Source organism: Lampetra fluviatilis, chromosome 16 (assembly GCF_964198595.1).
Source record: "Lampetra fluviatilis chromosome 16, kcLamFluv1.1, whole genome shotgun sequence".
In the NCBI taxonomy this organism is placed as follows: Eukaryota; Metazoa; Chordata; class Hyperoartia; order Petromyzontiformes; family Petromyzontidae; genus Lampetra; species Lampetra fluviatilis.
In genome coordinates this window covers 1039456-1593010 of record NC_136290.1, presented here as the reverse complement: position 1 = coordinate 1593010, position 553555 = coordinate 1039456, and the positions used below count along the sequence as shown (strand labels likewise).

General features: G+C 44.6%; 2 protein-coding genes and 84 non-coding genes across 86 annotated transcripts; 1 reads left to right on the top strand and 85 right to left on the bottom strand.

Annotated features, from left to right (window-relative positions):
- The first annotated feature begins 24966 nt into the window (after positions 1 to 24966).
- Positions 24967 to 64456, top strand: LOC144936386 (sodium-coupled monocarboxylate transporter 1-like). Its single transcript, XM_078863435.1, has 16 exons — positions 24967 to 25034; positions 30690 to 31089; positions 32454 to 32519; positions 32703 to 32754; positions 35482 to 35549; positions 35955 to 36109; positions 39884 to 40024; positions 44631 to 44760; positions 48114 to 48202; positions 49200 to 49312; positions 51374 to 51441; positions 52698 to 52784; positions 55993 to 56183; positions 62284 to 62402; positions 63011 to 63099; positions 64346 to 64456. The coding sequence occupies exons 1-16, from the start codon at positions 24967 to 24969 to the stop codon at positions 64454 to 64456; spliced, it is 1947 nt and encodes a 648-aa protein (XP_078719561.1).
- A 42930-nt stretch (positions 64457 to 107386) lies between these two features.
- Positions 107387 to 227145, bottom strand: LOC144936430 (CD109 antigen-like). The gene is made up of 34 exons (XM_078863480.1): positions 227102 to 227145; positions 224810 to 224979; positions 200418 to 200446; positions 199874 to 200092; positions 199492 to 199620; positions 198543 to 198588; positions 191301 to 191379; positions 190072 to 190159; positions 188052 to 188169; positions 184221 to 184327; positions 181984 to 182214; positions 180880 to 180981; positions 180445 to 180510; positions 147760 to 147933; positions 145025 to 145174; positions 143098 to 143157; positions 142874 to 142919; positions 141824 to 141923; positions 141406 to 141523; positions 139054 to 139167; positions 137974 to 138186; positions 136307 to 136445; positions 135578 to 135754; positions 132457 to 132538; positions 130958 to 131180; positions 127807 to 127978; positions 127203 to 127399; positions 121173 to 121386; positions 120566 to 120801; positions 119412 to 119479; positions 118811 to 118934; positions 109674 to 109847; positions 109447 to 109549; positions 107387 to 107639 (listed from the first exon to the last, which is right to left on the bottom strand). Exons 1-34 carry the CDS (start codon positions 227143 to 227145, stop codon positions 107407 to 107409), a joined length of 4545 nt encoding a protein of 1514 aa, XP_078719606.1. The 3' UTR covers positions 107387 to 107406.
- Positions 227146 to 246096: 18951 nt separating this feature from the next.
- TRNAA-AGC (transfer RNA alanine (anticodon AGC)) lies at positions 246097 to 246169 on the bottom strand. Its single transcript has one exon. It is a non-coding gene; the product is annotated as a tRNA-Ala (tRNA).
- Positions 246170 to 247098: 929 nt separating this feature from the next.
- Positions 247099 to 247171, bottom strand: TRNAA-AGC (transfer RNA alanine (anticodon AGC)). The gene has a single exon. It is a non-coding gene; the product is annotated as a tRNA-Ala (tRNA).
- A 2416-nt stretch (positions 247172 to 249587) lies between these two features.
- Positions 249588 to 249660, bottom strand: TRNAA-AGC (transfer RNA alanine (anticodon AGC)). Its single transcript has one exon. It is a non-coding gene; the product is annotated as a tRNA-Ala (tRNA).
- Positions 249661 to 250087: 427 nt separating this feature from the next.
- Positions 250088 to 250160, bottom strand: TRNAA-AGC (transfer RNA alanine (anticodon AGC)). Its single transcript has one exon. It is a non-coding gene; the product is annotated as a tRNA-Ala (tRNA).
- A 429-nt stretch (positions 250161 to 250589) lies between these two features.
- TRNAA-AGC (transfer RNA alanine (anticodon AGC)) lies at positions 250590 to 250662 on the bottom strand. Its single transcript has one exon. It is a non-coding gene; the product is annotated as a tRNA-Ala (tRNA).
- Positions 250663 to 251593: 931 nt separating this feature from the next.
- On the bottom strand, positions 251594 to 251666 carry TRNAA-AGC (transfer RNA alanine (anticodon AGC)). The gene has a single exon. It is a non-coding gene; the product is annotated as a tRNA-Ala (tRNA).
- A 3925-nt stretch (positions 251667 to 255591) lies between these two features.
- Positions 255592 to 255664, bottom strand: TRNAA-AGC (transfer RNA alanine (anticodon AGC)). Its single transcript has one exon. It is a non-coding gene; the product is annotated as a tRNA-Ala (tRNA).
- Positions 255665 to 256093: 429 nt separating this feature from the next.
- On the bottom strand, positions 256094 to 256166 carry TRNAA-AGC (transfer RNA alanine (anticodon AGC)). Its single transcript has one exon. It is a non-coding gene; the product is annotated as a tRNA-Ala (tRNA).
- A 931-nt stretch (positions 256167 to 257097) lies between these two features.
- Positions 257098 to 257170, bottom strand: TRNAA-AGC (transfer RNA alanine (anticodon AGC)). The gene has a single exon. It is a non-coding gene; the product is annotated as a tRNA-Ala (tRNA).
- A 429-nt stretch (positions 257171 to 257599) lies between these two features.
- Positions 257600 to 257672, bottom strand: TRNAA-AGC (transfer RNA alanine (anticodon AGC)). The gene has a single exon. It is a non-coding gene; the product is annotated as a tRNA-Ala (tRNA).
- Positions 257673 to 258601: 929 nt separating this feature from the next.
- TRNAA-AGC (transfer RNA alanine (anticodon AGC)) lies at positions 258602 to 258674 on the bottom strand. The gene has a single exon. It is a non-coding gene; the product is annotated as a tRNA-Ala (tRNA).
- A 929-nt stretch (positions 258675 to 259603) lies between these two features.
- Positions 259604 to 259676, bottom strand: TRNAA-AGC (transfer RNA alanine (anticodon AGC)). Its single transcript has one exon. It is a non-coding gene; the product is annotated as a tRNA-Ala (tRNA).
- Positions 259677 to 260103: 427 nt separating this feature from the next.
- TRNAA-AGC (transfer RNA alanine (anticodon AGC)) lies at positions 260104 to 260176 on the bottom strand. Its single transcript has one exon. It is a non-coding gene; the product is annotated as a tRNA-Ala (tRNA).
- Positions 260177 to 260605: 429 nt separating this feature from the next.
- Positions 260606 to 260678, bottom strand: TRNAA-AGC (transfer RNA alanine (anticodon AGC)). Its single transcript has one exon. It is a non-coding gene; the product is annotated as a tRNA-Ala (tRNA).
- Positions 260679 to 265508: 4830 nt separating this feature from the next.
- On the bottom strand, positions 265509 to 265581 carry TRNAA-AGC (transfer RNA alanine (anticodon AGC)). Its single transcript has one exon. It is a non-coding gene; the product is annotated as a tRNA-Ala (tRNA).
- A 5612-nt stretch (positions 265582 to 271193) lies between these two features.
- TRNAA-AGC (transfer RNA alanine (anticodon AGC)) lies at positions 271194 to 271266 on the bottom strand. The gene has a single exon. It is a non-coding gene; the product is annotated as a tRNA-Ala (tRNA).
- Positions 271267 to 272700: 1434 nt separating this feature from the next.
- On the bottom strand, positions 272701 to 272773 carry TRNAA-AGC (transfer RNA alanine (anticodon AGC)). Its single transcript has one exon. It is a non-coding gene; the product is annotated as a tRNA-Ala (tRNA).
- Positions 272774 to 273200: 427 nt separating this feature from the next.
- Positions 273201 to 273273, bottom strand: TRNAA-AGC (transfer RNA alanine (anticodon AGC)). Its single transcript has one exon. It is a non-coding gene; the product is annotated as a tRNA-Ala (tRNA).
- Positions 273274 to 274204: 931 nt separating this feature from the next.
- On the bottom strand, positions 274205 to 274277 carry TRNAA-AGC (transfer RNA alanine (anticodon AGC)). The gene has a single exon. It is a non-coding gene; the product is annotated as a tRNA-Ala (tRNA).
- Positions 274278 to 274706: 429 nt separating this feature from the next.
- Positions 274707 to 274779, bottom strand: TRNAA-AGC (transfer RNA alanine (anticodon AGC)). Its single transcript has one exon. It is a non-coding gene; the product is annotated as a tRNA-Ala (tRNA).
- Positions 274780 to 275206: 427 nt separating this feature from the next.
- Positions 275207 to 275279, bottom strand: TRNAA-AGC (transfer RNA alanine (anticodon AGC)). The gene has a single exon. It is a non-coding gene; the product is annotated as a tRNA-Ala (tRNA).
- A 1421-nt stretch (positions 275280 to 276700) lies between these two features.
- On the bottom strand, positions 276701 to 276773 carry TRNAA-AGC (transfer RNA alanine (anticodon AGC)). The gene has a single exon. It is a non-coding gene; the product is annotated as a tRNA-Ala (tRNA).
- A 1936-nt stretch (positions 276774 to 278709) lies between these two features.
- Positions 278710 to 278782, bottom strand: TRNAA-AGC (transfer RNA alanine (anticodon AGC)). Its single transcript has one exon. It is a non-coding gene; the product is annotated as a tRNA-Ala (tRNA).
- A 931-nt stretch (positions 278783 to 279713) lies between these two features.
- On the bottom strand, positions 279714 to 279786 carry TRNAA-AGC (transfer RNA alanine (anticodon AGC)). Its single transcript has one exon. It is a non-coding gene; the product is annotated as a tRNA-Ala (tRNA).
- A 429-nt stretch (positions 279787 to 280215) lies between these two features.
- Positions 280216 to 280288, bottom strand: TRNAA-AGC (transfer RNA alanine (anticodon AGC)). The gene has a single exon. It is a non-coding gene; the product is annotated as a tRNA-Ala (tRNA).
- Positions 280289 to 280715: 427 nt separating this feature from the next.
- Positions 280716 to 280788, bottom strand: TRNAA-AGC (transfer RNA alanine (anticodon AGC)). Its single transcript has one exon. It is a non-coding gene; the product is annotated as a tRNA-Ala (tRNA).
- Positions 280789 to 281217: 429 nt separating this feature from the next.
- TRNAA-AGC (transfer RNA alanine (anticodon AGC)) lies at positions 281218 to 281290 on the bottom strand. The gene has a single exon. It is a non-coding gene; the product is annotated as a tRNA-Ala (tRNA).
- A 1918-nt stretch (positions 281291 to 283208) lies between these two features.
- Positions 283209 to 283281, bottom strand: TRNAA-AGC (transfer RNA alanine (anticodon AGC)). Its single transcript has one exon. It is a non-coding gene; the product is annotated as a tRNA-Ala (tRNA).
- Positions 283282 to 285720: 2439 nt separating this feature from the next.
- TRNAA-AGC (transfer RNA alanine (anticodon AGC)) lies at positions 285721 to 285793 on the bottom strand. The gene has a single exon. It is a non-coding gene; the product is annotated as a tRNA-Ala (tRNA).
- A 3941-nt stretch (positions 285794 to 289734) lies between these two features.
- On the bottom strand, positions 289735 to 289807 carry TRNAA-AGC (transfer RNA alanine (anticodon AGC)). The gene has a single exon. It is a non-coding gene; the product is annotated as a tRNA-Ala (tRNA).
- A 429-nt stretch (positions 289808 to 290236) lies between these two features.
- TRNAA-AGC (transfer RNA alanine (anticodon AGC)) lies at positions 290237 to 290309 on the bottom strand. Its single transcript has one exon. It is a non-coding gene; the product is annotated as a tRNA-Ala (tRNA).
- A 5305-nt stretch (positions 290310 to 295614) lies between these two features.
- On the bottom strand, positions 295615 to 295687 carry TRNAA-AGC (transfer RNA alanine (anticodon AGC)). Its single transcript has one exon. It is a non-coding gene; the product is annotated as a tRNA-Ala (tRNA).
- Positions 295688 to 297621: 1934 nt separating this feature from the next.
- TRNAA-AGC (transfer RNA alanine (anticodon AGC)) lies at positions 297622 to 297694 on the bottom strand. The gene has a single exon. It is a non-coding gene; the product is annotated as a tRNA-Ala (tRNA).
- Positions 297695 to 298123: 429 nt separating this feature from the next.
- Positions 298124 to 298196, bottom strand: TRNAA-AGC (transfer RNA alanine (anticodon AGC)). Its single transcript has one exon. It is a non-coding gene; the product is annotated as a tRNA-Ala (tRNA).
- A 429-nt stretch (positions 298197 to 298625) lies between these two features.
- On the bottom strand, positions 298626 to 298698 carry TRNAA-AGC (transfer RNA alanine (anticodon AGC)). Its single transcript has one exon. It is a non-coding gene; the product is annotated as a tRNA-Ala (tRNA).
- A 928-nt stretch (positions 298699 to 299626) lies between these two features.
- TRNAA-AGC (transfer RNA alanine (anticodon AGC)) lies at positions 299627 to 299699 on the bottom strand. Its single transcript has one exon. It is a non-coding gene; the product is annotated as a tRNA-Ala (tRNA).
- Positions 299700 to 300630: 931 nt separating this feature from the next.
- On the bottom strand, positions 300631 to 300703 carry TRNAA-AGC (transfer RNA alanine (anticodon AGC)). Its single transcript has one exon. It is a non-coding gene; the product is annotated as a tRNA-Ala (tRNA).
- Positions 300704 to 301132: 429 nt separating this feature from the next.
- TRNAA-AGC (transfer RNA alanine (anticodon AGC)) lies at positions 301133 to 301205 on the bottom strand. The gene has a single exon. It is a non-coding gene; the product is annotated as a tRNA-Ala (tRNA).
- A 5337-nt stretch (positions 301206 to 306542) lies between these two features.
- Positions 306543 to 306615, bottom strand: TRNAA-AGC (transfer RNA alanine (anticodon AGC)). Its single transcript has one exon. It is a non-coding gene; the product is annotated as a tRNA-Ala (tRNA).
- Positions 306616 to 309054: 2439 nt separating this feature from the next.
- On the bottom strand, positions 309055 to 309127 carry TRNAA-AGC (transfer RNA alanine (anticodon AGC)). Its single transcript has one exon. It is a non-coding gene; the product is annotated as a tRNA-Ala (tRNA).
- A 427-nt stretch (positions 309128 to 309554) lies between these two features.
- TRNAA-AGC (transfer RNA alanine (anticodon AGC)) lies at positions 309555 to 309627 on the bottom strand. Its single transcript has one exon. It is a non-coding gene; the product is annotated as a tRNA-Ala (tRNA).
- Positions 309628 to 313070: 3443 nt separating this feature from the next.
- On the bottom strand, positions 313071 to 313143 carry TRNAA-AGC (transfer RNA alanine (anticodon AGC)). The gene has a single exon. It is a non-coding gene; the product is annotated as a tRNA-Ala (tRNA).
- A 429-nt stretch (positions 313144 to 313572) lies between these two features.
- TRNAA-AGC (transfer RNA alanine (anticodon AGC)) lies at positions 313573 to 313645 on the bottom strand. Its single transcript has one exon. It is a non-coding gene; the product is annotated as a tRNA-Ala (tRNA).
- Positions 313646 to 314574: 929 nt separating this feature from the next.
- On the bottom strand, positions 314575 to 314647 carry TRNAA-AGC (transfer RNA alanine (anticodon AGC)). The gene has a single exon. It is a non-coding gene; the product is annotated as a tRNA-Ala (tRNA).
- A 425-nt stretch (positions 314648 to 315072) lies between these two features.
- On the bottom strand, positions 315073 to 315145 carry TRNAA-AGC (transfer RNA alanine (anticodon AGC)). Its single transcript has one exon. It is a non-coding gene; the product is annotated as a tRNA-Ala (tRNA).
- Positions 315146 to 315571: 426 nt separating this feature from the next.
- Positions 315572 to 315644, bottom strand: TRNAA-AGC (transfer RNA alanine (anticodon AGC)). The gene has a single exon. It is a non-coding gene; the product is annotated as a tRNA-Ala (tRNA).
- A 932-nt stretch (positions 315645 to 316576) lies between these two features.
- On the bottom strand, positions 316577 to 316649 carry TRNAA-AGC (transfer RNA alanine (anticodon AGC)). The gene has a single exon. It is a non-coding gene; the product is annotated as a tRNA-Ala (tRNA).
- A 1431-nt stretch (positions 316650 to 318080) lies between these two features.
- On the bottom strand, positions 318081 to 318153 carry TRNAA-AGC (transfer RNA alanine (anticodon AGC)). Its single transcript has one exon. It is a non-coding gene; the product is annotated as a tRNA-Ala (tRNA).
- A 929-nt stretch (positions 318154 to 319082) lies between these two features.
- TRNAA-AGC (transfer RNA alanine (anticodon AGC)) lies at positions 319083 to 319155 on the bottom strand. The gene has a single exon. It is a non-coding gene; the product is annotated as a tRNA-Ala (tRNA).
- Positions 319156 to 324465: 5310 nt separating this feature from the next.
- TRNAA-AGC (transfer RNA alanine (anticodon AGC)) lies at positions 324466 to 324538 on the bottom strand. The gene has a single exon. It is a non-coding gene; the product is annotated as a tRNA-Ala (tRNA).
- Positions 324539 to 326472: 1934 nt separating this feature from the next.
- On the bottom strand, positions 326473 to 326545 carry TRNAA-AGC (transfer RNA alanine (anticodon AGC)). Its single transcript has one exon. It is a non-coding gene; the product is annotated as a tRNA-Ala (tRNA).
- A 429-nt stretch (positions 326546 to 326974) lies between these two features.
- TRNAA-AGC (transfer RNA alanine (anticodon AGC)) lies at positions 326975 to 327047 on the bottom strand. The gene has a single exon. It is a non-coding gene; the product is annotated as a tRNA-Ala (tRNA).
- A 1430-nt stretch (positions 327048 to 328477) lies between these two features.
- TRNAA-AGC (transfer RNA alanine (anticodon AGC)) lies at positions 328478 to 328550 on the bottom strand. Its single transcript has one exon. It is a non-coding gene; the product is annotated as a tRNA-Ala (tRNA).
- A 428-nt stretch (positions 328551 to 328978) lies between these two features.
- Positions 328979 to 329051, bottom strand: TRNAA-AGC (transfer RNA alanine (anticodon AGC)). The gene has a single exon. It is a non-coding gene; the product is annotated as a tRNA-Ala (tRNA).
- Positions 329052 to 330104: 1053 nt separating this feature from the next.
- Positions 330105 to 330177, bottom strand: TRNAA-AGC (transfer RNA alanine (anticodon AGC)). Its single transcript has one exon. It is a non-coding gene; the product is annotated as a tRNA-Ala (tRNA).
- Positions 330178 to 331105: 928 nt separating this feature from the next.
- Positions 331106 to 331178, bottom strand: TRNAA-AGC (transfer RNA alanine (anticodon AGC)). The gene has a single exon. It is a non-coding gene; the product is annotated as a tRNA-Ala (tRNA).
- Positions 331179 to 331605: 427 nt separating this feature from the next.
- Positions 331606 to 331678, bottom strand: TRNAA-AGC (transfer RNA alanine (anticodon AGC)). The gene has a single exon. It is a non-coding gene; the product is annotated as a tRNA-Ala (tRNA).
- A 7893-nt stretch (positions 331679 to 339571) lies between these two features.
- Positions 339572 to 339644, bottom strand: TRNAA-AGC (transfer RNA alanine (anticodon AGC)). Its single transcript has one exon. It is a non-coding gene; the product is annotated as a tRNA-Ala (tRNA).
- Positions 339645 to 343754: 4110 nt separating this feature from the next.
- Positions 343755 to 343827, bottom strand: TRNAA-AGC (transfer RNA alanine (anticodon AGC)). Its single transcript has one exon. It is a non-coding gene; the product is annotated as a tRNA-Ala (tRNA).
- Positions 343828 to 348480: 4653 nt separating this feature from the next.
- Positions 348481 to 348553, bottom strand: TRNAA-AGC (transfer RNA alanine (anticodon AGC)). Its single transcript has one exon. It is a non-coding gene; the product is annotated as a tRNA-Ala (tRNA).
- A 1767-nt stretch (positions 348554 to 350320) lies between these two features.
- Positions 350321 to 350393, bottom strand: TRNAA-AGC (transfer RNA alanine (anticodon AGC)). The gene has a single exon. It is a non-coding gene; the product is annotated as a tRNA-Ala (tRNA).
- A 1921-nt stretch (positions 350394 to 352314) lies between these two features.
- On the bottom strand, positions 352315 to 352387 carry TRNAA-AGC (transfer RNA alanine (anticodon AGC)). The gene has a single exon. It is a non-coding gene; the product is annotated as a tRNA-Ala (tRNA).
- Positions 352388 to 371418: 19031 nt separating this feature from the next.
- On the bottom strand, positions 371419 to 371491 carry TRNAA-AGC (transfer RNA alanine (anticodon AGC)). Its single transcript has one exon. It is a non-coding gene; the product is annotated as a tRNA-Ala (tRNA).
- A 7229-nt stretch (positions 371492 to 378720) lies between these two features.
- TRNAA-AGC (transfer RNA alanine (anticodon AGC)) lies at positions 378721 to 378793 on the bottom strand. Its single transcript has one exon. It is a non-coding gene; the product is annotated as a tRNA-Ala (tRNA).
- Positions 378794 to 379223: 430 nt separating this feature from the next.
- Positions 379224 to 379296, bottom strand: TRNAA-AGC (transfer RNA alanine (anticodon AGC)). The gene has a single exon. It is a non-coding gene; the product is annotated as a tRNA-Ala (tRNA).
- Positions 379297 to 380227: 931 nt separating this feature from the next.
- TRNAA-AGC (transfer RNA alanine (anticodon AGC)) lies at positions 380228 to 380300 on the bottom strand. Its single transcript has one exon. It is a non-coding gene; the product is annotated as a tRNA-Ala (tRNA).
- Positions 380301 to 394227: 13927 nt separating this feature from the next.
- TRNAA-AGC (transfer RNA alanine (anticodon AGC)) lies at positions 394228 to 394300 on the bottom strand. Its single transcript has one exon. It is a non-coding gene; the product is annotated as a tRNA-Ala (tRNA).
- A 423-nt stretch (positions 394301 to 394723) lies between these two features.
- TRNAA-AGC (transfer RNA alanine (anticodon AGC)) lies at positions 394724 to 394796 on the bottom strand. The gene has a single exon. It is a non-coding gene; the product is annotated as a tRNA-Ala (tRNA).
- Positions 394797 to 396138: 1342 nt separating this feature from the next.
- Positions 396139 to 396211, bottom strand: TRNAA-AGC (transfer RNA alanine (anticodon AGC)). The gene has a single exon. It is a non-coding gene; the product is annotated as a tRNA-Ala (tRNA).
- Positions 396212 to 397133: 922 nt separating this feature from the next.
- On the bottom strand, positions 397134 to 397206 carry TRNAA-AGC (transfer RNA alanine (anticodon AGC)). The gene has a single exon. It is a non-coding gene; the product is annotated as a tRNA-Ala (tRNA).
- A 424-nt stretch (positions 397207 to 397630) lies between these two features.
- TRNAA-AGC (transfer RNA alanine (anticodon AGC)) lies at positions 397631 to 397703 on the bottom strand. Its single transcript has one exon. It is a non-coding gene; the product is annotated as a tRNA-Ala (tRNA).
- A 427-nt stretch (positions 397704 to 398130) lies between these two features.
- TRNAA-AGC (transfer RNA alanine (anticodon AGC)) lies at positions 398131 to 398203 on the bottom strand. Its single transcript has one exon. It is a non-coding gene; the product is annotated as a tRNA-Ala (tRNA).
- Positions 398204 to 399110: 907 nt separating this feature from the next.
- TRNAA-AGC (transfer RNA alanine (anticodon AGC)) lies at positions 399111 to 399183 on the bottom strand. The gene has a single exon. It is a non-coding gene; the product is annotated as a tRNA-Ala (tRNA).
- A 423-nt stretch (positions 399184 to 399606) lies between these two features.
- TRNAA-AGC (transfer RNA alanine (anticodon AGC)) lies at positions 399607 to 399679 on the bottom strand. The gene has a single exon. It is a non-coding gene; the product is annotated as a tRNA-Ala (tRNA).
- Positions 399680 to 401513: 1834 nt separating this feature from the next.
- On the bottom strand, positions 401514 to 401586 carry TRNAA-AGC (transfer RNA alanine (anticodon AGC)). The gene has a single exon. It is a non-coding gene; the product is annotated as a tRNA-Ala (tRNA).
- Positions 401587 to 402009: 423 nt separating this feature from the next.
- On the bottom strand, positions 402010 to 402082 carry TRNAA-AGC (transfer RNA alanine (anticodon AGC)). The gene has a single exon. It is a non-coding gene; the product is annotated as a tRNA-Ala (tRNA).
- A 1833-nt stretch (positions 402083 to 403915) lies between these two features.
- TRNAA-AGC (transfer RNA alanine (anticodon AGC)) lies at positions 403916 to 403988 on the bottom strand. Its single transcript has one exon. It is a non-coding gene; the product is annotated as a tRNA-Ala (tRNA).
- A 423-nt stretch (positions 403989 to 404411) lies between these two features.
- On the bottom strand, positions 404412 to 404484 carry TRNAA-AGC (transfer RNA alanine (anticodon AGC)). The gene has a single exon. It is a non-coding gene; the product is annotated as a tRNA-Ala (tRNA).
- Positions 404485 to 404907: 423 nt separating this feature from the next.
- TRNAA-AGC (transfer RNA alanine (anticodon AGC)) lies at positions 404908 to 404980 on the bottom strand. The gene has a single exon. It is a non-coding gene; the product is annotated as a tRNA-Ala (tRNA).
- A 12107-nt stretch (positions 404981 to 417087) lies between these two features.
- On the bottom strand, positions 417088 to 417160 carry TRNAA-AGC (transfer RNA alanine (anticodon AGC)). Its single transcript has one exon. It is a non-coding gene; the product is annotated as a tRNA-Ala (tRNA).
- A 22321-nt stretch (positions 417161 to 439481) lies between these two features.
- Positions 439482 to 439553, bottom strand: TRNAM-CAU (transfer RNA methionine (anticodon CAU)). The gene has a single exon. It is a non-coding gene; the product is annotated as a tRNA-Met (tRNA).
- Positions 439554 to 440830: 1277 nt separating this feature from the next.
- TRNAM-CAU (transfer RNA methionine (anticodon CAU)) lies at positions 440831 to 440902 on the bottom strand. The gene has a single exon. It is a non-coding gene; the product is annotated as a tRNA-Met (tRNA).
- A 13498-nt stretch (positions 440903 to 454400) lies between these two features.
- TRNAM-CAU (transfer RNA methionine (anticodon CAU)) lies at positions 454401 to 454472 on the bottom strand. Its single transcript has one exon. It is a non-coding gene; the product is annotated as a tRNA-Met (tRNA).
- A 40431-nt stretch (positions 454473 to 494903) lies between these two features.
- Positions 494904 to 494975, bottom strand: TRNAL-CAA (transfer RNA leucine (anticodon CAA)). Its single transcript has one exon. It is a non-coding gene; the product is annotated as a tRNA-Leu (tRNA).
- Positions 494976 to 553555: the final 58580 nt, after the last annotated feature.

The following is a 553555-nucleotide window of genomic DNA, read 5'->3' as shown; positions in this document are numbered from 1 at the left end:
TGATTGATAAAGTGCTGTCATTTTTTATTAATATTTTTTTACAAAATGTTTTATTTTGCTGATGCAAGAGCTGGAGCCACATGGTGGGTAACCTTGCCGACGATGTTCACTGAACTTTGCAATAGCCTCTTTTGAGCAGCTCTTCCTTTGGGAGATGACTTCCCAGGACGTTTTCCAATCTAAAATCTGATTACAGTGGTCACAGTGTTATAACCTGTGCCAAGGGATCGTTTTACTTAATATGTTACAAACCAGGGACTTTTAGTTTATTTAGTTTTTTTCCTTTGTACCAATGCCTGAGACATATCTTGGGGTGTCATCATAACATGTTACTTGAATATATTATGCGATATCAATCTGATATAACTCATACCAGCATGGCATATCATGGTAGTGTTATGTTTATTTCTCATGCATAATGTAAATATATTAACCACTTCTTTATTTTACTTTGTTTTTGAAAGATGTAACTCTACTTTTAAAATACAGCATACTAATCAAGATATATTATTTTTTGGACTGTCGCCTGTTCTGATTATACATGCCATATTTTTTATTTTCTTAAGATATAGTATTTCGAATGAAAATAATAACGATTTTAATCTGACATTTAACTGACTTCGCTTGTGCGTGGCTTAACTACTATTCAGTATGGTGCATCATGGCAATCTTTCTCTTTTTAGTTCTTGTGGTAGGCCTATAATTGTGTAATTTGTGTTTGGTCTTGATAATCATGAAACCATTATACACTACAATACACATGTGGGGTATTTTTTCTTTACTGTACTGTTAGCCAATGCATAACTCATTTCAATATTTGTCAATTTAATCTGACACTAACCAGGCAACCCTGTGCTTTGTGACACCGGCTCTCTTCCTACATTTGAGTCAGTCTGACATGATCTGTGCATTATGATGTGCTTTGATTGCCTCTTTTTCGCTCAAGCTTTGTGTCTGGCACGTTTGGTCAATATGAGGATATGTAGATTGTACAGTACAATGTTCCATTGCATTATTTATGACTTGCAGCGATTATTTATTGAATATAATTGCTGTAAAACCTTAAATTTTAGATAGTTCCAGACGTGATATACCGAATATCTCAGAAGTATGCAATATAATGCAGTACAGCATTGTGCATTTCGATATTCGTGTTTAGTGTCAATTATATCTCTATAATTAATCAGACTTACACATTTTTGATAAAATGAATTTGCAGAAAACTGAGTTGCTAAGAGATGTGTTGATTTTAACAGTTGATTTAAAATGTTATTTTTTTTATTTACTCAACTAAGAACCCATTGAGATATGTCTTTATCCCACTTACTAGAGCTCATTGTTAGGAAGACATGTGTATGCAACAGCATTTCACGCACCAAATAATGCATTAGTAATGTATAGTCATCGTCAATATCCCATGAACATACAGTTGAATCGATAAACACCATAACATTTCATTTATATGTTGTCTATGCACATACAACTAGGATCACTATGGTCAAAAACAAGATACTGTACTATATTGTGAATGCTTTGCATTAAAAAGTGAACATAAGGCTTACCTTTTTATATGTTGTGAATTTGAATAAGTATAACAGATGTATATTTCAACAGGCGATTAGTGAACTCATCTGCTTTTTGTGGAGCAAATTCATAAGAAAGTGAATTGTTACAATCGCTGCTTGAGAGGTGCTGGGCTTGTATTGGTAGCTGCAGCACTGCTGTGAGTCATTCCTGTGATGCGCCCAAAAGCACTCCACGATGCCTCGCGTTAATGTTGCAAATATGGGGGTCTCCACCGCACTCTTCCCTCCGAGGCAATCTATTATTTAATACATGGCTGCTCTCAAGATTCACGCACAAATTGCGTAATACTTTTTCTGTGAAATGTAATGCCTTCAATTCAGCAAAGAGTCATTAAAGCTAAATCTGTATGGCTTAACTTTAAACACATGATCAAAGGTTCGTGAGGATACTGAAGCAAATACAAAAAAAACACAGGCATTGATTGCGATGATTGTATTAACTTCCATCACTATTTAAATTTGATACCATGGGCTGCCATAGCCATTAGCCAATTATGAAGCAGAAGTGCTACATCAATGGAACCTGTTAGCCACGAGAAACTCGAGTTGTAACAATAATTGGATGGCCTACAGTAGCTGGATTGACTTTACACTATTCATGTATTTCATAAAAAAAAAGCCTCACTGAGTCTCAAAACTATCGCTGAGGAGGTTCCGACATTGGGATGTTTGGCCAGTTTTGTGTTGGGGAGTGTTTTGTGTGGAGGCGGAAACCAAAGTCCTTGAAGAAAACACAATGTGCACAACAAAATGATCCTCGATTGTCTACATAGATGAGTTCATGGACCAACTTGATATATGACCATTCTATGGTCACCTTTCAGCCTGCAAATTTGAGATTTTCACAAATCTGTGATCAACACCCAACACTCCAATAGCTCCTAGCACACAGGCATGTGCAATCAATGCCAGTGTGACTTATTTGGGGTGTAATGATGCTTCAATTAATTATTATTAATATGCTCACATTACATGCAATTTTACATAGACAAATTCAGTCTTGAGCTCTATTGGTCTGAATTTGATCAATACATTGGCAGGTATAAATAAAATCGTAGTAAATTTAGAAATCTTGTTGGTTGGTGGAAGATTAATGACAAGAATGTTGGCATACAACTATCATGTTGCCTAACCCAAAACAACTGTGGATAATCATTTACAGTACTGTATTGTACATAGGGATTATATTCGATTTGTAAAATATATTGTGGAATTTGTCAGACGTGACTCCTGTAAATACATGCGGCCGTTACTTTTTACCACAATATAACAAAAAAATATTCTGAATTAAAATGTTGACCTTGAAGAGTGACAAATAATGCTCTCTGAGCTATCAGGGGAGATCTTTACTATCTCGCTATACCAGTATCACCTTCTGAGGTGCATACAGCGTGACAAAAAGCATTCTGCTGACATACATTTTACAGTCTTTTTGTTAAGCCACCAACACAAACCATATTCCACCATTGGAATCTTAATTATCACAAATCATATTCTTAGAATTTTAAGACACTCCGGAAAGTAAGACGCGCCTGAAACGTATGCCCGATGTCGATACAGTTATATAAATATAGACACGTGCAGACCTACCAGATTACAAGCTACACCTAAATATTTTTTTTTATTCTGAGAATGTGGTAACCGTGTATTATATATGCATTCATACGCTTTGGTTCTTTCGGTAAAGTCACGTAGGTATACAAAATTAACCCGTAAAAACAAAGTTTTTCACTATAAATCCTTTATATGCGTGGCGGCTAGAGTCCTCTCGTCCTCTGGCTTGAGATGGCTGCCACCTATGGGTCAGATGAATGACTGCCACCATTAAGCAATTGGTAATTAAATATAATTTATTTTTTCCTAAAAAGTGTAAAATTTTGGAAAAAAAATTCACGAAAATACATTGTCACGCACAACGAGTCTGTGTGAAAAATGTCAGCTCGATTGGATCGCGGGAAGTGGGTTAAAAAACGACCGAAAGATTTGCACGGTCGTAAGCAAGCAAGTGAACTTAATATAAAGGATTTAAAAATACGTGACTTTACCGAAAGAACCAAAGAGTATGGATTCCTGCAATCACGAAAGCTTCAAAGCAAGATAATATATGCATTGTTGTATACATGCCTTTTCCAAAAAAATTTTGATTAAGAGTAATATTGCCTGTTTTAATGTAATTTTTTTGTCTTTTCTTAACGCATTCCGAGAGTTAAGGAACAATGGAAGGACAAACAGTGAGGCTTAAAAGTCTACATAATGTGGGCTGATGAGAGTCCTGGGAAAGCCCCAGAATACACTTCTCAGGGAAAACAGCAGTAAAGGAGACAAGACATGGCAGACATTAGATGGAAATGACACAGGGCAGGGGACAATCAGTCAAAAGGGTAAGGGTAGGACAAAGTGCGGGTAGGAACAATTACAGAACCACAGGGAGCAAGGGGCCTCCACAGAACAACGGGATCTGGATGAGGGCAGATAATCATTACAAATGCAGGCTTGGAGCGAAATCAAAGGAACATCCGAGCCTTTGTGAGAAGGAAGCAAGAGGTGGGAAAATTATCAGATATCAGGAGGAAGCCAAACCACACAAACTAGATCTGCTCCAGGCAGACTCCTGTACTTGCCCTTGTAACTGGCAATAGTAGGGAGCTCTGCATTGACACACTCTACGCATCACGGGAAGGTTTAGTTTTTTTCTATTTTATACGTGTCATTGGGGGAGTCACTGCAAAGCAAATGCTTGCACTCGCGGCGTTGCAATACAAAACGTAGGGGAGAGTACTGTGAACGAGACTGCCCCCAGTGGCGAGGTCGCTTTATACAGCCTTCACAGACGATCATCGTGAAAAGATAGTTCCTATTGTTCTCTGATAAAAGTCCATCTCTCCGAGAGGAAACCTGAGGCATCCACCATTCGTGAGTGAGCCGAGTACCTCACCAAGCCACAGGCGAAGGACAGTTGAGGGTCAGACCAGAGACTGACGCGGAACGAGATAACTGGATCTGGAGCGTGTTCACTGAGCAGAGTACGAGACGTGTGTGGTACCACGACTGCGGAGCAATTCCGCAAGTGCCGCGACTCCCTCCCGGCCCCTGCACTAAACACACACCCACACGCAGCGCACACACGTAGTGTCCTGGCGGGGGATTGCCTGGCACATCGGGTTTTAATCCGAAGGGCCCCTTGAGGGGAAGTCCCACAGTTTCCCGGTGCCAGGAGATTGGCTGACCCCCGTAGGACAGGTTACATTGCGATGCCCCTAAACTTGGCTTAAAATTGTATGGGCGCAGAAAGAAAAGGTTCACTGGGCCAACCGCAATGAGTTACAACATTGGGGGGAGGATAGAGGGTGGATTAAGCAAGAAAAGCGTAAGCCGGTCGCCCTTCCATACAATGGGCAATGAGGGACAATGGGTGGCTGGTGCTGCCGCCGCAGCACTCAAAGAAGAATGCGGTAACAAGGGGGTGGTAACCACAGGTAGGTGCACGATTGGTCGCGTGGGACAAACGCCATACCAGCCCTTTGAAGTAAGGGGATGAGGCCGCGGTAGAGAAGAAAAAAGGCGCAACCGCACAGGTAAGTGCACGATTGGCTGCGCGGTGCTACATCACCCTGTGCCTTTGAAGTTTAAGGAATAAAAAGAGTGGCCCAGGACTATTTTCGATCTCTTGTCTTCAACCTCCGGGCCGTCAAGACCCACTCCCTGCCATCCTGCCTTCTCGAGCCGCTCGCAACATCCGTGTGATGCTAGCGAGTGCTGCTACGAGGCAGTGATAGGTTAAGTTTTCTCTCGTCATTCTCCCTCCGATTCTCATAGCGTCCGTGCGATGCTGTGAGTACAGCTTCGAGGTATGTGGTAGTACGTTTGAGTGAATGGGTATGTAGGCAGAGTTAGGCTAGGCTCTTGACGCACAGTGAATAAACGTTAGCACAGATTATCGGTGCGATGTGATTTGTGTGTGTGTGTGGAGCAGTTGCATGGGCAGACGAGTGGCGAGGGCAGAGCTGTAGCATGTGCACTAGTTAAATTAATCACCTACAGGTGTGCGAGTGCACTGCTGCTGTAGTGTTAACCGTGGGGCGTGCGCATGTGAGAAAACAAACGTCAGCAGGTGCGCGTGTGTTCACGCCGCTGCTGTAGCATTAGTCATTGTGTAATGTGAGGACATATCCGGGTTGCTGTTGGATTACACCTCATACGATGATTGGCTATGCCGGTCCTGGCCCATAGCCAATGGGGAGAAGTCTAGGGGCGTGGCCCTGACTTAATGGGAAGGTGACATCTGTAAGTAGAGGATTGGTTCTGCTGGCTTTAGCCACAGCCAATGGGGGGACGAGTCAGGGGCGTGGTCCTGGGAGGGTACCATGGAGTCTAGAAGATTACATAGAGGCTAACCAGGATTGGTGGAAAGGTACCACGTGACCCAGGTATTAAAAGGGGTGGAGAAGAACAACACGTGGTCAGATCTGGAACGAATGGAGGGTGAGGCCACGCTGTTGCGGGGTCCAGGCTGCCACATGGCCGCGCGTGTCTCTCTCTCTCTCTCCCTCTCACGCTGTCTGTCAGCAGCGTGAAGGAGTAAGATGGGAGTGTTGTGAACGAAAGACAAATAAAGACCGGATTCCAGAAGTCGCTTCCACGACCTTTATTACAATTGTGTGGATGCGGTGTGGGATACAACCACCCGCCGGCACGCATATATTCGTGCAGCCGTTTAACGCTAGCCTTTGTGTGGAAGCGGATTAGCAAATAACCACCTTCTGGCACGCATATTCGCGCAGCCGTTTAACACTAGTCTTTGTGTGAAAGCAAATTAGTATATAACTGCCTGCAGACATTTGCTTTCGCGCAGCCGTTTAGCATCAGGCTTAGTGCGGTACTCTACATTCGTGAGTAGCGGGGGCACGCGTACGGAGAGTAGAACGCTGCAGGCGTGGGTGCGGTCGTATCGTGGCATGCTGCATCAGCGTCAGTGACGGTGTGCGCGGGAGAGCGAACGTAGAGCCACAGCATGAGCGCTCGTTAAAATAACCGCCCTTAGAAGCGCGCGTGTTTGCGCCGCCACTATAGCGCTAATCGTGGTACGTGTGCATATTAAAATATAAGTGCCAGCAGAGGCGCGCGCATTTGTGCAGCCGCCTTCGCATTAGTGGTGGTGTACGTGGGCGTGTGCGGAGTAACTCCGTGCAGCGGTGAGCCAGCACTGTAGCCATGTCCCTCAGAGAGAGCGCTAGCGCGGGGGCCTGGCGGGAGCTGATTGACGTGGTGGAGGAGGGAGTGGAGGGGGCGGCCGTCGTGCCCCACCTGCCCAGCGAGGACGGTGGGGTCGACGTCGGCCCTCACACGTGCAGGTCAACTGCAGGAGAACTCTCAGGAAGTGGGGGGAAGACACGATGACTCCTGTCGCTCCCAGCCGCTCCTCAGTCTGCAAGGGTCAACCGTGCCTGGTGCCAAAGGGGGTGACACGCTGCCGCCCGGCGGACGAGCTGTGAACGCTATCTGGCGATGTGGCCAATGTGCACACCGCTGCAGACTGCGCCTGACCTATTGATTCCCTGCTAGCGCGGGCGCCGCCGCCACCAGTGAGCCGCCAGCGTGTCGACTCGACAGCCACTCCAGCTGTGGACGGTGCCTGACGTGCACGCAGCCCGAGTGGATCACACGCCTTGTGCCGACACACATTCGCTGACCCAACGCCCCCTGCTGGGAACCTGATGTATTTTTGGTACAACGGGAACATACTTCGCAAGCCACCCACCGCTGTCGGGACCCCAGAGCCACAGGTGGTAACACAATCCATGTGCAGAGACCATACATGGACAAACTCAAACCATACTAATTGCTATAACTATTGGACCTCGTGGTGACTGCCGCTCCAACACACACACACACAATGCGCATATCAGTACGAATAAGGTTGTTTTGCTGTGTAATGTTTCACATTCCAAGGTGGTGTGCTAAGTATTAACTGGTCGTTGAGAAGCATTCTTCTGTCCCGTAAGTTGCATGAATACGGTCATTAGAAGTATTTTAGTCATTTGTTTCTTTTCATCGCATAATCTTACCAATTCATTCATTGACGTCCTACTTCACCAATTGTTAAGCATGTATTTTCCGAATCTATACACTCGCATGAATACTATTGTTTTGGGATATTTCTTGTATAATCTTGTATAATCTAATCCCCGATGGTTCTTGTTAATAAAGTGCCTCCAACCCTTATCGTTACCGAATTAGTCACTACATTTGGCGTCAGAAGTGCTAAAGTAAAACAATAAATTCGTCACGTCAAAATCGGCCAAGAAAAATAACCCACCGATAGTGTCTTCTGGAGATGAGGACGACGGGGATGTGGTCCCCTCGACAGCCCCGGAAACTGGAACTCTGGTGATGCTTTCCGAGGCGGAGATGACTGCAGAGCAGTAGGAGAGGGACGTCGGCCCCTTGCAGCCGCCAGTCGGAGAGGGCTGGCGCGACCTCACCGGGCGCCTCACGGGTCTGCTCTCCATTGCAGCAGAGCTGGTCGGCCAGCTCGGGTCCGCGGCACCTGCCGGAGATTCTACAGCATGAGGGCAGCAGGCGGACGGCTCGACATTCGCCGCTGCACCAGCGCAGGAAACGGCTAAGTTCCCACCCGCGCGGGCGGCCGCCATTTTGTCCGACGTGTGCGTGGCGCAGCAAGCGACAGCCATTTTATTGCCCGAGCAGGAAATTCTTCCCGCCAAATTCGAGTCACCATCGGTGGCTTGTGCAGGAGCGCTGTCTCTATGGAAGCACCTGCCTACCGTCCGTGAGTTTGTGGCCACGGGGGGCGACTGGACGGCTTTCCAGCGCCGCTTCAAAGCGTCTTGCACCCTGGTCTTGCACCCTGGTCGGCTGGCCATAGTGTTACACCAAGGGGCATCCCATGCATGTGCACTTACTGCCACTGCTGTATGTATGTTTAACTTCTTTCGCACCGTACGTAGCCAACCGTGCTAATCCTAGGTGCGAGGGAAGGACAACAAGCTACACAAAAAAGCAGTTTTAAAGAAATTAGTTTTCAATTATGAAAATTCACTGTCGGGGGTGGCCAGGAGCAAGAAGACTAGCGGAAAAAAAACTACTTCACACTCTTCCTTCACTACCTTCCTTCTGTCAGGTAGCAACTGTTGGATAGTCGATAACGATTTCTGAGGCGTTCTCTAACCATATCCTCTGGCTTTAGTCATGTAAACCTGCCCAAACTCTCCAGCTTTATTCCGTTTGCACCCTGACAGTAAAAATACTGATCACAACAACGCTTGCTCTCAAACGTGAATAATTTCATGGAATGCTTCGTAAACCCATCTTCGTACCGTTACTATTTTCTGCAGTTCTTCAGCATTCTCTTACTCTTGTACATTATTATCTCCCCTTTGTGCGGTATTTCAGAAAGGTTCAAGTGTTGTGGTTTATTTCTGTTCAATAGCTCACTAAACTTGCTCTTTAATCTTGACTTAAAGCCAGAGGTGGGACAAAGTCATTGTTATGCAAGTCCAAGTCGAGTCGCAAGTCATCAAATTCATGACTCGAGTCTGACTCGAGTCCAAGTCACATGACTCGAGTCCACACCTCTGCTTAAAGCTTTCGTGACTGCAGGAATTCATATTTTTTGGGTCTTTCTGTGAAGTCACGTAGATACGTTCAAAGAAGATCACAAAAAATAAACTACAAAAAAACTACGACGTTTTGATCGCAACACTATCTCAACGTCGTAATTTATTATTATTTTGTTATTTTCTTTGAACCTATCTACGTGACTTTACCAAAAGACCCAAATAATATAAACTTGCACTTCTATACATAAATTATATCTTCTTTCAGTGTTACGTGTCACTGCTATCCCTGACTTCGTAAGTACTGTATTATTATATTCCGATAACTACTGCTGATCACTGCACTGTACAATACTGTACGACAATTACAACTACGTTATCAATACGACGTAGATTTCTGCATCTGTAGTTGCAGTTACATTCAATTGACAAAACATGTAAATGCATCGCACGACCCATTACAAAAATGAATAAAAAACAGTCAACTACAAAAAGGTGCTGGGTGGGGGAAGGGGGGAGGTCAGGGCAAGGAAATGCTGGAGAGAGGAGAGCAACAACATGGCACAACCTGGGTCGAAGCGACTGGGGACCAGCACCAACAACAACGAGCCTCAGCCGGGGCAGCCAGAACAGCACTAATTCCCATGGTTGTTGAATGTCTGCTGACTAATCTCAGGACAGTCTTGAGAGACCCTTGAACACCGATTCTCAAAGGCAGTGCCAACAAATTCCAGGACAGCTCCAGTAATAAACGAGGCCAAGGATCAATATAGAAAGCAGTGGTGCGTTGAAAAAAGGACACAAATAAGTGGCCAGGCAATGGTCAAGAGGTAGTGTATGAGTTTGGTCACGATATGGGTGGTGCGGGAGGACAACATAAAATTATGTGAGGGAGAAAAATAAAAAAAACGGAAGAGCTGCAAACGGGATGAGCAGAACGAGGGTTGAGCAACGAAATACTCATTGTGGCACCTCAACCTAATGACAGGCTGGGGGCAAGAGATAAGCACAGCGGGAAGTTGGGCATCGTAGCCACTGACACGCCACGTCATTGAGACACTGTCAAGTACATTGCCGGACAAGCCGAGGCTCTTCTCATGCAAATTGTGTTCAAATGGGGAAGCACCAACATAGGGAAGCACAGCTCTCTCTCACCCCCCTTTGAACAGAATTAAGACTGACCTGAAGTAGAGAGACATGAAGTTAATGTTCTTCTTGTGTCTCCTGAATGGAGTACCCACTGCTAGAAAGCGCCCAGATAATCGTCGCTGGTGGCCCAGCACTCTGCCATGTGACGTCCAAGTGTCCCAAAACACCCACACATCCGATGCAGACATTAAACTTTCCTGCGACAATAGAAATTTGTATAACGTGCCAAAGAACATCCCAGCAAACACCAGACTATTGATCTTAAGTGATAATAATATCCACGTGATTAAACGAAATTTGTTTTGGTATATAGTGTACAGTATTATAAACGTGATCAATTATGCAATTTATTATTTTCCTTACCTATTCCAGCTGCTGTGAATTAAACCTTACGTTTGTTAAGTGTCTGGCTGTTATTTATCACTTCGTTATCCAAAAAGCATTTTTGTCTATAGACTTTCCCCACACTTTCAATGCACTATCCATTATAATAATAGTGCATTATTTAAGGTGGTGTCATCGATTCCAACATTTTGCTCCTCAAGCCATTTTAATCTGTTGCATCGTCTAGATTTGTTTTAATGCGACTTTTTTTGCTTGAAATTACTTTGGAACTCTCTTTGGGCTATGTTCAAGTGCAACTCACATTTCACCAGTCACTGATTGCTTCATGTGTTGAATTTGCTGAAGACAGAAATATCTCTGTAAATCTCAGGTTTGTGCATATTTCAAGTATTTCCTGGCTGTGATCTCCAACAGATGCTCACCTCCCATTTTTCACTACAATAAAGCACTTAGGAATAATTTTCTTACCTCTGCATTCCCTGCTTTTGATTTTAAGCCACCCATTACATGCTCTCATGAATTTTATCTCATTTAGTAGCTTGGTAATGTATTCGTATAATGTATACTTCTTTATCATATTTGCTTGTTCTTGAAACTCCTGTTTACCTTAAAGTGATTCCAGCGCCTTAGTGTGAGCTTGCCAACGCTATCCAATTAACTCTTGAACCATAAAACTCCTGTCTGATAGCCCTAAAGGACAAGGAAACTGACTCGATAATTATTGTCACTCTTCACAATTATTTTGTTCTCCCCTTTTCTTTCCAACTCACTGACACCTACTATGTCTGATGAATTTCAATGCTGTCTCCAGTTCAACAATATTTTCTTCTTCAGATATAGTCTGTGCACTGTAAGTAACAATAGCCAGAGCATATATACAGTACTATACATATGTAGATGAGTAGTGTGAGCAACCATGAGGGAGCGAACAGAGGAAGGTGCGAGCGAGTTGATAGCCGAAGACAGGTGCTGTAAAGGGGTACCTTCGGGAACAAAGGCGTGTCCGAGCTAGGGGGAGGAGCCGCCAAAGGGGTACTTAAGGGGGACCCGGTGACGAAGATGTGGTCGTTGTGGGGAACCAGGGCAAGAATCGGCTGAAAGAGGTCTCTCCCTCCTCGTCGTCTGGCGGTGTGGAATTAACTCTCGCTCTGGTCAGACGAGTGAGAGAGCCCAAGAGATAGCCGAGGGTTGGACAATATAGAGTTCGGGGTCCAGGATAAGGACCAAGAATAGAGAGCACCTACCTCTGGTGTGAGTTACAGTGTTGTGTGAACAGTGTTAATAAACGGCAACAGCCCTTATAGTAAATCCCGTCTCCGCGTGGTCGTACTGCACAACACATATATAGGTGGGGACAATGCCAAACAAGGCAAAAGTCCTAAAATCCGCACATTTTTGTGGCTTTGAGGACTACCATGGCTAAAAACTCCACTGCGATTATCTGAGAATTATTTTCACGGAGGAGACGAATTTGTTATATCATAGTGTATCATGCGTGAGAGGATCTGCCAATAGCTTTCCCCACAACAACGTGGATAATTATAGAAGTTTTACTGTAATGGCGAATGCTGGAAAAACCAATGGCTAGGCAGTGCAGTAGTAGTAGAAATTTAAACTGCATTAGTTTTCCGAGTGATTCTCCAAATCAATTCATGCTATGCATATGTGTCTTTAAGTACTCCGAATTACTGCAACGTGCCATAGCATGAGCGACAATGTTATCTTGGTTACTTAAGTTGTAATTCTAGATTCGAAGCATTCGTGACTGCAAGGATCCATACTCTTTGGTGTTTTCGGTAAAGTCACGTAGGTTTAAAAGGAAAACAAATAAATTAAATCACGACGTTTCGGAGGCAACACAAGCCTCCGTCTTCAGGTGGAACCGTCACAGCAAGAAATACTATAACAGGGTACTTAAGTTGTACTTACATTGTTTTCATTTGAAGCCCTCTTATATTTTTCTTTCTGCAGCCATTGCTGAAGGAGCTAGATCTCAGCAGAAATTGTTGGCAAAAGTATCATCCGACCACACCATACACTCGCTGCTGCAATAATTTCACCATTGAAGAAGATGCTTTTGTTGACCTGCTCAATATAACCTCACTCAGTTTGAATGGCAACAATCTTACATTAATTCCCAGAAAGCTGCCACCAAGTCTTAAAGAGTTATATCTGAAATTAAACCACACTACAACTTTAAATAGTGGGGATTTTTCTAGCTTGGACAATTTGCAATGTCTCCATTTGGGTCGTTATTGTTAATTGGTAAACCCTTGCCAGAAATCTTACAATAGATCACATCATGTTTTTGCTCTGATCTAACTTGTAACAATCTTACAGATGTTCCGCTAAATCTTCCAACCACTTTAGGCCATCTTAACAAACATTAAACACAATGAAATTCGGAAAGTAATAAGAAATAATTTAAATGTCCTGGCGCTCTTGGAAACCCTCGTTGCGGCCTTGAACTTCCCATGGTGCATCACTGAATCTTTCCCCTGCAAACCATGTCCGAACAATGCATTGCTCGACATCAACAGATTTCTATTTGCTGACATACCATATTTAACCGCACATAGACTTATCTAGTACCTCACTTAAGGTGATCCCACAGCAACTATTTGAGAACAACTCTCAAAAGATATTTAGTTCTATCATGATTTTTAGGTGTGGATATTAAAGAAGCATATTCTCTAAATTAGCTGCACGATATAGAGTATTTAAATATATCATTTAATTATCACTCTCCAGATTATCCAGTGGAGCTCACACTGTCATCACATTTTTCTAACCTCACTTACCTGAAAGAACTTGTTTTGAAAGGCGGGGATTTTTCAGAATCTGTAAGTAAACAACTTTAATCCTCTAAAAAACCTCCTAAATCTGACTTCCATAAATGTATCATTTAATTTCATTCAGCAGGTAGATATGGTTTTATTGACTGTCACATATGAAAGAGATTATTCTAAATAAAAATATGGTTTCACCACCAAGAAAAACATCCTTTCTTGCTTCTCACCCAATAATATATGCAAAAACTAATGAAGTCAGTGTTTTACATCTGTAATAAAATACTTCCTTGACGATGCTTGTCTGGTGCTTCTTTTATTTCACGATAGTACAGCACAGCTTCGCTTCCCCTCTCCGATGATTTCCCTTTTCCCACCCCGTGGACGAGGCGCCTCTCTCTCTCTTCGCGCTCCCACGAGGCTCACTCCATTCTTCCAGCCTCACCGCTGGCTGACGGCTTTCTGGGAGCGGAGGTGAGCTCCGAGGGAGGACCCGCCACATGGCCCGTGGCGAGGAGGAGATGAGCAGTGACGCGGCCCGGAACCCAGGCTCCCCACACCAACCTCGAGCCTTGCCCCAATCTCCCTTATATCCTACTCGGCGGAGCTAAGCCCCGCCTTTGGCCACACCCCCTCGGGGAACCTTCTCGAGGGTTCCCGAACCTCTGCCAGCAACCCTGCCCGTCCTCTCTGACCCGATTATAGGATTGGATGCCGATGACATCATGGTGCCCGTACCGGTTACCCTCTAGTACCCTCTAGATGGCGCTTTCTCATTACATCACCCCCCCCCCGTAACGAAAAGAATAGCCGTCCCGTCTAGAGGTAAAACCCAAACGCAAGCGCGGCCGCATGTGGTGTGCTTGCGGAGGGTAGCACTCAACAGGCCGAGGCCAACAACAACATTGAACATTAACAAGAGAACAACATAGAACACTAACAAGAGAATAACGAACGAGCGCAGCCACCCAAAGAGGCGAGAATGCCGTGTGGCGAATTCAACGAAATCTAAGCGTCTTGGAGCGAGTCCGTGACACCGGACCGGCATCAGAAAATGCCACCTGCTGTTCCTTGGTCGGCACGCCGGGCGGCAGGATAAGCGATGGCGGAGTGGAAGGCTCCATCGCAGCAGGGTCGGCCCGATCGAGATTGTAGTCCACATCGGCGGTTATGGGCTCGGACACTGTGCGAGGTAAAACAGAGCCCTTCGAGTGGTCATCACTTAACTGCGCCGTCCCCGGTTCGTCAGACACGTCAGACTTCAGCAGGCCAATGGGTGGAGATGAAGGGGTAAGCAGAGGAGGAACGAACGGCTTCAGCCGCGAGGGGTGGACAAACCAACGTCAGCGGCCCGCCTGGATGCGCACACATCGTGGACGAATGATTCGGATCACTTCCACTGGTCCGCGCCAGGGCTTATGCAGCTTAGGAGAGGTGCCAACGCGAACTTGAGGGCAATGCAACCAAGCCCTATCCCTGACAGACCATGGCATAGCACAGTCAGACCTGCATGCAAGATGTTCATTTCGCTCTTGTGTCTTGGCGGGATTAATTTTGGCCGCCTCCTGTGCGTCAGAGATACATCGCAAGGAATTGCGCACGTGTTCCGGCAGTCTAGACTTAGAATCAGCAATCGGAACACCCAATTGGGTATCAATAGGTGGCACGTTCTCCCGGCCATACATAAGGAAGAACAGCAAAAACCCTGTAGAAGCATGAGGGACCATCCTATACGCAGCGAGCATGCTAGGCACATGCAGATCCCAATCCGCCTGCTTGGCGTCCACCGTCTGACACAGCATGGCGGAAAGGGTTCTGTTCATGCATTCGACCATACCGTCTGTCTGAGGATGATACGGTGACGTCCTGATATTCTTAGTGTCCAATGCATCACAAACCTCGCGCAACAACTTCGAGGAGACATTCCGGCCTTGGTCCGTAAGTAGTTGTTCGGGAGCACCCTTATCCATAACATACCCATTCAAAAACACGTCGGCAATGGAGGCCGCCGACTGGTCCGGTAGCGGCCAAGCCATCGGCCAGCGAGTAAAATATTCAACACCTACTAAGAGGAATTTCTTCCCTCTGGACGTGACCAGAAGGGGCCCCAAAATGTCGATCGCCACCAGCTCGTTGATACGTGAGACCAAAATAGACTGCAGCGGCTGGTGGCATTTCTGCTGTGGTGGTTTCCTCTGAGCACATTCCGTGCAAGCTCGGATCCATTTGGAGACATTGGCCATCATACCCAGCCAATAATAATTTTGTTGCAATGTCAACAGAGACTTTTTCACTCCAAGGTGTAACAACTTTTTCCTTTGCAGAGCGCGAACGAAGCCGCACCGAAGAGGAAGAGGAACGATAATGCAACAACGATCCAAGGTTTCCTCCTTCCACATCAAAAGGCCATCGTGAAAAATCAACCGGCCATCCTCAGCAGAAGTGGACCTCACCTGCCCATGCTCAGCCCGATGCCGCAGATCCCGTAAGGAGACATCAAGCAGCTGCTCACGTATCCATACGGAGCGCGGAAGTCGCAAAACACTGTCAACCTGCGCGTTCACATACAAAGGCTAAGAAGAGCAACCACAGACATAGCCGTACTTACCTGTGAGGCGATGGGTCCACAACGACTCGTACCAGACAGTCACGGGCAATGAGGAAATTGTGACAGCCGCGATAAAGCGTCCATGTTGCAGGGGCGAGAACCTTCATGGTAAACAACGTTGAAAGATAATTCCTGCAAAATCTTTAGCCAACGAGAGAGTTGGCCTTCTGGCTGTTCAATTTTCAAGGAGTACTGAAGAGCCGCATGATCGGTGTGGACAACAAATTCCCTGCCATAGAGGTAAGGCCTGTAAATAAACATTGGCCAAAAGTTCCCTCAGGGTAACACAATAGCGGCGTTCCGCAGGCGAAAGGACATGGCTACCATACACGACCACCCTTTCCACACCATCCTTTGTTTGAGAAAGGCAGCGCCAATGTCCGTATCACTAGCGTCGGTGTTAAGGACAAACGGCAGGGAAAAATCAGGATATCCGAGCATGGGCACGTTCGACAACCGTTCAGGGAGGGCAGAAAACGCAGCCTCCTCCTCCAAACCCCATTTAAACCTCTGATTTTTAGAGGTCAACGCGTGTAACGGTCCAGCGACCATAGCAAAATTTGGCACGAACCTACGGTAATATGACGCAAATCCTACAAAGCTGCGGACATCCCCCAAAGTCGCAGGGGTCGGCCAATCGCGGACACAGGCAGTATTTTCAGGGTCTGTGGCAATGCCTTCAGTATTAACAATGTGGCCCAGATAATGCACAGAATTCTGCAGCAATTGACACTTAGCCAGTTTAAACTTCAAGTTAGTGGAGCGCATTCTATCGAAAACGGAGTGTAGGCACTGCAACTGTTGGTCAAAAGTGCGACTAAAAACAATAACATCGTCTAAGTAAATGAGACAAGTGTCCCACTGTAAGCTGGCTAAAACGAGCTCCATCAACCAATGGTAGGTGGCCGGAGCCAAATTCAAGCCCATCGGAAGGCAATTGAACTGAAAGAGACCTTGAGGCGTGCAAAATGCGGTTTTCGGCTTCGACGACTCGACCAGGGGTAACTGCCAAAACCCCCAAGACATATCAACAGTGGAAAAATATTTTGCGCCGGACAAGGCATCTAGAGAGTTGTCCATCCATGGAAGTGGATAGGCATCGGCCACCAAAACTTTTTTTAATTTGCGGAAATCGACGCAAAACCTGAGGCCACTGTCCTTATTTTTGACGAGTACAACAGGTGCGCCCCAAAGGCTATTAGAAGTGGAGATAATATCGGCGGCCTGCATGTCGTTGACTGCCCATTGCACATGCTCCTTCTCCACCGGGCTCAACCGGTGCAAGTTCTGCTGAATTGGGCTGGTGTCACCCTATCATTACCGTGTAATAGCAGAGTCGTATGACGCAGATCGAACTCATCCTTACTAAATACGTCCAAATATTCACACAGCAGGGAGCACAATTTACCCCGTTGTTCGGAGGACAAGGATGCAATTTCCCCACACAACGCGGTAACCCATCGCTCATCCATCACACGACAAGGCTGAACCACCCCTATCAACCGCTGCGGCTCAACCTCGTCGTGGTTCGAAAACATGGTGGTGGCATGAGCCAGCATCGTACCAGCGGGAACAATCACAGCGTCCATCCCCCCGTTGAGTACCTGTAAGAACGGGGCTTGCTCGGAGTGAACAATTGTCTGCGCGCCAACAAGCGCCAACCCTCGGGTAACATCATTAGACAGAGTTAGAAGGACTCCCGCTGTCGAATCAACATGTCCCATCCCCTTGGGATAGCGTAATGGCACAAGCATCTGAGATCCCGGAGAAATCTCCACCTTGACGTCAACGAGGGCCTGAACTGCAGCGCTCGGTGTCAAAAGCAGCAAGTGAGTGGGCGAAAAGGCCAATTTGCAACTTGAAGGCATCTCCAAGCAACCCTGATCGACCAAGATCTTAATGGGCATGCGACGAAGAAAATCACTACCCAACAAACAGGGCACAGCCAACGACCTCGAGATCAAAACCGGCCCTGATACGGCAACATCACCGATGACAACGAGGGCGTCCACCTGGCCAATTATGTCCATGAAACCCCCATTAGCCGCAATACAAGCATCAACAACCGGTCGTATTTTCTGCAAACCTTCTGGCTACCATCAGAGGTTTGTGCACGATGCCATCCAGATATACAAACACAGACATAACTTCAACCGTGATGATGGGTACAAACTGAGTAATAATTGGAAAGATGTCATTAACCATGTAAAAAATATTTAACTACACATATTTGTACCATCTTATTTGACAGGTACTATTCTACTTTACCGAGTGTTGACATCCCCAGTATTGCTTACTTTTATGCTTATTATCAGCTAACACCGGCCACAACCATGAGCCGATGTGCACCATTGTTTACTTTTAGCCCCGCTCCCGAGGACCATCAAACTAGCCTGTTTCCTATCAGATACTCTGATTCCCTTCACCGTGATGATGGGTACAAACTGAGTAATCATTGAAAAGATGTCATTAACCATGTAAAACATATTTAACTACGCATATTTGTACCATCTTATTGGACAGGTAATATTCTACTTTACCGAGTGTTGACATCCCCAGCGTTAACCAGTATTGCCTACTTTTATGCTTATTATCAGCTAACACCGGCCACAACCATGAACCGATGTGCACTATTGCTCTCTTTTAGCCCTGCTCCCGAGGACCATCAAGGCCATTCCTCTGGCTACCACATTCAGACAAGCCCCTGCTGTGTCCTCACCGAACTCTAAACAGATTTTATTTAAAGCTAGCCTATCAGTAATCTCGGAAAGAACAAGGTTACTCCGATTTGAACTCGATAATTTAGACAAGACTCTCTTACAAACACATTTAATGTTAACACAAAAAATGTCTCCTTCTGATTGGAACCACGTTGACAACATGAATGCTACTTCTCCTGACTCAATGTCAACCAAATGCAAAGCTAACCTGATTTCTAAATTCAACCTCCTATCTAAGAAGAAACCAGAGCCACACATCACAAAGCTGGATGTCAACAAGACCGTTATTAATCAGAGTAACATCCAAATTTTTGACAATCTGGAAACGGTACTGGCCAAAGGACTAAATTTCGCTGTCACCCCTAAACATATACCAGTAGAGGATGTGATTTCTCAGGTCGATGTAGCCCTCAGAGGCATAGGACACATCCAGGTGGATGTAGCAAGAGCTGAAATAGCCACTATTCTTAAGAATGCTAAGAAACTACTAGCAACATTAGCAAAAACGAACGCTCTGAACTCGCGAATTTAAAAAAAGAGAGATGATATAGTCATCCTCTCCGCCGATAAGGAAAATGCCATGGTTATTATGGATAAAGGCTCATACAACAACAAAATCCTGGACCTACCCAATGATGGGAGTTTCTCCAAAATTAAAAGCGATCCTACTAACAACCTAACGACAAAAACCAACAAGATCATCACGAGTTCGACTTCCCTAATCGAACCAAACAAACGTCCCTCCCTAAAACCCTCGGCTGCAAGACCTCCCAGACTTTATGGTCTTCCCAAGATCCATAAAGTAGGCACCCCACTACGACCCATCGTGTCGACGATCAACTCTCCTACCTACGAACTAGCCTGTTTCCTATCAGATACTCTGCTTCCCTTCACAGGCAAGACCTCTTCAGCAGTACTTAACTCAACCCAATTGGTCTCTATGGTCAAGGACATGGTACTATCTCCTGACGATATCCTCGTCAGCTTTGATGTTGTATCTCTGTTTACCAAAGTCCCAGTGCCTGACACCCTAACAATAATTGAGGACTTGGTCCAACATGGATTGTATTCGGATGTACATGCACTTGTTAGGCATTGCCTCACCAACACTTATTTTACCTGGAATGGCACCTTCTACAAACAGAATGAGGGTATCCCTATGGGCTCCCCCTTGTCACCAGTGATAGCCAACATGTTCATGGAAAAGTTTGAATCAGACGCCATCCAGACGTCCACCCTATGTCCTTCCCTGTGGAAGAGGTATGTGGATGACACTTTCATCATTTGGCCACATGGCCTCTCAGCATTGAACCATTTCCTGGACCACATCAATTCCAGACACCCATCCATCAGATTCACCATGGAAGTGGAGAAAGATGGTAAACTACCATTCTTATATGTTCTGTTTGAAAGGAGACCTGATGGATCCTTGGGACATTCTGTCTACAGGAAAACCACCCACACAGATTCCTACTTGAAACCTGATTCCCACCACCACCCGGCTCAAAAAAATTATCTCATCAAAACACTATACCACAGAGCTCATGGCATATCTGACCAACACCACCTGGCCAGTGAATTGAAACATGTACATCGGGCCCTCAAGATGAACGGATACTCTGACCGCACTATTCGCCAAGCTGTTTCTCCCACCATACATAAACAATCACTTGAAACTCCGATCAAAACTATCACGTTGCCATACATAGCAGGCGTGACCAAAAATATCTCCAAAATTCTAAACAAACATAAGATCCAAGTCCGATTCAATACAGTACATAAAATCCGTGATCTGATCCCATCTGTAAAGGATGTCATTCCTGACTTGCAATACCCTGGAGTCTATAAATTGAGTTGCATCTGTGGTGATTGTTACATTGGGGAAATGAAACGTCATGTCTCCAATCGTGTCCGTGAACACAAGTCAGATCTGAAACACGGTAAAATTGAGTCTTCCGCCATTGCCGATCATTGCTACAATGCTGTGACCTCTCATGATATTGTCTTTTCCGAGACCAAGGTTCTCTGCAAACCTTCTGGCTACCATCAGAGGTTTGTGCACGAAGCCATCCAGATATACAAACACAGACATAACTTCAACCGTGATGATGGGTACAAACTTCAAAAGATGTGGTTCCAGACATACAGTACCCTGGCGTCTACAAACTAAGTTGCCTCTGTGGTAGCAGTTACATTGGAGAAACCAAGCGACATGTCTCGGACTGCATCCGTGAACATAAAGCAGACCTGAAACACGGTAGGACAAACACCTCAGCCGTGGCAGATCACTGTTACAATTCAGTGGTCTCACATGACATTGACTTCTCCAAGACAGAGGTTCTCTGCAAGCCATCTGGCTACCATGAGAGATTCGTTCATGAGGCGATCCACATATACAAACACAGAGACAATTTCAACCGAGAAGATGGATTCTGGCTCAGCAATCATTGGAAGGACCTAATAAACCATTTCGGATCTTAACTGATTGTGTTCACGTTTAAGGTGACTTTCAGACCGCAGTCCACTCACTGGCATTGACTATATATCTTTTGTATTCTTCGCAGGGAATGGAGTCTTTGCTCCGTTGCAAGTCTCCTTTCACCACTCTCCCATTGACATATTTCGTTGCTTCCTCTTAGTACCTTTCACGCGACGGTCAATGGTATAGTGTATAGCAGATTGTATAATAATAAATAGTATAAAAGTGTAATGTTTAATATAATGTATAAGGTAATACTGTATATAGTATCGTAATTGTATAGTGAATATACAGCAGTGTGGTATACAGTAGGGTGGGTAGAATAATACATAGTGTAATATTACAATGTATAGTCTAAGGTATAGGGTGGTGTATAGTAATGCAGTATATAATTTAATGTTGGGTTTGTCTATGGCAGTACATAGTACAGGGTAGATCCGTGTGATGCAAGGAAAAAGTTTAGCTGGAGGCATATCATATTTTTTGCGACATAGAATTGTAATGTATGACTTACTGTTAGTAGCTCAGCTTATTGGAGAGTATATTTAGTATATTTGTAATAAAGGACTCTGCAGGCGATGTAGGTCTCCGTTTGCCCTTTATTTGGGTTCTTGTCTCGCACCCGCGGCGTCCTCAGTCGGACCCGCGTCTCTTCTGTCGTGCACCTCGCGCACGCGTCGTGTGCCCCGCACACCCCGCAGCCACACACCGCTGCTCCGTCTACCCCTCGCACACTCTGCAGCCACACCGCTGCTCCGTGTGCCCCGCACACTCCGCAGCCACACCGCTGCTCCGTGTGCCCCACACACTCCGCAGCCACACCGCTGCTCTGTGTGCCCCACGCACACCTCTAACTCCTCACACCCCGCTAGCCAGAGGTGGGACAAAGTCATTGTTATGCAAGTCCAAGTCGAGTCGCAAGTCATCAAATTCATGACTCGAGTCTGACTCGAGTCCAAGTCACATGACTCGAGTCCACATCTCATAGGTGGGACAAAGTCATTGTTATGCAAGTCCAAGTCGAGTCGCAAGTCATCAAATTCATGACTCGAGTCTGACTCGAGTCCAAGTCACATGACTCGAGTCCACACCTCTGCCGCTAGCTCCCCACACTCCGCTAGCTACTGCTACCTCACGTACACCACCGGCCGACGGTGCCGTGACTCCGACCACGTGGCAAATGGCGCCACTCCTCCGCCACCACCCAGCGTGGCTCTCCCCTATGTCCACTCTCTTCCAACTCCCAGATCTCTTCCGGCTCTCGCCCTATATCCTCCTTCTCACGTGACCCTGACTCCTCCTTCCCGTACTGCCCCTGTCTCCGCCCCTACTCACCCCGACTCCCATTGGAGCTGAGGTGAGCAGTGGCTCCTCCCACTCGCTCCGTCGACCAGGCTCCGTCTCCCCAATACTCTGGCCCATGTGAGTGGCGCGGAGGCAGCACCCACCCTGTCCTTGCTCGCATTACATATTGAAGATACTGATGTAGTTTATATTTTAGTCTATTTACATGGTGGTTTAGCTGCTGCAGTTCCTTACTATTAAAATTCCTTCCCTCTATTACTGCTAATCCTACTTCCTCCCTTTGATGCTGCTAATCCTGCATACTGCATAATGCACAGGCATAATATGACTTTGAAACCCCCCCCACCTCCTACCCATTCCACAAGTAGTGACTAATCCCATATCTGCATTTCCAATAAATATGCTAAATTCCTCTTGATATGCAAATTCCTTTGTCAAGGCGCCAATTCCCCCCTCCAACCCAGCTTAAATATACGCCGCCAAGCTTGGTGGTGCCCATTCAGACGCTGTCTTTCCGACAGACCTGTTCTTCACCTGAGGACGGCTGCTTGCATTTTGGCCGAAACGTCGTGAGAATTATTTTATTATGTTTTATTTTTATTATTTTATTATTTCCCTTCTACGTGACTTTACCGAAAGAACCAAGAAGACATTGGAAAGATGTCATTAACCATGAAAAAATATTTAACTACACATATTTGTACCATCTTATTTGACAGGTACTATTCTACTTTACCGAGTGTTGACATCCCCAGCGTTTACAAGTATTGCTTACTTTTATGCCTATTATCAGCTAACACCGGCCACAACAATGAGCCGATGTGCACCATTGTTCTCTTTTAGCCCCGCTCCCGAGAACCATCAAACTAGCCCGTTTCCTATCAGATACTCTGATTCCCTTCACCGTGATGATGGGTACAAACTGAGTAATCATTGGAAAGATGTCATTAACCATGTAAAACATATTTAACTACGCATATTTGTACCATCTTATTGGACAGGTAATAATCTACTTTACCGAGTGTTGACATCCCCAGGGTTTACCAGTATTGCTTACTTTTATGCTTATTATCAGCTAACACCGGCCACAACCATGAGCCGATGTGCACCATTGTTCTCTTTTAGCCCCACTCCCGAGGACCATCAAGGCCATCCCCCTGGCTACCACATTCAGACAAGCCCCTCCCCCTCCTCCCCCCTTAACTGGTATTTAAGGGCTTGTCTCTTGGATTTTTCCTCACTTAATACAGTAAATTCAGCTGTGACAGTTCCACCTGATGTTGCCTTCGAAACGTCGTGATTTATTATTTTATTTCTATTATTTCTATTATTTATTAAATTTTTTACCTACGTGACTTTACCGATAAAAACCTAAGAGTATGAATCCTTGCAGTCACGAAAGCTTCAAATCTAGAATTAATACCCTCTACGGGGAGGAACTTCACCTATCTGTTAGAGTTTTTAACAGACAACGAGACAAAGAAGTCACAGCTTCTCGAGACGCTGGCCTTCCTCAAGAGATGCCGCGATAACAAGGTAATACCCATCGCTTTCACACTCACATCTGCTACTGTGTCCTCACCGAACTCTAAACAGATTTTATTTAAAGCTAGTCTATCACTAATCTCGGAAAGAATACGGTTACTCTGATTTGAACTCGATAATTTAGACAAGACTCTCTTACAAACACATGTAATGTTAACACAAACAATGTCCCCTTCTGATTGGAACCACGTTGACAGCATGACTGTTGCTTCTTCTGACACAATGTCAACCAAATGCAAAGCATGAGTAATCATTCCTCCCCGCCACGTGGCTCGTGGCGAGGAGGCTCCCCACACCCACCTTGAGCCTTGGCCTGATCTCCCTTATATCCTACTCGGCGGAGCTAAGCCCCGCCTCTGGCAACACCCCCTCGGGGAACCTTCTCGAGGGTTCCCGAACCTCTGCCAGTAACCCCACCCGTCTTCTCTGGCATGATCATATCCCCCGTTAGGATTGGATGCAGATGACATTAAGGTGCCCTCTAGTATCCCCTAGATGGCGCTTTCTCATTATACATCGTATATCAAAGCGTGATAATAAAAAATACAAAAAGTTTGAGGTGTTTCAAAATGTAAGAGTTATAAGGAGGTCGTAAAATTTTATTTTCAAGAGACATTACGTCTATAACACTGGGGACATTGAATGCCTGATTCTCCCTCCGAAATGGTTTAAACCAGGCATGAAATGGCACTAAATTTACCAACCTCACACACATTAAGTACCTTGATTTTTCCTATAATCGAATAAGCTTGGTATTAATCACTGCCTTTTCAGAGTTGCCAAACTTAGAGGTGTTGGATCTCAGCTATAACCAGTATTACTTTGGAGGATCTTTTGTGGATTTTTGCTGATCTCATTCAGATATGCACTTGAATGAAATACACACAGAACTAGGAATGTTAATGTGCTTGAAAACGCTCCTATTTAAGGAAAAACTCCATTACTCGCTAATCTTGTCTGGAAGGATTGTGGGCACGTTTGGAGTGTGGGACATTGTGCTGTTTGCCCTCATGCTGCTGGTATCTGCAGCCATTGGGATTTACTATTCCACTAAGGAGCACTCCATGGGCGGCCACCAGCTCCCCCGTGTGCTCGTGTCTGTGTCCCTCACAGCGAGCTTCATGTCTGCCATTGCCGTGCTCAGCACCCCAACTGAAATATATCGCTACGGCGTCAGCTTCGTCTACATGGGGCTCACCTACGTGCTCATAGTGGTCGTGAGTGCCGAGGTCTTCCTGCCTGTCTTCTACGAGATGTTACTTTACATTTAATTCGCGGTTTGTAAGGTTGTTGATAATGGTAACGTATTTTAAGCCCTTTTGGATGCAGTTGCAGGGGTCATATAAGCGTGCAGATCTGTCACATCACTATTAACATAGACTTATCGTGACTAATATGTTTTTTGAGTTCGCTTAAATATAAATGTATGGTTAAACCAGCCACCACCCGATAGTCAATTAGTAACGGTTGTCACATAAACACAATTCGTTACTAGTTCAGCACACCGGTGTGTCGGAGAATAAACCCACAACATTTACAATTCGAGTATGACGTTTCGCCGATAATTACAACCAGCCTAATCAGGCGACAAACATAATTGTGGAGAAATCCTCCTGTTTCGGTCTTAAATAGAGGAGGTGAATGTGATATAAGACCAGGGGGAGTTAATGTAGTAATATAAATTACAATGGGAAATCAACATACATAATGTATGTACATCACGCATGCATATTATGAAAAAATCGCAAAAACGGTTGTTGGCTGCTCACAGTTAATGTTTCGGCATGCAGTTTAACAACGTGGATTGTACAAGTGTACATGTGCAGCTCATTTGTCAATCCACTGCTATACGTGGGCGTTTCTATATGGTGCAGGCAGTGGGAAGGCCCTCATTATTTAACCATTCTTTATCATGCTGGCAAATATGGGTTGGTGAATAATTGAGGCATATACGTTGGCAAACCTAAAAAATTTAATGCAATATTAATTAATTACTGTAAACCAATATTGGAATTTTTTAAAACAAATTCACACCAAGTGTTCAAACTCATTTACATGACGGTTCCCTTTAGAAAAGACCTCCAATGCATACAGACCACACACAATTGTAGATGTGTTATAATAAATGCTGATTTGTTAACTTTGGCCATGAGCAAAGATTGTGTCGTGGCTGTTCTGTCTCACGGTGTTGCAAGCTACGTGGAAAACAGCAAGAACAGAAAATGGCAGACCTCCCAGCCGATCGACTCAGTGTGGAACCTCCCTTCACCTCTGTAGGGATCGACGTGTTCGGACCATGGACAGTCATCTCCCGCCGCACCAGAGGAGGGCTCGCGAACGGCAAACGTTGGGCAGTGCTGTTCACCTGTATGAGTACACGAGCAATGCACATCGAAGTCATCGAGTCCATGGACTCGTCGAGCTTTATAAATGCACTCCGGAGATTCTTCGCCATCAGAGGGCCAGCCAAGCATCTCCGTTCTGATTGTGGAACCAATTTCACTGGAGCATGTAAAGAACTTAAGATCAATACGGAGAATGTCGAAGATGATTCTGTCAGGAAATACCTTAGTGACCAAGGCTGCACATGGATCTTCAATCCTCCTCACTCTTCGCATATGGGTGGAGCCTGGGAACGCATGATCGGGATTGCTCGACGCATTCTCGACTCCATGCTATGTGATGTCGGGTCCACACGGCTCTCTCTCGAGGTCTTGACCACTCTCATGGCCGAGGTCTCAGCCATAATTAACTCAAGACTCCTGATCCCCGTCTCAACCGACCCGGAGTCACCATTCATCTTAACTCCTGCTACACTTTTTACCCAGAAGACAGACGTGCTCACAGCACCTACCGAGGAGGCCAGCACTGCAGACCTCTACAGACGTCAATGAAGACAAGTGCAGAGCTTCGCAAACACGTTCTGGCATCGCTGGAAAAACGAGTACCTTACGACACTCCAAGTGCACAACAAGTGGCAGTCTAACAGACCAGACATCCAAGAAGGCGACCTCGTCCTATTGAAGGAAAACCAAGCCAAGCGGAATGCGTGGCCAATGGGCCGCATCCTCAAGTCGATTCTAAGTGCCGATGGAAAAGTTCGAAAAGTCGAGGTTATGATTGCGAAGCAAGGTGTCGCAAGAACTTTCGTCAGGCCCATAGTCGAGATAGTACTACTTCTCTCTCGCAAAGATATGGACAAATAAGTTGACCCGTCGAAGTTGTTATATATTTGTTTAGATAGGGAATAAATGGTGGTATCTCTTAGATACTAGACGGGGAGTGTTCTGTCTCACGGCGGGAGTTTTGCCGCGCGGCAGATGGGGGGGGGGGGGCGTATGTGCACAGGAAGTTCCTGTTTTTGATGCTGGTTTTGGTCGCGTGACCAGGAAGTTGCGATTTTAGATTTCCACTGAACCACGCGGGCGTCGGCCATTGCGCAGGTAAGTCGGGAAGGCGGCACCCATCGCGTGTCAGTGAAGCCAGACTCAGTTGTCCATCGTGGGACTTTGAGAAGCATTGTCTGTAAGTTTGTTAATATTCTTATAATATTGGCAATGCTGTTGTAATGTTGGAATGACCGTTACAGTGATGTAAATGCCTTTATGGTACCGTTAAGTTGTTGTGGTAAATACGAGGCCTAGTTAGCAACGAAGCCTGCAACTTTCCTTATTGTGGATGTTACTTGTGATTTAGTAGTTCGAGTCAGACTTGTGCCCAGGTGGCTATGTTGCGATCCTGAGAGTAAAGATGACGAAGTATCTCATCCACAGTTTAGTGTTACGTGTAATGCTGTACATTTGGGGTGCAGTGGGATGAATACACGATGTGCCTTTATGCAACGCACCGGCTTGTGCTCTTGTGTAGTTGTTCAGTGGTAATGTAGGGGCCTGGTCCGTCCAGGATCTATTGTTATCTAAGACAATGTTCTGATGCTGTGGTGTTCATTGTGTTGGTGTTTCCGGGTTATAACAGATGCTGTATCTGTGTTTTCTCACCAGTTTTACCTTGTTAAAATCAATAAATGACGATTGGAGTGGGACGTTCATCCTGGCTCCGAGGGTTTATTGAACACAAGGTTATCTACTCGACTAGCGGTGCAACGCAGCGCACAGCGAGGCCGAGATAGTGGCATCTTAATGCTCTGTAGAATCCCACATCACCCCATCCCTAAGTCATACTTAGTTGCTTTTTTTTTGTTTGGTCTTGCACTCTCCTTGTTCGACAAGCCGGGAAAACACCTTGGCCTGCTCAATAATAATACAAAGTCATTTTGGCACAGAATGTATTACCAGTGCAATGGTCTGCAACTGCAAATTCCGCACGTAGATGAATTTTGAGCCAGGCTATAAAAAGAAGAGAAATATGCACTTTCCAATACACTCTTTCTAGTCCATACTTGAACTGGAATTAACTGGTGCTGTTTACTGAAACATGCATGACATTGTATCTCTTGCAGTACTTGGAGCTGCGTTTCAATAAAATCATACGTTTGTTTGGAACGGGTTTTTACATCGTGCAACCTGTGAGTAGACATATTACTCTACACACTTTTCACAGTCATGCTAATCATTTCAATTGGAAATGTATTTGAAGTTTAGTAATTCTATACAATCAAATGCATTTCTGGTATGTCTGCACTAACAGAGCTTCGCCTGGCAAAGAATGGTATCAAACGTCTTTCGATAGACTCTCCCCTGCACAGTAACACAGTGAAAACGCTAAACTTTCCAGGAAACAGCCTTGACATGGGAATATGAAAAACATTTCAACTTATTTTAAAGCGCATTTGTCCAGATTCTATTATGCAGTGGCCACCAAATCCATTTGTCCAGAATCTATTTTGGAAGCGTCTTCGGGCTGAGATTACAAAATCTCAAACAGAGCAATACTGGCAGGTAGCCTGATAAAAACATAACGTGTTTGTTTTGGGTTGTAGACTACATTGTTTGAATTTTAGCTGTGTTACAATTCACTCTCTTTTATATACTCTTTGGTTTTTTCGGTGAAGTCAGGTAGAAAGAAAATAAATAAAATAATAGAATACGACGTTTCGATTGCAAAACGAGCAATCGTCATCAGGTAGAACTAAATTTGAAAAAGAGACAAAACACAGACACGGAGACACACAGCACACAAGCAGAGAGAGACAACACAGAGACACACAGAGAGAGAGACACAACATAGACACACATAGACCCAATGCCTCTGTGTCGAGGCCTTAAATAGAGAGATGAGGGGGGGGGGGCAGAGAAAGAGGTGGGTCTGCTGGAGCAGCTGCTGAAGCAGAGAAATTAGCATGTCAATGAGAGAGTTGTGTGGAAATACACCCCGCGGCGGCCGGGGGAGAGAAAGACCCAACAAGCCTGGTACATTTGAGAGAGAGTTGTGTGGAAATCCACTCCGAAGCGGCCGGGGGAGAGAAAGAGCGAATGGACCTATAAGAGCCTGGTACATTTTAGTGTGTCTATGTTGTGTGTCTCTCTCTCTGTGTCTCTGTGTGGTCTCTCTCTGCTTGTGTGTCTGTTTGTGCGTCTCCGTGTCTGTGTTTTGTCTCTCTCTCAAATGTAGTTATATATACTTTTGGGTTATTTCGGTAAAGTCACATAGGTATAAAATAAAACAAATTAAGTCAGTGATTTAATTTATTTTATTTATTTTAAATCGGTGATTTAATTTATTTAATTTTATACCTACATGACTTTACCAAAAAAAACCAAAGATTATGGATCCCTGCAGTCACGGAAACTTCCGATCTAGTTCTATATAACCAGAGAAAGGGCTAATTAAATATGGCTGGTATGATTTGTTCATATATTTTCTTATGAGGTATTGTCTTATGAGGTGTTCATGATTTAAATACATATTTCTCCATGTTTTTTTTAAATCACCTACTGTGATGAGGAAATATTTAAAGCGTAGGTGGTGGCTTTGTGTCCTGAATTTAACGCATGCAGAAAGCATTGCTCTTCACTCTTTTGTAAAGGAGTGATGTGTTTTGATATGTAAAAATAGCAGCAGTCATCTTTTTTTCGCTTGACTATGTGTTATTGGTCCATTTAACAACAAAAATCCTCCAGTCTCCAATGCTTCTGCACTGTGGAAAGGCTGTGCTCTGCTTCCTATTGTTGTTTGGCAGCTGGGTATAATGTTCATGATGGGGTGCACAATCCAAGCAATGCAATGGTAAATACATTAACATTATCATAGAATGAATACGGCTCTCGGTTCAGCATGCTTTCCTTGTATTTTTATTAAATTGTTATGTGCCTGAAAGTTATTTTGATATCATAAAATTGGTTTCCTGTATATTTTAAATATGTGAAAGAATTTGTTCTGAGTTGGATATTTTGGTACATGGTGTACTTTGCAAAGTCAGCATGGGTTTTCACAACATACTTCTTGACATTTGAGTCGAAACCAACAATATTTTAAAGAGGGTTGGTCACAGTTCTGTACCCAACATGTAATCTGAACAAGAGAGGAACCTTTGTGTAATTTTGCTGATCTCATTCAGATATGCACTTGAATGAAATACACACAGAACTAGGAATGTTAATGTACTTCAAAACGCTCCTATTTAAGGAAAAACTCCAAAAGGTTTGGCCATTGTAAATGAACTACTCGCTAATCTTGCAATGGACGCTGTGTCTGGAAGGATTGTGGGCACGTTTGGAGTGTGGGACTATGTGCTGTTTGCCCTCATGCTGCTGGTATCTGCAGTTATTGGGATTTACTTTGCCACTAAGGAGCGCTCCAATGCTGACTTTCTCATGGGCGGCCGCCAGCTTTCCCCTGTGCCCGTGTCTGTGTCTCTCACAGCGAGCTTCATGTCTGCCATTGCCGTGCTCGGCACCCCAGTTGAAATCTATCGCTACGGCGTCAGCTTCGGCTACATGGGGCTCACCTACGTGCTCATGGTGGTCGTGAGTGCCGAGGTCTTCCTGCCTGTCTTCTACGAGCTGGGCATCACCAGCACATACGAGGTACTGCATTCATGCCACGCGTACGTTGTCCACCTCTAAAGTAGGTCCGCTGCCCAGAATGTTAATTTACATTTAATTCGCGGTCTGTAAGGTTGTTGATAATGGTAAAGTATTTTAAGCCCTTTTGGATGCAGGTGCAGGGGTCATGTAAGCGTGCAGATCTGCCACATCGCTATTAACAGTGATTAGATTAACACATAGGCTTGTTGTGACTAATATTATCCATAGTAGAGGTTTTTCGAGTTAGATCGCGTAAATATAAATGTGTCATTAAACCCGCCACCACCCGATAGTCAATTAATAAGGGTTGTTACATAAACACAACATGACAATTCGTTACTAGTTCAGCTCACCGGTGTGTTGGAGAATAAACCCACAACATTTAGAATTCCAGTATGACGTTTCGCCGGCAATTAAAACCAGCCTAATCAGGCGACAAACGTTATTGTGGAGAAATACTCCTGTTTAGGTCTTAAATAGAGGAGGTGAATGTGATATAATCACTGTGAGCCAATCAGGTGTAAAGACCAGGGGGAGTTAATGTAGTAATATAAATTACAATGGGAAATCAACATACATAATGTATGTACATCACGCATGCATATTATGAAAAAATCGCAAAAACGGTTGTTGGCTGTTCACAGTTAATGTTTCGGCATGCAGTTTAACAACGTGGATTGTACAAGTGTACATGTGCAGCCCATTTGTCCATCTACTGCTAGACGTGGGCGTTTCTACATGGTGCAGGCAGTGGGAAGGCCCTCATTATTTAACCATTCTTTATCATGCTAGCAAATATGGGTTGGTGAATAATTGAGGTATAAACGTTGGCAAACCTAAAAAAGAAAATGCAATATTAATTAATTACTGTAAACCAATACTGGAATTTCTTAAAACAAATCCACACCAAGTGTTCAAACTCCTTTACATGACGGTTTCCTTAAGAAAAGACCTCCAATGCAAACAGACCACACACAATTGTAGATGTGCTAGAATAAATGCTGATTTGTAACTTTGGCCATAAGCAAATATTGTGTCGTGACATCTTAATACTCTGCAGAATCCCACATCACCCCGTTCCTAAGTCATACTTAGTTGGATTTTGTTTGGTCTTGCACTCTCTTTGTCCGACAAGCCGGGAAAACACTTTGACTGCTCAATAATAATACAAAGTCAAATTGGCACAGAATTTATTGCCAGTGAAATCGTCTGCAACTGCAAACTCCACAAGTAGATGAATTGTGAGCCAGGCAATAAAAAGAGGAGAAAAATGCAATTTCCAATACACTCTTTCTAGTCCATACTTGAACTGGAATTGACTGGTGCTGTTCACTGAAACATGCATGACATTGTATCTCTTGCAGTACTTGGAGCTGCGTTTCAATAAAATCATACGTTTGTTTGGAACGGTTTTTTACATCGTGCAAACTGTGAGTAGACATTACTCTTCACACTTTTCACATTCATGCTAATCATTTCAATTGCGAATGTATTTGAAGTGTAGTACTTCTAGACATATGTTAAATGCTTGTTCATATATGTATATGTATTTTTGCTCAATAAATGAATGCCTGCATATAGATAGAATAAACCATCTTTTGCGATTTTTTCAGGTTCTTTATACTGGAATTGTGATTTATGCTCCTGCTCTGGCTCTTAATCAGGGTAAGGACAGTCTTCCTCATTTCTTATATTTTGCTTGATGAAATGACAGTACATTATACCAAATGTTGTTTGGAAAATTACGCTAGTTGATTGCTGATATTACCCAAAGGTTCAAAATGTTATCACATATCAACTGCATATTTCCACTCATATCCTGTCTCACAATTTATCTGCGAGTTGAGTTTGTGGTTGTGGAACATTCCATTGGCAAGAAATTACCTGAAAAATTGCCTTTTTCACTATGGGAACCTCATTTGCCAGTAAAAATATGATAATTGGTTCTTTACCCTTCTATCTGGCAACAAAACTGACACCTTTTTAGAAGGAGTCATGTTTGCATAGACCGCAATACCTGCAGTCATAATACAAACAAAAGAACATAACTCTGATAATGTGCACTGTCCTTGAAGTTGATTGGTCCACACCCGAGACAGCTTTCCTTAGAGCCTAGTCTCATATGGGTTGGACCAGATGACGCCAAAAGGCGCACAACTCAAGGACAATGCACCATCAGAGTATGAGAGCTCGGAGCAAGCATCTACACTATGGGAACCTCATTTGCCAGTAAAAATATGATAATTGGTTCTTTACCCTTCTATCTGGCAACAAAACTGACACCTTTTTACAAGGAGTCATGTTTGCATAGACCGCAATACCTGCAGTCATAATACAAACAAAAGAACATAACTCTGATAATGTGCACTGTCCTTGAAGTTGATTGGTCCACACCCGAGACAGCTTTCCTTAGAGCCTAGTCTCATATGGGTTGGACCAGATGACGCCAAAAGGCGCACAACTCAAGGACAATGCACCATCAGAGTATGAGAGCTCGGGGCAAGCATCTACACTATGGGAACCTCATTTGCCAGTAAAAATATGATAATTGGTTCTTTACCCTTCTATCTGGCAACAAAACTGACACCTTTTTACAAGGAGTCATGTTTGCATAGACCGCAATACCTGCAGTCATAATACAAACAAAAAAACATAACTCTGATAATGTGCACTGTCCTTGAAGTTGATTGGTCCACACCCGAGACAGCTTTCCTTAGAGCCTAGTCTCATATGGGTTGGACCAGATGACGCCAAAAGGCGCACAACTCAAGGACAATGCACCATCAGAGTATGAGAGCTCGGGGCAAGCATCTACACTATGGGAACCTCATTTGCCAGTAAAAATATGATAATTGGTTCTTTACCCTTCTATCTGGCAACAAAACTGACACCTTTTTACAAGGAGTCATGTTTGCATAGACCGCAATACCTGCAGTCATAATACAAACAAAAGAACATAACTCTGATAATGTGCACTGTCCTTGAAGTTGATTGGTCCACACCCGAGACAGCTTTCCTTAGAGCCTAGTCTCATATGGGTTGGACCAGATGACGCCAAAAGGCGCACAACTCAAGGACAATGCACCATCAGAGTATGAGAGCTCGGGGCAAGCATCTACACTATGGGAACCTCATTTGCCAGTAAAAATATGATAATTGGTTCTTTACCCTTCTATCTGGCAACAAAACTGACACCTTTTTACAAGGAGTCATGTTTGCATAGACCACAATACCTGCAGTCATAATACAAACAAAAGAACATAACTCTGATAATGTGCACTGTCCTTGAAGTTGATTGGTCCACACCCGAGACAGCTTTCCTTAGAGCCTAGTCTCATATGGGTTGGACCAGATGACGCCAAAAGGCGCACAACTCAAGGACAATGCACCATCAGAGTATGAGAGCTCGGGGCAAGCATCTACACTATGGGAACCTCATTTGCCAGTAAAAATATGATCTGCACAACATTTTCCCTAACATCTGTGCTGTGCTGGCCTTGATAAGTGCTCAATACTGTGTATCTTTGTGTTTACGTGTGTGGGATGGCGAGCGGTGGTGTAGTGGTCAGTGCATTGCGCTACGAACTTGACAACCCGCGTTCGAGTCCTGCTCACGCTCGACACCAGTGACGATGATCTGAAATGGTCCTGGGCCTCCCCTAGGTCGACTCAGTATGGCCACTAGGTAGACAACGGCGGCTGCTCGCGGTGCTGGCCAACCACCCCCTAGTGTGCCATTCCGGCCTTCATAGGTGCTCGCTAACAGCACTTACTCCTCCAGTCTGTTAAGGCTATACAGGGTATCTTTGTGTTCATCTAAAGTGGGGTAAACATTATCACTCAGTTGTGGCACTGACCACACCACACCCTTTATCGACATGCCGGCCTTTATAGGCGCTCCATAAACAGCACTTCTTTCAACATCTTATGCTGGCTATGGTGGGGTGGCAAATATTTAGTCAATTGTGTATCTATTTGTTTGCTAATGCATTAGTCTGTATGTTCGGTGCATGTATTGCAATGTTTCTATGCGTCTGCATCATGGAAAATCCACCCACGAATAACTGAGACTTCACCGTATTTTGCGTGCAGCCTGTTACAAGTTGTTTGCTCTCGGTTCCTTAACTCTACAGTGCTCCAAAACTATTTGATGTAGCTCAGGGCACCACTTACCAATTACAACATATCTCTGCATTAGGCTTTTTGGATTGAATGTTCCACTTCGTCATCCATTCTGGAACCAAGAAACTAGCATTACGTGTTGATTTCGCAATTCTGCATGACTGTATGTGGTTTTTTTGTGATACGAGGAAGTATAAAATCTGGTCTTAAGTTGGCATAAATCTTTATTTTTATCAAAAGGTAGACCATAATTATAACGTGTTTTTTCAGTGACTGGATTTAACCTATGGGGGTCGATTATGGCGACAGGGATCGTATGCACTTTCTACACTACACTGGTAAGGCACTCGTGCAGGCACTTGTAGCATTAGCATGAACCTGTGTGAATAACTTATCTCACGTTTGAATGGTCAACATGACTTTCTTCCTTCAGAAAAAATAATCAACATAATTGAATAATACTGCCAAAAAGGTCCCGTAGATATTACTACATTGAATATTGGCATCACATATCTACTATGAGGAATAGCCATTGCCCAAAATGTCATCTATAATATAATTTATTGTATTTTATTAATATTCTTTCCAATAACATCTGGTAATTCAGTAGCATTTTATTAATGTTTCATGGAAATCCATGAGGAGTTTGTTTTTGTTCTAAGTGTGTATAACAATCTCCTCATTCCCTTTCAGGAATTTCACGTAATGTCAGAACTGCACACGGTTTATATTTTTTTCTGTAGGGTGGACTTAAGGCTGTGGTTTGGACAGACGTGTTCCAAATCGGGGTGATGGTGGCGGGATATCTGGCGGTGATCATCCAGGGAACGATCCTGCAGGGCGGCTTCTCTGTCACCTGGGAGAGGTCTCAGCAGGGAGGTCGTCTAGACCCTCTGAGGTGTGGTTCTCTCTGTGACTCATTGCCTCTTCAGTGAGGTGACACAAAGAAGCAGTTTCTACCGTGATCGACTATAAGTGACAGTGCCTCGGGAGTTTTGAGCCCTTTGTTTCGTGTGGTCACATCAGTACAATCATGCTGCCAGTACTGAACGTCATTTCAGCTTGTACAGTCCAGAACGCATAAAACAGTGAGTCCATGCGTCGACATTTTATAAAATGTTCACAGGATTATAAGGATATAGGACAATGGTCATGGGAATGCAGAAATTTTTTTTGAGACATTGTGCAAATTTGTATATCTTTTTACAGAATTATGCTTTATATTTTGACCAAACAGATGCTAAATGTTGACTTAAAGCTTTCGTGACTGCAGGAATTCATATTCTTTGTGTTGTGATCGAAACGTCGTGATCTTTTTATTATATTTTTCTATCTACGTGGCTTTACCGAAGGACCCAAATAAGATGCTGAATCGTTACCATACTGAAAGCAGTTTATTTATTTATTGCTAAAACCACACGCGGTTAAAGTAACTCATCACATGAAGTCACTTAAAACTATTTTAAAACTACATAAAGCTTGTTAATTATTGCTAAAAGAGAGAATACAGCATGATAGAAGTGAACTAAGTGACATTTCTAAAGGGTCTCTACAGATTATTGGAATATAATCGACACAATTGCACAGAAATCGGCTGATAATGTATTTTACAAAACTAACACTCACAAATTTGCTGGACAAACAACTCTCAACTAAAAATGTATAAACAAAACGGTTATCAACCTGACTAACGGTGAAATATCCAGTGATATGGTATCAGTCCTGTCTAAAGGTCTTAACTTTGCTGTTGCCCCACGTACAATCCTTGCCGATTAGATAATTGCTGAAGTGGAATCAGCAGTTAAACATCTCCCACATAATCAAGCTGAAATAAATATTAATTTCAGTGAGGCAAAAAGGCTTAAGAGAACTAAGAGCAAATAAAGATATCCAAGTTATTGCTGCTGATAAAGACCAATCAACTGTTGTGATGCCCCATGAGGATTACAATAATAACATCAAATATTTACTCGATGAAGGTACCTACCTTAAAATTCAACGAGACCCAACCAATACCTTGGAATGGAAGACAATGACAATCATTGCCAAGTCATCAATTCCCAAGGAAGAGCAATACCTGATCAAACCAAGGGCGTCAAAACCACCAATAATTTATGGGCTACCAAAGATTTACAAACCTGATGTCCAATTAAGATCCATAGTTTGTATAATAGGCTCTGCCACATACAAATGATCACAATACGTAACGAAACAAATACAGCCCGACATCGGTAAGACCTCTTCGTTCATTATAAACTCAGAACATCTCGTAAATACAATTAAAGATATTCTCGTAAGTTTGATGTGACTTCTCTGTTCACCAGGGTTCGGGTCAATGAGTCACTTCAAATACTCGATACTCTGGTAACGAAGACAGGTTTAGCCAAAGATATCCCACGACTAGCTGAACACTGTTCCTTCTGGAAAAGTGATTTTTATAAACAAAAGGAAGCAGCAGCAATCTGTTCTCCTTTGTCTCTTGTGATTGCAAATTTGTACTTGGAAGATTTTGAAGCAAAAGCAATAGCCTGAAGCACTCTGAAACCCTCTGCTTGGTTTAGATATGTGGATGGCACACTGGTGGTCTGGCCACATGGCGTAGATAAATTTAAATAATTTCTAAATCATCTCAACTTGCTAAACTCATCCATCCAGTTCACCATGGAAGTGGAAGTTGACAGAACTCCCCTATTTATGGATATTCTATTCGGGGGCGGCTGAAATGGTAAAATAAAACAGCGTTTACCGAAATAAAATGCACACTAACGCCTATCTGAATGCAGTCACACCATCACTCCGCACATAAATCCTCTCTCATCAAGACGCTCATACATCGTGCTAAGAAAGTGTCAGATGGTGATAGTCTGAGAAGTGAAATTCAACATGAGAATAGGGTTTCCCCTTTTTTCTGGCAACAAAACATGTGTTAAGATGTTAAAACACCAAACTGAAACCTTTTACAAGGAATCATGTCTGCATATAACCACAATACTTGTGGTCAGAATGCAAACAAAAAACATACTCTGACAATATATGCATTGTCTTTGAAACTGATTGGTCCACACTAGTCTCAAAACGTTGTTAGACCAGAGGACACCTGATTTGTTGCCATAAAAAAGGGGAAACCCTATTCTCAATTGAATGGTTATAATGGCGCACAAATCAACAGGGTACTGAATGCCAAAACCAAATCAAATAACACGAGAGTTGAAACTGACCAAGTAATTAAAACTATTAAAATACTGTACATTGCGAGATTAACTGATAAACTAGCCAGATTTGTGGATAAATAAAACCTCCGAGTAAGATTTGGCATGGTACATAAAATATAGAAACTATTATCTGGTACTAAAGATGCATAACCGAAGCTATCAACAGAAGGTGTGTACCGGATTAATTTCACTTGTGGCAAATGCTATGTTGGGCAAACAGGACGAATGATCAGCACAAGAATAAAAGAACACCAAAGAAATATTAAATACTCCCAAATACAACTGTCATAAATGGTAGAACACGCGTGCCAACAAGGACACTCAATTGATTTTGATAATGTTGAAGCTATGTGCGAAACTAGTTGCTACTGGCCAAGACTAATTAGAGAATATATCGAATTTAGAGAAATATATTTAATTTTAACCATTCCGATAGCTACAGGCTTAGTGTTGCTTGGAAGCGAATCATCAAATAATACATTGTTTAAATGCATGTAGGTCACCATAACATTTAAATGCATACAGGTCACCATACGTCAATGGGGATTACCTGTACGCAGACAATATCACGCAAACAGGAGGTACAAGAACAATGTGCATGCATAATGGTAATGCATAATGTACGTTGATCACCATATGAATAACCAAACCGGCAATGGATACCGATTGTAATTAATATGCATTCATTAACCCCCTCCCCTCCTTCACAAGTGAAGAGCTCACAAGTGACGTCATCACATCTCTCACTCTATTTAAAGAACGAAACAAGAGGATTTCACCACAAATCTGGCTGTCTGCCTGATGATGGTAGTTGTAATTACTGGCGAAACGTCGTACTCAGATTGAAAATGTTGTGGATTTTCTCTCCAACACACAAGTGTGCTGTACTATTGACGAATTGGCATGTTCTGTTTACGTGACAAATCTTACAAATTGGCTATGTCGGATGGTGGCGGGTTTAACGATACATTTATATTTACGCAATCTAACCCAAAAAAAACTATATTATGGAGTTTATTTCTTAATGGAATGTACCCACATGTTCCGTACTAGAGTATAGGCTTCTCATTATTGCATTTAGCTTCACGCTTGTAAGGCTTAGTAGATCTTAGCTTCATATTCTGGTAAGAAGGGATTACAGATATTTACCGTTCTGCTATTTTAAATATATATACCTCAATATTCAACTTTTCAATGTTGAACTTCTGCCCAAAATGACACAAATTATTTGGTGATACTGCATTAGCAGTGGTGCACAAGGACACACAAAAATCAACACATTCGTCAATAACACTGCCTTTAAAGGAAGGCATATTAAAGGGAATGAATGGAGCAATGGCCCTTCTTCACAACACATGAAGAGGCCACTTCTCTGTTGTTCTGCTCATGTCATTTAATGCCATTTTTTATTCGGCGCAATGTGATTGTCAAGTTATTACAACACAATTCTCCTGTCTCAGCTTCCATCCTGACCCAAGGTTTCGACACACGTTTTGGTCTGTCTTGGTGGGCGGCACATTTGTGTGGACGACCATCTATGGAGTCAACCAATCTCAAGTTCAACGATACTTGGCTTGCAAGACGCAGCGACAGGCCAAGCTGTAAGTGTTTGAAGAGGGTTTTTTCACATCTTACATGTTTTGAATGTCTTATGCAGGAAGATACTAATATATTTGGTCGGCATCAGGGACGTGCGGTCAGGGGAGGCAGGGGAGGCAGAGGAGGCAGAGCCTCACCTGTCATACTCCAATGAAAATAGTTGTTATGAAAAGTAAAAAAAATAATAATCAAATCAAATAAAATTTTTGATTTTTCCACTGATCCGTGTCATAAATGTCATTTATGTACGATTCCAATTATTTATATAGTCAAAATCGCCAAATTTGCGGAGCTCCGCTGCAAATACAGGAAGAGACGAAAGGTGAGGCAGCGACGAGCTCAGCCTCCCCTCTAATTGCACAACCCCTCAATAACTGGATGGAGCGCGGGCAATAAGCGCGTGCCTGTTAATGTTTATAGACTTCTTAATTTCATGTCATCGCCTTCTATACTCCAGGTAACTTATTTCACGTATGTGTATAAAGATATTTAGGCTCGCTGGTCTCGTCATGAAACTGCAATGAAAAAGCACCAGGGGAGGCAGCTATCACATCTGCCTCACTGAGGGGGATGTGTCTAGCACGCCTCCCTCCATGAGGCCACGCCCCCCTCAGTGTTTGAATCTGGCTCTGATACTAGCCAAGGCCTCCCCAGCCATTGACCTCACCACACGTCACTGGTCGGCATTATATAAACACAACTGTGTACCAAGAGCGACTCAGAAACCAGAAAACCCATTACAACAACGATATTGGTATCAAAACGCAAGCAATTGGGCTACCTGAAAATTTGAAAAATCATACTCTTTGGTTCTTTTGGTAAAGTCACGTAGGTCCAAAAAATAATAGATCACGACGTTTCGATCGCCACACAAGTAATCGTCTTCAGGTGGGAGAGACAAACAGGCTACTAAAACAAGTCCTTATATATAGAGCCGAGAGGGGGGGAGGGGGGGGTTGCCGCATCGGGAAAGCGGGTGGGGGCTAGAGATTGTGCCTAAGCGAGTGGGAAATCCAAAGATGGGAACCGAGATGGGGGGGAAGGGGGGGTTGTGTTTGATGCGAGAGCTGCGAGAGCTGAGGAGCAGAGGAGGTGGCCATTGTATTGTGAGAGATTAGCATGTCAATCAGAGGTCGCAAACGGGTTTTGATTCCTTACCCGTACCCGGCCGCACCAGGGTCGCAAACGGGTACCCGTACCCTACCCGATACCCGGCTACCCGTACCCGGCCGGGTTACGGGTAGGGTACGGGTACCCGATTGCGACCTCTGGGATGAAGCCATGTTGCAGGCACGGGTGGGTTGATTCTAGGAACTTGAATTGTGAGAAGAGACAAGACGTTGGGAAATGAGTGACAAATGGTTTCTCACTACTCACAGCCTACCCGTACCCGTACCCGGCCGCACCAGGGTCGCAAACGGGTACCCGTACCCGGCTGGGTACGGGTAGCCGGGTATCGGGTAGGGTACGGGTATCGGGTACCCGATTGCGACCTCTGATGTCAATGTAAACGAACCAACGCAACGGTGGCTGTGCTACTGAGACATCCAGCTCGTTAGAAAATGAGGGAAACAAACGGGGGACAACACTACATCGAGGGAAGGAGAGAGACACACACCGAGAGGCACACGCACGCACAGAGAGAGAGACATCTAGAGAGACACACACATTAAACGAGAGACATACACAGAGAGAGACACATACACAAAACATCACAGCCAGTTATAGTCTGCTAAAAAACGAGAGCCACCGCCACATCGAGGGAAAGGGGCAACGTTGGCTTTGTTGGTGAGATTTTAGCTCGTTAATGTAAAGACATTTCGCTTGGTAATGTAAATTGGTAATGTAACTCAGAGAGTCGGAAAAAACTGCTGACGATGGCAGGTAGGATAAAAACATCAACAACCAGTTAAGGCTTTACCTGGTTAATAACATCCTTCCAATGATTGCTCAATTTGTACCCATCTTCTCAGTTGAAGTTATGTCTGTGTTTATATATCTGGATGGCTTCATGAACAAATCTTTGATGGTAGTCCAGAAAGTTTGCAGAGTATCTTGGTCTCGGAAAAACAATGTCGTGTGAGCCCACCGCATTCAATCAGTGATCAGCCATTGCAGAAGGTATTGGTTCTGCCGTGTTTCAAATCTGCCTCGTGTTCGCGAACACGGTCCGAGACAAGTCGTTTCGTTTCCCAAATGTAACTGCTACTGCAGACACAACTTAGTTTGTAGACACCAGGGTATTGCATGTCAGGAATCACATCTTTCACAGATGGTATCAGGTCATGGATTGTGTGTACTGTGTTGAATTGAACCTGAATCTTGTGTTTGTTAAAGATTTTGGAAATATTTTTGGTAACCCCTGCTATGTATGGCAAGGTGATGGTTTTGATTGGGTCCTCAGATGCTTCTCTACCCATGGTTGGGGATACAGCTTTGCGGATTGTGAGGAATATCCATTCATCTTGAGGGCTTGGCGTACGTGCTCCAGTTCACTGGATAGGTGGTGCTGGTCGGAGATGCAATGGGCCCTATGGTGCAGTGTTTTGATGAGGGAATTCTTCTGGGCTGGATGGTGGTGGGAATCAGGCTTTAGATAGGAATCCGTGTGGGTGGTTTCTTGTCGACAGAGTGTCCCAACGAACCAGCAGGCCTCTTCTCGATCAAGCCCTCAAGATGATTGGATATTCGGACCGCACAATCCGCAAATCTGTATCCCCAACCATGGGTAGAGAACCATCTGAGGACCCAATCAAAACCTTGTTTCAGCAGCCTGTTTCTCTCTCCCACCCTCGAGCTCCTGCTCTCGGTTCCTTTTATGCTACCAGCGCAGCCTGGCTCAGCCCTGACCGCGCCTCCCTTCTCATACCCACTAGCAGGTTCCAGAGGCCTCCAGATGGGGTCCTCCATGACCCTTGCCCTAGTTTCTCCGCTCTGTCAACACACCCTTGCACTCCCTCACCGGCGTGTGTACTGTCTGTCCTCCACAGTTGCCGCCATTGCCCACCAGCCGGCGCTATTACACTACACATACACTAGCCACTTCATATATATTTTGTCCAGTATTTTTTTGAGATCCTCGGTTGATGGGTGGTGACCATTGGGGGAGTGTTTGGGACCATCCTCTAGACTCAGTGGTTCCCAACCTTTTTTGGTTACTGTACTTGGTTACCGTACCTCTTGTTAAATTTTGTTTCAACCGAGTATCCCCCTTGTTTGACCCAACATGGTTCTAATAAATAAATGTATGAATAATGAATATCAATATTTTAACCAATCGTCCATTTGTGAGGTATCCTAACTAGCTAGTAACTGTAAGCAAATAAAAAATAATTAAATACACGCTTGGTACTTTTGGAAACCACATGGTTTATGATCCATGAGTTTAGACAGTGATTTTTTTACATCGTTCTCTGTTACCATATGGATTTAAATATTATTGTAGTTACTTTATATTGACAGATTCATACATGATTGTTCACCAATGACTCTTATGTATGACATAATTTCACACATTTATACATCACATCACGTACCCTCCGGGACATTGCCACATACCCCCAGGGGTCCACGTACCCCCGGTTGAGAACCACAGCTCTATATACTTTACATATGCATTGAAGTTGATGGATCACATTGGGTATTGGAGTTGGTAGATCACAGATATGAAATCTGATGGATTAGGTATAGATTGGTGATTCATGAGAGAGTTATACGGTGGAAATGTTGGTGCAGCACTGGGGCCACCAGCGTCACCAAGACAAACACCAGGCCTACAATGTATATGTTGACGTATGTGGGTGTATATACAGTATATGTGGAAGTCTATGTGTGTATATATATTTAAAATATATGTTTGTATAAATGTGGGAGCGATGATGGAACAGTTAGCGCGCTGCACTACAAACCCGGTGACCCGAGTTCGATTCCCACTCATGGCCATCACCTGTGACAATTATCTGAATCGGTCCAAGGTTTCCCCTAAGTCGACTCAGCCTCAAATAAGTACCTCATGAGTATACATCGCCACTAGAGAGACAAAGGCGGGTTATGAGTGGTGCGGGCCACTAACCCCCTCGTGTGCTGTATAGTCATTCATACCTGCTTGCTAACAGCACTTGCTCTAACAGCTTGTTAAGGCTATATAGGAATCTTTGTTTATATCCTATCGATTTACAGCCCTTCATCAACAGACTCATGATAAAGTCCTCCTCATGCTGTGTTAGTCTTGGAGGTTGGTTGATTAGCTTAGAATAACATGATTAATGTGAGTTTTGTGTTTGTGTATTTAAAGTTGTGTGCATCAAACCAAATACTTTTTCATGGTGAATGCAACGTTCTGTTATAATTGGCTTCCATACTTATACCTTAGTGTAGAGATTCATAATACTGTTTTTTTTACAAAAACATCTCAGTAATCGCCCTCACTTAAATGAAAAGTTTAATTTTATTTTAATCATCTGCTGACTTCAACATCGAACCGAGCTGGACTGTATCTTTGAACTACACTGTTCCCGAACATGTTTACACATGAATTGAGAATAGAGCTCTGTGCTTTGAAAAACGTGACTCTCTGTTGCCTGCCTACTACCACTGAACCTTCTCCAGAGCTCTGTACCTGAATCTGCTGGGTTTGTGGATAATCCTGGCTTGCTCCGTCCTCTGCGGACTGGTTATGTACGCGCAATACGCCGACTGTGACCCGCTCACTGCTGGGCTCGTCTCTGCCAGTGACCAGGTAAAGGATCATCTATAAGACAACCATTGATTTTACCATCATAACACTATGTAACACAATTTTTGTTCCTGGATAGTAAGTGTTATTTCCTAATTGCTTATGCCTAAAAAGTATAGAAAATGGCTATTATTCCCCACAAACTTTGCTTTTGTGACTAGGACATTGATATTTTTTAATTTATCTATTTTGAATGAGAAAATGGGCGAATTTGTGTCTTTTCGTTCATATAAAAAGTCAGAAAAAACAACATATGAATCAAAATTAACATGTATTTATACTAAAGTAATACAAGAATTACCACAAAAGATTAAGAAATGAGTCGTTTTTCGAGATTTACGATTATACTGTAAATCACTTTCACATCATGTTATCGTTATACTGTCCTTGGTAGCGGCGTTCAAAGTCCAGTATATCCTGGTAGAAGCGCTCGTCTTGCTCCTCCGAGTACGCTCCCATGTTCTCCTTGAATTTATCAAGATGAGTATCAAGGATATGGACTTTGAGGGGCATCCTACAGCCCATCGTGCTGTAGTTCTTCATCGGTCTCAACCAGCTCCACATAGTTTTCGACCTTGTGATTGCCCAGGAAGTCACGAACCACTGCGACAAAGCTGTTACAAGCCGCGTTCTCCTTTCTAGTGAGCTTCTTGGGGAATTTATTGCACTCCAGGATCTTCTTTATCTGTGGTCCGACGAAGACACCGGTTTTGACCTTTGCCTCAGACAGCTTAGGGAAGAAGTATTGAAGGTACTTGAAGGCTGCCAACTCACCAGTGGCTGTCCGCTGTCACCAGTCCAGCCTGTGGTAGTGCACCTTGTGTCCCTGCTGTTCCAAATACAAAGATAGCAGGGAAACATGGTAAAACAGCCTTGGAGACCCATCAGGAATGCCACCATTTTGAAGTATCTGATGACCTCCCAGCCGTACTCATCATACTTCAAGGCGTCCAGCAAGGTCTTGAGGCTGTTGTAATCCTATTTGAGGTGCACCGAGTGAGCCAGGCGAAGAGACGGGCACTTGTTACCATTATGGAGCAGCACAGCTTTGAGGCTCCTGGATGAGCTGTCAATGAAAAGGCGCCACTCATTCTGGTTACAGGCGATTCCGATTGCCTCGAACAGACTGGTCACATTGTGGCAGAAGCAGAACCCATCTTGACAGGTGAAGAAGCTGCAAAAAGGTTGGTGACGCTTCCTCTGATCTGCGACTTGCACACTTTCATTCAACAAGTTCCACTGCTTGAGCCTCAATATCAAAAGCTCGGCATTGGACTTGGTGAGACCAAGATCTCTGATCAAGTCGTTGAGGTCTTTTTTTTGGGGGTAGTATGGGTTTCCCTCCTCAACTCCACCTCTGAAATTGTCATCTGGATCTACAACGTCTTCCTCACTCTCTGACTTGATGCTCTCTTCCAAAGATGGCTGTTCTCTTTCCGGAGGAGTGGGTACGGGGAACTCATGGCAATGTGGCACTGGGGCGATGGATGAAAGAAGGTCCGGATATGTGATAGTAGGTGCATTCTTGCCAGTCCGACGTTTGGAAGGGTCCACCATGCAGAAGTAGCAGTTGCGTGAGTGGTCAATGGGTTCCCGCCAAATTCTTGGAATAGCGAACTTCATGGCTCTCTTTTCCCCTCTGTACCATCCTACAAAAATACATTTATTTCACACATGACTAATGTGTAAGAGATTCTCCTAACATTTTAAATAAATTATATATTTTTTCAATAACCTAGAAAATTGTGAAACATTTTAGAATTTAAAACTTTAACAATTAAAAAAATTGTAACAAATTGTTTAACATACATTTCTGAGCAACAATTGTCCATCTTACCTTCTAGAGTTGTTATGCATTGCTTGCAGGTGAAATGAAGTGCCCAGGGTTTTTCTTGATCCCCGACATGCATGCCTAAATATTCCTTGGAGGCCTCACACATCTTAGCAGATGCTTCCACATGGTACTTTTTTGCTCTTGTCTTGATAAATTGGGGGCAGACATAGCAAAATGCGTCTGTCAGATGCTTGCAGCCTCTTGATGCCATCTCAAAAAAATGCAGATATGTATCCACATAGGCAGCTGGAACTAAACTGAACTGGTGGGTTTAAGGCCCCTGTATTTATACGACTATTTATATTACTGGAAAGTTCTAGAATGTTCTAGAAGTTACTCCAAGTTTACTCAGCACTGAATGTATCTGGAATGTTTTGGAAAATAGGTAAATTTAAAAATATCACTATCCTGGTCACAAAATCAAAGTTTGTGGGGAATAATAGTGATTTTCTGTACTTTTGAGGCATAAGCAATTAGGAAATAACACTTACTACCGAGGAACAAAACTAATTAAAAAAATTGTTACACAGTGGAATCAACAGTTGCCATGACGTTTAGTTATCTAATAAAGCTTTAAAAATAAATATCCCCAAATAGCCTTAACACACTAATGGGCCAAGTGCAGTTTAGAGAGCACTTTCGAAGGCCGACACTGCACACGAAGGGGAGGGTGGCCAGTAGCACGCCCGCCCGCCTTTGTCTCCCAAGCTGCAATGTGTATACATCGTACTAGGTACTCATTTGAGACTGTGTCGTCTTAGGGGAGGCCTAGGACTGGTTTAGATATTCGTCACTCATGTTAGCCCTGAGCAGACCCAACTACCTGAACTCAGGTAGTTGAGTCTGTATCACAACACATGTCCAGCCCTTTTATAAACACACTGTTAGATTGGGGCAGGGGTCGGTAAACAAAATAACAATAAGAGCAATTTCTTTTCGAATTCGCTAAAAAGAAAACCTCTACATTTCAAGAGCTGCAATACATGTGAATATGAGACGGTGGTCCTTAGTAAATAGCATCACAAAGCGGTCCTTAAAGAGCCGTATTCGCCTCCGGAGCCGCGGGTTGCTGACCCCTGGATTAGGGTCTCCTCACGCCACGACTGGGGGTGAGGGCTATTTGATCAAACTTCACTCCGCGCACCATCTACCCTTTCCGCAAGCCTCCCCAGATCAGAACGCTAGGAACTGACTGACAGACAAAGCGGTTAGTTTTTTGTGTACCTATACTGTTATCTGGAGACGAGCATGTGAAGGAGACATTGCTCGTTGATTTTGTTATGTGTGCATAGCGGTCACCTATCCAACCAAGCACCATACAATCTGAACCCTGCTGAACTTCACATATTTGATGAGATTGGCCACATTGTGGTGATTTGGGTATACGAAATAAACTGCATTCTATGGCAAAACATTATAATATCACACTGTAACTAACCATTGTGCTATTCCAATCTTGATGATGATGTAAACGTGCACAAATGTCATAATCCTGTGTTGTCCTCCTGGTTCCTGGTTGTAGCTGATGCCTTTCTTGGTGATGGACATCTTGAGTGACTTCCCAGGAGTCCCGGGCCTCTTTGTCTCCAGCGCTTTCAGTGGTACACTGAGGTAGGCAGCTTCTCACGCTCAGCAAGGCAACGTCATTCGCACCTCCGATTAGCACGTTTGGCTATGTACAGTATGAAAGAAGTTCAACATATATACAAACACACACAGGAACAAAAGTTAAGTTTTGTTTTCACAGGAACGCTGTAAACATGAGTCTCGGGACATGTATGCAATTGCATAATTACGTTAAATTCAATTGACCATTAACTCCAATGCAGTGGAGCTCCTCTTATACGCAAACATAGTACTGTATATGTGACTCCTGCTATCTACCTCCAGAATCTATCTAGGTAAACTCCTACTATGCTCGGGATAAGTATTATAAGAAATGTCCACTTTAAACGGTGTCCTATTAGTTTTTTTTTACGTAAAATGCCTGCCCCAGAGAGACTCTTATTATCCACAGCCGTTACTCGGACAAGCGAAGTCATGCAGAAAATTCCTCCTATCATCCATCATGTACAACAAGTTAGCTGAATCTGAGAATGACAAAGAGCAGGAAAATATGCCTCAAAAATCACGTTTTCAATCCATACTACAGACCATGAGACTCGGATCTAAAACATGGACCTTGACTAAGAACATGGAACAAATACACATTTGAGACATATTGATTGTTAATACAAAGTACATGGGCTTGGGCAGGACACATGGCTTGAAACGACGGTGGCCAATTGACAAAACTCCTCCCGTGCTTGGTCTCGATATCCAGAAATGACTGGAGACTGAGTTCAGTGTCGCGGGTTCATAGCATTATTTTCTATCTAAGCAGTATATCGGTTAGCATGGCTTCCAATAAGAGGATCACAATTTAAAATATAATTTATAAAATTGGCTCAGGATTTTATATGGCAGATGGATACTGCCTCATGCTCATTTGAGTGAGACAATATTTCGTATTTAAAAAAAACATATCAAATATGAAGTTGTGATTCAAAAATACTTGTATTATTTACAGTGCCATATTTTTATATAGATTATTATTTGTGATGTGTAGTACAGTGTCCTCCAGCATAAACGCACTGGCAGCTGTTACTTTGGAAGATCTCATCAAGCCTCGCTTCCTGAATCTGCCCGAGAAGCGACTGTCCTTGGTCTCTAAGGGCCTCAGTGAGTAACAACACTAATTCTTCATTGTAACATACATCTTGTAAAATAATCTTGCTCTTCCTTTAATGTTATACAATGCTATATGTGTTCAGTTAGCTGCCTCCGTTCTGGTTATTACAAATATTGAAAATGAGTGCTGTTAAACAGCGCTCATTATAGTAATGTTTAATAGGTTTAATGTGATTTCAGTATTAACCCCCAAAACATGACAGGAATGAATAAATGCACTTACACGTACTCCCACCTGCCCCTTCCCCCACTTGTTTGTTGCTCTGTTGGGGGGCAATTTGTTACAACTATGAATAATGTAACCCGATTGTACAGTCGTGTGTATAATAATTATTTCCTGTCTCTTTTTTCTGGGATTTTGAGGGCACTGTGGCATATGCGTTCAGAACAACTGTCTGGGGCAAATACAACCATTAATAACTACGCTTCATATTCCCTCTGCATTCACGAACGCTGCATCTGCATGCATCCAATTTCAGACCCTTCTATGCCATGCTCTACCATGTACAGCCCAAAAAAAAGCAGGTCCATACCATCAGTTTAGATCAAATTAAAACTGGAATTTACCTAGATGAGACATCATTGATGACTTTAGAGCTTTGTTGGTAGCCATTCCTTTGAAGGTGCTTTAAAGCAAATATCACTTTATAGGTAGAATTCTGTAGATGTTTTAATTAAATATGTTTTGTTTTAAAATCAGCAAGTCATACGCAATGGGTTTTTTGGAAACATTTATATAAGTTGTGCAAAATTAAGGAGTTAATTTAACCACAAAAACCGTGTATTTGAGGCATACTGGAGCTATACATTTTCACCTACTGTAGATACCTGGATTGTGATCTCTACTTCATACCTTCCAAGAAATGGCTGCAAATCTTCTTCTTGAAAGAAAAACATAGATTTTACATCATTGATGTAATGTTTAGGTATATTATGGGTTTAATTGGGGTTGTCTGACTTAGAATTTTGGCTGCCTGGGCTGACTCCAGCCCAGGAGTTGGAGCTACAGCCTGGGATACAGGTGTTTGTGGACAGCCCAGACCCATAACAGGGTGAATACAGCTCGCATTTAAAGGTGCGTGTGTATGGAGGATTAGATATATTAAAACCCACATCCAAGGATAATTTGTCTTTTTTTAAGTTGCCAAAAACAAGATGTATTAATTAGGTTGTGTAATAATAATTAAACCAAAGAAAATAAGAGCAGTGAAAAACAAGTTGAAGAATACCTAGAGCATTTATAAATGTGAGTAAAAAATTTCACACATTTACAGACTTTTGAATCATGCAGATGTAGGTAAGCTCATGCTGTCTGAAATGCCTTGCATAATTTAAATGCCTTGCATAATTTATTAACAAAACCATTATTCAGAATGATGAGTTCAGCATGGATACATTTATTTGTTCAAGTATATATCTATCTAGTGTCTACCTCACAACTGAGGGTAAAGTCCATGACAGATACTTTCCAACATTTGCGATTTGCAGCACCTTTCATGGAAAGTCCCATCTGACTGCTTACATTGTCCCACCAGTTGATCCATTTTCTTCCCCTCTTCACTCCCATTTCTCTTTTCAAAATCATATTTATCATATCTCCAGCAGTAACCCACTTAGTATAGGTGCCACATAAGTGATCTTTCCTCTCATCAGACTGCTCAGTAATTTCTGCTTGTAGCCATTCTCAGCACATCTTCATTCATCTTGTTGTCACATAAGCTGACTGTTCCCATTATCCTCTAACACCACATTTAAAACGCAGCGTCCAAGTTTCACTGGCATATCCCACTGTACTCCACACTCAAACTTTCAATATCTTCATCCTTAATCATCTGTGACCTATTCGAAAGCAGTATTAACCATTACTTTTCTCGTATTAACTTCTTGTTCCCACCCTCAATGGTCAGTGACTGCTTCCAATGCATATTTTAGCTGAGTGTATGCATATGTATGAATTTGAGAATGGTTAAAGTGTTTTTTTCTTTAATTATATTGTTATTGGTGCAAGAATACAAAAAAAACTAATGCTGATGTCATGTGTATCGACGACAGGTGTCGGCTATGGTGTGATTTGCATAGCCATGGCAGTAGCTGCTTCAGGAATGGGAAGCATTCTGCAGGTATTCCTGTTTTCACTTTTCATAAAGCACACTCTATGAATATTGTTAATAAAGTTTGTGAAGTTAAAGTATCAAAGTGTTCAGTTGTAGAGGTGTCTATGACGGCGGTAGTGGTGTAACAAAACATCAATCATTTGGTTAATATTGATTCTTAAGCTCGTGATGCATGCATACAATTGTCGGTAAGAATCTACATGTTTCTAATTCGTACTTTGTGATGCATTCAAGTGATCCATAATATGTTTTTTTTTGGGTTATATCGCATAAATATAAATGTGTCGTTAAACCCGCCACCACCCGAAACAGCCAATAAGTAAGATTTGTCACGTAAGCATGCCAATTCGTTACTAGTACAGCACACTGGAGAGCAAATCCACAACATTTACAATCTTAGTACGACGTTTTGCCATTAATTACAACTAGCTTCATCAGGCGACAGCCAGTTTTGTGCAGAAATCTTCCTGGTTGGTTCCTTAAATAGAGGGATAGATGTGATGATGTCACTTGTGAGCCCTTCACGTGCGAAGGGGGTATTAATTAATGCATATACATTACATTAGGTATCCATTGCCGGTTGGGTTATTCATATTGTAATCAACGTACTTTATGCATGCACATTATTCTTGACCATCCTGTCTTTTGCGTGCAATGAAATAACAGTACCCGTTATTGATTTTTCTTTTTCTTATTAAATATGAGCAGCTAATGCATGCATCAGACCAGGGTTTTCATAATTGTGAGTCATGACCATCAGCAAGATGCATGTCTCAAATTGCAATGAAGTGAAAACTGAATAAAACTATGACAAATATTTAAAACGAAACTATTTTTTTTTAATATTGACTTAAAGCTTTCGTGACTGCAGGAATTGATATTCTTGTGTCTTTCGGTAAAGAAAATAACAAAAAATAACGAAAAAACGATGACGTTTCGATCGCAACACAAGCGTTCGTCTTCAGGTAAGGCCCACTGAGCTATATACATAACCCTTTTTTCAGAAGCGACCTGGCCACAATTGATTGCTCAACGAAGTGGCTTATCACGTGGACATTTATAGCAGCCAAATACTGTAAATGCATGTTTCTACACTCCTTGAATGATATATCCAAGGAGTGTGGTCTCCTATTAGTCAATGCGTTTGATAAGAGATCACAGATAAAAAAACTAGTTTTGGAAAACCCTGATTCGATTCTGCCGTGATGAAGGTGCAGCATGCTTGGGACCACATTTTCACCATGGCAGTTTTTGTTTTTCAGGCGGCATTGATGGTGTTTGGGATTCTGGGAGGCCCCATGCTCGGCGTCTTCGTCTTGGGAATTATCTTCCCCTGCAGCAATGACTACGTAAGAAAGACCCCCATGCTTAACCTGGCAGTAGGTTGATAAAATGATGTAAGTTGTAATTCTTATCATATGAGTAAGCTGAATCTTGATAATTGGGTTCAGTTAATTAGACATGTGTAATGACATATTGACATCTACTGGTTGGAAAAGGGAAGCACGGGTACAGGCACCACTATAAACATCATCCAATCCCAAAGGGAGAGGTATCTGGGTCAAAGGTAAAGGGCGGGGCTGGCCTAAATACTCCAGGAACCGGCTAGAAGGTTCCACAAGAAGGTGTGGCCGGAGGCGGAGCCTAGCCGCGCCTGCAGCAATATAAGCAGAGGCGGAGGAGGACTCGTGGTCGGTGTAGGGAGCCTTGGGTCCGGACTGCGTCGTTGCTCACCGTCATCTCTTTTCCTGTGAAGTCCCACCACCCTCGCCGGCATGCCGTCAACCAGCGGCGAGGCCGGGAGTGGGCGGATGGAACCAAACGTGGTTCCATCCGCCCACTCCTTACATTGGAGTCAGAAGTGGTTTAACAAGAAATACAAGTTAACATAAGATGTCTAAACATCAGAAGAAGCGTCACCCACCGGTGGAGTCTTCCAAGGATGATGAAAATGGAACCCAAGACCTGCCAATCCTGGGAGCCGTGGTCCCGGTTATGAAAACCACGGCGGAAGAGGTTGCAGCGCCGGAGACGGTCGGCGCAGACGCAACATCTACGCACCAGCAGCCCCAAGACAGCTGGAGGAAGGTGTCGGAGCAGCTGGACTTGTTGCTGGCGGTGGTTGTGCAGCTGGTGTTGCTCGTTCACAGCATCTATGGTGGCGGGGCACTCAACACACGCATCACTGGGAGGTAGCGACTAGGAGTCCGAGGTGGATGTTTCAGCGGGTTCGTCTGCAGGTGCGACAACCACTATTACGCATGCTGAGGTGAGCGCACAACTGGACGCCACCATTTCAGGCAGTGCGGGAGAGGCACGGACGGAGTCGCCATTTTACAATAGACGCATGGTGCGCAAGGTGCGGCAGCCGCCGCCAAGGATGTGCGGAGTGGGACCGATCGTACTCGCAGACTTCCTCAAGCTAAATCATTTGTCACAGCAGGCGGCGACTGGAGCGCCTTCACTTGGCGATTCGAGGCGGCTTTTCATTCAGTACATTGGATGGAGGAGGAGGCGCTGGTCGCTTTGCTGACTGTTTTGGATGATGACGTTCTTGCAGTCTTTAGAGCCATTCCTGCAGAGAAAGAGTTCACACTTCAAGGTGCTTATGCTGAGATGGCAGACTTGTACGAGCCGCCTTCTAACACGTGACACAAATTTTTTCAACGTAGGCGAGGGGAAGCCGAGACGCCTATCGCAGTGTGCTGTTGGTGTTAGTGGGAACAGCTTACCCTGCCGTGAATCCGGAGGCCCTCGACTCGCTCGTCATAGAACGAATGTTGGGACTGGCTAGAGACATGGGGGTGGTCTTACCTGTGTGTGACAAAGACATTCAAACGTCCCGATGGGCCGCCAGGTGTCTTCAGGCCCACGAAAATCTACAGCGTTGATCTCAGATGGCGGCGTGGATGGGGGACCCCAGTCAGGACAGGGAACCGAAGGGATGGTCGCCGAGCACAGTTGTGGTGATTCCGGCCCGGCGATGCATCTTCGGAGGGGGATGTTGCTGCTGCAGTTCCGCCATGGAATCGGAGGCGGGGGGACGCTGCGCGCCATTGATGGAGCTGGAGACCGCGTCAACGCGAGGACTGGGTGGCGCAGAGGCTGCCTTTGGCCTGTTTCCGCTGTGGCCAGCTGGGGCACTTTGCGAGGGGATGCCAGAATCGCCCTCCAACACCGATTGCTGCTCCAGCGCCCAATGCCCCTCCGGCAGCTCAACCTCAATCCCAACAGCATCCGGGCCTGTGACCGTGAACGGGGCTCACGACCTCGTCAGGATCAAGAATGTGCCTGCTGCTGCCGAGCCTGCTGCTCCTGTGCCTCCTGTGTTGCAGCCCGCATCTCCGGATGATCCGGTGGTTGGCACACCGCCCAAGAGGGAGCAGGAGGCCGTCCCCATTGACAGACCAGCATCGCGGACTCGGTCCAAATGCTTGTGGTTCCATTGATCCTTGCTCTGTCAGAGTGCCTAAGGGTTGTTGCGTTTTGTTCCCTTCCTCCGTCTTGCCCCCTTTGAATATCCCCTTCTCTCCGTGTCCCCTCATTATTGTGGGTAAATTGTTCTATGGGTTGTCCCGTCCTTTAAGGCACATGCCATGAGTCCTGCTTTTATACCTCTTTATTGTAAATCTTATTCTGTGCATACGTGCTCTTCCATGTTAATTGAATATTAGCCGAGACGGCTACTTTTTTTTTATTATGGGGGGGGGGGGGGGGTGATGTAATGACATAGTGACATCTACTGGTTGGAAAAGGGAGGCACGGGTACAGGCACCACTATAAACATAATTCAATCCCAAAGGGAGAGGTATCTGGGCCAAAGGTAAAGGGCAGGGCTGGCCGAGGTACTCCGGGAACCGGCTAGAAGGTTCCAAGAGAGGACATGTCCAGAGGCGGAGCCTAGTCGCACTTGTGGCAATATAAGCGTAGGCGTATTCGTGGTCAGTGTAGGGAGCCTTGGGTCCGGACTGCGTCGCTGCTCGCCGTCATCTTTCTCCATCGTTCGGCCACGTGGCAGATCTCCTGCGAAGTCCCACCACCCTCGCCGGCACGCCTTCAACCAGTGGCGAGTCCGGAAGTGGGCGGACGGAACCACACTGTGGGATCAACCACGTGTAGCCTGTAGGGATGCTAATATCTACGTGTGTACTCGGAGAAGTAAGAGGATAAGGTTGGCCCATGGTGTACCCGAATGTGAATAAAGAAGAGAGTACCCTCTACACGACGTGTCGCGGAAGTCGCTCATTACACATGTAAAAATTTCCCTTCATGATTCTATGAACTTCATGATTTGGGTTCGTGACTTGGTTGAAGATTTTTAGTTGTTTTTCCATTGTGGTATCGGTGGAACCAATCATTGTTGCAGGGTATATGCAAAACAATTAAGATTTTTTGTCGTGTTAATAATGGATTCTCACAAGCACAATTGGATGCATGTATTGTGAGCATAGGAATCTATTTGAATCGATTAATCATTGCGTGTCTAACAATTACACATAAGTGGTAATGTTGGTCTAACGTTAATGTGACTGCATGTTGTGAATATCTCTGCCATAGGGTGCTACTGCTGGTCTGGCGGCGGGGTTTCTCTTGGCCTTGTGGGTTGGAGTTGGAGCACAATTCTATCCTCCACCAGCTGACAAAACTCTGCCCTTACCTCTCAACACCAGTGGATGTCTGTGGCTTAACCAGACTGACAGTTTACTCAATGAAACGATCGTAACCTTGCTGGCTCCGACATCTAATGGGTAAATAGTTATATTCTTTGGTTCTTTCGGTAAAGTCATGTATACAATTAAATAAAATAATAATAGAATACGACGTTTCGGTTGCAACACAAGCAGTTATAATCAGGTAAAAATTAATGATAAAACATAGACACGGAAACAACATAGGCAGACACACATTCAGACAGAGACACACACAAAGACAAACAGTAATTCCTGCAGTCACGAAAGCTTCGAATCTATGGTAAATAGTTGTTTGCTTTTATACAGTTTTCTATGTCGCCTCCAAACTAATGAAAATGAATGGCATAGTACATATTGCTTAGTTGGAATGGTACATAGTTGCTTATCCATGATTTCACTTGAAAAAGTATTAAGCATATGATGAGCTCATTTGCTGGTTGTATTTTTTCTTTAGAATATAATGTACTCCTTGATTTGAAAGGACGTTATTAACCAGGTAAAGTCTTAACTGACTGTGATGTTTCCATCCTACCTGCATATGTCAGCTGTTATTTCGACTCTCTGTGTCTCTCTCTTTCTCTATGCCTCTCTCTTAGTTCTCTCATGCTCACATGTCCGTTACATTGCACTCTAATGCCTTTGGATTGCACTCCCATGCTCACATGTCTTTTGGATTACACTCTCATACTCACAGCCCCTTCGGATTACATCCGTTGGGTTGCACTGCCTCGTCGAGGAGGCCGCTATTCTTCTCCTTCTTTTCTACAGTTACATGCTAATTTCTCACATTAACACCATGTTAATCTCTCACATTAACATAGCCACTTCCGTGCCCTCTAATTTCTCACATTAACATCATGCTAATCCCTCACATTAACATAGTCATTTCCGTGCCCTCATCTAGGAGGCCGCTCTCCTAGCTTACTTTTGCATTCTAATTTTTCACATTAACATCACTAGCCCCGGCCACTTCTTTATAACCCTGGAGCTACACCCATTTCAAATCTTTTAAAACAGTCTGCCTCAGCAACAGACCATGCTTTCCCACCTGATGATAGACGCTTGTGTTGCACCCGAAACTTCGTCATTTATTTTATTTTATTTAATACCTACGTGACTTCACCGAAAGAACCAAAGAGTATATGTACTCCACAAACATTTCGAAACTAAATATTGAGCTTCTTTGTTCTTTCGGTAAAGTCACGTAGTAGGGAAGTAATAAAATAATACAAATAAAACAATAAAACAATTCTCACGACGTTTCGGCCACAACGCAAGCAGCCATCCTCAGGTGAAGAACATATCTGTCGATGAGACAAAGTCTGAATGACACGTCCTAGGCTTGGAGCGTCTATTTAAGCTGGGAGGGAGGAGGAAGAGCACCTTGACAAAATAATTTGCATATGAAGAGGAATTTAGCATATTTATGGGAAATGCAGGAATGCGAATAGTGCTAATTGTGAAATGCGTGGGAGGTGGGCGGGGGGTTTTCAAAGTCATATTATGCCCATGCATTATGCAGGATTAGCAGCATCAAAGGGAGGGGGCAGGGGCAGCACCAACAAAGGGAAGGAATGTTAATAGTGTGCAGCTGCAGCAACCAAACAACCACGTAACAAGCTAAAGTATAAACTACATAGTATCATCAGTATTGCAAATACACTCTCAATAAGCTGAGCTACCAACCGTAAGTAATACATTACAATTCTAGGTCACAAAAAATATAATATGCTTACAGCTAAACTTTTTAAACTTTTCCTTACATCACACGGGTCTATCCCACACTATATGCTGCCATAGACAAACCCAAAACCAAATTGTATACTGTATTACTATACACTACCCTATGTCTTAGAATAATACATAGTGTAATATTGTGTAATATTACACTATGTATTATTCTACCCACCCAACTGTATACCACACTGCTGTATATTCACCATACAATCACGATACTATATATTACCCTATACATTGTATTAAACATTACACCTTAATACTATTTATTATTATACAATATGCTATACACTATACCATTGACCGTCGCGTGAAAGGTACCAAGAGGAAGCAACGAAATATGTCAATGGAAGAGTGGCGGACCGGAAGCTTGCAGCGGAGCAAAGCATCCACTCCCCGTGGAGAACACAAGATATATAGTCAATGTCAGTGAGTGAGACGCGGTCTGAAAGCCACCGAAAACCCCCCGCCCACCTCCCACGCATTTCACAAATAGCACTATTCGCATTCCTGCATTTCCCATAAATATGCTAAATCCCTCTTCATATGCAAATTATTTTGTCAAGGTGCTCTTCCTCCTCCCTCCCAGCTTAAATAGACGCTCCAAGCCTAGGACGTGTCATTCAGACTCTGTCTTATCGACAGACATGTTCTTCACCTAAGGACGGCTGCTTGCGTTGTGGCCGAAATATCGTGAGAATTGTTTTATTATGTTTTATTTGTATTATTTTATTACTTCCCTACTACGCGACTTTACCGAAAGAACCAAGAAGATGAATCCCTGCAGTCACGAAAGCTTTAAATCGAAATTTAACCGCCTCTACGGGGAGGGATTCCACATAACTTTGAGATCCTTCAACAAGCTCCGTGATAAGAAGGCTCAGCTAATCGAGTCTCTCACCTTTCTGAAGAGATGCCGCGACTCTAAGGTAATACCAAACGCATTTACACTAACATCTGTTGCTGTAACTTCTTCTAATGCTAAACGAATTCTGTCTAGAACTAGCTTAGCTCTTATCTCAGAGAAAATCAGACTTACGCGCTCCGATCTAGATCAGTTAGACAAGACACTCTACAAATCACACTTATCTTTGAGTGCAACAATGTCCACATCGGATTGGGAAAATGTAGACAAAATGACTGCCTCTTCAGCTGCCGCTATGTCGACCAAATGTAAGGACAACTTGATTTCCAAATTCAACCGCCTCTCAAACAAGAGACCGGACCCACACATTGAAAAGCTAGATGTTAACAAAGTCGTAATTAATCGCAGTAACAGTTCTATTTCTGAAGGTCTGAAATCCGTTTTAGCTAAAGGACTAAACATTGCAGTCACACCTAGACACATACCAGGTAATGATATAATTGCTAGAGTAGATGTAGCTCTCAAGGGCCTGAGTCACATCCCTGCAGACGTAGCAAGATCTGAAATCTCTGCAACCCTCAAAAACGCGAAGATGCCAGCTAGCAACATCAGCAAAGATGAGCGTTTTGAATTAGCTCAATTAAAAAAGAGGGATGACATTGTCATCCTCTCAGCCGACAAAGGCAATGCCACTGTCATCATGGACAAAATAGAATACAACAACAAAATTCAAGAACTACCCAACGATGGCAGCTATACAAAAATAAAAAGAGACCCCACCAACAGCCTCGTCTCTAAAACCAACCAAATCATTTCTGATTCAACTGCATTAATTGATCAGACCAAACAGTTCTCGTTGAAACCTTCTGCAGCCAGGCCACCAAGATTATATGGCTTGCCAAAGATACATAAAGAAGATACACCTCTTTGTCCAATTGTCTCTACGATCATCTCCCCCACATACAAACTGGCTCGTTTTTTGTCTGAAATCCTACTGCCTTTCACTGGAAAAACCAACTCTGCGGTACTAAACTCTACTGACCTGGTATCGACAATCAAGGGGATTTCCCTGTCCCCAGACGACCTGCTTGTCAATTTTGATGTGGTTTCCTTATTCACCAAAGTTCCTGTACCTGACACATCGCAATCATTGAAGACTTGGTTCATCAAGGACTGAATGCTGGGGTACCCCCCCCTGGTGAGACACTGCTTAACCAATACATACTTCACCTGGAATGGTACTTTCTACAAGCAAATTGAGGGCACCCCAATGGGCTCCCCTCTATCTCTGGTTGTAGCCAACGTCTTCATGGAGAAATTTGAGACTGACGCCATCCAGACTGCCACTCTACGCCCGACCTTATGGAAGAGGTACGTAGATGACACTTTTGTCATCTGGCCACATGGCCGGCCTGCTCTAGACCAATTTCTCGACCACATCAATTCCATACACCCAGCCATCAAATTCACCATGGAAGTCGAAAAAGATGGCAAGCTACCCTTTTTGGATGTCCTAATTAAAAGGAGACCTGATGGTTCAATGAGCCACTCTGTCTACAGGAAAGCCACCCATACGGATGCTTACCTAAAACCGGATTCCCACCACCATCCATCCCAGAAGAATTCCCTCATCAAGACTCTATACCATAGAGCCCAATGCATTTCCGACCAGGAACACATTGCCAGTGAACTAAAACATGTACGCCAAGCTCTTAAGGCTAATGGTTACTCCGACTACACAATCCGCAAAGCCATCACTCCAACCATCAAGAAGGACCCTGTTGAGGAGCCTCTCAAGACCATCACCTTACCCTACATTGCTGGGGTCACAAAAAAGATCTCCAAAATCCTGATTAAACACAAGATCCAGGTCCGATTCAACACAGTACATAAAATCCGTGATCTGGTCCCGTCTGTAAAAGATGTGGTTCAAGACATACAGTACCCTGGCGTCTACAAACTAAGTTGCCTCTGTGGTAGCAGTTACATTGGAGAAACCAAACGACATGTCTCGGACCGCATCCGTGAACATAAAGCAGACTTGAAACACGGTTGGGCAAACACCTCAGCCGTGGCAGATCACTGTTACAATTCAGTGGGCTCACATGATATTGACTTCTCCAAGACAGAGGTTCTCTGCAAGCCATCTGGCTACCATGAGAGATTCGTCCATGAGGCGATCCACATATACAAACACAGAGACAATTTCAACCGAGAAGATGGATTCCGGCTTAGCAATCATTGGAAGGACGTAATAAACCATTTCGGATCTTAACTGATTGTGTCCGCGTTTACGGTGGCTTTCAGACCGCGTTCCACTCACTGACATTGACTATATATCTTGTGTTATCCGCGGGGAGTGGATTCTTTGCTCCGCTGCAAGCTTTTTTTCACTCTCCCATTGACATATTTCGTTGCTTCCTCTTGGTACCTTTCACGCGGCGGTCAATGGTATAGTGTATAGCATATTGTATAATAATAATAATAAATAGTATTAAGGTGTAATGTTTAATACAATGTATAGGGTAATATATAGTATCGTGATTGTATGGTGAATATACAGCAGTGTGGTATACAGTTGGGTGGGTAGAATAATACATAGTGTAATATTACACTATGTATTATTCTAAGACATAGGGTAGTGTATAGTAATACAGTATACAATTTGGTGTTGGGTTTGTCTATGGCAGCATATAGTGTGGGATAGACTCGTGTGATGTAAGGAAAAAGTTTAGCTGTAAGCACATTATATTTTTTGCGACCTAGAATTGTAATGTATTACTTACGGTTGGTAGCTCAGCTTATTGAGAGTTTATTTGGCATACTGATGATGCTTGTTACGTGGTTGTTTGGTTGCTGCAGCTGCACACTATTAACATTCCTTCCCTTTGTTGGTGCTGCCCTTGCCCCCCTCCCTTTGATGCTGCTAATCCTGCATAATGCATGGGCATAATATGACTTTGAAAACCCCCCGCCCACCTCCCACGCATTTCACAATTAGCACTATTCGCATTCCTGCATTTCCCATAAATATGCTAAATTCCTCTTCATATGCAAATTATTTTGTCAAGGTGCTCTTCCTCCTCCCTCCAAGCTTAAATAGACGCTCCAAGCCTAGGACGTGTCATTCAGACTCTGTCTTATCGACAGACATGTTCTTCACCTGGGGACGGCTGCTTGCGTTGTGGCCGAAACGTCGTGAGAATTGTTTTATTATGTTTTATTTTTATTATTGTATTACTTCCCTACTACGTGACTATACCGAAAGAACCAAGAAGAAGAATCCCTGCAGTCACGAATGCTTTAAATCGAAATTTAAATATTGAGCTTCACGCATTAATTATCCCATTTCTTTTGGACCATTGTTTATTCATGAATATATTATTTTCATTATTGTAATAACATGTGGGCCCAGCACACCACACGAGGAGATTCCAATAACATAATACAACAACAAAAAACGCAATCATCTATTCGGGCGCGGCGGGACCACTTGAAAGGGGTTTCATGAGGATATTGCTGAGGTATCCTCTGTATGCCGTTCTCTCTCTGCAGGCTGCCTCCGGATCAGCCTGCTATAGCCAGCACCTGGTATTCTCTGTCCTACCTCTACTACAGTGCGGTGGGGACCTTGGGAGTGGTCATTGTGGGAATGTTCGTCAGTGTCCTGACAGGTAACATACTAAGATCTGATTGATATATTAATTTAACACGTAGGCTTTCGTGACCAATGTTATTCATAATAAAGGTTTTTGGGTTAGATCACATAAATATAAATGTGTTAACTCACCACCACCCGACAGTCAATTAGTAAGGTTTGTCACATGAACAAAATGTGCTAAATAGCTATTCAACACAGCAGTGGTGAGTAAACCCACAAGATTTACAATTTAAGTACAACGTTTTACTGGTGATTAGAACCAGCGTCATCAGGCGATTTGCCAGAATTGTGACGAAGTCATCTTGCTTCTGGTCGCAAATAAAGCTAAATTATGTCATCACTATGAGCCTATCAGATGCAAAGATTCGAGACGAGGTTATTGTAATGATATTAATTATAATGGTTTATTTTCATCTGAAAGTATGCAGGACATTTTGTATTTTATTATGTTTTATTTGTATTATTTTATTATTTTCCTTCTACGTGACTTTACCGAAAGAACCAAGAAGATATGCTGGACATATTACTAAAAATCTCACTATAATATGCCTGATATCAGATTCATTCCAGAAAATGGAAAGATCGTTTGAAGCAGAGCTGTGTGCTGTTGTTTGTCGACAGGTGGTAGGAAAGGGAAAGAAGTTAGCCCTTCCCTTCTCGTGAGGTCCTGTCTCCCGTGCAGTTGGAGGAAATCACATTCAGATACTGCAGTGAGTACTACGACGACTAAACTGTGATGGCCGATAAGGAGCTGTGACGGTATCGCCACGTTGTTGCCGTGATGTATATTTAGGCTCTCTGTGGGACGCCTTTAGAGTACTGGTATGTAATATTTTGCTTCCACATCCAGTACAGGGCGCCACCACTCTGCACTTCGCCGGTGGTCGTCATCCCTTTATTCTCAAAATCTTAACAGTGTTCTGATTGGTCAATGCGAATCGATAGGCACAGAAATGAATGCAATATATTAACTATAATAATTGTTCGTCAGCACAATTCCCTTCTTATTTAATTGGGATTATCCATGTGTGGATTCGTGGTATATTGGTTAGTGCACTACACAATTAACCGGGCATCCTAATTTGGATCTATAGCCATAGCTAACATAAGGGACAAGTGATATCTGAACTGGTAGTTGGCAACAAGTCCGCACTGACCAGTAGGAGATAGTATGGACAAACAACCCTCATGACCTTCACTTTGAGAGGACGCTTTCAATGAGCAAAGGGCTGTAACAAAAATATTAATAATTGGAGAATCGAACTGATGGGTTTTATGGTTCGGTTTAGGTAACCAAATACAGGAAAACGGTAGGTCAAAATAGTGTTCATTAGTAACATGTTATGGGGAATCGTGTTTTTGACCTCGGTTTGCAGCCCGGGACAAGTTTACCATTCCACATATAACAATAACATGACACGTACTTAAATCGTTAATGTGAGTACAGTACATAATTCAATGAGAGCATAACCAATTAGTTAGCATGTCATAGAGTATTCATGAAAATTGCTCTTGACTCCAAGGTAATATTGTATTTTACCCCGATATTTTGTATACATTATGTCATAGTTAAAGGTTAATTATCTTAAGAAACAATTAATGTGTCTATCTCATAGTCTATTTATGTCTGTGTCTGTCTATATCACTGTGTCTGTCTATTTCATTGTCTCTCTGTGTCACTCTATGGTTCTCTATCCCTATGCCCTTCTATGTCTCTTTGTCTCTGTGTGTACGTGTCTCATTACTCCATGCTACAGAAAGCACACATGGTTGTCGTTTACGGTTCACCAACAACAATACATGTACAGTTATTTCTGATTAACGATGGCACTTTTTAGTTCAGTTCAACTTCCTTATTATTATTATTGTGAAATGTTTATATCAATATGTATATAGCAGGTGGGATATATGTGGGTTATTATAAATCACCATTGCACATTGTTCATTGTCCTGCAGGTTGTGGAGAAAGTTGCATCGGCTGCAGTCCCAAGCAAACCACTCGGGAAATGTCACACAGCAAGCATGGGTACAACCAACCCCAGTTTTGATATTGGTGAGGCAATTTAAAGTCGAAGCAAGACCAGTCTCTAATGAGTTATTAGGACTTTAGCTAAAGCTATCATTGGCAGTGCTTCTGGCACTGTATCACTATCGCTACCATGTACACAGGGGTTCGTTCTTGTACTATCTTTGGTTCCAAAGCACAAACTCAAATGACAGACAAACATACGGCATTGTTTCAATAATTCACGACTGGTGTGATGATTTGAAAACTATTGTAAATCCGTCATCTGTCAATAGGCAAGTCTAGCAAGCAATAACAAATAATAGTCAATCCTTAAGACATTCAATTAAGTGCTTAGATCGGAAATGGGGAGCAGGCAGAGCACAACCAGCACCTACACATTATTCACAACGCTTCGTTATATTGGAACAGTATATGGTACACTGACATTTTAAACAACATCCCTTCTTCTGGGCAGTGAGATGACAAGTATGGAAATTATGAATTCATGTCGAATCAGTCTACATTTTCCTACATCCTAAACTTTTTTTACGAACTTGTGTTTGTATTTAATTAGCTTGCTCTATGTGGTGATATTAAATGGTAATTTGGAATATACCAGCCCGTGATCACTTACTGAATTTGAATTAGGTTATGACAAAGATGCTGTGACAATCCTGAGGTGTTTCCATGAGAATATGCTCAATTTTACTTGTAATTTAGGTTCGTCCATATACATTTGAAACACTATTTCTTAAAAAAAAAAGTGGCATCTTATACTGTATGTCAGATATTTAATATCCACTATTTGCTTTTAGGTAAAGATAATTCAATTTAGCATCTCCTATACTAAGATCTGTACTGTAAACATCTGCAACGTCACAGCATGTCCATGAAAGACAGCCCAACAGCTTATTGGGCCTTTCTTGCTGAAAGACATAAACTATATCTATCAGCTTGCAATGGTGACATGTAACAACCAGTCGCTGGTCACTTCACCGACATTGTCTATTGCTATTGTTATTCTAATCTCAGTTGGAAATGAAATCCTAAACGTCTTGCATTCTATTCCAAAGGCATGCTCTTCATCCAAATTAACATAATATATTTGTAGTGGATTCAACTGAGTCGCAGACGTACGTACTCCTTGGAGGCAACACATTTATTAATACCAACACACTAACACAAAGGGGTAACTGCCCCTTTACCAGATAACAACCTATGGTGGTGGACCACCAGGCTAACTACACTAATTACACTGGGAGTAGCTACAATGGACAGAACCCCGGCTTTGGTCCAGGTCCATATGTTGGTGACTATTTTCGGATGTAGAACGTAGAACGTAGATCTTCAGGATAACAACAGCAACGCTGACCCGCGGTCCCTCTGGGGACCCAGTTTATATCCTCAATGGTCGTGGCTGGCTCCGCCCTTGGCCTAGACCACCTTCTCTAATCATCTACAGTGAGGGAAAAAAGTATTTGATCCCCTGCTGATTTTGTACGTTGGCCCACTGACAAAGAAATGATCAGTTTATAATTTTAATGGTAGGTTTATTTGAACAGTGAGAGACAAAATAACAACAAAATCCAGAAAAACGCATGTCAAAAATGTTATAAATTAATTTGCATTTTAATGAGGGAAATAAGTATTTGACCCCCTCTAAATCAGAAAGATTTTTGGCTCCCATGTATATTTTATACAGGTAACGAGCTGAGATTAGTAGCACACTCTTAAAGGGAGTGCTCCTAATCTCAGCTTGTTACCTGTATAAAAAACATCTGTTCACAGAAGCAATCAATCAATCAGATTCCAAACTCTCCACCATGGCCAAGACCAAAGAGCTCTCCAAGGATGTCAGGGACAAGATTGTAGACCTAAAAAAGACTGGAATGGGCTACAAGACCATCGCCAAGCAGCTTGGTGAGAAGATAACAACAGTTGGTGCAATTATTCGCAAATGGAAGAAACACAAAAGAACTGTCAATCTCCCTCGGCCTGGGGCTCCATGCAAGATCTCACCTCGTGGAGTTGCAATGATCATGAGAACGGCGAGGAATCAGCCCAGAACTACACGGGAGGATCTTGTCAATGATCTTAAGGCAGCTGGGACCATAGTCACCAAGAAAACAGTTGGTAACACACTACGCCGTGAAGGACTGAAATCCTACAGCGCCCGCAAGGTCCCCCTGCTCAAGAAAGCACGTATACATGCCCGTCTGAAGTTTGCCAATGAGCATCTGAATGATTCAGAGGACAACTGGGTGAAAGTGTTGTGGTCAGATGAGACCAAAATGGAGCTCTTTGGCATCAACTCAACTCGCCGTGTTTGGAGGAGGAGGAATGCTGCCTATGACCCCAAGAACACCATCCCCACCGTCAAACATGGAGGTGGAAACATTATGCTTTGGGGGTGTTTTTCTGCTAAGGGGACAGGACAACTTCACCGCATCAAAGGGACGATGGGCAGGGCCATGTACCGTCAAATCTTGGGTGAGAACCTCCTTCCCTCAGCCAGGGCATTGAAAATGGGTCGTGGATGGGTATTCCAGCATGACAATGACCCAAAACACACGGCCAAGGCAACAAAGGAGTGGCTCAAGAAGAAGCACATTAAGGTCCTGGAGTGGCCTAGCCAGTCTCCAGACCTTAATCCCATAGAAAATCTGTGGAGGGAGCTGAAGGTTCGAGTTGCCAAACGTCAGCCTCGAAACCTTAATGACTTGGAGAAGAGCTGCAAAGAGGAGTGGGACAAAATCCCTCCTGAGATGTGTGCAAACCTGGCGGCCAACTACAAGAATCGTCTGACCTCTGTGATTGCCTACAAGGGTTTTGCCACCAAGTACTAAGTCATGTTTTGCAGAGGGGTCAAATACTTATTTCCCTCATTAAAATGCAAATCAATATATAACATCTTCTTGGTTCTTTCGGTAAAGTCACGTAGAAGGGAAGTAATAAAATAATAAAAAAATAAAACATAATAAAATAAAATATTTGATTATGTTTTATTTTTATTAAAATAAAATATTTTATTATGTTTTATTTTTATTATTTTATTACTTCCCTTCTACGTGACTTTACCGAAAGAACCAAGAAGATGAATCCCTGCAGTCACGAAAGCTTTAAATCGAAATATATAACATTTTTGACATGAGTTTTTCTGGATTTTGTTGTTGTTATTCTGTCTCTCACTGTTCAAATAAACCTACCATTAAAATTATAGACTGATCATTTCTTTGTCAGTGGGCAAACGTACAAAATCAGCAGGGGATCAAATACTTTTTTCCCTTACTGTAGCAGGATCTCGCCCCGACACGTGAACACCCCTAGCCCCCACTTGGGGCCCCTGTGTAGACTTTACCCGGCACTTAGGGTCAACCAGAGTGCCATGGCCTACATTAACCCCATTCATGGCCGGCATTCTCTCACTCCCACCGATAGAGGACAGAACTGCACACGCACCGAGCCCCTCTAGGGCTGGTACTACACCCACATATATGGGGTGTCTGCGATGTCAATACATTGCATGCTGTGCCTCTTTCCCCGCCGCCCGCGGAGTGGTGAGGTCACGTTCCAGGCGCTGCTCTGCAGGCCCAAACCCCTCGCGGTCTATCTCCTGACCCGCCTCTCCCGGAGCTGTTTGGGGGATCACACCCTCCTCATCTTCCTCCTCCGAAAACCTTTTGGTAGGTTGTCTTCGTCTCGTATACATTTGAATCCTATGCAAATCCAAGCAGTAAGTATTTTCACTTCTGGTACCAGATGTAGTGTGTATTTGACAAGGCACACACTGCAGTCTGGAGGCACCATGATTTATTAACACCTTAACAGGCTTACAAGTTAACCATACTCAGGGCTATTCTAGACCCCAAAAAGGGAGAGGGGGTCCCTGCCTCATTGAGTCCCTAAGACCGACGTTCTTCGGCTCCCCCTGACGCGACCACACACGGACAGCTCTCCCGCTCGACCACCACGATTGCTCCGCCTCCGTCCCTTCTATCCTCTTCGAGCATGGCCCCGCTCCGCCTCTCGCCACCAGAGCCAGTGTGACATGGCCCCCCGGGCTCCCGTTTCTGGACCCCCTTCATCACTCTATGTCGGCATGTCCTCTCTCTCTCTCCGACGGGACCCCGCTTCGCGGGCCCGCTTCTCCGATGAGTCCCCGTCGGCCCCCATCGAGAGGTAAGTGCGCATTCACACACCCGTTGGGGTCATAGTAGGCTTATACGCCACAGAGACGCTATTTACGTCTCTACATCTACACTACATACAGATGTACATTAACAATGGGGAAAAGGGTGTAAGTACAGAACAACAACACGAGAGGAGAAAGAAAAATGCAGTAAACCTTGAATGCTCGGAATCCCCTCCATCACCAAAATCTCCCACCCTAACCCTGTAACAACACCCGCAAGCACAATAAAGGCTAGGTTCAGCCAATAGTCGATACAACTTACCGAGTGCGACAAACAACTGACGGTGTGGAAGTGTGTGTGCATGGGGATCACAAAAACCGAATAGTTTTTGATCGAGTCCTTGTGGCCGGGCCCCCAGGGGAGGTGGGCTTGCTCTCCCTGGAGGTCCCGGGGGGAATATGCAAATGTCCCGTCGAACCCGGCTCCTCACAAAGTGCAGTAGGCTGGGTTGACAGGTTTTCCTCTCCCTAATCCAGTAGAGACGGCGCAGGCGGCGGCTCGGAGGACGTCAGGCGTGCGGCACCTGAGGCCGGGATCACATGACTCCGCTGAGGGCCAACCTCAGCGGGCACACACCTTAGCTTGCCCAACACATCTGACACTCGGTGCCTGCGGTGTGGAGATGGAACAAACTCGCGTGGAGCGATGAAAGGCTTGCGGCGTGAGGGATGTACAAACCAACTCCGCCACCCCAAGTGGATCTGGACACACTGTGGTCGAACGACACGAATCACATCAACCTGCTCTCTCCAGGGTTTGAACAACTTGGGCGACGTACCCACCAGTACCTGTGGACAGTGCAACTAGGCTCTGTCCCCAGGTGCCCACTCATGTGCAGAAGCACGGAAACCCTTCAGCTGCTCATTGGCGAATTGGCACGAATGGAATTTACCCTGGAAGCTTCCCGCGCTTCAGAAAGCTTTTGAAGGGTGAAGCGCATGGAGCCAGAATTTTTTTTATTTAGCCTTGTTGGGTGCGGCTCGTAACTGAACATCAATCGGGGGGTCGTGTTCTCTTCCATACATTAAAAAACGGTGAGTAGCCAGAGGATGCGTGAGGGGCCAACCTATATGCAGATAGGACTCTGGGAATATGCATATCCCAGTTGTGTTGGGACTCGCTGATCTGATGGCTCAACATGGAGGTCCTGTGCAGTCGCTCAACCATGCCATCGATCTGTTGGTGGTATGGTGTCGTGCGTAGTTTCTTTGTTCCCAACAAATCGCACACTTCTCGCAACAATTTTTAAGAAAAAATGTTGCCCTAATCGGTCATAAGACGTTCGGGAGCACCCTTGTCCATTAAATAGCCATTGAGGAATGCCTCAGTGATCGTTGCCGCCGACTGGTTGTGGAGCGGCCAGGCCACAGGCCATCGTGAAAAATACTCGATATATACTTAGTCCCATGAGGGGTAGTGGGAAATGGACCTAGGATGTCCAGAGCAACTAGTTCATTCACGCGGAAAACCTGAATCGATTGCAACGGTGGACAACAGGGTTTCGCCAGCGGCTTCCGCCGCGCGCACTACACACACCCTTTCAACAAATTAGCGACGTCCTCAGCCATGCCAGGCCAGAAGAAGTCCAACTTAAGTGTGGCCAACTTATTATGCACATCCAGGTGCAACAGGCGCTCGTGTACCACCCAAATTACCTTACCCCGCAGGGCAGTGGGCATAACAATGTTATAACGGCGCAACCCTCCGTCCCAATGCATGACCAATCTGCCTCTAAGAATAACAGAGGCGACACCCCATCGATCCCCGCCCCCATCAGTCTCTCTGGCACGGCATCACATTTTAAGCAGGGAAGCATCTTTAACCTGGAGGCGCCCCCATTCTTCGTGGTCCAACCCAATGACGGCGTCACGCACCACCGGACCCTCGGCCACCTCAGATATTACAACCTCGGGCCGACGCTGCATGGGGAGGGGCCAAGTGCTCATTGGGTGGCTTACAGTGCCCGGAGCCCGAAAAACACGCTCACCCGTAGCTTATTGGTAATTGCGACAGGGCATCAGTGTTTGTGTAACGGGCGCCTATGCGATAGGTAACTTTAAATTAGTTGTCCTGGAGGACCTCCAACCAGCGTGAAAGTTGGCCAGAAGGCTGTTCAACACGCAGTGTGTACTGTAGTGCTGCACGGTCAGAGCGCACCTCAAAGTGTCTACCATACAAATAGGGGCGATACTGTTGCACAAAAACCACAATAACTCACAGTTCCCGGCGTGTGACACAATACCGTTGTTCGGCTGGAGACAGCACTCTGCTTTCATGTGCGACCACACTCTCGATGCCATTGACAACTTGGGACATAACAGCTCTATTTCCGGTGTTACTAGCGTCTGTATCAAGGACAAACGGCAAGGAAAAGTCGGGGTAGCGGAGGGGAGGGGCGTTCACCAATCCATCCCAGAGCGCAACAAATGCGGCTTCCTCCTCCTCCCCCCAATGGAATTTATGTCTGTTTGCCGTCAAGGTGTGGAGAGGTTTGGCGATGGTAGCGATCCTGGCGACAAAACGACGGTAATAGGACGCGAATCCTATGAAACTGCGCACCTCCCCCACCAACGTGGGGGTCGGCCAAGTTCGAACACATGCGGTTTTGTCTGAGTCAGTCGCAATACCCGATTCGCTTACTATGTGGACAAGATACCGAACCGATTTCTGGAGGAAGTGACACTTCTGTGGTTTAAATGTCAGGTTTGCCGCATGCATTTTGAGAATGACAGCGCGTAGCCGTTCCAGGTGTTCGTCAAACGTATGGCGAAAATGATAACATCGTCGAGATATATCAAGCACGAGTCCCACTGGAGACCAGCCAGAACCATACTTTTGGTTCTTTCCGTAAAGTTACGTCGATATAATCGCTGGAACAAAATTTATTTACTTTTATATCTACGTGACTTTACCGAAAGAACCAAAGAGGATGGATCCCTGCAGTCCCGAAAACTTCAAATCTAGATTCAGCCAGAACCAGCTCCATTAATTGCTGGAACGTAGCCGGCGCAGAATAAAGACCCATCGGAAGCCGATTGAATTTGAACAAGTCCTGTGGCGTATGAAAGGCTGTTTTGGGCTTAGAGGCTTCTACTAGCGACAACTGCCAAAACCCGGATAGGAGATCAAGAGTGGAAAATAACCACGCTCCTGCTATAGCATCCAGTGAGTCATCCATTCGAGGTAGAGGGTATGCATCAGCAACAGAGATCTTATTAAGCTTACGGAAATCAAAACAAAAGTGCAAGCTACCATCGTGCTTTTTACCAAGTACAATTTGGGCTCCCCATGGGCTGGTGGATGGTGAAATAATGTCCGCGGCTAACATTTCGTCAACTGCCAGCCGAATGTGTTCTCTTTCCATAGGGCTCAGCCAGTTGGGATTCTGCCAGATATGAGCGGCGTCACCCGTATTAATATGATGACTCAAAAGCGTAGCGCGGCCGATATCAAATTTCCCTTTGCTAAAAACATCAGAAAATTTGCGCAACGCGCTTTCAATTTCCCCCTCTGGACCGCGGACAATTCCGCATTCTCCGAACAAAGCGTATCCATCCACCCCTCATCAGGAGTCTGGTGCAGCCGCGTACTTGACGCGGCACCCACACTGCCAACGATGCTTCCCTCATGAAGCGCTGGCGATGCATGAGCTAGCACGATACCTTCCTGGATGACCGGCGTGTCTAACCCTGCGTTAAGAACCTGAATGAAGGCTTCTTGATCATTGGATACCAACGTCTGGGCCCCTACTAACGTCAATCCACGACTGGTTTTATGAGAAGGTCCCAAGAGGATTCCTCCCGCTGTCGCCCCCTGGTCTAACGGCTTCCGCAATCTTAGGGGGGGGGCAACATTTGCGTGCCAGGGGGAATCTTAACCATTCTACGTGCAAGTGCTTGCACGATAGCGAGAAGGAGAAGGCAAAATGCCATTCGACGGCCGGATGATAATTCCAGGCACCCCTGGTCAATCAAAATTTGCAGGGGCATCCTTCCCAGAAAATTTGTCCCGAGCAAGCAAGGAATAGCAAAGGACGTTGAAACAAGAACCTGTCCCGTCAATTTGACATCCACAATGCACACCTCCGCTGTTATTCTCCAAATAATGCTCAATGAGCCGCCGTTTGCGGCGAAGCACAGAGCTTCGACAGGGCATAAGGAACGACAATTAGGGGGCAAGATATTATGAATCAACTCTGAAATGATGGTCGCTGATGCACCGGTGTCAACGAACATCCTAATTTCAACCCCTTCTATCAATCCAATAAGCCCAGACGAACTTGCGGTCGCGGCCACCACTCGATGGGTCAGCTCCAACCACTGACCCGGTCGGAGTGGCTGGCCGGCCCGATCAAAGTCAAAATCCTCCTGCACCGACGCGCGACTGGAATGGAAACCAAACGCACTAGATGGGTGAGGTGGATTCAGGGGCCAAGTGTGGAATATGTCGCAACTCGCCTTAGGGTGCAGTGGAGCGAAGGACGGTCGGGTGGATGATGACAGTGGTCCGGGGAGGCTGTGTCGTTGCACGCGGCAGCCCAACGAGACGTTCCCCAGCAGGCCGCAGCTGTAGCACACGATGGGGCTGCTCCCGGGATGAGGAGATGTCTTCCGCCGTCGCTGGTCGTCCGCCCGTCGCACCATGCCGTCTCCTCGCCCGCCTCCACTCTGGGACGATGCGCAGGCTAGGACAGGCTCCACGTCTTCAGTTGTATCCCCTTGTGCCGTTGCAAGAGCTGTTGAGCCTGAATGCATCTTGCAACCTTGATAGACAAGTCGACTCCGTCATGGTCCATCCTCGGAAAGACAGCCATTGCTAGAGCCGGCATTACCCAGTGACATCCACGATGTCACTACATACGTGATGTCCACAATGTAAGTACATCGCACACCGTGCCTCTCTCGGGCCGGCACCACACAGTGACATCCATGATGTCACTACATATTTACCAAAAACATATTGTCTCTTTAATATTAGACAAGCAACAATTATTGTGGACGTTCTTCACTGACATACATTTGCTGCAGAGTACAGTTGCTGTTTCATTAAATTGAATAGTAACTGAAATGCTGATCGAAGAAAAACTAGTGTAAGTTTTGCACGTGATCCTATGCTAATTCTCTGTTTTGAGATGGGGCTTCAACCCTATAAACAGTTCTTTCACAACATTGATGGGCACTGCGATATTTACTGTGTTATACATTATGCACAATGAAGTTCAACATTTTTTTACCTCGTCTACAAGTAATAAAATACATATGGCATTGTAATACTTTGTCAACCTTTCCAGTGTTATCCAAAACCCAAATGTGCTAAAGCAAACCCGTAATATGAGTGTCCCTTTCCTCTCTAATTTGAAAATATATTTTTAAAGCATCGGCCTACTATGTCTATCGTTTATGTTATGAGTTGGTGTTCATGATTTAGATGGTGCACGTTTTGAGTTGTGCAATCCCTACGGTAAACGTTTTCTTTTTCCACTCTACAGGTCAGGGGGCAGGTCACACTCTAAAAAAATAGATAGTTTTTTTTCCACAGATATGTTGTTCTAAACTTCTAATTTCAATAGAAATGTAATTCAATGAAGAGTAACGTGATATTGGTTGCTAGCATTGTATCGATATTCCAGATATATTACAAATGATATTTTTTGTAATGTCACCCAGGTTTCCAGTGTATATATTTTGGGATATTGCATTGAATAGTTTAACCATGATTGCTTTCTTATTCCATATGGCAGATACATTTTTGCTCAAAGTTCATGTGCTTTCCGTGGTAGAATGAAAGGTAATAAGAGCTCATTACTGTGTTTTGTCTTCTGGGATCTTCGAAATGTGCACCAAGAACGTTACACATTGCAATACTAGAATGCAATATAATCATTGAGGTGTCCTGTTTCACTATTACTCAGTAAAATTTCGATTTAAAGCTTTCGTGACTGCAGGGATTCATCTTCTTGGTTCTTTCGGTAAAGTCACGTAGAAGGGCAATAATGAAATAATAAAAAACATAATAAAATAATTCTCACGACGTTTCGGCCACAACACAAGCAGCCGTATAATAAAATAATTCTCACGACCTTTCGGCTAGAACGCAAGCAGCCGTCCTCAGGTGAAGAACCCTACTCCCTCCCTTTGATGCTGCTAATCCTGCATACTGCATAATGCACGGGCATAATATGACTTTGAAACCCCCCCAACCTCCTACGCATTCCACAAGTAGTGACTAATCCCATATCTGCATTTCCCATAAATATGCTAAATTCCTCTTAATATGCAAATTACTTTGTCAAGGCGCTCTTCCCCCTACAACCCAGCTTAAATATACGCTGCCAAGCCTGGTGGTGTTCATTCAGACGCTGTATTTCTGACAGCCCTGTTCTTCACCTGAGGACGGCTGCTTGCGTTGTGGCCGAAACGTCGTGAGAATTATTTAATTGGTTTATTTTTATTATTTTATTATTTTTATTCTACGTGACTTTACCGAAAGAACCAAGAATATGTATTACTCAATTATTACAGCTTAATGCTTGCATAAAAGTTAGGACAGATTTACTGGAATTATTTAGTTAAAACTATTAAGCAAGATGTCTGTAATTGCAACCTACTGGTAATAAGCAAATATGAAGGAAGTATACACATTATTGCTGTAATATCAACACAACAATAAAATCTGACGATGCTTTTTCTCTTATGTATTATTATTTTCAGTGTATTGCTTTATATCTGAACTATGTTTTATTCAAAGTTGTGGTAGATTTGGCAAATTATTTAAAATATGCAATGGTCTGTACTGAGAGAAAGAGAGAAAGAACACTCCCAAATTCTCCAAGGCAAATACCAACGGATGGTGCCTATCGTTTTAATGTCATGTGTAAATAGTAGGCTATGTACTATATAGATGTTTACAAAAATGTTAATTGGAAAATGTCAATATAAGGAAATAAAAAAATGGTTCACAAGCTGGTATGTATAATTCAGTAATTTACAATGAAGAAAATATTATGACACATTTTTATATATTGGTGGTTAGTTACACCATAGTGCCGCAGCTGAAGCTTTATGGACTCAAAAGTTGCTCGCTTAAAATCATCTGCTAACCAGTTTTATATCACTCTGAATTCTTGTTTTAATAACTACACATTTAAAGGATTACCTTTTGTAATTTAGCATATTATTCTATAACGTACGGAATGTTTAAAATGTTTCAATCTATAAAAAATGTCAATGCAATAATTAAATGTACTTCAACTTTTTATTAACGTAAAAATAATACATATTTTTCATTATCTTCTCTGCTGCTTATTAACCGTTTCCCATTCCGGGACATCTCCAAGTTGGAGGGTGAGTCCGTTCACCGCTGAATCTTGGAACGCGCAATTGGTTAGCATTAATTGTATTTAGAGAGGCATAGCCCTGTTGTTTATAAAGACATTGTACTCACCGCAGAAAACTGTAGAGGGGCGACCGCACTCTTTGATAGCTGGCGCCAAAATGTGCTCCGCATATGTCATCAGAACAAAATCGGAAGAAAACTGCTGACGTACACATACGTCATCGGAATGGGAAAGGGTTGAAGGTGTTTTTTTGCATTCAGGGTGAACGCCGGGAAGACCGTGTGAGTGGATATGGTGGAATAGGAGGAAATTTACACCCTCACCTCCGCCATATGTCATCCACGAAGAGGTTTTTAGGAACTTGAATCCTCCATATCCTAAGAATTGGTTCTGAAGTCCAGTCACCAATTACAGGAGACCCCTGAATATCGTGGGGGTTACGTTGTAGAAAAGTTCCGCGAAAGCAAGGGCAAACCCGTCGAGAAAGCATGGTTTAACCGACTCATATTTACATCTTTTGGCGATCCCTCACTTCGTAGGGTCAAACCAACGCTTTACATTCTGCAGGCACATGGCCCTATAATTTAATAGATCTCGGAGAGCCAAGCCACCTTCTTTTGCTGGAAATGTAAGGGACAGATAGGTCAATGCATGGGAGTTTATGGTTCCAAATAAAAGTACAGATTCGGAAATTAAGTGTATTAAAATAGGCCTTGGGATGCAGGAGGGGACCATTCTTGGGTCATATAACAATTTAGGGAGGATCATAATTTTAACCAAATTTACCCTGTTCAGAAGAGAAAGGGGGACATCTGCCCAAACTGCCAACGAGGCTACAATCTTTTGGAGCAAGGGGGGAAAGAGTTTTCGAAAAGCGAAGATAGAGAGGAGTGGACAGTGACGCCTAGTTATTTAATTTGGGATAGGGACCACTTAAAGAACAACATACCTTCCAGGGGTTTGGGTGAAAAAGAAGTTGGAAATCTGGTGGAGCACCATAGAAGCCCCTCTGAAGTTACTTCTGGGGAAAGAGTCCATTATATTATTGGTTCTTTCGGTAAAGTCACGTAGAAGGGAAACAATACAATAATAAAAATATGAAACAATAACATGCTCACGACGTTTCGATTGCGACACAAGCAATCATCATCAGGTGTGAAAACCACAGCAAGAAAATTTGAAAAAAGTGGCGGTGAGCATGTTTTCATGTGACTATCATTTGATCTTATGGATTTGGATGCCTAGGTTTTTATTCATAGTCTACATTTTGTAAATGTAATGAGTTGAAGACATATTGCATTGAGATGCATTTTGTAATAATAGGGTTTTCCCCTTTTTTCTGGCAACAAAACTGAAACCTTTTACGAGGATTAATGTATGTATTAACCACAATACTTGCAGTCAAAATGCAAACAAAAAACATACTATGATAATATATGCATTGTCCTTGAAACTGATTGGTCCACACCAAGGGATGGCTTTCTTTTGAGCCTCGACCCAATTGGTGCTCGACCAGAGGACGCAAAAAGGTGTGGACCAATCAGTTTCAAGGACAATGCATATATTACCATAGTATGTTTTTTGTTTGCATTTTGACTGCAAGTATTGTGGTTAATGCAGACATGAATCCTTGTTAAAAGGTTTCAGTTTTTTTCCATAAAAAAGGGGATAAACCCTATTATTATATTTTGGTACTGGCAAAGAAGGTCTAATGATGCATTTTGTAGTCAAATTTTATGTTCCAATTCTTGGCGCTAAGCATCATGCGCATGTCAGTTTTTATTCTAATTTTGGAGGTAACCTGTCGTGGGGGATCATTAACAGATTACAGCGAGTACAAAGAGTATGGAGTTCTACGCTTTAATTCTCAACTTGCTGCTATCAATTATGCCCCAGTCTATTTATTTTGTCTCCAATTAAGCAATGTTTGATTCTTCAGATACAATTGTGCACATAATGCAGTAATGGCAGCATCGAATTGTGTTCTTGTCACCCAATTATTTATAACATTGCTTGCATCTATACAAATCCTGCTGTCATCATGAATCAGAACCAAGTTTCAGGCTGCACTACCATTGGGGGAAGACATATGACCATCCTTCACCACGCTTAGCAGGGTGGGATGGTGAAGACACCTGACAAGGGGAATACACTACTCACATTCACTACTTACATTCAGGTGACTCCAGCCCTATTGAATGTATGCTCTTAACTCGAGTGATGCTGATGTCTCTTCTAAATGCTCACAAGTCCCAAAAAACAAGTTTAGAAGTCGTGAGCCTAAATATGAACATAACGGTGAACATCACCATCGCACAGAAGTAAACATTGAAACATACCACACACACCTAGTAAACCATTTATTCACAATTCATGGTGTTAATTCTTTCTTGATTTCAATTATTCATTACCAATCTTGTATACATACTTCCCCAAGGAAAAACCTGCTCTGAAAGGAAGGTTTTTTTTTACATTGTGGCAGATATTATAAACAAAAATCCAAAATTCTGCGAAAAGTGCATTCATGCAAAAGATAATATTTTAAAGATGACAGCTAATAATTTGTAAATGCAAGACTGTATAATAAAAAGTTAATATTGGAACTTGTTGATAAAACCCAATAAATCAGTCCTTATTGTATAATTACAACAAAATAATATATCTTCAAAAATAATTATCATAATTGTTATAAAAGTGTTGAACAATGTGATTTAAGTTTAGATAATATTGTAATCAGTGTAGGCCCATTAGCTGTATGTTTATTGACTTGCATTTTTCATTTATCTTTGCGTAGAGTTTAATGCAATAACACTTCCAGATAAGATATGCAAATGTTCGTGGAAAGGAGTGCTCTTTCCATATTCTGAACAATGTAAAATATGAGTTGACAGCCACCACCAATAATGGTGTTCCAAAATAATGCTATTCCTAACCCCTGTACAGCCATGTTTGGCTAGACATACATTTACAACTGAATCATCGCAGTTACGCCGTTTGATGTTTTTATTAGTAGGCATACAAACGACGTTGTGAAGTAGATACAGAAAACAGAGCTGGAGGCCAGTGCTTTCAAGGCCCACAGTCATGTAGGATTATTCTTTAGAGCCCCATCCAGGACAGATGGAAGGCAACAGTCAGCAGGATCCACAGAAAAGGGTTCATGCTACAACCTGATATAATGTCACTAGCCTTCACTTTGGTCTGGATGGCAGCAACAGTGCCGCTAGCATTGACTGTGGTCGTTGTGGCACTAGTAGTGCTGATAGCAGCAGCACGTACATTGCTCTGAAACATTGTGCAGTTTTCACCACAGAAGGACTCCAAAGTTATACTGGACAGTGTTAGGGACTTGTACTGCATCTCCACTCTTGTTCATAATGGTGAAGAAAGAGGCAGAGGGACAAAAATAATTCAGCTGGAAGAATCCTATTTAAATAATATTACTGCAGTAGTTAACATTTATTTCCGTGGACTTTAGGTATCTACACCTTCGGGTGCGACAGGGATGTCCTCTGGCTCCTACATTCTTTTCCCATCTGGTACAGATGTAATAAGGGACTCGATCCTGGTTCTGTCTCCGTCGTCCTTTATTCGGGTTCTTACACTTTTCCCGCACGGCCCTCGCTCAGAGCACTCCCCTTGGCAGCTCCGTAGCTGCCCTCGCTCCCGTAGCCTCCACACCTCTGCAGCTCCGCTGCAGCTCCGCTGCAGACCCCTTGTGCAGTCCTCCGGCTGCGCTCACTGCAGCTCCATCTCTGCTCTTACTGCAGCTCCACTGCTGCCCGTCGTTCCTCCGCGCTTGGTCACCGCTGGCCGACGGTGCCAAGTCTTACTCCCCCGTGTGTGTGGCGATCTCGCCACTCCTCGACCTCCGCCCTGCGTGGCCTCACTCTAACTCAGTCTCCCACACTCTCCCGTCTCTTCCGGTATATCCCCCTTAAGACCTCACCCCTCTCACCCACGTGACCTAACTCCTCCCCCCATGACGTCATATCCGCGAAGCCGTTTACGCCCGCATTACACCACCCTCCCCCGTAGAGAAAATCCAGCCGACCTCGGCTGAACAATAACGAGACCAGTAATGCGAGCGAACACAACCATCACACATTCAAGGACAACGAAGCATACAATAAATATAACAACAACAACAACACAACAGTAAAATTTAACGAAACGGACTTTGAGCGCGTTCGGGTCGCCGGTCCATCCCGGACGGGCGGCGGCCCTCCTGCAGACCGGGAACGTGATGGGGTTTTAGGAGCGACAGGATGAAGTCCTCCTGTCGTTATTGGAGGCCCGTCAACGTCCCGGTCACGTGTCCCTGAAGGCCCAGCGTCGGGGGTGCGTTGCGATCGTGTCTGCGACGGGGTCGGAAGGGCGGCGGGGCTCGGAGTCCCCGCAACCGTGGTAGGCACACCCCGAGCAGAGTCTCCTGTCTCCAGCAATGTCACGGCCGGCTTGTCTGTAAAAGGTACGACAGGCGCTCTTGCAAGGTCAACAGGCACAGGCAAGGATGAGTCGGCAGCTACAGACCCCGGCAAGGCAACATCGGGAGATGACGCATCGTCTCGAGGGGCCACATATGGTTTCAAGCGCGACGTGTGAACGAACCAACGCCGAGATCCAAACCGAACACGCGCAGACTGTGGGTTGGGAACCTCGATGAGGCGGACTGGCCCTTGCCATGGTTTGTGTAATTTTGGCGAGGTACCTGGCCACACCTGCGGGCAATGGAGCCAGGCCATGTCCCCCACCTTCCAGGGGCACTCCCCCTTCGAGCGTCGAGCACACCGCTCGTTCCGGGCCTGGGCTTTGGCAGTAGCCATGCGGGCCCCCTCCTGTGCCTCAGTAACCCGGCGAACAGTATCCCGAATGTAATCAGGAAGAGGCTTAGCAGGTCCCCTCACTCCAGTTCCCAACTGCACATCCATTGGCGGCACGTTTTCGCGACCATACATAAGGAAAAACGGCGAATATCCTGTAGCCGCATGCGGCGTCATTCGGTATGCCGAAAGTACCCCAGGGATATGCAAATCCCAATCCGATTGTTTTTCACTCACGGTGTGACACAACATGGCGGACAATGTCCAATTTAGCCGTTCGACCATACCGTCCGTTTGCGGATGGTAGGGAGATGTCCGTATCTTTTTAGTTCCAAGGGCCGCACACACCTCCCCCAACAATTTAGAAGAAAAATTACGGCCTTGGTCTGTGAGGAGCCTCTCCGGCGCCCCCTTGTCCATAACGTACCCGAATAGAAAGGCGTCTGTGATAGACGCCGCTGACTGGTCAGGCAAAGGCCAGGCCATCGGCCAGCGGGAGAGGTACTCTACCCCAACTAACAAGTATTTATTTCCCTTAGCGGATGGCGGGAAGGGTCCCAAAATGTCCAACGCCACCAATTCGTTAACTCTAGACACCTGAATAGATTGTATGGGCGGCACATATGGTTGTTTAGGTGGTTTCCGCCGGGCACAATCGGGACACGCGCGAACGTGACCGACGACATCCGTTGTCATGCCGTGCCAAAAATAGTCTCGCTGCAGCGTCAATAGGGTCTTCTGCACCCCCAGATGTAAAAGCGTGTCCCCATGCAGAGTCCTAATCAACTCGTACCGCAAGGATGCCGGTACAACCAGACGCCAGCGTTCCTGTAACCCTTCCCTCCACATTAGCAAACCATCGCGGAGAGCGGTTTCCGGCATACCACCCGTACCCAGTCCCCCACTCTTCTCCGCAGTCCGATTCCGTAACGAGACCAATGAACCATCCAACATTTGTTCCCGAATCCACACAGCCCTTGGAAGATTCAGAATCCCATCAGCCGGTCCCGGCTCCTTTGGAGCTTCAGGCACGTCGACCGCCAACGCAACAGGCTGAGGGGGTTGCTGAATCGGCGCACATCTATGCGTCCCCGACGCGCACGCGCAAGGGGATGGCTGCGGCAACCTAGAAAGTGCGTCCGCATTCGCGTGACGCACCCCCTTCCGATGGTGAATTTGGAAGGAAAATTCTTGCAGCGTGTCCAGCCACCGCGCCAACTGGCCGGATGGTTGGTCCATCTTAAGAGCATACTGCAAGGCCGCATGATCCGTGCGAACAATAAACGAACGACCGTAGAGATACGGTCGAAATTGGTGGAGAAAGAAAACAATAGCCAAAAGTTCCCTGCGTGTGACGCAGTAGCGAGTTTCTGCGGGAGACAAAACCCGGCTACCATACGCTACCACGCGTTCCACACCACCTTTTGATTGAGACAACACGGCCCCAGTGCCCGTGTCACTCGCATCCGTATCCAGAATGAAAGGGTGATCGAAATCAGGATAATCTAACGTAGGTGCCGTAGCCAGTCGATCGCGCAGGCTCTGAAACGCCGCCTCTTCCGGCGGTCCCCAAGCAAATTTCCTTCCTTTACCCGTAATGAGGTGCAAGGGCCTCGCGATCGTCGCGAAATCCGGAACAAACCTCCGATAGTATGAGGCAAAGCCCAAAAAGCGACGTACATCCCCCACCATGGCCAGTCACGGACGCATGCTGTCTTGTCCGGATCCGTGGCCACCCTGTCAGCACTTACGATATGCCCCAAATAGCGCACGGACCGTTGCAGTAGGTGACATTTCTTCGGCTTAAATTTCAAATTTGCGGAACGCATCCTGGCGAACACCGCCTCCAACCGCAATAAATGCTCATCAAATGTGCGGCTGAAGACGATAATATCATCTAAATATATCAGACACGTCTCCCACTGCAACCCCGTTAACACCAACTCCATCAACCTTTGAAATGTGGCAGGGGCAGCATTCAGCCCCATCGGAAGGCAGTTAAATTGGAATAACCCCTGCGGCGTACGGAAAGCAGTCTTCTCCCGTGAGGGTTCGTCAAGGGGAAGCTGCCAGAATCCCGAAGAGAGATCTAGCGTTGAAAAGAACTTCGCCCCCGACAAGGCATCGAGGGAGTCGTCCATACGCGGCAGGGGGTACGCATCTGCCACAGACACTTTATTCAACTTACGAAAGTCGACACAAAAGCGCAATTTGCCATCCTTCTTTTTAACCAAAACAACAGGCGCGCCCCATGGGCTGTTAGATGGAGATATTATGTCCGCAGCCAACATGTCATCCACTGCCCCTCGAACCTGATCTCGCTCCGCCGGACTCATCCGATGCGAGTTCAACCGAATAGGGGCAGCGTCCCCTGTGTCAATGTGATGGTAAAGCAACGAGGTGCGTCCCAAGTCCAAATCGTCGGAGCTAAGCACATCAGAATAACTCAATAATAATTTACGAAGCACACAACGTTGTTCCCCGGAGAGGGAAGAATTTTCCCCACACAATTCGGCGATCCAGCGATTATCAGCGGCACCAGGACCTGAAACACCACCAACCACGATCTGGCTGCCCAGATGATCTTGTGCCGTAAATGCCGTAGTGGCATGCGCCACAACCGTACCAGCCGGCACACACACATTCTCAGAACTCGCATTAAGAACCTGCAGAAACGGCTGCTGGTCATGCCGGACAATAGTTTGCGCCCCCACGAGCGCCGCTCCGCCCGTTATAGTGGCGGACGGCGACAACAAAATCCCAATTGCACCCTGACGACCAGGTACAGGCTTCCGATATCGCAAGGGGATAAGCATCTGTGAGCCAGGTGGAATATCAACAGATACCTCGGGCAACGCCTGCACCTGAGCGACCGGAGCAAGTCGCCCCCAGGGCGATGGTAGAAACGTAATTTTACGGCAGTTTTGATTAATTCGAATTAGAATGGGCATCTTGGCCAGGAAGTCAGTTCCCAATAAGCAAGGAACCGCAAGGGACCTCAAAATTGACACAATTCCCGAGGCCGACACTCCCCCAATAGATATTGTAGCGTCCACCTGGCCCACAATGCCCATGCTACCCCCGTTGGCAGCGACGCAAGAATCGTATACCGGACGCACGGCCTCAGGTGGGATGTTCAACAGATGGAAAATGACATCCGATATAATGGTCGCGGACGCCCCGGAATCCACTAACACACGTACGTCCACCCCTTGTATAGAACCAGGTACGGTGGACGAGCCAGTAGCGGCCGCGACGACCCGACGTGCCAATTTACGCCACTGCGTTACCGAGCGACATGGCCCAGTCGATGGCATCCCCCCGTTATTAACAACACCCGGATCGCACGACAACGGTGATGAGTGAGGTGTCAAGCCTTGCCGGGTGTCTGGTGCGCACCGACTTGCCTGTCCTGGAGGATCCTTCTGTGGCACGTCCGCTGACGAGGCCTCCTGCTGGGGCGGACCCGGGACGCGGGCCCAGCAGTCCCTGGCGTAATGGCCTTTACGGCCGCAGCGGAAGCAGTCGATGTTATTATGCCGCGCCGCAGGCACCCCGTCCCGACGCTCCCGTGGCGGTGGCGCAGATCACGGCCCCGGCGTACTGCGGGCCGACCACTGAGCAGAGGCGGCTGTCAGCTCCTGCGGGCCCCCCCCGTCAGGAACGTACACCGCCTTCTTAGGGTCCCAACCCGCGGCACCTCCCTCGACGATGGGTCCCCCCGTCCACGCCGTGACTTGCTTCCAACGACGCAGGTTGAACTGGGCATCAAGACATTTAGCGGTCGCCCGGAACGTAAGCTTTTCGTGGCCACACATGGGCATAGGAATCCCAAAATCCCGGGACAGCTCGAGCATCTTACCCAAGATGAGAGGTTCGAGCAGGTCAGGCTCCGTCTCCGGGTATGCAGCTGTAGGGTTGTTACGGGAGGGCTGTAGGTGCATGGGATCCAACGGGGAATAAACACAGTGGGCGGAGCTCCGGGAGTACACGGGGGGGGTGCCCGCAGCGACGTCCGCATCAGGCAGCCTGGGGGGTTGTGATCCTGACGGGGGGTATAAAGGGGGAGGACATAGAGAGCTCGTGGCTGAGTCTGGGAACGAAGGAGGAAGAAGGAAGATCTGCTAGTTAGAAGCCCTGGACTCCCCTCGACGCCGCCCTTGTAAGGGCTGCGGAGGATCGAGCCAGAGGCGTGGTTCCGTGAACCAGGGTCAGTACCCTGGGACTCCGGAGACCGTAGCCCGACTCACCAGTGTCGGGCCAGTTAGCCTCCCCTAGCCCGTTAGTGGAGGACTTGGGGTTAGGTCAGGATTAGCTAGGGTGTATCCCCAGTTATTCGGGTGAGGGGGCCGCTACCCCCTCTAGTGCTGTCCTGTACCGACAACTTGTAATAAAGATACGTGTGCCTCAACCTGGGTGTCCAGCGTACTTACCGGTACTTCATCTGGTGTCAGAAGTATTACGAACATGGAAACACGTCAGACAGCTCGAGCCAGAGTGCCGGACGAGGACACTGCTGAAATCGTTGAGCCCGAGACGGCTCACCAAGACATGGTACAGCCGGGGCCTGACGCGTTCCTGCCGGGGCATCGGCATGAAGAGGGGCCGCAGCCAGACGCGCTACGGCTGGCTCACGAGAGGCTGGCGGAGCTGCTGTATGCCGCTGCCGCCACGCTGGAAAACATCACGCGGCTGGGGGCTGGTGGTCCACCACGGGGCGAGGGGAGTCGACGACCGGAGCGCCTTCCCACCATTTCGGAAGACTCCAACTTTGAATTTCCCGCCATCGCCATGGCAGCTGCAGAGGGCGTGGCCGGGCTAAACCTTGGGTCCGACACCGCTCTCGCTGGGACAGCCGCATCATCGCCAGCGGCGGGAACGTCATCACGGCTGCAACAGGCGATTCCATCTGCCATTCGCGCCGATGCACAGCCGAGTCCTGGGGATAGCAGCCTGCAGACTTCCAAGGCGAACGTTGCGCTGCAACAACGGCTACCTCCGCTGAAGGAATTTGTTGGCGCGGAGGGCGACTGGGGCGGCTTCCAGCGTCGCTTCATCGCCCACCAAGAAATGGCTAGGTGGTCGGACGACGAAGCCCTCTGCGCGCTGCCGGCGCTCCTCGACGCCGACGCGCTCGCCGCCCTCACATCGGCGCCAAGAGAGAAGCGTTCTACTCTGCCGAGGGCGCTACAACTGCTGGCTGGGGTCTATGGACCATCTGCAGAATGCAGACAGCAGTTCTACGACCGCAAGCGGGGTGAAAAAGAGTCGCCCCTGGCATACAGGACGAGCCTCCTGGCGCTGGCCAAAACGGCTTTTCCCCGTATGGACGACGACGGCGTGGACGCGATGGTCACGGAGAAAATCCTCCTCCTGGCAGACGACCTGGACATCGCTGTCGTCGCACAGGAGGACGCCGAGATGACCTCTCTTCAGGCGGCGCGCCTCCTTCACGCCAACCTTCTGTCCCTGCGGCGGAAAGCCAGCAGGGCATCGGCCGGGCGTGCGGTGGCTGCAGCCACCCTTCAGACGGAGGAGCTCTACGCCGTCGACCACCGACGGCAACAGGCGCAAGGAGCACGGGCGGGCCGGGACGGCTCAAGCCGGTTCGACCGTCCATCGTCTCCACCGGGGGGTCCGCGGTGTTTCAACTGCGGCGTTCGGGGCCACGTCGCCTTGGGGTGCCGCTCGCCTCGACAGCGCGGGACGACGCCTCGACGGGACGCCGGGCCTCCTCCTCCCAAGCTCCAGCAACATGATCCGGCGAGTCGCGGCACCACACATGTTTGGCCAAAGCACCCACCCGTTGCACACTCTCGCACCACAACGAACGGGGGGCCGATGTTGCGTTGCGACGGCCCAACGCGGATCACTGCGGGGACTCGAATCGAGCCCAAACAGTGGTCCGTGTTGGCCCATCGCGTGGTAGCCGCGTCGTCGGGGTCGTCGGCCGTGGTCGGACACATTGACGGGGTAGAGGTACGCATCCTGGTCGATACGGGGGCATCGGCGACAATCATTTCGGAGTTAATTTACAATATTCTGCCTGTACAAAGCCGGCCCTTACTGCCGGTTAACGTCCCATTCTATGCCGCTAACGGGGGCTCTCTGGGCATCATGGGACAGATTCGCGCGCAAATTTGTATCGGGGACATCAAATTGTCGGGGCCGATTTTCGTTTCCTCCTCGCTGGCGGTTCCGTGCCTGCTGGGGATGGATTTCTTAGGCAAAATGCCAATTCGTATTTTGATCGACCAAGGATGCATTGAGCTTCCGTCAGGGCGACGCATGGCCTTCCTGCCTTCCCCTGCGGCGGCTCGGACGGCGTTCGCGACGGTACCGGCGTTCGTCGTCAGAACAGTTAGTGTGCCGCCGGGAGCTCAAATGCTAGTGCCTCTGAAACTTCGTAAGCCCTTCGCTAAGGGCGTAGGGGATCAGGGTGTTTTGCTGGGACCGTCTAGGGCCGGGGTTAATGCACCTCATTTGATTCCGGCCCAGACCGTCGTAAGAGGGGACGAGGACCCTTTCATCGCGGTCCTCAATGTGGGGTCGCAGACAGTGGTGGTTCCTCAAGGGACGGTGCTCGCTCACGCGACGCCGGTACCCTGCGAGGAACCTGTCGCGAACCATGTTGGCACTGCTTCCCGAATGCTCCCACATTCGGACAGCGATGAAGGGTGGCTCGACGCGCTTTGTGCGGGATCGACGGACCTGACAAATTCAGAGCGCCAACAGCTTAGAACGCTACTGAGGGAATTTTCCGACGTTTTCAGTCGGGATAAATATGATTTGGGTTGCACTCACCTGCTGCGTCACCATATTGACACGGGTGACAGCGCGCCAATTCGCCAAAATCCGTTTCGGTTAAGTCCCGCCGAAAAGGACCATGTCAAATCGGCTGTTGATGACATGTTAGCCGCCGACATCATTTCTCCCTCCACCAGCCCTTGGGGAGCGCCGATCGTCCTGGTTAAAAAGCAGGACGGCTCGTTGCGGTTTTGCGTGGATTTTCGGCGCCTTAATAAAATTTCGGTTGCCGACGCATACCCGCTCCCACGGATGGACGAATCGCTGGACGCCTTGGCGGGAGCGCGATTCTTCTCCACACTAGATTTACTTTCGGGATTCTGGCAGCTTCCTCTGGACGATGATTCTAAGCCTAAAACTGCTTTCCGTACACCGCACGGCCTGTTCCAATTCAACCGGTTGCCGATGGGCTTACACTCAGCGCCGGCAACTTTCCAGCGATTGATGGAATTGGTTTTGGCTGGATTGCAATGGGAATCGTGCCTGATTTATTTGGATGACGTTATTGTCTTTGGTAAAACTTTTGATGAACATCTCCAGAGGTTGCGGGCGGTTTTCCTAAAGATGCGGGCTGCTAATTTAAAATTTAAGCCCCAGAAATGCCATTTGTTACGCGAGTCGGTGCGTTATTTGGGGCACATCGTAGGGCGCTCGGGTATTGCTACCAATCCCGCCAAAACGCAGTGTGTCAGCTCCTGGCCGACTCCCACCTCGGTGGGAGAGGTCAGGAGTTTTATTGGCTTCGCATCATATTACCGACGCTTCGTCGCTAATTTTGCAACGATTGCCAAACCCCTACACGCGTTAACATCTAAAGGGGTTCGGTTCCACTGGGGTCAGGAGGAGGAAGCTGCTTTCTGCTCCCTTCGGGACGCCCTGGTAAAGGCTCCTCCCCTGATTTACCCAGATTTTTCTAGGCCGTTTTTGCTCGACACCGACGCGAGCAACACGGGTATTGGAGGTGTGCTTTCCCAGGTGGTTGACGGCGTGGAACGGGTGGTTGCGTACGGCAGTCGGGTGTTGTCTCCAGCGGAGCAAAGATATTGTGTCACCCGTAGGGAACTGTTGGCAATTGTCTATTTCATCCAACAGTATCGCCCATATCTGTACAGTCGGCATTTCACCGTCCGCACAGATCATGCGGCACTGCAGTACGCCCTGAAGGTTCAACAGCCATCGGGACAATTGTCCCGATGGTTGGAGGTCCTCCAGGATTTCGATTTCGAAACCACCTACCGTAAGGGCGTTCGCCACACCAATGCTGACGCTCTGTCACGGATGCCAACCGCCTCCGAATGCGCATGCCTCCTGGGGTCTGGGCGTTGCAAGCCGGCAGGGGACATGATGGTTCCGGTCCTGGCGGCCGCCGCCAATGACGAAACATTGGTCACCAATGATATCGCGGAACAGGGGAAAGATTCCCTGCTTGGGTTGCCCGTTAATGAATGGGGGCGCCTCCAAATGGAGGATACCTCCCTCCTCGCGTTGCGTCGTCGCGCCGGGGAGAGGGGGCGGGGGACGGGTGAGGCCGACGCTTGGGGCATGCACGCAGGGTTGCTCATGCATTGGGACAGCAAATCCCACCGTCACCGGCTGGTGGTCCCTTCGGGATTACGGGGTAAGGTGGTGTGGGCTGCGCATGAGCGCCTCCTCCACCTGGGGACCCAGAAAACTCTCGCCTTGCTCCAGCTGAATTTTTTTTGGCCAGGCATGACAAGGGATGTCACTGATCTGTTGGCAGCATGCCCTCGGTGTGCGCAGCGCAAACCACCGGCACGGGAGTCGAACCCGCCCTTGCAGTCCATCCAGGTCTCCCGAGTAAATGAACTGGTCGCACTGGACATTCTGGGGCCATTCCCCGCCACCCCCAGGGGTAACAGATATTTGCTTACTGGGGTCGAATATTTTACGCGCTGGCCTATGGCCTGGCCCCTGCCAAATCAGTCGGCAGCAGCCATCGTCGACGCCTTTGTCCAGGGTTATGTCATGGACAAAGGTGCTCCGGAGCGGTTGCTGACCGACCAGGGTAGAAATTTTTCCGGGAAACTCCTAAAACAAGTCTGTGATCTCCTAGGAACGAAAAAAATTCGAACCTCTCCTTATCACCCGCAAACGGACGGGATGGTCGAGCGTCTGCATCGCACCATCTCGTCTATGTTGTTGCAGCAAGTCTCGGACTCACAGACTGATTGGGACTTACAAATTCAAGGGGTTCTAGCGGCATACAGATTGGCTCCCCATGCTGCGACGGGATTTTCACCATTCTTTCTTATGTATGGCCGCGAACCCGACCCACCTGTTCCGGCACAGCTGCGGATCCCCGCGCCGCTGGGTAAAATTAAATTGGATGAACACGTTAAATTTAACCTTGACAAACTGACTGAGGCACGGGATGCTGCGAGGCTAAATTCTGACAGGCGTCAAAAGGCGAACGAGCGCCTCAGGCTGGCTCGCGCGCACGTGCTGCAGTGGAAGCCGGGGGACAGGGCATGGCTGCACTGTCCCCAGGTACCACTCGCGACCTCCTCTAAACTCGTGCGCCCGTGGCGGGGCCCCGTCGAGGTTGTCGAGGTTTTGAGGCCTCAGTGCGTTCGAATCAAATGGGGCAGGCGCCGGTGGTTTGTACACCCCTCTAGGCTAAAACCGTTTGTTGCGGTGCGAGGGCCCACTCCACACGCGCGGGGCCAAGCATGTGGGGGGTCGACCGACTCGGAGGGTCCGTCGCTGCTCTCGCCTGATGTGTTGCCGGCTGTCCCACCCACAGGTGCACCGGGAATGACGGGCTCATGCCCTACAACCCACACGGGTGATGCCGACGGTCGCGCCACTTCAATCGCGACCTCATCTCGAAAGGGACAGCCGCCACCGGATGGTCCGCCGTCCGGGGTTGCCCCGTGTGACGGGCCTGCGGCAAGGACGCGCGCTAAGATGCGCAGACTCTTATAATATACAAAAAGAAGAATTTTTTTTTTATTTCACGTGTCATGGTTACTGTATGCTGCGTCGGTGGTGCGCTCCTGCCACATTGTGTGTGTTGTGTTGTGTGTGTGGGCGGGGTGTGTGTGTTGTGGGTGCGTTGTGTGTCGTGGGTGTGCTGTGTGTGCTGGGGGAGTTCCTGGCTAGTTGTATATACGCGCTTTTACGGATTTCGTATTTATACGGGGGGGGGGGGGGGTGCGTCGGACATTCCCTTCGGGGGTGTGCTTGTTCTTCTTGTTGTTCTTGTTGTTGTTGTTCAATTTGCATTTTGTTGAAAAAAAATGAGGCACACACGGGGTTGAGGGGTAAATGTTCCTTTATTGGAATTGTTGCAGCCGGGACGGCTGCGAGCTGTAATGGGGGGAGTGATGTAGGGTTGTTACGGGAGGGCTGTAGGTGCATGGGATCCAACGGGGAATAAACACAGTGGGCGGAGCTCCGGGAGTACACGGGGGGGGTGCCCGCAGCGACGTCCGCATCAGGCAGCCTGGGGGGTTGTGATCCTGACGGGGGGTATAAAGGGGGAGGACAGAGAGAGCTCGTGGCTGAGTCTGGGAACGAAGGAGGAAGAAGGAAGATCTGCTAGTTAGAAGCCCTGGACTCCCCTCGACGCCGCCCTTGTAAGGGCTGCGGAGGATCGAGCCAGAGGCGTGGTTCCGTGAACCAGGGTCAGTACCCTGGGACTCCGGAGACCGTAGCCCGACTCACCAGTGTCGGGCCAGTTAGCCTCCCCTAGCCCGTTAGTGGAGGACTTGGGGTTAGGTCAGGATTAGCTAGGGTGTATCCCCAGTTATCCGGGTGAGGGGGCAGCTACCCCCTCTAGTGCTGTCCTGTACCGACAACTTGTAATAAAGATACGTGTGCCTCAACCTGGGTGTCCAGCGTACTTACCGGTTCTTCACAGCCATGGCCAACTCCAATACCGCACCCCTGTATGCCACCGGCGACTCCTCGGGTGCTCGCTGACGTTGAACAAACCGGCGATGAGCGTCATCCGGTGGCTCATATGCATCTGCCATCTCGTCGAAAACTCCACTCAATGTTTTCTTCTTCTCCGCCTTGATGGAGCGGAAGAATCTCACCGACTCGTCATCGAGAAGAGTCGGTAAAACCTCCAACGCCTCAGCGTCCATCCACCTCGCTGAGCATACCGCCGCCAGAAATCGGCAGGCGAAAGCACTCCAATCGCCGCCGATGGAGAATTCTTTGACGGTCGTGAGATGACGACTGCGACTCCTTGTTGCACCGTCCTCCTCCGATGACTCACCAGGCGGCATATTCAAAATGGCGTCGCATCGCCGCGTGTTCAAGATGGCGGCCTCTCGCCGCGGAGAGTGCAAGATGGCGGCTTCCCGCCGTTCTTCTCCTGCCACGCCCAAGATGGCGTCTTCTTGCCGCGTGGTCAATGGCGCCGACAGCGGAGGCAAGGCAGCGAGCTGCGGACCTCCATCGGCTCCCCCCAATGCCGTCCTCGGCGTGACGAGCTCGCACAATTGCGCGAGCACGATTTTTAGCGTCTCCAGCTGCGCCGCCATCTGCCTCCATCGCCAATCCGCGTCCACAGGTGCAGACGGGTCCACCGACGCGGCGACCTCTTCGACTCCTGGACCCGCACTTGTTCCCGCACGGATCTCCTCCTCCATCGCAGGTAGGTCGACCGCCCGAGGAAAGTCGTCGTCGTCGGATGTTGTAGCAGACGATGGCGCAGGAATATTCTTTCTTCTGAGCTGTTTTGACATGCCGTTTCACTTCTGACACCAGTGTAATAAGGGACTCGATCCTGGTTCTGTCTCCGTCGTCCTTTATTCGGGTTCTTACACTTTTCCCGCACGGCCCTCGCTCAGAGCACTCCCCTTGGCAGCTCCGTAGCTGCCCTCGCTCCCGTAGCCTCCACACCTCTGCAGCTTCGCTGCAGACCCCTTGTGCAGTCCTCCGGCTGCGCTCACTGCAGCTCCATCGCTGCTCTTACTGCAGCTCCACTGCTGCCCGTCGTTCCTCCGCGCTTGGTCACCGCTGGCCGACGGTGCCAAGTCTTACTCCCCCGTGTGTGTGGCGATCTCGCCACTCCTCGACCTCCGCCCTGCGTGGCCTCACTCTAACTCAGTCTCCCACACTCTCCCGTCTCTTCCGGTATATCCCCCTTAAGACCTCACCCCTCTCACCCACGTGACCTAACTCCTCCCCCCATGACGTCATATCCGCGAAGCCGTTTACGCCCGCATTACACAGATACAATGGGAGGCTGATCGATTGCCGGGTGCGGTCAAGGATGGCTCCCTATTAGTCAACCACGTTATGTATGCCGATGATCTGGTAATTAATGCTCACTCAAAAGAAGAGTTGGACGTGCTGCTGTTGAACTTGGAGCTTGCCACTAAGAGGTGGGGCCTTACCATCAGCCCCACCAAAACTAAGCACCTGCCTGGGTATTTTGTACCATCGGACAATCCACCCCCACAACTCACAATTGGTAATGGGGCAGTTGTGGAGAGAGTGCAGAGTTTCCCATACTTGGCCAGTGTGCTCATGACCAGCTCCGGTTTAACAGCAGATGTCTCACTCCGAATCAGTCGAGCGGCATTATCTATTCATCGGCTGCGTAACACTGTGTGGAAGCTACCTGGTCTCTCGCTCCACACGAAGCTCCAGGTCTTCCCTACCTTCTCTATGCTTGCAAAACTTGGACCCCGTTAATGGAACATCTTCGCCGGTTAGAAACATTTAGGCTGGCCTGCCTATGATCCATCCTGGGTTTAACCAGGTTGGATTGTGTGATGAGCTCACAAATCCTTGAAAGATCTGGACAAAGTCCCTTTGGTGACCTCCTACGGCAGGCAAGGCTGCGTTAGCTGGGCCATGTAGCCCGCATGCCCAGCCACCGCATGCCTAAGCAGCTTTTGTTCCGCCAGATCGAGGGGGCTAAACAGGCGCGGCACGGGCTAGAGAAAAGATGGAGTGATGTGGTACAGGACGATGTGGAGCTGAGTGGAGTGGTCGATGACTGGTAGCAGCAGTGTCAAGATCGGCCTCTGTGGAGGAGCCTCGTGAAAGACGTTACTGACCAGTTTGAGGCAGTCGCCCTCCAACAACAACGGAGGGTGGAGGAGCGATGCTCAGAACGCCGAGCGGAGCGCCGTGTGATGTAAGAGAATAAAGTTTAGCTGGAAGCATTTTATATTTTTTGCGACGTAGAATTGTAATGTATTACTTATTGTTAGTAGCTCAGCTTATTGAAGACTATATTTAGTATACTGATGATACTATGTAGTTTATACTTTAGTTGTTTACGTGGTGGTTTAGTTACTGCAGATACATACTATTAACATTCCTTCTCTTTATTAATGCTACCCCTACCCCCTCCCTTTGATGCTGCTAATCCTGCATAATGCACGGGCATAATGACATTAAACCCCTCGCCAAACCTCCTACGCATTTCACAAGTAGTACTAATCGCATATCTGCATTTCCCATAGATATGCTAAACTACTCTTGATATGCAAATTATTTTGTCAAGGCGCTCTCTCCCCCCCTCCAACCCAGCTTAAATAGTCGCTCCAAGCCTGGGGTGTTTCATTCAGACGCTGTCTTCTGGACAGACCTGTTCTTCACCTGAGGACGGCTGCTTGCGTTGTGGCTGAAACGTCGTGAGAATTGTTTTATTATGTTTTATTTTTATTATTTTATTATTTCCATTCTACTTGACTTTACCGAAAGAACCAATAAGTTTTAATTATTATTATAAATAACATGCTCCACATTATTGCTGGCATTCATGCGATGTAATAATCAAGTATGTGGTAAACTATAAAGCACCCACAAATGCAGCCAAGAGCAAAGAAGGAATCTCGGTAACAGCTCTTGGCTTGAAATTGATCCTTGGGTACCACCCGTTATATTTTATACTCATGCCAGCAGAGAAAAAAAGTGCATTTTGAGCAACAGGACGACATTTATTGTGTTGATGAAACCAAGAAGATCCGTGAACACAAAAGTGGCTTCAGCCACCATAGCTTGGAATGTCTGGAGATATGTGAAAAGAGCTTCATAGTTCATCGGATTCCTCCAGGAAAAATAAAAATTCGGTCTTCGTTGAATATTTTTTTTTGCTAATGGAACGTTGCAAAGTTGCTCGAGCTACTTATCCGTTTACAAATAACGAGCTCACTCAGGGCCGGTAGACACGAGCAGGCTTGGATCCATGCTGAAATCCCGCACTTGGGTGGAATCTGACACACGCATTAATCCACACCCAGGCTGAGCGGCATTCTCGATTCAACATTCAACGGCAGATTTGGGGGCAACTTAAGAGACCCTTGCTCGAGACGGCTTTCTCGACCTGCGTACCATCTTCCATGTGTGCCGCACTTAGAGTACGACACACATGGATAAAGTAGGCTGCCTGTCACACACACATACAGAGTTTCCAAAGATTAATACACCAAAAAGAAAGTTGAATAGTTGTATTGCTATTCGAGATACTGACATAAATTGGATATGAATATATGTGTAGTGAGTCACTTCAGAGACACTAATTGTAGGAGGCACATACTTTATTCTACACTTAACACTTCTGTTCACACACGGGATAACTACAGATGGGTCAGTACAGCCGGCACGTTGCCTGACCCCTGACGCCGAGGAGACGAAGATGTAGCACGACGGATTCCATTCCAAATGTAGTGACTGGAAATGTCGGGCCTGTGAGGCCACGGCGGATAATATGTTGTCATTATGTGCAGGCCGGATACTGGGCGTAGTACCAGCTCTAGCGGGGCTTGGGTGAGCGCTAGTTCGCGCAGGGACACCACCAACAGCGTGCGGTGCGGGCTCCCAGTGAGGGAGCGAGAGAGTCAGCCAGCCTGGGTTATGTTGGGTCATGATACGCTGGTTGACCTGCCGACACGTGACTGGATGATATTGGAGGGGGGCTACCGGTGGAGGGGGCCCAATGGGTGGTCACGTGGTATAGAAGAGCTCTTGGGAGCCTTCGTGAAAGAGCTAAAGAGATCGAGAAGGTGGGTGGGGCGAGATGCGGAGCCAGCCTCAGCCTGGCCTGATATAAGGGGTCCCTGGGAGGGACTCGGGGTTCTTGCCTGTTGGTGAAGGGGAGATCCACGTCGGGTTGAAGAAACCTCGAGCCACGCGGTCCGGGACCCAGCTTGTGGTCTGGATCGGGACAGCGGCACCGTGTCTAGTTCTGCTGTAGCGTGGTTAGATGGGCGGTCACCACCCGAGTGTAGGTTACATTACGTTATGTTGTTAGTTAATAAAAAGTGTTGCTCCCAAGACAAAGTCTGCGACTCAGTTGGACTCACTTTAACTGGTGTCGGAAGTGGCCAACTTGCTAAGTTACAGCTATTGTAAGACAGTCATGTCTACGCGTCGCAGAGTTCGTGTATGGGCGTCGGACAACAAAGACGACGAGGAGCTGATTCCGCCCACGACCGCCGAGGAAGGAGCGGAGGCGCTGCCAGCGGAGCAGAGTGCAGTCAGACCGCACGGATCCTCGCCATCGTTGGAGGCGCTCCTCAAGGATGCACACAGTCGTCTTGCTGACCTCCTTCAGGCGGCGTCCTCGATCCTCACCGAGATACCTTCCCTGTATTCGGCAGTGAAGGGGGGAGCGGCAGAGTTGTCAGGACGGGGCGACTCGGCCGCCATTTCACAAATGGCGGGAACGTCGTCGATGCAGCCGCGCTCGCAACCACCATTTTACCAACGGTGCGGGGCGCGGAGCCCACCAAGCTTGAAGCGGGGACGTTCTCGTCGATTGATATCCCATCGCTCCGCCGTCAACTGCCTTTCATTAAATAATTTGTTGCCGCCAGTGGCGACTGGGTGGTGTTTAAGCAGCGATTCTTCACCAATACCGACTTGGCAGGATGGACGGAGGCAGAGGCGCTGAGAGCACTACCCGCCGCTCTCGATGATGACGCCTTGGCGGCATTCCTCGCCATTCCGCCGTCCGAGAGATCCACCCTCACGCAGGCGTTTGACCAGATGGCCGCTGTCTTCGAGCCTCCATTGAACACCCGCCAGAAGTTCGCCGTAAGACGAAAAGGGGAGGGTGAGTCGGCTCTCGCTTTCCGTAGTGCGCTCTTGGCACTAGCGAAGGCAGCATTCCCTAAGATGGACCACAACGGTCTTGACGCCTTGGTCCTCGAGAAGATGTTGGTAGTCGAAAAAGACCTCCATACTGTACTCCCCGCCGAGGACGATGAAGTGTCTTCACTTAGGATCGCCAGGTGCATCCAGGCGCAGCAGACCCTACAGTGTGACAGGGTATTGGTGGCATGCGCCACGTCCTCCACGGAGCCGGTGGCCCACACAGATGCAGAGCCTGCTCCTACATGCTCATTGCACCAGTGGAGCGGCAATCATCGGGGTGACAGCGATCGGCGGCGGGACGACTGGCGGCGGGCGAGGTCTGCATCATCCCAGTCCTGCAGTGGATGGGTCGTCTGCTACAACTGCGGCCTGCTGGGGTACGTCCAATCGGGCTGTCGGGTTCCTCGACGGCGGCCCCCAGGACGTCCGCCTTCCTACCACTCCCTGCTTCGTAAGGCGAATCGTGGTGCACTCCACACTCGGCCCCGGGGTTCAGTTCACCCATGGGGAGGGTCCAATTTGCGTCGGGGTCGCACGCAGTTTCGGGGGGAGTCGGTGCATGGTCGTGACACGCGCCCGCTCCGACTAGATCAGTGGTCGGAGCTGGCACATCGAGTGGTTGCAGCGACTGCGGGATCGTCGGCTGTGCTTGGGTTCATCAAGGGGGTTGAAATTCGCATGCTAGTTGACACCAGCACGTCTTCAACCATTATTTCTGATCTAATTTACAATATTTTCCCCCCAAGAGCGTGTTTTTCCGCCAATGGTGGAACATTGGGGATAATCGGTCAGATAACTGCTGAATTGCATATCGCCCATGTTAAATTTTCGGGCTATGTGTTGGTTTCTACAGCCCTAGCTGTTCTGTGTTTACTCGGGACTGATTTCCTCAGCAAGATGACCCTGAAAATTTGTGTTGATCAGGGCTGCTTGGAATTGCCGTCAGGACGGCGTATGTCATTTCTCCCGTCTCCGACCCGCTTGAGTTCTGCTAACGCTACGGTGCAAGTGCTTGCATGCCGAACAGTGCGGCTTCTGCCCGACACGAAAATGTTGGTGCCCCTCCAATTGCGTAAACCGCTCGATGTGCGCGCTGTGGGGGATTGTATTGTGTTGGATCCATCAAATAAACTTAATCAGGGGATGTTACTCGTAGTAGCTCAGACGTTGGTGTCCCAGGACCAGGATCCTTTCATTCAAGTCCTTAATGCCGGGTCGGACACGACGGTCATTCAGGAGGGTACCATGCTTGCGCATGCGTCTCTGGCGTGTCTGGAGAGGGATGTCGTGAGTGTCGGGGTCGGCATACGGGCTAACGGACCTCGGGATGTGGATGAGGGTTGGATTGATAAGCTTTGCTCTGAATGCGGCGATTTATCCACGGGACAAATGGGGAAGCTGAGAGCGCTCCCGCGGGAATTGTCCGACATTTTTAGTAAAAGTACAATTTATATTGGTCACATGTCCCTTTTGAGCCACCATATTGATACGCGATGCCGCCCCAATTCGGCAGAATCCGAAAAGGAACATGTTCATGCAGCAGTTGATGAGATGTTGGCTGCAGACATCATCTCACCATCCACCAGCCCATGGGGTGCTCCAATCGTGCTTGTTAAAAAGCACGATGGCAGGTTGCAATTTTGTGTTGATTTCTGCAAGCTTAACAAGGTTTTCATCACGGATGCATACCCCTTGCCTCATATGGACAATTCGCTGGACGCTTTGTCGGGCACGCGGTTCTTTTACACCCTTGACCTCCTATCAGGATTTTGGCAGCTGCCACTTGATGAGGCTTCAAAACCCAAGGCGGATTTTCGGACGCCACAAGGCTTGTTTGAGTTTAACCGGCTTCCGATGGGGCTCCACTCCGTGCCGGCCACCTTTCAGCATCTAAGGGAGCTGGTTTTAGCAGGCCTCCAGTGGGATTCGTGCCTAATATATTTGGACGACGTGATTTTCTTTGGTCGTACGTTTTATGAACATTTGGATCGCCTGCGGGCTGTTTTCGTTAAGATGTGTGCGGCCAACCTGAAATTTAAACCCCATAAATGTCACCTACTAAAAAAATCGGTTCAATATTTGGGTCATATAGTTAGCGAATTGGGCATCACAAGGGACCCGGAGAAAACTGCTTGCATACGGACGTGGCCGATCTCCATCTCGGCCAGCGAGGTGCGCAGTTTTATCAGCTTTGCGTCATATTATTGCCGATTTGTCGTGGGATTCGTATCTATTGCAAAACGTCTTCATGCATTGACAGCTAAAGGCCAAAAATTTCATTGGGGGTAGGAGGATGAAGCCGTGTTCTGCTCTATTCGTGATGGGCTGGTTAACGCCCTTCCCCTGCGCTATCCCGATTTTTCATTGCCGTTCGTGTTGGATACGATTGGCAGTCATACCGGCATAGGAGTGGTATTATCCCAGGTTGTCAATGGTGTGCAGCACGTGGTCGCATATGGTAGCAGGGTGCTGTCTCCAGCCAAGCAGCGGTACTGCGTAACGCACCGGGAATAATTGGCCATTGTAGTTTTTTCATAGCAATATCATCTCTATTTGTACGGTAAAAATTTTGAGGTGTGCTCCCATCACGCGGTGCTCCAATACTCGCTGCATGTGGATCAGCCCTCAGGTCAATTGTCACGCTGTATTTCTTGTTCCGAGTTACGTATCGTAAAGGTTCTCACCATACGAACGCCGACGCCCTATCACGATTGCCAGTGGGCGGGGAGTTTGCTTGTTTTTTGGGCTCCGGTCATTGTAAACCGGCCGACTTGGTCTCCCCCTCCCCTCTCGTTGCGTCTGCCGCGGACACGATAGGTGGGTCGGGCGACGTCCCTGCCGCACGGGATGCGGTTATTGGGTTGGACTACGAGGTGTGGGGACGGTTGCAGGTGGAGGAAGCGTCTTTCCATTAGTTGCGCCGGCGAGTCAAAGAAACCGCCGGAAACGCGTCTCCGCGAGGTGTCGCCTCGTTTGTTTTGCGGGGCAGGCTGCTCATGTACTGGGATGGAGGATTGCGCCGTTAAGCTATTGTTGTCCCTACTGCCATGCCTGGTGAGGTTGTATGGGTTGTGCATAAATGTCTGTTACATCTTGGTGTGCAAAAGACGCTGACCGCGCTTAAATTCGATTTTTACTGGCCGGCCATGGCCTCTGATGTTGAAAATCTGCTTAAGGGCTGCGTACCATGTGCCTGGAAGAAGCCGCCAGCGAGATCTTGTTGCCCTCCGCTGCAACCCATTCAGGTGTCGCGAATTAACGAAATAGTTGTCCTCAACATTCTCGGGCCATTTCCTACTTCTGCATGAGAGAACAAATAATTGCTCGTGGGTGTTGAGTATTTATTCTTTGGTTCTTTCGGTATAATTCCTGCAGTCACGAAAGCTCCAAATTAAGTTTGTTGAGTATTTCTCACGCTGGCCTATGGCCGGGCTGCTCCCGAATCAATTGGCTGTGACTATTACTGAGGCGATAAGGGTGCCCCTGAGCGCCTCTTGACAGATCAGGGTAAGAATTTTTTCTCCAAACTGCTGCGTGAAGTTTGCGATTTTCTGGGGACAAAAAAGGTGCGCACGTCACCGTACCACCCGCAAACAGATGGCATGGTCGAACGCCTACACTGGACCTCCATGTTGAGTCACCTGGTCAGCGAGTCACAGGTCGATTGGGACTTGCATATTCCTGCGGTTCTCGCTGCCTATAGGATGACCCCTCATACGTCCACCGGCTACTCTCTCTTCTTTTTGATGTATGGGAGGGAGTATGATCCTCCCATTGATGTGCAGTTCCAAGCCGCGCCCGCCGTGAAAGTGTCTAAAATTTCTGATTCGTTTCGCTTCACTCTTGCTAAACTTTCTGAAGCAGGGGAGGCTGCCAGTGTTAACTCTCAGGCCAGACAGTTGGCCAACGAGCGGCTCAAGGGAGCCCGTCTTTCCCTGTGCAATTGGTCGTCGGGGGACCGGGCCTGGTTGCATTGTCCGCAGGTGCCAGTGGGCACATCTCCCAAATTTCTGCAACTATGGAGAGGGCCGGTTGATGTAGTTCGGGTCGTGTGTCCGCAATGTGTCCCGATTCAGCTTGGTAAACGGAGTTGGTTTGTGCACCCCTCTCGTCTAAAGCTGTTTAATGCACCATGTGAGTTTGTTTCATCTCCATATCGCAGAGTGTCGGGCGTGCCCGACGAGCTGAGGCATGCGTTTGCCGATGTCGGTCCTCAGGAGAACAGAAATCCGCTGTGGCACAACCTCTGCGGTCACACGCCCGGGCTCGCCGGACACATCAGACACCCGGCCTTTGGGTAGTAAGGATGAAACAACCTGGCAAGGCATGCAATAAGGTTTCAGCCGCGATGGGTGGACGTACCAACGTCTGCGACCAACCTGGGTTTGAACACACTGCGGCCTCCTGACCTCTTTCACCTCAACCGGGCCCTGACATGGTGTATACAATTTAGGGGATGTGCCCAAGAGTTCCTGGGGGCAATGCCGCCATGCCTTCTCCCCAGGTTTCCACAGTTTTCCGGATTCAAAAAACCCTCAAAGATCTTCTACATCCTGGTAGCACCATGGTCCCTCACCTTAGCGATCCCCTTGCCTCACTGAAACTTGCCACCTCTTTTAATACTTACTTCACCAACAAGCTAATCACCGTCGCAAACTCGTACACGTCTACCGACACATCGCACCATTGTACCCTGCTCATGGTACCTAAAATTGTAAGCACTAACCTAGACACTCTTCTAATTACGCTAAAGCCGGTGTCTACAAAAGACGTTTTCTCTTTAATTGAATCACTTCATTTGAAGTCATCTCCACTCGACGTGCTCCCAGGTTCCTTGTTCAAGCAATGTGCTCCGGAACTCGCCATCATGATCAGGAACATCGCAAATGCCTCCTCTTCGGGGTGTTTTCCGTCCAACCTCAAACCTGGCCTGGTTTCTCCCTTGTTAAAGAAACCAAGTCTAGATCCGGATGACCCATCTAGTTATCGTCCCATCACTAACCTCTCGAACCTCTCTAAACTCCTTGAATGACTAGCCCTCGCCCAGCTAAAACCACACATCACCTCCTCCGCAAACTACTGCTGCTTCCAGTCAGCTTACCGGCAAAACTATTCCACAGAAACAGCACTCACTAGAGTGCTGAATGACATTTTAACGATCATTGATTCCGGCTCAACTGTTGCACTTGTAAGTCTTGACATTTTGTCAGCCTTCGACACCATCAACCATTCGCTCCTTACTTCCCTCCTGAAATCCGACTTCGGTATATGCGGCTCAGCACTCAAGTGGATAGTTTCGTACCTTTCTGACCGGCAATCTTCAGTCAGGGTGGGCATGTCCACATCGCCTGAAACAACAGCATTATGCGGGGTTCCCCAGGGCTCTGTTCTAGGTCCCCTGCTCTTCACAGCCTACACTTCCCCGATCGGCCGGCTCATTGCAAGCTTCGGTGTTAAGCATCACTCATACGCGGATGACACGATTCTATTCACCGCCATCGATTCTAGCAATGCATCTGGATTCGAGAGGCTCTCGGAATGTACCACCGCCGTGCAACAATGGTTCACTGCACACAACCTAGCCCTTAATCCGAAAAAGTCAATGGCCATCATGTTAGGTACCAAGCAACGTCTCAATTCAGCAGCACTCCCCACACACATACACATCTTCGGTCACAGCATCAAGTTCACCGACCACTTCAGCTACCTCGGTGTCATCCTAGATTCAACTTTATCCTTCGACCGTCAAACCAACCATATCATCAGCTCATGTAACTTTCACCTGAAGGCTCTTAGACACATACGTCCTCTCATCTCTACTGAAATTGCCAACACATTGACATGTTGCATAGTTGGGTCTCGCCTTGACTATTGCAACTCCGTCCTAGTCCGGACCTCCGCTGGCAACCTAAAGAAACTTCAAAGACTACAAAATAACCTAGCACGCGTCGTCATTGCCCACACTCATCCCCGTCTCGACTCACTAGCTTGTCTCCGTGCCCTCAACTGGCTACCCATCGCCAGTAGGGTCACATACAAGACCGCCTGCCTCTGCCACAATGCCTTCATATCCGCCTGCCCGCCGTACCTTTCTTCATTATTGACAACTTGCAGCTCAGCACACGGCAGATGCCTGCGCAGCGCGACTCACGACCTCCTCTTGATACCAAGATCCAGGATGGTCATGTCTATGCGCCGCTTCTCGGTGGCAGCCCAACAGTCTGGAACGATATCCCTCTGCACATTCGCAGCATCACTTCAATCGCCTCCTTCAAGAGAGACTTAAAAACTCACCTCTACAATCATGCTTTTGAGCGACTCTGAGCTTGGCTCCGCGCCTCTGAGTTGCGGCCACTACGTCTGCAAATTTGCGCACGTTACAAATTGAATTATTATTATTCCCGGAGCCCTGCCAGCTTCTCATGTGCAGCTTGTCAATCGCTTAAGGGTAAGGTGCATAAGTCTCGGCGCAGTGACTCTATTTTTATTCGGATTAATATTCAACTGGTCTTCCATGGGGGGGTCACATTCTCTCCCATGCATCAGAAAAAAGGGCAGAATCGATATGGTGATGCATCAGGGATGTGCGGCCGATATCGTATTTGCTCTTACTAAACACGTCCGCGAATTCCCAGAGTAGTGCACGCAACTCGCCCCTCTGCTCCCAAGACATCTCCGGATTTTCAGAACATAACGCATCCATCCATAATTCATCAAACACCGCTCTCCATTCTACTGAGGCCACGACCTGAGCGGCCACATCACTGGTCTCCACAACACACAGCCATCGCGTGGGCCAAAACCGTACCCGCCTGTGTAACTGCGGTACCCAGCCCAGCATTCAATACCTGAAGAAAGGGCTCCTGATCCCCCCTATCGTCTGGGCCACCACCAAAAGTGAGACCACAAACCGCTCTGTTAGAAGGGGTTAAAAGAACCCCCTCCTCAGTAACTTCCAGATTTAGTTGCTTCGGCAGACGCAAGGTCACAAGCATCTGTGTACCAGGGGGAACTCGGAACAGTTTCGTTTACAAGGGCCTGAACCGTAGCGTTAGCCATACGCAAGTTGAGGAAGACAAAAATGCCAATTGATGCCTCGATGACAGCTCAACACACCCCTGGTAAGTTACGAAGGCTGTGAACACATTCTAATAGTACTGTTGTAAGTTACTAGCTTTTTTGCCCTTCCAAGGACGGGTGTATGTTACAGTATATCTGAAATATTCAATATAAAAATTGTTCAGCTCATGATTATTAATGAGGGGGGGGGGGGGGGTCGCCCCATGTAGAGTGACATCACCCGCTAATGGTTATGGTGGAGGGGGGCGGCATGTGGAGTGACGTCACCCGCTCATGATTATTAATGAGGGAAGGGGTGCGGCATGTGGAGTGCACGACCTTGTGCGTTAGTGTAAATTTCCACGCGATCATGAATATTAATGTAGGGAGGGCCTCTTTTGCAGTGACGTCACGCACGGATGTAGCGCTGTGCTGCTTAGATTTGTGTTTTTACCGTCACTTTCTGCATAGAAACGTCGTATTTGAAGCGACTTAGCGTAATACATTATTTAATTTAGCTCGACCTTCCTCTGCGTTAGTGTAAAAATCCACCCATTCATTGATATTAATGAGGGGGGTGGGCCTCATGTGGAATGACGTCACACGGGGGTGGGCCTCATGTGGAGTGACGTCACGCGCATAACACATTCTTGGCTCATTTTAGTAGTATTCAATATACTAAGTTTCAATACATGAATGAGGCTCCAGGAACGCATCTACTTCGTATATCGATGTATTTCTGCAACAAACTCGGACCCACACCTAACAGTAATAAACATCTGCAAGTTGACCAGCAATAGTTAATGCAAGACTAACTCTGCGAATGAGATCACTGATGAACTGATTTGAAATAGCAATTTAGAATATACGTAATTTATTTCTCTAAGATTAAGGTACTTTGCAAACCCACTGGCTATCAACAAAGATTCGTTCATGAAGCCATCCATATATATACAGACACAATTTCAATCGAGAAGATGGGCATAAACTGAGCAATCATTGGAAGGACGTTATCAACCAGTTTAAGTCATAACTGGCTGTGATGTTCCCATCCTACCACCTTCCGATGTTAGTTATTTTCGGCTCTCTGATGTTACATTAACAGGTTCAATTTCTCACCCTAACACAGCCAACTCGCTCACCGAGCTCGAGGTTTTTGCTTTGCGATCTCCATTAACATGCTAATATCTCACATTAACATAGCCAACTCAGGGCGCCCGCCGTGGAGGCTGCGATCTTACATTATCATGCTAATTTTTACCGGGCAGCCCTTTGATTGGTGTGAAAACCCATCCTGGTCGCTGCCCACCACTTACATTAACATTGGCTGCTGACATTTGGGCTACGCCCATTTTAAACCTTAATATACAAATTTAGATTTAAAGCTTTCGTGACTGCAGGGATTCATATTCTTGGTTCTTTCGGTAAAGTCACGTAGAAGGGAATTTTTATTGTTTTATATTTATATTATTTCCCTTCTACGTGACTTTACCGAAAGAACCAAGAATATGAATCCCAGCAGTCACGAAAGCTTTAAATCTAAATTTGCTGTGGATTTCACACCTGATGATTGCTTGAGTTGCAGTCGAAAGGTCGTGAGAATTTTTATTGTTTCATATTCATATTATTTTATTATTTCGCTTCTATGTGACTTTACCGAAAGAACCAATACCTTTATAAACAGTTTACCTTTAGAAGCTAACCCTTTAAAAGCTAACCCCCTCTTTCCTGATGACGAACGCTTGTGTTGTGATCGAAACGTCGTAGTTTTTGGTTATTTTCTTTGAACCTATCTACGTGACTTTACCAAAAGAATATCTCAATTAGCAACTAATTTTGAATGGAAATCTGGAAGGCCAGAGGAGCTCCTTTGAAATATCTTCAGGAAGAAGCCGTTGTTGGCTTTGGTTAACATCCTGGCATGTGCCACTTTGTCTTGTTATGCATTTGGATGCCAAACATTTTGTTTATGGAATGAGATCTAGATATTGGCATTCAGTTACATTTCTCGTCAAAACGTCATGGTCCAATTGTTAGCACAAAGCATCTTAAGAAATTCAGTAATTTTATCCTAATTTTGGAAATAACATTTAGCAGATCAAACTTAATTTGGAGCTTTCGTGACTGCAGGAATTATTCTTGGTTCTTTCGGTAAAGTCACATATGAAGATAAAAAGATAAAATAATAAATTAAATTAAATACTAGCATACGACGTTTCGATTGCAACACAAGCAATCATCATCAGGTATAAATTAAATAGAAACACAAATCTAGTATACTTAGAAATGTAATGTAATAGAGTCGGATAACATAACAGTCAACACCCTATCTGGTTGATTACGTTCTTCCTGAGAATGCTAAATTTGAGAGAGATTAAACACAGAACCAGAAACATAGACAGACATATAAGCAGACAGATATCACAGAGATACATAGAGAGCAAACATAGACACAAAAATAAACTACGCCTCTGTGTCGATGCCTTAAATAGAGAAAGCGGGGGCGGGGAGAGAGGGAGGGGTTAGAGAAATTAGCATGTCCATGAGTGGAAACGGTGAGTGGCAAGGTGTAAAAAGCTTGAGAGAGGGGGGCAGGGGCAGAGAGAGGGGTTAGAGAAATTAGCATGTCAATGAGTAGCACGATGAGTGGTATGGTACGAAAGCTTTAAAAAATTAGGAGGCAGGGAGAGAGACACTAAATTAACTAACTTAGCAAAAATTTCGAAATGTAATGCAATGCAACACAGAGGGTCGGCAATGCAACACAGAGGGTCGGTCAACACACAGGCTATGCGTTAATTGTGTGTTGACCGACCCTCTGTGTTGCATTGCAAGTGACTGAAGACCAAGTTTAAGGCTGCAATACCATTGGGGCAAGATATATGACCATACTTCACCACGCTGGGCAGGGTGGGTTCGTGAATATAGTGGACATTGGAAATTACTTCAGCCATTATTGAATACCTGCTTTTAACTCGAGCCATTCTGATGTCTCTTCTAAATGCACACAAGTCCCAAAAAACAAGTTTAGAAGTAGCGAGCCTAAATGTGAACATAACGGTGCACATCGCCATCGCACAGAAATAAACATTGAAACATACCACATACACCCAATCAATTTTATTTCTTGAATTCAATGACTCGTTATCAATCTTGTGCACATACTTCCCTAAACAATAACCTGCTCTGAGAGGAATGTTTATGGCACTGACAGATATAAACACAAAAGCAACAGTTACAGAAAGAGAATGCAAATATTGTAATCGTATCTCATCATTGTTGAACAAAGTGATTCAGGTTGATATTTTTAATCAGTACAGGCCCATAAGGTGCATGTTTATTAACGTGCATTTCTCCTTTATATATTCGTGGAGTGTAATGCTATAAAACATCATGATTATGTATGTTAGTTTAAAGGAGTGCTCTTGTTATATGCTGAAAAATGTCAAATGTGAGTTGATAGCCACCACCAATAACAGTATTCCAAAACAATGATATTCCTAACCCCCTGCTCAACCATCTTTGGCTACACATACATTAGCAACTGAAACATACCAGTTACAAAGTATCATATGATTTGTTTCATGTTTTATTACATATTTTTCTATTTTATTAGAAGGCACACACTACATTGTGAAGTGGATACAAATAACATAGCTGTGAGCGAGTGCTTTCAAGGCCCCCCAGTAATAGAGGATTATTCTTCAGAGCCCCATCCAGGAAAGGCAGAAGGCAGCAGGCATCAGGAACCACAGAAAAGGGTTCATACCACGACCTGACATAATGCCGCTAGCTTTTACTGTGGTCTGGGTGGCAGCAGTAGTGCTGATAGCAGCAGCAGGTACATTGCTTTGAAACGTGCAGGTTTCATCACAGAAGGACTGCAAGGTCATATTAGACAGCTTTACGGACTTGTATTGCATCTCCACTCTTGTTCCTAATTGTGAAAAAGAGGCAGAGAGGCAAACACACTCTCAGAACAATACTTTTAAAATAATATAACTTCAGTAGTTAACATTTATTTACGTGGACTGTAGGTATATTATAGACATTTTGATTGCATGGTGGTATAAAACTATTTCAATACGTAATTAAACATTTAAAGTTCAGTCTAAAATGTAACACCTCTGAATTATGAATATATTTTACTCATGGATTGCCAAAACATATTTAAAATATAATACCTTCAATGATTCACCAAACTCTAGCAGGATTTATGATTGGTAGGATGTCATTAAATATATATTAGAATGTTAACGTACATACTCTTTGGTTCTTTCAGTAAAGTCACGTAGTTAGAAATAAAATAAAACAAATCACGACGTTTCAGGCACAACACAAGCTTGTGTTGCGCCAGAAACGTTGTGATTTATTTTATTGAATACCTACGTGACTTTACCGAAAGAACCAGAGTATGGATTCCTGCAGTCACGAAAGCTTCAAATCAAGATTCAGTATTTAGTTTGGTAAAGGAAAAAAATCAAGGATCCTCTTTGTCACATTTACTGTTTGCTGATAATTTTAAAGAAAATATTCCACAAGATGATGATATAAAGGGAGTTAAGATTGCTACACTGGAAAGTTTATATTCTGGTGAAATCATGCTATATATAACTTAAACCATTAAGCTAAGTATCCATACAATCAAACATTCATATGTGAAAAGCTAGCATCCTATGATATTAACAAGTCCAACATTTCAATTATACTTAAGTAAAACAGCAATTACAATGGATACTTGGCGATTTCATCATCAGAAGATATAGCTCATATAAAAGTATACATATTTAGTTTAACCAGGTGAGAACTCATTAGAGCATGATAGCCTCATTTTCTCGTGATCTATATAATAAAAATGACAAATGCAAAACAAATTATCTATCATATGAGGAATTGAAAAGATTTCATACATAATTCACATCAGCGCAAAGCGGATTGGGAAGATTACTTCCTGATTGAACACAGCCCAAATTAGAAGACTATGCTACGGAAATACTTATATAAGTGTTCACTCATTTTGAGCAGGGGACTACTTTGGCCGATAAGACATCATTCTGAGGGCCACCACACATTTGAAACCATTGGGATTTGACAGCAGGATGGGGGGGGGGGGTGTTTTCACATGTTGTGTATCGTTGGCCACGAGGGGCCGCCAATGTCCTTGCAATGAAGTACACTGATTTACATTCGCCATGCATAAGGTTACTGTAGTAATAATACTTAAACAAATAAGGATATATGTCGAAGTACAATAAACTGAAGTACTTGTTAGTTTTTCCTCGCCATGGCCAATGATTTATGTATATATTCATTATGATGTACATTACCTTCATAAACTTGTAAAAGGCAATGTATTAATGCAATTCATTATTAAATTAACTTATAAAGAATCAACAGTTTAACATTATATTTTTCACCAAGAAATGTAATTCCAGGTGTTTAGGGCCTTCATAGAGAATGGGTGAGAACCATGAGTTTTATTTCCTTGATACAATGCACTTACGTGCTGTGGAATGTCTAAGATTTTGATGCTATTGATCTTGAAATTTTTTTTTGGATAGGTAAGAGACTGAGTGTGTATGTATTAAAGATACATTTGGTCCAATGAATTTCCCTTCAAGTTGAAAGAGTGTGATAACTTGACTAAAGAGCACAGTGATGAGTAGTGTGAAGATAAATCATACTGCAAAATTAAAGGTAGGTTTTAGCAAATTTAAAGTTTTTGAGAGATTGATTGTACTTACTTGGTTCATAGTAGTCACTAATTGAAACCAATGCTTCCATTGTTTTTGCCACTGGTGCAACTCTATACTGTGTGATGTTCACACAAGTTGAATTCTCATTAAGCTAAAGGGGAAAAGAAAACGTTTACTATAATTATTGCTTTAAAAAATGCAAATAACTTAGTCAGGCACAATAAGATGTCAGGTCGCACATCACTGTGATTGGCTGGTCTGCAGAGAGCACGTACATTCACAAAGTAGAGGTGGATTTTTCCTGGCGATGTCTCCACGAGCTTGAGGTTGTCAGTTAGGGCGATTTTCTCATCACCCAAGAAGCCACTGAGCAGGTTCGTCTCCATGAGGGCCATGCCAGAGGCATCCTGGCCCATCCATCTGTGGACGCAACATGTAAGCACGACACAGTGTTATGTCTATGCTGTTGGGTACTTGCACAACTGACAACACGTTGGTGCACACATGGCCATGGCTGGAGCATATCCACAGCGACCTTCACCTGAACCAAGTCACCTTCTCGTTTCATGCAACCTACATTAAAATAACACTGCACACAGTCTCTAAAAGGTGTCTTTGTCTCATGTGCATGTGTAGTGGTGATACGCGCTGGGTGTATATGTCGTGTGCCAGCGCGTATGTACGGGTGTGTGTGTGGTGACGCGCGCTGACGGGGAGGAGCAGGCGTCAGTGCGCGGGTGGGGGGTAGTGCTGCTGATTGGCTGTGTGCCGGTGACGCGCCCAGAGGGAGTGATCGGGTAGCAGCGCGGTGTGATTGGTCGGGGAGTGGAAACACGCGCTGAGCGGAACCGGATCGTAGGGATAGCGCGTGGGGATTGGGTAACTGAGGAGCGGTGCCGACGTTGAGGTCCGCATCCGCTCCGTCTCCCGGGAAGAAGGGGTATATAAGGTGATGCACAGAGGAGCAGGGGCAGAAGTGGAACCATCTAAGAATGAAGACGAAGGTGCAGAGATAGAGCCCGGAGAGGAGAGTAATGGAGAGTAATGGAGAGTAGAGGAGAGTAAGGTATAAGTGTGTAGCCAGCGAGAGAGAACGGTCTACACGAGCTGAGTAATGTATAGTGTGTAGCCAGCGAGAGAGAACGGTCTACACGAGCCGAGTATGCATACGGTGTAGCCAGAGAGAGAGATGCAAAGTCTACACGAGGCGAGTGGAGAGTGTAGCAGAGGCGCAGAGTCTACACGAGGCGAGAGAGGAGTGTAGCCGAGGCGCGGAGTCTACACGAGGCACAGAGAGCCAGCAGCACAGAATCCAGAGAGTCAAGAGAAGCGTAGGGTGAAGAAGAAGAGGTCACGAGTTGTACCGTTGTATGGTGACCGCATTGTGAAGAAGAGAGGCCACGCGTTGTATTGTTACAAGTCAAGATTTAATAAAAGAAGTGTGTTCCCGTCAAGGAGTTTCCTGCCGTCATTTTCCAATACTTCATCTGGCGTCAGAAGTGAAACGGGCTTCCAAGCATGGAGACAAGGAAGACCCGTAGGACCCACGGGATTGACCGCGAGGAAAACCTGGACGACTCGGGGCCGCTGGTGGCGGGGGGCGAGGAGGAAGACTTGCCCACGCTACAGGATCCGTCGACGGCGCCGGCCGAGCGACCGGGGACCGAGGCCGTGCTTCGTGAGGCGCACTCCCGACTGGCGGAGCTGCTGCTCGCCGCCGCGTCCATCTTGGCGGAGATCAGCTCGTCGGGAGGAGCGGGGACGGTGGGGGACATTTTACAAGGTCGCCCCGCAGATTCCCGCCAAAACGAATGGGGGATTCCCGCCATTGCGCCTGGGCCTACTTTTGGCGGGAACGGCGAGCGCCACGTGGTGGTGGGTTTCCAAGCGCGCGCATCGACGTCATCAGCGCGCGAGGGGGTCCGCCATTTTACGTCTGCCGCTGGAGCCGCCATCTTACACACCGACGGAGAGGCGGAGAGGAACCACGAGGCGGATGACTTCATTTTTCAGCAGCGTCTGCCCACGTTGTCAGCCTTCAAGGCGGAAGGCGGAGACTGGGGCAAATTTCAGCGAAGGTTTTTGGCGCATCAAGAGATGTCAGCGTGGTCCGATGCTACGGCGCTGCGGGCGTTGCCTGCCCTGCTGGACGACGACGCGCTCGCGGCCTTCAGGTCTGCACGGAAGTCGAACCGCTCCACGCTGAAGGATGCGCTGGGTTTGTTGGCCAGGGTCTACGGACCTCCCTCGGCGTGCCGCCATCATTTCTACGCAAGACGGAAAGCGGCCACGGAGACCGCGCTGGCCTATCGCACGGCGTTGCTGGCTCTTGCTGATGCTGCGTTCCCTCGGATGGACGAGGAGGGCCAAGACGCGATGGTTTTGGAGCAGCTGCTTAAGTTGGCGCAGGACCTGGGGGTCCCTATCAACACAGCTGACGAGATTGATATTTCTTCTTTGAGAGTCGCCACGAGTATTCAAGCGCACGAGGCCCTACAACGGAAACAAGGAGTTGGTTGCAACGCTGCTGTCGTCGCAGCTCCGGGTTCGGTGGTCACCGAACCCCAAGTCGTCAGCCCACGAGAGGAGGCGTTCGCCACGGGACGACCAGGGGACTGGAGGCCGGGGGCTCGGTCGCCTCTGCGATCGGGCCGAAAGTCGGAGCATCCAAGATCTACTCCGACCCTCGTCACGTGCTATAACTGCGGCCTCCAGGGCCACGTGGCGTCCGGGTGCCGCGCTCCGCGTCAGCGCGCCATGGGTGCTCGGCTGGACGACGACCGAGATCCCAAGTCATCTCTACAATCCCCGGCAAGTCGCGGCACCTCACACGCTCGGCCTGTTTATTCGGCACACATGGGACGCCGCGTTGCGGCGGAGGAGGGCCGGTTAAGGTTCGGGGATTCGGTTCAGCGAGGGGGGTTCGGCCGGGACCAGGGAGACATCGAATGGGCGGAATTGGGGCATAGAATTGTGGCTGCTTCGGCGGGTTCGTCCGTTGTTACGGGATCTATTGATGGGGTCGAGATTAGGGTGTTAGTGGACACGGGGGCATCGGCAACTATTATATCGGACCTCATTTATGATATTCTCCCAGTCCAATGTCGTCCGCTGCTTCCAGTGGATGTGCCATTTTACGCCGCTAATGGGGGATCGTTGGGCATTATCGGTCAGATTAGGGCGTCCATTTGCATTGGAAATATCAAATTGTCGGGACCCGTTTTCGTTTCGTCTTCTTTGGCGGTTCCGTGTCTTTTGGGCACTGATTTTTTGGCTAAAATGCCCATTAAAATTCTTATCGATCAACGATGCATTGAACTGCCATCGGGTCGCCGGATTGCATTTTTGACGAGCCCTACTGACATTCGGACGGCGTGCGCTACGATACAAGCGGTGGCGACACAGACCGTGCATGTGCCCCCGGGTTCACAGATGTTGATTCCCCTCCGGTTGCGGAAACCATGGGTGAGGGAGGCTTCGGAACAAAGTATGCTTTTGGGTCCTTCTAACAAGGCTGTCGGGGGTCTTGATTTATCGGTGGCTCACACTTTGGTGCGGGCTGACAGGGATCCGTTTGTGATGGTTTTGAACGCGGGGTCGCGGCCAGCTGTCATTCCACAGGGCACCGTGCTGGCTCACGCGGCGCGGGTCCCTGTGGATGATGGGTTGGTTGCGCAGGTGGGCTCGAGCCCCGCGCGGAACGTTGAGCCAAGGGAAGACCTTGAGTGGGTCCATTCGCTATGCGCCGCCTCGGACGATTTGTCGGCGGCGCAGTTGGGTGCGCTGCGCGAGTTGCTCATAGAATTCTCTGATGTGTTCAGTAAACATGAGTATGACATTGGGTGCACAGATTTGTTGCACCACCACATTGAAACGGGCGATGCGGCGCCGGTCAAGCTAAATCCCTTCCGACTGAGTCCCGTGGAGAAGGAACATGTTCAGTCGGCTGTTAACGAAATGCTAGAAGCCGATATTATTTCGCCCTCCTCTAGCCCGTGGGGAGCGCCTATTGTGCTGGTTAAGAAGCAGGACGGGTCCCTGCGATTCTGCGTTGATTTCCGTCGCCTGAATAAGATCTCTGTGGCTGACGCGTATCCGCTCCCCAGGATGGATGAGTCCCTCGATGCATTGTCTGGTGCGCGATATTTTTCGACTCTTGATTTGTTATCGGGGTTTTGGCAGTTGCCGCTCGACGAAGAGTCGAAACCTAAGACAGCATTTCGGACTCCAGGGGGGCTGTTCCAGTTTAACCGGTTACCCAGGGGACTTCACTCCTCTCCAGCGACGTTTCAGCGACTTATGGAGTTGGTTTTGTCGGGCTTGCAGTGGGATACATGCTTGATTTATATGGACGATGTCATTGTTTTCAGTAAAACGTTTGAAGAACACCTCCAGCGATTGAGAGGGGTGTTCTTGCGAATGCGATCGGCTAAGCTGAAATTTAAACCGGCCAAATGTCACCTCCTTCGGAAGTCGGTTAGATACTTGGGTCACATTGTCGATTCTTCGGGGATCTCCACCGATCCCGCGAAGACGGATTGTGTCGGTTCGTGGCCGACACCTACGTCCGTTTCCGACGTGCGTAGTTTCATCGGGTTTGCTTCTTATTATCGGCGGTTCGTTGAGCACTTCGCCACTATTGCAAAACCCTTGCACGCTCTAACGGCGAAGGGAGTGAAGTTCAAATGGGGACCGGAGGAGGAGGCCGCGTTTCGCTCCCTCCGGGACGCCTTGGTGGGTGCCCCACCCTTGTGTTATCCCGATTTTGCCAGTCCCTTTTTGCTGGACACGGATGCTAGCAACACGGGCATTGGGGGGGTGCTATCCCAAGTCGTTGGGGGTGTCGAAAGAGTTGTCGCCTACGGTAGTAGGGTGTTGTCTCCGGCGGAGCAGCGCTACTGTGTCACCCGTCGCGAGCTGCTTGCCATTGTTTTTTTTGTGCAGCAGTTTAGGCCATATCTTTATGGTCGTCACTGTACAGTCCGAACGGACCACGCGGCGCTACAGTATTCATTGAGGGTCGCCCAGCCCTCGGGCCAGTTGTCGCGTTGGTTGGAAGTCCTCCAGGACTATCAGTTTACGACTACGTACCGTAAGGGGTTGCGACACACGAATGCCGATTGCTTGTCGCGGTTGTTGCCTTGTGATGAATGCGCGTGTTTGTCGGGATCGGCGCGCTGTAAACCGACGCTTGCGGGGGAGATGGGGGCACTGGCTGCGACAGCGGGCGCACCGATCAGGGATGATTCCACTGCCTCTCAGGGTCGGGACTCGCTGCTCTCGCTGTCGCTCAGCGAATGGGGCCGCCTCCAGATGGCGGACAGCTCGCTGCTGGCATTGCGCCGCAAGGTTGGGGGTCCCGAGGGGGACCAGGAGCGTACCGGCTCCTATGTACTTGAGCAGGGAGTGTTATTGAAATGGGACAGTTTGTCCCGGCGGAACGCACTCGTGGTGCCTTCCGCTGTGAGGGGGAGGGTTGTCTTGGCGGCACACGAACGCCTCTTGCACTTGGGAGTTAACAAGACGCTTGCCCTGCTTCAGCGTGACTATTACTGGCCGGGAATGGGAAGTGATGTGGTGCATATTCTGAAGGGGTGCGTTGAGTGCGCCAGGCGTAAACCACCGGCCGTGGCAGCTAATCCACCGCTGCAATCTATTCAGGTCTCGCGTACCAATGAGCTCGTTGCACTCGATATTTTGGGGCCCTTCCCAGTCACGCCGAGAGGGAATAAATATTTGTTAGTGGGGGTCGAATACTTTACCCGATGGCCTATGGCGTGGCCTCTCGCTAACCAGTCGGCAGCGGCTGTGACGGATGCCTTCGTCCAGGGCTATGTCCTGGACAAGGGGGCTCCCGAACGCCTGCTGACCGACCAAGGTAAAAATTTTTCGAGTAAATTGTTGCAAGAGGTGTGCGATCTGTTGGGTACCAAGAAGGTGCGTACCTCCCCGTACCACCCGCAGACTGACGGGATGGTGGAGAGACTCCACAAAACCTTGACTTCCATGCTGTGCCAGCAGGTGTGCGAGGCACATGTAGATTGGGACCTGCAGGTCCCGGGAGTCCTTGCCGCGTATAGAATGGCCCCCCATGCAGCTACGGGGTTTTCCCCATTCTATTTGATGTACGGTCGGGAAGCTGACCCGCCAATAGAAACGCAACTTGGCCTGTCCGCTCCACGAACTAATTCTAATTTCGCAGAACATATTAAGTTTAATATTCATAAGCTGACAGAGGCGAGGGAGGCCGCACGGCTTAATTCGCGGGCTCGCCAAATTGCTAATGAACGGTTGCGGGCACGGAAGGTGTCCATGCACGAATGGAAACCAGGTGACAGGGCCTGGCTGCATTGCCCTCAGGCACCCTTGGCTACGTCGCCTAAATTGTTGAGACCGTGGAGGGGACCCGTGGAGGTCGTGCGCGTTGCACGGCCCCAGTGCGTTCAGATAAAGTGGGGAAAGCGCCGTTGGTACGTTCACCCCTCCCGACTGAAACCGTTCTCGCCTCCATATGGCCTCCCCGTGTGTCGTGATGGCCGGGCGTGTGACGTGACCGGCGACCCAGAGGGGGAAATGTCTCTGCCTGATCCACACGTATTTTCGCCTGATCTGCTCCCAGGTGTCTCGGAACTGACAGCTGCCGATCACCGGCGGCCGGATCTCCGCGGCGGGGCCGGCCCCTTCAGGCCCGTTCCGCGCCGTCTGGAGCAACCGGAACCGCCGGACGGTCGTCAGTGTCCCGCCCCATACGATGGACCAGCCAGACGGACTCGCGCCAGGTCGTGCTACTTTGCATGACCTGCCTCGTGAGGAGTCGGGGCAGTTGGAGCGCCTCGTCACTGCGTGTAGTCGCAGGGACGTGGGGCGCGTTCGTTTCGAATTTGCTCGTATCGTGTTATTGTTGACTTTTCGTGTTCATTGTCAATCTGTACATAGTTGTTCTTGTTGTTGTTGTTGTGTTATGTTACGGGGCACACTCGGGGGGTTACGGGGTTTTTTTTCTGTTGGTTGTCGTTTTATCATCGCGGTTGGTTGTTGTTAGCAGCCGGGCCGGCTGCGAGCTATGTGGGAGGGGGTGATGTAGTGGTGATACGCGCTGGGTGTATATGTCGTGTGCCAGCGCGTATGTACGGGTGTGTGTGTGGTGACGCGCGCTGACGGGGAGGAGCAGGCGTCAGTGCGCGGGTGGGGGGTAGTGCTGCTGATTGGCTGTGTGCCGGTGACGCGCCCAGAGGGAGTGATCGGGTAGCAGCGCGGTGTGATTGGTCGGGGAGTGGAAACACGCGCTGAGCGGAACCGGATCGTAGGGATAGCGCGTGGGGATTGGGTAACTGAGGAGCGGTGCCGACGTTGAGGTCCGCATCCGCTCCGTCTCCCGGGAAGAAGGGGTATATAAGGTGATGCACAGAGGAGCAGGGGCAGAAGTGGAACCATCTAAGAATGAAGACGAAGGTGCAGAGATAGAGCCCGGAGAGGAGAGTAATGGAGAGTAATGGAGAGTAGAGGAGAGTAAGGTATAAGTGTGTAGCCAGCGAGAGAGAACGGTCTACACGAGCTGAGTAATGTATAGTGTGTAGCCAGCGAGAGAGAACGGTCTACACGAGCCGAGTATGCATACGGTGTAGCCAGAGAGAGAGATGCAAAGTCTACACGAGGCGAGTGGAGAGTGTAGCAGAGGCGCAGAGTCTACACGAGGCGAGAGAGGAGTGTAGCCGAGGCGCGGAGTCTACACGAGGCACAGAGAGCCAGCAGCACAGAATCCAGAGAGTCAAGAGAAGCGTAGGGTGAAGAAGAAGAGGTCACGAGTTGTACCGTTGTATGGTGACCGCATTGTGAAGAAGAGAGGCCACGCGTTGTATTGTTACAAGTCAAGATTTAATAAAAGAAGTGTGTTCCCGTCAAGGAGTTTCCTGCCGTCATTTTCCAATACTTCACATGTACAAAACAGTTAATCTCGATTATCAGGTGCAATGGGAGATAACGCCAAACGTAAGTAAATTTACCAACATATAATGAAGGTTAAAATGTAGCATGAGTCAGTCTGGGTTTACTTTTGGACAATGTTATATTTAAATTATTTTCAAATTGTAATGTGCAGAGCATTCTCTAACTTCACAGACATTAAACCGGTTCAGTAGAAAATGCAAGACAGAGTTGGTTAACAGAGCTTATAATGTATGAATATTGCACACTTGTGGTAACCTTGGTTATAAGAGTTGCTCGTTTATAAACTACAGTGAGGGAAAAAAGTATTTGATCCCCTGCTGATTTTGTACATTTGCCCACTGACAAAGAAATGATCAGTCTATAATTTTAATGGTAGGTTTATTTTAAGTGAGATACAGAATAACAACAATAAAATACAGAAAAATTGTATAAATTGATTTGCATTTTAATGAGGGAAATAAGTATTTGAACCCCTCTCAATCAGAAAGATTTCTGGCTCTCAGGTGTCTTTTATACAGGTAATGAGTTGAGATTAGGAGCACACTCTTAAAGGGAGTGCTCCAAATCTCAGGTTGTTACCTGTATAAAAGACACCTGTTCACAGAAGCAATCAATCAATCAGATTCCAAACTCTCCACCATGGCCAAGACCAAAGAGGTCTCCAAGGATGTCAGGGACAAGATTTTAGACCTACACAAGGCTGGAATGAGCTAAAAGACCATCAGCTTGGTGAGAAGGTGACAACAGTTGGTGCGATTATTCGCAAATGGAAGAAACACAAAAGAACTGTCAATCTCCCTCGGCCTGGGCTCTATGCAAGATCTCACCTCGTGGAATTGCAATGATCATGAGAACGGTGAGGAATCAGCCCATAACTACATGGGAGGATCTTGTCAATGATCTCAAGGCAGCTGGGACCATAGTCACCAAGAAAACAGTTGGTAACACACTACGCCGTGAAGGACTGAAATCCTGCAGCGCCCGCAAGGTCCCCCTGCTCAAGAAAGCACATATACATGCCCGTCTGAAGTTTGCCAATGAACATCTGAATGATTCAGAGGACAACTGGGTGAAAGTGTTGTGGTCAGATGAGATCCATTCAGCTCCTGCACACAAGCTGAATTCAGCACTCCACGGTAGACATTATTTCTTAACTGCCACTCCATTATTAGTCTCAGCCACCATCCTTCATCCCTTTGAGCGATGTGCCCTGCCCAAGCCCACTATTCTTAACAGTCAAATTTACATATTTACCTTAGATATGTTCTCTATTTGTTTGTTCCTCTTCCTGTCTCCCAGTGTAATTCCAATCAAGCACCTCTCCATCTTTGTGCACTTTTCACCATGAGCAGCTTCCTGTCACTCACCATGAGCAGCTTCCTGTCACTTACCATGAGCGGCTTCCTGTCTATCCCTGAGATTTATTGAATGCATCCTAAGTGCCAGCCATGGTAGGGTGTGGTACCTTCACAATGCGCTTGTCCGTGGCATTCATGCCGGACAGCTGCACGGTGATGGGGCTGCTCGGCAATGCAGTAGAGACAGTTAGTGAACCAGACACTTTTCCAAACTGCCACACGGCAACATGGCTGCCATGGCGACCGCGACGCCGCGTCTCTCCACCGACGCGGCCGGGGTTTCTCGGCACGCCGCTCCTGCGGGACCAGCCGCCGGCGACGACGCGGCTCTACATCAAGCTGCGCCCGCCGGGGGGGCCCCGGGTAAGTACGCGCGTGCCGTCCTCGCCGGGCCGCCGGGGTGGGCAGCGGCGGCTGCCGCTGCCCCGTACATCGCCGTGCCGCCGGAATGGGCCGCGGGTGCTGCCATGGCGACCGCGACGCCGCGTCTCTACACTGACGCGGCCGGGGTTTCTCGGCACGCCGCTCCTGCGGGACCAGCCGCCGGCGACGACGCGGCTCTACATCAAGCTGCGCCCGCCGGGGGGACCCCGGGTAAGTACGCGCGTGCCGTCCTCGCCGGGCCGCCGGGGTGGGCAGCGGCAGCTGCCGCTGCCCCGTACATCGCCGTGCCGCCGGAATGGGCCGCGGGTGCTGCCGCGGCTCCACCTGTCGCTGCGCTCACGGGGCCGGCCACCGGCGATGCCGCGGCTCTGCACCTCGCCGTGCCTGCGTCCCTTGTCATGGATGACGCCGCGGCTCCGTGTTATACCGCCGCGTCTTCGGCGTGGCCCATGGAGGCTGCAACGCCGTGGTGCCTCGCCGCGTCGCGAGAGGTTGCGGCGGATACGGCCGCTGTCCCGCACCTCGCTGCGCCGGCGGGGTGGGCCGCGGGGGCCGCTGCAGGCCCGATTTATACCGCCGCGTCTTCGGCAACGCCGTGGTCCCTCGCCGCGTCGCGGGACGACGCCGTGGCTTCGTACGCCGCCGCTGACAGGTGGGTCGCGAAAGCGCAGGTGCCTTCACACCTCGCTGCATCTACGGCGTGGCCCATGGGGGCCGCAACTCAGCCGCACTTCGCTGCGTCTACGGCGTGGCCCATGGGGGCCGCAACTCAGCCGCACTTTGCTGCGTCTACGGTGTGGCCCATGGGGGCCGCAACTCAGCCACAATTCGCTGCGCCTACGGCGTGGCCCATGGGAGCCGCAGCACCACCGCACCTTTCCGCGTCTTCGGCGTGGCCCGCGGGAGCCGCAATGCTGCCACCGCCGCACCACGTCGCGTCCGCCGGGTGGCCCGCAGGTGCCGCTTGGCTTCCACACCTCGCGGCGCCGCGCGGCCAATGGCAGCGCCGGTTACCCGACGTTGCGCCGTTTGTCGCGCAAGGGGGCGACTGGTCGGCCTTCCAGGACCGGTTCGACGCGGCATACATGTCGGTCGGCTGGTCCATGGAGGAGGCCTTGCCGGCGCTTCCGACCTGCTTGGACGAAAGGGCTCTGCAGGCCTTCAAGTCCATCCATCCGGCCAATCGGGCTACACTCCCGGCGGCCTATATCCAAATGGCCAACGTTTTTGAGCCGCCGTCCACCGCGCAGCTAAAGTTTTCATTGCGGCGGCGGGAGGAGGGGGAACTGCCGCTGGCCTTCCGCTGCTCGCTCCTGGCCCCGGCACAGGCTGCATACCCTGACCTGTACGGCAGGGCACTTGATTCTATGGCCTTGGGGAAGCTGCTTGACCTGGCAAGGGAGCTAGGAATTGCTCTGTCGATCAACAATGATCGGCAGATCACATCCTTGGCGGTCGCCGAAAACATTCAGGCGCACCTCTCCCTCCGCCAACGGCCTCAGATGGCGGCGTGTGCGGGGGTCCCGGCGCCGGACGGGGGGGTCACCTCTCAGGGGGTGGACACCCTCGCGGCCCTGGCGGTGGCCGATCGTCGAGGAAGGGGGGCGGGTGGTCGCCGTCCGGAGCAGCGGGGGCGGCCGGGACCTTCCCGTCCACAGGAGGCGGACACGGTGGCCTGCTTCCGCTGTGGTCAGCGGGGCCACATTGAGCGGGGCTGCCGGAATGCCCCGGGGGCCTTTGGAAAAGGGACTCCACCTTCTCCTAGACCCTCCTTGGCATCGGGTCCGGGGCCCCAGGCGAGTCGCGACGCATCATCTGCGCGGCCGCTCCCTTCACCTCATGCATCTAGCGGGGCTAGGACCCATCGTCATGGGGTTGTCCTCGAAGGGTCGGGTGCACCATCGTCATCACCCCCTCAATGGCCCAGACAGACCCGCCACTGGGATGCGCTTGCGCATAGGATGGTGGCGGCAGCTGCCGGCTCCTCAGCGGTGGCAGGATATGTGCAAGGGGTGCACGTTCGCCTCCTGGTGGATACGGGGGCATCGGCCACCATTATTTCGGAGGCCATTTTTGGGCTGCTACCCCGCAGCGTGGGTCCGTTAAGGCCGGTTCGCGGGGCTTGTGTCGCCGCGAACGGCGGCAGTTTGGGCATCTTGGGCCACGTTGTAGCGTCGGTTCGGGTTGACGAGATTGAGTTGGCCGGGCCGATTTTGGTCTCCAGGACCTTGGCAGTGCCATGCCTCTTGGGGACCGACTTTTTGTCTAGGATGCCCATCCGAATTCTCGTTGACCAGGGCTGTGTGGAAATGCCGTCAGGGAGGCGGCTGAAATTCCTACAATCGCCTACCGTCCTGTCTCCCTTGGTCGCCGGTGTACGGGCCTTGAATAAAGTGCCGGTGACCGTACCACCGGCGTCACAAATCCTGATACCCCTTAGGTTGCGCAAACCGCTCGAAATGGGCTCCACGAAGACGGGTATCCTCCTGTCCCCGTCAAGCTACTTTTCAAGGACGAAGGGGTTGGTGGGCGCCTTGACAGCCGTGTCGGGGGGCCAGGACCTTTTTTTGCAGGTCCTCAATTCGGGACCCTTGCCGGTCGTAGTCCCGGCCGGCGCCGTTTTGGCACACGCGACCCCGGCTCCTCCACCCGAGAGCGCTGCCCCGGATGGAGGGGTCGTGGCGGGCGTGATGCGCACGGGGGACCCCGACGCATCATGGATTGCCTCGTTGTCCTCCGGGGAACGTCGGCAACTCCGCGACCTCATCGAGCGGTTCACCGATGTATTCAGCCAAAGTAAGTTTGATCTGGGTCGCACTACTCTTTTGGACCACCACATAGACACGGGCGACGCGGCCCCTATTCGACTTAATTCCCACCGCTTTAGCCCAGCGGAAAAAGATCATGTCCGCTCGGCTGTCGAGGAAATGTTGGCGGCGGACATCATCTCCCCATCTACTAGCCCTTGGGGTGCCCCCATTGTGCTAGTCAAGAAACGGGACGGGAGTCTCCGGTTCTGCGTCGATTTTCGTAGATTGAACAAGATCTCGGTGGCTGATGCATATCCATTGCCTCGCATGGATGATTCCCTGGACGCCCTCTCGGGCGCGCGGTTCTTTTCGACTTTAGATTTGCTCTCCGGCTTCTGGCAATTGCCACTGGATGAGGCCTCTAGACCCAAAACAGCGTTCCGCACACCCCAGGGGTTGTTCGAGTTCAATCGGCTTCCTATGGGTCTCCATTCGGCCCCGGCCACCTTCCAGCGTCTCATGGAGATGGTCTTGGCGGGGCTGCAGTGGGAGTCTTGTCTAATCTACTTGGATGACGTTATTGTTTTTGGCCGTACGTTTGGCGAGCACTTGCAACGCCTTGAGGCGGTGTTCGTCAAAGTGCGTGCTGCTGGCTTGAAATTCAAACCCCAGAAATGCCACTTGCTACAACCATCGGTGAGGTATTTGGGACACATTGTTAGCACGTCAGGTGTCGCCACGGACCCGGATAAAACGGCTTGTGTCCGGACGTGGCCGACTCCCACATCTGTCGCGGAGGTGCGTAGCTTCGTTGGCTTCGCATCGTACTATCGCCGGTTTGTCCGCGATTTTGCGACCATTGCGAAGCCACTGCACGCCCTTTCCGCCAAAGGCCAAAGGTTTCACTGGGGCGCGGAGGAGGAGGCGGCTTTTGCGGCGCTTCGTACGGCCTTGGCGGATGCGCCGCCCTTGGGGTACCCGGATTTTACGAAACCCTTCCTGCTCGATACCGATGCCAGCGACACGGGAATTGGGGCTGTCCTGGCCCAGGTGGTCGACGGGGTTGAGAGGGTGGTAGCCTATGGCAGTCGCGTTCTGTCCTCGACGGAACAGCGATATTGTGTGACCCGGAGGGAACTTTTGGCCATAGTTTATTTTGTTCAGTTGTATAGACCATATTTGTACGGTAGGCTGTTTACGGTCCGAACCGACCACGCGGCCCTGCAATAGTCGCTGAAGATTAGTCAGCCCTCGAGTCAGCTGTCTCGCTGGCTCGAAGTGCTCCAGGATTACCCCTTTGATGTAATCCACAGGAAGGGGACACAGCATGGAAATGCGGACGGTTTATCCCGATTGCCGGCAGGCGGTGGGTGTGCTTGCGCCCTGGGCTCTAGCCGTTGCAAGGCCCCAGGGGACGCCGCGGCCCAGTTGGTCGCGTCGGCCGAGGCGGACACCCCTCCAGGTGCGGCGTCGCCCGCGGATTTCGGCCTTGGACTTCCCCGGGAGGTATGGTCCGGCTTGCAGATGGAGGATTCCTCTCTGCTGAAGCTACGGCGCCGTGTCGGACATAAGGCCCGGAGCTCAGCTTCGTCGGCTGCCCCGGAGATCGCCGTGCATGACGGACTACTCATGCGTTGGGATGCCCAATTGGAACGCTATTGTGTGGTTGTGCCCACTAGCCTGCGTGGTAAATTAACCCGAGCCATTCACGAGAAGCTTATGCACCTTGGCTACCACAAGACCTTATTGACCCTTAAGCGGGACTATTACTGGCCGGGTGTTGAAGGTGACGTGGCACTGATTTTAAAGGGTTGCCACGACTGCGCGCGGAGGAAGGCCCCAGTTGTCCGGGACCAGGCCCCGCTGCAGTCCATCCGGGTTTCTCGCGTTAATGAGCTCGTGGCGCTCGACATTTTGGGGCCATTCCCTGCATCCCAACGGGGCCACAAATACCTCTTGGTGGGCGTTGAGTACCTCACACGTTGGCCCATGGCATGGCCTTTGGTCGATCAGTTGGCCTCTTCTATCACCGAGGCCTTCGTCCAGGGGTACGTGTTTGACAAGGGCGCGCCGGAACAATTGTTGACTGACCAGGGGCGGAATTTCTCGTCTAGGTTGCTCAAGGAGGTGTGTGACCTCCTTGGCACCAAGAAAATCCGCACCTCGCCCTACCACCCCCAGTCAGACGGGATGGTAGAGCGCTTGAACCGCACCCTTACGTCCATGCTGTGCCACCAGGTGAACACGTCCCAGTCAGACTGGGACCTGTTCGTCCCGGGGGTCTTGGCGGCGTATCGGTTGGCCCCTCATGCCTCCATGGGATTTTCGCCTTTTTATTTGATGTACGGTAGGGAACCGGAGCCCCCGGTGCACGTCCAGATGGACGTTGGCTCCTCCAAGAAGGGGTCGGCGGTGCCGACCCCTTTGAAGGTCGCGCTTGACCGGCTGCGCGAGGCGCGACAGGCCGCTGCCGAGAATTCCGCAAGCCGGCAGGCGGCTAATGAGCGGCTGCCCAAACACCAGGCAGCTGGCCTCCCGTGGATAGCGGGTCAAAAAGCGTGGCTGCATTGTCCCCAGGTCCCCGTTGGCACATCGGCCAAATTGCATCGCCCTTGGCAGGGCCCCGTGGAGGTTGTGGAGGTCCGCCGGCCCAATGCGTCCGGATTCGGTTCGGTCGCCGGCAGTGGATAGTGCACCCGTCCCGGCTCAAACGTTATGTTCCATCTACCCTGGGGGATCCACCCCCAATTCCGGAGCGGCCGGCTGATGATGTGTCCGGCGTGCCTGACCGGCCGGGTCTCGCTGACGGAGGTGACGTCCGACCTGTGTGTGTGCCCCCAGGCCCCTCCCGAGTGAGGCCGACAGAGACCCCCCGGTCACCGGAGGCCACGGCGGTGGGCCTGTTGCCCGCTGACGGGCCACCTGCATGGGAGACGGACATCATACGGGGGAGCGGGCCAGCAGCGCATACCCGCTCGAGGGGGATGCGGCTCCAGTGACGGCCCTGATGGCCGTTCAGCGGGCCCAGCCCCTGGCGCCCGTTCGGCGCTATCCGGCGGATGAGGCCTTCGGGGTCTATTTGTCTTGTTTTTTGTTGTTGCTGTTCTGCTTGAGGGGCCGTGCTGCCCTAAGGTTTAGTTTCTAGCAGCCGGTTATACCTTCAGGCACACGAACTCGTGAATATTCGGTCTTCGGTCCGGTGTGGGGCCCCGCTTGCGGGGTGCTTGCAGCCGGGTCGGCTGTTTTTTTTCACGGGGGGGGGGTGATGTAGAGGAGTAGAGGAGAGTGGTGGCGTCGCGTGTGCTGTCCGGTGCTGTGACATCACGGGACGTGGGGTCGCACGCGCCGGGCAGTGCACGTGACGTCTCGCCTCAGAGGGTATTTAAGGGAGACCCCGTGACGTAAGCGGGGTCACTGGAGGAACGGGGATAGTGGAAGGGGTGAAGAGGGAACCCTTATAGTGATACCTGTTAATAAACCCTGGCGGAAGCCCCTAACTCACCTCCGTCTCCGAGTACCTCCGTCTACAACAGCAACAACTACTTAACACTTGTATTTGTTAATTTGTGGAAATATTGTACAGGCAGTCCCCAACTTATGAACATCCTCTCTTATGAATGAACTGTCACAAGATGTTGTTTTTTCTAACCATCTGACTTGCGAACGTTCGATCGTACTTATGAACCGAACTGCAAAACTATTTTGTTCAGAGAATCGATCCTCTGCAAGATGGAATGAGTCCCAGAATGCTAGAAACACCCATTCCAGCAAGCAAGCCAACATCAGGACACAAGCTAAGTGAAAATAAAAGTGTTTTAATGTTATTTCATTTTGTTTCATTTACTATATACTCTTTTATTATATGACATGGAAATGTACGTAATTTCTTCTTAGTTATGACTGTAACAATGCTCCTATTTTTGTTGAACCATAACATTTACGTATAGTATGTACAGTACGTACAATTAAAAATTGCATTTTGAGGTACGAACAAATCGACTTATGAATAATCTCAGGAAAGTAACTCGTTCGAAAGTCTAGCACTGCCCATACAGATATATCTCTGTTCACCGGAGTAAAGGACCATTTCCATGACAAATATTTATACATCTATCACAACCAGAAATCTAAATGTAATTATCATCCAGTGTTTTACTTATTTTTACATCAATTTCATTGTTAATCACTTTGAAGTATAAGATTATTCATATTTCTCGAACTATATTTAGAATATGTTCATCTGCCTTCACAATTTTATGTCATGGTATGTTACATTCATGACGTTGATATATTTACGGCAAATATATTTTTTCTAAATGTAAATGTTAAATGTCTAATTAAATACACAACATATTACGTCAATAATATTGTGCAGAATTACGTATGATTACAAATAATAAAAATTTATATTCAATGTTACTTTATTGTCCATACTTACTTTATTGCTTAGCATATAATTATTCATCATGAAACTGGCCTCCAAGGAAACATATAATAGGCAACCCTTTGGGCAATGGCCCTTTATCTATGTGGAATGCAGAAGGACCATTCCCTAAGATGCCACCTAATATATTGGTTTTTCCTTATAAGGCAGTGTTATTGATGAATGTGTTGAGTTTGTTACGTGTCCTTTTGCACCACTGCCAACATAGATTATTCATATTTCTCGACCAAATCATAAATATGCTACCTTTCACAAAAAATTTACAATCTTCATATTTTTTTCAAACCATAACTCTGTCTTTTCCAGGTCTTCCTTGCAAGTTTAACACATAGGCATTCGTGACCAATATAATCTATAATCGAGTTTTTTTGGGTTAGATCGGGTAAATATATAACTGTGTCGTTAAAACCCGCCACCACCCAACACAACTAACTAGTAAGGGTTGTCATGTAAACAGAACATGCCAATTCGTCACTAGTCCAGCACACCGGTGTGTTGGAGAGCAAAGCCACAACATTTACAATCTGAGTACGACGTTTCGCCAGTAATTACAACTAGGCGACAGCCAGATTTGTGGAGAAGTCTAACTGTTTCGTTCTTTATACAGAGGCGTAGGTGTGGTGACCACACTTCTGCGCTCTTGCGCAAAGGGGGGGGGGGAGATTACTGAGTCAACATACATTATGCATGTGCATTATGCGAGCCCTTAGATCTTGTCCACTCCTGTCTATTGTGTGTATTAAAATGGCCGTATCAACGGTAATCCATATTGAAGTATGCTGCCCTTCCTTGCAAATCCGACATGCTATCGCAGCAATCCCGCAACTGCCTTCAACAAAAAAAACCCTTAAAATATCAATTATGAATTGTGTCACTTTCAAGCAACTCTGTAGAGGAATGTTCCCCTGGTAATGTCGTTACCTGTGTGGAGGCATATCCTCCCAGGTGGTTCCTCTGCTGACTCAGCCAATTCATGATAGGGACCGCCTCTGCAATTTTATTCTGATGAAGATGAGCCAGGAGGGCGTACGCTGTGGTCTCAATGGTGATGGCCGATGGCTGCCAGTAGTAGGACTCTTGACTTGATGCAGAGTCTGACCAGAACTTCAGCCCATTCTCTGGAATATAATGTACAAGTTAAGACTTTAATTTAATTTAGTATTTTACTCAAAACTCAGCTTGTCACCCGGACTCTGATGATGAGACACATATGTCAAAACCAGCCTAGCGTGTGCTTGTCTTGATTCAATACTGTTAAAATTATGCACTCCCAGAAGGTTATGCGGCTGATGGGTTGTGTAAGAAATTATTTCATTGTTTTATATGGAGAGACAGAAATGTGAAGGAGACAATATTATCAGGTTAACAAAAATAAGTCATTGCAATATTTTCAAAAGTTAAGCATAACACCCCATTGGAAACACACTCTAGTCGTGAGATGACAGGTCCTCTATGATGTGCAACTAAAATATCACCCATTCAGAAGTTGTGGGTTCAGTGGGCACGTGTTACATTAGTGCCTGACCTATTGAAGTGGAGCGGCTGTTGAGTAGGGTCAGGGCAGTATCGGCGTGGCTGCTGTTGGCGAGGGAGAGGGCGTACGCTGTGAGGGCCAAGGGCAGGCTGGCTGCCACGCCGCCACCACTCACATTCGCCTCCAGGAAGTGGATAGCACTTGAGATGTTCACATTGTTATTCTGTAATCCACATGCACCAGAATGATCATTTTGGGATAATCAAAGCAAAGCACCTTTAACCAATGTGTTCAGGTCAACCACTCTAATATGCAGATCCCTAACAATGCATGCTGATCACCACTGCAGGATTTTCAATAATGAATCTTACATTGTCATTGTGTTATTTCATCTCACCATAACCCTATGCAGTCTCATGCAAAAGAAAAATGTAATGTGTAAGTATTATGATCAGTATTAACTGCACTAAATAAACAAGGAATCATTACCCTTACGGCACATCAGCATAATAATTTCTAAAGTTGCATTTATTTATCTACTTCATCAATTCAAACCAAGGAAAACAGAAACAGGATACATGCGTTAGCACAATTAGTACAAACGAATGGATCTGGAGGAACCCCGAGTTATGATCTAAGATGGGAAAGAGAAACAGAGGGAAGAAAAATAAAAACATGAATGAGAAGAGGGAGAGGAGGAAGAAGAGAGAGTGAAACACTTGAGTCTCTAAGAAGAGTGCAGTTGGCACCTGCTCAAGGTAGCACTATCTAGGGGATAGAAATATTAAAGTGACCCTCTAGGCATTGAAAGTCAAAAGAAAAATCAGGAACACTACCTTCTGAACAATGAAACATCCACAGAAGGGGTCCCAATTTCACCCCTCCTCTCCCACCTCATCCACAAGCCCTAATAACTGTATGTAATAACTTACACAACGTATAACCTGCCTATGCAAAGTAAAAATACAAAGACAGCCCGAGCAAGAATTATAAAATATTTGGAAATAACTGAACTTATATTAAATTACAACTACTTTATTGTCACACGTCTGACCGCATAGCTGGATATCAGTGAATTCAAGTCGCATTTAACGATTTTGGGTAGAAATAAGTTTGCCTCATATGTAAAACTGTACAAATCAATCCCACATAAAGCGAGGTAAGCATGTACTGTTCAACCGCCATACTGCAGGTTAAAACGCTCATCTTTCCACTAAGTTGCTTTAACTGCTCCACTTTGGAATACCGTCCCATTGGCCTACGACAGTCTGGATTAAAAGCATGATGATGAAGCTCGCAAGGATCATCCACTGTTTCAAAACACTTTGCTTGCTATGGATGATGCTGAGTAATTGACAGGTACATGTCCCTTTTGGTGACAATGGCAGTTCACCCCAGTCATTCAACAATGGACTGCCACAAGGCTAAAGGCTCACAAATGCTCACTAATGTCTTCATGAGTGTGTCACCAAAAAAGTTACACAAATTTGCATACGTAGATGACCTTGCCCTGGTAAAACAAGCAGCCACCTTGAATGACATCAAGTCCACTCTGAACAGGGACCTAAACACCATGGAGGGATATTTCTGGAAATGGAGGCTCAAACCAAACCTGCACAAATCAACAGTCACTACCTTTCATCTTGTGAACAGAAATGCTAATCGCACCCTGAAAGTGTATTTTTGTGGCAAAACTGTATACCATTACCCAATTCTGAACTATCTAGGAATAAAGTTGCACCAGAGGATAACCTTTGATGGCCAACTGAAAAAGATAGCCGCTAAAAAGAAGACAAAGGTCAACCTGGTCCAGAAATTGCCAAGCACAAGCTGGGGAGCATCGGCATCAGTGTTTCATACAGCAGTGATGATGCTTGTGTACTCCTTAGCAGTAAACGGTACACCGGTATGAACCAGAAATAGCCAGGCTTGACTTGTTGATGTCCATCTGAATACTGGAACCCTCAAGATGGCCACAACACCCTGACATTTTCCACGTTTTTGCACATTGCTCACAGATCCATTCACTGCGATGCTGCAACCCTCAGGGAAAAGTGGAGATAATCATGGAAAAAGTATGTCTCCCCTTCCACCAGGATCTCAATAACGTCCCTTACGACCGTGTCAAGTTATCCAAACATTTTTGACCCATGCGCCTAACCTTCAGAAATGCAATTTCAACCCTGATGCTAGTGTAATAAAGGACTCTTTCACAGTGTCGATCTCCGTTGTCCTTTATTTTGGTTTGTGTAAATCTCGCTCCCACGGCGTCCTCGCTCAGGCCCGCGTCTCCTCCGTCGATCACTCCACAGCCACCCTGCTGCTCCGCTCTGCAGCCACACTGCTGCTCCGCTCTGCAGCCACACTGCTGCTCCGCTCTGCAGCCACACTGCTGCTCCGCTCTGCAGCCACCCTGCTGCTCCGCTCTGCAGCCACCCTGCTGCTCCGCTCTGCAGCCACCCTGCTGCTCCGCTCTGCAGCCACCCTGCTGCTCCGCTCTGCAGCCACCCTGCTGCTCCGCTCTGCAGCCACCCTGCTGCTCCGCTCTGCAGCCAGCCTTCCACAGCCCGCTAGCCCCCTGCGCCCTGACACCGATGGCGCCGAGGTCTCCCAACACGTGGCGATCGCGCCACCCTCCCAGTACTGCCCAGCGTGGCCTCCTCCCGTTTCACTCCGTCTCAACTCCCGATCCCCGTCCGGTTCTCTCCCTAAATCCTCTCCCCCTCCCTCTCCTCACGTGACCCAGACTCCGCCCCCCTCAATCCTTGCTCGCATTACACTAGGAAAGCTAAATGGAGTTCACAATAAGACAAACAAATACCTCATAAAAGACCTAATGCAGAAATTCCCTGGCTTTAATATTCCATGAAGCACATGGGATACCCAGAACCACATCCATACCAGCTATGGCAGATGCGGTTACTTGATACACAAATAGAAAATGTAAACTTCTCCAGTGTGCAACTATGGTCACCCAGAACAAACCATGGAACGTATAAACGGACTCAGTGCCCAATTCACAAATAAGGAGGAGGTATCAGTCAAACATTCTACTACTCCTGATGCAATTATCTGGGTCAACCACCTTTATGTTAAATGATTTGTTGCTCTATATCTACATCAGCCATACAATGAAGAAGACGAGATGTATCTTTGTCTCAACCAAATATTCCCATACTTTGATTGTGTATAATCTGCCTACCGTACTGTCCTCCAGGAAGGCGAGGAGAGTGTAGGCCGTCAGGCTGATGTGGCTGGCAGAGCCGCCCTGCAGCTCCCTGTGAATCACGTAGCCATGCTCCGTGAACTGACCAGATGGTGCCAAAGAGTTCAGCAGAAAGTTGCGAGCAGTGTCGATCACATTGCTGTCCACAAGGATATAACTCCGTGCCTGCAGGAAAGTCCTCAGCACGAACGCTGTCAGCCTAGGGATTTGGAAAGAGAGCGCAAGACACATGCAGACAGCTGTGAAAACTACTGCACATCTGTGAAAAAAAGCTTTACAGCTCATCGGGTTCCTCCAGTATAAATAAAGTCTTATTCGGAGAAACAGACAACATTGAAAAATCCCACTTGGGACAATAGCCCGAGAAAACACGTCATACCCTCAGAGGGAAGTCAGTATTTGCCCTCATCCCATATTTTAAGTTATAGTTTTTGAGTTTATGTTCATTTTGTATGAGGATGATCCCATTTAGCTAGTTGCCTGGCTGTTTTATAAGGCGCATCCGTGGTGGGTGAACAGAGTAACAACAAAGCAAAAACAAATACATTAATTTTGGAGAGAACGACTACAGGGTTCTTCGGGAATATTGCGCAACTAATAAACAAGGTGTTTGACGTTCATATGTGTGCTGTGTACATACTTAGGAGAAAGATTCACATTCTGCCCATCGTGGCATTCATGACTACTGTCTGGTATATTTGCTTGGAATTATCAGATAAGAACTCTTTTTTTAAGAAAGTGCCAACCCAAAACAAGTTTACACATGTGTCTGATAATAATTATCATTCGGTGCAGGTTATTGCACATCACCTAAAGGCTATGTCTAGAACGATCTGTGAATGTACCATTGGGGTACAACACCCATTACAGATTTGTATCTGAGAGACTTGAATATGAGGATGATGTTACTTTTAGCTATGTTTGTGAGACTCTCACGTGTATTTCAGCTAATACTGTAACCAGGAACGGTTTTCTTAAAATGTATTCTATTTACGAGACTTTACCAAAAGACCCAAAGAGTATGTATTTCTGTTTCACGTTTCTGTTGACAGAGTTTGCAGCATACATGCTGCCAAGATTTTAGTATCAAGACCATGTACAGAAACATGGGTCGATTATATGAATGTGTAATAAAGTTTTAAAAATAAGTGGTTTCAATTGTAGTACTGCATCCAAACATTGGAAAAAAGAAGCCTTCAACCATTGCATTTTGTTGGTCATCTATCTTACGTAAGACAAAATAATTTTATTTCAGATTATATAACTGTTCAATGTATACATTGTATTGCAATGTTTAAGATTACACAACAGAAAAGGGAAAATATTAAAAACAAAATGACAAATAAAAAAACTTTAATGAAAGCATAAAATACTGAATATTTTTAAAACTTGATTTAATTTAACCAAAGTTGAGAATGAAAAATTAAATAAAACTGAAAGACCACTGTATTAGTTTCTTAGCTGTAGGCTATTACCATGTACTGCCTTGTTGATCAGAGTTTCCAAATGCACTGAAGGAGCCATCACTTCTCCTGTACATGAGTTCTCGTTCATAGCCTGAATAAACACAACGGCATACTTAGCTTGTTACTACAAAACAATAATAAATACAGTTACGGAATATAATTGCAGTGTTAAACTCAATGTTGGAAACCAACACGAAGACCGCACTAAATGTAGCATCTTTGTTAAATAGTACTTTATGTTCATTGCATTTAAATATACCAAGGAACTTGAAAACTAGGTAACTGAATTATTATTTAATCTTTATTATTATGTTAAACATACCTTCCACAATTTACGATTTATGCAAATCGGATGTACATTATATGCGAGTGTTTCTTTAGGGTAACAGGAGAAACAAGTCAGTACAAACATGAACCTATAACCTATGTAACACAAATAGGAGTCATATTTATCATGAGCTATGTTTAATCCACTGCTGAATGAAAGCCTCCTCATACCATCACCACCCCGCATTGTCCCATGATGGTACCATCCATCTCACTCCTGCCCATGCGCTGTCCTCATTGCCCAACCTCTGTTGTGATCTCGCGCGTATGTTCTCTAATCGATAATCTCCCTTCAAGAGACTTAAACCCAAGGCTCCTGAGAAAAGAGGTGAGCTCTTTTTCTGAAAAGAGGTGAGCTCTTTTTCTGAAAGTGTTTATTTTCCTGCTATTAACCTGTGTGATACTTTTACAATAGTTCTTGATTTCCCCACTATGAAGAAGAGCCATTGTCCAAACGGTTGCCTATATTTGTAATTTTTTATGGGAGTGTTTTTGATTAATGAGATTTTATAAGATAACAGGTTTTCCCCTTTTTTCTGTAAACAAAACAGGTGTTAAGATGTTAAAACACGAAACTGAAACCTTTTACAATAAATCATGTCTGCATTAACCACAATACTTGTGGTCAGAATGCAAAAAAACATACTCTGATAATATATGCATTGTCTTTTAAACTGATTAATGAAAGCCTCCTCATACCATCACCATCCCGCATTGGTGTTAGACCAGAGGACGCCAAAAGGCGAACACCGTTTGAGACTAGGCTCAAAAGAAAGCTGTCTCTGGTGTGGACCAATCCGTTTTAAAGACAATGCATATATTATCAGAGTATGTTTTTGTTTGCATTCTGACCACAAGTATTGTGGTTAATGCAGACATGATTCCTTGTAAAAAGTTTCAGTTTGGTGTTTTAACATCTTAACACTTGTTTTGTTCCATTGGAACCTCATTTGCCAGTAAAAAATATAATTGGTTTTTTACCCTTCTATCTGGCAACAAAACTGACACCTTTTTTACAAGGAGTCATGTTTACATAGACCACAATACCTGCGGTCATAATGCAAACAAAAAACATAACTCTGATAATGTGCACTGTCCTTGAAGTTGATTGGTCCACACCCGAGACAGCTTTCCTTAGAGCCTAGTCTCACATGGGTTGGACCAGATGACACCAAAAAAAAAGGTGTCAGTTTTGTTGCCAGATAGAAGGATAAAAAACAAATTATCATATTTTTTACTGGCAAATGAGGTTCCAATGGTGTAAATGCTTACCCCGAGCTCTCATAATCTGATTGTGCATTGTCTTTGAGTTGTGCGCCTTTTGGCGTCATCTGGTCCAACCGATGTGGGACTAGGCTCTAAGGAAAGCTGTCTCGGGTGTGGACCAATCAACTTCAAGGACAGTGCACATTATCAGAGTTATGTTTTTTGTTTGCATTATGGCCGCAGGTATTGTGGTCTATGTAAACATGACTCCTTGTAAAAAATGTGTCAGTTTTCTTGCCAGATAGAAGGGTAAAAAAACAATAATCACTTGTTTTGTTGCCAGACAAAAAGGAGAAACCTATTCTCATATTTTGGTACTGGCAAAGGAGGTCCCATGATGAGATTTTGTAATTTGAAGAATTAGAGAATGATTAGCCTTCTGTCATATGTGTAATAAAAGACTTCGTCAGGCACTGCTGATCTCCGTTGGTCTTTTTAGTTTCTTTCTCCGCACCCCGCTGGTCCTGACCGTGGACCAGCGTCTCCTTGCGCGCGCCCCGCACGCGCTCCCTTGTCAGCTCCTCCGCTCTTCCTCGCACCCCGCTGGTCCTGATAGCGGACCAGCGTCTCCTCGCGCGAGCTCACGCGCGCTCCTCCAATAGCTCCTCCACTCCCTCACTCCGGCACACCGCTGGCCGACGGCGTGAAGGTCCTTCGGCCACGTGGCCGATGGCGCGGATCCCCTCCGGCCACCCAACGTGGCTCAGCCTCCTTACTCCCGCAACTGACCCCAATCCCTTCCGGGCAACCCCCTATATCCTGTTCCCCACGTGATCCTGACTCCTCCCCTTCCGGATCGTCAGATCCGGCCTTCCCCTACTGCCCTGCTGGCTCCACCCCCATTCACCTCGCTTCCAATTGGACCCGAGGTGAACGGCGGCCCCTCCCACACGCCCCCCATACTGGGCTCCGCCCCCCAATACCCCGGGCCGTGTGATTGGGCCAGAGCCCAGCAGCAAACCCCACTTACGCTCGCATTACATATGTATCAATAGTTTACAAAGATGATAGACAACCAAACAATATACAATCCAGACACTATTTGTGCTAATGAACCACTGCCAAGATAGCATCAATGAAAAGTTAGGTTTGTCTCACTTGTTTAATAGGACAATAATTGAACATTTAATGAGATCACTGATTCTGCTTTTTTTTATAATGTCCACGGCTATTCCATCTGGTTCATGAGTTTTCCTATTATTGTCATACATAAAACGATAGTTGTTACCCTTCAAGGGTGAAAATTAATCACAGAAAAGCTTCCGAGCCACAATGGCACCGCTTCGAAAAACTACCGACTGCTACACAACTGAAACTCAACTGAAACAAAATTACCAAGGGTATAAAAATGCATTGTCACCGAACATCTCGCCGCTGGCACATAGAATGATGGGTGAACCTGAATTTTTTATATCACCTTCGAACGGATTCAGCAGTTCACAAGTCAATTTGCGGAAGTGGGGATACTGGAATGACGAGCAACAGACTATCTGCTATACAACAGCCCACTAATAACAATTCAAACATGTTACATTACCTGAATTCATGTAATTCAAGGATTTAACAGCGATATCTGGCGTTGTCTGGTGGGACACGTCCAGATACATCCGGATGTAGATTCCCGGTGCAAAGTTGATCATGTTCTGCTCCCCGCAGCCGTACGGCATCTGAATGAGCTGGTCCAGCCCAGTGAGGGAGGGCCCAATGATGTCTCCTGCACGTTTCACACAAGCGCATGTCAAGGCCACTGCTTAAAGCCACAGTTGCGCTTTAGTACTCTACAAATAACTTGTTCATCCATAAACTATCTGAGTATTCCTGGGAATTGTTATTGGAGCTCATTACCTAATGTGGTGGTTGGTGGAGCACTGAGCAGTAGCTACTGAATACTTGTGGATACCATTGACTTACTTGTGGCTGGCTCATCTGCACCTAATTCATATAAATCCACCTATCTAGTTGATGTTTTGCATGTAATCACACTTTATTATTCAGACGTGGTCATATGCTGCTACCAGATGGCTCAATTTTCATTACGTATTTGCTAACAAATAACACAATTTATAAAGTTAACGCATACATATTCCATTTATAGTTCTTTATTACATGGCAAAGCAATTTCCCATTATTTATCCAACTATGGCAATACTCAGAAAAATCTTGTAGTCAGCCCTGATGTAGAATCATATATAAGCAAAAACACCAAGAATAGCAATCTAGATATATCTGTGAGAATTAATTTGCATGGTGTCCAATGGACATGTACCGTAGATGTAAAGGACGGCTGAACTGCTTCCTTGTACGATGTTGGGTGGGAAGTTGAACACAAATGATCTTGTGAAATTTTTATTATCATAAAGGCTGAGGAGGGCACTCTCCGAGTACGTTTGTGGGAAGCCTGGGTACTGCATGATGGGAAAACACGACACAAAAGATTACACCACTTGTCAGACATAAAGAAAATTCGACAACATGGCCTTAAAATAAATAAATAATACGATACATTCAGGCAACAGCCCTTGTTCACAGCATATACAAAAGGAGGCCAGAGAGATAACAGGGATTGCAGACTGCACTTAACACCATAGGACCTGATGATAATACACCAAAATCTGATGTGCAGTTTTAAACAGGCAGATTAATAGTTACCGAATAATATACATTAAGTACGGGACAAACCCTACAATTTTCAAAATGAATTACGATGTAAACTAGTTTATGTTCAAATTATAAAATGTTGCTGTCACCTTGCATTGTTGGAAGGTTTGGTCTTGTGTGAACAAGGCACAATCCTTCCAGAAATACATTCCTGGGCCCAATCACCATTTCAATAAAATAATGTAAGTGTCCTACATTCCTGAGGTAGATAAGTCTGATACAATTAATGTGAGGTACACCCATGAAACAAAAAATTCTGACAGAAGATGTTGCATGAAACTATCATCGAGGCATTTGGCCATTTCTCCAATGTAGTGAAGGCCACAGTGTTTGCGTGTGATGTAATGAACCAAATTGGTGGAGGTGGAAGTAAACTTATTGTGCATCACAAATGGTGTTTCGGTTGTATTTGCGGATTGGTTAATGTGAACATACATGTGTTGCAAATTCTCTGATTGGATGGGAATACCCCTAGTATGCTATTATTTCTAGTGTTTCACATTAAGTTGTGAAATAGTGGGTCCCTAATATGTGTTTTTAGAAATAAATAAAACAAGGGCAGTGATCCGATCTTGGAACCCCAGTAACAGGTTTGCAGGTATCTGTGGATATTTGTGAGATCTTGGAGGAGAGGAAACCCCTCATCTCAGATAACTTGGGGCAAGGTAGAGTTGACCTTAATGGGGCTACCATGCCTCGAATATTGGAGGAAGTAGGTGCTCCCTGTGAGTGGCTGGCTAATGTGCCATATGTTGAGGAAGTGTGAAGGGAAATACAGAACCTAAGTCCAGATAAAGTGCTGGGCAGCGCTTACGTCCCAAGAGAACGGTTGAGGGTGGGTGGCAATTGTGTTGACATAATCACAGCTAACTGTACCATAAGACTGGTATCACAGATTGGAAGGATGTAGACTCTCTTTTAAGAAGGGGGGCCATAATAATTCTAACAACTCCCTCCTTGGTGTGACTGATCAATGTAACTGTCATTCTTATTATTTGGTTGCTGTTTTTATATGCATGGTTGCTTATCAAATATCAACAATCATGATTTGTTTATTAAGTATTAACAGAAATTTTGCAAATTATTACTAAATGGAAGGACTGAATTCCCACATGAAACGAAGTGGAATGAGCCATTATGCCCTTTCAGTGCTCCCTTCACAAGCCATGCCTTCATGGCATGATTGACACAACCCAATTTTCAATCACTGCAGACAACACATGGCCCCATTGCAGCTGTATCTGAGAACATGCACGCACACTAGCACACACTTACCTTGACCAATGTGTATCCCACCACTGTGTAATCCACATTTTGGTAGGAGACAACTACAGCGAAGGAAACTTTGCCGTCAACATTCAGAGAAACAGGGAAGAAGGCAGTGGCAGAATTCTGACCGGACACATTCAAGCTTCGTTCATTGGGGGAGAGACCGTTGCTTTGGAACATAATCGTGAAGTTTTCATTCTCCATCAGTTTTGCAAGGACCTAGAAATCAATAGGTAAATGCATAATGGGAGGAATAACGTCAGGATCAGATTAAAATGATTCTCACAATAAAACACTATAATTAATTAAAACAATTAAAGATAAACGTAAGCCCTGCGATTGCTTGTGCACACCACTGCTGGCAGAAATGCCTCCTCTGGAGAAAGCGCTATCGGGCCCCTCTAGAGAGCACAGTTGATAATCGATTATCCAGTTTCCAACATTATCTGGCTGTCCCACGACCGATCCGGCGAAACTGTCAAAACCGCTCTAAAGGCCGTAGCCAGTCCGGTGATCGGCACCATGTGCGTGACGAAAAAAGTAGCCATGCTTGATTTCAGTGTTAAATATTATATAAAGTGCATTATACACTACGTATAATTCGAAAAAATGAAAATACTGCATGTATATACATCACCCCATGCAAAGTCTTCGAGATTGGAATGGTAAATACGGTACAGTAAATACAGTAACTTCGTACAGGGTATTTATTTGTGTCTATTTGTATGTTTATTTATGCCAATTTCACCGCATACATTTGAAACACAAAAAAACATAACAACACGTAAAAACATGTCAATCAAGAATGTGAAAAAATTAGATCTTTTTAAATAATGTGATTATCCGGCGTTTATTTTTAAATCCGGCTCCCCCTCCCCCCAAAGGCACCGGATAATCGATGTAACGTTCCGGTACTACATTTGGCCTCTTCCATGCTGACCAAGTCTTGGAAGAGGCATAAGTACCGAAACGTTATTTATATACTATACATTTATAATTATTTTAAATTATAATTCACAATGTTGAGTGCCAAGGTTTGTGAAACTTCAAATGTGTTAATTGATCTTATAGGTGCCTCATTGTTACCTGAGCTGTCTGTGTCTGCTTGTTGAAAACTGTTGCCTCCACAATGAACTCTTCTCCAAGAAATGTAACGCTGGGTAAATTTATGGTGACTTGCAATGGTGAGGTCACTTCAAACTGACAACAATAAGCATACATTTTGATTTAGAACTTTCGTGACTGCAGGAATTCATATTCTTTGGTTCTTTCGGTAAAGTCACGTAAATGGAAAATATTAAAAGAAAAATTAGTAAAACAATTTTTATAATAAAAACCAAAAACTCACGACGTTTCGATCGCAACACAAGCGTTCGTCATCAGATGGAGAGAAATGGGCGGCAAGCCTCCAACTGCAACTGTTTATAAAGGCTTGAAATGGGTGCAAGCCCAAGTGTCAGAAGGAGTAGGGACAAGTGCTGCGGGGCAGCCTGAGTGGACGAGCCAAAGCTGTGAGTGGGCGGGGCACAAGAGCTGTGGAGCCAGCCCTGAGCGGCGCAGTCCAAGTGTGTCAGCAGCATGGGCGGGGCAGGAAATGCAGGAGAAGACAAAGGGGGAGAGACAGGGGGCAGAGGCAGGGGAGAGAGAGAGGAGGGGAGAGATAGAGGGGGAGAGAGGGGGTAGATATATGAGGGGAGAGAGACGAGGAGTAGAGATATAAGGGGGAGAGAGAGGGGGGGGGTAGAGATAGGGGGAGAGAGAAGGGATAGAGATAGGGAGAAAGAGAGGGGGGAGAGATGGGGAGCATTGCGCCTTGCTCCACACATCCACACTGCTGACGTTGGAGGTTGACAAGAAATTACAAACGAAGTCATGACCTAAAGTGGTTGTTAACGTCTTTCCAATGATTGCCGAGTTCATAACCGTCTTCTCATTTGAAATTGTCTGTCTACATATGTGCATGACTTCATGAACAAATCTTTGTTGATAGCCAGTAGGCTTGCAAAGTACCATCGTTTTTGAGAAATAAATATCGTGTAAGCCAGCCGCATTAAAATAATGATCAGCTACGGCAGAAGTATTGGTCCTACCATGTTTGAAAATTGATTTCTCTAAAACTATGGTACTTTGTAAGCCTGCTGGCTATCAACAAAGATTCTTTCATGAAGCCATCCACATATATTGACACAGACACAATTTATGTCATCAACCACTTTGGATAATGACTTGATTTGTAATTTCTTGTCAACCTCCACCGTCAGCATTGTGGATGTGTGGAGTGAGGTGCAATACCCCCACCATCTCTCCCCCCTCTCTCACTTTCTATCTCTGCCCCCTGTCTGTGCCCCCTCCCACTATCTCTGCCCCCTCTCTCCCCCCCTGTCTGTCCCCCTCTCTCTCCACCTATCTCTGCCCCTTCTCTCTCCTCGTGCTCCGCCCCCTCTCTCTCCCCCTTTGTCTTCTCCTGCATTAGCATTGCCTGCCCCCTCCCATACTGCTGATACACTTGGACTGCACCGCTCGCCGCTAAGGGCTGGCTCCACAGCTCTTGTGCCCCACCCACTCACAGCTTTGGCTCGTCCACTCAGGCTGCCCCGCAGCACTTGTCCACACTCCTTCTGACACTTGGGCTGCACCCATTTCAAGCCTTTATAAACAGTTGCAGTTGGAGGTTTGCCGCCCATTTCTCTCTGCCTGATGACGACCGCTTGTGCTGCGATCGAAACGTCGTGAGTTTTAGTTTTTTTTAATTAAATTTAGTAATTGTATTATTTTTATTATTTTATATCTACGTGACTTTACCGAAATAACCAAAGAATAACAATGACCATACATAAAAGGTTTTTTGGGTTAGATCGCGTAAATATATAAATGTGTCTTTAAAACCTGCCACCACCCGACACAGCCAACTAGTAAGGGTTGTCACGTAAACAGAACATGCCAATTCGTCACTAGTACAGCACACCGGTGTGTTGGAGAGCCAAGCCACAACATTTACAATCTGAGTACGACGTGTCGCCAGTAATATCAAGTAGCTTCATCAGGCGACAGCCAGATTTGGCTGACAGCAAGATTTGGCTGTCGCCTGTTAATCCTAAAAAAGCAAAGTCAATTTTTATCCCCCCCACATGAGCACATTGAGTACAACGTCCAAATTCACTTCAGGGTGGGATTTTGGTTGCGGAAATTTTGAATGAAATTCATAGCCAAGGTGCAGGAGAAAAAATGATGGAAAGGTCACAGAAAAACGTGGGACAGTGGGTGTCCCATCTACCCACTCCACGTACGATAAGTTAAAGTGTGTTACATTACAGAATCGTACGTGATGGCGACAATGAGGAGGTTTTTATCCAGCAGTAAATTAGTCAGGCTGATGATGATGATAAAAACAAGTAAATGTCATGAGGGAAGGGGTTTGAGGAAATAACGCATACATACCGGAGTGCTGGTATAATCCACCGATAATCCACTTGTGTTTGATATGGAAAAGGCAACGGCAATCCAGTGGGAGTTGATTTCAGGGGCAGTGGCTGTGAATGTGATTGTCTTGTCTGACCTTTAAGAGACGTGACATCCAATCCTTTCATTTAAAAATGTATTCATATTTAAGCAACACGTTTATAAACCAAATATTTAAGGAAACAATAAAAACTGTTGAGAAACGTATTTAATACGCCAACCGTACAATCATGTGACCCCATTTGAATGATCGCTTAAGATTCACCCAGATTTTGTTCCAATACAATAGACACTGCTACTTGGACCTATAGAGTTGGTGAAAATATAAGCAATGCCCTAACTTCGTTTAACCTCAGTACATGCATTCTGGGGTGCGATACACACAAATAATACTTACCCTAGGACACCATTCTGCCAAAACCAGGTATCCAGAAGTCCATCATTGAGTAAGCGATTTTCCAATTTCCTTGATTTTCCATTATTTACAGGTGGTTTATCTAAGAATGGGGTGCAGATGAGGAAATGTGTGGTTATACAGAACTCATCTAACCGATGCCCTAGTACATGCAACTTTTATCTGTTAAATCAAGAGTATGTGAAAACGTCTGTTCTCTACATCCCATTATCCCGGATAATCTGCATTTTTTCCATCCTCAATTGCAAAATTGCTTCCTGTTATCCACAAACTTTTTACATGTGTCGTGACTGAGTCAGAGACACTAAGAATAGGAGGCACTCTGTTTATGAACACGGCCTGACAGTAACACTTAGTAACCACAGTTCCCAGTCAGGACAGCTGGTAGACTGCCTGACTGGCGATGCCGAGATAGTGAAGAAGGAGATGACGGTGAAGACTCCAGCAGCACGACAGGGATCCCACTCCACACGACAGCCTCGAGGTCTCCTCCCAGGGCCCCTCTTATACTGTCAGCGTGGATTGGCTCAGCCCCCGGCCACACCCCCTTCTGGAATCTACTAGCGGGTTCTCGGTGTGCCCCTTCCGTGACCCTTCCCTAGATCCCTCTGTGGTCTATCACCTGCCCTGATGTCAGTCAGGGCCGCTGTGAGCTGCAGATCTCCTTCCCTGCCAGCAGCCAGCGCTACGTGACTGATTCTATGTCACTACACATGTAAGTGTAGTCCGTCGGCAAAGTAATCGTATTCCTGCAATTCCTTCAGTTTAACACGTAGGCTTTCACGACCAATATCATCCATAATAGAGGGTTTTTTTAACAATCAATTCCTTGTTTAACACAACAGATTTGTTCCTGAAAAATTGCCGCATTAAGCAAAAACATTTCCCCAACATAAATTATGTAATTATACATATTGGGAAGATCATGGGTTAAAGCCAGGTATATATTTGGATCTAGGTGTGTAGATTTACAGTGAATTCCGTTAGACTCGGCACGGACGTTAATCACTGCACAACCTAATTAATACTTACTCCAGTAGTCCATGTTTCCATTAGTCACATAGCTCAGCCCAGCAGCCTAAGCAACAAACAGTAAGATTTAAACATATTTCATGAGCGAATAATTAAAAATGATTTTTTTATTGTCTACCTAGCCTGTCAATGTCAACAATTGCAACTGTGTCAGTAGTTCTTTGCACATAATTCAGAGGAATCAATAAATGTGTTACTGGTACAGCTGCAGATGCAAACATTACCTCAAATATGTTGCTTGTCCACCACCAGTAATAATTATAATCATAGTATTGATATTGATACTGTTGGGAGAGACAACAAGTAAATAACGTTTATCAAAACTAACTCACCATGCATCATTTCATGCAAGGTAGGGAGGTCATCATAGCCAATATAGTTCATGGAACTTCATCTCACCATCACTTCCTTTTGCTAGATCCCGTGGCTTTTGCAAAATTGTTGCTTAGACTTCTGAGGTTTGGTTTTATAGCAGTTAACAGCAGGGGTGTCAAGTTTTAGCATATAGAGCCATATTGACGAACATGATGAGTGGTGCTCGATGTAGACAGTAAAAACAGATAGCAGAGAGATGTGTAAGAGAGGTATAAGATGGGAATATGTCAATGAAGGTTTACTCATGAGAGACATGGGGCAGTAAATGTATTAAAATAGTACTATAAAAAGGGTAGGACATGTATGGAAAAGTGAGATTGTTAATCTTCAAGGTTTCAGTGTTCAATAATTAATCAGATTAAGTTATCAAGATTACAATAAGGCTCTCAAAACACGACAAGTTAAAGATCATTCAAATATGTATGTTCCAACATTAACAGAACAGAGAAAATGTATGAATGAAATAAATTACCTTACAATAATGAAGTGAGGGATAAGGGAAGTGAGCATCTACTAGAGTTTATAAACAGGAAAGCCATGAAAATAATTTACACCGTATCCTATAAAATGAACACATAGAAGCCAATATGGTGGGTTGAGGAATGCGATTGACAAGTTTCTAATGGCTGAACCCCAGATTGTCAGAGATGTCTCTGTTGTGAACAAATTCAACACAAAAAGTGATCACAGATTGGTGTGATGTGAGTTGCAATTCAGTATAGCCAGATAAAGGGCATAGCTAAGTTTAGATAAAGCATGTATATGCCTATGGGATAGAGTGCATTAAAAGTGGGTAGAAATATGCTTAGGCAGTTAAGAGATAACATAGTCTTAAACTCAGAATATTCAAAAGCAAAATGAGGTCAATGGAATATTTTTTCCCATATTTCCACTCAGAAATACCCCCCATAACTCATGATAGAATATTCAAATTAGTGGAAGCATGGTATGTATGTCTCTTTCGCAAAACAAGTCAAATAGCACGAGAACATGATCATCTCTCAGATGAAGCGGAACCAGTTCCAGATGGCACACTTGAACAAGTAAATATGTCATTATGCAGTATGAATAGTGGTATAACTGTGGACATCATCAAAGAAGCAGGAATTATTATTGGAAATAAACCTAGCACACTTGTCCACTAAATTTCCTATTTTATCCAGTTCCTACATTATGCTGCTGCTATTCCCATTCAACATTATGATTAATGTATTCAGTAAATATGAAATGGCTAATACTTTCAATGTAAATGTATTCATGTATCCAGTAAAAATAATTAAATATATTTAAATGTAACTCATCAACTTCTCCTTGACTGACTTTGCTTTTAATATATATTTTTATACTTTCTTCATGTAATCTTAGTGTGGCTGTTCTATTTTGAAATTTTATTTATAAATATGTTTTACTTAGGTCTTAGTTTGTGAGAGCTTGGATGACTGCCTCAATTTCTTCTGAGTCAAAGTGTTTTTCATAGTCTACAAAACCCAAGTCCAATTGTAATTACAATTCTCAGATTAGCACGGTTGGCAAATAAGTGTGGTTGTCACACCAAGCATCATGTAAGCATACAACGTAGATTGGGGTTCAATAACGTGTCCAGGGGAAAAAAATAACTGGCATCCCCATACAAATTGCCTTTTCTGGCGATAGGTAGAATGCACATTTGCTATCATACAACTGCGGGCATTTCACACTTGAAAGTAAATAGTCATCACTTGAATGCATCTACTGTAGAATGAAGAGTGCATGATAACAGTGACCTCCGTATCTCACCAGGAGAGAGGAGAACTGGCTTGGGTAGTCTCTAAATAAATTTGCTGGAACCGCAATGACGCCAATAAATGACTGGGGGTCAGAGGCTGTGACTTGCAGGCTCACGCTAGTCCCAGGTTGGGCTGTTGTTGTGCTCCACTTCACCTCCACCTGTGAAAGTGACAATTAAGTCAAGTTGTGTCCGCCAGTCAGGACAACACATGGCATGTGCTAATCATTCTTGGACTCAAGGCTGGAACCCAAGAGATACTGTATGCTCAAAACCAGAATCTGCGGCTGAGTTTGAGACTGAGAGACATGAGTCCAGCCCAAGGCAACGTCTGGAAGCCTTTTAGGTCAAGGCCAGTGTCAAATCCATCCAAAGCCAGATCCTCTCTGCTAAGGTAAATGTTAAGGCTGGTGTCTCTGTAGAGGTGGTACGTACCGGGGTGTAGTGAGCCATTATGTAGCCGGTGTCTACATCACGTTCCGTGCATGGGGTGGCTACATCGACGTCCGCATACAGCCCCGCCCCTCGGGGGCAGGGGGGTATATAGGGTGGTGCGCGAGAGAGCTCGGGGAGTTGTTGGAGCCAGTGAAGAAGGAAGACGGAGCAAGCTAGATAGGACCCTGGGACCCCTAGCTCCGCCGCCCTTATCAGGGCCGGGACTCTGTGTGGCTCAGTGGTGAGACCCTGGGAACCCCCGGCCCGACGTCCTTATCAGGGCCGGGTCCGATGGGCCAGTGGTTGGGACCCATACCCTGGCTAGGTCGGGTCAGATAGCCTCCTCTAGGAATTACATAGCCGGAGGACCTGAGAGCGTAGCCGGTGTCAGGCACGCGTAGCCATAGGCTGTGTTCCTAGGCTGTATAGCTGACTGTTACTTCGCCACGGCACGGTCGGGGGACTGGAGGTCTGGAGGTCGTTCGCCCCTGCGAACGCCACGCAAGCTGGAGCAACCGAAATCAGCGACGGCTCTCGTCACATGTTACAACTGCGGCCTTCGAGGCCACGTTGCTTCTGGGTGCCGGGCTCCACGTCAACGCGCTACAGGACCTCGGCTGGACGACGCCCAAGGTCCCAAGTCGTCCCAACAGTCCCCGGTGCCTCGGAATTGACGGCCTCCGAACGCCAGCAGCCGGATCCCCGGAGCACGTGCGGAACCGGGGAACCCGGTCCGAGCCTTCCAGGGCTACCTGGGCCGCCTGTCGGACAAGCATGCCCTATTCCGTATGACGGACCGGCCAAGCGGACTCGCGCTAAATTATGCCACTTCTCGTGACGTGCGGCCGGATCCGCCAGGTTGCCATGTCGGAGCAGCCCCTTTTGACTGTCTGGATGTCCCGCTTCGCTTGGGCGTGTGGGGTCATGGGCATGGGTCACGGGATGGCGTAATGTCGTTTTTTTTTCTTTGACATTGTATATATGTTTTTGTTGTTGAGTGTTGGAGGGTTGGGTTATTTATAGGGGCGTTCGGTTGTTGTTGTTAATTGTTGTGTTATTGTTGTTACGGGACACACACATGGTTCTGCTTTTTGGATGTGTTCTTTATTGCATAAGGTTTTTGCAGCCGGGCCGGCTGCGAGCTATGCAGGGGGGGGGGGGGGTGATGTAGAGGTGGTACGTACCGGGGTGTAGCGAGCCATTATGTAGCCGGTGTCTACATCACGGTCCGTGCATGGGGTGGCTACATCGACGTCCGCATACAGCCCCGCCCCTCGGGAGCAGGGGCGTATATAGGGCGGTGCGCAAGAGAGCTCGGGGAGTTGTTGGAGCCAGTGAAGAAGGAAGACGGAGCAAGCTAGATAGGACCATGGGACCCCTAGCCCCGCCGCCGTTATCAGGGCCGGGACTGTGTGGCTCAGTGGTGAGATCCTGGGAACCCCCCGCCCGACGCCCTTATCAGGGCCAGGTCCGATGGGCCAGTGGTTGGGACCCATACCCTGGCTAGGTCGGGTCAGATAGCCTCCTCTAGGAATTACATAGCCGGAGGACCTGAGAGCGTAGCCAGTGTCACGCACGTGTAGCCGTAGGCTGTGTTCCTAGGCTGTATAGCTGACTGTTACTGTAGAGTTTTATAAAAAAAAAATACGTGTTGCCTCCGTCAACTCGTCTCCTGCATAATGTACACCGTTACATCTCTAAGCCAAGTCTTCAGACCAGAGTCACACTCCCCAAGCCAAGGATGAGACCTGATAAAATGTTCTCGAGATGATCCCAATGCCAAGGACTGGTCTTAAGGCATAAAGGTTGATGTTAATTATAACCTTGTAAGAATACGGATTTAATTTATACAAGGCAAAAATGTCTCAGCAACTCAAATCACCTTAACATCACATATCTCCTCGACATTCTACGTTTTTCCTGCAGTCTAATCAAGGGAATTCCCAGTTACAGCTGTTCCTGTGCATCACAAGTTGCATGCAGAACCAGCCAATAAATGGGCATTATTATGCCAATAGGCACATGATGTTGTAAATAGTGATTTCCCAATGAGATAATTTATAATTGATCAAATTTGGACAATGATGCTAGTACACGTGGCCTCTTTAAAATAAAGTCACAAGGAAATTAACACCCATTATAAAGCGGTTGGCATGTACTAATGGATAGTACACCTGCAACGTTAAATATGGCAGCCGCTAGGCTTGACTTGCGAAGCTCTGAAACAAGCACCAAACTCCCTACCATTCGGCCATGTCTCTTAAGTGAGTATGGCACTTGAGAGAAGCAGTCCAGCATGGTCTAGCCTCACCTTGTTCTCCAAATCCTGCACCCTCAGCTGTACACTTTCATGGACGATGTATCCATCGTCTGTTCCATAATATACGATGATGAAGACTACAGGACCCCAGGCACTTGAGGGAGTCAGCGTAAATTGTGGAAAGCGAGCCACACCAGCCTCTAGCACCTGGCCGATTGACACGACCTGTTGGGAAACAAACCAACAATGCATTGTTAACAAGCGTGGAATTACAAATAGTTTTTTTAACAAATCACTTCATTTTAAAGGAGATATTATTCAACATGATCCTGTCAGCCATAAATTATAAACAAGGCATTGAGTCTAGCATTAGATGATTACATGGAGTGGTCACTAATTGCACCTTATTAACCAAAACAAGATTATTATCTAAGTTGGGTTTAAAAACATCAGAATTACTATTTCGTTTTTTTTAACAAATACATTTGGTCACATATGTTTTAAATAGTATAGTGGTGTCAACCTCTGGTTCTGTGCAAAGGCACGTTCTTGGTTCAAGATCCATTCATCCTATCCATCCCACTGCCCCCCCTTACCTCACAACACCTCACTCCCTACTAGGCCTTATGGGCTGTATTTATGGAATATAACAAGAGGTTTTTCCCCTTGCTTTCCTCAACAGTGTTTAGGGAACGCCATCACCAGTTGCAGTATAATAATGATCAAAGGGCTGTATGAGAAACAGCAGTAAAATAACTCATTCAACTAAGAAAAAATAATGAAATGCTAAAAACATTTATCTTCTTCTTCCACGCATTTGCCCCACTCATGTGGGGTCCACTGTCCTTGTCAAGCTTCTCCACACTGTCCTGTCCCATCTCTCTTTCCGCTCCTCGGGCTACCATGTCCAATCGCACCACATCGCCCCACCTCTACTTCTGCCTTCCTCTTGTTCTCTTTCCTTCCACTTGCATCACTTGCACCTTCTGACCCACATCATTTTATGTTGTCTCTCCACATAACCGAACTACAGCAGTCTTTTCTCTCTCATCTTCTGTTATTTGTATCACCTTGAAGAAATGGAAGTGTATAAATACATTTTTAGACGTATTTTGAAAATGTCCACAGACTCATAGATCCTGATAGCTCACAGAAGACAGTTCTAGAGCCTGAGAGCTAAACCGGAAAAAAATCGGGAACACAGAGATGTGCTGCATCCCCAGATCTTAGAGACCTTGAGGCGACAATGCCATATGCAAGGGACGTAATGTCATACCCAGCATTTAGTAATATCACAATTGATATAGTGATCAGTGGCAATACTGTGACACAATCCCACTCCAACCTATCTTGGAGTGAAGCTGGACCGTATGCTAACCTTCCATGACCATCTGAAAAAGGTAGCTGCCAAGACCAAAACAAGGATCAACCTGATCAAGGAACTGGCAAGCATAAGCTGGGGAGAATCAGCACCAGTGCTACAGATATAATAGATGGCCCTTGTGTACTCCGTAGCCAAGTACTGTGCACCAGACTTGTTGATGTCCAACGAAACCCTCAAGTCGACCCCAACACCCTGGTTGCTCATACTTTCACAACTCTCCCCCACCTATCTTCCGCAATGCTGCAACCCTCATCAGGACCTCAATAATATCCCCTGTCATCGCTTTAAGTGATGCAAGCCCTTTGGACCCATGCACTTAACCTTAAACAAAGCGAATTCAACCCTGATGAAACTTGGAGAGCTGAATGGAGTTCAAAATGACTCACAAACACCTTCTGAAAGATCCAATACAGAGGACCCCTGGGTTTGATCTTCCACAAAGCTCATAGTCCACCCTAAACCACATTTGCACAAACCATGGCAAATGCTTGGTGCCCAAATGGAAAATTAAAAACTCTCCAGTGCGTGACTGTGGTCATCCAGAACAGACCTTACAACATATGCAATGCCGATTCACAAATACGAACGAGACAGCGAAACACTCCGCTGCTTTTGATGTGGTTATCTGGCTTGACCACCTGAGTGTGAAATTGTAGTTTTTGCTCTGCATCTACATCTGCCGTACGAAAGAAGACTATTGAAATTAAATGCAATATTAATTATATGTGTCAAAGATCATTGACTTAAATGCACAATCTGGACCAAGTGGAGTAATAAAAATGGAAATGTTTTCTTTGAAGAAAAACAAATCAAAACGGATAAGGCAAATTTTAAAGGCGTTTGTCACGTAATGTCTTTCAAGCCCCTACCAGACATCTGTGAAAACGAGCTTCATAACTCATCGGATTCTTCCAGTCGAAATAAATATTCTTATTCTGAAGCGAATTGCCAATTATACTCTGTGCCTATTGTGTAATTAAATCAATACACTGTTGTGCAGTTAGACATGTCGTTTAGTTTCCTTGTGGAGGGAACCATCTGAGGACCCAATCAAAACCATCACCTTGCCATACAAAGCAGGGGTTACCAAAATATTTCCAAAATCATGAACAAACACAAGTTCAAGGTTCGGCTCAACACAATACATAAAAATCGTAATCTGGTCCCATCTGTGAAGGATTGATCCCTGACATGCAATACCCCGGTGTCTCGGACCGTGATAGTGAACACAAGGCAGATCTGAAACACAGTAGCACCAATACTTCGGCTGTGGTTGATCATTGTTTTAACGCTGTGGGCTCACATGAAATAGATTTTTCCAAGACTAAGGTACTGTGCAAACCCACTGCCTATCATCAAAGATTTGTCCATTAAACCATCCAGATATATAAACACAGACACAACTTCAACCGAGAAGATGGGTCCCAATTGTGCAATAATTGGAAGGATGTGATTAACCAGGTAAAGTCTTAACCTGCTATGATGTTTCCATCCTTACTGCCGATGTTAGCTGACTCTCGGAGTTGCATCAATAGGTTGGATGTCTTTGCATTGACAGGCTGGATGTCCTACTCGATCTGCCACCGAATCATCATTGACATGCTAATCTCTCACAATACAATGGCCACTTCCACAGCCTCAGAGAGACCATCTCTAGCCCCGCCCTCTTACCCTGAGGGGACTCCCATCTCAGGCCTCTATAAGACCTTGTTTCAGTAGCTTTCTCTCTCTCACCTGAAGACAATTGCCTGTGTTGCGATCGAATCCGCTGGGCAATATAGGCGAGACTGGGGGCTCTGCACGGGACTAGGCCTCACCACTGCACTGTCAGGTAAGTACTATATTATTGGTGACGACCGCTTGTGTTGCGATCGAAACGTCGTAATTTGTTTTATTTGATTTTATTTCTAACTACGTGACTTTACTGAAAGAACCAAAGAGTAAAGTCACATAGATAGAAGAATAATAATAAAAATAGTAAAAATTTAATTTAAAAATACATAACTAAAAAAACACTCATGTAGACTGTGGCCTGCTTCTTAATCGGAGAGAATTTACTGGCAGTCTATAATGTAGACTCTAGCCTGCTTATTACGTTTGGTCAGTGTACTGGTGGTCTATAATGCACACTGCAGCGATGGTTATTAAGCTGGGTGAGTGTACTGGCAGTCTATAATGTAAACTGTAGCCAGGTTCTTAGCCTCGGTGAGTGTACAAGCAATCTATAATGGTTATTAAATGCTCATTCAGTTTAACAATCATTGCTACAGTCTACATTATAGACTTCCAGAACACTCACCAAATTTAATAACCAGGCTACAGTCTACATTATAGAGTGCCAGTATACTCACTCTAATTTAGAACCAGGCTACAGTCTACATTAGTGTTTTGGGGTTTTTGATGCTTTTTTACTTCATTAATGATTATTTATTCACTTTGTTTTTATTATTATTTTTTTTATCTACGTCACTTCACCCAAAGAATCAAACAATATAAATTGCTGCAGTCATGAAAGTCAAGAAGTTTACACTATTATATACTTAGCATAGTTATTACTACAGCCAGCACATACTGCTATACAGTTAGTATAGCTACTACTACAGCCAGTACACACTACTATAGAGTCAGTACATACTACTACAGACAGGAGATACCACTACGGTCAGTAAATACTGCTACAGTCAGTAGATACTACTGTAATATGAGGATATATCTGGCTCACTGACGTATCACAACTCGTCATGGTGATTGGCTCTGCCGGTCCTGGTTTACAGCCAATGGGGGGAAGCCTAGGGGCATGGCCCTGACGTGATGGAAAGGTGACAGCTATAAGGATTGGTTCTGCTGGCTTTGGCCACAGCCAATGGGGAGATGAGTCAGGGGTGTGGTCCCGGGAGCTGACGAGGGAGCCTGGAAGATTCCATGCAGGCTAACGAAGATTGGCGGAAACGTACCACGTGACCCGGGTATTAAATAGGGGTGGAGACGAACGACACGTGGTCAGAACGGGAACGAAGAGAGGAAGGGGGCCATGCGGGAGGGGGGCTCCGAGTTGCCACGTGGCAGTAAGTCTCTCTATCTGTCCCTCTCACGCTGCCTATCAGCAGCGTGAAGTAAACTGTAACATAAGTTGAATAAAGGACGGATTCCATAATTCGCCTCAACGAGCTTTATTACACTACTATACAGTCCGTACATACTACTATGGTCAGTAGATACTACTATAGAGTCAGTAGATACTACTGTAGAGTTAGTAGTTACTACTATAGTCAGTGTATGCTACTATAGTCGGTAGTTACTATTATAGAGTCGCTACATGCTACTACTATATGCCGTTGATAACTACTGTAGAGCGGGGGGGGGGGGGGGGGTCGTGGGTGGGGGGGTGCGGGGTCGCAGCTCAGCCCCAGACTGCCAAGGTGCCACCTCGGCCGGCTGGGAAATCTAGGCGAGTCCGGAGGCTCTGCATGGGACTAGGCCTCACCACGTCTGTGTGTGCGGTGTCTGTATGGTGTCTGTGTGTGTGGTGGCTGTGTGTGTGTGGTGTCTATGTGTGTCTGTGTGTGGTGTCTGTATGTGTGTAGTTCCAGCCTTCGTAGGTACTCATGTGGTGTCTGTCTGTGTGTGGTGTCTGTGTGTGGTGTGTCTGTGTGTGTGTCCGGCAAAAGCAACCCCCTACCTACTCGTGGTGCGGGATGGCAACGTTGTGGTGGGCAGTGCCATTGGGGGAAGGCCAACTTAAATTGGCCATTCCCCTCATGGCATCTGTAACCACCACAGTGGCCAAATAAGGGCTCTGGATGGGTGCGAGGGGCTGGTATCCCCTCCACCTTCAATTACTTACTGCTAAACTACGAGTTAAAAAATGCACTAGGCTCGTGCCGGTGGCCCTGTGGAGACAGGCGTCTATGATGTCTCCTGGCCATACCCCATTTGGCGGAGCCAGGAGACTGAATCCTTACCCTCGGGGCTCCTCGAGAAACAACAAAAAACCACTACGTGTGGCCATGTGGAATGTTCGAACGCTCACTGCAGAAGAGAGGCTACCACTCCTCTGTCGGGAGCTGGACCAGTACCGCCTGGATCTCGGTGGTATTCAGGAGGTCCGGTGGACCGGCTCTGGCTCCTGCCACCATGAGGAGTGGACCGTCCTCCGCTTGGGACAGGAGACTGCCAAACAACAGGGTGGCTCTTCTTCTGAACAAAAGAATGAGGGGGTGTGGGCGCATGGCGGTGAGTTGTGATGAAGCTGTAAACCCCAGGCTACTTTGGACTCGCCTTCCCATCAAACAGAGGCGAGCAGTGGTGGTCATGGTTACTTATGCCTCCACGGAAGACGAACATCCGTGGAGGGATGCAGTCAAGGCCGCTGAGTCAGATGCCTTCAATGACAGGTGCTAGCTAAAGTGGCCCCTCGGGATAGAATCATCCTGTTGGGTGACTTCAATGCCCGAGTTAGTCATGATGCTGGCACCTGGGCTGGAGTTATTGGAAGGCATGGGCCAGATCAGCTCAATAACAACCGCAGGAGGCTGCTAGATTTTTGTGCAGCCCATGGGCTTGTAATTACCAACAAGCTGTTCCGGCATCGGCACATCCACACATCATGGATGCATGCCGGGTCCAAGCAAGAACATCTAATGGACTACATAGTGATGGAACAGCGGATGCGGGCCCATGTCCTTGATGCCAGGACCTACCGTGGAGCTAATCTGTCCACTGACCATCGACTTGTCATCTGTAAGATGCGCCTGCCATTCTTCCACTCCGGTGGTGGGTGTACACCCAGGACCCCATTCAAACCCATAGTGGCATGGTCTCAGCTAGCTGATGAAAGTTGCAAGCGAGAAGTTCATCATCGCTTGCGCCTGGGGTTGGCATTGTCCCCGACTCCTCCTGATGTCGAGAAGAAATGGGCGAGGTTTAGGACTGTGGCTCATGCAGCTGTAATGGCTGCTTTGGATACACGGTCCAGACCTTCCCAGAGACCCTGGCTGACAGAGGAGGTTTTCAGGCTGGCTGAGAAAAAGCGACAGGCCCACTATCATCGGCTAGAGCATCCCACGTCTGAGAATGAGGAGGCTTATCGTAGCCTTTGCTCGGAGATTTGGAGAGCCGTGAGGTGCTGCAAGGATAGGTGGTGGTCGCGGGTTGCTGAGGAGATGGAGTCTGCCTCAATGGCCCGCGATCACAAATCGCTCTTTAATTCCATCAAAAAAGTAACCTGCAGCACCACACCTATTACCCTCATTAGCGGAAAGAACGGTGATCCAATCTCCGACCCCCAGGAACAGGTTCACAGATTTGCTGAGCATTTCTGTGAGGTCCTGGGGGACGGGAAATCCCTCAGCCTGGAAAACAAAGTGGGACAAAGTGGTGATGACCCTGCTGAGGCTGTAGTGCCTCAAATATTGGAAGAAGAAGTCACCCCCTGTGAGTGGCTAGCTGAGGTGCCATCTGTTGAGGAAGTCCTGAAGGCGATCCAGAGTCAAAGACCAGGAAGGCACCGGGCAGAGATGATCTACCAAGTGAAATGCTGAGGGAGGGTGGCATTTGTGCACAGACTGCCCTACATTACATCATAACAGTCTGGACCACTGGATGGGTTCTGCAGGAATGGAAGGATGCCATGGTGATCCCCCTCTTTAAGAATGGAGACTGCACAGACTGTAACAACTACAGGGGCATCTCAGTCTTCAGTGTGCTGGGAAAGGTCCTGGCAAGGATTATTCAACATCGCCTTGCTAGGCACGCTGATGAGAGGCTTGTGAAGCCCCAATGCGGTTTCAGGAAATGGCAGTCCTGCACAGATGCCATATTTTTTGTCCGTCTGCTGCAGCAAAGGTGTAGGGAATTCCAACAAGACCTACATCTCTGCTTTATTGACCTGGTCAAGGCCTATGATACCATCAGTAGGCCTGTGCTCTGAGTTGTTCTTCATGCTTTCGGAGTCCCTGACCCTCTGCTCACGATCATTAAGGACCATCATGATGGTGAGCGGGCCCGAGTAAAACGACGTGGCCGGGAGTCAGAGCCATTCCCTGTACACCTTGGGGTACGACAAGGATGTCCGCTGACTTCCACATTTTTAACATCTATTTCGACCACGTAGTTCGTGAAGCCTTCAATAGCTGTACCGGAGGAATTTCCATTTGGTATAGATACAATGGGAGGCTGATCGATGCCCGGGTGCGGTCAAGGGATGGCTCCCTATTGCTCAACCATGTTATGTATGCTGATGATCTGTTAATTGCTGCTCATTCAGAGGAGGAGTTGGAGGCGCTGCTGCTGAACCTGGAGCTTGCCACTAAGAGGTGGGGCCTTACCATTAGTCCCACCAAAACTAAGCACCTGCCTGGGTATTTTATACCATCGGACAATCCACCCACACAACTTCCAATTGGTGATAGCGCAGTTGTGGAGAGAGTAGAGAGTTTCCCATACCTTGGCAGTGTGCTCATGACTGGCTACGGTTTAACAGCAGAGGTCTCACTCAGAATCAGTCGAGCGGAATAATCTTTTCATCAGTTGCGTAATGCTGTGTGGAAGCTACCTGGTCTCTCGCTCCGCACGAAGCTTCAGGTCTTCTCGGCCACAGTCATCCCCTCCTTTCTCTACGATTGCGAAACGTGGACCCCCCTAATGGAACAACTTCGCCGGTTAGAAACATTTAGGCTGGCCTGCCTACGATCCATCCTGGGTTGAACCAGGCTGGATTGTGTGAGAAGCTCACAAATCCTTGAAAGATCTGGACTAATTCCCATTGGTGAACTCCTCCGGCAGGCAAGGCTGCGTTGGCTAGAGAAGAGATGGAGCGAAGTGGTACGGAAGAATGTGGAGCTTAGTGGACTTGCTGATGACTGGTACCAGCGGTGTCAAGATCGGCCTCTGTGGAGGAGGCTCGTGAAGGACGCTACTGGGCAGTTGGAGGCAGTCGTCCTCCAACAACAACGGAGGGCGGAGGAGCAACGCTCACAACAACGAGCGGAGTGCCGGGCGGCTAAAACACAGCAAGTTGGCACAGTAGGGTGCACAGGTGGTGCATCAGCCAGTCATCTCAGTCAGTCGACCCGTGGCACCTGGGTCTGCCCCGTGACCTCCTGCCAGCGGGCGTTCGACACTTCACGTGGCCTCAAGGTGCACATAGCCTGGCACAAGCGTCGTGGTGACGTCACTGCCACTTAATTGCGAATGGCGGTTGTTGTTGTTGTGGTGGCTGTGTGTGTGGTGTCTGTGTGTGTGGTGTCTGTGTGTTAGTGGCTGTGTCTGTATGTGTCCATACTTCATAGGTGATGCTGCTCGTTACGAACTAACAACAGTCTATGACACCACCACTACCCCCACGCGGTGGTGGTAGTTTTGGTGGTCTCTGTCATCGTGTGTTTTGTCTGTTTTTACACGATTTCATTTAACTCACTCTGTCGGTTGTTGTTGTCGTTGTTGTCGTTGTCGTTGTCATTGTTGTATCCTCAAATCTTGTAACTCAATTTTAACCCACTTCCCAATGTGGTATCGACTGCAAACTTGGTATACCTATGCCATACTGATGACAATAATATATTCTATCATTAAAAAAATTTAAACATTTTTCATATGTTATGTTTCGGCTTGGGTCTAATTGTCCACGGTCAACTGACGTTGGCTGTAATTGGCCCCGGTCCCTTACGTTATGGCAAGCTTCGGGCCACTTCATAGAGTCGTGGTGTTCTTCCATTACTAGTACATTTCATAAAAGCGTGTTTTTAAAAAAGTTTTTTAAATATTACTTATTACTATAATAGTTATTAGTAAAGCCAGTGGATACTACTATTGTCAGTAGTTACAACATGGTACGACAGAGTCGGTAGATACTACTGCAGTCAGTAGATACTACGATAGAGCCAGTATATACTACTGTAGAGTTAGTAATTAATACTATAGTCAGTGGATACTACTATAGAGTCATTAGTTGCTACTATAGTGTCAGTAGATAGTACTATTCAGTCAGTATATACTACTGTAGAGTTAGTAGATACTACTACAGTCAGTAAATATTGCTAGTCACTATATACTGCTATAGAGTCAGTAGTTACTACTATAGATGCGTCCGTAGGCTCTGGTAGATATTACTATTGTCAGTAGATAATACTACAGTCAGTAGATACTACTATAGCCAGTATATACTGCTGCAGAGTTGGTAGATACGACTATACAGTCAGGAGATACTGCTATAGTCATCAGATACTGCTACAGTCACTAGACACTACTCACTATTGTATGTAGCGTGTGTAGGTATATATGCCTACGGGGGGGTAAAAATATATTTTTATGGGGGGGGGGGGGGGGGGTCGACAATTTTTAGAAACCTTTTAGACAACTATTCACCTGCCACTTTTTATTACTTTACATTCAGGACTTCTTCAATCCTCTTATAAAAAAAATTCTGGACAAATGGAACGCTGGGCTTTCACAATAGTTTAGTATTTGTGTATATATGTTATGTTTCTAAAATAAGTTTTGAAATATATTTTACCCCCGAGCAATGCCAGGTACTTCCCGCTAGTAGGAAATAAGTGTCTAACATGCTCTTGTAACAGGTAGTGTTGGCCCAATGTATATTTATGTTGTAAATCACAGAGTATTGAAATATTTGCCTGCTTAGAGCTAAAAACGTAGCTTGAGTGCAAAACAGCATTACCTGGTAAGACACTTTGGTGATGCTGCTGTCTGAGCTTTTTAATGTGAAGGAAACTGGGCTCCCAACCTAAAGAAAAAAGCAGAGGTTTGTAAAGGGTGAAATGATTGTAAAAACTTCCATATTATGTAAGTTTACATGTTGAACACGTGAGTACATGAAGGAAAACAATTGTGCGTTTATTTTTGGAATATCAGGCTTGATTGTGCAGGGAGAAGAGTAAATTACTCACCCTGTAAATCGGTAATGACGCATATTGTGAACATAGTGTGAGTCTGTTATTATTCCATCAGGGCAAGTAACGTATGCTTCACCTGGTCATGTGTGATTTGAACACCCACTGCAGAATTCCTTTCTTTAAGGACAAGTCATAAGCAACATTCTATATGCAACAAAGAAGTATACACAATCGATGGTGTCAAGTTTCAGGATTCTCACCTTGACATTGGTTTCACTGGCTGTCACGTGCAAAAATGATCCATTTTGAAAACTCACCCATGCTGATATCGAATTACAAACAACTACTTCACCAAATCGTGCCTTGATGTAAACACGTGCACACAAACACAAATCCCCTGTTAGATGCAGCACAATAAATACACCATGAACAGACACATTAGACAACGTCAATTCTAAGCAAAGCCAAAGTCAATTTTACCTGAGTGAAGGATTGCCTGTACATCAGAATCAGAATATGTATTCATACTGGAGGAAACTGGTGAGTTTTTAAGCTCTTTTCACAGATGTCCAGTCGGGTGGGTCAGAAAGTTACATCAACAAGAAATACAATAAAGGTTATACGAGTAACCTAGATAAAAGTTAAGCCAGTCACAAAACATATATATATGAGCGTGGAAGTACAAACATGCAGTAGTCCCTCCGTTAACAATGATATCGGTTAGCGGTTTTTCGGTTCACGTTTCGCCTCCCATAGAACTGTATAGTTGTGAATAAAGTTTAAATTTTGATAAACGGTATGTTTACGTTATGCACGCATGCGCCAATTTCAGCCAATACGAGTGCTCGTTTAGTGGGCTGAGCATGCCTCAACCAGCCCATTTATGAGCGTTTACAACTCGACTGGCTTTGTTTACATTGGTTTCTGTTTTGGCAGTGGAAACAGCTCTCTTGCAGACTCAGTGGTTTTTACTTATTTTTGCAGCTTATAAGTGAATTATTAGTGGTTGCAACGGCCCCTGAAATGAATTCGCGAAAAAAAAGAGTAGGAAAACAATTAGCCTTATAAACTATGTTTTAAAGTAAAAAAATGTCAACTTCTGGTCGTATTGGAACGGATTAATGTTTTAACATGTAATTCCTATATTCGATCTAACGGTTATTTTGGTTAACAACAGTTTTCATAAAACAGATTAAAAACTTTAACCGAGGGACTGCTGTACCTGCAAATTTGTCAAGAGCAAATGCAAGTTTTGGGCAATGCAGCAAAACAACAACAATTTTAAGACCACACCAAGACAATACAGCCCCTCGATTACATTGCATTTTAACATTTAACTATTGATACATTGGGATGGTTCATACCTCCAGAGTCAGGAAATTTGCTTCTTTGGAAGTTGGCACATCGATGAAAACAATTCCGTTCGTTGGCACTGTGTAATTGGCATCAGTTTGATCCAATATCTGAGATCCATTATTGATCCCAGGGCAACTCATCTGCTCAATTGATGATATGTACTGTTTGACTGACACTGTAAGCTTTGTCTCTCGGTCTTTTGAAGTGAGTGGCAGTCCATCTACCAGATAAAGTATTATCTGTAAATTATGCAAACAAAATTAATTAGAGCTTAAAATTTCCTTCTTGAAATTACATTTCAATACATCACATTTTTTTAAATTATGGCATTACATTGTTTCATTTTAAAACAATAATAAGTAACTTTCAATCATGTCAATTTTATTCAGACAAAAATTGAAAAAATAAAATGAATAAGTCATAACCAAAGGTTCTCTGCTCAATAAGCAATTATATTATCATGTATGGTAATGTGTTCAGGAGCTAATGTTGATATGTCTGCTAGCCATGAGAGGGCTGCCTGTCATTCCTGACTTACAATACCCTGGAGTCTACAAACTGAGTTGCAGCTGTGGTGATTGCTACATTGGAGAAACGAAACGTCATATCTCTGATCGTGTCTGCGAGCACAAGTCAGATCTGAAACACGGCAAAACTGATTCTTCTGCCGTTGCCGATCATTGCTACAATGCTGTGGGCTCTCATGAAATTGTCTTTTCCGAGACCAAGGCGCTCTGCAAACCTCCTGGCTACCATCAAAGGTTTGTACACGAAGCCATCCAAATATACAAACACAGACATAATTTCAACCGTGATGATGGGTACAAACTCAGTAATCATTGGAAAGATGTACTTAAACATGCAAAAAAGATTTAACTACACATATCTGGACCATCTTATTTGACAGGCACTATTCTTCAGTTATCGTATAGTTTCTTCTTTTTTCACACACTGGTTTTCCTGCTTTAAGTTTTGCCACACATATTTGGCAAATCTAGAATTAATCCCAGCAACGTAGCAAAGTGCTGTTTCATCTACATAACAAAGGCTCAGTCCCATTCACAGCAGCCGCACTTTTACATCAGCCGCACCTTATAACTCTTGGAACCTCCCAGTTCAACTAGTCTACACAACAAAGGCTCATTCCTAGCAGCGGTTTCAGCCGCACCACCTCTACATAACAAAGGCTCAGTCCCATTTACAGCAACCGCATCTTTACATCAGCCGCACCTTAACAACTCTTGGAACCTCCCATTTCAACCAGTCTACACAACAAAGGCTCATTCCTAGCAGCGTGCTTCAGCCGCACCGAACCTCACAATAATAATATCCAGGGGCCTACCTTGGCTCCTCCCACCCTCAACCAGTATATATACAAGGACTGTTTTCTTGGAATTTCTCTTACTTGATACAGCAATCGTGCTGTGACGGTTCCACCTGAAGACGGAAGCTTGTGTTGCCTCCGAAACGTCGTGATTTTTATTTTATATTTTATTTTACTTTTATTTATTTTATTTTTTATTTTATTTATTTTAATTTATTTAAACAATTGTTTTACTTCTTATTTTTCTTTTAATATTTTCCATCTACGTGACTTTACCGAAAAAACCTAAGAATATGAATCTGCAGGAGAGAGTTTGTGTAGTTTCGCTACTCCTCAGCTCAAGCAGCATAGACTACAGTAGTTTACTATATGGTCCATAGTTTGGGTTACATCACCACAGTTGCAATGTGGCTTGTCTTTAAATTTTAATTAATGAAAGAGATGTGTGCAGCAGCCTGTTGATGTTCTTATGAGGTTGATGGTTACACCAACACACGTTCTCTGGAACTTGGTGAGATTCAGCGGGATACCATATGGTGGATCGGAACTTGAGTCAGTGGCGAGGTACTTTGTTGAGAGCTGAGTTTATGGGTAAGTTTTCATTGCAATAAAACATGTAAACTTATATTTACAGTTTGTAGTATTGCAATGTGACAGCCAGCATTGCTCAGTATGAGCAATGATGGCTGTCTTGAACCAGCGGTGGACATTATACATTCTCGTGACAGGAGCCATTCTACTTATTGGATTTCATTATGGCTTCTTAGAGGGGTACTTATTTTATTACCCCCAAATATTGAATAGACTGAACTGACTCAAAACATAAATGTTAACCTGAAAACTTCCAATTGTGAGTAAAGTTCTTGAAGCACATTGACAATAGTTATAATAATAAAATACTATTCTTTAAAATATACTTACATTACTTTTAAAGTTAATTCCAGGAATGAATCTCCAATCTCCATTTAAATTAATTTCAACTCTGTTCTTTGAAAAAATAACCCAGGTGTTTTTTTCCTTTCTCATGCCTTTAAGAACAACAACAACAAGCAGAATATCAGCACAGATGCTACGTCGTCTTAACAACTGTCAACATTTATAAAAAAACTGAATACCAGATAAAAATTTTAAAACAAAGATATTTAAGGTGTGATATAATTTAAATATATGAGTGGGGTTAAGCAATAAACTAAACTATAATTTTCACCCTGGGTGAATGCCAATTCATATATTTAAGGGCTAGAGGCACGTTTTAGTTGATTTGTTACATTTCAGCTCACTCAATCATACAGTGACACATATTAACGCCTGCTTAAAGCTGACAAGAAACACATCTCAAACTAGAAAAATAAATCTGGCATGTGCATTTGGATACATACAGGATATATTATGAATCTCCCAATGGGAAAGGGTAAGACACATATACGTGCATAATATAAAGTGGAATGAAAGCATTGAGACTTGTCAAGAAGAGCAGGTTGCACCAGGATACGTGAAGATGACTGTGCAGATGAAGCAGGAAAGTTGCAGAGAGTCTGTGGTAGCATCAATAGCAATGGCCGTGGTAATTTCTTGAACTGGATTCAAATACAGTCCTCAAAATATGGTGAGATTAATATGCTTGAATATATTTGAGTGTACATATTAAACTGGCAAATTGGTGGATGGAAAATATTCATACACGATGTTGAGTAGGATTGGAGAACATCGTCAAAGACATCATCTTGACTGTTACAAAAATTAAGTGGGCTTGACCAGAAGAAATGATGACTTCGTCAAGACTAATGGCCAAGGAGGTAATACACCCCAGAGGTTGACCATTGTAGAGATAGTTTGATGAGATCAAAACATGTGCACGAGCTAGTCGGATTGTTATATTATGGATTCGTGGTAGATTGAGACGACTTGATTAGTCATTTATCCAGCATAGATTTGAATGATGGAATAGGGCCCAATTTGTAATAAAAGCCATTGTGTGGATAACATCACATTCCTTTTCGATTTAAAGCTTTCGTGACTGCAGGAATTCATCTTCTTGGTTCTTTCGGTAAAGTCACGTAGAAGGGAAGTAATAAAATAATAAAAATAAAACATAATACAATAATTCTCACGACGTTTCGGCCACAACGCAAGCAGCCGTCCTCAGGTGAAACCAGGTCTGTCGAGGCGACAGCGTCTGAATGAAACAGCACACGTGCTTGGAGCATATATATAAGCTGGGTTGGGAGGGGGGGGGGAAGGGCGCCTTGACAAAAGAATTTGCATATCAAGATGAATTTAGCATATTTATGGGAAATGCAGGTATGTGATTAGTACTACTTATGTCCGTGCATTATGCAGGATTAGCAGCATCCAAGGGAGGGGATATGGGAAATGTAGGTATGTGATTAGTACTACTTATGCCCGTGCATTATGCAGGATTAGCAGCATCCAAGGGAGGGGATATGGGAAATGCAGGTATGTGATTAGTACTACTTATGTCCGTGAATTATGCAGGATTAGCAGCATCCAAGGGAGGGGATATGGGAAATGCAGGTATGTGATTAGTGCTACTTTGCCCGTGCATTATGCAGGATTAGCAGCATCCAAGGGAGGGGATATGGGAAATGCAGGTATGTGATTAGTGCTACTTTGCCCGTGCATTATGCAGGATTAGCAGCATCCAAGGGAGGGGATAGGGGTAGCATTAATAAAGGGAAGAAGTGTTAATAGTATGTAGCTGCAGTAACTAAAACCACCACGTAAACAACTAAAGTATAAACTACATAGTATCATCATTATACTAAATATACTCTACAATAAGCTGAGTTACTAACAGTAAGTAATACATTACAATTCTACGTCGTAAAAAATATAATATGGTTCCATCTAAACTTTATTCTCTTACATCACACGAGTCTACACCGTACTATATACTGCCATAGACAAACCCAACATTAAATTACATACTGTATTGCTATAAACCACCCTATACCTTATCCATTGTAATATTACACTATGTATTATTCTACCCACCCTAATGTGTATCACACTGCTGTATATTCACTATACAATTACGATACTATATATTACTTTGTACATTGTATTAAGCATATACATGTTTATACTATTTGTTATTATACATTGTACCGTTGACCGCCGTGTGAAAGATAATAAGAGGAAGAAACAAAATACGTCAATGCAGCGGAGCAAAGAATCCATTCCCTGCGGAGAATACAATGCCAGTGAGTGGAACGCGGTCTGAAAGTCACCGTAAACGTGAACACAATCATTTAAGATCCGAAATGGTTTATTATGTCCTTCCAATGATTGCTAAGCCAGAATCCATCTTCTCGGTTGAAATTGTCTCTGTGTTTGTATATGTGGATCGCCTCATGAACGAATCTCTCATGGTAGCAGAGAACCTCTGTCTTGGAGAAGTCAATATCATGTGAGCCCACTAAATTGTAACAGTGATCTGCCACGGCTGAGGTGTTTGTCCTACCGTGTTTCAAGTCTGCTTTATGTTCACAGATGCGGTCCGAGACATGGTGGTTTATAGCAATACAGTATATAATTTAATGTTGGGTTTGTCTATGGCAGTATATAGTACGGTGTAGACTCGTGTGATGTAAGAGAATAAAGTTTAGATGGAAGCATATTATATTTTTTACGACGTAGAATTGTAATGTATTACTTACTGTTAGTAACTCAGCTTATTGTAGAGTGTATTTAGTATAATGATGATACTATGTAGTTTATACTTTAGTTGTGTACGTGGTGGTTTTAGTTACTGCAGCTACATACTATTAACACTTCTTCCCTTTATTAATGCTACCCCTATCTCCTCCCTGTGATGCTGCTAATCCTGCATAATGCACGGGCAAAGTAGCACTAATCACATACCTGCATTTCCCATATCCCCTCCCTTGGATGCTGCTAATCCTGCATAATGCACGGACATAAGTAGTACTAATCACATACCTGCATTTCCCATATCCCCTCCCTTGGATCCTGCTAATCCTGCATAATGCACGGGCATAAGTAGTACTAATCACATACCTACATTTCCCATAAATATGCTAAATTCCTATTGATATGCAAATTCTTTTGTCAAGGCGCCCTTTCCCCCTCCCTTCCAACCCAGCTTATATATATGCTCCAAGCACGTGTGCTGTTTCATTCAGACGCTGTCGCCTCGACAGACCTGGTTTCACCTGAGGACGGCTGCTTGCGTTGTGGCCGAAACGTCGTGAGAATTATTTTATTATGTTTTATTTTTATTATTTTATTACTTCCCTTCTACGTGACTTTACCGAAAGAACCAAGAAGATGAATCACATTCCTTGTTTTGTCACTTAAAATTATCCACTATCCATGGATACACCTACACAATTTAGTAAATATCCACAATATTGTCATGCGTGAAAATATCTTGACAGGACATTGTTTGGTAGCAATAAAACCATTATATTTACACACTAAGCATTGTCCATTGACACATTTAATGCAGGTTTGATAAACAAACCCTAGGCTATAACCAATGCATACATTATTAATGAAAAATTATTGAAAGGCTAGAATCTGTGAAAGTAGTTAAGAGCATTTTTTTTATTGCTGTGTTGATCAAACTTATATATGCATCCACAATGCAACTAAAATTCACATTTTTTTTCTGTGTAAAGAACACTTTTTACGTTACTACATCACCTCACTGGTGGATGAATTGTTGAAGAAAATCACAAATTATTTAGCGAATCATCTCTATGTGCAATGAGATCACAAATGTATGCACCTGCGATTAGCATGGTTGGCTACATACGGCACGAAAGAAGTTCAACATACATACCTGTTGCGTCATCGGTAATGACGACTGAGATTGTTGAAACATATATTTCTGAGGTATTGGCAGAAAATAGCTGCATAAGCTCACTCCGGCGGAAAGTGAAGTATCCATTTCCATCAACCTAAAAAATTGAACAAAAAAATAGGTTAAAGGTATTTTATTTTACGAGTCAATATTACTGAAATGAATGGTGAAATAAGTACAAATTTCAATGTTTGGTAAAAAGTCATAATCATCATCACCTATCATTTAACCATAATGGTGGTGAGGGTACCACTGATGCCTTGGCCATCAATTGTCAAACTTTTGCCAGCCCTTCATAGTCTTTGTTCCGCATTGTACTGACTTATCAGATTGTGTCATCACATTTGTCATATGATTGTTCTTGGGTCATCCTCATTCATTTTACTTCTCCCATGCCCTGGATAGTCCCTCTTTCTGCATCACATGTCTTGCAGTTTTCTTTAATCTCATCAACGAATATTTTGTGACAGAACTGATATGATTGAGCAATAATCTCTGCGTGGTATTTCTCATAGTCGTCTACGCCTTTAATCTCAAATGCTTATATCTTGTTTTGTCTCTGTATTAAAGTGTCCCTGCTTGGCAGCACTGTAGAAATAACTATTACTCGTAGCAGTTAGTTTTTAGATGTGATTGATATAATTTTATTTTTCCATGTGCTTTTGAGGTTTACTAGGCGTCTGGTTGCAGCAGCTATTCTGGTTTTAACTTCGTTGTCAGATCTTTCATTGTATGTGATGGTTGTCCCTAAGTATTTGAAACAATTTACTCTTCATAAGAATAGAGAAGTTTTGCTACCTGGGCAGTGTGCTTATAACTAGTTCTTGTCTGTCAGCGAAGGTCTCCCTCTGAATTAGTCAAGCGGAATATTTTCATCAGCTGCATAACGCTGTGTAGAAGCTACCTGTCATATCACTCCCTACTTCGCTCAGAATCTTATTTAAAACATGTATTTCCTCTCTTCTATATGCTTGTGAAATGTTGACCGATTCAAGGAACATCTGTGCTGGGTTGAAACATTCATGCTGGCTTGCCTATGATCGATCCTCAGTTTAAAAAGACTGGATTGTGTGAGGAGTTAACAAAACCTTTATACATTTGGAAAGTCCCATTAGTAAGGTCCTCTGACAGGCGAGGCTGCCTTGGCTGGGTCATATAGCCTGCATGCCCAGTCACTGCATACCCAAGCAGCTTCTGTTTGGCACATCGCGACTGAGTGTAGAATGGCGGTTATTGTTGGTGTTAAGTGATAATGTGCATATAAATGGTAAAACAATTCCAGCATAGGATAAAAAAACAATAGTATTGCCAATTATCTTTTTCATTTGTCCAAGTTTCATGTTAATTTTGTTTAAACAAGTTTAGTGACATAGTTCGGAGACAGTAGTATTTGGAGGCACCTTCCTTTATTCTTGCACACAATGGGGCTAAACGCACCCTACTTTGGTGCACACTATATATATTGTACACACAACCGTCTATTATCAGCGGCACTATCGAGCTAGAACAGTTTGCAGGCTGTCTAGCTAGCGGCGCCCAGTGATGGTGAAGACGGCGGCGATGATGATGGTGAAGATGGCGGCGATGATGGTGGCGAAACAGCACGGTGAGGTGATCCACTTCCAGCAACAGCCCCAAACTCTCGCTCAGGGCTCCCTCTTATGCTCCCGGCGTGCTCTTGCTCTGCCCTGGCCACGCCCCCTTTCTGGAACCTACTAGCAGGTTCCCGGGGCTTCCAGATGGACCCCTCCATGAACTCTCCCAAGTTGTCTTCCCCCCGTGTATACTGTCGTCTGCTGACATGTGTACTGCCGTACACTGCATTTACCACTTTCCGTCAGCAGCTAGCGCTATTAGACCAAAATTGCCTCATTTTCATGAGTGGCTTACAATCATCAAAATGAACACCTTATACAAATATACATGTTGGGGCAAAGGAGACCTGAAGGCATAATTTGTGTATATGTAAAGATTTAGGTTGAAATTGTGTTTTTCTTACATTAACATCCTTCGTAATCCATGCGTTAGAGTTGTAATATGGACCAATGGTGACAGTTGCTGTGCCTTTGAAGGTCTTGCCCTGGTACCTAAGCATGTTCATAAACACTTTATGCCATTTACAAATATAAACACAAATATTACATTTTCTGAGATGAGTTTATCTTGCATGATATTCAGATTTTTTTGCATTGTTTAAGTGGAGTGTAACAAATGTTTTAACAAACAACTTTCATGAGCTTTTCAAATGAATCTTTCATTTAAGTCTGGTTGGCCAGCCCTGAAGCCAAGCGTTAGCTATTATGCTATATCTAATTTTAGAATCCACTTGGACCTTTTCCCACCATCTATGCCATGGGCGCCATGCCAGCCCCATTGTTTATCGATCTGCCATGCTTTGTGCCAGTGTAGGCACATCTCAATCAGAAGCTTTCTGATGAAAGTCAGTGAGTTGTGCTTCATCTCAGCCAGGATTGGAGGAATAGTCACAGTGCTATCTCTTGAGCCATATTTCTCATTAACAGCCCTCATAACAGAGGGCTGTAAATGACATCTCATTTCAGTCATTGGAAAAGGTGCCCACATTTGCAGATGTCCCTGTGGGCACAATGTGACCCAGCACCTGGCCTGCAAATAGGCATCAGTTTGCCAGTTGGGGGAAAATGTTTATCATTTGTATAATTAATAAATTTGTAGGCAAATGTGGACCATGGCCCCAGCACACAATGATATGGCCTCTTGCAAATTATCTTGCAATAACTCTTGCAAATTACGTTAGATTATCTTGAACATCCACTGTAAAGCAGACCGCACACATTATTATTAAGCAGATGGTGCGTTATTACACCAACAGTAATAACCAGGGTTATTACTTCTGATTAGGACTGTTGTGTATATACGCTGTGAAAGAAGTTCAAGTTAGAAGTTCAAGGGTGGCTGCTGGATTAGAACCGTAAACCTCTGCACCAAGCAGGACATTCGCTACCACTAGGCCATTTCACTGACCTTGCTGTTATTGTGTCACTGTGCCTGGCCTCCAGCATCCTAAGTTGGGACACCCTTGTGTCTAGAATTTTTTGTTCAGTAATAAGGGGAAATATAGGGAAATTAAAACCGTTTTTTGGGATGGGAAGAAATTTCTTAGTCCTTTGAAATATCCCTGTGGCACTGTCAGACTGATAATTACTGCTCATGCATCAGCCTTGGGAGTTATGTAATATGTGAACTTACCATGCAGATATTACTCCAGAGAGGTCGTCACTTCCACTGAGATCGAAGTAGCGTGGGACGTCAATGAGCACAATATCCACTAAAGATTTCCAGAGAGAAGAAGCATGTTAGTCAGAAAATATCTTAAAACACTTTGGAAGACTAAAGTATATACATAGATTCAGTAGGCGTGTTTGTGCTTTATAGCATAAATATTTGTATTGGATATGGTATAACAACGCATTAAAGTCTGCAAATATATTAAAATAGATGATGAAATAAACAATATATGATGCAAGAAACAATATATGCCATTCCAGCAAGCTTGATCTCCTGCAGGAAATACACCATTACACATGATTCCCTTCATAAACAAATCACAATCTCTCCTACATTAAATATAAAATTTAACATTTAACAAACAGGAGGCAATGCACAAGGTAAGACAGGCTGGTTAGTACAGGGTGTCAAATTAATGGTATTGGTTTCAGAAAAGCAACTTTAAGCTAGTTTTATAATTCCTTAAGCAAATTGTTGTCTACGGATATTCTGTGATAGTATCTAATCACCATCATAAGCAGCCATGTATTAATTGCGTGGACAACCCATCATTCTGAACCTTTGAGTCTTATCCTTTCGATTGTGTGTTTTCTCAGAAATGCCAAATTCTTCGATTAGCACGGTTGGGTATGTACGGTGTGAAAGAAGTTCAACATTCATACATACTTAAAATTAAATTATCCAAATATCCAAAGCCAAGACCTTTTGAAATAGTTGTTTTTTTATATATGAACTTTATGGCGGGACCCCGGGGTCCCATAAGCCCCCGGCTCTCGCATAAACTGCGTTGCGACGTCATTTTATGTCTGTTGAAGGCGAACGATACGGCAATCTATTCCTCTCGACGAGCTCTACATGATGCGCTAATCAAAGTTTCAAAGTTTTATTTCTTCTGCGCATTCGTCCTCACTGCGCTTGGACGACATGACAACAGAATGATCCGCACCAGTTGGGTCGCGGCGTTTATGTGCGCGGTTGGACGGAGTCGCCAAAAATAAATTAATCAGGATTTTTACTTCCGTTTATTCGGGACCCCGGGGTCCCACCATAAGGTTCATATCAGCAAGTTCTAATATATACATCTATATTAGTACACATGAATTCATCCCCAACTACTGTATGCATAAATAGGAAGAGCTATTGCCAGACACATTTGCACTTTTTCTGGAGTGGTATCTGAAGCAATCAAAATTTAGGGTGCAATAACAAAAAGTGTGTTTGTTTGCCAACACATTTAACAACCACCATATGTATTGCATTTGGTTTGGTGTCTCAACTCTGAACGTTCCTTGAGTAAAATTAATAGGATAATCTGTGGCTACAATAGCTGTGCTCAAATATGTTAAGTTTATTACAAGCTGTGCATCAAAATAGGAAGTTTGCAATTGGTAATAGATTCTTGATTTGAAGCTTTCGTGACTGCAGGAATCCATACTATTTGGTTCTTTCGGTAAAGTCACGTAGGTATAAAATAAAATAAATCACGACGTTTCGGGCACAACACAAGCGTCCGTTATCAGGTGGGAAAGCATGGTCTGCTGCTGAGGCAGACTGATTTAAAAGTTTGAAATGGGTGTTGCCCAAGGGTCATAAAGAAGTGGCCGGGGCTAGTGATGTTAATGTGAGAAATTAGCATGTAACTGTAAGATAGGAGGAGAGCGGCCTCCTTGATGAGGGAGTGCAACCCAACGGGTGCAATTCAAAGGGCATGTGAGCATGAGAGTACAATCCAAAAGGCATGAGAGTGCAATGCAAAGGACATGTGAGCATGAAAGATCTAAGAGAGAGGCATAGAGAGAGACAGAGTCAGAAATAACAGCTGACAGACAGGTAGGATGGAAACATCACAGTCAGTTAAGACTTTACCTGGTTAATAACGTCTTTCCAATGATTGCTCAGTTTGTACCCATCCTCTCGGTTGAAGTTGTGTCTGTGTTTCTATATTTGGATGGCTTTTATGACCTTCCAAAAATCCACAAAGTAGGTACCCCGCTCCGTCCTATCGTCTCCACCATTAACTCACCCACCTACAAACTGGCCCGGTTTCTGTCTGAGACTCCCACCTCAGCTGTACTTAACTCAGCTCACTTGGTTTCTCTAATCAAGGACATCTCACTGTCTCAGGATGATTTGCTTGTCAATTTCGATGTAGTCTCTCGGTTCACCAATGTACCTGTGCTTGACACTATTACAATCATTGACGACTTGGTACAACAAGGACTGAATCCAGATGTACCAACTTTGGTAAGGCACTGTCTTACCATCACATACTTCACCTGGAATGGTACATTCTACAAACAAAATGAAGTTACCCCAATGGGTTCTCCCTTACCGCCAGTGGTAGTGAATATTTTCATGGAAGAATGTGAGATAGATGCCATCCAGACATCCACCCTACGTCCTTCCTTGTGGAAGAGATACGTAGATGACACCTTCATCATCTGGCCACATGGCCTGCCAGCACTGAACCAATTTCTCAACCACATCAAATTCACCATGGAAGTGGAAAAGGATGGCAAGCTACCATTCCTGTATGTTTTGATCGAGAAGAGACCTGATGGCTCGTTGGGACATTCAGTCTACAGGAAAGCGACCCACACGGATGCCTATCTAAAGCCTGACTCCCACCACCATCCAGCCCAGAAGAATTCCCTCATCAAAACACTACACCATAGGGCCCATTGCATTTTCGACCAGCACCACTTAGCCAGTGAGTTGGAGCACGTACACCAAGCCCTCAGGATGAACGGATACTCGGACCATACCATCCGCAAAGCTGTCACCACAGCCATGCGGAGACAACCTTCTGAGGATCCAAACAAAACCATAACTTTTACCGTACATAGCAGGAGTTACCAAAAAGATTTCCAAAATCTTAAACAAACACAAAATCCAGGTTCGTTTCAACACAGTACACAAAATCCGTTATTTAATCCCATCTGTAAAGGATGTGATTCCTGACATGCAATACCCTGGTGTCTACAAACTGAGTTGGTGTTGCGGCAGCAGTTACATTGGGGAAACGAAACGACATGTCTCGGGCCGCGTTCATGAACACAAGGCAGATCTGAAACACGGTAGGACTAATACCTCTTCCGTTGCTTATCATTGGTTCATCGCTGTGGACTCACACGAAATAGATTTTTCCAAGGCGGAGGTACTCTGCAAACCTATCGGCTACCTTAAGAGATTTGTTCATGAAGCCATCCAGATATATAAACACAGACACAACTTCAACCGAGAGGATGGGTACAAACTGAGCAATCATTGGATGGACGTTATTAACAAGATAAAGTTTTACCTGACTGTGATGTTTCCATCCTACCTGCCTATGTCAGATGTTATTTCCGACTCTCTGTGTCTCTCTCTATCTGTGCCTCTCTCTTAGATCTCTCATGCTCACATGTCCTTTGTATTGCACTCTCATGCCTTTGGATTGCACTCTCATGCTCACATGTCCTTTGGATTGTACTCTCATACTCACATGTCCTTTGGATTGCACCTGTTGGGTTGCACTTCCTCGTCAAGGAGGCCACTCTCCTCCTATCTTACAGTTACATGCTAATTTCTCACATTAACATCACTAGCCCCGGCCACTTCTTTATGACCCTTGGGCTAGAATCATTTCAAACCTTTTAAAACAATCTGCCTCAGCAGCAGACCATGCTTTCCCACCTGATAACGGACGCTTGTGTTGCGCCGGAAACGTCGTGATTCATTTGATTGTATACCTAAGTGACTTTACCGAAAGAACCAAAGAGTATGGTATTAAATTTCGATTTAAAGCTTTCGTGACTGCAGGGATTCATCTTCTTGGTTCTTTCGGTAAAGTCAGGTAGAAGGGAAGTAATAAAATAATAAAAATAAAACATAATAATTCTCACGACGTTTCGGCCACAACACAAGCAGCCACCCTCAGGTGAAGACCAAGTCTGTCGAGGCGACAGCGTCTAAATGAAACACCACCACGCTTGGAGCGTCTATTTAAGCTGGGTTGGAAGGGGGGGGAAATGTGCCTTGACAAAAGAATCTGCATATCAAGAGGAATTTAGCATATTGATGGGAAATGCAGGAATGCGACTAGTGCTACTTGTGAAATGCGTAGGAAGTGGGCGGGGGGTTTTCAAAGTCATATTATGCCCAAGCATTATGCAGGATTAGCAGCATCAAAGGAAGGGGGTAGGGTAGCATTAATAAAGGGAAGGAATGTTAATAGTATGTAGCTGCTGTAACTAAACAACCACGTAAAAAGCTAAAGTATAAACTACATAGTATCATCAGTATGCTAAATATACTCTCAATAAGCTGAGCTACTAACCGTAAGTAATACATTACAATTCTAGGTCGCAAAAAATATAATATGCTTCCAGCTAAACTTTTTGAGTCACCTGAGTCACATCTCTGCAGACGTAGCAAGATCTGAAATCTCTGCAACCCTCAAAAACGCTAAGATGCCAACTAGCAACATCAGCAAAGATGAGCGTTTTGAATTAGCGCAATTAAAAAAGAGGGATGATATTGTCATCCTCTCAGCCGACAAAGGCAATGCCACTGTCATCATGGACAAAATAGAATACAACAACAAAATTCAAGAACTACTCAACGATGGCAGCTATACAAAAATAAAAAGAGACCCCACCAACAGCCTCGTCTCTAACACCAACCAAATCATTTCTGATTCAACCGCATTAATTGATCAGACCAAACAGTTCTCGTTGAAACCTTCTGCAGCCAGGCCACCAAGATTATACGGCTTGCCAAAGATACATAAAGAAGATACACCTCTTCGTCCCATTGTCTCTACGATCAACTCCCCCACATACAAACTGGCTCGTTTTTTGTCTGAAATCCTACTGCCTTTCACTGGAAAAACCACCTCTGCGGTACTAAACTCTACTGACTTGGTATCGACAATCAAGGGGATTTCCCTGTCCCCAGACGACCTGCTTGTCAGTTTTGATGTGGTTTCCTTATTCACCAAAGTTCCTGTACCTGACACCATCGCAATCATTGAAGACTTGGTTCATCGAGGACTGAATGCTGGGGTACCCCCCCTGGTGAGACACTGCTTAACCAATACATACTTCACCTGGAATGGAACTTTCTACAAGCAAACTGAGGGCACCCCAATGGGCTCCCCTCTATCTCCGGTTGTAGCCAACGTCTTCATGGAGAAATTTGAGACTGACGCCATCCAGACTGCCACTCTACGCCCGACCTTATGGAAGAGGTATGTAGATGACACGTTTGTCATCTGGCCACATGGCCGGCCTGCTCTAGACCAATTTCTCGACCACATCAATTCCATACACCCAGCCATCAGATTCACCATGGAAGTCGAAAAAGATGGCAAGCTACCCTTTTTGGATGTCCTAATTAAAAGTAGACCTGATGGTTCAATGAGCCACTCTGTCTACAGGAAAGCCACCCATACGGATGTTTACCTAAAACTGGATTCCCACCACCATCCATCCCAGAAGAATTCCCTCATCAAGACTCTATACCATAGAGCCCAATGCATTTCCGACCAGGAACACATTGCCAGTGAACTCAAACACGTACGCCAAGCTCTTAAGGCTAATGGTTACTCCGACTACACAATCCGCAAAGCCATCACTCCAACCATCAAGAAGGATCCAGTTGAGGAGCCTCTCAAGACCATCACCTTACCCTACATTGCTGGGGTCACAAAAACGATCTCCAAAATCCTGATTAAACACAAGATCCAGATCCGATTCAACACAGTACATAAAATCCGTGATCTGGTCCCGTCTATAAAAGATGTGGTTCCAAACATACAGTACCCTGGCGTCTACAAACTAAGTTGCCTCTTTGGTAGCAGTTACATTGGAGAAACCAAACGACATGTCTCGGACCGCATCCGTGAACATAAAGCAGACTTGAAACACGGTAGGACAAACACCTCAGCCGTGGCAGATCACTGTTACAATTCAGTGGGTTCACATCATATTGACTTCTCCAAGACAGAGGTTCTCTGCAAGCCATCTGGCTACCATGAGAGATTCGTTCCTGAGGCGATCCACATATACAAACACAGAGACAATTTCAACCGAGAAGATGGATTCCGGCTTAGCAATCATTAGAAGGACGTAATAAACCATTTCGGATCTTAACTGATTGTGTCCACGTTTACGGTGACTTTCAGACCGCGTTCCACTCACTGACATGGACTATATATCTTGTATTCTCCGCAGGGAATGAATTCTCTGCTCCGCTGCAAGCTTCCCACCACCACTCTCCCATTGACATATTTCGTTGCTTCCTCTTAGTACCTTTCACGCGACGGTCAATGGTATAGTGTATAGCATATTGTATAATAATAAATAGTATTAAAGTGTAATGTTTAATACAATGTATAAGGTAATATATAGTATCATAATTGTATAGTGAATATACAGCAGTGTGGTATACAGTTGGGTGGGTAGAATAATACATAGTGTAATATTACACTATGTATTATTCTAAGACATAGGGTAGTGTACAGTAATGCAGTATACTATTTAATGTTGGGTTTGTCTATGGAAGCATATAGTACGGGATAGACCCATGTGATGTAAGGAAAAAGTTTAAAAAGTTTAGCTGGAAGCATATTATATTTTTTGCGACCTAGAATTGTAATGTATTACTTACGGTTAGTAGCTCAGCTTATTGAGAGTATATTTAGCATACTGATAATACTATGTAGTTTATACTTTAGCTTTTTACGTGGTTGTTTAGTTACTGCAGCTACATACTATTAACATTCCTTCCCTTTATTAATGCTACCCCTACCCCTTCCCTTTGATGCTGCTAATCCTGCATAATGCATTGGCATAATATGAATTTGAAAACCCCCCGCCCACCTCCTACGCATTTCACAAGTAGCACTAGTCGTATTCCTGCATTTCCCATAAATATGCTAAATTCCTTTTCAAATGCAGATTCTTTTGTCAAGGCGCATTTCCCCCCCCTTTCCAAACCAGCTTAAATAGACGCTCCAAGCGTGGTGGTGTTTCATTTAGATGCTGTTGCCTCGACAGACTTGGTCTTCACCTGAGGACGGCTGCTTGTGTTTTGGCCGAAACGTCGTGAGAATTATTTTATGTTTTATTTTTATTATTTTATTACTTCCCTTTTACGTGACTTTACCGAAAGAACCAAGAAGAGTATGGTAATACATTGTTAAAATGTTGCAGTACTCACCATAGTATCTAACTTCAAATGCATTCCAGTAGCCATTGGTTGCATGCTTTAAAAGAAACAAATGATCAGAATAAAACATATATACAGAGCTAGACCCTTCCCACATTCGTTTTTAATTATTAAAGCTACTGTAAGCAACATTATGAACACAGCACAAATATAGGTATTCTGGCTTTCATATCAACCTTCCAGGTGAACCTGTCCCAAATGTTGCGAGAACACCTTATGGTAAAGGGCTCTGGATTATGACAAATTCCAATTTACAATATTTCTACTATAACCCTTAGTTATGAGACAGTATATTCATGCACTTTTTTATAAGATTATTTGACTTTGGTGGCTATGCCATGACACAATATTTACCCAATATGGAACACATTTTATGCATTTTTAAAAAGGTATTAATAGGTGCTATATGTACATAATAGGAACACTGTTATCCTTAGTTTCTGGCTCACAGCTGCAGCAGTGTTGCAGCGTTGGGACATAATGCAGGGCCTCCGATCATGTTTTGCTTAACTGTTTCAGAAATAGGCGAATTTTGGTATGGAAATTTACAGGAGACAGTATATCAGGAATATTATAGACATGCCGCTTGCCTTACACTCTGATGTCCCTGATAATGTAAACGGCAGAAACAGCTCAACGTCCTCTCTAACGGGTGGGATTTATTTTTGAATTAGCAGAGCATGACCCAAGCAACCTTGTTATGCCCACCCCCTCCAACAGAAATATAAACTAAAGACTGAGCATTGATGACCAGTACTATGAGCCTCTATTTTGAGTAGTAAAACAAATCTGGAGACAATTTTTAATCTGCTGGGTTATCTTCAGATACGACGTCACTTATTAAGAGCGGTTTTTAAATCTGCATACCCTTCCCTCATTGCATTTTGCAGGCCTTTTCACGAAAGGAAAGCTGGAGTTAGTATCATTAATTTATTACCTCTTCTGCCTCCACCTGCAGATACCAGTATCCTTCTAGCGCCGTCTCAGACAGTGAGTACTGCAGTGATACAACGCCCTTCTCTCCCTGCACATTCTGCCAGGTCTTCTTTACGTCCCCCACAGAACTCTGAAGACCAGTAGCATCAGCACAGTTAGCCAAGTGAGCCCTTATATACACATTAGCCAATGTTACTTGTCTAAACAATGCATTTATTATTATTTAGAAATTGGTCATTTGATGATTACATTCCAGAATGGTTCATTTAAACATGATAATAATTGGATATGTGGAAGCAATATATATAATAAACAAGTGCATGTCCTTTACGCGCAAGGTTATGTTTATAACTACAATTACGGCAGCTCAGAGAATAACAAACCTGCAGAGAGATGTTAAAGCGTCCGAAGTAAGGCAAGCGATTGCCATAGACACCAAATAAGATACACTGAACTGTCTGACCCGGCTGATAGAAATATCGATCACACTGAATAATGATGTTTAACCGAGGATTATATCCAGTATACAGCGACGTGTTGAAGAGCTCTTGGTTTTCAGACTTGCCCACCAGGTTCATCATGAACCACTCACTATTCAGCATCTGAAACATTTACAGACATTAAACTGATCAGTACAAACATGGCAATCTACGTGATTTCTATTTAACTTTTCATAGGTTTAAGTTCGAGTTAACTTTTCAAAAGAAAATATATTATAGCAGCTGGATTCATACTGCTGTTTTTATAAGAGTAGAGCCTAAACAATGATTCAGTGCAACGATACATCTCGCCATTCTAGGGAGCATCTTGGACACTATGCTCCTGCATGTGACACGAGCCATTCCAGGTACCATTAAATTCACAGATTTCACATATGTTACTGCTCTCGTTCGATTTTTTGTTGGAAAAATATTGTTTTAAACTTACAGTTGGAAAGGTAACCATCGTCGTTGTACCTGAAATGTAAGAAAATAAGAATACTCATGAAGTCGTTTAATCCGATTTTTAAAGTAGTATTCCTCTAAAACTAAATAAGATATTAATACATGTATTTAACTGATTTATACATTCATTATTAGCATTTACTTTATACAAACTTAAAATTAAACAGAGGCACCAGCATTGTCAACACACTTCTGTAACCTTAAAGGTACATTTTGGGCAAATTTAGAAAAACAAATTCTGGCATGTTACATAGCACTTCACAAATTTTTATCTGAAGTTCATCAATTTTCCTTGGTTGCGATTTGTAAACTTCTTCTCTGGCCCTGCCCCACAGAAAGGAGTCACAAGGTGTTCAATCAGGACTTCTAGCAGGCCATTCTGTTGGCCCTCTACGGCCTATCCATTGACTGGCGAAATGATCATCAAGCCATGTAGGAATATTTAATGAAAAATGTGGTGGAGCTCAAATAAATGGTAATGGTTTAGCTTGCAATTAATGGCAAGATGGTTACACTATCTACACTACTCTTGGAGTGATTATGCTTCAAAATAGGGAGTGACTTTTCAGAAACCCTGTATATATCTGTGAAGGTAAATAGATTTGAAAATGTAGGAATCATTAAATATTTTCCCATCACTATTTTTGACACGGTAAAAAATGTAAGCGCATGTATATAGTATTTCTTGTCCGTGTGTAGCAGTTTGGTAATTTATACATTTGTCTAGCTGTGTGTATGTGTGTCGCTTCGTGTTAGATTATGTATTTAAGCCTGTAAGTGCTCTAAAGTGTATGCTCGGGGCTAGTAACCCCTCCACATTAATTACCTCCGATTAATATAGTTGACTACGGTGCGAAATACGTTCAATTAACCTGAAAAATACCAAAATAAGATTGTGCTGTAAACTGTGGGGAAATAGGCATCCATGACGTCTTTTGGACAAACCTCATTTGGCAGAGCCAAACTGTATCCCCTGCCCCTCAGGGTTCCTCAAGAATAAAATAGGAAACCGCTGAGGTTGGCCACGTGGAATGTCCAAATGCTCACAGCAAAGGAGAGGCTGCCATTCTTCTATTGGAAGCTGGACCGGTACCACTTGATCTCTGGAATACATGTGAACTGGTTCTGGCTCCAGCCACCACGAGTGGTAAAAAATTACCAAATATGAAGTAGCTCTTTTTTTTGAACAAAATAATAAAGGGGGTGTGGGAGCGTGAAATATCGACTTTAGAGAAAATAATAAAGGGGTTGTGGGAGCGTGTGGGAACGTGAAATCAAGGTGTGGCAAGCTGTGAGTCCCAAGCTCTTATGGGTTCATCTCCCCATCAACAGTAGGTAAGGAATGGTAGTGGTGGCTTATGCCCCTCTAAAGATGAATGAACATTAGCAGTGGGAAGCAGGCAACGCTGATGTGTCAGATGCCTTATATGATATACTAGCGGTAAGTACCCGGCGTTGCCCGAGCGAAAAAGGCAGACACACATGGACTTACACATAGACATCGACCCACACACATAGAAACCCATCGACTTACACGCACACAAACACATATGGACTCACACACACAGATATCGACTTTAGAGACACACATGTAGTTACACACACAAATCGGCTCACACACACACATAGACGTACACACACATATCGACTCACACGTACATACATAGACTCAACAACAACAACAACAACCGCCATTCGCCACTAAGTGGTGTTGACGTCACCACGACTCTTGTGGCAGGTTATGTGCACCGTGAGTTCACGTGAAGTGTCGAACGCCCGCTGGCAGGAGGTCACGGGGCAGACCCAGGTGCCACGGGTCGACTGAGATGACTGGCTGATGCACCACCTGTGCCCTCTACCGTGCTAACTTGCTGTGCTTTAGCCAGTAGATAGTACTATAGTAGATAGTACTATTCAGTCAGTATATACTACTGTAGAGTTAGTAGATACTACTACAGTCAGTAAATATTGCTAGTCACTATATACTGCTATAGAGTCAGTAGTTACTACTATAGATGCGTCCGTAGGCTCTGGTAGATATTACTATTGTCAGTAGATAATACTACAGTCAGTAGATACTACTATAGCCAGTATATACTGCTGCAGAGTTGGTAGATACGACTATACAGTCAGGAGATACTGCTATAGTCATCAGATACTGCTACAGTCACTAGACACTACTCACTATTGTATGTAGCGTGTGTAGGTATATATGCGTACGGGGGGGTAAAAATATATTTTTATGGGGGGGGGGGGGGGGGGTCGACAATTTTTAGAAACCTTTTAGACAACTATTCACCTGCCACTTTTTATTACTTTACATTCAGGACTTCTTCAATCCTCTTATAAAAAAAATTCTGGACAAATGGAACGCTGGGCTTTCACAATAGTTTAGTATTTGTGTATATATGTTATGTTTCTAAAATAAGTTTTGAAATATATTTTACCCCCGAGCAATGCCAGGTACTTCCCGCTAGTAGGAAATAAGTGTCTAACATGCTCTTGTAACAGGTAGTGTTGGCCCAATGTATATTTATGTTGTAAATCACAGAGTATTGAAATATTTGCCTGCTTAGAGCTAAAAACGTAGCTTGAGTGCAAAACAGCATTACCTGGTAAGACACTTTGGTGATGCTGCTGTCTGAGCTTTTTAATGTGAAGGAAACTGGGCTCCCAACCTAAAGAAAAAAGCAGAGGTTTGTAAAGGGTGAAATGATTGTAAAAACTTCCATATTATGTAAGTTTACATGTTGAACACGTGAGTACATGAAGGAAAACAATTGTGCGTTTATTTTTGGAATATCAGGCTTGATTGTGCAGGGAGAAGAGTAAATTACTCACCCTGTAAATCGGTAATGACGCATATTGTGAACATAGTGTGAGTCTGTTATTATTCCATCAGGGCAAGTAACGTATGCTTCACCTGGTCATGTGTGATTTGAACACCCACTGCAGAATTCCTTTCTTTAAGGACAAGTCATAAGCAACATTCTATATGCAACAAAGAAGTATACACAATCGATGGTGTCAAGTTTCAGGATTCTCACCTTGACATTGGTTTCACTGGCTGTCACGTGCAAAAATGATCCATTTTGAAAACTCACCCATGCTGATATCGAATTACAAACAACTACTTCACCAAATCGTGCCTTGATGTAAACACGTGCACACAAACACAAATCCCCTGTTAGATGCAGCACAATAAATACACCATGAACAGACACATTAGACAACGTCAATTCTAAGCAAAGCCAAAGTCAATTTTACCTGAGTGAAGGATTGCCTGTACATCAGAATCAGAATATGTATTCATACTGGAGGAAACTGGTGAGTTTTTAAGCTCTTTTCACAGATGTCCAGTCGGGTGGGTCAGAAAGTTACATCAACAAGAAATACAATAAAGGTTATACGAGTAACCTAGATAAAAGTTAAGCCAGTCACAAAACATATATATATGAGCGTGGAAGTACAAACATGCAGTAGTCCCTCCGTTAACAATGATATCGGTTAGCGGTTTTTCGGTTCACGTTTCGCCTCCCATAGAACTGTATAGTTGTGAATAAAGTTTAAATTTTGATAAACGGTATGTTTACGTTATGCACGCATGCGCCAATTTCAGCCAATACGAGTGCTCGTTTAGTGGGCTGAGCATGCCTCAACCAGCCCATTTATGAGCGTTTACAACTCGACTGGCTTTGTTTACATTGGTTTCTGTTTTGGCAGTGGAAACAGCTCTCTTGCAGACTCAGTGGTTTTTACTTATTTTTGCAGCTTATAAGTGAATTATTAGTGGTTGCAACGGCCCCTGAAATGAATTCGCGAAAAAAAAGAGTAGGAAAACAATTAGCCTTATAAACTATGTTTTAAAGTAAAAAAATGTCAACTTCTGGTCGTATTGGAACGGATTAATGTTTTAACATGTAATTCCTATATTCGATCTAACGGTTATTTTGGTTAACAACAGTTTTCATAAAACAGATTAAAAACTTTAACCGAGGGACTGCTGTACCTGCAAATTTGTCAAGAGCAAATGCAAGTTTTGGGCAATGCAGCAAAACAACAACAATTTTAAGACCACACCAAGACAATACAGCCCCTCGATTACATTGCATTTTAACATTTAACTATTGATACATTGGGATGGTTCATACCTCCAGAGTCAGGAAATTTGCTTCTTTGGAAGTTGGCACATCGATGAAAACAATTCCGTTCGTTGGCACTGTGTAATTGGCATCAGTTTGATCCAATATCTGAGATCCATTATTGATCCCAGGGCAACTCATCTGCTCAATTGATGATATGTACTGTTTGACTGACACTGTAAGCTTTGTCTCTCGGTCTTTTGAAGTGAGTGGCAGTCCATCTACCAGATAAAGTATTATCTGTAAATTATGCAAACAAAATTAATTAGAGCTTAAAATTTCCTTCTTGAAATTACATTTCAATACATCACATTTTTTTAAATTATGGCATTACATTGTTTCATTTTAAAACAATAATAAGTAACTTTCAATCATGTCAATTTTATTCAGACAAAAATTGAAAAAATAAAATGAATAAGTCATAACCAAAGGTTCTCTGCTCAATAAGCAATTATATTATCATGTATGGTAATGTGTTCAGGAGCTAATGTTGATATGTCTGCTAGCCATGAGAGGGCTGCCTGTCATTCCTGACTTACAATACCCTGGAGTCTACAAACTGAGTTGCAGCTGTGGTGATTGCTACATTGGAGAAACGAAACGTCATATCTCTGATCGTGTCTGCGAGCACAAGTCAGATCTGAAACACGGCAAAACTGATTCTTCTGCCGTTGCCGATCATTGCTACAATGCTGTGGGCTCTCATGAAATTGTCTTTTCCGAGACCAAGGCGCTCTGCAAACCTCCTGGCTACCATCAAAGGTTTGTACACGAAGCCATCCAAATATACAAACACAGACATAATTTCAACCGTGATGATGGGTACAAACTCAGTAATCATTGGAAAGATGTACTTAAACATGCAAAAAAGATTTAACTACACATATCTGGACCATCTTATTTGACAGGCACTATTCTTCAGTTATCGTATAGTTTCTTCTTTTTTCACACACTGGTTTTCCTGCTTTAAGTTTTGCCACACATATTTGGCAAATCTAGAATTAATCCCAGCAACGTAGCAAAGTGCTGTTTCATCTACATAACAAAGGCTCAGTCCCATTCACAGCAGCCGCACTTTTACATCAGCCGCACCTTATAACTCTTGGAACCTCCCAGTTCAACTAGTCTACACAACAAAGGCTCATTCCTAGCAGCGGTTTCAGCCGCACCACCTCTACATAACAAAGGCTCAGTCCCATTTACAGCAACCGCATCTTTACATCAGCCGCACCTTAACAACTCTTGGAACCTCCCATTTCAACCAGTCTACACAACAAAGGCTCATTCCTAGCAGCGTGCTTCAGCCGCACCGAACCTCACAATAATAATATCCAGGGGCCTACCTTGGCTCCTCCCACCCTCAACCAGTATATATACAAGGACTGTTTTCTTGGAATTTCTCTTACTTGATACAGCAATCGTGCTGTGACGGTTCCACCTGAAGACGGAAGCTTGTGTTGCCTCCGAAACGTCGTGATTTTTATTTTATATTTTATTTTACTTTTATTTATTTTATTTTTTATTTTATTTATTTTAATTTATTTAAACAATTGTTTTACTTCTTATTTTTCTTTTAATATTTTCCATCTACGTGACTTTACCGAAAAAACCTAAGAATATGAATCTGCAGGAGAGAGTTTGTGTAGTTTCGCTACTCCTCAGCTCAAGCAGCATAGACTACAGTAGTTTACTATATGGTCCATAGTTTGGGTTACATCACCACAGTTGCAATGTGGCTTGTCTTTAAATTTTAATTAATGAAAGAGATGTGTGCAGCAGCCTGTTGATGTTCTTATGAGGTTGATGGTTACACCAACACACGTTCTCTGGAACTTGGTGAGATTCAGCGGGATACCATATGGTGGATCGGAACTTGAGTCAGTGGCGAGGTACTTTGTTGAGAGCTGAGTTTATGGGTAAGTTTTCATTGCAATAAAACATGTAAACTTATATTTACAGTTTGTAGTATTGCAATGTGACAGCCAGCATTGCTCAGTATGAGCAATGATGGCTGTCTTGAACCAGCGGTGGACATTATACATTCTCGTGACAGGAGCCATTCTACTTATTGGATTTCATTATGGCTTCTTAGAGGGGTACTTATTTTATTACCCCCAAATATTGAATAGACTGAACTGACTCAAAACATAAATGTTAACCTGAAAACTTCCAATTGTGAGTAAAGTTCTTGAAGCACATTGACAATAGTTATAATAATAAAATACTATTCTTTAAAATATACTTACATTACTTTTAAAGTTAATTCCAGGAATGAATCTCCAATCTCCATTTAAATTAATTTCAACTCTGTTCTTTGAAAAAATAACCCAGGTGTTTTTTTCCTTTCTCATGCCTTTAAGAACAACAACAACAAGCAGAATATCAGCACAGATGCTACGTCGTCTTAACAACTGTCAACATTTATAAAAAAACTGAATACCAGATAAAAATTTTAAAACAAAGATATTTAAGGTGTGATATAATTTAAATATATGAGTGGGGTTAAGCAATAAACTAAACTATAATTTTCACCCTGGGTGAATGCCAATTCATATATTTAAGGGCTAGAGGCACGTTTTAGTTGATTTGTTACATTTCAGCTCACTCAATCATACAGTGACACATATTAACGCCTGCTTAAAGCTGACAAGAAACACATCTCAAACTAGAAAAATAAATCTGGCATGTGCATTTGGATACATACAGGATATATTATGAATCTCCCAATGGGAAAGGGTAAGACACATATACGTGCATAATATAAAGTGGAATGAAAGCATTGAGACTTGTCAAGAAGAGCAGGTTGCACCAGGATACGTGAAGATGACTGTGCAGATGAAGCAGGAAAGTTGCAGAGAGTCTGTGGTAGCATCAATAGCAATGGCCGTGGTAATTTCTTGAACTGGATTCAAATACAGTCCTCAAAATATGGTGAGATTAATATGCTTGAATATATTTGAGTGTACATATTAAACTGGCAAATTGGTGGATAGAAAATATTCATACACGATGTTGAGTAGGATTGGAGAACATCGTCAAAGACATCATCTTGACTGTTACAAAAATTAAGTGGGCTTGACCAGAGGAAATGATGACTTCGTCAAGACTAATGGCCAAGGAGGTAATACACCCCAGAGGTTGACCATTGTAGAGATAGTTTGATGAGATCAAAACATGTGCACGAGCTAGTCGGATTGTTATATTATGGATTCGTGGTAGATTGAGACGACTTGATTAGTCATTTATCCAGCATAGATTTGAATGATGGAATAGGGCCCAATTTGTAATAAAAGCCATTGTGTGGATAACATCACATTCCTTTTCGATTTAAAGCTTTCGTGACTGCAGGAATTCATCTTCTTGGTTCTTTCGGTAAAGTCACGTAGAAGGGAAGTAATAAAATAATAAAAATAAAACATAATACAATAATTCTCACGACGTTTCGGCCACAACGCAAGCAGCCGTCCTCAGGTGAAACCAGGTCTGTCGAGGCGACAGCGTCTGAATGAAACAGCACACGTGCTTGGAGCATATATATAAGCTGGGTTGGGAGGGGGGGGGGGAAGGGCGCCTTGACAAAAGAATTTGCATATCAAGATGAATTTAGCATATTTATGGGAAATGCAGGTATGTGATTAGTACTACTTATGTCCGTGCATTATGCAGGATTAGCAGCATCCAAGGGAGGGGATATGGGAAATGTAGGTATGTGATTAGTACTACTTATGCCCGTGCATTATGCAGGATTAGCAGCATCCAAGGGAGGGGATATGGGAAATGCAGGTATGTGATTAGTACTACTTATGTCCGTGAATTATGCAGGATTAGCAGCATCCAAGGGAGGGGATATGGGAAATGCAGGTATGTGATTAGTGCTACTTTGCCCGTGCATTATGCAGGATTAGCAGCATCCAAGGGAGGGGATAGGGGTAGCATTAATAAAGGGAAGAAGTGTTAATAGTATGTAGCTGCAGTAACTAAAACCACCACGTAAACAACTAAAGTATAAACTACATAGTATCATCATTATACTAAATATACTCTACAATAAGCTGAGTTACTAACAGTAAGTAATACATTACAATTCTACGTCGTAAAAAATATAATATGGTTCCATCTAAACTTTATTCTCTTACATCACACGAGTCTACACCGTACTATATACTGCCATAGGACAAACCCAACATTAAATTACATACTGTATTGCTATAAACCACCCTATACCTTATCCATTGTAATATTACACTATGTATTATTCTACCCACCCTAATGTGTATCACACTGCTGTATATTCACTATACAATTACGATACTATATATTACTTTGTACATTGTATTAAGCATATACATGTTTATACTATTTGTTATTATACATTGTACCGTTGACCGCCGTGTGAAAGATAATAAGAGGAAGAAACAAAATACGTCAATGCAGCGGAGCAAAGAATCCATTCCCTGCGGAGAATACAATGCCAGTGAGTGGAACGCGGTCTGAAAGTCACCGTAAACGTGAACACAATCATTTAAGATCCGAAATGGTTTATTATGTCCTTCCAATGATTGCTAAGCCAGAATCCATCTTCTCGGTTGAAATTGTCTCTGTGTTTGTATATGTGGATCGCCTCATGAACGAATCTCTCATGGTAGCAGAGAACCTCTGTCTTGGAGAAGTCAATATCATGTGAGCCCACTAAATTGTAACAGTGATCTGCCACGGCTGAGGTGTTTGTCCTACCGTGTTTCAAGTCTGCTTTATGTTCACAGATGCGGTCCGAGACATGGTGGTTTATAGCAATACAGTATATAATTTAATGTTGGGTTTGTCTATGGCAGTATATAGTACGGTGTAGACTCGTGTGATGTAAGAGAATAAAGTTTAGATGGAAGCATATTATATTTTTTACGACGTAGAATTGTAATGTATTACTTACTGTTAGTAACTCAGCTTATTGTAGAGTGTATTTAGTATAATGATGATACTATGTAGTTTATACTTTAGTTGTGTACGTGGTGGTTTTAGTTACTGCAGCTACATACTATTAACACTTCTTCCCTTTATTAATGCTACCCCTATCCCCTCCCTGTGATGCTGCTAATCCTGCATAATGCACGGGCAAAGTAGCACTAATCACATACCTGCATTTCCCATATCCCCTCCCTTGGATGCTGCTAATCCTGCATAATGCACGGACATAAGTAGTACTAATCACATACCTGCATTTCCCATATCCCCTCCCTTGGATCCTGCTAATCCTGCATAATGCACGGGCATAAGTAGTACTAATCACATACCTACATTTCCCATAAATATGCTAAATTCCTATTGATATGCAAATTCTTTTGTCAAGGCGCCCTTTCCCCCTCCCTTCCAACCCAGCTTATATATATGCTCCAAGCACGTGTGCTGTTTCATTCAGACGCTGTCGCCTCGACAGACCTGGTTTCACCTGAGGACGGCTGCTTGCGTTGTGGCCGAAACGTCGTGAGAATTATTTTATTATGTTTTATTTTTATTATTTTATTACTTCCCTTCTACGTGACTTTACCGAAAGAACCAAGAAGATGAATCACATTCCTTGTTTTGTCACTTAAAATTATCCACTATCCATGGATACACCTACACAATTTAGTAAATATCCACAATATTGTCATGCGTGAAAATATCTTGACAGGACATTGTTTGGTAGCAATAAAACCATTATATTTACACACTAAGCATTGTCCATTGACACATTTAATGCAGGTTTGATAAACAAACCCTAGGCTATAACCAATGCATACATTATTAATGAAAAATTATTGAAAGGCTAGAATCTGTGAAAGTAGTTAAGAGCATTTTTTTATTGCTGTGTTGATCAAACTTATATATGCATCCACAATGCAACTAAAATTCACATTTTTTTTCTGTGTAAAGAACACTTTTTACGTTACTACATCACCTCACTGGTGGATGAATTGTTGAAGAAAATCACAAATTATTTAGCGAATCATCTCTATGTGCAATGAGATCACAAATGTATGCACCTGCGATTAGCATGGTTGGCTACATACGGCACGAAAGAAGTTCAACATACATACCTGTTGCGTCATCGGTAATGACGACTGAGATTGTTGAAACATATATTTCTGAGGTATTGGCAGAAAATAGCTGCATAAGCTCACTCCGGCGGAAAGTGAAGTATCCATTTCCATCAACCTAAAAAATTGAACAAAAAAATAGGTTAAAGGTATTTTATTTTACGAGTCAATATTACTGAAATGAATGGTGAAATAAGTACAAATTTCAATGTTTGGTAAAAAGTCATAATCATCATCACCTATCATTTAACCATAATGGTGGTGAGGGTACCACTGATGCCTTGGCCATCAATTGTCAAACTTTTGCCAGCCCTTCATAGTCTTTGTTCCGCATTGTACTGACTTATCAGATTGTGTCATCACATTTGTCATATGATTGTTCTTGGGTCATCCTCATTCATTTTACTTCTCCCATGCCCTGGATAGTCCCTCTTTCTGCATCACATGTCTTGCAGTTTTCTTTAATCTCATCAACGAATATTTTGTGACAGAACTGATATGATTGAGCAATAATCTCTGCGTGGTATTTCTCATAGTCGTCTACGCCTTTAATCTCAAATGCTTATATCTTGTTTTGTCTCTGTATTAAAGTGTCCCTGCTTGGCAGCACTGTAGAAATAACTATTACTCGTAGCAGTTAGTTTTTAGATGTGATTGATATAATTTTATTTTTCCATGTGCTTTTGAGGTTTACTAGGCGTCTGGTTGCAGCAGCTATTCTGGTTTTAACTTCGTTGTCAGATCTTTCATTGTATGTGATGGTTGTCCCTAAGTATTTGAAACAATTTACTCTTCATAAGAATAGAGAAGTTTTGCTACCTGGGCAGTGTGCTTATAACTAGTTCTTGTCTGTCAGCGAAGGTCTCCCTCTGAATTAGTCAAGCGGAATATTTTCATCAGCTGCATAACGCTGTGTAGAAGCTACCTGTCATATCACTCCCTACTTCGCTCAGAATCTTATTTAAAACATGTATTTCCTCTCTTCTATATGCTTGTGAAATGTTGACCGATTCAAGGAACATCTGTGCTGGGTTGAAACATTCATGCTGGCTTGCCTATGATCGATCCTCAGTTTAAAAAGACTGGATTGTGTGAGGAGTTAACAAAACCTTTATACATTTGGAAAGTCCCATTAGTAAGGTCCTCTGACAGGCGAGGCTGCCTTGGCTGGGTCATATAGCCTGCATGCCCAGTCACTGCATACCCAAGCAGCTTCTGTTTGGCACATCGCGACTGAGTGTAGAATGGCGGTTATTGTTGGTGTTAAGTGATAATGTGCATATAAATGGTAAAACAATTCCAGCATAGGATAAAAAAACAATAGTATTGCCAATTATCTTTTTCATTTGTCCAAGTTTCATGTTAATTTTGTTTAAACAAGTTTAGTGACATAGTTCGGAGACAGTAGTATTTGGAGGCACCTTCCTTTATTCTTGCACACAATGGGGCTAAACGCACCCTACTTTGGTGCACACTATATATATTGTACACACAACCGTCTATTATCAGCGGCACTATCGAGCTAGAACAGTTTGCAGGCTGTCTAGCTAGCGGCGCCCAGTGATGGTGAAGACGGCGGCGATGATGATGGTGAAGATGGCGGCGATGATGGTGGCGAAACAGCACGGTGAGGTGATCCACTTCCAGCAACAGCCCCAAACTCTCGCTCAGGGCTCCCTCTTATGCTCCCGGCGTGCTCTTGCTCTGCCCTGGCCACGCCCCCTTTCTGGAACCTACTAGCAGGTTCCCGGGGCTTCCAGATGGACCCCTCCATGAACTCTCCCAAGTTGTCTTCCCCCCGTGTATACTGTCGTCTGCTGACATGTGTACTGCCGTACACTGCATTTACCACTTTCCGTCAGCAGCTAGCGCTATTAGACCAAAATTGCCTCATTTTCATGAGTGGCTTACAATCATCAAAATGAACACCTTATACAAATATACATGTTGGGGCAAAGGAGACCTGAAGGCATAATTTGTGTATATGTAAAGATTTAGGTTGAAATTGTGTTTTTCTTACATTAACATCCTTCGTAATCCATGCGTTAGAGTTGTAATATGGACCAATGGTGACAGTTGCTGTGCCTTTGAAGGTCTTGCCCTGGTACCTAAGCATGTTCATAAACACTTTATGCCATTTACAAATATAAACACAAATATTACATTTTCTGAGATGAGTTTATCTTGCATGATATTCAGATTTTTTTGCATTGTTTAAGTGGAGTGTAACAAATGTTTTAACAAACAACTTTCATGAGCTTTTCAAATGAATCTTTCATTTAAGTCTGGTTGGCCAGCCCTGAAGCCAAGCGTTAGCTATTATGCTATATCTAATTTTAGAATCCACTTGGACCTTTTCCCACCATCTATGCCATGGGCGCCATGCCAGCCCCATTGTTTATCGATCTGCCATGCTTTGTGCCAGTGTAGGCACATCTCAATCAGAAGCTTTCTGATGAAAGTCAGTGAGTTGTGCTTCATCTCAGCCAGGATTGGAGGAATAGTCACAGTGCTATCTCTTGAGCCATATTTCTCATTAACAGCCCTCATAACAGAGGGCTGTAAATGACATCTCATTTCAGTCATTGGAAAAGGTGCCCACATTTGCAGATGTCCCTGTGGGCACAATGTGACCCAGCACCTGGCCTGCAAATAGGCATCAGTTTGCCAGTTGGGGGAAAATGTTTATCATTTGTATAATTAATAAATTTGTAGGCAAATGTGGACCATGGCCCCAGCACACAATGATATGGCCTCTTGCAAATTATCTTGCAATAACTCTTGCAAATTACGTTAGATTATCTTGAACATCCACTGTAAAGCAGACCGCACACATTATTATTAAGCAGATGGTGCGTTATTACACCAACAGTAATAACCAGGGTTATTACTTCTGATTAGGACTGTTGTGTATATACGCTGTGAAAGAAGTTCAAGTTAGAAGTTCAAGGGTGGCTGCTGGATTAGAACCGTAAACCTCTGCACCAAGCAGGACATTCGCTACCACTAGGCCATTTCACTGACCTTGCTGTTATTGTGTCACTGTGCCTGGCCTCCAGCATCCTAAGTTGGGACACCCTTGTGTCTAGAATTTTTTGTTCAGTAATAAGGGGAAATATAGGGAAATTAAAACCGTTTTTTGGGATGGGAAGAAATTTCTTAGTCCTTTGAAATATCCCTGTGGCACTGTCAGACTGATAATTACTGCTCATGCATCAGCCTTGGGAGTTATGTAATATGTGAACTTACCATGCAGATATTACTCCAGAGAGGTCGTCACTTCCACTGAGATCGAAGTAGCGTGGGACGTCAATGAGCACAATATCCACTAAAGATTTCCAGAGAGAAGAAGCATGTTAGTCAGAAAATATCTTAAAACACTTTGGAAGACTAAAGTATATACATAGATTCAGTAGGCGTGTTTGTGCTTTATAGCATAAATATTTGTATTGGATATGGTATAACAACGCATTAAAGTCTGCAAATATATTAAAATAGATGATGAAATAAACAATATATGATGCAAGAAACAATATATGCCATTCCAGCAAGCTTGATCTCCTGCAGGAAATACACCATTACACATGATTCCCTTCATAAACAAATCACAATCTCTCCTACATTAAATATAAAATTTAACATTTAACAAACAGGAGGCAATGCACAAGGTAAGACAGGCTGGTTAGTACAGGGTGTCAAATTAATGGTATTGGTTTCAGAAAAGCAACTTTAAGCTAGTTTTATAATTCCTTAAGCAAATTGTTGTCTACGGATATTCTGTGATAGTATCTAATCACCATCATAAGCAGCCATGTATTAATTGCGTGGACAACCCATCATTCTGAACCTTTGAGTCTTATCCTTTCGATTGTGTGTTTTCTCAGAAATGCCAAATTCTTCGATTAGCACGGTTGGGTATGTATGGTGTGAAAGAAGTTCAACATTCATACATACTTAAAATTAAATTATCCAAATATCCAAAGCCAAGACCTTTTGAAATAGTTGTTTTTTTATATATGAACTTTATGGCGGGACCCCGGGGTCCCATAAGCCCCCGGCTCTCGCATAAACTGCGTTGCGACGTCATTTTATGTCTGTTGAAGGCGAACGATACGGCAATCTATTCCTCTCGACGAGCTCTACATGATGCGCTAATCAAAGTTTCAAAGTTTTATTTCTTCTGCGCATTCGTCCTCACTGCGCTTGGACGACATGACAACAGAATGATCCGCACCAGTTGGGTCGCGGCGTTTATGTGCGCGGTTGGACGGAGTCGCCAAAAATAAATTAATCAGGATTTTTACTTCCGTTTATTCGGGACCCCGGGGTCCCACCATAAGGTTCATATCAGCAAGTTCTAATATATACATCTATATTAGTACACATGAATTCATCCCCAACTACTGTATGCATAAATAGGAAGAGCTATTGCCAGACACATTTGCACTTTTTCTGGAGTGGTATCTGAAGCAATCAAAATTTAGGGTGCAATAACAAAAAGTGTGTTTGTTTGCCAACACATTTAACAACCACCATATGTATTGCATTTGGTTTGGTGTCTCAACTCTGAACGTTCCTTGAGTAAAATTAATAGGATAATCTGTGGCTACAATAGCTGTGCTCAAATATGTTAAGTTTATTACAAGCTGTGCATCAAAATAGGAAGTTTGCAATTGGTAATACATTCTTGATTTGAAGCTTTCGTGACTGCAGGAATCCATACTATTTGGTTCTTTCGGTAAAGTCACGTAGGTATAAAATAAAATAAATCACGACGTTTCGGGCACAACACAAGCGTCCGTTATCAGGTGGGAAAGCATGGTCTGCTGCTGAGGCAGACTGATTTAAAAGTTTGAAATGGGTGTTGCCCAAGGGTCATAAAGAAGTGGCCGGGGCTAGTGATGTTAATGTGAGAAATTAGCATGTAACTGTAAGATAGGAGGAGAGCGGCCTCCTTGATGAGGGAGTGCAACCCAACGGGTGCAATTCAAAGGGCATGTGAGCATGAGAGTACAATCCAAAAGGCATGAGAGTGCAATGCAAAGGACATGTGAGCATGAAAGATCTAAGAGAGAGGCATAGAGAGAGACAGAGTCAGAAATAACAGCTGACAGACAGGTAGGATGGAAACATCACAGTCAGTTAAGACTTTACCTGGTTAATAACGTCTTTCCAATGATTGCTCAGTTTGTACCCATCCTCTCGGTTGAAGTTGTGTCTGTGTTTCTATATTTGGATGGCTTTTATGACCTTCCAAAAATCCACAAAGTAGGTACCCCGCTCCGTCCTATCGTCTCCACCATTAACTCACCCACCTACAAACTGGCCCGGTTTCTGTCTGAGACTCCCACCTCAGCTGTACTTAACTCAGCTCACTTGGTTTCTCTAATCAAGGACATCTCACTGTCTCAGGATGATTTGCTTGTCAATTTCGATGTAGTCTCTCGGTTCACCAATGTACCTGTGCTTGACACTATTACAATCATTGACGACTTGGTACAACAAGGACTGAATCCAGATGTACCAACTTTGGTAAGGCACTGTCTTACCATCACATACTTCACCTGGAATGGTACATTCTACAAACAAAATGAAGTTACCCCAATGGGTTCTCCCTTACCGCCAGTGGCAGTGAATATTTTCATGGAAGAATGTGAGATAGATGCCATCCAGACATCCACCCTACGTCCTTCCTTGTGGAAGAGATACGTAGATGACACCTTCATCATCTGGCCACATGGCCTGCCAGCACTGAACCAATTTCTCAACCACATCAAATTCACCATGGAAGTGGAAAAGGATGGCAAGCTACCATTCCTGTATGTTTTGATCGAGAAGAGACCTGATGGCTCGTTGGGACATTCAGTCTACAGGAAAGCGACCCACACGGATGCCTATCTAAAGCCTGACTCCCACCACCATCCAGCCCAGAAGAATTCCCTCATCAAAACACTACACCATAGGGCCCATTGCATTTTCGACCAGCACCACTTAGCCAGTGAGTTGGAGCACGTACACCAAGCCCTCAGGATGAACGGATACTCGGACCATACCATCCGCAAAGCTGTCACCACAGCCATGCGGAGACAACCTTCTGAGGATCCAAACAAAACCATAACTTTTACCGTACATAGCAGGAGTTACCAAAAAGATTTCCAAAATCTTAAACAAACACAAAATCCAGGTTCGTTTCAACACAGTACACAAAATCCGTTATTTAATCCCATCTGTAAAGGATGTGATTCCTGACATGCAATACCCTGGTGTCTACAAACTGAGTTGGTGTTGCGGCAGCAGTTACATTGGGGAAACGAAACGACATGTCTCGGGCCGCGTTCATGAACACAAGGCAGATCTGAAACACGGTAGGACTAATACCTCTTCCGTTGCTTATCATTGGTTCATCGCTGTGGACTCACACGAAATAGATTTTTCCAAGGCGGAGGTACTCTGCAAACCTATCGGCTACCTTAAGAGATTTGTTCATGAAGCCATCCAGATATATAAACACAGACACAACTTCAACCGAGAGGATGGGTACAAACTGAGCAATCATTGGATGGACGTTATTAACAAGATAAAGTTTTACCTGACTGTGATGTTTCCATCCTACCTGCCTATGTCAGATGTTATTTCCGACTCTCTGTGTCTCTCTCTATCTGTGCCTCTCTCTTAGATCTCTCATGCTCACATGTCCTTTGTATTGCACTCTCATGCCTTTGGATTGCACTCTCATGCTCACATGTCCTTTGGATTGTACTCTCATACTCACATGTCCTTTGGATTGCACCTGTTGGGTTGCACTTCCTCGTCAAGGAGGCCACTCTCCTCCTATCTTACAGTTACATGCTAATTTCTCACATTAACATCACTAGCCCCGGCCACTTCTTTATGACCCTTGGGCTAGAATCATTTCAAACCTTTTAAAACAATCTGCCTCAGCAGCAGACCATGCTTTCCCACCTGATAACGGACGCTTGTGTTGCGCCGGAAACGTCGTGATTCATTTGATTGTATACCTAAGTGACTTTACCGAAAGAACCAAAGAGTATGGTATTAAATTTCGATTTAAAGCTTTCGTGACTGCAGGGATTCATCTTCTTGGTTCTTTCGGTAAAGTCAGGTAGAAGGGAAGTAATAAAATAATAAAAATAAAACATAATAATTCTCACGACGTTTCGGCCACAACACAAGCAGCCACCCTCAGGTGAAGACCAAGTCTGTCGAGGCGACAGCGTCTAAATGAAACACCACCACGCTTGGAGCGTCTATTTAAGCTGGGTTGGAAGGGGGGGGAAATGTGCCTTGACAAAAGAATCTGCATATCAAGAGGAATTTAGCATATTGATGGGAAATGCAGGAATGCGACTAGTGCTACTTGTGAAATGCGTAGGAAGTGGGCGGGGGGTTTTCAAAGTCATATTATGCCCAAGCATTATGCAGGATTAGCAGCATCAAAGGAAGGGGGTAGGGTAGCATTAATAAAGGGAAGGAATGTTAATAGTATGTAGCTGCTGTAACTAAACAACCACGTAAAAAGCTAAAGTATAAACTACATAGTATCATCAGTATGCTAAATATACTCTCAATAAGCTGAGCTACTAACCGTAAGTAATACATTACAATTCTAGGTCGCAAAAAATATAATATGCTTCCAGCTAAACTTTTTGAGTCACCTGAGTCACATCTCTGCAGACGTAGCAAGATCTGAAATCTCTGCAACCCTCAAAAACGCTAAGATGCCAACTAGCAACATCAGCAAAGATGAGCGTTTTGAATTAGCTCAATTAAAAAAGAGGGATGATATTGTCATCCTCTCAGCCGACAAAGGCAATGCCACTGTCATCATGGACAAAATAGAATACAACAACACAATTCAAGAACTACTCAACGATGGCAGCTATACAAAAATAAAAAGAGACCCCACCAACAGCCTCGTCTCTAACACCAACCAAATCATTTCTGATTCAACCGCATTAATTGATCAGACCAAACAGTTCTCGTTGAAACCTTCTGCAGCCAGGCCACCAAGATTATACGGCTTGCCAAAGATACATAAAGAAGATACACCTCTTCGTCCCATTGTCTCTACGATCAACTCCCCCACATACAAACTGGCTCGTTTTTTGTCTGAAATCCTACTGCCTTTCACTGGAAAAACCACCTCTGCGGTACTAAACTCTACTGACTTGGTATCGACAATCAAGGGGATTTCCCTGTCCCCAGACGACCTGCTTGTCAGTTTTGATGTGGTTTCCTTATTCACCAAAGTTCCTGTACCTGACACCATCGCAATCATTGAAGACTTGGTTCATCGAGGACTGAATGCTGGGGTACCCCCCCTGGTGAGACACTGCTTAACCAATACATACTTCACCTGGAATGGAACTTTCTACAAGCAAACTGAGGGCACCCCAATGGGCTCCCCTCTATCTCCGGTTGTAGCCAACGTCTTCATGGAGAAATTTGAGACTGACGCCATCCAGACTGCCACTCTACGCCCGACCTTATGGAAGAGGTATGTAGATGACACGTTTGTCATCTGGCCACATGGCCGGCCTGCTCTAGACCAATTTCTCGACCACATCAATTCCATACACCCAGCCATCAGATTCACCATGGAAGTCGAAAAAGATGGCAAGCTACCCTTTTTGGATGTCCTAATTAAAAGTAGACCTGATGGTTCAATGAGCCACTCTGTCTACAGGAAAGCCACCCATACGGATGTTTACCTAAAACTGGATTCCCACCACCATCCATCCCAGAAGAATTCCCTCATCAAGACTCTATACCATAGAGCCCAATGCATTTCCGACCAGGAACACATTGCCAGTGAACTCAAACACGTACGCCAAGCTCTTAAGGCTAATGGTTACTCCGACTACACAATCCGCAAAGCCATCACTCCAACCATCAAGAAGGATCCAGTTGAGGAGCCTCTCAAGACCATCACCTTACCCTACATTGCTGGGGTCACAAAAACGATCTCCAAAATCCTGATTAAACACAAGATCCAGATCCGATTCAACACAGTACATAAAATCCGTGATCTGGTCCCGTCTATAAAAGATGTGGTTCCAAACATACAGTACCCTGGCGTCTACAAACTAAGTTGCCTCTTTGGTAGCAGTTACATTGGAGAAACCAAACGACATGTCTCGGACCGCATCCGTGAACATAAAGCAGACTTGAAACACGGTAGGACAAACACCTCAGCCGTGGCAGATCACTGTTACAATTCAGTGGGTTCACATCATATTGACTTCTCCAAGACAGAGGTTCTCTGCAAGCCATCTGGCTACCATGAGAGATTCGTTCCTGAGGCGATCCACATATACAAACACGGAGACAATTTCAACCGAGAAGATGGATTCCGGCTTAGCAATCATTAGAAGGACGTAATAAACCATTTCGGATCTTAACTGATTGTGTCCACGTTTACGGTGACTTTCAGACCGCGTTCCACTCACTGACATGGACTATATATCTTGTATTCTCCGCAGGGAATGAATTCTCTGCTCCGCTGCAAGCTTCCCACCACCACTCTCCCATTGACATATTTCGTTGCTTCCTCTTAGTACCTTTCACGCGACGGTCAATGGTATAGTGTATAGCATATTGTATAATAATAAATAGTATTAAAGTGTAATGTTTAATACAATGTATAAGGTAATATATAGTATCATAATTGTATAGTGAATATACAGCAGTGTGGTATACAGTTGGGTGGGTAGAATAATACATAGTGTAATATTACACTATGTATTATTCTAAGACATAGGGTAGTGTACAGTAATGCAGTATACTATTTAATGTTGGGTTTGTCTATGGAAGCATATAGTACGGGATAGACCCATGTGATGTAAGGAAAAAGTTTAAAAAGTTTAGCTGGAAGCATATTATATTTTTTGCGACCTAGAATTGTAATGTATTACTTACGGTTAGTAGCTCAGCTTATTGAGAGTATATTTAGCATACTGATAATACTATGTAGTTTATACTTTAGCTTTTTACGTGGTTGTTTAGTTACTGCAGCTACATACTATTAACATTCCTTCCCTTTATTAATGCTACCCCTACCCCTTCCCTTTGATGCTGCTAATCCTGCATAATGCATTGGCATAATATGACTTTGAAAACCCCCCGCCCACCTCCTACGCATTTCACAAGTAGCACTAGTCGTATTCCTGCATTTCCCATAAATATGCTAAATTCCTTTTCAAATGCAGATTCTTTTGTCAAGGCGCATTTCCCCCCCCTTTCCAAACCAGCTTAAATAGACGCTCCAAGCGTGGTGGTGTTTCATTTAGATGCTGTTGCCTCGACAGACTTGGTCTTCACCTGAGGACGGCTGCTTGTGTTTTGGCCGAAACGTCGTGAGAATTATTTTATGTTTTATTTTTATTATTTTATTACTTCCCTTTTACGTGACTTTACCGAAAGAACCAAGAAGAGTATGGTAATACATTGTTAAAATGTTGCAGTACTCACCATAGTATCTAACTTCAAATGCATTCCAGTAGCCATTGGTTGCATGCTTTAAAAGAAACAAATGATCAGAATAAAACATATATACAGAGCTAGACCCTTCCCACATTCGTTTTTAATTATTAAAGCTACTGTAAGCAACATTATGAACACAGCACAAATATAGGTATTCTGGCTTTCATATCAACCTTCCAGGTGAACCTGTCCCAAATGTTGCGAGAACACCTTATGGTAAAGGGCTCTGGATTATGACAAATTCCAATTTACAATATTTCTACTATAACCCTTAGTTATGAGACAGTATATTCATGCACTTTTTTATAAGATTATTTGACTTTGGTGGCTATGCCATGACACAATATTTACCCAATATGGAACACATTTTATGCATTTTTAAAAAGGTATTAATAGGTGCTATATGTACATAATAGGAACACTGTTATCCTTAGTTTCTGGCTCACAGCTGCAGCAGTGTTGCAGCGTTGGGACATAATGCAGGGCCTCCGATCATGTTTTGCTTAACTGTTTCAGAAACAATAGGCGAATTTTGGTATGGAAATTTACAGGAGACAGTATATCAGGAATATTATAGACATGCCGCTTGCCTTACACTCTGATGTCCCTGATAATGTAAACGGCAGAAACAGCTCAACGTCCTCTCTAACGGGTGGGATTTATTTTTGAATTAGCAGAGCATGACCCAAGCAACCTTGTTATGCCCACCCCCTCCAACAGAAATATAAACTAAAGACTGAGCATTGATGACCAGTACTATGAGCCTCTATTTTGAGTAGTAAAACAAATCTGGAGACAATTTTTAATCTGCTGGGTTATCTTCAGATACGACGTCACTTATTAAGAGCGGTTTTTAAATCTGCATACCCTTCCCTCATTGCATTTTGCAGGCCTTTTCACGAAAGGAAAGCTGGAGTTAGTATCATTAATTTATTACCTCTTCTGCCTCCACCTGCAGATACCAGTATCCTTCTAGCGCCGTCTCAGACAGTGAGTACTGCAGTGATACAACGCCCTTCTCTCCCTGCACATTCTGCCAGGTCTTCTTTACGTCCCCCACAGAACTCTGAAGACCAGTAGCATCAGCACAGTTAGCCAAGTGAGCCCTTATATACACATTAGCCAATGTTACTTGTCTAAACAATGCATTTATTATTATTTAGAAATTGGTCATTTGATGATTACATTCCAGAATGGTTCATTTAAACATGATAATAATTGGATATGTGGAAGCAATATATATAATAAACAAGTGCATGTCCTTTACGCGCAAGGTTATGTTTATAACTACAATTACGGCAGCTCAGAGAATAACAAACCTGCAGAGAGATGTTAAAGCGTCCGAAGTAAGGCAAGCGATTGCCATAGACACCAAATAAGATACACTGAACTGTCTGACCCGGCTGATAGAAATATCGATCACACTGAATAATGATGTTTAACCGAGGATTATATCCAGTATACAGCGACGTGTTGAAGAGCTCTTGGTTTTCAGACTTGCCCACCAGGTTCATCATGAACCACTCACTATTCAGCATCTGAAACATTTACAGACATTAAACTGATCAGTACAAACATGGCAATCTACGTGATTTCTATTTAACTTTTCATAGGTTTAAGTTCGAGTTAACTTTTCAAAAGAAAATATATTATAGCAGCTGGATTCATACTGCTGTTTTTATAAGAGTAGAGCCTAAACAATGATTCAGTGCAACGATACATCTCGCCATTCTAGGGAGCATCTTGGACACTATGCTCCTGCATGTGACACGAGCCATTCCAGGTACCATTAAATTCACAGATTTCACATATGTTACTGCTCTCGTTCGATTTTTTGTTGGAAAAATATTGTTTTAAACTTACAGTTGGAAAGGTAACCATCGTCGTTGTACCTGAAATGTAAGAAAATAAGAATACTCATGAAGTCGTTTAATCCGATTTTTAAAGTAGTATTCCTCCAAAACTAAATAAGATATTAATACATGTATTTAACTGATTTATACATTCATTATTAGCATTTACTTTATACAAACTTAAAATTAAACAGAGGCACCAGCATTGTCAACACACTTCTGTAACCTTAAAGGTACATTTTGGGCAAATTTAGAAAAACAAATTCTGGCATGTTACATAGCACTTCACAAATTTTTATCTGAAGTTCATCAATTTTCCTTGGTTGCGATTTGTAAACTTCTTCTCTGGCCCTGCCCCACAGAAAGGAGTCACAAGGTGTTCAATCAGGACTTCTAGCAGGCCATTCTGTTGGCCCTCTACGGCCTATCCATTGACTGGCGAAATGATCATCAAGCCATGTAGGAATATTTAATGAAAAATGTGGTGGAGCTCAAATAAATGGTAATGGTTTAGCTTGCAATTAATGGCAAGATGGTTACACTATCTACACTACTCTTGGAGTGATTATGCTTCAAAATAGGGAGTGACTTTTCAGAAACCCTGTATATATCTGTGAAGGTAAATAGATTTGAAAATGTAGGAATCATTAAATATTTTCCCATCACTATTTTTGACACGGTAAAAAATGTAAGCGCATGTATATAGTATTTCTTGTCCGTGTGTAGCAGTTTGGTAATTTATACATTTGTCTAGCTGTGTGTATGTGTGTCGCTTCGTGTTAGATTATGTATTTAAGCCTGTAAGTGCTCTAAAGTGTATGCTCGGGGCTAGTAACCCCTCCACATTAATTACCTCCGATTAATATAGTTGACTACGGTGCGAAATACGTTCAATTAACCTGAAAAATACCAAAATAAGATTGTGCTGTAAACTGTGGGGAAATAGGCATCCATGACGTCTTTTGGACAAACCTCATTTGGCAGAGCCAAACTGTATCCCCTGCCCCTCAGGGTTCCTCAAGAATAAAATAGGAAACCGCTGAGGTTGGCCACGTGGAATGTCCAAATGCTCACAGCAAAGGAGAGGCTGCCATTCTTCTATTGGAAGCTGGACCGGTACCACTTGATCTCTGGAATACATGTGAACTGGTTCTGGCTCCAGCCACCACGAGTGGTAAAAAATTACCAAATATGAAGTAGCTCTTTTTTTTGAACAAAATAATAAAGGGGGTGTGGGAGCGTGAAATATCGACTTTAGAGAAAATAATAAAGGGGTTGTGGGAGCGTGTGGGAACGTGAAATCAAGGTGTGGCAAGCTGTGAGTCCCAAGCTCTTATGGGTTCATCTCCCCATCAACAGTAGGTAAGGAATGGTAGTGGTGGCTTATGCCCCTCTAAAGATGAATGAACATTAGCAGTGGGAAGCAGGCAACGCTGATGTGTCAGATGCCTTATATGATATACTAGCGGTAAGTACCCGGCGTTGCCCGAGCGAAAAAGGCAGACACACATGGACTTACACATAGACATCGACCCACACACATAGAAACCCATCGACTTACACGCACACAAACACATATGGACTCACACACACAGATATCGACTTTAGAGACACACATGTAGTTACACACACAAATCGGCTCACACACACACATAGACGTACACACACATATCGACTCACACGTACATACATAGACTCAACAACAACAACAACAACCGCCATTCGCCACTAAGTGGTGTTGACGTCACCACGACTCTTGTGGCAGGTTATGTGCACCGTGAGTTCACGTGAAGTGTCGAACGCCCGCTGGCAGGAGGTCACGGGGCAGACCCAGGTGCCACGGGTCGACTGAGATGACTGGCTGATGCACCACCTGTGCCCTCTACCGTGCTAACTTGCTGTGCTTTAGCCACCCGGCGCTCCGCTCGTTGTTCTGAGCTTCGCTCCTCCGCCCTCCGTTATTGTTGGAGGGTGACTGCCTCCAACTGGCCAGTAGAATTCTTCACGAGGCTCCTCTACGGAGGCCAATCTTGACATCGCTAGTACCAGTCATCGACAAGTCCACTCAGCTCCACATCGTCTTGTACCACATCACTCCATCTCTTCTGTAGCTTGTTCCGCGCCTATTTAGCCCCCTCGATCCGGCGGAACAAAAGGTGTTTAGGCATGCGGTGACTGGGCATACAGGCTACATGGGCCAGCCAACGCAGCCTTGCCTGCCATAGGAGGTCACCAATGGGACTTTGTCCAGATCTTTCAAGGATTTGTGAGCTCATCACTCAATCCAGCCTGGTTAAACACAGAATGGATTGTAGGCAGGCCAGCCTAAATGTTTCTAACCGGCGAAAATGTTCCATTATGGGGGTGCACGTTTCGCAAGCGTAGAGAAGGGAGGGAATGACCGTGGGCGAGAAGATCTGGAGCTTAAATTTCGATTCAAAGCTTTCGTGACTGCAGGGATTCATCTTCTTGGTTCTTTCGGTAAAGTCACGTAGAAGGGAAGTAATAAAATAATAAAAATAAAACATAATACAATAATTCTCACGACGTTTCGGCGGTTGCCTCGACAGACCTGGTTTTTCAATTCTCACGACGATTCGGCTGTTGCCTCGACAGACCTGGTTTTTCACCTGAGGACGGCTGCTTGCGTTGTGGCCGAAACGTCGTGAGAATTATTTTATTATGTTTTATTTTTATTATTTTATTACTTCCCTTCTACGTGACTTTACCAAAAGAACCAAGAAGATCTGGAGCTTCTTTCGGAGCGAGAGAGCAGGTAGCTTCCATACAGTGTTACGAAGCCGATGAAAAGATAATGCCGCTCGATTGATTCAGAGTGAGACCTCTGGTGTTAAACCGAAGCCGGTCATGAGCACACTGGCCAGGTATGGGAAACTCTGCACTCTCTCTACAACTGGCCTATCACCAATTGTGAGTTGTGGTGGTGGATTGTCCGATGGTACAAAATACCCAGGCAGGTGGTTAGTTTTGGTGGGGCTGATGGTAAGGCCCCACCTCTTAGTGGCAAGCTCCAGGTGCAGCAACAGCGCGTCCAACTCCTCTTCTGAGTGAGCATTAATTACCAGATAATCGGCATACATAACGTGGTTGACCAATAGGGAGCCATCCCTTGACCGCACCCGGGCATCGATCAGCCTCCCATTGAATCTGTACCAGATGGGAATTCTTCCGGTACAGGCATTGAAGGCTTAACGAACTACGTGGTCCAAATATATGTAAAAGAATGTGGGAGGCAGAGGACATCCCTGCTGCACCCCAAGGTGTAGAGGGAATGGCTCTGACTCACAGCCACGTAGTTTGACGTGGGGCCGCTCACCATCATGAAGGTCCTTAAGGATCGTGAGCAGAGGGCCAGGGACTCTGAAAGCACGAAGAGCAACCCAGAGGCCAGGCCTATTGATGGTATTATAGGCCTTGAGCAGGTCAATAAAGGACATACATGGACTAACACGCACACATGGATCTACAGGCACGCAAAGAAATTGACTTACACTGACTAACATGGAGCCACGCACACATAGCGACTAACACACATGCACATGGACTAACACACACATATCAACTCACACACACACATTGACTTACACACACACATCGAGTGACACACACACATATATAGACTTACACACACATATGGACTGACACACACATACACATGAATGTACACACACACACATTGACTGACACACATAGACACACAAACGCACATTAACTTACACACTGACATGGAGCCATGCACACACATCGACTAACACACACACGGCGACTGATACACACACATGGACTGACACGCACACTTGGACTGACACATACGCACAAACACATCGACGTACACACATACAACGACTCACACACACACACACACATCGAGTCACACACAGACCTACGTGGACTCACACACACATTGACGTAAACACACATATGTACTTACACACACACACATATCGACTAAGACACAGACACATGGACTTACACACACGTACATAGACTGACACACACATTGGCCTACACACACATACAGACTCTCACACACAGACATCTACTTTAGATACACGCACATAGATGAACACACACATATCGAGTGACACACACACATATATGGACTTACACACACATGTGGACTAATACACATATATGGACTGACACACACATGGCCTGACACACATAGACACACAAACGCACATTGACTGACACACTCAGTTGGAGCCATGCACACACGTCGATGAACACGCACACATGGACTAACACACACACAGCGACTGATACGCACACAAATGGACTGACACACACACATTTGGACTGACACACAAACACTTAGACGTACAGACACACACATTGGGCGTTGTTCGTTCGAAAAAGACAGACACACACATGGACTTAAACACACGCATGGACCTACACGCACACACATATCGAGTCAAACACGCACACATCAACTCGCACACACACATGGACGTGCACAGCAATCCCCGATGATGGCACAGCTATCAGCATCGCAGTACAATGTATGAGTAAATAACGTGACGTGAGCTATCGAAATAGAAATGCATAGAATAAATTAGTTAAAATGAGTGTAAATTAAAGAGCAGCAGTAAGCACAGGTAAGTAAAGAAGCAGGATACAGTCTAGATTATAGACTGGCAGTTCGCCGACTCAATGACATAAGCATTGCCACAGTTGACATAAAAAGCTTGCAATACGGGCAGCAGCTGAAAAAGCAGGATACAGTCGACATGAAAGGCTGGCAGTACACTTAGTGAGGTAAAGAAGCAGAGAACAGATTATAGACTGGCATACACTCATAATGGTCAAAAGCAAAATTAACAGTGTAGATAATAGAGTGGCAGTGCACTGACGTTAATTAATCAGCAGGCAGCATGCAACATCGCAGACTGGCAGTACACCGTCGCAGCATAATAAAAACACAGGTAAAAAATAAGAAATTTAGGAACTTAATAATGAAATATTAATTTTCTGCACACAAACATTATTATTGTAATATTTGGCAACGTATTAGTTTGATAATAAACAATGAACCTGAGTTGTTATCTGCACACAAACATTGTTATGTAAAGATCAACCAACTTATTAGTTTGATAATAGTAAACAATGCAGCTGAGTTGTTAGCGAAAGATTAAATGAAATAGTAATTTACATTGCCGTGGTCAGGCCTAGTCCCGTGCAGAGCACACGGCGTCGCCTACATTGCCCCCCCCACCATCCACCCGACCAATCTAGAATAATACAGTACTATGTAAGCGCTGTAATAATATGAATATGTAAGGACTTTATAGCAGTAACTGCACGCATTGGGGTGGGGGGGGGAAAGAGTACATCACACTGTGAAGAGAAATCCGCAGCGTATTGTGTATATTTATTCCATGTTAAACACGGAAAATGAAATTCCCCGTGAGCTCGACCAAACGCGCATTACTTGGCAGGGTCCGCCCCCCCAGGCAATTGTCGTGAGTTGGTACGGTCGATGTCGCGCAATAAGTAAATAATTTAGATAATAATGCCACTAAACGTTAATTAAACGACTTTAAAGTTTACGGACGTGAAAACGGAATAGTCTATTCCCACCGCAGGACTTAGGGCGTGCCGGCTGGCAAATATTTTCACACTTACACCCCACCGTCCGAGAGCCAAATCCCCCGCAAGCGCGCACGTGGAGATTTTATATACTGTATAACTAGCGGGAAGTACCCGGCGTTGCCCGGATGAAAAATATCTTTCAAAACTTCTCTTAAAAACCTTACATATACATACACATATACTAAGGTATTGTGAAAGCCCGGTGGGCCGTTTGCCCATTTCTCCACCAACAAAATTATAAGAGGCTTGCACAAGTCCAAATAGTTACAGAAAGTGTGGGGTAAAAAGTTGATGTAAAAGGTTTCCGAAAATTGTGGAGCCCTCGTAGGTATATATGCCTACACACCCTGCATACAACAGAGGAAGTAGTATCTATTGACTCTGTAGTTATATCTACTGACTGTACAGTAGTATCTACTGAGCCAGTAATAGCCACTGACTGTGTAGTAGCATTTACTGATTGTAGTAACGACTGATAGTAGTAGTATCTACTGGCCCTACAGTAGTATCTAACGACTCTATAGGATTAACGACTAACTGTAAAGTAGTATCTGCTGACTCTATAGTAGTATCTACTGACTCTAGTAGCTACTCACCGTAGTAGTATGTACTGACTATATAGTAGTGTAGGACTCTTACTGACGCGACAACTTCTATGTCTTTCTCGTTCCTTTTATTTCGCATATAGTTCACATCTCCGACAGCATCGCTCAATGTTCCTCCATACTCTTCAATGCACAATTCTCCATCATCCCCACTCGATGTCCCTCCGTTCGCTCGCTCCGCCGCTTCGCTTGCTCTCTCTCTCTCCACCAAGGTCCGTTACTCCGCTGCTTCCTACGCTCTACTCGCTCCGTCCTTGCTACTCCGTCCGTACTCTCTCTCCACTGCTACCGTATACTGTATTCTCTTGGTCCACTGCTATCTCATACCATACACTCTTGTCCACCGCTACCTTATACTATACACTCTTATCCACTGCTACCCTATACTATACACTCTTGTCCACTGGTACCCTATACTATACATACTTGTCCACTGTTACACTCTTGTTCACTGGTACCCTGTACTATATACTCTTGTCCCAGTTATCAACTCCAATGCTAACTCCAACTGCGACTCCAACACTAACAATGACTCCCGTATCTCCATACGCTCACTGCCTTTATCCCCCTACCAATCAGCCCCAATTAATTATGTCATCCCCCGCTTCACTACTCGCCCCCAGGCCCCCAGCCTCATGTGATCCTGTTATCGTAGACACCCCGGCGCCAGTCATCAACCACTCACCCTCTCGACCAATCACCCGCCAGCATCCATAGTTACCCCTAACACCTGCAGCGTACCTTAATTACCTCACCCCCTTAATTGGCACAACAACAACTCTATCGCGTGCCCCACTGTCCGTGTCCCCGGTTGCCCCCACTGTTCGCTGCATGTTCGTATCACATCCAAACGCGTGACGCGTGTTATCTCAAGACCTACAGTAGTATATACTGACTGTAGCAGTATTGACTGATTGTAGTGGTATATACTGACTGTTTTAGTATCTACTAACTCTATATAGCATGATCTACCAACTCGATAGCAGTATCTACTATCACTACAGCAGTGCATACCGACTGAGGTGGTACCTGCTATCACTACAGCAGTGCATACCGACTTTGGTGGTACCTGCTTTCACTACAGCAGTGCATACTGACTGTGGTGGTACCTGCTATGATTACAGCAGTGCATACTGTGGTGGAACCTGCTTTCACTACAGCAGTGTATACTGTGGTGGTACGTGCTATGAATACAGCAGTGGATACTGATTGTGGTGGTACCTGCTATGATTACAGCAGTGCATACTGCTGTAGTGGTACCTGCTATGATTACAGCAGTGCATACTGTGGTGGTGGTGGTACCTGCGATGATCACAGCAGTGCATGCTGTGGTGGTGGAACCTGCCATGATTACAGCAGTGCATACTGACTGTGGTGGTACCTGCTTTGATGACAGCAGTACATACTGTGGTGGTACCTGCTATGATGACAGCAGTACATACTGACTGCGGAGGTACCTGCTATGATTACAGCAGTGCATACTGTGGTGGTGGTACCTGCTATGATTACAGCAGTACACACTGTGATGGTACCTGCTATGATGACAGCAGTACATTCTGTGGTGGTACCTGCTTTCACAACAGCAGTGCATACGGACTGTGGTGGTACCTGCTATTACAGCAGTGCATACTGATGTGGTACCTGCTATGATTACAGCAGTGCATATTGTTGTGGTACCTGCTATGATTACAGCAGTGCATACTGACTGTGGTGGTACCTGCTATGATCATAGCAGTGCATACTGACTGTGGTGGTAGCTGCTATGATTACAGCAGTGCATACTGACTGTGGTAGTAGCTGCTATGATAACAGCAGTGCATACTGACTGTGGTGGTACCTGCTATGATCATAGCAGTGCATACTGACTGTGGTGGTACATGCTATGATTACAGCAGTGCATAATGACTGTGGTGGTACCTGCTATGAATACAGCAGTGCATACTGACTGTGGTGGTACCTGCTATGATTACAGCAGAGCATATTGTGGTGGTTCCTGGTATGATGACAGCAGTACATACTGTGATGGTACCTGCTATGACAGCAGTACATACTGTGGTGGTACCTGCTATGACAACAGTACATACCGACTGTGGTGGTACCTGGTATGATGACAGCAGTACATACCGACTGTGGTGGTACCTGCTATGATGACAGCAGTGCATACTGTGGTGGTGGGACCTGTTATGATAACAGCAGTGAATACTGACTGTGGTGGTACCTGCTATGATCATAGCAGTGCATACTGTGATGGTACCTGCTATGATGACAGCAGTACATACTGTGGTGGTACCTGCTATGATGACAGCAGTACATACTGACTGTGGTGGTACCTGCTATGATTGCAGCAGTGCATATTGTGGTGGTACCTGCTATGATGACAGCAGTACATACTGTGGTTGTGGTACCTGCTATGATGACAGCAGTACATACTATGGTGGTACCTGCTATGATTACAGCAGTACATACTATGGTGGTACCTGCTATGATTACAGCAGTGCATACTGACTGTACTCACCACTCACCCTGACCACTCACCCTCACCCTCACCACTCACCACTCATCCTCACCACTCACCACTCACCCCTCACCACTCACCCTCACCACTCACCCTAACCACTCACCCTCACCACTCACCCTCACTACTCACCACTCACCCTCACCACTCATCCTCACCAATCACCACTCACCCTCACCACTCACCACTCACCCTGCAGCGACGGCGCGCTGCCCGTCGCCAGGGGCAACCCTCGGTCAGCGTCTCACCCAGCCTAATAACCAGGCTACAGTCTGCATTATAGACTGCCAGTACACTCACCCAGCTTAATAACCAGGCTACAGTCTGCATTATAGACTGCCAGTACACTCACCCAGCTTAATAACCAGGCTACAGTCTGCATTATAAACTGCCAGTACACTCACCTAGCTTAATAACCAGGCTACAGTCAGCATTTTAGACTGCCAGTACACTCACTCAGCTTAATAACTATTTGTGCAGTCTACATTATAGACTGTCAGTACACTCACCCAGCTTAATACCTATTTGTGCAGTCTACATTATAGACTGCCAGTACACTCATCCAGCTTAATAACTATTTGTGCAGTCTACATTATAGACTGCCAGTACACTAACTCAGCTTAATAACCAAGCTACAGTCTACATTATAGACTGCCAGTACACTCACTCAGCTTAATAACCAGGCTACAGTCTACATTATTGACTGCCAATACACTCACCCAGCTTAATAACTATTTGTGCAGTCTACATTATAGACTGCCAGTACACTCACTCAGCTTAATAACCAGGCTACAGTATACATTATTGACTGCCAGTACACTCACCCAGCTCAATAACTATTTGTGCAGTCTACATTATAGACTGCCAGTACACTAACTCAGCTTAATAACCAGGATACAGTCTACATTATAGACTGCCAGTACACTCACCCAGCTTAATAACCAGGCTACAGTCAGCATTATAGACTGCCAGTACACTCACTCAGCTTAATAACTATTTGTGCAGTCTACATTATAGACTGTCAGTACACTCACCCAGCTTAATACCTATTTGTGCAGTCTACATTATAGACTGCCAGTACACTCATCCAGCTTAATAACTATTTGTGCAGTCTACATTATAGACTGCCAGTACACTAACTCAGCTTAATAACCAAGCTACAGTCTACATTATAGACTGCCAGTACACTCACTCAGCTTAAAAACCAGGCTACAGTCTACATTATTGACTGCCAATATACTCACCCAGCTTAATAACTATTTGTGCAGTCTACATTATAGACTGCCAGTACACTAACTCAGCTTAATAACCAAGCTACAGTCTACATTATAGACTGCCAGTACACTCACCCAGCTTAATAACTATTTGTGCAGTCTACATTATAGACTTCCAGTACACTAGCTCAGCTTAATAACCAGGCTGCAGTCTACATTATAGACTGCCAGTACACTCACTCAGCTTAATAACCAGGCTACAGTCTACATTATAGACTGCCAGTACACTCACTCAGCTTAATAACCAGGCTACAGTCTACATTATTGACTGCCAGTACACTCACCCAGCTTAATAACTATTTCTACTGCCTACATTTAAACAACTCTATAACCATACTAATAGGGTTTTTCCCCTTTTTTCTGGCAACAAAACTGACACCTTTTTGCAAGGAATCATGCTTACATTAATCACAATACTTGCAGTCAAATGCAAACAAAAAACAATACTCTGATAATTTATGCATTGTCCTTGAAACTGATTGGTCCACACCAGAGACAGCTTTCTTTAGAGCCTAGTCTCATATGGTGTTCGACCAGATGACGCCAAAAGGCGCACAGTTCAAAGACAACGCACTATCAGAGTAATGAGAGCTCGGGGTGAACAGCTACATCATGGGACCTCCTTTGCCAGTACCAAAATATACTAATAGGGGTTTTCCCCTTTTTTCTGGCAACAAAACTGACACCTTTTTGCAAGGAATCATGCTTACATTAATCACAATACTTGCAGTCAAATGCAAACAAAAAACAATACTCTGATAATTTATGCATTGTCCTTGAAACTGATTGGCCCACACCAGAGACAGCTTTCTTTAGAGCCTAGTCTCATATGGTGTTCAACCAGATGACACCAAAAGGCGCACAGTTCAAAGACAACGCACTATCAGAGTAATGAGAGCTCGGGGTGAGCAGCTACATCATGGGACCTCCTTTGCCAGTACCAAAATATACTAAAAGGGGTTTTCCTCTTTTTTCTGCCAACAAAATTGACACCTTTTTGAGGGTGAGTGGTGAGGGAGAGGGGTGAGTGGTGAGTGGTGAGGTTGAGTGGTGAGCGTGAGTGGTGAGAGTGAGTGGTGAGTGGTGAGGGTGAGTGGTGAGGGTGAGTGGTGAGTAGTGAGGATGATTGGTGAGGGTGAGTGGTGAGGGTGAGTGGTGAGCGTGAGTGGTTAGGGAGAGGGGTGAGTGGTGATGGTGAGTGGTGAGGGAGAGGGGTGAGTGGTGAGGGTGAGTGGTGAGGGTGAGTGGTGAGGGTGAGTGGTGAGCATAAGTATTGAGGGAGAGGGGTGAGTGGTGAGGGAGAGGGGTGAGTGGTGAGGGTGAGTGGTGAGGGAGAGGGGTGAGTGGTGAGGGTGAGTGGTGAGCGTGAGTGGTGAGGGAGAGGGGTGAGTGGTGAGGGTGAATGGTGAGCGTGAGTGATGAGGGAGAAGGGTGAGTGGTGAGGGTGAGTGGTGAGGGAGAGGGGTGAGTGGTGAGGGTGAGTGGTGAGCGTGAGTGGTGAAGATGAGTGGTGAGTAGTGAGGGTGAGTGGTGAGGGAGAGGGGTGAGTGGTGAGGTGGTGAGTGTGAGTGGTGAGTGGTGAGGGTGAGTGGTGAGTGGTGAGGGTGAGTGGTGGTGGTGAGGGTGAGTGTTGTGGGTGAGTGGTGGTGGTGAGGGTGAGTGTTGAGTGTGAGTGGTCAGGGTGAGTGGTGGTGGTGAGGGTGAGTAGTGAGAGTGAGTGGTGAGTGGTGAGGGTGAGTGTTGTGGGTGAGTGGTGAGTGGTCAGGGTGAGTGGTGGTGGTGAGGATGAGTGGTGAGAGAGTGGTGAGGGAGAGTGGTGAGGGAGAGTGGTGAGGGTGAGTAGTCGTGGTGAGGGTGAGTAGGGAGGGTGAGTGGTGAGTGTGAGTGATGGTGAGTGGTGTGAGTGGTGAGGGAGAGTGGTGAGGGTGTATATATTTTTGCCTATGATGACAGCAGTACATGCGGACGTTTTGTATGTTAAATGTAAAAGCTAAATGTGTGAATGTGTGTGTCTGTTGGAAATGTTAAGCAAATTTGGCGACATGCAGATTTTAAAACGGGAATAGGGCGATTCTAAAGTCATCGACAACCTTCGATGAATCCTTTGCGGGATTCAAAGAATCGATTTCTGGCGTATTGGGGGTTTACATTTTGAATTACAGAGTTTTATTTTCATTGGTATGTTATGTTTTAAAGTTTTCAGAAGTTTTTAATTATATTTTTGCCCCGGTCAACGCCGGATATTTCCCGTTCGTAGCAGTTTATATCTACTCTATAACCAACTTATAGTAAACGGGAATCGGCCGATTCTAAAGGAGTCTACAACTTTCGATTCCTTTGCGCGATTCAGAGAATCGATTCTTGGCTCGGTCGGGTTTAAAATTTTAATTACACACTTGTATTTTCATTGGTATGTTATGTTTTAAAGTTTTCAGAAGATTTTAAATGTATTTTCCCCCGGGCAACGCTGGGTATATCGAGTTTATAGCACAAAGTCCTCGCCTGACAAGTGTGGGGTGTCGAGGCCTAGTACCGTGCAGAGCCTCCGGCCTCGCCTAGATTGCCCAGCCGGGCGAGGCTGGGGGCTGGGCCGCTACCCCCCACCCCCCCGCGCTACAAAAATACTGTCTAATAGCTATAATTTTATTATCTACCGACCCTATAATAGTAAGTGCACACATTGGGGTGGGGGGGACGTGAAACTTTGATGTATTTACCTCAGCATCGCGTGTTAATGCGTGTGCATATTTTTAACGGGAATAAAAAATGGCGTCCACCCCGCAGCGACGGCGTTGTTGCCCGTTGCCAGGCGCAACCGCCCTGGTCAGCGTCTCGCGCATGCGCAACGGCGTGCTTCGTCACGTGCCGGTCGGCAATCTAACCTATATAATTCATTTTTTGTCTGTATGTCTGTCTGTCTGTCCGTCTGTCTGCGTACGCTCACTTGCGGGTGATTTGGCTCTCGGACCGTGGGGTTCGCCGAGATAAAATTTTGCCGGTGGGCACGCCCCCGGCCCCGCGGTGGGAATAGGCATTTCCGATGTTTCGTCTCTAAACTTTAAATCCGACCAATTATCGATTTAGTGCGATTTCTCTTTATTTATTTATTTACTACTAGCAGAAGTACCCGGCGTTGCCTGCGTGAAAAATATATTTGTTAATAACCTTACATATATATACAGATACTAAGGTATTGTCAAAGCCCACCGGGCTTTGACAATACTCACCACTCACGTTCACCACTCACCCTCTCTCTCTCTCCACTCACCCTCACAACTCACCCTCACTACTCACTAATCACCCTCACCACTCACCATTCATCCTCACTACTCACTAATCACCCTCACCACTCACCACTCATCCTCACTACTCACTACTCACCTTCACCACTCACCTTCACCACTGACCCTCACCACTCACCCTCACCACTCACCATCACCACTCACCATCACCACAAACCCTCACCACTCACCCTCACCACTAACCCTCACCACTCACCCTTACCACTCACCCTCACCACTATCCCTCACCCTCACCACTCACCCTTACTACTCGCCACTCAACTTCACCACTCTTTGTCACCACTCACCCTCACCACTCACCCCTCACCCTCACCACTCACCACTCACCATCACCACTCACACTAACTACTCACCATCACCACTCACCCTCACCACTCACCCTCACCATTCACCACTCATGCTCACCACTCACCCTCACCACTCACCCTCACCACCACCAATCACCCCTCAACACTAACCCTCACCACTCACCCTCACCACTCACTCTCACCACTAACCTGCTATGATTACAGCAGTGCATACTGACTGTGGTGGTAGATACTATGATTACAGCAGTGCATACTGATGTGGTGGTACCTGCTATGATTACAGCAGTGCATATTGTGGTGGTATCTGCTATGATGAGAGGAGTACATATTGTGGTGGTGGAACCTGCTATGATGACAGCAGTACATACCGAGTGTGGTGGTACCTGCTCTGATAAGAGCAGAACATACTGTGGTGGTGGTACCTGCTATGATTACAGCAGTGCATATTGACTGCACTCACCACTCACCCTCACCATTCACCACTCACAGCACACCCTCACCACTCATCCTCACCACTCACACTCACCACTTACCCTCACCATTCACCCTCACAACTCACCCGTCACCAATCTCCCTCACCACTCACTCTCACCACTTACCCTCACCATCCACCCTCACCACTAACCCTCACCACTCTCCCTCACCACTCACTCTCACCATTCAACTCACCATTCAGCCTCACCACTCAACCTCACCACTCACCCTCACCACTAACCACTCTCTCACCCCTCACTCTCACCACTCACCCTCACCACTCACCACTCACGCTCACCACTCACCCTCACCACTCACTAATCATCACTCACAACCGCCACTCACCCTCACCACTCACCCTAACCACTCACCCTCACCACTCACCCTCACCACTCACCCTCACCACTCACCCTCACCACTAACCCTCACCAATCTCCCTCACCACTCACTCTCACCATTCAACTCACCATTCAGCCTCACCACTCACCCTCACTACTCACCACTCATCCTCACCACTCACCACTCACCCTCACCACTAACCCTCACCACTCTCCCTCTCCACTCACCCTCAGTACTCACAACTCACCCTCACCACTCACCACTCACCCTCACCACTCACCACTCTCCCTCACCACTCACCACTCTCCCTATTCAACTCACCATTCAGCCTCACCATTCACCCTCACAACTCACCACTCACAATCTCCCTCACCACTCACCCTCACCACTCACCCTCACCACTCACCCCTCACCACTCAACTCACCATTCAGACTCACCACTCAACCTCACCACTCACCCTCACCACTCATGCTCACCACTCACCCTCACCACTCACCACTGACCCTCACCACTCACCCTCACCCTCACCACTCACTAATCACCACTCACAACCGCCACTCACCCTCACCACTCACCCTAACCACTCACCCTCACCACTCATTCTCACCATTCACCCTCACCACTCAACCTCACCCTCACAACAACCACTCACCCTCACCACTCACCACTCACCCCCACCACTCACCCTCTCCACTCACCCTCAGCACTCACCATTCACCCTCACCACTCACCCTCACCACTAACCCTCACCACTTTCCCTCACCACTCACCCTCACCACTCACCCTCACCACTCCTCACTCTCCCTCACCACTCACTCTCACCATTCAACTCACCATTCAGCCTCACCACTCAGCCTCGCCACTCACCCTCACCACTCCCCACTCTCACTCACCACTCACTCTCACCATTCAACTCACCACTCACCCTCACTACTCACCACTCATCCTCACCAATCACCACTGACCAATCACCACTCACCCTCACCTCTCTCCACTAACCCTCACCACCCACCCTCACCACTCACCCTCACCACTAACCACTCTCTCACCCCTTACCCTCACCACTCATCACTCAACACTCACAACTCACCCTCACCACACACCCTCACCACTCACGCTCACCACTCACCCTCACCACTCACGCTCACAACGCACCCTCACCACTCACCCTCACCACTCACTAATCACCACTCACAACCGCCACTCACCCTCACCACTCACACTCACCACTCACTCTCACCACTCACCTTCACCACTCATCCTCACCACTCACCCTCACAACAACCACTCACCGCTCACCACTCACCCTTACCACTCACCCTCACTGCTCACCCTCACTGCTCATCGTCACCGCTCACCCTCACCACTCACCCCTCACTAATTACCACTCACAACCACCACTCACCCTCACCACTCACCCTCACTACTGACCACTCATCCTCATCAATCACACCCTCACCAATCACCGCTCACCCTCACCACTCACCACTCACGCTCACCACTCACCCTCACCACACACCCTCACCACTCACCCTCACCACTCACGCTCACAACGCACCCTCACCACTCACCCTCACCACTCACTAATCACCACTCACAACCGCCACTCACCCTCACCACTCACACTCACCACTCACTCTCACCACTCACCTTCACCACTCATCCTCACCACTCACCCTCACAACAACCACTCACCGCTCACCACTCACCCTTACCACTCACCCTCACTGCTCACCCTCACTGCTCATCGTCACCGCTCACCCTCACCACTCACCCCTCACTAATTACCACTCACAACCACCACTCACCCTCACCACTCACCCTCACTACTGACCACTCATCCTCATCAATCACACCCTCACCAATCACCGCTCACCCTCACCACTCACCACTCACGCTCACCACTCACCCTCACCACTCACTAATCACCACTCACAACCGCCACTCACCCTCACCACTCACCCTCACTACTCACCACTCATCCTCACCAATCACACCCTCACCAATCACTACTCACCCTCACCACTCACCCCCACCACTCACGCTCACTAATCACCCTCACCACTCACCACACTCACCCTCATCACTCTCCCTCACCACTCACCAGTCACGCTCACCACTCACCACTCACGCTCACCACTCACCCTCACTACTCACCCTAACCACTCATCACTCACCCTCAACACTCACCCTCACCATCACCACCCCTATTACCCGTTTTTAAAAAAACTTGCTTACGTGTCGCCAAGTATGCTTAAGATTTCTTACAGACACACACATTCACTAATTTAGCTTTTGACATTACACATACAAAACGTCAGCTTGTACTACTGTCATGATAGCAGGTACCACCACCACAGTGACGGTGATTGGTGAGGGTGAGCGGTGAGGGTGAGTGGAGAGGGAGAGCGGTGTGTGGTGAGGGTGAGTAGTGAGGGTGAGTGGTGAGTATTGAGGGGTGAGTGGTGAAGGTGAGGGTGAGTAGTGAAGAAGAGTGGTGAGGGTGAGTGGTGAGGGTGTCTGGTGAGTGGTGAGGGTGAGTGGAGAAGGTGAGTGGTAAGTGGTGAGGTTGAGTAGAAAGGGTGAGTGGTGAGGGTGAGTGGTGAGAGTGAGTGGTGAAGGTGAGTGGTGAGTGGTGAGGATGAGTGGTGAGAGTGAGGGGAGAGTGGTGAGGGTGAATGGTGAGGGTGAGTGGTGAGGGTGAGTGGTGAGTGGTGAGGGTGAGTGCTGAGGGTGAGTGGTGAGAGTGAGTGGTTAAGGTGAGGGTGAGTGGTGAGGGAGAGTGGTGGTGGTGAGGGTGAGGATGGTTGGTGAGGGTGAGTGGTGAGCGTGAGTGGTCAGGGAAAGGGGTGAATGGTGAGGGTGATTGGTGAGGGAGAGTGGTGAGGGTGAGAAGTGGTGGTGAGGGTGAGTAGTGAGTGGTAAGGGTGATTAGTGAGTTGTGAGGGTGAGTGGTGAGCGTGAGTGGTGAGGAGTGAGGAAGAGTGGTGAGGAAGAGTGGTGAGGGTGAGTGGTGAGCGTGAGTGGTGAGGGAGAGGGGTGAGTGGTGAGGGTGAGTGGTGAGGGAGAGGGGTGAGTGGTGAGGGTGAGTGGTGAGGGTGAGTGGTGAGCGTGAGTGGTGAGAGTGAGTGGTGAGGGTGAGTGGTGAGTAGTGAGGATTATTGGTGAGGGTGAGTGGTGAGCGTGAGTGGTGAGAGGGGTGAGTGGTGAGGGTGAGTGGTGAGCGGTGAGTGGTGAGGCTGAGCGGTGAGCGTGAGTGGCGAGGGAAAGGGGTGAATGGTGAGGGTGATTGGTGAGGGAGAGTGGTGAGGGTGAGTAGTGGTGGTGAGGGTGAGTAGTGAGTGGTGAGGGTGATTAGTGAGTGGTGAGGGTGAGTGGTGAGCGTGAGTGGTGAGGAGTGAGGAAGAGTGGTGAGGAAGAGTGGTGAGGGTGAGTGGTGAGCGTGAGTGGTGAGGGAGAGGGGTGAGTGGTGAGGGTGAGTGGTGTGGGAGAGGGGTGAGTGGTGAGGGTGAGTGGTGAGGGTGAGTGGTGAGCGTGAGTGGTGAGAGTGAGTGGTGAGGGTGAGTGGTGAGTAGTGAGGATGATTGGTGAGGGTGAGTGGTGAGCATGAGTGGTGAGAGGGGTGAGTGGTGAGGGTGAGTGGTGAGCGTGAGTGGTGAGTGGTGAGGGTGAGCGGTGAGCGTGAGTGGTGAGGGTGAGTGGTGATTGGTGAGGGTGTGATTGGTGAGGATGAGTGGTGAGTAGTTAGGGTGAGTGGTGAGGGTGAGTGGTGAGGGTGAGTGAGTGGTGAGGGTGAGTGGCGGTTGTGAGTGGTGATTAGTGAGGGGTGAATGGTGAGGGTGAGCGTGAGTGGTGAGTGGTGAGGGTGAGTGGTGAGGGTGAGCAGTGAGGGTGAGCAGTGAGGGTGAGTGGTGATTGGTGAGGGTGTGATTGGTGAGGATGGGTGGTGAGTGGTGAGGGTGAGTGGTAAGGGTGAGTGGTTTAGCGGTGAGGGTGAGTGGTTGTTGTGAGGGTGAGTGGTTGTTGTGAGGGTGAGTGGTGATGGTGAGTTGTGAGGGTGAGTGGCAGTTGTGAGTGGTGATTAGTGAGTGGTGAGGGTGAGTGGTAATGGTGAGTGGTGAGTGGTGAGCGTGAGTGGTGAGTGGTGAGCGTGAGTGGTGAGGGTGAGTGCTGAGCGGTGAGGGTGAGCAGTGAGGGTGAGCGGTGAGGGTGAGTGGTGATTGGTGAGGATGAATGGTGAGGGTGAGTGGTGAGGGTGAGTGGTGATTGGTGAGGATGAATGGTGAGGGTGAGTGGTGAGGGTGAGTGGTGAGCGGTGAGGGTGAGCGTTTGTTTTGAGGGTGAGGGTGAGTGGTGAGGGTGAGTGGTTAGGGTGAGGGTGAGTGGCGGTTGTGAGTGGTGATTAGTGAGTGGTGAGCGTGAGTGGTGAAGGTGAATGGTGAGCGTGAGTGGTGAGTGGTGAGTGGTGAGGGGTGAGAGAGTGGTTAGTGGTGAGGGTGAGTGGTGAGTGGTGAGGTTGAGTGGTGAGGGTTAGTGGAGAGTGGTGAGGGTGAGTGGTGATTGGTCAGTGGTGATTGGTGAGGATGAGTGGTGAGTAGTGAGGGTGAGTGGTGAGGGTGAGTGGTGGTTGTGATGGTGAGTGGTGAGTGGTGAGGGTGAGTGGTGATGGCGAGTGCTGAGGCTGAATGGTGAGTTGAATGGTGAGAGTGAGTGGTGAGGAAGGGTGGTGAGGGTGAGTGGTGAGGGAGAGTGGTGAGGGTTAGTGGTGAGGGTTAGTGTTGAGGGTGAGTGGTGAGGGTGAGTGGTGATTGGTGAGTGGTGAGGGTGAGTGGTGAGGGTGAGTGGTGAGGGAGATTGGTGAGTGGTGAGTTGTGAAGGTGAGTGGTGAGTAGTGAGTGGTGAGTGTGAGTGGTGAGGATGAGTGGTGAGGGTGAGCTGTGAGTGGTGAATGGTGAGGGTGAGTGGGGAGTACAGTCAATATGCACTGCTGTAATCATAGCAGGTACCACCACCACAGTACGTACTGCTCTCATCTGAGCAGGTACCACCACACTTGGTATGTACTGCTGTCATCATAGCAGGTTCCACCACCACAATATGTACTCCTCTCATCATAGCAGATACCACCACAATATGCACTGCTGTAATCATAGCAGGTATCACCACAGCAGTATGCACTGCTGTAATCATAGCAGGTACCACCACAGTAAGTATGCACTGCTGTAATCATAGCAGGTATCACCACAGCAGTATGCACTGCTGTAATCATAGCAGGTACCATCACAGTAAGTATGCACTGCTGTAATCATAGCAGGTTCCACCACAATATGCACTGCTGTAATCATAGCAGGTTCCACCACAATATGCACTGCTGTAATCATAGCAGGTACCACCACAATATGCACTTCTGTAATCATAGCCGGTACCACCACAATATGCACTGCTGTAATCATAGCAGGTTCCACCACAATATGCACTGCTGTAATCATAGCAGGTTCCACCACAATATGCACTGCTGTAATCATAGCAGGTACCACCAGTCAGTATGCACTGCTGTAATCATAGCAGGTACCATCAGTCAGTATGCACAGCTGTAATCATAGCAGGTACCACCACAATATGCACTGCTGTAATCATAGCAGGTTCCACCACAATATGCACAGCTGTAATCATAGCAGGTACCACCACAATATGCACTGCTTTAATCATAGCAGGTACCACCACAATATTCACTGCTGTAATCCTAGCACGTACCAACACAGTATGTACTGCTGTAATAATAGCAGGTACCAACACAATATGCACTGCTGTAATCATAGCAGGTACCAACACAGTGTGTACTGCTGTAATAATAGCAGGTACCACCAGTCAGTATGCACTGCTGTAGTGATAGCAGGTACCACCTCAGTCGGTATACACTGCTGTATTGATAGTAGATACTGCTATCGAGTTGGTAGATACTGCTATATAAAACAGTCAGTATATATACCACTACAGTCAGACAATACTGCTACAGTCAGTATATTCTACTATACAGTCAGTACATACTACCACGGTGAGTAGCTACTAGAGTCAGTAGATACTATTATAGAGTGAGTAGATACTGCTATAGAGTTAGTAGTTACTACTATAGTCAGTGGATACTACTATAGAGTCAGCAGATACTATGCAGTTAGTCATTACGACTATATAGTCGGTAGATACTACTGTAGGCCCAGGAAATGCTACTATGGTCAGTAGTTACTACAGTCACTAAATACTGATTTAAAGCTTTCGTGACTGCAGGGATTCATCTTCTTGGTTCTTTCGGTAAAGTCACGTAGAAGGGAAGTAATAAAATAATAAAAATAAAACATGATAAAATAAAATAATTCTCACGACGTTTCGGCTACAACGCAAGCAGCCGTCTTCAGGTGAAGAATGAGACACTGCCAAGCTAGGAGCTTATATATAAGCTGGGTTGGAGGTGGAAGAAGAGCGCCTTAACAAAAAGAATGTGCATATCAAGAGGAATTTAGCATATTCATGGGAAATGCGTAGGAGGTGGGCGGGGGGGTTTCAAAGTCATATTATGCCCATGCATTATGCAGGATCAGCAGCACCAAGGGAGGGTGCAGGGAGTAGCATTAACAAAGGAAAGGAATGTTAATAGTATGTAGCTGCAGTTACTAAACAACCACGTAGAAAACTAAAGTATAAACAACATAAAAAACTAAAGTATAAACTGCATAGCATCATCAGTATACTTACTATACTCTACAATAAGCTGAGTTACTAACAGCAAGTAATACATTACAATTCTACGTCGTAAAAATTATATAATATGCTTCCATATAAACTTTATTCCCTTACATCACACGAGCATACACCGTACTATATACTGCCATAGACAAACCCAACATTAAATTATATACTGTATTGCTATAAACCACCCTATACCTTATACATTTTAATATAACACTATGTATTATTCCACCCACCCTAATGTGTATCACACTGCTATATGTTTACCATACAATTACGATATTATATATTACTTTGTACATTGTATTAAGCATATAAATGTTATACTATTTGTTATTATACACTGTACCATTGACCGTCGTGTCAATGGGTGAGTCTTGAGGGGAAACTTGCAGCGGAGCAAATAATCCATTCCCTGCGGAGAATACAATGCCAGTGAGTGGAAAGTCACCGTAAACGTGAACACAATCAGTTAAGATCCGAAATGGTTTATTATGTCCTTCCAATGATTGCTAAGCCAGAATCCATCTTCTCGGTTGAAATTGTCTCTGTGTTTGTATATGTGGATCGCCTCATGAACGAATCTCTCATGATAGCCAGATGGCTTGCAGATAACCTCTGTCTTGGAGAAGTCAATGTCATGTGAGCCCACTGAGTTGTAACAGTGATCTGCCAAGGCTGAGGTGTTTGTCCTACCGTGTTTCAGGTCTGCTTTATGTTCACGGATGCGGTCCGAGACATGTCGTTTGGTTTCCCCAATGTAACTGCTACCACAGAGGCAACTTAGTTTGTAGATGCCAGGGGACTGTATGTCTGGAACCACATCTTTTGTGCAAGCCTCTTATATATTTGTTGGTATAGAAATGTACAAACGGCCCACCGGGCTTTTTTAAGAAATATATTTTTGACCCGGGCAACGCTGGGTACTTCCGCTAGTAGTAAATAAATAAATAAAGAGAAATCTCACTATATCGATAATTGGACCACTTTAAAGGCGACGGACGAAAAAACGGAAATGCCTATTCCCACCGCGGGGCACGGGACGTGCCTCCCGGCAAAAAAATTTCGTCCTAAACCCCACGGCCCGAGCGCCAAATCCCTCGCAAGCGATCGTACACAGACAGACAGACGGACAGACGGACAGACAGACAGACAAAAAGTGACGTTTATAGGTAAGAAGAAAGATAAGGCAGCTAAAGTTGCCTCTTAGAATAGAGTAATCTTGTTGGGTTACTTTAATGCCTGATTGGATCATGACAGAGGCAGAGTGATTGGAAGGCTGCTAGGCTTCTATACAGCCAATGGGCTTGTAATCAACAACTCACTGTTCCAGCATCAGTACATGCATATAACATCATGGATGCATGCCAGTTTCAAGCAAGAACATCTGCTGGACTATAAAGTTACCAAACAGTGAAAGCGAGCCCATGTCCTTGATACTAGAAACTACCATGGAGCTGATTTGCCCACTGACCATCGGCTGGTCATCTGTAAGATGTGCCTGCCATACTTCCATTGCGGTGGTGGGTATCCCTCTATGACACAATTCAAAAACCACAACAACCTGGTCTAAGCTACTTTATGAAGGTTGCAAGTGAACATATTATTATCGCTTGCAGGTGGGATTGGCATCGTCTTCCCCCCCTCCACCTCATGTGGCTCATGCAGCGGCAATGGCTGCATTGGGTACGCGGTCCAAACTTCCCCAGATGCCCTGGATGACAAAGGATGTATTCCAGTTATTTACAACGTCCCACTTCTGAGAATGAGGTTGCTTAGCCCAGCCTTCGCTCGGAGGTTCAGAGAGACGTGAATAGTGATCGTGAGTTGGTGATGAGATGGAAACTGTCTCAATAAAGCTCAATCATAAATCACTCATCTTTAATTCCATAAAAAAGTAACTTGCAGAACCACACCTGTTACCATCCATAAAGGAAACAATGTTGATCTGATCTCGGACCCCAGGGACAGGCTATGGTGTTTGCTGAGCGTTTGTGAGGTTTCGAGGGAGGGAAAATCCCTTAGCCCAGATAACACCATGAAGCAAGGTGGGGTTGACTTTGCTGAGACCTTGCATGACATCATTACAACTTTCTGGCAAAGGACAGGTTCTGCAGAATTGTAAGGATGCCCAGGTGGTCCCTATTTCCAATAAAGGGGAACATACTGATTGCAACAACTACCAGGGCATCACCTTCCTCAGAGTGTTGGGAGTGGTCCTGGCAAGGATAATTTCACATCGCCTTGCCAAGCATGCTGAAGAGAATGTTGTGGACACACAGATGCAATGGGGGCCTGATAAATGCCCTCCTCTTTGTTAAGCATGGTATGTATGCTGATGACTATACATGCCGAGCCGCATGCCTAAGGAGAATATACTTTGCTAGTTAGAGGGGGCTAAATGGGCATGGTACAGGCTATAAAACAGATGGGCTAATAAGGTCCACAATTATATGGAGCTGATTGAACTTGCCGATGACTGGTACCAGTGGTGTCAAGATCGACCTGTTGAGGTTCGTGAACGACACAACTGAGCAGCTGGAGTCAGTCGTCCTTCGACAACAGTGGAGTGCAGAGGAGTGCTGCTCATAACAATGAGCAGAACACTGGGCGACTAAAACACAGTGAGTTTAAAACCTCTTATGGATAAAACAGTGCGTTGACAAAGTGGAGCACTGGTGGTGCATCTTCCAGTCACCTCAGTGAGTCCATCCATAACCCCTGGATCTGACCCTTGACTTTCCAGTTAGCCTAATACACTTCACATGGCCTCAAGGTGCACCTAGCCTGTCGCAAGCACGGTGGTGATGTCACCACTGCTTAGTTGAGAATAGCGATTGTCATTCATTCAGGGGCACAAATAAAGCAGTGTTGGGGTACGTTGCTTTGCCAAATTGAATGTCTAGTTTGAATCCCGAATTTAGTGGAGACAGACCAGCATTTTTAAGTAGGTGAAAAGGAACTAACATTTAAACGGAGCGCACAGGCATTCACAACCTTGGAAGTACTGAATCGGGTGCTAAGGTTGTGCATTCCTGGAGGGCTGGATTTGACTATCCCTTGGTTCAACATGTGGGCTGTTGCACAATTCAATTGTTTTTAAACACATACAACAGTTACGTTCGAGTTAAATCGCTCCTTTACATTTTACGGAACCGGACTGCATTTTTGTTCTGCCGACTGGACTTTGCTCCCAATACCCCCACACACACCCAAGCTCTTACCCACACTCAGGTTGTCAAGTTCTTTCTTGATACCACGTGACGCGATGTCGAAGGTCACATTGACGAGGGTCTCATTACCAGGTCCTGGCAATAGTGAGAAGCCCATGGCAAAATCTGACCTCGTCCGTGCATCCCCATACCAATGCGGAAAGGTCGCAAGGTATGTGGCGCTGGTAGGTGAAGGCATACAGATCATGTGTATTAGCCTCACTACAGTAAACAAATATGCATACATGCTGGGTGAATAAATATAACATTCAAATACAGATTCCAAAACTTAATGCACTTAAAAAGTAACTGTGAATGTGTCGTTAATATTCCTGGCTGAAAGCAAGTGGAATGGCAGTAACAAAAAAAGTGTAATGTGCATACGATATAGATGTGTTATTTTGCAATCACACATAAAACATATAAATCTGTAAAAATGTACATGCCCAAGAGGTATTGTTTTCATGTAGTAGCTAGGTAATTCACATTGTAGGTCGCTAATTGGAGTTGTGAAGCAGTTTTGGTCATCATTCCACTTTTTAAAACATTACATAAAGAATTAACATGAAATTTTATAATAATTCAAATTTACGATGCACATTCCATCCTAGGATACCAATTGAAATTCATGAAGATAGGAAACAAAAACAGAACCAGGGCAACCTACCAAACCAAAGAGGGAAGGCTACTCTAAAGAGATGGGTTTTCAAAGCAGACCTAAATATATCTACCGACTCCGATTACCTGATTTCAAGTGACAAGGCGTCCCAAAGCTTGGGTGCCACGCTAACAAAATCCCTATCACTAAAAGAGCACAACCTTGACCTGGGAGTGCTGAGCAGTTGGAGATCAGAAGATCTTAAGGACCTTGGATGGAATAATATATGTGTTAGTTTCTGCAAATAATGTGGGGTGAGCCCTTTTAAAGCCTTATCGGTTAATAGCATGTTAAAATCCACTCCCAAATTTGACTGGTAGCCAATGAAGAGATGAGATGACTGGTGGCCATGGAATGGTGTCTGTCTAAGAATTCTAGCGGCTGCGTTCTGAACAATCTGTAGTCTGCGCAGTACTTTTATTGAAATCACAACCAGTAATGTGTTGCAGTAATCGAGTCTTGATTATACAAAAGCATGGCACAAGTCTCTCCAAGTTAGCATGTGACAGAAAGTGATGCGTTTTGCCAATATTTCTGAGGTAGAAAAAGTTCATTTTAACCACCTTAGATATTTGTGCCTCAAATAATATTGACTGGTCAAACTGAACACCAAGCTAACATCGTGACCATCAATCAACAAACGAGGTGAACACTTTTTATAAAGATGCAGAGGGAAGCAGGAAAAAGTGCCATTCTTTTGCCAAAAATGTATTCACAGCGAAATTATGTTTTCTTAAAATTGGATTGGAGAAACTAAGGGATAAAGATGAAATTAGCAAATATGAACTGTTCCAGATTTGCTGATACTCTATAGCCATTGGATCATTCAATGAAATTTTACTTTCGGATATTTAATAATACATTAATAAGAAGGCCACTAAGTTTTGAGCCAATAAAAGATCATGTTCAACATATCCAACCATGGACAGAACAATACAAACAACATTGTATGTGTTTGCTGTGATAATTTTTTGTGAGTGCAAACATCGATAAGTACTTGTGTTCATTCAAAAACAGATGGGCAACAAATTTACTTTACAATTACAAAATAGGATGGCAAGATAATAACATTTTATAGACTCATAAAATACCAATTTTCTTTTACATTTTTAAAGAACCTCAACACATCAGATACTATTTAAATGTAATATTCCCAGCACTGCTTAATAGTACTACTATATTTAGCAGAATGCACCGCTCCTTTTTAACCCACTGCTGGATGAAGACCTCCCCATGGGGTGTCAGTCATGAGGCTATCTGACCATACTTAACCACAATGGACACTGTCGGTTGGTGAATGGGTGACCCAGAATGGGTTCATAAAACACTTGCCAGTGATAATAGGCCGGGATTCATACTCAAGTAACTAGATTCATAACAAAGTGCAGTAACTACTGAATTACGGTTATCTCTTCAGTACTGCTTGTAAATGTTAAATATTTTAGGGAAAATACATTTTAAACATAAAAAAATAGCAAATCATGACCGTCTTTAAAATGTTAATGCTTTCAACAATTTTTAGTGGAAAAGTTATGTTAACCAGGATATTCCTGTGGCACATTGTTTGAGAATCTTTTTTTTGTCTACTCACAGATTCGCTAACATTTTATTTGGATTAAATATATTTTCCAACTTAAAGCACTTACCTTTGAGCAACAGTGGCTGTCAGCAACAGAATAAAGAGCTTCATCTTGCATGCATGCACAAGATCCTACAATAATAGCAGTAAATAAGCTGAGGAACAGAATAATATTTAACTTACATTTTAAACTATTTTCTGATCGTATTTTATTTTCAGCAATAGAAGCCAGTGTGAATTGGGGGGGAGTGAGGTTGCCAATAATGGATTAGGTATTGTGTCCTTTGCATTAGGTTTTGTGAACATTTTTTGCTGATATGCAGCTGGTTATAACATTTCGTAGCCTGGATGTCATTAGACACCTCTATTAGACACCTCTCTTAGACTCTTCTATTAGACACTTCTATTCAGCCACATAGCGTTGGGGGGCTGAAGGGCACCAAGCGCCCCTGCTGAACGCTCGGCCCCCCTTCTAAATTCCTAGTCCATTCAGCAATGGGCAGTTATTCACCACGTACATAGGGGTGATGGCTCGATAAATGCATGATAGACAAACTAAAATCATATGTTAATCATTCTATGTTTCGTTTAAGATGTGTTCAACAGTCGTTGTTCCCCGCCTCCCCCCAATCTATCAAGTGTGTGTATGCCCATACATTACAGGGTTGCCTCTATAGCTTAGTGAAATTAACCTTGGATCCTGGTCTTTAGTTTCTGCAGTCAGAGGAGCAGTGAATGAATCACGGCACTGAGCATCTCCGGTGCCACTTCTTTCGTCTTTATATACCGGCTCCTGAATGAGAAAGAATAGACCCTGTTGGCTTACCAGCTCACGCGATTGCACAAGTTTAGATTGCACAGATTGTTTACTCACATATTTGTTATGCAAATTAGTGCTGATGCAAACTTTTGTAGGATGGCAGGAAGAACATACAATGAAATATGTTGGTTTTTAGATTTTTTTTTATAAACGTAGAATGAATTATATATGGGCCACATTTAATATTTCTTGTTCTTTAAGAACATAAATAAAATTATTGTAAGAACCAGTTTCATGTAAACATATGAATCACTTGTATTCTAGTTTTGACAGAGTAACTCACCTTCCAAAGTAATGTATTTTTATAGCAATATCTAATAAGTGTGGGATACTTAGTCACCACGATATGGAAAGCAAATTTCCACATATCTCAGGTCCATCAATGAATATAGAACATATTTAGAGGTATATTAAAATGCACAGTATTGTGTGTATTTTTCTTCTGTAGAAAGCTCATGCAATATTATTGAAATTATCATCAACATATTCACAATTATGTGGATGAAAAAGCAGTGAACGGTATTAATTATAATTAATTGCTAAGCAAATGATTTATAGCTATAGAAAACGTACATTGTATTTCATGAATATAACATTTACTATTCATATTTTAGCTGGTTAAGCTCCTTCTTAATATTCTGCATTGGTACCTAGGAAACAAGAGAAGTTTTGCACTTCACATATGCATTTGTATTGCACGTGTACTCACACGAACAAAGATATTTGCTTTCTATGCCATGGTTGCTGCAGCTACTGTATTAATGTAGGTATTTCAATGCCCAAGTACAATAAAGGTTGCATCAGGACAAATGCATGACTACTTGTCAATACGTATAGTTGCTGGGTGCTTACTTCATTATTAAAATACCTTTCATGACTATGGAAACAAGGTCAGTTTGTAACAAAAAATACAAGGTGACTTTAAAACCATTAAAACAAGCCAATACCCTTGAAAGTCTACCTGAATATAAATAAGACAAATTCATACCTTTATAATCACGAACTCTGCAACAGCTTACGTTGTCTATTACCACTCTCTGCAGCTCAACACTTGAAAATGGTTCCTCATAAACGTATCTCGATGTCTGACTCATTTCCGGTCTCAACTTAAAATTTGTAACTAAAGGTTTGAATAAAAAAATAAGAATCAATATGGGATATTAGTATAGAATAAAATATTGTTTCTCATCCTCTACATGAAAACATTGAATGACCACTACCTTTATGCTTCTCAGAGGCTATGCTGACATCAATAAATCACCTCATGAAACCACTGGATTTACCAAATACTATTTTTCGTCTGCTTCGTGCGTTATCACACAAGGTTACTAATCCACTCCTCACGTGATATTTACTGCTCGACTGGTTATTACTCACTTTAAATTTGGAGGGAGATGCATTCAACCAGGTTTATAATTAATGTATTCCCATATAACTCAGTTACTTACCTATTTAAAGTGGTTATCTAGGACCAAAACCCTTAACTTTTGTATTCTACACAATAAAAGTGCATTCCAGCTAGGGGAGGAATATCATATGGTTTTTAGTTATTCTCTGTACCCCAAGTACCTAGAATTATATTGTTTCAAAAATATCCATGGTTACTTTTTAAGTTGATATTCACTAAGTCACATGGAAGAAGAAGCCAATATATATATGTGAACATTACTCGAATAATTAAACTGTGTTTAACTAGAAACAGAATTGAAAGCAAAAAATTGGGACATAGAAAGGGGTGAATTACATACTTTTGAATAGTGGTAATCTTGAGAATAGGTTTTACTATTTTTTCTGGCAACAAAACAGGTGTTAAGATGTTAAAATACCAAACTAAAATCTTTTACAAGGAATCATGTCTGCATTAACCACACTACTTGTGGTCAGAATGCAAACCAAAAACATACTCTGATAATACATGCATTATATTCTTGGTTCTTTCGGTAAAGTCACGTAGAAGGGAAATAATAAAATAATATAAATATAAAACAATAAAAATTGTCACGACGTTTCGACTGCAACACAAGTAATCATCATAGTTTTCACACCTGATGATGATTGCTTGTTGCAATCGAAACGTCGTGAGAATATTTATTGTTTTATATTTATATTATTTTATTATTTCCCTTCTACGTGACTTTACCGAAAGAACCAAGAATACGAATCCCTGTAGTCACGAAAGCTTTAAATAAATAAAAATATGCATTGTCTTTGAAACGAATTGGTCCACACCAGAGACAGCTTTCTTTCCAGCCTAGTCTCAAACCTTTTGGCGTCCTCTGGTCTAACACCGTTTGAGACTAGGCAAAGGAGGTTCCATCAGTGGTAATCTTTTCTATCATAGAGGGAGAGTTCATAACAATTATAGAGTGGCTGATTGCATTTGTCTAAGCATGTCAAAAGTATTCAGCGATGAGCTGGTTTACAAGAATGAACCACAGAAGACCTTGGTGAAAAAAGTTAGTTACAGCAAATCAACCATAACATTGTAGATATTAAGTAGCAAACACAATCTAGGAAAACAACATTCAAAGCATGCACCATTCAAGTAACACTTGCATTTAACATAGAAATCTAACACCAACCAAGGGCACAAACAAAATCGTTAACATCAAAAGCAGGTAGAAGATTAGAGACTAACTCTAATAAATATTAAAATGCCCAAATAAGTTATTTTATTATAAGAATATCACTACCTTAAGTAATGAACTAACTACCATAATAATGGGCAGTGCATTGAATGTATGAGAAAAAGGCTAAAAAGCAAACAGGGAAAACATTGTTTTAAACCAAAAAACTAATGTTGAGGAAAAGTATGCATATAAAAAAGAGACAAATATGCGGAACTGAAGAATGAGTGTATGTAGCGGTAAACCAATTACGAAACGAATGCATAAAGAAATCAGATAAGGAAACATAAACATGTTTAAATATCATAGCAATTGGAGCATAAAATATCGAAAAAGAGATTGATAATTGTCAACTCACAAATAACAGAAAAAATCCTCAACACATTCGTGAATAATGCCTAAAAAATTAGATCCTGGGGGAGAAACATGAACAAGAAAATGCATTCAAGTTTCATATACACTAGCATTGCACATGCACTTACATAGAGAGAGAGAGATGTTTGCTTGCTAAGCAAACCATGTATGTGCATAGCACCGCGACAGTTATGTTTAAGGACAATGCAGGGTGAATAGACACAAACCCAAAAAGCGTCAACTCAATACAATTGTTGCCAAGGAAACAAAGGTGACTTACACCATATTAAAACATGTTTCATTACACTGGTAACCAAACATGTATACAAGTACATAGATTACCGTATTTTCCCGCATATAACCCGTGGGGTATACCACTTTTTACAAACAAAACAAGACTCTGCCTAATTATCATATATGGAGGTGCGGGCTATCCCAAAAATATTTTACACGTGTGACATGTCATAACTCGTTTATTTGTTTCATGGTAGGACTATCCACTATGCAACAATTACCTTTGACTAAAGCACTGCTGAATAAACCACTCACACTAAAATTGCACATGTTATCACGTTTTAAATTATTCTAATTGTTTGTACAATGAAACGACAATGTTTGAAGTGGGCACACTTTGTTTACCTGCGACAGGAGAGCTGGGAAAAGAGAAAGACGTGGGGGGTTGGGGGCGAGGCAATGGCGTACCGTAGTGCGGCTATTGTCTGCGCAGTGCGCAATCTACCAGTGCTAAATCTGTACTTATCTATCTACCAGTTATGTGTTACTTATCTATTGGATATTTACTTTTGTTATTTATTTACTGTTTTAAGTTCACTCGTTTCCGGTTAGTTTGTTTTCTTTGTGCACGTTATGATTTTAATGTTAACAATTGATAGTGGAATGTATTACAAATGTAAACTTCGTAATCATTGAGGGTTAAATGTACGGATCAATGAGGAGAACATCTCCAGGAGTACTGTATTGACAATTCCAAGCATAAGAGTTCGCATATTAGAGTGTTTTGTTTTTGGTTATAAATTAAAATTACTTAACACAGAAGTGTCTGAGTGGTGCCTTCCTAAGTTCATGCGTAATAAACATAATTATGAGAACTGAGAGCCGAGCTTAATCAGCATAGTTACATAACACTTGCAAAACTTAATACAATTCATTGTATTATTACGATTGATAATACGACCCTAGACAACAAAGCCGAGCCTAATTATCTAAATTGCATACATTAGCATAATCGCATACATTTGTATAGCTTACAACAATGACACCTCCCTAAGTCGCATAAATTGTGTGCATAATTATGTAAATTTACGTGAATTCTGATAAATACGCATTTTTTTATTTTGTTTTTAATTGTATTCTTTTAATTAATTTTTCAAGACCCGACATATACGACACCCAGCACGCTTCCGCTGTCCCACTCTGCTTTCCTGTAAATTGATATTATCTACGTCCATGTGTAGGACTCGTACCGACGCGACAGCTTCTTTGTCTTTCTCGTCTCTTTTATTCACGTATATAGTTCACACCTCCTCCTCGTCATCACTCCATGCCTCTCCGTTCGCTCCAATGCACAACCCGCCATCATCATCACTCCATGTCTCTCTGTTCGCTCGCTCTGCTCCGCGACTTCGCTCGCTCTCTCTCTCTCTCTCTCCCCCAAGGTCCGTTACTCCGCTGCTACCCTACTCTGTACTCGCTCCGTCCACTGCTACCCTATCTGTATTCTCTCTATCCACTGCTACCATACGCTGTATTCTCTCTATCCACTGCTACCCTATCTGTATTCTCTCTATCCACTGCTACCGTACGCTGCATTCTCTCTATCCACTGCTACCGTACGCTGTATTCTCTCTATCCACTGCTACCCTATCTGTATTCTCTCTGTCTACCCTTATCGTATCTATTCCTGCTCCCTGCTGCTCCGTCTCTGTCCCGGGCACCAACCACTCCAACTCCGACTCTAACACCAACCAAGACTCCCGTCTCTCCGTTACGCTGTGCCTTTATACCCGAACCAATCAGCCCCAATTAATTATCTCATCCCCCGCTTTGCTACTCGCCCCCAGGCCCCCAGCCTCACGTGACCATGTTATCGCCGTCAGCCCGGCACCAGTCATCAGCCACTCACCCTCCTGACCAATCACCGGCCTGCGTCTTCAGTTACCCTTAACACCTGTGGTCTCTCTTAATGACCTCCCCCTCAATGGCACACAACAACAACTGTATCCTCAGTTGCCCCCCACTGTACACTGCTCGCTCCCATAGCAACAGAATGCGTGGCGCGTGACATTTCAAGTCCTACATCACCCCCCCTGCCCCTGTTGAAAAAGTTAGCCGTCCCGGCTAAGCACAACGCATTACGCGGAAAACACAACATACAACAAAATGTACACGATCCCCAACTCCCAAAGTTTTAAGAAAAAGTCAATCTTCTTGAGCGGGTTCCCGCAGCCGGTCTATCGCCCCGGCTCGACTGAACAGGATGCAGGGTATCTTTGTCCGTGGGCGTGGGGCAGCGTCCTGCCCGAAACGTGCGCCCATCTTCGTTACACTGGCCATTCCTTGATGAGACCCCAACGTGGCCTCGTGTGTCCCAGGGTGTCCCCTAACTCAAAAATGGCGATCCTGCAGACACACGGGGGGTAGACTGCTGAGGTGCGTCCTCCTGTCGCCGCACAGTACGCTCGTTGGATACATCCAATACAGGCGGTTCCGGGATGGGAGATGACGCATCATAAGGCACCACATATCTATTCAAGCGCGACGGGTGAATATGCCACAATCGGCGACCGTATCGAATCCTCACACTCTGATCCCGACGAACTTCCACAATCTCAACGGGCCCCTGCCAGGGCCCATGGAATTTCGGTGATGTGCCTACCGGCACCATCGGACAATGTAACCAGGCCTTGTCCCCCACCTGCCATGGCTCACGTGGAGGCTGTGTACCGTGCAGGCGCTCATTAGCCGCCTGCCTTCGTTCCGTATTTCCCAGCGAGGCCTCCCTAGCCTCTTTCAATCGATCCAATGCCTCAAGCATGGGGACAGGCACCGCTGGCGACTTCCTTTAGATTTCACCCCCAGCCTGACCAAGGCCGGGGCTTCTGGTTCACGACCATACATCAAATAGAAGGGTGAATACCCTGTCGAAGCATGTGGGGCTAATCTATAAGCGGCCAAGGCCGCCGGGACATGTAGATCCCAGTCTGTCTGAGTCGAATTATCCTGTTGGCACAACATAGATGTCAATGTTCGATGAAGACGCTCGACCATCCCGTCGGTTTGCGGGTGGTATGGGGATGTCTGAATTTTCCTTGTACCCAATGTGTCACACACTCCTTCAATAGGCGGGACGAAAATTTCTTACCCTGATCCGTAAGCAGGTGCTCCGGGGCACCTTTGTCAAAAACATAACCCTGCAGGAAGGCCTCCACGATCGATCCTGCCGATTGGTCCGCTAGCAGCCATGCCATAGGCCACCGAGTGAGGTACTCGACCCCCACAAGCAGGTATTTGTGACCCCGCGGGGTAACGGGGAACGGTCCCAGAATATCAAGGGCTACAATCTCGTTCACCCGCGAAACACGTATCGACTGCAATGGTACCCGATATGGCTGTGCCGGCGCCTTCCGCCGTGTGCACTCGTGACAAGCCTTAACATACAAATGAACATCATTCTGTAATCCCGGCCAATATAAATCGTTACTCAAAGTCAAAGCCGTTTTCTTCTCTCCCAAGTGCATCAATCGCTCGTGCGTGTCGCGAATAAGTTCCCCTCTCAAACATAGTGGAACCACAATACAAAACTTCTGCAAGACAACATCCCATCTGACCAGGAGGTCGTCAACGAGTCGAAGAAAGGCCCGATCATCCGACTGTTTGGAACGAGAGGCCCGAAGCCTCATTTTGGTAAGCGAAGGATCGTCCGCTTGCAAGCGCGCCCAACGATCCTGTGACAATCCCAGCAACCCAGGCTCCTTAGCCGGTGCTTCGTCAACCCGGTCTGAATCGGCTGCAGCGGCCATGGCCGGAATGCCCTGCAGCGGAGGCCCGCAGCGCAGCGATCCCTCAGAGCATCTACACAAGCCCGATGACTGAGGCAATCAAGACAGTGCATCCGCGTTAACATGACGCTTCCCTTTCCTGTGCTGGACCGTGAATGAGTATCCCTGCAGGACCTCAAGCCACCGGGCCATTTGGCCCGAGGGTTGATCGATCCGCAAGGAGTACTGTAGTGCCGCGTGGTCGGTGCAGACCAAAAATTGTCGCCCGTACAAGTATGGTCAATACAGCTGCACAAAGTGTACAATTGCCAACAATTCCCTGCGTGTTACACAATATCTTTGCTCTGCTGGGGACAGTACACGGCTGCCATACGCGACGACCCTTTCAACTCCGTCAATCGTTTGCGACAATACAGCGCCAATGCCCGTATCACTGGCATCGGTGTCCAAAATAAACATTTCCACAAAATTTGGATATCCGAGCGGCCGCGCGTCAGCCAAAGCGTCCCGGAGCATCTCAAACGAACGCTGTTCCTCGTCACCCCACAGAAACTTCTTACCCTTAGCAGTCAGCGTGTGCAGCGGCCTCGCAATTGTGGCAAAGTTTTTAACAAATCGACGGTAGTATGACGCAAATCCCACGAAGCTACGCACTTCCGACACTGTTTTAGGCACTGGCCATGCACGTACACAACTGGTTTTCTCTGGGTCTGTGGCGACCCCCGTTTCACTGACCACATGCCCCAAGTATTTAACAGATGTTCTCAACAAATGGCATTTTTGGGGTTTAAATTTCAAATTGGCGTCCCGTACCCTGCCAAACACAGCCCGTAGCCGCTGTAAATGTCCCTCAAAATCCTTACTGAACACAATGACGTCGTCAAGGTATATCAAACATGACTCCCACTGCAATCCAGACAATACAAGTTCCATAAATCTTTGAAAGGTGGCTGGCGTGGAGTGCAGCCCCATCGGTTGTACGTTAAATTGGAACAACCCTTGCGGCGTGCGGAAGGCCGTCTTCGGTTTAGATTCCTCGTCCAAGGGCAATTGCCAAAAGCCAGACAAAAGATCCAAAGTGGAAAAAAACTTTGCACCGGACAATGCGTCCAATGAGTCGTCAATGCGCGGGAGTGGGTATGCATCTGCCACCGAAACCTTATTCAATTTGCGGTAATCCACACAAAATCGTAGAGAACCATCTCGTTTTTTAACCAATACGATCGGAGCCCCCCATGGGCTGGAAGAAGGGGAGACGATATTCTGTTGCAACATCTCGTCAACCGTTTTCCGAATGCAATCATTCTCCAGCGGGCTCACACGGAGAGGATTTAATCGAATTGGGGGTGCATCCCTAGTATCAATGTGATGTCGCAATAAGGTCGTGCGACCGACATCAAACTTTCCTGAGCTAAAAATGTCCCTGCATTCCCAAAGCAACTCCCTTAGACGCGTCCGCTGCTCGGGTGTCAAATCGTCGTTGCATTCATACAAATCGCGAAACCAGCTCGGTTCCTTCTCCTCCCATGGCAGCGTGTCTCCTTCCCCAGCTGCCAAGCACACATCCCCTTCTGAACCCCGCGCGACCGATGCGTGCGCCAACGTAGTCCCCTCTTAAATAACGACTGGCTCGTGCCCCGTGTTCACAATCTAGATGAACGGTTCGGCCGTCGCTGGCACCATCGTTAAAGCACCCACCAAAGAGGGCGTTCGTGCCACGGCATTCGAGGGTGACAACAGAATGCCTTCCTCCAAGTTACCCACTGACAGCCCTTTTTTCAACCTTAACGGCACAAGCATCTGCGTCGCAGGCGGAACGCGCACCATGCGGCTAACCACCACCTGAATCACAGCGTTGACAAGGGCAAATTTAGATGGAGTTCCCAAAAATTTAAGGCACTTCCCCGATGGCAATTCCAATCGTCCCTTCTCAATCGAAATCTTAATTGGCATCTTTTGCAAAAAATCCGTGCCCAACAAACAAGGTACAGCCAAAACAGTCGAAACCAAAATGTATCCTGTTACGCACACCTCCCCGACTTGTATCGTTGCAAGTACTCGACCCAAAATTCCCAAACTGCCCCCATTTGCCGCTATACATGGGCCATCCACTGGTTCCAAAACATGGGGCGAGGTTGGTAATAATCGGAAAGTTTGCAAGGAAATAAGGGTCGCCGAAGCCCCCGTATCGACAATGACTCGAACCTGAACCCCTTGAACAAGCGCCATCACATCCGACGAACCCGGCGCAACTCCCAAAACACGATGAGCCAACGCACCTCATACAGCATTCCCCTGTGCGTCATACGAAGGGGTATCAACAGTGTGTGGTGTCGCGGATGGGTGAGGTGTAGGATACGGCCGTGTATTGCATATGTCGCGACTCGCCTGACAATCCTGCGCTGGGTACAATCCGCGGTTGTAGCCTCCTGATGATCGCGAGAAGACGCCTCTCCGTCTCCAGCAGTCTCGTGCGAAGTGTCCTCAACGCCCGCACTCGTAACACGTCAGCGGACCGCCACGTCCGGATGTCCCTGAGCGGCGAGGTGGGCCCAACAGTGGTCGTGCGGCCGCTGCCGTCAGCGACCTCGGCTCCCACTCTGGTAGGCCCCCATCCGCACCGACGCCCACCACCAGGGGCTGTGGTGGCACCACCGATGGCTCGTTGCGAAGATCCAGGTTGGCCTGGATGTTCATGGCAATCTGCAAAGATGACCCGTCGTCATCGCTGTTGGTGGGAAGTGAGAGGACGACTCGTAGCTCCTTTGCCATCTGCAACAGCTTCTCCTGGGCCAAGGAATCAAGGGCAGCCTGATCCATCGCTGGGTAAGCCGCTTGGCCGAGGGTCAATAGCGCACTGCGATACGCGAGGGGAGATTCCGCCTCCGCCCGCTGTCTCAACTGAAACTTGCGCTTGGCGACTGATCGAGGTTCATAAATGTCCTGCATCGCCGTGAATGTCCCTGACAATGACAAGCGAACCCCCCCAGGGAGGCCGTAGAACGTCGCCAGCGCATCATCGTCCAAGGCCGTTGGCAGGGCCCGTAGCGCTTCAGCTTCCGTCCACCCGAGCGACTCATACGCTGCCCGAAACCGTCGTGTAAACGCCGTCCAGTCGCCGACTGTAACCTCGAAGCGTTCCACGTGCAGTCGGCGTCGCGTGCTCGAAGTCAGCGACTCCGGCTTCTCCACGGCGTCCAGCTGTGCACCTGGCGCATCGGGAAATCCAGCCGCGCTGCCGGCCCCCACAGATGTAACGAGGTCGTGCGGCCGCTGATCCGATCCCGTCGGCGCCGCCCGTATCATCTGCATAAACTGTTCAAATTCTTTCGTGAGCGCCGCCATCCTGACCTCCCATGCCGCCATCGTAGCTCTCCATACGTGAGGCGGGCTCGGCTCATCCTCGTCGTTCGGGTCGCCCTCGTCACGCGGCAGCGCCCCATCAGTCGCATCCCCCGGGGAAGCGGGAGCCTCCACTCCCGATGGAGGTGTAATAAACCTCCTTGAGACGGCTTCAGGGAATCAGTCCTTTTTATTTTCAACTTCCACAGTTACACTTTACACACACTCCCCGTTGCTGGCAGACAACGGAGAGAGGGCAGACTTCTCGCCAAGTCCCCACCGCGCACGTGGCACCCAGAGCCCCGTACGTGCGTGACTCTTGCTCTTGTCATCCCCAAGTCTGCTCACGACTGTCCTCTCTCCCTCTCTCTTAATCCCTTCGTCACGTGGTACCCCCCAGCCAATCATCTATAGACAGCGTTCACCGTTCCCGATGGTTCCCTGTCAATCCCAGGACCACGCCTCTGATCCGGCTCCCCATTAGCTGAGGCCCCGATTGGCCAGGCCAATCACCCCTGCTAACACGCCGCGATCACGCCGAGGCCATGCTCCCTGGCTCATCCCTTATTGGCTATAAAGCAGGACCGGCAAGCCAATCCCCACGTGAACCCTCTATGGCTGTTATTACATCACCCCCCCCCCCCCCCCCCCCGGTGAAAAAAATCAGCCATCTCGGCTGGGAAAAGGGTGATCAACCAATTCCGTAAAACATCTTATTAGGGCACCAAGGTGCGTTTAACAATAAAGGGTGACGGCGTCCCCGCGCCGAACAACACTTAAAAACAGTCACCCATGTAAAACCCGACATACATTAGGGCGCCCCTGCAGTGCGGTAACAACAGGGAGAACAGCTAGACGATCAAACGTTAACGAAACGGGAGAGATTTTGATCGCGTACGCGACGCGGGACCCTCTCCGCTTCCGGCGCATGGTCGCTTCGCTTTCAGATCGACAGGAGGTGGTAGACTTGAAGAAGAAGAAGGTTGTTGGTTCTCGGTCATGTCCAGGGCAGGCCTCGTTGGAGGGGGGGCAGCGGGGGCTTCCTCAGCCCTCAGAACCTGTTCATCTGTAGGAGGCACAACACAGTCCCCCTTGGGATCAACGGGTGTGGCAATCGGCGTAATCGGCCCGGCAGACCCCGGCAGGTCAGCTAGTGGGGATGAAGGACCGACACGCGCATCAACATAGGGTTTAAGTCGCGAGGAATGAACATACCACCGACGGTTTCCGTATTGAACGCGGATACTCTGTGCGTTCCGAACATCTATCAGTGTCACCGGCCCCCGCCATGGCCTGTGCAGTTTAGGGGATGTGCCCACCGGTACCTGGGGGCAGTGGAGCCACGCCAGGTCTCCCACTGACCAAGGCATGCGAGTATGCGATCGATGCGCACACCGTTCGTTCCTTGCCTGGGCACGGGCCGTCGCACACCTGGCAGCCTCTCGTGCCTCCGTAACTCGTTCAAGCGAGTCCCGCACGTGATCAGGCAAGGAGCGAGACGGTTGTTTACTCGGCTTACCCAGTTGCACATCGATGGGTGGAACATTCTCACGGCCATACATAAAAAAAAAAATGGTGAGTATCCCGTGGACGTGTGTGGAACCATGCGGTATGCCGCTAAGACGCCTGGTATGTGCAAGTCCCAATCGGTTTGCTTTTCACTGACCGTGTGACAAAGCATAGCCGAGAGGGTACGGTTGAATCGTTCCACCATACCACTTGTTTGCGGATGGTATGGGGAAGTGTGAATTTTCTTTGTACCCAGTGCGTCGCAAACCTCCTTAAGCAATTTAGAGGAGAAGTTCAGCCCTTGATCTGTGAGCAGCCTCTCAGGTGCCCCTTTATCCATGACATACCCGTTCAAGAAAGCGTCGGTGATGGACGCAGCCGTTTGGTCGGGCAGAGGCCAGGCCATCGGCCATCGAGAAAAATATTCCACCCCGACGAGAAGGTATTTATTGCCCCTAGCTGATGGGGGAAAGGGGCCCAGAATGTCCAGAGCAACCAATTCGTTGATGCGGCACACCTCAATGGAACGTAACGGCGGTACATAGTGGTTCCGAGGCGGTTTCCTCTTCGCACAATCATGGCATGAGCGGACAAAGTCATTGACGTCTGCCGTCATACCGGCCCAAAAAAAATCCTTTTGCATCGCGGCCAAAGTCTTTTGGACGCCGAGGTGCATCAACTTATCAGTGTGCAGAGCGCGAAGCAGGTCGTAGCGAAGCGAAGTAGGCACGACCAAGCGTGGTCGGTCAGACAACCCATCGGTGCACATTAACAATCCCGACTTGCCTCGGAACATCTGCCACTTCCATCCCGCCAATTGAGATTTTTGTTTCCCTACCAATTTCCATAGCGGGGACAGCGAGGCGTCAGCCTCCTGCTCACGTAACCAGACCGCATGCGGCAGCCGTAAGGTATCATCGGTGTCCACCGACACCTTCTGGTCGTCCTCATTCGCTTTCGCCCCTTTATCGTCCTCATTAGCTATCGCCCCCATAACCGGACAGGGCGAGGTGGGCGGTGCCGCGCAGCGGTGCATGCCCATCAGGCAAGTGCACGGAGGAACGGGTGGCAGCCTCGAGAGCGCGTCAGCGTTCGCGTGATGGGCCCCCTTTCGATATGTAATATGGAAGGAAAATTCCTGTAACGATTCCAACCACCGAGCCAATTGGCCTGACGGCTGGTCCAATTTCAAGGAGTATTGCAAAGCCGCATGATCAGTGCGAACAAGGAATTTCCTTCCATACAGGTACGGCCGGTACAATCGAACAAAATGCACAATTGCCAAAAGTTCCCGCCTCGTCACGCAATATCGCGTTTCCGCAGGGGACAGAACCCTGCTGCCGTACGCCACCACTCGCTCAACACCGTCCTTACGTTGCGACAAAACGGCCCCAATGCCGATGTCACTAGCATCCGTATCAAGGATGAACGGCTGCGAGAAGTCTGGGTAATCTAGCGTAGGCGCCGTGGCGAGGTGATCCCGAAGCGCTCTAAAATAATTTTCTTCCTCAACTCCCCATTTAAACCTTTGATTTTTTCCCGTTAGAACGTGTAATGGTTTCGCCAACGTCGCAAAGTTCTTAACGAAGCGGCGATAATAGGAAGCGAATCCTATAAACCGCCGAACATCACCCACGGAAGTGGGTGTGGGCCACTCTCGAACACATTTTGTTTTCAGAGGGTCAGTGGACACGCCGTCCGAGCTGACAATATGACCCAAGTAACGGACGGAGTGTTGCAAAAGGTGACATTTCCTAGGTTTAAATTTGAGGTCAGCTGCCCGCATTCTTTGAAAAACCGTCTCTAGGCGTTGGAGGTGTTCCTCGAACGTGCGGCTGAAAACAATGATATCGTCTAGATATATGAGGCACGTTTCCCATTGTAGTCCGGCCAACACCAATTCCATGAGCCGTTGAAACGTCGCCGGAGCCGCATTCAAGCCCATAGGCAACTGATTAAATTCAAAGAGACCTTGCGGCGTGCGGAATGCCGTTTTGGCTTTTGACTCGCCATCGAGAGGAAGCTGCCAAAAGCCCGAGGACAGATCAAGGGTGGAAAAGAATTTAGCACCCGATAAAGCATCCAATGAGTCATCCATCCTCGGTAAGGGGTACGCGTCCGCCACCGAAATCTTGTTCAACCGGCGGAAATCAACGCAAAATCTTGTACCACCATCTTTTTTCTTAACCAGAACAACGGGCGCGCCCCAAGGGCTGTTGGACGGCGAAATAATCTCTGCCGCCAGCAATTCATCTACTGCCCCGCGCACGTGCTCCCTTTCCGCTGGGCTCATGCGATGAGGGTGCATACAGATGGGAGGTGCCGCACCGGTGTCAATATGGTGCGACAAAAGCGATGTGCGGCCGAGGTCCAAATCATTTTTGCTGAAAACATCAGCGTACCGTAGTAATAGTGAACGCAGAGCGTTCCTTTGTTCATTCGACAAGGAAGAATTTTCCCCGCATAAATCTGCGATCCAGCGTTCTTGCGAACGATCGTGTGGGGGCCCACCAGCAGGCATCCGGGCACGCGGCGTTTCGTCACAAGAGGCGAAATCGGTAGTGGCGTGAGCCAGCACCGATCCCTCCGGAACAACAACGCGGTCAGGTCCCCCATTCAACACCTGTATGAAAGGTGCCTGACCTGGTCGCACGATCGTTTGTGCCGCCGCCAAAGAAAAGGATTTAGATACCGAATTCGAAAGGGATAATAGCACGCCCTTCGTATCCCTTCCAATCTGAAGGGGTTTTCGGTAACGCAGCGGAATGAGCATTTGAGCTCCCGACGGAACCTCCACCGTAGCAGCGACTACGGCCATAACTGCGTTACCTGTAGGCGCACTGGCCAGCAGGGAAGGCAGGAACGCCATCCTACGACCCCCCGGCATTTCCAAACAATCCTGGTCGACCCGTATATTCAGCGGCATCCGGCGCAGGAAATCAGTACCAAGCAAGCATGGGACAGCCAGCGAGCGAGAGATCAACACAGGTCCTGCGGCGGTAATATTTCCGATAGCGATGCTCACATCTACCTGACCACAGATACCCATGCTTCCCCCATTCGCGGCAACACACGCATCATTAACCTTGCGTATCCGCGACGCAGGAATGGACAACAAATGAAAAATGACATCTGAAATGATGGTAGCAGATGCGCCAGTGTCCACCAAGATACGGACGTCAATGCCGTCGATGGTACCCCGTACCGTCGACGAGCCCGACGCCGCAGCCACAACCCTGCGAGCCAATTTCTTCCACTGTGTAGCAGTGGATGAGTGATGTGACATGACCTGCCGGGTGTCCGATTTGTGCCGACTCGCCCGAGGTTGTTGCAGTTCCGCAGCAGGTGGAGGAGATGGAGGTCCCCTTGGCGGAAGAGGCGACAGCAGAGGTCGGCAGCGGCAGTCACGGGCGAAATGGCCTCGTCTGCCACACTTGAAACACGCGGCCGTCGTCGGCCGGCGGTCAGAAGACCCGGCCCCCGCACGTGGACGGCCTGCGTAGTCGCCTCGCTGGTCGCGCAGCCGCCGTCCCGGAACCCTATGCGGAACAGCAGCAGCCAGCATGTCGTCGTCGCCGGAGTCGTCGGAGCAGTGGACAACCAGTCGTGGAGACCACCCCAAGGGCGGCCCGTCGATTTCAGGTTTCCCCGTCCACGCCGCCATCTGGTCCCAACGCTTGATATTAAACTTAGCGTCCAGGCAGCGCGCCACCCATCGCGATGTGAGCGGTTTGTGGCCGCAGACTGGTAGAGAAATGTTGAGCTCCTGAGACAACTCCAGCATACAGGAAAGGATGAGAGGATCCAAATGATCGGCCGTCACGTCGGGGTTGGCAGCCATGGCCAGCGCCATCAACGCCCCCCGATAAGCCAAAGGTGACTCCTCCGATCCTCGGCGACGCGACATAAATTTTCTGGTGGCTGACGTCGGTGGGTCGTAAAATTCCGCCATCTCTGCGAATGCATCTCGCAGTGTCTTCTTCTTGGATGCTGGGATGGAGCGGAAGACCCCCAGAGAAATGTCATCAAGCAGTGTAGGTAGCGCTCCCAGCGCCTCATCCTCCGTCCAGTTGACGGATCTAAAAGCCGACTCGAAGCGCCACGTAAAAGCACTCCAATCGCCCCCGGCGAGAAATTCTTTGATCTGTGGAAGGCGATGTCCGCGGTGGCAAGCTCGCGCCGCGGGCGTCTCCGACTGCTGTTCCCGCGTCCCACCCGTCGCAGGCAAAATGGCGTCCGGCGGCCGCGTGTTGTCAGGCGCGCCCAAAATGGCGGCCGACGGCTCCCGCGCAGCCGGCCCGCCCACAACGACGGCTTCTTCCCGCGTGGCAGGAGCAATGGCGGACCCAGTTTCTTTTTCAGGACCCCTTCCCGCGGCGTCCAGCTGATCCGCAATCTGGCGACCCATGGCTGGAGAGGACGCCACCGCGGTCACCAGACTTAGCAGAATGGCGCATAACGATTCGATCTGCTCCGCCATCAGCCGCCATCCGTCTTTTGTTCCTGCGGTGGTCGCATCTTCTCCCAGTCGACGCGGAGAGGCGTCGAGGAGAGAAGTATCAGCAGGCGGCATAGGGGCTGTAGCCCCCAACAGCTCATTTTCATCCGTCTCGACCTCTTCCTCCAATGGAGGCACGGGCAGGTTCTTTTTTCTGAGGTGTTTGGACATCTTGACGATCATCCCAACGGTCGCAGAAGGACTTCTGACACCAATGTAATAAACCTCCTTGAGACGGCTTCGGGAATCAGTCCTTTTTATTTTCAACTTCAACAGTTACACTTTACACACACTCCCCGTTGCTGGCAGACAACAGAGAGAGGGCAGACTTCTCGCCAAGTCCCCACCGCGCACGTGGCACCCAGAGCCCCGTACGCGTGTGACTCTTGCTCTTGTCGTCCCCAAGTCTGCTCACGACTGTCCTCTCTCCCTCTCTCTTAATCCCTTCGTCACGTGGTACCCCCCAGCCAATCATCTATAGACAGCGTTCACCGTTCCCGATGGTTCCCTGTCAATCCCGGGACCACGTCTCTAATCCGGCTCCCCATTAGCTGAGGCCCCGATTGGCCAGGCCAATCACCCCTGCTAACACGCCGCGATTACGCCGAGGCCATGCACCCTGGCTCATCCCTTATTGGCTACAAAGCAGAACCGGCAAGCCAATCCCCACGTGAACCCTCTATGGCTGTTATTACAGAGGTATCACGTCCGCATCGCTGCTGTCGGCCGACGAGGCCGCCGGCAAATTCTTCTTCTTCGTAACTTTCTTTGACATATCGGCGTAGTTCTTTAAATCACTTCTAACACCAGTTGTAGGACTCGTACCGACGCGACAGCTTCTTTGTCTTTCTCGTCTCTTTTATTCACGCATATAGTTCACACCTCCTCCTCGTCATCACTCCATGCCTCTCCGTTCGCTCCAATGCACAACCCGCCATCATCATCACTCCATGTCTCTCTGTTCGCTTGCTCCGCTCCGCGACTTCACTCGCTCTCTCTCTCCCCCAAGGTCCGTTACTCTGCTGCTACCCGACTCTGTACTCACTCCGTCCACTGCTACCCTATCTGTATTCTCTCTATCCACTGCTACCCTATCTGTATTCTCTCCTACCCTACTCTGTACTCGCTCCGTCCACTGCTACCCTATCTGTATTCTCTCTATCCACTGCTACCATACGCTGTATTCTCTCTATCCACTGATACCCTATCTGTATTCTCTCTATCCACTGCTACCGTACGCTGTATTCTCTCTATCCACTGCTACCCTATCTGTATTCTCTCTGTCTACTCTTATCGTATCTATTCCTGCTCCCTGCTGCTCCGTCTCTGTCCCGGGCACTAACCACTCCAACTCCAACACCAACCAAGACTCCCGTCTCTCCGTTACGCTGTGCCTTTATACCCGAACCAATCAGCCCCAATTAATTATCTCATCCCCCGCTTTGCTACTCGCCCCCAGGCCCCCAGCCTCACGTGACCATGTTATCGCCGTCAGCCCGGCACCAGTCATCAGCCACTCACCCTCCTGACCAATCAACCGGACTGCGTCTTCAGTTACCCTTAACACCTGTGGTCTCTCTTAATGACCTCCCCCTCAATGGCACACAACAACAACTGTATCCTCAGTTGCCCCCCACTGTACGCTGCTTGCTCCCATAGCAACAGAACGCGTGGCATGTGACATTTCAAGTCCTACACATGTATCTGATAGGCAGCAGAAAAGATGTTGAAAAATTATCATTATTTGCATCAATACCGGGTTAAAAAAGTTCATTTGCCATATTTTGATTGACCTTGTGAATATATTGAAAACGTTTTAAACATTAGACACGTTCATATGTTTACTCAATTTATACACACTAACAAAAAAAAGGAACTTGTCCATATGTTCTTTGGAGAATGTGGGCATCGATCCCACTACCTCTCGCATGCTAAGCGAGCGCTCTACCACTTGAGCTAATTCCCCGCTGGGCTGTTTTGGATGATATCTCGACATAGGCCATAGCACTTTTTGAAAAATATTTAGCAAAATAAGAACAAACTTCACCTTTAAATCTGCGATAAATTAAAACCGACCAAAGCGATACAGGAAGCCAGATCGCATAGACTGGCTTCGATCCATCGACCTGTGGGTAATGGACCCATCACGCTTCCGCTGTGACACTCTGCTTTCGCGTAAATGGCTGTTATCAACGTCCATGTACCTGATGAGGTGCAGAAAAGATATTGAAAAAATATCATTGGTTGCATCAATACCGGGTTAAGAAATTCATTTGTAATAATTTAATTGACCTTGTGAATATATTGGTAACGTTTTAAACATTCGACACGTTCATATGTTTACTCAATTTATACACGCTAACAAACAAAAAAAGGAACTTGTCCATATTTGCTTTGGAGAATGTGAGCATTGATCCCACTACCTCTCGCATGCTAAGCGAGCACTCTACCACTTGAGCAAATTCCCCGCTGGGCTGTCGTGGAAGATATCTCGTCATAGGCCATAGCACTGTTTGAAAAATACTTAGCAAAATAAGAACAAACTTCACCTTTAAATCTGCGATAAATTAAAACCGACCTAAGCGATACAGGAAGCCAGATGGCATAGACTGGCTTCGATCCATCGACCTGTGGGTAATGGACCCATCATGCTTCCGCTGTGACACTGCTTTCTTGTAAATGGCTGTTATCGACGTCCATGTACCTGATGAGGTGCAGTAAAGATATTGAAAAATTATCATTGGTTGCATCAATACCGGGTTAAGAAATTAATTTGTAATAATTTAATTGACCTTGTGAATATATTGATAACGTTTTAAACATTCGACACGTTCATATGTTTACTCAATTTATACACGCTAACAAACTAAAAATGGAACTTGTCCATATTTGTTTTGGAGAATGTGGGCATCGATCCCACTACCTCTCGCATGCTAAGCGAGCGCTCTACCACTTGAGCTAATTCCCCGCTGGGTTGTCGTGGATGATATCTCGACATAGGCCATAGCACTGTTTGAAAAATATTTAGCAAAATAAGAACAAACTTCACCTTTAAATCTGCGATAAATTTAAACCGACCTAAGCGATACAGGAAGCCAGATCGCATAGACTGGCATCGATCCATCGACCTGTGGGTAATGGACCCATCACGCTTCCGCTGTGCCACTCTGCTTTCTCGTAACTGGCTGTTATCGACGTCCATGTACCTGATAAGGTGCAGAAAATATATTAAAAAACTATCATTGTGTGCTTCAATACCGGGTTAAGAAATTCATTTGTAATAATTGAATTGACCTTGTGAATATATTGATAACGTTTTAAACATTCGACACGTTCATATGTTTACTCAATTTATACACGCTAACAAAAAAAATGGAACTTGTCCATATTTGTTTTGGAGAATGTGGGCATCGATCCCACTACATCTAGCATGCTAAGCGAGCGCTAAACCACTTGAGCGAATTCCCCGCTGGGATGTCGTGGATGATATCTCGACATAGGCCATAGCACTTTTTGAAAAATAAGAACAAACTTCACCTTTAAATCTGCGATAAATTAAAACCGACCAAAGCGACACAGGAAGCCAGATCGCATAGACTGGCTTCAATCCAGCGACCTGTGGGTAATGGACCCATCACGCTTCCGCTGTGCCACTCTGCTTTCTTGTAACTGGCTGTTATCGACGTCCATGTACCTGATAAGGTGCAGAAAATATATTAAAAAACTATCATTGTTTGCACAAATACCGGGTTAAGAAATTCATTTGTAATAATTTAATTGACCTTGTGAATATATTGATAACGTTTAAAACATTCGACACGTTCATATGTTTACTAAATTTATACACGCTAACAAACAAAAAATGGTACTTGTCCATATGTGCTTTGGAGAATGTGGGCACCGATCCCACTATCTCTCGCATGCTAAGCACGCGCTCTACCACATGAGCTAATTAACCGCTGGGCTGTCGTGGATGATATCTCGACATAGGCCATAGCACTTTTTGAAAAATATTTAGCAAAATAAGAACAAACTTCACCTTTAAATCTGCGATAAATTAAAACCGACCAAAGCGATACAGGAAGCCAGATCGCATAGACTGGCTTCGATCCATCGAACTGTGGGTAATGGACCCATCACGCGTCCGCTGTGACACTCTGCTTTCTTGTAAATGGCTGTTATCGACGTCCATGTACCTGATGAGGTGCAGTAAAGATATTGAAAAATTATCATTGGTTGCATCAATACCGGGTTAAGAAATTAATTTGTAATAATTTAATTGACCTTGTGAATATATTGATAACGTTTTAAACATTCGACACGTTCATATGTTTACTCAATTTATACACGCTAACCAACAAAAAAAGGAACTTGTCCATATTTGTTTTGGAGAATGTGGGCATCGATCCCACTACCTCTCGCATGCTAAGCAAGCGCTCTACCACTTGAGCTAATTCCCCGCTGGGCTGTCGTGGATGACATCTCGTCATAGGCCATAGCACAGTTTGAAAAATACTTAGCAAAATAAGAACAAACTTCACCTTCAAATCTGCGATAAATTAAAACCGACCTAAGCGATACAGGAAGCCAGATCGCCTAGACTGGCTTCGATCCATCGACCTGTGGGTAATGGACTCATCACGCTTCCGCTGTGACACTCTGCTTTCTTGTAAATGGCTGTTATCGACGTCCATGTACCTGATGAGGTGCAGAAAAGATATTGAAAAATTATCATTGGTTGCATCAATACCGGGTTAAGAAATTCATTTGTAATTTAATTGACCTTGTGAATATAATGATGACGTTTTAAACATTCGACACGTTCATGTTTACTCAATTTATACACGCTAACAAACAAAAAATGGAACTTGTCCATATTTGTTTTGGAGAATGTGGGCATCGTTCCCACTACCTCTCGCATGCTAAGCAAGCGCTCTACCACTTGAGCTAATTCCCCACTGGGCTGTCGTGGATGATATCTCGACATAGGCCATAGCACTTTTTGAAAAATATTTAGCAAAATAAGAACAAACTTCACCTTTAAATCTGCGATGAATTAAAACCGACTTAAGCGATACAGGAAGCCAGATCACATAGACTGGCTTCGATCCATCGACCTGTGGGTAATGGACCCATCACGCTTCCGCTGTGACACTCTGCTTTCTTGTAAATGGCTGTTATCGACGTCCATGTACCTGATGAGGTGCAGAAAAGATATTGAAAAATTATCATTGGTTGCATCAATACTGGGTTAAGAAATTCATTTGTAATAATTTAATTGACCTTGTGAATATAATGATAACGTTTTAAACATTCGACACGTTCATGTTTACTCAATTTATGCACGCTAACAAACAAAAAATGGAACTTGTCCATATTTGTTTTGGAGAATGTGGGCATCGATCCCACTACCTCTCGCATGCTAAGCGAGCGCTCTACCACTTGAGCTAATTCCCCGCTGGGCTGTTGTGGATGATATCTCGACATCGGCCATAGCACTTTTTGAAAAATATTTAGCAAAATAAGAACAAACTTCACCTTTAAATCTGCGATGAATTAAAACCGACCTAAGCGATACAGGAAGCCAGATCGCATAGACTGGCTTCGATCCATCGACCTGTGGGTAATGGACCCATCACGCTTCCGCTGTGACACTCTGCTTTCTTGTAAATGGCTGTTATCGACGTCCATGTACCTGATGAGGTGCAGAAAAGATATTGAAAAATTATCATTGGTTGCATCAATACCGGGTTAAGAAATTCATTTGTAATAATTTAATTGACCTTGTGAATATAATGATGACGTTTTAAACATTCGACACATTCATGTTTACTCAATTTATACACGCTAACAAACAAAAAATGGAACTTGTCCATATTTGTTTTGGAGAATGTGGGCATCGATCCCACTACCTCTCGCATGCTAAGCGAGCGCTCTACCACTTGAGCTAATTCCCCGCTGGGCTGTCGTGGATGATATCTCGACATAGGCCATAGCACTTTTTGAAAAATACTTAGCAAAATAAGAACAAACTTCACCTTTAAATCTGCGATAAATTAAAACCGACCTAAGCGATACAGGAAGCCAGATCGCATAGACTGGCTTCGATCCATCGACCTGTGGGTAATGGACCCATCACGCGTCCGCTGTGACACTCTGCTTTCTTGTAAATGGCTGTTATCGACGTCCATGTACCTGATGAGGTGCAGAAAAGATATTGAAAAATTATCATTGGTTGCATCAATACCGGGTTAGGAAATTCATTTGTAATAATTTAATTGACCTTGTGAATATATTGATAACGTTTTAAACATTCGACACGTTCATATGTTTACTCAATTTATACACGCTAACAAACAAAAAAAGGAACTTGTCCATATTTGTTTTGGAGAATGTGGGTATCGATCCCACTACCTCTCGCATGCTAAGCAAGCGCTCTACCACTTGAGCTAATTCCCCGCTGGGCTGTCATGGATGATATCTCGTCATAGGCCATAGCACTGTTTGAAAAATACTTAGCAAAATAAGAACAAACTTCACCTTTAAATCTGCGATAAATTAAAACCGACCTAAGCGATACAGGAAGCCAGATCGCATAGACTGGCTTCGATCCATCGACCTGTGGGTAATGGACCCATCACGCTTCCGCTGTGACACTCTGCTTTCTTGTAAATGGCTGTTATCGACGTCCATGTACCTGATGAGGTGCAGTAAAGATATTGAAAAATTATCATTGGTTACATCAATACCGGGTTAAGAAATTCATTTGTAATAATTTTATTGACCTTGTGAATATATTGATAACGTTTTAAACATTCGACACGTTCATATGTTTACTCAATTTATACACGCTAACAAACAAAAAAAGGAACTTGTCCATATTTGTTTTGGAGAATGTGGGCATCGATCCCACTACCTCTTGCATGCTAAGCGAGCGCTCTACCACTTGAGCTAATTCCCCGCTGGGATGTCGTGGATGATATCTCGACATAGGCCATAGCACTTTTTGAAAAATATTTAGCAAAATAAGAACAAACTTCACCTTTAAATCTGCGATAAATTAAAACCGACCAAAGCGATACAGGAAGCCAGATCGCATAGACTGGCTTCGATCCATCAACCTGTGGGTAATGGACCCATCACGCTTCCGCTGTGACACTCTGCTTTCTTGTAAATGGCTGTTATCGACGTCCATGTACCTGATGAGGTGCAGAAAAGGTATTGAAAAATTATCATTGGTTGCATCAATACCGGGTTAAGAAATTCATTTGTAATAATTTAATTGACCTTGTGAATATATTGATAACGTTTTAAACATTCGACACGTTCATATGTTTACTCAATTTATACACGCTAACAAACAAAAAAAGGAACTTGTCCATATTTGCTTTGGAGAATGTGGGCATTGATCCCACTACCTCTCGCATGCTAAGCGAGCGCTCTACCACTTGAGCTAATTCCCCGCTGGGCTGTCGTGGATGATATCTCGTCATAGGCCATAGCACTGTTTGAAAAATACTTAGCAAAATAAGAACAAACTTCACCTTTAAATCTGCGATAAATTAAAACCGACCTAAGCGATACAGGAAGCCAGATCGCATAGACTGGCTTCGATCCATCGACCTGTGGGTAATGGACCCATCACGCGTCCGCTGTGACACTCTGCTTTCTTGTAAATGGCTGTTATCGACGTCCATGTACCTGATGAGGTGCAGAAAAGATATTGAAAAATTATCATTGGTTGCATCAATACCGGGTTAAGAAATTCATTTGTAATAATTTAATTGACCTTGTGAATATATTGATAACGTTATAAACATTCGACACGTTTATATGTTTACTCAATTTATACACGCTAACAAACAAAAAATGGAACTTGTCCATATTTGTTTTGGAGAATGTGGGCATCGATCCCACTACCTCTCGCATGCTAAGCAAGCGCTCTACCACTTGAGCTAATTCCCCGCTGGGCTGTCGTGGATGATATCTCGTCATAGGCCATAGCACTGTTTGAAAAATACTTAGCAAAATAAGAACAAACTTCACCTTTAAATCTGCGATAAATTAAAACCGACCTAAGCGATACAGGAAGCCAGATCGCATAGACTGGCTTCGATCCATCGACCTGTGGGTAATGGATCCATCACGCGTCCGCTGTGACACTCTGCTTTCTTGTAAATGGCTGTTATCGACGTCCATGTACCTGATGAGGTGCAGTAAAGATATTGAAAAATTATCATTGGTTGCATCAATACCGGGTTAAGAAATTCATTTGTAATAATTTAATTGACCTTGTGAATATATGGATAACGTTTTAAACATTCGACACGTTCATATGTTTACTCAATTTATACACGCTAACAAACAAAAAAAGGAACTTGTCCATATTTGTTTTGGAGAATGTGGGCATCGATCCCACTACCTCTTGCATGCTAAGCGAGCGCTCTACCACTTGAGCTAATTCCCCGCTGGGATGTCGTGGATGATATCTCGACATAGGCCATAGCACTTTTTGAAAAATACTTAGCAAAATAAGAACAAACTTCACCTTTAAATCTGCGATAAATTAAAACCGACCTAAGCGATACAGGAAGCCAGATCGCATAGACTGGCTTCGATCCATCGACCTGTGGGTAATGGACCCATCACGCTTCCGCTGTGACACTCTGCTTTCCTGTAAATGGCTGTTATCGACGTCCATGTACCTGATGAGGTGCAGAAAAGATATTGAAAAATTATCATTGGTTGCATCAATACCGGGTTAAGAAATTCATTTGTAATAATTTAATTGACCTTGTGAATACAATGATAACGTTTTAAACATTCGACACGTTCATGTTTACTCAATTTATACACGCTAACAAACAAAAATGGTACTTGTCCATATGTGCTTTGGAGAATGTGGGCATCGATCCCACTACCTCTCGCATGCTAAGCGAGCGCTCTACCACTTGTGCTACTTCCCCGCTGGGCTGTCGTGGATGATATCTCGACATAGGCCATAGCACTTTTTGAAAAATATTTAGCAAAATAAGAACAAACTTCACCTTTTAATCTGCGATGAATTAAAACCGACCTAAGCGATACAGGAAGCCAGATCGCATAGACTGGCTTCGATCCATCGACCTGTGGGTAATGGACCCATCACGCTTCCGCTGTGACACTCTGCTTTCTTGTAAATGGCTGTTATCGACGTCCATGTACCTGATGAGGAGCAGAAAAGATATTGAAAAATTATCATTGGTTGCATCAATACCGGGTAAAGAAATGCATTTGTAATAATTTAATTGACCTTGTGAATATATTGATAACGTTTTAAACATTCGACACGTTCATATGTTTACTCAATTTATACACGCTAACAAACAAAAAATGGAACTTGTCCATATGTGTTTTGGAGAATGTGGGCATCGATCCGACTACCTCTCACATGCTAAGCGAGCGCTCTACCACTTGAGCTAATTCCCCGCTGGGGTGTCGTGGAAGATATCTCGTCATAGGCCATAGCACTGTTTGAAAAATACTTAGCAAAATAAGAACAAACTTCACCTTTAAATCTGCGATAAATTAAAACCGACCTAAGCGATACAGGAAGCCAGATCGCATAGACTGGCTTCGATCCATCGACCTGTGGGTAATGGACCCATCACGCTTCCGCTGTGACACTCTGCTTTCTTGTAAATGGCTGTTATCGACGTCCATGTACCTGATGAGGTGCAGAAAAGATATTGAAAAAATATCATTGGTTGCATCAATACCGGGTTAAGAAATTCATTTGTAATAATTTAATTGACCTTGTGAATATATTGATAACGTTTTAAACATTCGACACGTTCATATGTTTACTCAATTTATACACGCTAACAAACAAAAAATGGAACTTGTCCATATGTGTTTTGGAGAATGTGGGCATTGATCCGACTACCTCTCACATGCTAAGCGAGCGCTCTACCACTTGAGCTAATTCCCCGCTGGGCTGCCTTGGATGTTTATCTCGACATAGGCCAAAGCACTTTTTGAAAAATAGTTAGCAAAATAAGAAAAAACTTCACCTTTAAATCTGCGATAAATTAAAACCGACCTAAAGGATACAGGAAGCCAGATCGCATAGACTGGCTTCAATCCATCGACCTGTGGGTAATGGACCCATCACGCTTCCGCTGTGACACTCTGCTTTCTTGTAAATGGCTGTTATCGACGTCCATGTACCTGATGAGGTGCAGAAAAGATATTGAAAAAATATCATTGGTTGCATCAATACCGGGTTAAGAAATTCATTTGTAATAATTTAATTGACCTTGTGAATATATTGATAACGTTTTAAACATTCAACACATTCATATGTTTACTCAATTTATACACGCTAACCAACAAAAAAAGGAACCTGTCCATATTTGTTTTGGAGAATGTGGGCATCGATTCCACTACCTCTCGCATGCTAAGCAAGCGCTCTACCACTTGAGCTAATTCCCCGCTGGGCTGTCGTGGATGATATCTCGTCATAGGCCATAGCACTGTTTGAAAAATACTTAGCAAAATAAGAACAAACTTCACCTTTAAATCTGCGATAAATTAAAACCGACCTAAGCGATACAGGAAGCTAGATCGCATAGACTGGCATCGATCCATCGACCTGTGGGTAATGGACCCATCACGCTTCCGCTGTGCCACTCTGCTTTCTCGTAACTGGCTGTTATCGACGTCCATGTACCTGATAAGGTGCAGAAAATATATTAAAAAACTATCATTGTTTGCATCAATACCGGGTTAAGAAATTCATTTGTAATAATTGAATTGACCTTGTGAATATATTGATAACGTTTTAAACATTCGACACGTTCATATGTTTACTCAATTTATACACGCTAACAAAAAAAATGGAACTTGTCCATATTTGTTTTGGAGAATGTGGGCATCGATCCCACTACATCTAGCATGCTAAGCGAGCGCTAAACCACTTGAGCGAATTCCCCGCTGGGATGTCGTGGATGATATCTCGACATAGGCCATAGCACTTTTTGAAAAATAAGAACAAACTTCACCTTTAAATCTGCGATAAATTAAAACCGACCAAAGCGACACAGGAAGCCAGATCGCATAGACTGGCTTCAATCCAGCGACCTGTGGGTAATGGACCCATCACGCTTCCGCTGTGCCACTCTGCTTTCTTGTAACTGGCTGTTATCGACGTCCATGTACCTGATAAGGTGCAGAAAATATATTAAAAAACTATCATTGTTTGCACAAATACCGGGTTAAGAAATTCATTTGTAATAATTTAATTGACCTTGTGAATATAATGATAACGTTTTAAACATTCGACACGTTCATGTTTACTCAATTTATGCACGCTAACAAACAAAAAATGGAACTTGTCCATATTTGTTTTGGAGAATGTGGGCATCGATCCCACTACCTCTCGCATGCTAAGCGAGCGCTCTACCACTTGAGCTAATTCCCCGCTGGGCTGTCGTGGATGATATCTCGACATAGGCCATAGCACTTTTTGAAAAATATTTAGCAAAATAAGAACAAACTTCGCCTTTAAATCTGCGATAAATTAAAACCGACCAAAGCGATACAGGAAGCCAGATCGCATAGACTGGCATCGATCCATCGACCTGTGGGTAATGGACCCATCACGCTTCCGCTGTGACACTCTGCTTTCTTGTAAATGGCTGTTATCGACGTCCATGTACCTGATGAGGTGCAGAAAAGATATTGAAAAAATATCATTGGTTGCATCAATACCGGGTTAAGAAATTCATTTGTAATAATTTAATTGACCTTGTGAATATATTGATAACGTTTTAAACATTCGACACGTTCATATGTTTACTCAATTTATACACGCTAACAAACAAAAAAAGGAACTTGTCCATATTTGCTTTGGAGAATGTGGGCATTGATCCCACTACCTCTCGCATGCTAAGCGAGCGCTCTACCACTTGAGCTAATTCCCCGCTGGGCTGTCGTGGATGATATCTCGACATAGGCCATAGCACTTTTTGAAAAATATTTAGCAAAATAAGAACAAACTTCACCTTTAAATCTGCGATAAATTAAAACCGACCAAAGCGATACAGGAAGCCAGATCGCATAGACTGGCTTCGATCCATCGACCTGTGGGTAATGGACCCATCACGCTTCCGCTGTGACACTCTGCTTTCTTGTAAATGGCTGTTATCGACGTCCATGTACCTGATGAGGTGCAGAAAAGATATTGAAAAAATATCATTGGTTGCATCAATACCGGGTTAAGAAATTCATTTGTAATAATTGAATTGACCTTGTGAATATATTGATAACGTTTTAAACATTCGACACGTTCATATGTTTACTCAATTTATACACGCTAACAAACAAAAAAAGGAACTTGTCCATATTTGTTTTGGAGAATGTGGGCATCGATCCCACTACCTCTCGCATGCTAAGCAAGCGCTCTACCACTTGAGCTAATTCCCCGCTGGGCTGTCATGGATGATATCTCGTCATAGGCCATAGCACTGTTTGAAAAATACTTAGCAAAATAAGAACAAACTTCACCTTTAAATCTGCGATAAATTATAACCGACCTAAGCGATACAGGAAGCCAGATAGCATAGACTGGCTTCGATCCATCGACCTGTGGGTAATGGACCCATCACGCTTCCGCTGTGACACTCTGCTTTCTTGTAAATGGCTGTTATCGACGTCCATGTACCTGATGAGGTGCAGAAAAGATATTGAAAAATTATCATTGGTTGCATCAATACCGGGTTAGGAAATTCATTTGTAATAATTTAATTGACCTTGTGAATATATTGATAACGTTTTAAACATTCGACACGTTCATATGTTTACTCAATTTATACACGCTAACAAACAAAAAAAGGAACTTGTCCATATTTGTTTTGGAGAATGTGGGCATCGATCCCACTACCTCTCGCATGCTAAGCGAGCGCTCTACCACTTGAGCTAATTCCCCGCTGGGCTGTCGTGGATGATATCTCGACATAGGCCATAGCACTTTTTGAAAAATATTTAGCAAAATAAGAACAAGCTTCACCTTTAAATCTGCGATAAATTAAAACCGACCTAAGCGATACAGGAAGCCAGATCGCAAAGACTGGCTTCGATCCATCGACCTATGGGTAATGGACCCATCACGCGTCCGCTGTGACACTCTGCTTTCTTGTAAATGGCTGTTATCGACGTCCATGTACCTGATGAGGTGCAGAAAAGATATTGAAAAATTATCATTGGTTGCATCAATACCGGGTTAGGAAATTCATTTGTAATAATTGAATTGACCTTGTGAATATATTGATAACGTTTTAAACATTCGACACGTTCATATGTTTACTCAATTTATACACGCTAACAAACAAAAAAAGGAACTTGTCCATATTTGTTTTGGAGAATGTGGGCATCGATCCCACTACCTCTCGCATGCTAAGCGAGCGCTCTGCCACTTGAGCTAATTCCCCGCTGGGCTGTCGTGGATGATATCTCGACATAGGCCATAGCACTTTTTGAAAAATATTTAGCAAAATAAGAAGAAACTTCACCTTTAAATCTGCGATAAATTAAAACCGACCAAAGCGATACAGGAAGCAAGATCGCATAGACTGGCTTCGATCCATCGACCTGTGGGTAATGGACCCATCACGCTTCCGCTGTGACACTCTGCTTTCTTGTAAATGGCTGTTATCGACGTCCATGTACCTGATGAGGTGCAGAAAAGATATTGAAAAAATATCATTGGTTGCATCAATACCGGGATAAGAAATTCATTTGTAATAATTTAATTGACCTTGTGAATATATTGATAACGTTTTAAACATTCGACACGTTTATATGTTTACTCAATTTATACACGCTAACAAACAAAAAAAGGAACTTGCCCATATTTGTTTTGGAGAATGTGGGCATCGATCCCACTACCTCTCGCATGCTAAGCAAGCGCTCTACCACTTGAGCTAATTCCCCGCTGGGCTGTCGAGGATGATATCTCGTCATAGGCCATAGAACTGTTTGAAAAATACTTAGCAAAATAAGAACAAACTTCACCTTTAAATCTGCGATAAATTAAAACCGACCTAAGCGATACAGGAAGCCAGATCGCATAGACTGGCTTCGATCCATCGACCTGTGGGTAATGGACCCATCACGCTTCCGCTGTGACACTGCTTTCTTGTAAATGGCTGTTATCGACGTCCATGTACCTGATGAGGTGCAGTAAAGATATTGAAAAATTATCATTGGTTGCATCAATACCGGGTTAAGAAATTCATTTGTAATAATTTAATTGACCTTGTGAATATATTGATAACGTTTTAAACATTCGACACGTTCATATGTTTACTCCATTTATACACGCTAACAAACAAAAAATGGAACTTGTCCATATTTGTTTTGGAGAATGTGGGCATCGATCCCACTACCTCTCGCATGCTAAGCGAGCGCTCTACCACTTGAGCTAATTCCCCGCTGGGCTGTCGTGGATGATATCTCGACATAGGCCATAGCACTTTTTGAAAAATATTTAGCAAAATAAGAACAAACTTCACCTTTAAATCTGCGATAAATTTAAACCGACCAAAGCGATACAGGAAGCCAGATCGCATAGACTGGCTTCGATCCATCGACCTGTGGGTAATGGACCCATCACGCTTCCGCTGTGACACTCTGCTTTCTTGTAAATGGCTGTTATCGACGTCGATGTACCTGATGAGGTGCAGAAAAGATATTGAAAAAATATCATTGGTTGCATCAATACCGGGTTAAGAAATTCATTTGTAATAATTTAATTGACCTTGTGAATATATTGATAACGTTTTAAACATTCGACACGTTTATATGTTTACTCAATTTATACACGCTAACAAACATAAAAAGGAACTTGTCCATATTTGTTTTGGAGAATGTGGGCATCGATCCCACTACCTCTCGCATGCTAAGCAAGCACTCAACCACTTGAGCTAATTCCCCGCTGAGCTGTCGTGGATGATATCTCGTCATAGGCCATAGCACTGTTTGAAAAATACTTAGCAAAATAAGAACAAACTTCACCTTTAAATCTGCGATAAATTAAAACCGACCTAAGCGATACAGGAAGCCAGATCGCATAGACTGGCTTCGATCCATCGACCTATGGGTAATGGACCCATCACGCTTCTGCTGTGACACTGCTTTCTTGTAAATGGCTGTTATCGACGTCCATGTACCTGATGAGGTGCAGTAAAGATATTGAAAAATTATCATTGGTTGCATCAATACCGGGTTAAGAAATTCATTTGTAATAATTTAATTGACCTTGTGAATATATTGATAACGTTTTAAACATTCGACACGTTCATATGTTTACTCCATTTATACACGCTAACAAACAAAAAATGGAACTTGTCCATATTTGTTTTGGAGAATGTGGGCATCGATCCCACTACCTCTCGCATGCTAAGCGAGCGCTCTACCACTTGAGCTAATTCCCCGCTGGGCTGTCGTGGATGATATCTCGACATAGGCCATAGCACTTTTTGAAAAATATTTAGCAAAATAAGAACAAACTTCACCTTTAAATCTGCGATAAATTAAAACCGACCAAAGCGATACAGGAAGCCAGATCGCATAGACTGGCTTCGATCCATCGACCTGTGGGTAATGGACCCATCACGCTTCCGCTGTGACACTGCTTTCTTGTAAATGGCTGTTATCGACGTCCATGTACCTGATGAGGTGCAGTAAAGATATTGAAAAATTATCATTGGTTGCATCAATACCGGGTTAAGAAATTCATTTGTAATAATTTAATTGACCTTGTGAATATATTGATAACGTTTTAAACATTCGACACGTTCATATGTTTACTCCATTTATACACGCTAACAAACAAAAAATGGAACTTGTCCATATTTGTTTTGGAGAATGTGGGCATCGATCCCACTACCTCTCGCATGCTAAGCGAGCGCTCTACCACTTGAGCTAATTCCCCGCTGGGCTGTCGTGGATGATATCTCGACATAGGCCATAGCACTTTTTGAAAAATATTTAGCAAAATAAGAACAAACTTCACCTTTAAATCTGCGATAAATTAAAACCGACCAAAGCGATACAGGAAGCCAGATCGCATAGACTGGCTTCGATCCATCGACCTGTGGGTAATGGACCCATCACGCTTCCACTGTGACACTCTGCTTTCTTGTAAATGGCTGTTATCGACGTCGATGTACCTGATGAGGTGCAGAAAAGATATTGAAAAAATATCATTGGTTGCATCAATACCGGGTTAAGAAATTCATTTGTAATAATTCAATTGACCTTATGAATATATTGATAACGTTTTAAACATTCGACACGTTCATATGTTTACTCAATTTATACACGCTAACAAACAAAAAAAGGAACTTGTCCATATTTGTTTTGGAGAATGTGGGCATCGATCCCACTACCTCTCGCATGCTAAGCGAGCGCTCTACCACTTGAGCTAATTCCCCGCTGGGCTGTCGTGGATGATATCTCGTCATAGGCCATAGCACTGTTTGAAAAATACTTAGCAAAATAAGAACAAACTTCACCTTTAAATCTGCGATAAATTAAAACCGACCTAAAGGATACAGGAAGCCAGATCGCATAGACTGGCTTCGATCCATCGACCTGTGGGTAATGGACCCATCACGCTTCCGCTGTGACACTCTGCTTTCTTGTAAATGGCTGTTATCGACGTCCATGTACCTGCTAAGGTGCAGAAAATATATTTAAAACTATCATTGTTTGCACAAATACCGGGTGAAGAAATTCATTTGTAATATTTTGATTAACCTTGTGAATATATTGATAACGTTTAAAACATTCGACACGTTCAAATGTTTACTCAATTCATACACGCTAATAAACAAAAAATGGAACTTGTCCATATGTGCTTTGGAGAATGTGGGCATCGAGCCCACTATCTCTCGCATGCTAAGCGAGCGTTCTACCACGTGAGCTAATTCCCCGCTGGGCTGTTTTGGATGTTTATCTCGACATAGGCCAAAGCACTTTTTGAAAAATATTTAGCAAAATAAGAACAAACTTCACCTTTAAATCTGCGATAAATTAAAACCGACCTAAAGGATACAGGAAGCCAGATCGCATAGACTGGCTTCGTTCTATCGACCTGTGGGTAATGGACCCATCACGCTTCCGCTGTACCACTCTGCTTTCTTGTAACTGGCTGTTATCGACGTCCATGTACCTGATAAGGTGCAGAAAATATATAAAAAAACTATCATTGTTTGCACAAATACCGGGTGAAGAAATTCATTTGTAATATTTTACAGGGAGGAACAATGTTCCACACTGCCCACCAGGGATTATTTAACTGTCTGTCTGTCTGACTGTCTGTCGTGCATAAATAAACATATAATACACACAGCTCTTTGATTGGTGGAGACCTTACAAACAGCTCTTTGATTGGTGGTGACCTACTGCCGGGTACGGAGAGGGGGGGTGCCTAAGGGAGGAGGGTCAGGGGAGGGGCCTAAGGAAGGGGGGAGTCAGGAGAGGGGCCTGAGGGGGGGGGGGTTCAGGGGATGGGCCTGAGGGGGGGGTCAGCGGAGAGGCCTGAGGGAGGGGGGGTCAGGGGAGGGGCCTAAGGATATGGGGGGGGGTGCTCAGGGGAGGGGCCTAACAGAAGGGGTGTCAGGGGAGGGGCCTAAGGGAAGGGGGGTCAGGGGAGGGGCCTGAGGATATGGGGGGGGGGGGTGGTCAGGGGAGGGGCCTAAGGGAAAGGGGGTCAGGGGAGGGGCCTAAGGGGGGAGGGGCCTAAGGGAGGAGGGGGGGCGATAGTTAAGGGGGCTGTCTGCCTGGCTACCTAAAGTCAAGTTTTCTTTTATACATACTGTACAGGTTACGAACAACAGGTTCCACACTGCCCACCAGGGATTATTTGTCTGTCTGTCGTGCACGAATGCGCTGTCCAACCAAGTTCCTACCTGCCCACTCCGAAGGAACGTGTTGATTAACCTTGTGAATATATTGATAACGTTTAAAACATTCGACACGTTCAAATGTTTACTCAATTTATACACGCTAACAAACAAAAAATGGAACTTGTCCATATGTGCTTTGGCGAATGTGGGCATCGATCCCACTATCTCTCGCATGCTAAGCGAGCGTTCTACCACTTGAGCTAATTCCCCGCTGGGCTGTCTTGGATGTTTATCTCGACATAGGCGAAAGCACTTTTTGAAAAATATTTAGCAAAATAAGAACAAACTTCACCTTTAAATCTGCGATAAATTAAAACCGACCTAAAGGATACAGGAAGCCAGATCGCATAGACTGGCTTCGTTCTATCGACCTGTGGGTAATGGAACTATCACGCTTCCGCTGTACCATTCTGCTTTCTTGTAACTGGCTGTTATCGACGTCCATGTACCTGATAAGGTGCAGAAAATATATTAAAAAACTATCATTGTTTGCACAAATACCGGGTGAAGAAATTCATTTGTAATATTTTACAGGGAGGAACAATGTTCCACACTGCCCACCAGGGATTATTTAACTGTCTGTCTGTCTGCCTGTCTGTCGTGCATAAATAAATATATAATACACACAGCTCTTTGATTGGTGGATACCTTACAAACAGCTCTTTGATTGGTGGAGACCTACTGTCGGGTACGGAGAGGGGGGGTGCCTAAGGGAGGAGGGTCAAGGGAGGGGCCTAAGGAAGGGGGGAGTCAGGAGAGGGGACTGAGGGGGGGGGGGTTCAGAAGAGGGGCCTGAGGGGGGGTCAGCGGAGGGGCCTGAGGGAGGGGGGTCAGGGGAGGGGCCTAAGGATATGGGGGGGGTGCTCAGGGGAGGGGCCTAACAGAAGGGGGGTCAGGGGAGGGGCCTAAGGGAAGGGGGGTCAGGGGAGGGGCCTGAGGATATGGGGGGGGGGGTGGTCAGGGGAGGGGCCTAAGGGAAAGGGGGTCAGGGGAGGGGCCTAAGGGGGGAGGGGCCTAAGGGAGGGGGGGGGGGGCGATAGTTAAGGGGGCTGTCTGCCTGGCTACCTAAAGTCAAGTTTTCTTTTATACATACTGTACAGGTTACGAACAACAGGTTCCACACTGCCCACCAGGGATTATTTGTCTGTCTGTCGTGCACGAATGCGCTGTCCAACCAAGTTCCTACCTGCCCACTCCGAAGGAACGTGTTGATTAACCTTGTGAATACATTGATAACGTTTAAAACATTCGACACGTTCAAATGTTTACTCAATTTATACACGCTAACAAACAAAAAATGGAACTTGTCCATATGTGCTTTGGCGAATGTGGGCATCGATCCCACTATCTCTCGCATGCTAAGCGAGCGTTCTACCACTTGAGCTAATTCCCCGCTGGGCTGTCTTGGATGTTTATCTCGACATAGGCGAAAGCACTTTTTGAAAAATATTTAGCAAAATAAGAACAAACTTCACCTTTAAATCTGCGATAAATTAAAACCGACCTAAAGGATACAGGAAGCCAGATCGCATAGACTGGCTTCGTTCTATCGACCTGTGGGTAATGGAACTATCACGCTTCCGCTGTACCATTCTGCTTTCTTGTAACTGGCTGTTATCGACGTCCATGTACCTGATAAGGTGCAGAAAATATATTAAAAAACTATCATTGTTTGCACAAATACCGGGTGAAGAAATTCATTTGTAATATTTTACAGGGAGGAACAATGTTCCACACTGCCCACCAGGGATTATTTAACTGTCTGTCTGTCTGCCTGTCTGTCGTGCATAAATAAATATATAATACACACAGCTCTTTGATTGGTGGAGACCTTACAAACAGCTCTTTGATTGGTGGAGACCTACTGTCGGGTACGGAGAGGGGGGGTGCCTAAGGGAGGAGGGTCAGGGGAGGGGCCTAAGGAAGGGGGGAGTCAGGAGAGGGGCCTGAGGGGGGGGGGGGGTTCAGGGGAGGGGCCTGAGAGGGGGTCAGCGGAGGGGCCTGAGGGAGGGGGGGTCAGGGGAGGGGCCTAAGGATATGGGGGAGGGGTGCTCAGGGGAGGGGCCTAACAGAAGGGGGGTCAGGGGAGGGGCCTAAGGGAAGGGGGGTCAGGGGAGGGGCCTGAGGATATGGGGGGGGGTGGTCAGGGGAGGGGCCTAAGGGAAAGGGGGTCAGGGGAGGGGCCTAAGGGGGGAGGGGCCTAAGGGAGGGGGGGGATAGTTAAGGGGGCTGTCTGCCTGGCTACCTAAAGTCAAGTTTTCTTTTATACATACTGTACAGGTTACGAACAACAGGTTCCACACTGCCCACCAGGGATTATTTGTCTGTCTGTCGTGCACGAATGCGCTGTCCAACCAAGTTCCTACCTGCCCACTCCGAAGGAACGTGTTGATTAACCTTGTGAATATATTGATAACGTTTAAAACATTCGACACGTTCAAATGTTTACTCAATTTATACACGCTAACAAACAAAAAATGGAACTTGTCCATATGTGCTTTGGAGAATGTGGGCATCGATCCCACTATCTCTCGCATGCTAAGCGAGCGTTCTACCACTTGAGCTAATTCCCCACTGGGCTGTCGTGGATGATATCTCGACATAGGCCATAGCACTTTTTGAAAAATATTTTGCAAAATAAGAACAAACTTCACCTTTAAATGTGCGATTAATTAAAACCGACCTAAGCGATACAGGAAGCCAGATCGCATAGACTGGCTTCGATCCATCGACCTGTGGGTAATGGACCCATCACGCTTCCGCTGTGACACTCTGCTTTCTTGTAAATGGCTGCTATCGACGTCCATGAACCTGATGAGGTGCAGAAAAGATATTGAAAAATGATCATTGGTTGCATCAATACCGGGTTAAGAAATTCATTTGTAATAATTTAATTGACCTTGTGAATATATTGATAACGTTTTAAACATTCGACACGTTCATATGTTTACTCAATTTATACACGCCAACAAACAAAAAATGGAACTTGTCCATATGTCTTATTGGTTCCTTTGGATAAATTCACGTAGAAGGGAAGTAATAAAATAACAAAGAATAAAACATAATAAAATAATTCTCACGACGTTTCGGCGACAACGCAAGCAGCCGTCCTCAGGTGAAGAACATGTCTGCCGATAAGACAGAGTCTAAATGACACGTCTTAGGCTTAGAGTGTCTATTTAAGCTGTGCTGTCGTGGATGATTGTTTGCACAAATACCGGGTGAAGACATTCATTTGTAATATTTTGATTAACCTTGTGAATATATTGATAACGTTTTAAACATTCGACACGTTCATATGTTTACTCAATTTATACACGCTAACAAAAAAATGGAACTTGTCCATATGTGTATTGGAGAATGTGGGCATCGATCCCACTACCTCTCGCATGCTAAGCGAGCGCTCTACCACTTGAGCTAATTCCCCGCTGGGCTGTCGTGGATGATATCTCGACATAGGCCATAGCACTTTTTGAAAAATATTTAGCAAAATAAGAACAAACTTCACCTTTAAATCTGCGATAAATTAAAACCGACCTAAGCGATACAGGAAGCCAGATCGCATAGACTGGCTTCGATCCATCGACCTGTGGGTAATGGATCCATCACGCGTCCGCTGTGACACTCTGCTTTCTTGTAAATGGCTGTTATCGACGTCCATGTACCTGATGAGGTGCAGTAAAGATATTGAAAAATTATCATTGGTTGCATCAATACCGGGTTAAGAAATTCATTTGTAATAATTTAATTAACCTTGTGAATATATTGATAACGTTTTAAACATTCGACACGTTTATATGTTTACTCAATTTATACACGCTAACAAACAAAAAATGGAACTTGTCCATATGTCTTATTGGTTCTTTCGGTAAAGTCACGTAGAAGGGAAGTAATAAAATAATAAAGAATAAAACATAATAAAATAATTCTCACGACGTTTCGGCCACAACGCAAGCAGCCGTCCTCAGGTGAAGAACATGTCTGCCGATAAGACAGAGTCTAAATGACACGTCTTAGGCTTAGAGTGTCTATTTAAGCTGTGCTGTCGTGGATGATTGTTTGCACAAATACCAGGTGAAGAAATTCATTTGTAATATTTTGATTAACCTTGTGAATATATTGATAACGTTTTAAACATTCGACACGTTCCTATGTTTACTCAATTTATACACGCTAACAAAAAAATAGAACTTGTCCATCTGTGCTTCGGCGAATGTGGGCATCGATCCCACTACCTATCGCATGCTAAGCGAGCGCTCTACCACTTGAGCTAATTCCCCACTGGGCTGTCTTGGATGATATCTCGACATAGGCCATAGCACTTTTTGAAAAAATTTAGCAAAATAAGAACAAACTTAACTTTTAAATCTGCGATAAATTAAAACCGACCTAAGCGATACAGGAAGCCAGATCGCATAGACTGGCTTCGATCCGTCGACCTGTGGGTAATGGACCCATCACGCTTCCGCTGTGACACTCTGCTTTCTTGTAAATGGCTGTTATCGACGTCCATGTACGTGATGAGGTGCAGAAAAGATATTGAAAAATTATCATTGTTTGTACAAATACCGGGTTAAGAAATTCATTTGTAATAATTTGACCTTGCGAATATATTGATAACGTTTTAAACATTCGACACGTTCATATGTTTACTCAATTTATACACGCTAACAAACAAAAAATGGAACTTGTCCATATGTGTTTTGGAGAATGTGGGCATCGATCCCACTAGCTCTCGCATGCTAAGCAAGCGCTCTACCACTTGAGCTAATTCCCCGCTGGGCTGTCCTGGATGTTTATCTCGACTTTTTGGAAAATATTTAGACAAAAGAAGAAGAAACTTTACCTTAAAATCTGCGATAAATAAAAACCGATCTAAGAGATACAGGAAACCAGTTAGCACAGACTGGTTTGGATCCATTGACCTCTGGGTAAAGTGTCCAGCAGGCTTCCGCTTCACCACTCTCCTTTCATGAAATGGCTATTATGAACGTCCATGTACCTGATAAGGTGCAGAAAATATATTAAAAAAACTATCATTATTTGCACAAATACCGGGTGAAGAAATTCATTTGTAATATTTTGATTAACCTTGTGAATATATTGATAACGTTTAAAACATTCGACACGTTCAAATGTTTACTCAATTTATACATGCTAACAAACAAAAAATGGAACTTGTCCATATGTGCATTGGAGAATGTGCGCATCGATCCCACTATCTCTCGCATGCTAAGCGAGCGATCTACCACTTGAGCTAATTCCCCGCTGGGCTATCGTGGATGATATCTCGACATACGCCATTGCAATTTTTGAAAAATACTTAGCAAAATAAGAACAAACTTCACCTTTAAATCTGCGATAAATTAAAACCGACCTAAGCGATACAGGAAGCCAGATTGCATAGACTGGCTTCGATCCATCGAATTGTGGGTAATGGACCCATCACGCTTCTGCTGTGACACTCTGCTTTCTTGTAAATGGCTGTTATCGACGTCCATGTACCTGATGAGGTGCAGAAAAGATGTTGAAAATTTATCTTTGGTTGCATCAATACCGGGTTAAGAAATTCATTTGTAATAATTTAATTGATCTTGTGAATATATTGATAACGTTTTAAACATTCGACACGTTTATATGTTTACTCAATTTATACACGCTAACAAAAAAATGGAACTTGTCCATATGTGTATTGGAGAATGTGGGCATCGATCCCACTATTTCTCGCATGCTAAGCGAGCGCTCTACCACTTGAGCTAATTCCCCGCTGGGCTGTCGTGGATGATATCTCGACATAGGCCATAGCACTTTTTGAAAAATATTTAGCAAAATAAGAACAAACTTCACCTTTAAATCTGCGATAAATTAAAACCGACCTAAGCGATACAGGAAGCCAGATTGCATAGACTGGCTTCGATCCATCGAATTGTGGGTAATGGACCCATCACGCTTCCGCTGTGACACTCTGCTTTCTTGTAAATGGCTGTTATCGACGTCCATGTACCTGATGAGGTGCAGAAAAGAAATTGAAAAATTATCATTGGTTGCATCAATACCGGGTTAAGAAATTAATTTGTAATAATTTAATTAACCTTGTGAATATATTGATAACGTTTTAAACATTCGACACGTTTATATGTTTACTCAATTTATACACGCTAACAAACAAAAAATGGAACTTGTCCATATGTCTTATTGGTTCTTTCGGTAAAGTCACGTAGAAGGGAAGTAATAAAATAATAAAGAATAAAACATAATAAAATAATTCTCACGACGTTTCGGCCACAACGCAAGCAGCCGTCCTCAGGTGAAGAACATGTCTGCCGATAAGACAGAGTCTAAATGACACGTCTTAGGCTTAGAGTGTCTATTTAAGCTGTGCTGTCGTGGATGATTGTTTGCACAAATACCAGGTGAAGAAATTCATTTGTAATATTTTGATTAACCTTGTGAATATATTGATAACGTTTTAAACATTCGACACGTTCCTATGTTTACTCAATTTATACACGCTAACAAAAAAATAGAACTTGTCCATCTGTGCTTCGGCGAATGTGGGCATCGATCCCACTACCTATCGCATGCTAAGCGAGCGCTCTACCACTTGAGCTAATTCCCCACTGGGCTGTCTTGGATGATATCTCGACATAGGCCATAGCACTTTTTGAAAAAATTTAGCAAAATAAGAACAAACTTAACTTTTAAATCTGCGATAAATTAAAACCGACCTAAGCGATACAGGAAGCCAGATCGCATAGACTGGCTTCGATCCATCGACCTGTGGGTAATGGACCCATCACGCTTCCGCTGTGACACTCTGCTTTCTTGTAAATGGCTGTTATCGACGTCCATGTACGTGATGAGGTGCAGAAAAGATATTGAAAAATTATCATTGTTTGTACAAATACCGGGTTAAGAAATTCATTTGTAATAATTTGACCTTGCGAATATATTGATAACGTTTTAAACATTCGACACGTTCATATGTTTACTCAATTTATACACGCTAACAAACAAAAAATGGAACTTGTCCATATGTGTTTTGGAGAATGTGGGCATCGATCCCACTAGCTCTCGCATGCTAAGCAAGCGCTCTACCACTTGAGCTAATTCCCCGCTGGGCTGTCCTGGATGTTTATCTCGACTTTTTGGAAAATATTTAGACAAAAGAAGAAGAAACTTTACCTTAAAATCTGCGATAAATAAAAACCGATCTAAGAGATACAGGAAACCAGTTAGCACAGACTGGTTTGGATCCATTGACCTCTGGGTAAAGTGTCCAGCAGGCTTCCGCTTCACCACTCTCCTTTCATGAAATGGCTATTATGAACGTCCATGTACCTGATAAGGTGCAGAAAATATATTAAAAAAACTATCATTATTTGCACAAATACCGGGTGAAGAAATTCATTTGTAATATTTTGATTAACCTTGTGAATATATTGATAACGTTTAAAACATTCGACACGTTCAAATGTTTACTCAATTTATACATGCTAACAAACAAAAAATGGAACTTGTCCATATGTGCATTGGAGAATGTGCGCATCGATCCCACTATCTCTCGCATGCTAAGCGAGCGATCTACCACTTGAGCTAATTCCCCGCTGGGCTATCGTGGATGATATCTCGACATACGCCATTGCAATTTTTGAAAAATACTTAGCAAAATAAGAACAAACTTCACCTTTAAATCTGCGATAAATTAAAACCGACCTAAGCGATACAGGAAGCCAGATTGCATAGACTGGCTTCGATCCATCGAATTGTGGGTAATGGACCCATCACGCTTCCGCTGTGACACTCTGCTTTCTTGTAAATGGCTGTTATCGACGTCCATGTACCTGATGAGGTGCAGAAAAGATGTTGAAAAATTATCTTTGGTTGCATCAATACCGGGTTAAGAAATTCATTTGTAATCATTTAATTGATCTTGTGAATATATTGATAACGTTTTAAACATTCGACACGTTTATATGTTTACTCAATTTATACACGCTAACAAACAAAAAATGGAACTTGTCAATACGTGTTTTGGAGAATGTGGGCATCGACCCCACTACCTCTCACATGCTAAGCAAGCGCTCTACCACTTGAGCTAATTCCCCACTGGGCTGTCTTGGATGTTCATCTCGACATAGGCCATAGCACTTTTTGAAAAAAGTTAGCAAAATAAGAACAAACTTCACCTTTAAATCTGCAATAAATTAAAACCGACCTAAGCGATACAGGAAGCCAGATCGCATAGACTGGCTTCGATCCATCGCCCTGTGGGTAATGGACTCATCACGCTTCCGCTGTGACACTCTGCCTTCTTGAAAATGGCTGTTATCGACGTCCATGTACCTGATAAGGTGCAGAAAATATATTAAAAAACTATCATTGTTTGCACAAATATCTGGTGAAGAAATTCATTTGTAATATTTTGATTAAGCTTGTGAATATATTGATAACGTTTAAAACATTCGATACGTTCAAATGTTTACTCAATTTATACACGCTAACAAACAAAAAATGGAACTTGTCCATATGTGCTTTGGAGAATGTGGGCATCGATCCCACTATCTCTCTCATGCTAAGCGAGCGCCCTACCGCTTGAGCTAATTCCCCGCTGGGCTGTCGCGGATGATATCTCGACATAGGCCATAGCACTGTTTAAAAAATACTTAGCACAATAAGAACAAACTTCACCTTTAAATCTGCGATAAATTAAAACCGACCTAAAGGATACAGGAAGCCAGATCGCATGGACTGGTTTCGATCCATCGACCTGTGGGCAATGGACCCTTCACGCTTCCGCTGTGCCACTCTGCTTTCTTGTAACTGGCTGTTATCGACGTCCATGTACCTGATAAGGTGCAGAAAATACATTGAAAAATTATCATTGGTTGCATCAATACCGGGTTAAGAAATTCATTTGTAATATTTTGATTAAGCTTGTGAATATATTGATAACGTTTAAAACATTCGATACGTTCAAATGTTTACTCAATTTATACACGCTAACAAACAAAAAATGGAACTTGTCCATATGTGCTTTGGAGAATGTGGGCATCGATCCCACTATCTCTCGCATGCTAAGCGAGCGCTCTACCACTTGAGCTAATTCCCCGCTGGGTTGTCGTGGATGATATCTCGACATAGGCCATAGCACTGTTTGAAAAATACTTAGCAAAATAAGAACAAACTTCACCTTTAAATCTGCGATAAATTAAAACCGACCTAAGCGATACAGGAAGCGAGATCGCATAGACTGGCTTCGATCCATCGACCTGTGGGTAATGGACCCATCACGCTTCCGCTGTGACACTCTGCTTTCTTGTAAATGGCTGTTATCGACGTCCATGTACCTGATGAGGTGCAAAAAAGATATTGAAAAATTATCATTGGTTGCATCAATACCGGGTTAAGAAATTAATTTGTAATAATTTAATTGACCTTGTGAATATATTGATAACGTTTTAAACATTCGACACGTTCAAATGTTTACTCAATTTATACACGCTAACAAACAAAAAATAGAACTTGTCCATATGTGCTTTGGAGAATGTGGGCATCGATCCCACTATCTCTCGCATGCTAAGCGAGCACTCTACCACTTGAGCTAATTCCCCGCTGGGCTGTCGTGGATGATATCTCGACATAGGCCATAGCACTTTTTGAAAAATATTTAGCAAAATAAGAACAAACTTCACCTTTAAATCTGCGATAAATTAAAACCGACCTAAGCGATACAGGAAGCCAGATCGCATAGACTGGCTTCGATCCATCGACCTGTCGGTAATGGACTCATCACGCTTCCGCTGTGACACTCTGCTTTCTTGAAAATGGCTGTTATCGACGTCCATGTACCTGATGAGGTGCAGAAAAGATATTGAAAAATTATCATTGGTTGCATCAATACCGGGTTAAGAAATTCATTTGTAATAATTTAATTGACCTTGTGAATATATTGATAACGTTTTAAACATTCGACACGTTCATATGTTTACTCAATTTATACACGCTAACAAACAAAAAATTGGAACTTGTCCATATGTGTTTTGGAGAATGTAGGCATCGATCCCACTATCTCTCGCATGCTAAGCGAGCACTCTACCACTTGAGCTAATTCCCCGCTGGGCTGTCATGGATGATATCTCGACATAGGCCATAGCACTGTTTGAAAAATACTTAGCAAAATAAGAACAAACTTCACCTTTAAATCTGCGATAAATTAAAAACGACCTAAGCGATACAGGAAGCCAGATCGCATAGACTGGCTTCGATCCATCGACCTTTGGGTAATGGACCCATCACGCTTCCGCTGTGACACTCTGCTTTCTTGTAAATGGCTGTTATCGACGTCCATGTACCTGATGAGGTGCAGAAAAGATATTGAAAAATCATCATTGGTTGCATCAATACCGGGTTAAGAAATTCATTTGTAATAATTTAATTGACCTTGTGAATATATTGATAACGTTTTAAACATTCGACACATTCATATGTTTACTCAATTTATACACGCTAAAAAACAAAAAAAGGAACTTGTCCATATTTGCTTTGGAGAATGTGGGCATTGATCCCACTACCTCTCGCATGCTAAGCGAGCGCTCTACCACTTGAGCTAATTCCCCGCTGGGCTGTCTTGGATGATAACTCGTCATAGGCCATAGCACAGTTTGAAAAATACTTAGCAAAATAAGAACAAACTTCACCTTTAAATCTGCGATAAATTAAAACCGACCTAAGCGATACAGGAAGCCAGATCGCATAGACTGGCTTCGATCCATCGACCTGTGGGTAATGGACCCATCACGCTTCCGCTGTGACACTCTGCTTTCTTGTAAATGGCTGTTATCGACGTCCATGTACCTGATGAGGTGCAGAAAAGATATTGAAAAATTATCATTGGTTGCATCAATACCGGGTTAAGAAATTCATTTGTAATAATTTAATTGACCTTGTGAATATAATGATGACGTTTTAAACATTCGACACGTTCATGTTTACTCAATTTATACACGCTAACAAACAAAAAATGGAACTTGTCCATATTTGTTTTGGAGAATGTGGGCATCGATCCCACTACCTCTCGCATGCTAAGCGAGCGCTCTACCACTTGAGCTAATTCCCCGCTGGGCTGTTGTGGATGATATCTCGACATCGGCCATAGCACTTTTTGAATAATATTTAGCAAAATAAGAACAAACTTCACCTTTAAATCTGCGATAAATTAAAACAGACCAAAGCGATACAGGAAGCCAGATCGCATAGACTGGCTTCAATCCATCGACCTGTGGGTAATGGACCCATCACGCTTCCGCTGTGACACTCTGCTTTCTTGTAAATGGCTGTTATCGACGTCCATGTACCTGATGAGGTGCAGAAAAGATATTGAAAAAATATCATTGGTTGCATCAATACCGGGTTAAGAAATTCATTTGTAATAATTTAATTGACCTTGTGAATATATTGATAACGTTTTAAACATTCGACACGTTCATATGTTTACTAGATTTATACACGCTAACAAACAAAAAAAGGAACTTGTCCATATTTGTTTTGGAGAATGTGGGCATCGATCCCACTACCTCTCGCATGCTAAGCGAGCGCTCTGCAACTTGAGCTAATTCCCCGCTGGGCTGTCGTGGATGATATCTCGACATAGGCCATAGCACTGTTTGAAAAATACTTAGCAAAATAAGAACAAACTTCACTTTTAAATCTGCGATAAATTAAAACCGACCTAAGCGATACAGGAAGCCAGATCGCATAGACTGGCTCCGATCCATCGACCTATGGGTAATGGACCCATCACGTGTCCGCTGTGACACTCTGCTTTCTTGTAAATGGCTGTTATCGACGTCCATGTACCTGATGAGGTGCAGAAAAGATATTGAAAAATTATCATTTTTTGCATCAATACCGGGTTAGGAAATTCATTTGTAATAATTTAATTGACCTTGTGAATATATTGATAACGTTTTAAACATTCGACACGTTCATATGTTTACTCAATTTATACACGCTAACAAACAAAAAAAGGAACTTGTCCATATTTGTTTTGGAGAATGTGGGCATCGATCCCACTACCTCTCGCATGCTAAGCGAGCGCTCTACCACTTGAGCTAATTCCCCGCTGGGCTGTCGTGGATGATATCTCGACATAGGCCATAGCACTTTTTGAAAAATATTTAGCAAAATAAGAACAAACTTCACCTTTAAATCTGCGATAAATTAAAACAGACCAAAGCGATACAGGAAGCCAGATCGCATAGACTGGCTTCAATCCATCGACCTGTGGGTAATGGACCCATCACGCTTCCGCTGTGACACTCTGCTTTCTTGTAAATGGCTGTTATCGACGTCGATGTACCTGATGAGGTGCAGAAAAGATATTGAAAAAATATCATTGGTTGCATCAATACCGGGTTAAGAAATTCATTTGTAATAATTTAATTGACCTTGTGAATATATTGATAACGTTTTAAACATTCGACAGGTTCATATGTTTACTCAATTTATACACGCTAACAAACAAAAAAAGGAACTTGTCCATATTTGCTTTGGAGAATGTGGGCATCGATCCCACTACCTCTCGCATGCTAAGCGAGCGCTCTACCACTTGAGCTAATTCCCCGCTGGGCTGTCGTGGATGATATCTCGACATAGGCCATAGCACTGTTTGAAAAATACTTAGCAAAATAAGAACAAACTTCACCTTTAAATCTGCGATAAATTAAAACCGACCTAAGCGATACAGGAAGCCAGATCGCATAGACTGGCTTCGATCCATCGACCTGTGGGTAATGGACCCATCACGCTTCTGCTGTGACACTGCTTTCTTGTAAATGGCTGTTATCGACGTCCATGTACCTGATGAGGTGCAGTAAAGATATTGAAAAATTATCATTGGTTGCATCAATACCGGGTTAAGAAATTCATTTGTAATAATTTAATTGACCTTGTGAATATATTGATAACATTTTAAACATTCGACACGTTCATATGTTTACTCCATTTATACACGCTAACAAACAAAAAATGGAACTTGTCCATATTTGTTTTGGAGAATGTGGGCATCGATCCCACTACCTCTCGCATGCTAAGCGAGCGCTCTACCACTTGAGCTAATTCCCCGCTGGGCTGTCGTGGATGATATCTCGTCATAGGCCATAGCACTGTTTGAAAAATACTTACCAAAATAAGAACAAACTTCACCTTTAAATCTGCGATAAATTAAAACCGACCTAAGCGATACAGGAAGCCAGATCGCAGAGACTGGCTTCGATCCATCGACCTGTGGGTAATGGACCCATCACGCGTCCGCTGTGACACTCTGCTGTCTTGTAAATGGCTGTTATCGACGTCCATGTACCTGATGAGGTGCAGAAAAGATATTGAAAAATTATCATTGGTTGCATCAATACCGGGTTAAGAAATTCATTTGTAATAATTTAATTGACCTTGTGAATATATTGATAACGTTTTAAACATTCGACACGTTCATATGTTTACTCCATTTATACACGCTAACAAACAAAAAATGGAACTTGTCCATATGTGTTGTGGAGAATGCGGGCATCGACCCCACTACCTCTCGCATGCTAAGCGAGCGCTAAACCACTTGAGCGAATTCCCCGCTGGGATGTCGTGGATGATATCTCGACATAGGCCATAGCACTTTTTGAAAAATAAGAACAAACTTCACCTTTAAATCTGCGATAAATTAAAACCGACCAAAGCGACACAGGAAGCCAGATCGCATGGACTGGCTTCGATCCATCGATCTGTGGGTAATGGACCCATCACGCTTCCGCTGTGCCACTCTGCTTTCTTGTAACTGGCTGTTATCGACGTCCATGTACCTGATAAGGTGCAGAAAATATATTAAAAAACTATCATTGTTTGCACAAATATCTGGTGAAGAAATTCATTTGTAATATTTTGATTAAGCTTGTGAATATATTGATAACGTTTAAAACATTCGATACGTTCAAATGTTTACTCAATTTATACACGCTAACAAACAAAAAATGGAACTTGTCCATATGTGCTTTGGAGAATGTGGGCATCGATCCCACTATCTCTCTCATGCTAAGCGAGCGCCCTACCGCTTGAGCTAATTCCCCGCTGGGCTGTCGTGGATGATATCTCGACATAGGCCATAGCACTGTTTAAAAAATACTTAGCACAATAAGAACAAACTTCACCTTTAAATCTGCGATAAATTAAAACCGACCTAAAGGATACAGGAAGCCAGATCACATGGACTGGTTTCGATCCATCGACCTGTGGGCAATGGACCCTTCACGCTTCCGCTGTGCCACTCTGCATTCTTGTAACTGGCTGTTATCGACGTCCATGTACCTGATAAGGTGCAGAAAATACATTGAAAAATTATCATTGGTTGCATCAATACCGGGTTAAGAAATTCATTTGTAATAATTTAATTAACCTTGTGAATATATTGATAACGTTTAAAACATTCGATACGTTCAAATGTTTTCTCAATTTATACACGCTAACAAACAAAAAATAGAACTTGTCCATATGTGCTTTGGAGAATGTGGGCATCGATCCCACTATCTCTCGCATGCTAAGCGAGCGCTCTACCACTTGAGCTAATTCCCCGCTGGGTTGTCGTGGATGATATCTCGACATAGGCCATAGCACTGTTTGAAAAATACTTAGCAAAATAAGAACAAACTTCACCTTTAAATCTGCGATAAATTAAAACCGACCTAAGCGATACAGGAAGCGAGATCGCATAGACTGGCTTCGATCCATCGACCTGTGGGTAATGGACCCATCACGCTTCCGCTGTGACACTCAGCTTTCTTGTAAATGGCTGTTATCGACGTCCATGTACCTGATGAGGTGCAAAAAAGATGTTGAAAAATTATCATTGGTTGCATCAATACCGGGTTAAGAAATTAATTTGTAATAATTTAATTGACCTTGTGAATATATTGAAAACGTTTTAAACATTCGACACGTTCATATGTTTACTCAATGTATACACGCTAACAAACAAAAAATGGATCTTGTCAATACGTGTTTTGGAGAATGTGGGCATCGACCCCACTACCTCTCACATGCTAAGCGAGCGCTCTACCACTTGAGCTAATTCCCCACTGGGCTGTCTTGGATGTTCATCTCGACATAGGCCATAGCACTTTTTGAAAAAAGTTAGCAAAATAAGAACAAACTTCACCTTTAAATCTGCAATAAATTAAAACCGACCTAAGCGATACAGGAAGCCAGATCGCATAGACTGGCTTCGATCCATCGACCTGTCGGTAATGGACTCATCACGCTTCCGCTGTGACACTCTGCTTTCTTGAAAATGGCTGTTATCGACGTCCATGTACCTGATGAGGTGCAGAAAAGATATTGAAAAATTATCATTGGTTGCATCAATACCGGGTTAAGAAATTCATTTGTAATAATTTAATTGACCTTGTGAATATATTGATAACGTTTTAAACATTCGACACGTTCATATGTTTACTCAATTTATACACGCTAACAAACAAAAAATTGGAACTTGTCCATATGTGTTTTGGAGAATGTAGGCATCGACCCCACTACCTCTCGCATGCTAAGCGAGCACTCTACCACTTGAGCTAATTCCCCGCAGGGCTGTCTTGGATGTTTATCTCGACATAGGCCATAACACTTTTAGAAAAATATTTAGCAAAATAGGAACAAACTTCACCTTTAAATCTGCGATAAATTAAAACCGACCTAAAGGATACAGGAAGCCAGATCGCATGGACTGGCTTCGATCCATCGATCTGTGGGTAATGGACCCATCACGCTTCCGCTGTGCCACTCTGCTTTCTTGTAACTGGCTGTTATCGACGTCCATGTACCTGAAAAGGTACAGAAAATATATTAAAAAACTATCATTGTTTGCACAAATAACTGGTGAAGAAATTCATTTGTAATATTTTGATTAACCTTGTGAATTTATTGATAACGTTTAAAACATTCGATACGTTCAAATGTTTACTCAATTTATACACGCTAACAAACAAAAAATGGAACTTGTCCATATGTGCTTTGGAGAATGTGGGCATCGATCCCACTATCTCTCTCATGCTAAGCGAGCGCTCTACCACTTGAGCTAATTCCCCACTGGGCTGTCGTGGATGATATCTCGACATAGGCCATAGCACTGTTTGAAAAATACTTAGCAAAATAAGAACAAACTTCACCTTTAAATCTGCGATAAATTAAAACCGACCTAAAGGATACAGGAAGCCAGATCGCATGGACTGGCTTCGATCCATCGACCTGTGGGTAATGGACCCATCACGCTTCCGCTGTGACACTCTGCTTTCTTGTAAATGGCTGTTATCGACGTCCATGTACCTGATGAGGTGCAGAAAAGATATTGAAACATTATCATTGGTTGCATCAATACCAGGTTACGAAATTCATTTGTAATAATTTAATTGACCTTGTGAATATATTGATAACGTTTTAAACATTCGACACGTTTATATGTTTACTCAATTTATACACGCTAACAAACAAAAATGGATCTTGTCCATACGTGTTTTGGAGAATGTGGGCATCGATCCCACTACCTCTCGCATGCTAAGCGAGCGCTCTACCACTTGAGCTAATTCCCCGCTGGGCTGTTGTGGATGATATCTCGACATCGGCCATAGCACTTTTTGAATAATATTTAGCAAAATAAGAACAAACTTCACCTTTAAATCTGCGATAAATTAAAACAGACCAAAGCGATACAGGAAGCCAGATCGCATAGACTGGCTTCAATCCATCGACCTGTGGGTAATGGACCCATCACGCTTCCGCTGTGACACTCTGCTTTCTTGTAAATGGCTGTTATCGACGTCCATGTACCTGATGAGGTGCAGAAAAGATATTGAAAAAATATCATTGGTTGCATCAATACCGGGTTAAGAAATTCATTTGTAATAATTTAATTGACCTTGTGAATATATTGATAACGTTTTAAACATTCGACACGTTCATATGTTTACTAGATTTATACACGCTAACAAACAAAAAAAGGAACTTGTCCATATTTGTTTTGGAGAATGTGGGCATCGATCCCACTACCTCTCGCATGCTAAGCGAGCGCTCTGCAACTTGAGCTAATTCCCCGCTGGGCTGTCGCGGATGATATCTCGACATAGGCCATAGCACTGTTTGAAAAATACTTAGCAAAATAAGAACAAACTTCACTTTTAAATCTGCGATAAATTAAAACCGACCTAAGCGATACAGGAAGCCAGATCGCATAGACTGGCTCCGATCCATCGACCTATGGGTAATGGACCCATCACGTGTCCGCTGTGACACTCTGCTTTCTTGTAAATGGCTGTTATCGACGTCCATGTACCTGATGAGGTGCAGAAAAGATATTGAAAAATTATCATTGGTTGCATCAATACCGGGTTAGGAAATTCATTTGTAATAATTTAATTGACCTTGTGAATATATTGATAACGTTTTAAACATTCGACACGTTCATATGTTTACTCAATTTATACACGCTAACAAACAAAAAAAGGAACTTGTCCATATTTGTTTTGGAGAATGTGGGCATCGATCCCACTACCTCTCGCATGCTAAGCGAGCGCTCTACCACTTGAGCTAATTCCCCGCTGGGCTGTCGTGGATGATATCTCGACATAGGCCATAGCACTTTTTGAAAAATATTTAGCAAAATAAGAACAAACTTCACCTTTAAATCTGCGATAAATTAAAACAGACCAAAGCGATACAGGAAGCCAGATCGCATAGACTGGCTTCAATCCATCGACCTGTGGGTAATGGACCCATCACGCTTCCGCTGTGACACTCTGCTTTCTTGTAAATGGCTGTTATCGACGTCGATGTACCTGATGAGGTGCAGAAAAGATATTGAAAAAATATCATTGGTTGCATCAATACCGGGTTAAGAAATTCATTTGTAATAATTTAATTGACCTTGTGAATATATTGATAACGTTTTAAACATTCGACAGGTTCATATGTTTACTCAATTTATACACGCTAACAAACAAAAAAAGGAACTTGTCCATATTTGCTTTGGAGAATGTGGGCATCGATCCCACTACCTCTCGCATGCTAAGCGAGCGCTCTACCACTTGAGCTAATTCCCCGCTGGGCTGTCGTGGATGATATCTCGACATAGGCCATAGCACTGTTTGAAAAATACTTAGCAAAATAAGAACAAACTTCACCTTTAAATCTGCGATAAATTAAAACCGACCTAAGCGATACAGGAAGCCAGATCGCATAGACTGGCTTCGATCCATCGACCTGTGGGTAATGGACCCATCACGCTTCTGCTGTGACACTGCTTTCTTGTAAATGGCTGTTATCGACGTCCATGTACCTGATGAGGTGCAGTAAAGATATTGAAAAATTATCATTGGTTGCATCAATACCGGGTTAAGAAATTCATTTGTAATAATTTAATTGACCTTGTGAATATATTGATAACATTTTAAACATTCGACACGTTCATATGTTTACTCCATTTATACACGCTAACAAACAAAAAATGGAACTTGTCCATATTTGTTTTGGAGAATGTGGGCATCGATCCCACTACCTCTCGCATGCTAAGCGAGCGCTCTACCACTTGAGCTAATTCCCCGCTGGGCTGTCGTGGATGATATCTCGTCATAGGCCATAGCACTGTTTGAAAAATACTTACCAAAATAAGAACAAACTTCACCTTTAAATCTGCGATAAATTAAAACCGACCTAAGCGATACAGGAAGCCAGATCGCAGAGACTGGCTTCGATCCATCGACCTGTGGGTAATGGACCCATCACGCGTCCGCTGTGACACTCTGCTGTCTTGTAAATGGCTGTTATCGACGTCCATGTACCTGATGAGGTGCAGAAAAGATATTGAAAAATTATCATTGGTTGCATCAATACCGGGTTAAGAAATTCATTTGTAATAATTTAATTGACCTTGTGAATATATTGATAACGTTTTAAACATTCGACACGTTCATATGTTTACTCCATTTATACACGCTAACAAACAAAAAATGGAACTTGTCCATATGTGTTGTGGAGAATGCGGGCATCGATCCCACTACCTCTCGCATGCTAAGCGAGCGCTCTACCACTTGAGCTAATTCCCCACCGGGCTGTCTTGGATGATATCTCGACATAGGCCATAGCACTTTTTGAAAAAATTTAGCAAAATAAGAACAAACTTAACTTTTAAATCTGCGATAAATTAAAACCGACCTAAGCGATACAGGAAGCCAGATCGCATAGACTGGCTTCGATCCATCGACCTGTGGGTAATGGACCCATCACGCTTCCGCTGTGACACTCTGCTTTCTTGTAAATGGCTGTTATCGACGTCCATGTACGTGATGAGGTGCAGAAAAGATATTGAAAAATTATCATTGTTTGTACAAATACCGGGTTAAGAAATTCATTTGTAATAATTTGACCTTGCGAATATATTGATAACGTTTTAAACATTCGACACGTTCATATGTTTACTCAATTTATACACGCTAACAAACAAAAAATGGAACTTGTCCATATGTGTTTTGGAGAATGTGGGCATCGATCCCACTAGCTCTCGCATGCTAAGCAAGCGCTCTACCTCTTGAGCTAATTCCCCGCTGGGCTGTCTTGGATGTTTATCTCGACTTTTTGGAAAATATTTAGACAAAAGAAGAAGAAACTTTACCTTAAAATCTGCGATGAATAAAAACCGATCTAAGAGATACAGGAAACCAGTTAGCACAGACTGGTTTGGATCCATTGACCTCTGGGTAAAGTGTCCAGCAGGCTTCCGCTTCACCACTCTCCTTTCATGAAATGGCTATTATGAACGTCCATGTACCTGATAAGTTGCAGAAAATATATTAAAAAACTATCATTATTTGCACAAATACCGGGTGAAGAAATTCATTTGTAATATTTTGATTAACCTTGTGAATATATTGATAACGTTTAAAACATTCGACACGTTCAAATGTTTACTCAATTTATACATGCTAACAAACAAAAAATGGAACTTGTCCATATGTACATTGGAGAATGTGGGCATCGATCCCACTATCTCTCGCATGCTAAGCGAGCGATCTACCACTTGAGCTAATTCCCCGCGGGGCTGTCTTGGATGTTTATCTCGACATAGGCCATAGCACTTTTTGAAAAATATTTAGCAAAATGGGAACAAACTTCACCTTTAAATCTGCGATAAATTAAAACCGACCTAAAGGATACAGGAAGCCAGATCGCATGGACTGGCTTCGATCCATCGATCTGTGGGTAATGGACCCATCACGCTTCCGCTGTGCCACTCTGCTTTCTTGTAACTGGCTGTTATCGACGTCCATGTACCTGATAAGGTGCAGAAAATATATTAAAAAACTATCATTGTTTGCACAAATATCTGGTGAAGAAATTCATTTGTAATATTTTGATTAAGCTTGTGAATATATTGATAACGTTTAAAACATTCGATACGTTCAAATGTTTACTCAATTTATACACGCTAACAAACAAAAAATGGAACTTGTCCATATGTGCTTTGGAGAATGTGGGCATCGATCCCACTATCTCTCTCATGCTAAGCGAGCGCCCTACCGCTTGAGCTAATTCCCCGCTGGGCTGTCGTGGATGATATCTCGACATAGGCCATAGCACTGTTTAAAAAATACTTAGCACAATAAGAACAAACTTCACCTTTAAATCTGCGATAAATTAAAACCGACCTAAAGGATACAGGAAGCCAGATCGCATGGACTGGTTTCGATCCATCGACCTGTGGGCAATGGACCCTTCACGCTTCCGCTGTGCCACTCTGCATTCTTGTAACTGGCTGTTATCGACGTCCATGTACCTGATAAGGTGCAGAAAATACATTGAAAAATTATCATTGGTTGCATCAATACCGGGTTAAGAAATTCATTTGTAATAATTTAATTAACCTTGTGAATATATTGATAACGTTTAAAACATTCGATACGTTCAAATGTTTTCTCAATTTATACACGCTAACAAACAAAAAATAGAACTTGTCCATATGTGCTTTGGAGAATGTGGGCATCGATCCCACTATCTCTCGCATGCTAAGCGAGCGCTCTACCACTTGAGCTAATTCCCCGCTGGGTTGTCGTGGATGATATCTCGACATAGGCCATAGCACTGTTTGAAAAATACTTAGCAAAATAAGAACAAACTTCACCTTTAAATCTGCGATAAATTAAAACCGACCTAAGCGATACAGGAAGCGAGATCGCATAGACTGGCTTCGATCCATCGACCTGTGGGTAATGGACCCATCACGCTTCCGCTGTGACACTCAGCTTTCTTGTAAATGGCTGTTATCGACGTCCATGTACCTGATGAGGTGCAAAAAAGATGTTGAAAAATTATCATTGGTTGCATCAATACCGGGTTAAGAAATTAATTTGTAATAATTTAATTGACCTTGTGAATATATTGAAAACGTTTTAAACATTCGACACGTTCATATGTTTACTCAATGTATACACGCTAACAAACAAAAAATGGATCTTGTCAATACGTGTTTTGGAGAATGTGGGCATCGACCCCACTACCTCTCACATGCTAAGCGAGCGCTCTACCACTTGAGCTAATTCCCCACTGGGCTGTCTTGGATGTTCATCTCGACATAGGCCATAGCACTTTTTGAAAAAAGTTAGCAAAATAAGAACAAACTTCACCTTTAAATCTGCAATAAATTAAAACCGACCTAAGCGATACAGGAAGCCAGATCGCATAGACTGGCTTCGATCCATCGACCTGTCGGTAATGGACTCATCACGCTTCCGCTGTGACACTCTGCTTTCTTGAAAATGGCTGTTATCGACGTCCATGTACCTGATGAGGTGCAGAAAAGATATTGAAAAATTATCATTGGTTGCATCAATACCGGGTTAAGAAATTCATTTGTAATAATTTAATTGACCTTGTGAATATATTGATAACGTTTTAAACATTCGACACGTTCATATGTTTACTCAATTTATACACGCTAACAAACAAAAAATTGGAACTTGTCCATATGTGTTTTGGAGAATGTAGGCATCGACCCCACTACCTCTCGCATGCTAAGCGAGCACTCTACCACTTGAGCTAATTCCCCGCAGGGCTGTCTTGGATGTTTATCTCGACATAGGCCATAACACTTTTAGAAAAATATTTAGCAAAATAGGAACAAACTTCACCTTTAAATCTGCGATAAATTAAAACCGACCTAAAGGATACAGGAAGCCAGATCGAATGGACTGGCTTCGATCCATCGATCTGTGGGTAATGGACCCATCACGCTTCCGCTGTGCCACTCTGCTTTCTTGTAACTGGCTGTTATCGACGTCCATGTACCTGAAAAGGTACAGAAAATATATTAAAAAACTATCATTGTTTGCACAAATAACTGGTGAAGAAATTCATTTGTAATATTTTGATTAACCTTGTGAATTTATTGATAACGTTTAAAACATTCGATACGTTCAAATGTTTACTCAATTTATACACGCTAACAAACAAAAAATGGAACTTGTCCATATGTGCTTTGGAGAATGTGGGCATCGATCCCACTATCTCTCTCATGCTAAGCGAGCGCTCTACCACTTGAGCTAATTCCCCACTGGGCTGTCGTGGATGATATCTCGACATAGGCCATAGCACTGTTTGAAAAATACTTAGCAAAATAAGAACAAACTTCACCTTTAAATCTGCGATAAATTAAAACCGACCTAAAGGATACAGGAAGCCAGATCGCATGGACTGGCTTCGATCCATCGACCTGTGGGTAATGGACCCATCACGCTTCCGCTGTGACACTCTGCTTTCTTGTAAATGGCTGTTATCGACGTCCATGTACCTGATGAGGTGCAGAAAAGATATTGAAACATTATCATTGGTTGCATCAATACCAGGTTACGAAATTCATTTGTAATAATTTAATTGACCTTGTGAATATATTGATAACGTTTTAAACATTCGACACGTTTATATGTTTACTCAATTTATACACGCTAACAAACAAAAAAGGAACTTGTCCATATTTGCTTTGGAGAAAGTGGGCATTGATACCACTATCTCTCGCATGCTAAGCACGCGCTCTACCACTTGAGCTAATTCCCCGCTGGGCTGTCTTGGATGTTTATCTCGACAAAGGCCATAGCACTTTTTGAAAAATACTTAGCAAAATAAGAACAAACTTCACCTTTAAATCTGCGATAAATTAAAACCGACCTAAGCGATACAGGAAGCCAGATCGCAGAGACTGGCTTCGATCCATCGACCTGTGGGTAATGGACCCATCACGCGTCCGCTGTGACACTCTGCTTTCTTGTAAATGGCTGTTATCGACGTCCATGTACCTGATGAGGTGCAGAAAAGATATTGAAAAATTATCATTGGTTGCATCAATACCGGGTTAAGAAATTCATTTGTAATAATTTAATTGACATTGTGAATATATTGATAACGTTTTAATCATTCGACACGTTCAAATGTTTACTCAATTTATACACGCTAACAAACAAAAAATGGAACTTGTCCATATGTGCTTTGGAGAATGTGGGCATCGATCCCACTATCTCTCGCATGCTAAGCGAGCGCTCTACCACTTGAGCTAATTCCCCGCTGGGCTGTTGTGGATGATATCTCGACATCGGCCATAGCACAGTTTGAAAAATACTTAGCAAAATAAGAACAAACTTCACCTTTAAATCTGCGATAAATTAAAACCGACCTAAGCGATACAGGAAGCCAGATCGCATAGACTGGCTTCGATCCATCGACCTGTGGGTAATGGACTCATCACGCTTCCGCTGTGACACTCTGCTTTCTTGAAAATGGCTGTTATCGACGTCCATGTACCTGATGAGTTGCAAAAAAGATATTGAAAAATTATCATTGGTTGCATCAATACCGGGTTAAGAAATTCATTTGTAATAATTTAATTGACCTTGTGAATATATTGATAACGTTTAAAACATTCGACACGTTCATATGTTTACTCAATGTATACACGCTAACAAACAAAAAATGGATCTTGTCAATACGTGTTTTGGAGAATGTGGGCATCGACCCCACTACCTCTCACATGCTAAGCGAGCGCTCTACCACTTGAGCTAATTCCCCACTGGGCTGTCTTGGATGTTCATCTCGACATAGGCCATAGCACTTTTTGAAAAAAGTTAGCAAAATAAGAACAAACTTCACCTTTAAATCTGCAATAAATTAAAACCGACCTAAGCGATACAGGAAGCCAGATCGCATAGACTGGCTTCGATCCATCGACCTGTCGGTAATGGACTCATCACGCTTCCGCTGTGACACTCTGCTTTCTTGAAAATGGCTGTTATCGACGTCCATGTACCTGATGAGGTGCAGAAAAGATATTGAAAAATTATCATTGGTTGCATCAATACCGGGTTAAGAAATTCATTTGTAATAATTTAATTGACCTTGTGAATATATTGATAACGTTTTAAACATTCGACACGTTCATATGTTTACTCAATTTATACACGCTAACAAACAAAAATTGGAACTTGTCCATATGTGTTTTGGAGAATGTAGGCATCGATCCCACTACCTCTCGCATGCTAAGCGAGCACTCTACCGCTTGAGCTAATTCCCCGCAGGGCTGTCTTGGATGTTTATCTCGACATAGGCCATAACACTTTTAGAAAAATATTTAGCAAAATAGGAACAAACTTCACCTTTAAATCTGCGATAAATTAAAACCGACCTAAAGGATACAGGAAGCCAGATCGCATGGACTGGCTTCGATCCATCGATCTGTGGGTAATGGACCCATCACGCTTCCGCTGTGCCACTCTGCTTTCTTGTAAATGGCTGTTATCGTCGTCCATGTACCTGATGAGGTGCAGAAAAGATATTGAAACATTATCATTGGTTGCATCAATACCGGGTTAAGAAATTCATTTGTAATAATTTAATTGACCTTGTGAATATATTGATAACGTTTAAAACATTCGACACGTTCATATGTTTACTCAATGTATACACGCTAACAAACAAAAAATGGATCTTGTCAATACGTGTTTTGGAGAATGTGGGCATCGACCCCACTACCTCTCACATGCTAAGCGAGCGCTCTACCACTTGAGCTAATTCCCCACTGGGCTGTCTTGGATGTTCATCTCGACATAGGCCATAGCACTTTTTGAAAAAAGTTAGCAAAATAAGAACAAACTTCACCTTTAAATCTGCAATAAATTAAAACCGACCTAAGCGATACAGGAAGCCAGATCGCATAGACTGGCTTCGATCCATCGACCTGTGGGTAATGGACTCATCACGCTTCCGCTGTGACACTCTGCTTTCTTGTAAATGGCTGTTATCGACGTCCATGTACCTGATGAGGTGCAGAAAAGATATTGAAAAATTATCATTGGTTGCATCAATACCGGGTTAAGAAATTCATTTGTAATAATTTAATTGACCTTGTGAATATAATGATGACGTTTTAAACATTCGACACGTTCATGTTTACTCAATTTATGCACGCTAACAAACAAAAAATGGAACTTGTCCATATTTGTTTTGGAGAATGTGGGCATCGATCCCACTACCTCTCGCATGCTAAGCGAGCGCTCTACCACATGAGCTAATTAACCGCTGGGCTGTCGTGGATGATATCTCGACATAGGCCATAGCACTTTTTGAAGAATATTTAGCAAAATAAGAACAAACTTCACCTTTAAATCTGCGATGAATTAAAACCGACCTAAGCGATACAGGAAGCCAGATCGCATAGACTGGCTTCGATCCATCGACCTGTGGGTAATGGACCCATCACGCTTCCGCTGTGACACTCTGCTTTCTTGTAAATGGCTGTTATCGACGTCCATGTACCTGATGAGGTGCAGAAAAGATATTTTAAAAATATCATTGGTTGCATCAATACCGGGTTAAGAAATTCATTTGTAATAATTTAATTGACCTTGTGAATATATTGATAACGTTTTAAACATTTGACACGTTTATATGTTTACTCAATTTATACACGCTAACAAACAAAAAAAGGAACTTGTCCATATTTGTTTTGGAGAATGTGGGCATCGATCCCACTACCTCTCGCATGCTAAGCAAGCGCTCTGCAACTTGAGCTAATTCCCCGCTGGGCTGTCGTGGATGATATCTCGACATAGGCCATAGCACTGTTTGAAAAATACTTAGCAAAATAAGAACAAACTTCACCTTTAAATCTGCGATAAATTAAAACCGACCTAAGCGATACAGGAAGCCAGATCGCATAGACTGGCTTCGATCCATCGACCTGTGGGTAATGGACCCATCACGCGTCCGCTGTGACACTCTGCTTTCTTGTAAATGGCTGTTATCGACGTCCATGTACCTGATGAGGTGCAGAAAAGATATTGAAAAATTATCATTGGTTGCATCAATACCGGGTTAAGAAATTCATTTGTAATAATTTAATTGACCTTGTGAATATATTGATAACGTTTTAAACATTCGACACCTTCATATGTTTACTCAATTTATACACGCTAAACAAACAAAAAATGGAACTTGTCCATATTTGTTTTGGAGAATGTGGGCATCGATCCCACTACCTCTCGCATGCTAAGCAAGCAGTCAACCACTTGAGCTAATTCCCCGCTGAGCTGTCGTGGATGATATCTCGTCATAGGCCATAGCACTGTTTGAAAAATACTTAGCAAAATAAGAACAAACTTCACCTTTAAATCTGCGATAAATTAAAACCGACCAAAGCGATACAGGAAGCCAGATCGCATAGACTGGCTTCGATCCATCGACCTGTGGGTAATGGACCCATCACGCTTCCGCTGTGACACTCTGCTTTCTTGTAAATGGCGGTTATCGACGTCCATGTACCTGATGAGGTGCAGAAAAGATATTGAAAAATTATCATTGGTTGCATCAATACCGGGTTAAGAAATTCATTTGTAATAATTTAATTGACCTTGTGAATATATTGATAACGTTTTAAACATTCGACACGTTTATAAGTTTACTCAATTTATACACGCTAACAAACATAAAAAGGAACTTGTCCATATTTGTTTTGGAGAATGTGGGCATCGATCCCACTACCTCTCGCATGCTAAGCAAGCAGTCAACCACTTGAGCTAATTCCCCGCTGAGCTGTCGTGGATGATATCTCGTCATAGGCCATAGCACTGTTTGAAAAATACTTAGCAAAATAAGAACAAACTTCACCTTTAAATCTGCGATGAATTAAAACCGACCTAAGCGATACAGGAAGCCAGATCGCATAGACTGGCTTCGATCCATCGACCTATGGGTAATGGACCCATCACGCTTCTGCTGTGACACTGCTTTCTTGTAAATGGCTGTTATCGACGTCCATGTACCTGATGAGGTGCAGTAAAGATATTGAAAAATTATCATTGGTTGCATCAATACCGGGTTAAGAAATTCATTTGTAATAATTTAATTGACCTTGTGAATATATTGATAACGTTTTAAACATTCGACACGTTCATATGTTTACTCCATTTATACACGCTAACAAACAAAAAATGGAACTTGTCCATATTTGTTTTGGAGAATGTGGGCATCGATCCCACTACCTCTCGCATGCTAAGCGAGCGCTCTACCACTTGAGCTAATTCCCCGCTGGGCTGTCGTGGATGATATCTCGACATAGGCCATAGCACTTTTTGAAAAATATTTAGCAAAATAAGAACAAACTTCACCTTTAAATCTGCGATAAATTAAAACCGACCAAAGCGATACAGGAAGCCAGATCGCATAGACTGGCTTCGATCCATCGACCTGTGGGTAATGGACCCATCACGCTTCCGCTGTGACACTCTGCTTTCTTGTAAATGGCTGTTATCGACGTCCATGTACCTGATGAGGTGCAGAAAAGATATTGAAAAAATATCATTGGTTGCATCAATACCGGGTTAAGAAATTCATTTGTAATAATTTAATTGACCTTGTGAATATATTGATAACGTTTTAAACATTCGACACGTTCAAATGTTTACTCCATTTATACACGCTAACAAACAAAAAATGGAACTTGTCCATATTTGTTTTGGAGAATGTGGGCATCGATCCCACTATCTCTCGCATGCTAAGCGAGCGCTCTACCACTTGAGCTAATTCCCCGCTGGGCTGTCTTGGATGTTAATCTCGACATAGGCGAAAGCACTTTTTGAAAAATATTTAGCAAAATAAGAACAAACTTCACCTTTAAATCTGCGATAAATTAAAACCGACCAAAGCGATACAGGAAGCCAGATCGCATAGACTGGCTTCGATCCATCGACCTGTGGGTAATGGACCCATCACGCTTCCGCTGTGACACTCTGCTTTCTTGTAAATGGCTGTTATCGACGTCGATGTACCTGATGAGGTGCAGAAAAGATATTGAAAAAATATCATTGTTTGCACAAATACCGGGTGAAGAAATTCATTTGTAATATTTTACAGGGAGGAACAATGTTCCACACTGCCCACCAGGGATTATTTAACTGTCTGTCTGTCTGCCTGTCTGTCGTGCATAAATAAATATATAATACACACAGCTCTTTGATTGGTGGAGACCTTACAAACAGCTCTTTGATTGGTGGAGACCTACTGTCGGGTACGGAGAGGGGGGGTGCCTAAGGGAGGAGGGTCAGGGGAGGGGCCTAAGGAAGGGGGGAGTCAGGAGAGGGGCCTGAGGGGGGGGGGGGTTCAGGGGAGGGGCCTGAGAGGGGGTCAGCGGAGGGGCCTGAGGGAGGGGGGGTCAGGGGAGGGGCCTAAGGATATGGGGGGGGGGGTGCTCAGGGGAGGGGCCTAACAGAAGGGGGGTCAGGGGAGGGGCCTAAGGGAAGGGGGGTCAGGGGAGGGGCCTGAGGATATGGGGGGGGGTGGTCAGGGGAGGGGCCTAAGGGAAAGGGGGTAAGGGGAGGGGCCTAAGGGGGGAGGGGCCTAAGGGAGGGGGGGGATAGTTAAGGGGGCTGTCTGCCTGGCTACCTAAAGTCAAGTTTTCTTTTATACATACTGTACAGGTTACGAACAACAGGTTCCACACTGCCCACCAGGGATTATTTGTCTGTCTGTCGTGCACGAATGCGCTGTCCAACCAAGTTCCTACCTGCCCACTCCGAAGGAACGTGTTGATTAACCTTGTGAATATATTGATAACGTTTAAAACATTCGACACGTTCAAATGTTTACTCAATTTATACACGCTAACAAACAAAAAATGGAACTTGTCCATATGTGCTTTGGAGAATGTGGGCATCGATCCCACTATCTCTCGCATGCTAAGCGAGCGTTCTACCACTTGAGCTAATTCCCCACTGGGCTGTCGTGGATGATATCTCGACATAGGCCATAGCACTTTTTGAAAAATATTTTGCAAAATAAGAACAAACTTCACCTTTAAATGTGCGATTAATTAAAACCGACCTAAGCGATACAGGAAGCCAGATCGCATAGACTGGCTTCGATCCATCGACCTGTGGGTAATGGACCCATCACGCTTCCGCTGTGACACTCTGCTTTCTTGTAAATGGCTGTTATCGACGTCCATGAACCTGATGAGGTGCAGAAAAGATATTGAAAAATGATCATTGGTTGCATCAATACCGGGTTAAGAAATTCATTTGTAATAATTTAATTGACCTTGTGAATATATTGATAACGTTTTAAACATTCGACACGTTCATATGTTTACTCAATTTATACACGCCAACAAACAAAAAATGGAACTTGTCCATATGTCTTATTGGTTCCTTTGGATAAATTCACGTAGAAGGGAAGTAATAAAATAATAAAGAATAAAACATAATAAAATAATTCTCACGACGTTTCGGCGACAACGCAAGCAGCCGTCCTCAGGTGAAGAACATGTCTGCCGATAAGACAGAGTCTAAATGACACGTCTTAGGCTTAGAGTGTCTATTTAAGCTGTGCTTTCGTGGATGATTGTTTGCACAAATACCGGGTGAAGACATTCATTTGTAATATTTTGATTAACCTTGTGAATATATTGATAACGTTTTAAACATTCGACACGTTCATATGTTTACTCAATTTATACACGCTAACAAAAAAATGGAACTTGTCCATATGTGTATTGGAGAATGTGGGCATCGATCCCACTATTTCTCGCATGCTAAGCGAGCGCTCTACCACTTGAGCTAATTCCCCGCTGGGCTGTCATGGATGATATCTCGACATAGGCCATAGCACTTTTGGAAAAATATTTAGCAAAATAAGAACAAACTTCACCTTTAAATCTGCGATAAATTAAAACCGACCTAAGCGATACAGGAAGCCAGATTGCATAGACTGGCTTCGATCCATCGAATTGTGGGTAATGGACCCATCAGGCTTCCGCTGTGACACTCTGCTTTCTTGTAAATGGCTGTTATCGACGTCCATGTACCTGATGAGGTGCAGAAAAGAAATTGAAAAATCATCATTGGTTGCATCAATACCGGGTTAAGAAATTAATTTGTAATAATTTAATTAACCTTGTGAATATATTGATAACGTTTTAAACATTCGACACGTTTATATGTTTACTCAATTTATACACGCTAACAAACAAAAAATGGAACTTGTCCATATGTCTTATTGGTTCTTTCGGTAAAGTCACGTAGAAGGGAAGTAATAAAATAATAAAGAATAAAACATAATAAAATAATTCTCACGACGTTTCGGCCACAACGCAAGCAGCCGTCCTCAGGTGAAGAACATGTCTGCCGATAAGACAGAGTCTAAATGACACGTCTTAGGCTTAGAGTGTCTATTTAAGCTGTGCTGTCGTGGATGATTGTTTGCACAAATACCAGGTGAAGAAATTCATTTGTAATATTTTGATTAACCTTGTGAATATATTGATAACGTTTTAAACATTCGACACGTTCCTATGTTTACTCAATTTATACACGCTAACAAAAAAATGGAACTTGTCCATCTGTGCTTCGGAGAATGTGGGCATCGATCCCACTACCTATCGCATGCTAAGCGAGCGCTCTACCACTTGAGCTAATTCCCCACTGGGCTGTCTTGGATGATATCTCGACATAGGCCATAGCACTTTTTGAAAAAATTTAGCAAAATAAGAACAAACTTAACTTTTAAATCTGCGATAAATTAAAACCGACCTAAGCGATACAGGAAGCCAGATCGCATAGACTGGCTTCGATCCATCGACCTGTGGGTAATGGACCCATCACGCTTCCGCTGTGACACTCTGCTTTCTTGTAAATGGCTGTTATCGACGTCCATGTACGTGATGAGGTGCAGAAAAGATATTGAAAAATTATCATTGTTTGTACAAATACCGGGTTAAGAAATTCATTTGTAATAATTTGACCTTGCGAATATATTGATAACGTTTTAAACATTCGACACGTTCATATGTTTACTCAATTTATACACGCTAAGAAACAAAAAATGGAACTTGTCCATATGTGTTTTGGAGAATGTGGGCATCGATCCCACTAGCTCTCGCATGCTAAGCAAGCGCTCTACCACTTGAGCTAATTCCCCGCTTGGATGTCCTGGATGTTTATCTCGACTTTTTGGAAAATATTTAGACAAAAGAAGAAACTTTACCTTAAAATCTGCGATAAATAAAAACCGATCTAAGAGATACAGGAAACCAGTTAGCACAGACTGGTTTGGATCCATTGACCTCTGGGTAAAGTGTCCAGCAGGCTTCCGCTTCACCACTCTCCTTTCATGAAATGGCTATTATGAACGTCCATGTACCTGATAAGGTGCAGAAAATATATTAAAAAACTATCATTATTTGCACAAATACCGGGTGAAGAAATTCATTTGTAATATTTTGATTAACCTTGTGAATATATTGATAACGTTTAAAACATTCGACACGTTCAAATGTTTACTCAATTTATACATGCTAACAAACAAAAAATGGAACTTGTCCATATGTGCATTGGAGAATGTGCGCATCGATCCCACTATCTCTCGCATGCTAAGCGAGCGATCTACCACTTGAGCTAATTCCCCGCTGGGCTATCGTGGATGATATCTCGACATACGCCATTGCAATTTTTGAAAAATACTTAGCAAAATAAGAACAAACTTCACCTTTAAATCTGCGATAAATTAAAACCGACCTAAGCGATACAGGAAGCCAGATTGCATAGACTGGCTTCGATCCATCGAATTGTGGGTAATGGACCCATCACGCTTCCGCTGTGACACTCTGCTTTCTTGTAAATGGCTGTTATCGACGTCCATGTACCTGATGAGGTGCAGAAAAGATGTTGAAAAATTATCTTTGGTTGCATCAATACCGGGTTAAGAAATTCATTTGTAATAATTTAATTGATCTTGTGAATATATTGATAACGTTTTAAACATTCGACACGTTTATATGTTTACTCAATTTATACACGCTAACAAACAAAAAATGGAACTTGTCAATACGTGTTTTGGAGAATGTGGGCATCGACCCCACTACCTCTCACATGCTAAGCAAGCGCTCTACCACTTGAGCTAATTCCCCACTGGGCTGTCTTGGATGTTCATCTCGACATAGGCCATAGCACTTTTTGAAAAAAGTTAGCAAAATAAGAACAAACTTCACCTTTAAATCTGCAATAAATTAAAACCGACCTAAGCGATACAGGAAGCCAGATCGCATAGACTGGCTTCGATCCATCGCCCTGTGGGTAATGGACTCATCACGCTTCCGCTGTGACACTCTGCCTTCTTGAAAATGGCTGTTATCGACGTCCATGTACCTGATGAGGTGCAGAAAAGATATTGAAAAATTATCATTGGTTGCATCAATACCGGGTTAAGAAATTCATTTGTAATAATTTAATTGACCTTGTGAATATATTGATAACGTTTTAAACATTCGACACGTTCATATGTTTACTCAATTTATACACGCTAACAAACAAAAAATTGGAACTTGTCCATATGTGTTTTGGAGAATGTAGGCATCGATCCCACTACTTCTCGCATGCTAAGCGAGCGCTCTACCACTTGAGCTAATTCCCCACGGGGCTGTCTTGGATGTTTATCTCGACATAGGCCATAGCACTTTTTGAAAAATACTTAGCACAATAAGAACAAACTTCACCTTTAAATCTGCGATAAATTAAAACCGACCTAAAGGATACAGGAAGCCAGATCGCATGGACTGGTTTCGATCCATCGACCTGTGGGCAATGGACCCTTCACGCTTCCGCTGTGCCACTCTGCTTTCTTGTAACTGGCTGTTATCGACGTCCATGTACCTGATAAGGTGCAGAAAATACATTGAAAAATTATCATTGTTTGCACAAATATCTGGTGAAGAAATTCATTTGTAATAATTTAATTAACCTTGTGAATATATTGATAACGTTTTAAACATTCGACACGTTCAAATGTTTACTCAATTTATACACGCTAACAAACAAAAAATGGAACTTGTCCATATGTGCTTTGGAGAATGTGGGCATCGATCCCACTATCTCTCGCATGCTAAGCGAGCGCTCTACCGCTTGAGCTAATTCCCCGCTGTGCTGTCGTGGATGATATCTCGACATAGGCCATAGCACTGTTTAAAAAATACTTAGCACAATAAGAACAAACTTCACCTTTAAATCTGCGATAAATTAAAACCGACCTAAAGGATACAGGAAGCCAGATCGCATGGACTGGTTTCGATCCATCGACCTGTCGGTAATGGAATCATCACGCTTCCGCTGTGACACTCTGCTTTCTTGAAAATGGCTGTTATCGACGTCCATGTACCTGATGAGGTGCAGAAAAGATATTGAAAAATTATCATTGGTTGCATCAATACCGGGTTAAGAAGTTAATTTGTAATAATTTAATTGACATTGTGAATATATTGATAACGTTTTAATCATTCGACACGTTCAAATGTTTACTCAATTTATACACGCTAACAAACAAAAAATGGAACTTGTTCATATGTGCTTTGGAGAACGTGGGCATCGATCCCACTATCTCTCGCATGCTCAGCGAGCGCTCTACCACTTGAGCTAATTCCCCGCTGGGCTGTCGTGGATGATATCTCGACATAGGCCATAGCACTTTTTGAAAAATATTTAGCAAAATAAGAACCAACTTCACCTTTAAATCTGCGATAAATTAAAACCGACCTAAGCGATACAGGAAGCCAGATCGCATAGACTGGCTTCGATCCATCGACCTGTGGGTAATGGACCCATCATGCGTCCGCTGTGACACTCAGCTTTCTTGTAAATGGCTGTTATCGACGTCCATGTACCTGATGAGGTGCAGAAAAGATATTGAAACATTATCATTGGTTGCATCAATACCGGGTTAAGAAATTCATTTGTAATAATTTAATTGACCTTGTGAATATATTGATAACGTTTAAAACATTCGAAACGTTCATATGTTTACTCAATGTATACACCCTAACAAACAAAAAATGGATCTTGTCAATACGTGTTTTGGAGAATGTGGGCATCGACCCCACTACCTCTCACATGCTAAGCGAGCGCTCTACCACTTGAGCTAATTCCCCACTGGGCTGTCTTGGATGTTCATCTCGACATAGGCCATAGCACTTTTTGAAAAAAGTTAGCAAAATAAGAACAAACTTCACCTTTAAATCTGCAATAAATTAAAACCGACCTAAGCGATACAGGAAGCCAGATCGCATAGACTGGCTTCGATCCATCGACCTGTCGGTAATGGACTCATCACGCTTCCGCTGTGACACTCTGCTTTCTTGAAAATGGCTGTTATCGACGTCCATGTACCTGATGAGGTGCAGAAAAGATATTGAAAAATTATCATTGGTTGCATCAATACCGGGTTAAGAAATTCATTTGTAATAATTTAATTGACCTTGTGAATATATTGATAACGTTTTAAACATTCGACACGTTCATATGTTTACTCAATTTATACACGCTAACAAACAAAAAATTGGAACTTGTCCATATGTGTTTTGGAGAATGTAGGCATCGATCCCACTACCTCTCGCATGCTAAGCGAGCACTCTACCACTTGAGCTAATTCCCTGCTGGGCTGTCATGGATGATATCTCGACATAGGCCATAGCACTGTTTGAAAAATACTTAGCAAAATAAGAACAAACTTCACCTTTAAATCTGCGATAAATTAAAACCGACCTAAGCGATACAGGAAGCCAGATAGCATAGACTGGCTTCGATCCATCGACCTGTGGGTAATGGACTCATCACGCTTCCGCTGTGACACTCTGCTTTCTTGTAAATGGCTGTTATCGACGTCCATGTACCTGATGAGGTGCAGAAAAGATATTGAAAAATTATCATTGGTTGCATCAATACCGGGTTAAGAAATTCATTTGTAATAATTTAATTGACCTTGTGAATATAATGATGACGTTTTAAACATTCGACACGTTCATGTTTACTCAATTTATACACGCTAACAAACAAAAAATGGAACTTGTCCATATTTGTTTTGGAGAATGTGGGCATCGATCCCACTACCTCTCGCATGCTAAGCGAGCGCTCTACCACTTGAGCTAATTCCCCGCTGGGCTGTTGTGGATGATATCTCGACATCGGCCATAGCACTTTTTGAATAATATTTAGCAAAATAAGAACAAACTTCACCTTTAAATCTGCGATAAATTAAAACCGACCTAAGCGATACAGGAAGCCAGATCGCATAGACTGGCTTCGATCCATCGACCTTTGGGTAATGGACCCATCACGCTTCCGCTGTGACACTCTGCTTTCTTGTAAATGACTGTTATCGACGTCCATGTACCTGATGAGGTGCAGAAAAGATATTGAAAAATCATCATTGGTTGCATCAATACCGGGTTAAGAAATTCATTTGTAATAATTTAATTGACCTTGTGAATATATTGATAACGTTTTAAACATTCGACACATTCATATGTTTACTCAATTTATACACGCTAAAAAACAAAAAAAGGAACTTGTCCATATTTGCTTTGGAGAATGTGGGCATTGATCCCACTACCTCTCGCATGCTAAGCGAGCGCTCTACCACTTGAGCTAATTCCCCGCTGGGCTGTCGTGGATGATATCTCGTCATAGGCCATAGCACTGTTTGAAAAATACTTAGCAAAATAAGAACAAACTTCACCTTTAAATCTGCGATAAATTAAAACCGACCTAAGCGATACAGGAAGCCAGATCGCATAGACTGGCTTCGATCCATCGACCTGTGGGTAATGGACCCATCACGCGTCCGCTGTGACACTCTGCTTTCTTGTAAATGGCTGTTATCGACGTCCATGTACCTGATGAGGTGCAGAAAAGATATTGAAAAATTATCATTGGTTGCATCAATACCGGGTTAAAAAATTAATTAGTAATAATTTAATTGACCTTGTGAATATATTGATAACGTTTTAAACATTCGACACGTTTATATGTTTACTCAATTTATACACGCTAACAAACAAAAAAAGGAACTTGTCCATATTTGCTTTGGAGAATGTGGGCATTGATCCCACTACCTCTCGCATGCTAAGCGAGCGCTCTACCACTTGAGCTAATTCCCCGCTGGGCTATCGTGGATGATATCTCGTCATAGGCCATAGCACTGTTTGAAAAATACTTAGCAAAATAAGAACAAACTTCACCTTTAAATCTGCGATAAATTAAAACCGACCTAAGCGATACAGGAAGCCAGATCGCATAGACTGGCTTCGATCCATCGACCTGTGGGTAATGGACCCATCACGCGTCCGCTGTGACACTCTGCTTTCTTGTAAATGGCTGTTATCGACGTCCATGTACCTGATGAGGTGCAGAAAAGATATTGAAAAATATCATTGGTTGCATCAATACCGGGTTAAGAAATTCATTTGTAATAATTTAATTGACCTTGTGAATATATTGATAACGTTTTAAACATTCGACACGTTCATATGTTTACTCAATTTATACACGCTAACCAACAAAAAAAGGAACTTGTCCATATTTGTTTTGGAGAATGTGGGCATCGATCCCACTACCTCTCGCATGCTAAGCAAGCGCTCTACCACTTGAGCTAATTCCACGCTGGGCTGTCTTGGATGATATCTCGTCATAGGCCATAGCACAGTTTGAAAAATACTTAGCAAAATAAGAACAAACTTCACCTTTAAATCTGCGATAAATTAAAATCGACCTAAGCGATACTTGAAGCCAGATCGCCTAGACTGGCTTCGATCCATCGACCCGTGGGTAATGGACTCATCACGCTTCCGCTGTGACACTCTGCTTTCTTGTAAATGGCTGTTATCGACGTCCATGTACCTGATGAGGTGCAGAAAAGATATTGAAAAATTATCATTGGTTGCATCAATACCGGGTTAAGAAATTCATTTGTAATAATTTAATTGACCTTGTGAATATAATGATGACGTTTTAAACATTCGACACGTTCATGTTTACTCAATTTATGCACGCTAACAAACAAAAAATGGAACTTGTCCATATTTGTTTTGGAGAATGTGGGCATCGATCCCACTACCTCTCGCATGCTAAGCGAGCGCTCTACCACTTGAGCTAATTCCCCGCTGGGCTGTTGTGGATGATATCTCGACATCGGCCATAGCACTTTTTGAAAAATATTTAGCAAAATAAGAACAAACTTCACCTTTAAATCCGCGATAAATTAAAACCGACCTAAGCGATACAGGAAGCCAGATCGCATAGACTGGCTTCGATCCATCGACCTGTGGGTAATGGACCCATCACGCTTCCGCTGTGACACTCTGCTTTCTTGTAAATGGCTGTTATCGACGTCCATGTACCTGATGAGGTGCAGAAAAGATATTGAAAAATCATCATTGGTTGCATCAATACCGGGTTAAGAAATTCATTTGTAATAATTTAATTGACCTTGTGAATATATTGATAACGTTTTAAACATTCGACACGTTCATATGTTTACTCAATTTATACACGCTAACAAACAAAAAATGGAACTTGTCCATATTTGCTTTGGAGAATGTGGGCATCGATCCCACTACCTCTCGCATGCTAAGCGAGCGCTCTGCAACTTGAGCTAATTCCCCGCTGGGCTGTCGTGGATGATATCTCGACATAGGCCATAGCACTGTTTGAAAAATACTTAGCAAAATAAGAACAAACTTCACTTTTAAATCTGCGATAAATTAAAACCGACCTAAGCGATACAGGAAGCCAGATCGCATAGACTGGCTCCGATCCATCGACCTATGGGTAATGGACCCATCACGTGTCCGCTGTGACACTCTGCTTTCTTGTAAATGGCTGTTATCGACGTCCATGTACCTGATGAGGTGCAGAAAAGATATTGAAAAATTATCATTGGTTGCATCAATACCGGGTTAGGAAATTCATTTGTAATAATTTAATTGACCTTGTGAATATATTGATAACGTTTTAAACATTCGACACGTTCATATGTTTACTCAATTTATACACGCTAACAAACAAAAAAAGGAACTTGTCCATATTTGTTTTGGAGAATGTGGGCATCGATCCCACTACCTCTCGCATGCTAAGCGAGCGCTCTACCACTTGAGCTAATTCCCCGCTGGGCTGTCGTGGATGATATCTCGACATAGGCCATAGCACTGTTTGAAAAATACTTAGCAAAATAAGAACAAACTTCACCTTTAAATCTGCGATAAATTAAAACCGACCTAAGCGATACAGGAAGCCAGATCGCAGAGACTGGCTTCGATCCATCGACCTGTGGGTAATGGACCCATCACGCGTCCGCTGTGACACTCTGCTGTCTTGTAAATGGCTGTTATCGACGTCCATGTACCTGATGAGGTGCAGAAAAGATATTGAAAAATTATCATTGGTTGCATCAATACCGGGTTAAGAAATTCATTTGTAATAATTTAATTGACCTTGTGAATATATTGATAACGTTTTAAACATTCGACACGTTCATATGTTTACTCCATTTATACACGCTAACAAACAAAAAATGGAACTTGTCCATATTTGTTTTGGAGAATGTGGGCATCGATCCCACTATCTCTCGCATGCTAAGCGAGCGCTCTACCACTTGAGCTAATTCCCCGCTGGGCTGTCGTGGATGATATCTCGACATAGGCCATAGCACTTTTTGAAAAATATTTAGCAAAATAAGAACAAACTTCACCTTTAAATCTGCGATAAATTAAAACCGACCAAAGCGATACAGGAAGCCAGATCGCATAGACTGGCTTCGATCCATCGACCTGTGGGTAATGGACCCATCACGCTTCCGCTGTGCCACTCTGCTTTCTTGTAAATGGCTGTTATCGACGTCCATGTACCTGCTAAGGTGCAGAAAATATATTTAAAACTATCATTGTTTGCACAAATACCGGGTGAAGAAATTCATTTGTAATATTTTGATTAACCTTGTGAATATATTGATAACGTTTAAAACATTCGACACGTTCAAATGTTTACTCAATTCATACACGCTAATAAACAAAAAATGGAACTTGTCCATATGTGCTTTGGAGAATGTGGGCATCGATCCCACTATCTCTCGCATGCTAAGCGAGCGTTCTACCACTTGAGCTAATTCCCCGCTGGGCTGTTTTGGATGTTTATCTCGACATAGGCCAAAGCACTTTTTGAAAAATATTTAGCAAAATAAGAACAAACTTCACCTTTAAATCTGCGATAAATTAAAACCGACCTAAAGGATACAGGAAGCCAGATCGCATAGACTGGCTTCGTTCTATCGACCTGTGGGTAATGGACCCATCACGCTTCCGCTGTACCACTCTGCTTTCTTGTAACTGGCTGTTATCGACGTCCATGTACCTGATAAGGTGCAGAAAATATATTAAAAAACTATCATTGTTTGCACAAATACCGGGTGAAGAAATTCATTTGTAATATTTTACAGGGAGGAACAATGTTCCACACTGCCCACCAGGGATTATTTAACTGTCTGTCTGTCTGCCTGTCTGTCGTGCATAAATAAATATATAATACACACAGCTCTTTGATTGGTGGAGACCTTACAAACAGCTCTTTGATTGGTGGAGACCTACTGTCGGGTACGGAGAGGGGGGGTGCCTAAGGGAGGAGGGTCAGGGGAGGGGCCTAAGGAAGGGGGGAGTCAGGAGGGGGGACTAAGGGGGGGGGGGTTCAGAAGAGGGGCCTGAGGGGGGGTCAGCGGAGGGGCCTGAGGGAGGGGGGGGTTCAGGGGAGGGGCCTGAGGGAGGGGGGGTCAGGGGAGGGGCCTAAGGATATGGGGGGGGGGTGCTCAGGGGAGGGGCCTAACAGAAGGGGGGTCAGGGGAGGGGCCTAAGGGAAGGGGGGTCAGGGGAGGGGCCTGAGGATATGGGGGGGGGGGTGGTCAGGGGAGGGGCCTAAGGGAAAGGGGGTCAGGGGAGGGGCCTAAGGGGGGAGGGGCCTAAGGGAGGGGGGGGGATAGTTAAGGGGGCTGTCTGCCTGGCTACCTAAAGTCAAGTTTTCTTTTATACATACTGTACAGGTTACGAACAACAGGTTCCACACTGCCCACCAGGGATTATTTGTCTGTCTGTCGTGCACGAATGCGCTGTCCAACCAAGTTCCTACCTGCCCACTCCGAAGGAACGTGTTGATTAACCTTGTGAATATATTGATAACGTTTAAAACATTCGACACGTTCAAATGTTTACTCAATTTATACACGCTAACAAACAAAAAATTGAACTTGTCCATATGTGCTTTGGAGAATGTGGGCATCGATCCCACTATCTCTCGCATGCTAAGCGAGCGTTCTACCACTTGAGCTAATTCCCCACTGGGCTGTCGTGGATGATATCTCGACATAGGCCATAGCACTTTTTGAAAAATATTTTGCAAAATAAGAACAAACTTCACCTTTAAATGTGCGATTAATTAAAACCGACCTAAGCGATACAGGAAGCCAGATCGCTTAGACTGGCTTCGATCCATCGACCTGTGGGTAATGGACCCATCACGCTTCCGCTGTGACACTCTGCTTTCTTGTAAACGGCTGTTATCGACGTCCATGAACCTGATGAGGTGCAGAAAAGATGTTGAAAAATGATCATTGGTTGCATCAATACCGGGTTAAGAAATTCATTTGTAATAATTTAATTGACCTTGTGAATATATTGATAACGTTTTAAACATTCGACACGTTCATATGTTTACTCAATTTATACACGCCAACAAACAAAAAATGGAACTTGTCCATATGTCTTATTGGTTCCTTTGGATAAATTCACGTAGAAGGGAAGTAATAAAATAATAAAGAATAAAACATAATAAAATAATTCTCACGACGTTTCGGCGACAACGCAAACAGCCGTCCTCAGGTGAAGAACATGTCTGCCGATAAGACAGAGTCTAAATGACACGTCTTAGGCTTAGAGTGTCTATTTAAGCTGTGCTGTCGTGGATGATTGTTTGCACAAATACCGGGTGAAGACATTCATTTGTAATATTTTGGTTAACCTTGTGAATATATTGATAACGTTTTAAACATTCGACACGTTCATATGTTTACTCAATTTATACACGCTAACAAAAAAATGGAACTTGTCCATATGTGTATTGGAGAATGTGGGCATCGATCCCACTATTTCTCGCATGCTAAGCGAGCGCTCTACCACTTGAGCTATTTCCCCGCTGGGCTGTCGTGGATGATATCTCGACATAGGCCATAGCACTTTTTGAAAAATATTTAGCAAAATAAGAACAAACTTCACCTTTAAATCTGCGATAAATTAAAACCGACCTAAGCAATACAGGAAGCCAGATTGCATAGACTGGCTTCGATCCATCGAATTGTGGGTAATGGACCCATCACGCTTCCGCTGTGACACTCTGCTTTCTTGTAAATGGCTGTTATCGACGTCCATGTACCTGATGAGGTGCAGAAAAGAAATTGAAAAATCATCATTGGTTGCATCAATACCGGGTTAAGAAATTAATTTGTAATAATTTAATTAACCTTGTGAATATATTGATAACGTTTTAAACATTCGACACGTTTATATGTTTACTCAATTTATACACGCTAACAAACAAAAAATGGAACTTGTCCATATGTCTTATTGGTTCTTTCGGTAAAGTCACGTAGAAGGGAAGTAATAAAATAATAAAGAATAAAACATAATAAAATAATTCTCACGACGTTTCGGCCACAACGCAAGCAGCCGTCCTCAGGTGAAGAACATGTCTGCCGATAAGACAGAGTCTAAATGACACGTCTTAGGCTTAGAGTGTCTATTTAAGCTGTGCTGTCGTGGATGATTGTTTGCACAAATACCAGGTGAAGAAATTCATTTGTAATATTTTGATTAACCTTGTGAATATATTGATAACGTTTTAAACATTCGACACGTTCCTATGTTTACTCAATTTATACACGCTAACAAACAAAAAACGGAACTTGTCCATCTGTGCTTTGGAGAATGTGGGCATCGATCCCACTACCTATCGCATGCTAAGCGAGCGCTCTACCACTTGAGCTAATTTCCCACTGGGCTGTCTTGGATGATATCTCGACATAGGCCATAGCACTTTTTGAAAAAATTTAGCAAAATAAGAACAAACTTAACTTTTAAATCTGCGATAAATTAAAACCGACCTAAGCGATACAGGAAGCCAGATCGCATAGACTGGCTTCGATCCATCGACCTGTGGGTAATGGACCCATCACGCTTCCGCTGTGACACTCTGCTTTCTTGTAAATGGCTGTTATCGACGTCCATGTACGTGATGAGGTGCAGAAAAGATATTGAAAAATTATCATTGTTTGTACAAATACCGGGTTAAGAAATTCATTTGTAATAATTTGACCTTGCGAATATATTGATAACGTTTTAAACATTCGACACGTTCATATGTTTACTCAATTTATACACGCTAACAAACAAAAAATGGAACTTGTCCATATGTGTTTTGGAGAATGTGGGCATCGATCCCACTAGCTCTCGCATGCTAAGCAAGCGCTCTACCTCTTGAGCTAATTCCCCGCTGGGCTGTCTTGGATGTTTATCTCGACTTTTTGGAAAATATTTAGACAAAAGAAGAAACTTTACCTTAAAATCTGCGATGAATAAAAACCGATCTAAGAGATACAGGAAACCAGTTAGCACAGACTGGTTTGGATCCATTGACCTCTGGGTAAAGTGTCCAGCAGGCTTCCGCTTCACCACTCTCCTTTCATGAAATGGCTATTATGAACGTCCATGTACCTGATAAGTTGCAGAAAATATATTAAAAAACTATCATTATTTGCACAAATACCGGGTGAAGAAATTCATTTGTAATATTTTGATTAACCTTGTGAATATATTGATAACGTTTAAAACATTCGACACGTTCAAATGTTTACTCAATTTATACATGCTAACAAACAAAAAATGGAACTTGTCCATATGTACATTGGAGAATGTGGGCATCGATCCCACTATCTCTCGCATGCTAAGCGAGCGATCTACCACTTGAGCTAATTCCCCGCGGGGCTGTCTTGGATGTTTATCTCGACATAGGCCATAGCACTTTTTGAAAAATATTTAGCAAAATGGGAACAAACTTCACCTTTAAATCTGCGATAAATTAAAACCGACCTAAAGGATACAGGAAGCCAGATCGCATGGACTGGCTTCGATCCATCGATCTGTGGGTAATGGACCCATCACGCTTCCGCTGTGCCACTCTGCTTTCTTGTAACTGGCTGTTATCGACGTCCATGTACCTGATAAGGTGCAGAAAATATATTAAAAAACTATCATTGTTTGCACAAATATCTGGTGAAGAAATTCATTTGTAATATTTTGATTAAGCTTGTGAATATATTGATAACGTTTAAAACATTCGATACGTTCAAATGTTTACTCAATTTATACACGCTAACAAACAAAAAATGGAACTTGTCCATATGTGCTTTGGAGAATGTGGGCATCGATCCCACTATCTCTCTCATGCTAAGCGAGCGCCCTACCGCTTGAGCTAATTCCCCGCTGGGCTGTCGTGGATGATATCTCGACATAGGCCATAGCACTGTTTAAAAAATACTTAGCACAATAAGAACAAACTTCACCTTTAAATCTGCGATAAATTAAAACCGACCTAAAGGATACAGGAAGCCAGATCGCATGGACTGGTTTCGATCCATCGACCTGTGGGCAATGGACCCTTCACGCTTCCGCTGTGCCACTCTGCTTTCTTGTAACTGGCTGTTATCGACGTCCATGTACCTGATAAGGTGCAGAAAATACATTGAAAAATTATCATTGGTTGCATCAATACCGGGTTAAGAAATTCATTTGTAATAATTTAATTAACCTTGTGAATATATTGATAACGTTTAAAACATTCGATACGTTCAAATGTTTTCTCAATTTATACACGCTAACAAACAAAAAATAGAACTTGTCCATATGTGCTTTGGAGAATGTGGGCATCGATCCCACTATCTCTCGCATGCTAAGCGAGCGCTCTACCACTTGAGCTAATTCCCCGCTGGGTTGTCGTGGATGATATCTCGACATAGGCCATAGCACTGTTTGAAAAATACTTAGCAAAATAAGAACAAACTTCACCTTTAAATCTGCGATAAATTAAAACCGACCTAAGCGATACAGGAAGCGAGATCGCATAGACTGGCTTCGATCCATCGACCTGTGGGTAATGGACCCATCACGCTTCCGCTGTGACACTCAGCTTTCTTGTAAATGGCTGTTATCGACGTCCATGTACCTGATGAGGTGCAAAAAAGATGTTGAAAAATTATCATTGGTTGCATCAATACCGGGTTAAGAAATTAATTTGTAATAATTTAATTGACCTTGTGAATATATTGAAAACGTTTTAAACATTCGACACGTTCATATGTTTACTCAATGTATACACGCTAACAAACAAAAAATGGATCTTGTCAATACGTGTTTTGGAGAATGTGGGCATCGACCCCACTACCTCTCACATGCTAAGCGAGCGCTCTACCACTTGAGCTAATTCCCCACTGGGCTGTCTTGGATGTTCATCTCGACATAGGCCATAGCACTTTTTGAAAAAAGTTAGCAAAATAAGAACAAACTTCACCTTTAAATCTGCAATAAATTAAAACCGACCTAAGCGATACAGGAAGCCAGATCGCATAGACTGGCTTCGATCCATCGACCTGTCGGTAATGGACTCATCACGCTTCCGCTGTGACACTCTGCTTTCTTGAAAATGGCTGTTATCGACGTCCATGTACCTGATGAGGTGCAGAAAAGATATTGAAAAATTATCATTGGTTGCATCAATACCGGGTTAAGAAATTCATTTGTAATAATTTAATTGACCTTGTGAATATATTGATAACGTTTTAAACATTCGACACGTTCATATGTTTACTCAATTTATACACGCTAACAAACAAAAAATTGGAACTTGTCCATATGTGTTTTGGAGAATGTAGGCATCGATCCCACTACCTCTCGCATGCTAAGCGAGCACTCTACCACTTGAGCTAATTCCCCGCAGGGCTGTCTTGGATGTTTATCTCGACATAGGCCATAACACTTTTAGAAAAATATTTAGCAAAATAGGAACAAACTTCACCTTTAAATCTGCGATAAATTAAAACCGACCTAAAGGATACAGGAAGCCAGATCGCATGGACTGGCTTCGATCCATCGATCTGTGGGTAATGGACCCATCACGCTTCCGCTGTGCCACTCTGCTTTCTTGTAACTGGCTGTTATCGACGTCCATGTACCTGAAAAGGTACAGAAAATATATTAAAAAACTATCATTGTTTGCACAAATAACTGGTGAAGAAATTCATTTGTAATATTTTGATTAACCTTGTGAATTTATTGATAACGTTTAAAACATTCGATACGTTCAAATGTTTACTCAATTTATACACGCTAACAAACAAAAAATGGAACTTGTCCATATGTGCTTTGGAGAATGTGGGCATCGATCCCACTATCTCTCTCATGCTAAGCGAGCGCTCTACCACTTGAGCTAATTCCCCACTGGGCTGTCGTGGATGATATCTCGACATAGGCCATAGCACTGTTTGAAAAATACTTAGCAAAATAAGAACAAACTTCACCTTTAAATCTGCGATAAATTAAAACCGACCTAAAGGATACAGGAAGCCAGATCGCATGGACTGGCTTCGATCCATCGACCTGTGGGTAATGGACCCATCACGCTTCCGCTGTGACACTCTGCTTTCTTGTAAATGGCTGTTATCGACGTCCATGTACCTGATGAGGTGCAGAAAAGATATTGAAACATTATCATTGGTTGCATCAATACCAGGTTACGAAATTCATTTGTAATAATTTAATTGACCTTGTGAATATATTGATAACGTTTTAAACATTCGACACGTTTATATGTTTACTCAATTTATACACGCTAACAAACAAAAATGGATCTTGTCCATACGTGTTTTGGAGAAAGTGGGCATTGATACCACTATCTCTCGCATGCTAAGTGAGCGCTCTACCACTTGAGCTAATTCCCCGCTGGGCTGTCTTGGATGTTTATCTCGACATAGGCCATAGCACTTTTTGAAAAATATTTAGCAAAATAAGAACAAACTTCACCTTTAAATCTGCGATAAATTAAAACCGACCTAAAGGATACAGGAAGCCAGATCGCATGGACTGGCTTCGATCCATCGACCTGTGGGTAATGGACCCATCACGCTTCCGCTGTGCCACTCTGCTTGCTTGTAACTGGCTGTTATCGACGTCCATGTACCTGATAAGGTGCAGAAAATATATTGAAAAATTATCATTGGTTGCATCAATACCGGGTTAAGAAATTCATTTGTAATAATTTAATTGACATTGTGAATATATTGATAACGTTTTAATCATTCGACACGTTCAAATGTTTACTCAATTTATACACGCTAACAAACAAAAAATGGAACTTGTCCATATGTGCTTTGGAGAATGTGGGCATCGATCCCACTATCTCTCGCATGCTAAGCGAGCGCTCTACCACTTGAGCTAATTCCCCGCTGGGCTGTCATGGATGATATCTCGACATAGGCCATAGCACTGTTTGAAAAATACTTAGCAAAATAAGAACAAACTTCACCTTTAAATCTGCGATAAATTAAAACCGACCTAAGCGATACAGGAAGCCAGATCGCATAGACTGGCTTCGATCCATCGACCTGTGGGTAATGGACTCATCACGCTTCCGCTGTGACACTCTGCTTTCTTGTAAATGGCTGTTATCGACGTCCATGTACCTGATGAGGTGCAGAAAAGATATTGAAAAATTATCATTGGTTGCATCAATACCGGGTTAAGAAATTCATTTGTAATAATTTAATTGACCTTGTGAATATAATGATGACGTTTTAAACATTCGACACGTTCATGTTTACTCAATTTATGCACGCTAACAAACAAAAAATGGAACTTGTCCATATTTGTTTTGGAGAATGTGGGCATCGATCCCACTACCTCTCGCATGCTAAGCGAGCGCTCTACCACTTGAGCTAATTCCCCGCTGGGCTGTTGTGGATGATATCTCGACATCGGCCATAGCACAGTTTGAAAAATATTTAGCAAAATAAGAACAAACTTCACCTTGATATCTGCGATAAATGAAAATCGACCTAAGCGATACAGGAAGCCAGATCGCAATGACTGGCTTCGATCCATCGACCTGTGGGTAATGGACTCATCACGCTTCCGCTGTGACACTCTGCTTTCTTGAAAATGGCTGTTATCGACGTCCATGTACCTGATGAGTTGCAAAAAAGATATTGAAAAATTATCATTGGTTGCATCAATACCGGGTTAAGAAATTCATTTGTAATAATTTAATTGACCTTGTGAATATATTGATAACGTTTAAAACATTCGACACGTTCATATGTTTACTCAATGTATACACGCTAACAAACAAAAAATGGATCTTGTCAATACGTGTTTTGGAGAATGTGGGCATCGACCCCACTACCTCTCACATGCTAAGCGAGCGCTCTACCACTTGAGCTAATTCCCCACTGGGCTGTCTTGGATGTTCATCTCGACATAGGCCATAGCACTTTTTGAAAAAAGTTAGCAAAATAAGAACAAACTTCACCTTTAAATCTGCAATAAATTAAAACCGACCTAAGCGATACAGGAAGCCAGATCGCATAGACTGGCTTCGATCCATCGACCTGTCGGTAATGGACTCATCACGCTTCCGCTGTGACACTCTGCTTTCTTGAAAATGGCTGTTATCGACGTCCATGTACCTGATGAGGTGCAGAAAAGATATTGAAAAATTATCATTGGTTGCATCAATACCGGGTTAAGAAATTCATTTGTAATAATTTAATTGACCTTGTGAATATATTGATAACGTTTTAAACATTCGACACGTTCATATGTTTACTCAATTTATACACGCTAACAAACAAAAATTGGAACTTGTCCATATGTGTTTTGGAGAATGTAGGCATCGATCCCACTACCTCTCGCATGCTAAGCGAGCACTCTACCGCTTGAGCTAATTCCCCGCAGGGCTGTCTTGGATGTTTATCTCGACATAGGCCATAACACTTTTAGAAAAATATTTAGCAAAATAGGAACAAACTTCACCTTTAAATCTGCGATAAATTAAAACCGACCTAAAGGATACAGGAAGCCAGATCGCATGGACTGGCTTCGATCCATCGATCTGTGGGTAATGGACCCATCACGCTTCCGCTGTGCCACTCTGCTTTCTTGTAAACGGCTGTTATCGTCGTCCATGTACCTGATGAGGTGCAGAAAAGATATTGAAACATTATCATTGGTTGCATCAATACCGGGTTAAGAAATTCATTTGTAATAATTTAATTGACCTTGTGAATATATTGATAACGTTTAAAACATTCGACACGTTCATATGTTTACTCAATGTATACACGCTAACAAACAAAAAATGGATCTTGTCAATACGTGTTTTGGAGAATGTGGGCATCGACCCCACTACCTCTCACATGCTAAGCGAGCGCTCTACCACTTGAGCTAATTCCCCACTGGGCTGTCTTGGATGTTCATCTCGACATAGGCCATAGCACTTTTTGAAAAAAGTTAGCAAAATAAGAACAAACTTCACCTTTAAATCTGCAATAAATTAAAACCGACCTAAGCGATACAGGAAGCCAGATCGCATAGACTGGCTTCGATCCATCGACCTGTCAGTAATGGACTCATCACGCTTCCGCTGTGACACTCTGCTTTCTTGAAAATGGCTGTTATCGACGTCCATGTACCTGATGAGGTGCAGAAAAGATATTGAAAAATTATCATTGGTTGCATCAATACCGGGTTAAGAAATTCATTTGTAATAATTTAATTGACCTTGTGAATATATTGATAACGTTTTAAACATTCGACACGTTCATATGTTTACTCAATTTATACACGCTAACAAACAAAAAATTGGAACTTGTCCATATGTGTTTTGGAGAATGTAGGCATCGATCCCACTACCTCTCGCATGCTAAGCGAGCACTCTACCGCTTGAGCTAATTCCCCGCAGGGCTGTCTTGGATGTTTATCTCGACATAGGCCATAACACTTTTAGAAAAATATTTAGCAAAATAGGAACAAACTTCACCTTTAAATCTGCGATAAATTAAAACCGACCTAAAGGATACAGGAAGCCAGATCGCATGGACTGGCTTACGATCCATCGATCTGTGGGTAATGGACCCATCACGCTTCCGCTGTGCCACTCTGCTTTCTTGTAAATGGCTGTTATCGACGTCCATGTACCTGATGAGGTGCAGAAAAGATATTGAAACATTATCATTGGTTGCATCAATACCAGGTTACGAAATTCATTTGTAATAATTTAATTGACCTTGTGAATATATTGATAACGTTTTAAACATTCGACACGTTTATATGTTTACTCAATTTATACACGCTAACAAACAAAAATGGATCTTGTCCATACGTGTTTTGGAGAAAGTGGGCATTGATACCACTATCTCTCGCATGCTAAGTGAGCGCTCTACCACTTGAGCTAATTCCCCGCTGGGCTGTCTTGGATGTTTATCTCGACATAGGCCATAGCACTTTTTGAAAAATATTTAGCAAAATAAGAACAAACTTCACCTTTAAATCTGCGATAAATTAAAACCGACCTAAAGGATACAGGAAGCCAGATCGCATGGACTGGCTTCGATCCATCGACCTGTGGGTAATGGACCCATCACGCTTCCGCTGTGACACTCTGCTTTCTTGTAAATGGCTGTTATCGACGTCCATGTACCTGATGAGGTGCAGAAAAGATATTGAAACATTATCATTGGTTGCATCAATACCAGGTTACGAAATTCATTTGTAATAATTTAATTGACCTTGTGAATATATTGATAACGTTTTAAACATTCGACACGTTTATATGTTTACTCAATTTATACACGCTAACAAACAAAAATGGATCTTGTCCATACGTGTTTTGGAGAAAGTGGGCATTGATACCACTATCTCTCGCATGCTAAGTGAGCGCTCTACCACTTGAGCTAATTCCCCGCTGGGCTGTCTTGGATGTTTATCTCGACATAGGCCATAGCACTTTTTGAAAAATATTTAGCAAAATAAGAACAAACTTCACCTTTAAATCCGCGATAAATTAAAACCGACCTAAGCGATACAGGAAGCCAGATCGCATAGACTGGCTTCGATCCATCGACCTGTGGGTAATGGACCCATCACGCTTCCGCTGTGACACTCTGCTTTCTTGTAAATGGCTGTTATCGACGTCCATGTACCTGATGAGGTGCAGAAAAGATATTGAAAAATTATCATTGGTTGCATCAATACCGGGTTAAGAAATTCATTTGTAATAATTTAATTGACCTTGTGAATATAATGATGACGTTTTAAACATTCGACACGTTCATGTTTACTCAATTTATACACGCTAACAAACAAAAAATGGAACTTGTCCATATTTGTTTTGGAGAATGTGGGCATCGATCCCACTACCTCTCGCATGCTAAGCGAGCGCTCTACCACTTGAGCTAATTCCCCGCTGGGCTGTTGTGGATGATATCTCGACATAGGCCATAGCACTTTTTGAATAATATTTAGCAAAATAAGAACAAACTTCACCTTTAAATCTGCGATAAATTAAAACCGACCTAAGCGATACAGGAAGCCAGATCGCAAAGACTGGCTTCGATCCATCGACCTTTGGGTAATGGACCCATCACGCTTCCGCTGTGACACTCTGCTTTCTTGTAAATGGCTGTTATCGACGTCCATGTACCTGATGAGGTGCAGAAAAGATATTGAAAAATCATCATTGGTTGCATCAATACCGGGTTAAGAAATTCATTTGTAATAATTAAATTGACCTTGTGAATATATTGATAACGTTTTAAACATTCGACACATTCATATGTTTACTCAATTTATACACGCTAAAAAACAAAAAAAGGAACTTGTCCATATTTGCTTTGGAGAATGTGGGCATTGATCCCACTACCTCTCGCATGCTAAGCGAGCGCTCTACCACTTGAGCTAATTCCCCGCTGGGCTGTCGTGGATGATATCTCGTCATAGGCCATAGCACTGTTTGAAAAATACTTAGCAAAATAAGAACAAACTTCACCTTTAAATCTGCGATAAATTAAAACCGACCTAAGCGATACAGGAAGCCAGATCGCAGAGACTGGCTTCGATCCATCGACCTGTGGGTAATGGACCCATCACGCGTCCGCTGTGACACTCTGCTTTCTTGTAAATGGCTGTTATCGACGTCCATGTACCTGATGAGGTGCAGAAAAGATATTGAAAAATTATCATTGGTTGCATCAATACCGGGTTAAGAAATTCATTTGTAATAATTTAATTGACCTTGTGAATATATTAATAACGTTTTAAACATTCGACACGTTCATATGTTTACTCAATTTATACACGCTAACCAACAAAAAAAGGAACTTGTCCATATTTGTTTTGGAGAATGTGGGCATCGATCCCACTACCTCTCGCATGCTAAGCAAGCGCTCTACCACTTGAGCTAATTCCACGCTGGGCTGTCTTGGATGATATCTCGTCATAGGCCATAGCACAGTTTGAAAAATACTTAGCAAAATAAGAACAAACTTCACCTTTAAATCTGCGATAAATTAAAACCGACCTAAGCGATACAGGAAGCCAGATCGCCTAGACTGGCTTCGATCCATCGACCTGTGGGTAATGGACTCATCACGCTTCCGCTGTGACACTCTGCTTTCTTGTAAATGGCTGTTATCGACGTCCATGTACCTGATGAGGTGCAGAAAAGATATTGAAAAATTATCATTGGTTGCATCAATACCGGGTTAAGAAATTCATTTGTAATAATTTAATTGACCTTGTGAATATAATGATGACGTTTTAAACATTCGACACGTTCATGTTTACTCAATTTATGCACGCTAACAAACAAAAAATGGAACTTGTCCATATTTGTTTTGGAGAATGTGGGCATCGATCCCACTACCTCTCGCATGCTAAGCGAGCGCTCTACCACTTGAGCTAATTCCCCTCTGGGCTGTCGTGTATGATATCTCGTCATAGGCCATAGCACTGTTTGAAAAATACTTAGCAAAATAAGAACAAACTTCACCTTTAAATCTGCGATAAATTAAAACCGACCTAAGCGATACAGGAAGCCAGATCGCATAGACTGGCTTCGATCCATCGACCTGTGGGTAATGGACCCATCACGCTTCCGCTGTGACACTGCTTTCTTGTAAATGGCTGTTATCGACGTCCATGTACCTGATGAGGTGCAGTAAAGATATTGAAAAATTATCATTGGTTGCATCAATACCGGGTTAAGAAATTCATTTGTAATAATTTAATTGACCTTGTGAATATAATGATGACGTTTTAAACATTCGACACGTTCATGTTTACTCAATTTATGCACGCTAACAAACAAAAAATGGAACTTGTCCATATTTGTTTTGGAGAATGTGGGCATCGATCCCACTACCTCTCGCATGCTAAGCGAGCGCTCTACCACTTGAGCTAATTCCCCTCTGGGCTGTCGTGTATGATATCTCGTCATAGGCCATAGCACTGTTTGAAAAATACTTAGCAAAATAAGAACAAACTTCACCTTTAAATCTGCGATAAATTAAAACCGACCTAAGCGATACAGGAAGCCAGATCGCATAGACTGGCTTCGATCCATCGACCTGTGGGTAATGGACCCATCACGCTTCCGCTGTGACACTGCTTTCTTGTAAATGGCTGTTATCGACGTCCATGTACCTGATGAGGTGCAGTAAAGATATTGAAAAATTATCATTGGTTGCATTAATACCGGGTTAAGAAATTCATTTGTAATAATTTAATTGACCTTGTGAATATATTGATAACGTTTTAAACATTCGACACGTTCATATGTTTACTCAATTTATACATGCTAACAAACAAAAAATGGAATTGTCCATATTTGTTTTGGAGAATGTGGGCATCGATCCCACTACCTCTCGCATGCTAAGCGAGCGCTCTGCCACTTGAGCTAATTCCCCGCTGGGCTGTCGTGGATGATATCTCGACATAGGCCATAGCACTTTTTGAAAAATATGTAGCAAAATAAGAACAAACTTCACCTTTAAATCTGCGATAAATTAAAACCGACCAAAGCGATACAGGAAGCCAGATCGCATAGACAGGCTTCGATCCATCGACCTGTGGGTAATGGACCCATCACGCTTCCGCTGTGACACTCTGCTTTCTTGTAAATGGCTGTTATCGACGTCCATGTACCTGATGAGGTGCAGAAAAGATATTGAAAAAATATCATTGGTTGCATCAATACCGGGTTAAGAAATTCATTTGTAATAATTTAATTGACCTTGTGAATATATTGATAACGTTTTAAACATTTGACACGTTTATATGTTTACTCAATTTATACACGCTAACAAACAAAAAAAGGAACTTGTCCATATTTGTTTTGGAGAATGTGGGCATCGATCCCACTACCTCTCGCATGCTAAGCAAGCGCTCTGCAACTTGAGCTAATTCCCCGCTGGGCTGTCGTGGATGATATATCGACATAGGCCATAGCACTGTTTGAAAAATACTTAGCAAAATAAGAACAAACTTCACCTTTAAATCTGCGATAAATTAAAACCGACCTAAGCGATACAGGAAGCCAGATCGCATAGACTGGCTTCGATCCATCGACCTGTGGGTAATGGACCCATCACGCGTCCGCTGTGACACTCTGCTTTCTTGTAAATGGCTGTTATCGACGTCCATGTACCTGATGAGGTGCAGAAAAGATATTGAAAAATTATCATTGGTTGCATCAATACCGGGTTAAGAAATTCATTTGTAATAATTTAATTGACCTTGTGAATATATTGATAACGTTTTAAACATTCGACACCTTCATATGTTTACTCAATTTATACACGCTAAACAAACAAAAAATGGAACTTGTCCATATTTGTTTTGGAGAATGTGGGCATCGATCCCACTACCTCTCGCATGCTAAGCGAGCGCTCTACCACTTGAGCTAATTCCCCGCTGGGCTGTCGTGGATGATATCTCGTCATAGGCCATAGCACTGTTTGAAAAATACTTAGCAAAATAAGAACAAACTTCACCTTTAAATCTGCGATAAATTAAAACCGACCAAAGCAATACAAGAAGCCAGATCGCATAGACTGGCTTCGATCCATCGACCTGTGGGTAATGGACCCATCACGCTTCCGCTGTGACACTCTGCTTTCTTGTAAATGGCTGTTATCGACGTCCATGTACCTGATGAGGTGCAGAAAAGATATTGAAAAATTATCATTGGTTGCATTAATACCGGGTTAAGAAATTCATTTGTAATAATTTAATTGACCTTGTGAATATATTGATAACGTTTTAAACATTCGACACGTTTATATGTTTACTCAATTTATACACGCTAACAAACATAAAAAGGAACTTGTCCATATTTGTTTTGGAGAATGTGGGCATCGATCCCACTACCTCTCGCATGCTAAGCAAGCAGTCAACCACTTGAGCTAATTCCCCGCTGAGCTGTCGTGGATGATATCTCGTCATAGGCCATAGCACTGTTTGAAAAATACTTAGCAAAATAAGAACAAACTTCACCTTTAAATCTGCGATAAATTAAAACCGACCAAAGCGATACAGGAAGCCAGATCGCATAGACTGGCTTCGATCCATCGACCTGTGGGTAATGGACCCATCACGCTTCCGCTGTGACACTCTGCTTTCTTGTAAATGGCTGTTATCGACGTCCATGTACCTGATGAGGTGCAGAAAAGATATTGAAAAATTATCATTGGTTGCATCAATACCGGGTTAAGAAATTCATTTGTAATAATTTAATTGACCTTGTGAATATATTGATAACGTTTTAAACATTCGACACGTTTATAAGTTTACTCAATTTATACACGCTAACAAACATAAAAAGGAACTTGTCCATATTTGTTTTGGAGAATGTGGGCATCGATCCCACTACCTCTCGCATGCTAAGCAAGCACTCAACCACTTGAGCTAATTCCCCGCTGAGCTGTCGTGGATGATATCTCGTCATAGGCCATAGCACTGTTTGAAAAATACTTAGCAAAATAAGAACAAACTTCACCTTTAAATCTGCGATGAATTAAAACCGACCTAAGCGATACAGGAAGCCAGATCGCATAGACTGGCTTCGATCCATCGACCTATGGGTAATGGACCCATCACGCTTCTGCTGTGACACTGCTTTCTTGTAAATGGCTGTTATCGACGTCCATGTACCTGATGAGGTGCAGTAAAGATATTGAAAAATTATCATTGGTTGCATCAATACCGGGTTAAGAAATTCATTTGTAATAATTTAATTGACCTTGTGAATATATTGATAACGTTTTAAACATTCGACACGTTCATATGTTTACTCCATTTATACACGCTAACAAACAAAAAATGGAACTTGTCCATATTTGTTTTGGAGAATGTGGGCATCGATCCCACTACCTCTCGCATGCTAAGCGAGCGCTCTACCACTTGAGCTAATTCCCCGCTGGGCTGTCGTGGATGATATCTCGACATAGGCCATAGCACTTTTTGAAAAATATTTAGCAAAATAAGAACAAACTTCACCTTTAAATCTGCGATAAATTAAAACCGACCAAAGCGATACAGGAAGCCAGATCGCATAGACTGGCTTCGATCCATCGACCTGTGGGTAATGGACCCATCACGCTTCCGCTGTGACACTCTGCTTTCTTGTAAATGGCTGTTATCGACGTCCATGTACCTGATGAGGTGCAGAAAAGATATTGAAAAAATATCATTGGTTGCATCAATACCGGGTTAAGAAATTCATTTGTAATAATTTAATTGACCTTGTGAATATATTGATAACGTTTTAAACATTCGACACGTTCATATGTTTACTCAATTTATACACGCTAACAAACAAAAAAAGGAACTTGTCCATATTTGTTTTGGAGAATGTGGGCATCGATCCCACTACCTCTCGCATGCTACGCAAGCACTCAACCACTTGAGCTAATTCCCCGCTGGGCTGTCGTGGATGATATCTCGACATAGGCCATAGCACTGTTTGAAAAATACTTAGCAAAATAAGAACAAACTTCACCTTTAAATCTGCGATAAATTAAAACCGACCTAAGCGATACAGGAAGCCAGATCGCATAGACTGGCTTCGATCCATCGACCTGTGGGTAATGGACCCATCACGCTTCCGCTGTGACACTGCTTTCTTGTAAATGGCTGTTATCGACGTCCATGTACCTGATGAGGTGCAGTAAAGATATTGAAAAATTATCATTGGTTGCATCAATACCGGGTTAAGAAATTCATTTGTAATAATTTAATTGACCTTGTGAATATATTGATAACGTTTTAAACATTCGACACGTTCAAATGTTTACTCCATTTATACACGCTAACAAACAAAAAATGGAACTTGTCCATATTTGTTTTGGAGAATGTGGGCATCGATCCCACTATCTCTCGCATGCTAAGCGAGCGCTCTACCACTTGAGCTAATTCCCCGCTGGGCTGTCTTGGATGTTAATCTCGACATAAGCGAAAGCACTTTTTGAAAAATATTTAGCAAAATAAGAACAAACTTCACCTTTAAATCTGCGATAAATTAAAACCGACCAAAGCGATACAGGAAGCCAGATCGCATAGACTGGCTTCGATCCATCGACCTGTGGGTAATGGACCCATCACGCTTCCGCTGTGACACTCTGCTTTCTTGTAAATAGCTGTTATCGACGTCGATGTACCTGATGAGGTGCAGAAAAGATATTGAAAAAATATCATTGTTTGCACAAATACCGGGTGAAGAAATTCATTTGTAATATTTTACAGGGAGGAACAATGTTCCACACTGCCCACCAGGGATTATTTAACTGTCTGTCTGTCTGCCTGTCTGTCGTGCATAAATAAATATATAATACACACAGCTCTTTGATTGGTGGAGACCTTACAAACAGCTCTTTGATTGGTGGAGACCTACTGTCGGGTACGGAGAGGGGGGGTGCCTAAGGGAGGAGGGTCAGGGGAGGGGCCTAAGGAAGGGGGGAGTCAGGAGAGGGGCCTGAGGGGGGGGGGGGTTCAGGGGAGGGGCCTGAGAGGGGGTCAGCGGAGGGGCCTGAGGGAGGGGGGGTCAGGGGAGGGGCCTAAGGATATGGGGGGGGGGGGTGCTCAGGGGAGGGGCCTAACAGAAGGGGGGTCAGGGGAGGGGCCTAAGGGAAGGGGGGTCAGGGGAGGGGCCTGAGGATATGGGGGGGGGGTGGTCAGGGGAGGGGCCTAAGGGAAAGGGGGTAAGGGGAGGGGCCTAAGGGGGGAGGGGCCTAAGGGAGGGGGGGGATAGTTAAGGGGGCTGTCTGCCTGGCTACCAAAAGTCAAGTTTTCTTTTATACATACTGTACAGGTTACGAACAACAGGTTCCACACTGCCCACCAGGGATTATTTGTCTGTCTGTCGTGCACGAATGCGCTGTCCAACCAAGTTCCTACCTGCCCACTCCGAAGGAACGTGTTGATTAACCTTGTGAATATATTGATAACGTTTAAAACATTCGACACGTTCAAATGTTTACTCAATTTATACACGCTAACAAACAAAAAATGGAACTTGTCCATATGTGCTTTGGAGAATGTGGGCATCGATCCCACTATCTCTCGCATGCTAAGCGAGCGTTCTACCACTTGAGCTAATTCCCCACTGGGCTGTCGTGGATGATATCTCGACATAGGCCATAGCACTTTTTGAAAAATATTTTGCAAAATAAGAACAAACTTCACCTTTAAATGTGCGATTATTTAAAACCGACCTAAGCGATACAGGAAGCCAGATCGCATAGACTGGCTTCGATCCATCGACCTGTGGGTAATGGACCCATCACGCTTCCGCTGTGACACTCTGCTTTCTTGTAAATGGCTGTTATCGACGTCCATGAACCTGATGAGGTGCAGAAAAGATATTGAAAAATTATCATTGGTTGCATCAATACCGGGTTAAGAAATTCATTTGTAATAATTTAATTGACCTTGTGAATATATTGATAACGTTTTAAACATTCGACACGTTCATATGTTTACTCAATTTATACACGCCAACAAACAAAAAATGGAACTTGTCCATATGTCTTATTGGTTCCTTTGGATAAATTCACGTAGAAGGGAAGTAATAAAATAATAAAGAATAAAACATAATAAAATAATTCTCACGACGTTTCGGCGACAACGCAAGCAGCCGTCCTCAGGTGAAGAACATGTCTGCCGATAAGACAGAGTCTAAATGACACGTCTTAGGCTTAGAGTGTCTATTTAAGCTGTGCTTTCGTGGATGATTGTTTGCACAAATACCGGGTGAAGACATTCATTTGTAATATTTTGATTAACCTTGTGAATATATTGATAACGTTTTAAACATTCGACACGTTCATATGTTTACTCAATTTATACACGCTAACAAAAAAATGGAACTTGTCCATATGTGTATTGGAGAATGTGGGCATCGATCCCACTATTTCTCGCATGCTAAGCGAGCGCTCTACCACTTGAGCTAATTCCCCGCTGGGCTGTCATGGATGATATCTCGACATAGGCCATAGCACTTTTTGAAAAATATTTAGCAAAATAAGAACAAACTTCACCTTTAAATCTGCGATAAATTAAAACCGACCTAAGCGATACAGGAAGCCAGATTGCATAGACTGGCTTCGATCCATCGAATTGTGGGTAATGGACCCATCAGGCTTCCGCTGTGACACTCTGCTTTCTTGTAAATGGCTGTTATCGACGTCCATGTACCTGATGAGGTGCAGAAAAGAAATTGAAAAATTATCATTGGTTGCATCAATACCGGGTTAAGAAATTAATTTGTAATAATTTAATTAACCTTGTGAATATATTGATAACGTTTTAAACATTCGACACGTTTATATGTTTACTCAATTTATACACGCTAACAAACAAAAAATGGAACTTGTCCATATGTCTTATTGGTTCTTTCGGTAAAGTCACGTAGAAGGGAAGTAATAAAATAATAAAGAATAAAACATAATAAAATAATTCTCACGACGTTTCGGCCACAACGCAAGCAGCCGTCCTCAGGTGAAGAACATGTCTGCCGATAAGACAGAGTCTAAATGACACGTCTTAGGCTTAGAGTGTCTATTTAAGCTGTGCTGTCGTGGATGATTGTTTGCACAAATACCAGGTGAAGAAATTCATTTGTAATATTTTGATTAACCTTGTGAATATATTGATAACGTTTTAAACATTCGACACGTTCCTATGTTTACTCAATTTATACACGCTAACAAAAAAATGGAACTTGTCCATCTGTGCTTCGGAGAATGTGGGCATCGATCCCACTACCTATCGCATGCTAAGCGAGCGCTCTACCACTTGAGCTAATTCCCCACTGGGCTGTCTTGGATGATATCTCGACATAGGCCATAGCACTTTTTGAAAAAATTTAGCAAAATAAGAACAAACTTAACTTTTAAATCTGCGATAAATTAAAACCGACCTAAGCGATACAGGAAGCCAGATCGCATAGACTGGCTTCGATCCATCGACCTGTGGGTAATGGACCCATCACGCTTCCGCTGTGACACTCTGCTTTCTTGTAAATGGCTGTTATCGACGTCCATGTACGTGATGAGGTGCAGAAAAGATATTGAAAAATTATCATTGTTTGTACAAATACCGGGTTAAGAAATTCATTTGTAATAATTTGACCTTGCGAATATATTGATAACGTTTTAAACATTCGACACGTTCATATGTTTACTCAATTTATACACGCTAAGAAACAAAAAATGGAACTTGTCCATATGTGTTTTGGAGAATGTGGGCATCGATCCCACTAGCTCTCGCATGCTAAGCAAGCGCTCTACCACTTGAGCTAATTCCCCGCTTGGATGTCCTGGATGTTTATCTCGACTTTTTGGAAAATATTTAGACAAAAGAAGAAGAAACTTTACCTTAAAATCTGCGATAAATAAAAACCGATCTAAGAGATACAGGAAACCAGTTAGCACAGACTGGTTTGGATCCATTGACCTCTGGGTAAAGTGTCCAGCAGGCTTCCGCTTCACCACTCTCCTTTCATGAAATGGCTATTATGAACGTCCATGTACCTGATAAGGTGCAGAAAATATATTAAAAAACTATCATTATTTGCACAAATACCGGGTGAAGAAATTCATTTGTAATATTTTGATTAACCTTGTGAATATATTGATAACGTTTAAAACATTCGACACGTTCAAATGTTTACTCAATTTATACATGCTAACAAACAAAAAATGGAACTTGTCCATATGTGCATTGGAGAATGTGCGCATCGATCCCACTATCTCTCGCATGCTAAGCGAGCGATCTACCACTTGAGCTAATTCCCCGCTGGGCTATCGTGGATGATATCTCGACATACGCCATTGCAATTTTTGAAAAATACTTAGCAAAATAAGAACAAACTTCACCTTTAAATCTGCGATAAATTAAAACCGACCTAAGCGATACAGGAAGCCAGATTGCATAGACTGGCTTCGATCCATCGAATTGTGGGTAATGGACCCATCACGCTTCCGCTGTGACACTCTGCTTTCTTGTAAATGGCTGTTATCGACGTCCATGTACCTGATGAGGTGCAGAAAAGATGTTGAAAAATTATCTTTGGTTGCATCAATACCGGGTTAAGAAATTCATTTGTAATAATTTAATTGATCTTGTGAATATATTGATAACGTTTTAAACATTCGACACGTTTATATGTTTACTCAATTTATACACGCTAACAAACAAAAAATGGAACTTGTCAATACGTGTTTTGGAGAATGTGGGCATCGACCCCACTACCTCTCACATGCTAAGCAAGCGCTCTACCACTTGAGCTAATTCCCCACTGGGCTGTCTTGGATGTTCATCTCGACATAGGCCATAGCACTTTTTGAAAAAAGTTAGCAAAATAAGAACAAACTTCACCTTTAAATCTGCAATAAATTAAAACCGACCTAAGCGATACAGGAAGCCAGATCGCATAGACTGGCTTCGATCCATCGCCCTGTGGGTAATGGACTCATCACGCTTCCGCTGTGACACTCTGCCTTCTTGAAAATGGCTGTTATCGACGTCCATGTACCTGATGAGGTGCAGAAAAGATATTGAAAAATTATCATTGGTTGCATCAATACCGGGTTAAGAAATTCATTTGTAATAATTTAATTGACCTTGTGAATATATTGATAACGTTTTAAACATTCGACACGTTCATATGTTTACTCAATTTATACACGCTAACAAACAAAAAATTGGAACTTGTCCATATGTGTTTTGGAGAATGTAGGCATCGATCCCACTACTTCTCGCATGCTAAGCGAGCGCTCTACCACTTGAGCTAATTCCCCACGGGGCTGTCTTGGATGTTTATCTCGACATAGGCCATAGCACTTTTTGAAAAATACTTAGCACAATAAGAACAAACTTCACCTTTAAATCTGCGATAAATTAAAACCGACCTAAAGGATACAGGAAGCCAGATCGCATGGACTGGTTTCGATCCATCGACCTGTGGGCAATGGACCCTTCACGCTTCCGCTGTGCCACTCTGCTTTCTTGTAACTGGCTGTTATCGACGTCCATGTACCTGATAAGGTGCAGAAAATACATTGAAAAATTATCATTGTTTGCACAAATATCTGGTGAAGAAATTCATTTGTAATAATTTAATTAACCTTGTGAATATATTGATAACGTTTTAAACATTCGACACGTTCAAATGTTTACTCAATTTATACACGCTAACAAACAAAAAATGGAACTTGTCCATATGTGCTTTGGAGAATGTGGGCATCGATCCCACTATCTCTCGCATGCTAAGCGAGCGCTCTACCGCTTGAGCTAATTCCCCGCTGTGCTGTCGTGGATGATATCTCGACATAGGCCATAGCACTGTTTAAAAAATACTTAGCACAATAAGAACAAACTTCACCTTTAAATCTGCGATAAATTAAAACCGACCTAAAGGATACAGGAAGCCAGATCGCATGGACTGGTTTCGATCCATCGACCTGTCGGTAATGGAATCATCACGCTTCCGCTGTGACACTCTGCTTTCTTGAAAATGGCTGTTATCGACGTCCATGTACCTGATGAGGTGCAGAAAAGATATTGAAAAATTATCATTGGTTGCATCAATACCGGGTTAAGAAGTTAATTTGTAATAATTTAATTGACATTGTGAATATATTGATAACGTTTTAATCATTCGACACGTTCAAATGTTTACTCAATTTATACACGCTAACAAACAAAAAATGGAACTTGTTCATATGTGCTTTGGAGAACGTGGGCATCGATCCCACTATCTCTCGCATGCTCAGCGAGCGCTCTACCACTTGAGCTAATTCCCCGCTGGGCTGTCGTGGATGATATCTCGACATAGGCCATAGCACTTTTTGAAAAATATTTAGCAAAATAAGAACCAACTTCACCTTTAAATCTGCGATAAATTAAAACCGACCTAAGCGATACAGGAAGCCAGATCGCATAGACTGGCTTCGATCCATCGACCTGTGGGTAATGGACCCATCATGCGTCCGCTGTGACACTCAGCTTTCTTGTAAATGGCTGTTATCGACGTCCATGTACCTGATGAGGTGCAGAAAAGATATTGAAACATTATCATTGGTTGCATCAATACCGGGTTAAGAAATTCATTTGTAATAATTTAATTGACCTTGTGAATATATTGATAACGTTTTAAACATTCGACACGTTCAAATGTTTCCTCAATTTATACACGCTAACAAAAAAAAAGGAACTTGTTCATATGTGCTTTGGAGAATGTGGGCATCGATCAAACTACCTCTCACATGCTAAGCGAGCGCTCTACCACTTGAGCTAATTCCCCACTGGGCTGTCTTGGATGTTCATCTCGACATAGGCCATAGCACTTTTTGAAAAAAGTTAGCAAAATAAGAACAAACTTCACCTTTAAATCTGCAATAAATTAAAACCGACCTAAGCGATACAGGAAGCCAGATCGCATAGACTGGCTTCGATCCATCGACCTGTCGGTAAAGGACTCATCACGCTTCCGCTGTGACACTCTGCTTTCTTGAAAATGGCTGTTATCGACGTCCATGTACCTGATGAGGTGCAGAAAAGATATTGAAAAATTATCATTGGTTGCATCAATACCGGGTTAAGAAATTCATTTGTAATAATTTAATTGACCTTGTGAATATATTGATAACGTTTTAAACATTCGACACGTTCATATGTTTACTCAATTTATACACGCTAACAAACAAAAAATTGGAACTTGTCCATATGTGTTTTGGAGAATGTAGGCATCGATCCCACTACCTCTCGCATGCTAAGCGAGCACTCTACCACTTGAGCTAATTCCCTGCTGGGCTGTCATGGATGATATCTCGACATAGGCCATAGCACTGTTTGAAAAATACTTAGCAAAATAAGAACAAACTTCACCTTTAAATCTGCGATAAATTAAAACCGACCTAAGCGATACAGGAAGCCAGATAGCATAGACTGGCTTCGATCCATCGACCTGTGGGTAATGGACTCATCACGCTTCCGCTGTGACACTCTGCTTTCTTGTAAATGGCTGTTATCGACGTCCATGTACCTGATGAGGTGCAGAAAAGATATTGAAAAATTATCATTGGTTGCATCAATACCGGGTTAAGAAATTCATTTGTAATAATTTAATTGACCTTGTGAATATAATGATGACGTTTTAAACATTCGACACATTCATATGTTTACTCAATTTATACACGCTAAAAAACAAAAAAAGGAACTTGTCCATATTTGCTTTGGAGAATGTGGGCATTGATCCCACTACCTCTCGCATGCTAAGCGAGCGCTCTACCACTTGAGCTAATTCCCCGCTGGGCTGTCGTGGATGATATCTCGTCATAGGCCATAGCACTGTTTGAAAAATACTTAGCAAAATAAGAACAAACTTCACCTTTAAATCTGCGATAAATTAAAACCGACCTAAGCGATACAGGAAGCCAGATCGCATAGACTGGCTTCGATCCATCGACCTGTGGGTAATGGACCCATCACGCGTCCGCTGTGACACTCTGCTTTCTTGTAAATGGCTGTTATCGACGTCCATGTACCTGATGAGGTGCAGAAAAGATATTGAAAAATTATCATTGGTTGCATCAATACCGGGTTAAAAAATTAATTAGTAATAATTTAATTGACCTTGTGAATATATTGATAACGTTTTAAACATTCGACACGTTTATATGTTTACTCAATTTATACACGCTAACAAACAAAAAAAGGAACTTGTCCATATTTGCTTTGGAGAATGTGGGCATTGATCCCACTACCTCTCGCATGCTAAGCGAGCGCTCTACCACTTGAGCTAATTCCCCGCTGGGCTATCGTGGATGATATCTCGTCATAGGCCATAGCACTGTTTGAAAAATACTTAGCAAAATAAGAACAAACTTCACCTTTAAATCTGCGATAAATTAAAACCGACCTAAGCGATACAGGAAGCCAGATCGCATAGACTGGCTTCGATCCATCGACCTGTGGGTAATGGACCCATCACGCGTCCGCTGTGACACTCTGCTTTCTTGTAAATGGCTGTTATCGACGTCCATGTACCTGATGAGGTGCAGAAAAGATATTGAAAAATATCATTGGTTGCATCAATACCGGGTTAAGAAATTCATTTGTAATAATTTAATTGACCTTGTGAATATATTGATAACGTTTTAAACATTCGACACGTTCATATGTTTACTCAATTTATACACGCTAACCAACAAAAAAAGGAACTTGTCCATATTTGTTTTGGAGAATGTGGGCATTGATCCCACTACCTCTCGCATGCTAAGCGAGCGCAGTACCACTTGAGCTAATTCCACGCTGGGCTGTCGTGGATGATATCTCGTCATAGGCCATAGCACTGTTTGAAAAATACTTAGCCAAATAAGAACAAACTTCACCTTTAAATCTGCGATAAATTAAAACCGACCTAAGCGATACAGGAAGCCAGATCGCATAGACTGGCTTCGATCCATCGACCTGTGGGTAATGGACCCATCACGCTTCCGCTGTGACACTCTGCTTTCTTGTAAATGGCTGTTATCGACGTCCATGTACCTGATGAGGTGCAGAAAAGATATTGAAAAATTATCATTGGTTGCATCAATACCGGGTTAAGAAATTAATTTGTAATAATTTAATTGACCTTGTGAATATAATGATGACGTTTTAAACATTCGACACGTTCATGTTTACTCAATTTATACACGCTAACAAACAAAAAATGGAACTTGTCCATATTTGTTTTTGAGAATGTGGGCATCGATCCCACTACCTCTCGCATGCTAAGCGAGCGCTCTACCACTTGAGCTAATTCCCCGCTGGGCTGTCGTGGATGATATCTCGACATCGGCCATAGCACTTTTTGAATAATATTTAGCAAAATAAGAACAAACTTCACCTTTAAATCTGCGATAAATTAAAACCGACCTAAGCGATACAGGAAGCCAGATCGCATTTACTGGCTTCGATCCATCGACCTGTGGGTAATGGACCCATCACGCTTCCGCTGTGACACTCTGCTTTCTTGTAAATGGCTGTTATCGACGTCCATGTACCTGATGAGGTGCAGAAAAGATATTGAAAAATCATCATTGGTTGCATCAATACCGGGTTAAGAAATTCATTTGTAATAATTTAATTGACCTTGTGAATATATTGATAACGTTTTAAACATTCGACACGTTCATATGTTTACTCAATTTATACACGCTAACAAACAAAAAATGGAACTCGTCCATATTTGCTTTGGAGAATGTGGGCATTGATCCCACTACCTCTCGCATGCTAAGCGAGCGCTCTACCACTTGAGCTAATTCCCCGCTGGGCTGTCGTGGATGATATCTCGTCATAGGCCATAGCACTGTTTGAAAAATACTTAGCCAAATAAGAACAAACTTCACCTTTAAATCTGCGATAAATTAAAACCGACCTAAGCGATACAGGAAGCCAGATCGCATAGACTGAGCTTCGATCCATCGACCTGTGGGTAATGGACCCATCACGCTTCCGCTGTGACACTCTGCTTTCTTGTAAATGGCTGTTATCGACGTCCATGTACCTGATGAGGTGCAGAAAAGATATTGAAAAATTATCATTGGTTGCATCAATACCGGGTTAAGAAATTAATTTGTAATAATTTAATTGACCTTGTGAATATAATGATGACGTTTTAAACATTCGACACGTTCATGTTTACTCAATTTATACACGCTAACAAACAAAAAATGGAACTTGTCCATATTTGTTTTGGAGAATGTGGGCATCGATCCCACTACCTCTCGCATGCTAAGCGAGCGCTCTACCACTTGAGCTAATTCCCCGCTGGGCTGTCGTGGATGATATCTCGACATCGGCCATAGCACTTTTTGAATAATATTTAGCAAAATAAGAACAAACTTCACCTTTAAATCTGCGATAAATTAAAACCGACCTAAGCGATACAGGAAGCCAGATCGCATTTACTGGCTTCGATCCATCGACCTGTGGGTAATGGACCCATCACGCTTCCGCTGTGACACTCTGCTTTCTTGTAAATGGCTGTTATCGACGTCCATGTACCTGATGAGGTGCAGAAAAGATATTGAAAAATCATCATTGGTTGCATCAATACCGGGTTAAGAAATTCATTTGTAATAATTTAATTGACCTTGTGAATATATTGATAACGTTTTAAACATTCGACACGTTCATATGTTTACTCAATTTATACACGCTAACAAACAAAAAATGGAACTCGTCCATATTTGCTTTGGAGAATGTGGGCATTGATCACACTACCTCTCGCATGCTAAGCGAGCGCTCTACCACTTGAGCTAATTCCCCGCTGGGCTGTCGTGGATGATATCTCGTCATAGGCCATAGCACTGTTTGAAAAATACTTAGCCAAATAAGAACAAACTTCACCTTTAAATCTGCGATAAATTAAAACCGACCTAAGCGATACAGGAAGCCAGATCGCATAGACTGGCTTCGATCCATCGACCTGTGGGTAATGGACAGAGGTGGGACAAAGTCATTGTTATGCAAGTCCAAGTCGAGTCGCAAGTCATCAAATTCATGACTCGAGTCTGACTCGAGTCCAAGTCACATGACTCGAGTCCACACCTCTGGTAATGGACCCATCACGCTTCCGCTGTGACACTCTGCTTTCTTGTAAATGGCTGTTATCGACGTCCATGTACCTGATGAGGTGTAGTAAAGATATTGAAAAATTATCATTGGTTGCATCAATACCGGGTTAAGAAATTCATTTGTAATAATTTAATTGACCTTGTGAATATATTGATAACGTTTTAAACATTCGACACGTTCATATGTTTACTCAATTTATACACGCTAAACAAACAAAAAATGGAACTTGTCCATATTTGTTTTGGAGAATGTGGGCATCGATCCCACTACCTCTCGCATGCTAAGCGAGCGCTCTACCACTTGAGCTAATTCCCCGCTGGGCTTTCGTGGATGATATATCGACATAGGCCATAGCACTTTTTGAAAAATATTTAGCAAAATAAGAACAAACTTCACCTTTAAATCTGCGATAAATTAAAACCGACCTAAGCGATACAGGAAGCCAGATCGCATAGACTGGCTTCGATCCATCGACCTGTGGGTAATGGACCCATCACGCGTCCGCTGTGACACTCTGCTTTCTTGTAAATGGCTGTTATCGACGTCCATGTACCTGATGAGGTGCAGAAAAGATATTGAAAATTATCATTGGTTGCATCAATACCGGGTTAAGAAATTAATTAGTAATAATTTAATTGACCTTGTGAATATATTGATAACGTTTTAAACATTCGACACGTTTATATGTTTACTCAATTTATACACGCTAACAAACAAAAAAAGGAACTTGTCCATATTTGCTTTGGAGAATTTGGGCATCGATCCCACTACCTCTCGCATGCTAAGCAAGCGCTCTACCACTTGAGCTAATTCCCCGCTGGGCTGTCGTGTATGATATCTCGTCATAGGCCATAGCACTGTTTGAAAAATACTTAGCAAAATAAGAACAAACTTCACCTTTAAATCTGCGATAAATTAAAACCGACCTAAGCGATACAGGAAGCCAGATCGCATAGACTGGCTTCGATCCATCGACCTGTGGGTAATGGACCCATCACGCTTCCGCTGTGACACTGCTTTCTTGTAAATGGCTGTTATCGACGTCCATGTACCTGATGAGGTGCAGTAAAGATATAGAAAAATTATCATTGGTTGCATCAATACCGGGTTAAGAAATTCATTTGTAATAATTTAATTGACCTTGTGAATATATTGATAACGTTTTAAACATTCGACACGTTCATATGTTTACTCAATTTATACACGCTAACAAACAAAAAATGGAACTTGTCCATATTTGTTTTGGAGAATGTGGGCATCGATCCCACTACCTCTCGCATGCTAAGCGAGCGCTCTACCACTTGAGCTAATTCCCCGCTGGGCTGTCGTGGATGATATCTCGACATAGGCCATAGCACTTTTTGAAAATAATTTAGCAAAATAAGAACAAACTTCACCTTTAAATCTGCGATAAATTAAAACCGACCAAAGCGATACAGGAAGCCAGATCGCATAGACTGGCTTCGATCCATCGACCTGTGGGTAATGGACCCATCACGCTTCCGCTGTGACACTGCTTTCTTATAAATGGCTGTTATCGACGTCCATGTACCTGATGAGGTGCAGAAAAGATATTGAAAAATTATCATTGGTTGCATCAATACCGGGTTAAGAAATTCATTTGTAATAATTTAATTGACCTTGTGAATATATGGATAACGTTTTAAACATTCGACACGTTCATATGTTTACTCAATTTATACACGCTAACAAACAAAAAAAGGAACTTGTCCATATTTGCTTTGGAGAATGTGGGCATTGATCCCACTACCTCTCGCATGCTAAGCGAGCGCTCTACCACTTGAGCTAATTCCCCGCTGGGCTGTCGTGGATGATATCTCGTCATAGGCCATAGCACTGTTTGAAAAATACTTAGCAAAATAAGAACAAACTTCACCTTTAAATCTGCGATAAATTAAAACCGACCTAAGCGATACAGGAAGCCAGATCGCATAGACTGGCTTCGATCCATCGACCTATGGGTAATGGACCCATCACGCTTCCACTGTGACACTGCTTTCTTGTAAATGGCTGTTATCGACGTCCATGTACCTGATGAGGTGCAGTAAAGATATTGAAAAATTATCATTGGTTGCATCAATACCGGGTTAAGAAATTCATTTGTAATAATTTAATTGACCTTGTGAATATATTGATAACGTTTTAAACATTCGACACTTTCATATGTTTACTCAATTTATACACGCTAACAAACAAAAAATGGAACTTGTCCATATTTGTTTTGGAGAATGTGGGCATCGATCCCACTACCTCTCGCATGCTAAGCGAGCGTTCTACCACTTGAGCTAATTCCCCGCTGGGCTGTCGTGGATGATATCTCGACATAGGCCATAGCACTTTTTGAAAAATATTTAGCAAAATAAGAACAAACTTCACCTTTAAATCTGCGATAAATTAAAACCGACCAAAGCGATACAGGAAGCCAGATCGCATAGACTGGCTTCGATCCATCGACCTGTGGGTAATGGACCCATCACGCTTCCGCTGTGACACTCTGCTTTCTTGTAAATGGCTGTTATCGACGTCCATGTACCTGATGAGGTGCAGAAAAGATATTGAAAAATTATCATTGGTTGCATCAATACCGGGTTAAGAAATTCATTTGTAATAATTTAATTGACCTTGTGAATATATTGATAACGTTTTAAACATTCGACACGTTCATATGTTTACTCAATTTATACACGCTAACAAACAAAAAAAGGAACTTGTCCATATTTGTTTTGGAGAATGTGGGCATCAATCCCACTACCTCTCGCATGCTAAGCAAGTGAAGTACCGGTAAGTACGCTGGACACCCAGGTTGAGGCACACGTATCTTTATTACAAGTTGTCGGTACAGGACAGCACTAGAGGGGGTAGCGGCCCCCTCACCCGGATAACTGGGGATACACCCTAGCTAATCCTGACCTAACCCCAAGTCCTCCACTAACGGGCTAGGGGAGGCTAACTGGCCCGACACTGGTGAGTCGGGCTACGGTCTCCGGAGTCCCAGGGTACTGACCCTGGTTCACGGAACCACGCCTCTGGCTCGATCCTCCGCAGCCCTTACAAGGGCGGCGTCGAGGGGAGTCCAGGGCTTCTAACTAGCAGATCTTCCTTCTTCCTCCTTCGTTCCCAGACTCAGCCACGAGCTCTCTCTGTCCTCCCCCTTTATACCCCCCGTCAGGATCACAACCCCCCAGGCTGCCTGATGCGGACGTCGCTGCGGGCACCCCCCCCCGTGTACTCCCGGAGCTCCGCCCACTGTGTTTATTCCCCGTTGGATCCCATGCACCTACAGCCCTCCCGTAACAACCCTACATCACTCCCCCCATTACAGCTCGCAGCCGTCCCGGCTGCAACAATTCCAATAAAGGAACATTTACCCCTCAACCCCGCGTGTGCCTCAATTTTTCAACAAAATGCAAATTGAACAACAACAACAAGAACAACAAGAAGAACAAGCACACCCCCGAAGGGAATGTCCGACGCACCCCCCCCCCGTATAAATACGAAATCCGTAAAAGCGCGTATATACAACTAGCCAGGAACTCCCCCAGCACACACAGCACACCCACGACACACAACGCACCCACAACACACACACCCCGCCCACACACACAACACACCCAATGTGGCAGGAGCGCACCACCGACGCAGCATACAGTAACCATGACCCGTGAAGTGGGCCCTCGCACCGCAACAAACGGTTTTAGCCTAGAGGGGTGTACAAACCACCGGCGCCTGCCCATTTGATTCGAACGCACTGAGGCCTCAAAACCTCGACAACCTCGACGGGGCCCCGCCACGGGCGCACGAGTTTAGAGGAGGTCGCGAGTGGTACCTGGGGACAGTGCAGCCATGCCCAGTCCCCCGGCTTCCACTGCAGCACGTGCGCGCGAGCCAGCCTGAGGCGCTCGTTCGCCTTTTGACGCCTGTCAGAATTTAGCCTCGCAGCATCCCGCGCCTCAGTCAGTTTGTCAAGGTTAAATTTAACGTGTTCATCCAATTTAATTTTACCCAGCGGCGCGGGGATCTGCAGCTGTGCCGGAACAGGTGGGTCGGGTTCGCGGCCATACATAAGAAAGAATGGTGAAAATCCCGTCGCAGCATGGGGAGCCAATCTGTATGCCGCTAGAACCCCTTGAATTTGTAAGTCCCAATCAGTCTGTGAGTCCGAGACTTGCTGCGACAACATAGACGAGATGGTGCGATGCAGACGCTCGACCATCCCGTCCGTTTGCGGGTGATAAGGAGAGGTTCGAATTTTTTTCGTTCCTAGGAGATCACAGACTTGTTTTAGGAGTTTCCCGGAAAAATTTCTACCCTGGTCGGTCAGCAACCGCTCCGGAGCACCTTTGTCCATGACATAACCCTGGACAAAGGCGTCGACGATGGCTGCTGCCGACTGATTTGGCAGGGGCCAGGCCATAGGCCAGCGCGTAAAATATTCGACCCCAGTAAGCAAATATCTGTTACCCCTGGGGGTGGCGGGGAATGGCCCCAGAATGTCGAGTGCGACCAGTTCATTTACTCGGGAGACCTGGATGGACTGCAAGGGCGGGTTCGACTCCCGTGCCGGTGGTTTGCGCTGCGCACACCGAGGGCATGCTGCCAACAGATCCGTGACATCCCTTGTCATGCCTGGCCAAAAAAAATTCAGCTGGAGCAAGGCGAGAGTTTTCTGGGTCCCCAGGTGTAGGAGGCGCTCATGCGCAGCCCACACCACCTTACCGCGTAATCCCGAAGGGACCACCAGCCGGTGACGGTGGGATTTGCTGTCCCAATGCATGAGCAACCCTGCGTGCATGCCCCAAGCGTCGGCCTCACCCGTCCCCCGCCCCCTCTCCCCGGCGCGACGACGCAACGCGAGGAGGGAGGTATCCTCCATTTGGAGGCGCCCCCATTCATTAACGGGCAACCCAAGCAGGGAATCTTTCCCCTGTTCCGCGATATCATTGGTGACCAATGTTTCGTCATTGGCGGCGGCCGCCAGGACCGGAACCATCATGTCCCCTGCCGGCTTGCAACGCCCAGACCCCAGGAGGCATGCGCATTCGGAGGCGGTTGGCATCCGTGACAGAGCGTCAGCGTTGGTGTGGCGAACGCCCTTACGGTAGGTGGTTTCGAAATCGAAATCCTGGAGGACCTCCAACCATCGGGACAATTGTCCCGATGGCTGTTGAACCTTCAGGGTGTACTGCAGTGCCGCATGATCTGTGCGGACGGTGAAATGCCGACCGTACAGATATGGGCGATACTGTTGGATGAAATAGACAATTGCCAACAGTTCCCTACGGGTGACACAATATCTTTGCTCCGCTGGAGACAACACCCGACTGCCGTACGCAACCACCCGTTCCACGCCGTCAACCACCTGGGAAAGCACACCTCCAATACCCGTGTTGCTCGCGTCGGTGTCGAGCAAAAACGGCCTAGAATAATCTGGGTAAATCAGGGGAGGAGCCTTTACCAGGGCGTCCCGAAGGGAGCAGAAAGCAGCTTCCTCCTCCTGACCCCAGTGGAACCGAACCCCTTTAGATGTTAACGCGTGTAGGGGTTTGGCAATTGTTGCAAAATTAGCGACGAAGCGTCGGTAATATGATGCGAAGCCAATAAAACTCCTGACCTCTCCCACCGAGGTGGGAGTCGGCCAGGAGCTGACACACTGCGTTTTGGCGGGATCGGTAGCAATACCTGAGCGCCCTACGATGTGCCCCAAATAACGCACCGACTCGCGTAACAAATGGCATTTCTGTGGCTTAAATTTCAAATTAGCAGCCCGCATCTTTAGGAAAACCGCCCGCAACCTCTGGAGATGTTCATCAAAAGTTTTACCAAAGACAATAACGTCATCCAAATAAATCAGGCACGATTCCCATTGCAATCCAGCCAAAACCAATTCCATCAATCGCTGGAAAGTTGCCGGCGCTGAGTGTAAGCCCATCGGCAACCGGTTGAATTGGAACAGGCCGTGCGGTGTACGGAAAGCAGTTTTAGGCTTAGAATCATCGTCCAGAGGAAGCTGCCAGAATCCCGAAAGTAAATCTAGTGTGGAGAAGAATCGCGCTCCCGCCAAGGCGTCCAGCGATTCGTCCATCCGTGGGAGCGGGTATGCGTCGGCAACCGAAATTTTATTAAGGCGCCGAAAATCCACGCAAAACCGCAACGAGCCGTCCTGCTTTTTAACCAGGACGATCGGCGCTCCCCAAGGGCTGGTGGAGGGAGAAATGATGTCGGCGGCTAACATGTCATCAACAGCCGATTTGACATGGTCCTTTTCGGCGGGACTTAACCGAAACGGATTTTGGCGAATTGGCGCGCTGTCACCCGTGTCAATATGGTGACGCAGCAGGTGAGTGCAACCCAAATCATATTTATCCCGACTGAAAACGTCGGAAAATTCCCTCAGTAGCGTTCTAAGCTGTTGGCGCTCTGAATTTGTCAGGTCCGTCGATCCCGCACAAAGCGCGTCGAGCCACCCTTCATCGCTGTCCGAATGTGGGAGCATTCGGGAAGCAGTGCCAACATGGTTCGCGACAGGTTCCTCGCAGGGTACCGGCGTCGCGTGAGCGAGCACCGTCCCTTGAGGAACCACCACTGTCTGCGACCCCACATTGAGGACCGCGATGAAAGGGTCCTCGTCCCCTCTTACGACGGTCTGGGCCGGAATCAAATGAGGTGCATTAACCCCGGCCCTAGACGGTCCCAGCAAAACACCCTGATCCCCTACGCCCTTAGCGAAGGGCTTACGAAGTTTCAGAGGCACTAGCATTTGAGCTCCCGGCGGCACACTAACTGTTCTGACGACGAACGCCGGTACCGTCGCGAACGCCGTCCGAGCCGCCGCAGGGGAAGGCAGGAAGGCCATGCGTCGCCCTGACGGAAGCTCAATGCATCCTTGGTCGATCAAAATACGAATTGGCATTTTGCCTAAGAAATCCGTCCCCAGCAGGCACGGAACCGCCAGCGAGGAGGAAACGAAAATCGGCCCCGACAATTTGATGTCCCCGATACAAATTTGCGCGCGAATCTGTCCCATGATGCCCAGAGAGCCCCCGTTAGCGGCATAGAATGGGACGTTAACCGGCAGTAAGGGCCGGCTTTGTACAGGCAGAATATTGTAAATTAAGTCCGAAATGATTGTCGCCGATGCCCCCGTATCGACCAGGATGCGTACCTCTACCCCGTCAATGTGTCCGACCACGGCCGACGACCCTGACGACGCGGCTACCACGCGATGGGCCAACACGGACCACTGTTTGGGCTCGATTCGAGTCCCCGCAGTGATCCGCGTTGGGCCGTCGCAACGCAACATCGGCCCCCCGTTCGGTGTGGTGCGAGAGTGTGCAACGGGTGGGTGCTTTGGCCAAACATGTGTGGTGCCGCGACTCGCCGGATCATGTTGCTGGAGCTTGGGAGGAGGAGGCCCGGCGTCCCGTCGAGGCGTCATCCCGCGCTGTCGAGGCGAGCGGCACCCCAAGGCGACGTGGCCCCGAACGCCGCAGTTGAAACACCGCGGACCCCCCGGTGGAGACGATGGACGGTCGAACCGGCTTGAGCCGTCCCGGCCCGCCCGTGCTCCTTGCGCCTGTTGCCGTCGGTGGTCGACGGCGTAGAGCTCCTCTGTTTGAAGGGTGGCTGCAGCCACCGCACGCCCGGCCGATGCCCTGCTGGCTTTCCGCCGCAGGGACAGAAGGTTGGCGTGAAGGAGGCGCGCCGCCTGAAGAGAGGTCATCTCGGCGTCCTCCTGTGCGACGACAGCGATGTCCAGGTCGTCTGCCAGGAGGAGGATTTTCTCCGTGACCATCGCGTCCACGCCGTCGTCGTCCATACGGGGAAAAGCCGTTTTGGCCAGCGCCAGGAGGCTCGTCCTGTATGCCAGGGGCGACTCTTTTTCACCCCGCTTGCGGTCGTAGAACTGCTGTCTGCATTCTGCAGATGGTCCATAGACCCCAGCCAGCAGTTGTAGCGCCCTCGGCAGAGTAGAACGCTTCTCTCTTGGCGCCGATGTGAGGGCGGCGAGCGCGTCGGCGTCGAGGAGCGCCGGCAGCGCGCAGAGGGCTTCGTCGTCCGACCACCTAGCCATTTCTTGGTGGGCGATGAAGCGACGCTGGAAGCCGCCCCAGTCGCCCTCCGCGCCAACAAATTCCTTCAGCGGAGGTAGCCGTTGTTGCAGCGCAGCGTTCGCCTTGGAAGTCTGCAGGCTGCTATCCCCAGGACTCGGCTGTGCGTCGGCGCGAATGGCAGATGGAATCGCCTGTCGCAGCCGTGATGACGTTCCCGCCGCTGGCGATGATGCGGCTGTCCCAGCGAGAGCGGTGTCGGACCCAAGGTTTAGCCCGGCCACGCCCTCTGCAGCTGCCGTGGCGATGGCGGGAAATTGAAAGTTGGAGTCTTCCGAAATGGCGGGAAGGCGCTCCGGTCGTCGACTCCCCTCGCCCCGTGGTGGACCACCAGCCCCCAGCCGCGTGATGTTTTCCAGCGTGGCGGCAGCGGCATACAGCAGCTCCGCCAGCCTCTCGTGAGCCAGCCGTAGCGCGTCTGGCTGCGGCCCCTCTTCATGCCGATGCCCCGGCAGGAACGCGTCAGGCCCCGGCTGTACCATGTCTTGGTGAGCCGTCTCGGGCTCAACGATTTCAGCAGTGTCCTCGTCCGGCACTCTGGCTCGAGCTGTCTGACGTGTTTCCATGTTCGTAATACTTCTGACACCAGATGAAGTACCGGTAAGTACGCTGGACACCCAGGTTGAGGCACACGTATCTTTATTACAAGTTGTCGGTACAGGACAGCACTAGAGGGGGTAGCGGCCCCCTCACCCGGATAACTGGGGATACACCCTAGCTAATCCTGACCTAACCCCAAGTCCTCCACTAACGGGCTAGGGGAGGCTAACTGGCCCGACACTGGTGAGTCGGGCTACGGTCTCCGGAGTCCCAGGGTACTGACCCTGGTTCACGGAACCATGCCTCTGGCTCGATCCTCCGCAGCCCTTACAAGGGCGGCGTCGAGGGGAGTCCAGGGCTTCTAACTAGCAGATCTTCCTTCTTCCTCCTTCGTTCCCAGACTCAGCCACGAGCTCTCTCTGTCCTCCCCCTTTATACCCCCCGTCAGGATCACAACCCCCCAGGCTGCCTGATGCGGACGTCGCTGCGGGCACCCCCCCCCGTGTACTCCCGGAGCTCCGCCCACTGTGTTTATTCCCCGTTGGATCCCATGCACCTACAGCCCTCCCGTAACAACCCTACACAAGCACTCAACCACTTGAGCTAATTCCCCGCTGGGCTATCGTGGATGATATCTCGTCATAGGCCATAGCACTGTTTGAAAAATACTTAGCAAAATAAGAACAAACTTCACCTTTAAATCTGCGATAAATTAAAACCGACCTAAGCGATACAGGAAGCCAGATCGCATAGACTGGCTTCGATCCATCGACCTGTGGGTAATGGACCCATCACGCTTCCGCTGTGACACTGCTTTCTTGTAAATGGCTGTTATCGACGTCCATGTATCTGATGAGGTGCAGTAAAGATATTGAAAAATTATCATTGGTTGCATCAATACCGGGTTAAGCAATTCATTTGTAATAATTTAATTGACCTTGTGAATATATTGATAACGTTTTAAACATTCGACACGTTCATATGTTTACTCAATTTATACATGCTAACAAACAAAAAATGGAACATGTCCATATTTGTTTTGGAGAATGTGGGCATCGATCCCACTACCTCTCGCATGCTAAGCGAGCGCTCTACCACTTGAGCTAATTCCCCGCTGGGCTGTCGTGGATGACATCTCGACATAGGCCATAGTACTTTTTGAAAAATATTTAGCAAAATAAGAACAAACTTCACCTTTAAATCTGCGATAAATTAAAACCGACCAAAGCGATACAGGAAGCCAGATCGCATAGACTGGCTTCGATCCATCGACCTGTGGGTAATGGACCCATCACGCTTCCGCTGTGACACTCTGCTTTCTTGTAAATGGCTGTTATCGACGTCCATGTACCTGATGAGGTGCAGAAAAGATATTGAAAAAATATCATTGGTTGCATCAATACCGGGTTAAGAAATTCATTTGTAATAATTTAATTGACCTTGTGAATATATTTGTAATGCGGGCGTAAGCGACCTTCCGGATGTGACGTCACGGGGGGTGGAGTCATGTGACGTGGGTGGAAGGTTCGGGTCCTTAAGCGGGTAAACCGGAAGGGGAAGTGAGTCGGGGTGTGAGCGGAAAAGAGTGAGGCCACGGGGGCGAGTGAGAAGAGGGGGGGCACCGACGGCCATCGGGAGCCAACCCCGAAGACAAGAGGAAGCTGCGGAGTGGTGTGCAGCTGCAGAGGAGACAGCCAGAAGGGCTGCGTGTTAGAGGCAGCGGTGTGGCTGCCAGGAGGAGCTGCGGAGAGAGAGAGAGACAGCACGAGGCTGCCAGGAGGTGGAGAGAGAGGAGTTGCAGCGAGTACAGCCAAGGGGGGGCTGTGTGAGAGAAACAGCAGCAGGGCTGCTGTTGTGGATCGGGCCGACATTGGAGTCAGCACCGTGGAGAAGCTACAGAGTAAAGACAGCCGTGTGGGTGTACAGCACGAACCGAATAAAGGACACTGAGCCAGACATCGTGGTCCAGTCGTTTATTACATATTGATAACGTTTTAAACATTCGACACGTTCATATGTTTAGCCAATTTATACACGCTAACAAACAAAAAAAGGAACTTGTCCATATTTGTTTTGGAGAATGTGGGCATCGATCCCACGACCTCTCGCATGCTAAGCAAGCGCTCTACCACTTGAGCTAATTGCCCGCTGGGCTGTCGTGGATGATATCTCGTCATAGGCCATAGCACTGTTTGAAAAATACTTAGCAAAATAAGAACAAACTTCACCTTTAAATCTGCGATAAATTAAAACCGACATAAGCGATACAGGGAGCCAGATCGCATAGACTGGCTTCGATCCATCGACCTGTGGGTAATGGACCCATCACGCTTCCGCTGTGACACTCTGCTTTATTGTAAATGGCTGTTATCGACGTCCATGTACATGATAAGGTGCAGAAAAGATATTGAAAAATTATCATTGGTTGCATCAATACCGGGTTAAGAAATTCATTTGTAATAATTTAATTGACCTTGTGAATATATTGATAACGTTTTAAACATTCGACACGTTCATATGTTTACTAATTTTATACACGCTAACAAACAAAAAATGGTACTTGTCCATATGTGCTTTGGAGAATGTGGGCATCGATCCCACTATCTCTCGCATGCTAAGCAAGCGCTCTACCACATGAGCTAATTAACCGCTGGGCTGTCGTGGATGATATCTCGACATAGGCCATAGCACTTTTTGAAGAATATTTAGCAAAATAAGAACAAACTTCACCTTTAAATCTGCGATGAATTAAAACCGACCTAAGCGATACAGGAAGCCAGATCGCATAGACTGGCTTCGATCCATCGACCTGTGGGTAATGGACCCATCACGCTTCCGCTGTGACACTCTGCTTTCTTGTAAATGTCTGTTATCGACGTCCATGTACATGATAAGGTGCAGAAAAGATATTGAAAAATTATCATTGGTTGCATCAATACCGGGTTAAGAAATTCATTTGTAATAATTTAATTGACCTTGTGAATATATTGATAACGTTTTAAACATTCGACACGTTCATATGTTTACTCAATTTATACACGCTAACAAACAAAAAAAGGAACTTGTCCATATTTGTTTTGGAGAATGTGGGCATCGATCCCACGACCTCTCGCATGCTAAGCAAGCGCTCTACCACTTGAGCTAATTGCCCACTGGGCTGTCGTGGATGATATCTCGTCATAGGCCATAGCACTGTTTGAAAAATACTTAGCAAAATAAGAACAAACTTCACCTTTAAATCTGCGATAAATTAAAACCGACATAAGCGATACAGGGAGCCAGATCGCATAGACTGGCTTCGATCCATCGACCTGTGGGTAATGGACCCATCACGCTTCCGCTGTGACACTCTGCTTTCTTGTAAATGGCTGTTATCGACGTCCATGTACATGATAAGGTGCAGAAAAGATATTGAAAAATTATCATTGGTTGCATCAATACCGGGTTAAGAAATTCATTTGTAATAATTTAATTGACCTTGTGAATATATTGATAACGTTTTAAACATTCGACACGTTCATATGTTTACTAAATTTATACACGCTAACAAACAAAAAATGGTACTTGTCCATATGTGCTTTGGAGAATGTGGGCATCGATCCCACTATCTCTCGCATGCTAAGCAAGCGCTCTACCACATGAGCTAATTAACCGCTGGGCTGTCGTGGATGATATCTCGACATAGGCCATAGCACTTTTTGAAGAATATTTAGCAAAATAAGAACAAACTTCACCTTTAAATCTGCGATAAATTAAAACCGACCTAAAGGATACAGGAAGCCAGATCACATAGACAGGCTTCGATCCATCGACCGGTGGGTAATGGACCCATCACGCTTCCGCTGTGCCACTCTGCTTTCTTGTAACTGGCTGTTATCGACGTCCATGTACCTGATAAGGTGCAGAAAATATATTAAAAAACTATAATTGTTTGCACAAAAACCGGGTGAAGAAATTTATTTGTAATATTTTGATTAACCTTGTGAATATATTGATAACGTTTAAAACATTCGACATGTTCAAATGTTTACTCAATTTATACACGCTAATAAACCAAAAATGGAACTTGTTCATATGTGCTTTGGAGAATGTGGGCATCGATCCCACTATCTCTCGCATGCTAAGCGAGCGTTCTACCACTTGAGCTAATTCCCCGCTGGGCTGTCTTGGATGTTTATCTCGACATAGGCCAAAGCACTTTTTGAAAAATATTTAGCAAAATAAGAACAAACTTCACCTTTAAATCTGCGATAAATTAAAACCGACCTAAAGGATACAGGAAGCCAGATCGCATAGACTGGCTTCGATCCATCGACCTGTGGGTAATGGACCCATCACGCTTCCGCTGTGCCACTCTGCTTTCTTGTAACTGGCTGTTATCGACGTCCATGTGCCTGATAAGGTGCAGAAAATATATTTAAAAACTATCATTGTTTGCACAAATACCGGGTGAAGAAATTCATTTGTAATATTTTACAGGGAGGAACAATGTTCCACACTGCCCACCAGGGATTATTTAGCTGTCTGTCTGTCGTGCATAAATAAATATATAATACACACAGCTCTTTGATTGGTGGAGACCTTACAAACAGCTCTTTGATTGGTGGAGACCTACTGCCGGGTACGGAGAGGGTAGGTGCCTAAGGGAGGAGGGTCAGGGGAGGGGCTTAAGGAAGGGGGGAGTCAGGAGAGGGGCCTGAGGGGAGGGGGGTTCAGGGGAGGGGCCTGAGGGGGGGTTCAGGGGAGGGGCCTGAGGGAGGGGGGGTCAGGGGAGGGGCCTAAGGATATGGGGGGGGGGTGCTCAGGGGAGGGGCCTAACAGAAGGGCGGTCAGGGGAGGGGCCTAAGGGAAGGGGGGTCAGGGGAGGGGCCTGAGGACATGGGGGGGGTGGTCAGGGGAGGGGCCTAAGGGGGGAGGGGCTTAAGGGAGGGGGGGGGGCGATAGTTAAGGGGGCTGTCTGCCTGGCTACCTAAAGTCAAGTTTTCTTTTATACATACTGTACAGGTTACGAACAACAGGTTCCACACTGCCCACCAGGGATTATTTGTCTGTCTGTCGTGCATGAATGCGCTGTCCAACCAAGTTCCTACCTGCCCACTCCGAAGGAACGTGTTGATTAACCTTGTGAATATATTGATAACGTTTTAAACATTCGACACGTTCATATGTTTACTCAATTTATACACGCTAACAAAAAAAAATGGAACTTGTCCATCTGTGTTGTGGAGAATGTGGGCATCGATCCCACTACCTCTCGCATGCTAAGCGAGCGCTCTACCACTTGAGCTAATTCCCCACTGGGCTGTCTTGGATGTTTATCTCGACATAGGCCAAAGCACTTTTTGAAAAATACTTAGCAAAATAAGAACAAACTTCACCTTTAAATCTGCGATAAATTAAAACCGACCTAAAGGATACAGGAAGCCAGATCACATAGACTGGCTTCGATCCATCGACCTGTGGGTAATGGACCCATCACGCTTCCGCGGTGCCACTCTGCTTTCTTGTAACTGGCTGTTATCGACGTCCATGTACCTGATGAGGTGCAGAAAATATGTTAAAAAACTATCATTGTTTGCACAAATACCGGGTGAAGAAATTCATTTGTAATATTTTACAGGGAGGAACAATGTTCCACACTGCCCACCAGGGATTATTTAACTGTCTGTCTGTCTGACTGTCTGTCGTGCATAAATAAACATATAATACACACAGCTCTTTGATTGGTGGAGACCTTACAAACAGCTCTTTGATTGGTGGAGACCTACTGCCGGGTACGGAGAGGGGGGGTGCCTAAGGGAGGAGGGTCAGGGGAGGGGCCTAAGGAAGGGGGGAGTCAGGAGAGGGGCCTGAGGGGGGGGGGGGTTCAGGGGATGGGCCTGAGGGGGGGGGTCAGCGGAGGGGCCTGAGGGAGGGGGGGTCAGGGGAGGGGCCTAAGGATATGGGGGGGGGGTGCTCAGGGGAGGGGCCTAACAGAAGGGCGGTCAGGGGAGGGGCCTAAGGGAAGGGGGGTCAGGGGAGGGGCCTGAGGATATGGGGGGGGGGTGGTCAGGGGAGGGGCCTAAGGGAAAGGGGGTCAGGGGAGGGGCCTAAGGGGGGAGGGGCCTAAGGGAGGGGGGGGGGCGATAGTTAAGGGGGCTGTCTGCCTGGCTACCTAAAGTCAAGTTTTCTTTTATACATACTGTACAGGTTACGAACAACAGGTTCCACACTGCCCACCAGGGATTATTTGTCTGTCTGTCGTGCACGAATGCGCTGTCCAACCAAGTTCCTACCTGCCCACTCCGAAGGAACGTGTTGATTAACCTTGTGAATATATTGATAACGTTTAAAACATTCGACACGTTCAAATGTTTACTCAATTTATACACGCTAACAAACAAAAAATGGAACTTGTCCATATGTGCTTTGGCGAATGTGGGCATCGATCCCACTATCTCTCGCATGCTAAGCGCGCGTTCTACCACTTGAGCTAATTCCCCGCTGGGCTGTCTTGGATGTTTATCTCGACATAGGCGAAAGCACTTTTTGAAAAATATTTAGCAAAATAAGAACAAACTTCACCTTTAAATCTGCGATAAATTAAAACCGACCTAATAGATACAGGAAGCCAGATCGCATAGACTGGCTTCGTTCTATCGACCTGTGGGTAATGGAACTATCACGCTTCCGCTGTACCATTCTGCTTTCTTGTAACTGGCTGTTATTGACGTCCATGTACCTGATAAGGTGCAGAAAATATATTAAAAAACTATCATTGTTTGCACAAATACCGGGTGAAGAAATTCATTTGTAATATTTTACAGGGAGGAACAATGTTCCACACTGCCCACCAGGGATTATTTAACTGTCTGTCTGTCTGCCTGTCTGTCGTGCATAAATAAATATATAATACACACAGCTCTTTGATTGGTGGAGACCTTACAAACAGCTCTTTGATTGGTGGAGACCTACTGTCGGGTACGGAGAGGGGGGGTGCCTAAGGGAGGAGGGTCAGGGGAGGGGCCTAAGGAAGGGGGGAGTCAGGAGAGGGGCCTGAGGGGGGGGGGTTCAGGGGAGGGGCCTAAGGGGGGGTCAGCGGAGGGGCCTGAGGGAGGGGGGGTCAGGGGAGGGGCCTAAGGATATGGGGGGGGGTGCTCAGGGGAGGGGCCTAACAGAAGGGGGGTCAGGGGAGGGGCCTAAGGGAAGGGGGGTCAGGGGAGGGGCCTGAGGATATGGGGGGGGGGTGGTCAGGGGAGGGGCCTAAGGGAAAGGGGGTCAGGGGAGGGGCCTAAGGGGGGAGGGGCCTAAGGGAGGGGGGGATAGTTAAGGGGGCTGTCTGCCTGGCTACCTAAAGTCAAGTTTTCTTTTATACATACTGTACAGGTTACGAACAACAGGTTCCACACTGCCCACCAGGGATTATTTGTCTGTCTGTCGTGCACGAATGTGAGCTGTCCAACCAAGTTCCTACCTGCCCACTCCGAAGGAACGTGTTGATTAACCTTGTGAATATATTGATAACGTTTAAAACATTCGACACGTTCAAATGTTTACTCAATTTATACACGCTAACAAACAAAAAATGGAACTTGTCCATATGTGCTTTGGCGAATGTGGGCATCGATCCCACTATCTCTCGCATGCTAAGCGAGCGTTCTACCACTTGAGCTAATTCCCCGCTGGGCTGTCGTGGATGATATCTCGACATAGGCCATAGCACTTTTTGAAAAATATTTTGCAAAATAAGAAAAAACTTCACCTTTAAATGTGCGATTAATTAAAACCGACCTAAGCGATACAGGAAGCCAGATCGCATAGACTGGCTTCGATCCATCGACCTGTGGGTAATGGACCCATCACGCTTCCGCTGTGACACTCTGCTTTCTTGTAAACGGCTGTTATCGACGTCCATGTACCTGATGAGGTGCAGAAAAGATATTGAAAAATTATCATTGGTTGCATCAATACCGGGTTAAGAAATTCATTTGTAATGATTTAATTGACCTTGTGAATATATTGATAACGTTTTAAACATTCGACACGTTCAAATGTTTACTCAATTTATACACGCTAAACAAACAAAAAATGGAACTTGTCCATATGTGCTTTGGAGAATGTGGGCATCGATCCCACTATCTCTCGCATGCTAAGCGAGCGTTCTACCACTTGAGCTAATTCCCCGCTGGGCTGTCGTGGATGATATCTCGACATAGGCCATAGCACTTTTTGAAAAATATTTTGCAAAATAAGAAAAAACTTCACCTTTAAATGTGCGATTAATTAAAACCGACCTAAGCGATACAGGAAGCCAGATCGCATAGACTGGCTTCGATCCATCGACCTGTGGGTAATGGACCCATCACGCTTCCGCTGTGACACTCTGCTTTCTTGTAAACGGCTGTTATCGACGTCCATGTACCTGATGAGGTGCTGAAAAGATATTGAAAAATTATCATTGGTTGCATCAATACCGGGTTAAGAAATTCATTTGTAATAATTTAATTGACCTTGTGAATATATTGATAACGTTTTAAACATTCGACACGTTCAAATGTTTACTCAATTTATACACGCTAAACAAACAAAAAATGGAACTTGTCCATATGTGCTTTGGAGAATGTGGGCATCGATCCCACTATCTTTCGTATGCTAAGCGAGCTTTCTACCACTTGAGCTAATTCCCCGCTGGGCTGTCGTGGATGATATCTCGACATAGGCCATAGCACTTTTTGAAAAATATTTTGCAAAATAAGAACAAACTTCACCTTTAAATCTGCAATAAATTAAAACCGCCCTAAGCGATACAGGAAGCCAGATCGCATAGACTGGCTTCAATCCATCGACCTGTGGGTAAAGGACCCATCACGCTTCCGCTGTGCCACTCTGCTTTCTTGTAACTAGCTGTTATCGACGTCCATGTACCTGATAAGGTGCAGAAAATATATTAAAAAGCTATCATTGTTTGCACAAATACCGGGTGAAGAAATTCATTTGTAATATTTTGATTAACCTTGTGAATATATTGATAACGTTTAAAACATTCGACACGTTCAAATGTTTACTCAATTTATACACGCTAACAAACAAAAAATGGAACTTGTCCATATGTGCTTTGGAGAATGTGGACATCGATCCCACTATCTCTCGCATGCTAAGCGAGCGTTCTACCACTTGAGCTAATTCCCCACTGGGCAGTCGTGGATGATATCTCGACATAGGCCATAGCACTTTTTGAAAAATATTTTGTAAAATAAGAACAAACTTCACCTTTAAATGTGCGATTAATTAAAACCGACCTAAGCGATACAGGAAGCCAGATCGCATAGACTGGCTTCGATCCATCGACCTGTGGGTAATGGACCCATCACGCTTCCGCTGTGACACTCTGCTTTCTTGTAAACGGCTGTTATCGACGTCCATGAACCTGATGAGGTGCAGAAAAGATATTGAAAAATGATCATTGGTTGCATCAATACCAGGTTAAGAAATTCATTTGTAATAATTTAATTGACCTTCCGAATATATTGATAACGTTTTAAACATTCGACACGTTCAAATGTTTACTCAATTTATACACGCTAACAAACAAAAAATGGAACTTGTCCATATGTCTTATTGGTTCCTTTGGATAAATTCACGTAGAAGGGAAGTAATAAAATAATAAAGAATAAAACATAATAAAATAATTCTGACGACGTTTCGGCGACAACGCAAGCAGCCGTCCTCAGGTGAAGAACATGTCTGCCGATAAGACAGAGTCTAAATGACACGTCTTAGGCTTAGAGTGTCTATTTAAGCTGTGCTGTCGTGGATGATTGTTTGCACAAATACCGGGTGAAGACATTCATTTGTAATATTTTGATTAACCTTGTGAATATATTGATAACGTTTTAAACATTCGACACGTTCATATGTTTACACAATTTATACACGCTAACAAAAAAATGGAACTTGTCCATATGTGCTTTGGAGAATGTGGGCATCGATCCCACTACCTCTCGCATGCTAAGCGAGCGCTCTACCACTTGAGCTAATTCCCCACTGGGCTGTCTTGGATGATATCTCGACATAGGCCATAGCACTTTTTGAAAAAATTTAGCAAAATAAGAACAAACTTAACTTTTAAATCTGCGATAAATTAAAACCGACCTAAGCGATACAGGAAGCCAGATCGCATAGACTGGCTTCGATCCATCGACCTGTGGGTAATGGACCCATCACGCTTCCGCTGTGACACTCTGCTTTCTTGTAAATGGCTGTTATCGACATCCATGTACGTGATGAGGTGCAGAAAAGATATTGAAAAATTATCATTGTTTGTACAAATACCGGGTTAAGAAATTCATTTGTAATAATTTGACCTTGCGAATATATTGATAACGTTTTAAACATTCGACACGTTCATATGTTTACTCAATTTATACACGCTAACAAACAAAAAATGGAACTTGTCCATATGTGTTTTGGAGAATGTGGGCATCGATCCCACTAGCTCTCGCATGCTAAGCAAGCGCTCTACCACTTGAGCTAATTCCCCGCTGGGCTATCTTGGATGTTTATCTCGACTTTTTGTAAAATATTTAGACAAAAGAAGAAGAAACTTTACCTTAAAATCTGCGATGAATAAAAACCGATCTAAGAGATACAGGAAACCAGTTAGCACAGACTGGTTTGGATCCATTGACCTCTGGGTAAAGTGTCCAGCACGCTTCCGCTTCACCACTCTCCTTTCATGAAATGGCTATTATCGACGTCCATTTACCTGATAAGGTGCAGAAAATATATTAAAAAACTATCATTATTTGCACAAATACCGGGTGAAGAAATTCATTTGTAATATTTTATATTAACCTTGTGAATATATTGATAACGTTTAAAACATTCGACACGTTCAAATGTTTACTCAATTTATACATGCTAACAAACAAAAAACGGAACTTGTCCATATGTGTATTGGAGAATGTGGGCATCGATCCCACTATTTCTCGCATGCTAAGCGAGCGCTCTACCACTTGAGCTAATTCCCCGCTGGGCTATCGTGGATGATATCTCGACATAGGCCATAGCACTTTTTGAAAAATAGTTAGCAAAATAAGAACAAACTTCACCTTTAAATCTGCGATAAATTAAAACCGACCTAAGCGATACAGGAAGCCAGATTGCATAGACTGGCTTCGATCCATCGAATTGTGGGTAATGGACCCATCACGCTTCCGCTGTGACACTCTGCTTTCTTGTAAATGGCTGTTATCGACGTCCATGTACCTGATGAGGTGCAGAAAAGAAATTGAAAAATTATCATTGGTTGCATCAATACCGGGTTAAGAAATTCATTTGTAATAATTTAATTAACCTTGTGAATATATTGATAACGTGTTAAACATTCGACACGTTTATATGTTTACTCAATTTATACACGCTAACAAACAAAAAATGGAACTTGTCCATATGTCTTATTGGTTCTTTCGGTAAAGTCACGTAGAAGGGAAGTAATAAAATAATAAAGAATAAAACATAATAAAATAATTCTCACGACGTTTCGGCCACAACGCAAGCAGCCGTCCTCAGGTGAAGAACATGTCTGCCGATAAGACAGAGTCTAAATGACACGTCTTAGGCTTAGAGTGTCTATTTAAGCTGTGCTGTCGTGGATGATTGTTTGCACAAATACCAGGTGAAGAAATTCATTTGTAATATTTTGATTAACCTTGTGAATATATTGATAACGTTTTAAACATTCGACACGTTCATATGTTTACTCAATTTATACACGCTAACAAAAAAATGGAACTTGTCCATATGTGCTTTGGAGAATGTGGGCATCGATCCCACTACCTCTCGCATGCTAAGCGAGCGCTCTACCACTTGAGCTAATTCCCCACTGGGCTGTCTTGGATGATATCTCGACATAGGCCATAGCACTTTTTGAAAAAATTTAGCAAAATAAGAACAAACTTAACTTTTAAATCTGCGATAAATTAAAACCGACCTAAGCGATACAGGAAGCCAGATCGCATAGACTGGCTTCGATCCATCGACCTGTGGGTAATGGACCCATCACGCTTCCGCTGTGACACTCTGCTTTCTTGTAAATGGCTGTTATCGACGTCCATGTACGTGATGAGGTGCAGAAAAGATATTGAAAAATTATCATTGTTTGTACAAATACCGGGTTAAGAAATTCATTTGTAATAATTTGACCTTGCGAATATATTGATAACGTTTTAAACATTCGACACGTTCATATGTTTACTCAATTTATACACGCTAACAAACAAAAAATGGAACTTGTCCATATGTGTTTTGGAGAATGTGGGCATCGATCCCACTAGCTCTCGCATGCTAAGCAAGCGCTCTACCACTTGAGCTAATTCCCCGCTGGGCTGTCCTGGATGTTTATCTCGACTTTTTGGAAAATATTTAGACAAAAGAAGAAGAAACTTTACCTTAAAATCTGCGATGAATAAAAACCGATCTAAGAGATACAGGAAACCAGTTAGCACAGACTGGTTTGGATCCATTGACCTCTGGGTAAAGTGTCCAGCAGGCTTCCGCTTCACCACTCTCCTTTCATGAAATGGCTATTATGAACGTCCATGTACCTGATAAGGTGCAGAAAATATATTTAAAAAACTATCATTGTTTGCACAAATACCTGGTGAAGAAATTAATTTGTAATATTTTGATTAACCTTGTGAATATATTGATAACGTTTAAAACATTCGACACGTTCAAATGTTTACTCAATTTATACATGCTAACAAACAAAAAATGGAACTTGTCCATATGTGCATTGGAGAATGTGGGCATCGATCCCACTATCTCTCGCATGCTAAGCGAGCGATCTACCACTTGAGCTAATTCCCCACTGGGCTGTCTTGGATGTTCATCTCGACATAGGCCATAGCACTTTTTGAAAAAAGTTAGCATAATAAGAACAAACTTCACCTTTAAATCTGCAATAAATTAAAACCGACCTAAGCGATACAGGAAGCCAGATCGCATAGACTGGCTTCGATCCATCGCCCTGTGGGTAATGGACTCATCACGCTTCCGCTGTGACACTCTGCCTTCTTGAAAATGGCTGTTATCGACGTCCATGTACCTGATGAGGTGCAGAAAAGATATTGAAAAATTATCATTGGTTGCATCAATACCGGGTTAAGAAATTCATTTGTAATAATTTAATTGACCTTGTGAATATATTGATAACGTTTTAAACATTCGACACGTTCATATGTGTACTCAATTTATACACGCTTACAAACAAAAAATTGGAACTTGTCCATATGTGTTTTGGAGAATGTAGGCATCGATCCCACTTACTTCTCGCATGCTAAGCGAGCGCTCTACCACTTGAGCTAATTCCCCGCGGGGCTGTCTTGGATGTTTATCTCGACATAGGCCATAGCACTTTTTGAAAAATATTTAGCAAAATAGGAACAAACTTCACCTTTAAATCTGCGATAAATTAAAACCGATTTAAAGGATACAGGAAGCCAGATCGCATGGACTGGCTTCGATCCATCGATCTGTGGGTAATGGACCCATCACGCTTCCGCTGTGCCACTCTGCTTTCTTGTAACTGGCTGTTATCGACGTCCATGTACCTGATGAGGTGCAGAAAAGATATTGAAGCATTATCATTGGTTGCATCAATACCAGGTTACGAAATTCATTTGTAATAATTTAATTGACCTTGTGAATATATTGATAACGATTTAAATATTCGACACGTGCAAATGTTTACTCAATTTATACACGCAAACAAACAAAAAATGGAACTTGTCCATATGTGCTTTGGAGAATGTGGGCATCGATCCCACTACCTCTCGCATGCTAAGCGAGCACTCTACCACTTGAGCTAATTCCCCGCAGGGCTGTCTTGGATGTTTATCTCGACATAGGCCATAGCACTTTTTGAAAAATATTTAGCAAAATAGGAACAAACTTCACCTTTATATCTGCGATAAATTAAAACCGACCTAAGCGATACAGGAAGCCAGATCGTATAGACTGGCTTCGATCCATCGACCTGTCGGTAATGGACTCATCACGCGTCCGCTGTGACACTCTGCTTTCTTGAAAATGGCTGTTATCGACGTCCATGTACCTGATGAGGTGCAGAAAAGATATTGAAAAATTATCATTGGTTGCATCAATACCGGGTTAAGAAATTAATTTGTAATAATTTAATTGACATTGTGAATATATTGATAACGTTTTAATCATTCGACACGTTCAAATGTTTACTCAATTTATACACTCTAACAAACAAAAAATGGAACTTGTTCATATGTGCTTTGGAGAACGTGGGCATTGATCCCACTATCTCTCGCATGCTCAGCGAGCGCTCTACCACTTGAGCTAATTCCCCGCTGGGCTGTCGTGGATGATATCTCGACATAGGCCATAGCACTTTTTGAAAAATATTTAGCAAAATAAGAACAAACTTCACCTTTAAATCTGCGATAAATTAAAACCGACCTAAGCGATACAGGAAGCCAGATCGCATAGACTGGCTTCGATCCATCGACCTGTAGGTAATGGACCCATCATGCCTCCGCTGTGACACTCTGCTTTCTTGTAAAGGGCTGTTATCGACGTCCATGTACCTGATGAGGTGCAGAAAAGATATTGAAACATTATCATTGGTTGCATCAATACCGGGTTAAGAAATTAATTTGTAATAATTTAATTGACCTTGTGAATATATTGATAACGTTTTAAACATTCGACACGTTCATATGTTTACTCAATGTATACACGCTGTTGTATGTCTTGGAGTTAAGAAATTTTGATGAAAATAATAAAAATTAATAATTTTCCGAAAAATGCGCAAATCGCATTAATTATGTTAATGTGTGTATTAACATGCATAAATTATGATAATGTGTGTAATGATATGCATAAATTATGATGGTTGAGTAATTGTATGCATAAATTATGATAATCGCGGAGATAATCGTAGTAATTTATGCGGATGCTTGCGATGATGTTAATGTGAGTAGTTGTGGTAATTAGGCTCAGCTTCGTTTATCCAGAGTTATGTCAATCAGGATAACACGATGATCAATGATTAAACGTTTACCGATTATCCTAGTGTGTGTTATGATATTTAGGTCTCCATTTTCATATCTCATCACAGGATACAGTTATCAAGAATAAGATGGTTTTGCATGGACTTGGAAAGAAGCACTCGAACAGTTGGTGTTAAGCAATTTTATTCTAACAAGCATGTGACATTCTATCATGCAGGTCGAACATGAGTCAATAATTCATGAATAACCAAACCCCTATGCATTTGCGATATCATGCGTTCGATTAATGGTGTAATGCGGGCGAAAGCGACCTTCCGGATGTGACGTCACGAGGAGGCGGAGCCAGGTGACGTGGGTGAAAGGTAGGGGGTCCTTAAGCGGGTAAACCGGAAGGAGAAGGCAGTCGGGGTGTGAATGGAAAGGTGTGGGGCCACGCGGGCGTACGAGCCGAGGGGGCACCGTGAGAGGCGGGAGCCAACCCTGGGAACAGTAGGGAGCTACTGGGAGGTGTAAAGCTGCAGATAGAGATAGGCAGTAAGGCTGTGTGTGAGGAGCAGCGGGGTGGCTGCCAAGAGTCGCAGGAGCGACGAGAAGGCGAGACAGCACGAGGCTGTCAGAGCTGCAGCAGGAACAGCCAAGGGAGCTGTGTGAGAGTACAGCAGCGGAGCTGCTGTGGGGCTGCAAGAGCGACAAGAACAGCAGCGGGGCTGCTGATGTGGACTGGAGTGACATCGGAACCAGCACAGAGAGAATAAGAGAGACAGCCGTGTGGGAACGCAGTACGGACCGAATAAAGGACACTGAGCCAGAGATCGTGGTCAAGTCTTTTATTACACTGGTGTCAGAAGTGAAACGGCATGTCTAAGCAAGTAAGGAAGAAAATTCCCCCGGCGCCAGCATCGGCTTCTTCGTCCGACGACGACGAATTCCCTCCGACCACGGATTCTGCTGGGGTGGTGGAGGAGAGCCCTGCTGAGGCGAGCACGGGGACGGGCGTGGAAGATGTCGGCGCGATGGCGGGTCCGTCAACAACATCGGACGCTCACCAAAGATGGCAACAGGTGGCAGAACAACTGGAGACACTCAAGGACGTCCTGGCGCATCTATGTCACCTCGTTACGCCAAGGACGACGATGGAACGAGAAGGTGCTCCACGGGCCGCCACGTTGCCTGCCCTGCCGCCGCCATTGGCCACGCGGCAAGAAGACGCCATCTTGCGCGCTCCGCGGCGCCAAACCGCCATCTTGGCCACGCCGCGGGCCGACGCCATTTTGAATTTGCCTCCAGAACAACCATCATTGGAAGACGGCGTAAAGAGGAGTCGGAGTCGCCACCTTACTACAGTTAAGGAATTCTCTATCGGGGGCGATTGGAGCGCTTTCGCCTGCCGATTTTTGGCGGCGGTTCGTTCAGCAAGATGGACCGATGCGGAGGCCTTGGAAGTGTTGCCGACTCTACTGGACGACGAATCTGTTCGATTTTTCCGTTCCATAACGGCCGATAAGAAGAAGACTTTATGTGGAGTTTTTGAGGAAATGGCCGACGCCTATGAGCCACCTGACGACGCGCATCGGCGATTCGCTCAACGACAACGAGCACCCGAAGAATCGCCCGTGGCGTTCAGGGGTGCGGTGTTGGAGCTGGCCATGGCAGCATATCCTGACACGCCACAGGATCTGCTCGAGCCTCTCATATTGGGAAAAATGCTGGAGCTGTCTCGGGATCTGGGGATCCCCATGCCTGTGTGTGGGCATGAGAAGCTCACGTCCCGGGCGGCAGCAAAGTGTCTGGATGCGCAGTTTAATCTCCGTCGCTGGAAGCAAGTGGCGGCATGGACGGGTGGGCCCGTCAAGGAAGGAGGCGCGATGGAGTGGGACCCCACAAGGGCGATCTATGTGCCGGATGAGCGGGGTCCACAGGAGCTGACGGCTGCCTCCTCTCCATGGTCGGGACGCGGAAGGCCGGGGCCGCGCGCTACGCCATCGGGACGGGGCCGCCGGGATGCAAGACCTGCGCTTCGGCGCAACGAGGCCGATTGCTTCCGCTGCGGCCGTAGGGGCCATTACGCCAAAGATTGCTGGGCCCGCTTCCCGGGTCCGCCGCAGCAGGAGCCCACAACACCGGACAAGCCGACCAAGGAACCTCCGAAACAGGCATGTCGGCACGCACCAGACACTCGGCAAGGCTTTACACCTCACCCACCACCCTTGTTGCGCGATCCTATTGTTGTTGTTAAAGAAAGGCCATCGACGGGGCCTTGTCATTCAGTTACGCAGTGGCGCAAATTGGCACGGAGAGTTGTCGCGGCCGCTACGGGTTCGTCCACTGTGCCGGGGTCCATACAAGGTGTGGACGTGCGCATTTTGGTCGACTCGGGAGCGTCTGCGACTATTATATCGGATGTCATTTTCCATCTGTTGGGCATTCCGCCGGGGGCTGTGCGTCCGGTTTATGGGTCTTGCGTCGCTGCGAACGGGGGTAGTATGGGTATCGTGGGCCAGGTGGATGCTAAGATATCTATAGGGGATGTGTCGGCTTCGGGCGTTGTGTTAATATCGAGATCTTTGGCGGTTCCTTGCTTACTAGGCACGGATTTTTTGGCTAAGATGCCCATTTTGATTAAAATCAATGAGAATTGTATTGAATTGCCGGGGGGCCGTCGAATCTCGTTTCTGCCGTCGCCCTGGGGGCGACCTGCTTCGGCCGTACAGGTGCAGGCGCTGTCCGTCGCATCTGTGGACATCCCACCTGGTTCACAGATGCTTATACCCTTGCGGTATCGGAAGCCCCTGCCCAATCGGCTAGGAGCACAAGGGGTCTTGTTGTCACCATCCGCCACGATAACAACGGGATTGGCGTTAGTTGGGGCACAGACCATCGTCCGGCCGGATCAATTACCGGTTTTACAGGTGCTTAATGCGGGGGTGGAAAACATCCGTGTTCCGGCCGGTACGGTTGTGGCACATGCCACTACGGCGTTTGCGACGCGCGATTGTCCGCATCGCTGAGGAGTGGTCGCTGGTGTTTCCGAGCCAAGGGGTTCGGATAATCGTTGGATCGCTACCTTATGTGATGAAAATTCTTCCCTGTCCGTGGGGCAACGTGATGCGCTGCGTAAATTGTTGCTGACGTATTCGGATGTGTTCAGCTCCGACGATTTGGATTTGGGACGCACATCGTTACTTTCCCATCACATTGAGACGGGCGACGCTGCCCCTATTCGGTTAAATTCGCATCGGATGAGTCCAGCGGAGCGAGAACACGTTCGGGGGGCGGTGGAAGACATGTTGGCTGCGGACATTATATCGCCATCTAACAGCCCATGGGGCGCTCCTGTGGTCTTGGTTAAGAAAAAGGATGGCAACTTGCGATTTTGTGTCGATTTCCGGAAATTGAATAAGATATCGGTGGCAGATGCGTACCCCCTGCCGCGTATGGACGACTCCCTTGACGCATTGTCGGGGGCTAAGTTCTTTTCCACACTGGACCTCTCTTCGGGATTTTGGCAGCTTCCCCTTGACGAGTCCTCACGGGAGAAAACCGCATTCCGTACGCCGCAGGGGTTATTTCAATTCAACTGCCTCCCGATGGGATTGAATGCGGCCCCTGCTACATTTCAAAGATTGATGGAGCTCGTTTTGACGGGGTTGCAGTGGGAGACGTGTCTTATATATTTGGACGATATTATTGTGTTCAGCCGCACATTTGAGGAACATTTAACGCGGCTGGAGACAGTGTTCACGAGGATGCGCTCTGCCAATTTGAAATTCAAACCAAAGAAATGCCACCTACTGCAACGGTCCGTCCGTTATTTGGGGCACATTGTGAGTGCAGAGGGGGTGTCCACGGATCCGGAAAAGACGGCGTGTGTCCGGGATTGGCCGACTCCGGCCTCTGTGGGGGATGTTCGGCGCTTTTTGGGATTTGCCTCGTATTACCGAAGATTTGTGCCGGGGTTTGCGACGATTGCGAGGCCCTTGCATCTCCTTACGGGTAAAGGACGGAAATTTGGTTGGGGAGAGCCGGAAGAGGCGGCCTTTCGGGGTCTGCGTGATCTATTGGCTACGGCCCCGACATTGGATTATCCCGATTTTGATCGCCCTTTCATTCTTGATACGGACGCGAGTGACACAGGTATTGGGGCGGTATTATCACAGTCTAAAGGGGGCGTAGAGCGCGTCGTGGCGTATGGTAGCCGAGTCTTGTCGCCTGCGGAAACACGCTACTGTGTCACTCGTAGAGAACTTTTGGCGGTTGTTTTTTTCCTACGGCAATTTCGACCGTACCTTTACGGTCGTTCTTTTATTGTGCGTACGGATCATGCGGCCTTGCAATATGCACTTAAAATGGACCAGCCATCGGGACAGTGGGCACGTTGGTTGGACACGCTGCAGGAATTTTCCTTCCAAATTCAACATCGGAAGGGAGTGCGCCATGCGAACGCTGACGCACTTTCCAGATTATCAGGGCGCGACCCTTGTAAATGTGCGTCGGGGACGCATAGGTGTTCGCCGATTCTGAACCCCCCTCAGCCGCTTACGTTGGCCGTCGGGAAGTCGGATACTCCGATGGAACCGGGACCGACTGATGGGGTTTTGAATCTGCCGCGGTCTGTCTGGATTCGGGAACAGATGATGGACGAGTCGTTGTTGTCCATGCGGAAGCGGTCTATGAGGGACAATGGGAGTCCGAGTTCGGCTGTGGGGCCGCGAACCGCTCTCCGAGATGGTCTGCTTATGTGGCAAGAAAGGTTCCAGGAAAGCTGGCGTGTGGTGGTACCAACGTCCTTGCGATTTGAGTTGATTAGAACTCTCCATTGTGACACACTATTGCATTTAGGGGTGCAGAAGACCTTGTTGACGTTACAACGTCATTATTTTTGGCACGGCATGGCGACAGATGTCGTAGGGCACGTGCGCGCGTGCCCTGAATGCGCCCGGCGTAAGCCGCCTAAACATCCTTACGTGCCGCCTCTCCAGTCGATTCAGGTGTCTCGAGTCAATGAATTGGTGGCACTGGACATATTGGGACCCTTCCCACCATCGGCGAGGGGAAATAAATATTTGCTGGTAGGGGTTGAGTATCTCTCCCGTTGGCCGATGGCCTGGCCGTTGCCCGATCAGTCGGCCGCGGCCATCACCGACGCCTTTTTGTTTGGGTACATTATGGACAAGGGGGCGCCGGAGAGACTCCTCACGGACCAGGGCCGAAATTTCTCTTCTAAATTATTGGCTGAAGTGTGCGCAGGCCTTGGGACTAAGAAGATACGGACATCTCCATACCATCCGCAGACAAATGGTATGGTTGAGCGGCTGAACAGGACATTGTCTGCCATGCTTTGCCATACTGTGAGTGAACAGCAATCGGATTGGGATCTGCACATCCCCGGAGTGCTTTCGGCGTACAGGATGACGCCCCATGCGGCTACAGGGTATTCGCCGTTTTACCTTATGTATGGTCGGGAAAACGTGCCTCCGGTGGATGTGCAATTGGGTACTGGGGTGAAGGGACCTCGTAAACCACTCCCTGAATACATTCAGGACACGGTTCGCCGGGTTACGGAGGCGCGGGAAAACGCCCGCGTGGCTACGGCCAAAGCCCAGGCCCGGAACGAGCGGTATGCTCGGCGGTCTGAGGGGGAGTGCCCCTGGAAGGTGGGAGACCTGGCCTGGCTCCATTGCCCGCAGGTGCGGCCGGGGACCTCTCCTAAATTGCACAAACCTTGGCATGGTCCTGTGCGCCTCATTGAGGTTCACAATCCACAGTCAGCGCGCGTTCAGTTTGGTTCTCGCCGTTGGTTTGTTCATACATCGCGGTTGAAACCATATGTTGCTCCCCTACGTGATGCGTCATCTCCCAATGTTGCCTTGCCGGGGTCTGTTGCTGCTGACTCTGACTCTTCCCCGCCTGCGTCCATTGATCTTGCTAGAGCGCCTGTCGTACCTGTTCCAGACAGGCCGACCGTGACACCGCGGGGGAGGAGTGGGCCTGTTCGGAGGGCGCCTGCCAGGGCTGCGGGACCTTCAAGCCCGGCGACCCTTCCGACCCCGCTGCAGGCGCATTCGCGGAATACGACCAAGACTGATTCGTCAGGGACACGAGATGTCGGTGGACTTCCAATCGCAGCAGGGGAATTACCCCCTGTCATTTCTCGTGTTCCATCGCGTCCCCGTTCTACAAGTGGGCCGCCGACCGTCCGGGATGGGCCGGCGACCCGCACTCGTTCCAAATTGCTTACGTTTCGTTGATTGTATGTTGTTATTGTTCTTGTTCTTGCCGTCGTATTTATCGCATGCTTTCGTACGTTCGTCGATGTTACTTGTGTGTTGTTCTTGTTGTTATATTGCATGCTTAGTGTCCTTTAAGGGGGAAGGTCGGTTCACCGCATTACGCTTTGGTGTTGTTCAGCCGAGGTCGGCTGGGTTTTTTCTATGGGGGAGGGTGGTGTAATGCGGGCGAAAGCGACCTTCCGGATGTGACGTCACGAGGAGGCGGAGCCAGGTGACGTGGGTGAAAGGTAGGGGGTCCTTAAGCGGGTAAACCGGAAGGAGAAGGCAGTCGGGGTGTGAATGGAAAGGTGTGGGGCCACGCGGGCGTACGAGCCGAGGGGGCACCGTGAAAGGCGGGAGCCAACCCTGGGAACAGTAGGGAGCTACTGGGAGGTGTAAAACTGCAGATAGAGATAGGCAGTAAGGCTGTGTGTGAGGAGCAGCGGGGTGGCTGCCAAGAGTCGCAGGAGCGACGAGAAGGCGAGACAGCACGAGGCTGTCAGAGCTGCAGCAGGAACAGCCAAGGGAGCTGTGTGAGAGTACAGCAGCGGAGCTGCTGTGGGGCTGCAAGAGCGACAAGAACAGCAGCGGGGCTGCTGATGTGGACTGGAGTGACATCGGAACCAGCACAGAGAGAATAAGAGAGACAGCCGTGTGGGAACGCAGTACGGACCGAATAAAGGACACTGAGCCAGAGATCGTGGTCAAGTCTTTTATTACAATATGAATAACTAAAATCCTTATGCAATTACGAGATTAAGCATTGACTAAGATGAATGAATAAACACTTATGCATTTACTAAATTGAATAACTCAAAACTCTTATGCATTTTCGATATTGTGCATTCGACTAATATGGATAACTAAAATTCTTATGCAATTACGAGATTAAGCATTGACTAAAATGAATGAATAAACACTTATGCATTTACTAAATTGAATAACTCAAAACTCTTATGCATTTTCGATATTGTGCATTCGACTAATATGGATAACTAAAATTATTATGCAATTACGAGATTAAGCATTGACTAAAATGAATGAATAAACACTTATGCATTTACTAAATTGAATAACTCAAAACTCTTATGCATTTTCGATATTGTGCATTCGACTAATATGGATAACTAAAATTCTTATGCAATTACGAGATCAAGCCTTGACTAAAATGAATGAATAAACACTTATGCATTTACTAAATTGAATAACTCAAAACTCTTATGCATTTTCGATATTGTGCATTTAACGAACTGAATGACCAAAAATTATTATGCAATCGTAACCTCTACCTCTCCACCAGGCATCTCATTAGTTCGTTTTTGTATCGATCACAATCGGCGACTGGCCGAGTTTGAAAACAAGCATGACACACTTCATTTTGCGGTAATAAACAGCACTTATCGTATCCCAGAGGCGAAGGTCTATGTGAGGGCGGGTGTGGGGAGAGCGAGTCAGATTTTTTTAATTAATTCTTCGGCGAGACTCTAAGACAAAGAAAACTGGTTTGACAAGATTTTCTCTCTTTGTGCACGGTCGATTCGCAATGAGGATTTCGAGGGTTTTAGTTTGCATCGACGAATCTATTGGTCGTTTATGCGATAAGAGAAACAAAAAAAAACTTCACCCTCTTATAACCGACGGATTCTTAATTACTCAGAGGGCCACGATTCCTTACGGCCAGCTGGTGTTCAAACTTTATAATTAGTCTTCTGATGATTGTCTAGGGTTGGTCCCATTGTGAGAGAGGTGGATTGTCTCTTGGATAAATTCTTGCATGCCCCGCGGGAAGTAGGTGTGTGCGTGTGTGTGTATGTGCTTCCTGGAGGTTGTGAGTGGGGGAGGTGATACGACCCTGGTTCGCAGATTCCTCTCGCCCGTGCGGGTTGCAGCCGCGACTTTCTCCGCAGGGAGGTGAGCGGCGGCGCTTGGCGGCGCTTGGCGGCCCTCGGTAGCTGACGGCGCGGTGGCGCGTTCTTTGTAGCTGACGGCGCGGTGTCGCGCTCTCGGTAGCTGACGGCGCGGTGGCGCGATCTCGGTAGCTGACGGCGCGGTGGCACGCTCTTGTAGCTGACGGCGCGGTGGCGCGATCTCGGTAGCTGACGGCGCGGTGGCGCGCTCTTGTAGCTGACGGCGCGGTGGCTCGCTCTTTCTCTCCACTGCTGGATGACGAGTCGGTTCTCGTTGGTTGTCGCTCTGGCGATGAACGATGCTTTCGTTCGTTGCTGGTATTGACGTTGGGTTGAAGTTGTTGGCTCGAGAGTGATAGCTGGAATCTCCGTCCGTTTCACTCGCAGCTCGGCGGCTCAGTGTAGTAATTCTTCTTAGGTGGTGCAGACCTCAGCTTGTCAATGCACGTCGCTACCCCGCGAACATCGTCATTCTGGATGACGGAAGAGCTCCTTCGTTGTTGGCGACGAGATGAGATGGGGGGACTGAGCCCCGGTGAGAGAGATGGAGGCCGGAGCCTCGGTGAGGATCTGTTTGGTGGGGCCCGTGGCCCTGACGAAGTGATGGGGCCAGAGGCCCTGACGATGTGTGATGGGGCCAGAGGCCCTGACGATCTGTGTGATGGGGCCAGAGGCCCTGACGATCTGTGTTGAATGGATTTTTTTTTGGCTTATATCGAGAATATCCACTCAGTTTCCCGAGTTGTTCAAAGTCTGTCATAAAACCTTCTTGTGGGTGGGGCCATCTGCATCCGTGTGTGTGTGTGTCCGTCCGTGTGTTTCGCGTGTGTGTTTGTCCGTGTGTTTATTAGCTTTGAAGACACAGCTGTGTGTCGTTCTGGAAGGGGGGGGGGGCTCGTGACGGCGCCAACGAAGATATCCATTAGCCAGACCGATGATTCGCGTCGAGTTCTATATATATAAAAGAGATATTCGAATCCATGTTTTTGTTACCGAATAATATTTGTCGCGACAACCTACGCGTTAAGCGAGCTTAATTATCTCCGCCCTCGCTCGGGGATCATATCTTTTGTCTCACACAGCTTAAGTTGTTTTGGTTTGGAAGTTGAAATGCGACTTATTCCATTATGTCCCAGTTATGCCGAAACCGTGTTCCCGATGTTTCATCGTGACCCGATCTCTCATGGAGATGTTATTCCTTGCGTGTGCAATTTTTGCTGTCCGTGTTGTGGGAAGACAAAGACGGTTGTTTTCACGGAGGAAGCACCCGGCGCATGCGCTTATTTATTTATTTCCCAGAGCGTGTTAATTTCCTTTGAGCCATTGCCCGGGAGTTTTATTGGTCTCATTTCCTTGCTTTGTGCCTGCGTGTGGAGATCCTCTCGAAAAGACAAAGACGGTCGTGTTGCTGCTTCCCCTGGGTCGTTGTGTTTGGTTAATTTTGAGAGCCTTATTCGCCGTTAGCTCCTAGGATATTCACTTTAATTCCGTACTTATTATTTGACTTCTTGTGATTATTTAATCTGCTATCCCGGCTAGGAATTTTGTTTTGGAGCGAAATAGATGCCATAATTGTTCTTCGATGCTTCGGCCCGGCCGTGTAGAAATTATTTAAAGGTAAATAATGTCAGTATTTAATTAACAATGATGAGTCGCCATTTTGGTGCAGACTGTAGTCTGCTTTCCAATTGGAGTGAGGATGGATACTGTTTGCTTAATCTTCATGGCTAAGTTTACTTGTGCATCTAACATGGTTCAAATACCCGTGTGTGCTTTTTGTCGTCAATGCTGTTTCTTTGTTAAAAACATAACCATCTCTTCCTCCGCGGTGCCCGGCCCTGCAAGGTTTTTTTTACGAGAGGGTGTCATTTCGACCCTCTGCCTGCCATTCCCCCCTCCCTTGTTCCTCCTGTGTGAAATTCGGAGAGTTTTTATGATCTTGATTACCCTTCTTTCATGCCCTCTTTCCTTTGAAATGAGGTGTGCGCACATCTGTGTTAGTGTGTGGGGGCCTCTGTGGGAGTGTGGGGGCGTGTTCGTTCCCACGTTGCCGCGTCTATTAAAAAAAATGATATTATCTATGTTGGCAGAATAATTTTTAAAAAAAATTTAATTTTAAATATTAAAAAGGGGGGCATATACACAACAGTCCGCCCTTTTGAAAATTATCAGGGGTCGATTTGGCCACTGGCGAATTTTCAAACAAAGTAATGCCCCCTTTTTATGTCATGCATCCCATCAGCCGCCCTTACTCTCGGCGGTTATTTCTTACAACGCGCGTGCACGTATTACAATCTTAATCTGGTTACATCTGAATTAGCAAAGGAAATAACAACCGTTAACATCGATATTGCGTTACATTGGTTCTCGTACATCATAATTCCGACGAATATTCATTTTTGTTTTTGTTAAATCCTGGGAAACGCTAGGTAGCGGTTTCGAACGCATTTATGCGTTACCTTCCTCATGTTGCCTGGTTTACCACTTATCACTTTGATAATTCGATCACGGTTTTCGGGTTCGTTTTTGTAATTTCCTCTCTCACTCTCTCGCGTCGTGGGAGTGTGTGGTGAAAAATTGTGCTGTACATAATCAGAATTCGCGCACACAACCCACTTTGACACTTGGTTCGTGGCATTCGCTCTCTCTGCGATTACATGCACATTTGCCGAGTTTGTGTGTCGATTTAATTCTGTCCCTCGTAATGTTGCCCTCTTTGTTTTTACGAGTGTGTTAGATTTTAACACCATTCCCGATATGTCATGAACATTCGTCTCCATTTTAGCACTCCGATCCACATACATTTTGGTTTCCCTTGGATATTTTTCATTCAAAGGCTCACGCCTGCGCTCCTCAGGGCGTGTCTCTGTGTTCTCTCTTTGTACTGTCCGATCACGCTTCAATGCAACCCTGTCCTTGTATTCGATCCGCGCGTCATTTACGGGAGCACTGTCCGCGTTTTTGCCCGCCCTGTCACTTGCAGCCTGCCTGTATTTCTCATTGAGCTCCGGGTTTAATACCTCGGCGGGTGGGGCGCGTTTTGGCCGCTCGCTCGCGCTCACTGTGGGTTGTTTATCATGTATTTGGACCGCATTCTGTGTTATTCCTCTATTCCCTCCTGGTATAGCCGGTGGAGGAATTGGTCGGAATTGGATCGATTGTGTTTGACCTCTCATCCTACGATTCTTCTGCATGTTCGCATCCATACCTCCGCGGTTTGTGTAACACCTTCCCGCTAGGTGGTTATCTTGCCATCTCTGTGCGTAATTTGAACCTTGCGTGTGTCGTGGGATGGGGTGTTGATATGGTTCTGCTCTGAACCTCTCCCTCCTGCGATTCTCGTACATTTTGGCCCAGTGTTTTTCCCATTTGGGTGCCAATTTTTTTTTGGATTGTTACTTCGCCATCTTTGTGGGTAATTTTGACCTTGTGTGTGTCGTGGGATGGGGTGTTGGTATGGTTCTGTTCTGAACCTCCCCCTCCTGCGATTCCTCTGAATGTTCGGCTTTGTGCCGCTCTCATTCTCGTGCCAACCTCTCTCTGGTTTATTTTGCCACAGGTACGTGTGTGTTTGCTCTTCTAGGCATTGTGGGACTGTTCGGTGATTTTTATTCCTCTCTGAGAGGCTGGGTTCCTTATCCCTCTCCCTGTGTTCTGGATCCGAATTACGATTCTTAGCTCTGTATAACCATGCCATGTATGCCTTGCTCTCTATGCGGCGTAAGGATGCGGTTTCTGGATTCAAAACCATTCTCACCCTTTCTGTAATCTCTGGGCTCAAGGATTCAAAAAACATAATTTTGAACATGTTATCTCCTTCGTGGTATTGATTCACATCGCCTGCGTAATACGCTCTTTTAAATTGTACGAGGTAGTCACGTGGATCTTGGTCCATGCCCTGGGTCATCGATTTTACAGCATAAAACCCCTCAGTGAGTGTCGAATATTCTCCAAACTTCCGAATCACTGCCAGGCTCAGTTGTTTAAAATCATTTCTAACCTTGTGTGGTAGTGACTTTACCCATGGAATAGATTCTTTCTGTAAGCTCCGTTTCAACAAACTCGCTTTTTCATCCCGTCTCCTCAGCCCTCTAATCATTGCCTCCTCTTCCACTGTTGCGATATGTGTGTGGATATCCATAGTCTTATTGTGTGGGTCAAAATCGGGAATTCTGACTAGAGCCTTGTCCATCAATTTAAGGGTTTTACTGTTGAATAAGTATTCCGAAAGTTGATCGCCTTCAGCGTCATCATAAAACAAGTTATCATCAGGCAATCTGTCACTTTTATCTGTGCTGTGTCGCTTGTGTTTAAGTGGCGTGTATTTTTTGTGTGCGCGCCCGGTGCTGTGTCGCTCGTGTTGCCATTTCCCTTCAGTTTTTGCCTCTGCCCTTAGTGGAGCATGTCCAGTCGACTTTACTTTAACATTTTGCCTCCCTCTATCTGTGAAGTTGTCAGTCTCACATGTTTTTGTTTGCATATGTATCTCTCCCTCCCTTATCTCGAATTGTGAGGGTTTCCCTTTGTCAAGGACCTTTTGTTCGATATCCATAATTTGTTTGCGATCAGTCCCTGGACTCTGTCCACGTACCCACGAGTGTGATTTACTGTTACTTCCATATTTATTCTGTGGATCAACGTCTGTGAGTTTCGCTGATGTCGCGAGCACTGATTTCTCCTCCCTTACGATGGTGTGAGGACATTTTTCCTCGTTTATTAGAGACGATTTCTCTCCTGTTTCCTTTCCGAATTTTCCTTCATTCCACAATCCCTGTCTGTATGCCTGTGTGAAAAGGAATGAGTCCTGTCCTGCCTTCTCTGCAGCTTTTGCATCGTGTTCGCCTTCGTTACATTTTATCCAGTCAATTAGTTTCCCCCGAGGTGTGTTCGTGTTATCGATACAGCTCCCTTCCCATATGTCTCTCTGACTGTACTGCTTTGTAACAGATTGGTCGGTACATTTTAATACGAGCTCCCCGTATCCCGTAACCCATTCAAAAATTATTCTTAATCCTATCATCTCAAGTGGCAGGAGTTACTTTGACCTTTCCTTTCAGAGTGCATATAAAACAATTATCTCACAGAGTGTGGTCAGTTTGACTCGAGCTATTCTGTAATTTTCCGATTCAGTGTGCGTACCTCTAACACCATTTATCACAGGGTGCAATCGGTTTGATACGATATTATCTTAATTCCACTGTCTCTGTTTCAACCTGCTATTCTGGGTTTTAACCTTAGAGGGCGTTTTGTTTGTTTTACGCCCGTTTACAATCACAATGCAATGTTTAGTCACGATATTCTGGTTAACACGAAGTGATTCATTCCTTCATCCATGCAAAACACTGTCTGTGAAAAATCCCGGACGAGCCACCCATTATGTTGTATGTGTTGGAGTTATGAAATTTGATGAAAATAATAAAATTTAATAATTTTCCGAAAAATGCGCAAATCGCATTAATTATGTTAATGTGTGTATTAATATGCATAAATTATGATAATGCGTGTAATGATATGCATAAATTATGATGGTGTGAGTAATTGTATGCATAAATTATGATAATCGCGGAGATAATCGTAGTAATTTATGCGGATGCTTGCGATGATGTTAATGTGAGCAGTTGTGGTAATTAGGCTCAGCTTCGTTTATCCAGAGTTATGTCAATCAGGATAACACGATGATCAATGATTAAACGTTTACCGATTATCCTAGTGTGTGTTATGATATTTAGGTCTCCATTTTCATATCTCATCACAGGATACAGTTATCAAGAATAAGATGGTTTTGCATGGACTTGGAAAGAAGCACTCGAACAGTTGGTGTTAAGCAATTTTATTCTAACAAGCATGTGACATTCTATCATGCAGGTCGAACATGCGTCAATAATTCATGAATAACCAAACTCTTATGCATTTGCGATATCATGCATTCGATTAATATGAATAACTAAAATTCTTATGCAATTATGAGATTAAGCATTGACTAAAATGAATGAATAAACACTTATGCATTTACTAAATTGAATAACTCAAAACTCTTATACATTTTCGATATTGTGCATTCGACTAATATGGATAACTAAAATTCTTATGCAATTACGAGATTAAGCATTGACTAAAATGAATGAATAAACACTTATGCATTTACTAAATTGAATAACTCAAAACTCTTATGCATTTTCGATATTGTGCATTCGACTAATATGGATAACTAAAATTCTTATGCAATTACGAGATTAAGCCTTGACTAAAATGAATGAATAAACACTTATGCATTTACTAAATTGAATAACTCAAAACTCTTATGCATTTTCGATATTGTGCATTTAACGAACTGAATGACCAAAAATTATTATGCAATCGTAACCTCTACCTCTCCACCAGGCATCTCATTAGTTCGTTTTTGTATCGATCACAATCGGCGACTGGCCGAGTTTGAAAACAAGCATGACACACTTCATTTTGCGGTAATAAACAGCACTTATTGTATCCCAGAGGCGAAGGTCTATGTGAGGGCGGGTGTGGGGAGAGCGAGTCATATTTTTTAAATTAATTCTTCGGCGAGACTCTAAGACAAAGAAAACTGGTTTGACAAGATTTTCTCTCTTTGTGCACGGTCGATTCGCAATGAGGATTTCGAGGGTTTTAGTTTGCATCGACGAATCTATTGGTCGTTTATGCGATAAGAGAAACAAAAAAAAAGCAAGAAAAAAAAACTTCACCCTCTTATAACCGACGGATTCTTAATTACTCAGAGGGCCACGATTCCTTACGGCCAGCTGGTGTTCAAACTTTATAATTAGTCTTCTGATGATTGTCTAGGGTTGGTCCCATTGTGAGAGAGGTGGATTGTCTCTTGGATAAATTCTTGCATGCCCCGCGGGAAGTAGGTGTGTGCGTGTGTGTGTATGTGCTTCCTGGAGGTTGTGAGTGGGGGAGGTGATACGACCCTGGTTCGCAGATTCCTCTCGCCCGTGCGGGTTGCAGCCGCGACTTTCTCCGCAGGGAGGTGAGCGGCGGCGCTTGGCGGCGCTTGGCGGCCCTCGGTAGCTGACGGCGCGGTGGCGCGTTCTTTGTAGCTGACGGCGCGGTGTCGCGCTCTCGGTAGCTGACGGCGCGGTGGCGCGATCTCGGTAGCTGACGGCGCGGTGGCACGCTCTTGTAGCTGACGGCGCGGTGGCGCGATCTCGGTAGCTGACGGCGCGGTGGCGCGCTCTTGTAGCTGACGGCGCGGTGGCTCGCTCTTTCTCTCCACTGCTGGATGACGAGTCGGTTCTCGTTGGTTGTCGCTCTGGCGATGAACGATGCTTTCGTTTGTTGCTGGTATTGACGTTGGGTTGAAGTTGTTGGCTCGAGAGTGATAGCTGGAATCTCCGTCCGTTTCACTCGCAGCTCGGCGGCTCAGTGTAGTAATTCTTCTTAGGTGGTGCAGACCTCAGCTTGTCAATGCACGTCGCTACCCCGCGAACATCGTCATTCTGGATGACGGAAGAGCTCCTTTGTTGTTGGCGACGAGATGAGATGGGGGGCCTGAGCCCCGGTGAGAGAGATGGAGGCCGGAGCCTCGGTGAGGATCTGTTTGGTGGGGCCCGTGGCCCTGACAAAGTGATGGGGCCAGAGGCCCTGACGATGTGTGATGGGGCCAGAGGCCCTGACGATCTGTGTGATGGGGCCAGAGGCCCTGACGATCTGTGTTGAATGGATTTTTTTTTGGCTTATATCGAGAATATCCACTCAGTTTCCCGAGTTGTTCAAAGTCTGTCATAAAACCTTCTTGTGGGTGGGGCCATCTGCATCCGTGTGTGTGTGTGTCCGTCCGTGTGTTTCGCGTGCGTGTTTGTCCGTGTGTTTATTAGCTTTGAAGACACAGCTGTGTGTCGTTCTGGAAGGGGGGGGGCTCGTGACGGCGCCAACGAAGATATCCATTAGCCAGACCGATGATTCGCGTCGAGTTCTATATATATAAAAGAGATATTCGAATCCATGTTTTTGTTACTGAATAATATTTGTCGCGACAACCTACGCGTTAAGCGAGCTTAATTATCTCCGCCCTCGCTCGGGGATCATATCTTTTGTCTCACACAGCTTAAGTTGTTTTGGTTTGGAAGTTGAAATGCGACTTATTCCATTATGCCCCAGTTATGCCGAAACCGTGTTCCCGATGTTTCATCGTGACCCGATCTCTCATGGAGATGTTATTCCTTGCGTGTGCAATTTTTGCTGTCCGTGTTGTGGGAAGACAAAGACGGTTGTTTCCACGGTGGAAGCACCCGGCGCATGCGCTTATTTATTTATTTCCCAGAGCGTGTTAATTTCCTTTGAGCCATTTCCCGGGAGTTTTATTGGTCTCATTTCCTTGCTTTGTGCCTGCGTGTGGAGATCCTCTCGGAAAGACAAAGACGGTCGTGTTGCTGCTTCACCTGGGTCGTTGTGTTTGGTTAATTTTGAGAGCCTTATTCGCCGTTAGCTCCTAGGATATTCACTTTAATTCCGTACTTATTATTTGACTTCTTGTGATTATTTAATCTGCTATCCCGGCTAGGAATTTTGTTTTGGAGCGAAATAGATGCCATAATTGTTCTTCGATGCTTCGGCCCGGCCGTGTAGAAATTATTTAAAGGTAAATAATGTCAGTATTTAATTAACAATGATGAGTCGCGATTTTGATGCAGACTGTAGTCTGCTTTCCAATTGGAGTGAGGATGGATACTGTTTGCTTAATCTTCATGGCTAAGTTTACTTGTGCATCTAACATGGTTCAAAGACCCGTGTGTGCTTTTTGCCGTCAATGCTGTTTCTTTGTTAAAAACATAACCATCTCTTCCTCCGCGGTGCCCGGCCCTGCAAGGTTTTTTTTACGAGAGGGTGTCATTTCGACCCTCTGCCTGCCATTCCCCCCTCCCTTGTTCCTCCTGTGTGAAATTCGGGGAGTTTTTATGATCTTGATTACCCTTCTTTCATGCCCTCTTTCCTTTGAAATGAGGTGTGCGCACATCTGTGTTAGTGTGTGGGGGCCTCTGTGGGAGTGTGGGGGTGTGTTCGTTCCCACGTTGCCGCGTCTATTAAAAAAAATGATATTATCTATGTTGGCAGAATAATTCTTAAAAAAAAATTAATTTTAAATATTAAAAAGGGGGGCATATACACAACAACGCTAACAAAAAAAATGGAACTTGTTCATATGTGCATTGGAGAATGTGGGCATCGATCCCACTACCTCTCGCATGCTAAGCGAGCGCTCTACCACTTGAGCTAATTCCCTGCTGGGCTGTCTTGGATGATATCTCGACATAGGCCATAGCACTTTTTGAAAAAATTTAGCAAAATAAGAACAAACTTCACCTTTAAATCTGCGATAAATTAAAACCGACCTAATCAATACAGGAAGCCAGATCGCATAGACTGGCTTCGATCCATCGACCTGTGGGTAATTGACCCATCACGCTTCCGCTGTGACACTCTGATTTCTTGTAAATGGCTGTTATCGACGTCCATGTACCTGATGAGGTGCAGAAAAGATATTGAAAAATTATCATTGGTTGCATCAATACCAGGTTAAGAAATTCATTTGTAATAATTTAATTGACATTGTGAATATATTGATAACGTTTTCAACATTCGACACGTTCAAATGTTTACTCAATTTATACACGCTAACAAACAAAAAAATGGAACTTGTCCATATGTGCTTTGGAGAATGTGGGCATCGATCCCACTATCTCTCGCATGCTAAGCGAGCGCTCTACCACTTGAGCTAATTCCCCGCTGGGCTGTCGTGGATGATATCTCGACACAGGCCATAGCACTTTTTGAAAAATACTTAGCAAAATAAGAACAAACTTCACCTTTATATCTGCGATAAATTAAAACCGACCTAAGCGATACAGGAAGCCAGATCGCATAGACTGGCTTCGATCCATCGACCTGTCGGTAATGGACTCATCACGCTTCCGCTGTGACACTCTGCTTTCTTGAAAATGGCTGTTATCGACGTTCATGTACCTGATGAGGTGCAGAAAAGATATTGAAAAATTATCATTGGTTGCATCAATACCGGGTTAAGAAATTAATTTGTAATAATTTAATTGACCTTGTGAAGGTGTAATGCGGGCGAAAGCGACCTTCCGGATGTGACGTCACGAGGAGGCGGAGCCAGGTGACGTGGGTGAAAGGTAGGGGGTCCTTAAGCGGGTAAACCGGAAGGAGAAGGCAGTCGGGGTGTGAGCGGAAAAGAGTGAGGCCACGCGGGCGAGTGTGGAGAGGGGGGGCGCCGACGGCCATCGGGAGCCAACCCCGAAGATAAGAGGAAGCTGCGGAGTGGTGTGCAGCTGCAGAGGAGACAGCCAGAAGGGCTGCGTGTTAGAGGCAGCGGTGTGGCTGCCAGGAGGAGCTGCGGAGAGAGAGAGAGAGAGGGCTGCATGTTAGAGGCAGCGGTGTGGCTGCCAGGAGGAGCTGCGGAGAGAGAGAGAGACAGCAAGAGGCTGTCAGAGCTGCGGAGGGAGAGGAGTTGCAGCGAGTACAGCCAAGGGGGGCTGTGTGAGAGAAACAGCAGCGGAGCTGCTGTTGTGGATCGGGCCGACATTGGAGTCAGCACCGTGGAGAAGCTACAGAGTAAAGACAGCCGTGTGGGTGTACAGCACGAACCGAATAAAGGACACTGAGCCAGACATCGTGGTCCAGTCGTTTATTACACTGGTGTCGGAAGTGCAACGGCATGTCGAAACAAGTGAGGAAGAAAGTTAATCCGGCGCCTGCATCGACTTCTTCGTCCGACGACGACGAACTCCCTCCAACCACGGATCCTGTTGGGGTGGTGGAGGAGAGCCCGGCTGAGGCGACCACGGGAACGGGAGTGGAGGATGTTGGCGCGGTGGCGGGTCCGTCGACATCATCAGACGCGGATCAACGATGGCAAGCGATGGCGGTACAACTGGAGGCACTTAAGGACGTCCTGGCGCATCTATGCCATCTCGTCGCGCCAGGGACGATGGATGATGCAAGTGGTGCTCCGCGGGCCGCCACGTTGCCTGTCCCGCCGCCGCCATTGCCCACGCGGCAAGAGGCCGCCATTTTGCGCGCTCCGTGGCGCCAAACCGCCATCTTGGCCACGCCGCGGGCCGACGCCATTTTGAATTTGCCATCACAACCACCACCATTGGAAGACGGCGGGAAGAGGAGTCGGAGTCGCCACCTTACAACGGTTAAAGAATTTTCCGTCGGTGGGGACTGGAGCGCGTTCGCCTGCCGCTTCTTGGCGGCGGTACGCACAGCAAGATGGACCGATGCGGAGGCTTTGGAGGTGTTGCCGACTCTCCTGGACGACGAATCTGTCCGATTCTTCCGTTCCATAACGACCGATAAGAAGGCAACTTTATGTGGTGTTTTTCAAGAAATGGCCGATGCTTATGAGCCACCAGATGATGCGCATCGGCGATTCGCTCAACGACAACGAGCACCAGAGGAGTCGCCCGTGGCGTTCAGGGGTGCGGTGCTGGAGCTGGCCATGGCAGCTTATCCTGAGACGCCACAGGACCTGCTCGAGCCTCTCATATTAGGGAAAATGTTGGAGCTGTCTCGGGATTTAGGGATCCCCATGCCTGTGTGTGGGCATGAGAAGCTAACTTCCCGGACGGCTGCTAAGTGTCTCGATGCGCAATTCAACCTCCGTCGCTGGAAACAAGCGACGGCGTGGACGGGGGGGCCCGTCAAAGAAGGGGATGCGCTGGGGTGGAACCCTGCGCAGGCTGTCTATGTTCCGGATGACCGGGGCCCTCAACAACTGACGGCCGCCTCCGCTCCATGGACGGGACGCGGCGGGCCGAGACCGCGCGCGGCGCTACCAGAACGGGGCCGTCAGGAGGTGAGGCCTGCGCTTCGGCGCAACGAGGCCGAATGTTTCCGCTGCGGGCGTAGGGGCCACTACGCCAGAGACTGCTGGGCCGCTTCCCGGCTCCGCCGCAGCAGGAGGCCTCGGCACCGGTCAAGTCGGCTAAAGATCCTCCGAAACAGGCATGTCGGCACGCACCAGACACTCGGCAAGGCTTTGCACCTCACCCATCACCGTCGTTGCGCCATCCTAACGTTGTGGTTAAAGCATGCCCTTCGACGGGGCCTTGTCGCTCGGTCACGCAATGGCGCAAGTTGGCACGGAGAGTCGTCGCGGCCGCTACGGGCTCGTCCACTGTACCGGGGTCTATACAAGGGGTGGACGTACGCATTTTGGTCGACTCCGGCGCGTCTGCGACTATTATTTCGGATGTCATTTTTCATCTGTTGGGCATCCCGCCGGGGGCTGTGCGTCCGGTTTATGGGTCGTGCGTCGCTGCCAACGGGGGTAGCATGGGTATCGTGGGTCAGGTGGATGCTAAGATATCTATTGGGGATGTGTCGGCCTCGGGTGTTGTGTTGATATCGAGATCTTTGGCGGTTCCTTGTTTGTTAGGCACCGATTTTTTGGCTAAGATGCCCATTTTGATCAAAATCAATGAGAATTGTATTGAACTGCCGGGGGGCCGTCAAATCTCGTTTCTGCCGTCGCCCTGGGGGCGACCTGCTTCGGCCGTGCAAGTGCAGGCGCTGTCCGTCGCATCTGTGGACATCCCACCTGGTACACAGATGCTTATACCCTTGCGGTATCGGAAGCCCCTGCCTGATCGGCTAGGAGCAGTAGGGGTCTTGTTGTCACCGTCCGCCGCGATAACAACCGGGTTGGCGTTAGTGGGGGCACAGACCATCGTCCGGCCGGATCAATTACCGTTTTTACAGGTGCTTAATGCGGGGGGAGAAAACGTCCGTGTCCCGGCCGGTACGGTTGTGGCACATGCCACTACGGCGTTTGCGACCCATGATTGTCCACATAGCCGGGGAGTTGTTGCTGGGGTTTCCGAGCCAAGGAGTTCGGATGATCGTTGGGTTGCTCATTTATGTGACGAAAATTCTTCCCTGTCCATGGAGCAACGTGGTGAGCTGCGTAAATTGTTGTTGACATATTCCGATGTGTTCAGCTCCGATGATTTGGATTTGGGCCGCACTTCGTTGCTTTACCATCACATTGAGACGGGCGATGCTGCCCCTATTCGATTAAATTCGCATCGGATGAGTCCTGCGGAGCGAGAACACGTACGGGGGGCAGTGGAAGACATGTTGGCTGCGGACATTATATCGCCATCTAACAGCCCATGGGGCGCTCCAGTCGTCTTGGTTAAGAAGAAGGATGGCAAATTGCGATTTTGTGTTGATTTCCGCAAATTGAATAAGATATCGGTGGCAGATGCGTACCCCCTGCCGCGTATGGATGACTCCCTCGACGCATTGTCGGGGGCTAAGTTCTTTTCCACACTGGACCTCTCTTCGGGATTTTGGCAGCTTCCCCTTGACGAGTCCTCACGGGAGAAAACCGCATTCCGTACGCCGCAGGGGTTATTTCAATTCAACTGTCTCCCGATGGGATTGAATGCGGCCCCTGCTACATTTCAAAGATTGATGGAGCTCGTTTTGACGGGGTTGCAGTGGGAGACATGTCTTATATATTTGGACGATATCATTGTCTTCAGCCGCACATTCGATGAACATTTGACGCGGCTGGAGACAGTGTTCACGAGGATGCGTTCTGCCAAATTGAAATTCAAACCAAAGAAATGTCACCTACTGCAACGGTCCGTCCGCTATTTGGGGCACATTGTGAGCGCTGAGGGAGTGTCCACGGATCCGGAAAAGACGGCGTGCGTCCGGGATTGGCCGACTCCGGCCACCGTGGGGGATGTTCGGCGGTTTTTGGGATTTGCCTCGTATTACCGAAGATTTGTGCCGGGTTTTGCGATGATTGCGAGGCCTTTGCATCTCCTTACGGGTAAAGGACGGAAGTTTGTTTGGGGACAGCCGGAGGAGGCGGCCTTTCGGAGTCTGCGTGATCTATTGGCCACGGCCCCAACATTGGATTATCCCGATTTCGATCACCCATTCATTCTTGATACGGACGCGAGTGACACAGGTATTGGGGCGGTGTTATCACAGTCTAAAGGGGGTGTAGAGCGTGTCGTGGCGTATGGTAGCCGAGTCTTGTCTCCTGCGGAAACCCGCTACTGTGTCACTCGCAGAGAACTATTGGCGGTTGTTTTTTTCCTACGGCAATTTCGACCATACCTCTACGGTCGTTTTTTTATTGTGCGTACGGATCATGCGGCCTTGCAATATGCCCTTAAAATTGACCAGCCATCCGGACAGTTGGCACGTTGGTTGGACACGCTACAGGAATTTTCCTTCCAAATTCAACATCGGAAGGGAGTGCGCCATGCGAACGCTGACGCACTTTCCAGATTACCGCGGCGCGCCCCTTGTAAATGTGAGTCGGGGACGCATAGGTGTTCGCCGATTCCAAACCCCCCTCAGCCGCTTACGTTGGCCGTCGAGAAGTCGGACACTCCGATGGAACCGGGACCGGCTGACGGGGTTTTGAATCTGCCGCGGTCTGTCTGGATCCGGGAACAGATGATGGATGAGTCATTGGTGTCCTTGCGGAAGCGGTCTGCTAAGGACAATGGGAGTCCGAGTACGGCTGTGGGGCCGCAAACCGCTCTCCGAGATGGTCTGCTTATGTGGCGGGAGGGGTTCCAGGAACGTTGGCGCCTGGTGGTACCAACGTCCTTGCGATTCGAGTTGATTAGAACCCTCCATTGTGACACTCTCTTACATTTAGGGGTGCAGAAGACCTTGTTGACGTTACAACGTCATTATTTTTGGCACGGCATGGCGACAGATGTCGTAGGGCACGTGCGCGCGTGCCCTGAATGCGCCCGGCGTAAGCCGCCTAAACATCCTTACGTGCCGCCTCTCCAGTCGATTCAGGTGTCTCGAGTCAATGAATTGGTGGCACTGGACATATTGGGACCCTTCCCACCATCGGCGAGGGGAAATAAATATTTGCTGGTAGGGGTTGAGTATCTCTCCCGTTGGCCGATGGCCTGGCCGTTGCCCGATCAGTCGGCCGCGGCCATCACCGACGCCTTTTTGTTTGGGTACATTATGGACAAGGGGGCGCCGGAGAGACTCCTCACGGACCAGGGCCGAAATTTCTCTTCTAAATTATTGGCTGAAGTGTGCGCAGGCCTTGGGACTAAGAAGATACGGACATCTCCATACCATCCGCAGACGGATGGTATGGTTGAGCGGCTGAACAGGACATTGTCTGCCATGCTTTGCCATACCGTGAGTGAACAGCAATCGGATTGGGATCTGCACATCCCCGGAGTGCTTTCGGCGTACAGGATGACGCCCCATGCGGCTACAGGGTATTCGCCGTTTTACCTTATGTATGGTCGGGAAAACGTGCCTCCGGTGGATGTGCAATTGGGTACTGGGGTGAAGGGACCTCGTAAACCACTCCCTGAATACATTCAGGACACGGTTCGCCGGGTTACGGAGGCGCGGGAAAACGCCCGCGTGGCTACGGCCAAAGCCCAGGCCCGGAACGAGCGGTATGCTCGGCGGTCTGAGGGGGAGTGCCCCTGGAAGGTGGGAGACCTGGCCTGGCTCCATTGCCCGCAGGTGCGGCCGGGGACCTCTCCTAAATTGCACAAACCTTGGCATGGTCCTGTGCGCCTCATTGAGGTTCCCAATCCACAGTCGGCGCGCGTTCAGTTTGGTTCTCGCCGTTGGTTTGTTCATACGTCGCGGTTGAAACCATATGTTGCTCCCCTACGTGATGCGTCATCTCCCAATGTTGCCTTGCCGGGGTCTGTTGCTGCTGACTCTGACTCTTCCCCGCCTGCGTCCATTGATCTTGCTGGAGCGCCTGTTGTACCGGTTCCAGACAGGCCGACCGTGACACCGCGGGGGAGGAGTGGGCCTGTTCGGAGGGCGCCTGCCAAGGCTGCGGGACCTTCTAGCCCGGCGACCCTTCCGACCCCGCTGCAGGGCGCATTCGCGGAATATGACCAATACTGATTCGTCAGGGACACGAGATGTCGGTGGACTTCCAATCGCAGCAGGGGAATTACCCCCTGTCATTTCTCGTGTTCCATCGCGTCCCCGTTCTACAAGCGGGCCGCCGACCGTCCGGGACGGGCCGGCGACCCGCACTCGTTCCAAATCGCTTACGTTTCGTTGATTGTATGTTGTTATTGTTCTTGTTCTTGCCGTCGTATTTATCGCATGCTTCCGTACGTTCGTCGATGTTACTTGTGTGTTGTTCTTGTTGTTATATTGCATGCTTAGTGTCCTTTAAGGGGGAAGGTCGGTTCACCGCATTACGCTTTGGTGTTGTTCAGCCGAGGTCGGCTGGGTTTTTTCTATGGGGGAGGGTGGTGTAATGCGGGCGAAAGCGACCTTCCGGATGTGACGTCACGAGGAGGCGGAGCCAGGTGACGTGGGTGAAAGGTAGGGGGTCCTTAAGCGGGTAAACCGGAAGGAGAAGGCAGTCGGGGTGTGAGCGGAAAAGAGTGAGGCCACGCGGGCGAGTGTGGAGAGGGGGGGCGCCGACGGCCATCGGGAGCCAACCCCGAAGATAAGAGGAAGCTGCGGAGTGGTGTGCAGCTGCAGAGGAGACAGCCAGAAGGGCTGCGTGTTAGAGGCAGCGGTGTGGCTGCCAGGAGGAGCTGCGGAGAGAGAGAGAGAGAGAGGGCTGCATGTTAGAGGCAGCGGTGTGGCTGCCAGGAGGAGCTGCGGAGAGAGAGAGAGACAGCAAGAGGCTGTCAGAGCTGCGGAGGGAGAGGAGTTGCAGCGAGTACAGCCAAGGGGGGCTGTGTGAGAGAAACAGCAGCGGAGCTGCTGTTGTGGATCGGGCCGACATTGGAGTCAGCACCGTGGAGAAGCTACAGAGTAAAGACAGCCGTGTGGGTGTACAGCACGAACCGAATAAAGGACACTGAGCCAGACATCGTGGTCCAGTCGTTTATTACAAATATATTGATAACGTTTTAAACATTCGACATGTTCATATGTTTACTCAATCTATACACGCTAACAAACAAAAAATGTAACTTGTCCATATTTGTTTTGGAGAATGTGGGCATCAAACCCACTACCTCTCGCATGCTAAGCGAGCGCTCTACCACTTGAGCTAATTCCCCGCTGGGCTGTCTTGGATGTTTATCTCGACATAGGCCATAGCACTTTTAGAAAAATATTTAGCAAAATAAGAACAAACTTCACCTTTAAATCTGCGATAAATTAAAACCGACCTAAGCGATACAGGAAGCCAGATCGCATAGACTGGCTTCGATCCATCGACCTGTGGGTAATGGACCCATCACGCTTCCGCTGTGACACTCTGCTTTCTTGTAAATGGCTGTTATCGACGTCCATGTACCTGATGAGGTGCAGAAAAGATATTGAAAAATTATCATTGGTTGCATCAATACCAGGTTAAGAAATTCATTTGTAATAATTTAATTGACATTGTGAATATATTGATAACGTTTTCAACATTCGACACGTTCAAATGTTTACTCAATTTATACACGCTAACAAACAAAAAATGGAACTTGTCCATATGTGCTTTGGAGAATGTGGGCATCGATCCCACTATCTCTCGCATGCTAAGCGAGCGCTCTACCACTTGAGCTAATTCCCCGCTGGGCTGTCGTGGATGATATCTCGACATAGGCCATAGCACTTTTTGAAAAATACTTAGCAAAATAAGAACAAACTTCACCTTTATATCTGCGATAAATTAAAACCGACCTAAGCGATACAGGAAGCCAGATCGCATAGACTGGCTTCGATCCATCGACCTGTCGGTAATGGACTCATCACGCTTCCGCTGTGACACTCTGCTTTCTTGAAAATGGCTGTTATCGACGTCCATGTACCTGATGAGGTGCAGAAAAGATATTGAAAAATTATCATTGGTTGCATCAATACCGGGTTAAGAAATTAATTAGTAATAATTTAATTGACATTGTGAATATATTGATAACGTTTTAATCATTCGACACGTTCAAATGTTTAATCAATTTATGCACGCTAACAAACAAAAAATTGAACTTGTTCATATGTGCTTTGGAGAACGTGGGCATCGATCCCACTATCTCTCGCATGCTCAGCGAGCGCTCTTCCACTTGAGCTAATTCCCCGCTGGGCTGTCGTGGATGATATCTCGACATAGGCCATAGCACTTTTTGAAAAATATTTAGCAAAATAAGAACAAACTTCACCTTTAAATCTGCGATAAATTAAAACCGACCTAAGCGATACAGGAAGCCAGATCGCATAGACTGGCTTCGATCCATCGACCTGTGGGTAATTGACCCATCACGCTTCCGCTGTGACACTCTGATTTCTTGTAAATGGCTGTTATCGACGTCCATGTACCTGATGAGGTGCAGAAAAGATATTGAAAAATTATCATTGGTTGCATCAATACCAGGTTAAGAAATTCATTTGTAATAATTTAATTGACATTGTGAATATATTGATAACGTTTTCAACATTCGACACGTTCAAATGTTTACTCAATTTATACACGCTAACAAACAAAAAATGGAACTTGTCCATATGTGCTTTGGAGAATGTGGGCATCGATCCCACTATCTCTCGCATGCTAAGCGAGCGCTCTACCACTTGAGCTAATTCCCCGCTGGGCTGTCGTGGATGATATCTCGACATAGGCCATAGCACTTTTTGAAAAATACCTAGCAAAATAAGAACAAACTTCACCTTTATATCTGCGATAAATTAAAACCGACCTAAGCGATACAGGAAGCCAGATCGCATAGACTGGCTTCGATCCATCGACCTGTGGGTAATGGACCCATCATGCTTCCGCTGTGACACTCTGCTTTCTTGTAAATGGCTGTTATCGACGTCCATGTACCTGATGAGGTGCAGAAAAGATATTGAAACATTATCATTGGTTGCATCAATACCGGGTTAAGAAATTCATTTGTAATAATTTAATTGACCTTGTGAATATATTGATAACGTTTTAAACATTCGACACGTTCAAATGTTTCCTCAATTTATACACGCTAACAAAAAAAATGGAACTTGTTCATATGTGCTTTGGAGAATGTGGGCATCGATCAAACTACCTCTCGCATGCTAAGCGAGCGCTAAACCACTTGAGCTAATTCCCCGCTGGGCTGCCGTGGATGATATCTCGACATAGGCCATAGCACTGTTTGAAAAATACTTAGCAAAATAAGAACAAACTTCACCTTTAAATCTGCGATAAATTAAAACCGACCTAAGCGATACAGGAAGCCAGATCGCATAGACTGGCTTCGATCCATCGACCTGTGGGTAATGGACTCATCACGCTTCCGCTGTGACACTCTGCTTTCTTGAAAATGGCTGTTATTGACGTCCATGTACCTGATGAGTTGCAGAAAAGATATTGAAAAATTATCATTGGTTGCATCAATACCGGGTTAAGAAATTCATTTGTAATAATTTAATTGACATTGTGAATATATTGATAACGTTTTAAACATTCGACACGTTCATATGTTTACTCAATTTATACACGCTAACAAACAAAAAATGGAACTTGTCCATATGTGTTTTGGAGAATGTGGGCATCGAACCCACTAACTCTCGCATGCTAAGCAAGCGCTCTACCACTTGAGCTAATTCCCTGCTGGGCTGTCTTGGATGTTTATCTCGACTTTTTGGAAAATATTTAGACAAAAGAAGAAGAAACTTTACCTTAAAATCTGCGATGAATAAAAACCGACCTAAGAGATACAGGAAGCCAGATCGCATAGACTGGCTTCGATCCGTCGACCAGTGGGTAATGGACCTATAACGCTTCCGCTGTGCCACTCTGCTTTCTTGTAACTGGCAGTTATCGACGTCCATGTACCTGATAAGGTGCAGATAATATGTTGAAACATTATCATTGGTTGCATCAATACCGGGTGAAGAAATTCATTTGTAATATTTTGATTAACCTTGTGAATATATTGATGACGTTTAAAACATTCGACACGTTTATATGTTTACTCAATTTATACATGCTAACAAAAAAATGGAACTTGTCCATATGTGGTTTGGAGAATGTGGGCATCGATCCCTCTACCACTTGAGCTAATTCCCCGCTGGGCTGTCTTGGATGTTTATCTCGACTTTTTGGAAAATATTTAGACAAAAGAAGAAGAAACTTTACCTTAAAATCTGCGATGAATAAAAACCGACATAAGAGATACAGGAAACCTGTTAGCATAGACTGGTTTGGATCCATTGATCTCTGGGTAAATGGTCCAGCACGCTTCCGCTTCACCACTCTGCTTTCATGAAATGGCTATTATCGACGTCCATGTCCCTGATAAGGTGCAGATGATATGTTTAAACATTATCATTGGTTGCATCAATACCGGGTTAAGAAATTCATTTGTAATAATTTAATTGACCTTGTGAATATATTGATAACGTTTTAAACATTCGACACGTTCATGTTTACTCAATTTATACACGCTAACAAACAAAAAAGGAACGTGTCCATATGTGTTTTGGAGAATGTGGGCATCGATCCCATCTACCTATCGCATGCTAAGCAAGTGCTCTACCACTTGAGCTAATCCCAGCTGGGCTGTCTTGGATGTTTATCTCGACATAGGCCATAGCACTTTTTGAAAAATATTTAGCAAAATAAGAACAAACTTCACCTTTAAATCGGCGATAAATTAAAACCGACCTAAGCGATACAGGAAGCCAGATCGTATAGACTGGCTTCGATCCATCGACCTGTGGGTAATGGACCCATCACGCTTCCGCTGTGACACTGATTTCTTGTAAATGGTTGTTATCGACGTCCATGTACGTGATGAGGTGCAGAAAAGATATTGAAAAATTATCATTGGTTGCATCAATACCTGGTTAAGAAATTCATTTGTAATAACTTAATTGACCTTGTGAATATATTGATAACGTTTTAAACATTCGACACGTTCATATGTTTACTCAATTTATACACGCTAACAAACAAAAAATGGAACTTGTCCATATGTGTTTTGGAGAATGTGGGCATCGAACCCACTAACTCTCGCATGCTAAGCAAGCGCTCTACCACTTGAGCTAATTCCCCGCTGGGCTGTCTTGGATGTTTATCTCGACTTTTTGGAAAATATTTAGACAAAAGAAGAAGAAACTTTACCTTGAAATCTGCGATGAATAAAAACCGACCTAAGAGATACAGGAAACCAGTTAGCATAGACTGGTTTGGATTCATTGACCTCTAGGTAAAGGGTCCAGCACGCTTCCGCTTCACCACTCTGCTTTCATGAAATGGCTATTATCGACGTCCATGTCCCTGATAAGGTGCAGAAAACATATTGAAACATTATCATTGGTTGCATCAATACCGGGTTAAGAAATTCATTTGTAATAATTTAATTGACCTTGTGAATATATTGAAAACGTTTTAAACATTCGACACGTTCAAATGTTTACTCAATTTATACACGCTAACAAAAAACAATGGAAGTTGTTCATATGTGCTTTGGAGAATGTGGGCATCGATCCCACTACCTCTCGCATGCTAAGCGAGCGCTCTACCACTTGAGCTAATTCCCTGCTGGGCTGTCGTGGATGATATCTCGACATAGGTCATAGCACTTTTTGAAAAATATTTAGCAAAATAAAAACAAACTTGACCTTTAAATCTGCGATAAGTTAAAACCGACCTAAGCGATACAGGAAGCCAGCTCGCATAGACTGGCTTCGATCCATCGACCTGTGGGTAATGGACCCATCACGCTTCCGCTGTGACACTCTGCTTTCTTGTAAATGGCTGTTATCGACGTCCATGTACCTGATGAGGTGCAGAAAAGATATTGAAACATTATTATTGGTTGCATCAATACCGGGTGAAGAAATTCATTTGTAATAATTTAATTGACCTTGTGAATATATTGATAACGTTTTAAACATTCGACACGTTCACATGTTTACTCAATTTATACACGCTAACAAAAAAAATGGAACTTGTTCATATGTGCTTTGGAGAATGTGGGCATCGATCCCACTACCTCTCGCATGCTAAGCGAGCGCTAAACCACTTGAGCTAATTCCACGCTGGGCTGTCGTGGATGATATCTCGACATAGGCCATAGCACTTTTTGAAAAATATTTAGCAAAATAAGAACAAACTTCACCTTGATATCTGCGATAAATTAAAACCGACCTAAGCGATACAGGAAGCCAGATCGCATAGACTGGCTTCGATCCATCGTCCTGTGGGTAATGGACTCATCACGCTTCCGCTGTGACACTCTGCTTTCTTGAAAATGGCTGTTATCGACGTCCATGTACCTGATGAGGTGCAGAAAAGATATTGAAAAATTATCATTGGTTGCATCTATACCGGGTTAAGAAATTCATTTGTAATAATTTAATTGACCTTGTGAATATATTGATAACGTTATAAACATTCGACACGTTCATATGTTTACTCAATTTATACACGCTAACAAACAAAAAATGGAACTTGTCCATATGTGTTTTGGAGAATGTGGGCATCGATCCCACTTACCTCTCGCATGCTAAGCGAGCGCTCTACCACTTGAGCTAATTCTCCGCGGGGCTGTCTTGGATGTTTATCTCGACATAGGCCATAGCACTTTTTTAAAAATAGTTCGCAAAATAGGAACAAACTTCACCTTTAAATCTGCGATAAATTAAAACCGACCTAAAGGATACAGGAAGCCAGATCGCATGGACTGGCTTCGATCCATCGACCTGTGGGTAATGGACCCATCACGCTTCCTCTGTGCCACTCTGCTTTCTTGTAACTGGCTGTTATCGACGTATATGTACCTGATAAGGTGCAGAAAATATATTAAAAAACTATCATTGTTTGCACAAATACCTGGTGAATAAATTCATTTGTAATATTTTGATTAACCTTGTGAATATATTGATAACGTTTAAAACATTCGACACGTTCAAATGTTTACTCAATTTATACACGCTAACAAACAAAAAATGGAAGTTGTCCATATGTGCTTTGGAGAATGTGGGCATCGATCCCACTATCTCTCGCATGCTAAGCGAGCGCTCTACCACTTGTGCTAATTCCCCGCTGGGCTGGCGTGGATGATATCTCGACATAGGCCAAAGCACTTTTTGATAAATAGATAGCAAAATAAGAACAAACTTCACCTTTAAATCTGCGATAAATTAAAACAGACCTAAGCGATACAGGAAGCCAGATCGCATAGACTGGCTTCGATTCATCGAACTGTGGGTAATGGACCCATCACGCTTCCGCTGTGACACTCTGCTTTCTTGTAAATGGCTGTTATCGACGTCCATGTACCTGATGAGGTGCAGAAAAGATATTGAAACATTATCATTGGTTGCATCAATCCCGGGTTAAGAAATTCATTTGTAATAATTTAATTGACCTTGTGAATATATTGATAACGTTTTAAACATTCGACACGTTCAAATGTTTACTCAATTTATACACGCTAACAAAAAACAATGGAAGTTGTTCATATGTGCTTTGGAGAATGTGGGCATCGATCCCACTACCTCTCGCAGGCTAAGCGAGCGCTAAACCACTTGCGCTAATTCCCCGCTGGGCTATCGTGGATGATATCTCGACATAGGCCAAAGCACTTTTTGAAAAATATTTAGCAAAATAAGAACAAACTTCATCTTTATATCTGCGATAAATCAAAACCGACCTAAGCGATACAGGAATCCAGATCGCATAGACTAGCTTCGATCCAGCGACCTGTGGGTAATGGACTCATCACGCTTTCGCTGTGACACTCTGCTTTCTTGAAAATGGCTGTTATCGACGTCCATGTACCTGATAAGGTGCAGAAAATATATTGAAAAATTATCATTGGTTGCATCAATACCGGGTTAAGAAATTCATTTGTAATAATTTAATTGACATTGTGAATATATTGATAACGTTTTAAACATTCGACACGTTCATATGTTTACTGAATTTATACACGCTAACAAACAAAAAATGGAAGTTGTCCATATGTGTTTTGGAGAATGTGGGCATCGATCCCACTACCTCTCGCATGCTAAGCGAGCACTCTACCACTTGAGCTAATTCCCTGCTGGGCTGTCTTGGATGTTTATCTCGACATAGGCCATAGCACTTTTTGAAAAATATTTAGCAAAATAAGAACAAACTTCACCTTTAAATCGGCGATAAATTAAAACCGACCTAAGCGATACAGGAAGCCAGATAGCATGGACTGGCTTCGATCCATCGACCTGTGGGTAATGGACCCATCACGCTTCCGCTGTGCCACTCTGCTTTCTTGTAACTGGCTGTTATCGACGTCCATGTACCTGATAAGGTGCAGAAAATATATTTAAAAACTATCATTGTTTGCACCAATACCGGGTGAAGATATTCATTTGTAATAATTTAATTGAACTTGTGAATATATTGATAACGTTTTAAGCATTCGACACGTTCATATGTGGGCATCGATCCCACTACCTCTCGCATGCTAAAAGCTGCGCTCTACCACTTGAGCTAATTCCCCGCTGGGCTGTCTTGGATGTTTATCTCGACTTTTTGGAAAATATTTAGACAAAACAAGAAGAAACTTTACCTTAAAATCTGCGATGAATAAAAACCGACCTAAGAGATACAGGAAACCAGTTAGCATAGACTGGTTTGGATCCATTGACCTCTGGGTAAAGGGTCCAGCACGCTTCCGCTTCACCACTCTGCTTTCATGAAATGGCTATAATCGACGTCCATGTCCATGATAAGGTGCAGAAAAGATATTGAAACATTATCATTGGTTGCATCAATACCGGGTTAAGAAATTCTTTGTAATAATTTAATTGACCTTGTGAATATATTGATAACGTTTTAAACATTCGACACATTCATATGTTTACTGAATTTATACACGCTAACAAAAAAAATGGAACTTGTCCATATGTGCTTTGGAAAATGTGGGCATCAATCTCACTACCTCTCGCATGCTAAGCGAGCGCTTTAGCACTTGAGATAATTCCCCGCTGGGCTGTCGTGGATGATATCTCGACATAGGTCATAGCACTTTTTGAAAAATATTTAGCAAAATAAAAACAAACTTGACCTTTAAATCTGCGATAAGTTAAAACCGACCTAAGCGATAGAGGAAGCCAGCTCGCATAGACTGGCTTCGATCCATCGACCTGTGGGTAACGGACCCATCACGCTTCCGTGTGTCACTCTGCTTTCTTGTAACTGGCTGTTATTGACGTCTATGTACCTGTAAAGGAGAGCTGACACAAGATTGCAGGGGTTTCGTCTTTTAATCCTTTTCTCCCATCCACACCTGTCCCCAGCCGTCCCAATTTCGTTCCCGCCAAAGGCCCCTTCTTCCCGCACGTTCTCCCCTTATATCTACTCGATCACCCCTCCCACTAACCCTCCTATTGGTGGGAATCCTTCCCCTGACACCCCTACGTCACCCCCCCCCCCCCCCCCCGGTGAAAATAACCGTCCTCGGTTCTGCCTCCTCCAAGGACCATTTAAGTTTCCCCATGTCTCCCACCACTGACAGTGTCGACAGCCCTTAACCCCCCCACAACCATACAATGCAATATAACACAACAAAATCAATTGCGCGACCTGCCCAGGTCTCCAGCCAGCGTCCCGTAACAGCCCGGACATCCACAGGCAGCAGATGACCGTGGCGGCCCCCTCCTTCGAAGGCCCTCTCGTCGCGGTCCCTGGTTCGGTGGTGCCGGTGTCACCTTGCCTGGCGCCGCTGTCTCTCCGGCCCCCGCTCGTGCCGTCGCTCCGTCCGGCCTCACATGGGGTGCTGTAGGTGACACGGGAACACAGGGCACCGAACCCCCTGCCGGTCGGCGCGGGGTGGTCGGCGACCTTGGCCTGGGTAGGGATGATGATGATGATGTTGGCAGTGATGTTGGTGGTGATGTTGGTGGAGATGACGGTGGAGAGATGTATGGCTTAAGGCGGGTTGGGTGTACAAACCATCGTCGCTTACCCAGTTGGACCTGGACGCACTGCGGTCGGAGTGCTTTAATGACCTCGACCGGCCCTTTCCAGGGTCGGTGCAGCTTTGGTGAGAGGCCATCCGTACATTACTCTCTTGGCTCGTGGCCGATGTGGCCTCGGCTGCTTGGCGGGCCTCTCTCAAATAAATGAGGGAGGTCTTTAGTGCCTTCGGCCATGCGTCAGCTCTTGCGGGAACGTCCGTCAGCTGCACCTCAATAGGCGGAACGGGATCCCGTCCGTACATCAGGAAAAACGGTGAGAACCCTGTTGCCGCGTGCGGGGCCACCCTGTACGCCGCTAAGACCGATGGAATGTGGAGGTCCCAGTCAGAGTGGTTTTCGTCCACCACTTGGGACAGCATGGCCGTTATGGTGAGGTTAAGCCGCTCTACCATCCCATCGGTCTGGGGATGATACGGAGATGTTCGGACCTTTTTAGTGCCCAGGATAGAGCAGACGTCCTTCAATAGCCGTGAGAAGAAATTCCTGCCCTGATCCGTGAGCAACCACTCCGGTGCCCCCTTATCAAGGACATAGCCTCCCACGAAGGCATCGGCGATGGTCTGTGCCGTTTGGTCCGGGAGGGCCCACGCCATCGGCCACCTCGTGCAGTACTCGACTCTGACCAACAGGTATTTATTTCCCCGTGGCGTGACTGCCAGTGGTCCCAGGATGTCCAACGCAACCAATTCGTTGACCCTGGTCACCGTGATGGGCTGTAGGGGTGCCCGGCTTACCCGGGGTGGCGGTTTTCGCCGCGCACATTCGACGCAGGTAGCGACCCATCGATGCATGTCAGCGGTCATACCTGGCCAAAAGTACCGACCCTGTAATGTGTACAGTGTCTTCCGCCCCGCCAGGTGCAGCAGCTGGCGGCCGTGTACGTCCATAACCAATTGTTGACGCAGCGACTCCGGAACTACCAGGCATCGCCGGCGCCCTGTCGGGTCCCATCGCATAAGGAGGTCCTCCCATACGATGTACTCCTCTCCTCCTGCCTCTGCTGAGGTACGTAGCATTCGCAGTGGGGCTTCCTCCAGCTGTAGCCATCTCCAATCGTCCAAGGTCAGCCCCAGGTCGTGGTCGGTCAGCTGGACCTCACCCTGTGTGCCCTCCGCCGTGCGTACGGGAGCGATGACCGTCCCCTCCAGCCTGTGGTGCATGCACAAGGGCCCTGGGGCGCCAGTCGGGACAATGCGTCTGCGTTGGCGTGTCTGGTCCCTTTGCGATGCACCACTTGGTACCTGTACTCCTGCAGGCGCTCTATCCATCTGGCCAGCTGGCCCGGTCTATGCGGAGCGAATACTGCAAAGCTGCGTGGTCAGTGCGGACCGTAAATTTGCGACCATACAGGTAGGGTCGGAATTGCTGCACGAAGTGAACGACTGCCAGGAGTTCCCTACGTGTGACGCAGTAGCGCTGCTCCGCTGATGAAAGCACGCGACTACCGTAGGCGATAACCACCTCCCGACCCTGCTAGACTTGCGACAAAACACTGCCGATGCCCACATCGCTGGCGTCCGTGTCCAGGATAAAGGGGAGGCCAAAATCCGGAAAGGCCAATGGTGGTGCATCTGTCAGACGTGAGCGCAGCTGCTGGAATGCCTCTTCCTCCAGAGGGCCACAATAAAACCTCTGGTTCTTCGCCGTCAACACGTGCAAGGGCTTGGCAATGGTTGCGAAGTTGGGTACAAACCGGCGATAGTAAGAAACGAAACCCACAAACCGGCGTACCTCTGGAACCGTTGTGGGAACAGTCCAGGCCCTCACGCAGGCCGTCTTTTCCGGGTCTGTAGCCACTCCAGACTCACTGACGACATGGCCCAAGTAGCGTACCGACGACTGCATAAGGTGGCACTTCGACGGCTTGAGCTTCAAGTTCGCATTCCGGAACCGCAGGAATACCTGACGTAATCGGTCAATGTGTTCCTCGAATGATCGGCTGAAGACAATGACGTCATCCAGGTAGATGAGGCACGTTTCTCATTGGAGGCCTGCTAAGGCCAACTCCATTATGCGTTGGAACGTCGCCGGCGCAGTCTGGAGGCCCATAGGCAGGCAGTTGAACTCGAACAGGCCCTGTGGTGTCCGGAACGCTGTTTTAGGCCGGGAGTCCGCGTCTAGTGGGACCTGCCAGAACCCGGACAATAAATCCAGCGTACTGAAAAATGTTGCTCCCACCAGTGCATCCAATGAGTCGTCGATACGTGGTAGGGGATATGCGTCGGCCAGCGTGACGGCATTGAGGCGTCGGAAATCCACACAGAATCTCAGTGATCTGTCTGACATCTTGACAAGGACCACCGGTGCCCCCCAGGGACACGAGGATGGCGAAATTATGTCGGCCCGCAGCATCTCCTGCACCGCTTGTTGAATGTGCCCTTTTTCCATTGGGCTCATTCTATATGTGTTTTGGCGCAGGGGTGCGGCGTCTCCCGTGTTGATGTGGTGCTGTGACAGATTTGTGCGCCCTAGGTCGAACGGTCCCCGGCTGAACACGTCCGAGAACTCATGCAATAACGAGTGCAGCTGGTGATTCTGGTCGGGCGGCAATCCCGGCTCAGGCCCCGCCAGCTGGTCCATCCACTAATCAGCCCCTCTGTCCTCGGACTGGCTGATGCTGCCCACAAGCTCGGGCTCTGTCCCTGGGGCTCCTAGTGACAAGGGACTAACATGGGCCAGAACTGTTCCCCTCCTGCACCATCGCTGTTCTATCGGAGGTGTTCAGCACCTGAATGAACAGATGCTGGTTCCTCTGTACAATAGTTTCGGCTCCCACCAGCGCATGGCGATCCATGGCAGCTGACGCCGGAGACACCAGGATGGGTGAGTCCGGTTGGGCTGTCACGAGGAGGGACCGATATCGCAGCGGAATTAACATCTGGGTTGCCGGGGAAATGGAGACAGACTTACTGACCCGAGCCTGCACGTAGGGTAAACCCCGGCTGGCCCCCTCCGCCTTTAGAAAATGGAGATGCGTTCCCTGGACTTCCACCCGCCCATTGGCCAGATCGATTTTCATTGGCATCCGCCTCAGAAAGTCCATCCCCAACAGGCAGGGTACGGGCAACGTTGCGGAGACAAGGATGGGTCCTGCTACCGAAAGCTGCCCAATCTGTATCGGGGCTTCAACCTGGCCTAGGAAGCCCATGCTGCCTCCATTTGCTGCAATGAACGTCGTCTTGACGGGGACAAGAGGTCGGATTTTATCCGGCAGCATCTCGTGCATGGTGCTCGAGATCATCGTGGCTGATGCCCCCGTATCAACCAAGATACGTGCCGACACTCCCGCGATTTCACCGACCAGGACCGAGGTTCCTGACGTGGCCGCTACCACCTGCCTTGCCAGCTTGCTCCATTGTGTGGCTGTGTCCGGCCACTGACCAGGCGGCGTCTCGATATCCTGCGGTGCATGGTGAGATGATGGGGGATGGATGTGAATGGACCGAAGATGGGGTTCCTCCCGTTGGAGTGCGTCGCAGCAGGGTGAACGCGCCCTTGTTACATAGTGTGGGCTTCCCCCTGGGTTGCGGCCTGGGTTCTCTATGTGGTGCAAATTGCCCCCCCTTGGTGACGTAGGATGGGCTCCCCTTGTGGTGTGGGGGGGGCCCCCCATTGTAGGGGGCGGTGGGGACTGGGGGGTGGCCCTTCCCGTGAGCCCCTCCCTTCTCCCCTACCCTTCCTTTGTCACGGGGGCGTGGTCCCCGTGGTCCCGTCTCGCTCCGCCGCAAAGCGGTGGTGAGGCGGCCCGTGGAACTGCTCCAGGGCGCAATGTAAATTTTGTGTGCTGCCTCAGCCCAAGGGCCGTTGCCCCTGGCAACTCGCCGGCGTCGCAGGTAACTAGTGACGGCACTTCCGGTTGTGACGTCACGTCCGCCCGCGAAACCACGCCCGCTCGCAACGGCTCGTCCGGCCGCGACATCACGTCCGGCCGAGGCGTCACTCCCGGCCGCGACCTCACTTCCGCCCGCGACCTCACTTCCGACCGCGACCTCACTACCACCAACAACCTCACTTCCGCCCGCGACCTCACTTCCATCCACGACGTCACTTCCGCCCGCGACGTCACTTCCGCCCGCGACGCCACGTCCGGTCGCGACATCCCTCCCGGCCTCAGCGCGATTTCCGGCGCGGTCCCCGCCTCGGCGCGATCCCCGGCGCAGTCCCCGGCCCCGGCGCGATTCCCGGCGCGGTCCCCGGCCCCGGCGCAATTCCCGGCGCGATCCGCGACACCACTTTCGGCCGCGACGTTACTTCCAGCCGCGACGTCACTTCCGGATGCAACGTCACGTCCGTTCGCGACGCCACTTCCGGATGCAACACCACTTCTGGTCGCGACGCGATCACCGGCCCGGCGCTATCCCTGGTGCGATCCCCTTCCCCCGACCAGGACAGTGGGGACCGGGGAACGACAACGACGGCGCCCACCCTGAGGAGACCCCCGGTGAGTTCGCGGCGTCGGGGTTGTAATTGCTCGGCCCGACCGAGAGGCCGGGCGGGACGGCGTCACTCGCCTGGATCCTGTCGGCATTCCTGCCCCGGCGGGTTCCAGGTGGCGATGGCGGCCTCCGGCTCTGTGCGGCACCCCCTCGCCACATGCCCCTCTCGACCACAATGGTGGCAGACCCACGGGGCGTTCCGTCGGGCTGGCTCGGCGCGATGTTGTCGAGGCGGCTGCAAGCGACGCGGCGGCTGGTCGCGCCCCTGGTGCCTCTGCTCCACCAGTCCCCGGATCGCCGCGTACACCTCCCGCAGCAATGGCTCCGGCTCAGACGTCAGGGGTCTGTTCCCAGCTGCCCCACAGGCAGCCTGTGGCGATGGTGCAGGTTCGGCAGTTGGTGTCACTGGACCCAGTAGCGCCGCGGCAACGGCTCGGCTGTTTCCCCCCGCCGCGCCAGCCACCCGGCCCACGGGTGGCGCCCGGCCCATGACCTGCTCGTGGGCTTGGATGGTCCGGGCTGCCCACAGCGAGGTGCGTTCCTCCGGCGTCACCACAGGCATTACAACGCCGGCGCGTCAAGCGTAGGCGATGAGGTGCTCGACCACGAGGTCCTCGAGCGCCTCTTCAGCCAGGCAAGGGAAAGCCCTCCTCGCCAACATGAGCAGCGCACCCCTGTAGGCTAAAGGGGATTCTCTAGCCCCTCGCTGGCGGTACTGGAACCGTTTAAAGGCTCCTTCCGCCGGGCAATAGATCTCCCCCAAAGCCTCGTAGGCCACCTGTAGTGTGGTCTTGCTGTGCGAGGGAAGGGAGGTGTAAGAGGAGAGTGCCTCTTCGCCCAGAACGCATGGCAAAGCTCGTAATGCCTCTTCGTCTGTCCACTCGAGAGCGTGGAAGGCAGCCTCGAATTGGCGGACAAACCCCTCCCAATCTTCTTCCTCGGCCACGAACTTGTCGACGGGCCCCAGCCGACGCGGCCGTCCTGCCCCCTGCTCTCCGTGTTGGGTGTTTAGCCCTGGGGGTTTTGGCGGCAGCGGCGGCGGCTGGCGTGACGAGGTTGGTTGCGGCTCCTGCCCGGCCGGCGGGTCATTTGTAATAATTTAATTGACCTTGTGAATATATTGATACCGTTTTAAACATTCGACACGTTCATATGTTTACTCAATTTATACACGCAAAAAAAAAAATTGAACTTGTCCATATGTGCTTTGGAGAATGTGGGCATCGATCCCACTACCTCTCGCATGCTAAGCGAGGGCTCTACCACTTGAGCTAATTCCCCGCTGAGCTGTCGTGGATGATATCTCGACATAGGCTATAGCACTTTTTAAAAAATATTTAGCAAAATAAGAACAAACTTGACCTTTAAATCTTCGATTAATTAAAACCGACCTAAGCAATACAGGAAGCCAGATAGCATTGGCTTGGATCCATCGACCTGTGGGTAATGGACCCATCACGCTTCCGCTGTGCCACTTGGCTTTCTTGTAACTGGCTGTTATCGACGTCCATGTACCTGATAAGGTGCAGAAAATATATTTAAAAACTATCATTGGTTGCACAAATACCTGGTGAAGAAATTCATTTGTAATAATTTAATTGAACTTGTGAATATATTGATAACGTTTTAAGCATTCGACACGTTCATATGTGGGCATCGATCCCACTACCTCTCGCATGCTAAAAGATGCGCTCTACCACTTGAGCTAATTCCCCGCTGGGCTGTCTTGGATGTTTATCTCGACTTTTTGGAAAATATTTAGGCAAAAGAAGAACAAACTTTACCTTAAAATATGCGATGAATAAAAACCGACCTAAGAGATTCAGGAAACCAGTTAGCATAGACTGGTTTGGATCCATTGACCTCTGGGTAAAGGGTCCAGCATGCTTCCGCTTCACCACTCTGCTTTCATGAATGGCTATTATCGACGTCCATGTCCCTGACAAGGTGCAGAAAGGATATTGAAACATTATCATTGGTTGCATCAATACCGGGTTAATAAATTAATTTGTAATAATTTAATTGACCTTGTGAATATATTGAAACCGTTTAAAACATTCGACACGTTCATATGTTTACTCAATTTATACACGCTAACAAAAAATGAAACTTGCCCATATGTGCTTTGGAGAATGTGGGCATCGATCCCACTACCTCTCACATGCTAAGCGAGCGCTCTACCACTTGAGCTAATTCCCCGCTGAGCTGTCGTGGATGACATCTCGACATAGGCCATAGCACTTTTTGAAAAATATTTAGCAAAATAATAACAAACTTGACCTTTAAATCTGCGATAAATTAAAACTGACCAAAGCGATACAGGAATCCAGATAGCATTGGCTTCGATCCATCGACCTGTGGGTAATGGACCCATCACGCTTCCGCTGTGCCACTCTGCTTTCTTGTAACTGGCTGTTATCGACGTCCATGTACCTGATGAGGTGCAGAAAATATATTTTAAACCTATCATTGTTTGCACAAATACCGGGTGAAGAAATTCATTTGTAATAATTTAATTGACCTTGTGAATATATTGATAACGTTTTAAGCATTCGACACGTTCATATGTTTACTCAATTTATACACGCTAACAATAAAAATGGAAATTGTCCATTTGTGCTTTGGAGAATGTGGGCATCGATCCCACTACCTCTCGCATGCTAAGCGAGCGCTCTACCACTTGAGCTAATTCCCCGCTGGGCTGTTTTGGATGATATCTCGACATAGGCCAAAGCACTTTTTGAAAAATATTTAGCAAAATAAGAACAAACTTAGCCTTTAAATCTGCGATAAATTAAAAACGACCTAAGCGATACAGGAAGCCAGATCGCATAGACTGGCTTCGATCCATCGACCTGTGGGTAATGGACCCATCACGTTTCCACTGTGCCACTCTGATTTCTTGTAAATGGCTGTTATCGACGTCTATGTACCTGATGAGGTGCAGAAAAGATATTGAAACATTTTCATTGGTTGCATCAATACCGGTTTAAAAAATGCATTTGTAATAATTTAATTCACCTTGTGAATATATTGATAACGTTTTAAGCATTCGACACGTTCATATATGTTTACTCAATTCATACACGCTAACAAAAAAAATGGAACTTGTCCATATGTGCTTTGGAGAATGTGTGCATCGATCCCACTACCTCTCACATGCTAAGCACACGCTCTACCACTTGAGCTAATTCCCCGCTGAGCTGTCGTGGATGATATCTCGACATAGGCTATAGCACTTTTTTAAAAATATTTAGCAAAATAACAAACTTGACCTTTAAATCTTCGAGGAATTAAAACCGACCTAAGCAATACAGGAAGACAGATAGCATTGGCTTCGATCCATCGACCTGTGGGTAATGGACCCATCACGCTTCCGCTGTGCCACTTGGCTTTCTTGTAACTGGCTGTTATCGACGTCCATGTACCTGATAAGGTGCAGAAAATATATTTTAAAACTATCATTGGTTGCACAAATACCTGGTGAAGAAATTCATTTGTAATAATTTAATTGAACTTGTGAATATATTGATAACGTTTTAAGCATTCGACACGTTCATGTGGGCATCGATCCCACTACCTCTCGCATGCTAAAAGATGCGCTCTACCACTTGAGCTAATTCCCCGCTGGGCTGTCTTGGATGTTTATCTCGACATTTTGGAAAATATTTAGGCAAAAGAAGAACAAACTTTACCTTAAAATATGCGATGAATAAAAACCGACCTAAGAGATTCAGGAAACCAGTTAGCATAGACTGGTTTGGATCCATTGACCTCTGGGTAAAGGGTCCAGCACGCTTCCGCTTCACCACTCTGCTTTCATGAATGGCTATTATCGACGTCCATGTCCCTGACAAGGTGCAGAAAGGATATTGAAACATTATCATTGGTTGCATCAATACCGGGTTAAGAAATTAATTTATAATAATTTAATTGACCTTGTGAATATATTGAAACCGTTTAAAACATTCGACACGTTCATATGTTTACTCAATTTATACACGCTAACAAAAAATGAAACTTGCCCATATGTGCTTTGGAGAATGTGGGCATCGATCCCACTACCTCTCACATGCTAAGCGAGCGCTCTACCACTTGAGCTAATTCCCCGCTGAGCTGTCGTGGATCACATCCCGACATAGGCCATAGCACTTTTTGAAAAATATTTAGCAAAATAATAACAAACTTGACCTTTAAATCTGCGATAAATTAAAACTGACCAAAGCGATACAGGAATCCAGATAGCCTTGGCTTCGATCCATCGACCTGTGGGTAATGGACCCATCACGCTTCCGCTGTGCCACTCTGATTTCTTGTAACTGGCTGTTATCGACGTCCATGTACCTGATGAAGTGCAGAAAATATATTTTAAAACTATCATTGTTTGCACAAATACCGGGTGAAGAAATTCATTTGTAATAATTTAATTGACCTTGTGAATATATTGATAACGTTTAAAGCATTCGACACGTTCATATGTTTACTCATATTATACACGCTAACAATAAAATGGAAATTGTCCATTTGTGCTTTGGAGAATGTGGGCATCAATCCCACTACCTCTCGCATGCTAAGCGAGCGCTCTACCACTTGAGCTAATTCCCCGCTGGGCTGTTTTGGATGATATCTCGACATAGGCCAAAGCACTTTTTGAAAAATATTTAGCAAAATAAGAACAAACTTAGCCTTTAAATCTGCGATAAATTAAAAACGACCTAAGCGATACAGGAAGCCAGATCGCATAGACTGGCTTCGATCCATCGACCTGTGGGTAATGGACCCATCACGCTTCCACTGTGCCACTCTGATTTCTTGAAAATGGCTGTTATCGACGTCTATGTACCTGATGAGGTGCAGAAAAGATATTGAAACATTTTCATTGGTTGCATCAATACCGGGTTAAAAAATGCATTTGTAATAATTTAATTCACCTTGTGAATATATTGATAACGTTTAAAGCATTCGACACGTTCATATGTTTACTCAATTCATACACGCTAACAAAAAAAATGGAACTTGTCCATATGTGCTTTGGAGAATGTGGGCATCGATCCCACTACCTCTCACATGCTAAGCGAGCGCTCTACCACTTGAGCTAATTCCCCGCTGAGCTGTCGTGGATGATCTCTCGACATAGGCTATAGCAATTTTTTTAAAAATATTTAGCAAAATAAGAACAAACTTGACCTTTAAATCTTCGATAAATTAAAACCGACCTAAGCAATACAGGAAGCCAGATAGCATTGGCTTTGATCCATCGACCTGTGGGTAACGGACCCATCACGCTTCCGCTGTGCCACTCTGCTTTCTTGTAACTGGCTGTTATCGACGTCCATGTACCTGATGAGGTGCAGAAAATATATTTTAAACCTATCATTGTTTGCACAAATACCGGGTGAAGAAATTCATTTGTAATAATTTAATTGACCTTGTGAATATATTGATAACGTTTTAAGCATTCGACACGTTCATATGTTTACTCAATTTATACACGCTAACAATAAAAATGGAAATTGTCCATTTGTGCTTTGGAGAATGTGGGCATCGATCCCACTACCTCTCGCATGCTAAGCGAGCGCTCTACCACTTGAGCTAATTCCCCGCTGGGCTGTTTTGGATGATATCTCGACATAGGCCAAAGCACTTTTTGAAAAATATTTAGCAAAATAAGAACAAACTTAGCCTTTAAATCTGCGATAAATTAAAAACGACCTAAGCGATACAGGAAGCCAGATCGCATAGACTGGCTTCGATCCATCGACCTGTGGGTAATGGACCCATCACGTTTCCACTGTGCCACTCTGATTTCTTGTAAATGGCTGTTATCGACGTCTATGTACCTGATGAGGTGCAGAAAAGATATTGAAACATTTTCATTGGTTGCATCAATACCGGTTTAAAAAATGCATTTGTAATAATTTAATTCACCTTGTGAATATATTGATAACGTTTTAAGCATTCGACACGTTCATATGTATACTCAATTCATACACGCTAACAAAAAAAATGGAACTTGTCCATATGTGCTTTGGAGAATGTGGGCATCGATCCCACTACCTCTCACATGCTAAGCGAGCGCTCTACCACTTGAGCTAATTCCCCGCTGAGCTGTCATAGATGATCTCTCGACATAGGCTATAGCACTTTTTAAAAAATATTTAGCAAAATAAGAACAAACTTGACCTTTAAATCTTCGATAAATTAAAACCGACCTAAGCAACACAGGAAGCCAGATAGCATTGGCTTCGATCCATCGCCCTGTGGGTAATGGATCCATCACGCTTCCGCTGTGCCACTCTGCTTTCTTGTAACTGGCTGTTATCGACGTCCATGTACCTGATGAGGTGCAGAAAATATATTTTAAAACTATCATTGTTTGCACAAATACCGGGTGAAGAAATTCATTTGTAATAATTTAATTGACTTTGTGAATATATTGATAACGTTTAAAGCATTCGACACGTTCATATGTTTACTCAATTTATACACGCTATCAATAAAAATGGAAATTGTCCATTTGTGCTTTGGAGAATGTGTGCATCGATCCCACTACCTCTCACATGCTAAGCACACGCTCTACCACTTGAGCTAAATCCCCACTGGGCTGTCTTGGATGTTAATCTGGACTTTTTGGAAATTATTTAGGCAAAAGAAGAACAAACTTTACCTTAAAATATGCGATGAATAAAAACCGACCTAAGAGATTCAGGAAACCAGTTAGCATAGACTGGTTTGGATCCATTGACCTCTGGGTAAAGGGTCCAGCACGCTTCCGCTTCACCACTCTGCTTTCATGAATGGCTATTATCGACGTCCATGTCCCTGACAAGGTGCAGAAAGGATATTGAAACATTATCATTGGTTGCATCAATACCGGGTTAAGAAATTAATTTGTAATAATTTAATTGACCTTGTGAATATATTGAAACCGTTTAAAACATTCGACACGTTCATATGTTTACTCAATTTATACACGCTAACAAAAAATGAAACTTGCCCATATGTGCTTTGGAGAATGTGGGCATCGATCCCACTACCTCTCACATGCTAAGCGAGCGCTCTACCACTTGAGCTAATTCCCCGCTGAGCTGTCGTGGATGACATCCCGACATAGGCCATAGCACTTTTTGAAAAATATTTAGCAAAATAATAACAAACTTGACCTTTAAATCTGCGATAAATTAAAACTGACCAAAGCGATACAGGAATCCAGATAGCCTTGGCTTCGATCCATCGACCTGTGGGTAATGGACCCATCACGCTTCCGCTGTGCCACTCTGATTTCTTGTAACTGGCTGTTATCGACGTCCATGTACCTGATGAGGTGCAGAAAATATATTTTAAAACTATCATTGTTTGCACAAATACCGGGTGAAGAAATTCATTTGTAATAATTTAATTGACCTTGTGAATATATTGATAACGTTTAAAGCATTCGACACGTTCATATGTTTACTCAATTTATACACGCTAACAATAAAAATGGAAATTGTCCATTTGTGCTTTGGAGAATGTGGGCATCGATCCCACTACCTCTCGCATGCTAAGCGAGCGCTCTACCACTTGAGCTAATTCCCCGCCGGGCTGTTTTGGATGATATCTCGACATAGGCCAAAGCACTTTTTGAAAAATATTTAGCAAAATAAGAACAAACTTAGCCTTTAAATCTGCGATAAATTAAAAACGACCTAAGCGATACAGGAAGCCAGATCGCATAGACTGGCTTCGCTCCATCGACCTGTGGGTAATGGACCCATCACGCTTCCACTGTGCCACTCTGATTTCTTGTAAATGGCTGTTATCGACGTCTATGTACCTGATGAGGTGCAGAAAAGATATTGAAACATTTTCATTGGTTGCATCAATACCGGGTTAAAAAATGCATTTGTAATAATTTAATTCACCTTGTGAATATATTGATAACGTTTTAAGCATTCGACACGTTCATATGTTTACTCAATTCATACACGCTAACAAAAAAAATGGAACATGTCCATATGTGCTTTGGAGAATGTGGGCATCGATCCCACTACCTCTCGCATGCTAAGCAAGCGCTCTACCACTTGAGCTAATTGCCCGCTGAGCTGTCGTGGATGATATCTCGACATAGGCTATAGCACTTTTTTAAAAATATTTAGCAAAATAACAAACTTGACCTTTAAATCTTCGAGGAATTAAAACCGACCTAAGCAATACAGGAAGCCAGATAGCATTGGCTTCGATCCATCGACCTGTGGGTAATGGACCCATCACGCTTCCGCTGTGCCACTTGGCTTTCTTGTAACTGGCTGTTATCGACGTCCATGTACCTGATAAGGTGCAGAAAATATATTTTAAAACTATCATTGGTTGCACAAATACCTGGTGAAGAAATTCATTTGTAATAATTTAATTGAACTTGTGAATATATTGATAACGTTTTAAGCATTCGACACGTTCATGTGGGCATCGATCCCACTACCTCTCGCATGCTAAAAGATGCGCTCTACCACTTGAGCTAATTCCCCGCTGGGCTGTCTTGGATGTTTATCTCGACATTTTGGAAAATATTTAGGCAAAAGAAGAACAAACTTTACCTTAAAATATGCGATGAATAAAAACCGACCTAAGAGATACAGGAAACCAGTTAGCATAGACTGGTTTGGATCCATTGACCTCTGGGTAAAGGGTCCAGCACGCTTCCGCTTCACCACTCTGCTTTCATGAATGGCTATTATCGACGTCCATGTCCCTGACAAGGTGCAGAAAGGATATTGAAACATTATCATTGGTTGCATCAATACCGGGTTAAGAAATTAATTTGTAATAATTTAATTGACCTTGTGAATATATTGAAACCGTTTAAAACATTCGACACGTTCATATGTTTACTCAATTTATACACGCTAACAAAAAATGAAACTTGCCCATATGTGCTTTGGAGAATGTGGGCATCGATCCCACTACCTCTCACATGCTAAGCAAGCGCTCTACCACTTGAGCTAATTCCCCGCTGAGCTGTCGTGGATGACATCCCGACATAGGCCATAGCACTTTTTGAAAAATATTTAGCAAAATAATAACAAACTTGACCTTTAAATCTGCGATAAAATAAAACTGACCAAAGCGATACAGGAATCCAGATAGCCTTGGCTTCGATCCATCGACCTGTGGGTAATGGACCCATCACGCTTCCGCTGTGCCACTCTGATTTCTTGTAACTGGCTGTTATCGACGTCCATGTACCTGATGAGGTGCAGAAAATATATTTTAAAACTATCATTGTTTGCACAAATACCGGGTGAAGAAATTCATTTGTAATAATTTAATTGACCTTGTGAATATATTGAAACCGTTTAAAACATTCGACACGTTCATATGTTTACTCAATTTATACACGCTAACAAAAAATGAAACTTGCCCATATGTGCTTTGGAGAATGTGGGCATCGATCCCACTACCTCTCACATGCTAAGCGAGCGCTCTACCACTTGAGCTAATTCCCCGCTGAGCTGTCGTGGATGACATCCCGACATAGGCCATAGCACTTTTTGAAAAATATTTAGCAAAATAATAACAAACTTGACCTTTAAATCTGCGATAAATTAAAACTGACCAAAGCGATACAGGAATCCAGATAGCCTTGGCTTCGATCCATCGACCTGTGGGTAATGGACCCATCACGCTTCCGCTGTGCCACTCTGATTTCTTGTAACTGGCTGTTATCGACGTCCATGTACCTGATGAGGTGCAGAAAATATATTTTAAAACTATCATTGTTTGCACAAATACCGGGTGAAGAAATTCATTTGTAATAATTTAATTGACCTTGTGAATATATTGATAACGTTTAAAGCATTCGACACGTTCATATGTTTACTCAATTTATACACGCTAACAATAAAAATGGAAATTGTCCATTTGTGCTTTGGAGAATGTGGGCATCGATCCCACTACCTCTCGCATGCTAAGCGAGCGCTCTACCACTTGAGCTAATTCCCCGCCGGTCTGTTTTGGATGATATCTCGACATAGGCCAAAGCACTTTTTGAAAAATATTTAGCAAAATAAGAACAAACTTAGCCTTTAAATCTGCGATAAATTAAAAACGACCTAAGCGATACAGGAAGCCAGATCGCATAGACTGGCTTCGCTCCATCGACCTGTGGGTAATGGACCCATCACGCTTCCACTGTGCCACTCTGATTTCTTGTAAATGGCTGTTATCGACGTCTATGTACCTGATGAGGTGCAGAAAAGATATTGAAACATTTTCATTGGTTGCATCAATACCGGGTTAAAAAATGCATTTGTAATAATTTAATTCACCTTGTGAATATATTGATAACGTTTTAAGCATTCGACACGTTCATATGTTTACTCAATTCATACACGCTAACAAAAAAAATGGAACATGTCCATATGTGCTTTGGAGAATGTGGGCATCGATCCCACTACCTCTCGCATGCTAAGCAAGCGCTCTACCACTTGAGCTAATTGCCCGCTGAGCTGTCGTGGATGATATCTCGACATAGGCTATAGCACTTTTTTAAAAATATTTAGCAAAATAACAAACTTGACCTTTAAATCTTCGAGGAATTAAAACCGACCTAAGCAATACAGGAAGCCAGATAGTATTGGCTTCGATCCATCGACCTGTGGGTAATGGACCCATCACGCTTCCGCTGTGCCACTTGGCTTTCTTGTAACTGGCTGTTATCGACGTCCATGTACCTGATAAGGTGCAGAAAATATATTTTAAAACTATCATTGGTTGCACAAATACCTGGTGAAGAAATTCATTTGTAATAATTTAATTGAACTTGTGAATATATTGATAACGTTTTAAGCATTCGACACGTTCATGTGGGCATCGATCCCACTACCTCTCGCATGCTAAAAGATGCGCTCTACCACTTGAGCTAATTCCCCGCTGGGCTGTCTTGGATGTTTATCTCGACATTTTGGAAAATATTTAGGCAAAAGAAGAACAAACTTTACCTTAAAATATGCGATGAATAAAAACCGACCTAAGAGATACAGGAAACCAGTTAGCATAGACTGGTTTGGATCCATTGACCTCTGGGTAAAGGGTCCAGCACGCTTCCGCTTCACCACTCTGCTTTCATGAATGGCTATTATCGACGTCCATGTCCCTGACAAGGTGCAGAAAGGATATTGAAACATTATCATTGGTTGCATCAATACCGGGTTAAGAAATTAATTTGTAATAATTTAATTGACCTTGTGAATATATTGAAACCGTTTAAAACATTCGACACGTTCATATGTTTACTCAATTTATACACGCTAACAAAAAATGAAACTTGCCCATATGTGCTTTGGAGAATGTGGGCATCGATCCCACTACCTCTCACATGCTAAGCAAGCGCTCTACCACTTGAGCTAATTCCCCGCTGAGCTGTCGTGGATGACATCCCGACATAGGCCATAGCACTTTTTGAAAAATATTTAGCAAAATAATAACAAACTTGACCTTTAAATCTGCGATAAAATAAAACTGACCAAAGCGATACAGGAATCCAGATAGCCTTGGCTTCGATCCATCGACCTGTGGGTAATGGACCCATCACGCTTCCGCTGTGCCACTCTGATTTCTTGTAACTGGCTGTTATCGACGTCCATGTACCTGAAGAGGTGCAGAAAATATATTTTAAAACTATCATTGTTTGCACAAATACCGGGTGAAGAAATTCATTTGTAATAATTTAATTGACCTTGTGAATATATTGAAACGTTTTAAACATTCGACACGTTCATATGTTTACTCAATTTATACACGCTAACAAAAAATGAAACTTGCCCATATGTGCTTTGGAGAATGTGGGCATCGATCCCACTACCTCTCACATGCTAAGCGAGCGCTCTACCACTTGAGCTAATTCCCCGCTGAGCTGTCGTGGATGACATCCCGACATAGGCCATAGCACTTTTTGAAAAATATTTAGCAAAATAATAACAAACTTGACCTTTAAATCTGCGATAAATTAAAACTGACCAAAGCGATACAGGAATCCAGATAGCCTTGGCTTCGATCCATCGACCTGTGGGTAATGGACCCATCACGCTTCCGCTGTGCCACTCTGATTTCTTGTAACTGGCTGTTATCGACGTCCATGTACCTGATGAGGTGCAGAAAATATATTTTAAAACTATCATTGTTTGCACAAAGACCGGGTGAAGAAATTCATTTGTAATAATTTAATTGACCTTGTGAATATATTGATAACGTTTAAAGCATTCGACACGTTCATATGTTTACTCAATTTATACACGCTAACAATTAAAATGGAAATTGTCCATTTGTGCTTTGGAGAATGTGGGCATCGATCCCACTACCTCTCACATGCTAAGCGAGCGCTCTACCACTTGAGCTAATTCCCCGCTGAGCTGTCGTGGATGACATCCCGACATAGGCCATAGCACTTTTTGAAAAATATTTAGCAAAATAATAACAAACTTGACCTTTAAATCTGCGATAAATTAAAACTGACCAAAGCGATACAGGAATCCAGATAGCCTTGGCTTCGATCCATCGACCTGTGGGTAATGGACCCATCACGCTTCCGCTGTGCCACTCTGATTTCTTGTAACTGGCTGTTAACGACGTCCATGTACCTGATGAGGTGCAGAAAATATATTTTAAAACTATCATTGTTTGCACAAATACCGGGTGAAGAAATTCATTTGTAATAATTTAATTGACCTTGTGAATATATTGATAACGTTTAAAGCATTCGACACGTTCATATGTTTACTCAATTTATACACGCTAACAATAAAAATGGAAATTGTCCATTTGTGCTTTGGAGAATGTGGGCATCGATCCCACTACCTCTCGCATGCTAAGCGAGCGCTCTACCACTTGAGCTAATTCCCCGCTGGGCGGTTTTGGATGATATCTCGACATAGGCCAAAGCACTTTTTGAAAAATATTTAGCAAAATAAGAACAAACTTAGCCTTTAAATCTGCGATAAATTAAAAACGACCTAAGCGATACAGGAAGCCAGATCGCATAGACTGGCTTCGCTCCATCGACCTGTGGGTAATGGACCCATCACGCTTCCACTGTGCCACTCTGATTTCTTGTAAATGGCTGTTATCGACGTCTATGTACCTGATGAGGTGCAGAAAAGATATTGAAACATTTTCATTGGTTGCATCAATACCGGGTTAAAAAATGCATTTGTAATAATTTAATTCACCTTGTGAATATATTGATAACGTTTAGAGCATTCGACACGTTCATATGTTTACTCAATTCATACACGCTAACAAAAAAAATGGAACATGTCCATATGTGCTTTGGAGAATGTGGGCATCGATCCCACTACCTCTCGCATGCTAAGCAAGCGCTCTACCACTTGAGCTAATTGCCCGCTGAGCTGTCGTGGATGATATCTCGACATAGGCTATAGCACTTTTTTAAAAATATTTAGCAAAATAACAAACTTGACCTTTAAATCTTCGAGGAATTAAAACCGACCTAAGCAATACAGGAAGCCAGATAGCATTGGCTTCGATCCATCGACCTGTGGGTAATGGACCCATCACGCTTCCGCTGTGCCACTTGGCTTTCTTGTAACTGGCTGTTATCGACGTCCATGTACCTGATAAGGTGCAGAAAATATATTTTAAAACTATCATTGGTTGCACAAATACCTGGTGAAGAAATTCATTTGTAATAATTTAATTGAGCTTGTGAATATATTGATAACGTTTTAAGCATTCGACACGTTCATGTGGGCATCGATCCCACTACCTCTCGCATGCTAAAAGATGCGCTCTACCACTTGAGCTAATTCCCCGCTGGGCTGTCTTGGATGTTTATCTCGACATTTTGGAAAATATTTAGGCAAAAAGAACAAACTTTACCTTAAAATATGCGATGAATAAAAACCGACCTAAGAGATTCAGGAAACCAGTTAGCATAGACTGGTTTGGATCCATTGACCTCTGGGTAAAGGGTCCAGCACGCTTCCGCTTCACCACTCTGCTTTCATGAATGGCTATTATCGACGTCCATGTCCCTGACAAGGTGCAGAAAGGATATTGAAACATTATCATTGGTTGCATCAATACCGGGTTAAGAAATTAATTTGTAATAATTTAATTGACCTTGTGAATATATTGAAACCGTTTAAAACATTCGACACGTTCATATGTTTACTCAATTTATACACGCTAACAAAAAATGAAACTTGCCCATATGTGCTTTGGAGAATGTGTGCATCGATCCCACTACCTCTCACATGCTAAGCGAGCGCTCTACCACTTGAGCTAATTCCCCACTGGGCTGTCTTGGATGCTATCTCAACATAGGCCATGGCAATTTTTGAAAAATATTTTAGCAAAATAAGAACAAACTTAATACAGGGAGGAACAACAGTTCCACACTGCCCACTCGGGAGTATTTGTCTGTCTGTCGTGCATAGCCACGCCCTCGATTTGTATTTCATAGAGTGCTTCGGGCGGGCTCAGCACCACGTGACACGGATCGCATGATTACGCTGTTCAACCAAGTTCCTACCTCCCCACTCCGAAGGAACGTGTTCTTTAATTTTCTGCGATAAATAAAAACTGACCTAAGCAATACAGGAGGAAGCCAGATCGCATAAACTGGTTTCGATCCATCCACCTCTGGGTAATGGACCCAGCACGCTTCTTCTGTGCTGCTCTGCTTTCAATGACATGGATATCAATGACGTCCATGTAACGGATAGGCAGCAGAAAAGATAGATTTGAAGCTTTCGTGACTGCAAGGAATCATCTTCTTAGGTTTTTTCGGTAAAGTCACGTAGAAAGTAAAATAAAATAAAAACAAAAATCACGACGTTTCGGAGGCAACACAAGTCTCCGTCATCAGGTGGGACCGTCACAGCCAGATTAGCTGTATCAAGTGAGGCAATGATTCAAGATGTAATCCCTTAAAAGCGAGTTGAGGGGGGAGGGAGAGGGAGGGGGGAGCTCATCAGACTATGGTAGCCAATGAAAGGAACGTATCGGGAGGGAGGGGGGGCGAGGCCAAAAGAGTGGGCGATGGACGTGGAAGCGCTTGTGCGCAAGCGGCCAATTACTGCACACGCCAACACAATGGAGCGATTGTGCGCAAGCGGCCAGCCACTGCACCCGCCAACACAATGGGCAGAGAGGAGGAGGGGAGGTCTAATACACATGATAGACAAAAGAACGAAAATGATGATGGGTACAAACTTAGGGGGAGCTCATCAGACTATGGTAGCCAATGAATGGAACGTATCGGGAGGGAGGGGGGGGCGGGGGGGGGGGCGAGGCCAAAAGGGTGGGCGACGGACGTGGAAGCGCTTGTGCGCAAGCGGCCAATTACTGCACACGCCAACACAATGGAGAGAGAGGGGGAGGGGGGGGTCTGATACACATGATAGACAAAAGAACGAAAATGCCCATGTTTATACCAATGCTGGCTAAACAATGAAGAGAGTACTGTTAAAATAACTGGGGATGTTAACACTCGGTAAAGTACAGTAAAATAGTGCCTGTCAGATAAGATGGTCCAAAAAATTTGTGATTAAGTCTTTTTTGCGTGGTTGATAACATCTTTCCAAAAGATCTCCAAAATTCTAAACAAACATAAGATCCAAGTCCGATTCAGTACAGTGCATAAAATCCGTGATCTGATTCCATCTGTGAAGGATGTCGTTCCTGACTTACAGTATCCTGGAGTCTACAAATTGAGTTGCATTTGTGGTGATTGCTACATTGGAGAAACGAAACGTCATGTTTCTGATCGTGTCCGCGAGCACAAGTCAGATCTGAAACACGGCAGAACTGGTTCTTCTGCCGTGGCCGATCATTGCTACAACTCGGTGGGCTCTCATGAAATTGTCTTTTCCGAGACCAAGGTTCTATGCAAACCTCCCGGCTACCATCAAAGGTTTGTACACGAAGCCATACAAATATACAAACACAGACATAATTTCAACCGTGATGATGGGTACAAACTTAGTAACCATTGGAAAGATGTTATCAACCACGCAAAAAAGACTTAATCACAAATTTTTTGGACCATCTTATCTGACAGGCACTATTTTACTGTACTTTACCGAGTGTTAACATCCCCAGTTATTTTAACAGTACTCTCTTCATTGTTTAGCCAGCATTGGTATAAACATGGGCATTTTCGTTCTTTTGTCTATCATGAGTGTAATGCGGGCGAAAGCGACCTTCCGGATGTGACGTCACGAGGAGGCGGAGCCAGGTGACGTGGGTGAAAGGTAGGGGGTCCTTAAGCGGGTAAACCGGAAGGAGAAGGCAGTCGGGGTGTGAATGGAAAGGTGTGGGGCCACGCGGGCGTACGAGCCGAGGGGGCACCGTCAGAAGCGGGAGCCAACCCTGGGAACAGTAGGGAGCTACTGGGAGGTGTAAAGCTGCAGATAGAGATAGGCAGTAAGGCTGTGTGTGAGGGGCAGCGGAGTGGCTGCCAAGAGTCGCAGGAGCGACGAGAAGGCGAGACAGCACGAGGCTGTCAGAGCTGCAGCAGGAACAGCCAAGGGAGCTGTGTGAGAGTACAGCAGCGGAGCTGCTGTGGGGCTGCAAGAGCGACAAGAACAGCAGCGGGGCTGCTGATGTGGACTGGAGTGACATCGGAACCAGCACAGAGAGAATAAGAGAGACAGCCGTGTGGGAACGCAGTACGGACCGAATAAAGGACACTGAGCCAGAGATCGTGGTCAAGTCTTTTATTACACTGGGGTCAGAAGTGAAACGGCATGTCTAAGCAAGTAAGGAAGAAAATTCCCCCGGCGCCAGCATCGGCTTCTTCGTCCGACGACGACGAATTCCCTCCGACCACGGATTCTGCTGGGGTGGTGGAGGAGAGCCCTGCTGAGGCGAGCACGGGGACGGGCGTGGAAGATGTCGGCGCGATGGCGGGTCCGTCAACAACATCGGACGCTGACCAAAGATGGCAACAGGTGGCAGAACAACTGGAGACACTCAAGGACGTCCTGGCGCATCTATGTCACCTCGTTACGCCAAGGACGACGATGGAACGAGAAGGTGCTCCACGGGCCGCCACGTTGCCTGCCCTGCCGCCGCCATTGGCCACGCGGCAGGAAGACGCCATCTTGCGCGCTCCGCGGCGCCAAACCGCCATCTTGGCCACGCCGCGGGCCGACGCCATTTTGAATTTGCCTCCAGAACAACCATCATTGGAAGACGGCGTAAAGAGGAGTCGGAGTCGCCACCTTACTACAGTTAAGGAATTCTCTATCGGGGGCGATTGGAGCGCTTTCGCCTGCCGATTTTTGGCGGCGGTTCGTTCAGCAAGATGGACCGATGCGGAGGCCTTGGAAGTGTTGCCGACTCTACTGGACGACGAATCTGTTCGATTTTTCCGTTCCATAACGGCCGATAAGAAGAAGACTTTATGTGGAGTTTTTGAGGAAATGGCCGACGCCTATGAGCCACCTGACGACGCGCATCGGCGATTCGCTCAACGACAACGAGCACCCGAAGAATCGCCCGTGGCGTTCAGGGGTGCGGTGTTGGAGCTGGCCATGGCAGCATATCCTGACACGCCACAGGATCTGCTCGAGCCTCTCATATTGGGAAAAATGCTGGAGCTGTCTCGGGATCTGGGGATCCCCATGCCTGTGTGTGGGCATGAGAAGCTCACGTCCCGGGCGGCAGCAAAGTGTCTGGATGCGCAGTTTAATCTCCGTCGCTGGAAGCAAGTGGCGGCATGGACGAGTGGGCCCGTCAAGGAAGGAGGCGCGATGGGGTGGGACCCCACAAGGGCGATCTATGTGCCGGATGAGCGGGGTCCACAGGAGCTGACGGCTGCCTCCTCTCCATGGTCGGGACGCGGAAGGCAGGGGCCGCGCGCTACGCCATCGGGACGGGGCCGCCGGGATGCAAGACCTGCGCTTCGGCGCAACGAGGCCGATTGCTTCCGCTGCGGCCGTAGGGGCCATTACGCCAAAGATTGCTGGGCCCGCTTCCCGGGTCCGCCGCAGCAGGAGCCCACAACACCGGACAAGCCGACCAAGGAACCTCCGAAACAGGCTTGTCGGCACGCACCAGACACTCGGCAAGGCTTTACACCTCACCCACCACCTTTGTTGCGCGATCCTATTGTTGTCGTTAAAGAAAGGCCATCGACGGGGCCTTGTCATTCAGTTACGCAGTGGCGCAAATTGGCACGGAGAGTTGTCGCGGCCGCTACGGGTTCGTCCACTGTACCGGGGTCCATACAAGGTGTGGACGTGCGCATTTTGGTCGACTCGGGAGCGTCTGCGACTATTATATCGGATGTCATTTTCCATCTGTTGGGCATTCCGCCGGGGGCTGTGCGTCCGGTTTATGGGTCTTGCGTCGCTGCGAACGGGGGTAGTATGGGTATCGTGGGCCAGGTGGATGCTAAGATATCTATAGGGGATGTGTCGGCTTCGGGCGTTGTGTTAATATCGAGATCTTTGGCGGTTCCTTGCTTACTAGGCACGGATTTTTTGGCTAAGATGCCCATTTTGATTAAAATCAATGAGAATTGTATTGAATTGCCGGGGGGCCGTCGAATCTCGTTTCTGCCGTCGCCCTGGGGGCGACCTGCTTCGGCCGTACAGGTGCAGGCGCTGTCCGTCGCATCTGTGGACATCCCACCTGGTTCACAGATGCTTATACCCTTGCGGTATCGGAAGCCCCTGCCCAATCGGCTAGGAGCATTAGGGGTCTTGTTGTCACCATCCGCCACGATAACAACGGGATTGGCGTTAGTTGGGGCACAGACCATCGTCCGGCCGGATCAATTACCGGTTTTACAGGTGCTTAATGCGGGGGTGGAAAACATCCGGGTTCCGGCCGGTACGGTTGTGGCACATGCCACTACGGCGTTTGCGACGCACGATTGTCCGCATCGCCGGGGAGTGGTCGCTGGTGTTTCCGAGCCAAGGGGTTCGGATAATCGTTGGATCGCTACCTTATGTGACGAAAATTCTTCCCTGTCCGTGGGGCAACGTGATGCGCTGCGTAAATTGTTGCTGACGTATTCGGATGTGTTCAGCTCCGACGATTTGGATTTGGGACGCACATCGTTGCTTTCCCATCACATTGAGACGGGCGACGCTGCCCCTATTCGGTTAAATTCGCATCGGATGAGTCCAGCGGAGCGAGAACACGTTCGGGGGGCGGTGGAAGACATGTTGGCTGCGGACATTATATCGCCATCTAACAGCCCATGGGGCGCTCCTGTGGTCTTGGTTAAGAAAAAGGATGGCAACTTGCGATTTTGTGTCGATTTCCGGAAATTGAATAAGATATCGGTGGCAGATGCGTACCCCCTGCCGCGTATGGACGACTCCCTTGACGCATTGTCGGGGGCTAAGTTCTTTTCCACACTGGACCTCTCTTCGGGATTTTGGCAGCTTCCCCTTGACGAGTCCTCACGGGAGAAAACCGCATTCCGTACGCCGCAGGGGTTATTTCAATTCAACTGCCTCCCGATGGGATTGAATGCGGCCCCTGCTACATTTCAAAGATTGATGGAGCTCGTTTTGACGGGGTTGCAGTGGGAGACGTGTCTTATATATTTGGACGATATTATTGTGTTCAGCCGCACATTTGAGGAACATTTAACGCGGCTGGAGACAGTGTTCACGAGGATGCGCTCTGCCAATTTGAAATTCAAACCAAAGAAATGCCACCTACTGCAACGGTCCGTCCGTTATTTGGGGCACATTGTGAGTGCAGAGGGGGTGTCCACGGATCCGGAAAAGACGGCGTGTGTCCGGGATTGGCCGACTCCGGCCTCTGTGGGGGATGTTCGGCGGTTTTTGGGATTTGCCTCGTATTACCGAAGATTTGTGCCGGGGTTTGCGACGATTGCGAGGCCCTTGCATCTCCTTACGGGTAAAGGACGGAAATTTGTTTGGGGAGAGCCGGAAGAGGCGGCCTTTCGGAGTCTGCGTGATCTATTGGCTACGGCCCCGACATTGGATTATCCCGATTTTGATCGCCCTTTCATTCTTGATACGGACGCGAGTGACACAGGTATTGGGGCGGTATTATCACAGTCTAAAGGGGGCGTAGAGCGCGTCGTGGCGTATGGTAGCCGAGTCTTGTCGCCTGCGGAAACACGCTACTGTGTCACTCGTAGAGAACTTTTGGCGGTTGTTTTTTTCCTACGGCAATTTCGACCGTACCTTTACGGTCGTTCTTTTATTGTGCGTACGGATCATGCGGCCTTGCAATATGCACTTAAAATGGACCAGCCATCGGGACAGTGGGCACGTTGGTTGGACACGCTGCAGGAATTTTCCTTCCAAATTCAACATCGGAAGGGAGTGCGCCATGCGAACGCTGACGCACTTTCCAGATTACCAGGGCGCGCCCCTTGTAAATGTGCGTCGGGGACGCATAGGTGTTCGCCGATTCTGAACCCCCCTCAGCCGCTTACGTTGGCCGTCGGGAAGTCGGATACTCCGATGGAACCGGGACCGACTGATGGGGTTTTGAATCTGCCGCGGTCTGTCTGGATTCGGGAACAGATGATGGACGAGTCGTTGTTGTCCATGCGGAAGCGGTCTATGAGGGACAATGGGAGTCCGAGTTCGGCTGTGGGGCCGCGAACCGCTCTCCGAGATGGTCTGCTTATGTGGCAAGAAAGGTTCCAGGAAAGCTGGCGTGTGGTGGTACCAACGTCCTTGCGATTTGAGTTGATTAGAACTCTCCATTGTGACACACTATTGCATTTAGGGGTGCAGAAGACCTTGTTGACGTTACAACGTCATTATTTTTGGCACGGCATGGCGACAGATGTCGTAGGGCACGTGCGTGCGTGCCCTGAATGCGCCCGGCGTAAGCCGCCTAAACATCCTTACGTGCCGCCTCTCCAGTCGATTCAGGTGTCTCGAGTCAATGAATTGGTGGCACTGGACATATTGGGACCCTTCCCACCATCGGCGAGGGGAAATAAATATTTGCTGGTAGGGGTTGAGTATCTCTCCCGTTGGCCGATGGCCTGGCCGTTGCCCGATCAGTCGGCCGCGGCCATCACCGACGCCTTTTTGTTTGGGTACATTATGGACAAGGGGGCGCCGGAGAGACTCCTCACGGACCAGGGCCGAAATTTCTCTTCTAAATTATTGGCTGAAGTGTGCGCAGGCCTTGGGACTAAGAAGATACGGACATCTCCATACCATCCGCAGACGGATGGTATGGTTGAGCGGCTGAACAGGACATTGTCTGCCATGCTTTGCCATACTGTGAGTGAACAGCAATCGGATTGGGATCTGCACATCCCCGGAGTGCTTTCGGCGTACAGGATGACGCCCCATGCGGCTACAGGGTATTCGCCGTTTTACCTTATGTATGGTCGGGAAAACGTGCCTCCGGTGGATGTGCAATTGGGTACTGGGGTGAAGGGACCTCGTAAACCACTCCCTGAATACATTCAGGACACGGTTCGCCGGGTTACGGAGGCGCGGGAAAACGCCCGCGTGGCTACGGCCAAAGCCCAGGCCCGGAACGAGCGGTATGCTCGGCGGTCTGAGGGGGAGTGCCCCTGGAAGGTGGGAGACCTGGCCTGGCTCCATTGCCCGCAGGTGCGGCCGGGGACCTCTCCTAAATTGCACAAACCTTGGCATGGTCCTGTGCGCCTCATTGAGGTTCCCAATCCACAGTCGGCGCGCGTTCAGTTTGGTTCTCGCCGTTGGTTTGTTCATACGTCGCGGTTGAAACCATATGTTGCTCCCCTACGTGATGCGTCATCTCCCAATGTTGCCTTGCCGGGGTCTGTTGCTGCTGACTCTGACTCTTCCCCGCCTGCGTCCATTGATCTTGCTAGAGCGCCTGTCGTACCTGTTCCAGACAGGCCGACCGTGACACCGCGGGGGAGGAGTGGGCCTGTTCGGAGGGCGCCTGCCAGGGCTGCGGGACCTTCAAGCCCGGCGACCCTTCCGACCCCGCTGCAGGCGCATTCGCGGAATACGACCAAGACTGATTCGTCAGGGACACGAGATGTCGGTGGACTTCCAATCGCAGCAGGGGAATTACCCCCTGTCATTTCTCGTGTTCCATCGCGTCCCCGTTCTACAAGTGGGCCGCCGACCGTCCGGGACGGGCCGGCGACCCGCACTCGTTCCAAATCGCTTACGTTTCGTTGATTGTATGTTGTTATTGTTCTTGTTCTTGCCGTCGTATTTATCGCATGCTTTCGTACGTTCGTCGATGTTACTTGTGTGTTGTTCTTGTTGTTATATTGCATGCTTAGTGTCCTTTGAGGGGGAAGGTCGGTTCACCGCATTACGCTTTGGTGTTGTTCAGCCGAGGTCGGCTGGGTTTTTTCTATGGGGGAGGGTGGTGTAATGCGGGCGAAAGCGACCTTCCGGATGTGACGTCACGAGGAGGCGGAGCCAGGTGACGTGGGTGAAAGGTAGGGGGTCCTTAAGCGGGTAAACCGGAAGGAGAAGGCAGTCGGGGTGTGAATGGAAAGGTGTGGGGCCACGCGGGCGTACGAGCCGAGGGGGCACCGTCAGAAGCGGGAGCCAACCCTGGGAACAGTAGGGAGCTACTGGGAGGTGTAAAGCTGCAGATAGAGATAGGCAGTAAGGCTGTGTGTGAGGGGCAGCGGAGTGGCTGCCAAGAGTCGCAGGAGCGACGAGAAGGCGAGACAGCACGAGGCTGTCAGAGCTGCAGCAGGAACAGCCAAGGGAGCTGTGTGAGAGTACAGCAGCGGAGCTGCTGTGGGGCTGCAAGAGCGACAAGAACAGCAGCGGGGCTGCTGATGTGGACTGGAGTGACATCGGAACCAGCACAGAGAGAATAAGAGAGACAGCCGTGTGGGAACGCAGTACGGACCGAATAAAGGACACTGAGCCAGAGATCGTGGTCAAGTCTTTTATTACATGTGTATCAGACCCCCCCCTCCCCCTCTCTCTCCATTGTGTTGGCGTGTGCAGTAATTGGCCGCTTGCGCACAAGCGCTTCCACGTCCGTCGCCCACCCTTTTGGCCTCGCCCCCCCCCCCGCCCCCCCCTCCCTCCCGATACGTTCCATTCATTGGCTACCATAGTCTGATGAGCTCCCCCTAAGTTTGTACCCATCATCATTTTCGTTCTTTTGTCTATCATGTGTATTAGACCTCCCCTCCTCCTCTCTGCCCATTGTGTTGGCGGGTGCAGTGGCTGGCCGCTTGCGCACAATCGCTCCATTGTGTTGGCGTGTGCAGTAATTGGCCGCTTGCGCACAAGCGCTTCCACGTCCATCGCCCACTCTTTTGGCCTCGCCCCCCCTCCCTCCCGATACGTTCCTTTCATTGGCTACCATAGTCTGATGAGCTCCCCCCTCCCTCTCCCTCCCCCCTCAACTCGCTTTTAAGGGATTACATCTTGAATCATTGCCTCACTTGATACAGCTAATCTGGCTGTGACGGTCCCACCTGATGACGGAGACTTGTGTTGCCTCCGAAACGTCGTGATTTTTGTTTTTATTTTATTTTACTTTCTACGTGACTTTACCGAAAAAACCTAAGAAGAGCAGAAAAGATATTTAAAAATGATTATTGTTTGCATCAATACAAGGTTAAGAAATTCATTTCTAATATTTTGATTGACCTTGTGAATATATTGATAACTTTTTAAACATTTAGATACGTTCATATGTTTACTCAATTTTTTTATGATATCAAAAAAAGGAACTTGTCCATATGTGCTTTGGAGAATGTGGGCATCGATCCCACTACCTCTCGCATGCTAAGCGAGCACTCTCCAACTTGAGCTAATTCCCCGCTGAGCTGTTGTGGATGATATCTCGACATAGGCCATAGCACTTTTTGAAAAATATTTAGCAAAATAAGAACAAACTTCACCTTTAAATCTGCGATAAATTAAAACCGACCTAAGCGATACAGGAATCCAGATAGCATTGGCTTCGATCCATCGACCTGTGGGTAATGGACCCATCACGCTTCCGCTGTGACACTCTGATTTCTTGTAAATGGTTGTTATCGACGTCCATGTACGTTATGAGGTGCAGAAAAGATAGTGAAAAATTATCATTGGTTGCATCAATACCTGGTTAAGAAATTCATTTGTAATAACTTAATTGACCTTGTGAATATGTAGTGGTGGTATTGACGTGCGCCGACTGTGACAGTGATGGATCACGGGGCGGCGCGGGGTGCGGGGTTGGGCACGCGTTGTGGGCGTGGTGTGGACGCGCGCGCCGGGAGTGACAGATGACGGGGCGGCGCGGCGTGAGTGGTGAGGCACGATGAGATGTGGGAAAAGAGGATCGTAGCCAGCGCCCGGCGATTGGTCGAATAAGTGGGTGCTCGCAGCGACGTCCGCAGGTGGGGTATAAAGGGGGACGCGCGAGAGCACTCGGGGAGAGTTACCCAGTTGAAGACCCGAAGACGGAGCTGAAGACCTAGTGCCACGAGACCCCTAGTCCCGCGGTCCTTGTGGGGACCGGGGCCCTGTGTGGCTCGGAGGCGAGGCTGTGGGACCCGGGGTCCGACGCCCCCCGTGGGTCGGGCTGGGGACCCACAGTCGAGACGGATACCCCGGGCAGGGAGTGTCCCGAGTAGCTCAGTGGCGTTAGTCGCCGAGTAGCTAAGTGGATGTTGGTCATCCGAGTAGCTCAGTGGCGTTAGTCGCCGAGTAGCTAAGTGGGTGTTTGTCACCCGAGATACTGAGTGGATGTTGGTCATCCGAGTAGCTCAGTGGGCGCTAGTCGCCAAGTAGCTAAGTGGGTGTTTGTCACCCGAGATACTAAGTGGGTGTTTGTCACCCGAGATACTAAGTGGGTGGTTGTCACCCGAGATACAAAGTAGGTGTTAGTCACCTGTGAACGAGTTTGATAAAATAAAGAGTGTGTTACCCGTGAAGTCGTCTCCCGCCGAGTTACTACATTACAAATATATTGATAACGTTTTAAGCATTCGACACGTTCATATGTTTACTCAATTTATACACGCTAACAATAAAAATGGAAATTGTCCATTTGTGCTTTGGAGAATGTGGGCATCGATCCCACTACCTCTCACATGCTAAGCGAGCGCTCTACCACTTGAGCTAATTCCCCGATGAGCTGTTTTGGATGATATCTCGACATAGGCCAAAGCACTTTTTGAAAAATATTTAGCAAAATAAGAACAAACTTAGCCTTTAAATCTGCGATTAATTAAAAACGACCTAAGCGATACAGTAAGCCAGATCGCATAGAATGGCATCGATCCATCGACCTGTGGGTAATGGACCCATCACGCTTCCACTGTGCCACTCTGATTTCTTGTAAATGGCTGTTATCGACGTCTATGTACCTGATGAGGTGCAGAAAAGATATTGAAACATTTTCATTGGTTGCATCAATACCGGTGTAATGCGGGCGAAAGCGACCTTCCGGATGTGACGTCACGAGGAGGCGGAGCCAGGTGACGTGGGTGAAAGGTAGGGGGTCCTTAAGCGGCTAAACCGGAAGGAGAAGGCAGTCGGGGTGTGAATGGAAAGGTGTGGGGTTATGTTCTTTTGTTTGTATTATGACTGCAGGTATTGCGGTCTATGCAAACATGACTCCTTGTAAAAAGGTGTCAGTTTTGTTGCCAGATAGAAGAGTAAAGAACCAATTATCATATTTTAACTGGCAAATGAGGTTCCCATAGTGTAGATGCTTGCCCCGAGCTCTCATACTCTGATGGTGCATTGTCTTTGAGTTGTGTGGCTTTTGGCGTCATCTGGTCCAACCCATATGAGACTAGGCTCTAAGGAAAGCTGTCTCGGGTGTGGATCAATCAACTTTAAGGACAGTGCACATTATCAGAGTTATGTTCTTTTGTTTGTATTATGACTGCAGGTATTGCGGTCTATGCACACATGACTCCTTGTAAAAAGGTGTCAGTTTTGTTGCCAGATAGAAGGGTAAAGAACCAATTATCATATTTTTACTGGCAAATGAGGTTCCCATAGTGTAGATGCTTGCCCCGAGCTCTCATACTCTGATGGTGCTTTGTCTTTGAGTTGTGCGCCTTTTGGCGTCATCTGGTCCAACCCATATGAGACTAGGCTCTAAGGAAAGCTGTCTCGGGTGTGGATCAATCAACTTTAAGGACAGTGCACATTATCAGAGTTATGTTTTTTTGTTTGTATTATGACTGCAGGTATTGCGGTCTATGCAAACATGACTCTTGTAAAAAGGTGTCAGTTTTGTTGCCAGATAGAAGGGTAAAGAACCAATTATCATATTTTTACTGGCAAATGAGGTTCCCATAGTGTAGATGCTTGCCCCGAGCTCTCATACTCTGATGGTGCATTGTCTTTGAGTTGTGCGCCTTTTGGCGTCATCTGGTCCAACCCATATGAGACTAGGCTCTAAGGAAAGCTGTCTCGGGTGTGGATCAATCAACTTTAAGGACAGTGCACATTATCAGAGTTATGTTCTTTTGTTTGTATTATGACTGCAGGTATTGCGGTCTATGCAAACATGACTCCTTGTAAAAAGGTGTCAGTTTTGTTGCCAGATAGAAGGGTAAAGAACCAATTATCATATTTTTACTGGCAAATGAGGTTCCCATAGTGTAGATGCTTGCCCCGAGCTCTCATACTCTGATGGTGCATTGTCTTTGAGTTGTGCGGCTTTTGGCGTCATCTGGTCCAACCCATATGAGACTAGGCTCTAAGGAAAGCTGTCTCGGGTGTGGATCAATCAACTTTAAGGACAGTGCACATTATCAGAGTTATGTTCTTTTGTTTGTATTATGACTGCAGGTATTGCGGTCTATGCAAACATGACTCCTTGTAAAAAGGTGTCAGTTTTGTTGCCAGATAGAAGGGTAAAGAACCAATTATCATATTTTTACTGGCGAATGAGGTTCCCATAGTGTAGATGCTTGCCCCGAGCTCTCATACTCTGATGGTGCATTGTCTTTGAGTTGTGCGGCTTTTGGCGTCATCTGGTCCAACCCATATGAGACTAGGCTCTAAGGAAAGCTGTCTCGGGTGTGGATCAATCAACTTTAAGGACAGTGCACATTATCAGAGTTATGTTCTTTTGTTTGTATTATGACTGCAGGTATTGCGGTCTATGCACACATGACTCCTTGTAAAAAGGTGTCAGTTTTGTTGCCAGATAGAAGGGTAAAGAACCAATTATCATATTTTTACTGGCAAATGAGGTTCCCATAGTGTAGATGCTTGCCCCGAGCTCTCATACTCTGATGGTGCATTGTCTTTGAGTTGTGCGCCTTTTGGCGTCATCTGGTCCAACCCATATGAGACTAGGCTCTAAGGAAAGCTGTCTCGGGTGTGGATCAATCAACTTTAAGGACAGTGCACATTATCAGAGTTATGTTCTTTTGTTTGTATTATGACTGCAGGTATTGCGGTCTATGCAAACATGACTCTTGTAAAAAGGTGTCAGTTTTGTTGCCAGATAGAAGGGTAAAGAACCAATTATCATATTTTTACTGGCAAATGAGGTTCCCATAGTGTAGATGCTCGCCCCGAGCTCTCATACTCTGATGGTGCATTGTCTTTGAGTTGTGCGCCTTTTGGCGTCATCTGGTCCAACCCATATGAGACTAGGCTCTAAGGAAAGCTGTCTCGGGTGTGGATCAATCAACTTTAAGGACAGTGCACATTATCAGAGTTATGTTCTTTTGTTTGTATTATGACTGCAGGTATTGCGGTCTATGCACACATGACTCCTTGTAAAAAGGTGTCAGTTTTGTTGCCAGATAGAAGGGTAAAGAACCAATTATCATATTTTTACTGGCAAATGCGGTTCCCATAGTGTAGATGCTTGCCCCGAGCTCTCATACTCTGATGGTGCATTGTCTTTGAGTTGTGTGGCTTTTGGCGTCATCTGGTCCAACCCATATGAGACTAGGCTCTAAGGAAAGCTGTCTCGGGTGTGGATCAATCAACTTTAAGGACAGTGCACATTATCAGAGTTATGTTCTTTTGTTTGTATTATGACTGCAGGTATTGCGGTCTATGCAAACATGACTCTTGTAAAAAGGTGTCAGTTTTGTTGCCAGATAGAAGGGTAAAGAACCAATTATCATATTTTTACTGGCAAATGAGGTTCCCATAGTGTAGATGCTTGCCCCGAGCTCTCATACTCTGATGGTGCATTGTCTTTGAGTTGTGCGCCTTTTGGCGTCATCTGGTCCAACCCATATGAGACTAGGCTCTAAGGAAAGCTGTCTCGGGTGTGGATCAATCAACTTTAAGGACAGTGCACATTATCAGAGTTATGTTCTTTTGTTTGTATTATGACTGCAGGTATTGCGGTCTATGCACACATGACTCCTTGTAAAAAGGTGTCAGTTTTGTTGCCAGATAGAAGGGTAAAGAACCAATTATCATATTTTTACTGGCAAATGAGGTTCCCATAGTGTAGATGCTTGCCCCGAGCTCTCATACTCTGATGGTGCATTGTCTTTGAGTTGTGCGCCTTTTGGCGTCATCTGGTCCAACCCATATGAGACTAGGCTCTAAGGAAAGCTGTCTCGGGTGTGGATCAATCAACTTTAAGGACAGTGCACATTATCAGAGTTATGTTCTTTTGTTTGTATTATGACTGCAGGTATTGCGGTCTATGCAAACATGACTCTTGTAAAAAGGTGTCAGTTTTGTTGCCAGATAGAAGGGTAAAGAACCAATTATCATATTTTTACTGGCAAATGAGGTTCCCATAGTGTAGATGCTTGCCCCGAGCTCTCATACTCTGATGGTGCATTGTCTTTGAGTTGTGCGCCTTTTGGCGTCATCTGGTCCAACCCATATGAGACTAGGCTCTAAGGAAAGCTGTCTCGGGTGTGGATCAATCAACTTTAAGGACAGTGCACATTATCAGAGTTATGTTCTTTTGTTTGTATTATGACTGCAGGTATTGCGGTCTATGCAAACATGACTCCTTGTAAAAAGGTGTCAGTTTTGTTGCCAGATAGAAGGGTAAAGAACCAATTATCATATTTTTACTGGCAAATGAGGTTCCCATAGTGTAGATGCTTGCCCCGAGCTCTCATACTCTGATGGTGCATTGTCTTTGAGTTGTGCGCCTTTTGGCGTCATCTGGTCCAACCCATATGAGACTAGGCTCTAAGGAAAGCTGTCTCGGGTGTGGATCAATCAACTTTAAGGACAGTGCACATTATCAGAGTTATGTTCTTTTGTTTGTATTATGACTGCAGGTATTGCGGTCTATGCAAACATGACTCCTTGTAAAAAGGTGTCAGTTTTGTTGCCAGATAGAAGGGTAAAGAACCAATTATCATATTTTTACTGGCAAATGAGGTTCCCATAGTGTAGATGCTTGCCCCGAGCTCTCATACTCTGATGGTGCATTGTCTTTGAGTTGTGCGCCTTTTGGCGTCATCTGGTCCAACCCATATGAGACTAGGCTCTAAGGAAAGCTGTCTCGGGTGTGGATCAATCAACTTTAAGGACAGTGCACATTATCAGAGTTATGTTCTTTTGTTTGTATTATGACTGCAGGTATTGCGGTCTATGCAAACATGACTCCTTGTAAAAAGGTGTCAGTTTTGTTGCCAGATAGAAGGGTAAAGAACCAATTGCCATAGCACTTTTTAATAAATGTCTATGCAAAGCCACAGAAAACTTTACCTGTAGATCTGCAATAACTAAAACCTAGCTAAGAGTGATGAAAAAAAGTGTTAGCAGAGATTGGTTTCGATCCATCGACCTCTGGGTTATCGGCCCAGCACGCTTCTGCTGCGCCACTCTGCTTTCATGGAAATGGGTTTTATCGACGTCTATGTAACTGATAAGCAGCCGAAAAGATATTGAAAAATATTCTTTATTGTTTGCATCAATAGAGGGTTAAGACATTCATTTGTAATCCTTTGACTGACCTTGTGAATATATTGATAACTTTTTCAACATTCGATAAGTTGATTTGTTGCCTCTATTTCTACATGCTAATATCAAGGCACGCATTACCCATTTGTGCTTTGGAGAATGTGGGTATCAATCTCACTACTTCTCACATGCTAAAAGCGCGCTTTACCACTGGATCGAATCCCTCGCTGGGTTGTTTTGTTTGTTTATCGCAACAAATGCCATAGCACTTTTTAAATCCTTTATATTAAGTTCACTTGCTTGCTTGCTTGCTTACGACCATGCAAATCTTTCGGTCGTTTTTTAACCCACTTCCCGTGATCCAATCGAGCTGACATTTTGCACACAGACTCGTTGTGCGTGACAATGTATTTTGGTGAATATTTTTTTCCAAAATGTTACACTTTTTAAGAAAAAATAAATTATATTTTATTACCAATTGCTTAATGGTGGCAGCCATTCATCTGATACATAGGTGGCAACCATCTCAAGCCAGAGGACGAGAGGACTCTAGCCGCCACGCATATAAAGGATTTATAGTGAAAAACTTTGTTTTTACGGGTTAAATTTTTTAATAAATGTCTATGCAAAGCCACAGCAAACTTTACCTGTAGATCTGCGATAACTAAAACCTAGCTAAGAGTGATGAAAAAAAGTGTTAGCAGAGGATGGTTGAGATCCATCGACCTCTGGGTTATGGGCCCAGCACGCTTCCACTGCACCACTCTGCTTTCATGGAAATGGGTTTTATCGAGGTCTATGTAACTGATAAGCAGCCAAAAATATATGGAAAAATATTCTTTATTGTTTGCATCAATAGAGGGTTAAGAAATGCATTTGTAATCTTTTGTTTGACCTTGTGAATATATTGATAACTTTTTCAACATTCGATAAGTTGATTTGTTGCCTCTATTTCTACATGCTAATATCAAGGCACGCATTACCCATTTGTGCTTTGGAAAATGTGGGTATCAATCTCACTACTTCTCACATGCTAAACGCGCGCTTTACCACTGAATCTAATCCCACGCCGGGTTATTTTGTGTGTTTATGGCGACAAATGCCATTGCACTTTTTAATAAATATCTATGCAAAGCCACAGCAAACTTAACCTTTAAATCTGCTATAACTATGACCTAGGAGTTGAATCTCTTCTTTGCCCGCTTTGAGGTGACACCACAAGGGACAGCATCACCAAACCTCACGGTCCACAGCAGCTTAAACCTCACAGTAGAGGAGCATGAGGTGAGGCACACGCTGCGGGCCGTCAACCCGAGGAAGGCTGCGGGACCTGATGGCGTCCCGGGACGTGTGCTGAGGGACTGTGCTGACGAGCTGGCTGGAGTCTTCACAAGGATTTTCAACCTGTCTCTGGAACAGTCCACTTTACCACCCTGCCTAAAGTCCTCCACCATAGTCCCCCTGCCCAAAAAAACCCACATTTCCAGCTACAACGACTACCGGCCAGTAGCACTCACGCCAGTGGTGATGAAGTGCTTTGAAAAACTGGTCCGAGTCACATCATAGGAAGCTTGCCCCGAAACCTTGACCCCCACCAGTTTGCCTACAGAGCGAACCGATCCACGGAGGACGCCGTGGCCACAGCACTACATGCTGCACTGTCACACCTGGAGCAGCAGGGGAGCTATGTGCGGATGCTCTTCGTGGATTACAGTTCTGCGTTCAACACCATCCTCCCACACAAACTGGTGGAAAAACTGGGCGACCTGGGGATTCCACATTCCACCTGCATGTGGATACATAGTTTCCTCTCGGGCCGCAGACAGAGGGTCAGAGTGGGCCGTCATACATCCACAGCCCTGAGCCTCAGTACCGGCTCGCCCCATGGCTGTGTACTGAGCCCCCTGCTCTACTCCCTCTACACACATGACTGTGCCGCCGTCAACCATAGCAACACCATTGTGAAGTTTGCTGATGACACCACAGTGGTGGGGCTCATCTCTGGGGGGGATGAGTCTGCCTACAGGGACGAGGTGGAGCGGCTGACAGCATACTGCAGGGGCAACAACCTGCTCCTTAACACCGCAAAGACCAAGGAGCTCATAATAGACTACAGGAGAAAGAAAACGGACACTCCACCACTAATCATCAGCGGGGACTGTGTGGAGAGGGTGGCAGACTTCTGCTTCCTGGGAGTCCACATTGGGGAGGGCCTGACCTGGAGCGCCAACAGCACTGAGCTTCTGAAAAAGGCCCAGCAGAGACTTTACTTCCTGAGAATTCTCAGGAATAATACCATCACACAGAAACTGCTGGTGTCCTTCTACCGAGCCTGCATCGAGAGCATTCTCACATGCTGCATCTGTGTATGGTACACCAGCTGCACAGTGGCTCTTAGGAAAGCGCTCCAGAGGGTCATCAACACAGCCCAAAAGATCGCCGGCTGCCATCTCCCCACACTGGAAGAACTACACAGTTCACGTTGCATCAAAAAAGCACAGAACATTATAAAGGACTCTTCTCACCCTGGACACTCACTGTTTGAGCTGTTGCTATCATGCAGACGATTCAGATCAGTCAAAACAAGGACAAACAGATTCAAACAGAGCTTTTATCCTACAGCGATCACCACACTCAATAATGCTAATTAATTATTAAGTAATAGTATTTTCAATTGACTGTGAAATAGAGATGTGCAATGACAAAATGTAACCTTATGTGGGTATGTGGGTATACTTGGGCTGTTTTTTATATATAGTATAAATTGATTATCTTTCATTTAATTTTTCATTTTTATTTTCTTGTTTTATTTAATTTAAATTTATGAATGATGCCCTGACTGGTGAGCATTTTAAATTTCGTTGTACTGGTGACAATGACAATAAACGATCTATCTATCTAAGAGTGAAGAAAAAAACGTGTTAGCAGAGGATGGTTTCGATCCATCGACCTCTGGGTTATGGGCCCAACACGCTTCCGATGCACCAATCTGCTTTCATGAAAATGGTTTTATCGACGTCTATGTAACTGATAAGCAGCCGAAAATATATGGAAAAATAGTCTTTATTGTTTGCATCAATAGAGGGTTTAGAAATTCATTTGTAATCTTTTGTTTGACCTTGTGAATATATTGTTAACTTTTTAAACATTCGACGAGTTGATTTGTTACCTCTATTTCTACATGCTAATAAAAAAGTCACTTATTACCCATTTGTGCTTTGGAAAATGTGGGGATCAATCTCACTACTTCTCACATGCTAAAAGCGCGTTTACCACTGGATCGAATCCCTCGCTGGGTTGTTTTGTGTGTTTATCGCAACAAATGCCATAGCACTTTTTAAATCCTTTATATTAAGTTCACTTGCTTGCTTGCTTACGACCATGCAAATCTATCGGTCGTTTTTTACCCACTTCCCGTGATCCAATCGAGCTGACATTTTGCACACAGACTCGTTGTGCGTGACAATGTATTTGGTGAAGTTTTTTTTCCAAAATGTTACACTTTTTAGGAAAAAAAAAATTATATTTAATTACCAATTGCTTAATGGTGCAATGCAATCATCTGACCCATAGGTGGCAGTCATCTCAAGCCAGAGGACGAGAGGACTCTAGCCGCCACGCATATAAAGGATTTATAGTGAAAAACTTTGTTTTTACGGGTTAATTTTTTTAATAAATGTCTATGCAAAGCCACAGCAAACTTTACCTGTAGATCTGCGATAAATAAAACCTATCTAGGAGTGATGAAAAAAAGTGTTAGCAGAGGATGGTTTAGATCCATCGACCTCTGGGTTATGGGCCCAGCACGCTTCCACTGCACCACTCTGCTTTCATGGAAATGGGTTTTATCGACGTCTATGTAACTGATAAGCAGCCGAAAATATATGGAAAAATATTCTTTATTGTTTGCATCAATAGAGGGTTAAGAAATGCATTTTTAATCTTTTGTTTGACCTTGTGAATATATTGATAACTTTTTCAACATTCGATAAGTTGATTTGTTGCCTCTATTTCAACATGCTAATATCAAGGCACGCATTACCCATTTGTGCTTTGGAAAATGTGGGTATCAATCTCACTACTTCTCACATGCTAAACGCGCGCTTTACCACTGGATCTAATCCCACGCCGGGTTATTTTGTGTGTTTATGGCGACAAATATCTATGCAAAGCCACAGCAAACTTAACCTTTAAATCTGCTATAACTATGACCTAGGAGTTGAATCTCTTCTTTGCCCGCTTTGAGGTGACACCACAAGGGACAGCATCACCAAACCTCACGGTCCACAGCAGCTTAAACCTCACAGTAGAGGAGCATGAGGTGAGGCACACGCTGCGGGCCGTCAACCCGAGGAAGGCTGCGGGACCTGATGGCGTCCCGGGACGTGTGCTGAGGGACTGTGCTGACGAGCTGGCTGGAGTCTTCACAAGGATTTTCAACCTGTCTCTGGAACAGTCCACTTTACCACCCTGCCTAAAGTCCTCCACCATAGTCCCCCTGCACAAAAAACCCACATTTCCAGCTACAACGACTACCGGCCAGTAGCACTCACGCCAGTGGTGATGAAGTGCTTTGAAAAACTGGTCCGAGTCACATCATAGGAAGCTTGCCCCGAAACCTTGACCCCCACCAGTTTGCCTACAGAGCGAACCGATCCACGGAGGACGCCGTGGCCACAGCACTACATGCTGCACTGTCACACCTGGAGCAGCAGGGGAGCTATGTGCGGATGCTCTTCGTGGATTACAGTTCTGCGTTCAACACCATCCTCCCACACAAACTGGTGGAAAAACTGGGCGACCTGGGGATTCCACATTCCACCTGCATGTGGATACATAGTTTCCTCTCGGGCCGCAGACAGAGGGTCAGAGTGGGCCGTCATACATCCACAGCCCTCAGCCTCAGTACCGGCTCGCCCCAGGGCTGTGTACTGAGCCCCCTGCTCTACTCCCTCTACACACATGACTGTGCCGCCGTCCACCATAGCAACACCATTGTGAAGTTTGCTGATGACACCACAGTGGTGGGGTTCATCTCTGGGGGGGATGAGTCTGCCTACAGGGACGAGGTGGAGCGGCTGACAGCATACTGCAGGGGCAACAACCTGCTCCTTAACACCGCAAAGACCAAGGAGCTCATAATAGACTACAGGAGAAAGAAAACGGACAATCCACCACTAATCATCAGCGGGGACTGTGTGGAGAGGGTGGCAGACTTCTGCTTCCTGGGAGTCCACATTGGGGAGGGCCTGACCTGGAGCGCCAACAGCACTGAGCTTCTGAAAAAGGCCCAGCAGAGACTTTACTTCCTGAGAATTCTCAGGAATAATACCATCACACAGAAACTGCTGGTGTCCTTCTACCGAGCCTCCATCGAGAGCATTCTCACATGCTGCATCTGTGTATGGTACACCAGCTGCACAGTGGCTCAGAGGAAAGCGCTCCAGAGGGTCATCAACACAGCCCAAAAGATCGCCGGCTGCCATCTCCCCACACTGGAAGAACTACACAGTTCACGTTGCATCAAAAAAGCACAGAACATTATAAAGGACTCTTCTCACCCTGGACACTCACTGTTTGAGCTGTTGCTATCAGGCAGACGATTCAGATCAGTCAAAACAAGGACAAACAGATTCAAACAGAGCTTTTATCCTACAGCGATCACCACACTCAATAATGCTAATTAATTATTAAGTAATAGTATTTTCAATTGACTGTGAAATAGAGATGTGCAATGACAAAATGTAACCTTATGTGGGTATGTGGGTATACTTGGGCTGTTTTTTATATATAGTATAAATTGATAATCTTTCATTTAATTTTTCATTTTTATTTTCTTGTTTTATTTAATTTAAATTTATGAATGATGCCCTGACTGATGAGCATTTTAAATTTCGTTGTACTGGTGACAATGACAATAAACGATCTATCTATCTAAGAGTGAAGAAAAAAACGTGTTAGCAGAGGATGGTTTCGATCCATCGACCTCTGGGTTATGGGCCCAACACGCTTCCGATGCACCAATCTGCTTTCATGAAATGGTTTTATCGACGTCTATGTAACTGATAAGCAGCCGAAAATATATGTAAAAATAGTCTTTATTGTTTGCATCAATAGAGGGTTAAGAAATTCATTTGTAATCTTTTGTTTGACCTTGTGAATATATTGTTAACTTTTTAAACATTCGACGAGTTGATTTGTTACCTCTATTTCTACATGCTAATAAAAAAGTCACTTATTACCCATTTGTGCTTTGGAAAATGTGGGGATCAATCTCACTACTTCTCACATGCTAAAAGCGCGCTTTACCACTGGATCGAATCCCTCGCTGGGTTGTTTTGTGTGTTTATCGCAACAAATGCCATAGCACTTTTTAAATCCTTTATATTAAGTTCACTTGCTTGCTTGCTTGCTTACGACCATGCAAATCTTTCGGTCGTTTTTTAACCCACTTCCCGGGATCCAATCGAGCTGACATTTTGCACACAGACTCGTTGTGCGTGACAATGTATTTTGGTGAAATTTTTTTTCCAAAATTTTACACTTTATAGGAAAAAATAAATTATATTTCATTACCAATTGCTTAATGGTGGCAGCCATTCATCTGATCCATAGGTGGCAACCATCTCAAGCCAGAGGACGAGAGGACTCTAGCCGCCACGCATATAAAGGATTTATAGTGAAAAACTTTGTTTTTACGGGTTAAATTTTTTAATAAATGTCTATGCAAAGCCACAGCAAACTTTACCTGTAGATCTGCGATAACTAAAACCTAGCTAAGAGTGATGAAAAAAAGTGTTAGCAGAGAATGGTTTCGATCCATCGACCTCTGGGTTATGGGCCCAGCAAGCTTCCGCTGCGCCACTCTGCTTTCATGGAAAAGGGTTTTATCGACGTCTATGTAACTGATAAGCAGCCGAAAATATATGGAAAAATATTCTTTATTGTTTGCATCAATAGAGGGTTAAGAAATTCATTTGTAATCTTTTGTTTGACCTTGTGAATATATTGTTAACTTTTTAAACATTCGATGAGTTGATTTGTTGCCTCTATTTCTACATGCTAATAAAAAAAGTCACTTATTACCCATTTGTGCTTTGGAAAATGTGGGTATCAATCTCACTACTTCTCACATGCTAAACGCGCGCTTTACCACTGGATCTAATCCCACGCCGGGTTATTTTGTGTGTTAATGGCGACAAATGCCATTGCACTTTTAATAAATATCTATGCAAAGCCACAGCAAACTTAACCTTTAAATCTGCTGTAACTATGACCTAGCTAAGAGTGATGAAAAAAAACGTGTTCGCAGAGGATGGTTTCGATCCATCGACCTCTGGGTTATGGGCCCAGCATGCTTCCGCTGCGCCACTCTGCTTTCATGAAAATGGTTTCATCGACGTCTATGTAACTTATAAGCAGCCGAAAATATATGGAAAAATATTCTTTATTGTTTGCATCAATAGAGGGTTAAGCAATTCATTTGTAATCTTTTGTTTGACCTTGTGAATATATTGTTAACTTTTTAAACATTCGATGAGTTGATTTGTTGCCTCTATTTCTACATGCTAATAAAAAAAGTCACTTATTACCCATTTGTGCTTTGGAAAATGTGGGGATCAATCTCACTACTTCTCACATGCTAAAAGCGCGCTTTACCACTGGATCGAATCCCTCGCTGGGTTATTTTGTGTGTTTATCGCGACAAATGCCATAGCACTTTTTAATAAATGTCTATGCAAAGCCACAGCAAACTTTACCTGTAGATCTGCGATAACTAAAACCTAGCTAAGAGTGATGAAAAAAAGTGTTAGCAGAGGATGGCTTCGATCCATCGACCTCTGGGTTATGGGCCCAGCACGCTTCCGCTGCGCCACTCTGCTTTCATGGAAATGGGTTTTATCGACGTCTATGTAACTGATAAGCAGCCGAAAATATATGGAAAAATATTCTTTATTGTTTGCATCAATAGAGGGTTAAGAAATGCATTTGTAATCTTTTGTTTGACCTTGTGAATATATTGATAACTTTTTCAACATTCGATAAGTTGATTTGTTGCCTCTATTTCTACATGCTAATATCAAGGCACGCATTACCCTTTTGTGCTTTGGAAAATGTGGGTATCAATCTCACTACTTATCACATGCTAAACGCGCGCTTTACCACTGGATCTAATCCCACGCTGGGTTATTTTGCGTGTTTATGGCGACAAATGTTATTGCACTTTTTAATAAATATCTATGCAAAGCCACAGCAAACTTAACCTTTAAATCTGCTATAACTATGACCTAGCTAAGAGTGATGAAAAAAAACGTGTTAGCAGAGGATGGTTTCGATCCATCGACCTCTGGGTTATGGGCCCAGCAAGCTTCCGCTGCGCCACTCTGCTTTCATGGAAATGGTTTTATCGACGTCTATGTAACTGATAAGCAGCCGAAAAGATATTGAAAAATATTCTTTATTGTTTGCATCAATCGAGGGTTAAAAAATTCATTTGTAATCTTTTGACTGACCTTGTGAATATATTGATTACTTTTTCAACATTCGATAAGTTGATTTTTTGCTTCTATTTCTACATCTACATATAAAATCGCAAATCTGTCTGTCTGTCTGTCGCCGGACCATACGCAGTTTCATTGAACGAAATGTGATGGATTTGCGAGACACGATTGGTCTGTTTGGTTTTCCACGGCGGTTGCCCCTGGCAACGGGTAGCGACGCATTCGCTGCGGGGTGGACGCCATTTTTAATTCCCGTTAAAAATATGCGCACGCATTAACACGCGACTCTGAGGTAAATTCATCAAAGTTTCACGTCCTTTTCACTCCCCCCCCCCACCCCAATGTGTGCAATTACTATTATAGGGTCGGTAGATAATAAAATTATAGCGATTAGACAGTATTATTGTAGCGCGGGGGGGGGGGGGGGTAACGGCCCCAGTACCCAGCCTCAGCAGGGAGGGCAATTTAGGCGAGGCCGGAGGCTCTGCACGGTACTAGGCCTCGACACCCCACCACACTATAGGCCGTACATATTACTGCACAGCGGCCGAGGAGATCATGGCTGGGGGGGGTGGGGCAGGGGTAGCAGCCCATCTGTGTATATATGTAAGGTTAGTAAGAAATATATTTTTCACCGGGGCAACGCCGGGTACTTCTGCTAGTCTATATATATTAAATCGCAAATCTGTCTGTCTGTCTGCCTGTCTGTCTGTGTGTGTGTCTGTGTGTCGCCGGACCATACGCAGTTTCATTGGACGAAATGTGAGGGATTTGCGAGACACGATTGGTCCGTTTGGCTTTCCACGGTGGTTGCTCCTGGCAACGGCTAGCGACGCATTCGCTGCGGGGTGGACGCCATTTTTAATTCCCGTTAAAAATATGCGCACGCATTAACACGCGACTCTGAGGTAAATTCATCAAAGTTTCACGTCCTCTTCACTCCCCCCCCACCCCAATGTGTGCAATTACTATTATAGGGTCGGTAGATAATACAATTATAGCGATTAGACAGTATTATTGTAGCGCGGGGGGGGGGGGGGGGTAACGGCCCCAGTACCCAGCCTCAGCCGTGTGGGCAATTTAGGCGAGGCCGGAGGCTCTGCACGGTACTGGGCCTCGACACCCCACCACACTATAGGCCGTACATATTACTGCACAGCGGCCGAGGAGATCGTGGCTGGGGGGGGGGGGGGGCAGGGGTAGCAGCCCATCTGTGTATATATGTAAGGTTATTAACAAATATATTTTTCACCCGGGCAACGCCGGGTACTTCTGCTAGTGCTAATATAAAGGCACGCATTACCCATTTGTGCTTTGGAGAATGTAGGGATCAATCTCACAACTTTTCACATGCTAAAAGCGCGCTTTACCACTGGATCGAATCCCTCGCTGGGTTATTTTGTGTGTTGATCGCGACAAATGCCATAGCACTTTTTAATAAATGTCTATGCAAAGCCACAGCAAACTTAACCTTTAAATCTGCTAAAACTAAAACCTAGCTAAGAGTGATGAAAAAAAGTGTTAGCAGAGATTGGTTTCAATCCATCGACCTCTTGGTTATGGGCCCAGCACGCTTCCGCTGCGCCACTCTGCTTTCGTGGAAATGGGTTTTATCGACGTCTATGTAACTGATAAGCAGCCGAAAATATATTGAAAAATATTCTGTATTGTTTGCATCAATAGAGGGTTAAGAAATGCATTTGTAATCTTTTGACTGACCTTGTGAATATATTGATAACTTTTTCAACATTCGATAAGTTGATTTGTTGCCTCTATTTCTACATGCTAATATCAAGGCACGCATTAGCCATTTGTGCTTTGGAGAATGTGGGTATCAATCTCACTACTTCTCACATGCTAAACGCGTGCTTTACCACTGGATCGAATCCCTCGCTGGGTTGTTTTGTGTGTTTATCGCGACAAATGCCATAGCACTTTTTAAATCCTTTATATTAAGTTCACTTGCTTGCTTGCTTACGACCATGCAAATCTATCGGTCGTTTTTTACCCACTTCCCGTGATCCAATCGAGCTGACATTTTGCACACAGACTCGTTATGCGTGACAATGTATTTTGATGAATTTTTTTTCAAAAATTTTACACTTTTTAGGAATTTTTTTTTATTTAATTACCAATTGCTTAATGGTGGCAGCCATTCATCTGACGCATAGGTGACAGCCATCTCAGCCAGAGGACCAGAGGACTCTAGCCGCCACGCATATAAAGGATTTATAGTGAAAAACTTTGTTTTTACGGGTTAATTTTTTAATAAATGTCTATGCAAAGCCACAGCAAACTTTACCTGTAGATCTGCGATAACTAAAACCTAGCTAAGAGTGATGAAAAAAAGTGTTAGCAGAGGATGGTTTCGATCCATCGACCTCTGGGTTATGGGCCCAGCACGCTTCCGCTGCGCCACTCTGCTTTCATGAAAATAGTTTCATCGACGTCTATGTAACTGATAAGCAGCCGAAAATATATGGAAAAATATTCTTTATTGTTTGCATCAATAGAGGGTTAAGAAATTCATTTGTAATCTTTTGTTTGACCTTGTGAATATATTGTTAACTTTTTAAACATTCGACGAGTTGATTTGTTGCCTCTATTTCTACATGCTAATAAAAAAAGTCACTTATTACCCATTTGTGCTTTGGAAAATGTGGGGATCAATCTCACTACTTCTCACATGCTAAAAGCGCGCTTTACCACTGGATCGAATCCCTCGCTGGGTTGTTTTGTGTGTTTATCGCGACAAATGCCATAGCACTTTTTAATAAATGTCTATGCAAAGCCACAGCAAACTTTACCTGTAGATCTGCGATAACTAAAACCTAGCTAAGAGTGATGAAAAAAAGTGTTAGCAGAGATTGGTTTCGATCCATCGACCTCTGGGTTATGGGCCCAGCACGCTTCCGCTGCACCACTCTGCTTTCATGGAAATATGATTTATCGACGTCTATGTAACTGATAAGCAGCCGAAAAGATATTGAAAAATATTCTTTATTGTTTGCATCAATAGAGGGTTAAGAAATTCATTTGTAATCTTTTGTTTGACCTTGTGAATATATTGATAACTTTTTCAACATTCGATAAGTTGATTTGTTGCCTCTATTTCTACATGCTAATATCAATGCACGCATTAGCCATTTGTGCTTTGGAGAATGTGGGTATCAATCTCACTACTTCTCACATGCTAAAAGCGCGCTTTACCACTGGCTCGAATCCCTCGCTGGGTTGTTTTGTGTGTTTATCGCGACAAATGCCATAGCACTTTTTAAATCCTTTATATTAAGTTCACTTGCTTGCTTGCTTACGACCATGCAAATCTATCGGTCGTTTTTTACCCACTTCCCGTGATCCAATCGAGCTGACATTTTGCACACAGACTCGTTATGCGTGACAATGTATTTTGATGAATTTTTTTTCAAAAATTTTACACTTTTTAGGAATTTTTTTTTATTTAATTACCAATTGCTTAATGGTGGCAGCCATTCATCTGACGCATAGGTGACAGCCATCTCAGCCAGAGGACCAGAGGACTCTAGCCGCCACGCATATAAAGGATTTATAGTGAAAAACTTTGTTTTTACGGGTTAATTTTTTAATAAATGTCTATGCAAAGCCACAGCAAACTTTACCTGTAGATCTGCGATAACTAAAACCTAGCTAAGAGTGATGAAAAAAAGTGTTAGCAGAGGATGGTTTCAATCCATCGACCTCTGGGTTATGGGCCCAGCACGCTTCCGCTGCGCCACTCTGCTTTCATGGAAATGGGATTTATCGACGTCTATGTAACTGATAAGCAGCCGGAAATATATTGAAAAATATTCTTTATTGTTTGCATCAATAGAGGGTTAAGAAATTCATTTGTAATCTTTTGACTGACCTTGTGAATATATTGATTACTTTTTCAACATTCGATAAGTTGATTTTTTGCTTCTATTTCTACATCTATATATATAAAATCGCAAATCTGTCTGTCTGTCTGTCGCCGGACCATACGCAGTTTCATTGAACGAAATGTGATGGATTTGCGAGACACGATTGGTCTGTTTGGTTTTCCACGGCGGTTGCCCCTGGCAACGGGTAGCGACGCATTCGCTGCGGGGTGGACGCCATTTTTAATTCCCGTTAAAATTATGCGCACGCATTAACACGCGACTCTGAGGTAAATTCATCAAAGTTTCACGTCCTTTTCACTCCCCCCCCCCACCCCAATGTGTGCAATTACTATTATAGGGTCGGTAGATAATAAAATTATAGCGATTAGACAGTATTATTGTAGCGCGGGGGGGGGGGGGGGTAACGGCCCCAGTACCCAGCCTCAGCAGGGAGGGCAATTTAGGCGAGGCCGGAGGCTCTGCACGGTACTAGGCCTCGACACCCCACCACACTATAGGCCGTACATATTACTGCACAGCGGCCGAGGAGATCATGGCTGGGGGGGGGGGGGGGCAGGGGTAGCAGCCCATCTGTGTATATATGTAAGGTTAGTAAGAAATATATTTTTCACCGGGGCAACGCCGGGTACTTCTGCTAGTCTATATATATTAAATCGCAAATCTGTCTGTCTGTCTGCCTGTCTGTCTGTGTGTGTGTCTGTGTGTCGCCGGACCATACGCAGTTTCATTGGACGAAATGTGAGGGATTTGCGAGACACGATTGGTCCGTTTGGCTTTCCACGGTGGTTGCTCCTGGCAACGGCTAGCGACGCATTCGCTGCGGGGTGGACGCCATTTTTAATTCCCGTTAAAAATATGCGCACGCATTAACACGCGACTCTGAAGTAAATTCATCAAAGTTTCACGTCCTCTTCACTCCCCCCCCACCCCCAATGTGTGCAATTACTATTATAGGGTCGGTAGATAATAAAATTATAGCGATTAGACAGTATTATTGTAGCGCGGGGGGGGGGGGGGTAACGGCCCCAGTACCCAGCCTCAGCCGTGTGGGCAATTTAGGCGAGGCCGGAGGCTCTGCACGGTACTGGGCCTCGACACCCCACCACACTATAGGCCGTACATATTACTGCACAGCGGCCGAGGAGATCGTGGCTGGGGGGGGGGGGGGGCAGGGGTAGCAGCCCATCTGTGTATATATGTAAGGTTATTAACAAATATATTTTTCACCCGGGCAACGCCGGGTACTTCTGCTAGTGCTAATATAAAGGCACGCATTACCCATTTGTGCTTTGGAGAATGTAGGGATCAATCTCACAACTTTTCACATGCTAAAAGCGCGCTTTACCACTGGATCGAATCCCTCGCTGGGTTATTTTGTGTGTTGATCGCGACAAATGCCATAACACTTTTTAATAAATGTCTATGCAAAGCCACAGCAAACTTAACCTTTAAATCTGCTAAAACTAAAACCTAGCTAAGAGTGATGAAAAAAAGTGTTAGCAGAGATTGGTTTCAATCCATCGACCTCTTGGTTATGGGCCCAGCACGCTTCCGCTGCGCCACTCTGCTTTCGTGGAAATGGGTTTTATCGACGTCTATGTAACTGATAAGCAGCCGAAAATATATTGAAAAATATTCTGTATTGTTTGCATCAATAGAGGGTTAAGAAATGCATTTGTAATCTTTTGACTGACCTTGTGAATATATTGATAACTTTTTCAACATTCGATAAGTTGATTTGTTGCCTCTATTTCTACATGCTAATATCAAGGCACGCATTAGCCATTTGTGCTTTGGAGAATGTGGGTATCAATCTCACTACTTCTCACATGCTAAACGCGTGCTTTACCACTGGATCGAATCCCTCGCTGGGTTGTTTTGTGTGTTTATCGCGACAAATGCCATAGCACTTTTTAAATCCTTTATATTAAGTTCACTTGCTTGCTTGCTTACGACCATGCAAATCTATCGGTCGTTTTTTACCCACTTCCCGTGATCCAATCGAGCTGACATTTTGCACACAGACTCGTTATGCGTGACAATGTATTTTGATGAATTTTTTTTTCAAAAATTTTACACTTTTAGGATTTTTTTTTAAATTTAATTACCAATTGCTTAATGGTGGCAGCCATTCATCTGACGCATAGGTGACAGCCATCTCAGCCAGAGGACCAGAGGACTCTAGCCGCCACGCATATAAAGGATTTATAGTGAAAAACTTTGTTTTTACGGGTTAATTTTTTAATAAATGTCTATGCAAAGCCACAGCAAACTTTACCTGTAGATCTGCGATAACTAAAACCTAGCTAAGAGTGATTAAAAAAAGTGCTAGCAGAGGAGGGTTTCGATCCATCGACCTCTGGGTTATGGGCCCAGCACGCTTCCGCTGCGCCACTCTGCTTTCACGAAAATAGTTTCATCGACGTCTATGTAACTGATAAGCAGCCGAAAATATATGGAAAAATATTCTTTATTGTTTGCATCAATAGAGGGTTAAGACATTCATTTGTAATCTTTTGTTTGACCTTGTGAATATATTGTTAACTTTTTAAACATTCGACGAGTTGATTTGTTGCCTCTATTTCTACATGCTAATAAAAAAAGTCACTTATTACCCATTTGTGCTTTGGAAAATGTGTGGATCAATCTCACTACTTCTCACATGCTAAAAGCGCGCTTTACCACTGGATCGAATCCCTCGCTGGGTTGTTTTGTGTGTTTATCGCGACAAATGCCATAGCACTTTTTAATAAATGTCTATGCAAAGCCACAGCAAACTTTACCTGTAGATCTGCGATAACTAAAACCTAGCTAAGAGTGATGAAAAAAAGTGTTAGCAGAGATTGGTTTCGATCCATCGACCTCTGGGTTATGGGCCCAGCACGCTTCCGCTGCACCACTCTGCTTTCATGGAAATAGGATATATCGACGTCTATGTAACTGATAAGCAGCCGAAAAGATATTGAAAAATATTCTTTATTGTTTGCATCAATAGAGGGTTAAGAAATTCATTTGTAATCTTTTGTTTGACCTTGTGAATATATTGATAACTTTTTCAACATTCGATAAGTTGATTTGTTGCCTCTATTTCTACATGCTAATATCAATGCACGCATTAGCCATTTGTGCTTTGGAGAATGTGGGTATCAATCTCACTACTTCTCACATGCTAAAAGCGCGCTTTACCACTGGCTCGAATCCCTCGCTGGGTTGTTTTGTGTGTTTATCGCGACAAATGCCATAGCACTTTTTAAATCCTTTATATTAAGTTCACTTGCTTGCTTGCTTACGACCATGCAAATCTATCGGTCGTTTTTTACCCACTTCCCGTGATCCAATCGAGCTGACATTTTGCACACAGACTCGTTATGCGTGACAATGTATTTTGATGAATTTTTTTTTCCAAAATTTTACACTTTTTAGGAATTTTTTTTTTATTTAATTACCAATTGCTTAATGGTGGCAGCCATTCATCTGACGCATAGGTGACAGCCATCTCAGCCAGAGGACCAGAGGACTCTAGCCGCCACGCATATAAAGGATTTATAGTGAAAAACTTTGTTTTTACTGGTTAATTTTTTAATAAATGTCTATGCAAAGCCACAGCAAACTTTACCTGTAGATCTGCGATAACTAAAACCTAGCTAAGAGTGATGAAAAAAAGTGTTAGCAGAGGATGGTTTCAATCCATCGACCTCTGGGTTATGGGCCCAGCACGCTTATGCTGCGCCACTCTGCTTTCATGGAAATGGGATTTATCGACGTCTATGTAACTGATAAGCAGCCGGAAATATATTGAAAAATATTCTTTATTGTTTGCATCAATAGAGGGTTAAGAAATTCATTTGTAATCTTTTGACTGACCTTGTGAATATATTGATAACTTTTTCAACATTCGATAAGTTGATTTGTTGCCTCTATTTCTACATGCTAATATCAAGGCACGCATTACCCATTTGTGCTTTGGAAAATGTGGGTATCAATCTCACTACTTTTCACATGCTAAACGCGCGCTTTACCACTGGATCTAATCCCACGCCGGGTTATTTTGTGTGTTTATGGCGACAAATGCCATTGCACTTTTTAATAAATATCTATGCAAAGCCACAGCAAACTTAACCTTTAAATCTGCTATAACTATGACCTAGCTAAGAGTGATGAAAAAAAACGTGTTAGCAGAGGATGGTTTCGATCCATCGACCTCTGGGTTATGGGCCCAGCACGCTTCCGCTGCGCCACTCTGCTTTCATGAAAATGTTTTCATCGACGTCTATGTAACTTATAAGCAGCCGAAAATATATGGAAAAATATTCTTTATTGTTTGCATCAATAGAGGGTTAAGAAATTCATTTGTAATCTTTTGTTTGACCTTGTGAATATATTGTTAACTTTTTAAACATTCGACGAGTTGATTTGTTGCCTCTATTTCTACATGCTAATATCAAGGCACGCATTACCCATTTGTGCTTTGGAAAATGTGGGGATCAATCTCACTACTTCTCACATGCTAAAAGCGCGCTTTACCACTGGATCGAATCCCTCGCTGGGTTATTTTGTGTGTTTATCGCGACAAATGCCATAGCACTTTTTAATAAATGTCTATGCAAAGCCACAGCAAACTTTACCTGTAGATCTGCGATAACTAAAACCTAGCTAAGAGTGTTGAAAAAAAGTGTTAGCAGAGATTGGTTTCGATCCATCGATCTCTGGGTTATGGGCCCAGCACACTTCTGCTGCGCCACTCTGCTTTCATGGAAATGGGTTTTATCGACGTATATGTAACTGATAAGCAGCCGAAAAGATATTGAAAAATATTCTTTATTGTTTGCATCAATAGAGGGTTAAGAAATTCATTTGTAATCTTTTCACTGACCTTGTGAATATATTGATAACTTTTTCAACATTCGATAAGTTGATTTGTTGCCTCTATTTCTACATGCTAATATCAAGGCACGCATTACCCATTTGTGCTTTGGAGAATGTGGGTATCAATCTCACTACTTCTCACATGCTAAACGCGCGCTTTACCACTGGATCTAATCCCACGCCGGGTTATTTTGTGTGTTTATGGCGACAAATGCCATTGCACTTTTTAATAAATATCTATGCAAAGCCACAGCAAACTTAACCTTTAAATCTGCTATAACTATAACCTAGCTTAGAGTGATGAAAAAAAACGTGTTAGCAGAGGATGGATTCGAGCCATCGACCTCTGGGTTATGGGCCCAGCACGCTTCCGCTGCGCCACTCTGCTTTCATGAAAATGGTTTCATCGACGTCTATGTAACTGATAAGCAGCCGAAAATATATGGAAAAATATTCTTTATTGTTTGCATCAATAGAGGGTTAAGAAATTCATTTGTAATCTTTTGTTTGACCTTGTGAATATATTGTTAACTTTTTAAACATTCGATGAGTTGATTTGTTGCCTCTATTTCTACATGCTAATAAAAAAGTCACTTATTACCCATTTGTGCTTTGGAAAATGTGGGGATCAATCTCACTACTTCTCACATGCTAAATGCGCGCTTTACCACTGGATCGAATCCCTCGCTGGGTTGTTTTGTGTGTTTATCGCAACAAATGCCATAGCACTTTTTAAATCCTTTATATTAAGTTCACTTACTTGCTTGCTTGCTTACGACCATGCAAATCTTTCGGTCGTTTTTTAACCCACTTCCCGTGATCCAATCGAGCTGACATTTTGCACACAGACTCGTTGTGCGTGACAATGTATTTTGGTGAAATTTTTTTTCTCCAAAATTTTACACTTTATAGGAAAAAATAAATTATATTTCATTACCAATTGCTTAATGGTGGCAGCCATTCATCTGATCCATAAGTGGCAACCATCTCAAGCCAGAGGACGAGAGGACTCTAGCCGCCACGCATATAAAGGATTTATAGTGAAAAACTTTGTTTTTACGGGTTACATTTTTTAATAAATGTCTATGCAAAGCCACAGCAAACTTTACCTGTAGATCTGCGATAACTAAACCTAGCTAAGAGTGATGAAAAAAAGTGTTAGCAGAGGATGGTTTCGATCCATCGACCTCTGGGTTATGGGCCCAGCACGCTTCCGCTGCGCCACTCTGCTTTCATGGAAATGGGTTTTATCGACGTCTATGTAACTGATAAGCAGCCGAAAAGATATGGAAAAATATTCTGTATTGTTTGCATCAATAGAGGGTTAAGAAATTCATTTGTAATCTTTTCACTGACCTTGTGAATATATTGATAACTTTTTCAACATTCGATAAGTTGATTTGTTGCCTCTATTTCTACATGCTAATATCAAGGCACGCATTACCCATTTGTGCTTTGGAGAATGTGGGTATCAATCTCACTACTTCTCACATGCTAAACGCGCGCTTTACCACTGGATCTAATCCCACGCCGGGTTATTTTGTGTGTTTATGGCGACAAATGCCATTGCACTTTTTAATAAATATCTATGCAAAGCCACAGCAAACTTAACCTTTAAATCTGCTATAACTATAACCTAGCTTAGAGTGATGAAAAAAAACGTGTTAGCAGAGGATGGATTCGAGCCATCGACCTCTGGGTTATGGGCCCAGCACGCTTCCGCTGCGCCACTCTGCTTTCATGAAAATGGTTTCATCGACGTCTATGTAACTGATAAGCAGCCGAAAATATATGGAAAAATATTCTTTATTGTTTGCATCAATAGAGGGTTAAGAAATTCATTTGTAATCTTTTGTTTGACCTTGTGAATATATTGTTAACTTTTTAAACATTCGATGAGTTGATTTGTTGCCTCTATTTCTACATGCTAATAAAAAAGTCACTTAATACCCATTTGTGCTTTGGAAAATGTGGGGATCAATCTCACTACTTCTCACATGCTAAATGCGCGCTTTACCACTGGATCGAATCCCTCGCTGGGTTGTTTTGTGTGTTTATCGCAACAAATGCCATAGCACTTTTTAAATCCTTTATATTAAGTTCACTTACTTGCTTGCTTGCTTACGACCATGCAAATCTTTCGGTCGTTTTTTAACCCACTTCCCGTGATCCAATCGAGCTGACATTTTGCACACAGACTCGTTGTGCGTGACAATGTATTTTGGTGAAATTTTTTTTCTCCAAAATTTTACACTTTATAGGAAAAAATAAATTATATTTCATTACCAATTGCTTAATGGTGGCAGCCATTCATCTGATCCATAAGTGGCAACCATCTCAAGCCAGAGGACGAGAGGACTCTAGCCGCCACGCATATAAAGGATTTATAGTGAAAAACTTTGTTTTTACGGGTTACATTTTTTAATAAATGTCTATGCAAAGCCACAGCAAACTTTACCTGTAGATCTGCGATAACTAAACCTAGCTAAGAGTGATGAAAAAAAGTGTTAGCAGAGGATGGTTTCGATCCATCGACCTCTGGGTTATGGGCCCAGCACGCTTCCGCTGCGCCACTCTGCTTTCATGGAAATGGGTTTTATCGACGTCTATGTAACTGATAAGCAGCCGAAAATATATGGAAAAATATTCTTTATTGTTTGCATCAATAGAGGGTTAAGAAATGCATTTGTAATCTTTTGTTTGACCTTGTGAATATATTGATAACTTTTTAAACATTCGATAAGTTGATTTGTTGCCTCTATTTCTACATGCTAATATCAAGGCACGCATTAGCCATTTGTGCTTTGGAGAATGTGGGTATCAATCTCACTACTTCTCACATGCTAAACGCGTGCTTTACCACTGGATCTAATCCCACGCTGGGTTATTTTGTGTGTTTATGGCGACAAATGCCATTGCACTTTTTAATAAATATCTATGCAAAGCCACAGCAAACTTAACCTTTAAATCTGCTAGAACTATGACCTAGCTAAGAGTGATGAAAAAAAACGTGTTAGCAGAGGATGGTTTCGATCCATCGACCTCTGGGTTATGGGCCCAGCACGCTTCCGCTGCGCCACTCTGCTTTCATGAAAATGGTTTCATCGACGTCTATGTAACTGATAAGCAGCCGAAAATATATGGAAAAATATTCTTTATTGTTTGCATCAATAGAGGGTTAAGAAATGCATTTGTAATCTTTTGTTTTACCTTGTGACTATATTGATAACTTTTTCAACATTCGATAAGTTGATTTGTTGCCTCTATTTCTACATGCAAATATCAAGGCACGCATTACCCATTTGTGCTTTGGAAAATGTGGGGATCAATCTCACTACTTCTCACATGCTAAAAGCGCGCTTTACCACTGGATCGAATCCCTCGCTAGGTTATTTTGTGTGTTTATCGCGACAAATGCCATAGCACTTTTTAATAAACGTCTATGCAAAGCCACAGCAAACTTTACCTGTAGATATGCGATAACTAAAACCTAGCTAAGAGTGATGAAAAAAAGTGTTAGCAGAGGATGGTTTCGATCCATCGACCTCTGGGTTATGGGCCCAGCACGCTTCCGCTGCACCACTCTGCTTTCATGGAAATAGGCTTTATCGACGTCTATGTAACTGATAAGCAGCCGAAAAGATATTGAAAAATATTCTTTATTGTTTGCATCAATAGAGGGTTAAGAAATTCATTTGTAATCTTTTGTTTGACCTTGTGAATATATTGATAACTTTTTCAACATTCGATAAGTTGATTTGTTGCCTCTATTTCTACATGCTAATATCAAGGCACGCATTAGCCATTTGTGCTTTGGAGAATGTGGGTATCAATCTCACTACTTCTCACATGCTAAACGCGTGCTTTACCACTGGATCGAATCCCTCGCTGGGTTGTTTTGTGTGTTTATCGCGACAAATGCCATAGCACTTTTTAAATCCTTTATATTAAGTTCACTTGCTTGCTTGCTTACGACCATGCAAATCTATCGGTCGTTTTTTACCCACTTCCCGTGATCCAATCGAGCTGACATTTTGCACACAGACTCGTTGTGCGTGACAATGTATTTTGGTGAAATTTTTTTTCCAAAATTTTACACTTTTAGGAAAAAATATATTATATTTAATTAACAATTGCTTAATGGTGGCAGCCATTCATCTGACCCATAGGTAGCAGCCATCTCAAGCCAGAGGACGAGATGACTCTAGCCGCCACGCATATAAAGGATTTATAGTGAAAAACTTTGTTTTTACGGGTTAAATTTTTTAATAAATGTCTATGCAAAGCCACAGCAAACTTTACCTGTAGATCTGCGATAACTAAAACCTAGCTAAGAGTGATGAAAAAAAGTGTTAGCAGAGGATGGTTTCGATCCATCGACCTCTGGGTTATGGGCCCAGCACGCTTCCGCTGCACCACTCTGCTTTCATGGAAATGGGTTTTATCGACGTCTATGTAACTGATAAGCAGCCGAAAAGATATTGAAAAATATTCTTTATTGTTTGCATCAATAGAGGGTTAAGAAATTCATTTGTAATCTTTTCATTGACCTTGTGAATATATTGATAACTTTTTCAACATTCGATGAGTCGATTTGTTGCCTCTATTTCTACATGCTAATAAAAAAGTCACTTATTACCCATTTGTGCTTTGGAGAATGTGGGGATCAATCTCACTACTTCTCACATGCTAAACGCGTGCTTTACCACTGGATCTAATCTCACGCCGGGTTATTTTGTGTGTTTATGGCGACAAATGCCATAGCACTTTTTAATAAATATCTATGCAAAGCCACAGCAAACTTAACCTTTAAATCTGCTATAACTAAAGCCTAGCTAAGAGTGATGGAAAAAAATGGGTTAGCAGAAGATGGTTTCGATCCATCGACCTCTGGGTTGTTGGCCCAGCATGCTTCCGCTGCGCCACTCTGCTTTCATGTTAAAGGCTTCATCGACGTCTATGTAACTGATAAGCAGCCGAAAAGATGTTGAAAAATATTCTTTATTGTTTGCATCAATCGAGGGTTAAGACATTCATTTGTAATCTTTTGACTGACCTTGTGAATATATTGATAACTTTTTCAACATTCGATAAGTTGATTTGTTGCCTCTATTTCTACATGCTAATATCAAGGCACGCATTAGCCATTTGTGCTTTGGAGAATGTGGGGATCAATCTCACTACTTCTCACATGCTAAACGCACGCTTTACCACTGGATCTAATCCCACGCCGGGTTATTTTGTGTGTTTATGGCGACAAATGCCATAGCACTTTTTAATAAATATCTATGCAAAGCCACAGCAAACTTAACCTTTAAATCTGCTATAACTATAACCTAGCTAAGAGTGATGAAAAAAAGACGTGTTAGCAGAGGATGGTTTCGATCCATCAACCTCTGGGTTATGGGCCCAGCACATTCCGCTGCGCCACTCTGCTTTCATGGAAATGGTTTTATATACGTCTATGTAACTGATAAGCAGCCGAAAAGATATTGAAAAATATTCTTTATTGTTTGCATCAATCGAGGGTTAAAAAATTCATTTGTAATCTTTTGACTGACCTTGTGAATATATTGATTACTTTTTCAACATTCGATAAGTTGATTTGTTGCTTCTATTTCTACATCTATATATATAAAATCGCAAATCTGTCTGTCTGTCTGTCGCCGGACCATACGCAGTTTCATTGAACGAAATGTGATAGATTTGCGAGACACGATTGGTCTGTTTGGTTTTCCACGGCGGTTGCACCTGGCAACGGGTAGCGACGCATTCGCTGCGGGGTGGACGCCATTTTGAATTCCCGTTAAAAATATGCGCACGCATTAACACGCGACTCTGAGGTAAATTCATCAAAGTTTCACGTCCTCTTCACTCCCCCCCCACCCCAATGTGTGCAATTACTATTATAGGGTCGGTAGATTATAAAATTATAGCGATTAGACAGTATTATTGTAGCGCGGGGGGGGGGGGGGTAACGGCCCCAATACCCAGCCTCAGCAGGGTGGGCAATTTAGGCGAGGCCAGAGGCTCTGCACGGTACTAGGCCTCGACACCCCACCACACTATAGGCCGTACATATTACTGCACAGCGGCCGAGGAGATCGTGGCTGGGGGGGGGGGGGGGGGCAGGGGTAGCAGCCCATCTGTGTATATATGTAAGGTTAGTAAGAAATATATTTTTCACCGGGGCAACGCCAGGTACTTCTGCTAGTCTATATATATAAAATCGCAAATCTGTCTGTCTGTCTGCCTGTCTGTCTGTGTGTGTGTCTGTGTGTCGCCGGACCATACGCAGTTTCATTGAACGAAATGTGATAGATTTGCGAGACACGATTGGTCTGTTTGGTTTTCCACGGCGGTTGCACCTGGCAACGGGTAGCGACGCATTCGCTGCGGGGTGGACGCCATTTTGAATTCCCGTTAAAAATATGCGCACGCATTAACACGCGACTCTGAGGTAAATTCATCAAAGTTTCACGTCCTCTTCACTCCCCCCCCACCCCAATGTGTGCAATTACTATTATAGGGTCGGTAGATAATAAAATTATAGCGATTAGACAGTATTATTGTAGCGCGGGGGGGGGGGGGGGGGGTAACGGCCCCAATACCCAGCCTCAGCAGGGTGGGCAATTTAGGCGAGGCCAGAGGCTCTGCACGGTACTAGGCCTCGACACCCCACCACACTATAGGCCGTACATATTACTGCACAGCGGCCGAGGAGATCGTGGCTGGGGGGGGGGGGGGGGGGGGCAGGGGTAGCAGCCCATCTGTGTATATATGTAAGGTTAGTAAGAAATATATTTTTCACCGGGGCAACGCCAGGTACTTCTGCTAGTCTATATATATAAAATCGCAAATCTGTCTGTCTGTCTGCCTGTCTGTCTGTGTGTGTGTCTGTGTGTCGCCGGACCATACGCAGTTTCATTGAACGAAATGTGATAGATTTGCGAGACACGATTGGTCTGTTTGGTTTTCCACGGCGGTTGCACCTGAAAACGGGTAGCGACGCATTCGCTGCGGGGTGGACGCCATTTTGAATTCCCGTTAAAAATATGCGCACGCATTAACACGCGACTCTGAGGTAAATTCATCAAAGTTTCACGTCCTCTTCACTCCCCCCCCACCCCAATGTGTGCAATTACTATTATAGGTTCGGTAGATAATAAAATTATAGCGATTAGACAGTATTATTGTAGCGCGGGGGGGGGGGTAACGGCCCCAATACCCAGCCTCAGCAGGGTGGGCAATTTAGGCGAGGCCAGAGGCTCTGCACGGTACTAGGCCTCGACACCCCACCACACTATAGGCCGTACATATTACTGCACAGCGGCCGAGGAGATCGTGGCTGGGGGGGGGGGGGGGGCAGGGGTAGCAGCCCATCTGTGTATATATGTAAGGTTAGTAAGAAATATATTTTTCACCGTGGCAACGCCAGGTACTTCTGCTAGTCTATATATATAAAATCGCAAATCTGTCTGTCTGTCTGCCTGTCTGTCTGTGTGTGTGTCTGTGTGTCGCCGGACCATACGCAGTTTCATTGGACGAAATGTGAGGGATTTGCGAGACACGATTGGTCCGTTTGGCTTTCCACGGCCGTTGCCCCTGGCAACGGCTAGCGACGCATTCGCTGCGGGGTGGACGCCATTTTTAATTCCCGTTAAAAATATGCGCACGCATTAACACGCGACTCTGAGGTAAATTCATCAAAGTTTCACGTCCTCTTCACTCCCCCCCCCCCACCCCAATGTGTGCAATTACTATTATGGGGTCGGTAGATAATACATTTATAGCGATTAAACTATTATTGTAGCACGGGGGGGGGGGGGGGGTGGGTAACGGTCCCAGTACCCAGCCTCAGCCGGTTGGGTAATTTAGGCGAGGCCGGAGGCTCTGCACGGTACTGGGCCTCGACACCCCACCACACTATAGGCCGTACATATTACTGCACAGCGGCCGAGAAGATCGTGGCTGGGGGGGGGGGGGGCAGGGGTAGCAGCCCATCTGTGTATATATGTAAGGTTATTAACAAATATATTTTTCACCCGGGCAACGCCGGGAACTTCTGCTAGTGCTAATATAAAGGCACGCATTACCCATTTGTGCTTTGGAGAATGTGGGGATCAATCTCACTACTTTTCACATGCTAAAAGCGCGCTTTACCACTGGATCGAATCCCTCGCTGGGTTATTTTGTGTGTTTATCGCGACAAATGCCATAGCACTTTTTAATAAATGTCTATGCAAAGCCACAGCAAACTTAACCTTTAAATCTGCTAAAACTAAAACTTAGCTAAGAGTGATGAAAAAAAGTGTTAGCAGAGATTGGTTTCAATCCATCGACCTCTTGGTTATGGGCCCAGCAAGCTTCCGCTGCGCCACTCTGCTTTCGTGGAAATGGGTTTTATCGACGTCTATGTAACTGATAAGCAGCCGAAAAGATATTGAAAAATATTCTGTATTGTTTGCATCAATAGAGGGTTAAGAAATGCATTTGTAATCTTTTGACTGACCTTGTGAATATATTGATAACTTTTTCAACATTCGATAAGTTGATTTGTTGCCTCTATTTCTACATTCTAATATCAAGGCACGCATTAGCCATTTGTGCTTTGGAGAATGTGGGTATCAATCTCACTACTTCTCACATGCTAAAAGCGCGCTTTACCACTGGCTCGAATCCCTCGCTGGGTTGTTTTGTGTGTTCATCGCGACAAATGCCATAGCACTTTTTAAATCCTTTATGTTAAGTTCACTTGCTTGCTTGCTTACGACCATGCAAATCTATCGGTCGTTTTTTACCCACTTCCCGTGATCCAATCGAGCTGACATTTTGCACACAGACTCGTTATGCGTGACAATGTATTTTGGTGAATTTTTTTTTCCAAAATTTTACACTTTTTAGGAATTGTTTTTATGTATTTAATTACCAATTGCTTAATGGTGGCAGCCATTCATCTGACGCATAGGTGGCAGCCATCTCAGCCAGAGGACCAGAGGACTCTAGCCGCCACGCATATAAAGGATTTATAGTGAAAAACTTTGTTTTTACGGGTTAATTTTTTAATAAATGTCTATGCAAAGCCACAGCAAACTTTACCTGGAGATCTGCGATAACTAAAACCTAGCTAAGAGTGATGAAAAAAAGTGTTAGCAGAGGATGGTTTCGATCCATCGACCTCTGGGTTATGGGCCCAGCACGCTTCCGCTGCGCCACTCTGCTTTCATGGAAATGGGATTTATCGACGTCTATGTAACTGATAAGCAGCCGAAAATATATTGAAAAATATTCTTTATTGCTTGCATCAATAGAGGGTTAAGAAATTCATTTGTAATCTTTTGACTGACCTTGTGAATATATTGATAACTTTTTCAACATTCGATAAGTTGATTTGTTGCCTCTATTTCTACATGCTAATATCAAGGCACGCATTAGCCATTTGTGCTTTGGAGAATGTGGGTATCAATCTCACTAATTCTCACATGCTAAACGCGTGCTTTACCACTGGATCGAATCCCTCGCTGGGTTGTTTTGTGTGTTCATCGCGACAAATGCCATAGCACTTTTTAAATCCTTTATATTAAGTTCACTTGCTTGCTTGATTACGACCATTCAAATATATCGGTCGTTTTTTACCCACTTCCCGTGATCCAATCGAGCTGACATTTTGCACACAGACTCGTTATGCGTGACAATGTATTTTGGTGAAATTTCTTTTCCAAAATTTTACACTTTTTAGGAATTTTTTTTATGTATTTAATTACCAATTGCTTAATGGTGGCAGCCATTCATCTGACGCATAGGTGGCAGCCATCTCAGCCAGAGGACCAGAGGACTCTAGCCGCCACGCATATAAAGGATTTATATTGACAAACTTTGTTTTTACGGGTTAATTTTTTAATGAATGTCTATGCAAAGCCACAGCAAACTTTACCTGTAGATCTGCGATAACTAAAACCTAGCTAAGAGTGATGAAAAAAAGTTTTAGCAGAGGATGGTTTCGATCCATCGACCTCTGGGTTATGGGCCCAGCACGCTTCCGCTGCGCCACTCTGCTTTCATAGAAATAGGATTTATCGACGTCTATGTAACTGATAAGCAGCCGAAAAGATATTGAAAAATATTCTTTATTGTTTGCATCAATAGAGGGTTAAGAAATTCATTTGTAATCTTTTGGCTGACCTTGTGAATATATTGATAACTTTTTCAACATTCGATAAGTTGATTTGTTGCCTCTATTTTTACATGCTAATATCAAGGCACGCAATACCCATTTGTGCTTTGGAGAATGTAGGTATCAATCTCACTACTTCTCACATGCTAAACGCGTGCTTTACCACTGGATCGAATCCCTCGCTGGGTTGTTTTGTGTGTTTATCGCGACAAATGCCATAGCACTTTTTAAATCCTTTATATTAAGTTCACTTGCTTGTGTGCTTACGACCATGCAAATCTATCGGTCGTTTTTTAACCCACTTCCCGTGATCCAATCGAGCTGACATTTTGCACACAGACTCGTTGTGCGTGACAATGTATTTTGGTGAAATTTTTTTCCCAAAATTTTACACTTTATAGGAAAAAATAAATTATATTTCATTACCAATTGCTTAATGGTGGCAGCCATTCATCTGATCCATAGGTGGCAACCATCTCAAGCCAGAGGACGAGAGGACTCTAGCCGCCATGCATATAAAGGATTTATAGTGAAAAACTTTCTTTTTACGGGTTAAATTTTTTAATAAACGTCTATGCAACGCCACAGCAAACTTTACCTGTAGATCTGCGATAACTAAAACCTAGCTAAGAGTGATGAAAAAAAATGTTAGCAGAGGATGGTTTCGATCCATCGACCTCTGGGTTATGGGCCCAGCACGCTTCCGCTGCGCCACTCTGCTTTCATGGAAATGGGTTTTATCGACGTCTATGTAACTGATAAGCAGCCGAAAATATATGGAAAAATATTCTTTATTGTTTGCATCAATAGAAGGTTAAGAAATGCATTTGTAATCTTTTGTTTGACCTTGTGAATATATTGATAACTTTTTCAACATTCGATAAGTTGATTTGTTGCCTCTATTTCTACATGCTAATATCAAGGCACGCATTACCCATTTGTGCCTTGGAAAATGTGGGTATCAATCTCACTACTTCTCACATGCTAAACGCGCGCTTTACCACTGGATCTAATCCCACGCCGGGTTATTTTGTGTGTTTATGGCGACAAATGCCATTGCACTTTTTAATAAATATCTATGCAAAGACACAGCAAACTTAACCTTTAAATCTGCTATAACTATGACCTAGGAGTTGAATCTCTTCTTTGCCCGCTTTGAGGTGACACCACAAGGGACAGCATCACCAAACCTCACGGTCCACAGCAGCTTAAACCTCAAAGTAGAGGAGCATGAGGTGAGGCACACGCTGCGGGCCGTCAACCCGAGGAAGGCTGCGGGACCTGATGGCGTCCCGGGACGTGTGCTGAGGGACTGTGCTGACGAGCTGGCTGGAGTCTTCACAAGGATTTTCAACCTGTCTCTGGAACAGTCCACTTTACCACCCTGCCTAAAGTCCTCCACCATAGTCCCCCTGCCCAAAAAAACCCACATTTCCAGCTACAACGACTACCGGCCAGTAGCACTCACGCCAGTGGTGATGAAGTGCTTTGAAAAACTGGTCCGGAGTCACATCATAGGAAGCTTGCCCCGAAACCTTGACCCCCACCAGTTTGCCTACAGAGCGAACCGATCCACGGAGGACGCCGTGGCCACAGCACTACATGCTGCACTGTCACACCTGGAGCAGCAGGGGAGCTATGTGCGGATGCTCTTCGTGGATTACAGTTCTGCGTTCAACACCATCCTCCCACACAAACTGGTGGAAAAACTGGGCGACCTGGGGATTCCACATTCCACCTGCATGTGGATACATAGTTTCCTCTCGGGCCGCAGACAGAGGGTCAGAGTGGGCCGTCATACATCCACAGCCCTGAGCCTCAGTACCGGCTCCCCCCAGGGCTGTGTACTGAGCCCCCTGCTCTACTCCCTCTACACACATGACTGTGCCGCCGTCCACCATAGCAACACCATTGTGAAGTTTGCTGATGACACCACAGTGGTGGGGCTCATCTCTGGGGGGGATGAGTCTGCCTACAGGGACGAGGTGGAGCGGCTGACAGCATACTGCAGGGGCAACAACCTGCTCCTTAACACCGCAAAGACCAAGGAGCTCATAATAGACTACAGGAGAAAGAAAACGGACACTCCACCACTAATCATCAGCGGGGACTGTGTGGAGAGGGTGGCAGACTTCTGCTTCCTGGGAGTCCACATTGGGGAGGGCCTGACCTGGAGCGCCAACAGCACTGAGCTTCTGAAAAAGGCCCAGCAGAGACTTTACTTCCTGAGAATTCTCAGGAATAATAACATCACACAGAAACTGCTGGTGTCCTTCTACCGAGCCTCCATCGAGAGCATTCTCACATACTGCATCTGTGTATGGTACACCAGCTGCACAGTGGCTCAGAGGAAAGCGCTCCAGAGGGTCATCAACACAGCCCAAAAGATCGCCGGCTGCCATCTCCCCACACTGGAAGAACTACACAGTTCACGTTGCATCAAAAAAGCACAGAACATTATAAAGGACTCTTCTTACCCTGGACACTCACTGTTTGAGCTGTTGCTATCAGGCAGACGATTCAGATCAGTCAAAACAAGGACAAACAGATTCAAACAGAGCTTTTATCCTACAGCGATCACCACACTCAATAATGCTAATTAATTATTAAGTAATAGTATTTTCAATTGACTGTGAAATAGAGATGTGCAATGACAAAATGTAACCTTATGTGGGTATGTAAGGTATACTTGGGCTGTTTTTATATATAGTTTAAATTGATTATCTTTCATTTAATTTTTATTTTTATTTTCTTGTTTTATTTAATTTAAATTTATGAATGATGCCCTGACTGGTGAGCATTTTAAATTTCGTTGTACTGGTGACAATGACAATAAACGATCTATCTATCTAAGAGTGAAGAAAAAAACGTGTTAGCAGAGGATGGTTTCGATCTATCGACCTCTGGGTTATGGGCCCAGCACGCTTCCGCTGCGCCACTCTGCTTTCATGAAAATGGTTTTATCGACGTCTATGTAACTGATAAGCAGCCGAAAATATATGGAAAAATATTCTTTATATTTTGCATCAATAGAGGGTTAAGAAATTCATTTGTAATCTTTTGTTTGACCTTGTGAATATATTTTTAACTTTTTATACATTCGATAGGTTGATTTGTTGCCTCTATTTCTACATGCTAATAAAAAAGTCACTTATTACCCATTTGTGCTTTGGAAAATGTGGGGATCAATCTCACTACTTCTCACATGCTAAAAGCGCGCTATACCACTGGATCGAATCCCTCGCTGGGTTGTTTTGTGTGTTTATCGCAACAAATGCCATAGCACTTTTTAAATCCTTTATATTAAGTTCACTTGCTTGCTTGCTTACGACCATGCAAATCTTTCGGTCGTTTTTTAACCCACTTCCCGTGATCCAATCGAGATGACATTTTGCACACAGACTCGTTGTGCGTGACAATGTATTTTGGTGAATTTTTTTCTCCAAAATTTTACACTTTATAGGAAAAAATGAATTATATTTCATTACCAATTGCTTAATGGTGGCAGCCATTCATCTGATCCATAGGTGGCAACCATCTCAAGCCAGAGGACGAGAGGACTCTAGCCGCCACACATATAAAGGATTTATAGTGAAAAACTTTCTTTTTACGGGTTAAATTTTTTAATAAATATCTATGCAAAGCCACAGCAAACTTTACCTGTAGATCTGCGAAAACTAAAACCTAGCTAAGAGTGATGAAAAAACGTGTTAGCAGAGGATGGTTTCGATCCATCGACCTCTGGGTTATGGGCCCAGCACGCTTCCGCTGCGCCACTCTGCTTTCATGGAAATGGGTTTTATCGACGTCTATGTAACTGATAAGCAGCCGAAAATATATGGAAAAATATTCTTTATTGTTTGCATCAATAGAGGGTTAAGAAATGCATTTGTAATCTTTTGACTGACCTTGTCAATTTATTGATAACTTTTTCAACATTCGATAAGTTGATTTGTTGCCTCTATTTCTACATGCTAATAAAAAAGTCACTTATTACCCATTTGTGCTTTGGAAAATGTGGGGATCAATCTCACTACTTCTCACATGCTAAAAGCGCGCTATACCACTGGATCGAATCCCTCGCTGGGTTGTTTTGTGTGTTTATCGCAACAAATGCCATAGCACTTTTTAAATCCTTTATATTAAGTTCACTTGCTTGCTTGCTTGCTTACGACCATGCAAATCTTTCGGTCGTTTTTTAACCCACTTCCCGTGATCCAATCGAGCTGACATTTTGCACACAGACTCGTTGTGCGTGACAATGTATTTTGGTGAATTTTTTTTCTCCAAAATTTAACACTTTATAGGAAAAAATAAATTATATTTCATTACCAATTGCTTAATGGTGGCAGCCATTCATCTGATCCATAGGTGGCAACCATCTCAAGCCAGAGGACGAGAGGACTCTAGCCGCCACACATATAAAGGATTTATAGTGAAAAACTTTCTTTTTACGGGTTAAATTTTTTAATAAATGTCTATGCAAAGCCACAGCAAACTTTACCTGTAGATCTGCGAAAACTAAAACCTAGCTAAGAGTGATGAAAAAACGTGTTAGCAGAGGATGGTTTCGATCCATCGACCTCTGGGTTATGGGCCCAGCACGCTTCCGCTGCGCCACTCTGCTTTCATGGAAATGGGTTTTATCGACGTCTATGTAACTGATAAGCAGCCGAAAATATATGGAAAAATATTCTTTATTGTTTGCATCAATAGAGGGTTAAGAAATGCATTTGTAATCTTTTGACTGACCTTGTCAATATATTGATAACTTTTTAAACATTCGATAAGTTGATTTGTTGCCTCTATTTCTACATGCTAATATCAAGGCACGCATTACCCATTTGTGCTTTGGAAAATGTGGGTATCAATCTCACTACTTCTCACATGCTAAACGCGCGCTTTACCACAGGATCTAATCCCACGCCGGGTTATTTTGTGTGTTTATGGCGACAAATGCCATTGCACTTTTTAATAAATATCAATGCAAAGCCACAGCAAACTTAACCTTTAAATCTGCTAGAACTATGACCTAGCTTAGAGTGATGAAAAAAAACGTGTTAGCAGAGGATGGTTTCGATCCATCGACCTCTGGGTTATGAGCCCAGCACGCTTCCGCTGCGCCACTCTGCTTTCATGGAAATGGGTTTTATCGACGTCTATGTAACTGATAAGCAGCCGAAAATATATGGAAAAATATTCTTTATTGTTTGCATCAATAGAGGGTTAAGAAATGCATTTGTAATCTTTTGACTGACCTTGTCAATATATTGATAACTTTTTCAACATTCGATAAGTTGATTTGTTGCCTCTATTTCTACATGCTAATAAAAAAGTCACTTATTACCCATTTGTGCTTTGGAAAATGTGGGGATCAATCTCACTACTTCTCACATGCTAAAAGCGCGCTATACCACTGGATCGAATCCCTCGCTGGGTTGTTTTGTGTGTTTATCGCAACAAATGCCATAGCACTTTTTAAATCCTTTATATTAAGTTCACTTGCTTGGTTGCTTGCTTACGACCATGCAAATCTTTCGGTCGTTTTTTAACCCACTTCCCGTGATCCAATCGAGCTGACATTTTGCACACAGACTCGTTGTGCGTGACAATGTATTTTGGTGAATTTTTTTTCTCCAAAATTTTACACTTTATAGGAAAAAATAAATTATATTTCATTACCAATTGCTTAATGGTGGCAGCCATTCATCTGATCCATAGGTGGCAACCATCTCAAGCCAGAGGACGAGAGGACTCTAGCCGCCACACATATAAAGGATTTATAGTGAAAAACTTTCTTTTTACGGGTTAAATTTTTTAATAAATGTCTATGCAAAGCCACAGCAAACTTTACCTGTAGATCTGCGAAAACTAAAACCTAGCTAAGAGTGATGAAAAAACGTGTTAGCAGAGGATGGTTTCGATCCATCGACCTCTGGGTTATGGGCCCAGCACGCTTCCGCTGCGCCACTCTGCTTTCATGGAAATGGGTTTTATCGACGTCTATGTAACTGATAAGCAGCCGAAAATATATGGAAAAATATTCTTTATTGTTTGCATCAATAGAGGGTTAAGAAATGCATTTGTAATTTTTTGACTGACCTTGTCAATATATTGATAACTTTTTCAACATTCGATAAGTTGATTTGTTGCCTCTATTTCTACATGCTAATAAAAAAGTCACTTATTACCCATTTGTGCTTTGGAAAATGTGGGGATCAATCTCACTACTTCTCACATGCTAAAAGCGCGCTATACCACTGGATCGAATCCCTCGCTGGGTTGTTTTGTCTGTTTATTGCAACAAATGCCATAGCACTTTTTAAATCCTTTATATTAAGTTCACTTGCTTGCTTGCTTGCTTACGACCATGCAAATCTTTCGGTCGTTTTTTAACCCACTTCCCGTGATCCAATCGAGCTGACATTTTGCACACAGACTCGTTGTGCGTGACAATGTATTTTGGTGAATTTTTTTTCTCCAAAATTTTACACTTTATAGGAAAAAATAAATTATATTTCATTACCAATTGCTTAATGGTGGCAGCCATTCATCTGATCCATAGGTGGCAACCATCTCAAGCCAGAGGACGAGAGGACTCTAGCCGCCACACATATAAAGGATTTATAGTGAAAAACTTTCTTTTTACGGGTTAAATTTTTTTAATAAATTTCTATGCAAAGCCACAGCAAACTTTACCTGTAGATCTGCGAAAACTAAAACCTTGCTAAGAGTGATGAAAAAACGTGTTAGCAGAGGATGGTTTCGATCCATCGACCTCTGGGTTATGGGCCCAGCACGCTTCCGCTGCGCCACTCTGCTTTCATGGAAATGGGTTTTATCGACGTCTATGTAACTGATAAGCAGCCGAAAATATATGGAAAAATATTCTTTATTGTTTGCATCAATAGAGGGTTAAGAAATGCATTTGTAATCTTTTGACTGACCTTGTCAATATATTGATAACTTTTTCAACATTCGATAAGTTGATTTGTTGCCTCTATTTCTACATGCTAATATCAAGGCACGCATTACCCATTTGTGCTTTGGAAAATGTGGGTATCAATCTCACTACTTCTCACATGCTAAACGCGCGCTTTACCACTGGATCTAATCCCACGCCGGGTTATTTTGTGTGTTTATGGCGACAAATGCCATTGCACTTTTTAATAAATATCAATGCAAAGCCACAGCAAACTTAACCTTTAAATCTGCTAGAACTATGACCTAGCTTAGAGTGATGAAAAAAAACGTGTTAGCAGAGGATGGTTTCGATCCATCGACCTCTGGGTTATGGGCCCAGCACGCTTCCGCTGCGCCACTCTGCTTTCATGGAAATAGTTTTATCGACGTCTATGTAACTGATAAGCAGCCGAAAATATATGGAAAAATATTCTTTATTGTTTGCATCAATAGAGGGTTAAGAAATGCATTTGTAATCTTTTGACTGACCTTGTCAATATATTGATAACTTTTTCAACATTCGATAAGTTGATTTGTTGCCTCTATTTCTACATGCTATTAAAAAAGTCACTTATTACCCATTTGTGCTTTGGAAAATGTGGGGATCAATCTCACTACTTCTCACATGCTAAAAGCGCGCTATACCACTGGATCGAATCCCTCGCTGGGTTGTTTTGTGTGTTTATCGCAACAAATGCCATAGCACTTTTTAAATCCTTTATATTAAGTTCACTTGCTTGGTTGCTTGCTTACGACCATGCAAATCTTTCGGTCGTTTTTTAACCCACTTCCCGTGATCCAATCGAGCTGACATTTTGCACACAGACTCGTTGTGCGTGACAATGTATTTTGGTGAATTTTTTTTCTCCAAAATTTTACACTTTATAGGAAAAAATAAATTATATTTCATCACCAATTGCTTAATGGTGGCAGCCATTCATCTGATCCATAGGTGGCAACCATCTCAAGCCAGAGGACGAGAGGACTCTAGCCGCCACACATATAAAGGATTTATAGTGAAAAACTTTCTTTTTACGGGTTAAATTTTTTAATAAATGTCTATGCAAAGCCACAGCAAACTTTACTTGCAGATCTGCGAAAACTAAAACCTAGCTAAGAGTGATGAAAAAACGTGTTAGCAGAGGATGGTTTCGATCCATCGACCTCTGGGTTATGGGCCCAGCACGCGTCCGCTGCGCCACTCTGCTTTCATGGAAATGGGTTTTATCGACGTCTATGTAACTGATAAGCAGCCGAAAATATATGGAAAAATATTCTTTATTGTTTGCATCAATAGAGGGTTAAGAAATGCATTTGTAATCTTTTGACTGACCTTGTCAATATATTGATAACTTTTTCAACATTCGATAAGTTGATTTGTTGCCTCTATTTCTACATGCTAATATCAAGGCACGCATTACCCATTTGTGCTTTGGAAAATGTGGGTATCAATCTCACTACTTTTCACATGCTAAACGCGCGCTTTACCACTGGATCTAATCCCACGCCGGGTTATTTTGTGTGTTTATGGCGACAAATGCCATTGCACTTTTTAATAAATATCAATGCAAAGCCACAGCAAACTTAACCTTTAAATCTGCTAGAACTATGACCTAGCTTAGAGTGATGAAAAAAAACGTGTTAGCAGAGGATGGTTTCGATCCATCGACCTCTGGGTTATGGGCCCAGCACGCTTCCGCTGCGCCACTCTGCTTTCATGAAAATGGTTTCATCGACGTCTATGTAACTGATAAGCAGCCGAAAATATATGGAAAAATATTCTTTATTGTTTGCATCAATAGAGGGTTAAGAAATGCATTTGTAATCTTTTGACTGACCTTGTCAATATATTGATAACTTTTTCAACATTCGATAAGTTGATTTGTTGCCTCTATTTCTACATGCTAATATCAAGGCACGCATTACCCATTTGTGCTTTGGAAAATGTGGGTATCAATCTCACTACTTCTCACATGCTAAACGCGCGCTTTACCACTGGATCTAATCCCACGCCGGGTTATTTTGTGTGTTTATGGCGACAAATGCCATTGCACTTTTGAATAAATATCAATGCAAAGCCACAGCAAACTTAACCTTTAAATCTGCTAGAACTATGACCTAGCTTAGAGTGATGAAAAAAAACGTGTTAGCAGAGGATGGTTTCGATCCATCGACCTCTGGGTTATGGGCCCAGCACGCTTCCGCTGCGCCACTCTGCTTTCATGGAAATGGGTTTTATCGACGTCTATGTAACTGATAAGCAGCCGAAAATATATGGAAAAATATTCTTTATTGTTTGCATCAATAGAGGGTTAAGAAATGCATTTGTAATCTTTTGACTGACCTTGTCAATATATTGATAACTTTTTCAACATTCGATAAGTTGATTTGTTGCCTCTATTTCTACATGCTATTAAAAAAGTCACTTATTACCCATTTGTGCTTTGGAAAATGTGGGGATCAATCTCACTACTTCTCACATGCTAAAAGCGCGCTATACCACTGGATCGAATCCCTCGCTGGGTTGTTTTGTGTGTTTATCGCAACAAATGCCATAGCACTTTTTAAATCCTTTATATTAAGTTCACTTGCTTGGTTGCTTGCTTACGACCATGCAAATCTTTCGGTCGTTTTTTAACCCACTTCCCGTGATCCAATCGAGCTGACATTTTGCACACAGACTCGTTGTGCGTGACAATGTATTTTGGTGAATTTTTTTTCTCCAAAATGTTACACTTTATAGGAAAAAATAAATTATATTTCATTACCAATTGCTTAATGGTGGCAGCCATTCATCTGATCCATAGGTGGCAACCATCTCAAGCCAGAGGACGAGAGGACTCTAGCCGCCACACATATAAAGGATTTATAGTGAAAAACTTTCTTTTTACGGGTTAAATTTTTTAATAAATGTCTATGCAAAGCCACAGCAAACTTTACCTGTAGATCTGCGAAAACTAAAACCTAGCTAAGAGTGATGAAAAAACGTGTTAGCAGATGATGGTTTCGATCCATCGACCTCTGGGTTATGGGCCCAGCACGCTTCCGCTGCGCCACTCTGCTTTCATGGAAATGGGTTTTATCGACGTCTATGTAACTGATAAGCAGCCGAAAATATATGGAAAAATATTCTTTATTGTTTGCATCAATAGAGGGTTAAGAAATGCATTTGTAATCTTTTGACTGACCTTGTCAATATATTGATAACTTTTTCAACATTCGATAAGTTGATTTGTTGCCTCTATTTCTACATGCTAATATCAAGGCACGCATTACCCATTTGTGCTTTGGAAAATGTGGGTATCAATCTCACTACTTCTCACATGCTAAACGCGCGCTTTACCACTGGATCTAATCCCACGCCGGGTTATTTTGTGTGTTTATGGCGACAAATGCCATTGCACTTTTTAATAAATATCAATGCAAAGCCACAGCAAACTTAACCTTTAAATCTGCTAGAACTATGACCTAGCTTAGAGTGATGAAAAAAAACGTGTTAGCAGAGGATGGTTTCGATCCATCGACCTCTGGGTTATGGGCCCAGCACGCTTCCGCTGCGCCACTCTGCTTTCATGAAAATGGTTTCATCGACGTCTATGTAACTGATAAGCAGCCGAAAATATATGGAAAAATATTCTTTATTGTTTGCATCAATAGAGGGTTAAGAAATGCATTTGTAATCTTTTGACTGACCTTGTCAATATATTGATAACTTTTTCAACATTCGATAAGTTGATTTGTTGCCTCTATTTCTACATGCTAATATCAAGGCACGCATTACCCATTTGTGCTTTGGAAAATGTGGGTATCAATCTCACTACTTCTCACATGCTAAACGCGCGCTTTACCACTGGATCTAATCCCACGCCGGGTTATTTTGTGTGTTTATGGCGACAAATGCCATTGCACTTTTTAATAAATATCAATGCAAAGCCACAGCAAACTTAACCTTTAAATCTGCTAGAACTATGACCTAGCTTAGAGTGATGAAAAAAAACGTGTTAGCAGAGGATGGTTTCGATCCATCGACCTCTGGGTTATGGGCCCAGCACGCTTCCGCTGCGCCACTCTGCTTTCATGGAAATGGGTTTTATCGACGTCTATGTAACTGATAAGCAGCCGAAAATATATGGAAAAATATTCTTTATTGTTTGCATCAATAGAGGGTTAAGAAATGCATTTGTAATCTTTTGACTGACCTTGTCAATATATTGATAACTTTTTCAACATTCGATAAGTTGATTTGTTGCCTCTATTTCTACATGCTATTAAAAAAGTCACTTATTACCCATTTGTGCTTTGGAAAATGTGGGGATCAATCTCACTACTTCTCACATGCTAAAAGCGCGCTATACCGCTGGATCGAATCCCTCGCTGGGTTGTTTTGTGTGTTTATCGCAACAAATGCCATAGCACTTTTTAAATCCTTTATATTAAGTTCACTTGCTTGGTTGCTTGCTTACGACCATGCAAATCTTTCGGTCGTTTTTTAACCCACTTCCCGTGATCCAATCGAGCTGACATTTTGCACACAGACTCGTTGTGCGTGACAATGTATTTTGGTGATTTTTTTTTTCTCCAAAATTTTACACTTTATAGGAAAAAATAAATTATATTTCATTACCAATTGCTTAATGGTGGCAGCCATTCATCTGATCCATAGGTGGCAACCATCTCAAGCCAGAGGACGAGAGGACTCTAGCCGCCACACATATAAAGGATTTATAGTGAAAAACTTTCTTTTTACGGGTTAAATTTTTTAATAAATGTCTATGCAAAGCCACAGCAAACTTTACCTGTAGATCTGCGAAAACTAAAACCTAGCTAAGAGTGATGAAAAAACGTGTTAGCAGAGGATGGTTTCGATCCATCGACCTCTGGGTTATGGGCCCAGCACGCTTCCGCTGCGCCACTCTGCTTTCATGGAAATGGGTTTTATCGACGTCTATGTAACTGATAAGCAGCCGAAAATATATGGAAAAATATTCTTTATTGTTTGCATCAATAGAGGGTTAAGAAATGCATTTGTAATCTTTTGACTGACCTTGTCAATATATTGATAACTTTTTCAACATTCGATAAGTTGATTTGTTGCCTCTATTTCTACATGCTAATATCAAGGCACGCATTACCCATTTGTGCTTTGGAAAATGTGGGTATCAATCTCACTACTTCTCACATGCTAAACGCGCGCTTTACCACTGGATCTAATCCCACGCCGGGTTATTTTGTGTGTTTATGGCGACAAATGCCATTGCACTTTTTAATAAATATCAATGCAAAGCCACAGCAAACTTAACCTTTAAATCTGCTAGAACTATGACCTAGCTTAGAGTGATGAAAAAAAACGTGTTAGCAGAGGATGGTTTCGATCCATCGACCTCTGGGTTATGGGCCCAGCACGCTTCCGCTGCGCCACTCTGCTTTCATGAAATTGGTTTCATCGACGTCTATGTAACTGATAAGCAGCCGAAAATATATGGAAAAATATTCTTTATTGTTTGCATCAATAGAGGGTTAAGAAATGCATTTGTAATCTTTTGACTGACCTTGTCAATATATTGATAACTTTTTCAACATTCGATAAGTTGATTTGTTGCCTCTATTTCTACATGCTAATATCAAGGCACGCATTACCCATTTGTGCTTTGGAAAATGTGGGTATCAATCTCACTACTTCTCACATGCTAAACGCGCGCTTTACCACTGGATCTAATCCCACGCCGGGTTATTTTGTGTGTTTATGGCGACAAATGCCATTGCACTTTTGAATAAATATCAATGCAAAGCCACAGCAAACTTAACCTTTAAATCTGCTAGAACTATGACCTAGCTTAGAGTGATGAAAAAAAACGTGTTAGCAGAGGATGGTTTCGATCCATCGACCTCTGGGTTATGGGCCCAGCACGCTTCCGCTGCGCCACTCTGCTTTCATGGAAATGGGTTTTATCGACGTCTATGTAACTGATAAGCAGCCGAAAATATATGGAAAAATATTCTTTATTGTTTGCATCAATAGAGGGTTAAGAAATGCATTTGTAATCTTTTGACTGACCTTGTCAATATATTGATAACTTTTTCAACATTCGATAAGTTGATTTGTTGCCTCTATTTCTACATGCTATTAAAAAAGTCACTTATTACCCATTTGTGCTTTGGAAAATGTGGGGATCAATCTCACTACTTCTCACATGCTAAAAGCGCGCTATACCGCTGGATCGAATCCCTCGCTGGGTTGTTTTGTGTGTTTATCGCAACAAATGCCATAGCACTTTTTAAATCCTTTATATTAAGTTCACTTGCTTGGTTGCTTGCTTACGACCATGCAAATCTTTCGGTCGTTTTTTAACCCACTTCCCGTGATCCAATCGAGCTGACATTTTGCACACAGACTCGTTGTGCGTGACAATGTATTTTGGTGATTTTTTTTTCTCCAAAATTTTACACTTTATCGGAAAAAATAAATTATATTTCATTACCAATTGCTTAATGGTGGCAGCCATTCATCTGATCCATAGGTGGCAACCATCTCAAGCCAGAGGACGAGAGGACTCTAGCCGCCACACATATAAAGGATTTATAGTGAAAAACTTTCTTTTTACGGGTTAAATTTTTTAATAAATGTCTATGCAAAGCCACAGCAAACTTTACCTGTAGATCTGCGAAAACTAAAACCTAGCTAAGAGTGATGAAAAAACGTGTTAGCAGAGGATGGTTTCGATCCATCGACCTCTGGGTTATGGGCCCAGCACGCTTCCGCTGCGCCACTCTGCTTTCATGGAAATGGGTTTTATCGACGTCTATGTAACTGATAAGCAGCCGAAAATATATGGAAAAATATTCTTTATTGTTTGCATCAATAGAGGGTTAAGAAATGCATTTGTAATCTTTTGACTGACCTTGTCAATATATTGATAACTTTTTCAACATTCGATAAGTTGATTTGTTGCCTCTATTTCTACATGCTAATATCAAGGCACGCATTACCCATTTGTGCTTTGGAAAATGTGGGTATCAATCTCACTACTTCTCACATGCTAAACGCGCGCTTTACCACTGGATCTAATCCCACGCCGGGTTATTTTGTGTGTTTATGGCGACAAATGCCATTGCACTTTTTAATAAATATCAATGCAAAGCCACAGCAAACTTAACCTTTAAATCTGCTAGAACTATGACCTAGCTTAGAGTGATGAAAAAAAACGTGTTAGCAGAGGATGGTTTCGATCCATCGACCTCTGGGTTATGGGCCCAGCACGCTTCCGCTGCGCCACTCTGCTTTCATGAAAATGGTTTCATCGACGTCTATGTAACTGATAAGCAGCCGAAAATATATGGAAAAATATTCTTTATTGTTTGCATCAATAGAGGGTTAAGAAATGCATTTGTAATCTTTTGACTGACCTTGTCAATATATTGATAACTTTTTCAACATTCGATAAGTTGATTTCTTGCCTCTATTTCTACATGCTAATAAAAAAGTCACTTATTACCCATTTGTGCTTTGGAAAATGTGGGGATCAATCTCACTACTTCTCACATGCTAAAAGCGCGCTATACCACTGGATCGAATCCCTCGCTGGGTTGTTTTGTGTGTTTATCGCAACAAATGCCATAGCACTTTTTAAATCCTTTATATTAAGTTCACTTGCTTGGTTGCTTGCTTACGACCATGCAAATCTTTCGGTCGTTTTTTAACCCACTTCCCGTGATCCAATCGAGCTGACATTTTGCACACAGACTCGTTGTGCGTGACAATGTATTTTGGTGAATTTTTTTTCTCCAAAATTTTACACTTTATAGGAAAAAATAAATTATATTTCATTACCAATTGCTTAATGGTGGCAGCCATTCATCTGATCCATAGGTGGCAACCATCTCAAGCCAGAGGACGAGAGGACTCTAGCCGCCACACATATAAAGGATTTATAGTGAAAAACTTTCTTTTTACGGGTTAAATTTTTTAATAAATGTCTATGCAAAGCCACAGCAAACTTAACCTTTAAATCTGCTAGAACTATGACCTAGCTTAGAGTGATGAAAAAAAACGTGTTAGCAGAGGATGGTTTCGATCCATCGACCTCTGGGTTATGGGCCCAGCACGCTTCCGCTGCGCCACTCTGCTTTCATGGAAATGGGTTTTATCGACGTCTATGTAACTGATAAGCAGCCGAAAATATATGGAAAAATATTCTTTATTGTTTGCATCAATAGAGGGTTAAGAAATGCATTTGTAATCTTTTGACTGACCTTGTCAATATATTGATAACTTTTTCAACATTCGATAAGTTGATTTGTTGCCTCTATTTCTACATGCTATTAAAAAAGTCACTTATTACCCATTTGTGCTTTGGAAAATGTGGGGATCAATCTCACTACTTCTCACATGCTAAAAGCGCGCTATACCACTGGATCGAATCCCTTGCTGGGTTGTTTTGTGTGTTTATCGCAACAAATGCCATAGCACTTTTTAAATCCTTTATATTAAGTTCACTTGCTTGGTTGCTTGCTTACGACCATGCAAATCTTTCGGTCGTTTTTTAACCCACTTCCCGTGATCCAATCGAGCTGACATTTTGCACACAGACTCGTTGTGCGTGACAATGTATTTTGGTGATTTTTTTTTCTCCAAAATTTTACACTTTATAGGAAAAAATAAATTATATTTCATTACCAATTGCTTAATGGTGGCAGCCATTCATCTGATCCATAGGTGGCAACCATCTCAAGCCAGAGGACGAGAGGACTCTAGCCGCCACACATATAAAGGATTTATAGTGAAAAACTTTCTTTTTACGGGTTAAATTTTTTAATAAATGTCTATGCAAAGCCACAGCAAACTTTACCTGTAGATCTGCGAAAACTAAAACCTAGCTAAGAGTGATGAAAAAACGTGTTAGCAGAGGATGGTTTCGATCCATCGACCTCTGGGTTATGGGCCCAGCACGCTTCCGCTGCACCACTCTGCTTTCATGGAAATGGGTTTTATCGACGTCTATGTAACTGATAAGCAGCCGAAAATATATGGAAAAATATTCATTATTGTTTGCATCAATAGAGGGTTAAGAAATGCATTTGTAATCTTTTGACTGACCTTGTCAATATATTGATAACTTTTTCAACATTCGATAAGTTGATTTGTTGCCTCTATTTCTACATGCTAATATCAAGGCACGCATTACCCATTTGTGCTTTGGAAAATGTGGGTATCAATCTCACTACTTCTCACATGCTAAACGCGCGCTTTACCACTGGATCTAATCCCACGCCGGGTTATTTTGTGTGTTTATGGCGACAAATGCCATTGCACTTTTTAATAAATATCAATGCAAAGCCACAGCAAACTTAACCTTTAAATCTGCTAGAACTATGACCTAGCTTAGAGTGATGAAAAAAAACGTGTTAGCAGAGGATGGTTTCGATCCATCGACCTCTGGGTTATGGGCCCAGCACGCTTCCGCTGCGCCACTCTGCTTTCATGAAAATGGTTTCATCGACGTCTATGTAACTGATAAGCAGCCGAAAATATATGGAAAAATATTCTTTATTGTTTGCATCAATAGAGGGTTAAGAAATGCATTTGTAATCTTTTGACTGACCTTGTCAATATATTGATAACTTTTTCAACATTCGATAAGTTGATTTGTTGCCTCTATTTCTACATGCTAATATCAAGGCACGCATTACCCATTTGTGCTTTGGAAAATGTGGGTATCAATCTCACTACTTCTCACATGCTAAACGCGCGCTTTACCACTGGATCTAATCCCACGCCGGGTTATTTTGTGTGTTTATGGCGACAAATGCCATTGCACTTTTTAATAAATATCAATGCAAAGCCACAGCAAACTTAACCTTTAAATCTGCTAGAACTATGACCTAGCTTAGAGTGATGAAAAAAAACGTGTTAGCAGAGGATGGTTTCGATCCATCGACCTCTGGGTTATGGGCCCAGCACGCTTCCGCTGCGCCACTCTGCTTTCATGAAAATGGTTTCATCGACGTCTATGTAACTGATAAGCAGCCGAAAATATATGGAAAAATATTCTTTATTGTTTGCATCAATAGAGGGTTAAGAAATGCATTTGTAATCTTTTGACTGACCTTGTCAATATATTGATAACTTTTTCAACATTCGATAAGTTGATTTCTTGCCTCTATTTCTACATGCTAATAAAAAAGTCACTTTTTACCCATTTGTGCTTTGGAAAATGTGGGGATCAATCTCACTACTTCTCACATGCTAAAAGCGCGCTATACCACTGGATCGAATCCCTCGCTGGGTTGTTTTGTGTGTTTATCGCAACAAATGCCATAGCACTTTTTAAATCCTTTATATTAAGTTCACTTGCTTGCTTGCTTGCTTACGACCATGCACATCTTTCGGTCGTTTTTTAACCCACTTCCCGTGATCCAATCGAGCTGACATTTTGCACACAGACTCGTTGTGCGTGACAATGTATTTTGGTGAATTTTTTTTCTCCAAAATTTTACACTTTATAGGAAAAAATAAATTATATTTCATTACCAATTGCTTAATGGTGGCAGCCATTCATCTGATCCATAGGTGGCAACCATCTCAAGCCAGAGGACGAGAGGACTCTAGCCGCCACACATATAAAGGATTTATAGTGAAAAACTTTCTTTTTACGGGTTAAATTTTTTAATAAATGTCTATGCAAAGCCACAGCAAACTTTACCTGTAGATCTGCGAAAACTAAAACCTAGCTAAGAGTGATGAAAAAACGTGTTAGCAGAGGATGGTTTCGATCCATCGACCTCTGGGTTATGGGCCCAGCACGCTTCCGCTGCGCCACTCTGCTTTCATGGAAATGGGTTTTATCGACGTCTATGTAACTGATAAGCAGCCGAAAATATATGGAAAAATATTCTTTATTGTTTGCATCAATAGAGGGTTAAGAAATGCATTTGTAATCTTTTGACTGACCTTGTCAATATATTGATAACTTTTTCAACATTCGATAAGTTGATTTGTTGCCTCTATTTCTACATGCTAATATCAAGGCAAGCATTACCCATTTGTGCTTTGGAAAATGTGGGTATCAATCTCACTACTTCTCACATGCTAAACGCGCGCTTTACCACTGGATCTAATCCCACGCCGGGTTATTTTGTGTGTTTATGGCGACAAATGCCATTGCACTTTTTAATAAATATCAATGCAAAGCCACAGCAAACTTAACCTTTAAATCTGCTAGAACTATGACCTAGCTTAGAGTGATGAAAAAAAAGTGTTAGCAGAGGATGGTTTCGATCCATCGACCTCTGGGTTATGGGCCCAGCACGCTTCCGCTGCGCCACTCTGCTTTCATGAAAATGGTTTCATCGACGTCTATGTAACTGATAAGCAGCCGAAAATATATGGAAAAATATTCTTTATTGTTTGCATCAATAGAGGGTTAAGAAATTCATTTGTAATCTTTTGTTTGACCTTGTGAATATATTGTTAACTTTTTCAACATTCGATGAGTGGATTTGTTTCCTCTATTTCTACATGCTAATAAAAAAGTCACTTATTACCCATTTGTGCTTTGGAAAATGTGGGGATCAATCTCATTACTTCTCACATGCTAAAAGCGCGCTTTACCACTGGATCGAATCCCTCGCTGGGTTATTTTGTGTGTTTATCGCAACAAATGCCATAGCACTTTTTAAATCCTTTATATTAAGTTCACTTGCTTGCTTGCTTACGACCATGCAAATCTATCGGTCGTTTTTTACCCACTTCCCGTGATCCAATCGAGCTGACATTTTGCACACAGACTCGTTGTGCGTGACAATGTATTTGGTGAAGTTTTTTTCCCAAAATGTTACACTTTTTAGGAAAAAAAAAATTATATTTAATTACCAATTGCTTAATGGTGCAATGCAATCATCTGACCCATAGGTGGCAGTCATCTCAAGCCGAAGGACGAGAGGACTCTAGCCGCCACGCATATAAAGGATTTATAGTGAAAAACTTTGTTTTTACGGGTTAATTTTTTTAATAAATGTCTATGCAAAGCCACAGCAAACTTTACCTGTAGATCTGCGATAACTAAAACCTATCTAGGAGTGATGAAAAAAAGTGTTAGCAGAGGATGGTTTAGATCCATCGACCTCTGGGTTATGGGCCCGGCACGCTTCCACTGCACCACTCTGCTTTCATGGAAATGGGTTTTATCGACGTCTATGTAACTGATAAGCAGCCGAAAATATATGGAAAAATATTCTTTATTGTTTGCATCAATAGAGGGTTAAGAAATGCATTTTTAATCTTTTGTTTGACCTTGTGAATATATTGATAACTTTTTCAACATTCGATAAGTTGATTTGTTGCCTCTATTTCTACATGCTAATATCAAGGCACGCATTACCCATTTGTGCTTTGGAAAATGTGGGTATCAATCTCACTACTTCTCACAGGCTAAACGCGCGCTTTACCACTGGATCTAATCCCACGCCGGGTTATTTTGTGTGTTTTTGGCGACAAATATCTATGCAAAGCCACAGCAAACTTAACCTTTAAATCTGCTATAACTATGACCTAGGAGTTGAATCTCTTCTTTGCCCGCTTTGAGGTGACACCACAAGAGACAGCATCACCAAACCTCACGGTCCACAGCAGCTTAAACCTCACAGTAGAGGAGCATGAGGTGAGGCACACGCTGCGGGCCGTCAACCCGAGGAAGGCTGCGGGACCTGATGGCGTCCCGGGACGTGTGCTGAGGGACTGTGCTGACGAGCTGGCTGGAGTCTTCACAAGGATTTTCAACCTGTCTCTGGAACAGTCCACTTTACCACCCTGCCTAAAGTCCTCCACCATAGTCCCCCTGCCCAAAAAAACCCACATTTCCAGCTACAACGACTACCGGCCAGTAGCACTCACGCCAGTGGTGATGAAGTGCTTTGAAAAACTGGTCCGAGTCACATCATAGGAAGCTTGCCCCGAAACCTTGACCCCCACCAGTTTGCCTACAGAGCGAACCGATCCACGGAGGACGCCGTGGCCACAGCACTACATGCTGCACTGTCACACCTGGAGCAGCAGGGGAGCTATGTGCGGATGCTCTTCGTGGATTACAGTTCTGCGTTCAACACCATCCTCCCACACAAACTGGTGGAAAAACTGGGCGACCTGGGGATTCCACATTCCACCTGCATGTGGATACATAGTTTCCTCTCGGGCAGCAGACAGAGGGTCAGAGTGGGCCGTCATACATCCACAGCCCTGAGCCTCAGTACCGGCTCGCCCCAGGGCTGTGTACTGAGCCCCCTGCTCTACTCCCTCTACACACATGACTGTGCCGCCGTCCACCATAGCAACACCATTGTGAAGTTTGCTGATGACACCACAGTGGTGGGGCTCATCTCTGGGGGGGATGAGTCTGCCTACAGGGACGAGGTGGAGCGGCTGACAGCATACTGCAGGGGCAACAACCTGCTCCTTAACACCGCAAAGACCAAGGAGCTCATAATAGACTACAGGAGAAAGAAAACGGACACTCCACCACTAATCATCAGCGGGGACTGTGTGGAGAGGGTGGCAGACTTCTGCTTCCTGGGAGTCCACATTGGGGAGGGCCTGACCTGGAGCGCCAACAGCACTGAGCTTCTGAAAAAGGCCCAGCAGAGACTTTACTTCCTGAGAATTCTCAGGAATAATACCATCACACAGAAACTGCTGGTGTCCTTCTACCGAGCCTCCATCGAGAGCATTCTCACATGCTGCATCTGTGTATGGTACACCAGCTGCACAGTGGCTCAGAGGAAAGCGCTCCAGAGGGTCATCAACACAGCCCAAAAGATCGCCGGCTGCCATCTCCCCACACTGGAAGAACTACACAGTTCACGTTGCATCAAAAAAGCACAGAACATTATAAAGGACTCTTCTCACCCTGGACACTCACTGTTTGAGCTGTTGCTATCAGGCAGACGATTCAGATCAGTCAAAACAAGGACAAACAGATTCAAACAGAGCTTTTATCCTACAGCGATCACCACACTCAATAATGCTAATTAATTATTAAGTAATAGTATTTTCAATTGACTGTGAAATAGAGATGTGCAATGACAAAATGTAACCTTATGTGGGTATGTGGGTATACTTGGGCTGTTTTTTATATATAGTATAAATTGATTATCTTTCATTTAATTTTTCATTTTTATTTTCTTGTTTTATTTAATTTAAATTTATGAATGATGCCCTGACTGGTGAGCATTTTAAATTTCGTTGTACTGGTGACAATGACAATACACGATCTATCTATCTAAGAGTGAAGAAAAAAACGTGTTAGCAGAGGATGGTTTCGATCCATCGACCTCTGGGTTATGGGCCCAACACGCTTCCGATGCACCAATCTGCTTTCATGAAAATGGTTTTATCGACGTCTATGTAACTGATAAGCAGCCGAAAATATATGGAAAAATAGTCTTTATTGTTTGCATCAATAGAGGGTTAAGAAATTCATTTGTAATCTTTTGTTTGACCTTGTGAATATATTGTTAACTTTTTAAACATTCGACGAGTTGATTTGTTACCTCTATTTCTAATAAAAAAGTCACTTATTACCCATTTGTGCTTTGGAAAATGTGGGGATCAATCTCACTACTTCTCACATGCTAAAAGCGCACTTTACCACTGGATCGAATCCCTCGCTGGGTTGTTTTGTGTGTTTATCGCAACAAATGCCATAGCACTTTTTAAATCCTTTATATTAAGTTCACTTGCTTGCTTGCTTGCTTACGACCATGCAAATCTTTCCGTCGTTTTTTAACCCACTTCCCGGGATCCAATCGAGCTGACATTTTGCACACAGACTCGTTGTGCGTGACAATGTATTTTGGTGAAATTTTTTTCCCAAAATTTTACACTTTATAGGAAAAAATAAATTATATTTCATTACCAATTGCTTAATGGTGGCAGCCATTCATCTGATCCATAGGTGGCAACCATCTCAAGCCAGAGGACGAGAGGACTCTAGCCGCCACGCATATAAAGGATTTATAGTGAAAAACTTTGTTTTTACGGGTTAAATTTTTTAATAAATGTCTATGCAAAGCCACAGCAAACTTTACCTGTAGATCTGCGATAACTAAAACCTAGCTAAGAGTGATGAAAAAAAGTGTTAGCAGAGAATGGTTTCGATCCATCGACCTCTGGGTTATGGGCCCAGCACGCTTCCGCTGTGCCACTCTGCTTTCATGGAAAAAGGTTTTATCGACGTCTATGTAACTGATAAGCAGCCGAAAATATATGGAAAATATTCTTTATTGTTTGCATCAATAGAGGGTTAAGAAATTCATTTGTAATCTTTTGTTTGACCTTGTGAATATATTGTTAACTTTTTAAACATTCGATGAGTTGATTTGTTGCCTCTATTTCTACATGCTAATAAAAAAGTCACTTATTACCCATTTGTGCTTTGGAAAATGTGGGTATCAATCTCACTACTTCTCACATGCTAAACGCGCGCTTTACCACTGGATCTAATCCCACGCCGGGTTATTTTGTGTGTTAATGGCGAAAAATGCCATTGCACTTTTTAATAAATATCTATGCAAAGCCACAGCAAACTTAACCTTTAAATCTGCTGTAACTATGACCTAGCTAAGAGTGATGAAAAAAAACGTGTTAGCAGAGGATGGTTTCGATCCATCGACCTCTGGGTTATGGGCCCAGCATGCTTCCGCTGCTCCACTCTGCTTTTTTGAAAATGGTTTCATCGACGTCTATGTAACTGATAAGCAGCCGAAAATATATGGAAAAATATTCTTTATTGTTTGCATCAATAGAGGGTTAAGAAATTCATTTGTAATCTTTTGTTTGACCTTGTGAATATATTGTTAACTTTTTAAACATTCGACGAGTTGATTTGTTGCCTCTATTTCTACATGCTAATAAAAAAAGTCACTTATTACCCATTTGTGCTTTGGAAAATGTGGGGATCAATCTCACTACTTCTCACATGCTAAAAGCGCGCTTTACCACTGGATCGAATCCCTCGCTGGGTTGTTTTGTGTGTTTATGGCGACAAATGCCATAGCACTTTTTAATAAATGTCTATGCAAAGCCACAGCAAACTTTACCTGTAGATCTGCGATAACTAAAACCTAGCTAAGAGTGATGAAAAAAAGTGTTAGCAGAGATTGGTTTCGATCCATCGACCTCTGGGTTATGGGCCCAGCACGCTTCCTCTGCACCACTCCGCTTTCATGGAAATAGGATTTATCGACGTCTATGTAACTGATAAGCAGCCGAAAAGATATTGAAAAATATTCTTCATTGTTTGCATCAATAGAGGGTTAAGAAATTCATTTGTAATCTTTTGTTTGACCTTGTGAATATATTGATAACTTTTTCAACATTCGATAAGTTGATTTGTTGCCTCTATTTCTACATGCTAATATCAAGGCACGCATTAGCCATTTGTGCTTTGGAGAATGTGGGTATCAATCTCACTACTTCTCACATGCTAAAAGCGCGCTTTACCACTGGCTTGAATCCCTCGCTGGGTTGTTTTGTGTGTTAATCGCGACAAATGCCATAGCACTTTTTAAATCCTTTATATTAAGTTCACTTGCTTGCTTGCTTACGACCATGCAAATCTATCGGTCGTTTTTTACCCACTTCCCGTGATCCAATCGAGCTGACATTTTGCACACAGACTCGTTATGCGTGACAATGTATTTTGATGAATTTTTTTTTCAAAAATTTTACACTTTTTAGGATTTTTTATTTAATTACCAATTGCTTAATGGTGGCAGCCATTCATCTGACGCAAAGGTGACAGCCATCTCAGCCAGAGGACCAGAGGACTCTAGCCGCCACGCATATAAAGGATTTATAGTGAAAAACTTTGTTTTTACGGGTTAATTTTTTAATAAATGTCTATGCAAAGCCACAGCAAACTTTACCTGTAGATCTGCGATAACTAAAACCTAGCTAAGAGTGATGAAAAAAAGTGTTAGCAGAGGATGGTTTCAATCCATCGACCTCTGGGTTATGGGCCCAGCACGCTTCCGCTGCGCCACTCTGCTTTCATGGAAATGGGATTTATCGACGTCTATGTAACTGATAAGCAGCCGGAAATATATTGAAAAATATTCTTTATTGTTTGCATCAATAGAGGGTTAAGAAATTCATTTGTAATCTTTTGACTGACCTTGTGAATATATTGATAACTTTTTCAACATTCGATAAGTTGATTTGTTGCCTCTATTTCTACATGCTAATATCAAGGCACGCATTACCCATTTGTGCTTTGGAAAATGTGGGTATCAATCTCACTACTTCTCACATGCTAAACGCGCGCTTTACCACTGGATCTAAACCCACGCCGGGTTATTTTGTGTGTTTATGGCGACAAATGCCATTGCACTTTTTAATAAATATCTATGCAAAGCCACAGCAAACTTAACCTTTAAATCTGCTATAACTATGACCTAGCTAAGAGTGATGAAAAAAAACGTGTTAGCAGAGGATGGTTTCGATCCATCGACCTCTGGGTTATGGGCCCAGCACGCTTCCGCTGCGCCACTTTGCTTTCATGAAAATGTTTTCATCGACGTCTATGTAACTTATAAGCAGCCGAAAATATATGGAAAAATATTCTTTATTGTTTGCATCAATAGAGAGTTAAGAAATTCATTTGTAATCTTTTGTTTGACCTTGTGAATATATTGTTAACTTTTTAAACATTCGACGAGTTGATTTGTTGCCTCTATTTCTACATGCTAATATCAAGGCACGCATTACCCATTTGTGCTTTGGAAAATGTGGGGATCAATCTCACTACTTCTCACATGCTAAAAGCGCGCTTTACCACTGGATCGAATCCCTCGCTGGGTTATTTTGTGTGTTTATCGCGACAAATGCCATAGCACTTTTTAAATCCTTTATATTAAGTTCACTTGCTTGCTTGCTTACGACCATGCAAATCTATCGGTCGTTTTTTACCCACTTCCCGTGATCCAATCGAGCTGACATTTTGCACACAGACTCGTTATGCGTGACAATGTATTTTGATGAATTTTTTTTCAAAAATTTTACACTTTTTAGGAATTTTTTTTTATTTAATTACCAATTGCTTAATGGTGGCAGCCATTCATCTGACGCATAGGTGACAGCCATCTCAGCCAGAGGACCAGAGGACTCTAGCCGCCACGCATATAAAGGATTTATAGTGAAAAACTTTGTTTTTACGGGTTAATTTTTTAATAAATGTCTATGCAAAGCCACAGCAAACTTTACCTGTAGATCTGCGATAACTAAAACCTAGCTAAGAGTGATGAAAAAAAGTGTTAGCAGAGGATGGTTTCGATCCATCGACCTCTGGGTTATGGGCCCAGCACGCTTCCGCTGCGCCACTCTGCTTTCATGAAAATAGTTTCATCGACGTCTATGTAACTGATAAGCAGCCGAAAATATATGGAAAAATATTCTTTATTGTTTGCATCAATAGAGGGTTAAGAAATTCATTTGTAATCTTTTGTTTGACCTTGTGAATATATTGTTAACTTTTTAAACATTCGACGAGTTGATTTGTTGCCTCTATTTCTACATGCTAATAAAAAAAGTCACTTATTACCCATTTGTGCTTTGGAAAATGTGGGGATCAATCTCACTACTTCTCACATGCTAAAAGCGCGCTTTACCACTGGATCGAATCCCTCGCTGGGTTGTTTTGTGTGTTTATCGCGACAAATGCCATAGCACTTTTTAATAAATGTCTATGCAAAGCCACAGCAAACTTTACCTGTAGATCTGCGATAACTAAAACCTAGCTAAGAGTGATGAAAAAAAGTGTTAGCAGAGATTGGTTTCGATCCATCGACCTCTGGGTTATGGGCCCAGCACGCTTACGCTGCACCACTCTGCTTTCATGGAAATAGGATTTATCGACGTCTATGTAACTGATAAGCAGCCGAAAAGATATTGAAAAATATTCTTTATTGTTTGCATCAATAGAGGGTTAAGAAATTCATTTGTAATATTTTGTTTGACCTTGTGAATATATTGATAACTTTTTCAACATTCGATAAGTTGATTTGTTGCCTCTATTTCTACATGCTAATATCAAGGCACGCATTATCCATTTGTGCTTTGGAGAATGTGGGTATCAATCTCACTACTTCTCACATGCTAAAAGCGCGCTTTACCACTGGCTCGAATCCCTCGCTGGGTTGTTTTGTGTGTTAATCGCGACAAATGCCATAGCACTTTTTAAATCCTTTATATTAAGTTCACTTGCTTGCTTGCTTACGACCATGCAAATATATCGGTCGTTTTTTACCCACTTCCCGTGATCCAATCGAGCTGACATTTTGCACACAGACTCGTTATGCGTGACAATGTATTTTGATGAATTTTTTTTTCAAAAATTTTACACTTTTTAGGAATTTTTTATTTATTTAATTACCAATTGCTTAATGGTGGCAGCCATTCATCTGACGCATAGGTGACAGCCATCTCAGCCAGAGGACCAGAGGACTCTAGCCGCCACGCATATAAAGGATTTATAGTGAAAAACTTTGTTTTTACGGGTTAATTTTTTAATAAATGTCTATGCAAAGCCACAGCAAACTTTACCTGTAGATCTGCGATAACTAAAACCTAGCTAAGAGTGATGAAAAAAAGTGTTAGCAGAGGATGGTTTCAATCCATCGACCTCTGGGTTATGGGCCCAGCACGCTTCCGCTGCGCCACTCTGCTTTCATGGAAATGGGATTTATCGACGTCTATGTAACTGATAAGCAGCCGGAAATATATTGAAAAATATTCTTTATTGTTTGCATCAATAGAGGGTTAAGAAATTCATTTGTAATCTTTTGACTGACCTTGTGAATATATTGATAACTTTTTCAACATTCGATAAGTTGATTTGTTGCCTCTATTTCTACATGCTAATATCAAGGCACGCATTACCCATTTGTGCTTTGGAAAATGTGGGTATCAATCTCACTACTTCTCACATGCTAAACGCGCGCTTTACCACTGGATCTAATCCCACGCCGGGTTATTTTGTGTGTTTATGGCGACAAATGCCATTGCACTTTTTAATAAATATCTATGCAAAGCCACAGCAAACTTAACCTTTAAATCTGCTATAACTATGACCTAGCTAAGAGTGATGAAAAAAAACGTGTTAGCAGAGGATGGTTTCAATCCATCGACCTCTGGGTTATGGGCCCAGCACGCTTCCGCTGCGCCACTCTGCTTTCATGAAAATGTTTTCATCGACGTCTATGTAACTTATAAGCAGCCGAAAATATATGGAAAAATATTCTTTATTGTTTGCATCAATAGAGAGTTAAGAAATTCATTTATAATCTTTTGTTTGACCTTGTGAATATATTGTTAACTTTTTAAACATTCGACTAGTTGATTTGTTGCCTCTATTTCTACATGCTAATATCAAGGCACGCATTACCCATTTGTGCTTTGGAAAATGTGGGGATCAATCTCACTACTTCTCACATGCTAAAAGCGCGCTTTACCACTGGATCGAATCCCTCGCTGGGTTATTTTGTGTGTTTATCGCGACAAATGCCATAGCACTTTTTAATAAATGTCTATGCAAAGCCACAGCAAACTTTACCTGTAGATCTGCGATAACTAAAACCTAGCTAAGAGTGATGAAACAAAGTGTTAGCAGAGGATGGTTTCGATCCATCGACCTCTGGGTTATGGGCCCAGCACGCTTCCGCTGCACCACTCTGCTTTCATGGAAATAGGCTTTATCGACGTCTATGTAACTGATAAGCAGCCGAAAAGATATTGAAACATATTCTTTATTGTTTGCATCAATAGAGGGTTAAGAAATTCATTTGTAATCTTTTGTTTGACCTTGTGAATATATTGATAACTTTTTCAACATTCGATAAGTTGATTTGTTGCCTCTATTTCTACATGCTAATATCAAGGCACGCATTACCCATTTGTGCTTTGGAAAATGTGGGGATCAATCTCACTACTTCTCACATGCTAAAAGCGCGCTTTACCACTGGATCGAATCCCTCGCTGGGTTATTTTGTGTGTTTATCGCGACAAATGCCATAGCACTTTTTAAATCCTTTATATTAAGTTCACTTGCTTGCTTGCTTACGACCATGCAAATCTATCGGTCGTTTTTTACCCACTTCCCGTGATCCAATCGAGCTGACATTTTGCACACAGACTCGTTGTGCGTGACAATGTATTTTGGTGAAATTTTTTTTCCAAAATTTTACACTTTTAGGAAAAAATATATTATATTTAATTAACAATTGCTTAATGGTGGCAGCCATTCATCTGACCCATAGGTAGCAGCCATCTCAAGCCAGAGGACGAGATGACTCTAGCCGCCACGCATATAAAGGATTTATAGTGAAAAACTTTGTTTTTACGGGTTAAATTTTTTAATAAATGTCTATGCAAAGCCACAGCAAACTTTACCTGTAGATCTGCGATAACTAAAACCTAGCTAAGAGTGATGAAAAAAAGTGTTAGCAGAGGATGGTTTCGATCCATCGACCTCTGGGTTATGGGCCCAGCACGCTTCCGCTGCGCCACTCTGCTTTCATGGAAATGGGTTTTATCGACTTCTATGTAACTGATAAGCAGCCGAAAAGATATTGAAAAATATTCTTTATTGTTTGCATCAATAGAGGGTTAAGAAATTCATTTGTAATCTTTTCATTGACCTTGTGAATATATTGATAACTTTTTCAACATTCGATGAGTCGATTTGTTGCCTCTATTTCTACATGCTAATAAAAAGTCACTTATTACCCATTTGTGCTTTGGAGAATGTGGGGATCAATCTCACTACTTCTCACATGCTAAACGCGTGCTTTACCACTGGATCTAATCTCACGCCGGGTTATTTTGTGTGTTTATGGCGACAAATGCCATAGCACTTTTTAATAAATAGCTATGCAAAGCCACAGCAAACTTAACCTTTAAATCTGCTATAACTAAAGCCTAGCTAAGAGTGATGGAAAAAAATGGGTTAGCAGAAGATGGTTTCGATCCATCGACCTCTGGGTTATTGGCCCAGCATGCTTCCGCTGCGCCACTCTGCTTTCATGTTAAAGGTTTCATCGACGTCTATGTAACTGATAAGCAGCCGAAAAGGTGTTGAAAAATATTCTTTATTGTTTGCATCAATCGAGGGTTAAGAAATTCATTTGTAATCTTTTGACTGACCTTGTGAATATATTGATAACTTTTTCAACATTCGATAAGTTGATTTGTTGCCTCTATTTCTACATGCTAATATCAAGGCACGCATTAGCCATTTGTGCTTTGGAGAATGTGGGGATCAATCTCACTACTTCTCACATGCTAAACGCACGCTTTACCACTGGATCTAATCCCACGCCGGGTTATTTTGTGTGTTTATGGCGACAAATGCCATAGCACTTTTTAATAAATATCTATGCAAAGCCACAGCAAACTTAACCTTTAAATCTGCTACAACTATAACCTAGCTAAGAGTGATGAAAAAAAAACGTGTTAGCAGAGGATGGTTTCGATCCATCGACCTCTGGGTTATGGGCCCAGCACCTTCCGCTGCGCCACTCTGCTTTCATGGAAATGGTTTTATCGACGTCTATGTAACTGATAAGCAGCCGAAAAGATATTGAAAAATATTCTTTATTGTTTGCATCAATCGAGGGTTAAAAAATTCATTTGTAATCTTTTGACTGACCTTGTGAATATATTGATTACTTTTTCAACATTCGATAAGTTGATTTGTTGCTTCTATTTCTACATCTATATATATAAAATCGCAAATCTGTCTGTCTGTCTGTCGCCGGACCATACGCAGTTTCATTGAACGAAATGTGATAGATTTGCGAGACACGATTGGTCTGTTTGGTTTTCCACGGCGGTTGCCCCTGGCAACGGGTAGCGACGCATTCGCTGCGGGGTGGACGCCATTTTGAATTCCCGTTAAAAATATGCGCACGCATTAACACGCGACTCTGAGGTAAATTCATCAAAGTTTCACGTCCTCTTCACTCCCCCCCCCCACCCCAATGTGTGCAATTACTATTATAGGGTCGGTAGATAATAAAATTATAGCGATTAGACAGTATTATTGTAGCGCGGGGGGGGGGGGTAACGGCCCCAGTACCCAGCCTCAGCAGGGTGGGCAATTTAGGCGAGGCCGGAGGCTCTGCACGGTACTAGGCCTCGACACCCCACCACACTATAGGCCGTACATATTACTGCACAGCGGCCGAGGAGATCGTGGCTGGGGGGGGGGGGGGGCAGGGGTAGCAGCCCATCTGTGTATATATGTAAGGTTAGTAAGAAATATATTTTTCACCGGGGCAACGCCAGGTACTTCTGCTAGTCTATATATATAAAATCGCAAATCTGTCTGTCTGTCTGCCTGTCTGTCTGTGTGTGTGTCTGTGTGTCGCCGGACCATACGCAGTTTCATTGGACGAAATGTGAGGGATTTGCGAGACACGATTGGTCCGTTTGGCTTTCCACGGCGGTTGCCCCTGGCAACGGCTAGCGACGCATTCGCTGCGGGGTGGACGCCATTTTTAATTCCCGTTAAAAATATGCGCACGCATTAACACGCGACTCTGAGGTAAATTCATCAAAGTTTCACGTCCTCTTCACTCCCCCCCCCACCCCAATGTGTGCAATTACTATTATAGGGTCGGTAGATAATAAATTTATAGCGATTAGACTATTATTGTAGCACGGGGGGGGGGGGGGGGTGGGTAACGGCCCCAGTACCCAGCCTCAGCCGGGTGGGTAATTTAGGCGAGGCCGGAGGCTCTGCACGGTACTGGGCCTCGACACCCCACCACACTATAGGCCGTACATATTACTGCACAGCGGCCGAGAAGATCGTGGCTGGGGGGGGGGGGGCAGGGGTAGCAGCCCATCTGTGTATATATGTAAGGTTATTAACAAATATATTTTTCACCCGGGCAACGCCGGGTACTTCTGCTAGTGCTAATATAAAGGCACGCATTACCCATTTGTGCTTTGGAGAATGTGGGGATCAATCTCACTACTTTTCACATGCTAAAAGCGCGCTTTACCACTGGATCGAATCCCTCGCTGGGTTATTTTGTGTGTTTATCGCGACAAATGCCATAGCACTTTTTAATAAATGTCTATGCAAAGCCACAGCAAACTTTACCTTTAAATCTGCTAAAACTAAAACCTAGCTAAGAGTGATGAAAAAAAGTGTTAGCAGAGATTGGTTTCAATCCATCGACCTCTTGGTTATGGGCCCAGCAAGCTTCCGCTGCGCCACTCTGCTTTCGTGGAAATGGGTTTTATCGACGTCTATGTAACTGATACGCAGCCGAAAAGATATTGAAAAATATTCTGTATTGTTTGCATCAATAGAGGGTTAAGAAATGCATTTGTAATCTTTTGACTGACCTTGTGAATATATTGATAACTTTTTCAACATTCGATAAGTTGATTTGTTGCCTCTATTTCTACATGCTAATATCAAGGCACGCATTAGCCATTTGTGCTTTGGAGAATGTGGGTATCAATCTCACTACTTCTCACATGCTAAAAGCGCGCTTTACCACTGGCTCGAATCCCTCGCTGGGTTGTTTTGTGTGTTCATCGCGACAAATGCCATAGCACTTTTTAAATCCTTTATATTAAGTTCACTTGCTTGCTTGCTTACGACCATGCAAATCTATCGGTCGTTTTTTACCCACTTCCCGTGATCCAATCGAGCTGACATTTTGCACACAGACTCGTTATGCGTGACAATGTATTTTGGTGAATTTTTTTTCTCCAAAATTTTACACTTTTTAGGAATAGTTTTTATGTATTTAATTACTAATTGCTTAATGGTGGCAGCCATTCATCTGACGCATAGGTAGCAGCCATCTCAGCCAGAGGACCAGAGGACTCTAGCCGCCACGCATATAAAGTATTTATAGTGGAAAAACTTTGTTTTTACGGGTTGATTTTTTAATAAATGTCTATGCAAAGCCACAGCAAACTTTGCCTGGAGATCTGCGATAACTAAAACCTAGCTAAGAGTGATGAAAAAAAGTGTTAGCAGAGGATGGTTTCGATCCATCGACCTCTGGGTTATGGGCCCAGCACGCTTCCGCTGCGCCACTCTGCTTTCATGGAAATGGGATTTATCGACGTCTATGTAACAGATAAGCAGCCGAAAATATATTGAAAAATATTCTTTATTGTTTGCATCAATAGAGGGTTAAGAAATTCATTTGTAATCTTTTGACTGACCTTGTGAATATATTGATAACTTTTTCAACATTCGATAAGTTGATTTGTTGCCTCTATTTCTACATGCTAATATCAAGGCACGCATTAGCCATTTGTGCTTTGGAGAATGTGGGTATCAATCTCACTAATTCTCACATGCTAAACGCGTGCTTTACCACTGGATCGAATCCCTCGCTGGGTTGTTTTGTGTGTTCATCGCGACAAATGCCATAGCACTTTTTAAATCCTTTATATTAAGTTCACTTGCTTGCTTGCTTACGACCATTCAAATATATCGGTCGTTTTTTACCCACTTCCCGTGATCCAATCGAGCTGACATTTTGCACACAGACTCGTTATGCGTGACAATGTATTTTGGTGAAATTTCTTTTCCAAAATTTTACACTTTTTAGGAATTTTTTTTATGTATTTAATTACCAATTGCTTAATGGTGGCAGCCATTCATCTGACGCATAGGTGGCAGCCATCTCAGCCAGAGGACCAGAGGACTCTAGCCGCCACGCATATAAAGGATTTATATTGACAAACTTTGTTTTTACGGGTTAATTTTTTAATGAATGTCTATGCAAAGCCACAGCAAACTTTACTTGTAGATCTGCGATAACTAAAACCTAGCTAAGAGTGATGAAAAAAAGTTTTAGCAGAGGATGGTTTCGATCCATCGACCTCTGGGTTATGGGCCCTGCACGCTTCCGCTGCGCCACTCTGCTTTCATAGAAATAGGATTTATCGACGTCTATGTAACTGATAAGCAGCCGAAAAGATATTGAAAAATATTCTTTATTGTTTGCATCAATAGAGGGTTAAGAAATTCATTTGTAATCTTTTGGCTGACCTTGTGAATATATTGATAACTTTTTCAACATTCGATAAGTTGATTTGTTGCCTCTATTTCTACATGCTAATATCAAGGCACGCATTACCCATTTGTGCTTTGGAGAATGTAGGTATCAATCTCACTACTTCTCACATGCTAAACGCGTGCTTTACCACTGGATCGAATCCCTCGCTGGGTTGTTTTGTGTGTTTATCGCGACAAATGCCATAGCACTTTTTAAATCCTTTATATTAAGTTCACTTGCTTGTGTGCTTACGACCATGCAAATCTATCGGTCGTTTTTTAACCCACTTCCCGTGATCCAATCGAGCTGACATTTTGCACACAGACTCGTTGTGCGTGACAATGTATTTTGGTGAAATTTTTTCCAAAATTGTACACTTTTTAGGAAATGTTTTTATTTATTTAATTACCAATTGCTTAATGGTGGCAGCCATTCATCTGACGCATAGGTGGCAGTCATCTCAGCCAGAGGACCAGAGGACTCTAGCCGCCACGCATATAAAGAATTTATAGTGAAAAACTTTGTTTTTACGGGTTAATTTTTTAATAAATGTCTATGCAAAGCCACAGCAAACTTTACCTGTAGATCTGCGATAACTAAAACCTAGCTAAGAGTGATGAAAAAAAGTGTTAGCAGAGATTGGTTTCGATCCATCGACCTCTTGGTTATGGGCCCAGCACGCTTCTGCTGCGCCACTCTGCTTTCATGGAAATGGGATTTATCGACGTCTATGTAACTGATAAGCAGCCGAAAATATATTGAAAAATATTCTTTATTGTTTGCATCAATAGAGGGTTAAGAAATGCATTTGTAATCTTTTGACTGACCTTGTCAATATATTGATATCTTTTTCAACATTCGATAAGTTGATTTGTTGCCTCTATTTCTACATGCTAATATCAAGGCACGCATTACCCATTTGTGCTTTGGAGAATGTGGGTATCAATCTCACTACTTCTCTCATGCTAAACGCGCGCTTTACCACTGGATCGAATCCCTCGCTGGGTTGTTTTGTGTGTTTATCGCGACAAATGCCATAGCACTTTTTAAATCCTTTATATTAAGTTCACTTGCTTGCTTGCTTACGACCATGCAAATCTTTCGGTCGTTTTTTACCCACTTCCCGTGATCCAATCGAGCTGACATTTTGCACACAGACTCGTTATGCGTGACAATGTATTTTGGTGAAATTTCTTTTCCAAAATTTTACACTATTTAGGAATTTTTTTTATGTATTTAATTACCAATTGCTTAATGGTGGCAGCCATTCATCTGACGCATAGGTGGCAGCCATCTCAGCCAGAGGACCAGAGGACTCTAGCCGCCACGCATATAAAGGATTTATATTGACAAACTTTGTTTTTACGGGTTAATTTTTTTATGAATGTCTATGCAAAGCCACATCAAACTTTACCTGTAGATCTGCGATAACTAAAACCTAGCTAAGAGTGATGAAAAAAAGTGTTAGCAGAGGATGGTTTCGATCCATCGACCTCTGGGTTATGGGCCCAGCACGCTTCCGCTGCGCCACTCTGCTTTCATGGAAATGGGATTTATCGACGTCTATGTAACAGATAAGCAGCCGAAAATATATTGAAAAATATTCTTTATTGTTTGCATCAATAGAGGGTTAAGAAATTCATTTGTAATCTTTTGACTGACCTTGTGAATATATTGATAACTTTTTCAACATTCGATAAGTTGATTTGTTGCCTCTATTTCTACATGCTAATATCAAGGCACGCATTAGCCATTTGTGCTTTGGAGAATGTGGGTATCAATCTCACTAATTCTCACATGCTAAACGCGTGCTTTACCACTGGATCGAATCCCTCGCTGGGTTGTTTTGTGTGTTCATCGCGACAAATGCCATAGCACTTTTTAAATCCTTTATATTAAGTTCACTTGCTTGCTTGCTTACGACCATTCAAATATATCGGTCGTTTTTTACCCACTTCCCGTGATCCAATCGAGCTGACATTTTGCACACAGACTCGTTATGCGTGACAATGTATTTTGGTGAAATTTCTTTTCCAAAATTTTACACTTTTTAGGAATTTTTTTTATGTATTTAATTACCAATTGCTTAATGGTGGCAGCCATTCATCTGACGCATAGGTGGCAGCCATCTCAGCCAGAGGACCAGAGGACTCTAGCCGCCACGCATATAAAGGATTTATATTGACAAACTTTGTTTTTACGGGTTAATTTTTTAATGAATGTCTATGCAAAGCCACAGCAAACTTTACCTGTAGATCTGCGATAACTAAAACCTAGCTAAGAGTGATGAAAAAAAGTTTTAGCAGAGGATGGTTTCGATCCATCGACCTCTGGGTTATGGGCCCAGCACGCTTCCGCTGCGCCACTCTGCTTTCATAGAAATAGGATTTATCGACGTCTATGTAACTGATAAGCAGCCGAAAAGATATTGAAAAATATTCTTTATTGTTTGCATCAATAGAGGGTTAAGAAATTCATTTGTAATCTTTTGGCTGACCTTGTGAATATATTGATAACTTTTTCAACATTCGATAAGTTGATTTGTTGCCTCTATTTCTACATGCTAATATCAAGGCACGCATTACCCATTTGTGCTTTGGAGAATGTAGGTATCAATCTCACTACTTCTCACATGCTAAACGCGTGCTTTACCACTGGATCGAATCCCTCGCTGGGTTGTTTTGTGTGTTTATCGCGACAAATGCCATAGCACTTTTTAAATCCTTTATATTAAGTTCACTTGCTTGCTTGCTTACGACCATTCAAATATATCGGTCGTTTTTTACCCACTTCCCGTGATCCAATCGAGCTGACATTTTGCACACAGACTCGTTATGCGTGACAATGTATTTTGGTGAAATTTCTTTTCCAAAATTTTACACTTTTTAGGAATTTTTTTTATGTATTTAATTACCAATTGCTTAATGGTGGCAGCCATTCATCTGACGCATAGGTGGCAGCCATCTCAGCCAGAGGACCAGAGGACTCTAGCCGCCACGCATATAAAGGATTTATATTGACAAACTTTGTTTTTACGGGTTAATTTTTTAATGAATGTCTATGCAAAGCCACAGCAAACTTTACCTGTAGATCTGCGATAACTAAAACCTAGCTAAGAGTGATGAAAAAAAGTTTTAGCAGAGGATGGTTTCGATCCATCGACCTCTGGGTTATGGGCCCAGCACGCTTCCGCTGCGCCACTCTGCTTTCATAGAAATAGGATTTATCGACGTCTATGTAACTGATAAGCAGCCGAAAAGATATTGAAAAATATTCTTTATTGTTTGCATCAATAGAGGGTTAAGAAATTCATTTGTAATCTTTTGGCTGACCTTGTGAATATATTGATAACTTTTTCAACATTCGATAAGTTGATTTGTTGCCTCTATTTCTACATGCTAATATCAAGGCACGCATTACCCATTTGTGCTTTGGAGAATGTAGGTATCAATCTCACTACTTCTCACATGCTAAACGCGTGCTTTACCACTGGATCGAATCCCTCGCTGGGTTGTTTTGTGTGTTTATCGCGACAAATGCCATAGCACTTTTTAAATCCTTTATATTAAGTTCACTTGCTTGTGTGCTTACGACCATGCAAATCTATCGGTCGTTTTTTAACCCACTTCCCGTGATCCAATCGAGCTGACATTTTGCACACAGACTCGTTGTGCGTGACAATGTATTTTGGTGAAATTTTTTCCAAAATTGTACACTTTTTAGGAAATGTTTTTATTTATTTAATTACCAATTGCTTAATGGTGGCAGCCATTCATCTGACGCATAGGTGGCAGTCATCTCAGCCAGAGGACCAGAGGACTCTAGCCGCCACGCATATAAAGAATTTATAGTGAAAAACTTTGTTTTTACGGGTTAATTTTTTAATAAATGTCTATGCAAAGCCACAGCAAACTTTACCTGTAGATCTGCGATAACTAAAACCTAGCTAAGAGTGATGAAAAAAAGTGTTAGCAGAGATTGGTTTCGATCCATCGACCTCTTGGTTATGGGCCCAGCACGCTTCTGCTGCGCCACTCTGCTTTCATGGAAATGGGATTTATCGACGTCTATGTAACTGATAAGCAGCCGAAAATATATTGAAAAATATTCGTTATTGTTTGCATCAATAGAGGGTTAAGAAATGCATTTGTAATCTTTTGACTGACCTTGTCAATATATTGATATCTTTTTCAACATTCGATAAGTTGATTTGTTGCCTCTATTTCTACATGCTAATATCAAGGCACGCATTACCCATTTGTGCTTTGGAGAATGTGGGTATCAATCTCACTACTTCTCTCATGCTAAACGCGCGCTTTACCACTGGATCGAATCCCTCGCTGGGTTGTTTTGTGTGTTTATCGCGACAAATGCCATAGCACTTTTTAAATCCTTTATATTAAGTTCACTTGCTTGCTTGCTTACGACCATGCAAATCTTTCGGTCGTTTTTTACCCACTTCCCGTGATCCAATCGAGCTGACATTTTGCACACAGACTCGTTATGCGTGACAATGTATTTTGGTGAAATTTCTTTTCCAAAATTTTACACTATTTAGGAATTTTTTTTATGTATTTAATTACCAATTGCTTAATGGTGGCAGCCATTCATCTGACGCATAGGTGGCAGCCATCTCAGCCAGAGGACCAGAGGACTCTAGCCGCCACGCATATAAAGGATTTATATTGACAAACTTTGTTTTTACGGGTTAATTTTTTTATGAATGTCTATGCAAAGCCACATCAAACTTTACCTGTAGATCTGCGATAACTAAAACCTAGCTAAGAGTGATGAAAAAAAGTTTTAGCAGAGGATGGTTTCGATCCATCGACCTCTGGGTTATGGGCCCAGCACGCTTCCGCTGCGCCACTCTGCTTTCATAGAAATAGGATTTATCGACGTCTATGTAACTGATAAGCAGCCGAAAAGATATGGAAAAATATTCTTTATTGTTTGCATCAATAGAGGGTTAAGAAATGCATTTGTAATCTTTTGTTTAACCTTGTGACTATATTGATAACTTTTTCAACATTCGATAAGTTGATTTGTTGCCTCTATTTCTACATGCTAATATCAAGGCACGCATTACCCATTTGTCCTTTGGAAAATGTGGGTATCAATCTCACTACTTCTCACATGCTAAACGCGCGCTTTACCACTGGATCTAATCCCACGCCGGGTTATTTTGTGTGTTTATGGAGACAAATGCCATTGCACTTTTTAATAAATATCTATGCAAAGCCACAGCGAACTTAACCTTTAAATCTGCTATAACTATGACCTAGCTAAAAGTGATGAAAAAAAGCGTGTTAGCAGAGGATGGTTTCGATCCATCGACCTCTGGGTTATGGGCCCAGCACGCTTCCGCTGCGCCACTCTGCTTTCCTGGAAATGGGTTTTATCGACGTCTATGTAACTGATAAGCAGCCGAAAATATATGGAAAAATATTCTTTATTGTTTGCATCAATAGAGGGTTAAGAATGCATTTGTAATCTTTTGTTTGACCTTGTGAATATATTGTTAACTTTTTAAACATTCGATGAGTTGATTTGTTGCCTCTATTTCTACATGCTAATTAAAAAGTCACTTATTACCCATTTGTGCTTTGGAAAATGTGGGGATCAATCTCACTACTTCTCACATGCTAAAAGCGAGCTTTACCACGGGATCGAATCCCTCGCTGGGTTATTTTGTGTGTTTATCGCAACAAATGCCATAGCACTTTTTAAATCCTTTATATTAAGTTCACTTGCTTGCTTGCTTACGACCATGCAAATCTTTCGGTCGTTTTTTAACCCACTTCCCGTGATCCAATCGAGCTGACATTTTGCACACAGACTCGTTGTGCGTGACAATGTATTTTGGTGAATTTTTTTTCTCCAAAATTTTACACTTTATAGGAAAAAATAAATTATATTTCATTACCAATTGCTTAATGGTGGCAGCCATTCATCTGATCCATAGGTGGCAACCATCTCAAGCCAGAGGACGAGAGGACTCTAGCCGCCACGCATATAAAGGATTTATAGTGAAAAACTTTCTTTTTACGGGTTAAATTTTTTAATAAATGTCTATGCAAAGCCACAGCAAACTTTACCTGTAGATCTGCGATAACTAAAACCTAGCTAAGAGTGATGAAAAAAAGTGTTAGCAGAGGATGGTTTCGATCCATCGACCTCTGGGTTATGGGCCCAGCACGCTTCCGCTGCGCCACTCTGCTTTCATAGAAATAGGATTTATCGACGTCTATGTAACTGATAAGCAGCCGAAAAGATATTGAAAAATATTCTTTATTGTTTGCATCAATAGAGGGTTAAGAAATTCATTTGTAATCTTTTGGCTGACCTTGTGAATATATTGATAACTTTTTCAACATTCGATAAGTTGATTTGTTGCCTCTATTTCTACATGCTAATATCAAGGCACGCATTACCCATTTGTGCTTTGGAGAATGTAGGTATCAATCTCACTACTTCTCACATGCTAAACGCGTGCTTTACCACTGGATCGAATCCCTCGCTGGGTTGTTTTGTGTGTTTATCGCGACAAATGCCATAGCACTTTTTAAATCCTTTATATTAAGTTCACTTGCTTGCTTGCTTACGACCATTCAAATATATCGGTCGTTTTTTACCCACTTCCCGTGATCCAATCGAGCTGACATTTTGCACACAGACTCGTTATGCGTGACAATGTATTTTGGTGAAATTTCTTTTCCAAAATTTTACACTTTTTAGGAATTTTTTTTATGTATTTAATTACCAATTGCTTAATGGTGGCAGCCATTCATCTGACGCATAGGTGGCAGCCATCTCAGCCAGAGGACCAGAGGACTCTAGCCGCCACGCATATAAAGGATTTATATTGACAAACTTTGTTTTTACGGGTTAATTTTTTAATGAATGTCTATGCAAAGCCACAGCAAACTTTACCTGTAGATCTGCGATAACTAAAACCTAGCTAAGAGTGATGAAAAAAAGTTTTAGCAGAGGATGGTTTCGATCCATCGACCTCTGGGTTATGGGCCCAGCACGCTTCCGCTGCGCCACTCTGCTTTCATAGAAATAGGATTTATCGACGTCTATGTAACTGATAAGCAGCCGAAAAGATATTGAAAAATATTCTTTATTGTTTGCATCAATAGAGGGTTAAGAAATTCATTTGTAATCTTTTGGCTGACCTTGTGAATATATTGATAACTTTTTCAACATTCGATAAGTTGATTTGTTGCCTCTATTTCTACATGCTAATATCAAGGCACGCATTACCCATTTGTGCTTTGGAGAATGTAGGTATCAATCTCACTACTTCTCACATGCTAAACGCGTGCTTTACCACTGGATCGAATCCCTCGCTGGGTTGTTTTGTGTGTTTATCGCGACAAATGCCATAGCACTTTTTAAATCCTTTATATTAAGTTCACTTGCTTGTGTGCTTACGACCATGCAAATCTATCGGTCGTTTTTTAACCCACTTCCCGTGATCCAATCGAGCTGACATTTTGCACACAGACTCGTTGTGCGTGACAATGTATTTTGGTGAAATTTTTTCCAAAATTGTACACTTTTTAGGAAATGTTTTTATTTATTTAATTACCAATTGCTTAATGGTGGCAGCCATTCATCTGACGCATAGGTGGCAGTCATCTCAGCCAGAGGACCAGAGGACTCTAGCCGCCACGCATATAAAGAATTTATAGTGAAAAACTTTGTTTTTACGGGTTAATTTTTTAATAAATGTCTATGCAAAGCCACAGCAAACTTTACCTGTAGATCTGCGATAACTAAAACCTAGCTAAGAGTGATGAAAAAAAGTGTTAGCAGAGATTGGTTTCGATCCATCGACCTCTTGGTTATGGGCCCAGCACGCTTCTGCTGCGCCACTCTGCTTTCATGGAAATGGGATTTATCGACGTCTATGTAACTGATAAGCAGCCGAAAATATATTGAAAAATATTCGTTATTGTTTGCATCAATAGAGGGTTAAGAAATGCATTTGTAATCTTTTGACTGACCTTGTCAATATATTGATATCTTTTTCAACATTCGATAAGTTGATTTGTTGCCTCTATTTCTACATGCTAATATCAAGGCACGCATTACCCATTTGTGCTTTGGAGAATGTGGGTATCAATCTCACTACTTCTCTCATGCTAAACGCGCGCTTTACCACTGGATCGAATCCCTCGCTGGGTTGTTTTGTGTGTTTATCGCGACAAATGCCATAGCACTTTTTAAATCCTTTATATTAAGTTCACTTGCTTGCTTGCTTACGACCATGCAAATCTTTCGGTCGTTTTTTACCCACTTCCCGTGATCCAATCGAGCTGACATTTTGCACACAGACTCGTTATGCGTGACAATGTATTTTGGTGAAATTTCTTTTCCAAAATTTTACACTATTTAGGAATTTTTTTTATGTATTTAATTACCAATTGCTTAATGGTGGCAGCCATTCATCTGACGCATAGGTGGCAGCCATCTCAGCCAGAGGACCAGAGGACTCTAGCCGCCACGCATATAAAGGATTTATATTGACAAACTTTGTTTTTACGGGTTAATTTTTTTATGAATGTCTATGCAAAGCCACATCAAACTTTACCTGTAGATCTGCGATAACTAAAACCTAGCTAAGAGTGATGAAAAAAAGTTTTAGCAGAGGATGGTTTCGATCCATCGACCTCTGGGTTATGGGCCCAGCACGCTTCCGCTGCGCCACTCTGCTTTCATCGAAATAGGATTTATCGACGTCTATGTAACTGATAAGCAGCCGAAAAGATATGGAAAAATATTCTTTATTGTTTGCATCAATAGAGGGTTAAGAAATGCATTTGTAATCTTTTGTTTAACCTTGTGACTATATTGATAACTTTTTCAACATTCGATAAGTTGATTTGTTGCCTCTATTTCTACATGCTAATATCAAGGCACGCATTACCCATTTGTCCTTTGGAAAATGTGGGTATCAATCTCACTACTTCTCACATGCTAAACGCGCGCTTTACCACTGGATCTAATCCCACGCCGGGTTATTTTGTGTGTTTATGGAGACAAATGCCATTGCACTTTTTAATAAATATCTATGCAAAGCCACAGCGAACTTAACCTTTAAATCTGCTATAACTATGACCTAGCTAAAAGTGATGAAAAAAAGCGTGTTAGCAGAGGATGGTTTCGATCCATCGACCTCTGGGTTATGGGCCCAGCACGCTTCCGCTGCGCCACTCTGCTTTCCTGGAAATGGGTTTTATCGACGTCTATGTAACTGATAAGCAGCCGAAAATATATGGAAAAATATTCTTTATTGTTTGCATCAATAGAGGGTTAAGAATGCATTTGTAATCTTTTGTTTGACCTTGTGAATATATTGTTAACTTTTTAAACATTCGATGAGTTGATTTGTTGCCTCTATTTCTACATGCTAATTAAAAAGTCACTTATTACCCATTTGTGCTTTGGAAAATGTGGGGATCAATCTCACTACTTCTCACATGCTAAAAGCGAGCTTTACCACGGGATCGAATCCCTCGCTGGGTTATTTTGTGTGTTTATCGCAACAAATGCCATAGCACTTTTTAAATCCTTTATATTAAGTTCACTTGCTTGCTTGCTTACGACCATGCAAATCTTTCGGTCGTTTTTTAACCCACTTCCCGTGATCCAATCGAGCTGACATTTTGCACACAGACTCGTTGTGCGTGACAATGTATTTTGGTGAATTTTTTTTCTCCAAAATTTTACACTTTATAGGAAAAAATAAATTATATTTCATTACCAATTGCTTAATGGTGGCAGCCATTCATCTGATCCATAGGTGGCAACCATCTCAAGCCAGAGGACGAGAGGACTCTAGCCGCCACGCATATAAAGGATTTATAGTGAAAAACTTTCTTTTTACGGGTTAAATTTTTTAATAAATGTCTATGCAAAGCCACAGCAAACTTTACCTGTAGATCTGCGATAACTAAAACCTAGCTAAGAGTGATGAAAAAAAGTGTTAGCAGAGGATGGTTTCGATCCATCGACCTCTGGGTTATGGGCCCAGCACGCTTCCGCTGCGCCACTCTGCTTTCATGGAAATGGGATTTATCGACGTCTATGTAACTGAAAAGCAGCCGAAAAGATATTGAAAAATATTATTTAATGTTTGCATCAATAGAGGGTTAAGAAATGCATTTGTGATCTTTTGACTGACCTTGTGAATATATTGATAACTTTTTCAACATTCGATAAGTTGATTTGTTGCCTCTATTTCGACATGCTAATATCAAGGCACGCATTAGCCATTTGTGCTTTGGAGAATGTGGGTATCAATCTCACTACTTCTCACGTGCTAAAAGCGCGCTTTACCACTGGCTCGAATCCGTCGCTGGGTTGTTTTGTGTGTTTATCGCGACAAATGCCATAGCTCTTTTTAAATCCTTTATATTAAGTTCACTTGCTTGCTTGCTTACGACCATGCAAATCTATCGGTCGTTTTTTAACCCACTTCCCGTGATCCAATCGAGCTGACATTTTGCACACAGACTCGTTGTGCGTGACAATGTATTTAGGTGAAATTTTTTTCCAAAATTTTACACTTTTTAGGAAAAAATAAATTATATTTAATTACCAATTTCTTAATGGTGGCAGCCATTCATCTGACCCATAGGTGGCAGCCATCTCAAGCCAGAGGACAAGAGGACTCTAGCCGCCACGCATATAAAGGATTTATAGTGAAAAACTTTGTTTTTACGGGTTAATTTTTTAATAAATGTATATGCAAAGCCACAGCAAACTTTACCTGTAGATCTGCGATAACTAAAACCTAGCTAAGAGTGATGAAAAAAAGTGTTAGCAGAGGATGGTTTCGACCCATCGACCTCTGGGTTATGGGCCCAGCACGCTTCCGCTGCGCCACTCTGCTTTCATGGAAATAGGATTTATCGACGTCTATGTAACTGATAAGCAGCCGAAAAGATATTGAAAAATATTCTTTATTGTTTGCATCAATAGAGGGTTAAGAAATTCATTTGTAATCTTTTGACTGACCTTGTGAATATATTGATAACTTTTTCAACATTCGATGAGTTGATTTGTTGCCTCTATTTCTACATGCTAATATCAAGGCACGCATTACCCATTTGTGCTTTGGAGAATGTGGGTATCAATCTCACTACTTCTCACATGCTAAATGCGCGCTTTACCACTGGATCGAATCCCTCGCTGGGTTGTTTTGTGTGTTTATCGCAACAAATGCCATAGCACTTTTTAAATCCTTTATATTAAGTTCACTTGCTTGCTTGCTTGCTTACGACCATGCAAATCTTTCGGTCGTTTTTTAACCCACTTCCCGTGATCCAATCGAGCTGACATTTTGCACACAGACTCGTTGTGCGTGACAATGTATTTTGGTGAATTTTTTTTCTCCAAAATTTTACACTTTATAGGAAAAAATAAATTATATTTCATTACCAATTGCTTAATGGTGGCAGCCATTCATCTGACCCATAGGTGGCAGCCATCTCAAGCCAGAGGACAAGAGGACTCTAGCCGCCACGCATATAAAGGATTTATAGTGAAAAACTTTCTTTTTACGGGTTAAATTTTTTAATAAATGTCTATGCAAAGCCACAGCAAACTTTACCTGTAGATCTGCGATAACTAAAACCTAGCTAAGAGTGATGAAAAAAAGTGTTAGCAGAGGATGGTTTTGACCCATCGACCTCTGGGTTATGGGCCCAGCACGCTTCCGCTGCGCCACTCTGCTTTCATGGAAATAGGATTTATCGACGTCTATGTAACTGATAAGCAGCCGAAAAGATATTGAAAAATATTCTTTATTGTTTGCATCAATAGAGGGTTAAGAAATTCATTTGTAATCTTTTGACTGACCTTGTGAATATATTGATAACTTTTTCAACATTCGATGAGTTGATTTGTTGCCTCTATTTCTACATGCTAATATCAAGGCACGCATTACCCATTTGTGCTTTGGAGAATGTGGGTATCAATCTCACTACTTCTCACATGCTAAATGCGCGCTTTACCACTGGATCGAATCCCTCGCTGGGTTGTTTTGTGTGTTTATCGCAACAAATGCCATAGCACTTTTTAAATCCTTTATATTAAGTTCACTTGCTTGCTTGCTTGCTTACGACCATGCAAATCTTTCGGTCGTTTTTTAACCCACTTCCCGTGATCCAATCGAGCTGACATTTTGCACACAGACTCGTTGTGCGTGACAATGTATTTTGGTGAATTTTTTTTCTCCAAAATTTTACACTTTATAGGAAAAAATAAATTATATTTCATTACCAATTGCTTAATGGTGGCAGCCATTCATCTGATCCATAGGTGGCAACCATCTCAAGCCAGAGGACGAGAGGACTCTAGCCGCCACGCATATAAAGGATTTATAGTGAAAAACTTTGTTTTTACGGGTTAATTTTTTAATAAATGTATATGCAAAGCCACAGCAAACTTTACCTGTAGATCTGCGATAACTAAAACCTAGCTAAGAGTGATGAAAAAAAGTGTTAGCAGAGGATGGTTTCGACCCATCGACCTCTGGGTTTTGGGCCCAGCACGCTTCCGCTGCGCCACTCTGCTTTCATGGAAATAGGATTTATCGACGTCTATGTAACTGATAAGCAGCCGAAAAGATATTGAAAAATATTCTTTATTGTTTGCATCAATAGAGGGTTAAGAAATTCATTTGTAATCTTTTGACTGACCTTGTGAATATATTGATAACTTTTTCAACATTCGATAAGTTGATTTGTTGCCTCTATTTCTACATGCTAATATCAAGGCACGCATTACCCATTTGTGCTTTGGAGAATGTGGGTATCAATCTCACTACTTCTCACATGCTAAATTGCGCGCTTTACCACTGGATCGAATCCCTCGCTGGGTTGTTTTGTGTGTTTATGGCGACAAATGCCATTGCACTTTTTAATAAATATCTATGCAAAGCCACAGCAAACTTAACCTTTAAATCTGCTATAACTATGACCTAGCTAAGAGTGATGAAAAAAAACGTGTTAGCAGAGGATGGTTTCGATCCATCGACCTCTGGGTTATGGGCCCAGCACGCTTCCGCTGCGCCACTCTGCTTTCATGAAAATAGTTTCATCGACGTCTATGTAACTGATAAGCAGCCGAAAATATATGGAAAAATATTCTTTATTGTTTGCATCAATAGAGGGTTAAGAAATTCATTTGTAATCTTTTGTTTGACCTTGTGAATATATTGTTAACTTTTTAAACATTCGATGAGTTGATTTGTTGCCTCTATTTCTACATGCTAATAAAAAAGTCACTTATTACCCATTTGTGCTTTGGAAAATGTGGGGATCAATCTCACTACTTCTCACATGCTAAAAGCGCGCTTTACCACTGGATCGAATCCCTCGCTGGGTTATTTTGTGTGTTTATCGCGACAAATGCCATAGGACTTTTTAATAAATGTCTATGCAAAGCCACAGCAAACTTTAACTGTAGATCTGCGATAACTAAAACCTAGTTAAGAGTGATGAAAAAAAGTGTTAGCAGAAATTGGTTTCGATCCATCGACCTCTGGGTTATGCGCCCAGCACGCTTCCGCTGCGCCACTCAGCTTTCATGGAAATGGGTTTTATCGACGTCTATGTAACTGATAAGCAGCCGAAAATATATGGAAAAATATTCTTTATTGTTTGCATCAATAGAGGGTTAAGAAATGCATTTGTAATCTTTTGTTTGACCTTGTGAATATATTGATAACTTTTTCAACATTCGATAAGTTGATTTGTTGCCTCTATTTCTACATGCTAATATCAAGGCACGCATTACCCATTTGTGCTTTGGAAAATGTGGGTATCAATCTCACTACTTCTCACATGCTAAACGCGCGCTTTACCACTGGATCTAATCCCATGCCGGGTTATTTTGTGTGTTTATGGCGACAAATATCTATGCAAAGCCACAGCAAACTTAACCTTTAAATCTGCTATAACTATGACCTAGGAGTTGAATCTCTTCTTTGCCCGCTTTGAGGTGACACCACAAGGGACAGCATCACCAAACCTCACGGTCCACAGCAGCTTAAACCTCACAGTAGAGGAGCATGAGGTGAGGCACACGCTGCGGGCCGTCAACCCGAGGAAGGCTGCGGGACCTGATGGCGACCCGGGACGTGTGCTGAGGGACTGTGCTGACGAGCTGGCTGGAGTCTTCACAAGGATTTTCAACCTGTCTCTGGAACAGTCCACTTTACCACCCTGCCTAAAGTCCTCCACCATAGTCCCCCTGCCCAAAAAAACCCACATTTCCAGCTACAACGACTACCGGCCAGTAGCACTCACGCCAGTGGTGATGAAGTGCTTTGAAAAACTGGTCCGGAGTCACATCATAGGAAGCTTGCCCCGAAACCTTGACCCCCACCAGTTTGCCTACAGAGCGAACCGATCCACGGAGGACGCCGTGGCTACAGCACTACATGCTGCACTGTCACACCTGGAGCAGCAGGGGAGCTATGTGCGGATGCTCTTCGTGGATTACAGTTCTGCGTTCAACACCATCCTCCCACACAAACTGGTGGAAAAACTGGGCGACCTGGGGATTCCACATTCCACCTGCATGTGGATACATAGTTTCCTCTCGGGCCGCAGACAGAGGGTCAGAGTGGGCCGTCATACATCCACAGCCCTGAGCCTCAGTACCGGCTCCCCCCAGGGCTGTGTACTGAGCCCCCTGCTCTACTCCCTCTACACACATGACTGTGCCGCCGTCCACCATAGCAACACCATTGTGAAGTTTGCTGATGACACCACAGTGGTGGGGCTCATCTCTGGGGGGGATGAGTCTGCCTACAGGGACGAGGTGGAGCGGCTGACAGCATACTGCAGGGGCAACAACCTGCTCCTTAACACCGCAAAGACCAAGGAGCTCATAATAGACTACAGGAGAAAGAAAACGGACACTCCACCACTAATCATCAGCGGGGACTGTGTGGAGAGGGTGGCAGACTTCTGCTTCCTGGGAGTCCACATTGGGGAGGGCCTGACCTGGAGCGCCAACAGCACTGAGCTTCTGAAAAAGGCCCAGCAGAGACTTTACTTACATCGACCTCTGGGTTATGGGCCCAGCACGCTTCCGCTGCGCCACTCTGCTTTCATGGAAAAGGGTTTTATCGACGTCTATGTAACTGATAAGCAGCCGAAAATATATGGAAAAATATTCTTTATTGTTTGCATCAATAGAGGGTTAAGAAATGCATTTGTAATCTTTTGTTTTACCTTGTGACTATATTGATAACTTTTTCAACATTCGATAAGTTGATTTGTTGCCTCTATTTCTACATGCTAATATCAAGGCACGCATTACCCTTTTGTGCTTTGGAAAATGTGGGTATCAATCTCACTACTTCTCACATGCTAAACGCGCGCTTTACCACTGGATCTAATCCCACGCCGGGTTATTTTGTGTGTTTATGGAGACAAATGCCATTGCACTTTTTAATAAATATCTATGCAAAGCCACAGCGAACTTAACCTTTAAATCTGCTATAACTATGACCTAGCTAAAAGTGATGAAAAAAAACGTGTTATCAGAGGATGGTTTCGATCCATCGACCTCTGGGTTATGGGCCCAGCACGCTTCCGCTGCGCCACTCTGCTTTCCTGGAAATGGGTTTCATCGACGTCTATGTAACTGATAAGCAGCCGAAAATATATGGAAAAATATTCTTTATTGTTTGCATCAATAGAGGGTTAAGAAATGCATTTGTAATCTTTTGTTTGACCTTGTGAATATATTGTTAACTTTTTAAACATTCGATGAGTTGATTTGTTGCCTCTATTTCTACATGCTAATTAAAAAGTCACTTATTACCCATTTGTGCTTTGGAAAATGTGGGGATCAATCTCACTACTTCTCACATGCTAAAAGCGCGCTTTACCACGGGATCGAATCCCTCGCTGGGTTATTTTGTGTGTTTATCGCAACAAATGCCATAGCACTTTTTAAATCCTTTATATTAAGTTCACTTGCTTGCTTGCTTACGACCATGCAAATCTTTCGGTCGTTTTTTAACCTACTTCCCGTGATCCAATCGAGCTGACATTTTGCACACAGACTCGTTGTGCGTGACAATGTATTTTGGTGAATTTTTTTTCTCCAAAATTTTACACTTTATAGGAAAAAATAAATTATATTTCATTACCAATTGCTTAATGGTGGCAGCCATTCATCTGATCCATAGGTGGCAACCATCTCAAGCCAGAGGACGAGAGGACTCTAGCCGCCACGCATATAAAGGATTTATAGTGAAAAACTTTCTTTTCACGGGTTAAATTTTTTAATAAATGTCTATGCAAAGCCACAGCAAACTTTACCTGTAGATCTGCGATAACTAAAACCTAGCTAAGAGTGATGAAAAAGTGTTAGCAGAGGATGGTTTCATCCATCGACCTCTCGGTTATCGGCCCAGCACGCTTCCGCTGCGCCACTCTGCTTTCATGGAAATGGGTTTTATCGACGTCTATGTAACTGATAAGCAGCCGAAAATATATGGAAAAATATTCTTTATTGTTTGCATCAATAGAGGGTTAAGAAATGCATTTGTAATCTTTTGTTTGACCTTGTGAATATATTTATAACTTTTTCAACATTCGATAAGTTGATTTGTTGCCTCTATTTCTACATGCTAATATCAAGGCACGCATTATCCATTTGTGCTTTGGAAAATGTGGGTATCAATCTCACTACTTCTCACATGCTAAACGCGCGCTTTACCACTGGATCTAATCCCACGCCGGGTTATTTTGTGTGTTTATGGCGACAAATGCCATTGCACTTTTTAATAAATATCTATGCAAAGCCACAGCAAACTTAACCTTTAAATCTGCTAGAACTATGACCTAGCTAAGAGTGATGAAAAAAAACATGTAAGCAGAGGATGGTTTCGATCCATCGACGTCTGGGTTATGGGCCCAGCACGCTTCCGCTGCGCCACTCTGCTTTCGAGAAAATGTTTTCATCGACGTCTATGTAACTGATAAGCAGCCGAAAAGATATTGAAAAATATTCTTTATTGTTTGCATCAATAGAGGGTTAAGAAATTAATTTGTAATCTTTTCACTGACCTTGTGAATATATTGATAACTTTTTAAACATTCGATGAGTTGATTTGTTGCCTCTATTTCTACATGCTAATAAAAAAAGTCACTTATTACCCATTTGTGCTTTGGAAAATGTGGGGATCAATCTCACTACTTCTCACATGCTAAAAGCGCGCTTTACCACTGGATCGAATCCCTCGCTGGGTTATTTTGTGTGTTTATCGCGACAAATGCCATAGCACTTTTTAATAAATGTCTATGCAAAGCCACAGCAAACTTTACCTGTAGATCTGCGATAACTAAAACCTAGCTAAGAGTGATGAAAAAAAGGTGTTAGCAGAGATTGGTTTCGATCCATCAACCTCTGGGTTATGGGCCCAGCACACTTCTGCTGCGCCACTCTGCTTTCATGGAAATGGGTTTTATCGACGTATATGTAACTGATAAGCAGCCGAAAAGATATTGAAAAATATTCTTTATTGTTTGCATCAATAGAGGGTTAAGAAATGCATTTGTAATCTTTTGACTGACCTTGTGAATATATTGATAACTTTTTCAACATTCGATAAGTTGATTTGTTGCCTCTATTTCTACATGCTAATATCAAGGCACGCATTACCCATTTGTGCTTTGGAGAATGTGGGTATCAATCTCACTACTTCTCACATGCTAAAAGCGCGCTTTACCACTGGATCGAATCCCTCGCTGGGTTGTTTTGTGTGTTTATCGCAACAAATGCCATAGCACTTTTTAAATCCTTTATATTAAGTTCACTTGCTTGCTTGCTTACGAACATGCAAATATTTCGGTCGTGTTTTAACCCACTTCGCGTGATCCAATCGAGCTGACATTTTGCACACAGAATCGTTGTGCGTGACAATGTATTTTGGTGAAATTTTTTTCCCAACATTTTACACTTTATAGGAAAAAATAAATTATATTTCATTACCAATTGCTTAATGGTGGCAGCCATTCATCTGATCCATAGGTGGCAACCATCTCAAGCCAGAGGACGAGAGGACTCTAGCCGCCACGCATATAAAGGATTTATAGTGAAAAACTTTGTTTTTACGGGTTAAATTTTTTAATAAATGTCTATGCAAAGCCACAGCAAACTTTACCTGTAGATCTGCGATAACTAAAACCTAGCTAAGAGTGATGAAAAAAAGTGTTAGCAGAGGATGGTTTCGATCCATCGACTTCTGAGTCATGGGCCCAGCACGCTTCCGCTGCGCCACTCTGCTTTCATGGAAATAGGATTTATCGACGTCTATGTAACTGATAAGCAGCCGAAAAGATATTGAAAAATATTCTTTATTGTTTGCATCAATAGAGGGTTAAGAAATGCATTTGTAATCTTTTGTTTGACCTTGTGAATATATTGATAACTTTTTCAACATTCGATAAGTTGATTTGTTGCCTCTATTTCTACATGCTAATATCAAGGCACGCATTAGCCATTTGTGCTTTGGAGAATGTGGGTATCAATCTCACTACTTCTCACATGCTAAAAGCGTGCTTTACCACTGGATCGAATCCCTCGCTGGGTTGTTTTGTATGTTTATCGCGACAAATGCCATGCACTTTTTAAATCCTTTATATTAAGTTCACTTGCTTGCTTGCTTACGACCATGCAAATCTTTCGGTCGTTTTTTACCCACTTCCCGTGATCCAATCGAGCTGACATTTTGCACACAGACTCGTTGTGCGTGACAATGTATTTTGGTGAAAGATTTTTTCCAAAATTTTACACTTTTTAGGATTTTTTTTTATGTATTTAATTGCCAATTGCTTAATGGTGGCAGCCATTCATCTGACGCATAGGTGGCAGCCATCTCAGCCAGAGGACCAGAAGACTCTAGTGTAGTGGTGGTGTTGACGTGCGCCGACTGTGACAGTGATGGATCACGGGGCGGCGCGGGGTGCGGGGTTGGGCACGCGTTGTGGGCGTGGTGTGGACGCGCGCGCCGGGAGTGACAGATGACGGGGCGGCGCGGCGTGGGTGGTGAGGCACGCTGAGATGTGGGAAAACAGGATCGTAGCCAGCGCCCAGTGATTGGTCGAATAAGATGGGTGCTCGCAGCGACGTCCGCAGGTGGGGTATAAAGGGGGACGCGCGAGAGCACTCGGGGAGAGTTACCCAGTTGAAGACCAGAAGACGGAGCTGAAGACCTAGTGCCCCGAGACCCCTAGTCCCGCCGTCCTTGTGGGGACCGGGGCCCTGTGTGGCTCGGAGGCGAGACTGTGGGACCCGGGGTCCGACGCCCCCGTGGGTCGGGCTGGGGACCCACAGTCAAGACGGACACCCCGGGCAGGGAGTGTCCCGAATAGCTCAGTGGGCGTTAGTCGCCAGGGTAGCTAAGAGGGCGTTAGTCGCCAGGGTAGCTAAGTGGGTGGTTGTCACCCGAATAGCTCAGTGGGCGTTAGTCGCCAGAATAGCTCAGTGGGCGTTAGTCGCCAGGGTAGCTAAGAGGGCGTTAGTCGCCAGGGTAGCTAAGAGGGTGTTTGTCACCCGAATAGCTCAGTGGGCGTTAGTCGCCAGAATAGCTCAGTGGGCGTTAGTCGCCAGGGTAGCTAAGTGGGTGTTTGTCACCCGATTAGCTCAGTGGGCGTTAGTCGCCAGAATAGCTCAGTGGGCGTTAGTCGCCAGGGTAGCTAAGAGGGCGTTAGACGCCAGGGTAGCTAAGAGGGTGTTTGTCACCCGAATAGCTCAGTGGGCGTTAGTCGCCAGAATAGCTCAGTGGGCGTTAGTCGCCAGGGTAGCCAAGAGGGCGTTAGTCGCCAGGGTAGCTAAGAGGGTGTTAGTCACCCGAATAGCTCAGTGGGCGTTAGTCGCCAGGGTAGCTAAGAGGGCGTTAGTCGCCAGGGTAGCTAAGTGGGTGTTTGTCACCCGAGATACTAAGTGGGTGTTAGTCACCTGTGAACGAGTTTGGTAAAATAAAAGAGTGTGCTCCCCGTGAAGTCGTCTCCCGCCGAGTTACTACATTACACTAGCCGCCATGCATATAAAGGATTTATAGTGAAAAACTTTGTTTTTACGGGTTAATTTTTTTATAAATGTCTATGCAAAGCCACAGCAAACTTTACCTGTAGATCTGCGATAACTAAAACCTAGCTAAGAGTGATGAAAAAAAGTGTTAGCAGAGGATAGTTTCAATCCATCGACCTCTGGGTTATGGGCCCAGCACGCTTCCGCTGCGCCACTCTGCTTTCATGGAAATGGGATTTATCGACGTCTATGTAACTGATAAGCAGCCGGAAATATATTGAAAAATATTTTTTATTGTTTGCATCAATAGAGGGTTAAGAAATTCATTTGTAATCTTTTGACTGACCTTGTAAATATATTGATAACTTTTTCAACATTCGATAAGTTGATTTGTTGCCTCTATTTCTACATGCTAATATCAAGGCACGCATTAGCCATTTGTGCTTTGGAGAATGTGGGTATCAATCTCACTACTTCTCACATGCTAAACGCGTGCTTTACCACTGGATAGAATCCCTCGCTGGGTTGTTTTGTGTGTTTATCGCGACAAATGCCATAGCACTTTTTAAATCCTTTATATTAAGTTCACTTGCTTGCTTGCTTGCTTACGACCATGCAAATCTATCGGTCGTTTTTTACCCACTTCCCGTGATCCAATCGAGCTGACATTTTGCACACAGACTCGTTGTGCGTGACAATGTATTTTGGTGAAATTTTTTTCCAAAATTTTACACTTTTTAGGAAAAAATAAATTATATTTCATTACCAATTGCTTAATGGTGGCAGCCATTCATCTGATCCATAGGTGGCAACCATCTCAAGCCAGAGGACGAGAGGACTCTAGCCGCCACGCATATAAAGGATTTATAGTAAAAAACTTTGTTTTTACGGGTTAAATTTTTTAATAAATGTCTATGCAAAGCCACAGCAAACTTTACCTGTAGATCTGCGATAACTAAAACCTAGCTAAGAGTGATGAAAAAAAGTGTTAGCAGAGGATAGTTTCAATCCATCGACCTCTGGGTTATGGGCCCAGCACGCTTCCGCTGCGCCACTCTGCTTTCATGGAAATGGGATTTATCGACGTCTATGTAACTGATAAGCAGCCGGAAATATATTGAAAAATATTCTTTATTGTTTGCATCAATAGAGGGTTAAGAAATTCATTTGTAATCTTTTGACTGACCTTGTAAATATATTGATAACTTTTTCAACATTCGATAAGTTGATTTGTTGCCTCTATTTCTACATGCTAATATCAAGGCACGCATTAGCCATTTGTGCTTTGGAGAATGTGGGTATCAATCTCACTACTTCTCACATGCTAAACGCGTGCTTTACCACTGGATCGAATCCCTCGCTGGGTTGTTTTGTGTGTTTATCGCGACAAATGCCATAGCACTTTTTAAATCCTTTATATTAAGTTCAATTGCTTGCTTGCTTGCTTACGACCATGCAAATCTATCGGTCGTTTTTTACCTACTTCCCGTGATCCAATCGAGCTGACATTTTGCACACAGACTCGTTGTGCGTGACAATGTATTTTGGTGAAATTTTTTTCCAAAATTTTACACTTTTTAGGAAAAAATAAATTATATTTCATTACCAATTGCTTAATGGTGGCAGCCATTCATCTGATCCATAGGTGGCAACCATCTCAAGCCAGAGGACGAGAGGACTCTAGCCGCCACGCATATAAAGGATTTATAGTGAAAAACTTTGTTTTTATGGGTTAAATTTTTTAATAAATGTCTATGCAAAGCCACAGCAAACTTTACCTGTAGATCTGCGATTACTCAAACCTAGCTAAGAGTGATGAAAAAAAGTGTTAGCAGAGGATGGTTTCGATCCATCGACCTCTGGGTTATGGGCCCAGCACGCTTCCGCTGCGCCACTCTGCTTTCATGGAAATGGGTTTTATCGACGTCTATGTAACTGATAAGCAGCCGAAAATATATGGAAAAATATTCTTTATTGTTTGCATCAATAGAGGGTTAAGAAATGCATTTGTAATCTTTTGTTTGACCTTGTGAATATATTGATAACTTTTTCAACATTCGATAAGTTGATTTATTGCCTCTATTTCTACATGCTAATATCAAGGCACGCATTAGCCATTTGTGCTTTGGGAAATGTGGGTATCAATCTCACTACTTCTCACATGCTAAACGCGCGCTTTACCACTGGATCTAATCCCACGCCGGGTTATTTTGTGTGTTTATGGCGACAAATGCGATTGCACTTTTTAATAAATATCTATGCAAAGCCACAGCAAACTTAACCTTTAAATCTGCTATAACTATGACCTAGCTAAGAGTGATGAAAAAAAACGTGTTAGCAGAGGATGGTTTCGATCCATCAACCTCTGGGTTATGGGCCCAGCACGCTTCCGCTGCGCCACTCTGCTTTCATGAAAATGTTTTCATCGACGTCTATGTAACTGATAAGCATCCGAAAATATATGGAAAAATATTCTTTATTGTTTGCATCAATAGAGGGTTAAGAAATGCATTTGTAATCGTTTGTTTGACCTTGTGAATATATTGTTAACTTTTTAAACATTCGATGAGTTGATTTGTTGCCTCTATTTCTACATGCTAATAAAAAAAGTCACTTATTACCCATTTGTGCTTTGGAAAATGTGGGGATTAATCTCACTACTTCTCACATGCTAAACGCACGCTTTACCACTGGATCTAATCCCACGCCGGGTTATTTTGTGTGTTTATCGCGACAAATGCCATAGCACTTTTTAATAAATGTCTACGCAAAGCCACAGCAAACTTAACCTTTAAATCTGCTATAACTAAAGCCTAGCTAAAAGTGATGGAAAAAAATGGGTTAGCAGAAGATGGTTTCGATCCATCGACCTCTGGGTTATGGGCCCAGCATGCTTCCGCTGCGCCACTCTGCTTTCATGTTAAAGGTTTCATCGACGTCTATGTAACTGATAAGCAGCCGAAAAGATGTTGAAAAATATTCTTTATTGTTTGCATCAATCGAGGGTTATGAAATTCATTTGTAATCTTTTGACTGACCTTGTGAATATATTGATAACTTTTTCAACATTCGATAAGTTGATTTGTTGCCTCTATTTCTACATGCTAATATAAAGGCACTTATTACCCATTTGTGCTTTGGAGAATGTGGGGATCAATCTCACTACTTCTCACATGCTAAAAGCGTGCTTTACCACTGGATCGAATCCCTCGCTGGGTTATTTTGTGTGTTTATCGCGACAAATGCCACAGCACTTTTTAATAAATGTCTATGCAAAGCCACAGCAAACTTTACCTGTAGATCTGCGATAACTAAAACCTAGCTAAGAGTGATGAAAAAAAGTGTTAGCAGAGGATGGTTTCGATCCATCGACCTCTGGGTTATGGGCCCAGCACGCTTCCGCTGCACCACTCTGCTTTCATGGAAATGGGATTTATCGACGTCTATGTAACTGATAAGCTTCCGAAAAGATATGGAAAAATATTCTTTATTGTTTGCATCAATAGAGGGTTAAAAAAATCATTTGTAATCTTTTGACTGACCTTGTGAATATATTGATTACTTTTTCAACATTCGATAAGTTGATTTGTTGCTTCTATTTCTACATCTATATATATAAAATCGCAAATCTGTCTGTCTGTCTGTCGCCGGACCATACGCAGTTTCATTGAACGAAATGTGATGGATTTGCGAGACACGATTGGTCTGTTTGGTTTTCCACGGCGGTTGCCCCTGGCAACGGGTAGCGACGCATTCGCTGCGGGGTGGACGCCATTTTGAATTCCCGTTAAAAATATGCGCACGCATTAAAACGCGACTCTGAGGTAAATTCATCAAAGTTTCATGTCCTCTTCACTCCCCCCCACCCCAATGTGTGCAATTACTATTCTAGGGTCGGTAGATAATAAAATTATAGCGATTAGACAGTATTATTGTAGCGCGGGGGGGGGGGGGTAACGGCCCCAGTACCCAGCCTCAGCAGGGTGGGCAATTTAGGCGAGGCCGGAGGCTCTGCACGGTACTAGGCCTCGACACCCCACCACACTATAGGCCGTACATATTACTGCACAGCGGCCGAAGAGATCGTGGCTGGGGGGGGGGGGGGGGGCAGGGGTAGCAGCCCATCTGTGTATAAATGTAAGGTTAGTAAGAAATATATTTTTCACCGGGGCAACGCCGGGTACTTCTGCTAGTCTATATATATAAAATCGCAAATCTGTCTGTCTGTCTGCCTGTCTGTGTGTGTGTCTGTGTGTCGCCGGACCATACGCAGTTTCATTGGACGAAATGTGAGGGATTTGCGAGACACGATTGGTCAGTTTGGCTTTCCACGGCGGTTGCCCCTGGCAACGGCTAGCGACGCATTCGCTGCGGGGTGGACGCCATTTTTAATTCCCGTTAAAAATATGCGCACGCATTAACACGCGACTCTGAGGTAAATTCATCAAAGTTTCACGTCCTCTTCACTCCCCCCCCACCCCAATGTGTGCAATTACTATTATAGGGTCGGTAGATAATAAAATTATAGCGATTAGACAGTATTATTGTAGCGCGGGGGGGGGGCGGGGGTAACGGCCCCAGTACCCAGCCTCAGCCGGGTGGGCAATTTAGGCGAGGCCGGAGGCTCTGCACGGTACTGGGCCTCGACACCCCACCACACTATAGGCCATACATATTACTGCACAGCGGCCGAGGAGATCGTGGCTGGGGGGGGGGGCAGGGGTAGCAGCCCATCTGTGTATATATGTAAGGTTATTAACAAATATATTTTTCACCCGGGCAACGCCGGGTACTTCTGCTAGTGCTAATATAAAGGCACGCATTACCCATTTGTGCTTTGGAGAATGTGGGGATCAATCTCACTACTTTTCACATGCTAAAAGCGCGCTTTACCACTGGATCGAATCCCTCGCTGGGTTATTTTGTGTGTTTATCGCGACAAATGCCATAGCACTTTTTAATAAATGTCTATGCAAAGCCACAGCAAACTTAACCTTTAAATATGCTAAAACTAAAACCTAGATAAGAGTGATGAAAAAAAGTGTTTGCAGAGATTGGTTTCAATCCATCGACCTCTTGGTTATGGGCACAGCACGCTTCCGCTGCGCCACTCTGCTTTCGTGGAAATGGGTTTTATCGACGTCTATGTAACTGATAAGCAGCCGAAAAAATTTTGAAAAATATTCTTTATTGTTTGCATCAACAGAGGGTTAAGAAATTCATTTGTAATCTTTTGTTTGACCTTGTAAATATATTGTTAACTTTTTAAACATTCGATGATTTAATTTGTTGCCTCTATTTCGACATGCTAATAAAAAAGTCACTTATTACCCATTTGTGCTTTGGAAAATGTGGGGATCAATCTCACTACTTCTCACATGGTAAACGCGCGGTTTACCACTGGATCTAATCCCACGCTTGTTATTTTGTGTGCTTATGGCGACAAATGCCATAGCACTTTTTAATAAATATCTATGCAAAGCCACAGCAAACTTAACCTTTAAATCTGCTATAACTAAAACCTAGCTAAGAGTGATGAAAAAAACGTGTTAGCAGAGGATGGTTTCAATCCATCGACCTCTGGGTTATGGGCCCAACACGCTTCCGCTGCACCACTCTGCTATCATGGAAATGGGTTTTATCGACGTCTATGTAACTGATAAGCAGCCGAAAAGATATTGAAAAATATTCTTTATTGTTTGCATCAATAGAGGGTTAAGAAATTCATTTGTAATCTTTTGACTGACCTTGTGAATATATTGATAACTTTTTCAACATTCGATAAGTTGATTTGTTTCCTCTATTTCTACATCCTAATATCAAGGCACGCATTACCCATTTGTGCTTTGGAGAATGTGGGTATCAATCTTACTACTTCTCACATGCTAAAAGCGCGCTTTACCACTGGATCGAATCCCTCACTGGCTTGTTTTGTGTGTTTATCGCGACAAATGCCATAGCACTTTTTAAATCCTTTATATTAAGTTCACTTGCTTGCTTGCTTACGACCATGCAAATCTTTCGGTCGTTTTTTAACCCACTTCCCGTGATCCAATCGAGCTGACATTTTGCACACAGACTCGTTGTGCGTGACAATGTATTTTGGTGAAATTTTTTTCCAAAATTTTACACTTTTTAGGAAAAAATAAATTTTAATTAATTACCAATTTCTTAATGGTGGCAGCCATTCATCTGACCCATAGGTGGCAGCCATCTCAAGCCAGAGGACGAGAGGACTCTAGCCGCCACGCATATAAAGGATTCATAGTGAAAAACTTTGTTTTTACGGGTTAATTTTTTAATAAATGTATATGCAAAGCCACAGCAAACTTTACCTGTAGATCCGCGATAACTAAAACCTAGCTAAGAGTGATGAAAAAAAGTGTTAGCGGAGGATAGTTTCGATCCATCGACCTCTGGGTGATGGGCCCAGCACGTTTCCGCTGTGCCACTCTGCTTTCATAGAAATAGGATTTATCGACGTCTATGTAACTGATAAGCAGCCGAAAAGATATTGAAAAATATTCTTTATTGTTTGCATCAATAGAGGGTTAAGAAATTCATTTGTAATCTTTTGACTGACCTTGTGAATATATTGATAACTTTTTCAACATTCGATAAGTTGATTTGTTTCCTCTATTTCTACATCCTAATATCAAGGCACGCATTACCCATTTGTGCTTTGGAGAATGTGGGTATCAATCTCACTACTTCTCACATGCTAAAAGCGCGCTTTACCACTGGATCGAATCCCTCACTGGCTTGTTTTGTGTGTTTATCGCGACAAATGCCATAGCACTTTTTAAATCCTTTATATTAAGTTCACTTGCTTGCTTGCTTACGACCATGCAAATCTTTCGGTCGTTTTTTAACCCACTTCCCGTGATCCAATCGAGCTGACATTTTGCACACAGACTCGTTGTGCGTGACAATGTATTTTGGTAAAAATTTTTTCCAAAATTTTACACTTTTTAGGAAAAAATAAATTATAATTAATTACCAATTTCTTAATGGTGGCAGCCATTCATCTGACCCATAGGTGGCAGCCATCTCAAGCCAGAGGATGAGAGGACTCTAGCCGCCACGCATATAAAGGATTTATAGTGAAAAACTTTGTTTTTACGGGTTAATTTTTTAATAAATGTATATGCAAAGCCACAGCAAACTTTACCTGTAGATCTACGATAACTAAAACCTAGCTAAAAGTGATGAAAAAAAGTGTTAGCAGAGGATGGTTTCGATCCATCGACCTCTGGGTTATGGGCCCAGTACGCTTCCGCTGCACCACTCTGCTTTCATGGAAATGGGATTTATCGACGTCTATGTAACTGATAAGCAACCGAAAAGATATGGAAAAATATTCTTTATTGTTTGCATCAATAGAGGGTTAATAAATTCATGTGTAATCTTTTGTTTGACCTTGTGAATATATTGTTAACTTTTTAAACATTCGATGAGTTGATTTGTTGCCTCTAATAAAAAAGTCACTTAATACCCATTTGTGCTTTGGAAAATATGGGGATCAATCTCACTACTTCTCACATGGTAAACGCGCGGTTTACCACTGGATCTAATCCCACGCTTGTTATTTTGTGTGCTTATGGCGACAAATGCCATAGCACTTTTTAATAAATATCTATGCAAAGCCACAGCAAACTTAACCTTTAAATCTGCTATGACTATAACCTAGCTAAGAGTGATGAAAAAAAACGTGTTAGCAGAGGATGGTTTCGATCCATCGAACTCTGGGTTATGGGCCCAGCACGCTGCCGCTGGGCCACTCTGCTTTCATGGAAATGGGTTTTATCGACGTCTATGTAACTGATAAGCAGCCGAAAATATATGGAAAAATATTCTTTATTGTTTGCATCAATAGAGGGTTAAGAAATTCATTTGTAATCTTTTGTTTGACCTTGTGAATATATTTTTAACTTTTTGTACATTCGATAAGTTGATTTGTTGCTTCTATTTCTACATGCTAATAAAAAAGTCACTTATTACCCATTTGTGCTTTGGAGAATGTGGGGATCAATCTCAATACTTTTCACATGCTGAATGCGCACTTTACCACTGGATCTAATCCCACGCCGGGTTATTTTGTGTGTTTATCGCGACAATTGCCATAGCACTTTTTAAATCCTTTATATTAAGTTCACTTGCTTGCTTGCTTGCTTACGACCATGCAAATCTTTCGGTCGTTTTTTAACCCACTTCCCGTGATCCAATCGAGCTGACATTTTGCACACATACTCGTTGTGCGTGACAATGTATTTGGTGAAATTTTTTTTCCAAAATTTTACACGCATATAAAGGATTTATAGTGACAAACTTTGTTTTTACGGGTTAATTTTTTAATAAATGTCTATGCAAAGCCACAGCAAACTTTACCTGTAGATCTGCGATAACTATAACCTAGCTAAGAGTGATGAAAAAAAGTGTTAGCAGAGATTGGTTTCGATCCAGCGACCTCTTGGTTATGGGCCCAGCACGCTTCCGCTGCGCCACTCTGCTTTCCTTGAAATGGGTTTTATCGACGTCTATGTAACTGATAAGCAGCCGAAAAATATTGAAAAATATTCTTTATTGTTTGCATCAATAGAGGGTTAATAAATTCATTTGTAATCTTTTGACTGACCTTGTGAATATATTGTTAACTTTTTAAACATTCGATGAGTTGATTTGTTGCCTCTATTTCTACATGCTAATATAAAGTCACTTATTACCCCTTTGTGCTTTGGAGAATGTGGGTATCGACCTCACTACTTCTCACATGCTATACGTGCGCTTTACCACTGGATCTCATCCCACGCCGGGTTATTTTGTGTGTTTATCGCGACAAATGCCATAGCACTTTTTAATAAATGTCTATGCAAAGCCACAGCAAACTTAACCTTTAAATCTGCTATAACTATAAACTAGCGAAGAGTGATGAAAAAAACGTGTTAGCAGAAGATGGCTTCGATCCATCGACCTCTGTGTTATGGGCCCAGCACGCTTCCGCTGCGCCACTCTGATTACATGGAATTGGATTTTATTGACGTCTATGTAAGTGATAAGCAGCCGAAAAGATATTGAATAATATTTTTTATTGTGTGCATCAATCTAGGGTTAAGAAATGTATTTGTAATCTTTTGATTGACCTTGTGAATATATTGTTAACTTTTAAACATTCGACAAGCTGATTTGTTGCCTCTATTTCTATATGCTAAAAAATTAACGCGTAAAAACAAAGTTTTTCACTATAAATCCTTTATATGCGTGGCATCGGTTTCATTTTATTATTCATTTCTGTTTTTCTTGAGTAAGCCAGCAAGCAAGTGAAGTTAATATAAAGGATTTAAAAATGAAAGATCACCTCTTGACATGCCCGTATATTCCCGAGGGCACTAGCGTTGACCCGTTTTACCACTTTCAAGAACCTGGCGGCTTCAATTTAACTGCTCTATAAATAGTCTCCATTGTACAGCGTGGGGGCAGGGATTTCATGCCATGTGGCTAGTCAACATTTGTGTCATCATGAAACGGGCCGCTACAGTCCTCTCGTCCTCTGGTTTGAGATGGCTGCCACCTATGGGTCAGATGATTGTCTGCCACAATTAAGCAATTGGTAATTAAATATTTATTTATTTTTCCCTAAACAGTGTAAAATTTTGGAAATTATTTTTTCATGAAAATTAATTGTCAAGCACAACGAGTCTGTGTGCAAAATGTCAGCTCGATTGGATCACGGGAAGTGGGTTAAAAAACGACCGAAAGATTTGCACGGTCCAAAGCAAGCAAATGTAATGTAGTAACTTGGCGGGAGACGACTTAACGGGTAGCACACTTTTATTAACACCAAACTTAATTACACGTATGGCCAACTGTAGCCTAATCTGCGCGGTTCCCCCGGCTACACACCCACGGGCTCTTCCGCCCCGCAGCTTCTCGGGAACCCACCCCAACTGGGGTATGAGTCTCGCCTCTGGGTCCCACAGCCTCGCCCCACATGGACGTCAGACCGCGGGTCCCACAGTCTCGCCTCTGAGCCGCACAGGGCCCCGGCCCTTACAAGGACAGCGGGACTAGGGGTCTCAGGGCCCTATCTCTCCAACTCCGTCTTCGATCTTCACGGGTTAAACAACTCCCCGAGTGCTCCCGCGTGTCCCCCTTTATAGTCCTCCGCTCCCGGGGAGGCGGAGCCCATGCGGACGTCGCTGAGAGCACCCACCCCAGTTGACCAATCACCCCGCGCTGCCCCACGATCCTTTTTCCCATATTGTGTCAGCGCTCACAACCACGCACCATGCGCTGCCCCGTGATCCATCACTGTCAGCGCGCGTCACCACTATACCACGCGATGTGGCCACACCCGGCGCGCTCACACACGCGCCCCCCTTGTCAGCGCGTACCACCACTACATCACCCCCTACCACATAGCTCGCAGCCGGCTCGGCTGCTAAAAAAAATTTTCCTCCCCGTGTGTGCCCCGTTACACCAACAATAACCACAAAAACACAACAACAATACACACACAACACAACAAGAACTCCGCAAGCCCGTACGAATGAGAACACGCCACCGTAACAACAAGAACAATGTGTACAAACCGGCGAGCGACAACAATAAATTATGTACAAAAATTAGCCGTGCAGCGTCCCTTCATTTCCGACCGCCCCTTGAACGGGACATTAGACCGGGCCGAAGGCGAATGCCGTGAAGAGATGTAACCACGGGCCCCCCTTTTTTTTTTTCTTTCAGGAAAAGTGTCGCGGCTTAGCACGAGTCCGCCTGGCCGGTCCGTCGTATGGCACCAGACGCGGTTGACCGTCAGGTGGCGCCGGCAGTCCAGGAAGGCACGGGGCAGGCATCGGAGATCCGCGAGTGCTTCGGGGTTCCGGTTCCCGACGGTCAGCAGCCGTCAGGTCCGAGACTCCTGGGAGTGGGTCAAGCGGAGACACGTGAGGATCAGACTGCGACACATCCCTCCCCGAGTCGACGGCCACATCGCACGCTCGGTCGTCATGGCACAAAGGGAGGCCATGTGGTGCCGCGAAAGGTTTCAGACTGGAGGGGTGTACGTACCAACGGCGTTTTCCCCATTTAATCTGAACACACTGGGGTCGAGCAATACGCACGACTTCCACAGGTCCCCTCCATGGTCTCAACAATTTAGGGGACGTGGCCAATGGGGCATGTGGGCAGTGCAGCCAGGCCTTATCGCCTGGTTTCCAATCGTGCGTATACACCTTTCGTGCATGCAATCTTTCGTTAGCGATCTGGCGAGATCTCGAATTCAACCTCGCAGCCTCCCGCGCTTCAGCCAGTTTGGCGATATTAAATTTGATGTGGTCGGCCAATTCAGACTTCGCACGTGGCTGGGAATCCCAGTTGGGCATCCATGGGCGGATCGGCCTCTCGCCCATACATGAGAAAAAATGGGGAAAAACCCGTCGCCGCATGGGGTGCCATTCGATAGGCCGCGAGGACCCCCGGTACCTGTAAGTCCCAGTCAACCTGATCGTCACAGACCTGTTGGCACAACATAGAAGTAATCGTCCTGTGGAGACGTTCAACCATTCCATCAGTCTGTGGGTGGTACGGGGAGGTACGCACTTTTTTCGTACCCAACAGGTCGCACACCTCGCGCAACAAAACGCTCGAAAAATGTTTTCCCTGGTCAGTCAACAAGCGTTCGGGGGCACCTTTGTCCAAAACATAGCCCTGGACGAAGGCGTCCGCCACTGCCGCAGCCGACTGGTTGGCGAGCGGCCATGCCATGGGCCATCGGGTGAAGTATTCTACGCCAACTAGCAGGTACTTGTTACCCCTAGGTGTAACGGGAAAGGGCCCCAAGATGTCGAGCGCGACCAGTTCGTTCGTGCGCGAAACCTGGATGGACTGTAGCGGTGGATTAGCCGCTACCGGCGGCGGTTTTCTTTGAGCGCATCCCACACACCCCTTGAGGATGTTCGCCACGTCGCTCCCCATACCCGGCCAATAATAGTCCCGCTGGAGTAGGGCGAGCGTTTTATGAAATCCCAAATGCAGGAGTCGCTCGTGAGCAGCCAGAACAACCCTACCCTGCATAGCAGATGGCACAACGAGCGCATGACGCCGGGACATATTGTCCCACTTCATCAGGAGGCCCTGTCTGACCACCCAGGAGCCGACCCCCGTCTCCCCCACCCCGGGACCCTCTGCCTTCCGACGCAACGTGAGTAGGGAGCTGTCAGCCATTGGGAGACGGCCCCACTCAATAAGAGGCAACGCGAGTAACGAGTCCCCGCACGCGGGAGCGGCAGGTACGTCGACCCGTGGGGCGTCAGTGGCGGCGAGCAGAACTTCCGCGGGGATGGCGACAGGGGTTTTACACCGCGCCGATCCCAGAAGACATGCGCATTCCGAGCGAGGCGACATCCGCGACAAGGCATCCGCATTCGAGTGCCGCACACCCTTACGGTAAATGGTCGTGAATTGGTAGTCTTAGAGGACCTCCAACCATCGGGATAATTGACCGGAGGGTTGTGCAACCCGCATTGCGTACTGGAGCGCCGCGTGGTCCGTACGAACAGTAAAATGATGGCCGTAGAGATACGGCCTGAATTGCTGGATAAAAAAACCGATCGCTAGCAATTCACGACGTGTCACACAGTAGCGCTGTTCTGCAGGTGACAAAACTCTGCTACCATAGGCGACCACCCGTTCGACACCCCCGACCACCTGCGAGAGCACTCCCCCGATACCCGTGTTACTGGCATCCGTGTCAAGCAGGAACGGTTGCGTGAAATCGGGGTAACACAAGGGAGGAGCCCGCACTAAGGCGTCCCGAAGGGAGCAAAACGCAGCCTCCCCCTTTAGCCGTCAAAGCATGTAGGGGCCTGGCTATGGTGGCAAATTTTTCGATAAAACGGCGGTAGTAGGAGGCAAACCCTATGAAGCTGCGGACCTCAGTGACTGAGGTTGGCGTTGGCCACGAGCTGACGCAGTGCGTCTTAGCAGGATCTGTAGAGATCCCTGAACGGCCAACGATATGCCCCAAGTACCTCACCGATTCCCGAAGCAGGTGACATTTAGCTGGTTTAAATTTTAATTTTGCAGAACGCATCCTGAGGAACACCCCCCTCAATCGTTGGAGGTGCTCCTCGAAAGTTCGGCTGAAAACGATGATGTCATCGAGGTAAATCAAGCAGGTGTCCCATTGGAGTCCTGACAAAACCAATTCCATGAGCCTCTGGAACGTGGCGGGAGCGGAATGTAGCCCCATGGGCAATCGATTAAATTGAAATAGGCCTCCAGGTGTCCGGAAAGCGGTCTTTGGTTTCGATTCCTCATCGAGGGGCAATTGCCAAAATCCCGAAAGCAGGTCAAGCGTCGAAAAAAACCGTGCCCCCGCCAAGGCATCTAGCGACTCATCCATCCTGGGGAGTGGATACGTGTCGGCCATCGAGATTTTATTTAGGTGGCGGAAGTCCACACAAAATCGCAAGGACCCGTCCTGTTTTTTAACAAGGACGATGGGAGCACCCCATGGACTGGAAGAGGGCGAAATGATGTCGGCAGACAGCATGTCATTAACAGCCGACTGCACATGCTCCTTCTCGGCTGGGCTCAGCCGGAAGGGATTCTGCCGAATTGGGGCCGCATCACCCGTCGCTATGTGGTGGCGCAACAGGTCCGTGCAGCCAATATCGTACTTGTGTCTGCTAAACACATCAGCGAATTTGAGTAGCAGGCCCCTCAACGCTCCCAACTGCACACTAGACAGGTTACTAGACCCAGCACACAACGAGTCCAACCATTCTGTATCCTCCTCTGATGGAGGGTGCGGATCGAGGTTAGAATCCACATGTGCAACGAGCTGTTCATCCACGGGTAATGGCGCCGCGTGAGCAAGCACAGTGCCCTGTGTAATAACAGCTGGTCGCGACCCCGTGTTCAGAACCATAACGAATGGATCCCCGTCCGCCCGCACCATGGTCTGAGCTACCGCTAAATCGAGGCCCCCAACAGCTCTGTTTGACGGCCCCAACAGAACACCCTGTTCCGCCGCATCCACCCCAAAGGGTTTCCGCAACCGAAGGGGTACCAGCATCTGCGATCCCGGGGGCACTCGCACAGTCTGAGTTGCCAGCGCCTGGACCGTTGCACAAACCGTGCGTATTTTGGTAGGACTTGCCAAAAATGCAATACGCCGACCCGATGGAAGCTCAATACAGGCCTGATCGATGAGAATTTTAATGGGCATTTTAGCCAGGAAGTCCGTACCCAGTAAACAAGGAACTGCCAGGGACGATGAAACCAAAATAGGACCCGCCAATTTAATATCGCCAATACAAATTGTCGCCCGAATCTGTCCGACAATTCCCAAAGAGCCCCCGTTCGCCGTGTAACATGGTACGTCCACCGGGAGTAGGGGTCGACATTGGACGGGGAGGATGTTATAAATAAGGTCCGAAATGATAGTGGCCGACGCACCCGTGTCCACCAGCACCCAGACCTCAACCCCGTCAATAAATCCCGTTACTACGGATGACCCGGCCGACGCAGCCACTATCCTGTGGGCCAACTCAGACCATTTGACTGCTCCCAGGCCGTGTACGAACCCCCCTCGCCGAACCGAATCCCTGGCCCCAATGCGCGGTCCCTCCACCGCGAAGCGGCGACCCGAGTGTGCCGTGTATGTGGACCGAGCGTGTGTGGTGCCGCGACTTGCCGGGGGTAGCTGGGACGACTTTGGCCCTTGGTTGTCGTCCGGACGTGGTCCCGTGGCGCGCTGACGCGGGGCCTGGCACCCGGACGCGACGTGACCCCGAAGGCCGCAGTTGTAACACATGACGAGAGACGTTGCAGGTTTTGGTTGCTCCAGCTTGCGGGACGATCGCATGGGTGAACGACCTCCCGATCTCCAATCCCCCGGTCTCGCCACGGTGAAGGCCTCCTCCCGAGCCGGAACAGTCTGAGGCTCGGCGACCATCGAGGCAGGTGTCGCGATCCCCGCCGATGCACAGACGACCGTCCGCTTGCGCTTGAGGACCTTGTGTGCATGGATACTTGTAGCAACCCCCAAGGAGCAGATGTCCATTTCGTCAGCCATATTGATGGGGACCCCCAGGTCGTGGGCCAACGCCAGCAGCTGCTCTGTCACCATGGCGTCCTTCCCCTCCTCGTCCATGCGGGGAAAGGCGGCATCTGCCAGGGCGAGCAGCGACGTGCGGTAGGCGAGCGTAGTTTCTCCGTCCACTTTACGCCGTTCGTAAAACTGGTGGTGACAGGTCGAGGGCGGTCCAAACACCTTGGCCATGAGGTGTAGCGCGGCCTGGAGCGTGGAGCGGGACGATCTTGGGGCGGATGTGAAGGCCGCGAGTGCGTCGTCGTCCAGCGTCGCCGGCAGCGCACATAAGGCAGTGGCGTCGGACCACCCCGACATTTCTTGATGTGCGAGAAACCTTCGCTGGAAGGCCCCCCAGTCGCCCCCTTCAGCCTTGAACGCCGTCAGCGCGGGCAGTCTTTGTTGGAAGACTTGTTCGTCCTCCTCCGATGGATGATTTTCCCGCGCGCCGCTGTGGTTGAAGAGAATGGCGGCTCCCTCGGCCGGTGCATGGTGGAGACTTTTGGCGCGCGCTGATGACGCGGGCTGTGTAGAGTGGAGGTCCCCGACCACGTGGTGTCCACACTTCCCGCCAATCGATGGTGGATCATCAAAATTGGCGCCAATTTCAAAATTTGAGGCGCAGAGCGCATTGTGGCGGGATCCTTCGGGCCGCGCTTCCTCCTCCAGCCTCGTCGTCGTCCTCCCGCTTCCAGAAGCAGTGATTTCCGCCAAAATAGAAGCGGCGGCGAGCAGCAACTCCGCCAGGCGGGAGTGCGCATCCTGGAGGCCGATGTCGGACCCGAGCGGAGCGTCGGGTATCGCCGCGAGGTGCTGCGGCGTCGGCATCTCCTCGTCCTCCCCTCCCGCGGCTTGTAGTTCCGGTACATCGTAGTCGTCTTCCCGATCTCGCTCGTGGGTACGGGTAGTCTTCCTAGTATCCATCCATTTGAAGACAGGTTTACTTCTGACACCAGTTGTAATGTAGTAACTTGGCGGGAGACGACTTAACGGGTAGCACACTTTTATTAACACCAAACTTAATTACACGTATGGCCAACTGTAGCCTAAACTGCACGGTTCCCCCGGCTACACACCCACGGGCTCTTCCGCCCCGCAGCTTCTCGGGAACCCACCCCAACTGGGGTATGAGTCTCGCCTCTGGGTCCCACAGCCTCGCCCCACATGGACGTCAGACCGCAGGTCCCACAGTCTCGCCTCTGAGCCGCACAGGGCCCCGGCCCGTACAAGGACAGCGGGACTAGGGGTCTTAGGGCCCTATCTCTCCAATTCCGTCTTTGATCTTCACTGGTTAAACAACTCCCCGAGTGCTCCCGCGCGTCCCCCTTTATAGTCCTCCGCTCACGGGGAGGCGGAGCCCATGCGGACGTCGCTGAGAGCACCCACCCCAGTTGACCAATCACCCCACGCTGCCCCACGATCCTTTTTTCCATCTTGTGTCAGCGCACACAACCACGCACCACGCGCTGCCCCGTGATCCATCACTGTCAGCGCGCGTCACCACTATACCACGCGATGTGGCCACACCCGGCGCGCTCACACACGCGCCCCCCTTGTCAGCGCGTACTGCCACTACACAAGCAAGCACGCAAGCAAGCAAGCAAGTGAACTTAATATAAAGGATTTAATAATAAGTATAACCCGTAAAAACAAAGTTTTTCACTATAAATCCTTTATATGCGTGGCAGCGAACTTAATATAAAGGATTTGGCTGCCACCTATGGGTCAGATGATTGTCTGCAACAATTAAGCAATTAGTAATTAAATATTTAATTTTCTTCCCCTAAACAGTGTAAAATTTATTTTTCTTGAAAATTAATTGTCAAGCACAACGAGTCTGTGTGGAAAATGTCAGCTCGATTGGATCACGGGAAGTGGGTTAAAAAACGACCGAAAGATTTGCACAGTCGTAAGCGCAAGCAAGAAAGCAAGCAAGCAAGCAAGTGAACTTAATATAAAGGATTTAAAAAGGGCTGATGGAACAAGACGCAATATAGGTAATAGAGGGGGAGGAGCCAGGGAGGAGAGATAGAGAGGGGGGTGTGGGGTCGGGGGAGTTGAGTGCTGCCAAGTGGAGTGCTGCTAGAAGGGATTAAAGGGCGAGCGTGACAGCAGAGTGGCGCAGCGGAAGCGTGCTGGGCCCATAACCCAGAGGTCGATGGATCGAAACCATCCTCTGCTAACACGTTTTTTTCATCACTCTTAGCTCGGTTTGAGTTATAGCAGATTTACAGATTAAGTTTGCTGTGGCTTTGGATAGACATTTATTTAAAAGTGCAATGGCATTTGTCGCGATAAACACACAAAATAACCCGGCGTGGGATGAGATCCAGTGGTAAAGCGCACGTATAGCATGTGAGAAGTAGTGAGATTGATACCCGCATTCTCCAAAGCACAAATGGGTAATAAGTGCCTTTTTTATTAGCATGTAGAAATAGAGGCAACAAATCAACGTATCGAATGTTTAAAAAGTTAACAATCTATTCACAAGGTCAATCAAAAGATTGCAAATGAATTTCTTAGCCCTCGATTGATGCAAACAATACAAAATATGATTCAATATCTTTTCGGCTGCTTATCAATTACATAGACGTCGATAAAACCCAAACTCTTTGGTTCTTTTAGTAAAGTCACGTAGGTATAAAATAAAATAAATTAAATCATGACTTTTCGGGCGCAGCACAAGCATTCGACATTAGGTGGGACATCCACAGCAACAAACAATTGCTGAAGTGGGCAAAAAATTAACCCGTAAAAACAAAGTTTTTCACTATAAATCCTTTATATGCGTGGCGGCTAGAGTCCTCTCGTCCTCTGGCTTGAGATGGCTGCCACCTATGGGTCAGATGATTGCCTGCCACCATTAAGCAATTGGTAATTAAATATAATTTATTTTTTCCTAAAAAGTGTAAAATTTTGGAAAATTTTATTCAAGAAAATAAACTGTCACGCACAACGAGTCTGTGTGCAAAATGTCAGCTCGATTGGATCACGGGAAGTGGGTTAAAAAACGACCGAAAGATTTGCACAGTCGTAAGCGCAAGCAAGCAAGCAAGAAAGCAAGCAAGCAAGCAAGTGAACTTAATATAAAGGATTTAAAAAGGGCTGATGGAATAAGAGGCAATATAGGTAATAGAGGGGGAGGAGCCAGGGAGGAGAGATAGAGAAGGGGGTGTGGGGTCGGGGGAGTTGAGTGCTGCCAAGTGGAGTGCTGCTAGAAGGGATTAAAGGGCGAGCGTGACAGCAGAGTGGCGCAGCTGAAGCGTGCTGGGCCCATAACCCAGAGGTCGATGGATCGAAACCATCCTCTGCGAACACGTTTTTTTCATCACTCTTAGATAGGTTATAGTTATAGCAGATGTAAAGGTTAAGTTTGCTGTGGCATTGCATGTACATTTATTAAAAAGTGCTATGGCATTTGTCGCGATAAACACACAAAATAACCCGGCGTGGGATGATATCCAGTGGTAAAGCGCACGTTTAGCATGTGACAACTAGTGAGATCGATACCCACATTCTCCAAAGCACAAATGGGTAATACGTGCCTTTTTTATTAGCATGTAGAAATAGAGGCAACAAATCAACTTATCGAATGTTTAAAAAGTTAACAATATATTCACAAGGTCAATCAAAAGATTACAAATGAATTTCTTAACCCTCGATTGATGCAAACAATAAAACATATTATTCAATATCTTTTCGGCTGCTTATCAGTTACATAGACGTCGAAAAAACCCATTTCTTGACAGCAGAGTGGCGCAGCGTAAGCGTGCTGGGCCCATAACCCAGAGGTCGATGGATCGAAATCATCCTCTGCTAACACGTTATTTTCATCATTCTTAGATAGGCTTAAGTTATAGTAGATTTACAGATTAAGTTTGCTGTGGCTTTGCATAGACATTTATTAAAAATTCTAGATTTGAAGCTTTCGTGACTGCAAGGATTCGTATTCTTAGGTTTTTTCGGTAAAGTCACGTAGGTAAAACATTACAATAATTATAAAAAAATAAAAAAAATCACGACGTTTCGGAGGCAACACAAGCTTCCGTCATCAGGTGGAACCGTCACAGCCACGACAGCTGTATTGTTACGTAGGCCAGGCTCAGTCACAAACCATACCTCTCCATAACAAAGGCTCAGCCTCTTAAGCCTCACCTTACCATATTAATAAAAAAGTGTGCCGTACTTGGCCCTTCCCCCCTCTCCAACCATTATATATACGGAGTGGTAGCTCTTGTAATCTCTCATTTACTTTATACAGCTGTCGTGGCTGTGACGGTTCCACCTGAAGACGGAAGCTTGTGTTGCCTCCGAAACGTCGTGATTTTTATTTTATTTTACTTTTATTAATTTTAATGTTTTACCTACGTGACTTTTCCGAAAAAACCTAAGAATATTTATTAAAAAGTGCAATGTCATTTGTCGCGATAAACACACAAAATAACCCGGCGTGGGATGAGATCCAGTGGTAAAGCGCACGTTTAGCATCTGAGAAGTAGTGAGATTGATACCCGCATTCTCCAAAGCACAAATGGGTAATAAGTGCCTTTTTAATTAGCATGTAGAAATAGAAGCAACAAATCAACTTATCGACTGCATAAAAAGTTAACAATATATTCACAAGGTCAATCAAAAGATTACAAATGAATTTCTTAACCCTCGATTGATGCAAACAATAAATAAAATGATTCAATATCTTTTCAGCTGCTTAGACATTTATTAAAAAGTGCTATGGCATTTGTCGCGATAAACACACAAAATAACCCGGCGTGGGATGAGATCCAATGGTAAAGCACACGTTTATCATGTGAGAAGTAGTGAGATAGATACCCACATTCTCCAAAGCACAAATGGGTAATGCGTGCCTTTTTTATTAGCATGTAGAAATAGAGGCAACAAATCAACTCATCGAATGTTTAAAAAGTTAACAATATATTCACAAGGTCAATCAAAAGATTACCAATGAATTTCTTAACCCTCGATTGATGCAAACAATAAAACAAATTATTCAATATCTTTTCGGCTGCTTATCAGTTACATAGACGTCGATAAAACCCAAACTCTTTGGTTCTTTCGGTAAAGTCACGTTGGCATAAAATAAAATAAATTAAATCATGACGTTTCGGGCGCAACACAAGCATCCGACATCAGGTGGGACATCCACAGCAAGAAACATTTGCTGAAGTGGGCAAAAGGGCTGCTGGAACAAGAGGCAATATAGGTAATAGAGGGGGAGGAGCCAGGGAGGAGAGATAGAGAAGGGGGTGTGGGGTCGGGGGAGTTGAGTGCTGCCAAGTGGAGTGCCGCTAGAAGGGATTAAAGGGAAAACGTGACAGCAGAGTGGCGCAGCGGAAGCGTGCTGGGCACATAACCCAGAGGTCGATGGATCGAAACCAACCTCTGCTAACACGTTTTTTTCATCACTCTTAGCTACGTTATAGTTACAGCAGATTTAAAGGTTAAGTTTGCTGTGGCTTTGCATAGACATTTATTAAAAAGTGCTATGGCATTTGTCGCGATAAACACACAAAATAACCCGGCGTGGGATGAGATCCAGTGGTAAAGCGCACGTTTAGCATGTGAGAAGTAGTGAGATCGATACCCACATTCTCCAAAGCACAAATGGGTAATACGTGCCTTTTTAATTAGCATGTAGAAATAGAGGCAACAAATCAACTTATCGAATGTTTAATAAACAAGTATAACCCGTAAAAACAAAGTTTTTCACTATAAATCCTTTATATGCGTGGCGGCTAGAGTCCTCTCGTCCTCTGGCTTGAGATGGCTGCCACCTATGGGTCAGATGATTGCATTGCACCATTAAGCAATTGGTAATTAAATATAATATTTTTGTCCTATAAAGTGTAAAATTTTGGAAAAAAATTTTCACGAACATTAATTTTCACGCACAACGAGTCTGTGTGGAAAATGTCAGCTCGATTGGATCACGGGAAGTGGGTTAAAAAACGACCGAAAATTTTGCACGCTCGTAAGCAAGCAAGCGAACTTAATATAAAGGATTTAACAAATTAATTTCTTAACCCTCGATTGATGCAAACAATAAAAAATATTATTCAATATCTTTTCGGCTGCTTATCAGTTACATAGACGTCGATAAAACCCAAACTCTTTGGTTCTTTCGGTAAAGTCACGTTGGCATAAAATAAAATAAATTAAATCATGACGTTTCGGGCGCAACACAAGCATCCGACATCAGGTGGGACATCCACAGCAAGAAACATTTGCTGAAGTGGGCAAAAGGGCTGCTGGAACAAGAGGCAATATAGGTAATTGAGGGGGAGGAGCTAGGGAGGAGGGATAGAGAAGTGGGTGTGGGGTCGGGGAGTTGAGTGCTGCCAAGTGGAGTGCCGCTAGAAGGGATTAAAGGGCGAGCGTGACAGCAGAGTGGCGCAGCGGAAGCGTGCTGGGCCCATAACCCAGAGGTCGATGGATCGAAACCATCCTCTGCTAACACGTTTTTTCATCACTCTTAGCTAGGTTTTAGTTACAGCAGATTTAAAGGTTAAGTTTGCTGTGGCTTTGCATAGACATTTATCAAAAAGTGCTATGGCATTTGTCGCGATAAACATACAAAATAACCCGGCGTGGGATGAGATCCAGTGGTAAAGCGCACGTTTAGAATGTGAGAAGTAGTGAGATCGATACCCACATTCTCCAAAGCACAAATGGGAAATACGTTCCTTTTTAATTAGCATGTAGAAATAGAGGCAACAAATCAACTTATCGAATGTTTAATAAACAAGTATAACCCGTAAAAACAAAGTTTTTCACTATAAATCCTTGAAATGCGTGGCTGCTAGAGTCCTCTCGTCCTCTGGCTTGAGATGGCTGCCACCTATGGGTCAGATGATTGTATTGCAACATTAAGCAATTGGTAATTAAATATAATATTTTTGTCCTAAAAAGTGTAAAATTTTTGAAAAAAAGTTTTCACGAACATGAAATGTCACGCACAACGAGTCTGTGTGGAAAATGTCAGCTCGATTGGATCACGGGAAGTGGGTAAAAAACGACTGAAAATTTTGCACGGTCGTAAGCAAGCAAGCGAACTTAATATAGAGGATTTAACAAATTAATTTCTTAACCTCGATTGATGCAAACAATAAAAAATATTATTCAATATCTTTTCGGCTGCTTATCAGTTACATAGACGTCGATAAAACCCCAACTCTTTGGTTCTTTCGGTAAAGTCACGTTGGCATAAAATAAAATAAATTAAATCATGACGTTTCGGGCGCAACACAAGCATCCGACATCAGGTGGGACATCCACAGCAAGAAACATTTGCTGAAGTGGGCAAAAGGGCTGCTGGAACAAGAGGCAATATAGGTAATAGAGGGGGAGGAGCCAGGGAGGAGAGATAGAGAAGGGGGTGTGGGGTCGGGGAGTTGAGTGCTGCCAAGTGGAGTGCTGCTAGAAGGGATTAAAGGGCGAGCGTGACAGCAGAGTGGCGCAGCGGAAGCGTGCTGGGCCCATAACCCAGAGGTCGATGGATCGAAACCATCCTCTGCTAACACGTTTTTTTCATCACTCTTAGCTAGGTTTTAGTTACAGCAGATTTAAAGGTTAAGTTTGCTGTGGGTTTGCATAGACATTTCTTAAAAAGTGCTATGGCATTTGTCGCGATAAACACACAAAATAACCCGGCGTGAGATGAGATCCAGTGGTAAAGCGCACGTTTAGCATGTGAGAAGTAGTGAGATCGATACCCACATTCTCCAAAGCACAAATGGGTAATACGTTCCTTTTTAATTAAGCATGTAGAAATAGAGGCAACAAATCAACTTATCGAATGTTTAATAAACAAGTATAACCCGTAAAAACTAAGTTTTTCACTATAAATCCTTGAAATGCGTGGCTGCTAGAGTCCTCTCGTCCTCTGGCTTGAGATGGCTGCAACCTATGGGTCAGATGATTGCATTGCACCATTAAGCAATTGGTAATTAAATAAATTATTTTTGTCCTAAAAAGTGTAAAATTTTGGAAAAAAAGTTTTCACGAACATGAAATGTCACGCACAACGAGTCTGTGTGGAAAATGTCAGCTCGATTGGATCACGGGAAGTGGGTAAAAAACGACCGAAAATTTTGCACGGTCGTAAGCAAGCAAGCGAACTTAATATAAAGGATTTAACAAATTCATTTCTTAACCTCGATTGATGCAAACAATAAAAAATATTATTCAATATCTTTTCGGCTGCTTATCAGTTACATAGACGTCGATAAAACCCCAACTCTTTGGTTCTTTCGGTAAAGTCACGTTGGCATAAAATAAAATAAATTATATCATGACGTTTCGGGCGCAACACAAGCATCCGACATCAGGTGGGACATCCACAGCAATAAACATTTGCTGAAGTGGGCAAAAGGGCTGCTGGAACAAGAGGCAATATAGGTAATAGAGGGGGAGGAGCCAGGGAGGAGAGATAGAGAAGGGGGTGTGGGGTCGGGGAGTTGAGTGCTGCCAAGTGGAGTGCTGCTAGAAGGGATTAAAGGGCGAGCGTGACAGCAGAGTGGCGCAGCGGAAGCGTGCTGGGCCCATAACCCAGAGGTCGATGGATCGAAACCATCCTCTGCTAACACGTTTTTTTCATCACTCTTAGCTAGGTTTTAGTTACAGCAGATTTAAAGGTTAAGTTTGCTGTGGCTTTGCATAGACATTTATTAAAAAGTGCTATGGCATTTGTCGCGATAAACACACAAAATAACCCGGCGTGGGATGAGATCCAGTGGTAAAGCGCACGTTTAGCATGTGAGAAGTAGTGAGATCGATACCCACATTCTCCAAAGCACAAATGGGTAATACGTGCCTTTTTAATTAGCATGTAGAAATAGAGGCAACAAATCAACTTATCGAATGTTTAATAAACAAGTATAACCCGTAAAAACTAAGTTTTTCACTATTAGTCCTTGAAATGCGTGGCTGCTAGAGTCCTCTCGTCCTCTGGCTTGAGATGGCTGCAACCTATGGGTCAGATGATTGCATTGCACCATTAAGCAATTGGTAATTAAATATAATATTTTTGTCCTAAAAAGTGTAAAATTTTGGAAAAAAATTTTCACGAACATTAATTGTCACGCACAACGAGTCTGTGTGGAAAATGTCAGCTCGATTGGATCACGGGAAGTGGGTTAAAAAACGACCGAAAATTTTGCACGGTCGTAAGCAAGCAAGCGAACTTAATATTAAGGATTTAACAAATTAATTTCTTAACCCTCGATTGATGAAAACAATAAAAAATATTATTCAATTTCTTTTCGACTGCTTATCAGTTACATAGACGTCGATAAAACCCAAACTCTTTGGTTCTTTCGGTAAAGTCACGTTGGCATAAAATAAAATAATTTAAATCATGACGTTTCGGGCGCAACACAAGCATCCGACATCAGGTGGGGCATCCACAGCAAGAAACAATTGCTGAAGTGGGCAAAAGGGCTGCTGGAACAAGAGGCAATATAGGTAATAGAGAGGGAGGAGCCAGGGAGGAGAGATAGAGAAGGGGGTGTGGGGTTTGGGAGTTGAGTGCTGCCAAGTGGAGTGCTGCTAGAAGGGATTAAAGGGCTGGCTTGACAGCAGAGTGGCGCAGCGGAAGCGTGCTGGGCCCATAACCCAGAGGTCGATGGATCGAAACCAACCTCTGCTAACATGTTTTTTTTCATCACTCTTAACTAGGTTTTAGTTACAGCAGATTTAAAGGTTAAGTTTTCTGTGGCTTTGCATAGACATTTATTAAAAAGTGCTATGGCATTTGTCGCGATAAACACACAAAATAACCCGGCGTGGGATGAGATCCAGTGGTAAAGCGCACGTTTAGCATGTGAGAAGTAGTGAGATCGATACCCACATTCTCCAAAGCACAAATGGGTAATACGTGCCTTTTTAATTAGCATGTAGAAATAGAGGCAACAAATCAACTTATCGAATGTTTAATAAACAAGTATAACCCGTAAAAACAAAGTTTTTCACTATAAATCCTTGAAATGCGTGGCTGCTTGAGTCCTCTCGTCCTCTGGCTTGAGATGGCTGCAACCTATGGGTCAGATGATTGCATTGCACCATTAAGCAATTGGTAATTAAATATAATATTTTTGTCCTAAAAAGTGTAAAATTTTGGAAAAAAAATTTTCATGAACATTAATTGTCACGCACAACGAGTCTGTGTGGAAAATGTCAGCTCGATTGGATCAGGGGAAGTGGGTTAAAAAACGACCGAAAATTTTGCACGGTCTTACGCAAGCAAGCGAACTCAATATAAAGGATTTAACAAATTACTTTTTTAACCTCGATTGATGCAAACAATAAAAAATATTATTCAATATCTTTTCGGCTGCTTATCAGTTACATAGACGTCGATAAAACCCAAACTCGTTGGTTCTTTCGGTAAAGTCACGTTGGCATAAAATAAAAAAAATTAAATCATGACGTTTCGGGCGCAACACAAGCATCCGACATCAGGTGGGACATCCACAGCAAGAAACATTTGCTGAAGTGGGCAAAAGGGCTGCTGGAACAAGAGGCAATATAGGTAATAGAGGGGGAGGAGCCAGGGAGGAGAGATAGAGAAGGGGGTGTGGGGTCGGGGAGTTGAGTGCTGCCAAGTGGAGTGCTGCTAGAAGGGATTAAAGGGCGAGCGTGACAGCAGAGTGGCGCAGCGGAAGCGTGCTGGGCCCATAACCCAGAGGTTGATGGAGCGAAACCATCCTCTGCTAACACGTTTTTTTCATCACTCTTAGCTAGGTTTTAGTTACAGCAGATTTAAAGGTTAAGTTTTCTGTGGCTTTGCATAGACATTTATTAAAAAGTGCTATGGCATTTGTCGCGATAAACACACAAAATAACCCGGCGTGGGATGAGATCCAGTGGTAAAGCGCACGTTTAGCATGTGAGAAGTAGTGAGATCGATACCCACATTCTCCAAAGCACAAATGGGTAATACGTGCCTTTTTAATTAGCATGTAGAAATAGAGGCAACAAATCAACTTATCGAATGTTTAATAAACAAGTATAACCCGTAAAAACAAAGTTTTTCACTATAAATCTGTAATAAACGACTGGACCACGATGTCTGGCTCAGTGTCCCTTATTATTCGGTTCGTGCTGTACACCCACACGGCTGTCTTTACTCTGTAGCTTCTCCACGGTGCTGACTCCAATGTCGGCCCGATCCACAACAGCAGCTCCGCTGCTGTTTCTCTCACACAGCCCCCCTTGGCTGTACTCGCTGCTGCTCTTCTCCCTCCGCAGCTCTGACAGCTTCTTGCTCTCTCTCTCTCTCTCTGCAGCTCCTCCTGGCAGCCACACCGCTGCCTCTAACAAGCAGCCCCCTCTCTCTCTCTCTCCGCAGCTCCTCCTGGCAGCCACACCGCTGCCTCTAACACGCAGCCCTCCTGGCTGTCTCCTCTGCAGCTGCACACCACTCCGCAGCTTCCTCTTATCTTCGGGGTTGGCTCCCGATGGCCGTCGGCGCCCCCCCCTCTCCACACTCGCCCGCGTGGCCTCACTCTTTTCCGCTCACACCCCGACTGCCTTCCCCTTCCGGTTTACCCGCTTAAGGCCCCGAACCTTCCCCCCACGTCACATGACTCCACCCCCCGTGACGTCACATCCGGAAGGTCGCTTACGCCCGCATTACACCACCCTCCCCCGTAGAAAAATCCCAGCCGACCTCGGCTGACCAATAGCAAATCGTAATGCGGCGAACCGAGCTTCCCCCCCTAAAGGACACTAAGCATACAATGTAACAGCAAGAACAACAACAACAACGCAATTAACATCAACGAACGTACAAAAAGCATGCAATAAATACAACTGTAAGAAAAAAATAACAAGACAACAACAATCAACGAAACGTAAGCGATTTGGAACGTGTGCGGGTCGCCGGCCCGTCCCGGACGGTCGGCGGCCCACTCGCAGAACGGGAACGCGATGAAAGTCGAGGAACGACAGGGGGTAATCCCCCTGTCGCAGCTGGAAGTCCACCGCCGTCCCGTGTCTCTAAAGAGTTAGTCTTGGGCTTGTCCTGTGACCGTGCCCGCAGCTGGGTCGGAAGGGCTGCAGGGCTCGAAGGTCCCGCAGACCTGGCAGGCGTCCTCCGAGCAGGGCCCCTCGTCCCCCGCAATGTCACGGCCGGCCTGTCTGGAACAGGTACGACAGGCGCTCTAGCAAAATCAATGGACGCAGGCAGGGGAGAGTCAGCAGCAACAGACCCCGGCAAGGCAACATTGGGGGATGACGCATCATGTAAGGGAGCAACATATGGTTTCAAGCGCGACGTATGCACAACCCAGCGACGAGACCCAATCTGGACGCGTGCTGACTGTGGGTTGGGAACCGCAATGAGGCGTACGGGACCATGCCAGGGTTTGTGCAATTTCGGCGAGGTCCCCGGACGTACCTGTGGACAATGAAGCCAGGCTAGGTCCCCAACCTTCCAAGGGCACTCCCCCTCAGACCGTCGCGCATATCGCTCGTTCCGGGCCTGGGCTTTGGCCGTAGCCACGCGGGCATTCTCCCGCGCCTCCGTGACTCGGCGAACCGTGTCCTGAATGTATTCAGGAAGTGGTTTCCGAGGTCCCTTCACCCCAGTTCCCAATTGCACATCCACCGGCGGCACGTTTTCCCGACCATACATAAGGTAAAACGGCGAATATCCTGTAGCCGCATGAGGCGTCATCCTGTACGCCGAAAGCACCCCGGGGATGTGCAGATCCCAATCTGATTGTTGTTCACTCACGGTATGGCAAAGCATGGCAGACAATGTCCTGTTCAGCCGTTCAACCATACCATCCGTCTGCGGATGGTATGGGGATGTCCGTACTTTCTTAGTCCCAAGGCCCGCGCACACTTCCGCCAATAATTTAGAAGAGAAATTCCTGCCCTGGTCCGTGAGGAGTCTCTCAGGCGCCCCCTTATCCATAATATACCCAAACAAAAAGGCGTCGGTAATGGCCGCGGCCGACTGATCGGGCAACGGCCAGGCCATCGGCCAACGGGAGAGGTACTCAACCCCTACCAGCAAATATTTATTACCCCTCGCCGATGGTGGAAAAGGTCCCAATATGTCCAGTGCCACCAATTCATTGACTCGAGACACCTGAATCGACTGGAGAGGCGGCACGTAAGGATGTTTCGGCGGCTTACGTTGTGCACACGCAGGGCACGCGCGCACGTGCCCTACGACATCTGTCGCCATGCCGTGCCAAAAATAATGACGTTGCAACGTCAACAAGGTCTTCTGCACCCCTAAATGTAAGAGAGTGTCACAATGGAGGGTTCTAATCAACTCGAACCGCAAGGACGTTGGTACCACCAGGCGCCAACGTTCCTGGAACCCCTCCCGCCACATAAGCAGACCATCTCGGAGAGCGGTTTGCGGCCCCACAGCCGTACTCGGACTCCCATTGTCCTTAGCAGACCGCTTCCGCAAGGACACCAATGACTCATCCATCATCTGTTCCCGGATCCAGACAGACCGCGGCAGATTCAAAACCCCGTCAGCCGGTCCCGGTTCCATCGGAGTGTCCGACTTCTCGACGGCCAACGTGAGCGGCTGAGGGGGGTTTGGAATCGGCGAACACCTATGCGTCCCCGACTCACATTTACAAGGGGCGCGCCGCGGTAATCTGGAAAGTGCGTCAGCGTTCGCATGGCGCACTCCCTTCCGATGTTGAATTTGGAAGGAAAATTCCTGTAGCGTGTCCAACCAACGTGCCAACTGTCCGGATGGCTGGTCAATTTTAAGGGCATATTGCAAGGCCGCATGATCCGTACGCACAATAAAAGAACGACCGTAGAGGTATGGTCGAAATTGCCGTAGGAAAAAAACAACCGCCAATAGTTCTCTGCGAGTGACACAGTAGCGGGTTTCCGCAGGAGACAAGACTCGGCTACCATACGCCACGACACGCTCTACACCCCCTTTAGACTGTGATAACACCGCCCCAATACCTGTGTCACTCGCGTCCGTATCAAGAATGAATGGGTGATCGAAATCGGGATAATCCAATGTTGGGGCCGTGGCCAATAGATCACGCAGACTCCGAAAGGCCGCCTCCTCCGGCTGTCCCCAAACAAACTTCCGTCCTTTACCCGTAAGGAGATGCAAAGGCCTCGCAATCGTCGCAAAACCCGGCACGAATCTTCGGTAATACGAGGCAAATCCCAAAAACCGCCGAACATCCCCCACGGTGGCCGGAGTCGGCCAATCCCGGACGCACGCCGTCTTTTCCGGATCCGTGGACACTCCCTCAGCGCTCACAATGTGCCCCAAATAGCGGACGGACCGTTGCAGTAGGTGACATTTCTTTGGTTTGAATTTCAATTTGGCAGAACGCATCCTCGTGAACACTGTCTCCAGCCGCGTCAAATGTTCATCGAATGTGCGGCTGAAGACAATGATATCGTCCAAATATATAAGACATGTCTCCCACTGCAACCCCGTCAAAACGAGCTCCATCAATCTTTGAAATGTAGCAGGGGCCGCATTCAATCCCATCGGGAGACAGTTGAATTGAAATAACCCCTGCGGCGTACGGAATGCGGTTTTCTCCCGTGAGGACTCGTCGAGGGGAAGCTGCCAAAATCCCGAAGAGAGGTCCAGTGTGGAAAAGAACTTAGCCCCCGACAATGCGTCGAGGGAGTCATCCATACGCGGCAGGGGGTACGCATCTGCCACCGATATCTTATTCAATTTGCGGAAATCAACACAAAATCGCAATTTGCCATCCTTCTTCTTAACCAAGACGACTGGAGCGCCCCCATGGGCTGTTAGATGGCGATATAATGTCCGCAGCCAACATGTCTTCCACTGCCCCCCGTACGTGTTCTCGCTCCGCAGGACTCATCCGATGCAAATTTAATCGAATAGGGGCAGCATCGCCCGTCTCAATGTGATGGTAAAGCAAGGAAGTGCGGCCCAAATCCAAATCATCAGAGCTGAACACATCGGAATATGTCAACAACAATTTACGCAGCGCACCACGTTGCTCCATGGACAGGGAAGAATTTTCGTCACATAAATGAGCAACCCAACGATCATCCGAACTCCTTGGCTCGGAAACCCCAGCAACAACTCCCCGGCTATGTGGACAATCATGGGTCGCAAACGCCGTAGTGGCATGTGCCACAACCGTACCGGCCGGGACACGGACGTTTTCTCCCCCCGCATTAAGCACCTGTAAAAACGGTAATTGATCCGGCCGGACGATGGTCTGTGCCCCCACTAACGCCAACCCGGTTGTTATCGTGGCGGACGGTGACAACAAGACCCCTACTGCTCCTAGCCGATCAGGCAGGGGCTTCCGATACCGCAAGGGTATAAGCATCTGTGTACCAGGTGGGATGTCCACAGATGCGACGGACAGCGCCTGCACTTGTACGGCCGAAGCAGGTCGCCCCCAGGGCGACGGCAGAAACGAGATTTGACGGCCCCCCGGCAGTTCAATACAATTCTCATTGATTTTGATCAAAATGGGCATCTTAGCCAAAAAATCGGTGCCTAACAAACAAGGAACCGCCAAAGATCTCGATATCAACACAACACCCGAGGCCGACACATCCCCAATAGATATCTTAGCATCCACCTGACCCACGATACCCATGCTACCCCCGTTCGCAGCGACGCACGACCCATAAACCGGACGCACAGCCCCCGACGGAATGCCCAACAGATGGAAAATGACATCCGATATAATAGTCGCAGACGCCCCCGAGTCGACCAAAATGCGCACGTCCACACCTTGTATGGACCCCGGTACAGTGGACGAACCCGTAGCGGCCGCGACAACTCTCCGTGCCAATTTGCGCCACTGCGTAACTGAATGACAAGGCCCCGTCGATGGCCTTTCTTTAACAACAACAATAGGATCGCGCAACACAGGTGGTGGGTGAGGTGGAAAGCCTTGCCGAGTGTCTGGTGCGTGCCGACATGCCTGTTTCGGAGGATCTTTAGCCGACTTGACCGGTGCCGAGGCCTCCTACTGCGGCGGAGCCGGGAAGCGGGCCCAGCAGTCTCTGGCGTAGTGGCCCCTACGCCCGCAGCGGAAACATTCGGCCTCGTTGCGCCGAAGCGCAGGCCTCGCCTCCTGACGGCCCCGTTCTGGTAGCACCGCGCGCGGTCTCGGCCCGCCGCGTCCCGTCCATGGAGCGGAGGCGGCCGTCAGTTGTTGAGGGCCCCGGTCATCCGGAACATAGACGGCCTGCGCAGGGTTCCACCCCAGCGCATCCCCTTCTTTGACGGGCCCCCCCGTCCACGCCGTCACTTGTTTCCAGCGACGGAGGTTGAATTGCGCATCGAGACACTTAGCAGCCGTCCGGGAAGTTAGCTTCTCATGCCCACACACAGGCATGGGGATCCCTAGATCCCGAGACAGCTCCAACATTTTCCCTAAAATGAGAGGCTCGAGCAGGTCCTGTGGCATCTCAGGATAAGCTGCCATGGCCAGCTCCAGCACCGCACCCCTGAACGCCACGGGCGACTCCTCTGGTGCTCGTTGTCGTTGAGCGAATCGCCGATGCGCATCATCTGGTGGCTCATAAGCATCGGCCATTTCTTGAAAAACACCACGTAAAGTTGCCTTCTTATCGGTCGTTATGGAACGGAAGAATCGGACAGATTCGTCGTCCAGGAGAGTCGGCAACACCTCCAAAGCCTCCGCATCGGTCCATCTTGCTGTGCGTACCGCCGCCAAGAAGCGGCAGGCGAACGCGCTCCAGTCCCCACCGACGGAAAATTCTTTAACCGTTGTAAGGTGGCGACTCCGACTCCTCTTCCCGCCGTCATCCAATGGTGGTGGTTGTGATGGCAAATTCAAAATGGCGTCGGCCCGCGGCGTGGCCAAGATGGCGGTTTGGCGCCACGGAGCGCGCAAAATGGCGGCCTCTTGCCGCGTGGGCAATGGCGGCGGCAGGACAGGCAACGTGGCGGCCCGCGGAGCACCACTTGCATCATCCATCGTCCCTGGCGCTACGAGATGGCATAGATGCGCCAGGACGTCCTTAAGTGCCTCCAGTTGTACCGCCATCGCTTGCCATCGTTGATCCGCGTCTGATGATGTCGACGGACCCGCCACCGCGCCAACATCCTCCACTCCCGTTCCCGTGGTCGCCTCAGCCGGGCTCTCCTCCACCACCCCAACAGGATCCGTGGTTGGAGGGAGTTCGTCGTCGTCGGACGAAGAAGCCGATGCAGGCGCCGGATTAACTTTCTTCCTCACTTGTTTCGACATGCCGTTGCACTTCCGACACCAGTGTAATAAACGACTGGACCACGATGTCTGGCTCAGTGTCCCTTATTATTCGGTTCGTGCTGTACACCCACACGGCTGTCTTTACTCTGTAGCTTCTCCACGGTGCTGACTCCAATGTCGGCCCGATCCATAACAGCAGCTCCGCTGCTGTTTCTCTCACACAGCCCCCCTTGGCTGTACTCGCTGCTGCTCTTCTCCCTCCGCAGCTCTGACAGCTTCTTGCTCTCTCTCTCTCTCTCTGCAGCTCCTCCTGGCAGCCACACCGCTGCCTCTAACAAGCAGCCCCCTCTCTCTCTCTCTCTCTCCGCAGCTCCTCCTGGCAGCCACACCGCTGCCTCTAACACGCAGCCCTCCTGGCTGTCTCCTCTGCAGCTGCACACCACTCCGCAGCTTCCTCTTATCTTCGGGGTTGGCTCCCGATGGCCGTCGGCGCCCCCCCCTCTCCACACTCGCCCGCGTGGCCTCACTCTTTTCCGCTCACACCCCGACTGCCTTCCCCTTCCGGTTTACCCGCTTAAGGCCCCGAACCTTCCCCCCACGTCACATGACTCCACCCCCCGTGACGTCACATCCGGAAGGTCGCTTACGCCCGCATTACAAATCCTTGAAATGCGTGGCTGCTTGAGTCCTCTCGTCCTCTGGCTTGAGATGGCTGCAACCTATGGGTCAGATGATTGCATTGCACCATTAAGCAATTGGTAATTAAATATAATATTTTTGTCCTAAAAAGTGTAAAATTTTGGAAAAAAAATTTTCACGAACATTAATTGTCACGCACAACGAGTCTGTGTGGAAAATGTCAGCTCGATTGGATCAGGGGAAGTGGGTTAAAAAACGACCGAAAATTTTGCACGGTCTTACGCAAGCAAGCAAACTCAATATAAAGGATTTAACAAATTACTTTCTTAACCTCGATTGATGCAAACAATAAAAATATTATTCAATATCTTTTCGGCTGCTTATCAGTTACAAAGACGTCGATAAAACCCAAACTCGTTGGTTCTTTCGGTAAAGTCACGTTGGCATAAAATAAAAAAAATTAAATCATGACGTTTCGGGCGCAACACAAGCATCCGACATCAGGTGGGACATCCACAGCAAGAAACATTTGCTGAAGTGGGCAAAAGGGCTGCTGGAACAAGAGGCAATATAGGTAATAGAGGGGGAGGAGCCAGGGAGGAGAGATAGAGAAGGGGGTGTGGGGTCGGGGAGTTGAGTGCTGCCAAGTGGAGTGCTGCTAGAAGGGATTAAAGGGCGAGCGTGACAGCAGAGTGGCGCAGCGGAAGCGTGCTGGGCCCATAACCCAGAGGTTGATGGATCGAAACCATCCTCTGCTAACACGTTTTTTTCATCACTCTTAGCTAGGTTTTAGTTACAGCAGATTTAAAGGTTAAGTTTTCTGTGGCTTTGCATAGACATTTATTAAAAAGTGCTATGGCATTTGTCGCGATAAACACACAAAATAACCCGGCGTGGGATGAGATCCAGTGGTAAAGCGCACGTTTAGCATGTGAGAAGTAGTGAGATCGATACCCACATTCTCCAAAGCACAAATGGGTAATACGTGCCTTTTTAATTAGCATGTAGAAATAGAGGCAACAAATCAACATATCGAATGTTTAATAAACAAGTATAACCCGTAAAAACAAAGTTTGTCACTATAAATCCTTGAAATGCGTGGCTGCTTGAGTCCTCTCGTCCTCTGGCTTGAGATGGCTGCAACCTATGGGTCAGATGATTGCATTGCACCATTAAGCAATTGGTAATTAAATATAATATTTTTGTCCTAAAAAGTGTAAAATTTTGGAAAAAAATGTTCACGAACATTAATTGTCACGCACAACGAGTCTGTGTGGAAAATGTCAGCACGATTGGATCACGGGAAGTGGGTTAAAAAACGACCGAAAATTTTGCACGGTCGTAAGCAAGCAATCGAACTTAATATTAAGGATTTAACAAATTCATTTCTTAACCCTCGATTGATGAAAACAATAAAAAATATAATTCAATATCTTTTCGGCTGCTTATCAGTTACATAGACGTCGATAAAACCCAAACTCTTTGGTTCTTTCGGTAAAGTCACGTTGGCATAAAATAAAATAATTTAAATCATGACGTTTCGGGCGCAACACAAGCATCCGACATCAGGTGGGGCATCCACAGCAAGAAACAATTGCTGAAGTGGGCAAAAGGGCTGCTGGAACAAGAGGCAATATAGGTAATAGAGGGGGAGGAGCCAGGGAGGAGAGATAGAGAAGGGGGTGTGGGGTCTGGGAGTTGAGTGCTGCCAAGTGGAGTGCTGCTAGAAGGGATTAAAGGGCTGGCTTGACAGCAGAGTGGCGCAGCGGAAGCGTGCTGGGCCCATAACCCAGAGGTCGATGGATCGAAACCAACCTCTGCTAACATGTTTTTTTTCATCACTCTTAACTAGGTTTTAGTTACAGCAGATTTAAAGGTTAAGTTTTCTGTGGCTTTGCATAGACATTTATTAAAAAGTGCTATGGCATTTGTCGCGATAAACACACAAAATAACCCGGCGTGGGATGAGATCCAGTGGTAAAGCGCACGTTTAGCATGTGAGAAGTAGTGAGATCGATACCCACATTCTCCAAAGCACAAATGGGTAATACGTGCCTTTTTAATTAGCATGTAGAAATAGAGGCAACAAATCAACTTATCGAATGTTTAATAAACAAGCATAACCCGTAAAAACAAAGTTTTTCACTATAAATCCTTGAAATGCGTGGCTGCTTGAGTCCTCTCGTCCTCTGGCTTGAGATGGCTGCAACCTATGGGTCAGATGATTGCATTGCACCATTAAGCAATTGGTAATTAAATATAATATTTTTGTCCTAAAAAGTGTAAAATTTTGGAAAAAATTTGTTCACGAACATTAATTGTCACGCACAACGAGTCTGTGTGGAAAATGTCAGCTCGATTGGATCAGGGGAAGTGGGTTAAAAAACGACCGAAAATTTTGCACGGTCTTACGCAAGCAAGCGAACTCAATATAAAGGATTTAACAAATTACTTTCTTAACCTCGATTGATGCAAACAATAAAAATATTATTCAATATCTTTTCGGCTGCTTATCAGTTACATAGAGGTCGATAAAACCCAAACTCGTTGGTTCTTTCGGTAAAGTCACGTTGGCATAAAATAAAAAAAATTAAATCATGACGTTTCGGGCGCAACACAAGCATCCGACATCAGGTGGGACATCCACAGCAAGAAACATTTGCTGAAGTGGGCAAAAGGGCTGCTGGAACAAGAGGCAATATAGGTAATAGAGGGGGAGGAGCCAGGGAGGAGAGATAGAGAAGGGGGTGTGGGGTCGGGGAGTTGAGTGCTGCCAAGTGGAGTGCTGCTAGAAGGGATTAAAGGGCGAGCGTGACAGCAGAGTGGCGCAGCGGAAGCGTGCTGGGCCCATAACCCAGAGGTTGATGGATCGAAACCATCCTCTGCTAACACGTTTTTTTCATCACTCTTAGCTAGGTTTTAGTTACAGCAGATTTAAAGGTTAAGTTTTCTGTGGCTTTGCATAGACATTTATTAAAAAGTGCTATGTCATTTGTCGCGATAAACACACAAAATAACCCGGCGTGGGATGAGATCCAGTGGTAAAGCGCACGTTTAGCATGTGAGAAGTAGTGAGATCGATACCCACATTCTCCAAAGCACAAATGGGTAATACGTGCCTTTTTAATTAGCATGTAGAAATAGAGGCAACAAATCAACTTATCGAATGTTTAATAAACAAGTATAACCCGTAAAAACAAAGTTTTTCACTATAAATCCTTGAAATGCGTGGCTGCTTGAGTCCTCTCGTCCTCTGGCTTGAGATGGCTGCAACCTATGGGTCAGATGATTGCATTGCACCATTAAGCAATTGGTAATTAAATATAATATTTTTGTCCTAAAAAGTGTAAAATTTTGGAAAAAAATGTTCACGAACATTAATTGTCACGCACAACGAGTCTGTGTGGAAAATGTCAGCACGATTGGATCACGGGAAGTGGGTTAAAAAACGACCGAAAATTTTGCACGGTCGTAAGCAAGCAATCGAACTTAATATTAAGGATTTAACAAATTCATTTCTTAACCCTCGATTGATGAAAACAATAAAAAATATTATTCAATATCTTTTCGGCTGCTTATCAGTTACATAGACGTCGATAAAACCCAAACTCTTTGGTTCTTTCGGTAAAGTCACGTTGGCATGAAATAAAATAATTTAAATCATGACGTTTCGGGCGCAACACAAGCATCCGACATCAGGTGGGGCATCCACAGCAAGAAACAATTGCTGAAGTGGGCAAAAGGGCTGCTGGAACAAGAGGCAATATAGGTAATAGAGGGGGAGGAGCCAGGGAGGAGAGATAGAGAAGGGGGTGTGGGGTCTGGGAGTTGAGTGCTGCCAAGTGGAGTGCTGCTAGAAGGGATTAAAGGGCTGGCTTGACAGCAGAGTGGCGCAGCGGAAGCGTGCTGGGCCCATAACCCAGAGGTCGATGGATCGAAACCAACCTCTGCTAACATGTTTTTTTTCATCACTCTTAACTAGGTTTTAGTTACAGCAGATTTAAAGGTTAAGTTTTCTGTGGCTTTGCATAGACATTTATTAAAAAGTGCTATGGCATTTGTCGCGATAAACACACAAAATAACCCGGCGTGGGATGAGATCCAGTGGTAAAGCGCACGTTTAGCATGTGAGAAGTAGTGAGATCGATACCCACATTCTCCAAAGCACAAATGGGTAATACGTGCCTTTTTAATTAGCATGTAGAAATAGAGGCAACAAATCAACTTATCGAATGTTTAATAAACAAGTATAACCCGTAAAAACAAAGTTTTTCACTATAAATCCTTGAAATGCGTGGCTGCTTGAGTCCTCTCGTCCTCTGGCTTGAGATGGCTGCAACCTATGGGTCAGATGATTGCATTGCACCGTTAAGCAATTGGTAATTAAATATAATATTTTTGTCCTAAAAAGTGTAAAATTTTGGAAAAAATATTTTCACGAACATTAATTGTCACGCACAACGAGTCTGTGTGGAAAATGTCAGCTCGATTGGATCAGGGGAAGTGGGTTAAAAAACGACCGAAAATTTTGCACGGTCTTACGCAAGCAAGCGAACTCAATATAAAGGATTTAACAAATTACTTTCTTAACCTCGATTGATGCAAACAATAAAAATATTATTCAATATCTTTTCGGCTGCTTATCAGTTACATAGAGGTCGATAAAACCCAAACTCGTTGGTTCTTTCGGTAAAGTCACGTTGGCATAAAATAAAATACATTAAATCATGACGTTTCGGGCGCAACACAAGCATCCGACATCAGGTGGGACATCCACAGCAAGAAACATTTGCTGAAGTGGGCAAAAGGGCTGCTGGAACAAGAGGCAATATAGGTAATAGAGGGGGAGGAGCCAGGGAGGAGAGATAGAGAAGGGGGTGTGGGGTCGGGGAGTTGAGTGCTGCCAAGTGGAGTGCTGCTAGAAGGGATTAAAGGGCGAGCGTGACAGCAGAGTGGCGCAGCGGAAGCGTGCTGGGCCCATAACCCAGAGGTTGATGGATCGAAACCATCCTCTGCTAACACGTTTTTTTCATCACTCTTAGCTAGGTTTTAGTTACAGCAGATTTAAAGGTTAAGTTTTCTGTGGCTTTGCATAGACATTTATTAAAAAGTGCTATGGCATTTGTCGCGATAAACACACAAAATAACCCGGCGTGGGATGAGATCCAGTGGTAAAGCGCACGTTTAGCATGTGAGAAGTAGTGAGATCGATACCCACATTCTCCAAAGCACAAATGGGTAATACGTGCCTTTTTAATTAGCATGTAGAAATAGAGGCAACAAATCAACTTATCGAATGTTTAATAAACAAGTATAACCCGTAAAAACAAAGTTTTTCACTATAAATCCTTGAAATGCGTGGCTGCTTGAGTCCTCTCGTCCTCTGGCTTGAGATGGCTGCAACCTATGGGTCAGATGATTGCATTGCACCATTAAGCAATTGGTAATTAAATATAATATTTTTGTCCTAAAAAGTGTAAAATTTTGGAAAAAAAATTTTCACGAACATTAATTGTCACGCACAACGAGTCTGTGTGGAAAATGTCAGCTCGATTGGATCAGGGGAAGTGGGTTAAAAAACGACCGAAAATTTTGCACGGTCTTACGCAAGCAAGCGAACTCAATATAAAGGATTTAACAAATTACTTTCTTAACCTCGATTGATGCAAACAATAAAAAAATATTATTCAATATCTTTTCGGCTGCTTATCAGTTACAAAGACGTCGATAAAACCTAAACTCGTTGGTTCTTTCGTTTAAGTCACGTTGGCATAAAATAAAAAAAATTAAATCATGACGTTTCGGGCGCAACACAAGCATCCGACATCAGGTGGGACATCCACAGCAAGAAACATTTGCTGAAGTGGGCAAAAGGGCTGCTGGAACAAGAGGCAATATAGGTAATAGAGGGGGAGGAGCCAGGGAGGAGAGATAGAGAAGGGGGTGTGGGGTCGGGGAGTTGAGTGCTGCCAAGTGGAGTGCTGCTAGAAGGGATTAAAGGGCGAGCGTGACAGCAGAGTGGCGCAGCGGAAGCGTGCTGGGCCCATAACCCAGAGGTTGATGGATCGAAACCATCCTCTGCTAACACGTTTTTTTCATCACTCTTAGCTAGGTTTTAGTTACAGCAGATTTAAAGGTTAAGTTTTCTGTGGCTTTGCATAGACATTTATTAAAAAGTGCTATGGCATTTGTCGCGATAAACACACAAAATAACCCGGCGTGGGATGAGATCCAGTGGTAAAGCGCACGTTTAGCATGTGAGAAGTAGTGAGATCGATACCCACATTCTCCAAAGCACAAATGGGTAATACGTGCCTTTTTAATTAGCATGTAGAAATAGAGGCAACAAATCAACTTATCGAATGTTTAATAAACAAGTATAACCCGTAAAAACAAAGTTTTTCACTATAAATCCTTGAAATGCGTGGCTGCTTGAGTCCTCTCGTCCTCTGGCTTGAGATGGCTGCAACCTATGGGTCAGATGATTGCATTGCACCATTAAGCAATTGGTAATTAAATATAATATTTTTGTCCTAAAAAGTGTAAAATTTTGGAAAAAAATGTTCACGAACATTAATTGTCACGCACAACGAGTCTGTGTGGAAAATGTCAGCACGATTGGATCACGGGAAGTGGGTTAAAAAACGACCGAAAATTTTGCACGGTCGTAAGCAAGCAAGCGAAGTTAATATTAAGGATTTAACAAATTCATTTCTTAACCCTCGATTGATGAAAACAATAAAAAATATTATTCAATATCTTTTCGACTGCTTATCAGTTACATAGACGTCGATCAAACCCAAACTCTTTGGTTCTTTCGGTAAAGTCACGTTGGCATAAAATAAAATAAATTAAATCATGACGTTTCGGGCGCAACACAAGCATCCGACATCAGGTGGGGCATCCACAGCAAGAAACATTTGCTGAAGTGGGCAAAAGGGCTGCTGGAACAAGACGCAATATAGGTAATAGAGGGGGAGGAGCCAGGGAGGAGAGATAGAGAAGGGGGTGTGGGGTCGGGGGAGTTGAGTGCAGCCAAGTGGAGTGCTGCTAGAAGGGATTAAAGGGTGAGCGTGACAGCAGAGTGGCGCAGCGGAAGCGTGCTGGGCCCATAACCCAGAGGTCGATGGATCGAAACCATCCTCTGCTAGCACGTTTTTTTTCATCACTCTTAACTAGGTTTTAGTTACAGCAGATTTAAAGGTTAAGTTTTCTGTGGCTTTGCATAGACATTTATTAAAAAGTGCTATGGCATTTGTCGCGATAAACACACAAAATAACCCGGCGTGGGATGAGATCCAGTGGTAAAGCGCACGTTTAGCATGTGAGAAGTAGTGAGATCGATACCCACATTCTACAAAGCACAAATGGATAATACGTGCCTTTTTAATTAGTATGTAGAAATAGAGGCAACAAATCAACTTATCGAATGTTTAATAAACAAGTATAACCCGTAAAAACAAAGTTTTTCACTATAAATCCTTTATATGCGTGGCGGCTAGAGTCCTCTCGTCCTCTGGCTTGAGATGGCTGCCACCTATGGGTCAGATGATTGCATTGCACCATTAAGCAATTGGTAATTAAATATAATATTTTTATCCTAATAAGTGTAAAATTTTTGAAAAAAAATTTTCACGAACATTAATTGTCACGCACAACGAGTCTGTGTGGAAAATGTCAGCTCGATTGGATCACGGGAAGTGGGTTAAAAAACAACCGAAAATTTTGCACGGTCGTAAGCAAGCAAGCGAAATTAATATAAAGGATTTAACAAATTAATTTCTTAACCTCGATTGATGCAAACAATAAAAAATATTATTCAATATCTTTTCGGCTGCTTATCAGTTACATAGACGTCGATAAAACCCAAACTCTTTGGTTCTTTCGGTAAAGTCACGTTGGCATAAAATAAAATACATTAAATCATGACGTTTCGGGCGCAACACAAGCATCCGACATCAGGTGGGACATCCACAGCAAGAAACATTTGCTGAAGTGGGCAAAAGGGCTGCTGGAACAAGAGGCAATATAGATAATAGAGGGGGAGGAGCCAGGGAGGAGAGATAGAGAAGGGGGTGTGGGGTCGGGGAGTTGAGTGCTGCCAAGTGGAGTGCTGCTAGAAGGGATTAAAGGGCGAGCGTGACAGCAGAGTGGCGCAGCGGAAGCGTGCTGGGCCCATAACCCAGAGGTCGATGGATCGAAACCATCCTCTGCTAACACGTTTTTTTCATCACTCTTAGCTAAGTTTTAGTTACAGCAGATTTAAAGGTTAAGTTTGCTGTGGCTTTGCATAGACATTTATTAAAAAGTGCTATGGCATTTGTCGCGATAAACACACAAAATAACCCGGCGTGGGATGAGATCCAGTGGTAAAGCGCACGTTTAGCATGTGAGAAGTAGTGAGATCGATACCCACATTATCCAAAGCACAAATGGGTAATACGTGCCTTTTTAATTAGCATGTAGAAATAGAGGCAACAAATCAACTTATCGAATGTTTAATAAACAAGTATAACCCGTAAAAACAAAGTTTTTCACTATAAATCCTTGAAATGCGTGGCTGCTTGAGTCCTCTCTTCCTCTGGCTTGAGATGGCTGCAACCTATGGGTCAGATGATTGCATTGCACCATTAAGCAATTGGTAATTAAATATAATATTTTTGTCCTAAAAAGTGTAAAATTTTGGAAAAAAATGTTCACGAACATTAATTGTCACGCACAACGAGTCTGTGTGGAAAATGTCAGCTCGATTGGAGAACGGGAAGTGGGTTAAAAAACAACCGAAAATTTTGCACGGTCGTAAGCAAGCAAGCGAAATTAATATAAAGGATTTAAAAAATTAATTTCTTAACCTCGATTGATGCAAACAATAAAAAATATTATTCAATATCTTTTCGGCTGCTTATCAGTTACATAGACGTCGATAAAACCCAAACTCTTTGGTTCTTTCGGTAAAGTCACGTTGGCATAAAATAAAATACATTAAATCATGACGTTTCGGGCGCAACACAAGCATCCGACATCAGGTGGGACATCCACAGCAAGAAACATTTGCTGAAGTGGGCAAAAGGGCTGCTGGAACAAGAGGCAATATAGATAATAGAGGGGGAGGAGCCAGGGAGGAGAGATAGAGAAGGGGGTGTGGGGTCGGGGAGTTGAGTGCTGCCAAGTGGAGTGCTGCTAGAAGGGATTAAAGGGCGAGCGTGACAGCAGAGTGGCGCAGCGGAAGCGTGCTGGGCCCATAACCCAGAGGTCGATGGATCGAAACCATCCTCTGCTAACACGTTTTTTTCATCACTCTTAGCTAAGTTTTAGTTACAGCAGATTTAAAGGTTAAGTTTGCTGTGGCTTTGCATAGACATTTATTAAAAAGTGCTATGGCATTTGTCGCGATAAACACACAAAATAACCCGGCGTGGGATGAGATCCAGTGGTAAAGCGCACGTTTAGCATGTGAGAAGTAGTGAGATCGATACCCACATTATCCAAAGCACAAATGGGTAATACGTGCCTTTTTAATTAGCATGTAGAAATAGAGGCAACAAATCAACTTATCGAATGTTTAATAAACAAGTATAACCCGTAAAAACAAAGTTTTTCACTATAAATCCTTGAAATGCGTGGCTGCTTGAGTCCTCTCTTCCTCTGGCTTGAGATGGCTGCAACCTATGGGTCAGATGATTGCATTGCACCATTAAGCAATTGGTAATTAAATATAATATTTTTGTCCTAAAAAGTGTAAAATTTTGGAAAAAAATGTTCACGAACATTAATTGTCACGCACAACGAGTCTGTGTGGAAAATGTCAGCTCGATTGGAGAACGGGAAGTGGGTTAAAAAACGACCGAACATTTTGCACGGTCGTAAGCAAGCAAGCGAACTTAATATTAAGGATTTAAAAAATTAATTTCTTAACCTCGATTGATGCAAACAATAAAAAATATTATTCAATATCTTTTCGGCTGCTTATCAGTTACATAGACGTCGATAAAACCCAAACTCTTTGGTTCTTTCGGTAAAGTCACGTTGGCATAAAATAAAATAAATTAAATCATGACGTTTCGGGCGCAACACAAGCATCCGACATCAGGTGGGACATCCACAGCAAGAAACATTTGCTGAAGTGGGCAAAAGGGCTGCTGGAACAAGAGGCAATATAGATAATAGAGGGGGAGGAGCCAGGGAGGAGAGATAGAGAAGGGGGTGTGGGGTCGGGGAGTTGAGTGCTGCCAAGTGGAGTGCTGCTAGAAGGGATTAAAGGGCGAGCGTGACAGCAGAGTGGCGCAGCGGAAGCGTGCTGGGCCCATAACCCAGAGGTCGATGGATCGAAACCATCCTCTGCTAACACGTTTTTTTCATCACTCTTAGCTAGGTTTTAGTTACAGCAGATTTAAAGGTTAAGTTTGCTGTGGCTTTGCATAGACATTTATTAAAAAGTGCTATGGCATTTGTCGCGATAAACACACAAAATAACCCGGCGTGGGATGAGATCCAGTGGTAAAGCGCACGTTTAGCATGTGAGAAGTAGTGAGATCGATACCCACATTCTCCAAAGCACAAATGGGTAATACGTGCCTTTTTAATTAGCATGTAGAAATAGAGGCAACAAATCAACTTATCGAATGTTTAATAAACAAGTATAACCCGTAAAAACAAAGTTTTTCACTATAAATCCTTGAAATGCGTGGCTGCTTGAGTCCTCTCGTCCTCTGGCTTGAGATGGCTGCAACCTATGGGTCAGATGATTGCATTGCACCATTAAGCAATTGGTAATTAAATATAATATTTTTGTCCTAAAAAGTGTAAAATTTTGGAAAAAAATGTTCACGAACATTAATTGTCACGCACAACGAGTCTGTGTGGAAAATGTCAGTCCGATTGGATCACGGGAAGTGGGTTAAAAAACGACCGAAAATGTTGCACTGTCGTAAGCAAGCAAGCGAACTTAATATTAAGGATTTAACAAATTAATTTCTTAACCCTCGATTGATGAAAACAATAAAAAATATTATTCAATATCTTTTCGACTGCTTATCAGTTACATAGACGTCGATAAACCCCAAACTCTTTGGTTCTTTCGGTAAAGTCACGTTGGCATAAAATAAAATAAATTAAATCATGACGTTTCGGGCGCAACACAAGCATCCGACATCAGGTGGGGCATCCACAGCAAGAAACATTTGCTGAAGTGGGCAAAAGGGCTGCTGGAACAAGACGCAATATAGGTAATAGAGGGGGAGGAGCCAGGGAGGAGAGATATAGAAGGGGGTGTGGGGTCGGGGGAGTTGAGTGCTGCCAAGTGAAGTGCTGCTAGAAGGGATTACAGGGTGAGCGTGACAGCAGAGTGGCGCAGCGGAAGCGTGCTGGGCCCATAACCCAGAGGTCGATGGATCGAAACCATCCTCTGCTAACACGTTTTTTTTCATCACTCTTAACTAGGTTTTAGTTACAGCAGATTTAAAGGTTAAGTTTTCTGTGGCTTTGCATAGACATTTATTAAAAAGTGCTATGGCATTTGTCGCGATAAACACACAAAATACCCCGGCGTGGGATGAGATCCAGTGGTAAAGCGCACGTTTAGCATGTGAGAAGTAGTGAGATCGATACCCACATTCTCCAAAGCACAAATGGGTAATACGTGCCTTTTTAATTATCATGTAGAAATAGAGGCAACAAATCAACTTATCGAATGTTTAATAAACAAGTATAACCCGTAAAAACAAAGTTTTTCACTATAAATCCTTTATATGCGTGGCGGCTAGAGTCCTCTCGTCCTCTGGCTTGAGATGGCTGCCACCTATGGGTCAGATGATTGCATTGCACCATTAAGCAATTGGTAATTAAATATAATATTTTTATCCTAATAAGTGTAAAATTTTGCAAAAAATTTTTTCACGAACATTAATTGTCACGCACAACGAGTCTGTGTGGAAAATGTCAGCTCGATTGGATCACGGGAAGTGGGTTAAAAAACGACCGAAAATGTTGCACGGACGTAAGCAAGCAAGAGAACTTAATATTAAGGATTTAACAAATTAATTTCTTAACCCTCGATTGATGCAAATAATAAAAAATATTATTCAATATCTTTTCGGCTGCTTATCAGTTACATAGACGTCGATAAAACCCCAACTCTTTGGTTCTTTCGGTAAAGTCACGTTGGCATAAAATAAAATAAATTAAATCATGACGTTTCGGGCGCAACACAAGCATCCGACATCAGGTGGGACATCCACAGCAAGAAACATTTGCTGAAGTGGGCAAAAGGGCCGCTGGAACAAGAGGCAATATAGGTAATAGAGGGGGAGGAGCCAGGGAGGAGAGATAGAGAAGGGGGTGTGGGGTCGGGGAGTTGAGTGCTGCCAAGTGGAGTGCTGCTAGAAGGGATTAAAGGGCGAGCGTGACAGCAGAGTGGCGCAGCGGAAGCGTGCTGGGCCCATAACCCAGAGGTCGATGGATCGAAACCATCCTCTGCTAACACGTTTTTTTCATCACTCTTAGCTAGGTTTTAGTTACAGCAGATTTAAAGGTTAAGTTTGCTGTGGCTTTGCATAGACATTTATTAAAAAGTGCTATGGCATTTGTCGCGATAAACACACAAAATAACCCGGCGTGGGATGAGATCCAGTGGTAAAGCGCACGTTTAGCATGTGAGAAGTAGTGAGATCGATACCCACATTCTCCAAAGCACAAATGGGTAATACGTGCCTTTTTAATTAGCATGTAGAAATAGAGGCAACAAATCAACTTATCGAATGTTTAATAAACAAGTATAACCCGTAAAAACAAAGTTTTTCACTATAAATCCTTGAAATGCGTGGCTGCTTGAGTCCTCTCGTCCTCTGGCTTGAGATGGCTGCAACCTATGGGTCAGATGATTGCATTGCACCATTAAGCAATTGGTAATTAAATATAATATTTTTGTCCTAAAAAGTGTAAAATTTGGAAAAAAAAATTCCACGAACATTAATTGTCACGCACAACGAGTCTGTGTGGAAAATGTCAGCTCGATTGGATCACGGGAAGTGGGTTAAAAAACGACCGAAAATTTTGCACGGTCGTAAGCAAGCAAGAGAACTTAATATTAAGGATTTAACAAATTAATTTCTTAACCTCGATTGATGCAAACAATAAAAAATATTATTCAATATCTTTTCGGCTGCTTATCAGTTACATAGACGTCGATAAAACCCAAACTCTTTGGTTCTTTCGGTAAAGTCACGTTGGCATAAAATAAAATAAATTAAATCATGACGTTTCGGGCGCAACACAAGCATCCGACATCAGGTGGGACATCCACAGCAAGAAACATTTGCTGAAGTGGGCAAAAGGGCTGCTGGAACAAGAGGCAATATAGGTAATAGAGGGGGAGGAGCCAGGGAGGAGAGATAGAGAAGGGGGTGTGGGGTCGGGGAGTTGAGTGCTGCCAAGTGGAGTGCTGCTAGAAGGGATTAAAGGGCGAGCGTGACAGCAAAGTGGCGCAGCGGAAGCGTGCTGGGCCCATAACCCAGAGGTCGATGGATCGAAACCATCCTCTGCTAACACGTTTTTTCATCACTCTTAGCTAGGTTTTAGTTACAGCAGATTTAAAGGTTAAGTTTGCTGTGGCTTTGCATAGACATTTCTTAAAAAGTGCTATGGCATTTGTCGCGATAAACACACAAAATAACCCGGCGTGGGATGAGATCCAGTGGTAAAGCGCACGTTTAGCATGTGAGAAGTAGTGAGATCGATACCCACATTCTCCAAAGCACAAATGGGTAATACGTTCCTTTTTAATTAGCATGTAGAAATAGAGGCAACAAATCAACTTATCGAATGTTTAATAAACAAGCATAACCCGTAAAAACTAAGTTTTTCACTATAAATCCTTGAAATGCGTGGCTGCTAGAGTCCTCTCGTCCTCTGGCTTGAGATGGCTGCAACCTATGGGTCAGATGATTGCATTGCACCATTAAGCAATTGGTAATTAAATATAATATTTTTGTCCTAAAAAGTGTAAAATTTTGGAAAAAAAGTTTTCACGAACATAAAATGTCACGCACAACGAGTCTGTGTGGAAAATGTCAGCTCGATTGGATCACGGGAAGTGGGTAAAAAACGACCGAAAATTTTGCACGGTCGTAAGCAAGCAAGCGAACTTAATATAAAGGATTTAACAAATTAATTTCTTAACCTCGATTGATGCAAACAATAAAAAATATTATTCAATATCTTTTCGGCTGCTTATCAGTTACATAGACGTCGATAAAACCCAAACTCTTTGGCTATTTCGGTAAAGTCACGTTGGCATAAAATAAAATAAATTAAATCATGACGTTTCGGGCGCAACACAAGCATCCGACATCAGGTGGGACATCCACAGCAAGAAACATTTGCTGAAGTGGGCAAAAGGGCTGCTGGAACAAGAGGCAATATAGGTAATAGAGGGGGAGGAGCCAGTGAGGAGAGATAGAGAATTGGGTGTGGGGTCGGGGAGTTGAGTGCTGCCAATTGGAGCGCTGCTAGAAGGGATTAAAGGACGAGCGTGACAGCAGAGTGGCGCAGCGGAAGCGTGCTGGGCCCATAACCCAGAGGTCGATGGATAAAAACCATCCTCTGCTAACACGTTTTTTTCATCACTCTTAGCTAGGTTTTAGTTACATCAGATTTAAAGGTTAAGTTTGCTGTGGCTTTGCATAGACATTTATTAAAAAGTGCTATGGCATTTGTCGCGATAAACACACAAAATAACCCGGCGTGGGATGAGATCCAGTGGTAAAGCGCACGTTTAGCATGTGAGAAGTAGTGAGATCGATACCCACATTCTCCAAAGCACAAATGGGTAATACGTTCCTTTTTAATTAGCATGTAGAAATAGAGGCAACAAATCAACTTATCGAATGTTTAATAAACAAGTATAACCCGTAAAAACAAAGTTTTTCACTATAAATCCTTTATATGCGTGGCGGCTAGAGTCCTCTCGTCCTCTGGCATGAGATGGCTGCCACCTATGGGTCAGATGATTGCATTGCACCATTAAGCAATTGGTAATTAAATATAATATTTTTGTCCTAAAAAGTGTAAAATTTTGAAAAAAAAATTTCACGAACATTAATTGTCACGCACAACGAGTCTGTGTGGAAAATGTCAGCTCGATTGGATCACGGGAAGTGGGTTAAAAAACGACCGAAAATGTTGCACGGTCGTAAGCAAGCAAGAGAACTTAATATTAAGGATTTAACAAATTAATTTCTTAACCCTCGATTGATGCAAACAATAAAAAATATTATTCAATATCTTTTCGGCTGCTTATCAGTTACATAGACGTCGATAAAACCCAAACTCTTTGGTTCTTTCGGTAAAGTCACGTTGGCATAAAATAAAATAAATTAAATCATGACGTTTCGGGCGCAACACAAGCATCCGACATCAGGTGGGACATCCACAGCAAGAAACATTTGCTGAAGTGGGCAAAAGGGCTGCTGGAACAAGAGGCAATATAGGTAATAGAGGGGGAGGAGCCAGGGAGGAGAGATAGAGAAGGGGGTGTGGGGTCGGGGAGTTGAGTGCTGCCAAGTAGAGTGCTGCTAGAAGGGATTAAAGGGCGATCGTGACAGCAGAGTGGCGCAGCGGAAGCGTGCTGGGCCCATAACCCAGAGGTCGATGGATCGAAACCATCCTCTGCAAACATGTTTTTTTCATCACTCTTAGCTAGGTTTTAGTTACAGCAGATTTAAAGGTTAAGTTTGCTGTGGCTTTGCATAGACATTTATTAAAAAGTGCTATGGCATTTGTCGCGATAAACACACAAAATAACCCGGCGTGGGATGAGATCCAGTGGTAAAGCGCACGTTTAGCATGTGAGAAGTAGTGAGATCGATACCCACATTCTCCAAAGCACAAATGGGTAATACGTGCCTTTTTAATTAGCATGTAGAAATAGAGGCAACAAATCAACTTATCGAATGTTTAATAAACAAGTATAACCCGTAAAAACAAAGTTTTTCACTATAAATCCTTGAAATGCGTGGCAGCTAGAGTCCTCTCGTCCTCTGGCTTGAGATGGCTGCAACCTATGGGTCAGATGATTGCATTGCACCATTAAGCAATTGGTAATTAAATATAATATTTTTGTCCTAAAAAGTGTAAAATTTGGAAAAAAATTTTCACGAACATTAATTGTCACGCAAAACGAGTCTGTGTGGAAAATGTCAGCTCGATTGGATCACGGGAAGTGGGTTAAAAAACGACCGAAAATTTTGCACGGTCGTAAGCAAGCAAGAGAACTTAATATTAAGGATTTATCAAATTAATTTCTTAACCCTCGATTGATGCAAACAATAAAAAATATTATTCAATATCTTTTCGGCTGCTTATCAGTTACATAGACGTCGATAAAACCCAAACTCTTTGGTTCTTTCGGTAAAGTCACGTTGGCATAAAATAAAATAAATTAAATCATGACGTTTCGGGCGCAACACAAGCATCCGACATCAGGTGGGACATCCACAGCAAGAAACATTTGCTGAAGTGGGCAAAAGGGCTGCTGGAACAAGAGGCAATATAGGTAATAGAGGGGGAGGAGCCAGGGAGGAGAGATAGAGAAGGGGGTGTGGGGTCGGGGAGTTGAGTGCTGCCAAGTGGAGTGCTGCTAGAAGGGATTAAAGGGCGAGCGTGACAGCAAAGTGGCGCAGCGGAAGCGTGCTGGGCCCATAACCCAGAGGTCGATGGATCGAAACAATCCTCTGCTAACACGTTTTTTCATCACTCTTAGCTAGGTTTTAGTTACAGCAGATTTAAAGGTTAAGTTTGCTGTGGCTTTGCATAGACATTTCTTAAAAAGTGCTATGGCATTTGTCGCGATAAACACACAAAATAACCCGGCGTGGGATGAGATCCAGTGGTAAAGCGCACGTGAAGTAGTGAGATCGATACCCACATTCTCCAAAGCACAAATGGGTAATACGTTCCTTTTTAATTAGCATGTAGAAATAGAGGCAACAAATCAACTTATCGAATGTTTAATAAACAAGTATAACCCGTAAAAACTAAGTTTTTCACTATAAATCCTTGAAATGCGTGGCTGCTAGAGTCCTCTCGTCCTCTGGCTTGAGATGGCTGCAACCTATGGGTCAGATGATTGCATTGCACCATTAAGCAATTGGTAATTAAATATAATATTTTTGTCCTCAAAAGTGTAAAATTTTGGGAAAAAAGTTTTCACGAACATGAAATGTCACGCACAACGAGTCTGTGGAAAATGTCAGCTCGATTGGATCACGGGAAGTGGGTAAAAAACGACCGAAAATTTTGCACGGTCGTAAGCAAACAAGCGAACTTAATATAAAGGATTTAACAAATTAATTTCTTAACCTCGATTGATGCAAACAATAAAAAATATTATTCAATATCTTTTCGGCTGCTTATCAGTTACATAGACGTCGATAAAACCCCAACTCTTTGGTTATTTCGGTAAAGTCACGTTGGCATAAAATAAAATAAATTAAATCATGACGTTTCGGGCGCAACACAAGCATCCGACATCAGGTGGGACATCCACAGCAAGAAACATTTGCTGAAGTGGGCAAAAGGGCTGCTGGAACAAGAGGCAATATAGGTAATAGACGGGGTCGGGGAGTTGAGTGCTGCCAAGTGGAGTGCTGCTAGAAGGGATTAAAGGGCGTGCGTGACAGCAGAGTGGCGCAGCGGAAGCGTGCTGGGCCCATAACCCAGAGGTCGATGGATCGAAACCATCCTCTGCTAACACGTTTTTTTCATCACTCTTAGCTAGGTTTTAGTTACAGCAGATTTAAAAGTTAAGTTTGCTGTGGCTTTGCATAGACATTTATTAAAAAGTGCTATGGCATTTGTCGCGATAAACACACAAAATAACCCGGCGTGGGATGAGATCCAGTGGTAAAGCGCACGTTTAGCATGTGAGAAGTAGTGAGATCGATACCCATATTCTCCAAAGCACAAATGGGTAATACGTGCCTTTTTAATTAGCATGTAGAAATAGAGGCAACAAATCAACTTATCGAATGTTTAATAAACAAGTATAACGCGTAAAAACAAAGTTTTTCACTATAAATCCTTGAAATGCGTGGCTGCTAGAGTCCGCTCGTCCTCTGGCTTGAGATGGCTGCAACCTATGGGTCAGATGATTGCATTGCACCATT

Excerpts from the sequence above, each read along its gene's own strand:
- LOC144936386 (XM_078863435.1), top strand. The coding sequence starts at position 24,967 with ATGCACTTGAATGAAATACACACAGAACTAGGAATGTTAATGTGCTTG. Across the intron at positions 32,755-35,481 it reads TGCTCTGGCTCTTAATCAGG|TGACTGGATTTAACCTATGG; the intron begins GTAAGGACAGTC and ends GTGTTTTTTCAG. Across the intron at positions 44,761-48,113 it reads TCGTCTCTGCCAGTGACCAG|CTGATGCCTTTCTTGGTGAT; the intron begins GTAAAGGATCAT and ends TCCTGGTTGTAG.
- LOC144936430 (XM_078863480.1), bottom strand. The coding sequence starts at position 227,145 with ATGAAGCTCTTTATTCTGTTGCTGACAGCCACTGTTGCTCAAAG. Across the intron at positions 142,920-143,097 it reads GGACAAGCAACATATTTGAG|GCTGCTGGGCTGAGCTATGT; the intron begins GTAATGTTTGCA and ends TTTGTTGCTTAG. Across the intron at positions 127,979-130,957 it reads CCTTCCTGGAGGACAGTACG|AATAACAATGTGAACATCTC; the intron begins GTAGGCAGATTA and ends TGTGGATTACAG.